Source organism: Alligator mississippiensis, chromosome 2 (genome assembly GCF_030867095.1).
Source record: "Alligator mississippiensis isolate rAllMis1 chromosome 2, rAllMis1, whole genome shotgun sequence".
In the NCBI taxonomy this organism is placed as follows: Eukaryota; Metazoa; Chordata; order Crocodylia; family Alligatoridae; genus Alligator; species Alligator mississippiensis.
Genome location: NC_081825.1, coordinates 107692844 through 108269559, shown reverse-complemented (window position 1 = coordinate 108269559; position 576716 = coordinate 107692844).

Genomic DNA, 576716 nt, shown 5'->3' with positions numbered 1-576716 from the left:
ACAGAAAAAGAAGGAAAAAAGAAAATGACTTGTATTATTAAATGAATGCTTCCTTCAATAATAAAAAAGTCTTGCATATCTAGGTAATTAGAATTAAAGAAAAAAAAAAAGGAAATGGTGTGCACTTTAGGCTGAAATTGAGCCCTGTGTAGAAGTTTACCCAGGCTTCTGTATAGCTTGAGATTCACAAGCCTTATTTTAATTGTTGATAATGAAACAAACAAGCAAAAAAAAAACAAACCCAGCCAGAATAGTCCACATTAGTTAGTTCAAGTCTTTTATATCTACATTTATTATAAAATTCAAAATTTGATTCCTACAGACCTATATAGATTTGTCAGAGACCAATCGTTTCACACCAGAAAAAGAGAGTTTGATTTATTGGGTAAGAATTATTTTTTAAATAGTTTGTTTACAGCTAGATGTCTAACTTGATGCCCAAGCAGAAAGACACACTATATCCCAATGAATTTTGAAATATAAAGGAAGAAAGGTGTCATGACCCATGATTGTGTATGTGCTTCGGCACTGCAGAATTGTTTCCCGCCACGTGGAGCTTTCTTTGCACGGTGCAATTCTCAGCTGCAGAGAGAAAACCCCGGTGCAAAGGAGTTCCCGCCACCCGCATATAAATTTGTGTCCCACTATTGGCTGTTTCTAAATTATTCCCACGTGGTGGCTAGCGATTGGCTTGCTAGCCGTATAAGAGGCTCGAGCAGTTTCCACCCAAGTCGGAGATCTCTGAGAATCTCAGGAGGATCCTGAGAACCCCGATTCCGAGAATTCCGGGAGAAATCCGAGAGAATTCCAGCAAGGAGTTCACGATTATCTCGTGGATTTCTACGTAAATCTCAGAGCGAATGATGGTTTGATCACCCATCAAGAGTCTCTCCCCATCACCGGATGATCCTTGACGTACCCCTGCCCTGCACGCTCGTTGAGAGTCACAGCACAGACTCTCGTATCAGTTTAAAAAGCTCTCATCATTCAAGTTTTTCTTCTTTTCTTCTATCTACAACTGTAACCAAGCAAGTTTTCCTGCCTGCAACGCGACCATCTACGGTGTAAGTAAAATAATCTTTAATCAACCTCCACGTGTCAGTGCCTAATTCTAGTTTGTCGTGCCGACTTTCCCCGGCCCACGTGCCCGGGCTGCTGGCCACAGCCCCTCGGCCCCGACAAAAGGAAACAAAAATAGAAAAAAAACCCCAAAACAAACAATATTGTGAAATTCAGAAGTAGAATACACAGTGATCCTTTTTGGTTTGTTCTGTCTTGCATTTCTGGTCTGATTTTGGTTATACACAATACAAGAAAAACAACAATGAAAAGTGAATTTCTCCCTGGAATCCAGATAATGTGTATGTGATACATAGCTAGAAGATCTTTTCAAACAAAGTTAGATACAAGATTAGATTAGATTAGATTAGGTCTTAGATACAAAATTAATATGTAGAGAGGAGTCAAAAGAGTACCATGTGTGGGCCATCTGATTCACCTTCATGAAGTTTGAACCATTCAATCAGAAGCAATATTCAAAAAGCTTTCAATAGGCCTTAAATGTTGGTTTGATTGTGAAATATGAGAAAAATTGAATTCTGAGCAGCTTAATATAACAGAAGCATGTGCAAGATAATAAAATAGCATCTTGTTCTTGCCTTACAAAGCAGAAAAAAACCCTAAAAAATTCTTTTTGATCAATGTTTGTTTAAATTTTTATCTGTATCTATATTAGAGACCTTTTAGATCTTAATATCCCAGAATGCAGAAGAACCTGCTGACCCGACTTTTAACTGACAATCTTTATAAAGCTATTGTATAAACATTAAACTTACTTATTTTCCACCGTTAAAAGTTTCTTGTAAATTGGACAGAATGTTAAAGGAAAAACTGACCTTTACATACCTATTTCAATCTACCTATCTAGTGAAAGATTCAGAGCAGGTAAAATATAAAATCAAGGGAAACATATGCATATTGACATGATTTTACAATTACATAATAATAATAATAATAATAACAAAAAATTAAGTATAATTAAATATAAATTAGAATGCTTATCCCTTTCAAAAATGAGACAGAGACATCTGTTTTCACAATTTGACTTCTTAATTTTTTTTTAAAAGAGATTCCTCAAAACTTTCAAGATGCAATTTTTCCTCTTTGCTCTTTGTAGGACACTGTGGTTATTAATAATTCTTTGTTATTGCACATGATATGATTTACACTCAAGTATAATGGCTTACAATCCATTTATTTTTTTGGCAGCATGAGCAAATTAGCTCTGTTTTTCTGACACAATTAGTTGCAAGTCCTTCATTTTCATTCTGCTGGAGACTGAAGGACAAATCAGTGATAACAGAATCAAGCACTTGGGTAGTCAGCTAAGATTTTTGTCTAGGAGCAATTTATCATGTAAATGGTGTCAGCTTTGTTTTATGGAAATTTGAAAACAGCTTTCTGCATGATTGAAGCCTTTGTCAGTGAGACCCCCTTCAAACTGTGACAAATGTGCCTTATCTTTTGGAGATGCTGAAAGGACTTAAGAGATAAAAGTAAATGCACACTTACTATTTTATCCAAAGCATACACCTATACAAAACTGGGGATTTAACCATCATGCTGCAAATATAGAACCTCCTGTAGATTGAGAGAAAACAATTCCATTTTGGAGAATTTAAAGTTGGTTAATAAATAAATTATGTTTACTCATAATAAAAAAAAAAAAAACAACAAAACACCATCATTATAAGTAAATGCAACATCAGATGCAATGGTTCCTGAACAAAGAAAACAACATGCAACATAATAGGCCTTTTGAAAATGTTTCATAGCGTGGCACAGAGATTTCTTTATAGAGAGACTGTCAAATAGATCTTACTCTCATTTCTGATCAGAGATCACCTCCTATGCCTTTCATTTTAGGTCTCCCCCTCTCTCATTCATTCCCACTTTGTGATGAATTCACCAGGTGCTTGCAAAGAAAAATAAATATTCACAAACAATGTTAATATGATTTTGGCACCTGAATGTAAAAAGGGAAATTAGGGCAGTAGCTAAACTGCTTTCATTTTTCACATTTTGAGATATCAGTCATTGAATTTGTTTATTATATTCCTGGATAATCTTGTCCAGTATTAGCATAATGAGGAACAGCTTGATTAGATCCATGATTCTTAATTCTTTTAGTGACTCTTGTGCATGGCCTGGTACAGGGCTATCCAGCTACAATGCAGCTGGAGGTCCCATGTGGTGCTAGCACACAGCCCTTGGACTGCACACTGCACAGACGATATGCTTGCGGGGGGGGGAGTCAGCACTGGCAGTGCTACATGACCTGTCAGATGACCCCAACTGCCAAACAGGTGGCACCTGTACGCAGGCTGCCCTTGTAGGCCACTATTTGTACATAGTATCTTGATGCTTTAATACATGAAGAACAGGTTTTTATTTCTTGGTTCAGAAATTCAGATATTGCCAAAAAACAATTTTGGTAGTTTTAGAAGGTAATCCTTTCTAGCATTTTAACTAGTCCTGAACTTCTCACTTAGTCAATGGGCTGTTTATGGTATATCTCAGGAAGGCTACTAATCTGGTTCTCTTCTTTGGAACTCTTTCCTTACTTTCTAGGCAGAAAATACCTCTCCTATCTCACCAGTATCTCTGAGATTTCAGGATATTTGTTCTAGTTATGCAGTAGGACATACTTAAGATTTCAAGTTTTAATCCCATCCCAGTGAGTAGGATATTTTTCTGAGATGTGGGAAACTGGCTCTAAGACTGAATTCAGATAATTTATAATCTTGTTGACTAACAGACTACTTATTATCATGGGACGGGAATTCATCATTTTCTCTCATTTTGAGAAGAAATTCCATTGAAAAGATGAGAAACTTCTTGATATTTTCATTGGACCTGGTATATTTTCTACAGTTTCAGTTTCACAGCACTGGCATTTTCTGACAGAAATATACATTGCTGAAAAATTCCATCCAGATCAATGCTATAGTATCACTGCCCAGCTCCCTATATAATCCATCCCTATTTCTCACATGTTCTCTTTCCTCTTCATGACCTTGTCTTCTTTCTCCTGAAGTCCATGCAGTTTATTTCACTTTACACTAAGCTCGTTCTGTTTTTTTCTGCTTCTCTGTTCATTTCATACATGTTATATGCATACTTTATCTAGTGTCATTACTTACGATATCAAAACAATGATATTCTTCCACCAAACTGCTCTAAATACCCGCTTAGAGCCATTTCTGGTTTCCACAACTCAGAAATGGCTCCCAGGGTTATTTTTCTATTTCTAGAGGCATACTCTGTTGAAAAGAAAGAGAATTTGTAATAGTGACACCTGAGTGATAAGGAGATCTTCATGGATTCTGTAAGGAAGAATCTTATGGAGTTACCATACGTAAGCAGTAAAGCTCTCTCTCCTTCTAGCATTAAAAAAAAAATACTAATGAAAAAAAAAATATGGGTAGTATAAAAATATTTGATTTCTACATTTATTTCAGAATCAAATAAATTGAGCTGGTGTTTTGTTATCTGGGATGTTACCAGAACTCTCTGGACAGCAGAAATGAGGGTTAAAATGAATATTGCTGGGGGGGGGGGGGGCACACTGCAAGATTAGCTGTGCTGGGATCTGTCCTGACATACCTGATCTGCTTGACTAACAGGTATAGATGTTGCTCAGGGCCACTGTTGGGCCCCTGCTGCTCCTGAGACTTCTTACTCTCCTGATTCCAACCTGGGGAACTATGTTGTGCACCCAGGAATCACCTACATGAGAATTCCCAAGGCATGCATCTGCAAGTGCAGAGTGGGGAACTCCATACTTCAAATCTGCAGATATGTGCCCTGGGTTCAGGACAGGTAGCGTGAAATGCATGTCTTGGAAGTCCACTTCAAGGGAAATTGAGGTTCATGCCTGTAAAATCAGAGTGGGGGACACCATGGTGTGTATTTCACAAGTTTGTAGATGTGCACGCCAGGTCAAGACCAGGCAATGTGAAACACATGACCATGAATCTCCTTCAGGGGAATTCCTGGGGTACACACGATATGCCGCAATCTCATACAGATGTCTACTGTGATAAAGAAAGAAAAATGGTTACTAGGAATAATGACACTAATATTTTGATTTGTGGTGTGAAAAGGGGCAAGGACATTTGGACATTCATGTTTTCTGCAGCCTAACAGTAACAATTTTCTTCAGCATGGTTATACATCCTGCAGATCATGTGCTAGCACTTCAGAGGGCTTCAAATATAGTCCACAGCATTTAAAAATAATTATAGGCAACACAGGAAGCATGATCACACTTACCTATATATGGAATATGGGATGAAGCATCTAGTTGGCAATAAAGTGTCCTATATTTGGTAGAAATTAAGTATGAAAATGTAATACATATGATTTGCTTTTATTTCCCATTAATTATGGGGCAGTGTTAGCCAGCCAATGGCTGATTCTAAGAGTTGGTGTGTGTGTGTGTGTGTGTGTGTACACACACACACGTATAAGGGCTGTGCAAAGTTTCAGGTGGTGATTCAATTCAGAGGAGATTTGGCCTGATTTGGTAACCAAACTTCCAAATCCGAATCAAATCAGGGAACAATACAAAATGTCCGAATGAAATTGAAGCTCTCCGAATCTTTGGAAAAGATTCAGAGAGCTTCAATGATTTCGGCAGTCCCTGCCTGCTGCAGCAGGGAGCTGGACCCAGACATGAAGCTGGTAAGTAGGGGGTGAGGGATTGGGGGGTTGGAGGAGCAGAAAGGGGACCATGGGGGGACCTTTGCCAGGCCCCATCCTCTGCCTGCTCTCCCAGGCCCCCTCCCCATGGCTGCCCCACCCACCCCAACTCCTGGTGCTTTAAAAAAAAAAAAAAACAACTCACTGGGTGCTGCCAGGCAGGGGGAAGATCCCCACTGCCCCCCAGCAGCCCCCTCCCCACAGCACCCTCTCTTCTGTACCAGCCCCCGCCCCTGCATGGCTACCCTGCCCACCGCAGCTCCAGCCCTTTAAAAACAGCAGAAAAAAACCTAAAAAAAACCCAGGGCACACCAGCTCCTGCAGCAGCCTTAGGGCTTCAGAGGGCTCATTGAAGAGCCCCCCCCCACATGTGGCACGAGATAGTGGGGAATCGACCCCCACCCTGCAGCAGGTGAGGCAGCCATGGGGGGGCTGGGACAGAAGAGGGGGGAGCTGGGGGGGCTCATGCAGAGCCCCCCCCATGCAATGGGCGACAGTGGGAGGCAGCAGGGACCGCCTCCACCAGGTAGCACCCAGTGAATTGGGACTTTTATTTATTTATTTTTTTTAGTGCCAGGAGCTGGGGTGGGTGGGGCAGCCATTGCTGGGGCTTGGAGAATGGGCAGGGGATGTGGTCTGTGTGATTCAGCAGCAGCCAAATCTCCGAATCAGATTCTGCTGAATTTATTCGGGATAGTGATTTGAATTACTGAATCAAATAACTGTCCCCCAAATTGGCCGAATCTGAAGCAAATTCTAACTACTTTGCACAAGCTTAATACATATATACACACTTCTGTTTTTGGAAGGACACCAGGTTACATGCATCTGTGTACGGTATATAAGACATAGCCTTCCCACAGACTTCTAGAAAGGAGCTTCAGTAGTTTCCTGGCCCCAAGAATTCTCTCTACCCCGCTCTCCCCCCCATCCCCCCAAAGAAGATAAAGTTCATTTTCCCTGTAGTTTTTCATAGCTTTTGTTTTCTTTCCAAGTCACTGTTAGACATCCCAAAAGTAATTGTTTCTGGTGTTTGTCTTCTCCTTCCCCTTCCTCTCCCTGCCACCAATCAAAAGGTATTCCATCAGTACCACCAGAACTTACTGTCAAGTTTACTTTCCTACTTAACACAGCTTCTCTTCTACTATTCCATGGGGGGGGGGGGGGGGGAAGGATTCTCATTGAGTCTGTTTTTTCATGAGAAAAAAAACAAGCAAAACAGACAGTTTGCCTTAAGGGATTTCCTGAAAAAAACATCAGGCTGGAGCTTCTTCAAGTACTTCTTCATCTGGCATCAAACCTCACCAGGACAAGTGTGAACGTGAATGACAACAGGATTTTTACAACCTCATATACAAGACATTGGGCAAAGAATTTCCCTGGCATTGGTACTTTAATTCCAAGAAGTAAGGGGGAGCAGGAGCTCACTGAAGATAGGTAATCTTGGAACCTATATGTTCAGTGAACATGTTTACAAAATGTCTATTTTACTGCCCATAAAAGCAGGATGAATGTTAGAATCTTCATTGTTTGACCATGTAGACAGGTAACTGGCAAAGCTAACTGGTAAAGGTAACTGGTAAAGGCAGTGTCAATTACCATCAGCAGAGACCAATCTAAGTGTTTGTACTCCAGCTGGCCAGCAAGATTTTTATGGAGCTACTGAGCTCCTGACTTCCACAAAGAATTTACCCCACATACTGACCAGAGGACAAAAAACTGAAAATGCCCATTTCCTTTGCTCCAGAGAACCTTGAGCTATTCTGGCTTCCAATTATCTTTTATAAATATCTCCAAAAAGAAAAATGGACAACCAGCATGATGAAGAATTTGAGAAGTCCATAGCATTCCTCTGCTGTTGCAAGTCAAGGAAAGGCAGTGCCCCATGCAGTGACATATATGACAATGATTGACTGGCTGTCCCAACAATGTGTCTAGGATTTTGGCAAGGGAAGGGTTGCATCCAGATTAGGCCCTTGGTCCCTGGGGCTGGCAGGATGTGGCAGGCACTGCTGGCTGCTTGTCCAGTTTTGGAAGAGCAGAGAAGCAGCTTGGCTCCAAGAGGTTCTTTGCTGAGCAGGCAGCCCACAGGACCCACCAAGTGAGATGACAGCCCCATCTTGCTGGATTGCTTCTCTTCCCAAGATGGGTGGGCAGCCAGGGACATCTGCCAGGTAAGCTTGGGAAGAAGGTACCAGAAACCTAGTTCAGCTGACTCCACTTGCACCCACATTGAATGGACAGGACAGGAGTGGAGGAGGAAATAAAGGAATGTGTCACCACGTGCCCCTGGATCTGCCTCAATTATTTCCAGTAGTTTGTAAAAGCTAGGAAGATTTTGTTGCTGGTTTCCCAAACCATGAACATTTCAAACACTAAACTAAATGAAGCAAGGCAAAATATACTTACTTGTTAAACCAGGAGATATCATTGAACATACATATCCTTTACAGAAGACTAAAACTTCTTAAAATTTTAGAATGACCAGGGAAACAAAAATACTAAACCTGCTAAGAATATCAAAGTTTTGATTTTAAAAAATTGGGAAGCATGGAACTTTGTTTTTTCCCTGGGACTATAGATAAGGCCTACTTGAATCCCTTTTAAATCTTGTGCTTGAAATGTTTGCATGTGTGCTATACCTATTTTGTTTCTTGTTTTACAGTGCTTTTCATTGTTTAATACAAGGTCTCAGCACAAATTAGAAATTGAAACAAAATTGCCTACTTTTTATAGATATATTTCTATGCAGCTTGGCATACCTAGTTAACAGCTAATCAAGTGAAATCAGGTAAATTAAACTGTATACCTAGAATCTTTAATGCTTAATCATTTTTTTCCTCCTAAACCCTTTTATAACCTTGAATTGTTAACATCTGGCACATGAACATGGAGTATACTTGCTGACAAATGTCTTTCCATAAACATATATATATTTTTTTTTTTAATAAAGAAGCACATTTTTTTTCTTGTTTTCACTATCTTCAAATTTGATAAAACCTAATGAACTTAGAGACAGCTGACTGACGAGTGCATTTCTGATAAGCAATCTGCTTTAATAAAAAGTACTTTTATTCCACACTTTGTATGCACTTTCTGTGCAAGAAAAAAAATGTAATTTTAATTCGAAGGGCATAGATTTTAATGGTACTCTAAAGTTCTACCATATCTCTATCAGCCTGATAAATTTAGTCAAAAGGTTCACTGTGATGAGGTCTCTCAGTACAGTAAATCTTTTTTTCTGGTTTACATACAAGACAGAAAGAATATTTTTGTATCTCCTCTGACTTTTCAGATGAGATTTGATTTCTCCCTTGGGGTAGGTATGAATGAAAAGAAGATTGGATGACAGGGCTGTGAGTCATCAGTGATAGGGTTTCTGGCTTGAACTGAAAATAATGGTGGACAAAAGCTGCTCAGGTAATTTAGTGTTTATGCCTGCAGCTTTATTTTGATCATCCTTCATCAGTCTGATATCATCTCCAGATAAACCCTCTTAGTAAACCATTTTCATAATTTTAGATCCCGTCCGCACTCAGAAATGACTTTTGGCCAAGTGAAATATTTTTCATTAACCTACATGCTCTTTTTCTGGTAAAATTCCAAAATATAAGGCAAGGAAAGTATTTAGAATAGTTTAGCTGTAAAATATTTCTGAATATAAAACAGATGCATAAAATACAGAAATCTATACCATCAAATCATAGTTGATTAACCTGGAAGGAGAAAAATATAAATGTTTTTTGATAAAAAACACAAACAATACAATTTTTTTCTATTTTTATTATTTCTGCATCTAACTTTATCCCAAACAGTACTTATCTAATGGAAGCTCCAGGGGAAAATAAAGATATATATATTAGAAACCTTCTGTATCAAGCACTACAGCAACACTACTTATTTGAAATGCTCTGCTGTTCTTTACAGAAGCAGATAAACTCAGAGAAGCCGCCTGAAGCAAAATATAAATGAACATTAAATACTTCCGCACTTTAAGCAGTAAAAACAGAGCCCTGAAGGTCTGATTTATTAAAATGAAAACATGAACCATTGTTTCTATTCACTCTTGTTAGAGGAAAAGAAAGAAAAATACATCAAACCACAGCCTGTATTTTTGTGAGTTAAAACACTTTCCTGTGCAACAGTCACATTGTATAGTGCAAGAGTACTACATGTCTATCCAAGATATTTATCATTTATTTAAAAAAAAAAAAAGCTATTAATGCTGTGACGGAGGGGAAAAATGTTTTTACTTGCTATTCTAAAAGCAGGTAGGTGTATGTGAGTGAGAGACAGAAGTTCATTAAACTGATTTAACCTAAATCAATTAAATCTGATAGTATAGCCATTCAGGTTTATTTTAAACCAGTTTTGGCCATTTTGAAAGTGGTCTATGTGCACTGAACTTCTGTTGTGTTACAGATTTTGAAGCAGTTTCCAATCATTTATACCAGTTTAGGTGCAATTTCTATCCCTAGTACTCAAGAGAGAGAGAAATTTAAAACTTTTTACCTGGCTAGAACATTATGCATTCTTTTTTTGTTATATATTTGCAATGTCATGTGTGCTTTGGAAAAGCTGTTTAGAAATGCTTTGAAAAAATAATATCAATTTTGTTTTGAATCTGTCTATCTGGAAAACAAGGGGTATTATTTAATTTTATTTTTTAGCATGATAGTTCTTCCACTGGAGCCAAGTGGGGCAAGGTCACTTAAATTATTCAAATTTTTAAGGTCACAGGGGACCATTGTAGTAATCTATATTGAACTTATCCAACATGGGCCAGAGAATTTCATCCAGAAAATCATGCATCTTGCCCACAGTTCCTTAATTTTCTTTAGTTTCCAGATGCCAGGATCTAATTATAGAGGTCATAGAGAAAGCTATTAAAAGAGAGAAAGAGAAAGTAAAGAAAAGAAAATTTAAAAATAGATGTTGGATGCAGAGAAGTGTTGGAAATGTAAATCCATTATTTCAGTCTCCTTCAGGGTTTTGATGCAAGTGCTTGGAAGCTGATAGCCTCCCTTTTCTAAATGTCTTAACGCCTTCAATTCTACCATTGCTGGGACCTTAGAAACCAAACTTTAAATGCATATGTATTTTTGTGTATAGTAAAGATGTCACTATACCATGACTGAAATTTGCCATTTATAGGCCTTAGACACATACAAATTGGAGCCCTGAATGGAGAATGAAGCATATTTCTACTAAATTTGCCTTCCTTAGGAGGAAGGGCTTGTGCGGGGGTGGGGATAGTTTCCTGTTTTAGGAAGTTCCATCCAATACCAATGCCCAGAGAACATCTGTACCTCAAAACTCAGATAGCAAGGAAGAATACAATTGGCTCTGGAGTTTGTGTGGCTCAATTTTATCCAGTCTTGAATAGCCAAAATAAAACATAGCTAGTTCTCCCAAGACTGAGCATTTGCTTGTATGCTGAGGGGAATCCCCCTCCCCCTCAAAAAAAATAAAACTTTGCAAGACTATGTGCAACAGTGCCATTTCTATAAGAATATATTATAGACATGTTTCTACTCAAGACTCTACTTATTAGCACTGTAATTATTAAGGCTGCACTTTACCAACCTTACCCAAGAAAAATCCCTTTACATTCAGATGTTCATGGAGCTCAGGAGCCTCAGAACTGTATAAGACTTTTTCTAAGAAACATTAAAATATGGTATTAAAAAGACAGACAAAACAACATCTTTTTTTAAAGGAGGGCTTCTAGTGTTGCTGGCACTAGTGCCCTGGTGTTAAGAAAGTTGAGGGGTTGTGCCAAATAAATCACAGTGCAGATGTAGCCCACAGGCTTCTTTACACATGAAGTTTGCACCTTTATTTTTTAAATTAATTTAAGTTACGAATTCATTTAAACTGGTGAAAACGCCTGTGTGAATGAATACTCTGACAGCTTATCTATCCATAAAGTTGCACTGATTTAACATGCCAACTGTGTGCAGAACTAGGTTGCACAAAGCAACACCTGCAATTCCATCTTGCTGATGACTTGCATTTGGCACATGACTGGAATAAGAGATATCAGAAGTATGAAGAGGCAGCTGCACAAAGGGTAGATTAATCTAATGGCGACCAGATCCACTGCAGTGTGGGTAATGGGAGCAGGGAACATGACTGCTGCTGAAGCTAATAAATAAGACACACTGAACAGCTTAAGAAGGTCATACTGTGTTCTGCAAGGGAAGAGACAAAGTGAACCCAGAGTAGACATTAAAAGCTACTACATACTTGTAGTGGGTTGAGGACTTGTTTAACTCAAATCCAGTCCCTTATGGTCTATAAAAACTCAGCACAGTCTTTTATTTCCTGGGCACACTATCTATCCCCTGTTATATACATCAGTCCTCAAGAACCCAAACTTAACATAGTGCATACAGAGTACACTTACAGTCTTGAGTCTTCACCCACCCTGAGAAGGTGCCTCTGGCTTGCTGCTGCTCCCTTCAGACTGAAGTTTTCCTTCTCAGTCTGGCTCTGACTCCAGTCCTGTTGTGGTGCAGCTGCTCCAAGCCCCATAGCCCCCGGGCATTCTCCTAGACTCCATGAGAGGGCTCTTAGGCTCACTGCTACTTCTATCCTTCTTTCTCACCCACTGATCTTTTCCCAAACCCAAAGAGTTTCCCTGCAGCAATCTCCCACCCCAGTCTTCCTTCTCTCTTCCTAGCTTTCTGAGTTCATCCATCTTTTCCCTTGCTTTTTATTTTGCTTTTGCAGTCTCCTAGCTCTCTTCTTTTAACCACTTTTGACTGCCTGCAGCTGGGTTGAAGCCCCTGCCAGCATGCAGAGCACTGCAGCTCAATGTGTAGCAGCTAGACACAAGCTTCTCTAAGCCAGCAGACTGCTACAGTGATGTTTTTAATGTGTTCCAGTGTCAACAGGTACACTGTAAAAGTGGTGAGTATTCAGCATAGAAAAGCCAATGCCATGGGACTGATTCACTTGGAAGCATTAACCTCCATCTTTCAAGTTTTCAAATAGGTTTTATTTAGATTGAGATGTGGGGAAAACATAACAGGGGATAGGACATTTTAGCCTTAGTAATCTACCCAGTCCCAGAGAATATCAGCAATCCCAGACCTATTGCAGATTTATTCGGTGTAACTCTACACAGTGACAGATCTGTCTATTACAGATTCGCTGTGTACAAGCAACTCAACTTTCCACATATAAAATCCAGGGTGTTTATACACGTACTCTAGGAGTAGGGGGTGGGGGTAGAAGGACACTTTAATTAAAGTGGCTCTGATTGCTGTTCTAATTAAAGTGTCTGGAGTATCACATGTATCAGCATCCCCATGCTGAAAAATGATGGCAGTGGCATGTTAACTAAAGATCATTGAATGAGCTTTAGCTAAAGCGCCCCTTCACCATTTTTCAGCATGCGGACACTGATTCACATGACACTGGAGTCTCCTGGAGCACAGTAATTACCACACTCCGATTAATCGAGTCTGCTATGACACGCTGTAATTACAACACGTTGGTGCAGCTTCACTGAATGTGTATAGGCACCCCAAGATACCAAAAGAAGGTCATACACATATTACAAGTCTTCAAACATTACACTAACAAATATAGTAGAAATTACATATAAATATCCATTGAAATGCATGTATGGTACAATGGAGACAAAGTTAAGGTTATTGAATAAAGATGAATATTGATTTTTGCAGAGATAAAATATGAATCTCTCTGTGTTGTTCCCTTTCTGTCCCTTCCTCGCCAGTATTTATTCAGTATACTTTAAACATATTTGTAGCCATGGAAGACCCAACAATCCTGGTATCTTCTGGCGAGTCTGAAAGCTAAACAATCTAAAATTGCTTTCCTGTCACTTAGGTGACACCAGAACTTTCCCACAATGTCTAGGAACAGATGTTTGGAGAGGTTAGCAGAAGGTTAGATCAGGTTAAAAATGGCTACCTGACCTTAGTTCACCAAGTTGTGGACTTAACACTTAGACTGACCTAACTAGGATTCTCAGTACAAACTGTACAGAAGTTAGGAAGTTTAGATTGGTCTAAAAAAGGCTGACCTGATCTAAGCTAACTGTCCTTAGAGGTAGTCTAACTTAGACTGGGTCCAGCAAGATTGATCTAAGTGAACTTCTGCATAGTTCCCAGTGCAGCCCTGGGGCTCAGAAAGCCTGGTCTCTAGCTTCATCCCTCACACTGCACTTTTACTACCCATCCTTCTGGCATTTGACTATTTTTAGCTCTCTGGTTCTGTTTCCCAACTGAACAACTCCCCCACATGGTGGGCCAGCTAGTCTCACCCTAAGCCTGCCAAAGCCCCCATCCCTCAGGTTGCTCCCACTGCCAGTTTTACCAGTGGTGATGGGAATTGATTAAAGTGAATTGAGGTGTAGGGGGGGGCAGGAAGGACTGTGGGGGTAGGTTCACTGGGGGGATATTGTGGGGCTAAAAATAGCCCGTGTTCTGGGAGAGTAGAGCCCCATATGGCCTCAAATCCCCCTCATGGATCCCACGAATCCTCTCTGACCCTGCTAAACCCTTCTGGACCCTGCACCAGGCCCCCTGTGGATCTCACTAGCTTCCCTGATCCCTCCAAGTTCCCGCATGGAGTGTGGTAGCCCCCGATCCCCCTAATTTCCCCAGCAATTGCCACCTGCCTGCAAAATTCCCCACACAGATCCTGCCTGCCTTCCAATTCTCCTTGAGGATTGCATCTGCTATCCTGATCCCCCTGAATCACCCCCACAGAACCCACCTGTCCCCCCCAAACCACCCCGCAGAGCCTGCTTACCCCCCCACTCCCCAACACCCCTCACTAGCCCCACCCCCCACCTTGAATTACTTTAAATCAGGTGGCCATTTTTAACTCAGATAACCTCGCAGAATGTCTGTATGTGCCTGTTCAGTCTAAGAAAGGTTAGGGCTTTTTAGAAAAAGCAAGAGAGTTTACTTTATTGCTTTGAAGTTTATCTTACAAGTTTATCTACTGATGCAGGAGCATAAAACAAAAGATAAACTTGTGCTAATCTTTACTTATTACCTTGTTAGGGGCCATGACAATATTCCGATCTTTTTCCATAGCCTACTTTACTATTCAGTTCCCTGAAGAACAGTCTTGAACCAAGCTTTGACCATGAGCTAGCATCCATTGGTCAGAGAAAAGGCTCCCATTTACTTCAACAGTACTGGATCAGGCCGTCAGTTTGGAGAGACGGATTTAGCCCACCATACAACAAAAAGCAGCGATACAAGCACAACAGTGCCTTTCAAAGAAGAAACATTTTTTTCCCTTCCATGAACAATGTACAACCAGACAAGATATGTGCTAAGGGAGTAGTGAATTGGTGTCAGATTTTCAAGTGGTAGTTTCTAACGTGCCACTCTGCCCTGACTTCTGCCTAAAAATACACTGTTATTGCTTAGTACATATGCACCATACAGTGCAATCTTTCAAGGGACCCTCAGTTCAACTGTAAATACCAGCAGCATTTATGGATACACTTAAAAATATTTAGTCATAGACACACATCATATAAGTAATACTCCCAGGCATGGGCATTTCCCTGGTTAAATAAAACTACTGCATGGTTTGCTGAGCCTACTATCACATCAGTCATGCATAACTGTGTCAATCAAAGCAGGTCAAGAACCCAAGTGCATTTTTAGGATCTGCCTTCCCACTCCACTTTGGTTGACAACTGATTTGCAAGGCCCACTGAGCCTCCCCTGCATCTGAAGATTATTCTTATACTAGGTTGCAAAAACAGCCCTGGATCTTCAGTTCGACCACTAAAAGAAGCAAAGGGAAAGGCTGAATATATGCATGTCTGTGTGCATCTGTAAGGTGGAAGGCTGAAAGTGTCTTTTTCTTACAGTTCCTCGTTCTTCTGACTGGCAGCTTTCATGATAACAGATAATTCTTTGGAAATCAGAATTGTTTAAAATTAACCACTCCATTTCTGAGAAAAATATAATTAAGTGCATTCAAATATGCTTACAATATACTGCAAAGGGTGTAATGACAAAGTGGTAAAGGAGGTATACTTTTACCAAAATCATTTCTTTTATCCACCTCATGCATAAGATGTGTATTTGTAGAGCATCATACACTTTCCAAGTAAATAAGCATTTCTCAGAACCATAACCAAGTGTGAATAGGCTTTGCCTATCCTGAACCAAACATATTATTACCGTCCAGACTTAGAATCAATGCTTTTTTTCAGATTTGGTTTTTGTGGCAATTCATAAACTACACAGGCTAAACTCTTCTTCACACTTTCCTAAACCTTCTCTCCCCCAATGGCCTGCTCCTACCAATTTTATATTCTAGTTTGAACTAATTACATCCAGCATGTTTCAGAAAATATTGGACTGAATCTCAATATAGGAGTTAAGTGTTTGAGTCTTGAGTTTGAGCCCTTCTGTCCCACAGAGGGTCTTAGATTCTGTCTCCCACTTAATCAAAAAAGCAGGCAATGAGCTTTAAGGGAAGCTGTATTTTGGGGGGAAATATTCTTTAAAATAAAGATATTGGAGGTTAAAATAAAGTGAAATTAAGAAAAAATGTAGGCAATAATGTACCAAAGTTGGAAATTAGATTGAAATTGTCATGAAAACCCCTAAAACAGAAAATAAGACATTGTCAACATCTCATAATCAGAGGTAATATTGATGCTAGAATCCATAAGTCCTTACCAGCAAACCTTAATTTGAAGAGATCATACCCATACTATAGTCACAAAATGCCAGCTACTAGATGATGTAGATGCATCCAAACTTTTTTTTTTAATTTCATTTTAATCCCTCAATTATGGTTCTTGTGAGTGAATATAAATTATACAAAAGTAACAATTAACTTGTTTAAACATTATTACATAATAATATTCAAAGTAAACACAGTTTTCAACATGAGAGGATTATACAGGAAAAAATATCAAGTATTGCAATATTAAGTCTTTGTTGGAATCATAATCTTGACACAAATATGAAGAGGGGTTTTTTTTAATTATTTTTTCATTCTTTTTGATGTAACACTCAATGCATTAATCTGAGCAAAAGCACCTTTCTAAAAATCTCCCTGATTTTTCTGTTCTCATTAAAGAACAATAGTAAAAATAAACAGTGGCATTTCTGTCTAATAACCCCATTTTGCAGTGGCATTTCAGAGCAATTACTGTCCTCATCCTTGCACTTTAAGCCCCACCCAAGGAACATTCAAACAATTTAAAAACATACTTCCTGGAGTTTCAGACTACTTAAAATCCCCCTCACCGGTTCCCCCCACCCCCCAAAAAAATCTATATGAAAACTGTAAAATGAATGACCAAAGGGAGGGGAAGAGATTTTTTCTTCTTTATATGTTTATTATAGAACTGAAAGAAATGCAACTTAAAGCGTTTATTTGTGGTGTGTGTGTGGGGGGGGGTATTTCTCTTTAAATATAATACAAAAATCAGAAAAAAAATATACAGATCAACATGTAGCAAAACAGACCCCACAGTTGGCTATCACCCTCTAATAGCCATCTTGATCCTGCCCTATTCACTCACTCTGAACTCTCAGGCTGCTGACAGATGGAGGCAGTCTTTTATCAAAAGTGGAATCACATCAGTTTGACTCAGCTCCCCAGTGTCTATATAGTTCATGCTCTTCGGTGGGGCTTTTTGGAGCTCCAAAAAGCCCTGCTGAAGCATGTGAGCTACATAGATGACACGTGAAACTGATGCAATTCCTCTTCTGGGCATACACTGTACTCCATGGGGACTCACTAAGCTGAAATAAAAGTGCTGCTTGTTTTTTCCCCACATCTGTAAGTAGCCTCAATATTCCACCCTGATGTCTTGCATGCTATGCCTTGATCTTGAAGTGGGGAGGCTGCCTTCTTAGGCCAGTGATCTCAGAGTACTCTTCCTACTCTGGGCACACTGGGGGGACTCTACTTCACTGCCCTAATTGCCTTAAGGACTAAATCATGGCTTCCATCCTCCCCTATAGACATGCCCATGCTGTACAGATGTCACTCGGTATAAATTTGCAGAGATCCCTCCAGCCCTCAATGCAGCAGTTGTCCCCTAAGGCCTTAAGCCTTTGTCTAAGCTTCAGCCTTCCAGCCTTGGCGCTCTTACTCTGGCCGGGTCCTTCAACTGAGGGCCGCTACCCTAGACCTTAGCTCCTAGGCCCTTTGGCCCCGACCCTGCCCTCTTGAGCTCTGGGCCCCTCAGCCCCAGCCCTACCTTCTCAGACTTGCTCACTGTTTGGTTGCAGGCTCTCATCTCCAGTTTTCAGTCTAGTCCTCCAGCAACAGCAGCAGCATCTCTCTAGGTGCTCTCTGTGGTCTCCAAGCCTCCCTTTGCAGCCATTTCTAGTCCCCTGGTATAAGCGTAAATGCAGACATCCTCATCTTCATCACTGGAGAAGTACCATTAATGCTGCCTGTAGAAGATCCTTCAAATCCAGTGGGAAGATAAATGCACCAATATTAGCATCCTCTTGCAAGCAAACACCACAAGCATCGAGGTGATGATCATCCAGCATCAACTTCACTGGGCCAGCCACATCATCTGGATGTCCAACTCCAGGCCCTCAAGCACTTCTCTTCCCCAGGCCTATGCACCAGGGTATCCATCCCCCACACTGCCTGTCCCATCTGCCACTTGTCCCCACCATGCCTGATTCCTTGCCACTCCCCAATCCTGCTGCCTACCCGCTGGTACCTGCCTACCCTGACACTTGCCTCTCTTCCACCTGTTGTTATTCCCAGTTGCACCCCCAGTGCCTTCCCTCCCTGGACTCCTGTCCATCCTACCACTTCCCCCCAGTGCCTGATTTCCTATTGCCAGTCACCCCCTCAATACTTCCCCCCAGAGTGACTTCCCATCTGACATTTGCCTCCCTCTGTGCCTGTCCCCCCAGTTTCCTCCATTGCCCTCACACTAATTGTGTTATGAAAGCCACTTGCCTTCCCCCCTATGTCCCACCACCCCCTCTCACTACAGCTTACTCTGTGCAGCAGCTCTGATTTTGGTTCTGCTTGAGGTATGAAGCATGTGGCTCCAGCCCCAGTCAAGCTAGGCACCAGCAGCTGCAATAGTTCTGGTCCTGGCCCTGGCCCAGGGCATGTTGTAGCTGTGGCCTCAGGCCCTGGTCAGGACAAAATCCAGAACCAGAGTTACAGAAGCTCAACTGCTTCCCCTGTCCTCTCACCACCCGGGCTCCTTCCACCCTGGCCCTGGCCTGGGGCAGGTGGCAAGTGTCACCTTCATTTCTGGCTCTAGCTCTAGCTCCACATCTGGGTCTGGGATCTCAGCTGCTGTGTTGCCCTTAGCCAATACTCAAATCCAAGAAGAGGGCTCCCCTCTCTGCAATGTTGAAGGGGGGGGGGTGGAACCTTTTCTTGGGTTCAAGTAAATACAGTAGTCTATATCAAATTTGTTATGTGACATTATATATTCAGAGTGATGGCACAGAATGGGGAAGAGAAGCAGACATCAAGGCAAAAAATATTATATTTGAAGTATTTGCTCTACCTAAAACCTCAGGTCCAAACAGGTTCTAATACTCAGTGCAGCTGCATTCAACTTTTTTCAGGGCAAGAGATTTCTAGGCATCAATCTGACAAAGCCATTTCATGTGAATCCATCAACCACTTTTCTTATTCCAAAACAGTTTACCAGTTGTCATAAGAAGACAGACAATTATAAGATTCACCATGGACCCTCAATACAAAACAATTATGATTCAGTAAGGTGACGTATACAATAGTCCTACAAACTAAAATTTTACTCTACCTGCTGTATTATGTGTGTGTGTGGTATCTTATTCTGAACATCCTGACTTCCCACAGGATGACAATCTATATAACATAATTCAACAACTTAAACCTTGAAAGACAGACAGATATACTTGGGCTAGAAGTTTCAGAACAGCTTTCCTCTAGCCAAGAATTGAAATGAAACAAGTGAAAAATACTTAACCTGAAGCTAGTGAGTTATTTATGAAGTCCGTCATTTGATAAAAATTTGCAAGTCAAAATAGGACCTAATGTTTTGCTATCTTATTACTGCTTATGACTGTCTACTATGCTGGCATAATTTGTTCTGTTCTTATTAACCATGTGACCCTTTATCACACTTTCTAAATCTAGTTAACATACTTATATTTCTTTAAAATATTGCCAAAATAGTACCTCCTCTCCAGCCATGTTCCACAGTGCACTCACTGCCCAATTATGCAAAATGCGGTCAAAGTGTCATCAGAGTTATTAAAGAAATACAAAATAATGGAATAATTCAAAAAACTGTATGCAGTGTACAACACAGTATTTTTTTTTTGAATACTCAAATACCAGGCACTTTTTACTGATTTAGGAAGAAAGGTGCCGAAGAAATTTTGCTGCATGCTTCCTCCTCATCCAGTTGACAAAAAAAAAAAAATGTGTAAGACCATTACTTTTTGAACCTTGCAAGGACCTGGCTTCTTCATTTTCCTCTCTCTCTCTCCTTATTTATCTACTTACTTAATTTCCTGTTTCTTTATCAGAGTGGGGAAGCAGCCAAGGACCAGCTATTTATATTGTGCGACCTGCTTACTTCTGAAACCAGTAAGTTTTCTAGTGGTAAATGCTGGGGATGTTAACACTGCTTGGAGCTCCTCTGAGCTATCTCTTCAAAGTTCTAGGTACTATGGGAGGATTTGCACAATAAAGGGAACGAATTATAGCGCTGTTTCTGAGTTAATCCTACTGTAAGTGAAGAGTAGGAAGTTGTCTTAAAGGAAAGACTTTCTGTGCAGGCAGTGAAAGATATACATGGGTGGAGGGGTGGGTTTTGGGGGGGGGGGGGGTTTGCCCTGCACATTCTGGGTATGCACAGTTGTTACATGTAGAGCAACCTAACTGAGGTTAATCTAAATAACTGAATTCAATCCAACTAATTTAGACCAGGAATATGCTAACCCTAACCTGTACACATTTGGAGTACAGTCCTGCGGCTGAGAAAGCCTGGCCCCTCAGCCCAGACCCAGGCTAGTGCTCTTCCTACCATCCCTTAATCCTGACTGGACTATTTTTAACCCTCTGATCCCCTCAACCCCAGATGGAAACACCCTCTCCCCCTGCAGACTCACCAATCCCTGCCCCCACATCGACAGGCCTGCCAGCCCCCATGATCCAACCAACACCCCAAGGACCTGCCAATCCCCACCATGAACCTGCAAACCCCTCCAGTCCTGCCCATCTCTCCTCCCACCACAAATTACTTACTCTGATTTCCCAGCAGGGCTTCTAGGACTAGCAGACGGCTTCATGTGTTCTGACATCAGAACATGGCAGGGTGTTCAGAACACCCCAGGGTGCCGTGACACCTCCTCAAAATCTTGTGATGCCAGTGCCAGCACCATGGGCATTGGAGCCAGGTAAAACTGCTTTGTGTGCAGGCTCTAGCACATGTACACTCCTGAATTAAGGTGCTCTGAGAACCCTAAATTAGGCAGGACAGCTGGCTCAGGCTGAAGCTTTTCCCATTGTCTGGCACCCCAACACTCCTGGAAACAGAAGCCTGTGAGACAGCACTATCTGTTTTACGCACCTCTGTTTCTGAGAGATGCTGTGCAGGGTCAGAACAGGAAGGCCTGCAGCATGAGCCAGCTTTCCTGCCTGCTTTAGAAATATCAGGGAACCTGAACACAGCAGAAGTATGTGCATGTGCTACAGCCCTTCCAAAGATAGTTATGTAGCAGGCACATGGGGTAGTTTACTCGCTAGCAACAGTACCCAGTTGGAAAACACTATCCTACAGGGCCAATTGCTTTCCACTTGCATGTTTTGTTGAAGCTAATATAGAATTACTCTTTTGGGTGATTTCATTTCCAAGATGACTTTTCAATAGCATCTCAGAGTTTTATGGTTTTCCCAATAAGCAAACTGGAGTCTTTAGATGGCTATTAACTTGGTCTTAAAAGCTACATTAGCCCCATACCATGTTTCATTTTTGGCACTAGTGCATGCCAGACAGACGCACTACTGCTTCCTGAATTCTGATGTCAGAACACATTTCCCTTTTCATGTCAAATAAATTATTTTGATGGGACAAAAAAAATGTGGATGGAGCCAGAAAAGTTCATTTTAATGATCTTAAAATGAATTTATTCATATATTAATAAAATAATTCTCTAATTTTGAAATAAAATGTTGAAATATTCTAGTCTAAAAATGCTTGGATGGAACTGTTTGACCAAATCAAAGTATTTTCTCTACTCCATGATCTTGCTAATTTAAAATGCTTCCACAAAATATTTTGTTATTGGTGGTTTAATATATTCCAACAGAACATAAAGACTTTCTATTATCAAAGAGTAAATCAACTTTACTCTCTACCTCTAACCATAATTACTACTCCAATTCAAAAGAAAGGGGAAAAATAGGTGAGAGGAATTTACCAAAAGGACTCACCAAACCGATGCGAGTAGTCATGATGGTCTATGAAAACTGGTCCATGATTTGGATCATTAAGTCTTTGGAAGGTGGTCATTACTCATTCTCCTCTACAGTAGAGCTGGACACTGAACCAGTATACCAAGTTATGGTGTTTTGTCTTCAGAAATTGGGGAGAGAATTTAATAAATGTATCTATAGAAAACTAAGGCAGAGTTTTTTAATTTAGATGGCAAGTCATTCTAACATGCTTACCAGAGCAGTGGAAAGGAAAGGATTTTATTTTCCAAAGACTACATTATTTTTTAAGTTTTTCATTGTTATTAAGCTAAAATATTTATATAGTTTAAGTTTATAGAAAGGGAGTTCTGCATATGTTAGACCTGGGTGCTCAAGTACCAGTCAGCAGGCCACATTCTGCTCATGGAGTCTTGCCTATGACCTTCTGGGATCTCCGTGAATCTGAAAATGTAGTGGTGGGTGAGCAATGGTAGTGGTAATTACCAATCCCTTGCAGCCAAATTTCTGGACCCGTGGGGAGCCTGGCAGGCTGCAAAGCATAGCCCTGTACCCTAGACACACGGGGCTTGGGCAGTTTGCGGACAAATTTTGGCATGTACAGCTGGGCTGAGTGAGTGCAGGGCCCAATGTGGATGCACAGGGCTGGGCAGAGGTGAGGCCCAAACAGGCCAGTACAGGGCTCAACCCCACAGGCCAACTTTACAAGGGATCTGGCCTTTGGACTAGTGCCATGCCACTCAGCCAGCCTACAGGGCCAAAAGGCTGAGCACCACTGTGTTAGACAAAACATTTTAAATTTTATTATCATTCATTTTTCTGCCTATTATTTTTTATGTTTCTGTTTTGTTAAGATGATTATATGCATAATTTCAAATCAACAGTTCCAAAAAGAAGAGAATCTTATAATCTTTAATGAGAGACACTGAAAGATAAACAATTTCTCAAATTTATGTATCCCTTTTAATTTTAGTCAAAAGCACAAAAAGAAGTAAATGCCCCCAGTGACCTGGGCTGCTCTTAGGCTGGTGTGGGAGAATGCAAATGCACATGGGAAATGGGAAAGAAAAAAGATTAAATAAGTGCTGAAAGTCATTGTGGTCATGCAATGAGTCAGAACAAATAACTGTTATAATAAAGCTTAACAGTGTTTTTTAGGAGAACAAGTTGGAAACTACACTAAAATATAATTCTGGACTCTGTACTTTTCTATATTTTAACAGTAAAACCCCAGAATTGTTTGTTTGTTTTTCATGTTGTAAGGCTTTCTCTTTCCCCCACTATCCTGTAGACATGCCGCAATCAAAATTTCAATTCAAATTCTTTTAGCTAGTTTATCATCATAATGAATAAAGATCACTGATGCCATAAACTGCCCTTGTTATAATTATCATTTTCTAGCGATAACAGTGGTGTTCAGGAGGTACAATCAAGCAAAATGATGGCACTATGTTAGCTACTCTCCATGTAGTAAGTCCTTGACTTAGACAAGTTCTGTTGTAGAATTATGAGAGGATGTAATAGTTAAACATAATAAAACAGAGGGAGTTTTGGAGGTGAAGGATATATTAAGAACAAGTTAAAGTTGGAAAACTGCACAGCTTGATCCTGCAATTGACAGTCATTGGGCACATCTACATGACGCTACTGTGCAGTGGTTACTGCACATTTATTTAGTACTTGTATAAGCAAGTACTAAATAAATACAGTTACTCAAGTTACTGTGCAGTAGCACCAGCAAACACCTTTTAAATGATGCTACTGCACAGTAGCCTAATAGTACTGTACAGTAGTATCTTGCCATGTTTTTTTACCAAGCAATACTATTGCTCTGTAGTATCAGACTAATGCACAATCAGTGTCTCATGTAGGTGCACCCAACAGAAATTATTTGATAGTATAGGATCCAAGATATCATTTAGGTCCTTGTCCTAAAGTTGCCAAAAGAAAAAGTATTGGATTGCTTGTGGATAAGATTTTCAAGATGCCTAAGGGGTTTAGGTGCACAGTCTGGTTGACTATCAATGGAACTTGTATTATAGGCTTTGTCTATATGAGAAAGTTATATCAGCCTAACAGATTTTAAAATAGTTCAAATTGGTTCAAATTCATTTGTAAACCCTTATCTACACAGAAAAGGTGTGGTTTTTGTTATTTGTATATTAATTGTAATAATCAAATTTGTGAACTTAAACTTAGGTAAAAAAAAAAGAGACTATAATATACATTTAAAGAAGTATAGTAAATATGTCTACATAGGAGTTATATAGGTAATAACTATGCCTGAAAAACTGGTAAAACTAATTCAAGTAGACGAACTCTTATCCCAGATTAAAGCAGATTTATTTCAAATTGGTTTAAATCAGTCATGCTCCCAGAAAATATTATGCCTAAAACACAATTAACCAGTTAATCACCTCTTAAATAGTAATTTTGCCATAAGTTCAGGCAATTAACAGTGTGATAAAATGGGAAATAAGCCACAAAATTATTCCACAAAATGTGTGTAATAATGTTGTGGTTCGTTTCCAACCTACCTTAAATTGAATGTCTGCCAGGGTCCCCACCATGCAGTCTGATTCCAGCTGCATGGCACATCTCTGGGACCAGGTCCCATAGGCTGGGGCCAACTGTTATCTTATTGTCAGTCCCAGCCCCAGGGCTGCACCTGTTCACCAGGTACCTGGCTTTCTACTTGCTCATGCAGGGGGATGCTGGGATCATGAAGCTTGGCTCCCCCTGCATTGGCAAGTAATAATGGAGCAAATAGGATCTGATTCCCATCCCAAAATTGCATGCCCTGCCATGTATGTGTAGCATGATAGGAGTAGGAATTGTTGCAACTGGGGAATAGATGCCTTTGCCTCACTAAGTGAATGTATGTCACGTTCTTAAAAAAACAATTTACTAAAAACTCAAGTCACTGTTAAACTGAATTAGTTTAAAGCTGATTTAAGTAAAAAAAATGCAGTTTTTACTTGTATCTAAGTTCCCCATGGGTACTTCTTTAAAATCCCCTTATTTTCAAGAAAAGGAAGCAAATGCAGCTCTGAATAAGAGATATGCACAGGGAAGATTTGCTAAGTAAGAACACACAATTTTAATAATGTATATCCACAGTTTAAATGGTCACCTTTTATTAGTGTGTACTGGACTTGTTTCAATTGATGATAGGAGTGGCAGGCAGTACTCAGTAGAATGAACTCGTAAAATAAGGCTTTTGTAGTAATAAAGGTGATGTAAAACACCCTCTGATAAGAGCAGTTCAGCATAGGAAAACACAGAGGGAGTGGGAGCTAAAAATAATAATAAAAATCCTAGAGTGACTTTCTATCCCTCTCTTGCAGTGATGGTCCACCATACAACTTTGTGTGAGTACAATACAATATACACTTGCCAAAAATGAGCCATTGACTCACTCTACAAAATATCCTAAAGTATATTTTGACAATGTTTTAAGAGTATTTTTTAAGTGTTGGAAGAGGTCCAGAAATGTCAATGTTCCTCCTTTGAAAAGAACAATAAAGATGTGGAGCTGTCTTGAGGGATCAAGAAATTAATGTATTCGTTTTTTATGCTGTCTTATCTAAAGGAGGTCCATGGCTTGCATTGTTCTTGAGCCTTGACTATTCTGGCGTTGTCTCTTGGGGAAACAAATAGTTGTCAGCAACCTAAAAATGAAATTATTGGTTGTTTCTAAACCCATGAGCAGCTTGTTATCTGAATTATTAGTTTGCCTATAACTATCAATGTCACTCAGTCAGTGAAAACTGTTATAGTATGGAAGGTTTCAGACAATAAAAACTACTTAGATCAGCAAAAAAGTGAGAGAAAACTAACAGTATGGGATGCATCCACATTTTTTCGCATTGTAAGATGTAGATGCATTGTAAGATGTCTTACTGAACAATACAGTTCACCACATCAGATATCTAGCAAACAGCATTATTCAACTGTCTCAGAATTGTTAAAGCACTGCATGTGACAAATTTTTCCCTCTGGCAAAAAGGCAAACATTTTTCAGTACTCTCTCCCTTCCACTTAACATGACATAACAGAACCAGATTACTGTTCTCCATGGCTGACACAAGCTAAGAAAATCTATACTCTGCGTGGGAAGATGTCAAGTGTGGGACACCGTTTTTTTAAATGTTGTACATTCCTATTGCATTCAGAAAACAAAGCTTCTATATTTAAATCCTTTAATATTCATACATTGTTTCCCCAGGAGAATGTATTCATTTTTAAATGGCTTCATATATTAAGGGCTTTCTCTGTTGCAGGATGATACTATTATAAATACTGTGGCCTACATGTGTAAAACTCTCCTTCATAATTGCCTATCACAAAAGGGTTGTTTATTTTTCTGCTTAAAATTTACTGTTTTTGTTTGTTTTTTTGACAATTTCTGCTTTAATGCAGAAACAAGGTACAATTTATTCATCCATTTCATAAACTAAAAGAGCCTTCTCAATCATGATGTAGAGCATGCAGAACTTGCAGCTATTGGAATCAGGGGCCTCATCCAGACAAGCACAGACATTTGGTTCCCCAAGGACAAGCAGCACTGGCACACCTTGCACCTCAGCTTCTTGTTCCCAGGGAACGTGTGTGCCATGTGCACTTTGGTGTGTGGCAAGTTACCCCAGGAGTGGTAGGGAAGGCTGAGGCAAGCACTGAGCAGGCCCCAAGAGCTTTACCTGGGGTCCTGGGGGCCTCCCAGGGCTGCAACTGTGGCAATCCTGCCAGGCCAAGTCTGGCCAGCAGCCAGAGTGCAATGCTGGGTGGCTTGGGTCCACTTTTCAGGTGTGCCTTCTGCCCATGCATGTACTGCTCTGGATTTTTTTAGACTCCTGGATATTGACGGGTCAAAAAAAACCACTGAAAAAAAATGGAGCAGCACGTGCACAGGTAGCATGCCTTTGCAGCATGGAGAACAGCCGACTGTGTGGTATGTGGTGCTAAAGATCTGTTTGCAGTGCCACATACCACATGGCTGTGCTCGGTTGGACATGCTGGGGGGGGGAGGGGGAGTTTTCTTACAGAGTAAGATACAGATTCTTGAGCTTTGACTACATATAGATCAGGGAAATTACATAAAGCTAAATAATACAGCCCTTGTGTATTCCAAAAATATTTATAGAATTTTTGGAAATGAATTCATCATGTAGATTAAAGTGAATGATATGATTCCTAAAGATTTAAAGCATTCCATAGGTGAAATATCCTTATCATTTACTTCTAAAGGATGAGTTAGAAATGTATATATCTAGCCTCAATAAAATTGTCTTGGCTTATTAAATATGTTACAATTACTAGAAGAAGGGGCAGTCTGGTGAAGAATGAACTAGGAAGAAGAAAAAGCAGAAGTAGAAATTGATACTTTTCTCATAAGCATATTGCTTTTGATGAAACTTTTATCAGAGAGAATTGTCCACTCAAAACAAGAGCCCAACTGAACCCAGGAAAGTCAATAATTCAGTGCTCAGGGCACTTAACTTGGAAGTACAGATACAGATTTCTGGTCTGCCTGATTCTGACCCTGGATTTGAACCTCTCCTACAAACAAAATGAATGAATGCACTAACTGTCAGCATAGGAACATGTCTCAGCCTCCTCTTCTAGCTATTTCACTTTGTGTAAATAATTGAAATATTCTTTGGATAAGAGAAAGTATGTGACTCTAATGCTAGGTGATTAAGGCACTCATCTGAGATGCTGGAGATAAAGTTTAAAATTCCCAGTTCAAATCAAATCGACTTAAACCTGGGTTTCTAACACCCAAAGTGAATGCTCTAAGCTTCTGTCTAGTGGCTATTTTGTTTGACACACACACACACTCTTTTTCATTGAATATTTCTAAAGATCCTGGTTGTATTCTATATTGCCACAACAACGAGAAAAGCCAACAACTATCAAAACTTCCTTTTTGTAAAACTTAATTTTTATTTTCTTTGCAACCCTATAGTTCTTATCTTTCTTTTCAGGTGGTCCAATAGAAATGATCCTTTCTATGGAGTAGCAGAATAATCCACATGCTCTTTACTAAAATAAAAGATAGTTCTGCAAAAAAAATAGATCATCTATATCGGGGGTTTTCAACCTTTTTTTAGTAAGTGTTCTGCCAGTGGCCAGATGTGGAACAAGAGGGGAGGGAGTGGTGTGCAGCAGATGTGGAGCTGGGGGGTGGGGGTGGGGCACACAGCTGGACATGGAGCAGGGAAAGAGTGGTGCGTGACCAGATGCAGAGTGGCGGTAGGGCAGGGTGGTGAGTGGTGGTGGTGGTTGCTGCATGAGGGCTTCCCCCCTGCATGTGGCCAGCCAGGGGTCACCTGTGCAGCCCACAGAGGGGTGCCACTGCCCTCCCCCCTAGCTCTGCTCCTGGGAGGCAACGGGAGGAGGTGGTGGTGCTCCATCCCTGCCTGCCCATGTGTACCCTCTAGGTACTTCCCAAGTACCCCTCGGGGTATGAGTACAACCCCTGATCTATATCTTGTTGAGTTAAAAGAAGCTGAAGAGTATTTAGTGTTCCCTGAGCATTAGGGGTCATGATGGTTGCTGTGGCACATCTCAGCCATTCAAGCCCACTTTCAAGTTAAATGCTATTGCAGTTTAGTATGCATGTACATAAAAACATGGTCAATTACCCTTTAACTGATTATGTATTAGCCAAAGTCAAATCCAAAGAACTGTGGTGGCAATTCAGTGAACTAAAAAACAGCTAAGAAAACTGTAGTGATGATCATATGGCCTTTTTACATGTGTAAGCGCCACGGTGCCAGGTGCTTTGAAAAGCAACTGGTGCTGCATTGCTTGCAGTCATATAAGTGACAAAATGTGTGTCAACTCTGAGAAAATCGTGGTGGCATGCTTTTGAACTAAAACACATTAGAGGTTTTTCTGTGCTACTTATACAACTGCATGCAGCACGGCGCAGCACAATTTGCATTAGCTCGCGTGCAGAGCAGACTTGATCAGCAGATCTCCAGAGCATTGTGGGACAAAAAGGTATGTGTATAAATGCCTTCATTGTTTGCATTTACATGAGACATTTACTGCAGATTAGATTACCATATTTTCATGCATATACTCCCCCGGGTTACACACGATTTTCCAAAAAAAAAATAAAAATGGATGGGTGCAGGCTATACAAGGGTGTGGGTTATACACAGACTATTTTTCAAAAGGGGGCTGGGGCAGGGGGTGGTGGTGCAGGCAGGCTGGGGGGCCGTGGCAGGGCCTGCTGGCCCGGGCAGTCTGGGCTGCGCCACCGCTGCCACGGGAGCCGGGGCAGGCCGGGCTGCACCACCGCTGCCTTGTGGGCCAGGGCAAGCCGGGCTGCACCACTGCCGCCATAGCCACTGCCTGCCAAGGAATGTCCGGGCCGGGGTGGGGGGCGGTGGCACGGGTGGGCTGGGGAGCTGTGGCAGGGCCCGCTGGCCCGGGCTGCGCCACCACTGCCACGGGGGCCAGGTGGGGGGCAGCAGTGCGGGTGGGCTGGGGGGCCACGTCTCCTCCTTGCCTGGTGTGGGGAATACAAGGGTGTGGGCTATGCACAGAAAATTTGGCGAAAATGCAATTTTCCGTGGGTTATGCATGGGTACAGGTTATATCCGTGTGCGGTCTATGTGCGTGAAAATATGGTAATTAGCTCCACAGTAGATGTCTTGCATCTACACCTGCAGGGCTTTAGGCTGGAGAAAAATAATAAATTCCACAGCAGGATAGTTCTTGTATCCTAGTTTATTTACTCCACAGCACTGCACATGTAGGTGCTGAAGTGGCAGGCTGGGGCATGAGGGTGCTTCAGTACAGGGGACTGCCTGCCAGTTAGCCCTGAACTGGCGTATGCTTGTGCCTCAGCCAGCCCCTCCACAGCACATTGAGCTGGGTCAGAGCAGTCCCAGGCTGGCAGCCTAATCCCCCTGGGCTCCCTGCCAGCTAGGGCTACTGCAACCCTGCTCAGTGTACTTTGGTGCAAGGGGCACATTCAAACAGCATGCCTGGGAGCAATCAACTCCAAAGCAATAAGCACTGGAGTTTATTGATTCACCATAACTGCATGTGTAGACATACCCAATGACTAATAAAGCAGATTCCACCATATTATAATAAATACAGGTTGTGAAATTGGCCCAAATCCTGCTACCTTTTCTTGTACAATCAGTTAATCAGTACAGTTTAATCAAAAAATATTTATACAATTTTTGGAAATTAATTCATCATGTGGAAAAATTCCCTAGAAGTTTAAGTCAATGATAAGATTCCTAAAGAATGTTTAAATCTTTCCATAGGTGGAATATCATTGTCATTTACTTTTAAAGGTTGAGTTAGAAATGTATATATCTAGTTTTGATATAATTGTGCAGTGATGCTGATACATATCTCATGTAGAAGCACATACTGAGATCATCATTACAGTATTCTCCACCACAGTCCTGTGGATTTGGCTTTGGCTAATACATAATCTGTTAAAGGGGAATAAGTGATTTCTTTATGTATATCTAAGTGTAGGCTTATGATTCAAATATTTGAGGCCTTCTCCTTCTTCCATATATACAAGGCCAATGTGGTGCCTATCTTCAAGAAAGGGAGGAAAGTGGATCCGGCTAACTATAGGACCATCAGCCCGACTTCTATCTCAGGGAAGGTCTTAGAAAAATTTATTAAAGAGGCCATCCTTAATGGACTGGCCAATGCCAACATTCTAAGGGATAGCCAGCACGGGTTTGTTGCAGGTAGGTCTTGCTTGACCAATCTCATTACCTTCTATGACCAGGTGACCTATCACCTGGACAAGGGAGAAGAGATTGATGTCATATATCTTGACTTCAAAAAAGCCTTCGATCTGGTATCCTATGATCATCTCTTGACAAAACGGGCCAATAGTGGCCTTGGGTCCACCACAATTCACTAGGTGGGAAATTGGCTCCGTGGTTGGACCCAGAGGGTGGTAATTGACGGAAGTCAATCATCATGGTGCCCTGTGACCAGTGGGGTCCCCCAAGGCTCTGTCTTTGGACCCATACTGTTCAACATCTTCATTAATGATGCGGACATTGGAATCAGAAGCAGACTGGCCAAGTTCGCCTATGACACCAAACTTTGGGGCAAAGCATCCACACCAGAAGACAGGCGGGTGATCCAGGCTGACCTGGACAGGCTCAGCAAATGAGGAGACAAGAACCTGATGGTGTTTAACACTGAAAAATGCAAGGTTCTCTACCTTAGGAGGAAAAACCTGCAGCATCCTTATAGGCTCGGCAGTGCTCCACTGGCTAGCACTACGGAAGAAAGAGACTTGGGGGGTCATCATTGACCACAAGATGAACGTGAGCCTTCAATGTGATGCTGTGGCTAGAAAAGCGGCCAAAATGCTGGCTTGCATCCATAGATGCTTCTCAAGCAAATCCCAGGACGTCATTCTCCCCTTGTACTCAGCCTTAGAGAGGCTGCAGCTGGAGTACTGCGTCCAGTTTTGGGCTCCACAATTCAAAAAGGATATGGAGAAGCTTGAGAGGGTCCAGAGAAGAGCCACGCACATGATCAGAGGTCAGGAAAACAGACCTTATGACGATGGGCTGAGAGCCATGGGGCTCTTTAGCCTGGAAAAGCACAGGCTCAGGGGTGATCTGATGGCCACCTATAAGTTTATCAGGGGTGACCACCTTCAAGAGTAAATTGGATGCTTATCTTGCTGGAATTCTATGACCCCAGCTGACTTCCTGCCCTTCGGGCGGGGGGCTGGACTCAATGATCTTCCGAGGTCCCTTCCAGCCCTAATGTCTATGAAATCTATACCACTGAAATAACTCTGCGTTGTTTCATTGGGAATGGGAGAAAACCTCATGAGATACAATATCACCTATGTGTCTAACTTCACCTGTACCACATGCAAGGGGAGAATGCATTACTCTTAGCAGCCAATAGTTGCATAATTGGATGCTCTATTGATAAAAATTAACAGAGGTTAAGCTAAATAGACTAGCTTGGCTTTGTAGACTTCCTTTAAATGTACTCACTGGCTTCACTTGTTCCGTATGCATACAGAGTTCAAATGAACTATTCCTTTTAAAATAATTCTGAATGCAATATAATATTAAAAATATATTTTAAAAGTTAGGAATCTACACATAACACTTGAAAGATAACATTATACAATGAGATATGTTTTAAAAACCTCCTATTCCCTAGCAATATTAAAATCATCTTAGATAAATAGCATTTGCTTGGGACAGATGATGGGAAATTACAGCTTTTACACAATGTGTTGATCATTGTTTTATTGATGTGTAAATATGAATAGAAAATTAGATGCATTCTACATTGTTATGTTAAAGTAAACACTCATTTCAAAAGTTAGAAAATGAAATGCCAGCCAACAATAATCACCAGACAGCACACAACTCCAAAAGTACTACCACAGTTTGGCTGACAATATTAAAATGTTGATAGTGTTAAAGTGTTATTAATTGTCATAGAAATACAGAAGTAACATACCTTCTCTTTAATCTTCTCATTCTATCTTTATGTTCCTGATCAGGTATTATACATATTTATATTTTAGATAGTTTCAATATTAAGATATAAAAAATGACATGAAGTTGTAATGATCTATAAATAATAACCAAAATAGTGAAGATCAATCCAAAAGTGTTACTACATTTCCCCCATGAGACTTTTTGTATAGCTTGCTTTCTAACATGCTACCATTTCCTTTTCCTTAGAATCATAGAAAATTTGGGTTGGAAGGGATTTCAAGAGATCATCTAGTCCAACCCCCTGCTCAAAGCAGGACCATCCCTAACTATATCATCACAGCCAACGCTTCGTCTAGCCAAGTCTTAAAAACCTCCAAGGATGGAGATTTCACAACCTGTCTGGGTAACCTCTTCCAGTGCTTTACTACCCTCCTCATGAGAAGGTTTTTCCTACTAACTAACCTAAATTTCCTTTCCTGAAACTTGAGACTGTTGTTCCTTGTTCTGTCATCTGCCACCACTGAGAACAGTCCAGCTCCATCCTCTGTGGAACCACAATTCAGGTAGTTGAAGGCTGCTATTTAATCCGCTCTCAGTTTCCTCTTCTCTAGATTAAATAAACTCAGTTCCCTCAGCCTGTCCTCAGAAGTCAGGGGCTCCTACACATCAAGCACAGAGCCTGATCTGACACACTGGAAATCCACCACATCAGAGCAGACTTTATGAATTGAGTCCACTGAGCATGAAAATTGACATGCTGCAGCAGCCTTCCACGTCACATGTATCAGCAGTGCCGTGTATCTCCATGCTGAAAAAAATGGCAGTGGTGTACTTTGAAATAAAGCACATTTGATAAGCTTTATTTCAAAGCGTCCCACTGCCATTTTTTTCAGTGTGGGAAATGTGCAGGGACACTGATACACATGATGTATGGGTGATTTTAATTAGCACAGCTCACTAATTAAAGTGACCCGTGCTGCATCCCACAGCACATGTAAAAATGCCCCATGTGCCCCAGCCCTCAAACCATTGTTGTTGCCCTCCACTGGACTCTCTATAATTTGTCCACATATTTTCTGTAATGGGAGGATCAAAACTGGACACAGTACTCCAGATGTGGATTCTTCAGTGCCCAATAGAGGGGGATAATTATTTCCTTCCATCTGCTGGCAATATTTCTACTAACACAGTCCAGTATGCCATTAACCTTCTTGGTAATAAGGGCATGCTCTTGGCTCATATTAAGCTTATTGTCCACTGTAACCCCCAGGTCTTTTTCTGGAGAGCTGATGCTTAGCCTGTCATTCCCGTCTTTTATACTCTCTCCATTTATATAACTCTTAGCAAGGTTACCAGCCTTCACTAAACTAAATTTGCTGTTTTGAGGAACTATGAATGTGAAGAAGGAAAAAAGATGATCCCGGTGCTGCCTGGGAGCTGGCAGGAGCTGACAGAGGAGGAGAGATCTCACCGTGAACAGTGCTTCCGGAGTCACTGCTCCATGAAGCTGAAGCAGTCAGAGAGAGGCGCAGAGATGAACAGTGACCCAGATGGGGAAAAAGAAAATGACATGGCATGGAGCAGGGAGGAGAGAAAAGAGTGGGATGATTGAACTGGTGGAGAGCTGGCAAGCAACACGATGAGTAATTAAGAAGAGATAAAATATAGAGATTGAACCCAGCAAAAGACTCATAGAAGAGGATTAAAAAGACTGGAACTTTTCAAGTCAAAAGTAAAAAAAAACAACAAAGAAACAAGTAAAGCTTTTTCTTTTAAATTGATTTATATATATTTTTTAAAACCATGGGAACCAAAAGTGAATAATTAAACTTTATAGACCTGAGATATAGAGGCAGATAGCTGGGACTATTCTTGTTTTATCATTGATCCTGATTATATTATATGGGACTTGGTATTTGTCTGAACTGAAGACTACCTGGAAAACTTAGAAAAGAAAATTGTGAACGACTAAAAGAAAAAGATTATAATAATAAACAGAAAAATACTGTATTGCTGTGAGTTTTTGGAATAAGTACGGTAGAATTTATCAAACTCTATGACAGAATTTCAAGAGTTCAGTGCTGAAGAACAAATTAACAATTTTAGGTCATATACATATATACATATAAATATACATATATATATATAATGTTATTACAATTCGATCCTTCCCGGAGCATAATTTTCCATCAATATGTGGCAGGTGATAATCGGGGTCACCACTAAAATAAACGAGTAACAAGAACCTAATTGTTAATTGTAAATTAATCATAAAATTGACTGGAGGGTTTTACCTTTATAAAATGATGATTACACTCATTACCTCACAAAGAGCAATTGTTGTCCTGTGGGGCCAAGCAAACTCTCAAGATCTCAAAATTGTGCTGTTAGATGGGAGGGTGTAATACAATTGCACATACACAAAAATCAATTAGGTGCATACACACCTATTACCAATCCAAGCACATACACACTATACACACCAAAAATTAGACAACAATCAGTTGTCAATACCCACACACTCAGTATACATACATGGTTCACTAATTTGTATACCATGCACACGATGACATACACACACACACACACACACACACACACACACACATATATATATATAAATAAAAGACGATTTTAATATTATTAGGGAATAGATGGTTTTTAAAACATATCTCATTGTATAATGTTATCTTTCAAGTGTTATATGTAGGTTCCTAAACTTTTAAAATATATTTTAATATTATATTGCATGTAGAATTACGTCAACTATGAAGTACATCACCCCAGTCATAGGAAGGAACAACAAATCTATCATGTCAACTTGTTGAAGGTGTGGCAAGAGCTGGAGGGCTGGCTGTTGAGTCCAGAAGACCCTTGGGAGGAATTAGGACCTCAGGCAGGGGAGCCACCAGAAAGGCAAGAACCAGGGGGTCAACCAACATATGGGCCCAAACTTAATGCCAGATAGCATGACCAGTTGAGCAGGTTGGTGGCAAAATTTGATGAGGTGTCCGATGAAAAACCCGGCCAGGCCCAAAGAATACAGAATGAGATCAACACAATGAAGGAGCCTGTTGTGCGATAGAGGTGGAGGCCTATCCCCCATCACTGGTGCGAGAAGGTCCGAGGTGAACTACGGAAGATGTTAGCTCAAGGGATCATTGTGCCTTCACTCAGTCTGTGGTGAAGCCCAATGGCAATAGTGCTGAAGAATGACGGTACTCTCAGAATATACATCAATTTTTGGAAGGTTAATGAAGTCCCCAGATTCAATGCCTTTCCCATGCCACATGTGGAAGAGTTTCTAGAACAGATAGGACAGGCTTGGTATATCTAGACTATTGACATGGCAAAGGGATACTGGCAGATCCCTGTAGTAGAGAAAGATCAGCTGAAAACAGCCTTCAGCACCCCCTGGGGATTGTTTGAGTTTACGAGAATGCTTTTGGCCTACACGGGGCCACAACAGCCTTCCAACAGTTCATGAACCACATCCTAGCCCCACATATGATGTATGCAGCTGGGTATATCGACGATGTAGTAATTTACTCACAAACATGGGAGCAGCACTTATGCTATGTAAGGCCGGTGCTACAAGAAATACACCAGATGGGCATGACACTGAACCCCCAAAAATGTACCTGCAGGGTGCAAGAGATGAATTATGTGGGGTGTAGAGTAGGGCAAGGTAAAATTCGCCCTCTAGCTAGTAAAATAGACATAGTAAGATATCCATCTCTACAGATGAAGCAACAGATGCAGGCTTTTTTAGGACTAGCAAACTATTATAGGAGGTTCATCCCCCACTTTGCAGAAAAAACCACGACCCTAATGGATGGCATCCGGGGGAAGGTACAAGGCCCTATCAGATGGACTCCAGAGATGGAAAGGGGTTTTGTAGAGGTCAAATGAGATTTGTGTAGTGAGGTGGTCATTGTAATGCCCAATTTTTCTAAAACTTTCACCCTGAAGAGAGATGCTTCCGAGACAGACATAGGTGCAGTGCTGTGCCAGGAACAAGGAACGCCCAATTGCCTATGCTAGCTGAAAATTAAATGATGCGGAAACCAGGTATTCCACCATTGAGAGGAAGTGCTTGGCCATAAAGTGGGTGGTAAACTCTTTTAGATATTACCTAATGGGATGAGAGTTAGATCTAGTGACCAATCACACCCCTTTACAATGCCTGAATAAATTTAGACATGATAATGCCCAAATAATGTGGTGGGCTTTGTTGCTGCAGCCACTTAAGTTTAGTGTGAAATACCAACCAGGGACGAATAACCACATTGAAGATTTCCTGTCAAGGTGTACTGTGAGAGAAAGGTCAGAGGATGGACACCCCAAGGCAACTTAAATGGGGGGGTGTGTGAGAGAAACTTACCACAGTTGGGGGAGAGGCAGCAGGATGCCGCGCCAACAGCTGATTGAGGCAAAAGTGAAACCACGGCAGCTGGAGCTGCTGCGGTCAAAGATCAAAGGAAAAACCCACAGTGGAGCCGGGAGGAGCCAGGAACAGCTCCTGTGTTCTCCTGGGCGTGCTTTATAAAAGTGTGCCGAGGGCAATTGGCTGGGCGGGCAGCCAGCACTGGCAGAAAAGACCCAGCTGGAAGGAAGCCGGGGGAACTGAAAACAGCATCCCTGGCCAGCCCAGAGGGGCCAGAGCAGCTGGACGATCTAGAGGAGGTGGCTTGGTGGCTCACTCGGAAAAGGGGCACAAAGGAACGCTGGGCCAGCGAGGGCCCAAGGAGTCACTGACAGACCCGGTGTTGACCAAAGCTGGCAGCCGCAGCGACTGAGATGAAAGGAACACAATGAGGATGGTGTGTGTGTGTGTGTGTGTGTGTGTGTGTGTGTGTGTGTGTGTGTGTGTGTATGTGTGCGCACGCACATATGGCAAAGGGAATTTTTTTTTTAGTGGCAGACTTAAGAACATTGTAGAGATAATATACATACAGCCTTTCTTATTTCTGTTATGTATGAGCTTATTTCTGCCAATTTCCTCAAACTCTAAACAGGCAACATACCCGAACCCTGACCTGAATGACAGGTGGCAGGTAACGAACTTGGAGGGCCAATGTTGCGTCAAGGGAGGCAGGAGCCCAGGTAGAGCCCAGCTCCATGCAAGCCAAAGAGCAAAGAGTGGCCATGGAGAGCGCTCGGTATTAGCTTCACCAGTGGCCAACGACTGCAGCCCTGAAGGAACTGAGCCAGGGAGGGCCCAATCATTGGCCCCGACAGGCAACACCATGGTTGGCATTAGGCAGGGTGTAGGGGAGGCGGAGCCCTGAGAAGAGAGAGTCGCAAGTACGGCCAAGGGAAAGTACCAGGGGGGGAGGACCAGACATCATCCTCCTGATTGGAAACTATGCTCATCAAAGATGTGGCGGGTGAGACCCCTGGGGATCTGACCTGAGGCCACTCCCAATAGTTTGGCTGTGCAGCCCAAGAAGCCACGGCGAAGTTCGTGAAGAACCCAAATGCGCGACGCTTGATAGAAAGGCACGGGAGGCTACAGAGTCACAGTTGCAATGTATTGTATAGGGCAGGGGACACAAGATGGAGGCTTGACATACAAAACGGAAACTTGACATTACTTTAAAGACAGGCCTAAATCATATAAATCCAATATAAAACAGTGAAAAATAATACAAAAATAATAGTAACATAATATAATAGAACAGTAAAAAATCAATACAAACAATAGAACACTATTTACAATATAAAAAGGGGCTTATTACTATGTGGGAGTATAAGAACTTACATTAGCTTACCTGGTTTTAATTGCAATCACTTATTAGGGATAGGGAGGGCAGAGAGAAAGTCAGAAGTGTTTAGGGGAAGGGGAGGGAGTGTATTTTTAAATTTAAAAAAAAAAAGAGAAAAACTAGGGGTTTTGTTACACAATCAAGAGTGACCTATCTTTGAAAAAAACAGGGCAGTTACTAGAACAGTAGATCTGGATGGACATCATCTAGAGGTGATTAGTAGCTTTTGTGAACGTTGGGGACTGGCTAGCAAAATTCATTTTGCCTGAGAAAGAGAAAGAGCTAGGGTCAGTCTTATGTACTATTCGTCTACATTTCTTTCTACAGTCCTATGTATCTTCATTTCTTCATACCTTTGCTTACAGATATCATGTGCTATGCCAGCTATAGTAGTGCTGGATACAAGCTTTGTAGCTTTTAATTGAATCATCTTATTTTAATAGAAGCACCTCAGCTATGAAAGGTTGATGTCACAGTAAATGTCTCCACACAGTAGATACATATCAGAACACAAACCATACACATTTTCTTTCCAATTGGTAAAATATGACAGCACAGTTTACAACACTTATCCCTCCAATATGTACACTCTTTTACTGCCATCAATATGAATAGCCCTGTCAAGAGTTTGCTTATCAGAAACTTAATGCTTATGCATCTGTTTTGGATACTTCCTGGTATTATTCATGCTAATGTAAACATAATGATATAGTGCCAAATTAAGCAACAGTAAATTGAGCTTATTTCCAGCTTTTTAAGTTGACAGTGAGCTGCTGACATTTATTCCCTGCCGGTCTAGGCTGCCAGAAAAAAATGTTGGAATAACAAATAATTTAATAAGCCTGTAAATGAGCAGGCTTTATACAAACCAAGAAAATATTATTGGGAAGATGCTTGGCAAAAATTCAGTATCTCTGTTCAGGCAGGCCCTACTCAAACAGTTCTCAGTAGAAGATTGGTTCTAATTCGTGAACAGATTTTTTTACTCTCCCAAAATACTTCAAAAATATGTGTTCAAATACTCCTCTGTTCTCAAGCCCCTTTAAATAACATTATCAGAATCTCTGAAGTAGTACAGTGGGTGTCACTTTTTAGTGACAATCTCATATTTTACCCAGTCATGACACTTTTTCTTATGTCTGCGGCATCCATTGTAATTATACTGTTGGCTATGGGTGAGTACGAGCATTACATTTCTACTGGTAAAATCACAGTTCCAGAAGTAAAAATCCTATGTGTACAAGGGTTCATGCAGTTTCTACCGGACCAAATGTACGCTTACTTCTCTTCCTGAAGCCTTTGCACTGTGTTCAGCATTTCAGCATGCATTGCTCCAACTACCCCTATCCCTCCAAAAAGACAGTTTGTGACTCATCCCAATTTCACTGCTCTGGTTGAGTCACAGAGCAAACCCCTAGAAGACTGGAAAATCCCTTAACTGTGAAGAACGCCTGACTAGTGCCAGGACTTTACATGCTGCCAGATGGGCTGTGAAGGTGGCATTTATAGCCTAGTGACTGAGAACCTGGGTCGGGAAACTACCACCTTCCAATCCCCAGATCATGGGCGACTGGTGCTGCCTGAGTCAGGGGGGCACTTGCTCCCCCAGTGGCCAGTCAGCAACCGGGAAAGGGCCCCCCCCATGGCTGATCATGATGACCAGGGATGGGGAATCCTCCTCACAGCCGGTCACATGCACCAACCCAGAAGCAGCGCGTTCCCTTTAAGCTAGCTCTAAGAGGGAATGCTGCCTGGAAGTGCCAGTGCCACACCTGGAAGGGTCAGGGATGTGCTTGAAATGCCAGTCGCATTTTTCCTGGATCCCCCATGCCCCAGCTGGTGTTCTTGTGGGGGGGGGGGCACTAGCACTCCCACCCACTCACCCTTCCTGCTGCCTAAGCGGGAAATGCTGCTCTCAGGGGGTGCATGTGCACCCGCTATGCATTGCCACTGAATCAGATCAGAGTCCTGGTGTGACAAGCAGGCAGGTGGTTGCTCTACTCTTCCAACCCTCCCTCCTCTGGGACCAAATTGGGAAGGGAAAAGAAGGGAAGGAAGCTGGGGGCAACATTCCCTACTGCCCTGCAGGCACTGCCTTGAAAACGCTGAGAATGGGGAAGCATCTCATGGAGCTGAGGATGCAGGTTTGATGTGCTATATGGAGGAAAAGACCTACTCCCCCAACAGGACTTGAAACTTGAGACTGAGGGGCTGCAGGTACTGGCTTTGAAGTATGACCTGGAGGAAGAATCTTCTACATACAAAGTCCTATACCCACAGTCCTACACATGGGACTCTGGACACATGGGACGTCTGCTCAAGGGAGAAGCTTCTCCACACAGCACTTGAGAGCCCTGATCCCACTGCTGCATGAAGAGGGCAGTGGTTGATAGTTTTGATGTGCCTCAAGGAGGAGAAGCTGCCTTCATGTGACATTTGTGAAGTCCTGCACCTAAAGACTCATGTGTGGGGCTGCAGGCAATGACTGTACAGTGTGGAGAGCCTCTCCCCTGTACAGCTTGTACAGAACTGTGGGGCTGAAGGCACAGACTTTGAAGTACCTAGTCAGGGAGAAGTTTTCCACTGCATCACTTGAGAGTCCTGAGCTCTGGCTATTGTGGCTGGGCCTCCTATAGCAGCAGCCTGTTCCTCAGTGAAAGCTAGAGCACTGGAAGTCCCAGCCACACTGTGGGTGAAGCCCTGCCATCACAGCCACCAGACTCCACCATCCATTTACCTCTGACCAACACCTCTGCACACCAGTACACAACCTATAATCATCCAACATCAAACCACCAGCATTCCTCCTCCACCCACCAGTGCCTGACCTTGACCAGACTCACTGACCTGCACTGAAATTGGGTCCACCAGCTCATGCCTGAGATTTAAAGCTCCATTTCAGGCTGAAGGAGAAAAAAAGTAAGAGGCTTGAGAGACAAACATACTCTGGGTCTGCTATCTCACAGCCTGACAGGAGCCCTGGTGCTGAAACATGCGACCTGGCTGGCCATGTGTTTCAGCACGAGTGTGAAGGGGCAACCACAGAGATGCTCTAGCAGCCAGAGCAGCTCCGTGGAGGACCCAGCCTCCAGTTGCCTCACTGCATGGTCTGGGACCATGCCCTACTCCACTTTTTTAAACTTTGATTTTTTTAGACCCCTGGAGGGGTCTAATTTTCTCCCTGCACTGTAAACTTGCAGAGCGGGGAACATTTTTTCATTCCCACATGTGCCTCTTACCCTGCCTCAAAGGGGTTTGAGGCAGGGCAAGAGGCATGTGCACACTCATCTGGATGAGGCCAGTATGGCCAATATCCCTATCAGGTTTTTGTGTTAATTATAATTTTATTTCATAACACACCAGTGAGAAAGTGTGATTATGAGAACTAAATTTTGTATGATTAAAGCAATATTTGACAAAACATCCTGCTGATCTTTCATTTACAGTCTAAGTTAACTCTTAGGACTGATTACTAAAATGGTTTGACATTCTTTGATAGGATGCTGGATTTCTATTTGCTTTTGAGATTGTAAATATTAATTTCAGGCTATCCCAAGAAAGTATTTTGAGTTATGCTAGTTCTGCATAGAAATACTTCCATGTTGTTGACAAGATAAGGCTTAGTTTTATAGTAAGCTTAGAAGTAGTTCTGATACCAGATTGACATACAGTATTCCAAGAACATAGAGATGAACACTAGTTCAATTTATCACTTCATAATTCAAGGCTCTTCAAGATAAATATACCTTCAAAACAATAAAGTGGAGGATTAAGAGACCAGTAAATGTGAAAGAAAACTTTGAAAAAGTTTGAGAAAGAATCAAGCTTTTTCTTATATTTGTTATAGTACTATAGTGCAAGTCAGGTCATGTTTGCCTACTACCATAATTTATAGTAGATGGTACTACCTGGAACTGTTAAAGCCAAGTGCTAGGCAACAATTAAATAACATGGCAACCTCCATGGTACCAATGGCTTTGAGCAGGAGAGCACCTTTGAGGAGAGGTATTAGTCTTACCCCTGGAAAAGGAATGATTCTAACAGGTTGTGGAACTGAGGTTAACTCCAGTTGGGTAGAATGGGCTTTTTGGCCTTGGTTGACAGTCAGTCCAGAAGTGGAGCCGTGATGGACAAATGGATGATCTCCTTTGTTCGAGGCACTCCTGAAGCCAAGCTGGTTCCAAATGTATTGGCACCTGCCTTTATTTTGGATTAACCAGCCAGGCCAGGAGTGGAACTCTGGTGTGTGGGCAACTTAGCGTTTCCATAAACACTGCCCGGACTTTTGTACCCTAGAGAGGTCACTCCAGCTTTGCTTCATCTTTCAAGCAAGATGAGCTGATGCTCACTTGGTGAAATTCTAATGTCTCACAAGGCAGACAGATGCCTAGTGATATAGTATAGTACTAAGAATGGACACTGAACCTCTTACTGTGGCTTGTATCCTTTGAGCATGATGCTAAACATTAGTTCTTACTGACCCCCCCCCCCCCACTCTCTACCCTGCTCCCGCCTTGAAACTGAGGTTGCTTTAGTAATACATCCTCTGACACTGCTCTCAAGCATGCTAGAGGGAGAAATCTTGACAAGAGTTCTAGTTTTAGAGAATATGAAGATTGTGTGTGTGTGTATGTGTGTGGGTACACAGATGGCAAAGGGAATTTTTTTTAGTGACAGACTTAAGAAAATTGTAGAGATAATTAGATATAACCTTTCTTATTTCTGTTATGTATGAGCTTATTTCTGCCAATTTCCTCAAACTCTAAACAGGCAACATACAGGCAGAGGTAGGTCTTTTGCACTCTTCTGTTTCATAAGGGCTCCTGATAACATCTCTTCACTCCTGTTCACAGCCCTCCTCTACCCCTCCAAAAAGAATGTCTTCTCTCCTCAATTTAGCTCAGCCTTTGTCTGCCTCATTCTTAGACTTGAGGAGGAGCACTTGGTGCCCAAAAGCTTGTCCAACAGTTCTTCCAACTATACAGTTGGTCCAATAAAAGATATCACAAAAAATCATTGCCTCTAAGAAAGTAATAAAATACTATTTTCTATTATATTTTATGTTTTCTTTTTAAGAGAAGTTGCAATTTAATTCATAATGGAAAGCACAGACAGCTTTATGCCTATTTGACTTTTGACTATGAAATTACTACCAAATACTAATGGACATGGGACTTTCTACCTTACTCCTCTGATAATTAGAAAACATCAACAAATTGACAGGGTTTTTTTTTTTTGTTTTTTTTTCCTGGGGCAGTATAAAATCCTTGGTTGTTATACACTGTCCTTCAATTTAAATAGCTTTCTCCTCCCCTTGCCCTGTCCCTATCCACAAACTGTACTTCATGATCTATTCATAGACACCACTTATCTATGATTCTCAGTTTAGCCTTTGTTAAGATAAACAAGCTAAACCCTCCTAGTCTCCTCTCATAACAAACAGCTGTCCATTCCCCTCATAACCTTAATCTTCTCCTAGTTAGAATGGAACTTCAATATATAACATTCAAGTACAAGTTGAATTTTACATCCCTTTATAAAGTAATGAATTTATCTAGCATTGATACAGTTTGGTATATACTAGATTATCTATATCTTTTTAAATCCACATATTTTGAAGTTGATTGACATGTGCGAATTGCTAGCTTTCTGCACATTTATTGCTTCACATAATCAATTAAAAAAAAAAACAGCTTGTGGGATGTGAGGTAGAAAACATATTTCTGAATATAGTTTTAAGTATTAGCTAAATGTGCCAGCAACTGGCATTTTATTCCCTTTCATTGCTAGAATGTGTAACAAATACAAGTCACACATGAACTGAATGTTGAAATAGTTACTTTTGATCAAATATGTCAGAGTAGAAAGCTTGGTCAGAAAAACTCTGCTTTAGGATTTCATTCTCACTGCAGACAATACATTTAACAAGAATGAATGGCTGAAAGTTGCAGGCAGACAGGTTTAGACTAGAAATATAGTGAGTGTTTATTTGGCTGGATAATTTTACCCATGAAAGCAGCTTGTCAAAAAACCCATAGTTTTAGATTCATAGATTCATAGATGTTTAGGTCAGAAGGGACCTTAGCAGATTGAATCCAATCCCAAAGTTGACCAGAAGTATTCACAAGTTTGGGTCAAATTCAGGAATTAGTTTAAGAAACATATAAAAAATTGAAATAATTAATTTCAACATGTCTAAACAAAACTTTTATTTTTTTTATTATATTTTGTTTTAAGATTCAGTTAAATGTAATAATTAGTCAAATAACCAGAAATGAAAAAAATCCTTCAACCCCATAGTTTCTTTTTCCAGAATGAACAGTTGTTTTCAAACTAACCCAAAACATCTTTCACTTGTGCAGAACCAGTGATTACCAACTGAAAAACCTTGCCAAAGATTGTGGTGAATTTTCCATTATCAGAAATTTTTAAATCAAAATGTTATGTTTTACCTAAAAGATATACTCTAGTTAAGGAAAATTAATAGGCCTGTGCAAAGTGGCTAGTATTCACTTTGGAGTCAGATTCGGCCAATTTGGGGGACAGTGATTCAAATCACTGTCCCGAATTGATTTGGCCGAATCTGATTTGGAGATTTGGGTGCTGCTGAATCTCTGAATCACACAGGCCCCAACCCCTGCCTGTTCTCCCAGCCCCAGCAATGGCTGCCCCACCCAGCAAGATGTGGGGTTTGGGGGCTCTGGTGGCTCATGGCATGGTGGAGTGTGGGGCAGCGAGGATCACCCTCCCATGCCCAGCAGCACCCAGTGAATCCAGGTTTTTATTTTAAAGCACTTGGAGCTGGGGCGGGCAGGACAGCCATGGAGGGGCTGGAGGAGCATGCAGGGAATGGGGCCTGGCAGGGGTCCCCCCATGGTCCCCTCCCCTCTGCCCTCTACTTACCAGCTCCAGCGTCCTGCTGCAGTGGGAAGGAATCATCGAAGCTCTCTGAATCTTTTCCAAATCAATTTGGAGAGCTTCAAATCGATTCAGACCTTTTTATTGGTCCCCTGATTTGATTCAGATTTGGAGATTTACCCACCAAATCAGGCTGAATCTCCTCTGAATCAAATCAGCACCCGAAGCTTCGCACAGCCCTAAAAGTTAATACAAGAACATACTATGTCCTGTGTTATACACGTTTGAGACTAATAGGCCTGGAGACTGAAGGCTTTTTCCTCCTTCTCCTTCCCTCCTCCTCTTCCCTCCCCAGTATTTACAGTCCAGGTAGAATTAACAAACTTGACTTAACAATAACATAGTGTATTCCATACTACCCAGCCAATATTTCCAAACTCTGACTATGAAGGAACATCTTTAGGAAGGTAGTTTGGTCTTCACCCATTTCACTATTTTGCAGAATTGTCAACAAGCATTTGATGATATATCTGATATGGACATAGATCTTCTGGGAATTGGAATGACTCCATTACACTCATTTAATAAGAGCAGATGGCTACATCTTTTACTCATTCCAATTTTTGCTGATATTGAACCACCAAACTAGTGTTGAATTGTTCTTTGTTCCATTACTAGTCACTAGGGAAAGATTTTACATTTATTTGTAATATAAATTGTTGTATTAATACCTTTGAGTTATATGTTAATGGTTAAGAATGTTTGGCAATTATTTTCTCCCAAAAAGTAGTCTGATCATTATGAAAACTTAAAATTTATATTAAAAATGTAAAATATTATTTTGTGAATCACACTTTTTCCTTTTACACTTTGTGACATTATTAATAGGGGGGAGAGAATTAAGAATATTTTATTAAACTGAAATTTTATCACATCTCTTTGTTTCTACAATTTCACATGAATGCGTTTGCCTTTTGGCTTGGCAACAACTTTCCCTGGATTCATAACATAATTTTCTGAAATACAGTATAATAAATTTTAATGGTGTCATTTGTTGATCAATTGAAATTACAGTGTCATAAAGGAAGGTAGACATTCTAATGTCTTCAGAACAAATAAATGGTATTTTAGTGTAAGCGCTAATGAAAGAGTATTGTTTTATTACTATAACATGAAAAAATATTTTTTTTTTCTTTTCAACAAAAAACTAATTTCTTGTGTACTTTAAACTATTTGCATCTTCTCTATCGGCAATAAAATCTTAAACATTCTTTAGCTTTGTCAAGTATTTTTACAATAAAGAAATATTATTCATTTGACATTTTGAATAAGAGGACAGATCAATAGAAATAAGAACAACAATTTGAGCAGCATAGCACAAGTTACTGCATCAGCTTCATGAATAAAATAAAATGTCTTTATATCTGGTGATCATTTTACTTTATTAAATCTACATCCACAACCTAAACTGCATTGAGTCTTTGCAATAGCCATACATATTTCAGACATTCAGAAATGAAAGTTGACTCCATTAAGTCCCAATAAATCATCAATACTGCTAACATAATTATAAGCTGTGTTTGCTTCCTATCTGCAAGAAAAGATATGAAAAGGAAAACTAAAGTGAAAATCTTCTCACTCAGCTTGAACAATAAACGTGAAGAAATCTAACAGTAAACTAGATCAGTATTATGATTTATCATCCCAACCAAATAAATTCAGCTCCTGATGGAAGTGTGTAGGGTGGTGTGCGGTGGGGGGGAGGAAAGCAGAAAAGATTATGAAGAAATAATATAATACTCCAATTCTATTTTAAATCAACTGTTCTGCATAAGACAGTTTATAAAAAAAATTGGTGCCAAACCACAACTCTCAAATTATCTAGATGCATTTATGGTCCATTTAACATTAAGTTAAATTTGCTCTAATATTTTTCCTCCCACTAATAAGAAAACCTGTGGTCACACAATGTACCAGCAGTTTTAGCACACTAAATAAAGGTATTATAAAACCTGATAATGTGTGCAGGGTGCTTTAATGTCCATTAAAAATAGCACTAGGAAAGCCTGCAGTGTGACAATATTTTGACAGAATATTACTGGTGAAAATTACTTTTGATACCTCAACTACAAGACAAAATGTAGGAATGTATACACAGTAACAATAGCCTAATGCTTAAGCAGGATGCCAGGTTTCATTTCACCATTTCATAAATGTAATTCAGTATGCACTGCTTTATTTGCAGTGAAGCCTAACAGCCTCATGCCAGATTTTACAATATTATTTTCAAATTAATCAGTAAATGAAATATTGTAAAAGCTGAACAATACTATATTACAGTAGGTATCTTGTTCATACAAGGCTACAGGTGTAATTGGATTGACGTCAACAGTATAAGAGATAACATTTGCGGATTAGTTCAGTGAGAATTAACACAGAGTTGGGAAAGTAAAAAAAAAAAAAATCAATAACAAACACTTTCTACATGTTCAAATGCTCTGTTTCCTTGCTTTTTATGTAAATTAATCTACAATACTTGAGTTATTTTAAAATGATAGTGGATGCATCTACAAGAGACACTTACTGTGGAGTTGCCTAATTAACTGCTGTAAAGTCTTGGTGTCTACTTGTGTGGCCCAGTTAGGCAGCCTATTAACTCCACTGCAAATTAGTACTTGTAAACAGAAGTAGTATCCCATTGTGGAGCTCTTCAATATGCAGCAACACATGTGTAGACACTGATGGGGTTGGCTGGGGCACGAGGGTGCTTCAGTGCACAGGCTGCCTGCCTGCTACCCCAACACTGGAATACCTTGTGCACCAGCCAGCCCCTCTGCATCATATTGAGCCAAGGAAGGATCTGCCCTGGGCTGCCAGTTTGGTCCCCTGGGTTCATTGCCCGCTAGGGCTGCTATGACCTGGCTCAACAGGCTGTGGTCCTGGGTGCATATGTAAACAGTGTGCCCAGGGGCAATAAACTCTTGCATGATATGGACAGGAGTTTATTGCTTCCTGGCACCATGTTTACATATGCACCCAGGAACGCATCATGTAGAACCAGGCTGGAACAGCCCCAGATGTCTACTCACTATGGTAGTAGTTTAAACACTATAGGAGTTAGACCCAGACTGGGAAGGACTAGATTTTACCACAGACTTCCTATGCATGACATTAGTCAAGTTCCATTTCCCAACTTGTATAATGGCAATAATGTTTTTCTAACATGAATGTGTAGATGGAGAATAAAATATATTAAAAGCTAATAAAGTTTCTCAGATAGCATAGTGACAGAGAACATGAAAGGGCAGCCAACTAAAAGGAATACAGGACTTTTTATGAATCAAAATTGATGATTAGATGGTTGTCTTGGGCTGCCCAGCTCCTATAAAAGGCAAACAGTCCAGGTAGCCAGACAACCCATTAGTGAGGAAGTCATGTGACTATCCTGGCTTTAACTCCCTCAAAGCTTTATGAAGCCTTATGACCTGATGAAGACTGCATCGCTTTCAAAAGTGTGTCTAACGTTATCCCAACCATACAGATGATTCAGTAAAAGATATTACCCACAAAAATCCTTGACCCTCACAGCTACATCATTCCAGCACTACTTGCAGCCTTATAGGGAGAGCTAGCATTCCCAAGGCTTCCAAAGAATGTCTTTCAATCCATGGGTTAATATATGCGTGAACGCTTTTAGGCTGGGGAGGGTTAGTAATTTTGGTATCCCACATCCTTGATCAATTTTCTAAACACTGAGCTATTGAATAAAAAGGGGCAGCACTGCCATCAGTTCTTCCTGCAACTATTATGTGAGTACATTCCTTGGCATTAGGGAATTTCTGGTCAAAATTCACTACATCATTTTGACATCATGAAAACAACATTTTTTCAGCAAAATCCTACTGCTCACCAAAATCACTTTACCCAGATGTAATCTTTCTAAGACTGGTCCAGAAGCTATAATAAATGATAGCAAGGGAATGAGGGATGCATGTTAAGGTAGACGTTTTCATTCTCTTAGGGGATGTTCTAACCTCAGCAATAATCAGCATTCAAGAAATGTTGGCATGTACCCAAATTAATAAGAAGGACATATTTGAAAAGCTGATAGCTGTGGGAAAGAAGCTGAGAGGGGGTAAAGGATCATAGTAGGGAGAACAAGAAAAGAAGGATGAATGAAGTTGTAGTAGGAGAAAGAAAATGTTGAAAAAATGAATAAAGGTAGATAAAATAAACAGGGTGCTGGTGAAGATTAATTGGAATTGTTTCATATAATAATACTAGTTTATGAATATAAGAGCTGTGTAGTGATATACCATATTTACTCACATACCACATGCATCTTTTTCTTGAAAAACTGCCATCCAAAATTGAGGTGTATGTCTTTAGTGAAGAAATTGATTTCCACACTAGAAAGAAGGCATGGGCTACAGACAAAAGTTACACATAAACCAGTTTAAGTAATCAGAAACTGGTTTAAAGCTGTAGCAGAACAGAAGCGCATAAACCAGCTTCAAAATGGCTAAAACTAAATGTAGTATCACACTTAATTGATTTGGGCCATACATTGATTTGTGGGATTCTGTCCCAGACCCCTTCTTGGTTTAAGCTAAGTCAGAGTTCCCCAGCATCCCAGTATTTTCCAGGCTGGCCCCTGCCCCTCTGCTCCCTAGCTGGAGCAGTGAGGGGTGGCTGATAAGGGGGTCAGGGGGAAAGCCCAGCTGAGGATGCAGCCCAGTCTGCAAAGGGGTAGAGACCTTGGGGCTAGCAGGAAAAGGAAGTGAACACATAGCCAGAGAGCTGTGCTCCAGCACCCCTGGGGGTCTGGACTGAGCCACTGCAGGCATGTGGCTGCATTTCGTGAATCAAAGGTAAATGTCTGTTCACTTTTGTTTCAATTTAATCCATGCAGTTTAAACTAACCTGCAAAGACTGAATCAATTCTGCCTTGGGCTTTTTGACTCACTGTACCTGGCCATGGAGAGGCTGGAATGGCTGTGCTTGGCTTACAATCACATGGAGCTATATCTACTCATTCGTGTTATTCACCTTCCCTTGCAGCTCCTCAGTTAGCAAGATAACACTCTTACAGCCACTGCCCAATCTCATCTGGGCAAGTTAATCAACAGAGGTCCCTGAGCTTGAGACTGGTTTTACACCAGCCCCACTGGAGTGCAGAGCACCTAGAAATACAATGATTCCCAACAAGTGCTTTGTCAGCTGAGATTGACAGGAAGCAGTGCATTCCAGCCAGACACATTCCTTTAATAACAATTTGCCTCCTATCATATGGCCAGAAAGGAAGCATATGTACTATGCATTCATGCTCTGATTCTAGCAACTCCCCGAATGACTGAACTTAGAATAGAAGCTTGGGCTTCTGCTCTTTCTACATTATGCAAGCAATGTAATGATCCAGTGTATGACATGTCAAAAGTAGCAGATGTAGAATCATAGAATCATAGAAGTAGGGTTGGAAGGGACCTTGTAGATCTTCAAGTCCAACCCCCTGCCTGGGCAGGAGGGAAACTGGGCTCAAGTGACCCCAGCCAGGTAGGCATCGAGCCACTTCTTAAAGACCCCCAGGTTAGGAGCCAGCACTATTTCCCTTGGAAGTTCGTTCCAGATCCTAGCCGCCCTAACTGTGAAGTAGTTCCTACGGATGTCTAATCTAACCCTACCCTCCAACAACTTGTGGCCGTTATTCCTTGTTAGCCCGGGGGGCACTAGGGGAAACAAGGTCTCCCCCAAACCCTTCTGGTCCCCCCTAGTGAGTTTATAGACGGTCACAAGGTCCCCCCTCAGCCTTCTCTTGTGAAGGCTGAACAGGTTCAGGTCCTGTAACCTCTCATTGTAGGGTCTGCCCTGCTGTCCCTGGATCATGTGGGTGGCCCTCCTCTGGACCCTCTCAATGTTGTCCACATCCCTCTTGAAGTGGGTTGCCCAGAACTGGATATAGTACTCCAGCTGTGGCCTGACCAGTGTCACGTAGAGGGGGAGGATCACCTCCTTGGCCCTACTTGAGATGCACCTGTGGATGCACTATAGGGTCCAGTTAGCCCTGCCGACCGTGACTTCACGTTGTCGGCTCATGTTCATCTTGGAGTCAATGATGACTCCAAGATCCCTTTCTGCCTCCGTGCTCTCAAGAAGGGAGTTTCCCATCTTATAAGTGTGTTGCCAGTTACTACTGCCCAAGTGGAGCACCCTGCACTTGTCCGTATTGAAATGCATTCTGTTTTTGTTAGCCCACCCTTGCAACCTATCCTTTTCCGAACATGGAAAAATGTTGACAAAAGTTGTTGAAAACTTATTCATGTTTTGTGTTTATTGTTTAGTGAAACAATAACAAACCGATGCTCCATTCTGCACTGATATTAAACTTTAAATAACCAGTATGTATCATGACACAAAGTATTATTTCATATTAACCATTATTTTCCCCAAAGCATACATTTGTTTTTAATAAACAGGATTTGGATAATCAACAATATTTTGTCACTTCCTCTAATAGGTATAAGTGATCCAGCAAACAAACAAAAAAGACAAACAAACAAAAGAACATCACCTGAGCCCCTGCCCCCTTCACCCTTGCACCCAGAGCCCTGTATTCACTTTTGAATTGCTCAGAGACCCCCTGACAGTATTATTAGTGCCCACATGGATGAGCAGCATGGGGTAATGGTTAGAGGTTGTTCTCACCTTTTTGAGAAATAAATCAAAAGATCTTTCTCTTTAGAAAACTAGTTTAAAAGAGATGAACAAATTCTGAATGAACTAAGTAATTTAACCTGTTTTATAAGGAAATGCAGAACAAAATCACATTTAAATAAGTAGGACAAAGTAAGAAAGCTTTGCATTCTGAGATTTTGCTCATTATGGCCACTTCGAGACAAGCACAGACATGCAATATGTGGTGCCACAGACCCATCTGCAGTGCACACCATACATGCAGGCATTCCCCACATTGCTAACTTGTAGTGCGTGGGGCGGGGGACATTGAGAGTGGGGGAGGGGAGAAGGGGGAGTTGACCCTGGGAGATCCTGGGGTAAAAAAAAACCCATGACAAAAAAAACCAAGGCAGCACACGTGGCAGCAGCATGCACTGCCCAAAACCAGAGCCTGACTGGTCAGAGCCATGCTCTGGCTGCCAGCCAGGCTTCCTGCCATAGCTGCAGCCCCAGGAGGCCCCCAGACTCCCATGTTAGGCTCATGCAGCCCCAGCCTTCCCTACCTCACCCAGGGTAACCTGCCATGTGCCAGAGTGCGCATGACATGGGCGTTCTCCGGGGACAAGTAGCACTGGCACAAGGCATGCCGCTGCTGCTTGTCTGTGGGGAAACAAATATCCCTGCTTATCTGAATGTAGCCCATGAGTACAAATGGTAAACAATATGACAGCCTTACAGGTTAATGCTTTTTTCTTTTTCCTTTCACTTTTTTTCACATTGTCATGGTCTACCCTCACACATCATTGAGCTCAACAGGAATCATCTCCATGTTTCCAAGGACCATATTTGTCCCACTTTACTATGGAAGCATTTTAGAGTTGATCCATCACCCGTGTATGTTTCAGTTTCTGTAAAGTAGTTTTATTCATTTATTTCTAAGTACTTCACTTTTTTCTTTGGCACTAATGATTCAAAGTTTAATGTAAAACTATAAATCTGAGTTCTTATGAGTTTTATCAAAAGATTTCCTGAAAAAGCTTTTAAGCAGAGATGAAGGTATGAGTAGGGGGAGTGTAGTAAAATAATATCTCCATATGTCTAAGTGATTAAGGTTTTTTATGGCATTGCTTCGTTAAAGAGAAAAACTTACCTTGATTCCAAATCTTAAATGATACACTGATGATCCCATTTTGAAAGGCCATAGATTCAAAGTATATAAACATGTCTTTTTGATCACATGAAGCAAGCTGTTTCCAGATGGGAATGCTTAGAAATCCTTTTCTTTGAACTAAAAATGATATTTGAAAACATTCTTAAGGTTTTCAGTCTAATAAATCTGAAACTTGCAGTATAAGTTAAAAGAGAATAGCAAACCTTTTGTCCACATTGGAAGATTAGAAGTTAGAGAAATGTATTTGAAATAGCTAAACCAACATATTTATACTTTCTGGTATATTCCTATAATATTTTGCATATATGTCTTTGTCACAGTTAAAAGTCATTTAGCTTGAAATATTCTAGGAGAAATATACTTTTTGTTTTGGGTTGATTTTTTGTGTGTGTGTGTGTGTGTGAATAAGCAGGTTTTTTGGTCATATATTTTATTGAACCAACAACAGTTCTGAGAGAGTAGACAATTTACAGGCAGAAAGTGCCCTTCCTTGCGGGGGGCTGGGGGTAAACAAATATTGATTCTGGACTATTAAACTATAAGAATACTTCAACCTTACTACAGTATCTCTGAATACCAGTAGTATATAACACTGTAGAGGAGAGAAAAACCCAGGGTTATCCTCGAAATACCCCTGGGTTGAAACTACGTTATTTAAAGTGAAGTACATTATTGGTAGTGAAGAATTCTAACCAGTTTGTTACTACAAAATTATATATTTTTTTAGATGTCTTCCAACAGCAATTCAGCAAGAACTATTTTTACATGTGCACAGTTTTAGGCTTACTCCAGCTGCTCAACCCAGTAGTTCCTTGATGAACTCTGCATTAGGTGACATCACTATGGCAGTTTGATATAAATTAAAATAAAAAAGATAAACAACATAACTATATTCATTGTCTTTGATTACAAAAACTCCCTGTTCAAAGCAAGTGACCATCTCTTGTACCATACCCAGCACATGGATTGCACTCAGAAAATAATTAAAATGATAATCAGTAAGAAAAAACTTGTTAAATGCAGTGGAGACATGACAAGAGGATGGCTGTGAAACCCATGCTTTCTACAAGCAGTTTGAAAATGGTTCAGAATAAAACAGGTATCTTATCTTGCAAACACTTCGAGCACTGTATGATCACTGAAAGTGACAGGCTGCATTCACGGCATGTAGAACAAAATTATTCATATACACTGACATAATGCAAAAAGCACATTTGGCCAGCAGGCCTGCTTGGATCAGGATAAACATTTCCATTGGAAAGCCCCTGTAATGCCAGCAGGAAAAAATAAATAAATAAATATATAAAATGCTCATTTTTGTACATAGAACAGTTGTATTTGGCTATTCCTTTCCTGGTAACTGTAAGATGCCAGAGCACTATCATTTAAAGTTAATGAGGCAAAAAAAGGAAGGAAACTGAGTATAAGAACAATTTCTGGGTGATTTCAAGGCTATCTCCTGGCAAAAATAAAGAAAAAAGGAAGTATTTTGTTCATCTGCTGCTGAATGCACATACACTGGGAAATGTAGGTTTGGTTTACTGAGGGCATGACTACACAAGATGGTACATCACTGTAGCGATGAGCTACAGTAATGTAACTCATCTCTACAGCAATGTAGCATTGGTGGGCATGAACTGCGATGCCAATGCTACTGCTCAGTAGGGTCAGAAATGACCTGTGTGCCACTGGGACTGTGCAGTAATGGCAGTTACTGTGCAGTCATTTAGTACTTCCTAAAGCAACTATTAAATGCTAAATGACTATGCAGTAACAACTGCACAGCTGGGGACATGTATAGATGTGCCCAGTGTAACGGGAAAAGGATTTGCTAGCATTAACAGGGACACGAGCTTCTTGGAAATTCTGAGATATTTGGTGGCAGTAGCAATTTGTGAGATATCTTTCATACCTTTGGTAAGAGAAGGGTTATATTTTGTTCTTATAACCATAATAGTAGAGATCCAGGGTTTAGGACTATCATGAGGAAAGTTGATCTGCTTGCCTGCTGCAGAATACAGATCTTTCAGTTTGATATTCTGAGTGTCTCATCACTGACTTAAAGATGATCAGTATTGATTTGCTGTTATGTTCACATGATCTGGCCTTTTCTATCTTTTTATAGACGAGAGATTCCATCAAGACAATGGGAACTCCTTATAAAATGAACAGCTGTTGGGTAGATTAGGCTACAAAAGTGATTTTCAACCAGGGTGTTGTAAGATCCTTTGAAGGGTGCTGCCTGAAGTGTGAGGAAATAAGTTGGGTGTGAGGTGAGGAGATAAGCAATTAAGTCAGGCTCAGGCTTCGGGTGTGCAGAGATAAGGAGAAAAGGGCAGCCTCAGGCTTTCCCTGCTTAGCTGCTCCCTTATCCCCACTACCTGCCCCCTCTGCAAGGAGGTAAGCCCTGTAATAAATCAATTTGTTTTTTAAATGGTGTGTCATTCAATTAAAAAAAAATATGGAAGGATGCCTAATGAGACATGCTTTGAGTCTGAAAAGGTTAAGAACCACTGGACTTGTTGCAAGTTCATGAAGGGAATTGTCACTGCCTTGTCATCAACAAGTTCTGAAATAGCTAAAGGGTAAAGTCTGCATTGTATCACATGTCCAACATGTATCAACTGACAGTACACACACACACACACACACTCTATAAAGTCTAAGATCAATTGTTGATTGAATAATTTTTGAATTGCTGATTGCCACTGGGATTCTGTCACCTGGATACCTAGGTCTCCATTCCATTTCAGTTTTAAATAGTCCATACATGCCATCATGCAATCATAGAGTGATGGAACAGGATGTAAAAGAGTAGTAGATTTCAAGGCAAAAAATAAGACGTCTTCAATATTTGTGATACCTAAAGCCTCAAGTTCAAACTTATTTTCTTATACTTGATGCCACTGTATATGCCATTCAACTGTTTTTGGAAGGCCAGAAAAAGAATTAATGCAATGTCCTACCAGAAGCTGTATATATATGCACAATACCCATGTCCATCCACTTTCTCCACATCATTTTGTAGGACCCATATTTCAAAAAGGGACTGCCTCAAAAAGAAGCTTCAGATGTAACAGGATGAAACATCAGAAAACTTTCCTTTGTTTTCTAAACTCGTTAGGCTTTAAAAAAAATGGTAATTAGAGGGTTAGAAAGATGGTAGTAAGTGAAGCTTATGGTGGTTGATAAACGAGGGGGAAACATATGTACCTGTTCAATTTTCACCCACATAGGAGAGGTATAGGTTATATTAGTCATCCAGTTCATAGTCTGATTTACTAAGAAGGCATAGTGATATTGTTGAAGATGAGGGAGATGAAAGCCATTTCAATTGTTAGGCGCATCTTTTTTCAACGAAAGGAGAGTTCTTTTATCTTCTCCTCACATAAACCTATTGAACATTTGGTTGACTTTAAAAAAATAGGATGGGGGGGATTACAATGGGTAGGTTATATAATATGTAAAATAAGCAAAGTAAGGCATTCATTTTTTAAAATATCACCATGGTATGGGATGGTGATTTGTAAGTTTATATTTGGGCACATTAACCTGGACCTGCAATCTTTTATATCAGAATTGACTGGTTTAGTTAATCACCCTAAGACCGTGCTGTAATAGAAAAACGCTTTTTTTCTGTGGTAAGAAGACTTTTCTTTAATGTCAGGTTTTAGCCATGTTCCAAGTGCTTGGCAATTTTAAAATTTCTCTTCCATATGTGTACTATCACTTTCCAAAATGTCTACCTTTTTCAGATCTGCTCTTTTTGAATAGGTGTAATCACAGCTGTTCATAGAGGTTTTCAATACAAGATACTGATGACTGGATTATTTAGGTGATAGATTTGGAATTAAAGATCATAACTAGGAGCTGCTGACATTTGTTCTAGTTTACTTTATCATTTTCATTTTTCTCAAAAGGGTGAGGATTATATGAGGGAAAAAGAAGGAAAAAAACCCCAAAACATTGCTCACTGGTTACTAATCAGTACAAACAATGGGAGTGTGACATGAGAACAAAAAGGTAGGATGGAGCTCCTACTCTGAAGCTTTACTATTACTAGCATATGTAGTAACACCGTATTAAGAATCCATTTAAATTAAGAAGAGATTCTCAAATATGCTCATCACTAAGCAAAATGTTCTTATTGAAGTCAGTGATAAAACTTCCCCTGTTAAATCATCCTGGTGTGCTTTGAGATCCTTTCAGGGGTCTGGCGGGGTGCAAGCAGGAGTCACAATGTGTGCAAACAGGATTCACAAGACAAACACAGAGGGCACATCCAGACGAGTGTGCACATGCAGTTTGCGGTGCCCCAGACAATTCCATATTCCAAACAGGAATCCATGACATGTTCTGACCTGTTGTGGTGTTCCTGAGTTCTCTGCAAGAGAAGAAATTGCTCTATTATCAAAGACCAAGTGAAAACTAAGAACTAATATTTTCCAAGGGGTGGCTTGAGTCTAACAAGAGGCACTTTGACTCTAAAAAAGGTTGAAAATCTTCTTTAATATCACCCATACCACCACTATTCATATTATATACTAAGTATGGACTTCACACATGCTAGAACCTCACTGAGCTAGTCATTCCCAGTAGTGTAGAGATGGGGGGGGTTCCCCCTGTGGCACTTTTGGTTTCACCGCTGGCATTTTTGGGCTTGGCAACTGGCCACTGGGGGACCTCTCCCTGTGCCCCACTCACCTATCAGCTGTGGGGGGCAAACTGGAAGCATTGACCCCTGGGTACTCATGGTACACCACTGGTCATTCCATCATTAGTGCAATCAAACTACTTACCTCATTTAATTTTATTGGAAAGAAGAGAACGCAATATCTTTTTTAAATTTTGCTTAACTGTACCATCTTCAGGGTAAAGTTTTTGTCAGCTGAAAGATCTGAAGGTAGAATGATCAAGCAGACTGAAAACTTAGCAGTTTTTCTCCTAGGAATGGATGTCAAACAAGTGAATGCTAGAATTGTATTTTAATAGAAAATTTAACTTCACACAGTAAATATTAATGGGATGAGTATTATACAGATCGCTGTTGTAACAATACTTTATTGAAAATAAATAGTATAGACTATTAAGTAGAATGTAAAAGTACTGAAAAGTCACATTATGCTAACAATATTAACTGCTTGATTGCTCATTTTGATCAAAGAAAACATGATCGCTCATTGAGGTTAATACAAAATCCCATAGTGATTTAGTCATTAACTATTAAGGATTCTACTGGTGCTATTGCAAGAGAGAATGGAATACAACTTAACATCAGGAAACTCATGATAAATTCAGAACACAGTGGTTATTAAGTTTTCAGACATTACGGTTTTTTTATTTCAAAATGCTTGCAAAAGTCAGTGAAAACACATCCTGAACTCTGAATAACAACAAAAACACTTGTGGATAATTGATCTTCCATGTAATAATAATTATTCTACAAAATGCAGCTTGGTTCTAAAATTAATGGCTAAATAGCGAGAACAGTGAATGCTTTCTTAATAAACCTATACATCCTTAAGATAGAAAGGAGATAATCATGTAAAAAAGAGGAAAATAAGAAGAAAACATATTTTTCTTTCATAAGAAAAAATGAATGGCAAGTGATGTGTAGTATATAAAATATAATCTGAAATACTATAAAGCATTGCTTTTTTGGCAGGTACTTTATTTACAAGTTAACTAACAATAGACAGGATATTTTTGCAACTGGCAAGGACGATCTAGAATTTTCAGAGAATGATTTACCTTTTCCATGCCCTCAATCTTCTACATCATTTATAGCATCATTGAAAAGTAAGGTAGAAGGGATAACCAGAGGTCCTCCAGTCCATCTGTCTGCTCTCTATCAGGTTAAGTATCCTTATGAAAGCAGGATAAGAACATCCAGAGGTCTGTTCTGGGTCTGGTACTGTGAAATACCTTGAAGGATTGGATTGAGCAGACGGTGAATCTGCAGGTGAACACCAAGTGCAGGGAGAGAATACTTTGGAGAATGGGATTAAGGTTCAAAATGACCTTGATAATTTGGAGAAATGGTCTGAAAATAATTGGATAAAATTAAATAAGGCTAAATATTATGTACTGTATGTGGGACAGAATAATCAAATACACAAATGCAAACTGGGGAACAACTGGCTAGGCTGCTGTACTACAAAAAAAAATACCTAGTGTTTTTATTGAGGTGCATGTTGAATATGTGCAATTGTAAGAATAAAAAATGAAATAAAATAGAATAAAACACATGCACACTATAAAATGTGTTTCATGCAAGTCTCAAGAAATGTTTCTTCCATTTTATTGTGCACTAGTCAGGCTTAATCTGGAATACAGAGGGTTCATACAGGAATACTGGAATTTTAATCAATCCACATAAACAAAGATGTGCACGAATTGGAAATGGCCAGTGGGTTCCAAAAAAAAAAATTGGCAGAACAAAAATAGTTTAATCTAGAGAACAAGAGTAAGAGAAAGAATTTGATTCTTCAGCAGCCTTCAATTGTGATAAAAAAGTGTGTTATAAAGAAGATGATGACAATGTTTTCATTGTATCCACAGGGGACACGGCAAACAGTAACTGTCAAATTGTGAGATGGGAAATTTAGGTGGTATAAGAAGAACTTCCTAATTTAGATGATGGTTAAATTCTGGAACAGTTTATTTAGAAGTTGTGGAATATCCATCTATCCATCAATAGCAGTCTTTAGCAGGTTAGACAACCACTTGTCTAGGATGCGTTAAATATGGATAGTTTTCTTGACTTAGGGGTTGGACAAGGTGACACTTGACACTGGTTACATCTTCTAATCCTATTTTATATTATTATAGGAGTCTAGACCATTCCTGAAAGATGTTAATTTAATATCCTTAAGCCACCACCCCAAAAACCCTCAGTGAAAGAAATTAAAAAACCTCCCTACATTGCCTATTCCACCACTTAACACCCTTCTTAGTTAGAAACTATTCCTTACCATAAATCTCTCCTGCTACAAATTAAACTAATAATCACTCCTACTGTTAGTTGACAAAAAGAATAATTGATTGTCAACTTTTACATCTTTGAAGACATCTTCAAAGATATCTCTCATGCCATCCCATCCCCAGAATACTCTTCTAAATTAAACAAATCCAAATTATTTCATTCTTCCTCCTAGATAATATAATATAAACTTCTTATAGGCCCTATTTCTCTCTGACAGACTCTCTCCAATATGACTACTAAGCCTATGCAAATAGGCAGCTATTTGATCTGGCTTCAGATCCAGCCACTTCGGATGCCAGGGATCTGATCTGGAGCTCCGGACTGGGTTTCTGCTTCGATCTGGCCAAAGCAGCTCCGAAACTTCGGAGCCACCTCTGAGATTCAGCCATAGTGTATAATGGGGAATCAATGAAATATCTATAACTTTGTTGTTTTCTTTCTGAGTTGGATTCAACTTGCCGGGGTGGCAACCTCTGCTGAGAGCATGAAGCCTGCCACAGTTCAAGAAGATCGGTGCAGGGGTTTGGGGGGGGAACTGTACCCCAAATTCTTGAAAATTTCTCAAGTTCATTTTGAATTCTGATCCTGACTGCTAAAGTACTCACAATTAAGGAGGGGTGTGCGAAGGGGTACCTATTTGATTTGGATTCAGATTCAGCCCAAATTAGGGACAGTGATTTGATGCGTTTATTCAGATCACTGCCTCTGATTCGATTTGGCCAAATCTGAATCTGAAGATTCAATTCTGATTCGGAGAATCATTGATTTGGACACAGACACAGCTTTAAATGTTTTTTCTACATATCTCAAAGTACCAGCGTGGCTTGTAAATGCTATGATGGTGGGGCGGATGAAGTGTCCCACAGGAGTGCCGGGGCCCCTCCACGTGCTCGGTGGCTGACCTGGAAGTACTTCTGGTCCACTTCCAGGTCCTCTGGGGAGCATGTGGGGAGGCCCTCCCATGCTCCCCTGGCTCAGTGATTGGCTGCAGGGGGAACCTGGGTGCCCCCCCGATCCAGGAGGCACCAGTCACTGAACCAGCAGAGTGCAGGGGACCCCCAGAGGAATGAGAAGTAGACCAGAAGTTCTTCTGGTTCACTTCCAGGTCTGCTGCTGAGCCCTACTTGAAGTACTTTCTCAGTCTGACAGCAAACATTAATAATTACCATTTTAATGAAAATTTTCAATTGGTTGTATGTCTATGTTATGATGATTTCAAATAAGGTTCCTCTACAAGTGCAGGTAAAGGCATGATGGGATCTAGTGCATGATCCACACAATCATGCCTCCTCCTACAGTATCTCTACACCAGCAAGAAGCAAGCTATCCCAGCTGGGAGCCCATTTCAGCTGATGGGGATCCCAGCCATGGGGATCAACTATGCGCTCCCATATCTGGGAGCCCCATCAACTGACCCAGGCTCCTAGGAGGTGGGGACAGGGGGACCCAGGGGTCTCTGCAGCAGGGAGACCACAATTGCTGCAGTCTCCCAGCGATGGGGGGGGGGGGGGGCACACATGGAACTCCTGACAGCTGAGAACTCCAAGGCTCAGGGGGGTACATGTACCCATGTTCCCCCATCAGTAAGCTCCAAACAGCTGATAGGGCTCACAGTCACAGGAGCCCCTGGCCACACAATTAATAGCATGGTTAGCAGCTGAAAAGTTATTACACATATTTTGTGAAATAAACTTGGTAGCTTATTCCTCTTTTTATCACGTCATTAATTGATTGAATGTGTGGCTAGGTGAAGGCTCTAGCCTGCAGGTGGTGGGTATGGGTGAGAGGAACTCCCAGTAGTTAGGAAAGGAACATTTAGTTGCTCTAGACAATGGCAGCCTTTACTATGGCCCTGGAGATTTGGAGTAGCTGGTAATAAGATTATCTCATTTTGTTCTGATTCCTTATTTTGGTATTGAATTCAAGGACTGGAAATGGTTATAAAGGCAGAGAGGGCCATGAGCGGGGTACATGGCAGGGAACCCAAAAAGCCAGGGCCTGAAATAGGAAACTTGAGCCAAGGGGTCTCAGCTAGAGGAAAAGGGTCTAAAGCTAAAAAAGGCTGAAATCTGAACAAGGTCTGAGGAGCCCAGTATTGATCTTGCATAGAGACAGAGAGAGTATGAGGGAGAGAGTCCCTACAAAGAGGGAAATGGAGAGTCATCAGCAAGTCATGGGCATGGTTATGCAGGTGAAAGGGAAGCCATGTTACTAGCCCTAAGGCACCAAGGAAAGGACTTCCCCAGTCTAATGGCAGCTTCCCTCTGAATACATGCCAATTACCAATCAAGTCATGGCAGGTGAGAAGCAGGAGGCAGAGTAGGCTGGGGAATACGGACAGGAAGAAGGAACAAACCCCAGACCTGTCATAGGCTATATTTCCCTAATACACTTACGCAAATGTCATGGAACGGCATTAAAAGCTTTTCTAAAGTCAGAATAGTTCACATTTACTGCTTTCTCTTTTATCCAGGAGGCAAGTTATCCTTTCAAAGAAAATTAGATTTGGTATAACATGCAGTTTTCTTGACAAATCCATTCTGGAGTGTATCTATCTTGCTGTATGTTACCATTCCAATAAAAATTTTCCCATTACTTCCAGATCTTGTCTATTGGAAGCCTCTGCAAGTTTTTCAGAAATAGACCCATATATCCCTTTATTTTGACTTGGTGGTCTATAGTGTCCTGACATTGTCCCTTGTTCTTTTTCCTCTCAACTTAAAAAAAAGGGGTTTTCAACAAGTCTATATGTCACTTCTTTCAGAAATGCAAAGCAAGTTTTTACATTGATATTCATTGAAACACCACCTTCCTACTTCCCTTTTCTACTCTTTTTTTAGAAACTAAATTGTTCCATGCTAGTAATTTTTAGAAACAAAATTGTTCCATGCTAGTATTCCATGTCTGTCATAGGCCTTGGATAGTCTCTGTGATGTTGAGTTTATTATAGTTTGTTTTCCACACCCCCTGTATACTAATGCTTCTCATTTCCTGTTCATTTTTCAAACTTCTGGCACTTATGTGTTTGGCAGATTTCATCATCATTCTTTGGCTACTGGGCATCATTTCTTCTCAGCACATTCCTCATGCATGTCACTTACTTGTGCTCTGTCTGAGACAGAAACATACCCGGAAACAGTAATAAGATTATACTGTGCACTCCTATTTCTTCAGCCTTGTTCCTAGAACCTTCAAATCACTTCTGATCTGTTCAAGTTCATACTTATCCTTTCAGGCACTAATGATATAGCTAAGTAGCAGGGGATAAAGATTTGAAGTGCACCTATACATTGGTCCATATTGTATCAATATCAATAAAAGAAAAATAGACATTATTGGCATTGCTTTTTTGGGGCCGATATGGCTGATAAAATCGCAGATAAATCCTGATGTGGAGAGCAACTTCTGGCCGGTATGTCTGTGGGGGGGAAGGCTGGTGGGGGAGGGAAGGTGCATGGGGAGGCAAATTGAGGCCCCCATGGTGAGGAAAGGAATGGGGCAGGGGTAGGCACAACCCAACCAGGGTGGGGTGTGGCATGGGACAGAGTTATGGGCAGCTTATCCAGGGGCAGCTCCCACTGCTGCATACACCCCCAAGAGAGTGCCCCCTGGATTTGTGCATGGGGTGAAGGCAGACTGCCTGTGCTGGCCTTTTTCTGGTGGGGGGCAGAGAAGTCTGGGCCAGGGCTGCACTTATGGCAGGTAGTTAGCACTGACAATGGTACTAGGAGGTGGCTATAGGGAGGGAGGGCTATGGCAAATTTTGGGGTGCTGCAGCCCCCCTGTAACTCCTCCCAGTGCCAGTGATTCATGCCCCAAGCACAGCCCCAGCCAACCCCTCCCTTGCCATGAAGGGACCACAGCAGGCAGTCTGCCCTTACTTCAAGGACATATCAGGGGGCACATGTCCCCCATGCCTCCCCTGGGGTGTGCATAGCATGGGGAGCCACCTCCCTTTCCACTGTGTCCCCTGGATGAACTACCCACAGTTTCATCCCATGACCTGCTCCACCCCAACTGGGTAGCACCTGCCCCAGCCCCACTCCCTCCCTTACCATGGGGGCCTCAATCTGCCCCCCCACCTCTCCCCTCCCCCCATAGACTTACTGGCTGGATGCTGTTCTCCAAGCTGCCAGGATGCATTCAGATTGGCATTGGCTGATATGGCTGGTTAATAATCCGCCTTTGATATTGACCAAAATTCTTTATCAGTGTACCCCTAGTACATTTTATATAGCCAGCTGAGATTCAGTAAGCTTTCTTGGTTATCTCTAGCCCAGTTGTTGACCAGGCTAAAATGCCAAACAAGGCCAAACCAGAGAAATAGCTAGAGTCTACACTTCCTAGAATTCAAAAGAATTATGTTTGCCTTCTGACCTGCAGTTACCAGTAAGGAATTCCATAGCAGTAAAGAAAAAGAAAAATACAAACAAAAAATAGCTTACTTGGTGTCTCATCTACCTTAATCTATCCAGCCATTTGCAAACCATGAATTTGTAAAGATTAATCTTTATAGTTACACATAATGTAAATCACATAATTAGACATTTATTTATTTATTTGTAATACCCTAGCAGCTAGGCCTTTTTTTAAAAAAAGATTGGGTTGAAAAATAAAAATAATGCTGCTGACACTTAGACTTACCAAACAATTGCTTCCACAGGGTTTCATACCATATAACTTTTAAAAGAAGGTTTGCTAGAAGAATTACAGCCTTTTTTAATTAGGTTCAGAATTCTTAGCCATGCTTAAAGAGCAACAGGAACAACAACTAATATACATAATCCCATGTATACCCATCTTTTAGAGAGTGTAATGCTGCTCCTACAGGTGGTGTTGAAAGGCTCAAATAAAGCATGCTAAGTGCATATAGGTTCTTCAATTAATATTATCATGTACATGTAGAATATTTAAACTAATATGTGCAATTAGAAAATATAGGGGAACATATTAATATGACATTCATCCTCAAAAGTTTGTTGAAAGTAATATATTCTATTCCTACAAAACTTTGGAAGCCCTGTTCCATTCCCTCCCCCCAACACTTTTTATCTAATTCCTTCATTTCTTGTCATAGTGCCCACATAATGTATGATTGTTGAAATTTCAATGAAATTTCCATGACTTTACAAAAGGAGACAAACCTGTTTCATAAGCAAGTCTGAACGATAAAAGAATAGTCAAAGTTGCTTCTGTAGTTCATCACAAAGACAGCCAATCCTCAGAGGAATCTTGACTCTAGATTTTGCTTAATAGAAAACCCCCCATGAACCCTGTCACTGGAATGTTTAATAGAGAGTTTGACACAACCGCAGTAAGGTGGATCATTTCAGCAGAAAATCCAGACAATAAGCAGTAAATCTTCTGATGTGGAATATTAAAGTTAGAGGAGTATTAATTAAGGAATGCAGGTCATGAATGGGACAATACAATAAGTTTTAAGAGTTACCTAGTGGGAAATGAACAAGTTTTCAGACCATAGAGAATAATATGAAAGTAAGCTCTAACACTACTTACAATCAGGATATTAAAAAGCACAGTCTGGTTATTTATTTACAGTCTTTCCCAGAGCCATAACATGACACCTGTAAACATGGACCCTGGCTCCCAAGATTGAAAATGGATTTGAATATGGTAACAGTTACAATATATTTAGAATAAATTATTAAAATATGTATAATATATATAAAGTGTGTTAAGCAGTGAGTTCCACTTAAATTGTGTCTGGGATATCTTCTTAACATCCAGCTTCCTGAACTGAGTAAACAAAACTTATACAAAAAGGCAACAAAAAAACCCCCCAAAACAAACGAACAACCCACCTCACCCCCTAAATACCCTACTTGTATCCACTGTGATCTGTTATGTTTTACAGATAACTAGACAGTGGAGTCAAGCAGTACCATCATCTTCCCTACTGGCAAAAAAAATCATATTTGTCTGAGATAGTGAGTTTTGCTGATACATGATCACAAAGGTTTCACCAATCTTAATATAATGAACATATATTCTTTCATAGTAGAGAGACTATAGATTATAGACATAGATTGGAGACATAATTTAAATAAAGATTTAAAAAAATGAAGACTTAAAAATTTCCATAGTTAAAATATGACAAGAGCAATTGTTGGAAAACATTTACACTGCCCAAAACTGACATTGTTGAAAATCCCTGGTAGAACTGAATAGCTGAAGACATGGTTTGTAACACGGTTACTAATGGGCAAATAAGACTTATTTACTTCCCTTGTGTAAGGAGGAGTTTTATCATCTGAGAATTGAGTTCTATTACCAAGTATGTCTGTTAGGTTTTAATATATTCATTTCAGCTTGCTGCAATTTTATTTTTAATTAAAGCTGTCCTTATGGAAGAACACTATAAGCTTATGTAACTATTTTCCTTGGTAAAATAAGTGAGTATATTAGGGTAGCATCAACTAAATGTTTGATGTGCTAAAGCTCTGTGCTAAGTTACTTATCCAACTAAATGGATATTTGCATATATTAGTAATTATTATAAATAGAGACCATTATATAGTGATCTCCATTATAGTGTTAGTAGCTACAATTAGAAAATAATCCCATAGTATTCCTTATTTAATTTGCATCATAGACAAATAGAAAATGCCACATTTTAGTATCTCCAGACAAGAAAGATATTTCAATAGACAAACTGGTCAAAATAACCATGTGCCAGAACAGTCAGAGATGTATCCTCTGACACCTCTAAACCAAGGAGAGTGGATGCTAAGGAGGGTAATGAACAGGGAATCATAGGAAAGTAGGACTGGAAGAGACCTCACAAGGTCATCTACTCCAGCCCCATGCTCAAGGCAAGATCATCCCCTACTAGACCATTCCAACCTACTGTCTGGAGAACCTGCATGGAGATTCCATAACTTCCCTAGGTAGCCTGTTCCACTGCCTACCCACCCTTATAGTCAGAAAGTCCCCTCTAATTTATAACCCAAATTTCCCTTGCTGCAGTTTGAGGCTGTTTCTACTAGTCCTGTCCCCAACAGCCATAGAGAAAATCCCTTCTCCATCCTCCATATAATAAGCCTTCAGGTCTCTGAAGACTATCATCAAGTCCCGCCTCAGTCTTCTCTTCTTCAGGCTAAATAACCTTTGTTCTTTCAGACTTCCCCCATAACTCTGGCATCCCAGACCCCTAAAGCACTTTGTTACTCTGCCCTTGACTCTTTCCAAGCTGTCCATGTCCTTCTTGAAAACTGAACACTACTCCAGGTAAGGCCTCACACCAGTGCTGAATAGAGATGAAAAATCACTTCTCTTGATTTGAAAGCAACATTCCTGTGAATATAACCTAGTATACTGGTAGCTTTTTTATCAGCAAGAGCACACTATCACATTACTGGCTCAAATTCATCTTATGGTCTACCACACCCCTCAGGTCCTTCCCTTAAGTACTGCAAACTAGTCAGTCAATCCTCAGTCTGTACCATGCTGTTATTCTGTCTCAACTGCAGGACTTTCGTGCTTGTCATTGTTAAATATCATCTGATTGATCATGGACCACTTTTCCAGTCTATCCAGTTCATTCTGGATCCTTGCCCTATCCTCTGGAATGTCAACAATTCCATCCAGTTCAGTACCGTCCTCAAATTTCCTAAGTGTGCACTTGATCCTATTACCCAAATCATGAATGAAGTCATTGAACAACACTGGACACAGGACAGATCCCTGGGAAACTACATTTGATACATTTTCTCAACTAGACAATGAGCCATTTAGGCTTACTTGCTGTGTATGATTATCCAACCAGTTATTTATCTATCTTATAGTACCTCCATCTAAAAGGAAAGAAGGCTCCAGAAACAGTTCAGGGAGCAATCAGGAAAGACACCTGACCCAAAGGGGGCTGGGATTGGGTTATACATAGTTCAGTCCCAGGTAGGTAGGCAATCATAACCTGGCATCTGACAGGGAAGAAGCTCCTGAACAGGCTACTGAGAGTGACCAGCTCACACCAAATGTGTCCATGGGTATGCAGCCTTGGGGCTGGAACTTCAGCCTAGGGTTAGTGGAATGGCTAGCATGTAGCCTTAGGGCTGGGGAATGCCTGGTGGTTTGTAGAAGGGACTGAGGGGAGGTAAGGAGATCCCAGCTGACCCAGAGGGCCCAAAGAGAGAACAGAGGACTAAAGGGCCCAAAGAGGATAGAGAACAGAGAGATAGAGGGCCAGGAGAGAGAGCAGAGGGCCAAGGAAGCAGGTAGGACCAGGGTGCCCATAGGTCTCACTGGCCAAGAGTGAGGCCAGGTGTCAGTGGGGCTCAGTCAGTGGGGCTGAGAAGGGCCACAGCCAGGGACTGGTGGGGCTGGAGAGCCCATGAGTCCCAACTGGCCTAGGAGCAGGGCCTTGGTCTAAGGGGGACTGAAAGCTAGGAAGTAAGGACAAATAAAGCTAGGAGCCCATAGCCTCTAGGGGAGGAAAGGACATCTGTGAGGCACAGGCATGGGTACTGGGGTGAAGAGAGCCAATGTAATTAACCTTTAAGGAGATGAGTAGTAACACCTATACCCATGAGAGTGTGATTGGTCTTGGGGATTCCTGGGGCAGCCTATTCTCTTATAAAGACATATTTACAACAAGGCATGGCAGTTGAATAGAAGGGGAGATGGCCCAAAGGAAGGAAAGGTGCCAAGGGCTGAGGGGGTTGAGGAGGTGTTATAGCCACCACTGAGGTGATCCCCCATCAATGCTTCACAATTGATTTCTTGAGGAACTGTTCCAGGATGATTCCAGACAGAGGTCAGGTTGACTGATATGTAGTTCCTCATATGCTTTGCCTTCCCTTCCTTAAAGTTGGGTGCTATATATGCCCTTGTCCAGTCATCCAGGACCTTAAACTTCCTAAGGTCCTCAAAAAGGATAGTCTATGACCCAGAATTACCTCAGCCAATTCCTTCAGGGCCCTGAGCGCATCCCATCTGGTCCTGATGTCTTGAAGGCATCTAGCTTATCAAGTAATAGCTAACCTGCTCTTTCACAAATTTACTTGTTCTGTCTAGATTATTCTAGATCAGTGGTTTTCAACATTTTTTCTCTCATTAGACCCAAGGCACCTGGAAAGGCAACAGTTCATAATTTTCACTCATTTCTTGACTACAGAAAAACAATAGAACAATTTTCTGTTGCAAAGAACTCGGATCATAACAAGTAAGATTATTTAAAACTATAGATTGCTATTTGAAATTTCTGGGTTTATCTTGTGAAACCTGTCTGCACATAAACACCATTGCAAACAATATGTGGCACTCCACATCATTCTTGAAAGGATCTTCTGGCACCCTGGTTGAAAAGTAGTCCTTGAGAGATACTTGGTTCAGTGCTCTCCCTCTTAAGTATCCACTTTTGCCACTGTCAGGATTCTTGCCTAGATGTTTGAAGTAAGACATTTATGTTCTTTTCTACTGGCCATCCAGGTCTATAGAGTTTTGCCAAACTGCTGCCTCATGAACAACAAGGTTGAGAGGTTAATGCTATCTTTTCCACTGGGAATGTAATGAAGAAAATATTTCACCATCACTGGCCAATTACTATTAATCGATTTACAAAGTATTTCATGTTTTATAGATTAAGAAGCATAATAACATTTTATTAATAACAGGCTAAATTGTCTGGCTCAGAAACACCCTAAGTAGTTCCATCCTGTGCCCTGAAAGCATGGTATATCTCATAAGCAGAGCTACTGAAAAAAAGGAAAAAAGCTCCATGCACTTTTTTCCCCCTATTCTAGTTATATTGTGTGTCTAAAAAATATAAACTAAGCAAAAAAAGAAAGAAATTGTTGCCCTAATTTGTATCCTTAAGTCTGAACAAAGTCAAATACTTGAGAGGAAATGTTAATCAAGAAAATATCATAGGCCAGTTCAAGTCACCTTCTAAAGAACAGTCTCCAGATTATTACTCTCAGTTAAATAATTAATGCTAGCAAACTGTATAGCTATTACAGCTTCTGAGCATAAATTAATTTGCTTTTTATCTTAGCAGAGAAAGAAAAGTTTGTTGTTCAGAATTTTAAATACTGTCTTCCACTGACAAAGAATGATGGCATGTTGACAGTGAAAATGACTGAGAATGCTAGTGATAGCTCAGAGTTATTACTGGTGGATTTTTAAATTTGTTCTCTTCATAAATGTTTAATGGTTGACTTTAATTTCATTGTTTCTGATTTCACATGGAGACAGTTGGAGTTTCAAAATCTCTTACATTTCTGAGATGGAAATAATAATGAATCCATTTATCTTTCCTTTTTTATGTATGAATAGTTTTCCTTTAGAACCTCAAAGTTAAGTAAATTGTGTTCTAAATATTTTAAGATCTACATTTTGTATTGTTGACATAACTCAGCTTTCAGCCATGTAAAAGTGTGCTGTAATAAGTAGTTTTCATATTTGTTTAAGGAATTTAGCACATCCAAATATCCAGTTAAATGTTTCTGATACTTAAATTATTTATCAGATACACAAGAGAAACTATTCTTATAAAAAATGATAGAGTAGATTTTTTAACTCTTTATTTTCTAGAAACTTCCGCTACAGCTTGTGCTTTTGAACAAATAGGTAACTCTACATATATATGTTCAACAGAAGCTGCCTTCTTTGTATGTTTTATTAGCTTAGTGAAAAGCAATATGTTAAATTTATTTGGCATAGGCAGAATACAATTATTAAAAGCAAATACCTGTCAAATCAACACTTACTTTCACTGGAACACTGAAAGACACTTCTAATCCACAAGAACCATTACCATGTCAAATTTCAGCTGAGTGGTAAAGATGTTAAAAACAAACAGCAAAAATATTTTATTTAAAATGGAAGAAGCCCCTTCTACCCACACTCCTTTCCTTCAAAAATAACTAAGCTCCTTTTCTTTTATTTGAAGAATGCTGTATAGAAAACTTCACATTTAATAGTGAAAGGTGTTATAGCTAGAGATAATCATAAAAAGTCATACAAAATAATGGCAGTGCAACCTTGCTAGTGCAAATTTAAACACTGTAGCACCTTTCGTTAACATAACGAACTTAAAAACAATTAAATATTTGTTGCTTGTTGGAAATGTCTGAGACTATTATTATTTTGAAACTGTTCCATCCTGCTTTGTTTTCTCACAGCTGATAAATACATTTGTTATTAGCTCTTTTGATGGCAAAAAGTGAAAAGTAGAGCCGGTTGAGAATTTTACAATGTATTAAAAAAAAAAACCTGTTTCATGGGATCACATACATTAAAAAAAAACAACTTTAATTAAGAAGGGTTTCCAGGTCCAGGGCAGACCTGGTGGTCAAAATTAGTAAGTAAGTGAGAACAACTCCCAGATGGTCAATAACACAAGGATTAAGGCATTCATCTGGAATATGGAGGATCCAGATTTCAGTCCCTTTTTTCTGATAGTATTGGGTACCTCAACCTGTGTTTTTCCACATCCTAGGGAAGTGCTCTAACCAGTAACTTGAGTCTATTGCTATGCCAGAAAAAGACTGACTATATATTCCAATGGCTAGAGAACTTAGTAAGAATGCATGGGAATCAATGTTAAGGTCTCTATTCTAAGCCATGCCTAAAGGCCCTACACCTGCTAGGCTATTGGGTATCCTTTGTTAGCACTCATACTTTTTACAATTAATCCGTTAATAGATCTCAGTTTTATCCTATTGTAAGGAAAATAAAACAGAAAAAAATATTTTCAAAGTTTTTCCCACTTTCTTTAATGGGAAATCCCTCCATAATCATTCAATACAGCCTCTTCATTTCTATTCTTTTCCTCCAGTATTTGCAAAATGTTGTGGCCAAAATCATTATCTTTGGTCACCATTTTGATAACATCAGCACATTTCTAAAATCTTTGCAATGTCTTTTTCTTTTTGGATGAAAGAAATTCAAACTCTTTCTTTTAATCTATGTAGTTCTTTATAATCCCTCCAGTCTGTTCCTATCTTGGCCTACATTCTTCTTATGCCACATCACATTCTTCATCCTGTCTACTTCTCTTTTCTGACTCCTTCATTCAACACATGCACTCACACACCCCCTCACACTTCCATACACGCAGACCCCAACACCCACACCCCTCCCTCACGTACCCCAGCCACCCTCCTTCCCACACAATCCCCCCATTCCCAATACCCACCCACACCCCACATACCCACAGCCCTTCACAAATTTATACCCAACCCAATGCTCCTACCCCGCCTCCCACAATATACAAGAGTAACACTTCATTTTAAGCTGTTGTGCATTCACTTCTGTGTACACCACACAAACAGAAGTAAATCAGGACATATTTTAAAAATCAAATTAATGAATGTTGTATATGTTTGATTTTTAGAACATAATTTGGTATTTTTCTGGTTCTGAGATGGCAAAGCCCCTTGATGAAAAGAGTATTTCCAATGGCAAGGGGAGGGACTTCTGGTGGCAAAGGTTGGGGGTTAGGGGACTGGATGTCCGGTCCCAAGATAGTGACCAGGTAGTGGGGCAGGGTTACCCATGCAGCCCTTGACAGCTTGCCAAAACTTGGTAAGTGGCCCTCCACCCAAAATAATTCCCTGCCCCTAGGTTAACCCCTGGACAGGGATAACTCTTTTTTGATCTAAGTTAGTTCACATGAGTAGGTGTACTAACTTTGATTGGGTGTGCTATTTTTTGGCCAATTTAAACCCCTTTCCATGCATGCAAGAGTGGGCATTTAGATGGGCCTAACCTTTGTTAGGCCCATCTAAATATAATGTTTGTATGTACCCTAAATATCTATTGTACCTTATTTGGATATACACAAGTCATATTGTACATACCTGATATAGCCTTAAGTTACCTCAGATGCCAACAGCTGTCTAATCTAGCTGCAATAGCACAGTGCTCAGCATTGGTTAATTGTCCTTGCTTCTTAGCCTTATTTTTAAAGGCACTTACCTGGAACATGGTAGACTACGGTTCAAAGTCCTGAACCCCAGGACCCTATGGTATACAATCTATATTTTAACTTGCCCAAAAGCTTAACTCAGTTACATAAAAATTGTTTAGAAAATGAAAGGAGGAGGGGGAGAGAGAACAAACATATACAAAAATGCCTGGTCCGCCTGAAAAAGTTTGATGGGCTAGTATCTGCTGAACAAGAAGTTGCAGGTACTAGGGGACTAAAATGTGTTGCATTAGACATTATAACTAATTGGTAAACAAATAAAGGTAGGATGGGCTCTTCCATCTATCACTCCACTTTGGGTACATAATCTAACACTAGAAGAACAAGTTGTACGTGAAGGATTGAGCTGTCTGGTATAGTGTCCTGGAATCCACTGTAAGACAGTTAGGCCTGAGCTTGGAGATATCCTGATCAGCAGGGACCCTGGTTTAATCTATTTAAAAATCCAAACTTCTCTGATTAAAATCCTCCAAATCTGTATTTTTCTGCTAGTAAAATGAAACATCACTATATATATATATATATATATATATATATATATATGTATCAGTTGAACACAAGTTGTTTTTTTTTATATGTTTATAAGTTTAAAGCTGTTTGTAAGCCTACCAGTGCCTCAATTATTATAATAAAATAAATTATAAAAAATTCTGGCTTTTGATTTTGGTTTATCATAGAAAATCAGAGCTTTCCTTACTTCCTTTGCTCACCAGGATTTAACAACCTGATGCAGCTGTTCTCCCCACTGCTTTGTGGTACTCAACAGCCCTGATATGCCAGTGCCCCTTGCTCCTAAGACCACAGCCCCCCAGCCATGCTGGTGCCCCTCACTCCTGACCTGCACCCTCCTCCATCCCCCTCCCAAATGTGTGAGGAAGGGGATGGGTTTGTGGGGTGGGGGAGTGTGACAGGGGGCCACCTCAGGGCCGATCTCCACAGCCCGCCCACCTGTCTCTGGGTAACCGCCTGCCTATCTCGCCCGCCATGCCTTTGATGTTAATTGATTCAATTAAGATGTCAATTAAGCGGGAGGCTACCCATTTAGTGCCCCGATGCCAGGGGGTGCTCTCTGCGGCTCCTACCTCCCCAATACCACAGCCCAAGCCTCGCAGATGGCATCATGGTGTGTTCACATAGTCACCGGCCCCACACTGGGCCCCAGAATCATCCATACAGGACCCCTTTATGATCCTCTCCTATCAGGTGGCCTCTCTGCCGTCATCCAGGCTACCTAGCCCCCCCGAAGCTACTTTCCCCTCTCGGGCGTGGTCCCCCCGGGACCTTCGGCTACTAGCCCTGGCCCACCTCCAGGCCAGTCGGAACCCCAGGACCCCGGCTCTTGGGCGTCCCTCACGGTGGGCCCCTGGCCCTTTTGACCCTCCTGGTCCTGGCCCCAGCTTGGGCCAGCTGAGGGTACTCTCTCCTTTGGGCTGGGTCTCTAGCCCCTCACTCTGTATCCGGGCCTCACCATGCCACTACTCCCCTTCTCCCGGGGGGGCAACCACAGCACCACGCCCTGTACTCATTCGCTCTCTCGGGGTCCGCCCTCTGGCCCCTCCACAAACACAGGGTTACCCACCCGGTGGTGGGAGCTAGGGGTTAAGGCACCCTGACCCGCCTTTCACCAGGGTGATAACTGGCCTGGCATTTCCTGGGGGCTCCCGCGCCACTGAGAGCCCCACCAGGCCACCCACTCCCGGCAGGGTGCAGTTTCAGGTCATGCCCAGGACCAGGAGCCTCCTTACCAACCCCTTGCAGCTCCCCCTTACCTCCGGGTCGTTCTCACCAGCCCTTTGGCCAGGTGATGTTGCTGCCTGGCCTCTTGCAGCCAAACTGCCTTGTTTATATAGGCAGCCCTTGCCTCAAAACGGCTGCCCTTGTCAGGCACCTGGAGGCTGCCAACTCCAGGCCCTTAAAGTGGCAGGCACACACAGTGCACTGCCACAGGGAGGTTGTGGATGGGGTGTGGGGGGGGTAGGGGGTGCCTGAACATTGGCAATGCCATAGGTGATGCATCAAGGGCCAGGGAGAGCCATGTGCCTCCAAGATTTGTGCAACCATTAGCAGGCTGTAGTCTGGCCCAACTGACATAGGCAATCTACCTCCATGACCTAGTGGGCAGGACCCAGTGTGGGAGGGCAGAGCAGGGCAGCAAGACTGGTTGTTGATGCCACTTCTGCCACCAGGACTCCTATGCCAGCAATGCTACCAGCAGCACAAGGAGTAGTAGACTGGTGATGGGGAACACACTGCCCTCATCTCCTCCCATGAGCAGCTGCTTGGGTGCTGGTCGATAGCTCAACCCCACCACCATGGCCTGGCTGCTATTACCATTGCCACTCGCCTGAGGCCACATGCCCTGCCCCTTACCCCACCTCCACTTTGGGGTAGAGCTGCAGCCTGGCATGCAAGCTGCTGGCAATGGGAGAAGGTGAGGGCATTGTAAATGCCCCCTCCCTCCCCGCCGTCAGTCCATCACTCCTCACGCTGCTGGTGGTGCAACTGGCCGGGGGAGGTACAGGTTGTGATGGCTGCAGCAGTGAGTCTCATCACCCCAATCTGCCCTCCTGTGCTGGGTCCCACCTGGTGGGCCATGGAGGCAGGTCCTTCCCAATATAGGTCCAGCTAGGCTGCAGCCCCATATCCCACTGTGGGTGCACAAATCTGAGGGGGCATATCCCCCTTCAGCCTAACACATCCCCATGGTTCCCAACCTTTACCCAGGAGTGCATTCATTGACAGGGAGCTACTGCCCCCGACCTCCCCACCCTGACCCCCAGACAAGCCAGTCATGGCTCTGTCCCATTCCTTGCACAGGTCCCGTAGTGGTGCAGTCCCACCCCAGGTCCTGAACACCACCTCAAGCAGGCAGCATCCCTAGCCCCAGCCACCAACCGTGCCCCACTCCCTTCCTCACCATGGGGGCTCAATGTGAGCTGCCATGACTGCCTCATTTATGTCCCTCTATGGTCCCCCACCCATAGAATTACCTGCCGGCAGCTGGGGGAGTTGCTGTCCACCAAGCTGCCTGGATGTTTTTCTGTGTGTGTGTGTGTGTGTGTGTGTGTGTGTACACACACACACACACACACACACGTACATGGTGCCCCCTGCATCCTTTGAACCCTCCTCCCACTGCCCTTAGCCCCAAGCAGCCCCTTGCAGGCTGAAACTCTGCCAGCCTACAAAAGAAAACCTGCAGTTTCCCACATTTTTATCTTTTAAAGGAGAAAAATCTTCATTTTCCATTTTTCTGTGGAAAACAGAAAACCTGGATCCCTGCTGATCAGACTGAGACAGAAAGAGGGACTCAGATAACATTTTCACCTTCATCTGCTTCAAATACCAACTGAGCAACACCTGTAAAATGAAACATGTTTGTTCTCACCCTGCCTCAAGTCTTCTTTTCCTTTCCTCCTTTCTTTCTTTTTCTTTTTTTTTTTTTTAATCTTCTGTTTAGTAAATCTGAGTTATCCATCCACAATGGAATATTTTACAAACTGCTGTGAGCCACAGACCAAAGAAACAGTTAAAAACAGTGTCTAAGGTAGCCCAAAGCACAGTCCAAGTTTGTCAAGTCTTGAAATGTTTGATAAGGCAATGGATTGTTCCTCTCATTTGTCAGCAATGAATTTTCAAGCAAGAATTAACTGTCTCCAGATATAGAATCTGCATGTTTCATTTTTGCTGCTGTTTTCTCTCCATTCTCATGTTCTCACTTTCAAAAAAGCAAGATTGGACCTTAATATCAATAGGCACAATAACGACTCCAGCCTATCTCATCTACCTCTTTTCCTCTGCTCCTCCTACAGAAGAGTTTGTCTAATCTTTAATGTCACCTAAAAGACTGACAAAACATGGCTAGCAGGGGGTTCCCTAAAGAATGGTTTCCAGCTGAAACAGAAATGAATAGGAACACTGTCAAAGTTAAACCTTTACTTTAAATACTCAATGCTTTAATATTAAAAATGTTTAACCCATGTTTTCATCTCTTTCCATATCTTTTTTTTTATTTTTAATGCTGGCTGTTAGCCAGGATACAAAGTAGGGTTTGCTCTCTGTATCTGAAACTTCAGGCCTTCTTTCAGTGCTTAATTTTGTACTATTCTTAAAAAGTCATCATTTAAATTAAACATTAACACAAAAGAAAACAAACTAATAATAGTAAATTATATAATAAACGGTGGGATCCCCATAGCTGGGGGGGGGTGACCCATTTGGTGTGGGGCTGAGGATCCTGCAGTTACATCTGGAGTACCGTATTTTTGTGCATATATCCCATGGGGTATACCCGATTTTACAAAAAAAAATGGATGGGTGCGGGCTACACGGGGGTGCGGGCTATCAACGGCCTTTTTTTTCTGCGGGGGCCTGGGCAGGCCAGGCTGTGCCGCCACCATGGGGGCCAGGGTTGGTGGTGGGGCAGGCTGTGCTGCCTCCCCACTGGGCCCGGGCAGGCTGGGCTGCACCGCTGCTGCCGCGGGGGCCGGGGCTAAGGCAGGCTGCGCTGTCACTGCCACTGCCACGGGGGCCAGGGCAGGCTGCGCCACCCTCCCCGCTGGGCCAGAGCGGACTGGGCTGTGCCACTGCTGCTGCCGTGGGGATCAGGGTGCGCCAGGGTGCGCCGCCTCCCCGTGTATACGCCGCCATGGGGAATACACAGGTGCGGCGTATACACAGACTAATTTGCAAAAATACAATTTTCCGTGGGTTATACGTGGGTGCGGCTTATACGCAAAAATATGGTATTCTAGTTTGTTTTATGTATGTGTGACATAGAAATCTAGGACTAGACAGAACTACTAGCACCATGGAGCATGTTCCCTATGTATGAAGGAAATCTAATAATGCATGAATAGTCCAAAAGATTCCCCAACAACATTCATTCTAGTCCTTTTCATACATGACAGAATACAAAGCACCTAAGAATGCTCAATGACAAGCTTAAGATCTACAATACAACAAAAGAAAACAAAAACCCTACAAACCTATAAAAAACAGAGCCTCATAAAACCTAAAATTTGCAAAAGCATAATAGTGGGAGAGACCAGGGTTCCATCAGTGACCACTGCATATAGACATGGGCTGGTGTAATTAAAACAGAGCTGTCGAACTGGCAGCCAGTGGACCATATAGTGTCCTGCTGTAGGCTGCAGTACACCTACAGCCTAGGAAATGACCTACTGGGTGGCACGGAAGTGGAAAGGGATCGTGGAGTCCTAGTGGACTCCAAGATGAACATGAGTCGGCAGTGTGAAGAAACCATCAGAAAAGCCAATGGCACTTTATTGTGCATCAGCAGATGCATGACAAATAGGTCCAAGGAGGTGATACTTCCCCTCTATTGGGCGTTGGTCAGACCGCAGTTGGAGTACTGCGTGCAATTCTGGGCACCACACTTCAAGAAGGATGCAGATAACCTGGAGAGGGTCCAGAGAAGGGTCACTCATATGGTTAAGGGCCTGAAGATGAAGCCGTACAAGGAGAGACTAGAGAAACTGGACCTTTTCAGCCTCCGAAAGAGAAGGTTGAGAGGCGACCTTGTGGCCGCCTATAAGTTCATCACGGGGGCACAGAAGGGAATAGGTGAGTATTTATTCATCAAGGCGCCCCCGGGGGTTACAAGAAATAATGGCCACAAGCTAGCAGAGAGCAGATTTAGATTGGACATTAGGAAGAACTTCTTCACAGTTCGAGTGGCCAGGGTCTGGAACGGGCTCCCAAGGGAGGTGGTGCTCTCCCCTACCCTGGGGGTCTTCAAGAGGAGGTTAGATAAGCATCTAGCTGGGGTCATCTAGACCCAGCACTCTTTCCTGCTTATGCAGGGGGTCGGACTCGATGATCTATTGAGGTCCCTTCGACCCTAGCATCTATGAATCTATATGTGGCCCCCCCAAGAGATTAAAGCTCCTGAACGGGGTGTCATTCCCACCTTTGTTTTTTGGTGTCAGCCTTCTGGGCTCCTACTCCTTCCCCCAGCTTCCGCTGCATGTCTCCACCCATGCAGGCAGGGCAGGACAGCACAGCCTGTGTGGCTGAGGAAACCCGTAGCTTGGAAGGAACTGGGGATCCCACACAACATCCATGCTGGTATGTTGCAGCCAGAGTTGCCCATCTGTCTGTGCCTGCAGTACACCTCTATAGTGCAGGAAATCCATGCAACAGGGAACTGTGTCATAGAGCAGGAGTCATGCAACACCTTAGTGTCCCATGTGGTACAGCAGGGGGGGAGGGGTGCACACTGTGCTTTGGGGATCAATAGAGTGTAGCAGGCAGGGGAGGCACACTTGTGGTACACCAGCGCCTGTGTGGTAAGGTGGGGGGTGTCTCCTGTGGCATGCATTAATGTGTGGTGTATGGCTGGGTGTCCTGCATTCCCTGGCGACTCAAAAATTGGGCCAGCCTATGTTAAAACAACATATCTAAGCTTTTGCACATTTCTTGTACTAACAGAAAATTTCTAAAGACACACCTAGAGATAGAGAAATACCATATACTACACTGGTATTTTTGCATACAAAATACATCCAACACGTCATTACAATCTGGATTTTAGTGTAATTAACACTACACACAAATGAATTTCAGGCCTGAATTCCTTGCAGACAGAAGACACTTTCTATGCTTTACAGTTTAAGTCTCAGAAATTAGACTACTAGTCAGACACTCTTCATGAATTTGCAGTTGATGCTTTCTTTCCTAGTTTCTCCTTTTTGTGAAATGGTCTGGAAAGATGGTTTGTTATATTTTATCATTATCCTACAGGGGTTATAGAAATTAAAACCTTTAATATGAAATGAGATTTATTAAAATAAAAAGATTTAATTGGGGTGGGTGGGGAAGAGAACCTATATTGAGAATAAGTTTTAAAAATATGTGAGACTTTAACCCCTAAAGATATTCTCTGCTTTTCTCGCTGCCCCTTACACCTCAAGTTACTATAAGACAAATCAAAACTAACTCAACAGACATTAGCAGAAATAGTTTCCCCCTTGTTCTTGTTTTGATTTCTAGTATTGTCATTCTGTTGCTTTTCTTCCCATCATCTTAAATATTTTTCCTATTATGTAAAGCAGTGATTCTCAAAGGGTGGGCTACAAGAGAGGGAGAAGTGGTGCCACCACACTGCCACCATGTTTGTGCCGCCAAATTTCCAAGCTCCACACAGTGGAATTGGGCCCTGGCCTCACCAGCCCCATGTGGAGGGATTGGGTCCCAGCTGGACCGACATCAAGCACAGGATTGGGTTCCTGGAACAGATCCAGCTTGCAAAGTAACCTAGCATCACTCATCCGGCCCATTGAGCCAATGGGTTGGGCACTAATGACTAAGTCTTATTTATGTATGTGCATGCATAGACATGTATGCATGCACATACAGACAGACAGGACACCTTTTTTGGGTGCGAGTGAAGTGTGCTGCCAATTTTAATCCAGAAAAAAACAGCATGCCCAGGTACCAACAGTTTGGGAAACCATGATGTAGAGTCTTTCTCTGATTAGTGTTGATATTCGTTGTACTTTGAGACTTCACTGTAAGTCTAACATAATTTTTGACCAGTGAAAGTATATGTTTTTGAGGGAAATGTTTCTTCAAAATTCCACTAAACACTCTTACCCTTATCAATAATCAAGGCAAGTGAAACACCAGAAGCCGTGTTCAGCATTTTGAGGATTCTCCAACTTTTATGAATAAGAGTCTTTATTTACACAACTGGGAGCACAAACTGAAAAACAAAGTGGCTAACTCCAATTCTTACTACAATTTTCAAATGTATCTACCGAGCGATTTGTCTCAGCTGTCCTGTATTATATTTTATTTTATTTCATTTCTTTTGCTTTCATCAGACTATACTGATAAAGAGCAAGGAAGTCCCTCTAGATCTTTGGAATTCTTTATCAGCTTTTTATTCAATGTTAGAAATGTATCACATCATTCAATCAATATTTTCAAAGACAGATAATTGACACTCTCCTTGGTGTGCTCAAAGATGTTACATATCTGTAGGAAGCAACTGAATTACACTATTTGCACACTTCATGTTCCAAATTAGCTTCTAAAAAAATTCTATATGAAATTTAGAGTAGAATTTAGAAATCTGCACTGGCAGAGCATGATATACCTTAAAATAAAACCCTTAAAATGAATGATATAAAACTCATTGCATGTAAATCCTGATTTAAACTCAGACTTTTTTTTCAGATAAAAGCCAGGACTTTACTTTTTAAAGAATGGAACTGTGCTAATTTCCACAGGCATGTTGGAGATCACCCATCCTGTCATTTACAGAACCTTGCAAATTAGTTTTAATTAGTTATCACTCTTCATAATCTACTAGCAAATTTATTGCAGTATATATTGTAAAAGCAATGAAGTCAGTAACAGGGGATCTTACTAGAGCACTCCTATATTAAATATTTGCTTAGTAGTTGAATTTAGAAACCATTCTTGCTAAGGATCATCAAGTTTGGAGATTACTGAAGAATAACAATTTTTATCCTTTAAGAACTACAACAATTTCTTAGGAAAGAGCAGAGTGCTGAATTGGGATTCAGGGATCTATGGGATTCAGGGAACTATATGCCTGTGCTAGGACCTGCTGAGTGACAGTGGATAAGTCACTTCAAATCTCCATGTCTCAGTTTTCCCACCTGCTAAATAGAAACAATAGTACTTTCTTTTGTTTAAAGAAATGTAAACGTTAAATTATATCAATAAAAAGCTAAGTAGTATTAGATTAAATTGGATAATCTGAGTGACAGATCCCAATTAATAAAATAATTGTTGAGCAATGAATTTGGACACTAAGGTCACTTATACACATACATTGAGGCTACTCCGATACGCTGTAATTACAGCATGTCAGAGTAGACTCGATTAACCAAGTCTGCTGGAGTGTGGTAATTACCGCACTCCAGCAGACTCCAATGTCACACATACCAGCATACCCATGCTGAAAAATGATGGTGGGGGTGCTTTAAATAAAGTTCATTTGATGAGCTTTAGTTAAAGTGCCGCCACAGCCTTTATTCAGCATGGGGACACTGACTCACATGGTGCTCTGGGTGCTTTAGAGAGACTCTCAGAGCTGCTCTAATTACACCACCTCTGCCTCGCACCTCCCAGAGCACATGTATAAATGCCTTAAATCTTAATCTTCCCACCCTTTCCCCCACCTCCTAGTAATAAAAAAAAAGTTGTTGAGCAAATCCATCTTTATTGTAGGTAAAATAAGTAGAGAAGGAAGAACTAAACGAAAGGAGTTCAGCCCTGAGCCCTCCCCAGATACCTTCAGCTAAAGCAATATTCCACTTCTCCCCTTACCTCTCCCCTCTTTGAAATCTACTATAAAGTCCTGAATGTTTCTCACCCTTTATTTCCACTGACCTCTGACAATGCCTTAGAAGAGAAAGGCAGTGAAGGAAGAAGCAGAAGGCTGAGGGCTGCAGGATGGCAAATCTGATTCCAAGAATCAGACAGTAATATGAAATGAGGCGAGACAGGGAAGCTGTCAAAAGCACTGAGCAGAACCTATGTGTAATATGGTTTGCTTGAGAGTTCTGATCATGACATCATGAATCAGTGTATGGTTTTTAAATCTTCAACATGCTGAACACTACAGAAATTCTTAGCTATTACTCATATTCTGGTAAATGCAAAGGTTTGCCCAAAGTAACAAAATTACATGATGACATCTCTGTATTGTAACTGAAACATTTGCACAAATGATCGCAGTTTAACATATTTTCAGAAGTATTATTAAATATTTTGCTCAACACTGTATTGAAGGTAAAGTCCCTTTCTCAGAAGCAGAACTGGATACTAGCTCCTTGAGTCAGGGCTTCGGAGAACCAGGAAAGGTGAGAGACTGAAAGGAAGGGTCTCAGTATGGGAAAAAGCCTAGGTTTTACCCTCTCCTTTAGGAGCTATGCCTGGACTGGATTCAGGGGGCAGGAGTGGTCCCAAGCAAGCTCTTCCTGGATGGCATGCTGGGACAATGTCTACCTGGCACATGTTTCCAAATTCCAGGAAAATTTACCCTGCCAGGCAGCAGAAAAGGTAGATACCTTTCCATTTGGCTTTGCACGGGCACCCTTCTAAACTAGAAGCAATGTAACCATGTATGCACGGTAGTTTATATAGGCTAATTAGCACCACTGCAAAAGTGTAAATTAACCCACTTTATAGAGTTAATTAATTCATCTGCAGGGCTGTATACAGTTGTATGGCTTGGTGTAGAAGGTAACACAAAAGTGTAGTGGAAGGGTGCTGCTGCTAGCAAAGTAAATTTTCTGTGTAGACATTGCCAATGGGAGCAAGCTGAAGTGCAGGATTAGATGGGAGAAAATGGTTTAGTTGTGTAGCAGCATTTGATTTAAAAGTCAGAGGACATACACATTTTCTCCCATACTTATAACAGAATATATATATATATATATATATATATATATATATATATATATATATATAAATAACAATCTTCTGTAAATGTCTATTTTTCATCATGTCTACTTATTATAATTATTTTAAAATCAGTCAGAGTCTCCTATATGTTAAATATGCAAACTCTATTTTTTTTACATATTCTTAAGATGTGGCTATAACTGTTAAATAACTGTGCTACTGGCTTTGATATCCTAATCTGTAAAGGAAACTATGATACTGATCTCTGCCACTGTTCATAGAATATTATTTTCAAGTATATGCATATATGTACCAAAGCATTTATCACTTTTCAAAGTATATGGGCCAGAGAAACACAGGATATATAAAAGCACAGGAGTCAATAGCTCTACATTGTAGAGGCACAGGAGTTAGCATACGCGCGTGCGCGCGCACACACACACACGCGCGCGCACGGGCTACGCAAAGCTTTGGCTCCTGATTCGATCCGGTGGAGATTTAGCCCAATTCAGTCGCCAAATCTCCATATCTGAATCAAATCAGAGGATCCTTTAATCTCTCCAGATTCAATCAGAACCCTCCAAATTGATCTGGAGAGGTTCAGAAAGATTCAGCAATTGGGACATACACACAGCTTTAAATATTTTTTCTACATACCTCTAGGTAGCAGGTGGCTCATGAATGCTGTGAAGTTGGGGAGCATGGAGTGTCCCACAGAGGGCTTCCCTGCACACTCAGCAGCAAACCCAGCAGTAGACCAGAAGCATTATTAGGGGTGTGTAAAGTGGGCCCTATTTGGATAGGTTGCAAGGTTGCAAGGGTGGGCTAACAAAAACAGGATGTGTTTCAATACAGACAAGTGTAGGGTGCTGCACTTGGGCAGTAGTAACGGGCAACACACTTATAAGATGGGAAACTCCCTTCTTGAGAGCATGGAGGCAGAAAGGGATCTTGGAATCATCATTGACTCCAAGATGATCATGGGCCAACAATGCGAGGTCACGGTTGGTAGGGCTAACCGGACCCTACCGTGTATCCACAGGTGCATCTCAAGTAGGGCCAAGGAGGTGATCCTTCCCCTCTATGTGACACTGGTCAGGCCACAGCTGGAGTACTGTGTCCAGTTCTGGGCACCCCACTGTCACGGTGGGGTCCTGCAAGAGGGCCGTGATCTCTTTAAGGCCCCCTCTCCGTGTCAAGTTGGCCCAAGGGCACCCTCTATTTCTCTCCCGCCACGTCTTTGATGGTTTAAATTGGTTGGGAGGCTGCCTTACGCCCTCTCGGACATGTCTCTTTGTTTATTCGGACCCCGTGGTTTTCCCAGACTCCTCGTTGATCTTGTCCTACAAATGGGTGCTTTGGGGCACCCTAGCCTTATGGGCTATGCATGGCTCCAACCACCCCTTATACCATGCCCCAAGCCTCGCAGTTGGCATAGATGTTGCACTGTCACTCTCACTCTACATACACTGCCACCCCCTCCTGGGGCTCTCCTCGCCCTCTCTCGGGGCCTTCTCTGCACCTTCGCCCTCTCTCGGGGCCTCAACATGCCCATACTGGGGCTTCTCTATAGTGCCCCCTCCTAGGGCTCACCACGCCCATACTAGGGCTTCTTAAAATGCTGCCCCCTGTCTGGGGCTCTCCGCGCCCACACTTGGGCTTCTCAAAGTTGCCCCCTTCCTGGGGCTCGTCACGCCCGCACTGGGCTTCTCAAAATGCCCCTCTCTGGGGCTGGAGTCTAAGCACCGCATAAGCTGCGCCCTCCTGGGCGCCGGGGTCCTCACACTCTGCTGTGAGGCCCCTTTAAAGATACTGCGCCCTCACCGGTGCTGGGGTCCCCACGCCACTGTGGGTTCCCCCTGAGTACACTGCGCCCTCCCTGGCGCTGGGGCCCCCACACCACTGTGGCTCCCTATGAGGCCTCCTCCAACCCCTTATAGCCTCACCCAAACCACGGGTGTAATAAACAACAAAATGCTACAGAAACTCGAGCCTCCTGGCTATAACATAATGTAAAGCTGCCTGGCTAAACCACGTTGCACAAACGCCCTAGAGCTGCCATCCATAACTCTGCTCAAGCAGTACCTGCGGGTCTCACTGCTTCTCGCATCCCTACTCCAGGAGCTCCTGCCTTTCTGGCTGCTGGCAGGGAACTGCCAGCCTGGCCTCAGCCCTGGGCTTTATAAGAGCCAGGCTCTGCCTCCTACAGGCAGCTGACCGCTGGCAGGTGTGGGTCATTTGCTCCCTTCAGTTGCCCTGGCAACCCACCAGTGGGCTCCTATTCCCTGCTAGGGATCTTTCTCTGGCAGTTTCTGCCCTCTAGGGGCAGGGCACCCCAGTGCTCTGCGACACCCACTTCAAGAGAGATGTGGACAACATTGAGAGGGTCCAGAGGAGGGCCACCCGCATGATCCGGGGACAGCAGGGCAGACCCTACAATGAGAGGCTACAGGACCTGAACCTGTTCAGCCTTCACAAGAGAAGGCTGAGGGGGGACCTTGTGACCACCTATAAAATCACTAGGGGGGACCAGAAGGGTTTGGGGGAGACCTTGTTTCCCCTAGCACCCCCCCAGGATAACAAGGAATAACGACCACAAGTTGTTGGACAGTAGGTTTAGATTAGACATCCGTAGGAACTACTTCACAGTCAGGGTGGCTAGGATCTGGAACCAACTTCCAAGGGAAGTGGTGCTGACTCCTACCCTGGGGGTCTTTAAGAAGCGGCTCGATGCCTACCTGGCTGGGGTCACTTGAGCCCAGTTTCCTTCCTGCCGGGGCAGGGGGTCAGACTTGAAAATCTACAAGGTCCCTTCTGACCCTATTTCTATGATTCTATGATTTGATTCCACCCCCACTCTCCCCAAGACAGAACTCAAAGTGTTTGTCGTGGGAGACTCCATCCTAAGGGGGACTGAAGGGGTAATCTGCTGCCCCGACCCCTTAGCCCGGGAAGTTTGATGCTTCCTGAGAGCCAGAATCCAAGACATTGCAGAGAAGATCCCTGAGCTCCTCCAGTCCACTGACCACTATCCCATGCTCCTTATCCATGTGGGTACCAATGGCATGGCTTGGAGAACTCCCAGCCAGGTCATGAAGTGCTACTGGGATTTGGGAGTGGGGCTAAAGGGTCTTGGGGCACAGGTGGTGTTTTCTTTGATCCTCCCTGTCTCGGGCTGAGGAGGGAGAGGAGGATCCAGGCTGTGAACCAAAGACTGTGGCGCTGGTGTCACCAGGAAGGCTTTGGCTTCCATGACCACAGTCCACTCTTTGGTGAGAAAGGCAGTGAGCTGCTGGGAAGGGACAGCCTCCACCTCTCTCCACTGGGGAGGAGGCTCATCTCAGCCAAACTGGCTGACCTGCTCCACCGGGCTTTAAATTAAGCCTGCCAGGGGATGAGGGGACTACTGCCACTGCTGGCCTGCTGAGCAACCCCTGCCAAGCCAGCAGGCCAAGGCATTTAAGGGATCCCACCCCTGCCCCAGCCCTGGAACGATCTGTAGGCAAGGCAAGGGCCCCCAAGGGCACACTTGCGTGCCTATACACAAATGCCAGGAACTTGGGGAATAAACAGGAGGAACTTGTCCTAGGGATAATGGAGACCTGGTGGGACTCCACCCATGACTGGACCACAGGTATAGACAGCTATACTCTGTACAGGAGGGATTAAGTGGACAAAAGGGGAGGCGGTGTAGCTCTCTATGTCAAGGAAAGCTACACATCCCTGCAAGCCAACATTGGCACCCATGGTGGATGACTTGAGGCACTCTGTGTTAAAATCCATGGGGAACATGGCACAGGGGATGCTATGGTGGGAGTCTACTACAGACCCCCTACCCAGGGTCAAGACCTTGAACAGGAGTTTGCCTGGGAATTGGCTGAGTCTGCATGCTCCCAGTGTATGGTTGTAATGGGAGACTTTAACTACCCAGACATCTCATGGGAGGAGCGCTCAGCCAAATCTGAGTGGTTACAAAGCTCTCTCTCATGTGTGGATGACCTCTATCTGATGCAGGAAGTCTATGGGCCGATGAGAGGTAAAGCACTGCTCGACCTGGTACTGGCAACTGGGGATGACCTAATCAGCAATCTAATGATCAAAGAGAACCTGGGTGACAGTGACCATGAGCTTCAGCTTTCTTTCAAGCTAAAGAGGCGCATCAGGGAGGCCCTAAAGGACCATAACCCAAAGGGGAGGGGAGTTCAGGACAAGTGGTTCCTCCTCAAGGGAGCAATCCTCGATGCGCAAGCAAAGTCTATCCCATCTCAAAGGAAAGGCAGCAAAAGGGTACAGCAGCTCCCTTGGCTCTTCAGGGAACTAGCGGACCTCCTGCATCTTAAAAGGAAGACCTACAAAGGATGGAGGACTGGAACCACCACCAAGGGGGAATACTGTGCTCTGGCCCAGACCTGCAGAGAGCAAACCAGGAAAAGCAAGGCTGTGATGGAACTCCAGCTAGCTACAAATATCAAGGACAATAAAAAGTCCTTTTTTAGATATGTGGGGAGCCAGAGGAAAAGCAAGGCCAACATTGGACCCCTGCTAAACCAGATGGGACAACTGACAACCAGTGCCCAGGAAAAAGCAAACTTGCTAAATGGGTACTTTGCATCAGTTTTTCACCAGTCCCATGGGACGCCCCACCCAATGTGGGTCAGGGAGGCCCAGGTGTGGGAGATTCCTTATCCTCCATCAAAGCTGACCTCATGAAGGAACAGCTTGACAGGCTGGACACCTTCAATCAGCCAGCCCTGACGGTTTACACCCAAGGGTACTCAAAGAACTGGCAAGCATCATGGCTCAGCCCCTGGCACAGATCTTTGAGAACTTCTGGTGCTCTGGTGAAGTAACCAAAGATTGGAAGAAAGCCAACCTTGTGCCTAGCTTCAAGAAAGGGAGGAAAGTAGATCCGGCAAACTACAGGCCCATCAGCCTGTCCTCTATCCTGGGGAAGGTCTTGGAAAAGATAATCAAAGAGGCCATCCTTAACAGACTAGCTGATGGCAATATCCTGAGGGATACCCAGCACGGGTTTGTTGTGGGTAGGTCTTACTTGACCAATCTCATTTCCTTTTACAATCAAGTGACCTATTACCTGGAGAAGGGGGAAGAGATTGATGTCATATATCTTGACTTTAAAAAAGCCTTTGATCTGGTATCCCATGATCATCTCTTTGCAAAACTGGCTAACTGTGGCCTTGACCTGACCATGATCTTCTGGTTGGGGAATTGGCTCCACTGTAGGACCCAGAGGATGGTGGTTGATAGAAGCCAATTGTCTTGGTGTGCAGTGACCAGTGGGGTCCCTCAAGGCTCTGTCCTAGGACCTATATTGTTTAACATCTTCATCAATGATGTAGACATTGGTGTCAGAAGTGGACTGGCCAAGTTCACTGATGATATCAAACTCTGCGGTAAAGCATCTGCACCTGAGGACAGAAGGGTGATCCAGGCGGACTTTGACAGGCTCATGAAATGGGTGGATGAGAACCTGATGGTGTTCAACACCAAAAAATGCAAGGTTCTCCACCTTGGCAGGAAAAACCTGCAGCATGCTTATAGGCTTGGCAGTGCTACGCTGGTTAGCACTACAGATGAAAGGGACTTGGGGGTCATGATTGACCACAAGATGAACATGAGCCTTCAATATGATGCTGCGGCTAGTAAAGCGATCAAAATGCTGGCTTACATCCATAGATGCTTCTCAAGCAAATCCTGGGACATCATTCTCCTGTTGTACTCGGCCTTGGCGAGGCCACAGCTGGAGTACTGCATCCGGTTTTGGGTTCCACAATTCAAAAAGGATATGGAGAAGCTTGAGGGAGTGCAGAGGAGAGCCATGTGCATGATCAGAGGTCAGGAAAACAGACCTTATGATGAGAGGCTGAGAGCCATGGGACTCTTCAGCCTGGAAAAGCGCAGGCTCAGGGGTGATCTGGTGGCCACCTATAAGTTTATCAGGGGTGCTTATCAGGACCTGGGGGAGCATCTGTTCACCAGAGTGCCCCAAGGGATGACAAGATCGAATGTTCACAAAGTCCACCGTGACCAATTCAAGCTGGACATAAGGAAGACCTTCTTTACTGTCTGAGCCACCAAGGTTTGGAATAGACTGCCACTGGAAGCAGTTTAAGCACCCACTTTGAACGCCTTCAAGACACACTTGGATGCTTATCTTGCTGGGATCCTGTGATCCCTGCTGACTTGGGCTGGACTCGATGATCCTCCAGGGTCCCTTCAAGCCCAAAAGTCTATGAAATCGATGAAGTCTATCTGTGGCTGAATCACTGATTCTCCGAATCGGCATCAAATCTTCATAAACATAGGGCTGTGTGATATAGCGCCATTCCGATTCGACTTCTGTTTCACCGTTTCAAAGGGACAGTGTTTCACTTCATCATTTTGTTTTGTTTTGAAGCACTGTTCTGTTTTGTTTCATCAAAACTGTTCACTGTTTCAACGTGTTTTGAAGTTTCATCTGTAGGCTTTAATGGGGAATCATGAAAATGCCTATAACTTTATCATTTCTTGCCTGATTTGAATGAAAACTGCAGGGATGGTATCCCCTCCTGGAGGCATGAAGCCTGCCAAGTTTCAAGGAGGTAGGTTTAGGGGTATCTGGAAAACTGCACCTCAAAATGCTGACAAGCAAAACTCCTTACCTGCCAGCAGCAGCATCCTGCTTTTATCCCACACACAGATCTGGGGGCTCACATACCCTGGGAGGGCCGCGCGGCTTTGCCAGACTCCTCCTAGGGTGTGGATCTGCACACGGGATGACAGCAAACTGCCGCTGCCAGCTGAGACTGGTGCTGGGCGCAGCCCGTGCAGAGCGCTGGGAAGCCTGGTGCTGATGCTGGCCCCAGCCAGCAGCAGTAGCATGCTGTCATTGCGTGTGCAGATCCAGAGGCCTGCACAGATCCAGAGGCCCATGCTGCAGCAAGCCTGGCTTTGAAACTCAAAATGTTTTGAGTGCCTTCGTTTCATTTCAAAGCTGTTTTGAAGCCTTTTGTTTTGTTTAGATTTCACTATTTCAAGCTCAAAAAGCATCAACACAGCTTTGAAACAAAACACCCGCCAAAATGTTGCACAGCCCTAACACATACATATATAGACATACATACACACACTAGACATAGTGATCTATCCAGGTTAAAGAATATTTGGCTATCTGTAGGAATACCCGACTTCCTTTAATAATTTTTCAATATACCTTATCACTAATTTGGGAGTAGAGGATGGAAGAAAATATTTTATTCCTTAAAAGGTGATCACTTTTTCATTCCTTACCCTCAGATTTAAAAACATTGATTAATTTCACCAATATAAATCTAATCTGCCTTTTTTTTTTTTTTTGTAAGAGAAGGAGGCAGCCAGCACTTGAAACTTCTTCAGAAACAAAAATATTCCTTTCACTTTTACAAGGTTAAGGTCTTGGAGTAGCACAATTTATTATAGGCTTTGACTGAAAAGTCTCTTATGCACTAAGAGGAGTTGTATCTATTAAGATTATGAAGGCAGGTATAAAAAACTAATAAAATTACTATTTAAACTGTCTTTGTACATCTGGGTTTTTTTGGTATTATTGAAATTGAATTGTATTATTGAAGAAAATTAAAAATAGGAGATATTCTCTTTTATGACTCAATCCTTTCACATCAAAGATTTGACTAGCAAACTTTGTGAACAGATTTTGTTTGTTTTTAAACATATCCATAATTCTTGGAGCTAAAAAATCATTGGAATGACTGATTAATCATCTTTGTATATTGTTTTGCAGGCTATTTGTTAGAAGCAAGTTTCAAGGGCTATACAACTAGATAGTGGGCAATGTATCCAATATTAATCATTTGTCCTTTTCCTCTGAAAAGAAAAAAAGTTTACCATATCAAAAACCTGCAACTTATTTTTTTAACCTATCCATGCTAATTTCTTCTATTGGTGCAGCAGCAGCACATCCTAAAGTCTCCTCATTGTCTGTATAGGACTGTTTTGTCCAAGATGACTTTTTTCTTTACTATCTTTTCCTGCTTGTGTCCCAGAGAACGAAGGATCACCATACTGGCATTTGATTTTGTTTTGTTTTGTTTTTTATCATGGGAAATCAGAACTCCCCCTGCCTGCTTTACTCACCAGGATGCAGGTCCAGCTGCAGCTGCACCCACCCCCACCGCTTTGTGGTGCTCAGCAGGGTATAAGGGGGAAACCCATGCCCCTCATGATTTCTATGCCCACAACTGAGCTTTGGGGCTTCAGTCTGGCTGGACCAGCACTGTGCAGAAGCCACTTCTGTGGCCCAGAAGGCAGGACTTGGCTTATTCTGTCCAGTGGATTATCTACCATAACCCCCACGTCCTTTTCAGAGTCAATGTATTCCAAGATGTATTTCTCCATCATATAATTATGACATGTATGAAATTCTGGCCAATTTTTGGAACAATAAACTAGGGTAACAAAGGAAGGAAGGAAAAATTAGAGGTACAACATGTATCTTTTAAAATGTGACCATAAAAATTGAATGTGTCCTCTTGGACCATTCCTCCAAAATCTCTTAGCTATGGACTTTTAAAAAATTCTGTTGAGGGCATAAAAAGGACAAATACCTACCTTTTGTAGGTTTTCTAGAGTTAAGGACTGTTAATAGTGTGCGTATGGACAGAGGGGGCAAAATAGCACTCACATATGGGATTTTTAGTTTTTCCTTTATTTTTTTTTTTCTTGTAATACAAATACCAACTTTGGAATTTCTGAGTTTGTACACTTCACCAGCCTGCTCCTCTCAGATTGCACTCCTTCATACTTTTCCCATACACTTTGCCTCTCCAATGAGTATCAGAGTAGAACAGCTGTCAGAGAAAAAGGCTTGCAGACAGCTTAGATAACAAGGATTTACTCAGTGCTTTATTCACAGACCAAGCTTGCTGCTTCATAGATATCTTAATATCTCATTTGATAAAGTAGACTAAGAAGACTATTTGATAGAGGTTAAATGGATCTTATATCATTTTAGTTAAAGAGTCATTGTCAAGATAGAAGTCTAGAATTAAAGAGAAAAAAAACAAACCTTGGTTTCAAACATATAAGATCATTTAAAAAGGGGAGCTAAAAGATAGAAAAGAAAAAAAAGAAATCTTGGCTTTTTTCCCCCTCATTTTATTCTTCTTAGACAGGAGATTTTCAGAGAAATTTTATCTGAAACAAGAATTGTGGGGGCAGAGTGCCCATACAGATAGATATGTAAATGTTGTTGCTGAATACATTCAAAGTAACAAAAGGAGAATCCTTTGATGAAAACCAGTAGATTTATTTTGTCAATTGCCATATATCTTTACTATGTTTTAAAATATTTACAGTGCTTTCATAAGGCATTAAATCTCTTTCTGAAATTGACTGGAACTTATTAACACTGATGTATTAGCAAAGGTTGCAGTACAGTACAGAGTGTGTCTGATATCCTGGGCTTTGTTTCTGAGCTTTGCTTATTGCCACAAAGCACCAGGAAGGATTTGTTTCCCCTCCTATTACTGTGGATGTCAGGGGTATTTTGTCATGTTCCTCAGGAGCAGTGGGTGTTGGCCATAGCTAAGATTAGGAATTTTGAGAGGTGCACTGATGCTTCTGCTAGGATTTAAAAAACCCAAAGGCTCCTGACTAGAAGGACTTGCTCCCCCATCTCAGAACAATCACTATATTTGGAATCAGGAAGGAATTTCCAACCCCCCCCCCCCCCCCCCAAGTCAGATTGACATGAATGGAGTGAGGGGAGAGTGGGGGAAGAGGGAAGTGCCTCTGTAGCAGGGCATGGTCCTCTTACCTAGATCTTTTGAACATATTTTAATAAACTACTTCCTGCCCTTACTGTGGCAAACTATTGACTATACCCTCATTCTCCTATAAGTCAAAGGTTGATATCTTAGGCGTTATCTCTGATCATTAGGTATGGGGGATGTTCCCAAAGCTTTTGAGACTAGGTTAGACAAACTTGTCTAGGATGTTTTAGTTTGATCATGCCTTGAGCAGAGGGTTGGACTACATGAGTGGTTCTCAACTGCTTTCACACTAGGACATAATTATCCGCTAGCCACGACTTGCAACTCGCAACCCCCTGCCCCTGACCCACACAGTCTCCCTCTCTCTCTCTTCCCACCCTCCACTTCCAGCCCCTTCCCTCCCTCTCCAGCTCCTCGGGCATCTCTCACAATGCTGTGTGCTAACCGTACCTTCGGCTGTGTGCCGACTCCATGCAGGCTGCCAGCATAGCAGCCTGCACAGGGAAACCATGCAATTCCCTGGGACCTCCCCACAACCCTTTACAATGTTCCTGCAACTCACTTTTGGGTCACAACCCACAGGTTGAGAAATGCTGGACTGGATGAACTGCAGAGGTCCCTTCAAGACCTACTTTTCTATGATAGTAGTTCAGAGGTTTAATTTTGTACAAAATGTTTTGAAATAAGAGAATCGCTACCAATTAAGATTCCTATCCTACCAAATATTAGTAATTTCTGAAAGCTGCTGGCCATCCATTATCACCTGTATCAATAGAGGAAGGATTATGTTCACTGACAATATTCTTCAACTTTTTTTCTTTAAGAATTATGCAATTTCTGAATTTCCATCTAGGTCTATACTATATACTAGTTTTTAACCAATTATTTCCCACCCCATCCCAACTCAGCTAAGGATATTAATTATTTAAAATTATGATTTAAAAGAAATTGAGGAAAGGCAATTAAGGTCCCAATCTAATTCTATTGTCTTTGATACAAGTCAATGGGGTTAGTCACATTCACAATGTTAAGTACATCTGTAAGCATTTGAAGGAACTAAGTAAATGAACTGAGAACTGAAGTACTGCTTAAGTGAAAATGGAATGAAAGAACCCTGCAGAATTTGACCCAGTGTTTTTAAGGAGAACAAATAGAAAGAACTGTATCACAGATTGGCCCCTTCTTTTGCTTTACTGAAAACTACTTGCATTTGCACTGTAATGTATAACTTGCCTTCTGTAAAGCACTAAAACAAGAAAGGAGGAAGTATAAAGGGTGACTACAGGCCAGCCTGAGGGGGAAAGGAGTCCAGGAGAGCTGGTTGTATTCAAAGAAACCTTACAGAGGGTGCAGGAACAAACCATGCTGATATGCAGGAAGAAAAGCAAATGTGGCAAATGATTTACTTGGCTTAGGGAAGAACTCTCTGGTGAGCTTAAACATAGAAAGGAAGCTTACAGGAAATGGAAGCTTGGACAAGCAACTTGGGAGGAGTATAAGAATATTGCTCGGGCAAGCAAGGAGGAAGTCAGGAAGGCCAAAGCACAATTAGACTTGCTGCTAGCAAGGGATATGAAGGGTAACAAGAAGGGCTTCTACAAGTATATTAGCAACAAGAGAAAGGTCAGAGAAAGTGTGGGTCCCTTACTGAATGGAAGAAGCAAGTAGTGAAATGATCCAGAAAAGGTGATGTACTCAATGCCCTCAATACATCTTCACAGGCAAGGTCAGTTCCCAGACTACTGCACTTGGCAGCACAGTTAGAGGAGAAGGTGAGAAGCCCTCAGTGGCAAAAGAATAGGTTAGGAACTATTTAGAAAAATCAATGGCTCAATGTCTAGCCAGGAGTGGAGTGAAGTGCCCCAGAAGTCAGTCCTGGGGCCAGGTTTGTTCAATATCTTCATTAACGATTTGTAAAATTCAATGGATTGTGCCCTCAGCAAGTTCACAGATGAAACTAAACTGGGGGGAGTAGTAGATACACTTGAGGGTAGGGCTAAGATTTAAAGTGACCTAGACAAATTGGAGGATTGGGCCAAAAGAAAGCTTATGAGGTTCAACAAGGATAAGTGCAAAGTTCTGCACTTAGGACAGAAGAATCTCATGTACCACCACAGGCTTGGGACCAACTGGCTAACCAGCAGCTCTGCAGAAAAGGACCTGTGGGGCACAGTGGAAAATAAGCTAGATATGAATCAACAGTGTTGCCAAAAAAAGATAACAGCTTACGGGGCTACATTAGTAGGAGTGTTGCCAGTAGATTGAAGGAAGTGATTATTCCCCTCTATTCAGGACTGGTGAGACCACATCTAGAGTACTGTGTTCAGTTTTGAGCTCCCCACTACTGAAAGGACAAGGGCAAGTTGGCAAAGGTCCAGCAGAGTGCAACAAAAATGGTTAGGGGACTGAGATACATGACTTCTGAGGAGAGGCTGAGGGAACTGGGCTTATTTAGTCTGCAGAAGAGAAGAATGAGTGAGGATTTGATAGCAGTGTTTAACTATCCGAAGAGAGGTTTGACAGAGGATGGAGCTGGACAGTTCTCAGTGGTGGCACATGACAGAGCGAGGAACAATGGTCTTAAGTTTCAGCAAGGGAAGTTTTAGTGGGATATTAGCAATAACTCTCTCACTAGGTAGATGTTGAAGCACTGGAAGAGGTTTCCTAGAGAGATGGTGGAATCCTTAGAGGCTCTTAAGGCCTCGTCCAACAAGTCCTGGCTGGGATGATCTACTTGGGGGTGGTCCTGCTTTGAGTAGGGGTCTGGACAAGACCTCCTGAGTTCCCTTCCAATCCTAGTTTTCTATGGCTGACCTAGTTTCCATTCTATTGTAAATATTAAAAAAAAAAAACAAAAAAAAGAAAACAAAAGCATGTGCTTTACTTTAAACTCAGTGTGCTCCTGCGCCAAGCCCAGTGATTGCCCAGAATAGGCAGTGTGTTAGGCCTGGCTCTGCAGCAGGCCGATAGATCTGTATAGGCTTTAGTGGCACTTTTTAGTGGATTTTTGGCACTTTTATCTAATAGCTGATTGAATCAGCTATTAGATAAAAGCACCAAAATTCCTTCTGAAGAGCCCAATCTATACAGATGCTGCAGAGCTGAGCCAAAATAATGCACTACTTCTTCTGGTAAAGAGCACTTTGTTTTTGTTTTGTTTTTCACGTCTGCAAGTAGCCTGATTCTATGATTTAAGTAATCTGCTACAAGTCTCTACCTATTCCCACTGGGAAAGAGGCAGGAGAAGGAAATGAAAAATAGGCATGACACTCAGAGATACAATTCTTTCTCTGGTTTTTTCTTCCCTGTAAATGGCAGACCTACATAATGCTTTTTAAACCAGGTATCTAGTTCAGGTATCCAGGTATCCAGTCTAGCCTGTAATAATTTGTAATACCTTTATTAAGGATATCTAATGCATTAACACTATTTACTAGGCAAATTTCTCCTTTCTTAAAAAAAAAGAAAAAAAAAGAAAAGAAAGAATATTTTCCTGGTACTGACACTGTTTATGTGACATTTAAGACATAGTCAACAAAACTGTATTTTCGTAACATACTTCTCGAGATAGGAAAAAAGTGTCTTAAAACTTCATGACTTGGTTTCAAACCCTGCTTCTCAAAGTATGTAATGCAAATTTCTTTCATTTAATCCCTAAAAGTAGTGTTGTTTCCTAATGCCATTCCTTGCTTTTTTGTTTGTTTGTTTGTTATGGGTTTTTTGGGGTTTTTTGTTATAAACGTTTTGCTAATATTCTACAGGGATATGTAAAATTTCCCTTACTAATGATGGCAATGAAACCAAAAACATTCTCAGGTTTAACAGAATCAGGTAAACTTGTTCTCTTGTCTTCCACTTCAGGGTCAATTTCAGTCTTGGAGACACGGGCCAAGGTTTAAACCTTGGGCATGGGAAAGCACTCATTTCTATTAGCAAGAATTACTCTGAAATTCTTAATGGTAGAAAAACAGCCTCAGAGCTGTAGTGTATATGTATTCCTGCACCCTAATTGGACAGCTGCACAGGCAATACTACAAGCTGCCTCCTAGGACACTCCTGCCTTTAGGAAAACCTCTTAATTGATAGCCTGCCCTCTCCTCTGCCTGGAAAGAAGGCAGGGTATCAAGTTGTGTTGGCAGCTGCTGAGAAGCAGCAACTGCCCTAGACAACCTGGGATGGGTTCTAGCCCTGGGACAATGCCCTCTTTCCCCACATCTTATCAGTCAGCTAGTTAGGAGGATAGAGGAAGGGGCACATTCTCCAGTGGTGGAAATCCACTGCTGTAAGATAGCCCTTGGTCTTTGTACTGCTTCATGGCAAAAAGGCTCAGAGAGTCTTACCACTGTGGCATGGCAGCCTGCCTTGATTTACACTGCTCCAGGTCAGCCCAAGCAGTAGGGAGAGAGATGGGAAGCATTCTGCTATAGTAGCAAGGCTCCCCAAGCCTACCCCCACACTGTAGGCTGACTTGCAGTGTAGGGGGATGTGGGGGCATTCTGCCACAGAGGGGACATATTCCAGTAGGGTTCCCACTAAATGAGTGGGTTCCTACTAATTGCCATGTCTCCTGCCAATCAGCTAACTGGTCATGTGTGTGTATGTGGGGAGGAATTTTTCAGGGCATGGAACACACAGGGCTCCCTGACAGCTCATCCCTGGACAGGCTATCAAGGAGCCAGGGCTCTCCTTCCTTTCCCATTTTGAATGACTTCCAGGCATTTAATTTTGGGCCTCATGTCTCATATCTAATTCATTGAATATAATAAATAAAACTAGATTACAGAATTCAAACACATCATATAAACCATTTCATTCTCCACTCATCTCAAAAGAGACATACATACAAATCTACAACACCAATAAAATAAGAGTAGGTGTTAAAGAAAATGAAGCCAGCTGTTTCTGTGACAATTAACTAATTGCTTAAGCAACAGTAAAATACATTAATTAAACATAATTTATTTCATTTAAACAGGCAGTTTGTCTCTTTCCATTCTCCCAAGAAGACTAATAGAAAAGTGTAACTGCAAGGGAAAAAGAGGGGGGAAACGGAAAAAACCATTATGGTGTGGGTTTAGTGGATTCTTCATCATATGTAATTGTTGTGAATACTTTGTATTTAAAAGATGTATTAAAATAAAACCTAGTATTTTGTGAGCTTAGAGTATGGATTGTATTGGATGGTTTGGACAGGGATGATCCTGCCTCAGGCAGGGGCTTGGATTAGCTGTTCTCTGGAGGTCCCTTCCAACCCTACTTCTCTATGATTCAGGAGTCTTGTACTCCTGGTGTTGCCCTGTCAAGTCAGGCCAACTCTCAGAATTTCAATACTGTGCTGTTAGAAAGGAGGGTGTGACACAATTCCATGTATACAAACACACAAATCAATTGGGTACACACACACACACTCTCTCTCTCTCTCTCTCTCTCTCTACCAACTCAGGCACATGCACATCCAAACCAGCCTAGGCACATGCATACCCATCACCAATTCAAGCACATACACTATACACACCAAAAGTTAGATAAAAATCAACTGTCTGTACCCGCACACTTGGTACACATACACAGATCACTAATTTGTATATCATGCACACAATGCGACATATACACACACACACTCACCAGTTCACACACATACAACCCACCTACACATACACACAGGTAAGTTCCTAACTTGGAAGGATATGATATGTGTGTGTGTGCTTGGGGTGCCTGGGATACTTGGGGGAAGGTTAAGGTGAGAGAGAGAGAGAGTTAAAGTGTAGGGGGTGAAAATTGCCAGAACTGGGATTTGAACCAGTGGACTACATAGAAGCTGGCTGAGAAACTGAGGCTTGGGGTTACTTAAGGTCAAGTGGCCCCAGGGTTACTTGAGGTCACTGGTGCAAGGGGAAAAGCCTGGTGGCAAGGAGGAGACAGCTAGGAAAGAGAGACAGACAGAAACCTGGGAGCTTGGGGCTGGAAACAGAGTCAGACAGATGGGGGCGGGGGGTGCAGATAAGTGGTGGCTAGGAGTAAACAGTCAGGAAACAAATAAAAACCCAACTCGGGGTTTCAAAATAACAGGCTTATTAAACAGACAACACACTACACGGCCCCATGGAGTTATTGGTTCACACACATATGCACACATGCACATACACACACACAAGCACACACAATGGCAGCAGGAGGAAGAGTCTCAGTGGATGGGTTGGAGTCAAGGTAGGGAAGAGAAGCAGAGTCCAAGTCCTTGGTTGAAGAGGGGGTGGGGGATGATAGCTATCTATCCAGAATGGAAAAGGGTCTTTCTCCAGCAGATGTTGTCCAGAGGGGGGTCGCCAGCAGGGCTTCTGGGTGGATAGGTGGTGTGGCTTGTTGCTGGTCCAGATGGAGAGGGTGTCCCAAGGAGTCAGTCTTCACTACCCCTTTTTATTGGCAGACTACCTCTGATCTCCTATGGGGAGGGCCTGCCCAGGCAATGTCAGTCCTGTTCCAGAGGGCTCCAGGTGTTCTTACTGAGCATGTGCAGCCTTGGCACAATGGTGGGTTGCCTCATCTTTTGTGTCTTGAATGCTGAGGGTGGTTCCAAGGGCTGGGTCGTTGGTCCAGGTATTGGTATTGATAGTTTGGTCATTCAGAAGGAGCTATTTTTAGACCTACTGCCATTGTCTCTAAAGCACCCTCATTCACCCCCATTCATTCAAGAACCAAGTTACATAGGAGGGGTAGTATAAGTCATAGGTTACACAACTGGGTATGAGGATAGGATGGAGGCTTGACATTACAAGATGGAAGCTTGACATGACTTATGCTAATTTACATATATAGGCCTAAAGCAGTAATCACACAATATAAAAGGAAAAAAATCAATACAAACATAATAATTATCACTTATAAAACAGTGGATATCTTTATCAAAATAGCAGGGCACTTCTTTGCAGAGGGGAGAGAAATAAAACTTACTACTTAAAATAAAATTTTAAATCTTATTGTACATCTTAGCTTACTTGTACTTATGGGAATAGAGAGGGGGAGACAAAGAAACAGTTAGGGAAGGGGAGGGGATGCATTTTAAAAGAAAAAACAAACAAACTGGGGGTTTTGCTACACTGGTAGGTCACTCATGATGGAAAGGTAAAAGGTGAAATATCAGATGAAGAGCAGTCCAACACTACACAGACCTCAATGGTGGATCAGGCAGATGCAGAAAGCACGCTTCTCAGTGGCTACAAAGGCAGATGAATGCTGCATTGGAAGAGTAACCCCGGTTGTCTTGGATCTCCTTTATCACTGGACATAGGTTTCTCCTCCACCAAGATCCATGTAGTTGCTGATGTTCAACAGCCTCCTCACATAAAACAATCCATGCAAAGGCTTCTACCACTGGTCCAGCATCTCCTATAATAATCAATACCAATAAACATAGCTTCTACAAAGTCTTGCAGTGATGGACAAGTGTTGATGGGGACAGATGAAGCAATTGCCAGGAGTCCCTAGTCATGGATCCACAGACAGGCAATCGTCACATTATGGTCGCTTCTCCCTTGATGTGGGACAGGAGGGTGATTCTGCAGCTGCAATCATGACTGAACAGTCCTTTTTAGGATCCCTTCTGCTCACCCCACGTGAGAAGGGGGCTTGAAATGGTACCCAAAACATAAGCTGTCCCACTTTACCTTACCTGACTGGATAGCCGCTTCCAGGGGGATCACTCTAATTGTGGGCAAAACAAAAATGTCTTTTGTATACTGGGATGTACAAACCTTATTAGAAGACCCGAACAACCTGAACAGCAATAGACCTGAACACAGAACAGCTACTCTTGCCCAAGAGTGTTCATTATACTACATCAAAACTCCTGCTTTCAGTGAAGCTAAATGTGCAGATGAAGGCCAACTGAGAGAGGAATGGGTAGCTACACGTTCTTCTGGAAAGGGAAACCTGCAAACAATGGTGAATACATGGCATTAGTTTTGCCATTAAGAACCAGATTGTCAGCCAAATGACTGAATTCCCTGTTGGCATTAACAAGTGCATCCAACTGACCAACAATTTGTTTGCTACCATCATCAGTGCATAGACCCCAACACTTGATGCTGAGGAAAAACAGAAACAAGAGTTTTATGCTGACCTTGATGAAATCTTGACTACCATCCTGAAAGTGGACAAGATCATCCTCCTTGGAGACTTAAATGCAAGAGTGGGCCAGGATTTTAACATGTGGAGGGGCACCACTGGGAAGGAAGGAGTGGGCAAGACCAATACCAATGGCATCCTTTTACTTGGTAAATGTGCAGAGCATGACATTGTCATTTCTAACACTATCTTGAGACAATGCGATAGGTACAAAACATGGAACATCCCCACTCAGAACAATGGCACCTCCTCAACTACATCATCGTAAGAGCACGTGATCTAAAAGGTGTCCATATTACGTGTGTTATGAAATTAGCCAATGACTGCTAGAAAGAAAATCATTTAGTGAGATCAACCATGTCCATCAGAATTGCACTGAAACATTATACTGATTTGGGTTGCTTTCAAAGACAGTACAACAGCAAATGCCTTCACAGACTTAGACCCTGTGAAGACCTCCAAATACAGGATTAAAAATAATAATACTTGTGTTCAGAAAGATTGGCAGGCTCTAAAAGAAACCATCCATGAGGCTTGGACAGAATCAATTGGCATTATCAAAAAATGCCATCGGGACTGGTCTGATGAAAAAAACCCCACTGAGATCAAAGCCATTCTTGATCGGAAGAAGAAAGCTTTCAGTTGTTGGCTAAACCATCCTACATCCAGTCAGAATCAGGACATTTTTTGATGGCTTAAAACTGAAGCCCAGAGTAAGATTTGAGAAATCAAGAACAAATGGTGGAAAGAGATGGCAAAAAAGTTCAATAATTTGTTGACAATCAAGGCATGTGGAGCTTCTTCTGTGCAATCAAGGCTGTGTATGGACCAAATTCTTGTGCACTCATCCCACTTAGATCTGAAGACAGAAGTACACTCCTCAAATACAATTAGTCCATCAAAACCCGCTGAGGGGAGCACTACCCAAAAACACCTGAACCAAAATTCGGTGGTGACTGATGAAACTATCAAATCCATCCCACAGCATCCACTTGAGTGTAGGGCTGGGATTCAGAGTGACCTAAATAAATTGAAGGATTGGGCCAAAATAAATCTCATGAGGTTCAACAAGGACAAAACCAAAGTCCTACATTTAGGATGGAAAGCTTCCATACACTGCTACAGCTTGGGGACTGATTGGCTAAGTAGGAGCTCTGCAGAAAAGGACCTGGGGTTTACAGTGGACAATAAGATAGGTATAAGTCAGAACTATACCCTGGTTACCAAGAAGGCTAACAGTGTACTGGGCTACATTAGTAGAATAACTAACAGCAGATTGAAGGAATTAATTATTCTACTCTATTCTGCACTGGTGAGGCCACACCTGGAGTACTGTATCCAGTTTTGGGCCCCCACTATAGAAAGGATGTGGACAAGATGGAAAATGTCCATCAGAGGGCAACAAAAATGGTTAGGGGGTTGGGGCACTATTTCATAGACATTAGGGCTGGAAGGGACCTCGGAAGATCATTAAGTCCAAACCCGTGCCCGAAGGGCAGGAAGTCAGCTGGGGTCAAAGGGACCCAGCAAGGTAAGCATCCAATTTTATCATGAAGGTGTTCAGTGTAGGTGCTTGAACCACCTCCGATGGCAGGCTATTCCAGACCTTGGGGGCTCGGACAGTAAAGAAATTCTTCCTTATGTCCAGCCTGCAACGGTCTTGCAGGAGTTTATAACCGTTCGACCTTGTAATACCTTGGGGCACTCTGGTGAACAAACATTCCCCCAGATACTGGTGGTCACCCCTGATAAACTTATAGGTGGCCATCAGATCACCCCTGAGACTGTACTTTTCCAGACTAAAGAGCCCCATGGCTCTCAGCTTGTCATTGTAAGGTCTGTTTTCCTGACCTCTGATCATGCATGTGGCTCTTCTCTGGACTCTCTCAAGCTTCTCCACATTCTTTTTGAATTGTGGAGCCCAAAACTGGATGCTGTACTCCAGATGCAGCCTCACCAAGGCCGAGTACAAGGGGAGAATGACGTCCCGGGATTTGCTTGAGAAGCATCTATGGATGCAGGTCAGCATTTTCGTAGCTTTACTAGCTGCAGCATCACATTGAAGGCTCATGTTCATCTTCTATTCAATGATGAGCCCCAAGTCTCTTTCCTCCACAGTGCTAGCCAGTGGAGCACTGCCGAGCCTATAAGGATGCTGCAGGTTTTTCCTCCCAAGGTGGAGAAGCTTGCATTTTTCAGTGTTAAATGCCATCAGGTTCTCATCTGCCCATTTGCTGAGCCTGTCCAGGTCAGCCTGGATTGCTCTCCTGTCTTCAGGTGTGGATGCTTTGCCCGAAAGTTTGGCATCATCGGTAAAGTTGGCCAGTCCACTTCTGACTCCAGTGTCCACATCATTAAGGAAGATGTTGAACAATATGGGTCCAAGGACAGAGCCTTGGAGGACCCCACTGGTCACAGGGCACCATGACAATTGACTTCCATCAATTACCATCCTCTGGGTCTGACCACGGAGCCAATTTCCCAGCCAGCGGATTGTGGTGGACCCAGATCGAAGGCTTTTTTGAAGTCAAGATATATGACATCAATCTATTCTCCCTTGTCCAGGTGATAGGTCAACTGGTCATAAAAGGAAATGAGATTGGTCAAGCAAGACCTACCCGCAACAAACCCATGCTGGCTATCCCTCAGGATGTTGGCGTTGACCAGTCCATTAAGGATGGCCTCTTTAATAAAATTTTCTAAGACCTTCCCCAGGATAGAGGTCAGGCTGATGGGCTTATAGTTTGCTGGATCCACTTTCCTCCCTTTCTTGAAGATAGGAACCACATTGGCCTTCTTCCAATCTTCAGGCACTACACCAGAGCTCCAGGACTTCTCACAGATCCATGCCAGAGGATGGGCTATGATGCTCACCAGCTCCTTGAGTACCCTGGGGTGTAGATTGCCAGGGCCAGCTGACTTGAAGGTATCCAGCATCTCAAGGTGTTCCTGCATGAGATCAGCATTGACAGAGGGCAGGGGATCTCCCTCACCTGGACCTCCCTGTCCCATAGTAGGCATGGGCATCCCATGGGGCTGATGAAAGACCGATGCAAAGTACCCATTTAATAGGTTGGCTTTTTCCTGGGCGTAAGTTATCAGTTGTCCCACCTGGTTTAGCAGGGATTCAATGTTGCCCTTGCTTTTCCTCCGCTCCCCACATATCTGAAAAAAGACTTTTTATTGTCCTTGATACTCAAAGCTAGTTGGAGTTCAGTTGCAGCCTTGGCTTTCCTGGTTTGCTTCCTACAGGACCGGACCAGTGCAGAATATTCCTTCTTGGAAATGAATCCCATCCTCCATCCTTTGTAGGCTTTCTTTTTAGCCTCAGGAGGTCTGCTAGATCCCTGGAGAGCCAGGGAGGCTGCTGTGCCCTCTTGCTGCCTTTCCTCTGAGATGGAATAGAATTTCCTAAAGGGTGGTTCGAAAGAGGATGGAGTTAGACTATTCTCAGTGGTGACAGATAACAGAGGTTATCTCAAGTTGCAACAAAGGAGGTTTAAGTTGGATATTAGGAAAAGCTCTCTCACTAGGAGGGTGTTGAAGCACTGGAACAGGTTAGCTAGGGAGGTGATGGAATCTTCATCCTTGGAGGTTTTTAAGGCCCTCCTTAAGAAAGCCCAGGCTGGAATGATCTAGTTGGGGACAGTCCTGCTTTTAGCTGGGGGGTTGGACTAGACAACTTCCTTAGGACCCTTCCAACCCTAATTTTCTATGATTATATGATTCAGTAAGGGAAGCACTTGCCAGTCTACCAACCTATGAAGATGTCTATCATGTGATAAGACAGATGAAGACTGACAAGGCATCTGGCCCTAATGGCATACCAGCTGAGGTCTTCGAAGTTGGTGGGGAAACTATGGGGAAACAAGCTCCACATGCTGTTTATTAAAATCTACAATACTGAGGAAATTCCTACTGATACAAGGAATGCCAATACTGTCATCACTAAAAACGGAGATAAATCTGACTGTGGAAACTACTAACGTATCGCCTTCCTCTCCGTTACTGGGAAGATTATCACTTGAATTCTGATAAACCAACTTCTCCCTCTTGCAAAGGAAATCCTTCCTGAGTCTCAATGTGACTTCAGACCACTGAGAGGCACCATGGACATGATTTTTGCAGCCCAACAGATCCAGGAAAAATACCAAGAACAACAACAGGACCAGTATACAGCTTTATAGATTTGACAAAAGCCTTCAACTCTGTTAATCATGAGGCTATATGGAAGATTTTAACAAAGTTTGGCTGTTCAGAGAAATTTATGACCATCCTAAGACTCCTTCATGACCAGAGGCCTGCCTCCATCCTATGCAGCAGCTTTGCTACAGAGCCCTTTGCCATTCAAACTGGCATCAAGCATGGCTGCGTGATTGCACCAATTCTGTTTTCCATCTTTCTTGTGGCCCTCAAGATATTCATCCACAACAATCTGTCACATGGCATCAGCATCTAGTACGGAATAGACAGGAATCTTTTTAATCTCTTCAGCCTCCACGCTAAAACCAAAGTTACTTTGGACTTGATTATGGAACCCCAGATTGTGTGTTCATTGCACAAATGGTCCTTAACTGCTTCTCTCAAGCATAACCAGTGCCAGGGACTGAACCTTAACTTCAAAAAAGAAAAGGTGGTTCACTAGCCTTCTCTGGGTCAATTAACTCCCCTAGCAAAGATCCTCATTGATGGACAGGAGCTGGGGAATGCTGAACACTTTGTATACTTTGGCAGCTCTCTCTTAAAGAAGGCCAATTTTGATGAGGGGTTCCAGTATAGGATCTGACATGCCAGGTCTGCAGTTGGAAGACTATATCATTGTATATTCACTGATCACAATATCAGGGCTCAAACAACACTTCTATTATATAAGGCTGTAATAATCCCAATTCTTCTCTATGACTGTAAAGCTTGGGTGACCTACAGGGACCACCTGAAAAGCCTGGACCACCTTCGCCAGCGCTATCTCCAGAAGTTCCTTGACAAAGTAGGAGGATTATTGCATAAATGCCAGTGTCCTTACTGATTCTAACACCACGAGCACAGAAATGTTGATTATTCAGTATCATCTGTAGTGGACAGGGCATTGTGATGTACATTCACCAAAACAACTGATATGCTTCCAACTCAGCCAAGAACCAAAGACATGTAGGGACCAGAGAAAATGCTTCAAAGACACTCTCAAGGCAAACATTAAATCTGGCACTGACATCACAAATTGGGAAAATATAGCCTAGAACTAGGCTACATGGCAACACCTTGTGAGAGAAGGCACATCTTACTTTAAGGAGAACTGATTTGCCCTGGAGGCAAAAAAATGATGCAAGTGGAAGAAAAGGTAACAAGACCAAGAAATTCACAGTTCAACCCTCCCTTTAACCACTACCTGTGGCATCTCCCAGAGAGTCTGCAGATTTAGAATCAGCCTTGTTAGCCATCAAGAGTCTTATTTGCAACCCTTTACTTGACCCATGGGGCGATCATCCTAGTCTGTGATGGGTCACCACTGCCACCGATTTCATCTTTCAAGCTTTAATAAGACCTTAAGAGTGCTATATTAAGCTATAATGCTGCTCTGTTACTTATGTCAGGGACCCAAATCAACTGTATATGACATTAAAAATAGTTGACTAATGACTAGTTAATACAGGTTTTTCTTTTACATTAAACTAAAGAAAATGTGCATCTTGTGCATTTTATATATCAACTTTTGAAAACATCATACAATTACCAAGGGAACAAAAAAAGTGTGCCTGGCACTGTGGCATTTTTGGTACAAACACATGTGAAAGAGCTAAGTCTTTGGAAACAGGTCAGCTGTACTGAGGAAACCTGTTAGTTATACCTGCACCTTAAAAGATCATGAACTGTCAGCATGTGCTTTAGGTCCATAAAGCTCATGGAAGAGATATAAAAGTAGAAAACAACCCCTGCCCCCACCCCAATACACACACACACATATTTCTTAACCAGCTGCAATTGCAACAATTTATGAATACACTTTAAATTCAACAACAATCATGGAATAAGATCTCTCATTTGACTCTAAAGAAAGACTGTTATTATTTAATTTAAAAAAAGAAAAACAAATTACAAGCTCCTTGACCTACAACTCCAGTTTTGGCTGAAGAATGCACAATGCAGCTTATGCTGGAGGGCAAAAGCGATCTTTGAACAGCTTTACTTTTTTCTAGATTTGTCCCCTCAGGATAAAAAGAGGAAGCAAAAGCCTTCACTAAACTACATTGGCTTCTAACATCCCCTGGTTGATATAGTAACCCAGGATCTATATTTATAATTAAGAACCAAAATCACGTCGTTTTCCCCACAACAATGTCCCTTAAACCATAGGTTCATAGGAGTCAATGCACCATTAGACCCCGTTACATTGAAAGATTTTTTCTATTGACTGGATACATTTTTTTTAGTGAAAGAATATGAAAGAGACAGAACTAAAGAACGACTCTGCAAAGCTGTATCTGGGATCAGATATTAACAGTTGAATAAATGCAATAGCTGTGCTTAACTACCAATCTTATTTTAAAAGGGAAACTAACATTTTTTACCTTTTGATTTAATAAAGTACCATTCCACATTTTCCCAAGTGTATAAATCCTCATAAGTCATATCATTTACCACCTGCTTCATGCCCTCTTAATAGGTGAATTATATGGATGCATTAGAAGAGACTCAAAATCAAAAGTAATTTACTGATGTGGTCCAACTGCTGCATCATCCATAACAGCTCCATTTTACAGCATATGCTTCAGTACATAATGTAGGTCTACAAGATCTTCAATGCAGCTTTCCTCCATTCTCTCCATTCAAATGAGCTCTCTCTACTTCTGTTTGTATCTGTAAATGTCATAGGGTGTATTTGAATCCCTTTCCTCCTCCTTCACTGCTGGTATGTCAAATTTCCACGCCAAGTTTCTTTCTCAGCCCTGTTTTAAAGACATAATACTTGTTTTCAATTTAAACAGCCCAATGTTTAAATCAATACAAAATAATCAAAAAAAGAAAGTCAGGCATTACAACATAAAGGCCCAGACCAGAATAAATAATAAGTATGCAATATATGCAGATGTGAATATATGTATATGTAAATATACCCAACATCTTTGTAATACAACCAAGGGAACAGAAATCCATTAACCTATTGAACATTAAGTACTAAGTACTTAACATAGAGAATAACATCATGGTCCATTATAATCTACCTGATACTCAGTAACATCTGCACTTCACAGGTGATAATGATCCTCAAACTGTCTTGTTCTTCCATTACCAGGTTTTTTATTGCATCTATCCTTCCTGTTGGCTACCTGATAATTTCTCTTACATCCTGTTTTTATTTACATACAGAGTTTTACACAAGCTTTTGCTCTAATTTCTGCTTAGCTGTGCTGGGTCATCTTCTCTCTCAGAGGCCTGAGGAAAAGTATTGTGATACCCAAAAGCTTGTCTTTGTCTATCCCAAGCATGCAGTTAATCCAATAAAAGATATCACCCACAAGAATTCTTGCCTCTTCTAATATATAGTAAAGTGGTATGAGGAGAGAGAAAGAGAGAAAAACCTGAATAGATTAATTAGACATCCAAAAACTGGTGGAATAGTTCAGAGAGAGAGAAAGAGAGTGAAATTCTGTCTCAATTCAATAGCAAAGGTTCTATTCAATATGGACAAGTGTTTAGACCAGATTCAGTGAAGACAAGATTAGGACTGTTTGCCCAACAGTTATATAAACATATCACAAATGGCATGGCCATGATTTAATAATAAAACACCTCTGAGTGCACTGCTGAGTTGTAAGGGCTCTTTCTTTATTAATCATAAGCACAGCCCATGTGAATTACTTTAGAATTACTGCAACGTCTGTAACTCAATTTGCATTGGCACATATTTTGATACCATCAGCACATTTAGCCAGGTTACTTATTTCCTTTCATCCAAGCTGTTTATGTTGATAAAGGCTTTAAAAAAATCCTCCAGAAAATTCAGTGCCAGTCTCCAGTCATTAAAAATAATATTTACCATTCTTTCCCCCCACCCCCTTTTTATTGCTTTTTTTCAGCTTTTTTTTTTTTATATTATTTTCACATACCGAACTTTTAAAAAATCTAGGCATTTTATGCTCAATTTATTCATTCTCTTAATAGTTACCACTGTCATTACCCAATGATTGTGTGTGTGCTTTGGCACTGCAGAATTATTTCCCGCCACATGGAGCTTTCTTTGCACGGTGCAATTCTCAGCTGCAGAGAGAAAACCCCAGTGCAAAGGAGTTCCCGCCACTCGCATGTAAATTTGTTCTCCATTATTGGCTGTTTCTAAATTATTCCCACGTGGCGGCTAGCGATTGGCTTGCTAGCTGTATAAGAGGCTTGAGCAGTTTCCGCCCAAGTCGGAGATCTCCAAGAATCTCAGGAGGATCCTGAGAACCCCGATTCCGAGAATTCCAGGAGAAATCCGAGAGAATTCCGGCAAGGAGTCCACGATTATCTCGTGGATTTCTACGTATATCTCGGACCGAACGATGGTTTGATCACCCATCAAGAGTCTCTCCCCGTCACCGGACGATCCTTGACGTACCCCCTGCCCTGCACCTTCGTTGAGAGTCACAGCTCGGACTTTCATATCGGTTCAGAGAGCTCTCATCATGTTTGTTTTGCGAAGCCTAGCAAACTCCACTCGTGTGTCTTCGGTGGAGCCTAGCAAACTCCACTTGTGTTTATCTGTAACTGCAACTCAAGCAAGTTTTCCTGCCTGCACCGTGACCATCTACGGTGTAAGTAAAATAATCTTTAATCAACCTCCACGCGTCAGTGCCTAATTCTAGTTCGCCGTGCCCACTTTCCCCGGCCCACGTGCCCTGGCTGCTGGCCACAGCCCCTCAGCCCCAACAACCACTACAATCAAAATAATTATAATGGTCGCATATATGCTCAACACAGAAGAAAAATAATTAAACAGCCATCAAAGCTTTACATTAAACCTTATAGGAAAAGAATAAAGTATGCAACACTATACTGACTAACTTACTCCCTGGAAAAGAACATTTATGCTTAACTAAGGTTCCAGTGACTGAAGATGGCCCTGAGAACTCAGGGAACTACATACAGCTTGGTCTTTGACATACCTCACTTTATATTTAGAAGCTCTAACATTAAGCTGCAGAAGTGCATGGATCCAATGTAATTAAGTTTCACAAGATTTACAACTCAATCCTGTACAGTAAATGCTACAGGGATGATGTTCCATTTGAAGCTTCACTCAAAGTTGGGATGATTTACCTACTCAGTAGACAACAGTAGGTTTCAATTAACAAGAGTTCAAATAACATTGAACATTTCTTACACTTGTAAAATACACACTTCTAACAAAATAATTATTCTTGATTTGAGTTAGTGTGTAGCATTTAGACCACAGTTAAGAAACATGTAAATTTTCAAATGAATAATCCTACTAGGACAGGGAATTATGGTGTGCAAAATCAAAGCAAAGTATAGTTAGTGAAGTCAAGCATTTTCTTTAGGTGGGAAAGTAGCATCTTTCTCTAAAGGAACTGTAGGTATACATTCTTAGAGGGAAAAGGTGTGCAGAGATACCATCAATATTTGTAAATGAAAAAAATGTAGTTTCTTGCAACATAAAATATTGTTTTGTTATTATTTTAAGCTGTGGTATATATATATAAGAAAAAAACAAACGCTTACAAACAAACACTTCTTCACTTAGAAAAAAAAAACATTTCAAAACCAACACTTTTTCACTTAAGGATTTATTATTCTTTATGTCAAGCAGATTACTGGGATTACACTACTATTTATAGTAGAGTTGCATGTAGCAAACTGACCCCCTCCAAAAAATTACACGGCACATGTAGCAACTAGTGGGATCCCATTCTACTATGGGACATTTCAGTTCTGTCCTTAAGGATGCCAGTCTAACTAGAACACCATCAGTCTAGCTAAGAAAAGAAATATGAAGTACCTCATACTAGGTCACTCAGTCAGAGGGTCAAGAGCTAAGATTGGGACTCAGCTCTTCTGACTCCCAGTGTAGTGCATCATTCATTAACTATGCTGCCTGTTAGGTATTTAATACTACAACAGAAACTGGTGGTTATACTTCCTTTCAGCCTGAAATAGGAAGCAAACTTAAGGGAATAACTCACAAGATACAGATGGTCATTTCATGAGTTTCATAAATAATTTAAATTTTTACATCTAAAAAATATATAATGTGTAACTGAACTTTATTTATGTATTTATTTATTTATTGGTTGTCAGCATCTCAAAAAAAAAATAAATCTGAGCAATGGTCATAAAGCGAGTCAGAGTAAAATAACCAAAAAATTGCAATAAGTATATAAATAGTTTAATGTTAGATGGATATGATCTATTCATGTATCAGAACTGGTCCCTAAATTCATTTCATTATGAGTAGTAAAATAAAACAGGAGATACTTATTCTCTGGTATAAAAAACTTCATTCTATAAATGAAAGTCTTTTATAAATGATTTCCACTCCTCCTATTATGTTAGATTAAGTAAAGCAATGAGGTGGCTCTGAACCAAAGAGAGAAAGCACTTTGCTGACAAGAGGAGGGACAAGTGGAATTCTAAGTGGTCCACCCACCATCTGTCCCATTAACCAAGGCTACAGTGCTTACACCTCTATTTCCTGCCTTGAAAGACCTTATAGCCTTTAGATTATTCAGAAGACAGTTCATATAAAACTATTATATATCTCGATAAATGTTAAAGCCCTACATTTCATCTTGAAAATATATGTAGAACTCTCATAGTTCAAAATATTCAAAGAATCTTTCACTTCATAATTGCACAAGGGATTTGTTTTTGTGCTATGATGGCTCTTCTAGAAATTAAGTTACAACACTGGCAATGTTACAATTTACAAGGTGCTGATGTGGTTTCTTCAAACAACACAGATTATTGAAGTAACTTAGTGCTGCTGTTATGTTTACAGTGTCCGAGGAGTTTCACACAAAACGTGAGGGAGCAGCATAATTTGTTTCTCTATTTTCAAACCTTTCACTTCAATCTGAAAACATAAGCATTGTGTCAAAGAGAAAAAAATATTGTATTTCCATCAAATGTTCTTAAAGTGTATTGTTTTATCCAAAGGAAACCAATGAAAATAAAATTTAAAAAAATATAAAGATAAACTTCCTTCCATGGGTAAACAAAGGCTCATTCTCTTTCTATTGCTATACAAGGACAATTTCTGTTTCAGATTTATGGGTTTTCAATATTAATATAATCTATGAATTTCAAAATGTAGTTCTGAGGATCATTTCCCAGTGGGATAATCTGCATTCCAAGAAACTAATTATATTACTGACCAAAGCTGGACAAGATGTATGAAATAAATAAAAATTAAAAAACCCAAGCAAAACTTTTTTTCTATGTCAGTAACAATTCCATTCAAGTGAGCATAGATATTTTAACAAGATAAAATGGTACAGAGAAAGTGTGAAAGAATCACACATGTTTCATGTAGAAAAGAGGAGATTTAAAAGTGACATTATATCAGCTTTCATCTAGTTTATAGGTTGCCATAAAATGGGGGAAAACAACTGTTTCTCCTTGCCACAGAGGGTGATGCTTAAACTGCAACGGAGAAGACATTTAAATCCCAGAAAAAAATGCTTCCCAATGGCAAAAGCAATCGGGCAATGGACCAAGATTGGCAGAGAAGTGGTGGAATCTTCTTCGTTGGAGGTTTTCAAGAAGAGGCCAGATAAGGATTTGTCTGGGATGGTTTAGGAATAGCTTAGTCTCTATTTGTGCGGGGTGCGAAAGGTGAAATTTGACCACAGTTGAAACCCTATGGTTCTATGAAGATATTCATAATTGACACAAATACTTTAAGAAGCCTTTTAGAAAGCTATAAAATCCCTAAATATGCAGTGTGCATTACTGTTGCTGTTAAGCCTCTTTAAGAATGTTTTAGGGATTTAAAAGTAAAAAAAACCCAAAAATTCAGACTAAAAAAGATGTTTCATCTTGCATTCCATTGTGTTAGATGTTGTAAAGAAGTCCTATTTGTTTCATTGCAATTTCATTGCTTCAGAGCTCTTAACCTGTGGAGGATCAAATGTGTGAAAGTGACTTTTTAAATGTGTGAAGGACAGGACATAGAAACAGGAAGCTTAAAATAATGTGGGGATTTTTTTTTTTTTTTTGGTTAAAATACAGCATTTCCCATAATCTTTGTTTGAATACAGCATACCAACTGCCAAGTACTGGCAGAAAATAATGTTTCCAAAGCATAATACCTCAATGCCAAAAAAAGAAATAGGAATAACTTCCAAAACATTTTAAGTTCTATTGGTATACTATTTCTACCAATAAGTGTTTTGGAAACCAAGAAGTAGGATAACTAAGACTATATCTGACTTCCCTTGGCAAGGACACTCCTGAATATGCCATGCCTACCTGGGCCCTGATTCTGTGTGTGAAATCCAGAAATGCAGCAGAAATGTAGTCCCTTTCTAGGGATGCAACTTTCCAAGACTATGTGCCTGGTTTCAGTGGCACATTTTCAAGTTTGGCACTTGTGAGTGGGAGGACGTACATGGGATATGCCCAGCAGCGCTCCTTTCAAGACATGCCAAGGATGTGATTTATACATGGACAGATCTAGGATTTTGAAAAGGGGGTGGGGTGCAGATGGTGTAGTGCATCATCACATTTTTATCAAGTTAAAATGAACCTAGAAGCTTTACTAAAAATCTATTGGCCTAAAGCTATATTATTCAGTTGAAGATTGGAGCAATAACAAATATTAATTAATTGGAATGTGCATTAATTTGCAGTGTTGTAGATTAAGCATAAAAACCAACACAAACAAAGCAAAAATAATCTATTGTGTGTGTGTGTGTGTGTGGGGGGGGGGGGGGGGGTTAAGTCCTGAAGTCATTTAGAATTAAATGGACCTTTCTTTTTTCAGCTGTTTAAACCAAAATCTTGACAGTGCATCTAATGCTTCACTGAAAGTTATTTTCACTGAGTTAATGTTTTTACCTAGAGTTAAAAAACGTTGTACAGGGCCATGAAATAGGAACTACATTACTAGGAGCAGCTAAAAGACACCAATTGCAGAAGAAAGAATAGCTTGATTAGCTAATTATCAAGGTCATTAAAAAGGTCATTAACACCTATGGAATGAAGAGATTAGAAGGAATCAGGTTGTCTACAATGAGCCACAAAATCTTTAACTGTACCACTGCTACCCAAATAGAAATGCTGCTACCACTGCTAAGCAGCTAGTTTTAAACTCTGGGTGAACCAGGAGTCAAAATGCACCTCTGCGCACACACCCCTCCCCCACCCCAGGTCCACCCTTGGATTTAAAAATACTTTCAATGACACTTTTGTTACCAGCTGCAATGTAAAAAGGATCTTATGATCTTGTGGTAACATATTCCATTTTTTTCTTCTTAAATTAGGCATTTAAATTAATCATAAGGCACCTAAATATACTCCTTTATAGAAATAGCTCCTGTTCTCCTAAATAATTTCTCAATGACTCCATAAATCAGACACATTTTCCAACATAGAATCACAGAATCATAACAAGTTAGGGATGGAAGGGAGCTCAGGAGGTCGTCTAATCAAACCCCCTGCTTAAATCAGGACCATACTCAAGTAGCTCATCCCAGTCAAAGCTTTGTCTAGCCAGGTCTTGAAAACCTCCAAAGATGTTTTTCCTCTTCCAGTGTTTTTCCTAGTGAGAAAATTCTTCCTAATACCTAACCTAAACTTCCCTTGCTCCTCAGAAGTTATGTGCCCCAGCCCACTCACCATTTTCATTGTCCTCCACTCGACTCTCCAAATTTTCCACTTCCTTTCTGTAGTGGGGGGCCCAAAACTGAACATAGTACTCCAGATGTGGCCTCACCATTGCTGAATAGAGTGGAATAATCACTTCCCTTGCCCTGCTGGCAACACACTTACCAATGCAGCCCAGTATGATGTTAGCCTTCCTGGCAATAAGGGCATACTGCTGGCTTATATTCAGGTTATTATTCACAGTAACCCCCAGGTCCTTTTCTACAAAGCTGCTGCCCAGCCAGTCAGCCCCCAGCCTGTACCGGTACATGGGATTCTTCCATCCTGAGTGCAGGACTTTGCACTTGTCTTTGTTGAACCTCATGAGATGCCTTTTGGCCCAATCCTGCAATTTGTCTAGGTCACACTGAATCTTAGCCCTACCCTCCAACATATCTACTACTCCCCCCAGCTTGGTGTTGTTTGCAAATTTGCTGAGAGTGCGCTCTATGACATCTTCCAGGTCTCTGATGAAGACAATGAAGAAAACCAGCTCCAGGACTGACTCCTGGAGCACTCCATTTGATACCAGCTGCCAACTAGACCTTGAGCCATTGATTACTACTCTCTGATCCCAATGCTCTAGCCAGTTTTATATTCACCTTATAGTCCATTCATACAGCCCATAACTCCTTAGCTTGCCTGCAAGTATGTTGTGGGGGAGCATATCAAAAGCCTTGCTAAAATCAAGGTACACCACACCCACCAGTCTCCCAGCATCCACAGAGCCAGTTATCTCATCATGGAAGACAATCAGCTTGGTCAAACATGACTTGCCCCTGGTGAATCCATGCTGAATTCATGTTCAAGATTTTCATATTCAAGGGCATCATGTTCAAGTTTTTCTTAGAGTATGTCTTAGGTTCATTTATTCATCTCCTCCAAAAATAGCTATCCCTAACACTTAGAAATTGAAGACCATTGGAACATATAGTATTTTTTGCTTCATGTTTTATTTCTGTAAAGATCTGCATGTACTAGTGCAAGATGGCTACATACAAGTTAAAAATGCAGTTCAGAAAGTGTTTTGTCATATCAGATTACTCTGACATAACATTTAAAAGCTTAATGCAAAGTATATATATATATATATAAAAAAACAACAGAATAAATGTGAAAGTCTCAGCTATGGAGAGAAGTACCAGGTTTTCACAGCTTATTTTTTCACTGCAAAACTAAACACAGAGATATATGTTCAGGTACCATCAGTAAAAGTGTTCTCTGCTCTCTAGTAGCTGTACTTTGATTTTGCTTTAAGTCAGAAAAACTAAAGTTCAAATTAAACATATTGTTCACATATTGCATATGTAAATGACAGTTAACACACACAGAAATCAACCTATTTTGTGAGCATCAGCAAGTAACCAACCAACCTCTTTAGGTCTGAATATGACAGGCTCATGTCCTGTCCATTTCTGGTCCTCCCTCACTCCCATTCTGTTTACTAGCATAGTCCATGTATTTGTATAATTCTGTTGAGAAAAGGCTATACAAACAATAAGAAACTATTGGATTTGTCATCAGCTTATAAACTTCTTTAAAACTGGAATCATCTTTAGGTCTCAAAGAGGCTGCTCAAATGCTGCTGCTTCTCATCCTAGTTCAGAGATTGCTTAGATGTCTCTGCACAGCATGACAGAGAATATGTAGATGGACACAACCTCAATCATAACTAGTCACAATCAGTACTTCAATAACAGTGTTCCATTGTTATAAGTTCTTGTACTGATGAGGTTAGTGAAAGAAGTACCACAGAAATATAAGAATAGCTAAGTAAGTGCCTACCTCTATTACTATTATTTATTCCATGGCTGTGCTACTACTGTCCCTGCATGGCAATTTCTCTGTGGTGCTTATTTGCATACCACTATAGGTATGCAAGGTCAGATTTTGGGAGCAGAACTGTGTTCTCCTCAATCCTGTTCATCTGCACAATGAACCCACTGGCACTACAGCTCAGGAGAGACACCAGAATATGGGAAATACAGGTCCCAGATGATGGTGTGGCATAGGTGAAGATCCTGGCCTACATGGATGACCTCACCATCCTAAGCAGGGGCAAGTGGTTGGTAGAAAAAGTGCTGCACCACACACAGATATAACAGGGTGGCAGCAGGGAAAAAAAACTGAATGTGAGCAAGAGCGCCTTCTTGGTGCTTGGAGAGGTTGGGGACCTGACTGGTGTGCACTGGCCCCAGGATTCTATTCCCTGGAAGGGAGTAAAAATCCCAGATGTTTAACTCAGAGCTGATAAGCCAGAGGATCTGGGAAAAAAACAAGTCCCCAGTCAAGTAGAGATTAGGACTGTGAAGTTAATGCCACTAGTCACTGGGAGTGCATATGGCTCTCATGAGGCTACCAGTGCTTCTGGACACTCCACTGGTCTTCCCACCCCTCATGGCAGACCATCAGAAGAATTCATAAGGCCATGTGTATCATCTTTTAGGACTCCATATGGGGAAAGCTGGAGAAAACCACCCTGTACAAAATGAACCTGAGTAGGGGCTGGAGGTTTCTGGAAGTGCTGAACTATATGAGCCAGGTCTGTAATATAGTGGTCCAAAGTGACATGCTTAGTTTGGTATTTTTCAGGAAGCCTACTACAATGCTGACAGGTGTACACAGCACCCCAAACACACCTATGAGTCTGGAAATTTCCATGGTTCTTCCTGGTCTGGGAGCAGTTCCATTGCTAGGAGCTGCAAGATAAGACCCCCATGGACCCTACTGAAAAATCACAAGCTATAAGCAGCGGCGAGGGCAATAGGCAGACTGCTGCTAGTGATCATGCTCCACAGAGACAGTTCCAAGGCTATATGGGATAGGATCTTCCACAAGGGCCTAGAGAAAGAACCATCAGAAAGCCCACCAAATACTCCCACTGTGGGCAGTGCAGCATAGAGGGAGGAATGGCCCCACAACCTGCCCCACTTAAATCAACCCTGGGGTACAGAGGATCAGCCATTTGCTCTGGAACTATGCATATGCCAAGACACGACTGGGGGAAAGTGAGTGTGCTCCTCTACCTAGTGACAGGGTAGGGAGTCCATTCTGTATGGCTACCTGATTTAAAAAAAAAAACAAACAAAAACAAAGGGCCCAAATGGTCCACTTTGACAGTTTATACTTGCTTGCTGTACAAGTACACAGGCCTCCCAGAGGACTGATGAATTCTTGAGGTGATCAACTGGCAACTGTACTTCCAAAGAATGGAGGAAGACAAAAGGGAGAGAGGAGCAAAGGAGACCTTGAAGAGGAAGAGATGGCACATGGTGTTTCGTGACACAAGTACAACAGATGATTGTTAAGACCTGTGGTGCCATGAATGTAAACTGTGAAGGAAAAGGAGAAGTTTTGGGTGTGGGTTGGCATGGGTTTGGAGATTGGGTGAGAGTGCAGAGAGCAACAGAGATGTGACAAGCAGTAATGTGACTGTTTGTAACTATTGGTGAAATGTTGATTAACTGTTTGGTCAACATATTGAACTGTACAACCAAATAACTTTAGTTATTTATTTTTTAATCTATATATTCCCTATTGGTATGCATGGGTGAGGGAGTGAAAAACTCCTTTGTGCTTGTTTTGACTATGATAACATGTTTTAACTACTTTTGACATCTTGAAACTAAGAATCTAAGGAAGTCAGGCTGTGTGGACTGGCCCTGCCTTCTAAAATTTTAAAGTTTATAAGGAGACGGATGCTGGAAAAGGAATTGGGTAAACATTGCTGGGGTATTAATGTTCACTATAACTTGTGTAGACATCTAAGGTGAAGGTACTTGCTGCTTAGGAAGTACAAGGGGAGGAAGGAACCCTTCACATGGGAGCTTTTGTAAGGGCATAATATTGCATTTCATCATCTAGCCATAAAGGGATAAGTACTAGTGATGTACAACATCTTTAGTGAGTTCAGTCTGATCCTGCTGCTTGGTTCTAAAGCAATGAAATCCTCCAAGTACTAGTAGGTCAGGTAGAAGCCTGTACCTGCTAGATTCTGAAAGAACCAAGCTCCTTGATGTTGTGCAAGGTGAAAGAGCCCGGTCGCTTGTGCCACCAAAAGAGAAGCAGTGTCCCCAGTGGTGATGAGCAGCACCCTGGTGGTAGTAAATAGCATTGGAGTGGCACCTCTTGCTGGTGGTGGGCTGCAGCCATGCAGTACATCAGCAGACTAAAGCCTTCCAGCAGTGGTGAAGAGCAAAGACAGTGGTAGATTAGTGCCTCCAGTGGTGGGGAGGGACAACGACAGCAACAGAAGAGCAATACCCCTGCCTGCAAACAGGAAAGAAAACAGCAAACAAGCAGCGACACCCCCTCCCCCCACCCCAACAGCAGACAGAAATGACAGCAGCAACTAAGGAGTAGTGCCCACCAGAAGTGACAAGGAGCAGCAACAGCAGCAGTGGAGTAGTGTCCCCAGTGGCAGAAAGGAATGACAGCAAGAGGGGAAGAGCCACTCTCCTCCCCCTTCCCCCTCCCTCCCCAAAATAGAGAGGAGTGATGACAGCAACCAAGAAGCAGAATCCCTCAGAGGTGGAGATGAACAATAGCAACAACCGAGGAGCAACGACAGCAGCTGTGGAACAGTGTGCCCCTAGCAGTGGCGAGACAGAGGATACCCTAGGTTATCAACTATGGTGGCTCTAATGACTACACATTGTTCCCTGTGTAGGATATAAGAGAGCACTCTAAACATACTCACTATGCTAAACTGTTAATATTGGGTTGAGATGGGCTACTGCTTATTAATAATTTCCTAACTCTGTTTGTTGTTTTATTTTCCTTTTCCTCCATCAATAAATTCTGTTATAATTTAATATTGCTTGTAAGTGGGGAAATGTATTCACATTGGAATACCCAGGCAGAAAATATCTTTTTGAGTTTCTAGGAGGGGGATTCTATCAAAATAAATTTCAGTAAATTGAACTTGACCCTCTTTACTGTCATCCAGTGCCTAGCAATAGAGTTATCCTCCACAACCTAAGTGTTTTGTTATCCAGTAATCATATGCCTGATGTGTCCTGATTCTTCAAAGTTTTATACACGTTTAACATCAAGTATGTAAATAGTTCAGTTTACATCAGTAGGACAATTTGCTCAAAATTATACATTGTACTGAATCATTGAAAACTGGGTGGTTCAGTTTAAGCTTCTCAAGAAATAATCATATGCTGAAAACATACCTACATATTATTATTTTATATTTGTAACAGTACACAAAGATCTCAGCAACCAGATATGAAGCCAGATTTCTAGTATAAGCATATTGGAGGTTGAGAGAATATTGGGGGTTGAGAGCACTCAATTTTAAAAAAACTAAAAATTATTTTTTTTTAAGTCAGCCATTTTTTGGTCCTTATGTGGGAGTTGAGCTCTTCTGAGATTTTTCTTGTGATTTTTTGAGTATTGTAAAATATACTTTATTTTCTGTCTATTGAAACAATCTCTAAAAAGCCAAAGTCTTTAACCAAATATAACTGTATCAATGAGGTACATTGTTTGGTTATTTGTTCCCTATCACTTTCTGGATCAAATTATGCTTTATAGAACCAATATACAAAATAATAGTGTCACACTGTTTTCTATGTTGCCTAAACTCTATAGCTGACTGCCACTCAAGCACAAGCTGTACTCTGACTATAATGGGGGGAATAAACTATGTTTGGTGTACACATGTCTATTAATCAGAGCTGTAGAAAAACTGCTTACATGACTGAAATGTGAAACCTCAGCAGAAACTACAACATTTATTTCTACTACTAATTAAAAAAAAAGTCATCGCTACTTCCTTTACATATCCAAGCACCTGAGCTTCTGTTGTACCATTAAATATCCTGAATTACCATGACTTCATTACATGAAAGGCCTTGGACCTTTTATCATTGATGGACACCCATGCCAAGTGCTTGCCCTTATTTCATCACTTTCACTGCTGATATTTTATTCCTTCCTAGCAGAAATATACAAAGGTCTTTTAAATCATCTTTATCTTTGTAATACATATAGGTCCTTATGTAGTATAATAATGGCTTGCAGAATTCACTGAATCACAAGCTATTTAATACAGGAATCCTCTTCTAAAAATATGCAATTTTGGACAGATCATTCTGATGAGGAGTGATTCTTGTATCTATACATTCTGTCATGAGGATCAGTTAAAAAGTAATGCCTCCTATTTTTTCTCAGCCAAATATTATTGAAAAATCATGAAACCTGTACATTGTTGCTGGACATACAGCTGTATTTTACCATGGTCTCCTCCAACATGGTCTCCTCCTTCCACCTTTTTCTACCAGTGGCCAAGAGCATGCATCTCAGCATTATAAAAGTCCTTGTCCTTGTCGCACAGCCTCCATTACTTTGCTATCATGAAATTGTTTCTCTTGTAGTCAGTCCTTCATCCTTTGGGCAGCACAGTTCACCTAAAAAAAATGAGATCGCCTCTGTGGCGCGCAAGCTCATGTATGGGTAAACACTAGGGCTGTGTGAAGCTTTAGTCACTGATTTGATTTAGTGGAGATTCAGCCTGATTCGACAGCCAAATCTCTCAATCCAATTCAAATCAAATCAAATCAAGAGACCCTTTAATCTCCAAATTGAATCAGAACCCTCTGAACTGATTCAGAGAGATATAATAATTCAACCCAGCTTTAAATGTTTTTTTTCTACATACCTCAAGGTACCAGGCAACTCGTGAATGCTGAGATACTGGGGCGGATGGAGTGTCCCATGGGAATGTGGATGGGGGTTCCAGCACACTCAGCAGTGGACCTGGAAGTGTACCAGAAGCACTTCTAGTCAACTTCCAGGTCCACTGTACAGCACGAAGGGGACTCCCCTTCCCCCCAGCTCAGCGACTGGTTTCTTCTGGGTCTGGGGGGGCGGGGGGGAGCACCCAGTTTCCCTCTGTGGTTGATTGCTGAGCTGGGGAGCTGCACTCCTGTGGGATCCTCCATCCACCCCAGCATCGCAGCATTCATGAGCTGCTCCTGGTACCTCCAGGTATGTAGAAAAAAACATTTAAAGCTGTGTCTATGGCTGAATCGTTGATTCTCTGAGTCAGCATCAAATCTTCAGATTTGGATTTGGCCAAATCAGATTGAGATAGCGAACCAGACCAGGAACCAGATTTCTTGCCTGAACCTACATCCTTTCCCAGCCTGCACTTTTGTGCCCAGCTCCTACCTTGGACATTATCCCCAGTTCCAGCCTGCACCATTGCCCAACCTGAACTTTCATCTAGCTTCTGCCTTGGACCCTTGCCTATCTCCAGCCTGAAACTTTGTCTAGACCCTCAGTTCTTGGACTTCCCAGGCTTGTTCCCTGACACACCCCTTCTCTGCCCTACAACAGACGCATCTGAGTCATGAGACAGATTGTCACAGGATATATTGATTTCAACCCCTTCACTGCTCATGTTTGGAACAGAAATAAGGAGATAAACAGCAGCTGCAAGACAGAGGGCATGCCTACACTTGCATATTAATTTGATGCAAAAATCTCCAACACATGTTGCACCAGAGTTTATTGCTCTCAGGAACCACATTTACATGTGCACCCAAGACCACAGCACACTGAGCTGAGACAAAGTAGTCCCAAATGGCAAGGGGCCCATGGGAGTCAGCTTGCCAGCCTGGGGCTGCTCCAACCTGGAGCAATATGCTGCAGAGGGGCTGTCTGGGCATGAGGGTGCTCCAATGTAGACCTAGCAGGTAGAGAGCCCCCACACTGAAATACCCTCACGCCCCAGCCAGCCACGTCAGCATCTAAATGTGTACTGCTGCCAAGTAAAAAAACTCTGCAGCAGGATAGTACTTGTATTTTCAAGTACTACTCTGCTGTGGAATTTTTTAGTTTACTCCAACCTAATAGCCCTGAACATGTAAATGCTGAGAAGTTTACTGTAGAGCTAATTAATACAATGGCAGTAAACATTTTGTGTGGGTGCGCCCAGAGAGAAGAGCATGCTAACAGATAGGGTCACCTTATGGGATAATGAGAAATCCAGGACAGTTCTCTTCCACCCCCCTCCCATGGCTGCAGGGAGACAATGGTCTATGTTAATGCCTGTGAAGTAACAATTAGTGTTAATGGTCATTCCACTAATCAAGCCAACCTATTTCCGATCATTTTTTCTGTTTGCTAGGGCTTCCTATTTCACAGCTCCTGCTATTCTGCCTCTGATGCCCAGGATGGTCATTTTAATTTTCACAAGCCAGTTGGGATGGACCTCTGAGATCTGGGACTGTCCTGGCCAATCTGATACATATGGTCACCCTACTAACAGGGTAAAGAGCAGAAACAAGAATGGAAACCTGTCAACATACATAACTTGAGTCTCCCTACCTCCCCTCCTCTCTCACACAATATTTTTTCTTTGGGCTTAGATGACATCTCTCTGGTACCTTGGCTCAATTTTAAAGACAATTACTATATAGAGGTGTATCTAGCTAATGGTGGAGTAGAAGGCTATGAGAACACAAGTAGAAACTTCATCTAGTCAAACTATAGGAAATATATATTAATTTTTGGTATTTTTCCTACAGCTCATAACTAATATCATGCTTTATCTTATTTATAAGTGGAAAACCAAAAAGAAAAAAAGTGATGTTTCATTAAAAAAACCATCAGGAAAAATGTTTAATTAAAAAAAGGCCTTGTTGTTAAGAAAGTTTGGATGTAGGGTCAATCATCGTCTAGATACACTAATTTGTGGTACCTCAGCAGGTTTCTGTTCATATCTCTGATACAAGTTGGTTACAATTAATCAGATGGATCCTGAGGGTCCATATCGACATTGCATTTAGATTTACCTATGGTAGATCTATCAAACGTCCATCTGTGCAGGTGTTCAGGTAGTTTAAAATCAGACCAAAAATGATCAGGAATAGATTAACCCAATCTATTAAATGCCTGCACTCATTCAGAGCACAGGCCTAGGGCTGGGGAAGCCTACTTTCTGGCTTTATCCCTGGGCTGTGCCCTTCCTACCCCCAGCCCAAACTGAGCTACATTTAGCTCCATGACAGACAACCCATCCATGTACCTAGCACCCTCCCCCCACCTGCAGACTCATCAACCCCCTTAATTCCATCTCCCCACTCCTGGAACTACCAAACCCTTCCATGGACCACTAGCCAGCCCCCAATACCACTTGCCCATACCCACAACCTGAGATAATGAAACTGGGTTCCCTGCCTGGCTTCTGACACCAGCAAATGGCAGTACATGCTGCTCAAAATCTATGATCACCTGGTTTACTTTAAGACAGGTGATCATAGACAAGGTATGGCAAACATTTGTAAGTACCCTGAAACTTTTGAGGTGGTAAGGTGGGTAATGCCTTCCACACAAAGTTTAGTTTATACACTTACGAGAAATAAAGGTAGGGTGCTGGCCCTTAAATATACAGGGGTATAGCTTGTAGTTGTGTTGGTCTAAAGACATAAGCAAACAAGGTTCTTTGGGTAAATCTGATATCTTATTAGACCAACTTGCATAGTTGGAAAAATCCTTCTTTGCAAGCTTTTGGGTATAAATACCCTTCTTCAGACTGAGGAAACATCTGCAGTTGGTATGTGCCCTTCCTAGATGGAGTAAATAGTAAAGAAGCCAGATGCTAGTATGTATGCAAGAAAGACAGTCAGTGAAGATGTAAATTGAAGAGTCAGTGGGTGAGAGATGGGGGGGGGGGGGGAAGAGACCAATGAATATAACTGGTAAATAGTGGAGAGGTACTAGGGGAGTCAGATCTTAGGCAGGTTACAATATGTCATAGATCCAATATCTATATTTAGTCCATGATCTTTTGTATCCAGGAGGCTGATAAAGTGAAGTTCATAGGCTTGTCTGTGAAAGGTGTTTTGTAAATTCCCTTTGAGGATTAGAGGAGAGATTGGATAGAGTGGTTTTCTTGTGATAAATGTGTCCCCACAGGTATATGGGTATTGTTGTCTTTGATAGATTTCTGGTATGTGTTTATTCCAGTGCGCAGTTGTTGTTTGGTCTCTCCTACGTATTTTCCATCAGGGCATTTGGTGCACTGGCTGAGATAGATTATACTTCTGGAGGTGCATCTATAAGATCCAGGAATGATGATGGTTCTGTGGTGGGGTGTAGTAATTGTGGGTGTGGTGGAGATATGTTGGCAGGTTTTATATCTCTTGTCCTGACATGGTCTGGATCCATTCAGTGTGTTTTGGGCTATAGGAAGTTTGCTTCTGATGATGAGGTTAGCAAGGTTTGGTGGCTGTTTGAAGTTTAGGATGGTTGGTTCTGGGAAGATCTCTTTAAGAATGGGTCTTCTTCTGGTATGGGTTGCAACTGTTTGAGGGTTTTCCATATAGGTTCAAGGGAGGGGTGATGTCATAACCAGCAGTGTGCAATTCATGGGTGATTTCCTTCTGTACTGCAGCACTTCTTCACACGGTATCCGGGTGGCTCTTTCAAAAGTGTGATCTCTCTTTGGAGGAGTGTCCTTGCTGACTGAAAACCTTTTGGAGATTTGTGATGTGGCAATCACGGGTGTTCTCCTCAGTACACATTTGGTGGTATCTGAGGGCTTGGCTGTATATTACAGCTTTCTTGGTGTTTTTGGGGTGATTGCTGGTTCTGTGCAGATATGTATGTTGGTCTGTGGGTTTTTTGTATATCATAGTCTGTATTTTACCATTCTGGATAGTGAACATAGTGTCTAAATGGAAGAGGTTGGTGCTGGAGTATTCAAGAGATAGTCAAATGGAGGAGTGATAATTGGTGAATTTCTGATGGAATTCAATCAGAGATTGCAGATTTTCAGTCCAAATGATAAAGATGTCATCGAGATATCTTAAGTATAGGAAGGGTTTGATGGTGCAGTTCTTGAGAAATTCTTTTTCCAGGTGGCTCAAAAAAGGTTGGCATACTGTAGGGCCATTCAGTGCTCATAGCTGTGCCCATGGTCTGCAGGAAGTGCTGGTTATTAAAAGTGAGGTTGTTGTGCATCTCTCATCTTGTCTCTCACCCACTGACTTCAGAACCCACACCTTCACTGACTGACTTTTTTGCATGCAGTCAGCACAGCCTCTGACTTCTTTACTATTCATTCCATCCAGGAAGAGCACACACCAACTCCAGATGCTTCCTCAGCCTGATGAAGGCTATTTATACTCAAAAGCTTGCAAATATTTTTTTCCAGCCATTTGAATTGGTTTAATAGAAGATATCAGATTTACCCAAAGAACCTTGTCTGCCTAGGCCCTTAAATATTCATTTGGCAAGGTATTAGAAGGATTCTCATAGTATAAAACCCTCCTTTTTTACACTTAATTGTAATGGAATCAAAATCAGGGCATACAAGTAACAATGAAAGAAAAAAAAGAAGCTCTTTATCCTTTTTCATCGCAATGCATTTTTGTACATAACACCAAAAAGAGGTGACATATCTTTGTCCTTTTTCACATTTTGTAAAGAGGAGTTTTATAAATGGACTTGCCTGAAGCAAATATTTTTAGCAACATGCAGTAAGACATTTCAATTACTTACTTAACTCCTTAACTATTGACAACATTTTGTCGTGGAGTTCCCTATAATACTTACTGTGATTTGGAGTGTAAATAAACAACAACAGAGCCTGGGTGTGTTTTTACTCCTTAGTAAATATTGTATTATACTGTTCCAAATATATCAGACTTCATTCTCTGTTTTTCACTTTTACACTTCTCAGCCTCATACCTGAACAGTAACCATGGGATGCAAGTTATAGGAAGGAATTAACTTATTTTCTATTTCAAGTTACCATATTTTCCTTCCACATTTCAAACAGGTGAATATGGTACTTTTTTGAAAGGCAACTACAAGCAGTTCATTTGAACTACTGTGTTTAACAGAAAAGTTTTTGCTATTACAAATTTGAATGGTAAAATATTTGTGTTCCTTAGTGCATTAGGTTTAACCCCTTTGTTTACCAAAGTGTCAGTAAAGAGTACAAAATCTTGCATAATATAACAAGTAAAAATCCCACATAATAATACCATATTCATCATTAACTACTTCAGCCACTGACAGATAAAACAGAAATAATTGTCTCAATATAATAACACATATTCCAGCAAAAAAAATATATAGATAACACATGTTAAGGATAGCATCTTAAATTCTAAACAGAATTTCAGGGAGAAAAAATAATTACTTGTCTTGCCAAACTGACTGTTCGTTGAAGATTTGATTTGTTAAGTCTCTAAACCAAGAGTGGCTTGTATCCAAGGATAGGATATTAGTCTGCTCATTGTGCCCTTGGCAGATGAAAGATCCCTTTTCTCTCCCACAGCATACCCTCTAACATAATCTAGAAAGAGTAATGTGATCAGAGGTTACTGGTAAATTAATAGCTGTGATATAATATTAAAAAAAAAAAATTCTTGTTTCATGGAAAGTATTTGCACTCTTAAAACTCCATAGTTACTTTCATGTATTAAAAAAAGAAAAAACAAAACAAACCAAAAACAGAGAAACAGTGGGATACACACACAATTTGTTTGAACAATGTATTTATATTTTTTTCAAAATGAAAAACCGTCTTTATTTTTCATAAAATAAACTGATTTTTTATTGAAGCAAGCATGTTCACTATAAATGGTGCCTATTTTAATATTTTCCTATTTGAAGTTTCAGATTGAAAAGCCAGTGGATGTGGTACCATAGGGCATATTTACATATGTTCCAGGGGTGGGGAAAGGACACTTTAATTAGAGCATCTGCAAGAGCCATTCTAATTAAAGCACCTGGAGCATCTTGTGCATTAGTGTCCCTGCACTTGAAAATGGCAGTAGGGGCACTATCTAAAGCTTGTTGAATGGGATTTAGTTAAAGCACCCCTGCTGCCATTTTGAATCATTAAGGAGTTTGGAGGGTGGGGGGACTCATCTCTTATGGGGGGGGCATAAGAGATGAGAGCCCCCCTATATGATTTGAAAATCATAACTTGGGAAGCGATTTCTGATTTTCTTATGGCATTGTGATGGGCAGCCCTTTTTTTCTTTTTTTTCCGGACCCCTCCCCAAGAGTCAAAGTGTAATTCGAACCCTAAGCATGGGGACACTGATGCATAAGAGCCTGGCTGAAGCACAGCAATTAGCATGTCAGAGCAGCCTCCCAGCTCACATACAGACAGCTATAGATAATGACTGCTCTAGCTTTTTTTATAGCAATTCAGTCTTTGATGTACATTTACATATATTCTCCATATGGAAAAGAATTACTGACTTTCAGTTATAAAGAGTCCTATACATAGGTAGGGATGAGAAAAGAATGCATATGTATATTCAAATTTCTTCAGGTACAACTTCCTCTACAATGGATTCTCCTTAACAGGAGAGCATAATGCAAATAAATGAGATACAAAAATAGTTGCTAGTTGAAGCAGTAGGTTAGTGAATTAACTTTATACCTCAGGAGTTTTACCATATGTTCAAATTCTCTGTTTGTTCTATACAAAACAGGATTGATTTCACCATTGTCCCAGGTGAATGAGTGTTCAAGAGAAATTCCTGAGCAGTTTATTTTGCTTAGTTTGTGAGCTCAGCAAAAACAATACATAGGCGATGAAGAACTTTATCTTAAAGTTAAGGAGTACAAATAGAAGAAATAAGTCTTCTGTTCAAGATGACATGATAGCTACTAACTGAAGTAAATTATAGATGATTAGGAATGTAAAAATATAATTTAAGATTAAATAAAAAAGAGAAAATGTAACACACGAAGGAGAATAGCAAGACTACAAGAAAGGAAACAGTGGAAAAACTACAGGTAACAAAATAAAAAGAGAGTCTGCCCAAAGGTTGCAGAAAGATAGATTTTTTTAAAGAAATAAATAAGCTTTCAGTTTATTTGTACAGGCAAGAAACAGCTACCAATCCTTAACATGCGACTGATAACATGTGACTGCTACCAACTTTAACACTGCTTAACATTCCACAGATTTAGTATGGGCTGAATGTAATGTGTAATTTCACCTTTAGTAATAATTCATAAGCCATTACAGAAATACAAGGTGGAGAATAACTGGCTAGATAATGGTTTTGTAGAAAAGGACTGGTGGAGGGGTTGTGGGGGGAGGGAATGACAACAGGTTAGGAGTGCAGTACTCATACATATCCTTCAGAGCGGGGGGGCGGGGGGCGGATTATACAATCTTCACTCAAGGTAATATTACCTAGCAGTCCTTTTCCATCTTTAATCTATAGGAATTAGCATTTCATGGTGCACTGTCACAACATTCAATATATTACAAAGACAATGTCCTGCTAATCGGATATATTCATCATTGAAGGGGAGAAGGGGAAGGTCAAAGTAAAGGGCCACTTTGCACAACCGCCTCCAAATCCAGTGTCTTAAATAACTCTGGGGACTGCTCCATAGGCCATACATTACTCATTGACCTAAACAAACTTCAAGGACCACTTCTTGCCTAAACCAGCAATCTTGTGGCCATCTCTGAGTCCCTCAGTTCTACTCTCCCAGCACTCTCTTCAACCCTGTTCACAGCCAGAATCTTCAACTATCTTTGATTTTCACTGCCATAGAACCTCTGCAGTTTCTAGGCTGCAAATAGACTGTACCCCTTGTGCGGGCCGGGAGCGGTCCCAGGTTCTCGGGGGCGCATGGCAGGCTGTGGCCAGCAGCTCTGGCACGCGGGTCGGAGAATGCAGGCCGGCAGACTAGAATTAGGCACGGACGCTTAGCGGTTGATTAAAGATTATTTTACTTACACCGAAGATGGTCACGGTGCAGGCAGGAAAACTTGCTTGAGTTGCAGTTACAGACAGAAAAGAAGAGAGGTGGACAAGAGTTCCTTCCACGCGAACCTCTAGCCCAATCTGGTTGAAGGCTCTAAACACGCAAGCCCGTTGTGTCAACTGAAGAAAACAACTCGGAGAGAGAGCTCTGGATACACTCACACGAAGTTTGCTAGGCTCCGTGGAACTTGCGCGCAGGGAAGGGGTTCGTCGAGGGATCGTTCGGCGACGGGGAGAGGCTAGAGGCTGATTAAACCTCTATAGCCTTCTTAAGGTACACGCTGGGTCCGATAGGCTCCGCAGCGCTTAGAGATCTTCACGAGACGTGAAGTTCTCCTCCTCCAGATAGTTGTGGAGTCCTCCCTTGTGGGGTTCTCCTTGGAGTTCTCCAACTTGGGCGGAAACCGCTCAAGCCTCTTATATGGCTAGCAAGCCAATCGCTAGCCACCACGTGGGAATAATTTAGAACTGGCCAATAGTGGGACACAAATTTGCATGTGGGTGTCGGGAACTCCTTTGCACCGTGCATTTCTCTTTGCAACTAAGAAATGCACCCTGCAAAGAAAGCTCCTAGTGGCGGGAAATAATTTAGCAGTGCCGAAGCGCGCACACATCAAATCACACCCTTGGGTTGTGACACCCCTGAACTATCTTTCAGGGGAACTCCAATCCTGTTCCTGGGAACTGTTTAGAACCAGTGAGCTCTTACCTCTTCATCTTTTATAGTCCCTGAAGGGAGGCACAGAGTAAACAGGCTTCACAGTTTTAGAGGACTCTCTACCAGGACCAGAGTGGCACTTTCCACACCATACAAAATAGGTTTCACCACTCCAGAACAGGGTTTTGAGACTAAACAGCAATTAACTATATAACAGCATTGCAAAAAATACCACTATACTAGGATCTATACACAAGAGTTGCAATATGCAAAACACATGATAAAATCCATGTTTCTCTGGACAGCATTAATAAGCCCTTGTCTGGAATATTATGTCTAGTTTTGGGCAACTGTAATGTAACCATCCCTGGGGTAGCAATACCACCCCCTAAGGGCTGCCTGAATCCTGCCTTGCTTTCCATCTCTCCTCTCAGAGACCTACCCTGTTGTCTTTCCTGCCACACCTTATAATCAGACAGGAATGCTGCCCCTAGAGGGAGAAAGGGGTTTGCTTCAGGTCTTAGGTCCTTGTTTGGGCTGAGGCCACCTGGCCTTGGCCCATTTTACTCTGTGCCGCTCCACCTGAAGTCCACTGTCCCATGACCTAGGCTCCTGGGCCATATCTCTAGCCTTACCCTCACCCCTGGAACCCTTCTCAGTGGCCTCCTCCTTCTCTACAGCCATGACCTGGTACCCCAGTCTAACCTCAATGCACATGAAAAATAAGAGTATCTGCTCCCAAACAAATGGTTCCCCCAGCCTTGGGTCAACATCACACAATGGCAGCAAGCTACAACACAAAGCCTTTGTTGTGTTATCTCTGCTGCCCAGTAGTTCAGGAGCTTCATTGCAGCCCCCTGCAGTCTGGAGTCCTTCCTCCTTGGCCAGTTAGACCCCTCTCTTTTTTTTACATTCCTAATCATCCCCAGTCCTGGTTTTATAAGGCATCTTACTATGTACCTGGGTCACCTGACCCACAACTTCTGCCCCAGGCCTGTCAATTACTGAACAACCTGTGTTGGCTGCACCTGGGATGTGTGGCCATTTTATTGAAGGGGCCTCTACTAGTATCTGTTCCTCCAGGGGGGCTGGAGCTAGCCAGATGCTCCCTAGCTCCCTCTCTCCAGCCTCCCCCTCCCTCCACCCATAGGCTTATAGCCCAGTCACTCCCACTGGCTTTCTTTCATGCTATTTTGGGGAAAAGAGATTGCATTTCTGTTCTGCTTTCCTGGCAGGTACTCTACAATAAACTTACAGGCTCATAGGCTTAAGTACTATTGGGTTAATTGTGGGTTCTCCACCTTCATTTGGTGGAGCCATTTTAAAGGTGCATGATCCATTACCACTGTGAATTTCCTCCCCAAAAGGTAGTAACAGAAAAGATCTCCACTACCCACTTCAGTAGCTAAGTGTTATTTTTCAATAGTGGCATATGCTTGTTCACAGGGGTATAATTTGCAGTTGATATATGCTATTGGGTATTCTTCTTTGTTTTCTTTTGGTGACAGTAACGCCCCTACAGCTGTGGTCGATGTGTCAGTTTACACTAGAAAGGGTCTTTTAAAATCTGGTGCATGTATGACCAGTTGCAAGCATAGGGCATCTTTTACCTTCTGGAAGGCTTCAGCAGCTTCAGGAGCCTGTTAGACTTTGTTTTGGGCCACTTCCTTAGTCATCTCAGTTACGGGTGTTGTGAGCACAGAAAACGTAAGTACCAGCCAACAGTAATAGTTAACTAAGACAAAAGAAGGCTTCCATTTGCTTCTTCATATGTGGAATGAGGTAGTCCTTCAGTGCTAGCATTCTGTCAGCCAAGAGCTTAATTTCTCCCTTCCCACAAGGAATCTGAGGTATTATGTTTCCTCCTTGCCTAGGACACATTATTTCAAAATTGCTGTTTGACATGCTTTCCTTAACTCTTTTAACACCATCCTGAGAGCTTTCAAGTGTTTGTCCCACCTCCAAGAGCAAATTATTGAATTATTGATTTAAGCACCCACATAATCTCCATGTGGGGCTAACACATGGTCCATAAGTCTCTGGAAGGTGTCTGCAACTCCACGCAAATCAAAATGCATTTGGGTGAATTCATGCAACTCCCACAGAATGGAAAATGCCATCTTCTCTTGTCATTTGCATTTAACAGAAATTTGCCAATACACCTTTGTGAGGTCTCAAATAGAGATAAACTGAGAACTCCCCATCCTTTTAATCAGGTTTTCAAGTCACAGGATGGGGTAGGTAGCAAATTTTGCTATTTCATTATTTTATTAATTTTCTGAAAGTCTACACAGAAGCACATCATTCCATCCTTTTTTGGAACCATTACTTTGTGGTTTCACAACTCACTTTGCCTTTTTTTAATGATACCCTGGGATAATATCTTGTGTACCTATTCTTCTACCTATTCTTACAGACACTGTGGGATATGCCTCCAGACCTCCCTCCACAATCCCATTAGGGGTTGTCTCTATACAGTGCTCAACTAGCCTGATAATTCTGGGTTCTTTAGTACAGACCTCGGGGAATTCTTACACTATCTGTTCTATCTGGGTTTGATGAGTGTCCAACAACTGACCTCCCAAGGACGCAGGGACTCCATTCCCTTGCTTCCCCACCTAAAGTCCTAATTCCAGCTAGTTTAGGTAGGGTACTATGAACATAAAGAGAACTAAGTCTGTTTTGTCTGCGTAAGAAAAGACTGAAGGGAGACTGGGTAATAATTTTCAAATATGTAAAAAGTTCCTGCAAAGCCAGGACTATGCCATATCCATGGAGGGGAAAATATAGTAGTGGGCTTAAATTGCATCAATAAATATTTAGGTTATATTTAGAAATGTTCTCTAAATAATAAGAATATATAGATAGCTTATCTTCAGAGGCTATGAATTCTACAGAATTGGATATTTTTAATGAAAAAGATAGACAAGCACATTTCAGGAATGATTTAGGTTGATCTTGCTTTAGGCAATGTATTGAACCAGAGAACCTCTCACAATCTCTTTCCAGTCCATTTTCCATGCATCTATGATTTGTAAAAGAAATTGCAACAGATTGAGAGTCAGATTTACATAAGAAGCGCATCCTTGGTGATGACTGTGAAACTCAAGCTGAGCTGGGCCTACTCACACAACTTAAAATATAAAATGCTGATGACAATCACATAGTGTAAGAGGATGCAAGTTCATGGCTAGGCCTTCTGAAAAGAAATAATGAGGCATCACTTTCTGCTTATCTTACTATATTCATGATGATTTAAGCAGGCTTATATGTGTCTGGTATGTAACTGTGTGAAATGTCTATCCTTGATTAATTAGTATGGTAAATATTTCTTTTGCAATTAACTCATGTTTATTTGCAGGAAGAGACATTCTCCATATGGGCTCTGATAGGTATCTCCCCTTGATTTACTCTTGTTTTGCCTCAGTGATTACCTTGATCTTCCAAAGATAATTCCTCAAAAACCATTTGTTTTTTCCTGGTTGTTAATCAATTTCTTGATATATTTCAACTTAGTAAAAATGGATAATCTCTTGTTACTGAGGAAAGTAATTCAATCAAAATTGGGACTTTCTGATAACCAATAATTAACAGTTTGATTAACAGGATTTTCCCTGCTAATTACTGCTGGGGACTCTCTTGATTTACACAAAACTACACAAGAATGCTATGAAGATGCTGAGCTAAAGGGTATAAAAGAGAAATGAAACAGCTAACAGCATGCATGCTTCAAGAATGAAAGATCATTTTGACAAGAACTACTGCTATGCTCATCTTATCTTCCAGGTGAAAGGATCCACACCTCAAGAAACTGACAAGAAACAGACCACCTCCTCAGCCTGTATTGGTGAGAAATTATCGCTTTTACAGCTAAATACTGGACTTTGCTTTGCTTTAGGCTCATTTAACAGTGAATACTTGCAGTAAATAAAGCCTTTCTGTCATTCATTGAGTGAGCTGTAATGTCAATCCTTTAACACTAGTCCCAAATCCCATGTCATACCATAACATTGATCAGAAACCCTCCTTTTCAGGGCTGTATCATCAAATAACTTACGTGGAGCTTAACTATAAAGACAACACTATTTGAGTTATAGAAAACACTAGCTGAAGTACTTGTTCTTCATCCAGGTTATTTTTATAATTGCGGTGTTTGATTATTTTCAAAGAACTTAGTACAACGTATTAAGGTTAAAAATATTTTTCTTTTTAAAGAATATAGTACAACATATTTAACATTTAATATTTAATGTGGAGTGAATAAAAGTCAAACGTCAATATAATAACTATAAAGTTGGAAAAAAAGGCAAGAATCAATATAATGACAATTGAACTGAATTCCTGTGTCCAAAATGGAGTGGTACCAGTTTGTACTAGTCTGTGAAGCAAAGAAATCCCAGTCAATGAAAGCCCCAAAAAGGGTCAAGTGAAAAATAACCCACCTATAATTTTCCTCAGGTAGTATTCATTGATTTTGGAAAGTTTAGAAAAGATAGGACCAGCCATTCTTGAGTTATAAGCAAACACACATACATACGTACATACATACACACACTTCATTTTATATTGATAGATCAATCTATAGATATATAGAGAGTACTTGTATTTTCAAACATTTTAAAAGAAAATTAGCATTTTTAAACTATTTTAAAGATAACTAGCAAAAAATTAATAGCAATTTTAAGGCTCAATTTTCAACCATCTTCAAAACTACGCACACAATTCCAGGGACAAATCCAGGATTTGGCAAAAAGGGCTAAAGGAGCAGCTGCCCATAGTATAAGGGCAGGTAAGAGGAAAACAATATCTAGGACCAGGAGGATCAAAGCAAACTACACGGTAAGTGGCACACATGAATATTACTCTGACAGAGTAGCCTAAAAACACTTTTTTTGTGTCAAAACAGTAATATCTGAATATGTCATGGTGATGGGCGAAATAGATATAGACTAGGGAGATCAAAAAGAAGAGAAACACGGAAGATTATGATATGGACAGGTGGAAGATGAAAAACATTCAAAGACTTTTAAAAAGTGTCTCTTTTTCTCACCTCTTCTAACTTTAGTAGGAGTATACAGGAAGCAGAATTTGATTAAACCCTTACAAGTTGTATAATACAACTAAAGGCTTAAAGCATTTCACATTCTCCCATTACGTTTTTTTTCCCCCCATGGTATTTGTAGAATTAAGTTTAAATTGCAAGTCCATGGGATTTATTTGGGTCCTGGCTCTTTTTAGGAAGTCCATTCATAGGAATGCATATAGAAATGTGGGCATATTAACCAGAATTACTTGAAGTGAATACCTACATGGATTTTTTATCCAAACACAATCTTGGATTTTGATTAATTTCTTGATGAAACTGTTACTTCCCAGCTGGTTGCTATCAGGATACACTATCAGGTAACCCAAGGCATCCTGACAGTAAACTTTTAATAAAAATAAAATTAGAGAGAACCAATTTATAAGAGGTGGAACATAATTCCAAATTAACATTTCAAGGATATAATTTATTTTATGATAGTATCAACATTTTCAGTCTTCCAACCTAATATTAATATTAAAGTATTTTTTTAGAGCTTGAGTTTGAGTCATAACTATTGAACTACAGAAACACAATTTTCAGATTTAAGAGAATGTATTGCTTATGAGTCAGACAATATTAAAATTACATATGACCAGCAGCTACTTCACCATAGCAATGCGTTCCCCCATTATAGTGTACCGATACAGTCAAGTATGTGCTAAACATAACTGTGTGCCATGTGTACAACGCAGTACAGGCTGTTACTGTGCCGTGATTTAGTACTTCTAAGAAGTACTAAATCATGGCACTGTAACAACGTCGCCATAGCGACACGTGTAGACACACCCAAATACAATGGGCAGCACATATCCAAATAATATATTCATCAAGAATACTGGATTTGAGCAAACAACTAGTTTTATAAGCATTTTTTTACAATAGCAATTTGTTCATTTTGACTTCCTACAAATGAGTTCAGAGGAGGAGATCTCTCTTTTGATCTATTCCTCTTTTTCTAGGTAAAGTAAAACAAAGCTAAACAAACTGACAACTTTCAGAAGAATAGAAAAGATAAGTAGAAAGAGAGAAAAGACTATTGAAACATCAGTAGAACAGAAGATACTTTTTATAAATCAAATACCATCAACTTGCCCCCACTTTTGATGCTGCTTTTTAATATTCAAAATTAAATCTTTCCCATCTGCCGGAAGATTAAATTAATATTGCTTAATTTCTATAGTATATATGTACATTTATATAGAAGCTCTCACTATCTCATGACAGCTTGGTGGCCTATATTAATTGAATATATGACCTTAGTCCAGTGCATAACGGACAATAGTCCATAATAAAAGAAAAATGTAAAATTGGCACTAATTGACAGGCTCATTCACAGGGTCAGTGGAATCTATTTCAATTAAAACCAGAGGGCAGATTATATTAAGAGCTCCATCTAGCCTGCAACAATCTCTAATCTTTTTTAGGCCTCATGATTTCCAACAGCTATAGTATCTAATTATTCACACAAGTTATGAAAATGATTTGCTTTTCTTTCTTTTTGATACTGCTCTGTGCAGGTGAAAGATATTGTTACCCAAATTGTACAATAGATAGTTCTTTAAAAAAAAATCAAGTTATTACACATGAAAAAGAACTCCAAATAAGCTTCTCTGGGAGGTAGAGGGAAACAGTGGTATCTACAACTCATAGTAAAATGGTACGTAAATAAGATTAAATTGTACTTTAGGGCTAAGTGCAGACCTTTGGGGTGAAGAGGCTTAGGGGTAGATTAAGTCACATTAAAAATAGCCATCCCAATTCAAGGCAAGTTGGCAATAGTGGGGGTAGGCATGATCAGTGGGAGTGACGGTGGAGCAGGCATGAGCCATGGAAGAAATGGGTGATTGGAGGGGCAAGCAGCATTTATAAGAGTGATTGAAGGAGCAGGCAGGGTCTCCAGGGGTTCCTGGGGTCTAGGAGGGTTTAGCAGGATCAGGGTGCTTGTGCAGTCCATGGGGGGTGGGCTTGAGGGGAGACCAGGGGCTATTTTTAGTTTTCCAACCCCCTTCCAGTGAACCTAAACCACATCCCTCCCACCCCCATTCCCCATCCATATTTACTTTGTTAGCTCCCAGCAGTGGCAAATGCTGATAAAATTGGTGGCACTGGAAGTGGCTTGCAGGATGGAGGGTTGGGTGGGGGGGGGTGGCATGTGGCACTGGCTAGTCTGCAGGGAGAAGCAAGGGACTGGGGGGCTAAATGTAGCCTGGTGTAGGAGAGGGGGGGCATCGTGTTACCAGATTTGCCCATTACTTTGGGGTGTGTTCATTTATTAGGGATAGTTTCTAGGGTCTTGGTAATTCTGTCAATGTGCTGCTTGTGTTACTATACAGAGCTGTATCTCTCCCTTCTGCAAGCCCTCACCCCCAATAGAGCTATCTTGCAGGACTCAGTTTCAATGGGACTGGGTTCCTCCAGTCACCAAATCAGTCATCCACACAAACACATGCAGATTAACGTGACATGCCTGACCTGGCCGGGTTGATCAGCATGGACAGACTGACACCCTTACATGCCAAGAATCAGTTCATAAGAGCAACAATAAAATGCAGTCAAACACAAGCACACAGGTAAACAGAATCCCTCTGAATCCGGCTGGGTGTCCAGCTGACACCCTCATGGGCCAGCATTCAGTTCATAAGGGCACGTCTGAGTCAAACTGGGGCAATCAGCCTGTACAACCTGATCCCCTTATGTGTTTCAAACTCAGCATGTCCCAATCTTTGGCCTCTGGATGAGCAGGCCCCACAGTATTTTTGGGCTTCACAGGGATCTTTAGCTTAGGTAAAAGAAGCGTTGCTGCAGAGCACGGGAGGAAAGAGAAGCAGAGAAGGAAAAATATACCCAATTACTACCAGTTTGACTACAAAAGTTACTTATTGCTAAGCATATGAAATATATAATGGTACTAGTAGTAATAGACATGCAAAAGTAAAACAAACACAAACAATTACAGTACTACCCTGGTTTCACTAAGTATTTGGGGAAACTTAGCTCAAGCTTAACTAATACAGTTCAGGTTCAGAAATTTATCCCTAGAGAGAAAAGGGAGAAAGAGTGCTGGGATCTCACCAGTCCAAGGTACTCAGGCTGCAAAGCTGACAGGCACAGTCCTTGAAGGGAGATGATCTGTTCTTCCAGCGTCCCAAGAACAACAGGGGATGGTGTCAGCACAGGAGTTTTCTTCTTCTTTCTTCTTCTTCTTTCTGAAGCACCTCTCTCTTCTTCTTCTTGAAGCGCACACACTTTTTACAGATTTTTATACCCTCAGTTCAGCTGCTTCGAAGCATCCTCAATTGTGTAAATAATTGTCTTTTCTATTGACGAGGAGTTATCTGGTTTGGAACATCTCAAGAAACTGAATGATAATCAGGAAACACTTAATGTTAGGGAGTTACCAGATACTTGGGAGCCAGCTTGAAATTCCTATGGATAGCAGATATACTGATGGGATATCTCATGGTTTCTTCAGAAACAATAGATAGCTTGCAGCATCAGGATTTTGGATTTTTACTTGTTGTGCACAAGCCTCAGCTTAGCATGACTTTTCCAGATCTTACTATAGTCTTTTAACAAACTTAAGATAATTATTGGGCTGCTCATAACCTTTTGTGGAGAGGACTCCCACCAGTCGTCTCGGGAAAAGTATGATAACACCTGTGATTAGGGCTCCAACTGGCTGGACGCTGTGATGAACCCTTAACCATTGTTCAAATGTTGCCCATACCCCCTCTGACTCAGTCTCTTGCCTCAGCATTCCCTAACCCGGCAACCGAGTTTTAGTCAATCAAGTTTAAATAGGGTTCCCATAGTGGGACCATGGAATGTACGGCCTGAGATGCCTAGTAAACTTAGAGGTGTGTGTGTGTCGGGGGGGGGGGGGGGGGGAAGTCCTTAGTAAATCCAGATTAGAACTGGTCTGATAAATACTGAGCTGGGTGTGTGTGAACATGGGTTGATTAACATTTGGAGCACAGATTCCTCATCATGCAGTACTCCCCTGCTTCTCTGGTCCCAGAATTCACTGCAGTCTCTGCTTCAGGCTTTCTGTTCTCCATCTCTCATGTAAATGAATGGTCATCTGGTTCCATCTCAGATGCAAATGAGACCTAGGGCAGTTGTTTCGCTCTTGTCATCCTTATCTGGAGGGTCTTAGGTGTGTCTCTCACTGCATCTTAATCAGTTTCATTTATGTAGAGGAGGGGAGGGAGGGGGGGTGAGTCAGACAGACTGCATCCTGTGCCAGGGTTGCCCAAGAACACACAGCTGAGACGTAACAACCGGTAGGTAAAGTGCATCCCGAGGGCTGAAGCACACAGAAGTTCCATTCACCAGTCCAACCTAGATTTATCAAGTTTGAGTGTACAGTGATCCAGGTCCATCTTCAATGAGTCTGCATGTGCAGAACTTCTGTACTGTTGTAGGTTTAGATTGCTTTCCAAACACTGAAACTAGGTCTAAGTGTAAGGTCTGCAGCAGGGTGGTGAACTCAATTAGATCACATGGCCATTTAAAACCCAATCTAACCTCCCCCAACTCCTGCCAATGTCTATACTTAGTTTAGGTGAGTTGGAAGTTATGAGAGGGCTGTGATAGGTACAATGTTAATAGAACTGGGTTTTTTGTATTTTTTTTAAAGTTATCTTTTAAAAGTTTGTGGGCATGAAGTTCTTAGCTTAAATTTATGGAAGGGATTCAGGCAAAAATGGTGAAGGGGGCATTCAAAACCAGGAAAGTATCTTGTGACATTTTCAAAATAGAGCATTTAGTTTAGCAAATTTTGAAATGTTGTTTTGACATTTTAAAGATGAACCTTTTCAATGTTTTATATTGAAGCAGCATTACTTATTTAAGACATAACCAAGGTTTGGAAGGAAGGAAGGATACTCTGAATATAAAACAAAAGATTTAATTCTGGTCAAACAAAATGTTTGAGGTTGATCCAAAACATAATTTAATTCCCCCACCCAGCAGCAACCCTGAAAAAAAAGTTCAGTTTGTTTTGACCTATGACAAACTATTCCTCCAATGTTTTGATTCAGCTACTAAACCAAAATACCAGCATTTGTTCTGCTCTCATCACAGAATGGAATGAGAACTGGCAAATATGACTTTGAGGCACCTACAAAATGAAGAAAGAGATGAGCAGAATGCTAGTTATATTTTAAAACATCTTTTTTTTTTTTTTTTTTTTTACCATTAGTATTTGAGTTATTCAGAAATGTTTAACATTCCTAATAAATTCAGGGGGTGGGGGGGAGTGGGGGGCTAGGGTTTGTACTGTGAGTTTCAGACTAATTCTATTTTTTTTCTTGAAGTACTGTGATTTTTTAAAGTGTTTAAAGTAATAGAACCTTTTACTTTTAAAATATACTTTTGTGCCTATTTGTCTGCACTTTACGATATGAAGTAAATTAATTTTCAAAAAAATCCAGTCTAAACAAATATTTGAAGAAAAGGAAAACCTTCTAATTTGCTGATACTGCATATTCATTTTAATTAACAACTTCCCTATTACTATTAGATCACTAAAGTCTGGGTGAACAAAGGCTGTTATATAGCCTTCATGGACTGAGACAGGAAGCAGTGAAGCATAGAGAGAGTGCAGCAGAGATTCTCACATGGCTAACTCTGCTCTGCTTCTCATTTTATGTGAAACATCCCATGATGGGTGAGAATTGCAGAATGTCCATATCCATATTGTACCTCTGATAACTAGGCTGACAACATCAGGACTGAAGATATTCTGATCAGCCAACGGGAAATTCAAATACCTTCAAGAAACAGGCAACTCAGAGATCTGTAATGAAGTGAGTATTAATGCACCTGCTGTTCATGTTCATAGAAGATGCCAGTTTAATGAACACAGATCACATCTTCCTTATAGAAAATTTAAATGGACACTTGGCAAATATTTTAATTCAAATCAGAGCAATTTTTTTTTCCTAAGAAATATGAACCCTAACTTTATAAAAGTGATTTCAGAAATTTAGGTCATATTTTTTAAGGAAATAAATGCCTAACCCGTAGCAAAATGAAAGGGGTATTGTGCTTTTTAAATTTATATATTTCTTTTTTCCTGCTTGCAATTAGTTTGTAAATCTGCAACACTGCATTTGCTTTTATATTGATCCAAAATAATTTCAATATATAGAAGTTCACATTGGAGCCCTTATCTTGCAAATTTTCCATATACAAGTTGTTCTGTTAAATCAATGGAAGTTCAAGCTCCAAGGTTATTGCAACATTAAGCCCTAAGTTTTAGCTTCAGACTCAAAAATAAGGTTAAACTGTAGATATTCATCTTTTATTTACAGAAGTATTACTTAAATTATCCAAACAGGATTCAAATCTGCATTTTTTAATAGACACATATAACAAGAATGACTTCTAACCCCCACAAACAATTTCTATATATTTTAAGATATATACAAATGACAGAGGGAATATGGTAAAAGTTAGAACCACTGACAATATTGTCATTTATACCTCTGGAGCATATCTAAGATATGCTCCAGCTATCAACTCAAAAATAATAAACATCACAAACTGTATAACTTTATTGTACATCTCACTCTTCCTCCCTCTCTCTCTCATATAGATCAAAGCTTGAGCACTGAAGCAGCAACCTCATCTTCTACCAAAATGACTTTGCGCAGCCTAGTAAAAGAACTAATTTTCAGGAATAGTGAAGTAATAATGTAAATCTCCCTATATTTTTATAATCAAATGTGACAAAGTCCACTGTCTTTATTGGAAACACTTCTTATCATTCTTTGCCAGTTTCTTGGAGAGGAGGCTTTATATACCAAAAGATGCATTGTCTGGCAGTTGAAAGAATCACTCAACCATCCTTCATCTCTCTTGTTGATTATTCTCTCTTCTCCACATTCTGGGATCATTGACAGCATAAGCGAATTTCCTGGGTCCAGATCAACTTTATACTTCATAGATCTCTCATCAAAAGTATTAAATGCCACTTACTATAATATTCAAGGAGAAAGCAATCTCTTTTTTTGGCTGATTTGAGTGAAAGGAAATGGGAACATAGGCAAAAACAAACAGTAAGGAGTTGAAGATTATACAAGATCATCCTCCATGCTGCAGAGTTATCACAGCAAATGAATTTATGGAAGGTGCATCTACACATGCTATTAATGTACGTTACGCTTACTGTGCAGTAAAATATATGCACCCTGTTAGGGGCAAATTTGCTCTCTATGGGAGCAACCTCATACAGAGCTGATCCCGCCCTGCTCTGCCCTCCTGCAACAGCCAGGGAGAGCTCCAGGCTCCCATAAGTGCTAGCCCAGGGGTTGGCAAGGGAGACAGGGGGCAGTCCTGATGCACACAGGGCCAGGAGAGCTCTGCCAGCTGCAGCATCAACTGTCTGCTAGCCCTGTGCATATCAGGACAGGACTGACACCATCAGGGCTGGAGTTTCCAGCCCCACACCATACAAAGCTGCTCCAGAGAGCAAGCAGGGCTGGGTTCCCAGCAGAGCAAGTTCCCAGCCCCCACCTCAAATCTTCAGAGTTCCCAGCTCTGTGCCATGCAGAACTGCTCCAAAAAGAGTGAGCAGGGGAGCCAGAAGCTAGCATTAAGTAAACTATGCCTCCCTGAAATCTATGCAGTTATGCTGTTTTACATCAAATGAGCATCTAGCTTAATATTTCTATCTTATAAAGTGTGCTTTTGATCCAGAGCCATATTTCCTCCCTACTTCCAATCATTAGCAGATTCTTTATATTCACTCCAAATGCACGGCAAGATGATTTGGACTGGAATCCCATGAATGCTGTTACTGGTACAGTCCAATGTAAGTTCTAACTCAGTGCTTTAATGGTTTGCTGAATAGAGGAAAAGGCAGCTATCCAGTTGTAACCATCAACTGTTTTGACAAGCAGCCTGTTTCCCTGGCCTAGAGCCAGTCCTGACTCTTTCCTGCCCTTCAGTAGGAGTTCTTTTGATGGATGATGTTGCAGAGACTGAAGCAAACAATTATAGGAAAATTACTAATAAGATGCCTATCCTACTCAGGTGTGGGTGATAAACCAGAAGAGGAGCCAACAAAATATTGTGAGCTTGGATCCTAAAGTAGTTTTAGGACAACTTGCTCTCCTTATATTACAACTTTGCATTTATTCATATAAATACTTAATTAACATACATATGGTAGTGAGATTGATAGGATCAATTTAGGATAGGATACCATGAGAAGGGGGCTGATTCAAGAAGTCCATGGACCAACAAGAGGCAAAGTGCTGCTCAACCTGGTACTCGCAAAGGGGGATGATCTAGTCAGTGACCTAATGATCAAAGGGAAGCTGGTAGACAATGACCATGAGCCAATCACTTTCACTATCCACAGCAAAGCTGGCAAGTCAGTCAGCAATGCAGAAGTCCTTGACTTCAGGAAAGCTGACTTTGAAAAGCTCAGGAGGCTTGTTGGCAAGGCCCTAAGGGACCATGACCCGAAGGAGAGGGGAGGTCATGATGAGTGGCTGCTCCTCAAGGGAGTGATCCTGAAAGCACAAGCAATGTCTATTCCATCTTGGAAGAAAGGTAGCAAAAGGGCTCAGCAGCCCCTGAGGCTCAGCAGGGAACTTGTGTACCTCCTGTGTCTAAAATGAAAGAGCTATAAAGGATAGAAGACTGGAATCACTTCAAAGGAGGAGTAGTCTCCACTGGTCCAGACCTGTAGGGAGTGAACCAGGATAGCCAAGACTGCAACTGAACTCCAACTAGCTACATGTATCAGAGACAATAAGAAGTCCTTTTTTAGATCTGTGGGGAGCTGAAGGAAAAGCACGGGTAACATTACACCCCTGCTAAACCAAACGGGACAACTGACAACCGGCACCCAGGAAAAAGCCAACCTGTTTAATGAGTATTTTGCATCTGTTTTTCATCAGCCACAAGGGACCGCCCTGCTCAATACGGTACGGGACCTCCTCATGGAAAAATTGACCAACTGCAGCCTCAGCTACATCACATTTCAATGGCTGGGGAATTGACTCTGAAGTTGGACCTAGAGAGTGGTAATACTCCACCTTGGGGAAAAAAACCCTGCAGCAAACTTACAGGCTTGGCAGTGCTACGCTTACTAGCACCACAGCTGAAAGGAAGTAGGGGCTCATGATTGACCACAAGATGAATCTGAGTCACCAATGCAATGTTGCAGCTGGTAAAGCAAACACAATTCTGCCTTGCATCCATGGATGCTTCTCAAGCAAATCCCACGATGTTATCCTCCCACTGTACTCAGCCTTGGTGAGGCCACAGTAGGAGTACTGCATCCAATTCTGGACTCCACAATTTAAAAAGGATGTGGAAAAGCTTGATAGAGTCCAAAGGAGAGCCACATGTATGATCAGAGGGCAGGACAACAGGTCCTATGATGAGAGGCTGAGAGCCATGGGACTCTTCAGCCTAGAAAAGTGCAGGCTCAGGGGGGACCTGGTATCTGCCTATAAGTATATAATGGATGTACATTAGGAGCTGAGGGAATGCCTGTTCACCAGAGTGCACCAAGGGATGACAAGGTCAATTGGTCACAAACTCCTCCAAGACCATTTCAGGCTGGACATAAGGAAGAACTTCTTTACTGTCTGAGCCCACAAGGCCTGGAACAGATTGCCTCCAGAGGTGATGCAAGCACCTTCTCTGGACTTTTAAAAAACATGTGGTTGTTTATCTTGCTGGGATCCTTTAACCCTAGCTGACTTCCTGCCCCTTGGGCAGGGGGCTGGACTCAATGATCTTTCAAGGTCCCTTCTAGCCCTAATGTCTATGAATCTATGAACTTTTCATAAACTATTCAGAGATTAAGTTCCCTGTATAACTTTTATGTATGTATTCTGTAAATTACTTGATTTCAGTTCTGATAAAGGTGCTGATTTTTAATTCTGAAGAAAAATTGTTCTTTAAAAGAGAATTATGTATTTATGTTGAAATTGGTTTTGTGGCATATCTAAGTCCTATTTCTCTTTATTTGGTGAAGTGGAGAAGGAATTCTAATAGTTGAGTAAGAATGTCTTTTAGCCAAAATTCAACCTAAACTGGTTCCTGAAGGATAGAATATTATTGGACTATTCCTAAAATACCTTTTTTATTTTCCACATGTTTTCAAACAGACAAGATATACAGAATATGTTGCAAACCGGCAAAAAATTAACTAAAAATACCAGATAAATTGGGAAAATAAACAAAGAACAAATTGTGATCCAAATTTTTCTAGTGTAAAGCAAATGGAATTTTTTTGATTTGCAACAAAATAAAAGAACAGACTTTTAGCCTAAAGGATACTTAGCTGGTATGATTTTTTTGGAAATTAAGGGAGTGACACCATTTTGCCTGACTGAGGGTTATTTAGTCTACAATAGTTTAAACTAATTCCATTCACTTAATTCACTAAAAACTCTTTGTGAAAGGAGTCACAAAATAATTCAACCCTAAAAACAATTCACTTTGAATAGATCTTTGAAAGACCAAGTCTTTCTCTTTATGAAAATGCAGTGCAATTCAACAATGCATTGAGATATAACAGCACATAGCCTAGGCCAGTTGGAAAAAAATCCCTACTAATTTTATTTAGTATTTATTTATAGTATTTTATTAATTTTATATTTCATGCATTGCCTATTTGTTCAGGAGATTATTAAATATGAGAAAGTTTGGTTCAGAATGTATTTAAATTTCAATTCAAGTCTTTTAGATAGTAAAATAAATGTATTAAAAAGCACAGCTAATTCTGGTCAGACTATAATAATTTTGCAACCTCTCATATTTAAACTAGGTTTTTTGTGATGATTGTCTACTGCACTGTAAAAATGAATGCTTAAAATCTTAGTTTCTTTCACATGTGCTAGTTATTATTAATTTAGGCTTCCAATTTCTCTGTGCACCCCATATAAAAACATTCCATTTTCTGGGATATTTTTGATTCTTCCTCAATTTTATCCAGATTCTATCTCCACCCCCTTGACTGCTTACTCTTATCTTTGATGGTGATAGAGCTCTAGTCCTTTGCTTAACCACATCGACTCACTGAAGTGAACACAAGCTATCACTTGAAACCCACTCTTCTCCTCTGAGCTGATTTCGATCAGCTTTCTTCTGCCCAGCTCACAGTCTACTTTGTTCAAGCCTAATTTAAGCTTTAAACTTTTTGTTGCAGTAAAAAACATTTCTAAATGTATTGCTGAAAGAAGAGCAGGAGCATATCTGAAGAAATTATAGAGAGATGGAACAATACTTTAGGAGCTCAAGATTGATTCTCTTTTGGTTGCACATGTCTTGGTAAGAAATACAGGAAGATAGCCTATCAGAGTCTGAGTTAATAACTTCTTTTCTGGTTCTGCAGCAGGATTTCTGTTTCCCCCACATGACAAAATGAGAAAGGATAGCTGGAGGATAGAAGTAAACATATTGTTTAAGACAATAAACATTTAATAGAATACTGTATTGTCAAAAGAATCAAAGATCATATAAACTGATGTAGATATTCAAAGTTATTGTTCTGTTGTTGACATTGCCCTCCCAGAACAAAAACTGCCTAGGAAGATAAGAAAAATAAAATTACCTTGGGTTACTTTTAGATTCAATCTTCTGTATTACTTTGCTTTAATTGGTTGCACTGGTGAGCTCCAGTCCTGCATTGAGGACTGGCTACACAAACCCATGTACTTGCATAGTTCTTGGTGGTGCTCTGGAGCCTCAGATTTAAAGATAATGCTTTATCTTACAGCACAACCACATATAAAGCATCTGGTATACACAATGCTCCAGAGGGCTTTCATAGGCAGGATCCTATAAAATGTAAATATTAAGAAAATCTTATAAAATTAAAACAAACAAAAAAAAAAAACAGGGTTGCTACAAGAAATTCTACAGATATAGAGGATTCATAGGTAAGTAATTCTCTTTCCTTAACATTTCAAATTATTATGTTTTGCTTTAAAGAATGTTGTTTCTACTGAACAATTCTATAAATTAGCTTCCGAATTCTATAGACTGTTCAACCATATTCTACTAAATTATATAGGAGAATCCATCAGTTATATACCACAAGCTCACAAAGTAGCTGTAGGATCAGTTTCTTAAAACAGTATTCCTGAAAGTTATGGGTATGAAGAAGGAAAAGGGGACATAATAGTACAGGAGAAACGATAGCAAAACACAAAAGGGAACATGGTAATGGGAATGGAGGGCAGGCTGGTCCTTGGGCCAAGGAAAAATGGGGCAGGAGGAAGTGCAGAGTACCTGGCAGGGGGCAGATTAGGAAGAACCCAGTATGGCATAGTCCTTGGCATGGATAATCATAGGAAAAGAGGGATATGGCAGAAATATCCTTGCGTGTAGTGGAGGAGTCAATGGGAGTACATAGAAAGACCATGGTGTAGGAAGCAAATGAAGGAATAAAGAGTTCTTACAGTCTCTGGCATGGGGGAAGACAGAATGGGAGAACTTGGCACAGTAGGAAAAACTCCTAGACAAGGTGGGGAAATGGAGCATAAGAGCAATGGGGGAACAAGGGATCACAGTGTGCCCAATGAGAGAGGATGGGGAACACTGATATTAGGGGAGAGGTGACACAGCTAGTGCCTCTTATGAGGGGACGAGTAGGGATCCTAAAATAGGCAGGATTTTGAGAGTTACACACAAAGAACCTGTGGTGTGTGCAGTTAGCTTGGCCTGTAGGAGGCAGTAAAGCATATGACCTTTTAAAATGATATGAAGAATCATATCCTGTACCCTATTCACATATGTCAGCCTTGGGTTTGTTTTATTTTTTTGGAAAAAAAGATATAGATGTAGCTGATGTATGCACAATTGTGTGTAAAACTTAATGAACTGGTTCTTAAAGCAGATTTGATTTGACTGAATACTGTAATTAGGTCAACCAAATATGTAAGTAGAAATCTCTTTTCCTCTTTTCATATTTGTACATTTGTTTGTGAGGTTAACATCATTCAGCAGTCTTGAATGCGAAGGCAGAGTATTATTATTAAAAGACTAAGCTTCCATAGCCTGGAAGAAAGGCTGGAACCCAAATGCAAGCTAAATATCAACATTTATTTGCCCAGGTCAGAAATGAAAGCAAATTCAAAGCATATTCATATTCCTAATGTCTCTATTACCTGACAGCACAGAAAAAATGTAACATAGAATTAGCAAGCTGATCTGTCTCCAGTGTAGCAAAAAATACACCAGGAAAGAAAACAGTCCTACACAAAACCCCAAGGTTTCTGCAATAAAGCAGCATCCATACAAACCAGTTTTGCTTCCCATTTCATTGACTCATGCATGCCCTAAAGTTCCAAAAATATAAGTAAAGCCAAGCTTCAGGTCTGAAGAGCTTCAGGTCTGAACCCCTTTGTGAAATACTGGAACACTCCTAGGAAAAACAGTTTTCTTCCCCCTCTCCAAAATACTCTTGTGAGAAAAGCAGAGAACAGAAAAGCAAGTGTTCTTTTTCATGTGCTTCCTGCAGCACTCTATGCATGAGTTTTGGGGTCTTTCAGATACCCAGGGGATTACAGTGCAAAAACGTATTTTAAAGCCTAACAACACTATAGACTTTTTTTTCTTCTGTCATGCGGTTCTGCTTTATCAAATACAATATAGCTGTCTGAAAATCTAAAGAAGAAAAAAGAAAGCCCAACAAAGAAGCAGATGCTAGAGCATTATAAATTCCAAACAGTGTATACTGTACTATGCATAGCCAGCTGTACCAGGGAAAGTGCTTATTTTAATGTAACATTGCTGATATTTTGGGTTGTGTCATAGGATTTCAAAATCTGATGCATTCGTTTGGTCTTTTTTACTTGAAATAACCACCCTATATAGCTATTTGCTTATATTCTTTGCTCTCCGGATCTTGGTACTGACATGGCCATAGGCATTGGTGTTATTCGTTTTGTTTTACATTTTGTCGCAACCAGAATTTTTCCTCAACACAAATTTAAATTTTGACGAATAACCACAGTTTCTGAGCAACCCATCATTGATTGATTTTGGGGAACAATGACCCTTGCTGCTAACCACGATGTAGTAAGCCAGGGCTGTCCAACTGGCAACCTTCCAAACTCCCTCTGTTACTTGGCTCCTGCTACCCCTACAACCTTCCCCTCCCACCCTGAGATTTCACTTCCCACCCCTGCGTCTGAGGGCAGGATGGTAAATCTGAGGAGCCTGGAGCTGTAAGATGCAGTTGGTCTATCAGGATACATCAAGGGAAGCCTCTATGGCAGCAGGACCTCCAGGTGGTTTTTGTGGCAAAGGTAGGGGTACAAGGAAGCCTGTGTGTTGAGGGGAGTGCAGAGATACCACATGAAAATATGTGGCAGGGAAGGAAGGATGGCAATGGGGGAGCATGTGGTGTGGGAATCTGCCCATTGTGCAGCCAGAGGAACCTGTGGGAATCTGCATATTGCCCATGTGGATGTAGCTCCCACCCCCTAAGACAGATATCTTTTTAATAAGCAACTGGATAATATGGAAAGTAGAAAGATTATAGAAAAAAGTTTATAGGGAAAAAAAAAACAAACAGTTGACTTTTTCATCATTTTCCATAATTTTCAGAAAGATTGCTACCGACTACTGATTCTTCTGTACTTATATAAAACAATATTTTATATGCATCTTATGGAACTTTGAGACTGCCAATGCATGTATGTGCAAACTCCATGAAGGCATGGATAAGCAAAATGTAAACATCTTATTCATACTTTTGATTCTTAAAGTAAGAATCTGAACAACAACAAAAATTAATGGTATCACACACTTACTTTGTATTCTTCTTTCTAATTATCTTCCTGGAAATACCAATGCAACAAGCGTAGCACATCATTTATGTTACTGAATCCCAAAATGCATTAAGGAATCAACTACACAAGCTGATACATTATCGGAAAAGTTTGTAAAACTATCTATTATTGTTGACCAACACTTCCAAAACTATAGTTTTGCCACCTGTGCAAAATGGTCTGCATTTGATGCCTCAGCCTGGAGAAGTAGGAGGTGCGGACAGCATAGAGGGAATCTCATAGAAAATATTTAAGCCATCTCTAAAAACTGGGAAAAATGCATTCATTCGGCTGAGTTAGAAACTCTTTGCAATGTTTTAGAGCCCCCATTATTTCAAATAGGACTTGACATTTGAAAGTAGGGACCCTCTGAGTTTTTACTTTTGCCACTCCTGTGGAAATCTGCTGGTCAGATATGCTCATAAGAAATTTGGTAGCGCCTCCACAGCTAAAATCTCTGAATAGATAAAATGTTTCTCAGGCTGGTCATCATCACAGAACAACTGGGTAGGTATGTTTTAGCCAAGGGATTCCTATAGATGCATGGAGAGGCTGCTCCGATGCACTGTAATTACAGCACATTGGAGCATGCTAATTAGCACTCCTCTAGCAGCCTCTGTCTCATGTATCAATGTCCCCGTGCCTCAAAATGGTGGCGGGGCCTCTTAAACGAAAGCTCATTCAATCCTGATAAATGTGATGCTGAGGGCACTTTAATTAAAGCAATTCTTGCAGTGCTCCCCCCGTCCCTGTAGCACATGTAAAACCACCCAAGGGCTCTGAATGACTTTGTTAAAACTGACTACTCTTAAGTTTCTGTGGGGTGAGGTGGAGTTTGGCAACAGAACTGAGAGTGGGGAGCTTTCCCAATGTTTTTTTGATAGAGAAAATGATCTAGTTTAATCCTCATCCATTCGCATGAAACTATAACCATTATTGTTCTTATGGAGTAACTTGTTACCCCACCCGCATGAACAAAATGGAACCAGTGACAATAGCGCAAATGCACCAAAAACTATTTATTAAACATACAGATTGTTTGAAAGATTATTTTTGATGATTTGAACCCAAAATATTATTTAACTAGAACTATGAACAAAATTTAAACTTTTATTTATTTATTTATTTATTTATTAGAGTTTCAAAATGTGAATGAACAATGTTTTAAGTCATAATGGAGGGGGCGGGGAAGTGGAAGGAGCTCATTCTAGGGGTTCCCCAGCTGGTGCTGAAGGATGGGGTGGGTGAATTGGAGCCCCCCTACCCACCTCACCCCACCTTTCTGCAGGGACTGAACCTCGCCCCCACTCCCATTATGAAAACAGCTTGACGCTGGCAGACAGTACAGACACAAGTTACAGAACAGACTCTGGTTTTAAAGGTCTTTATCTGACCCCCTATGCAATGAAGGGTCAGATTTTCACCCAATTGGCCATTTTGGAAGCTGCCTGCAGCCATGCACTTATGTTTGGTCACAGCTATAAACTGCTTTCTGTGGCCCAGATTGGGCAAAATTTGTCACTTCTGTCTGCATCTGTGAAACATGTAATAAGCCACCTCACCTCACATAATTTGGGAGTATAAATTACCATCCAATATTATAGGGATGACCACCATATACAAGTCTGGAAGGTTATCAAACTCCGTCTTCAGAACAAGGTTTGATTTCCATGCAGGTCAATAAAGGTATGCAGCCACATACTGAAAATGTTGAATAGTTCTTCACTAAGGAAGCACCATCCATTCTGTGCACTGCATTATGGAAGGGCATGATCCAAAAAATATACTATGTAATCATATAATTAAAGACTATCGTAATGCATATGCACAACCAGGAGAAATTAAGATGGTACAGCCAACCTTAATTAAAACTATTTCTATTCTGAGTGCTTGACTTTGTAACCTTAATAACATTTTTAATTTTAAGGTTGCGGGTGCACTTATAATTACTTTAGGGGAAAATCTAAAGTTGTAAAGTAGGAAAGGTGTTGTAGATTTGAATGGAACAGCAAGGAAATCTAGTTAACAATGCAGAGAGGTACAGCAGAAAATATTTAGTATGACAGGCAAAAAGCTCATTCAAGTGACAAGGATGGGCAAAAAGTAGACTAGGAAAAGATATACAGCTGTGAGTGGGACCAACAGCTAAGGTGGTATTTTAGAGAGAGAGAAGAAAGAAAGACAGAGAGATGGGGGGGGGGGGGGGGCTATCTGCTGTGGGCTCAGGACTGTTCAGCCTGCTGCTTTTTCCTTGGAGGCATCAGGCTGGCCATGCACCCCCTGCCTGCCCAGCAGTGGGGGCACAAATTGCCACCCCTACTACTGACAGGTGGGCAGGGGATGCACAGCTGATGTGGGGCCCCCATGGCAAAGACAGCAGAACAGAGAGCCCTGCGCACACAGTGAGCAGCCTGCACCCACCCTGCACACAAATCTGTGGGAGCACATGCCCTCCCCTTCTTCCTGTCAGGGGTGTGTGCAGTGGTGGGGAACCATCCCTCTCCCCCTGGGATACCTTGCCCATGGCTCCATCCTACTTCTTGCCCTGGTCTCAGGTCCTATGCAGTGTCCTGGCTGGGCAGTGCCCTCAGCCCCCATCCCTCCCTCACTTGGGGGCTTCAATCTGCCCCTCCCCAATGCCTCTGCCTCCCATCAGTGAACTTATGATTGCTGCCAGACTTCTTGTTAGTATCTACTATAAATTCTTAGGGCTCTAAGTCTGATCACATCAAAAAGGAGAGAGGATCAGAACATCATCTACCTTTAATTAAACCGCTATTTCTCCGAGCACGTTTGGAAAAATAATGCGGGGGGGGGGGACAACAATTTTTTTTTCTAAAAAGTATCTTTCTGTATTCTTAATCACTATCTTTACAATTTTAAATTGTTACTTTGTGGCACTATAGCAGAAAAACCTTCCCATATTAACTAGCTTCCATATAACTCAGAAAATAAAGAAAAGAACTTTGAAAGAGAAAGATACTTAAGCAAAGGTTCCATTGCATTGTTTTTCAGTCATTTCTGCTGTTTACCACACCTCCCACACTTGTAGAACTTGCAAACCTAATTAACAAACTGTTTCTTCACTTCTGCTTGGTTAAAGAATATGGCCATAAAAAGCAAACAAACAAACAAAAAAAATCAAGCACAATATTACTCTCTGGCATCCTGATGTGTAGCTCCTCATTAAAGAGAAAAAATCATAACTTTTCACTAAGTTGTGCTTACAACCCACTAGCTATTTTTCAATTTGTTTGACAGGGATCATCTCTAAAACAGTTGGACTGAACTTTTTAACAAAATGGTTTCAGGCACAATATCATGTAAATATCACAATATCAAATAGACCATGTTTAATTGTTTTTCTTTTTATCTATGAGTTAATGTTTACTGCATTCATGCTCAAAATGCCCAACTCAGGATTGTGGCCATTGTTCGGTTAACTATTGCACGAACAGAAATGATAGAGGCCTTGTCATCTTAACTTTACAAATAGTGAGATGCCCCATTTGCTCAAATTAAATCAATGGGACTATTTCTACTAAGATTTAGCCCCTGCAGAAGCCTCTACAGAATTATTACCAGAGAACTAAATATTACACCTCTGTCAAAAAGGATCATTAGCTTCCATCATTTCTTCTTTATAAACTCATATTTATGTTATCAATGAGGTATTTTCCCCCAGGCAGTGGATCAGATAAATATGTCTTGAGGAAGCTCGATCACCTAGCTGACAGTGAATAAAGCTGACTGTATCAGCTTACTTCAGCCATGTAGTTAAAGAACCAGTTAGCCCCTTCGGAGCAGCAACAGGGGATATTATAGAATAAGGTATCCATCACAAACAGTGAGAAGGAAAATATGGAAAGATTAATCTTACTTAGTCCCAGTTCTGTACCATAGAGTATCTCTTAGGTTGTTGGATAATTTACAAAATTGTTGAAGTGACATAAAACACTGTTTAACTTATCCATAGGATGGAATCATAGGGGTACAGAGCCATACAGAAAACCTAAAAGGAATAGGTGACCCCAAAAACTCTGACAACCACTGGCTTTTGAGGCCATCTGAAAAAGTACAGCAAAGAAAATATTCATATAGATTTTACCTATACCAAAAAAATGGAAATATTTATGGATTCTGGAGAATGGCTAAACATAGTACATATATTGCAATCTGAAATGCCTACTTGCTCCAGACTAAACTAGTAGCAGAGTAGTTAGGAAAATACAAGCTTCCCTTGCTGCCAAAGCAGAGACTCATTAGTAGGGTACAGGAGAGAACAGCTGGAAGGTGTTTCAGGCCTTAATTTATGAAGATGAAGAAATCTCACTGCAGGCTGCATGGGGAGCATTTAAGGAGGCAATACAAAACACAGTGAAAAGAGCATTGCAAGACCTAAACAAAGAAGGAAAAGCTATAAAAGTAACAAAACAAGAACTTTACAGAAAAAGTGTAAACAAGCCAAAAACTGCTGGAAAAGTGGTAGTAGTAAAAGCACTCTGTGAAACAGTGAATCACAAAGATTGGACAAGAAAGAGTTTTGAAAAGGAAGAAATTCAACACAACTGAAGGAGAAAAGAACAGAAAAGTTCAGCTATATAGAAATTCAATCAGAACAACAGCATAATGGTAAAAAAGGAACTAATTGAGAAATACTGAAGAGATGCTGGGAGCATTTTAACAAAGTGCACCATCTAGAAGCAAGCATTCTAACCAAGCAAGGTGAACAAAGCAGCTTGATGACAGAAAAGGTATCAGCAGTCAACCATCCTTAGAAGAAGAAAGAGGAAAAGCAATGAAGCAATTAAAATGAGAAAGCTGCAAGAATACAACATATAACAGCTGAGTTATTAAAAGCCAGTGGGATGAGTGTCAACAAAACATTAGAGAAATATTTAAGAAGGTATGGGGACAAGAGGAGGTAGGAGATGACTGGTTAAAAGCAACATTTGTACTAGTCTTGAAAAAAGTAGATTCTGCTGATCCCAGTAATTAGAGTTATAGGCTTATTGCCAGTAGCAGGGGAAAAATAAGGATGAACTTATCAAGGAATTAATGCCCTATTTAGAGACAGTAGTGGGCAAGTAGTAGCACAGTATCAGCCTAATGGAATTATATTAGATGAGTCATATGATGTGATACATTCTATCAGTTGATAGAGGAAAAAAGTGAACATGGTGATTAAAGCTATTTATCATTTTCATCAAATTTTCAAAGGCATGGATTCAGTTTGGAGGGAGGTAGTATAAAAATCAGCAATATCAAATTGTTCCATAAAAGTAGATATTATGAACATTAGATGAAGTTGATAGAAACATTCTATGTACCTTATAGAGGCGATATTGAAATACCGATAGACACATTTGAATTAACAATGACAATCTATTTTGGAAATTGGTGTAGTTGACTTAGACTTAAAATAAATGCCAAGATATTGAAGTGGTTGTATCCAAAAAAACAAGGGGGTGGGAGGAGCAACCAAAATAAAATAAGGATCTAAAATGTAGAAGCAATCATAAAAGAAAACTATTTTTGTGTACCTGCAAAGCTTGATCAGAGCTGACAGTTCCATTAAAATGGGGTGAAATAAAGACATGCCCACCAACATTGTACAGAAATTGACAAAATTATGCAATTATGAAAACATGATTTTTTTGTTAGCAAATGCAAATTTATCAAACCATTGTACTAAGAGTGGTGCTCTGTGGACTAGGAGAATTTTCATGAAAAGTAACAGACATCAGAAAGTTTGAAGCAGAAGAAATTAGAGCTTTTCTAAGGATTGCAGTTGTAAAGTGGAACAGTTTGATGATAAAGAAGTTGGAAGGAAAATAGGATATGAAATCAAGCTATCTTTTTTTACAATAGTTAAAAAGACTGTGATGGTGGGATTACTACAAAAGACAGACACCAGACTGATAAAGAAGCCCATGAAAATGTAACCAATCTTGATCCATAGCTGAGCATCATGCATGGACACCTGTGGAATTTAATGGAGAAACAAGCCATAGGTAGAAGTGATTGGCAATTATGTACTAATATCCCTATCTGCAAAGATTCTCTAGAATGAAAGATGTTCCCATATGGGTGAGATTCTCAATTTCAGTGATTTAGGTGTCCAGCTCAGTTAGAAGGGCCTAGAAACATGCAAAAAATAGAATGTAGCAGTTACTGGGCATGTTCAGTACTCGATTCTGAAGTCATATAAGAAGATTTCTTAATGGAAAAATCATTGACCATCAGTTCTTGAGAGCTGAGCCAGTCAAAGCTTGGGGGGAGGGGAAGGTAGACACAAAAAACATAGAAGTGAATAGTGTAGGTGTGAAATGTGCCTGTTGTGGCCCCTGTCATCATTTTGAAGCACAGGGTGCTGAATGCATGTGATACTGTGGGGGCTTCAATTACAGTCCCCTCCCCTGCAACATGGGAGACCAATCTATTAACCCAAATGACAGGATGCTTTTATACCAGACTTTTTCCTGGAAAAGTCCCAATGTCCTGGAAAAGACACTAGAAACTGCTTTCTTAAGCTCTTAGGGACCCAGATAATGCACGCTTCAGCCACACTTCAGCCACCCTATCAAAATTGATACAGAATCACTGTAGGATGATTGAAGGGAATATGTTTAGGGACTGCATAGCACAGAAGTGTAAACATGTTCATACCTTATACTTGAATATAAAAGGGGAAGTCTGTTGATGATACCAGCAGGCTTATGAGCTAGGAACTTTTACTTAAAAGTTACCTATTGCATTCCAAATCTTTTCTATTTTTCTTTATGCTATGTACTATGTTTTCTATGTGCATCAACTGTTTTTATAACAAAAGCAAAAGAAATCTCACTGTGCTCTATTTGAAAGTGAACTGTAAATCATTAACAACTATCAGGGTTAACATGCAATATCCCTGAGGCTTAACTTTGGGGCTAAGTACAAATAGTCAAAAAGCCTGAGGCTGAATCAATTCAATCTTTGCAGTTTAATCTAAGTTGCACAGATTTAACCAACAAGCAAGTGAACAGACATTCACTTTTGATTCCAGAAATGAAGCCACAGGCCTGTGGTGGCCCATGCCAGAAGCTGGGAGGGACCTAGTACTTGCCTTCATGTTTGGCTGGAGCAGGCAGCTTGCACATATCCTGCATGTGGGTGGGGAGGTGCAAAGCAACCTGGAATGCTGAAGGACTGTGAGTTAACTTGAATCTAGAGGGGGATTTGAGACCAAAGTTCAAAAAACCTAAATCAGCCAAGTTGAAACTACATCCATCTAGGTTTATTTTAAACCAATTTCAGCCATTTTGAATGGAGCTTATGCATACTGAACTTCTGTTATGTTATAGGTATGAACCAGTTTCTGATCATTTATACCAGTTTATGTGCAACTTCCAACCCTAGCCTGAGTATAGACAGATAAACAGTTAAACCATTTTATAGTCAGAACACTTTACAAATCTGCTGCAACTGTTTTGTGCCTCTGTTCCAATAACAGGATGACAGATCACAGTGATAGATCTGTTTTATTCATATTTAGTGCATATTAAGTTTATCAGCCTGGCATTGGACAGACACACAGAACAATCACCTTGGTTTTACTTATACATGCTCTCAAGTGGTAAGTCTCCCCTCAACCTCTTTTAAAAACAGGTTCATGTTACACCTGTCCACAATATCCACTGTCATACTTATTGTAAAATCCTGAAGATATTGAAATATGGCCTCTGCTTCAGCAAAGAGTCTAGCTGAGGTGCAAACACAGAATAGTAGCATTCCTATTCCCTATTGCATTATTTTATTTTGACATTTGTTCCATTATTTTACCTAGGATAGATGATAGATTATTTGATGGTAATTTCTTGCAGGACTCCTCTTCCTCCCCAAACACTAGCTATTTGTCTTATTAATCAATTTATTTTGACCTTGCCAGTCCTACTGACTTTAGGGTACCATTTTATATTCTAGCAGAAGCTGAGAAACTGCATGTAGCATGTTGAATCAATGCTGTGTGGGCATTTGTAAAATTCATTCTTGTTCTAGAGATGTTAGCAGTTTTAGCTGTATTCCTTATTATAGACACAAGAACAATTGTTAAATCTGATAACTGTACATGCTAAGGCCACAACTTGTCTGTATATACATATACATATGTAGACATACATACATTTACATATAAATATAATAACTCTTCTTTAAAATGGAGACAAAATTAATCCTACCCTAGTAATATTTCTTTTTTGCTCCCTGAGGGCATATGCTTCCCATTCAGTGCATAAAAAATGAAGAGGAGAACTCAGGACTATTAGGCACAGTCTGCTTTGGGGAAGTCAGAAAAGACAGATACCCTTCAAACACTGCCAATATCAAGAAATGCAGACACTGCCTGGACAGTTGTCTCAGACATCAGGAACAAGTGGAATTCTCTACACCTTGTGTTCCTCACCAGCAAGAAGTTGCATGGCTTATTGAACAACAATGCTTCCCATTGACTGGTGCCTAGCCAAACAGCTAGCTCCTTTTTATTGTCCTAAACACACAGGTGGAGAAGGCACCTGTTTGGGACACCAGTAACTAAATTACTTTTGGCATAAAGGGCTTAGTCACTCTTACATGATTTTTTAAGCTTCTGTAATTCTAAATCTGTCTTCCCCAAGGGAGATTTCCTTTACTATTTAGATGACAGCTCATGAATATACATTGTAAATGTGAGAAATCTATCCAGTAAGTTAGAAGAGAGGAGAGCCACATCATGTACTTATCTTGCTCTTCTATTCCCCACCCCTCCCCCAGCTCCTCTGGCATAACATTAAGGGCTTTCTATGCCTACTGTCTAAATGGAAAGAAGGAAAGGACCCCAGAAATATACTATCTGTTTATATTCATAGACATTGTGAGAAAAAAAAAAGCAAAAAAAAAGCATGGAGTAAAAGTCAGGGTGTAGAGATTCGTAAATTGCTTACTATGTGACGTTGGGTATGACATTTAACTTCTCCAAACCTTAGTTTTCCCTATGCATTAAATGAGATTGTGATATTTACTTACCCATGTTGTGACTTCTGTCCCTACAGTATTTTAAAGTTGTGATGCAAGTTCTAAGTATTAATTTTAAATTCCTTTTGTAGTTCATATTCATTTTCATAAACAGAAGGAACTGTCATTTTTTTCATTATGCTAATGATTACCTAAAACAGAAGGTGCAGTACATGAATAATTGAAGACACAAGAGTACCCAGTATTATCTAAGTGAAATCACACATGAAAAAGCAGTTCATGTCAAAATCACACAGTGCAGTTTGTGAATGAAAAATTAATGTAATTAAAACTGTATCAAGAAAGTGGGTGGAAAAGGGTTATCATGATCTCCGATTGCCTAAAGCATACAATATATTGCAGATGGTTTAGAAATCTAGGGGGCATTACCAGAGAGGATGATGGCAGTTTAAAGTGTCTTCATTAATCTTCTAATGTAAACTTTGAGCCTGTATGTTTATTTCTTGCAGTCTGCTCAAGGGGCTGTTTCTGAGGAGGATGTCTTCATAATGTTGCAGTGCAGAAACTTTAGAATGATTACTAATTAATTCACATTGTCTTGGATAGAAAGTGTCACGTGGATTGAAAACTAGCAAAAAGAATGTAAACAAAGAGAAGTGATAACTATCAAGTGGGCAAAATGGTTTAGGAAGTTTATTGCAGAGTACCAGTTCTTTTATGAGCAAGCACAAGAGTGCACGTGAGCTGCTATGAAGGATGAACAGCACGTTAATGGTATTTGCAATGGGTAAAGATTTTGGTAGCATTGGATATTGAGGTAGAGACACTGTAAATGAAGACCTAGATTGATTAGAAAGATAGGTAACTAACAACTTTGTCACAAACTGGAGCAGGAGTCAGTTGGGATGGATAAGGAATCGGGCTAAACAAAAAGTTTGGGTAAGATAAGCCATTTATTTCAGTTTTCTACTCTTTTTGTAAGCCACAAAGAAGCAGGAGAGATGAAGTCATATTGTTCCAACTCAAACAATACAAAAGCATACAGTCTTTGAGGGAAAAAAAATACTTATTTGGTTCAGATCAATATCAAGATGAAGACTATAGCACAAGAATCCTGATAATTGAGTCATGCCATTGACACATGGTAATTTTAAGCAGGATTCAGATTCCTTGAAGAAAGGAGTTCAGTTTTTCAAAGATTTAAGCTCTTGTTCTTTTATAAAAAAGAGGTGACTACTTCTGCTATAATGTTAAGAATGGAAACTGAAGAGACATGTTAAATTGGGCACTAGCACTCTCAGTGCTTTATATTCTATACTCAGCTGCCCCTCCCCAAAGACATTGTCTTCTCTGCTTTAGGACTGAATGGAAAATGATGGAGAACATGATATGTGGGCATAGCATTGTTCATTAAACACAAAGAGGGCTTCTACAAACCTTAGGGATGCTTAGCTTAATCCCTTGCCTGAGATGGCAGGAAAGGAGGGGACTGCTCCAGCTGCAGTCAGATCAGGCTGTTCCCATACTCTTTAGAAAACTATTATTCAATGGGAGGAGAAATGATTTAGTCATTGCAAATGATATTATCTTGACAAAGATGAACCATAGCCTCTTTCCTTACTGTTCTGTAGATGTGGTTGGTATTTATTTCAAAATAATTTCAGTAAGAAACCAGAGCAACTGGGTCTGGAAGAACATAACCCAGGAAACAATAAACTGTATTATGACAAACGGTGGGGGGCAGTGATTTCATATTAAAAAACTGCATATATCAACCTAGATCTAAAGGGATGTAGCATGTTTCCCCAACACTGGTCTGGATATTTTCTTGAGGAGATAAAGAAATGGCTGCCTACTTCTAGCTAAGCAGCAGAGTAGAGATGCATGTTCTGACTCATTCCTGGAACCCTCTGGGAGGTTCCAATGAAAGTTGAGGTAACAGAGGGCTGGATGCAAGACCTCTGTAACTCAAATGGTTGTTTAGGCATGGGTCTCCAAAATTTCACATATTTATGGCTCATCTTTGTCTCATCAGCCTATGGTTCCCTTCATCTCTACTGTCCTGTTTTTGAAAGACAGTGGGAATGGACTGGCATCCAACAGGGAATCAATAGTGAATGGGAGTGGCTCTGATGGGATACAATGTTTGCATCAATGATCTAGAAATAAATATAACATCCATGCTGATAAAACCAATGGAGACCATACTTGAGAGAGAGGGAGAACTATTCTGGAAAATGGTGACTCTGAAAAGCATTCAGGATCAGAAAAGACACCAACTTGACATGAGTTCCCACTATGATGTCCTGGAAAAAAATGCTAATTTAATCATTGGATGCATAAATAGGGAAGTAGCAAATAGGATTAAAGTGATTATCTATATATGCAAGAAACTGATTTGAGAACACCGGGTATAGTTCTGGTGTCCACATTAAGTGGAATGTTTATAAATTGGAGAGGTTGTAAAAGAGCTATAAAAATCATGTGAGGGCTGAATAGCATAATTTACAGTGAGAGACTTAAAGAGCTCAATCTATTTAGCTTAATCAAAAGAAGATTGAGAATTGACTTGATTATACCGTGTAACTACATTCACAGGAAAAAAAGCACTAAATACTAAAAGTTTATTTAATTTATCAAAGAGAGACATAACAAGAACCAATGGTTACAAGTGGAAGCTATCAAATTGGAAATACCACACAGATTTTAACAGTAATGGCAATATCTTGAAATCAAGACTGGATGCCCTTCTGGAATATATCCTTGACACAAATACAAGCCATACAAGTCATACAAGGTTCTCAGTGGGTAACGATACATGAGTAACTGGGTAGAGTGGCCTGTTATAGATTGGAAATCAGATTAGCAGGTCAATAGTTCTTTCCAGCCATTAAAAAAAAAAAAAGAAAGAAAAAGACAAAAAAATCAATGAATTTTGGATTTTTTACGGTTTTGAGTCTGAGTTTTCACAAAGGATTAGTGCAAGCATCTTTGCCTACAATAGGATATTTGAGGGGCTGATAAACAACACGCCTCAGTTTATTTCTCAAGAATGTTAATAGTTAGCATGTATTCTGATTAGTCATAAAACATATGCCTCCTAGTACACAGAGTCAAATAAACAACAGAGGGAATAAAGCAACATAATGTAAGCCATGTGCTAGGAAAAAAAACACAATAGTATGGAAAGGAGACATTTGTCTCACTTTGGTAAAGCACATGAGAGAATCAAAAGATAGTTTGAAATTACTATCTGATTTGAAAAGTATTTTGTTTTCCAAATTTTTTTTAAAAAAAAAACCCCAAAAAACAGCAGTTAAAACCAAATATCAGTCTAACTATACCTCAATAAAAGGGCAGAGCTGAACTGGCCAGACAGTTCAGATACCCAAGACCAGTAAAGGAAACAGATTTTGCATTCAGAAGCTAATGACCAGTGGCAATCTAAAAGCACCAAAGCCAACTTACAAACAATGAGATTCCATTTAGTTCAGCCAGTTTTATCTGTATTTAGTACCTTATATTTTGAAGTTCTTTAGGGCAGAGTATGGTATAAAACATATAAAACTGAACCAAATCTTGAATGTTGCTTATAGGTGATACCAATAGCTGCTTTGACACTGATATGAATTGCCTTACTAAAGCTAGAGGCCTCGGTTCTCTGCTATGCAGGGGGAAAGGCTTTCAAGGATTCATTATGACCCCTTGATTCTCGAAACAGGTCTCTGCTTATCAGAAAACCTTAGAGACAGCTCTAATTTATGGATGATTATGAACAGGCATTTGTCATACTTGGTTTAGGAATAAGCGACTTACTTTAACTTGCCTACACCTAGACTGGAAGCAGGTGCGTGCAGTAGTTCACTGCTCCTGGGATCTGCGTGTACAGGATTTTGTATGTGAGCCATGTGGGGAAACCAGCATAAGTAACTTGGGTGGGATGGGGGGAACAATGGGCTAGATCAAGGGTGGGAGGCTGGCAGGTCCATGGACCAGAGGGGAGGGGGGGTGGGAGTTTGGTGTTTGTAAAGTTCCCGTGCTTCAGCCCTGTGCACCTCTGTAAGGCCCAAGCAGTCCCCTGTCCTGCAGCCCTTGTTACATGTACTGACTGAGTTACTACTAATGAAGGCCAGTTGACCGTCAGCCTCTTCCCTCTGATTTGCTCTGGAACTGCATTTGAAGAACTCTCCCAGCACCTAATCCTATACAATGCACAGGTCTTCAGTCTGAGCAGCTCCTCTCCCAGCAACATCTCCGAATTCCCTGGTTTCTGATCCTGCCTTTGGCTTGCTCCTAGATTTCAGCCTTGGGATTCTCCCTGCAGATCTGTTTCATGACTTCTGACCCCTGGTTGACTTACTCTTGGACTTGATACCTAGGGTCATTTTTACATGAGGAAGCATACAGCACTGCAACGCTTAAAATTGTATAAGTGGTGAAATGAACATCAGCACAAAGAAAATGGCAGCAGTGCTCTGTTGAACTAAAACATCTCAGAGGTGTTTTAGTCCAAAAGTGCACCACTGCCATTTTCTGATGCTGACACGCATTTCGCCACTTATACAACTGCACGTGGTACACTGCAGTGCACGTCAGCTCACATGTGAAGCAAACTCGATTGATCGAGTTTGCTCTGAAGAGGCAGATCTCTGGCACATCATGAGACAAAAAGGGATGTGTATAAATGCTCTAGGTTTCTGATTTTGGGCTCCTGACCCTGGCTTGGCATTTTGGCTCCTGACTTGTGGTTTCTGACCCTTACTCTGCAACCCGAAGCTCTACCGATTAGGCTGGCTGGCCTAGTAGACTGTAACAGGGTTGGCAAGTTAGTGGGGGGATGGTTTGCCTGGTTTGGGGGTGTTAAAAATAGCCCGGTCATGGTTGGGGGTGGGTTTAGCAGAGCCCCTGTGAATATATGCCTGCTTTCCTGGCCTTGGCAAGTTGGTCTGCAAATGCATGCCAGCTTTCACGGCCCTAGGGGGTTGCTCTACAAATACATGCCGACTTTACCAGCTCTGAGAATTCTGTAAACACAATCCAAGGTGCACTGCCTTAGGTTGGGTGTGCCATTTCTTGTCTGATTTAATCCCTCTGATTGCTTGTATGACTGAGCATTAAGATCAAACTAACCAGAGTTAGACTGATCTAAATGTAACGGCTATATGTACCCTGTCTACAGTCCCTAAAAAGTAACATGTTAGTTAACCTTATCTAACATGCAGTATGCTCCATGCACAGCTTCTTATTATTGGTTCAAGAAGGGCAGAAGAAACTCAAGAAGGGCCAGCTATACCAACTCTGCACAAGCTCCTTTGTACTGGAAACATTTTTGCTATGCCCTCTCCTTAATACTACTAACATGGTGCAAATGAGGATTTTGACCCAGAACTCACACAAACAGAATGGTCCAATTTACCATGCATGCAGAATTATTCTTCCTGTATTATTGTATGTGGTTCATTCATTCATTGAAAATGGTAAACAGATCCTATTCAAAACCATAGATAATCATATATTCAGGTAATAAGTGAAAAGAGCTGTAGCAAGCAAAGACAATTTATAGCCAGGCAGAAAAAGTGCATTATAGAAATCCAAGTAACTGCATGTACTATTTCAGGATTAGTCTAATGGTTCATAATAGCCTAATAGACTGTGTCATAGTACCCATCCACTCAATTCTGTGCTTTAATTTTAGCTTCCATTTTGAAGACATTTTAAAGACCATTTTATTTCCTAAACAACAGTAGCTACTTGACAATCAATTAAACTTTTTACATTTTGCTTTTGACCAGAGATTTTTACTATATTGACAGGTTTTGTGTTTCCTTTGGCAGACCAGGTAATCAATTAAAACTTTTTATTTCTATTTTGCTTAACAGCAGAAGCAGCAACAACATTTGTTTGAAGATTAGATTTAAAATGTTCTGGGAAGACACTTAGGAACCATCATCTGTGGTTGATTATTATATGGGCTGTCTAGAGATTAATACATTGTCAAGGTAATAAGCCTCAAGTTGTTGATTATTTCAGTACCTTTAAAAGATGTTTTAGAGATAATTTCTTTAGAGAGTATCTAAATTACAATTACTGCTTTAATTTGTTACAATGTTTAAAGCTAAAACAGAGGTTTTGATCACCAGTGGTGTACCTTGTTTGAGAAAGGGTGGGAGAAGAGATGAAAAATATAACTTTTTCTCTCCTATTATCAAAATGCTATCACTTTGCTATATGTATAGTATTTTTTTTAAAGTTTAACATGGTGAATTCATAAGATGATATATTTGGCTTAAAGTATTATAAAACACTAGATTCAATTTTCCATTTTCTATATAGCAATTCGCAATCCCATACATTGATATATGCAGGTTCTTCAAATTGCCCTTCCATTCATCATTATAAAATTATAACATCGGAACTCATTTCCTTTTATGTTACTTATTGGATGACAGGTAATTTGCCAACATAAGAGAATAATCAGAAACACAGTCTGCTACCATCAATCTATAACACTAGATGAAAAGCAATGTGCATTATGATAAAGCTGGATGTATTCAGAAACTGACCTTCAAGTTTTGCTCATACCCTCTTAGTTTATTTTCAAAACCTTTACACTTCCTTGCTAAATTGTTAGACTGCAGCAGCCACCAAAAAAATCAAGATTTGGATAAACAACAGCTCACAATAGAATAGAAGAATGGACATCTTGAGCTCTTGGGAGCTCCTTTTCCAACAGAGTGGAACATTCTTAGCGAATTTAAAGTTATGCCCTATATCAGCTAGCATCACAGTTCAGGCCAGAACACCTGTCAAACTGTCTCTCACAACTGGAATGACTGTTGCATGTACAGTGAAATTCAGATGCACAGTTTTTTTCTAATCAAATCAAATCAGAAATCATTTAATCTAAACTGAAAGAACAGTAATAAAAAGAATTTAATATGTTTGATTGTAGAATGAAATTCTTCAGAAGACTGGAATATTTTGAGAATGCCAAGTATGCTTAGCTGACTATTACTGTTTATTCATTTAAATCAAACAATATTTCTCATGTAAATACTCACTATCTTTCAGCCTTTTATGATTGCAATTTGCTCAGTCTCTTCAGTATTTCGTCTTGAGTTCTAAATTTTTGCCCCAAATCTCAAGCTGGCTGAAACTGAGTGTCCAGTTCCCAAAGTAACTCAAATTTAATACAGTTAAATATTGCATTTCCCTCACTCCTGTCTCCCAGCAAAACTGTACTCTTCCCTCAACTCTAGTAAACTCCCACCACGTGACATCACAATCCATAATACACATCTTTCTTTTTACTCACTCTCCTCATCAAAAACAAGTTTCTTTTGTAAAGGAAAAAACAGTAGCTGCTATTGATTTCAATTGAACTTTTGACAAATGTTTGGAGCCGTTGGCCTGAAGGACTCATAACTGACTTGCTCGGTGTCACACAGTAACTCACGGCAGAGCTTATAATTGAGCTTATATCTCTATTTTATTTTGTTTTTCTGTTGTTCTGGTTTGTTATGTCTAATTATTCATTAAAGCTTGTTTTACTCTGAAGGCTTGTGTCACTCCTGTCTTTACTAATCAAACTGTGAAATGTTAGTAACTCCGTATTGGCCAATTCTATCCTGGAACAGGGTTTTTCTTGCTCTGAAAGGAGCGCACTGTAACCAAGTCTGAATAGGACAAGAAAAACAATAATCTTTCAGATTCGGTTTATGAAATAACATAATTTTCACTTTGGGAACAGGACAGGTTATTTGCTTCTCTTTTGTCTTCAATCAAACTACAGGCACTTAAGATCCCCAAGGTAAAAACATATAAATTCAGTTAACTTAAAACAATTTAAAGTATTCCCTAAAGTACCAAAGGATTACAGTTGTCTCTGTATTTTGTTTTGTTGCTGTGTCCCAATCCTCTGGTACTTACATTCATAAAGTAATTTCTTTTTCCTTTCTGGAATGATCACTCCAGCTAGAAAAATGAGTTAATACTAGAAACAGTAAGCATAGAGCCAAATTATTCTCCCATCTACCGCACAGCAACCCAACAGAAGTTAATAGGCTTGCACCAGAATAGATAAGAGCAAAATTTGTTCCACACTGTGCATTTTACAATATGCAATCATATAAGCATAACATGAATCACTGACAACTGCAGTGTTAGCCTTGGCCACAGCTTCAAACATCAGCTTCTATTCTCACTGTAGGTGCATTTAACTTTATTGCTTGAATCATAGAAGGGCTTTTTAGGCACTTAAGTCCAACATTTAGGCATCACTGGAATTCACAGTTGGTGTTAATACTTTCCACCAGTAAAATTCCATTGGACTTTCTGACACTGAGTACCACCACTGAAAGTCTGACTTTACCATGTACCCCAGGATTAACAAAACAGGTGTTCTCCTACCCATTTCACCTTTGGGAGGCTTTTGTGGGAGTTGGAAGATCTGGGTTCAAGTCTCTGCTCCATATCAGCAGAGGAGGCTAAATCTATGTTTCCCAATCTTAAGAGGGTGCTCAAACATCTAAGCTAACCAGCAAAAGAACATGACCTCCCCCGCTCCTTTTTATTTTAAGAAATTAAGTGTCAAGGCTTAGGTTCCTAACTCCAGAGAACTTTCACAGTGAAATGTCATACCTCCCGCCAGCCTGAAGTTCAGCATCTCTCACATGTGGAGAGTACATTTGTCCTTCTCATCATTACACATCTTCTTCCTTAGGATACTTTCCCTTTAGCAAGCTTAGTTTCTAACAGTTCCTTTTTTAGCACCTAACTCAGTGTGCATTTCATACCAGGGCCTAGTCAATTAATTTGGACTATAAAATGCACTAAGCAACAAGATGCTCAAGAGTTAGGTAGTGCAATACTCAGCTTTGCAGCACCCAAGGAAAAGCAAAGTTTAAGACCCTTTGTGAACCTAGGCATAAGAGGCCTTCCAATTTGATTTGTATACACAAATAATCATTTAAATATATGCATACACCCAAATTCAGAAGCAAGTTTGAGGTTGGTTGAAAACAATGTACAAGTAGCAGTTGGTGTAAGATACAGAGTAAAGAACTACAAGTTTCAGGTAAAGGCAAGAATGAAGATATCTAAAGAAATAAATTTAATTTCAACACGGAAAGAAACTGGGGAAAGGAAAGGAAAGGGTAAGAAAATAATTTTAGTATGTTTAGTGAATTAGATTACATTGGTGATGGTTATATTCAACATTATAAATAACAAGTAAAAAAAGGAAGAAAAGTGAGTGTGAAAATAATATATTTTAGGGAACAGATCTATATGATTTAAGTCATTAGTTTAGCAAAAATTGCAGCAGAAGTCTGCTATCTAGGAACAATTGCCAGGTGTTGCCATCGGGGAAGAGATAAATTCTCCCTTTCCTCATCATTTTTATCATACAAAAAACCTTGATCCACTCTACCATGACCTTTCTTGACTCCTCTCTTCTTACTGTTCTCAAGTGTCCTGTTTACAGTACAACCTCTTCTTGTTACAAGACTGAATGGGACTTAGGAATAACTCCTAAATGGAAAAGACTCCCAAGATATACTTCCTATCTGAATTCTCTTCATAATTTTCTTTTCTTTGGTTGCTTCCCTTCAATGTCTTTTTCCTAAACTATTTTCTTATACTATGTGAATCTTAGACTTCTTATGACAGGAAGTGCCTCTTGCTTTTTGCTATATGCTGTGTAATGATTTCTAACAATAAAACATGGTGAAACAATTGATTTTGCTACATTTTGGGAGCAATGCTATGGAACTATTCTATTATTTTTTCCTGATCAGCAGGTGCTAGATGTGGAAGGTTCTGACCTCCATTACAGGGCAAAAGCACGTATATTTTATCGAGGTAAAAGCTTTAATTACTACTTGTTTTGATAAACTGAAATCGCTTTCAAACAATGTCTCTGATATTACGTTAGCAGTTCTTCAGCAAGTACTAAAACCAAATTTGAAAATGTACCTGTAATATCAGGTTAAAAGTCTTTAATGTATATAATTGTGATAATGCCATGATGTTTTGATATAAAAAACATTTGGGAGCATTTTTGTGGGTAATATCTTTTATTGGACTAACTGCATGGTTGGGATAGACTTAGACAAGTTTTTAGGTACCAGAGTATCTTTCCTCAGACCTCACAGGTACAACATCACTTCAAGATTACCAGTTAGGAAGGAGTATTTATGCTGCTTTTATTTCTCATCTGTTTCCCTTTTTAAAAGCAATATTCTCATCTATTATAGGCATGCTACTCTGACTTTGGGGCTCTGCTGAGTGGGAAACTGACTTTGAGATGCAGATTTGGCCTCATGCTTTTTAATCTGATGGAGATAGATATTGTAGAGGAAAAGAGCTGGTTGCTTGAAACCCTGTCAGATCAATTTGTGGTTCTGCATTGCATCATCTTAAAGAAAATACATTGATTTTCTTTCATGAAATCTGCACTTTGTCTACTCCTTTCCTGAAAAAAAATGTTGTGGCTCAGTAGAACAATCCTGCAAACAAACTGTTTATATAAACAGGAATGCGTTAGAGGAAGATTTATTTATATAATATTTGAGTGCTCATTACCATGGCAGCTAGGGGCAACTAAAATAAAGACTTATAAAAAATCACTTCCATAAATGGCAGCTTAAAAACTGGCATGAAAGAATATAGACATATATCTACTGATTTATTTCATTCGAATTGTTCAAGCTTAGACTAAGAATTACCTGCAACTTGTTTAGCCTTTTATGAATGTTAAATTGTAAAACATTCTATAACTATTAGAACAGAGAAGATAAAAAACACACTAGCTACATAATTGACTTTAAGGGGAAAACTAGAAGAATGAAAGATCTGGTGGGTTAAGGCTAGAACTGGTAGTCAGAAGACATGGTATGACAAACTTGGTTTTCTAAGGGTCTTGGTAGATGTTACCTATAAGATGTGTTAAGGGTTCTTAAGACAGGAGTGACAACATACTATGGCAGCAAAACATGAGCTAACCTGTGGCCTCTTCCACAGGGACAATATGAAGGCACTGCTCCCAGCCATCCCCAGGTGGATGCTTTATCTCCCCTCAGAGAGATGGGTGGGTAGCTGAGAGAGCCCTAAATGTAAGAATCCATGCCCTGCCTGCTCCCCTTCTGGGCTCACTCCCACAGCTCCCCTGTCCCTCAGGCTCTTCCTCTGCCCCCTCATTCTTTGGTGTTCCTGCTCTGGCCTCTCTGCTGGACCTCACAAGCTCACCTCCATGTCCCCTAGCTTCTCCCTCACCACAGGTTAAGCAGGACCAATGAGGGCTGGCTGGCTTGATCTCTGCTAGGAAAGGGAGGCAGGTCTGATTCAGGCTGGCAATGCAGCGATAAGGTCACAATTTGTGTCAGCGGGGAGCAATACGGACCCAATCTGGGTGAGTGAGGACTGATGTTGGCCCATTGCAGACCACTAGGACCTGTTGGGGGTCCAATCCAGGCTGCAGGCCCTTTCCTGGGACCTATATTGCCCTAGAGAGCAAGTGAACCAGGCAAGCATGGATCCAATGTGGCAGCTCCTAGCCATGCCCCTTCTTGCCAATCTTCTAAGGACAGGTTAAACCAGTGGACTTAGAGAAGGTATTAATCTTTACCATACAACTGCTTATAGCATGTACAGACTTTAACACAGCCTAACATTCCTTAAAGTTAGCATGTGCTAACTATATCCTGCCAAGTGGAAAATTAGATCCAAGGATTTTCTCTAAATTTTTGGGCCAGAAATAGACAGTAACAACATGAAAAGCAATTTAGAGTAGTCTGATCAACCCCCAAATAGTTGTTTTGACTTGATTTTCAGAGCAACAAATTTGATGATATAGATCTGGCTAAAGCACTTTCTTACCACCTTCAGATTCACTTCTACTGAAGTTTTCTCAATAACTTCCTGTTTTCCATTGCCTGGACATTGAAATCTCATTCCTGTCTCTTCCACAGATCTGCTTAGGCACCATGTCAGCAAAAGTACTATAGTTTAACATTGCTTCAGCATTCAGAAACTGTCCTAGATGCCTAAGGTGATGATGGAGCCCTTTTGCCCTATAGCCTATTAGATCAGACCCTAACCCAGGGGCAGGCAAAGTCCAGCCTGGATCCATCTGGCAGTGGACTCTATTTCCCAGCAGCACTTGCCCATGTGACTGGGGCCAATTTACATGGAGACCCGAGTAGTAGCCACACTGTGATAGTGCAGGCCTGGGCTTTCCCAGCCCCAGCAGAGCTGGCAGGGCATGTGCCGGGGCAAGGAGCTGCTTCAGGGCTGAGCTGGGATCTTGTAGCAGTGACAGCATGGACTAGAGTCAGGGCAGAGCTGCAATCTGCAGCCTGAATACTTCAGGCAGGGTCATGCAGGCAGCAGATCGCAGCTCTGCTTCAACTCCTTGCAGCAGTGACAGCATGGTCCAGAGCTGGGGCAGAGTTGCAAACTGCAAGCCCGCATGCTCCAACCGGGGGAATGCAGGCAGAAGATTGCGGCTCTGCCCTGGCTTCTTGCAGCAGTGACAGCAAGGTCTGGAGCAGGGGCAGAGCCACAATCCACTGCCTGCACACCCCTGCCCAGAGCATGCAGGCTGCAGATCATGGCTCTGTTCTGGCTCTGGACCACACAGTCACTGCTGCAAGATCCCAGCCCAGCCCCAGAGCAGCACCCGCCCTGCTATGCACCCTGCCAGTGCTCCTGGGGCTGGTCTCCACGGAAATTGCAGCCGCACACTGTCACAGCATGGCTGCTGCTGGGGTCTCCATGGAAACTGGCCCCAACCTGTGGGCAGGGGCTTCTGGAAAATGGAGTCTGGTCACTGGCCAGATCTGCTATTTTGCCCACCCTTGCTCTAACCAACCCTCTAATCATTAGCAAACAAACACATGATTATTCAAACAAAACAGAAACCACCTGGGTTCTAGAGCCTTTACATTCAGAAAGCATATGAACCCAAGTCATTCTCCTGAGAAGTGAAAGATGCAACTACCTGGCTATAGTAAGGGAATTCAAAAATTCTCTTATTAAAACTAGACTACTGAGTAAACCAAGAGTGCAATAATCCTAATCTTAAATATAGAGAGAAGGAAAAGTGCCTACTTTTGTGTGCTGTCCTGGGTAGCAAACTAACAATGAATTCTCCCTGTGCCTGAAGAAGGGTGTTTGTACCCCAAAGCTTGCAAAAAACATTTTTTTCCAACTACTTAGTTGGTCTAATAAAAGATATCACATCCCCACCCCCACAAAAAAAAAAAAATGTCTGCCTATTTCCTGGGTTGTGGCACCTAGATTTTAGGCATTCTAATATAATAAAAGCCTTTGTCTATCTATCTGCCTGTCTGTAATGCTTTATTTGCACTCTGATTGGTTGTCTCAGCAGCCAATCACAATGCTGACTGAAACAACCAATCAGAGAGCTCTGCACAGGCAGAAACACATGGTGGAGTGCTGCAATGACAGCGGGGACTGAGGGGCCAGAGTAGGGGACGAGGCCAGCATTGCATCCCCCTGGTCTGCCCCTTGGAAGCAGAGGGTGAGGGTAGGGATGGACCTGGATGACGGAGCACCACCATGATGGAGGGGACACAGTGTGGGGGTGAGGCCTCAGATGCCCAACCCTGCTCCTTAGAGGCAGCAGTGGCACAGAGTGCTGGGGTCTCAGTGCTGACCTTGTCCCCCACAACCTTGGTGCATGGTGCCGGAGGCAGAGTAGCAGCACTACGGGGTGCTGGGTGGCAGTGCTCCATCACTGCCTCCCCCCCCCTCCCATCACTCATGACTGACAATGGCAAGGACAAACTGGGATGGCAGAGTGCCACCATGATGGTGGGGATGGAGGTGACATAGTGGAGGGCCGAGGCCAGCAAGACGTGGCAGTGTGGGTTGCTGGCGGAGCAGCACTGACCTTGCCACCCCATTCTGGCCTCACTGCTGCTGCTGCTGGGCCCCAACTAAAGCCAGCAGGGAGAGGGAGGTGGGGGAGGAAGGGAAGCAGGAAGGAGAGATGAGGGCACAGTGGTGGCACCCCACCACTGCCACTGGACCCTTGAGAACAATCAGGAGGGATGGAGGGGAGCCATGGGGGAAGGGGGTTACGTGCAGCTTGACGTGCAGTAGTACCAGTGTGGGGTGCTGGATGGTGGCTTTGGCCATCACATGCAAGCTTCCTCCCCTCCCCTGTACCTGGGAGGCGATGACACCATGGGGTCAAGTGATGGGGGGTGGAGAGGTGCATGGGGCTGGAGGCAGAGCGACCACAGCATGGGGTGGTGGGTGGCAGCACTCCATCATCTCCCTGTCATTCTTGATCATAAATGGTCTAGTGTATATATAAATGCAAGTACTGCTGACGCACAACAGGATTTTGCTCTTAATCCCTCTAACCTCAGATTTCCTGATCTGTTTCACAGGCATCTTTTTTCATCTAATTTTCAATTAAAAAATGAAAGAAAATGTGGTGTGAAGAGGCCTGCTATCATTTAATACAAAATAAGATTTTTTTTTCTCAGTAATGATTTACCTGATTATTGCATGTCAGATGTTTTTGCAATCTTCAGACTTTCTATATTTATTATATGTACATTCATCCATGTGTCAACCAGAAATATAAATTTGAAATAGAAAAGGGACGTAAATGAGGAAGGTGCATTTTTCAAGTAATTCTCTAATTTTCTATAATTTTTGGTAAGCTATATTTTCAGTAGTTCTTATTTGTCCCTTTATTGATTCCTTAACACTAGATTCTTACATTATTCGTTTGGATTGCTGGCACTTGGGTAGATTATTTTTTATCCCTCCTTACTTGTCTACCAATATGGTATTATAAAACTAACTGACAGGAATATAATGCTATGATGACTACTATTTTTACGATATAATAATGTGGGTTACCACCTTTTGACTTGTAGTATTTGACTTTCTGGTATTTCTCCTTGCTCTATGTCAAGCCTCAGTTGGAAAAAAATTCTAAATGTATTGTTGCTTATTGTTCTGAAATTTTGATACAGGCTTGCAAGAAATTACATAGCATTTGCAACATTATATTGAGCGATGCAAGAAAAGGCTCCAACCATTTAAAAGAAACATGCTAAAAATTTAAAGCAACTGTCTTCTGAGACAGCTAAAATATCTATACATGCCTGGTTCATAAAGAAATACTGGATTGGGAATATTTTTATGAGTCAAATCCATCAAACTTTGCTAAAAGATCAAGTTTCGTTTTTCAAAGAAAAGTTAACATCTGTGCAACGAGACTCATTTCCCATCCTCATTTCAACTGTTGTATTTTTTTTCTAATTATGTCACAAAACTTTATAACATCTTCATTTTAAGAAACATTTTCTCTTTTCCACAAAGCATGAAACATAATAATCATCCCAACCTGTGTTATGATGGAAAAAAGATACACCAACTGTTACCTGGGGAAAAGGTCAAGGGCAGGAAAGTATGCTTTGTTTCTGATCTCAGGGATGATCTGTTTAGTTTTTGTACTAATTAGGGTGGGGGGAGGTATCTAGAACATTTCTAAACCATTTTTTTTAATGTCATTTTTTTCATGTTTTCCATTTTGAAGTTTACTGGTTTTAATATAGTTCATAAGAAACATTTTTGTACTTTAAGATGCTCTGTAAAAACATTATCACAGGTGGCTTTTATATAAATGTAGACACTTTGATTGTGTAAATGGAGAACCTAACCCCTTTACAGAAAATATTAACTTTGAAGTAATAATTCTCTATCAAGCTTGTAAAAACTGTTGCTAGAAGGATACTGTGATGGCACTAGGCAAACCTAACACTATACAAAACAACTAAGAGTCCAAAAAGATGACAAATCTGGTATCTAAAATAGGTTTCAGTCACTCCTTGACTGAACATAATAGCCAGTTTTGCTAACTATCCCAGAATATGGTATTCCAGACAAGTTTGTTGAACAGTGACATTTACTGATTTCTATGGGCAATACCTTTAGTTGATCTTGTCCCATACATATGATGGATAGGCTGCTTGTCTATATTACACTTTTCCTGTGTCCACGTGACAAAAAAATCGCAATTAAGCTAGCCAAATCTCATCTGTGTATCCATGTTATCAGCTGATTTTATTGTTTTAGGTTTTTTCCTTCATGGTAATTTAAAACACCTCTGACATGTTTTACTTTTAGATCCTAAATTTCTTCCATGAGGCTTATTTTTATTATTTTAAATTTGTAACTTGGATATGACTTATGCCCGAAAACATGATTTCCCCCCTTTTGCGACTATTGCATCATTAGGTGCTGCTTGGGTTTACATGGAAATCCATGGAAATTCATCTTATTTCTCCTGCACTGATTCAACTGGATGCCAGGTGCTAATCTTGTAAATTTTTCCTGATTATTTTATTGCTTATATTAGGATTAATGAAAAATTAGATTTCCAAAGAAAAAGTTCCATTTTTTTGCATGCACCTCGTTTCTGTCTGTCCTTATCAGCCTCAGCCGCATTTTACCCAGACCCCCAACATTTTTTCCCCTGCTTGTTCCTGCCCAGAGTTGGGGGCACCGCTGCCTCCATGTTCCCTCCAACAGTGCCGCTGTCCACCACCCTGCCTGCTGCTTATCACAGTAAGCCAGCTGGCCAACCCAGCCTCAACCTCCTTCTATCCAGACCCCAAACCTTTTTTTCCCTGCTTGCTCCTGCCTGGAGTTAGGGGCACCCCTGTCCCCATGTTCCCCACAACAGTGCCATCTTGTAAAAAGTTGTCTTGTATACTGGGTTTGTAATGGGGTGTCAGACAGTTCTCTGTGTGGGATGCAGGGTGGAGGGGAAGGGGTGCAGCATTGGGTGGGTGGCAGGGGCGTGGATTTGTGGTGGCAGGTGACTTGAGAAGACAAGCAGGTCTAAAACCAGTTTGGGGACATGACTGCAACCTGTAATAGGATTCACATGCAAATAAACTAATTGATTCAACAATAGCCTGGTAACCACCCCCCTTCCCCACAGTGCAGCCTTTTGATTCTGGCCACTGCGTATGTGGTGATTGGCGGTGGGGAGAGAATTCATTGCACTTGGGCAGTTTTTTCTTTCTTCACCTCAGTGGGAGGGGTGTACAGAATAGGGCATATTTGATTTGGACTTGGCCCAAATTGGGAACAATGATTCGATTAGTTGATTCAAATCATTGTACCAATTCAATTTGGCTGAATCCAAATCTGAAGATTCAATGCCGATTCAGAGAATCAGTGATTCGGCCATAGACACAGCCTTAAATATTTTTTCTATATACCTCGAGGTACCAGGTGCAGCTTATGAACACTGTGATGCTGGGGCAAATGGAGCATCCCACAGGAGGTCTGGGGGGCCTCTGCATGCTTAGCAGTGAACCTGGAAGTGGACCCAAAGTACTTCCAGTCTACTTCCAGGTCCACCAGGGAGCATGCTGGGGCGCCCCCTCCTGCACTCCCCTGGCTCAGCAATCAGCCATGGGGTGACCCTGGGTGGACCCCCTCAGACCCAGGAGGCACCAGTTGCTGAGCCAAAGGGGCATGGGAGGGCCCCCCACCCCACATGCTCCCAAGTGGATCCAGAAGAGCTTCTGGTCCACTTCCAGGTCTGCTGCTGAGCACACTGGGGAGCCCCCCATGCTCCTGTGGGACACTCCATCTGCCCCACCCTCACAGCATTCATGAGCTACCTGGTACCTCGAAGTATGTAAAAAAAACAAACAAACATTTAAAGCTGTGTCTGTGTCCAAATCTCTGAATCTGAATCTTCCCGAATGTCTCCAAATCGATTCAAAGGGTTCCAATGCAATTCAGAGATTGAAGGGTCTCCTGATTCAATTCAGTTTCAGAGATTCAGCCACCAAATTGAATCAGGGACTGAAGCTTCGCACAGCCTTATTATTTATATATCTATATCGCTCACAAAAAAAAACCCACAGGAGGGTTTTTTTTTCCTCAGACAGCCTCAGCCAGGAGGGGCTACATGCATACACATGTGCGCATGCAAGCTAGGATGCCATTGGTTTAAGTGGTGAAGCATAGGCAAGATGGAGGGAGTTGTTGGAAAAGCTACACTGTAGCAGTGGTGAGAGGAGAGGGCACATAGGCCAACACCATCCAGGAGTGCTGAGAGGGAACCCCCTGCCATGGGGAAAGCACCTGGGGGGAACAGACAACCCTTGGCATGCGTGCCGAGTATGGCACATGAGGCCATTTTCCTCAGCATGCCACTGCCAGCCTGGGCTCTGGGTAGCTGCTGCCAGCCATGGAGTCCGGGCTGCTCCCAGCAGGAGGCTGGGCAGCCACAAGCCCTGCTACAAGCAGCCTGGGCTCCGTGGCTGGCAGCAGCTACCCAGAGCCTGTGCCAGCTGCAGCCAGGAGGCTGCAAACAGCTGCTCCAGCATCAGCTCCATACTGGTGGGTGCACGTGTGCCTCAGAGCCAATGGTGGGGGAGGGACATGAGGCAGCACAACCCTGGCCTCTCCCCTGTTGCCAGAACAGAGCTGATGGCTGGGCTCCAGAGCCCAGCACAACTGTTTGTAGCCAGCCTGGGCTCTGGGCAGCTGCAGCAGGCAAGCTGCAAACAGCTGCACTGGGCTCCACAGCCCTGGCATCAGCTCTGTGCCACCAGTGGGGGAAAGGCACAGAGCATAACCCTCCCACTGTCTGGTCTGCTCTGAGGTGCACATGCAGTCTACACCAGCATGAAGTTGATACCAGGGCTGTCGGGGCAGGGGGAGAAAGGAGCTGAGAGGTGAGGAAGGATAGTAAGGAGGTTCCCACCCCCAACCCTGAAAATTGCCCTGCTGCTACAGGTTGCTGTCGGATACCTAGCAACTTCATTCACAGCAACTAAACCCCATTTACATAAAAGATAAAGTAAACAATACAAGCCACCATCCCTTAGGGCACAGCCAAGTGTTTGTTCTCACTTACCCATGCATAAATGCACCATTTGATTTTGGAACAGGTTGGGGTGTCCTCTTTCAAGTGTTGCAAAAAGCTGCCTCATTCTGCATTGAAAGGCAATACTCCACTCTACGTGAGCAGCAAGCTGCACTCTTATGGAAAAGGTGCTGTGCCACCCAGAAGCAAGCGTCACACAGGGCTGAGTCCTTGTGCCTCTGGTGTATTGCCATCTTTCAACTACCTCAAAAGTCTACAAAGTATGCACCCCAATCAGTCACCACTCCATGAATTTATAGGCACTCAAGGGACGAGACACCTGCGTCATTCTAATGTAAAAAAAAAAAGACAGTCTGGCACTAACCTGGTAAGTGCACAAAAGTTTCATGTCAAAATTTGTGGAGCTTTCCATGGAAAGGTTTGGGGCCAAAAAAGAGCACCCAAATGCCCCGTGCAACTTGCATCCAGGGAAAGTGAGGGGCAGTGGGCTAGGGCAGGGGGTGATGTCCTTTGGGACCCCAGAGCCAGAGGAGGGGCAATGCTTTCAGCCATCTTAAATGAAGAAAAAAAAATTAAACCAAGAACATTTTTAATGACTAAATCTATCTAGTCTCTTTCTATGACCAGGTTACGAAACGCCTGGACACAGGAGGAGGGGTGGATGTCGTATACTTAGACTTAAGGAAGGCCTTCGATATGGTATCCCACCCCATACTGGGGAACAAGTTAACAGACTGTGATGTGGATGACTACACAGTCCGGTGGGTGGCGAATTGGCTAGAGGGTTGCACCCAGAGAGTCGTGGTGGATGGGTCGGTCTCGACCTGGAAGGGTGTGGGCAGTGGGGTCCCGCAGGGCTCGGTCCTTGGACCAATACTCTTTAATGTCTTCATCAGTGACTTGGACAAGGGAGTCAAATGTACTCTGTCCAAGTTTGCAGATGACACAAAGCTATGGGGAGAAGTGGACACGCCGGAGGGCAGGGAACAGCTGCAGGCAGACCTGGACAGGTTGGACAAGTGGGCAGAAAACAGCAGGATGCAGTTCAACAAGGAGAAATGCAAAGTGCTGCACCTAGGGAGGAAAAATGTCCAGCACACCTACAGCCTAGGGAATGACCTCCTGGGTGGCACAGAGGTGGAAAGGGATCTTGGAGTCCTAGTGGACTCCAAGATGAACATGAGTCGGCAGTGTGACGAAGCCATCAGAAAAGCCAATGGCACTTTATCGTGCATCAGCAGATGCATGACGAATAGGTCCAAGGAGGTGATACTTCCCCTCTATCGGGCGCTGGTCAGACCGCAGTTGGAGTACTGTATGCAATTCTGGGTGCCACACTTCAAGAAGGATGCGGATAACCTGGAGAGGGTCCAGAGAAGGGCAACTCGTATGGTCAAGGGCCTGCAGACCAAGCCCTAAGAGGAGCAACTAGAGAAACTGGACCTTTTCAGCCTCCGCAAGAGAAGGTTGAGAGGCGACCTTGTGGCTGCCTTTAAGTTCATCACGGGGGCACAGAAGGGAGTTGGTGAGTATTTATTCACCAAGGCGCCTCCGGGGGTTACAAGAAACAATGGCCACAAGCTAGCAGAGAGCAGATTTAGATTGGACATTAGGAAGAACTTCTTCACAGTTCGAGTGGCCAAGGTCTGGAACGGGCTCCCAAGGGAGGTGGTGCTCTCCCCTACCCTGGGGGTCTTCAAGAGGAGGTTAGATGAGTATCTAGCTGGGGTCATCTAGACCCAGCACTCTTTCCTGCTTATGCAGGGGGTCGGACTCGATGATCTATTGAGGTCCCTTCCGACCCTAACATCTATGAATCTATAAGGGCCCATATAGCCTAAGGTCACACTTGCCTGTAAGGGCTGAAACAAAATGGAAGTCTACAACTACTTCATGATCTACTAGTATAACTACATCCCACTCTTGTTCATTAATTTCCAATGGACAAGCTCATGAGTCCCCAACTGCAAAACTTTGTATGCTGTGGTATTGAATTTACAGCAAAAGCTTTGTTGTCTGGCACCCCTGGAGAATTGGGTGGGGGGCAGATAACCAAATATCCTGGTTACCTGAAAGGCCCGAGCGGGCATCTTTGCCTGTTTGGGATGCTGCCCCTTCCACCACGTCAGTGTGTCAGGGGACAGGGAGGGGGCCCCAGGCACGCTTGGGACAGGCTGCTATGCCCCAGGTCAAGGGGGAACAGCAGCACAGGCTGCTTTGCCCCGGACCATGGAGGCTCAGTGAAACTGGAAGTGCCAAGGTGGGCACTTCTGGTTTCACTTTTGCCACATTGACTGGCATGCTGGTTAATAGAGCATGCCGGTTTGTAAGGTGCCAGATAACGTGGCTTTTGCTGTAATTTCATTCCTATTGCTCCATTTTGCACATAATTTAGATTTTCTTATGCACTACCCAGTCCTCCTATGTATTGACAGTGCCTCATGTATGGCTATCTCCCCTTCATCCAATTCAGCATTCACTCATAATTCTTCTATTCATCTCTGTCATCCCAATTTTAACTAAAAATACTTCCCATGTGGCGTTTTGTCAAATGCTTTGCTACAGTAGAGATAAATTATATCATATTTCCATTATATCCATCATCTTTCTTTCCTCTTTAAGGCAATTCTCACAGTATATCAGCTCTATTTCTTTACTGATTGTCTGGTTGTTTATTTAGCTGAAGAACTTCTGCTATTTGTTTGAATATTCTTTGGCAAGACTAATTCAATTTGAATTTTGGCAATTCTCATTTTATTCCTAACACTTCCTGACTTTAAATCTGGAGCTTTCTTTCATGATTAGTCCTTTTTCTTTTCATTTCTTCTACACTTTCTATTTACTCCTGATACTGTTTGGGGTACTTTTTTCCAGTAGTTAGGGAAAAAAAGGGAATCCCTTTTTCATAGTGGTGTTTTTTCTTACCTCTCCTTCGGTGGAATGAGTTCTTGCAGCACCTTTAACTTGAATAAATACCATGTTTTTTATACATTTAAATCTTTGAGTTCCTCAGTCATAATTAGGGTGACCATACGTGCTAGTCTGGCTGGGACCACCTTAGCCAAAGGGTCAAAAGTCCTGGGCTTCCCAGTGCATCTTACTGGAGCATAGCAACAACAGCAGCTGGTAAGATGTGCAAGGTGGTCCATTGGACTGGGCAGACCACACTTTGGGGGGTGGGGACTGACAGTGGGGTGCAGGGCTTTATGCCCCCCCCCCCCCATGAGTCACAGATAGAAAGACTCACAGGGGACAGGGGTGTGCAGCTGGCCCTGAAAGGGATGGGCAGGGGGTGGAAGAACCTCCTATGGCACACCACCCCCCACCCCCAGCTAGGCAGGCCCATTTTCCCACCTCCCCCCCACTACCGTGCTGGCCTGAGAAGCGCAGGCAGGACACAGGGTTTAGGAGCAGAGGATTTTCTGCCTCAGCTCTGCAATAGCCTCATAGCCTCATCTCTGCCAGAGCAAAGGAGCACTGGTGGAGGCTAACCCACCCACTCTGTAAGTGGGGGCCACAAAATATCCTGTGGTGCTGAGGGACTGTGACCTATATCAAGTTGGGAGGGGCTCTGGGGCAGAAATTTGATATACTGGTCAACCTAAACAGATTAAACCTGATACTACATCCATCCAGGTCTATCTTAAACTATTTTGAAACTTGTCTATGTGCACTAAATTTCTGTTCAGTTATACATTTAGACTGACTTCCAATCACTTATATGGATTTGTGTATAATTTCTGTTTTTAGCCTTGGTCAATCATCCAAAACAAGATGTCTAACTTACATTCTTACTGAAATGAGAATGGCAGAATGAGACATTTCAACATTTCCAAATCAAAACAATTTTCAACTCAATTCTGCTAAAAGTTTTGCAATCTTAAAATACTTTGATTTGAGATTTTTTAAAAAGTGTCAATTAGTGTATCCCAGAGGACAGAAACTGAATTTTTAGTGAGCTGCATTTTTTTAGTAACCCACAATCTGAAATGCACTTGCGAAAGCAGTTTGATAAATAAATACATGAACATATCACTGAATTCAAAAGTGATTCATAAATAATTAGCCTAAAATGGATTAAATGTATAATTCATATTATTTGTTCCAATAGATCATCTTAGGGATGGCCCTAGAGAAATTACAAAAATAATAAATAAATAAAATAAACCTTCTCCATAGGCTTTTTTATCTTATAGAATTCAATAAATAAATATAATCTTGAAAACAGGATGATATAAAAGAGTATGTTTGTCCTTCCAGCAATATTGTCATTCCTATTTTACTAATTCAGCTAATAAGTTATAGCTATTAGGATACGTACAACATGCTAGAAGTAAACTAGAGGCTATCAGTGTCCAAGATCTGTGTAACAAATGAAGGTTTTCTCCACATCCTCCTCTAAAAGGCTTGTAACAGCCTGAGAGCCTAGAAATATACTCAGAAACCTTGAACTACTGGGCTTAATATCATAAAGCAGTAAGAGCTTGACTTCATCTCTTTACATGGTAGAATTAGCTATGCACTGACTGCGCAAAACAATTGCAAATAATCAAAACACCACTCTTTTCAGCCCAAGACCTTATTAATACACACCTTTGTTTTTGTATCTCTCTCCTATGCAGAGTTATTGGGGGGAAAACTGGTGTGCATGCTAACCAGTCTAGCCAATCTAATTTCCATTTGATTTCAACCAAGTATTTAAGATAAAAGCATAGACTTTTTACTGACTGTTTGTATTAGAGGGAATATAATCTACCCGCTACCCTCAGTTTATCTTTGTGGGGGGTAAAAATCAGTTTTCATATGACTTAATGCTCCATGAATTTAATCAATCTACTGGACTTATTCAAGGAAGCAAAGTACAGTTGACTTCTCCAGTTGACCAGCAAACTGAAATTGATGGATGATTCAAGCATGTTCTCAAGATCAATCATTCCAGTTTAAAAAAAAAAAAAAGAGTTGTGTAATAAAACAAAGATAGCATAGGCCTGATGGCATTTTGGCTCAGACCCATTTTCTATGGCTTTGACTTTATTTTTTTTGTACAGTATTTTTTTTTACTCTATTAAAGTATGAATAGTATAACATAATCTTGCAAATATGAAAATCATTCAAACAGTAAAAGCTGTCCTTATCTCTTCCAAGGTAGATAAGACTATATTCTTCAGATTGCTGATGTGGACTCTAAAAGAAATGATCAATTATATTCTTTTCTTGGGAGAACCTATTTTAAACCAGACTTTTAGAAGCTGTTTTCTTTGTAGCTTCAATATGTGCTTGAAAATAATGTTCAAATGGTTCCAAAGAGGGTTTGTGCATTTTACATACAAAATACAAGGCCAGATTAAAAACTTTAAAATTCTCTTCTTGCCATTACACTTGGGAGAAAGCTCTCCTGGCTGCTAAGTAGGTGTCTTTCCAATATTCTTTCCAAGTAATTTTTGTTAACTCATTGGGCTTTGTTTTGTTCCCATTGACTCCTGAGAGGGAGAAAGCCAACTGAGGCAGAAGATCAACTTGTATCCAAATAATGTCCATCAGTTCTGCCCCCAGTTCCTGGCAAAGGGCAATATTTGGATACAAGTTGATCTCCTGCCTCATCAATTGACTTGTTCCCATTTACCCCTGAGAGGGAAATAAGCTACAGTACTGAGCCTAGCTGTTCAAGCCAGGCATCCTTTAGTGAATTTTTCTGTCAACATCTCCATTGTCAAATAATACATATGAGGGATTACCATTAAAGGTTGTTTCAAAAACAGAAGAATTTTTGCTAGTCCTACTAGGCCTGCAATAGCGTGTATTTCCCTTGATCCTAAAAATACCTCTATCTAGACTTTAAAGGGACTTGCTTTGGTAATGCTACATTTTTCCCCAAAATACTGGTTCAAAAACACTTTACAAGCCAAAGTGTACTACAGTATTTCCTTCTCATGTGAAATCTGCTTAATTCTCCCTATGACCTAAAATCCTTTGGGGGAGTTGGTCATATTTCATTTACAAGTAGATTGTATGGCTTCATTATTTGTTTATACTGCACATAATAATATCTTGCTGACTGATAGAAACTACATTAGACAGCATAAATTTATAATGCCCTGGACAAATGATTTTTAGAAAATCTATTCAAGGTTACAGGTGAAACTTCTCACTATTTGCTAGCATTTCCTTTCCAACAAATAAATAAAACAGTTGAGGAAAGCAATTATATTGATTAAGGTAATTAGTTTTACATGACACACATTTTGTTGGATAGCATTAGTTTAACTGAACTAACAAGTATTTTGGATCTCAAATTCCATTGGGTTTATTAATGAGTGCAGCTTTCACAGAGGAGAGAGAGGAGCCATTATAAAAACCAGGACTTCTTAAGTAACCTTTTAAGTAACTAATAAAATGCGAGTGTGGTATTTGATAAATTAATATTTTAAGCACATAGGACCATTTATTGCTTGTGATGAAACGGATACGTTTTATAATTTCTCTTGGATTTTTTTTAATAAAATGAAGGACGGACCAATATTTGTCTTCCTACAAAGGATTTGAGAGATGTCCCAATTCCATTGTTTTGGTTTAGTTTTCATTTGTGTATTTTAGGTTTTTTTTTAAGTTAGTGATTATTTTGCCCACAAATATTTTGCAGTTTACCTCCAAGTGTTTTTTTCAGTGTTCTGTATAGCCAGTAAGAAATAATTGTCACATGAAAGAATACAGATATACTCATGTCCAAGTCATTCAAGTACCAGAATAGAGCCATTTAAAACATCCATTTACTATTTTTCAGTTGATAAATGGTGATGTATACAATATTAATAACCTTTAAATGGAATCTGATACAACTCTATATACACTGATGTGCACATGAACTTTTTATCCTTCAGAATGCAGCACTCTTACAGGATATCAGCAGCATCAAACCCTTAATATGAGGATGACAGTCTTCCAGTAAAAAATGTAAGGCACCAATGAGTCCATAGATGGCCAAGGAATAGATTCTGGTGATGTGAGCTCACAGCTATTTCCCCTTTTATTTCTCATTTATCCACCTCCAACAAAGTAAATTTGTTCAAAATGACTGATGCCTTGTCATACATCATGGCACCACTGGGGAAAAGTCAGTGTTTGAGCCTCCCAGGTATTGATATTAAATTGCATTTCTTCAGATTGGCCTTCAAGGTGTCCTTGAATCTCTTATTTTGCTGAACCGTGTGGTGGTGGCCATTGGTGAGTTTGGATTATAGGACCTGGTTTGGGATCCAGTTGTTGCATGTCTTTATGACATGTCCTGTTCAATGGAGCTGGTGCTCTATAAATATTGCTTCAATGCTAGAAGAGTTTGCTTGAGCTAAAACACTAGCATACAACTTTCCATCCTCCTAACTGATATGGAGGATTTACTGAAGACATTGCTCATCAAAACATTCCAAAGCTTTCAGGTGTTTCTGATGCATCCACATTTTACACATATACAAGAAGGTAAGAATGACAACAACCTGGTAGATGAGAAGCTTGGTTTGGTCCAGGATCATTTAAGAGACCACTAGAGACCTCCAAAGGCAGCACTGGCAGATTTTATTGTGCTGAATAGCATCATCTATGTTTACTTTTTGAAAGGGGGCTGCTCAGGTAGGCAAAATGCTCAATATTCTCCAAGGATTGTCCTCCAATTTTAATATGGGGAAAAGCAGCTGGTTTATTAGGGGTGGGTGAGTAGAGTACCTTGGGTTCTGTGAAGTTGACAAACAAGGCTCTTTGGGTAGATGTGAGATAGACTTTCTCTGTGCCTAAAGAATGGTGCTTGTGCCTGAAAGCTTGCAAAGGACAATTTTTCCAACTATTTAGTTGGTCTAAAAGATATAACATCCACCCAAAGAACCTTATCTGCCCATGTCCTTAGACCAACATGGCTACAACCAACAATGAAGTTGACATTGCATCCAAGCATGTTGTAAGCTTCACAGAAGCATACAAGTCATCTAGAGCTCTTCAGTTGAATGAGCACACGTGCCACAATGGTCAGCATCTTGAGGATCAAGAATGGATGTGCTGGTTGTCTTGGGTTTGGAACATAACTGGTTGATGTTAAAGAGATTCATGTCCATGTGATACTGAATGCTGACTCCAGATGGGAGCATCTCAGCAATGAGATGAGCTGTGATATAGCTATGATATAGATGGGAAAAAAGAGTGTTGTTGCAATTACACATCTTTGCTTGACTCCTGTTCTAATAGTGAATGCATCCATTTCTGAGCCATTGCTCAGGATAGTTGCTGTTATGTTGTGCTGAAGGAGTCTGATAATAATAACAATTTTTGGCAGACATCCAAAGCTTATCAGGATCTTACAGGGTTTCTCTGTTTATTGAATCAGAAGCCTTAGCGTCAATGAAGGTCATATAAAGAAAGTGAGTCTACTGAGGAGACTCCAGGCACAGATCTTCCCAGCTATGGACAGGACAGAAACCTGATCCATCTCCTTTCTTGAAACTGGTAATGATTTTGACATCTCCCAAGTTCATTGGGAGTCTGTTCATATTTCCAGATTTTGATAACAACAAATTGAACTAACCATAAAATGTAGAGGGCAATTATGTAGGGTTATAAAGTCACAATATAGTGATTATTTCTTCCAAATCAGTTTCTGCACATGGACTTCCAATTGGCATGAACAGAGTTAATGCAGCCTGTCTGGGGACATCATATAGCTTGCAATAAGCAAAAATTTTGTATGTTTGGTAGGCATAACTTGCTGATGTTTTTTCTAACATCTAGAGTCAAAATGTCACATCAGAGTGACAGTTTCTTTATACCTACAGCTAAACCAAAATAGAAAGACGGCAATAAACTATTAGGCTGAAGGCAAAGAAAAGATGCTTGCTGTCCTCTCATAAATCTTGAAAGAATACTTTGAAAAGTCACTGAATAAAGCAGACAATATATTGCAGTTAAAAGTGGATGACCCAGGTTGTGCTCCACAGGAAAAGATTTGAGGAAACTCACAATAAGCTGAAATTTTACAATCAGATAATAAAATATAATAATTACACATATATCACACATCTAGAAAATAAACATGTATATTATTTTGAGCACAGCATTCATCTCGTAATGGCAGGCATTTTGGAATTGCTGATATGAGAGAGAGAGAGAGAGAGAGAGAGAGAGAGAGAGAGAGAGAGAGAGAGAAAGCGCATGTGTACACACATGCCACGTACGTATACTGGAGTGATTTTGTAGCCAGAATAGTCCATTAAAATGTGAGGGGCAAGAATTGTTATGGATAATATCTTTTAGTGCACCAACTATTGGGACAGATATGGACAAGCTTTCAGGTAACAAGTATCCTGCCTCCAGAATCATTACCAAGATATTTAACACTGCTTGCCCAGCAGTGGTGGCTGTGTGATAGAGTTTCTACCTACCATGTGAAAGATCTGAGTTCAAGTCCTGGATGAGTGAAGTAGTGACTGGCCTGGTGAGTGAAGTGACAGGAGGGAAATAATTTTAGAGAGAGAAGGTTCAGGCTTTACATCAGGAGACATTACTTTACGGTTAGGGCTGCCAGGCTCTGGAATGGGCTCCCAAGTGAGGTGGTACTCTCTCCTACTTTGGGGGTCTTCAAGAGGAGGCTGGACAGATATTTGGCTCAGGCAATATGACCCCGGCACCCGTTCCTGCCCAGGCCAGGGGGTCGGACCTGACGACCTGTTTAGGTCCCTTCAGACCCTAAGCACTATGGTACTATGATGATACTGATCAAAATGCAAAATTATATTACTAGTGAAGCTATGAATACTAATAGATTCCCATAATGTAAAGTTATGCATGAGAAAGTGTTTGAGAGAAGATTTTTTTTTTTTCTTCATTTTGTAATGATTGAATACAGCATCCAGTGGCCTTTTCAAGCCATAGACTGGAACAATCCAGTTGCATTCTGATTCAGATCAGGTGGCTTCCACAGCATGGCAGTGGTGGGAAGCTTTCCTTGCACCCATGCCAAAGCCAATCAGCTAGAGGCTGCACCCGTGCCACAGTTGTTTCTTCCATCTGACACTTCCCAGCTGGTATGGGGGGGTGGGGAGGGGAGCTAAATCCACATTGCTGCTGCTTTTGTGCTATAGCTGGGAGGCAAGGTAGGTGAAAGAGTGGAGAAACGACAGAAGCTGCCCAGCCTCATCCTAGTTCTCCACTAGCTCGAAGCTGTACACAGCCAGGGGGAGGCTGTGGGGCAGGAGGAAGGAGTGGTGGCAAAGTTGCAGCTAGAAGATGACCAGTATGTATTGTATATACATACAATATATGAACTGTAAGTACCCAACTCAAAACTCGGACACCTTAGATTATTTATTACTGATGCGTGATGTAGACAGGGAAAAAATACAACATATTTCAACTGATATTCAACAGAATGTTAACAACCCCCCCCCCCCCCCACACACACACACCTTGTGAAAATATAATGGATATATTGTCAACTAGGGAATAAGGTGTGCAATCTTACAATATTTCATTGGTCATTGGCTTAGGACAACCCCATTATGTGGAAGTGATCACACCACAAATGAGTTGTACAGTAGGGCTGTGTGAAGCTTCAGTTGCTGATTCAATTCAGAGGAAATTCGATCTGATTCAGTGGCCAAATCCAAATCCGAATTGAATCAGGAGACCCATTAATCTCTCTGAACTGAATTGGAAGCCTCTGATTCGATTTGGAGAGATTCAACAATTCGGCCATAGAGACAGCTTTATATGTTTTTTCTACCTACCTCAAGATACCAGGCATGATTCATGAACGCGGAGATGGTGGGGTGAATGGAGCATCCCACAGGAGCACGGGGGGGGGTCCCCCGTGTCTACTTCCGGACCACTTCTGGGTCTACCGCAAAGCATGCAGGGGACTCCCTCCTGCTCCCTGGATTGGCAACTTGTGCCTCCTGGGTTGGGGCGGGGGGGCACACAGGGTCTCCCCTGTGGCCAATCACCAAGTCAGGGGTCCTGGGGGGGTGTCCCAGTCCACTTCTGGGTCTGCTGCCAAACACCCACCCCCTGCACTCCTGTGGGACACTCCATCTGCCCCACCATCACATCATTCTTAAGCTGCGCTTGGTACCTCCAGGTATGTAGGGAAAAACAAAAAACAAAAAAACCCCCACCCATATAAAGCTGTGTCTGTGGCTGAATCGCTGATTCTTTGAATCGGAATTAAATCTTCAGATTTGGTCAGATCAAATTGGGACAGTGATCCAAATCAGAAAATCGAATCACTGTCCCCCAAATTGGGCCACATCTGAATCAAATACAGCCCGCTTCGCACACCCCTTTTACACAGGCACCATCAGAGCTTGTGTTTCTGATAACCAGACCACAACAGCTCTGTTTAGCAGGGGTTTCATGATATTTTTAAGGAAAAAATACTTTGAGGAGACATCAAGTTAATGATCCAGATAGAAGAATTAGCATGGGTACAGTGGTTCTGAAGTGTTTTTTCCCCACCTACATGCATCCTTCATATTGCTCACTATGACTCTCATACCATTTGTAACATGAGATTTGGCATATCATAGGTTAGCTTTCCAGTCTGATCCATAGATCTAGAATCTGAAAGATCTGTGACCCAGAAAACTTCTATTCCAACTTTGTTTCTGAACACAGAAGGTCACCAGTCCATAAGCTATCTGGGAAATTTCAATTTGTTTGACTTGATTCTCACTTTTTCTATCTGCTTCATAATTAAGTCCGTACTTGCAAAGAGCAATTGAAAAAGTGCATCTGCTCATGAGTGTGATTTATGATTTAGTTAGTGGTTCCACTTCAAAGATATTATAGGTTTGTACCAGATATGAAAGCAAATCTTGGAGAACATTCGTATTAGTTGGGACATGACTGCTAAGAGTTCACCTTTCTTTTCCAGGTATCATCAGTAGCATAAAAGACAGTGCACTGATCTGAGAAATGTTAGGAGGATGTCTTGGTGACAGGTGGAGAACATGCTTCACTTCACACCTGTTCAGGACATCCACAAAGACATATATCATCCAATTGCACACCCTGTGCCAAATTTGAATTAGAACAAACCACAAATATTCTAAAGTTCTCTGTAGCCTAAGACTCCAGATAAAATAGCAAATTCTCCACAGCAGGCTTATCCAACATATAGCCTGTGGGCCACCACGCGGCCCGCCAAAGCATTTTCTGTGACCCGCGGTGCTGCGATGGAAAACCCCTTGTCCCTTCCCCAGCCCCTCAGCAGCTTCCTAATGGCTGCTGAAGGGCTGGGGAAGGGACAAGATTCTCACACGCACAGTGTCAATGCAGTGCAGCCTGGCCAAGACCCTCGCGGGACTGGACCCTTTCCTGGCCGGGGGCGGTGCTGGCTGTGTCTGCTGAGTGGCCCCACCTGCCCACCCCAAGGAGCCGGTGCCCACCCAGCTGGTCACAGCCGGTGCCTCGGGCTCAGGGCAGGTGCAGCATAGAGCCTTTATGCGAGAACTTTGCTGCCAGATGGTGAAGGACCAGCTCCGCTCGCAGGCCAAGGAAACTCCTGTCACTGGCAGGGAGGATGCATGTCCAGGAACGCCTGTGCTCCTGCTCCTGCCTCCCTGCCCAGACATGAGCCCGAGCCTGTGCCCGTGCCCTGCGCTGCTGGAGCAGCCCCATGCAGGAAGCCAAGCAGTGGCCGCTGGCACTGCTGGCCCGCTCCTGCCTCCTCACCTGCCTGCTTCAAGCCAGCCCCACTGCCCTGCCCCACAGCAAGGCAGTGCCTGCTCCCCCAGCCAATCTCCCCCCAGGTGCTGCAGCTCTCTGGGCCTGTGCGTGAGGCCCCGAGTCCCGAGGGGGCCGCTTCTCATGTGCTGCTGGGGATGGGAGGCGGCGTGGGCACACACGGCCACCGGGGCAGCGAGGTGGGCAGTGGTGGAGCGGAGGGTGCCTCTCCCACACATCCCCAGGGAGGCTGTGGCTGGGAGGACAAGGAGGAGCCTGGACTGGGGCTCCCACATGTGGCAGCAACTCTCCCCGCCCTGCTCCGCTCTGTGCCTGGCTGCGGCCGCGCCCAGCTGAACTGCAAGTCTCTCTCGCTGCTTCTTAGATGCACTGAGAAGCCCCCGCTCCCTCCTCCCACCCCTATTGCCTGCCTCTTGCAAGGCAGTGAGCAGTGGAGGCTGCAAAGCGCTGCGCAGGTGTCTCCCACCGAGACACATCCCTCCACCTTTGATTAATTTTCACTCTGGCTGATATCTTTTCCACATTAGATCTGTCAACTTGTATTATGCTTCTTCCATTATGTGACAGTGTTTATTTTAGTCAAGTGTTTGGTATTATTTCATTGTTACTTTTATATTGTTTTTATTTTGGATTTTAAACCACATTTCCAGACCTATTTCATTGTCACTTCCTGCAACTTCATTGGTGTCAAAGGTCACGTGACATCACTTCCTGATGTGATACCACTTCCTGTGAGGTCTTTGAATATGGCTCGCCGGCCCACTGAGTGATAAAAAGTTTGTGATCTGGCCCCACATTCAAAAAGGTTGGACACCCCTGCTCTACAGTCTTCAAATGTTCTGTTGCATTTATGGATTGTTGCACCTACTTGAGATGCTTAACTGTGCAGTAGCATAGTTTACTATGCAGTAAGCATCTGCACATACACATGCTTATTGCACAGTAAACCTCACTAATCATGACATTTTGCTACCTGCAAATGCAAGCAGCAGAATTTACTCAGGTTTAGTAATGCTTCAGGGGCATTCATGTAGATGCCTAACTGGGAGCAAATCTCCCAGTCAGCCATCCACCAGGGGGTGGAAGATTACTGCCTGTCCCAGGGAGTTGCCTCCTACTGGGGTGGGCTCCACCACCACAGCCCAGGTAGGGACTATGTCCCCATGCCCAGGCAGCAGGGAGCTCCAGGTCCCCCGCTTTGAGATCACAATTGGGGATTGGGAGCTGGGAGATCCTTATCAGCTGCACAGCCATGGATAAGGCTCTCCTAGTGCTGGTTCTGCAGTTGCAGAGCTGGTGCTGGGACATAAGGGTCTCCCAGAGCTATCCCCATGGTGTGGAGTTGGTGCTGGGAGCTCCCTGCTGGTGGGGGCTAGGGTGCCTGTTTTGCACAAAGCTCTGTGATTGTGAAGCTGGGTGGGGAACAGGCTGGAGTGCTTGTTCTACATGCAGCTCCATGCCCACATAGCTGAGCAGGGAACAGGCTCCCCACCCTCTGTCCCACATGTGGGGTCGGGGCTGGGAACTGTCCTTGTCAGGGGCAGATCCTAGCCCTGTACCGCAGTTGGGTGATCAAGGCACAGGGCTTGGAGAGAGCTGCAGGGGTAAGGCAGGCCCCAGCCTCCTGCCCTAATCTGCCAGTGGAGCAACTAGCATTGAGCTAGCTTCTGGCTGCCCCACCAGTAGACTGTGGCAGGAGGCTGAGACCTGCCTTCCCCTGCAGCTCTTTCTAAGTCCCCTGCCATGATCAGGGAACCAGGGCCTGGAACTCCCTTCTGCTGGGTCAAGGGGACATTGTCCCAACCCTGGAAGCAGACAGCCCCAGAGGCAGGGTGTAATGTCCCAGCCCTGGCCAGGAAACTGGTGTGGTGCTCCCTGCCAGCCTCTGGGTCATCACCCAGGTGCCCATTTCAGGGCCTCAGGGAGTGGGAGCAGTTTCCCTGCATTTGTAGACACCTGCCTGGGAGTATTTAATCATGAGTAGTTTACTTATGAGTAAATTGATTCCAGATCAAATGCAGGTATAGACATGGCCAATGAGTAATAAATTTAGAGAGGCATAAAACAGAAAATGCAAGGAGTTTAATAGAAATGGTTATTTTTTAAATGTTCAACATGTTCTGGACTAAAAGAATTTTCTCCATATCAAGTAAGGAGTAATATAAAAAGGAAGTATTCATAAATAGTGACAATTGTGTTAAGAACAGAACAGCATTAAAATTTACTTTCGTACTTGGTGAATTCTATAAGGCTTTATAAATCAATTGTGTTTGATGGTAGGCAGTAATTGTATATAGTATCTATATTCATCAGCTATCATGTTCAGCAGTAACTCACAGATTTGTGTGTCATATATATAATCTGTTTGGGGATAGAATGGGAAATTCTGACAAGTGTAACATGGTTACTCTTAACTTGTTTTAGAGGGGAAAAAAGATTTTGGAAAATATACCAGTAATGTTTTTAGAATTGCATGCAGAATGTCACTAATCACTGAGGAAAATTAAGATGCTGTCTTTGAAATTATATCCTCAAAGACACTATTACAAAAGAATGATGTTCTAAAGAAAATCCCTGAAAAGGAAGTGTATTGAATATATTGTCTGCATTGACATGAATGAAAGGTCTCTCTCTAAAAATCACTTGGTGAAAGGCCTATCGAGAATAAGTTAAACCTATTTCAAAATTAACTTGGACAAAATGCAGCTATTCTGTAGCAAGGGTGAACAAACAATCTAAAATAAAAACTAGGTCACTTCTCTACCTATCCTTCAAATGTAAGTTATCTCCAGGTTTCAACCTTTAATTATGCCATCTCTCTCCAGCTAATCTCACACACACACCACAGTACCTCTGCCAGCCTGTCCCATGGTCACTGTGATTCACTTAACAGTCCAAAGCACATCACTGCAATTACACTGTATACATTCCTGTGACAATATCCACGCCACACATCCACTTACCTATGCTCCTACATGTCCATCACCATCACCCTTGCCCATCACAATGACACAACCTCATACCTAAACTCCCCTGGCCACCCATCCTCCTCCATATGATCCCCACCATCTCCTCCCCAACATCATCTACTGCTTTCTTGCATCTTGCTTAATACTATTTTGACACTGGCCTCTATTGAGAGGTTTGTATGCCTGTACAGAAGCACATTCCTGGTCTTCCACAGGACATTTCTGAAGCAGGAGATTAATTGGTCAAAGCAGGCCATTGGGGTCCCCCACTGCTTGGACAGGTGTGCAAACAGTGCCAGTTTGCTGGTTAGGATTTTGACCCCTGTCACCATCTTGAGGAGAGTAAACATTTTCCTCCACACCCCTTTGACATATGGACAGTACCACAGAAGGTGGTTGATTCTCTCTCATAGGCAGGTTTCCCAAGGGGACAATGCCCTTCTCTGTGTTGCCACACCTACACTGGGAGCACTTGGTGGGCTACTTGCCAGTTCACATCTCTGTGTTCCTTCTGCAGATCCTTTCCCATACAGCCTGGCAGCTGTTGCTGCAGAGTAAGTCCACAGGTAAGACAATGTCCCTTTTCATCAACACCTCCTGCATCCTGCAGGGGCTCACTAGGGTTGTTGGGCCTTTTTTGCTGTAGTTCGTATCTGCTGCAGAATTGCTCCAGGGTTCTCTAGGATCATGGCAGTACCCAGCTGGCAAGACCCATGAGTGTTGGTATGTAAACCCCCTGTTGTAGTGTGTAACCTGCAAAAAACTTCATGAAGCAGGCTGTTTGAGACCCTGTCCCTGTTGCCAGCTTGCAGATATGGCTTATGTATTTGGCCCAGAGGAACAGCAGGATGTCTGGCATTCCTTGGCTCCCTATCCATTTTGTCTTGTTCAAGGTTTTCTTTGCAACTTTATCCCATCTAGAGCCTCAGAAGAAAACACACATGGCCCTCTGGATTCTGTAGATGATCTGTTCTGAGGGAGGTGGGACAGAAGACCAGTGCAGTGTACAGAAGCACCAGGAACAACATCACCCTCAGAAGTGCCATGTGCCCTCCTCCCCTCAATGGACAGGCAGCATATGTGCCATAGGTTCCAGTCTCTGTCTGACTTTGGCCTCAGTCTTTTCCCATGCCCTCTGTCAGGTTAGCTCTAGGATGAACTCCATCCTAAGAATCTTTACCCACTCATGGGAGAAGGAGATTCCAAGAGACAACAGGTCTAGTACCAGGCAGATGCATTTGCTTATGTTGAGCTAGGCCTCTGCCACCGTTCTGTATGCCAGTGTGTGTTGCACTACTTTTTAATTACTGTGATAAAATGGGTGATGTTCTGAAGTTCAGCATACTCTAGTAATCCACGTTGGCACCTGGTCCCCTAGATACATGTGAAAAAAATGCATAATTGTCAACAGCATGCCCATTGCTGTATTACACCAGGATCCAACCCACTTCCCAATCTGAGGGAAGGGGAAAATAATAGGCCAGAGAGGGAGGGAGAGATGGTGGTCATGGAGGGGGAGAAGTCAGGAGAGAGAGAGAGGAGGAAGAAATGAGAAAGTGAAAGGGAATGAGGAAGGAGGGAGGACAGGAGGAACAAGAGGAGGGGAAGAGGGATATAGAGAAAGAACAGTGGGGATGAGAAAAGGTAAGGACAAGTGGAGCAGAGGAGAAGGGAGGGAAAAGGTCAGAGGGAAGTTTGAATGGTACAATAGGAGGAATAGGGGAATGGGGGGAATGGATTTGAGAAAGATTAAGGGAAAGGGTAGGGAGTGGGGAAAGAAGACAGGAGTATGAGAAAGTTCATCACGGGGGCACAGAAGGGAATTGGTGAGGTTTTATTCACCAAGGCACCCCCGGGGGTTACAAGAAATAATGGCCACAAGCTAGCAGAGAGCAGATTTAGATTGGACATTAGGAACAACTTCTTCACAGTTACAGTGGGCAAGGTCTGGAACGGGCTCCCAAGGGAGGTGGTGCTCTCCCCTACCCTGGGGGTCTTCAAGAGGAGGTTAGATATGCATCTAGCTGGGGTCATCTAGACCCAGCACTCTTTCCTGCTTATGCAGGGGGTCGGACTCAATGATCTATTGAGGTCCCTTCTGACCCTAACATCTATGAATCTATGAAAGTGGACAACAATATGGAGTGATTCAGAGGAAGCATTAAGTGGAATCTGGGGTGGCAGATGTTTGAGATAAGGCAGAGATGCAGTAGGAAAGAAAAGGATATGAAAAGATAACAGAGTCTCCCTTCAAGCCCAACCCCAGCCCTCTCCTACCCCAACAGATATCAGGTTTTCTGGGGCCTCCAGAGGAAAGCCAAAGCCCCACCAGGGTAGAATTCTTAGAGAAGGCAAAATACAAGGTTTGTTGTGTGAAAGAGACATGGTAAAAGGATAAGATGAAAGAGGAAGAACATAAGAGGCGAAGGAAGGGTCAGACTCAAGTATGTAATCAAAAGTGGAATTATGCCCAGACCTAGATCTCAGTGCAGAGATTGGACTTGGAGAACAGGGGGGGAGGGGATAATATCTTGGGATAAATATGATAATCATGCTAATATTGGTTAATGTAAGGGACATGCACAGGCATGCAAAATGGGTGAGTATTTGGAGGCAGATATGATATGCCGAAACATGAATAATTTGGAAGAGTGTTTGACAAAAACTTACAGAAGTAGCACCAGGACTTCAGCTGGCTGCTAGCACCTCAAAATATACTGGTATGGGCACTCTATTATAGTTGGGAACTGTGTGGAATGATGGAATGCCCCAGACAAACATGCTACAGGGAAGAAAGCATGTAGCATGTAATGCGCAAGTGTCAGTTCACCAGAACGGTCTGGCAAAAGGCAGAGAAACTACAGTGGCTGGGTGCCAAGAGCCAACTCATGCTAGAAGCAGTTGCATGTAGAGTTTGGGCCACAGCCCAGGGGAAGGATGGAGGAAAAGTGTAGAAAGCTGTAGTGAACTTTCACATAGCATTGCAAAAGGCAATAAAATTACTAATCTTTCAACAACTAGAGCTCTCTGTAGAAGATACCTTTTATTTGGGCCTGAGCAAACTTGAGTGGTATTGGTGGTGGGACGCAAGAGAATTAGATAAGGAGTCAGTGATAAATGTGTGGAAAAGAGAAGAATTGAAATACCTAATAGATCTATAAGGATGAAAAGATGATGAGGCCTGAGAGGTGGGAGAGTTATAGCCATAGGGTAGGGGTTAGCTAGGGAAAGGCATGATAGGGGCTAAGACAAGACATATAACGGACAAGGGATGATGGGTGTTAATAGACAAACTTGAAAGGCAACAGGGAATAATGGGATGTTAGGAAAAAGAAAGTACACAGGCCCCTGGATTAATGGCATTTGAGGAAGCAAGGAATCATTGAATAATGTATACATGTTCCATGCTTTTGTTGGTCTTATTTGGTCAAGTCTTTGAAGCTGATGGAAGCATGCTTTACAGTTTGACAACTTACCGTTTCATTTTCTTCTTAGTTGACGTAGTTTTTTTTAATGAAATATAAGCTATTGGAAGCATTTTAAAAAGTTTTTGATAGAATAATAATAATAATAATAATAATGGTTCCTGCCAATATGTTTGCCCAATGTGGGTCATGTTATAGCCATGCTCAGTGCTGACTGCATTTAATTAACTTCATAGTTGGCGTCCACTACTGAGCACTTGCTGCTTTTGGCTGCAGTTTAATTATAGACACTATATTCAATGATGTTTCTTTGTATGAGAATGTAAGACAAGGAGTTGGGGGGGGGGGCACAGGGGAGACAGGGAAATGTGCCATATATTTGAGTAAATACTGTAATTTAAATCAGTCATATATTAATGTTACTAAAACAGAGCTGGTGTAATAAGGTCGTAAGCATGGATGTCCAAGGAGAATTAAAAAACAAACAAACAAAAAAACAAAAACAACAAACCAAAATCAGCTTCTAGTTTAGGTAATGTCAGTAAGCAGAGCTAGAAGGCAAAATTCTGATCCCATGAAACTCAACTTCAATACAACCAAAATTTACACTTAAGTGACATATAGCTCACAGTGATATAGGTATACTGAAAGAGAGATGATATTGCCAAGTCATTTGAAGCCCTCATGTGAACAAGCTGGTTGTATTTGTACAATATAAGTGAAAATCCATTTATAAAATGGTCATATTTTGAATCTGCTTTTGAACATTTTAGCTACCTACTGAGGTGTTAGTCATTGTGATTCTAGGATAAGTAAATGCCTGTGTCCATCTTTTAAACTCAGCTCAGATTTCCTGGAATCCTTCCAGGCACCTATTAACTCAACATCTGCCTTCCTAAAAGGCTCAAAATGTGCTTAGTCGGGTCTTACTCTTTAATGGGAGAGTTCTTTCTGGAGAGGACTCATGACAACAGATTTTTTTGCAAATTTAATGACATCTCTCCAGGCCCATCCTGTATTTTCATACACGAATATGTACTAAATGTTAATACATACTATTAGTAAATGAAATATTTACGTGACTTGATAGTATTGAATACGCGTCTATTGTAAACTACACAAATGGTTTGTATTCCATCAAATGTCAATAGTTTGGTTTATTCCTTGGTTTTAATTCAAAGCTTTTATTTGGCTGTACTTAGTACATGAAGAAATCTGGCATGCCAAAGCTGTGATTAACTTTATAGATGCAGGGGAATTATGGAAATGCATCATGCAAAACTGCGTACTTGCCAAAATTATTCTTTGACCTTGTACTTAAGCTGAGTTTTAAATAATTCAGTGCTGTATTGAATGAATAAATTTGTGCTGCTTGTTACTCTAAACAGTCATGCATTCACTTTCCTTGCCATTTTTAATAAAGCCTTGGTTTCTAATATTCATGAAATATTGCATTTCAATTAAATTACATAGGTATTGAGAAAATAGTTTGCCCTAAGCTGTTTAGTGTTGACACCAACTGTCATTTGCCTTTTCTTTTTTGCGTAATAACCACAGAGGTTTTACTATTCTGCCAATATAAAGCACTGTCACACTTTAATGAGAAACTTTTTTGATCATGCATTACAGAAGGCTGCACAATAGAGAAGAATAATGAATCCAAACTATATTTTTTATTCATAAAAGCTACTAATATAGGTAAAATATTGCAGAGAGATGCGCTAAACTTTCCCACACCCAGTTTAATTGGAAATAGCAATTTGGAAAACAGTATTTTCACTAGAGTGGCTGTTCAATAAAATATAAAATATGTAGTACATACATATGCCACATTTTTACTTACATTTCTGTGAGTTGGATAGCACACTGTCTATAGCCATAATTAAAGAGCAAGTGAAAAATGTTGTACATATCCAGTTCTTCCATTAACCAATATATTCTAAATATGAGGTACTCAAAATACAGGGGCTGGGACCAGATTTAATGCTTAACTTTTTAAAATGGGAGCATACATTATCTGAACTAATGTAACTTTCAGCTGTACTATCCTGGTATAGGATAGGTATTTTTGTCTGCTGCTATACTGGTACAGTGAAGCTAAACCACTAGCACTGCAATGCTTTAGCTCCACTTAGAAAGAAAGAGTGGATAGATAAAACAGAAGAGAGCAGCTGTAAAAGTTCAACAATACCCAGAACATATATTAGCACTATATGAACGACAGCAGGAGCATAACTGCTAGTAGAAATTGCAGTACGGCAGGGAAAAGCAAGACCCCTGAGGTCTGCCATTACTTCACTACATAGTATTTAGTCAGGCCTGTTAAGAGCTTTGTACCTCAGTCTGTCTATCTTTAAAATGGGAATTATACCGACATACATGTATGTAAAGCAAACTAGTGGTATATGAGAAATGATGTGAAGCCTTTTCAAACTAAAGTGTTAGGGACATGTAAAGTAATGTTATTGTACCACTAGTTAGTAAAAGAGCTAAAGATGTTATAAATGTTCAACAAACTATAATACTACTTTGTTTCTGAATCTAAGTAGATAGATGGCCTCCCTGTTGTGTCTCAGTGCACTTTCTAGTAGTTGGCCACTAGTTAAGCTTTAATTAGAGCAAGCATAACTTATTAAGTGAATTATGTGTACTTTCTGCACCTGACCCACAGAAAACATAAGTGTACTAAAAGTCTCAGTAAAAGAAACTCAAACTGTAACATGTGAACAGCTCTAGAGAAGTTCAGGTCAGTTCCCAGTGTTGAATAAGATGCCAGCTGCCATAAAAGTTTGTTGTCAGATCAACTTAGGATAGAGATCACAGGAAAAATAGATGATACAGTAAAAAGGATAAATGCTCTTTGCACAAGGGAAATAAACTTTGGTAGGAAAATTGGCACTGAAGTAGTCCTTTCAGTCCCTCATTCACTTCAGGGTGCCCTGATTGCATCAAACCAAGCTTTATTTTGTTCCCCTACATAGTGACCATTGCTTTAAGCACATTGTTCTTGCCACAGTTATTAAAGCTATTGTGATTTTCAGGGTGGCATTTGTAATACATTGTAACAGACTCTTGCAAAAGACTTTCAAAAACAGAGAAAGCAAAATTTACCCATTCAAATGGTCCTGAACCTCATATGAAGCATAGTATACCTGTGTTGCAGAGACTTTGCTAGCTTCCAAATCCAGACAAGATCTCTCGTTGGTGCCTACGACTGGAATGGTTTGGATCTCGTACGTGGTTGTAATTTATGAGAATAATTGATCCTTCAGTGTTCAGACTGGAGGAACTACAATATTTCTTCCATTTTGTATGTGAGAAGAGTAAAGAGCCACAGAGAATCATTTTCTTAAAAAAATGAAAGACTATATCAGACTAAAAAATAATGTATTGCAACCAAGGCTATACTCGTTGTACAGCTTACACCAAGAACATGTCCCTGGCTTGCTTCCTTGGAGTTCTAAAGAAATTGAATAATTCCATCTTTTCCAGAGGGACATTTCAAGTGAAGTTTTATTTCTAAATTTCTGCTTCATGATCTCAAACAGAAGTAGGCTAATTCAAATTAATGCTATGCAGTTACCTAGCTACTATTCAGAAGGATAAACAGTTGAGGTTATCTCCAATTTGGTGGTGGTATTCAGAAGAAAAATGCTTAAAACCATTTTGCATCCTCATAGATCAAAAGACTGGGAAACTGGCATCTTACGAATGACTATTTCTTATAAACAAGCCAAACAACGGCAAAGAATAGGGAAGCATGAACCCTAAAAAGTCAAGCCTAAGGAACCGCCCACTTAACACTATCAGACAAAAGAGGGCTTCCACAATACTCTTAACAACAAGTTGACTGATATTTCCATCTAGCATCTTTTGATCTAGAGAGTTTCTGCTTAAATGCTACTGCTAACTTCTCAGGAGCTCTTATTGTGCTACTGGCTTGCATCTTTTGCCATAACATTATTGTCACTAAGTGGCCAGAGGTATTAAAGTGCCTCAGTACAATTAGCAAATTTTTCCCTAAACCAGTTTAGTCAAATAATAATAGTAATAAAGTAACAAAACTATTAGAAAGGGTCAGAGAGAAAGTACAGAAATTGAAACAGTCAGGATTCTGTGATTGCTCAATAAAAGCCTGCATGGTGAATTAGAATATGCTTGTAAACTTAAATATAATAAAGTATCTCTAAACTCATTTGTTGTCTTCAAGGCAAAGGAAGGGTAAGAGCAAACAGTAAATAAGATAGCTGCCCTTTATATTCAAGTGCCTCCTGTCCTATACTTACAGGAAAAGCCGGTAATTTCTTTGGTATAAATTCTTGACTTGATAATCTCAAAAAGAATATGTATAGTACAGTACCATCCCCCCACTTGCTGAGGTATCTGATAAAGCAAAGATTGTATTGATAATCTTAAAGTTTTCTGATTTTAGCTCTAACTTAAAGTAAAGGGAGTCTTTTCTTTGACTTTAATAGGAATTAGATTTATTAGACCTTCAAAGAAGGAAGAAACAGATACTACAGGGCATGGACATAGAAATCAACCTACTTCTTTCTGTGAGCCCTGGAGGAAATAAAAAAATAGAACTGCAATTTGGATTTATACACCAGGACAAATTTAACATCAGTCACTTATGCTCTTCATGACAAACGTTTCTGATTTTTTTTATCACCAACCATTCTCTTCCATTTCTAAAGGAGAACACTCACCACTCTCAAGTCTAAAAAATGAAAAAGAAAAGAAAGCATAGTGCTAGACTTTAGGAAAGCTGATCTCAATGCACTCAGGCGATTAGTCAAGGACGCACTGCAGAGTAGAAGTTTTGAAGGGATGGGAGCCCAAGAAGGGTGGCTGTGCCTTAAGGAAACGATCCTTCGGGCACAAAGCAAGACAATCCCCGAGCGAGGTAAAAAGGGAAAGGGGCCAGGAGGCTTCCCTGGCTGACCAGAGAAATCCAGGGCAGCCTAAGGGCCAAAAGGGGAGCACATAAAAAGTGGAAACAGGGTGAGATCACTAAAGATGAATATACCTCTTCTGCTCGTGCTTGTAGGGAAGCAGTTAGGCGGGCCAAAGCTACCATGGAGCTGAGGATGGCAACCCAAGTAAAAGACAACAAGAAATTGTTTTTTAGATATATTGGGAGTAAAAGGAAGGCCCAGGGAGGAATAGGACCCCTGCTAAATGGGCAGAAACAATTGGTGACAGACAGGGGGGACAAGGCTGAACTCCTCAATGAGTTCTTTGCCTCAGTGTTCCTAAGCGAGGGACACAACAAGTCTCTCACTGGGGTTGTAGAGAGGCAGCAGCAAGGCACCAGACTTCCATACGTAGATCCTGAGGTGGTGCAGAGTCACTTGGAAGATCTGGATGCCTTTAAGTCGGCAGGCCCGGATGAGCTCCATCGGAGGGTGCTGAAGGCACTGGCCGACATCATTGCAGAGCCACTGGCGGGAATATTCGAACGCTCGTGGCGCACGGGCCAAGTCCCGGAGGACTGGAAAAGGGCTAACGTGGTCCCCATTTTCAAAAAGGGGAGGAAGGAGGACCCGGGCAACTATAGGCCGGTCAGTCTCACCTCCATCCTTGGTAAAGTATTTGAAAAAATTATCAAGGCTCACATTTGTGAGAGCCCGGCAGGGCAAATTATGCTGAGGGGAAACCAGCACGGGTTTGTGGCGGGCAGATCGTGCCTGACCAATCTAGTCTCTTTCTATGACCAGGTTATGAAACGCCTGGACACAGGAGGAGGGGTGGATGTCGTATACTTAGACTTCAGGAAGGCCTTCGATACGGTATCCCACCCCATACTGGTGAACAAGTTAAGAGGCTGTGATGTGGATAACTACGCAGTCCGGTGGGTGGCGAATTGGCTAGAGGGTCGCACCCAAAGAGTCGCGGTGGATGGGTCGGTATTGACCTGGAAGGGTGTGGGCAGTGGGGTCCTGCAGGGCTCGGTCCTTGGACCAATACTCTTTAATGTCTTCATCAGTGACTTGGACGAGGGAGTCAAATGTACTCTGTCCAAGTTTGCAGATGACACAAAGCTATGGGGAGAAGTGGACACGCCGGAGGGCAGGGAACAGCTGCAGGCAGACCTGGACAGGTTGGACAAGTGGGATGCAGTTCAACAAGGAGAAATGCAAAGTGCTGCACCTAGGGAGGAAAAATGTCCAGCACACCTACAGCCTAGGGAATGACCTGCTGGGTGGCACAGAGGTGGAAAGGGATCTTGGAGTCCTAGTGGACTCCAAGATGAACATGAGTCGGCAGTGTGACGAAGCCATCAGAAAAGCCAATGGCACTTTATCATGCATCAGCAGATGCATGACAAATAGGTCCAGGGAGGTGATACTTCCGCTCTATCGGGTGCTGGTCAGACCGCAGTTGGAGTACTGCGTGCAATTCTGGGTGTCACACTTCAAGAAGGATGCGGATAACCTGGAGAGGGTCCAGAGAAGGGCAGCTCGTATGGTCAAGGGCCTGCAGACCAAGCCCTACGAGGAGAGACTAGAGAAACTGGACCTTTTCAGCCTCCACAAGAGAAGGTTGAGAGGCGACCTTGTGGCTGCCTTTAAGTTCATCACGGGGGCACAGAAGGGAATTGGTGAGTATTTATTCACCAAGTCGCCCCTGGGGGTTACAAGAAACAATGGCCACAAGCTAGCAGAGAGCAGATTTAGACTGGACATTAGGAAGAACTTCTTCATAGTTCGAGTGGCCAAGGTCTGGAATGGGCTTCCAAGGGAGGTGGTGCTCTCCCCTACCCTGGGGGTCCTCAAGAGGAGGTTAGATGAGTATCTAGCTGGGGTCATCTAGACCCAGCACTCTTTCCTGCTTATGCAGGGGGTCGGACTCGGTGATCTATTGAGGTCCCTTCCAACCCTAACATCTACGAATCTATGAATCTAAGAGTATAATTAGATTCAAGGTGAACACCAAATGAAGGCATTTGACTAACATGTTTTTTCCTTCTTCTGAAAACATGAAGTGGAAGCATTTTAAATTCCTCTTTGAGCACCAGCAGTCAAACTAGGGGTATTTTTTCCAGTCTAAACTTTACATTTCCTGTCTTTTGTGGTTTTAAATCTGATCATTAATTTTACTTTCAGATTATTTAAAGTCATAAAAACAAATTCCCTGTAGTCCACACTTAATAACCTGCATTATACATAGTGCATTTTTACACAACAGACTGTAACCTTTTAAAGAGACATTACAATCCATCAAGTTAATAGTTCTTTAGGGTCTTCTTATGACTAGCAAATAAATATATATTTTTAAATAAATGATAGACACACAGAAAAAAATGCACTATCCTTTAGCCAGTAACCTGTAAATTAATCCAACTACAGAGAAAAATAAATAAGCAAAACCTTATTTAATATAAAATCAGGACTGCAAATTTAAGTTCCACGAACACAGAAAACTCATAAGACACTTAACTTGCTTCAAATGCTAACTTTAAGTTCAACCATAAATTTTACCATCTCTCACTTGTTGACCGTAGACCATAACACTGTAGTCACAATTTATTTATATTAAGATGTACCCTATCAGCTTGTTTACTCAGAGTCTGGCAGATGATCAGAAAAATAGGAAATTAAGCATGAGGCCACATTACTGAGTGGATACAGAAGAAAATAAGGCAAAATAAAGACTCATGTCCTGTTTCTTGTTTTAATTTTGCTATGTCAGGCAAATTATAGTGTGTGTGTGTGTGTGTGTTTGTAAGTAACATGGATATAATACAAGTTTGTATGCAAAACACTTTCTTCAAAGGGTATATAAAAATAGTTACAGGAAGTTTTTAATTGTAAAAGCCCCTAACTTTGAGTAAAGGTGTTCTTTTGTTACTTTATTCCCAGCTCATTTTATATTTTGAGACTATACAAGTTGCAGGTACACACAGTGCCCTAACATTTGTTCTTACCTGTTTAAGACTGCTCCCTACTGAGGAAGTTGTATCTGTTTGAAGAAAAGATTCAAAATGGAGGCTGGAGTATTTAACAAACAAGCCCCTCCTGTGTGTATAATTATGTTAATTAAGAGCCAAGCTCTGTCCTTTATATTATATTACATCAGGTAGACTTTGACACTGAAAGACTTCTCAAAGACTTCTTTGAGAAGAAGAGTTGTTGCTGAAGTGGGGGTGGAAAGGAGATGTAAAAAGAGTATATTTTCTTATAAATGTTTTTCTCTAAATCAAACATTATATTCCCTTAATTAACTGTATGTATCATACATCTTTGAGCCTCATGAATGTTATACCTCTGACACATTTCCTTTTGTAATATTCCCACCCCCTAATTTTCCACACTTCTGGATCTATAAAATCAACAACCAATAATTTTCTTTTTTTTTTTTGTCTGCTGTGTGGAAATTTCTCTATAATTGCAGCTCACCTAAAGCAGCATTCATGTTGGGGATAGTAACCAGTGTCTGATGTTTCTGTCTATCTGTGATTATTAGAAAACAAACATCACCCAATGTCTCATTTATGCCACCTTAATTTTTTTTTTTTTTTTTATGGTGGAACAAATGCTGAGCAAGTAGACATTGTTACCCTTTGTGGAGCCACATGAAAGACATATTGGTGGACCAACAAAATGTATTAATAGACTGCTGCTTTGTTGCAGAAAACATCTATTACCTCTGTGGCACTTTCCCATGCCCTGGGTCTGGCTAGTCAGGGAAAACTCCACTTTCCTATTCTCAGCCAGACCTGCAGGTCTGGGTGGGCAGGTGAGAACCACACTCTCCCCCTCTCAGGTAGACCTTGGTAGGGATATCCCCAGGTGAATCTGCCAACACAGAAGGGGACTTTAAGTGCGAGTCCCCCCACCTCCATGCTTGCACATGCACATGGAGAAATTCTTTGCAGAAGGATTTCCCTGCACCTACCTACCAATGCAGATGGAGAGAATCCCTGTTTGAAGCCTCCACCCCGCATGTATAGGCACATGTGGGGGAATCCTCTGCAGAATCCTGTTCCTCAACACTGGGGGAGCATCTGCAAGCAGGGATTTTCCCTGCACTTGAAATGTACCCCAAATCAGGGCATGGCGAATCGGGACGTCTATAGATGTCCCTGGAGTATGATCAGCTGTGTTGCAATATGTTGTGGCACAGCTGATAGTGCTTTACTGCAGCTATTTGTTTGTAGCTTTAGCAACATCATCTGGGATTTTTGAAGCTGTGGTAAGGATAAATTCTTGGGCATCTTGGAACTCTGTCCTGAGTTCAAGCTCTTTATACCATTAGAAACGTGGAATTCTAAGGTGCCTGCTTAGAACAGCTTTAAGGTCACTTTTGTCCATCCTGGAGGACAACATCCTACCGCTTAGGGCACTTCTAAGAAGGTGAAAACCTAGATTATAAAGCCACCCTAATCTGACAGTATTTGAATTCATAATATCTACTTCCCAGGACAGTACCCAAATCATCAGGATATGGATAAACAGGCCTGTTAGCAGCTTTCATCCCTTCTGTTGAAACTGGACCACTGGGGAGGAAAGAAGTGCAAAAGTCATATGTCCAAAAGGAGAATGAGTGAAGGCCTGATTGTATAGCCACAGTCTCCTGTGAGAGAAGAACCCCTGTGTTTAGCTCTCTTAGCTGTTTATGTATTTTTCATTAAATATTCATTGGATAAGATGACCTAGACAAGTAGGTAGAATAGCATCTTGGACTACGTTTTTATTTGTAAATAAAGTAAAAAATATTCAGTATATTTCAACGACTTTTAGTTACTCTGTGCTTGAGTAATAGCCGTAGGTATCAGGTATTTAGGGGTATAAAGAACTTTGATGCTTGTCGTTATAGGTTGAGTCAGTCATGGTAATGCTGCTCTTATGATTAATGATATAGTGAGCCCTTTTGTTCATTAGGGTCTATAAGTTTGCAAATTTTTTTTTTCTTGAAGAATGAATCACACAGAAAAGGTTGTTTAGTGAAAGGATTTAATATTTTATGGGGCTTTTTCCTGACTAGATCATCAAATATACCAAATGTATTTATACTTTTTTATACTTTATTTTCCAATAAAAATACACTCTAGAAAAACTGAATAGCAATTAAAACATAATCCTTGTAGCAGTTTAGGTTTGACTCTGCATGTAAAAAGTCACAATGGTTTGTACTGTTATCACAACTGCCACACTGTGCCAACAAAATTTAAAAAGTGTAATTAATACCATATGATAATAGAAAGTTCATTAAATATTCCTTGCTAACGGCTGATGTGAGAAACAAAACATTGAACTTCCTGGTTATTTTGCTTACAAATAATGACCTTTGCACTTGAATCCAATCCTAACTAGGGATGAAACTCTGAATTGTTGCATCAATGATATATAGATTTAATGGACAGTGAGTGTGTGGGATTCCTCTCCTGATCCTACAAAGCCATTTTGCACAGACCTGTCCAGATTATTGCCTATAGTTATTTCTTCCCCCTCCCCTGAGCATTAGAAGAAGCAAAGAAGGATCATCATGCCAGAGAATTCTCCATAAGTACTCGCTCATTCTCTGTGTCCAGGAAGAATACACTGAAAAACATAGAGACTCTATATATCCTTGTTTAACTGGAAAAGTCCTTCTCCTTCTTATGATGCCTGAGTTAGTGGTGGCTAGTAAACAGAAACAGGTTTCATAGTCTTTAATTGTGTGTGTGTGTGTGTGTGTGTGTGTGTGTGTGTGTGTGTGTGTGTGTGTGCGCGCGCGTGCACACGCATGCGCACCAAATCAGCACAAAAAATCAAAACTACAGATTTCTTCACAGGAAGGAATATATAAGAAAGATTCTCTTCCCAGAAACTGAAAAATATTTTTTCCAGTTTGCTCCAAAGGCTGCCATAGAGCCATGGAACTAGAAAGCCTTCAGAGAGTCAACTCCCATGCTCTCTGTCAAATGGTTTGCCAAGGAATTCAGAAACGTGAAAAGGCAAATGGGCTGGCAAGTTTCATTGTCTCAAGAACTTCCTTGGCATACCTCAAGAATTATGTGAGTTTCATTTCATTTTGTTTTTCATTTCATCCATCAAAACTTACTCTTTTAATGATAAAATATCCACCCAAAACATGTTGCCAAACAAACAAGAATTTGCTCTGTGTTTATTAGGAATTAGGCCTGTGTGAATAGGGAAATATTTGATTCAGATTCTGATTCAGCCAATTCATAGGACAGTGATTCAATTCAGAGATTTGGGTCACTGTCCTAAATCGATTTGGCTGAATTGGTTTTGGAAGATTCAGCACTAATTATAATGACTATAATGGGAAATAAATGAAATACCTATAACTTTCTCATTTTGTTGCTTATTCAGAAAAAAAATGCAGGAATGATAACCCCTTTTGAGGACATGAGGCCTGCCAAGTTTCAAGGAGATGGGTGCAGGGGCTTCTGGGAAGGTGCACCTCAAGCTGCTGACAAGCAAAACTTGTGACATGTGTGACACTGTGTGTGTGTTAAGGCATGCCCTCACTGGTGCTAGAGCCTCTACGTGACATGGTAATGTGCCCCACTGAGGCCTCCTCCTCCTCTTTAGCCTCAGTCCAGTCCACAATTTTAAATAACAACAGGTAAGCACTGTAGTACACTGCAGCATAGTAGCACTAGCAGCATCTCAGGCAACCAAACTGTCACAGACTAGAGCCTTTCTTTCCTTTCCTGCAGGGGCTTCTTCTCCAGCAGCTGTCAGACAACTCTCCCTGCCAGCCCCAGCCCTGGGGCTTAGATGTGCCAAGGGCCCTGCCTCCTTCTGTTCAGCTGACCGGGGACTGGTGCTAGGGGTGTTGGTCTAAGGACATGGGACTGGCAGACAAGGTTATCTGGGTCAATCTGGTATCTTTTAGTAGACCAACTGAATAGTTAGGGAAATATATCTTAGCAAGCTTTCAGATTGAAAAACCCTTTGTCAGACTGAGGAAGCACCTACAGTTGGTGTGTGTGCTGTTCCTGGATAGAAGAAATACTAAAGAAGCCAGGGGACGGCATGCAATGCAGGCAAGAAAGCCAGTCAGTGAATGTGGAAATGGAGGCATCAGGGGGTGAGAGAGACAGGGGAAGGGGGAAGGGGGGAAGGGGATGTAGCAGGCAAAAGTGGAGAGGTACCTGGGGAGTCAGATGTCCAGCAGGTTGTAGTGTATCAGAAATCCAATGTCTATATTGAGTCCATGAGTTTCTGTACCTAGGAGGCTGATGAAATGAAGTTTACAGGCCGTGGGTGAGCTCGCCCTGCCCAACAAGCTACCCCTGCACCATACAGTGCAGAACAAAAATAAATTAAAAGAAATGTATTGGATGGTGAAAAGTAGAGGGATTCTAGTAAGTAAGCTATATCCAATCCTTTCCAAGAATGGAAACTAGCAGGAGACTATCTAGGTAGGAAGCCAAGCTAGTCTGGTACATTTCAGGTGCTGTTGCTCAGGCAAAACCAGCTCACAAAAAACATAGAAAGCCTGAAGATAGAGGCTTATATGCTGTTTCTACATCCCTCCCACAGAGCACTGTGGTTGGAAGGGGACTCAGGGGAAGATCACAGTCACTGGCCAGCTAGAGATATTAGTATTTCCCCACTTCTCCACCTCCGTCTTCTCAGTTTCTATTCCCCTGAAAGGCTGCCTTCTGAATGTCTGAATCTCCAAATCTTTTCCAAATCTTTGTCAAATCAATTCAGAGCCTCCAAATTGATTCAGATGTTTTTTTTTCTTCTCCTGATTTGATTTGGATTTGGTGATTCGGCCTCCAAATCAGGCCAAATATTCTCTGAATCGAACTGCAGACCAAAGCTTCACACACCCCTACTAGGAACAAAAATCCAGGAAAACTAATGTTAAATGTGTTGAATAATGTTTGGACTGGAAAAAAAAGCTAAATGAATGCAGATACTATCAAAGCTGTTATCTTGTTCAAAGTGAATGTTAATGACCTCTGCTCAGGATTTCATGATAAACTCATTCATATCATTAACCTTCTGGGGGAAAAAAATCTAACCACCTTCCTTTTGAATAAGAATAACCTTACTTTTGACAGTAGCAACACCAGAGCTCTTTCCATTACTTTTGTATTCTGCCTGGTTATTTTGAAAACCTAAATAATATTGCCATTTAGTGTCTACATTTTTGATGTGGAAATTATTGTTCCTTTCCCTATCATAACTGCTCTCTGAAACTAAGTGCAGGCATTCAAGAAGCCTGCAGTAAAAGCACTAACTTTTGAGCTTTACTCTAAATGTCCATGCTTAGGTTGGGAGGAAGCAGAATATACATTAGCCTTTGTGGGGGTGGTGGGGAAGGAGGCTTGGAGCCTGCCTGCATGATCCAACTCCAGCAGACAGGGTGGGTTCTTGCATGCCTCCCAGAATGCTCCATAGGCTTTCCAGGCTTCTGAAGACTACTGAGCAGAGCTGAACAGCCAAGTCACCCTGATTGGCTAGTAGGGACATCATAGCCATCCACCTGGACATGATGTAGCAGTGGTTCATCATATTTATGAGCTGTCAGCCAGTTGTTCCACACATCCCCACCCACAGTGGCAAGCTGTCTAGTTATGCATGGGTATGGTCCTTAATATGTTTAGCCGGCAGGACATGGTGCCAACTTCAAAGTGTACAGAACCACTGTACTTGAAATGCTATATGACCCAACAGATTACTGTGCTCCTATATGGTCCAGAAGTTATCATACTAAAAAGCTCAACACTGTACTTAACAGTGCACAGAGACTCATAACAGGCTGCAAAATTTGTACACACAGATGTATTCCCTGATCTCTAGGGTATTAGACCAAGTAACATAAGAAGACAGACCCTAGCCACTCCCTTGCTGCCAGATTCTTGGGCCCATGGAGAGCCCGGCAGGCTAGGTATTATGGTCTTGTGTGTTGTGCTAAATTTAGATTAGGGGTGGGATGAATGGAAATGAAATGATCATTTGAACTAATCTGATCAGAAATCTATTGTTATAGTGTTTTATAGCAACACCAAATGAGTCCCCATTGGGCATGACCTTGACAAACAAGTGTGGGTCAAAATGTACAGATGGAGATCTAGATATATTTAAAACAACACTGTACAAGAGGAACATCTTAGACAGCCCTCTGTGTAGATGCAGTGTCCAGCAGTCAGCATACAACTTAATCAAAAGCTACAATTTTTACAAATGCCCAGATGGGGTAGATGGACTCTGCACACTGAATGATGATATCAACAGTTTCTCATAGCTGACTGGAAGGGTATGGGGGTGGGGTAGGGGTTTGGAAAGAGGGGTTTTTCCGCCTTGGGTCACTGAGAGCCCAGGAGTGGGTCCAGCCCAGCACTTAAGCAGAGGAGATGAGTTCTGACCTAGGCTAGACTGCTGCCTCATGATGGGGGGTGAGCAGGGTCCTGCAATGCTCCATGGATGCCTGCAGAATGTGACCTATCATGAGTCACAATGAGATGTGGTACAGATGTTCATTACACATGAATGTAATGTGATGTGGTACAGATGTTCATTACACATGTATGTTACCACTCTAACCTTCAGAGTTGAAGTCTGATACCACATCCATCCAAGGGTTATTTTAGAGCAGGGTCCACCATTTTTACAGTGCTCTGTACACCCTGACCTTCTGTTCAGTTACAGCTGCAGAGCACTTTCTGCATGCTTACTCCACAATAAGTGTAACTTCTGTACCTGCCCTCATATATCTTGCCTACCCCTTTCTCAGCAATATAACACCACTGATTCTGCTCCCTTTCAAATATCAGCACTCAGAACTGAGGACAGGATTTGTGCTTAACATCTAATAAAACTGGTTTTTTTTTGCCTTTTTTCAACTCCCCAGAATTCCAAATGAGGACATGAAATAAAGAATGAAAATGTGATTGAAAGTGTGAGAGCATTTTTCCTCTTAATTAGTTATGGAAATTAATAGCAGTTTTAACTTCACAGACAGAAAATCCATGATATATCAAATTACTGTTTGCATAGCCAAGAGTTGGTCTTGGTATTTACAGGCTGACTAGATATACAGCAAGACATAAAAGATAAAGATAAGTAAGAATGTAAGGTAATACAATTCAAAATAACTTTGTATGCTGAATGCTCTAATTAAGTTTGCATAGCATATATTCCAAAACCAAAATTAAGAAAAAAAATTCATAGTTCAGACTTCAGGCAAATCCTTGCTACAGCACCATTGTGACCAGGGCATCTTCAGAAGTCCAGTAGTACATATCTTTACAATAAAGAGAATAAGACTGACTGTACAGTACACCTTTAAGTAAAATATTATTTCACATTTATGAAAGAAATATAAAAACAAAACAAACAAACAAAAATCACAGCCTCTGTGCTATAAACAAACTTTCAAGCATAATTGCACTGATCCAAAACCTAGAATGATGACTGGCAGCTGAGCTAAGAAAAGAGTAAGTGCTGGGCCTTGTGTGGCTTCATTTAAACTTCGATTCAGAAGGCTCTAGTCTGAGACTCATTTTTATTTTTTTTTAAATCCCAATACCAGTGTAAGAAGTAGAATACTGTATCTTTATGTCTTAATAAAGATCTATTAAATATTTGAAACATTATGCCCACTTCTTACAGAGACTGTTAATAGAAAATGGGATTCTTATTTTTTTAAAATATTTTTCACTCACTGTGGTTATTTTTCACAGCAGATATTGAAATACAATAAGCTTGTAAATGGACTGAACTAACATTTTGAGGGCTTTAACCTTTTGTTAATAATGAATGTTCAGGCTTTGGATTACACAGAAATGCTTCCTAAGGGCCATATACTATCCTAGATCTCTGCATTCATTTTCCACTTAACTCAATAGGAGCTACATGTATGGAAGTGGGACAGTGTAAGGTCCTTCATTTTTAATAATAGAGTCTTCTATGGGACTTTGCTGATTAAAGTGTCTGAGCTGAGTGAGTGCTGAACTGCTTCATCTTCTGTAGCTTACATTAACATTAAAATTAGTATTTATGGCAGCATAGACGTGCCATTTTGCCTCCATAAAAATACAGAAAGAGAACCATTTGAACTGCCTCTACAATATGACAATTTCACATAAACACATAAAAAAAGGTAAGCCAGAGATTTCCATGTAAAGCTTTTTTGGGCCCTGCCAAAAGGCAGGTTTCTTTGAAGATGTCACAATGTGGGCATTACTAAATGCTACCAAATGTAACTGTAGCATATTTTGGGGCATAACAAGGATGCAGATGAGATACAGTGTATGATGCGCTCTGAATAGAATGTTAGAAATCAGGCTTGTATAGTTAAATAAGTAAAGTATCAGGAAAGCTGCCAAGTATATCAAAGAAGGTGACAGCTCAGCTAAAGTTGAAGTTTGACATATATGACATGATCATGTAGGATTTGTAGAACACATATGCCTTATGGTGATATTTGCTCTTAATTCAGATCTGTATAGGTTGACTATTGTGGCATGGTGGCACTTTAAGTCAAGTTCAATATGTTCACTTTCTTGCTACTTGGAAGGAATCAGTACAGAGTGTCACAAAGTCATATGCACAACCTCTACCCCCCCCCCCCTTTTCAAGATTTAAAAAACCTATTTGATTCTTTAGAAACTTAAACATATACACAACATTTTTAAATGACTTTATATTATGCTTATTAGGATATCATTATTGTATAGCTAATCACAAGGTAAACATGAGTCATAATCAATATGCAGTAACTAATATGATAAACACCACTAAATACTTTACAGCATGAAAAGCCACATATTCTTTTATCAACATCTTTGAATATTAGTTATGTGTATTTTAAGTCTCATAGGATAAGTACAGACAGTCAGAGGCATTAGAAGGTGGTTAAATTGATTCAAAATGGCTGCCTGATATCGGGTAAGTCAGGATTGGGAGGCTAATGGGGGGGTTGGGGGTCCAGAAGGCTGGAGGGGATTGGGAGTCTGCAGTGGGATGGAGGGAGGCACAACCCACAGGTGGAGTAGGGGTGGAAGGTGAAACCTGCGCAGGGTGGGGTGGCAGGTGTGAGCCATGGGTGAGGTGGGGGGGCAGAAATGTCCCACAAGGGGTATGGAGGGGAGGTGTGACCTGTGGATGGGGTGGGTGGGGTGGAGTCCCTCCCAGTCAACTTATACCCCCATGCCTCCTTTCCCTTCCCCCACTAGGACTTACTTGTTCGACTCTGGCAGCAGCAAATGCTGCTAAGAGCAGCTGCACCTGGGATGGCTCATGGGATGGGGCTTGAGCAATTTAGCTAGTCAAGGGCAAGGGGAAAGGGGCTGCAGGGTGGGGGAGAAAAATAGATCAGTGCAGGGGGAGGGAAGCCCTGGGGCTCAAGCCAGTGGCTGGGTTTTCCCAGCCCTGAGGCTGCTCCAGGAAACTCTACAGAAGTCCCATGCACCGGTTTGATATAAATAAAATAAATTTGATACTACATAGATCCAGGGTTATCTTAAACCAGGTTCTGCAATTTTTAGATTAGTTTGTGTGCATGGAATTTCTGTACATTTACAGGTTTAGAGTGATAGCTGGTAACTGAGACCAGATCTGTAGATGTAAGGTTGGCACTGGCATGAGCTAAGTTTAAATCATGTGGCCATTTTGAACCTGATTTAACCAACCAAATGTCTGTACTTAGCCATAACCACATTAACAATGGTTTGGGGGATTTTTCTGGCTTGTTGTTTTTGCTTTTTGCCTTATTGTATGACTTATCAGAGTAAAAGTCCATTATGATATGTGAAAGCTGGTAGAAGGTGACAACAAGAAATGACAGGGTGAAGCTGTAGATATAAATTATTTGGATTTCAAGGGTGCACAGAGCTCATAAGTTAATTGCTGATGATGAAATTCAAAGTTTGGCACAAACCTATCTTGAAATACAAGGTCAAAAAGTTATGATTAAAAGACAAAAAAGGTTAGGTAAGTGGGAGGTGAGAAATAAGTGCTACTGAAGTTGTTATGCCCAGTTTAGCTTACACTACATATCAGAAATCTTGTTTCTGGGGCGGGGGGGAGAAGATACAATAGGGAAAAAACTTGGAGGGTATTTTCTGAATTTTGTAGATAGAGAGTGGTAGTAAAGACCATTTGAAAAAAAAGGCAAAAGGTGGAAAGTATAAGACATTTATCAACCTAATGTAAAGTAACGATAATGTATAGAAGAGGGTCATGTCCAAGTGCAATCTTCCAGTGGCAATAGGCCTGATTCATAACTAACTCAAAACTTCTAAGAGTTTTCACCAGAGAAAAGTGACAGTATAGTATGGATAAAAATATTAGCCTATCAAATTTTTATACTATGCTATACACTAGCCTTACACTATCTCTGTGCATGGTACACTGAGCCATTTTTCCCTTGATAGGATACCAAGGAAGTGTGTTGCTATGATGACAATGGCAGCATCATGTTTTTTGCTAATTAACTAAAGTTAGTCCCAAGTCAGCCCATGCACACAGTGTTACTGTGCAGTAAGGCATCTACACATATGTTACTGCATAGTAACTAATCGGGCATACATTTGATAACTGCATGATGCAGGTATCAAATTTACACTCAAGTCAGTGGAAATTGCTATATTTACTGCACACTACAGGCATGCACAAGTAGATGTGTGCCCGTACTGCACAGTAATTTAAGTTAGCGCACAGTAAATGGGCACATGTAGTGTCCTCTGTGTGGTATATTTGTTTCACTATTGTACTAACCAAGTCAGGGTAAAAGAACAATAAATATGTCTAACTGATAAAGTGATAGCTGTGTGGTCTGTATATCTATTTTTTTCCACCTTTTACCTCCTTGTTGGCTTCTTGTAAATTAAGAATTGTCTCTTGATGGTGATAACAAAGAAAAGGGTTTCAATATCCTCCCAAGAATTTAGCCCACAGCAAAGCAAACTTGGAGACTATTCACATGTTAAAGTTAGGACTAGGTTTTAGCATTTGACTGATTTGGACACAAAACCAGCAAGAATGTGAGATTTAGAAACTACAATAATGGACATTTATTTACTTTAAGTAATGTTCTGCTATTTTTTAACTATAAAACATGGCTTTTTAAAATAGATGTAAGTTGAAAAAAACAAAGTATATCCATTTTTCCTAATGAAAAAGTAAATGTCTATACAATAAAAGAAGTACACAGCTTAAAGGAGCTATAATGTCAGAGTTAAAACAAGTAACAGACATTTATCAGACAACAAAAGCTAAACTGGGCATAATAACGGTGCTAGCTAATGCCATATTTTATTTGTAGAAACACTACACTCTGGGTCCTGTTCCACTCTTCAGGTGCTTATATTAGCTAAGTTTTTCACTTAGTAGTTGCGATCTTATTCTATTCTCAAGTCGCTGAAAACCATTCATACTTTTGTAACATGGCATCATCATACCTATAAAACAAATTCACAAAGAGGAGGAGGAGGAGAAAAAGAAATTAATAAATTAATTCATGCTCCTTTTCCCTTAAGCATTTTTCAGAGAATTAAGTGAGATGGAATAGAAGTTTGTCTTATATATTTCTATGGTAAAGTTTATATTGATCTCTTATTTATTCCTACACATAAAGTTCCAGCCATTGTATCCCATAATTATTTACCAGGCTCAAAAACAAATAGGTGTAGCAGAAAACAGCTTAAAAAATAAATGTCTACTATTTGGTGGGGCGGGCATGCCGGCTGCCTGCACTGGCCAGGGTGAGAAGGTTGGGGGTACTCCTACATACTTTCCAGTAGGTCACCCCAGCTCTCTGGGCTGCCCAAGACTGCTGAATGCAGCCAAGCAGCCAGGCCACCCCTGACTGGCTGCTGGGCTGTCAGCCATAGGCAAGCAGCATGGTGGGTTAAGAGAGGTGTCTGTGTCTCTGCATAAACCCCATCATGAAGCACCCCATGATGTGCACCTAGACCTGACACTGAGCCCAGGAGTACCCCTGCCTACCTACAGCTGAAAGATGTCTGTGGCTGACATGCAATGCAGCAGGGAGAGGGGAGAATACTTGCCTGTGACTGGAAGACCTGTCACAGGGGTTCTCCTGGGCTCAGGGTTAGTTCTGTGCATACATTGTGGGGTGCTTCATGATGGGGTTTATGCAGGGACACAGATGACTCCCTTCCCCCACCGTGCTGCCTGCCTGCAGCTAACAGCTGGACAGAGGCAGTAGGTAGGGTTGTAGGAAGGGTCTGTGCTGACTCAACTCTGTGGCAGGTCGAGGACAAGATCCACTGAGCACTTGGACAGAGCAGCCGAGAGCAGGGTGAGTGCTAGCATGCCTCCCAGAGAAAGAAGGTTAGTAGGTGGCCACAAAGAAGCCTGGGATGCCAGCAGACAGCAACCTAACTTGAATCAACAGGGGAACTGGTACTGAAATTTGATGCACCAGTCTAACCTAAATCACCTAAGTTTGAGTGCACATCGATCGAGGTCTATCTGTCATTTTTAGATCAGTCTATATGCACTGAACCTCTTGTGGGGACTGAGGGTGGTCTAAGGCTATGGCCAGTAGCCTGGACCATCAGGTGGGGTTTTTCCACGACAGAGTAGAGTTAGGCACGGAAGTGTATCGGTTGTACAAAGAAAGCTTTACTTACACTGCCGATGGTCACAGTGCAGGAAGTAAACTTGCTTGAGTTACAGTTGCACACAAACAAACAGAAGTGAGATCTCTTCCGAACCGAACCGAGATGAGTCGTCGATGTAAGACTCTGCACGCTCAACACGGGGGATACGTCAAATTTTCCACTATGACGGGGAGTGGTTAGAAGCTGATCAGGCTCCTATGCCCTCCTCCAAGACACACGCGGAGTTTGCTAGGCTCCACAGCGCACTTAGAGTTCCCCACGAGATGGTTGTGGAGTCCTCCAACTTGGGTGGAAACTGCTCTAACCTTTTATACGGCTAGCGAGCCAATTGCTAGCAGCCACGTAGGAATAATTTAGAATTGACCAATAGTGGGACACTAATTTGCATACCTGTGGCGGGAACTCTTTGCACCAGGGTTTTCTCTCTGCAGCTGAGAAATCCAGCATGCAAAGAAAGCTCCATGTGGCGGGAAAATTCCAATGTGCCGAGGCACTAAAAATCATTGGGTTATGACACCTCTGTTCTGTTACAAATTTAGACTGCTTTCTGATCACTTAGACCTGTAGAAGGGTAATGTCTGTACTTGGCCTAAGTGTTTACAAGATCAAGGCATTAAACAGGAGTTGAAGAGACATTGCCAATGGTGACAGATCAAAACTGTGACCTATGTGTCTTTTTTCTGATTTCTATCTGGGAAGTCCATAGTTTTTTTTTTCATGAAAGCAAATGTTTGAATATTATTCATTTCTAAAAAAAAAAAACCCAAACAAACAAAAAGTCAGTGTCAACAACCACAAGCAAAGTTGCATTAGCAAACCAATGTGCATGTACTTGAATACAAACAAAAAACAGTAAGGAAACATTTCAATTTCATTTGAAAGCATTTTTATAAATAGCAGACAGTAAAAAATGAGTTTAAAAATAGGATGTTAATTAATGCAATATATTATCTGGGCAGCTGGAGATTAAATCAAAGGGAAGACATTCCACTCCTGTTTTATGAAAGTGTTCACTGCCTGTTAGATAGCAAGCACGTGCTTTTTCTTCCAAAGACTATGAAATATGAGTCACTTGCTCATATTATGGACACACTCCATTGATTTTTCCAAACACTGTATATCAGCAGTGAAAAGTCAAGGAACATCTTTGTATCACTGTTAAGTTTTCCAGTGCCCTGTAGCAATTTGTACTATTCTCCTAGAAAGGAACCAGAAGTGATATAATAATAATATTCAGCTGTAAGAAACAATAAGGTAAGTGAGCAGGAAACCAAAGGAAGTACAGATCGGATGAATGGACAGAAAAGTGGCTGGATCATCAGGTTTGAAGGGTAGTAGACAATGGCTTCATATCTAGTTGGCAGCTTGTATCACATAGAGTGCTCCAGGGGCCAGTTTTGTTCAATATTTTCATCAATCACCTGGAAGATGGCATACAGTGTACCCTCAGCAAGTTTGCAGATGACACTAAGCTGAAGGAGTAGTAGATATGCTGGAGGGTAGGGCTAGGATTCAAAGAAACCTAGACAAATTGGAGAATTGGACCAAAAGAAATCTTATGCGTTTCAATGAAGAGAAGTACAAAGTCCTGCACTTAGGATAAAACAATCCCATGCACCAGTACAGAGTTGGGGCCTGACAGGCTAAGCAGTAGCTCTGCATAAAAGGACCTGATGTTACAGTGGATAGAAAGTTTAATATATTCAACAATGTGCCCCTGTTGTTAAGAAGGCTAACGGCACACTGGGATGCATTAATGGGAGTGTTGTCAGCAGATTAAAGAAAGTGATTCTTCCCCTCTGTTTGGCATTGGTGAGGCCACATCTTGAGTACTGATGTGGCCTCACCAGGTTTGGACCCTTCTATGGAAAGGATGTGGAGAAATTGGAAAGAATCCAGAAGAGGGCAAAGAGCTGGGGCATATAATTTATGTGAAAAGGCTGAGGGAACGGGCTTATTTAGTCTGCAGAAGAGAAAACTGAGAGGGCATTTACTACCAGCTGTCCATTACTTGAAGGGTGGTTCCAAAGAGGATGGAGTTGGACAGTTCTCAGTGGTGGCAGATGACAGAACAAGGAGCAGTGGTCTCAAACTGCAGCAAGGAAAGTTTAGATTAGATAGTAGGAATGAACTTCAGCAGAGAAACAGGTTTCCTAAAGAGGTTGTGGCCTCCACATCCTTGGAGGTTTTTAAGACCCAGGTAGACAAAACCTTAGCTGGGATGATCTAGTTGGGAATGGTCCTGCTTTGAGCAGGAGTTTGGACTAGGTGACCTCCTGAAGGCCCTTCCAACCCTAATTTTCTATGATTCTAAATAATAGTGTTCTTTTCACTGATTCCAAATTCCAATTAAACTGCTGTGTCCAATATCCACTGGAGGAAGTCAAAGAATTGCAGGGGACCACTAGCATAACTAAGGGGTGGGGGTGAGACGGAGTGACCCGTGCAGCAGCCCTGGCCCTATGTTTTGTGTGAAAGTGGAGGGGTGCAAAATAGCTGACACCACTGTGGCAGCTGACCGTGCCACTACAGCTGTGTGTCCTGGCTGTCCTAGCTCCACTTTCTGTGGGCCAAATTCTGAATTGTGCTTTTTCCTCCTCAGTCTCTTTTTTCAATCTTGGCCAAGTTCAAGCTTTTGATCTTCATTTTAAAACCTCTGCATATCTACCTTCTATCTCTACTAATTATTCTTTGAACTTTCACTGATAAAATTATTTGTGTCTATCTATGTTTTCCATGTATGGATATCTTGAAGTCCAGGTGCTTGGCTATATTTGGCAGTCTCCAGCAGCCTGTGGAGTCCACGGGGCATGCTGGGAAGCATGCAGGACTGCCCCCAACCTGCCAGCAGACTGCATGCTGCCCACAATGGATGAACTTGTATACTGTTCACTATTGATCTAAACTAGGCCACTTACATAAAGCCACATAACAGACTGATTCCTTCTTGAGCTTTTGAACATCTGTATGTAGCCAAATATACTGAATATAAATAATAATTTACCGAATGTACCTGGAAATTGTTCATAAGAAATGTTCATGTATCGACCTGTCCCTTGTCAGTCCTCCAAGAGTAACTCCTGGTTTATATCTAAAAATATTGATCTGCTGCCCTGAAAGTCAAATTGTTCTACATCCCTTTAAAGTACATTTCACAGTAGTGGGTAGTGAAAGCTGAAATATGTGGACTTTAATGAATGTGTAGCCAAGCAATGTTCTACTGTCACTAAGCAACATCATTCAAAAGTGTTTAGTGACTCTACTAAAGCTTTATTAGGATTCCCCCATGGTAACAGTTTTCCTACCTTAATTGTGCTTTGCAGCCTTATTACATAGAATAGTTTTTACTCAAATAGATCACCATATAAAACATGATGATCCAGCAGGCACAGACTTGATCAAGCTCTGACATTGCATCCAGTATGTGCGCCAATTCAGAGTAGCACATTGGCACACAATTATCCTTGAGCATATATTTAGCCCCACTGAACTTTAGCATGCGCTAAATTATTTTCTGAATAGAAATGGATTTTATGAGCAGGTAGGATAACGAAAGAAGCTGCCTAAAGAAATTGTGGAATCTCCTTCACTGGAGATTTTCAAAAAGAACATGGGCAACCAACTCTCTAGGTAGGCTTAGGTTAGATAGTGAAGGCTGTGTTTGTGCAAGGGACTGGACCAGAAGCCCTTCCAACAATATGGTTCTGAGTCAACATGGGTTTAAATATTTTCCTGAATCAAGGCCATAAGAACTTTGATAGATTCAAGGCTATGCTGAACTATGATTAATAATTTTAGGTGTAGCTAACTAGTTACTTTAAGTGGTATAAAGATGTGCAGATGCTACTTTCATGTCGTTAAGCTAGATCCATAAAATAATTTTGCTTCCTAAATCCTGCCTAACATCACTACTGTAAGTCCTTAACTCCAGTCTGTGAGCAAAATGCCTTTTCATCTGGACTTCAGGTTTTGACATTATAGTTCTTAAAGTGTCTAAGAATAAGGCATCATTACACAAGAGACTAGAAAATGTAAGTTTCTCCCATCTCACTCAACTGTAGCATCATGAATAATTATCGTTGGTCAATGTCTCTCTCTCTCTGGTTTAACAAAATTTTAATTATTCCATGCCAAATACAACAGCTTCAACAGGAGGATCAGAGAATTCACTTCCTAAGTGAGTTTCAGGGGTCGCCATTTGCAGACATTTCCTCAGACTGATGAAGAGCATTTGTGCCCAAACTATTTGAGTTGGTCTAATAAAAGATATCGGATTTACCCAAAGAACCTTGTTTGCCCTTCCTAAGTGAGCATCTTCAGCACTGAGCTACTCAATAAAGGAACAGAGGGTGGAGAGGGTAGCACCTGATGATCCTCTTTTGTTGTCATTTGTAAGAAAGGAATGAACCCTACCTGGTTTTGAAAGAAACTTTTTGGCAAGACTTCAGGTCTAAGAATCCCAAGTGAGGGCAGCATCTAACAATAACATGAAATATAAGGTGCCTATACATGTGCAGGCATTTTCACTATAACTTTTTTACTTTATTTAAAAGTACTTAGAGCCAGCTCCCTTCAGCCCTGCCACATGCCCCTGTGGCCACCAGGGGGAGCACCAGTCTTTGGCCCCAGCTGCAAGCACTTGGCAGGCAGCCAAGTCTGAAGTCAGATCCAGCTGCCAGCACCTGGCAGCCATCTTTAAAACACAGCCCTTCTCTGTGCTCTCTGGGCAATCAGTGCCTGTGCTCTGAGGAGCAGTGTGGCACATGCATAGGCAGCACATGGCAGCTGAATTTGTGTCCCCTCTGCATTCCTGAGCTATGGCTTCCCCAGCTCCTGGCCCTGGGAGCAAGGAATAGGGTCCATCCATCCTACTGGCCACCTCACTCACCCTGCTGGTCTTCTGTACTCATTGTTGCCTGGCCCATGGCCATCTCTCTCCACCTGGGTCCCCCACAGGCAGCAACCACCTGTCTGCTTACTGTGGCCCACCGAGGGCCTCCATCACTGCGCAGCTGCTGCAACCAGCGACACTGACAAGTGGCTCCAGGAGGCCACTGCCAGGGCCACTGTACCCCTCCTGAGCTTCCAGCCCTACCACCTCTGGGCCCACTGTGAAAGCCGGGACTGCTGGCAGCACACAGTGCAACAGGACTGGGATGACAAGTGGTGGTTTGGTTCAACACCTTTCAGTTGACCCAGGCCACCTTTGCTGACCTGCTCCACCAGCTCTAGCCCCATTTGGAGCACTAGGACACTGGCATGCACCTGTCCCTCCCTGCCAACACCCACCTGGACCTGGCACTGCTCAAGCTGGCCACGCCTCCCAGCCTCTGGTATGTGGGCCATTTGTTTGGTGTTGACAAGGCCATCACTGGGGAGGCTGTTGTGGAGGTGTGCAGCACCCTCCAGTATGTGCTGGCAAACACCATCCTCCATGTCTGCGAGCCCCAGGTGGTGGTGACAGGGTTCCATGCACTGGGGTTCCCTCAGTGTATCAAGGCCCTGGATGGGACCCACATACTGGTGACCTGCCCACCCATGGAGACTTGACCATCACCCCTATTCTCGCTGCAGGGGATTCCAGTCCATGGTCCTGCGGGCAGTCATAGATCACAAGAGGACCTTCACTCATGTGAGCGCTGACTGGTTGGGCAGTGGGCACAGTGCCTGCATGTTCAGGAACTCTGGACTGGGCATGCTGGTGGAGAGCAGGTACTTTGCACCGGGAGTTGAGGACCTGCAGCTGGGTGCTATCATCATCTCACCCATGTTCATAGGGGACCCAATGTATCCACTTCTGCCATGGCTGATGAGGCCCTACACTGGGCACCTGGGTCCCCACTAGGTCCACTTTAATCAGTGCCTAGGCCAGACCAGCAACCTTGTCAACTGCACCTTTGGCCACCTCAAAGGCCTCTGGTTCTCCCTCATTGCCTGCATTAAAGTAGCTAAGAACAACTTCTCTCCAGGTCATCATTACAGTGTGCATTCTAAACAATATCTGCAAGATCCAGGGAGAGTTGTGCCTGATGGTGGGACAATGAGCTGTGGTGGCAGCAGCAGTGGTGGGTCACCTTGGTGAGGTCCCATATGAGGCTCATACCCACCTGTGGGGCTGAGGGCACTATATGTGGGAGGCTCTGGCAGACCATCTTATGGAACACTCCCTCCTTTAGCCCATTTCCCCTGCTGCCCACAGACCCACTACTTACCCCTACTTGCCCTACTGCCTACCCCTAGCACCACTCTCATGCCAGGAACATGTCCAAACCAAAAATGTTTATTCCCCTCATAACACCCCTGAATCCCTCCCCCATCAAAGCACAAAGCCTTCTCTCTCCTCCCTCCCCAACAAACAGAGCCCCTTCACCACCCTCCTCACTTACCAACAATAAAAAAACCCTGTTCCCTGTTTCAAAACTTTGTACAAGAGTCTGATTATGTCCTGGAATGGGGGGGCCAGGAGGTGGGAGCAACTAAAGAGTAGAACCCAGGGGCAGGTGGCCAGAGCTCCAGCCTCAGGCCATTCCCCCATGGGTCTAGGCACTGTGGTGATTGCAGTAGGCAGGGGGCTCACCCACGGCTTGACAGTATCTGGTACTCCTCTGAGACAGGCAGCTCCCCCTTTAGTTACCCAAGTCCAGGGCCAGCAGGACCAGCATTCTGTTGTGGTGCCTCTCCAGGCACCTCTGGCTCCATGCCCACATGGATCCAGGGCAAGCGGCAGGCCTGGACCCAGATGGGTGGCAGCAGACCTGGGGCAGGGGCCAGGACAGGGGGTCCTGCAGGTGGGATACACCACAGGACTTCTTCCCAGGCCCAGGTTGGGGCCTGCTTTGGGGTGGCAGGTGGGTGCCAGGGGCCCTGCAGGGCTTGGGATAGGGGCTGGGCAGGTGACAGCATGCACCTGACTGCCAGGCACAAGATGGTGTTCAGGGTCTTGTGGTCATTACCTGTGACCTCCATTGCCTGGGCCTGGATGACATTATGCTCCTGCATGATCTTCAGGTGCTCCCTCTCCAGAGCGGGGAGCACAATCCGGTACTTCCACTCCACCCAGTCTCACACCTCCTCCTGGGCAGTCTCCTGGGCAATATCTTCCACCTGCCACCTCTTCTGGTAGGCCAAGTCCTCCTGCACCAGGACTAAGCCCACTTCTCCCACATCTCAGCCACCACCACCAAGTGCTGGAACAGAAGGGTCCAGTCCATGGTGTGTCACTGGTGCAGCTGGAGCACGCAGAGGTTTCCAACACTGGGTGGCAGTGCCCTGCTGGGGCCTGTAGTCTGTTCTCCATGTCCAGATGCTGTCCCTGCAGAGACAAGAGATAGAAGCCTTTTGTGAGAGTTTGTAATATTTCAAAGATACGATGCTCCGCACCAGACACTGTGCTCTGCCCAGCCTCAAATTGGGGGTCAGCCATGCACGGATGCCCAGAGACCATGGTAAATTTGGCTGGGCAGCCCCAGTCCCAGTTGACCAACAACCAAGCCCTCTATCCCTGTTCACTTCTCTGGGGCTGGTGGCCCACCTGGTGCTGGCTACAGACAGCCTGCCTCCCCAGCCACCTTCCTAGGGTAGGAAGGGATAGACTTCTGGCAGCACCAGCTCCCCACTTCTCCTCCTGCAGACCAACCACTCTACTACACTGACACCTAGCCCAAGCTGCCTGGGTTTGGGGTGTGCGGGGCTCCTGGACAACTGGGATGAGGGGCTGGCTGTGCCCCAATTCTCCCCACTGTTGGCCTGTCTGGGGAGGTGCCATGGGGCCAATCCCCACCATGCCACTGCTGCACCCTGAGTGTACCCCTGTGGAGCTGTTTGTGCAAGCTAAGGGGTGCCTAACCCATTATGCCCTGCTGCTGCTGACTTTCCTGGTGCCCTTGACACACCTGCACTTCTGGTTTAGGACCCTGAGCTAGGACAGTGCATGGGCCAAACCCAGACTGCCCTGCAACCTCCATTGCCACCTGGAGGGCTACCTGTGGCAGAACTATACACCCTCATCCCCCACTGCCAAGGAGGACATTACCACTGGTATTGATGCATTCTTCAGGGTGTGAAATGCCCATGGCCATCTAGCTGTGGGGCACAGTCTGCTCAATAAAGTTTTGAGCTGTGTCCTGTCTCAGGAAGGGGGGAAAGAAGCAGGGGCTGGTGACTGAGGCAGGGGTGGGGACTTGGACTGGGGGCTTACCATGTGTCCAGGGCTGGCAAGGCTGGCAGCTCAACACAGGCCTCCCTGTTGGCGGCAACATCTAGCTGTACCCAGTATTTGTGGCCCACAGTATGCAGTGGGCCAGCACCTGGCCAGTGGCGCACCCTGGGAAGAATCTGGCACTGCTGACAGCCAGCTGGCGGTGACATGGCCAACTGTTCCTTGTGGTGGGGTCTGGAGCTATGCAGCTGCTGGACAGGACTCCCCAGGCTGCTAGTGGATAGAGCAGCCGGAGAGCTGGGCAGGGTGGGGTGCTAGGTTCCCTCCTCTGGTGATGTGTCACCGGATGGGTCAGGGCAAGTTGGGGTCTCAAGCAGACTGCCCCCGCTGGTCAAAACTGCAGGGTTGCAGCCTGCATCCCAAGACACCAAAATCTAGGTCAGCTGCCACATGAAGGTCATGGTCTTGCAGGCATGACCGGACCAATGATTGTGGTTGGTCACAGCTACCCAATGTGCCCGCAAAGCCTTGACTTTGTTGCAGCACTGCTGTGAGTGTCCACGCTTCTGCATCCTGCCCAGCAGGGCCTCATAAATGTGGCCATTTGAGTGCCCTCCCCGCTCAAACTGCCTCTAGACGTCATCCCAGAGTGCCATGAAGTCACCAATCTCCTCTAGGCTCCAGTTGGGACACTGGGTGGATAGCATAGACATGTGCACGCAGGTGGGGTCAGGCCTTGATGAGGAGAACAGAGATGACATGCAGCTATATCCCCTGCTGGCTCTCTGGGCCCCTACATGGCTGTCCTTGTGTTGCCAGCTTTGGGCTGCTGCCAGCAGTACCCAGTGCAGGGGCACAGCAAGGGACTGGGAGCTGAGTAGCTGAGGCTATTCCTTGCAGCATAGGGCAGCCTTCTGGGGGTGTGCAGCTGGTGGCCATGGGGGCTGTCAGACCTGACCACAGGCTCATCAAGCTAGAAGCTGCAGCCAGCGGCCAAACTCCACACGGCCAACAGCTGCACTCTCATCTGCCAGCAGCTGAAGGGTGAGCATCTAGCAGCCACAGTCTCAGTTGCTGCACTGTGGTGCTGGGAGACAGGCACAGCTATGCTGTGGGCTGTCCAGGGCAGAACACAGGGCCTGCAGGTCCCTCAGGCTTCTGTGAAGTGTCTCCAAGGGCACAAAATGAATAGAGGCTTTTATAGCCTGCAGTTAGGGGTTGCTACAGATGCAGCCCAGCCCTGGGCCAGGAGAGGCTCCCAGCCAGAAGCCCTAGGGCTGGCCTCAGGCTGGCCCCCTCGTGACAAGACAGACCCAGCAGGAAACGTAGTGCTTTGTCATGTCTACATGCAAACTACTGTGCATTAACTAATAGCGCTTAAATTTGCTACCTGCATTTGCAAAAATTTAGTCATAATTAAGGGAATTGATGATCTCACAAAGTCCCTTCCAGCCCTAAACTTCTGTGAATCTGTCAATCTGTGTGTGTGAATTTACTGTGCAGTAAGGGCATGCATGTGTAGGTGCTCACTCACACTGCACAGTACATTAGGCTAATGTGCAGTAATGTGTCTCGTCTAGACGTGCCCAGTGATAAAGAGACATATTTTAAGATGCTTCCATTCGAGATCTATACCTAGGATTTCAATGAATGGTTTTGCAATGATCAGTAAAGAATGTGGGGTCTTCATTGAATACGTATTCATTAATCAGATCCAGATAATCATTTACAGCCTTCAAAATAAACATCGGTTATTTGCCATAACATGTATTTTCTGTAAATATCTTTGTATTGTAGTATGTTTCTTTCAAAGATAGTCATTATTCATTCATAATTCCCAATTCCTTTATCACTTAATTACAACAAATTGTTGTTTTTCACAAAGGAAATTTTAATGTCTTTATATTTTAAGTCAAAATGGTAACTTGATGCTTTTTAACAAAGAAATGAATAATTTCTAACTTGGCCTGATATAGAATTTCTGAATGACCCTGAAAATGAATAGTTGCAAGAATTGCAATTTCATTTTACAGTTCATAACATTATCCAACATGAGATACTGCCACTCACTGATACTGTTCAAAATCATATTGTTACCTGGCACTGACAACCATTGAGATTTATATCACTACATACTCAGGTTCCAGATTCACTTATTTAATTCAATGAGGACAGCTAACAGATGTGAAAACCTCTTTCAATCCAATTGTCTGATTGACAGACTGTCTGTTTCTATTATGAGCAGATTCATTAGCATGTACAATGTTCTGTGAAATCAATTTATGCTGTATAAAATCAAAACAACAACCAAGAGTCAATGCCACTTGTAAATACCTTTTAAATGACAAAAGCTGAACTCTGCCAGGTTTGAGGAAGGCCTCTGAGAGACTTTTGTTTCCACACACACTTGTGTTACACATCTTTCTATTTGCCCTTTTGACTGAAAGGAAAGGCATTATTTTGAAAATAGCAGATACAAGCAAAGACACCATATGCATTTGATTTTTAAAAGTTTGTCTTACATTTTATTAATCATCAAATAGCTTGTTATAACAAGACCCATTTTATCTTATATGTTTCTATAGAGCCCAGTGCATGAATCCAGCCTCTGGATTCTTTTTTTTTTTTCCAGCAGTAAGATAAAGATAAATAAATTTCCACAAGGAACTGAAGGGTTTGCTGTGTGCTTGACTGTATTCATAAAGCACAGTTCACAGTATGGGTCTTTGTGCACAAAGATCACAGAAATGATTCAAGAATATACAGAGTAGCCTAATGTGAGAGTTTAAGATTAACCTCTATATTCAATTTACCTAAAGAAAACAAACAGTGGCTTACTAGTCCTAATGACAAATTATTCTGCAACACTGAGAGAAAAATGTAGCCATAGGTAGATAATTATTCAAAACCTTTCATTAAAAGCAACCCATGTTAACATTTTTAAATGACAACATTAATCATGCATATTCTCTGTAGTGTGCAGAAATTTTGATGACCTAGGGCAAGTGTTTTTGATGCATGTGGTTATAGAGTCAGCATGCTGCATAGAATTTTTCAGAACAATGTTACTTATTTATAGCTGCACAGTTAGCTATTTTCTACTCATAAGTGCTTTCAAATTGTCTTTCAAATTTCTAGGGGTGTAAGTGCAACTTCAGGGAAAATATAGTCCTGAGTAGTAAAGATTTAGAATCAAGGACAAATTCAGTACACAGTGTACAAGTTTACTTGCTTTTGGACCTTTGCAGTCTTTTGATATCTGTTGTTTTTACAGTTGATAAAAACAATACCTTGGTAGAAAGTTTTAAAAAATCAAATCATTTCAAGCTTTACTCTTATCAGTCATGTTGTGAGCAAATAAAGTGGGGTAACGACTTAACACAAGCCATGAAAAACCATTAGTTTCACAGCAGCCGTCATATATTAATATTTTTTTAAAACACGCTTTTTGCAGTCTTGTAGATTTCAAAAGCAGCAGTTTCACAGTTAAGAAGTGGTAAAATTGGACAAATGTCAAGCCTATAACACAGCTGCGGCAATTTGTCAGCAATGACCTAAGTGAAACCTTGCAAAATTTAGCTAGCCAGATCTGCCATCAAAACCTGGAAGATCTTGTACATTTCACTGGATCATAAATGACAATCCTAAACAGCATTCTTTTGCAGAGGCTGCTACAAAGAAAGGATCAATGAAGCAAAAGAAAAACAAGTAGGCAGAAATACACACACACACACACTCAGAGCAAAGTATTTTTGTTTTCATGTTTGATATTTGCCATCAAAAACAGGTAAATGAAACAAGTTTTTGTTTAAGAATTAGTGGCAAGGAGTGACTGAGGCTTTCCATATATTTATTATAATAATGTGAGCCTCCATCTATCATGGCTTTGCTTGATGAACACAGTGAGAGTTATTTTAGAACCATAGAAAACAGACTCCTAGTGAAAAGTCCTGTTTTGTTCATTTGACAGCAATTTTGCTGATAAGCAGCAACAGTCTGACTGTGAAATCTGGAACACTCCAGTGAGAAAATTCTTGAAATGTAACACAAAGACCTTTATAAAACTGAAATGAAAATGTATGTTAAGTATCCCCAATGTATCCCCAATTTCTGGCTACATTGACTCCATCTTATTTACATGTGCCACTTGAGCTGCCAGCTATTTGAAAGACACCACAGATTTCTTAAATAAACCAGCCTCCAGCGATAAGCTTCCAGCTAAGAACATAATAGTTACCAGGAATGTCATGACCCTATACTCTGTACACTAACATATCCCACGAAGACAGGGGTGTAAGATATTAAAAAAATATTATCCCTGACGAGAAAATTGCTTCTATTGCCATTACCTTCTCCCATTGTGTCCTCATACACAACTATTTCAGTTTTGGGGGACTCCCTATACCCACAAATAAATGGCACTACGGTAGGTGCACATATGGCCCACTCAGTATGGCTGCATAGTGAGATGGCCATATTGCAAGACAGACCTTGAAGTTGGATTCATCTGCAGCTACCCTATCATGCCCCTGATTCCTCTCAGGTACATCAATGACATCTTTATTGTACAGACATAGGGGAAGGAACCTCTAGAGAAATTTCACCAGGGCTTTCACCCCTCCCTCAAAGCAACTCTGGAATACCCCACCCAGCAAATTCATTTATTAGATGCTACAGTAAAGGTTTCCACTGGCCACATTGCCATCACAGTATATATTGTGTTGTGTATGGCTCATACAGGGACTACAGATTCTTGCTGAGATTCTTATCACATTACCTGGATTAGCTTTTGTGACCCCTTTGTTCCTATGGGTTTAATGCTTGCATGTTTGTCTCTCCTAGGACTGCCCCTCTGTCCCTTCTTTCTTTCTCTTCCCCTCCCTTCTGCCCTTTCTATTCAAATTTCCCTGCTTTTTGCATGTCCTTTTACAGCATCTGATGAAGTGAGCTTCAGCCTACCTGTGCTATACATTTCTTGTGCTATATATATCTACTTTGGTTAGTTTATAAAGTGAAAATCTACCCTGGCTTCATCCCCAATTTAGTCAGCCAAATGGCTATCTAAAACAGAGTTCTTTACTGTTTGGTACATTCAAAGGCATACAGCATGGAAGTTAATAAAGAATCTCAGCACTTATGTGTATTGCAGGTGAATGTAGCCCTAGCATGCCCAAAAAAGATCAGGCACTCCTGCTGAGATGTTAAATGGAGTTCTATGTACAATGTATTCATGAACAATTAGGCAACTGACCTACTGTTACTTTTAAGAACAGAGAGAGGTAGTTAGTCATATTAGGCCCCTGAAATTTGTTCCACTTTAAATTCGATTAACTGGTTAATCCCATTTTCTGTACCGACCTGGCCACACATTAATTCAGTTACTGGTGTGATAAAACAAGGAACAAGCCACAAAGTTATTACACATATTTTGCATAATCATTTTGTAGTTGATTCCTATCACACCTTTAATTGAATATGTGGACAATGCCCAGGCTCTGGAGCACAAAGGAGCTGGTCTCATGTGCCGATCATGGGGCCAGGACCGGGGCATGCTTCATGTAGCACACCAGCTGAGCCGAGGTGCATGCTGTGTGTGGTGCATGGGTCCAATTAAAAATGCACAGAAAGCATCAAGGGTTAGATGATAGGGCTCTGTGGGCCAGAGCTGGCCCAGGGGCTATATCTTTAATACCCTTGGTTAATAAGATGCCATTCTGCCCTGTATTTTGAGATGAGGCACAGTTAGTGACAAAACTACTTCCCTGTTACTGTGTGTGTGTATATGAATGTGTGTGCACACACCTGCTGAAAGCAGAGTGTTTTTGAAAAGCTCCATTTATAAAAGTATTTTATTTCATGCTATGCTTTATGGATGTCTATTGCATGACACTACCCTATTCAGTACAGGACTTTACCTATGTGATCACACACAGGGCCTACAACAGTTAAGAGTCAGTAATAATACTATAATAGTTATAAATGCTATGCAAAAGTTCATACAAAACACAAAAAACCATGCAGGAAAACAAATTAAAATTTAGCATAATTAAACTGGAAGGCACGCAAGGTCACAATTAGATAGGGCACAATTGGATTATCTCCATTCAGGTTCATGCTTGAAATGTCACAGGTCTTCCTGTGATGAAAAAATTGTACAAGTAAAACAGAATTTCACACATAGGTATATAGGTGACCGGCAACCTGTGGTAGGATTGGTTATTTTGAACCAGACTGATAAGGACAACCATTTGTAGTAATGTGAGTATGAAAAGGTCTGGTCAGAAAAAAACAGTGTAATTAATATACAACAGCAGTAATTAACTTACTGAAGCACTCATTTATGAAGTAGGCACTCTCTGAAATAAAGTAATATAGCATCCCTTGATATGCATAGTGCAAAATGTAATCCAATCCCCCTCCCACCCCCCGCCCCCCCCCCCCAATTCATTATGGGTCAATATGAGTGAAACATTTGTAAACCAGTTGGTTGCAGAAATTTTGAAAAAAAATATTTATAATAAATAGAAAGCATCTTAATTTGGCACAACATGCAACATATATTTTCATAGTGTTCCTTTACTCTCAGAGAAGACTTGCATGTTGTGCACACAGGGTTTCAACTTAATTTATAACTACTTATATATATACCCATAGGGAATAGAGGAGGGAAGAGAAAAAGGCAGAAATGATGGGGTAAAGGGGATGCCATATTTCTAAGTAAAAAAAAAAAAAGAAAAACCTGGGGGTGTTGCTACAAGAGTGACCTACACAAATTGGAGGATTGGGTCAAAAAAATATCAGGAGGTTCAATGAGGACAAGTGCAAAGTCCTGCACTTTGGACAGAATAATCCCATGCACTATGGTGTACAGGCTGGGGGCTGACTGGCTAAGCAGCAGCTCTGAAGAAAAGGACCTGGGAATTACAGTAGACAACAAGCTGGATATGAGGCAACAGTGTGTCCTTCTTGCCAAGAAAGCTAATAGCATACTGGACTGCATTAGTAGGAGTGTTGCCAGAAGATTGAGAGAAGTGATTCCTCCCCTCTATTCTGTACTGGTGAGGCCACATCTGGAGTAGTGTGTCCCGTTTTGGGTCCCCCACTACAGAAAGAATGTGGACAACTTGGAGAGAGCCAAACAGAGGTCAGTGATATTGGCTAGGGAGTTGGGGCACATGACTTCTGAGGAGAGGCTGAGGAAGCTGGGTTTATTTAGTCTGCAGAGAAGAGTAAGGGGGAATTTGATAGGGGCCTTTAACTACTTGAAGGGTGGTTCCAGAGGGGATGGAGCTAGATTGTTCTCAGTGGTGGCAGATGATAAAGCAAGGAGCAGTGGTCTCAAGTTGCTGCAACATATGTTTAAGTTAGAAAAACTCTCACTAGGAGGGTGGTGAAGCACTGGAACAGGTTACCCAGAGAGGTGGTGGAATCTCCATCCTTGGAGGTTTTTAAGGCCCATCTAGACAAAGCCCTGGTTGGAATGATATAGTTGGGGATGGCCATATTTTAGCAGGGAGTTGTACTAGATGATTTCCTGAGCTCCCTCCAACCCAGATTTTCTATGATTATAGGTACAAATGACATATTTTTACGTGTCATATGTTTCCTCTAATTCCAATCCATCAACAAATTAAGAATGATCTTAAATTTAAGCAGAAAAATAGTTTTAATTACTTCTGGCACATGCTTGAATTATATACTGTATTTACTCAAATTGAAGATCATGTTCCCCTTCCTCCCCCCACAGCTGCATGAAGAAAAAAGAAAGCCTCAGTTTGGATTTAAGTACTGGCCTGGGGCAGGTAGTACATCAGCACAGGCTTTGGCCCTGAGCTTGGGGTGAAACCAGAGCTGAGCCACCACCTGCCCTGGGCTGGAATGGCTCATTTGGGGGATGGCCTTAAATTCAAAATCACCATAGATTTGGATAAATATGGTATTTAAAGGTTCTTGATTGATAGAGGAACCTATGTGTTGAGAGTAACTAAAAAGTTTTTGTTGTTTTTCATTCTTGTTATCTCTGCAGATTAAACATGATTATGGGATAAAAATCTGGCTTCTCTTACTTCTTGTATAATGATGAGAATACAATTGCTTAACAATTTTGATCAATTTCGCTTGCAAAAATCCATGGTAGAAATGAGAGATACAAGCCATGTTTTTTAGCTGTAAATGAATATATAATGTTCTCATAGAATTATGCATATAGATGGTAATACATGAAAAGAGAGAACCTACATTAACTTTCAAATCCCAAGTTGATTTTTAGCTCTGGCAATTAGAACAGACATCTGTTTGATTTGTAAACTGGACAGAATTTATATGAATATCATTGTGAGGCTATAAACATGCAAGCCCATGTTGACATCTTTAGAGTCACTTTTTAGAGTAGAATATCACTTTACATGATGATATAAAATGCATGTTTTACTTTATTCTGGAATGCCACCGGATAGAAGCATTTAAAACTGAAATTGATCTTGTGTCTACACTGCAAATATTACAGTTAAGTATGCACTAACACTTGATACAAAAAATATAATGTTTTTAAAGCCTTTTTGGGTCCTGAATTTATACATATGGAACAAAAAATATCGACCCAAAATGATAAGCACTTGTTATCCAGCTAAAACCCCCCCCACTCAAAAACACAATCACTGCTTAACTGAGGGGGTAGGGGGGGAGGGGTTGTTTGTGCATGTGTTCATTGATAAGTGATTATAATCAATTAATGCAGAATTCCCCAGTCTAATAATATTCAGTAAGGTTTCCTGATATAAGTCAAACCACATATCAGCTGAAACTTATTGTAGAACAACCTCCCTTTTTAAAAATGATGACATTGGTCTTTTAATACTGTAGCAGAAATAACTGATGTGCACATGAAGCATTTATGTCCAACATCTTAACACGTAAGTTAGGTCAAACACAATAGCAAGCAGAAAATCTTCCTTACCAATACCACAAACTGTGAAATGAAAATGTGACAAAAGTATTCAGTACTAGCTCCATTCTGTCAGTTCCTAGGTCATTTGTTTGTCCTTTAAAAATGTCATAAGCCAGAAAAATGTTTATAACTACAGATCTATTATTTCAAATTTTGTAGCTGGCCTTTTTTCTATCCTTTCATATTAATTTAAACTGAAGAATGAGTCAATCAAGCATGAGGAGGGGGAAAAAAAGAATGCGAATTCCTTCTCCTGTACTAAGGCTCTTGCATACTTTACTGCTTATGCTGAGGAAGAGACATGATTAGTGATCTGCTCACATATTTAGGGGGAAAAGGTTTAGAGATAAGGTCAGCACTATGTGTTTCCTTAAACTGTGTTGCTGCATTCATTCTGTAAAACATTTCTGTGTATTATAGATTTAAGGAATTAACCCTGTTTGGCATTGCTTGTAAAACAGGTAATCTTATCATTATTAATTTTTACAGGCATCTTCTGCACTCAGCAATTATAATTAGTAAATCTAGAAACAATTTAAGCAAAGCACAGAATTTTTGATGGAGACAGGGAAGTATCTTCTTTTGCCTGCATCAAGTGCTGTTTGAAGTTAATGGCGACCTTGATTTAAAGTAAGGTGATACTGCCATTAAAGAAAGCATGCTCAGCTTTGCAAAATCTAAGGTTGAAGTTATGAAAGATAAATGCTCTGAGTGAGGTGACCAAGCCAGGTAGAAATGTCCAGGTTCTGCATAATGATATATATCTATTCACAGTGTCACTTAATTCTTTCCTGCAGTCTCTTTATTTTTTTAGGATTAATGTTCCTCTCTGGTTTGTGGTAAGGGAGCCATCACCTCCTTTGACTATAATAGTCATTAAGAGGAAGAAGTATCTTTGAACCTTTCAGAGTCAAACCTTATTATCTGACATCATTCACTTAAACTTTCACCCTACTGAGGGACAAATTGAGCCTTCAGACATCTTTTTCAGCTTCATGATCTGCTCTCACACAACCATCATCAATTTTAATTGGTCACCAGAAGGAAGAAAAGAAATAGAGTAGCTTAGATTTTCCCCTACCACCGCCTGTCTGTCCAAAACTTCCACTAATTCAACCGAGTTGTCTTGAAGATAATAATCCTAGTGAAAGAGGGTTGTTTTTTTTGGGGGGGGGGGGTTGTTTTTTGTGGGGGGTTGTAGCACAGAGCTCAGATTAAGAGTTTTATATATTTAGTCTCTATGCAGCAGTGTCCCCATGTGTGAGCAAACCCTTAGCAACTGTCTTTAGTTAGAGATCAGTCTGTTGCAGACTGATTATGGCAGGGCAATTGTAGCTTAAATCTACTGTTCTGCCTCTACAAAGTGTTCTTTGCCTTGACCAAGAATAAGAGTCTGCAACAATTCTATAGGATAGATGAACAATCCTGTAACTGAGGTTTATTAACATCAGCACATTGGAGGAAAGTGGGAATTTGAACACTGGAGGTTTTGATAACAAAATTGAGCATCCAATTTACTGTTTACCCATTTTGACTTTTGATAAGAAACTGGACCTCAGAGATGAAGAATAAATCCTAACAAGAACTGTGAAAAGGTCAAAGCTGACCCATCTGTCTTAACACAGACCAAAAAAAAAATGGGTTTTTGTTTGTTTTAAGTTTAAGGTGTGAGCTTGTCAAGATCTACAGATAGACAGGTGATCTACATCAAGGAATAGGGTTCTTATGTCTTTTTGTACATTGAAAAAATAAGTAAAATAATGACATGAACATTGCCCAAAAAATACTAATATGCCTTTTCTGATTTTTCCCTTAGCCTTTTCTTAAGACGTTTCTGTTTTAAGAAAAGACTACTGTTCTCATAGCACCTTAATCTACCCGCTTGTCTGGGATCTACCCGCTTGTCAGTTGGGTCAGGCATTTTACACAGAACTGAAGACTGTCTGAATAATGTATTGTTAGTGAGTGGGGAGAAAACAAGCAACTTTTAATGAGGACACTCCACAGATTTCCAGTTGTCTGTTAAAGAAATTCAGCAAAATCTGTTTAAAGCCAACATGCTACATGGCATGAATTCATTACCTTTTAGTAACCACATGAAGAGTTTGTACTTGTACTTTTTCTCAAAATGTACAACTCATTAATATCACATTATTACCCAGCACAGAACAAGAACTCGTCTATAGAAACAAACAGGATATAGAAATAGATTGGGTCAATGAACATTTAGTGCATTTCTTGGCTTGTAAAGACCTTTATAAATCATCAAAGTTCAGTACTATAATCACCCATGCATCGTATTGAGAAAAATATTCACCTAGTAATTTTATTCATTAGGGAGTGCACTGTCTTTGGCATTTAAACTTGAAATAGAAGACAATTTGTTCAACTGTCATTTAAGATCAAGTACTGGAGTGACCTGAAGAAGGGCATTTTGTGCCTGAAAGCTTATCTAAATCTCTCCCAGCTGTACAGTTGGCACAATAAAAAATATCAGGAAAAACACCTTGACTCTTCAATTTAACATCAGGTAAATTTGGAACAGATCCTTTTACTACAAAGGATCCATATGGATTTGAAATTGAGGTCAGAATTCGGCCCAACTATTTTGAACCAACCAGTTAACACTTCTTTGATTTTGTTATATTCCTTTTCTTTGTCAGATTTTGGCATGACCATCTCATCCATTTTTTTTTTCAGTTTATAACTATTATGTAGCATGTAAATATACTTCGTATCATAGGAATATGTTAACTATTAGAAAAATTTGTTTTAATAATTATATTTTTAAATATGCCATTTAAGTGAAGAAAAATTTACAAACATAACTAAAGACAGTATATTGTAAAATACATTAAATTAGAAATTTAAAAGGTCTTATCCAATTCTTTTTCCACTTGTATTTCTATTTACTATTGCACTTTATCAGCCATTAGAAGCAGTGTCTTTATGAGGGACACAACAGTATACTATATATACTGTAGTTTTAATTTCACTCAAAATTAATATTTATTCTTATCCTTAATTTAATGAATTTTCCCAGTAACTATTTATATCTTATGTTAATTAAATATATTAATATGATACTTGTTGCCTTTTCAAACTTTAGCCCATATCTTTAAAAGTATTTAGGCAACAGTTAATACCTACAAACTTTTGAAAATGCAGGTCCTACTAAATCAGTGGAATATTTGCTTAGTATCTGATAACGAGAGTTTTTTATAGAATCAGCAGCAAGGAGAGGTAACATCTTGTCCCTGCAAGATAAATGGATACTAAGCTTCTCCAGCTCTAAGAAATAGGATTTTGCAATGCTATTTAATTATAAATTTTAATAATTATTCAACTATGTAAATACATCTTTGACAGTGACTTATTTTATGAATTCCTCATTTTCCAATCTTGCAAACCCTCTCATGAGTGTACTTCTTACTAGTGCAAATGGTTGCACTGAGACTGAGGTCATGGATAAATACAAGCAAAAGTAAAACCTATTTTGCTTTAGGACCTTTATGCTATTTTATGTGCAAATTTGAAGAGAATTATATTTCTGTTCTAGCATTTTTTAAAGATAGTTCAAAAACACCTTTAATAAATATAGACTTTTTGCTTAAACCTTTTAGAGTGATTTGTTTACCACTAAAATCTACATTATCCTATTAAATTCTATGAGCCTTTCCATTAAGGAAATTGTGTGGGATTGGATCCTATATATACATTTCACACCATCAGCTATGCACTAAAGTGCAACCAGTTCAGCTCCGGGATGACCATGCACAAGGATTCCTTTTGTGTTTTACAATGCTTGATTAATTCGATAGTTAATCAGCAATTAGGATTGCTTAAATGTATGGATGCCCCAGCTCCTTCCCCTTTTCTTCAGTCCTTTTGACTACACCAAGCATTTTAAGACATCCAAGGAATTCATTACAAAGCAGGAATGTTCATTTAAACCTGTCGTAAATTAATTTTGCATAAAAAGAGTGGTTCAGAGTTGCTATTCTGAAATTTGAGGCTCTCTGGCTTCTGATTTTCTTTGATCATAGAAAAATGTGCATAGGAACCTGCTAAAAGTAGTGATGGTCTAGAACAAAGTTTTTACTGGGACCACTTTCCCCAATTGAATAGATTTTCACTGGGGACAAAGAGCAGCACTTTCAACTGAAGACAGAGGGTTTGTTGCCATTAGAAAAGGCAATTTCCACCCTAAAACCTAATGGAGAGATTGGCTGAGAACCACATAGGTAATATTAAGTCACCCAGCTGGCTGGGCCTAGACAATAAGTAGATGCATCATTGAGAACTTAGTTGTATGCCAAAAGATCACATATGGCTCTTGAATGCACCTTGAGTTGCAGAGATGTTTGATCCAGAGGTCGGGATCAATTAAGGAACAAGGGAAATGGATGAACCAGGCAACAAGAATCAGAACCTATCCCTCTGAGCTGCAGCATACAAACATCAGTGACTGCAGAAGAAAATTAGCTCTGATTCCATAGGAAGGGAAGGAAGCTTGGTCATTGATTACTAGAACTATTAATCATATCATGGAGCATTAATCTATGTATAGAGGAAGAGGCAATATTGTCAAGGAATGGGCATGTGCATTTTCCCATAAGGGTCTCCTACTAGAATTACTCCTTTCTTAAATGAGAATATTTACGAGTGCTTACATTCATATGTGAAGTTAAGAAATCTGGCAGCTTTACAAGGACAATAGTTATACTATTCAGAGAGCTGAAGGAGAATGGCTTACATTCAAAAATGTATCTAACTTTATTGCAACTACATAATTAGTCCAGTAAAAGAGATCATCACCCTAAGAAATCTTTGCCTCTTGCTATATAGAAACACGTTTTTAATGCAGGGTTTGAGAGCAGTGATGGGGCAGTCCTCAGAAAATGAGCCTCTAAACTGTAGCCCCAGTCAAGCAAAGTACATGAATAGCCTGTATTAAGTCAATAGAACTACTCGCATGCTTAAAGTTGTGTGTGTGTTTCTGTGCTCTGTTTGATCAGCAGGCATGAACATTTTTCATTTTAAAAGTGACTTTAACTGTATAAATCAAGAAGACTCGTTTGTTTGTTTTTCTACTCTCCATTTAGTGTCATTCCCAAGAGTGAAAAGATTGTTTTGAAATGTCATAGAGCAAGGCTGGATTTCAACGACATGTTCCATCGCTAATTAAAAATGTGTTGCTGAACGAAATCCCTATAAGTAACCAAATAAAGAACAAATCACTTTTCTTCACAAGATTTAAAAGAAAACTCTGTAGGGTAAAAGCTTATCATTGTGTTATATGAGTAAAATAGTATTCATAAAAATCATGTGCCTTTGGTCTCCACTATCTCTCTTTCTCTTTACAGTGGTATTCTATTCATTATGAAGATATGTACAAAAGAATACGATTTAAGCTGAAGATCTGTGAAGGAAATCTTGTTTATATTGGTGGAAAACTCTTCAAGTGATGAAACTGAGAGGTAAGGACATTACACAGAGTTTGATGGCCTTTGACTATGTCTTTTATCTCTTATAAAAATAAAATTATAAAGCTTTGTCTGATTATATGTACTGAAAAATTTGACAAAGGACACCTGGATGATTTATACCCCAAACTTCCGAACAATGGATTGAATGAGTGTATTAAAAGATTGCAACGTACTACATTTGGGGGCTTATGTTTAAGAGGTTATAGTTATTTCTAGATTTATTTAACATTCAGAAAGCATTCCTGGCTTCTTGGAGTCCTTCCTCATCTTCAGGGGAGACATCACCTGAGCGGGAAAAGCAATGGGCCCATACAAACCAGAGGAAGGTTGAATATATCCTGTCCCTTCAGACAGGGTTCTCCTTTAGGGCTATTAAAATCCCTGTGATGGGATTTCAGTTAGGGTATTCAGAGATAAAAGCCATGGTGAAGATTGTTTTTGTGCACCACTATTCAGATTCTTAGAGTTCCGGTGAAATTGCTTCACCATATATACCAGTGAGTCTAGGAGGCATCCTTTTTTTAAGGGAAGATTTTTATGACTTACTTGAAGCATATTGGTCCAGAATATATTCCACCTTAGGAAAATAGCCCTTACATAACAAAGGAAGAGTAAGTATATCCTTTCTTTTCAGTGCATCAGTCCAGAGCCAATTTTGCCTCTAAGGTCCCTGACAGACGTTACACTTAAGACATGATTAATTGGTTAATCACAGCTTAAGTCATGACCTGACCACACATTCATTTAATTACTAGTGGGATAAAATGAGGGAAAAGCCACAAAGTCCACTAGGACTCCAAGATCCCTTTCCACTTCTGTGCCACCCAGCAGGTCATTCCCTAGGCTGTAGGTGTGCTGGACATTTTTCCTCCCTAGGTGCAGCACTTCGCATTTCTCCTTGTTGAACTGCATTCTGTTGTTTTCTGCCCACTTGTCCAACCTGTCCAGGTCTGCTTGCAGCTGTTCCCTGCCCTCCGGTGTGTCCACTTCTCCCCATAGCTTTGTGTCATCCGCCAACTTGGACAGAGTACACTTCACTCCTTCGTCCAAGTCGCTGATGAAGACATTAAAGAGTATCGGTCCAAGGACCGAGCCCTGCGGGACACCACTGCCCACACCCTTCCAGGTCAAAACCGACCCATCCACCACAACTCTCTGGGTGCGACCCTCTAGCCAATTCGCCACCCACCGGACTGTGTAGTCATCCAAGTCACAGCCTCTTAACTTGTTCACCAGTATGGGGTGGGATACCGTATCGAAGGCCTTCCTGAAGTCTAAGCATCCACCCCTCCTCCTGTGTTCAGGCGTTTCATAACCTGGTCATAAAAAGAGACTAGATTAGTCAGGCATGATCTGCCTGCTATGAACCCGTGCTGGTTTCCCCTCAGCATAATTTGTCCTGCCGGGCTCTCGCAAATGTGAGCCTTGATAATTTTTTCAAAGATTTTGCCAAGGATGGAGGTGAGACTGACTGGCCTATAGTTGCCCGGGTCCTCCTTCCTCCCTTTCTTGAAAATGGGGGCCACATTGGCCCTTTTCCAGTCCTCCGGGACTTGGCCCGTGCGCCACGAGCGTTCAAATATTCCCACCAGTGGCTATGCAGTGATGTTGGCCAGTGCCTTCAGTACCCTCGGATGGAGCTCATCCGGGCCTGCCGACTTAAAGGCATCCAGTTCTTCCAAGTGACTCTGCACCATCTCAGGGTCTACGCATGGTAGTCTGGCGCCTTGCTGCTGCCTCTCTATAACCCCAGTGAGAGACTTGTCATGCGCCTCTCTTAGGAACACTGAGGCAAAGAACTCATTGAGGAGTTCAGCCTTGTCCCCCCTGTCCGTCACCAATTGCTTCTGCCCATTTAGCAGGGGTCCTATTCCTCCCTGGGCCTTCCTTTTACTCCCTATATATCTAAAAAACAATTTCTTGTTGTCCTTTACTTGGGATTTGGCCTACATGTGCATGATGAGAAGCAAGCCAGAATGTCCACCTAGACATCCACCTTTCCTGACAAATATCTACCTCTTATAATGACATAGGACATGCAGGTGGAAAAGGACACTATGTTAAGAATAGAATAGATAGTAACAACATAAAAAAATTACCTGAAAGGAAAAATAACATAGAATCCTTGTGTTAGAAATTCTGTACTTGAATAAAAGAATATAGTGCTAGGATTGTAATACTGACCAGCTACCTGGTCAGGAAAGTGAAAATTATTACAAAATGCTTAGGGGGATTAGAAGATCTGCTAAAATGGGACAAGCATTACTAACAGGAATTTTCAACTATCCTCACATAGACTGGCTAAACACTTCATTAGGACAAGATGTGGAGATTAAATGTGTGGATGCAATAAATGACTGCTTCCTAAAATAGCTTGTCTTGGAACCCACAAGAGAAGATGCAATTCTAGACCTAATCCTGAGTAACACACAGGACCTGGTTCAAGAGGTATCTGTTGATAATCCTCTCTGGTAATCCACTCAGTGATAATAATATAATCACATTCAACATTCCAGGAGAAGGGGCAACCCAAAAAGCAATGTCAGAGAGATGATCCATTACCCCTATGGCCACGTTTCCATGAGCAGGAACGTGAGGTTTGTGGTACTTCAAAGCCTTTTTAGGAGCCACAAAATGCATGCAATGCTCATGAATCCATATGCCATACTGCATATCTAGAAAAACGACAGCAGAAAAACATGGGGCAATGCATGTGGCTGCAGCGTGCACCCCCAGAAACTGGATTCTGGCTGGCCAGAGCCATGCTCCAGCTGCCAGCCAGGCTCTTTGCACCTGGATCACCACTGCCACTGCCTCAGGAGGCCTCCAGGACCTCAAGTAAGGCTGCTGGGGCAAGACCAGGTGCCGACCCTAGTCTCCCCTACCCCACCCAGGGCAGTTTGCTGCATGCCAAAGCATGCATTCAGAGACGTGCCTGGCCTGGTGACAACTAGCAGGGGCACAATTATGTGTTGTTACTAGTTGTCCCAGGGAAATGCACATTCCCACTCATGGGGACACACCCTATGTGACCATCTACATAGTTAACCATAAAGGGGTTTTAGATATCCAAACTACATGGCTAGTAGATCTTAGTGACTCCATATTTATAAAATGCATGTTTACATATTTGTCAAGCATAATTGTCAAAGTTAATTTTCATTAGCTTTCTCAGACAGTTTAGATAGAAATATAACAGCTGTTTGAAACTGACTGTATGTTGTCCACATTTCACAGATATAGAGTAAGAATGTTAAGACTATCACCTTTTGAAATTTTAAATGTGTACTTCAATATAATATCTCTCCTACTAAAAAACTTGCACGTAGTCTACCAAAGATTGTACTAGGTTAGAATTTTTTTTTGGAGATTTGATCACTGATGTGAACTTCATAAAAAAAAATTCTACTTACGTAGGTGAATTCATCTATGGTGTGAAGTACCAGCTCTTCACTGGTGATTTTGATAATATGTCAGGCTTACTAGGAATAGAATAGTAACTTATACCTCATTTTAAAGACTAATAGTGGGCCCAAAACATGAGAATGCAGTTAAATAATTATCCATGCTGGCTTGCATATATTCCAGTATGAGCAACCCAGATACAGTCACTGGCACACAGAAGTTCATAGAGAAATTCCTCAAGCACCTTTGGGTTAACAAGCAGCCACCTGGGATTAAAGAGCTGTCTATCAATAGTATGTCCATCCTGAATAGCTATATCAAGATCACAGAAAGCAACTCGTAACACAGCAAACAGAAGCAAACTAGAAACGAGATATTGAGAATACAAAGATGCAACCCTTTCTTACTGGAAATGGCTTGGAATTATTCACATTCACCATAACTCCTTTCGTCCTCCCATAGTAAACCTGTCTAATCATTACAATGCCTTGTCAAGGCAACCAGGTCTAGATACAGACTTCCACAGGCAGTCTCTGCTAACAGTGCCAAATGCCTTCATAAAATCAACAGACACCATAGAGGCCACTGTTCTACTCTCTGCATTTTTCACGTATTTGTTGTGCAGCCAAGATTAAGTCTGCCGTTTCTCTCCATTTTCTGAACTTTGTTGGCTGTCGGGCAAACATTTCTCATCTATATGGCAAGCAACTGAATATGACTCTTGCAAGAATCTTTCTAAAAACCACTAATAGGGAGATTCCTGAATGATTACTACATATAAGGCAATACTTTTTTTTTTTTAATATGTAGGCAATACAACCATTTTTGTAGTCTTGAAGATCACTCCTTTATGCTTCTTCAACTGGAAGAATTCTGTGAGACACTAAATTAAATAACTTGATCCATCAATGTATCTCAGCCAGATTGCTGAGAATCATGTGATTCCCTTTTCAGTCTATAAGATGGTAAATTTTGGTGGCAAGAATGTCACTGGTTGCATACAGAAGCAGTTGATTATCAACAGATGTTGGATTTTTTTTATTTCACTCAGATTCTCAGAATTTGGTTCTTTCCAGGCAGAAGGACATATCCATCTGAACTCTTAACAGAAGTGGGAGCATTTGAATGAATCCCGTATGGTGATTCAAGAGACTTATAGAACTTTTTTATGTCATTTTGGTCAAAGTGTTTTTGCAGCTCATCTGCTTTCTTGCCTTAACAATCACACACAGATCTTAATTTAGAAATAGGGGTGTTAAACATGTAAAGATTAGTTGTCTTGAATTCTAATGTTTTATCAATCATACTGGATAAATATAGCTCTCTCATCAAAGCAGTCTCTTTATATTCCCAGCATACTCATGGACGTTTCCAGGCTGTCGAACCACGACTGTTCACTTAAAGCACTTCCAGACATGTTTAAAGTCTCCAGAAACTATACTGTTGATATTTGGCTGTCTTTCCAATGTTTTTCTGTAACTCTTGTTTACAGTATCGGTGTTCAGCTTGTTGACATTTAGCTTCTTTAGAGGCTTTTTGTCTGGAGATCTTTCAAGTAGTTTGACAAAGATGCTTTGGCATGAATGAGATGTCTGTAAAATCTCTTTGCTTCAGTAATATAAACAGTCCATCACCAGTGCTTGGAAAAGGGGTGCATCCAGAAATGTTGTTCCTATGTGGCAGCCAAAAGATGGCATTTGTAATAAGATTGTGTTCGGTGCTCTCTATAGGAGCAGTAAGCAACTACTGTTGCATCTGCTGATACCCATGTTAGCTAATAATACCCTGACAAGTTTGATGACCTGTCCTAATATGTGCACAGAAATCCCATATAATAATAACTTTGCCTTGGTACCTGAGAGATGGTAAATTGTAAGTCTTTATAGACCTTACCTTTGTTTTCCAACAGGTTTTGCATGATTACTGCATATGCACTGTAAAATTACACTAACTAGATTGGTAATCTTATACACATTAAGCAATTGTTTATAGATTTAGAGAGGTGGCCTGATTTATAACAGTGTGTCCAATAGCAAAGACAACTTCATTTTACTGTGCCGTTCAAAAGATGGAGTAACTATTCATAGATTCCCTAAAATGACCTTCTCCTGCAAGGCAAGCTACACTCAATGTTTCACTGTGGATTCTGTCTGGCCAATTTTCTATCAAACAAAACTTTTGTTCCTTCTTGTTGGTCAAAAATACCACTGGCTATAAGTGTTCATATGTTCCAACTGACTATGTTCAAATAAGTAAATTTAGTTTTATTATCTTTCAATGGGTATAACTACCAGTAGCCACAGTGAATTTGAAGCGGGCAATGTTTAGGGAACATTTTCCAGACCTTTTTTTCAGACTAAGGAAGGGCTGCTCAGTCATCCCAGTAGCTGCTAAACTCTACTATACTTTGAACCATTGCAAAGTGACTTACCTAGTTAAGTCTGTTTAACATAGTATCAAATTCACTGGTACCAGTGACCTACAATGCCTTTGAGGAGATTCACTGACATATCTGTCAAGTCTGCCTACTATGCTGTGGTAGATTATATGCACTAGAGTAGGAGATAAGTATCTCTAAAGCAGTGGGGTCCTCCAGGGCTCAGTCCTCAGGCCTGCACTGTTTAATATTTTCATCAGCGACTTGGGCGAGGGGGTTGAAAGCACATTGTCCAAGTTTGCTGCTGACACTAAGATGCGGGGCGAGGTGGACACGCTTGAAGGGAGAGAGAGGCTGCAACTAGATTTAGACAGACTACAAAAGTGGGCAGATGAGAATGGGGGGGGGGGGTTCAACATAGATAAATGCAGGGTGCTGCACGTTGAGAGAGGGAATCCACAGCATACATACAGGCTGGGGAGTTCCCCTCTTGAAAGCACAGAGGCAGAAAGGGATTTTGAAGTCATTATTGACTCCAAGATGAACATGAGCCACCAATGCCAGACCACAGCCAGCAAGGCCAGCCATACCTTGTCGTGCATCAAAAGGTGCATCTCAAGCCGGTCCTGAGAGGTGATACCCCCCTCTGTGCAACATTGGTCAATCCGCAATTGTAGTACTGCGTCCAGTACTGAATGCCACATTTTAAAAAGGATGTGGCCAGACTGGAGAGAGTTCAGAAGAGGGCCACCCATTTGGTGAGAGGGCAGCAAGACAGGCCCTATGAGGAGAGACTGAGGGACCTGAACCTGTTCAGCCTCGGCAAGAGGAGGCTGAGGGGAGACCTGGTGGCTACCTACAAACTCATCAGGGGAGATCATCAGCAAATAGGAAGAGCCCTTTTCTCCCCAGCACCACCTGGGGTGACAAGGAAAAATGGTAATAAGATGATGGAGAATAGGTTTAGGTTAGAGATCAGAAGGCAATATTTTACAGTTAGGGTGGCCAAAATCTGGAACCAACTTCCTAGGGAAGTGGTCCTCGCCCCTACCTTGGGTAAATTCAAAAAGAGGTTAGATGATCACCTGCCTGGGGTCTTGTGAACCCAGCATTCATTTCTGCCTCTGGCAGGGGGTCAGGCTAGATGATCTGTTCAGGTCCCTCCTGACCCTAGCTACTATGAAACTATGAAACTACTATGTTTATCTGGTGGTTACCTCCACCTACTTTAGCTTATAAGTCAATGTGGTTGTTTGGGATATAGCCATTGTCTTGTGCAAGCAACTGCTTGGTGGCATAGCGAGCACATCTACAAAAGACACTTTACTGCACAGTAAACTAATATACTGCCCAGTAAAGCATCACCATCTACACATTCATACCATTTACTTCACAGTTAATTGGTCTACTGCACAGTTGCCTAGTACCTGTACATACAGGTAGTGGATTTACTACGCCATAGCTACTGCTCAGTAGCACATATGTAGACATCTGACTGGGAGCAAATTGGCAGATTGGGCTATGGGGCTGGGAGGCAGCTGCCCCAGGGGCAAGACAGCTCCCCCTGCAACTCCCCCTGGTCCCTGGAGCCCAGGCCTGATCCTGGTGCTCCTTGCCAGACTGGGGATGGCACCCAGGGGAGCCTGGATCTCCCCCTGGCTTCTATAGAGGAGTAGAGAAGGGCAGGAGTAGCCAGGCACTGAACTGCTCCCGGCAGGAGAAAATTTTCTCCCTGATGGGTTCATGTGTAGATGTACTCCCGGAGAAAGCTTACCAAGCCTTATTTTACTGTGCAGTAAGCTTAAAGTGCCTTAATAGCATGTGTAGAAATGCCTGGTGAACATTTAAATGTAAGAAGAGTGATCAGTGATACGAGTCCATCCATAGGATGAACCTACTGAACAAAGGTGCTAAGTCTATCCATTGCATCCCAAGCTAGCCAATAAATTACTGGGGAGGGAGGTGGGAATAATAATCAGTCTTCCACCTCATTTTGTGCTTTATTTTATGCTTAAGTCCGTCAGGCATACTGGTTTAGCTAGATCCTAACCTGAAGAAAAGTCTAGGTTGGGATCATCTCTCTCTGTAAGTTGGATTCTAATATAATAGCAGCACATAAGTCTATTGATTGAGAAAACAGGACAACAGTGTGTGTCTCAAAGTAGAATACCCTCTTGAGGTAAGAAAGTACATATTAATGAGGTTGGTGCCTGATAACATTTAACAGATGGAATAGGCGCTGGGTTTTAGTGCTACTGAACTGGTGCCTGAGTCAACAAAAGATACTTCAAGTTGGGCTTTGCAGTTTTGAGTCTTTCAGGTGGTAAACAATCAAACCTCTTGACTTTAAAGTCCTACAAAATCTGATCAGGAAGGGCAAGATCAGATTACAAGATCAGGGCAAGAAAGCTAACACAGGGTAGATGGCAGGGATTTGATACCCCTGCTTTAAGGGCTTATGTAACACTGAAGCCAGTTGGAGTACACTCTTCTTCTTTAATGGCACCTTACAGTTTGTGGGAGCCTTAGGAGAGGAGTCTATAATGTGAACATTTCCTCATATTGAATATGGACCCCAATACCTTTCTGCTGGTATTGGGGCCTGTACTATGGGCGCTATTCCTGGAAAACTCCCTGAAGAATTCAGATAATAAAAGTTGCAACCTAATTAAACATTAAACCTAATTAAATTTATTTTATCTTGTCATTTGTTTCACATGTCTCACAATCAGGATGAGCCCAGGGTTGCCAGGCATCTGGTATTTTTATCTCCCATTGAGGGAACTGTAAAATGAATTTGTATACTGAAAAATATGTTGCTATACCCACATTAGCAGAAAATCTAGCTAAATTGTCCTCATGCTACAGAATCAATGGGTTGTTTTTATGTGTATAGCATAGATTTGAAACATTCTTTGATCCATATCTTCTAGAAAGACTTGACATCTATTTCACTCCAGGGAGGCATAGATCAGTAGACGAATATTTTCATATAATGAATGACTGAATGTTGGAAACCATGTCATCCTCCTCCTCCTACCCTTCAAATCTGACTTGCAGGCCAGGTGCATGTCACAAAATGTCTGGAATGTCTTCCAGTAAATCAAACACTGAAAAGATACAACTGAAACATTACCCATCACAATGACATCTGGAAATCATATAGGTGAATACAATTGAGAATCAGAACAGAAAATTGGTCTTCCACAACTTTCAACTCAAAGTAGCACAAAAAAATAGCTTTTCTAGTATGTCTTTGTAACATTCTGTAGTTTGCTCTTTTATCTATCCTCTATCTCTTCCTTTTTCCTTTTTTATTTTTCCATTAGCTAATTCCATCTTCTAAAAATAGAGCTTTCTTCAAAGCAGTGTGGCTTAAGCAACTGAGTCTCAGACTAGAAGCCAAGGATTTGCAGGTTCCAAATTTGGTTCTGCACTGACTCCCACTGTAGCTTCAGGCAAATCAAGGCAAGTTATTTCTCTGCCTCAGTTCTCCTGTCAGTACAATGTCTGTATACATTAAATTCCTAATGAACAGGAAAAGTGCAGATTATTTAAGTATTGATTGAGAAGTGTTTAAAAATATAAAGTGACATGTAAGTGCTAAATATTCTTCTATGAAATTGTCAGTGAGTTTCCGCTGAGTCAATCACTTCATCACACAAACCCTAGGACACCTTTTCTTACCAGTTCCAGAGGACAGCAGACTCGAACTGGAACATGGGGACTGGAACAACTGCTCATTAGTCCCTTTACCCTCTCTGAATATAGTTATGTAAAAAACTTCCTTATACTATCATTTTCTTAAAAGTAAAATTCTGCATAGAGGCAGCAAGGGGCTCAGTCCTAGCTGAGCTTGCAGAGAGAGCTACTAGAGACAGGTTTGAGTCATAGGATCATAGAAAAGTAGGACTGAAAAGGATCTTACAAAGTCATCTAGTCCAGTCCCTAGCTCAAGGCATGATCCTCCTTGACTGAGCCATCCCAGCCAAGTATCTGTCTAACCTGCTCTGATATACTTCTCATTCCTCTTCTCTCCTCCCTTCTTATATTCATATATATTCCTCTTCTTGACAAAAAACAAAACAAAACAAAAAAAAAAAAACATTTTTGTACATTAACATATAATAGCTGAGCCAATATTTTATTCTATATCCAATAGTCATCTCCAGCTGAAATATTTGCATGACAAACACTCAGATTCACAGTAATAAGGTTACTGGAAGTCCCCAGAATGGATTAATAGTCACTACACTTACAGATAGGGGTGCAGATAGATATCACAGGATATAGACATAAGCCATTATGATGCAACCATCACATCTGCATGATTCTGTAGTGATAAATATGTGCAAAAACTATTTCAACTTAAATTCTGCTTCCTTCACTGCCATAGTTGGGGTAATTAGCTACTTTGTATCATTCTAGATCATGATAGCATTACAGTTAGAGAGTAACAGCTGATGTGTGACCCCAAGAGCAGCTCTTTTTTTGTCCTTACCCTGGATGAAAAAGGCTAAAGAAGGTGCATTATAGAGGTATAAACAAGTACACGGTTGCAACTTTTGTAAATTAACAATCCCTAGCTTCAAATATTACAATATTACAGCTCCCACTGCATGCATCCTTTCTGATGCTGAAGAAAATCTAGTATTTGGATTCCAGGGCCTTTTCCAGTGGGGAAAAATACTACCTATGAAGAAGAGCTAATCAATTAAGAATAAGTAAAGGATAAAACATTTTTACAGGCAAGCAATACACAGCAAATAAAACCTGCCCTTTCCCATGTGATTTGATTTGCTAAACATCTGAAAACATTTCCGCTCACAATTCTGCTACAGCAATTTGAAATTCTTTTTATCTGCCAAAGAACAGCTGTGCAAGGTTTTGTTTTGTGTAAAATCAGCATAAAAACAAGAAATGAGTTATCAACCTATAAAAAACATTTTTTTGTTTTTGATGAACAGTTGATGGTGTCCCTAGTTGTCATAAAGAGATGTGAAAATAACTAAAGCCAAGATATAATTAGAGAGTTTGGCTCTGCAATAATATTGAAGAGAAATATGAAGTTATATTTTCACTTACTCTGTAGAAAGACAAAAAACTTGTTTCTGGTAGCTTAGTTTTGCTTGCCATTGCCAAAAGTGAAGTTCATTTTAGAACAAATGATTTAAAAACTGTTGTATTTGTTTTGTTATACCTACACTGTGTTTGATGTTTAATACATAAGTTATTGTATATTGAACATAGAAAAAAGGCATGATCTCTCCCTTCTGTAGAAAAAAATATATAGGAAATTGATGCGGAAACTGATATGGAAACCTACTATACAAAAACCCAATATGATAACTTTTGCCTCAGTATCTTAATCAGTTCCAGCTGTGAAGTGGGTTTTTATAAGGAATACATGCTTTCCCCAAGTAGTTGTTGCAAGAGTAGTTGAAAATAACTGTGTGTGTGTGTGTGTGTGTGTGTGTGTGTGTGTGTGTGTGTGTGTGTGTATAGCTGAACCATAAATATAGCTAACATTGAGAAGGTTCAGGGAAGGACTATGAATGTTAGTAGAGACGCTAAATGGTGAAAGTTCTCAGGCACTGTCAAAATCATAAGAATTTATTATTTTAGATGATAAAGGGCATAATAAAATCTGGACTTGTGTGGGCCATATCTTTAATTGGGCTAACTTCATGTTTGGGATAAGCTTAAGTTAGGCTTTTGAATCCAGGTCACTGATGAAGAACTTGTACTCTTGAATTCCTATCAAGAATGGTTTCTACAAGTATGTCAGCAACAAGGTCAGGGAAAGCATGATTTTCTTACTGAACAGCAAAAGCAACCTAGTGACAGATCATGAGGAAAAGGCTTAAGTACTCAATGCCTTTTTCACCTCAGCCTTCATAGGCAAGTTCAGCTCTCAGACTACTACACCTAGCAGCATAGTTTTAGAAGAAGGTGAGCAGCCCTCAATGACAAAAGAGCAGTTTAGGATCTATTAAAAAAAGATGGCCGTAGGGCCGGATGCAATGCATCTAAGCATGCTGAGGGAATTGGCTTATGTGATGCACAGCCATGGGCCATCATCCTTGAAAATTCATGGTGATGGGAGAGGGGGACAGAAAATTGGAAAAGGGCAAATATAGTGTCCATCTTTAAGAAAGGGAACAAGGAAGATCTGGGGAACTACCGACTGGTCAGCCTCACCTCAGTCCCTGGAAAAAATCATGGACCAGGTCCTCGAGGAATCTAATTATAAGTACTTGGAGAAGAAGAAGGTGATTAGGGACAGTCAGCATGGATTTACTAAGGGCAAATTATGCCTGGCCAACCTGATTGCCTTCTATGATGAGATAACTGGCACTATGGATACAGGGAAAGCCATGGACATGCTATACCTTGACTTTAGCAAGGTTTTTGATATGATCTCCCATAGTATTCTTACAAGCAATCTAAGGAAGTATGGGTTGGATGAATGGAATGTAAGGTGGATAGAAATCTGGTGTATTGTCGGACTCAATGGGTAGTAATCAACGGCTCAAGGTTTAGTTGGTGGCTGACATCAAGTAGAGTGTCCAAGGGGTCAGTTCTGGGAACAGATTTGTTCAAAATCTTCATCAACAATCTGGAATATAGGATGTAGTGCACCCTCAGCAATTGTGCAAATGACACCAAGCTGGGGGGTATAGTAGATATACTGGGGCATAGGGCAAATAAATTGGAGGATTGGACCAAAAGAAATCTCATGAGATTCAACAAGGACAAGTGCTAAGTCCTACATTTAGGATGGAAGAATCCTATGCACTGCTTCAGCCTCTGGACAGACTGGATAAGCAACAGTTCTGCAGAAAAGGACTGAGGAGTTACAGTGGACAATAAGGTGAACATGAGTAAACATTGTGCCCTGTTGCCAAAAAGGCTAACAGTATACTGGACTGCATTAGTACGGTCATTGCCAACGGATCAAGGGAAGTAATTATTCCCCTCCATTCAGCACTGGTGAGGCCACATCTGGAGTACTGTGTCCAATTTTGGGTCCCCCACTACAGAAAGGACAAGGACAAGTTGGAGAGAGTCCGGTGGAGGGCAACAAAAATGGTTAGGGGGCTCGGGCACATTACTTCTGAGGAGAAGCTGAGGGAACTGGGTTTATTTAGTCTGAAGAAAACTGAGGAGGGATTTGATAGCAGCCGTTAACTACCTGCAGGGTAGTTACAAAGAAGATACAACTAGACTGCCCTCAGTGGTGGCAGGTAACAGAACAAGAAGCAATGGTCTCAAGTTGCAGCAAGGGAAGTTAGATTGGATCTTAGGAAAAACTCTCTCACTAGCAGGGTGGTGAAGCACTGGAACGGGTTTCTTAGAGAGGTGATGGATTCTCCGTCCTTGCAGGTTTTTCAGGCCCATCTTGACAAAGCCCTGGCTGGAATGATGTAGTTGGGGATGAATCTGCTTTAAGCAGGGGGCTGGATTCGATGACCTCCTGAGGGCCCTGCCAAGCCAAATTTTTTATTATTCTATTCAAAAGCTTCTCTAACTTTATCTCAATAATGCAGTTGATCCAATAAAAGATATCACCCACAAAAATTCATGCCCCTTGCATAATTCCTGGACCATCACTCAGAGCTGACCTGAGCAGGGTGCGGGGCCCGGGGCAAATCAGCCCAAGAGGGAGCTGATTTGAACAGGAACACTTTTCAGTGTTTGATTTACTGGAAGACATTCCAGACATTTTGTGACATGCACCTGGCCTGCAAGTCAGATTTGAAGGGTAGGAGGAGGAGGATGACATGGTTTCCAACATTCAGTCATTCATTATATGAAAATATTCGTCTACTGATCTATGCCTCCCTGGAGTGAAATAGATGTCAAGTCTTTCTAGAAGATATGGATCAAAGAATGTTTCAAATCTATGCTATACACATAAAAACAACCCATTGATTCTGTAGCATGAGGACAATTTAGCTAGATTTTCTGCTAATGTGGGTATAGCAACATATTTTTCAGTATACAAATTCATTTTACAGTTCCCTCAATGGGAGATAAAAATACCAGATGCCTGGCAACCCTGGGCTCATCCTGATTGTGAGACATGTGAAACAAATGACAAGATAAAATAAATTTAATTAGGTTTAATGTTTAATTAGGTTGCAACTTTTATTATCTGAATTCTTCAGGGAGTTTTCCAGGAATAGCGCCCATAGTACAGGCCCCAATACCAGCAGAAAGGTATTGGGGTCCATATTCAATATGAGGAAATGTTCACATTATAGACTCCTCTCCTAAGGCTCCCACAAACTGTAAGGTGCCATTAAAGAAGAAGAGTGTACTCCAACTGGCTTCAGTGTTACATAAGCCCTTAAAGCAGGGGTATCAAATCCCTGCCATCTACCCTGTGTTAGCTTTCTTGCCCTGATCTTGTAATCTGATCTTGCCCTTCCTGATCAGATTTTGTAGGACTTTAAAGTCAAGAGGTTTGATTGTTTACCACCTGAAAGACTCAAAACTGCAAAGCCCAACTTGAAGTATCTTTTGTTGACTCAGGCACCAGTTCAGTAGCACTAAAACCCAGCGCCTATTCCATCTGTTAAATGTTATCAGGCACCAACCTCATTAATATGTACTTTCTTACCTCAAGAGGGTATTCTACTTTGAGACACACACTGTTGTCCTGTTTTCTCAATCAATAGACTTATGTGCTGCTATTATATTAGAATCCAACTTACAGAGAGAGATGATCCCAACCTAGACTTTTCTTCAGGTTAGGATCTAGCTAAACCAGTATGCCTGACGGACTTAAGCATAAAATAAAGCACAAAATGAGGTGGAAGACTGATTATTATTCCCACCTCCCTCCCCAGTAATTTATTGGCTAGCTTGGGATGCAATGGATAGACTTAGCACCTTTGTTCAGTAGGTTCATCCTATGGATGGACTCGTATCACTGATCACTCTTCTTACATTTAAATGTTCACCAGGCATTTCTACACATGCTATTAAGGCACTTTAAGCTTACTGCACAGTAAAATAAGGCTTGGTAAGCTTTCTCCGGGAGTACATCTACACATGAACCCATCAGGGAGAAAATTTTCTCCTGCCGGGAGCAGTTCAGTGCCTGGCTACTCCTGCCCTTCTCTACTCCTCTATAGAAGCCAGGGGGAGATCCAGGCTCCCCTGGGTGCCATCCCCAGTCTGGCAAGGAGCACCAGGATCAGGCCTGGGCTCCAGGGACCAGGGGGAGTTGCAGGGGGAGCTGTCTTGCCCCTGGGGCAGCTGCCTCCCAGCCCCATAGCCCAATCTGCCAATTTGCTCCCAGTCAGATGTCTACATATGTGCTACTGAGCAGTAGCTATGGCGTAGTAAATCCACTACCTGTATGTACAGGTACTAGGCAACTGTGCAGTAGACCAATTAACTGTGAAGTAAATGGTATGAATGTGTAGATGGTGATGCTTTACTGGGCAGTATATTAGTTTACTGTGCAGTAAAGTGTCTTTTGTAGATGTGCTCGCTATGCCACCAAGCAGTTGCTTGCACAAGACAATGGCTATATCCCAAACAACCACATTGACTTATAAGCTAAAGTAGGTGGAGGTAACCACCAGATAAACATAGTAGTTTCATAGTTTCATAGTAGCTAGGGTCAGGAGGGACCTGAACAGATCATCTAGCCTGACCCCCTGCCAGAGGCAGAAATGAATGCTGGGTTCACAAGACCCCAGGCAGGTGATCATCTAACCTCTTTTTGAATTTACCCAAGGTAGGGGCGAGGACCACTTCCCTAGGAAGTTGGTTCCAGATTTTGGCCACCCTAACTGTAAAATATTGCCTTCTGATCTCTAACCTAAACCTATTCTCCATCATCTTATTACCATTTTTCCTTGTCACCCCAGGTGGTGCTGGGGAGAAAAGGGCTCTTCCTATTTGCTGATGATCTCCCCTGATGAGTTTGTAGGTAGCCACCAGGTCTCCCCTCAGCCTCCTCTTGCCGAGGCTGAACAGGTTCAGGTCCCTCAGTCTCTCCTCATAGGGCCTGTCTTGCTGCCCTCTCACCAAATGGGTGGCCCTCTTCTGAACTCTCTCCAGTCTGGCCACATCCTTTTTAAAATGTGGCATTCAGTACTGGACGCAGTACTACAATTGCGGATTGACCAATGTTGCACAGAGGGGGGTATCACCTCTCAGGACCGGCTTGAGATGCACCTTTTGATGCATGACAAGGTATGGCTGGCCTTGCTGGCTGTGGTCTGGCATTGGTGGCTCATGTTCATCTTGGAGTCAATAATGACTTCAAAATCCCTTTCTGCCTCTGTGCTTTCAAGAGGGGAACTCCCCAGCCTGTATGTAGCCTGCTGTAGCCTGTTGTCCAAGAGGAGCAGCAACAATGGAGTTAACCATACAACACCCCCTTCTCTGAACATGCTCCTCTCCAGCAGGCTACTCTACCACTGATGTGCCCTGACATGGCAGGGAGAACTGGACCTTGGGGTGCAGGTTGATATTTGTTCTCTCATGGAAGGGGCAAGCAGGGGAAGAGTTTTCATAGAGAGGATGAGGGTTGCATGGGATTTTGAGAGTCTGCTACAGTGACTGTTTCTATTGTGAAAATTGGAATTGCTTTGCAGCCATGGACTCAAGTGCCACCTCTGTTGGTATGAATATGTGGTTCTGGGATTTTGGGTTTGTGTCTTGGGATCTGGGTATCAAGTCTGGGTTTTAGTCATATCCAGAGGAAACAGGAGTCTCAGCCCCTGTGTGTCTCCTTATAGCCCTGGAGCATAGCACAGGGCTGGTGAAAGGGGCTGGGCTTTTTTAGCCCTGAGGCAATCAAGTAGAAGGTTTAAATTAGTGCTTAGTCAGATCAGTGAAGTACAGTCTGAGTCACATACCATCTCCCTGTGGGGTGGGGAGAATGAAACAAAGCTGGGATGCCTGCAGGGATGACAGTAGCTCCTATCAATAGAGTAAGTATACAGCATTAGTTCAACAAGAAAAAGCTCTACTGGGGGTCACTTCTATCTCATGGAATATAGTAAATTTTTCAATGCTGTGTACCACTTCTAATTGGTCAGATACTCTGTGAATCCTTGTAGGTATAGCATTTTTACCAGTTGACCTACAATTCAACCAGTTGAAATGTAACACTTGTAAGCACCCTATGAAAACTTATGCTGCTCTAAACCAGTTAGTCTCTAATGTGCCACTCTGACCTTCCCTCTTTACAATACTGTTTTGGTGACTGCATCACATCATTGGGTCTTTTAGTGTCTGTGATCCACCAAAACTCAAAGTTTCTTCTCAGAAATATTACTGCCTAACCAGTTCTCTTCCATTTTGTATTCATGAATTTGTTTCTTCTTCCAGTATTTTGCCTCCACATTGGTCTCATGAATTATGCAGAAAAGGCAAGATAATATGTGAAAGACAATGAAAAGCATGTAGGTATTTTTACAAGTTTAACCATTATCTTTTCATTATCTCATCAATGTAGAAAACAAACAATGCCTTCTCCTGCCCCTCCACATACATACACACCTTAAAGGAATATTTTGGGGTAACAACGTATGGGATACATATTATTATAAGGTGACATTCCTTTTCAAAACATGCAAACCTACTTCTTTCTCTGCTCAAATACTCAAACTCTACACTGATCCTCAAATCCATATCGTCCAAAAGTTGCACAAATTAACACTTTATCAACAGAAAGTTTTGACTCTACCAATGGGCATTACCTGACACTTAACCAAATTAATTTTTACCCAGCATTGCGTTGTCCAAATTCCCAACATGCTTTTTGTGAATCTGAAATTTCTCACAAACATCTTTAGCAATTACTCACTAGAACAACTATGTACATCTTTTGATTTTGTTTCCCTTCTTCATATCATGAATAGGTATAATGTTGGCCTAGATAACTAACCCACAAGACAATATTCTAGCTAGATTTTTGTACTGAGACCATCATGTAAGAATTTGGCCATCCTTACATTATTTTACACATTATTTCTTTGTGTGAAATGTGATAAAACTTTGAAAATGTTAATGTTTCTTCCCACTAGGTTGTCAATGTTTAGTATTGTATTACCTGCAAAGAAATAAAACTCCTAACATGTTAAAAAGACAAAATGTCGCCTGATAGAAAAAAAGTGTAAAACCAACATAGCTTCAATTCATATTGCCCTGTCCCCTCGTTTTTATTTTATTTTATTTTTTTTACTTTGAAGGGCATAAGCAATAAATCATTTTAGTGAGTATTTATAACTTAATGGTCTGGTGTCACAACCTTGCAAATGACTGCACAAAAGTATATTCTTTCATCCATGTGCAGACTGAAATCAATGGAGCTTCACAGTAAGCATACACCTCTTCTCTTTCTCAAATGACCATACTCATTCTTGTCTATATACTTAGTTGGAGTGGTTAATGTGTTCCTAACATTAAATTCACTCGATAACTCATATAACATGTTGGTATATTAAAAATCAGTCATGTACTTCAGGTCCCATTATAAAAAATGTTTAATTGAAGTGTGCAAGGCCAAGTTAATCTTTACAATTACACTATTAGAGGTTGCACCATCCTGCACTTGTCTTTAACCATGGGTGTATCTGACTTATTGGCTTGTTTATACCAAATTGCACTCATGCTTTAGGTTTTGAGAGATCAGGACTATTGGTTCATCTATTTTTACCAAAACATTTATAATGGGACAAGAAGCAGGATGGACAATAGTGAAATACTCTTGCAATAATTGTTTGCATTTGGGCTTAAAAGTCAGACATTCATTTTAAGAGAGCAACCTATGCAGATTTCAAGAAATTCACCTTAATTATGTGATTGCTTAACACATTTGTAAGAAAGGACTTTCGTACTATTTACTGGGAAATAACATTCAAAGTATTTTTTTCCTTTTTTGGCTGAAGCCTTCCACCCAAAGATACAATAGTTAATTATCCAACATTCTATTTGAATTTACTATAAGTCCCACATATCTTGAGTTGTGGCACTGTTGGTCAGGTCTAATAACCTGGTCTGTACAGGGTTGTTTTTTTTTCCCTCACTGCCAATAGTGCAGATTATTCATTTTAAAATTGAAATGTATTCATTCCAGATGTCATAAAACAAATTATACCTTAAAAATAGTAAAATGATCCAAATTACTTGGCAACTGTTCAGGTCATTGGTGAGTCAAACTTGCCAGAGGTAGGATATTCACTTTTCAAGCTGTAAAATCCAGCCTTCTAAGTTATTTGAATAAAATGATCTTGCGTTGTATTTTCTAATCAATTTACAATTCTCTGATGTACTGAGAAGTAGAAAATAAATAACCCTGCATACAACTGTGTCAGGTGCCTGAGCATTTCTTCTATAATCTGTTTGCTGCAATTAATATCTCAGATGACTCTTGGATTCAGAAGTTTATTATTCCTAGGCATTTCTATGGCACACTTTACCGTAATATCAGCACTTCAGGAACATTAGTAAGATAATTTTCACAACCTATTTGAGCAATATAAGTGTATCCTAGATAGTATATTAAAGCACATAGGTACCTAAGCCTCATTTAGGCTCCACTAGCATTCTCAAAATTAATTACTTAACAATGCATACAGCTAATTTCTGCCAGTGGGCACACACAACACTACACAGCTAACGAGCTTCTAAAGTGTCTAACCCTGGAAGACTTGAAATGCAATTCTCAAAGAAGTTCTCTCTCACTAGCAGGGCCTGATACTGTAGGTATGCTCATGACACAATATAGAAGACAGATGCATGAACACATTGTGGGAGATGGGTTTAAATCCACTCTCTAGAGCAAGACCTTGAATCCACCTCCTAAGTGAGTGCTCCATAACCATCAATGTATGCTAGGATAGTTCTCTTTCCATCTCTATTGCTGGCTCTCTTTATGTTAATAGTTAAATAACAAATACCCTCCCAAGTAGGTCAGAAGGTCAGTCAGTCTCATACAGTCTCTCACAAACTGTAACAGCACTTTGACAGGAGACATGAAAGAGTGTTAAAAATTAAAGAGACAGCCCAGAAAAGCCACTAGGCTGGTGGTGAGGGCAGTCACACTTGGAGTGAGTTCAAGTGCTTGCATTTAAATCAAGGAAAACAGGAGTGTGAATCCAGGTCCTACATTCTTGATCACAGGAAAGATCTCATGAAGTCATCAAATGCAGCCCCCTACTCGAAGAAGAATCATCCCTGATTAAACTATCCCTAACCAATGTCTGTCCAACCTGTGCTTGAAAAGTTACAGGGACAGAGATTCCACAATTTCTCTAGGCAGCCTGTTCCAATGCTTGACCACCTGTACAGTCACAAAGTTCCTCCTAATCTCCAATCTAAGTTTCCTATGCTGCAGTTTGAGTTCATTGTTTCCAAGTCCTGTCACATGTGGCTACATAGAAAGGTCTCTATCTCCATCCTGTCTATAATTTCCCTTCAAGTATTTGAAGACTATTATTAACTCCCCTTTCAGTCTTCTGTTCTGCAGACTAAATAACCCAAGATCTTTCAGCCCTTCCTCATCACTCATGTTTCCCACAGCTCTAATCATTTTGGTTGCCACTGGACTCTTTCCAATTTCTCCACATCCTTTTTGAAATAGACAGCCCAAAACTCAAGTTAGAAAACTAAGATGAGTATTCATACTACTGTGCTTAAGCTGCTAGTTATCCTGGGAACTTTCTCTCATCATGATGGAAATGGAAAAACTGGTTAAGAGGTACCTAGGCTGCTGACCTGTTTTAGCTGCCTATCTTGAGAAGAACATTTACTGCCTAAGGATTCCAAGTGGAAGGAGACACCTGCCTATTCAGAAATATACACTTAGCTCTGGTCAAATACCCCAGGGAGAGTATCTAAATCTCACTCTTTTCTTCTTAATTTTATTCCTGCAGATTATGGCATCTCCCAGTTTAGTTGGTTTGTGAGGTTCCCTTATAAGATGCCACCTTATGGGGAGTCTGGGTGTAGAACTCAGAGTTCTTAAAGGTTAAGTGCTGGAACACTGAATTAGTTCAGGCTATAGAGCATGAGTGGCCTAGATGAGATCCAATCTAGACATTCAGGTAAAAATTCAATAGGATCCAGCATCAGATCCTGTCACACCTTATCATCGGTATAGGGGGAGCCCAGGATTGTAAAATTGGACTCCCCTTGCACTGCCTCCCACTGTGTTGATGGGCGTCTTGTCAGCTGATGGGACTCACAGCAATGGCAGCAAAGGGACAGTGTGTTGTCTGGCAGTCCCCTCAGCTATGGGTCTCCCAACCACCACAGTGTATGCTGTACCTCCAGAGCTCAGAACCCTGTCAGCAGCTGAGGCTCCCAGCCTTGGGGGCATACCTATGCTACATATGCAAATTAAACCTGGATAAAAAACAACTATAAAGTTAGTCCACAATATCCATTTCTAACTTTCTAGCTAGACAGATCTTTTTATGGCACATTAGTTAACTTGCATGTGTAGCCAGTCTAAATTAATTGTGCAATTAATCCAGTAATTGTATAATACATGTAAGGTATGGAGCAGGCCTAAGACGCAAGGGTTTGGGGGGGGGGGGTGATGCCTTTTATTGGGCCAATGGCAAGGTTGGGATAAACTTAGACAAGCTTGTGAATGCAGGCACATACTGAGCAATAAAAAGTAAATAAACCTGCACACAGTTGTGTTAGGTGTCCATGCATTTAGCCTGTGATCCATTTGTTGCAATTAATATCACACAAGACTGTTAGGACATGTCCAGACAAGTGTGTCTATGTGCTATGTGCCTCAAAGCTGTTTGAGGTGCTGCAAACTTCATGTGGTGCACGTGCACCCATTCACCATGCTGCTAATTTGCAGCACAGTGCCAAAATATTACAACAGGAAATCCTGATGTAAAAACAAACAAACAAACAAAAACACTTTCCCCCCATAAAAGTGGTGTGGCTCACATGGCAGCAGCATGAACCACAAGAAATGAAGTCTGGCTATCCAGAGCCATACTCTGGCTGCTGGCCAGCCTCTGTGCAGCTGGATCAGCACTGCTGCTGCCCCAGAAGGCCTCCAGGACCCCAGGTAAGGCTGCTGCATGTGTGCTGGCCCCAGCCTTCTGTAACCCACCCGGGACAATTTGCCATGTGCCAGAGCACATGTGCAGGGGTGTGCCCTGGGGCACAAGGCAGTGACACAAACATGTGCCCCTGCTATTTGTGACACATAAAATGTGACCCTTGCATATGTGCACATGTCTAGATTTGCCCTTAGAGACCATTCAAGACCCTATAACTGGTGTTTATTTGAATGCAAGAGCATTCAAATGATTCCAGGGAGCTGGGCACCTCATCAGGTGGAGATGCTAGGAAGTCCAGAGGTTGTATAGACTGATAAGGTGACAGGCAGGCTGCCAGGAATTCCATAAGTAGGGACCCATTAGTGATTTTGCAAAGGGCGGGCGTGGGGGGGAGGAGATGGAAACACACTTACTAAAAATAAAATTCTGGCTCCCCAGAGAGAGACAGAAGTCCTCAGGGCATTGCAGTGGCCTGCCTGGGTGGAGAAAGGGAAAGAAAGCCTGCTCAAAGGGCTGCCAGCAAGATGGCTGCCACCCCTGCCCCTAGCCACTGATTGGCTGCAAGGGCTGCCTGTCATGTAGGCCTGCCCATCTCCACCAGTCAGCAGCAAGGGTTGGGTCTGCATGAAAGATAGCCCTTGCAGCCAGTCAGCAGCACAAGGCAAGGCAATACGACAAGCAGTCCTCACAACCAACCAGCAGCAAAGGGAAGAGCTACCAGGATCCCTCAGCCAATCAGAGGCATGGGAGAACCACTACACTTCATCAGTAAAATGGCCAATGGGCTCCACATTCTTCCTGCAAAATTGGCAGATATCTGCCTCAAATTAGGTAGGTCCCTACCCATAAGGCAGGAGAGCTGTCAGCAAACCATGCAGATAGGTTGGCTGGTTGGCTAGCTAGCTTGTCTTTCTGGTTTCTTTTGAACATTTTGACAGAATTAACATGTTCTTGAGAACCACTTTAATTCCATTAAATTAAAATTTTCCAATGGAAATGTGTTCTATTAGAAAATGTTCAACTACCTCATGATAAGTGGTCTTTGTGGTCAAAATACATCCATTCCTTGACCTTACTAGAATTATCCCAGGCTTGAAACTGGTCCACAGACTTTATACAGAGGTGTTTCAAAAAGCAATGGCAACTTCAAAATAAATGTATTTTGTGCCCAATGATCATTTATTGGACTACATCAATTCTCTGCATAGCCATAGCTGATGGGTGTGTTCACCAATGCCACCATTAGTGTTTCCAACTACACACAAAATAGTTCTGATCTGAAATTGCCATTACTTTCTAAAACACCCTCATACAATTACAATCTATTTTAATTAAGTGGGGAGGGAGGAAATAAGAGAAGGTTTTGTTGATTAAGCAATGAGAATTAGGAATTACAATACTAAATAGAGAAAAGAAATATTTTATGCTGGGTTTTCTTAAGGTTAAGAATATTTTTCTTTCACTCTTAAACTGAAGGCTTTCCTTCATATGTGGTCCAAGAGATTACTGTTCAGGATCCTAAGCCTAAAAACAGATGTTGGATTGGATTGGAGATATATTACAGCAAAGACACCATCTTCAAAATATTATTATTTATATGTGTTTCTTTATGCTTTGCCAAGCATTCAAATAGAGTACTCTTGAACAGATAAAACTAAAAGAATCCAATATTTGTCAACAACATCACAAGCAGGCTGTACTGGCATTCATTTTGAGATCATAGCTTAATACCTGCAAAAGATTAAATTGAAGCCTGTGTGGATAACCAAGAGCAGCAGGAATCCCAGATGAGCTCATTTTCCACTAAGAAGATGTTTACACAGCCTGCCTAAAGAGTAGGGACAGGAAGCAAAGCACACTTAAGTTCTCTAGTGTTAGCAAAGGGGCATGCTACTTGATGGTAGTGACAGATCATAAAAGGAAAAGTACACAGATCACTGTAAACTGGGATAGAGTGTGCATGTAAACCAATTCAGTTCATATTCCACAAATTACTTCTATGAAGCTGTAGTAAACAAAGCCTCTCTATTGGACAGTGACTATTATTTTCATATTGAAAAAGAGCCTGGATCAGGCACGATTGTAGTGCACATTCAAAATCGGTAATCAGTTTTGCAGTCCAGTTTTGAAGACAGCCTTAGTTTGATATATGAAACCCTGTGGAAATATCTGAAATTAAAATGGATTTTATAACAAGGAAGAAAAAAAATGCTTTTGTAGTTTCACTCAGTACAAGTCCTAGATATGGTAGCTAACATTTTCAGTATTAGGTATTAGACTACATAAAACAAGGTAGTGGAAGATTGTGACAGATGTATTTGCTTTTGATTACAAAGTGTCAGTTAAAGGATTCTTGTCTCCAATTATTAATTCGGTCTTTCAAAATTTAAGCTTGGTCAACAAGTTGTTATACAGGCATGTTACTATACATAGAAATTAAGAACTTCTAAATATGTTACTTTGAGCACAGCCTGTATCTAAAGCACAATAAATGAAATATGCTTCTTTCCACATTCAATTAACAAAGCTCAGAAAGGTTTACTGTCTTGGGACACCCGTTGGTCTGATTAATGGTCTGTCTAACTTAGTGAAGCTTACTCTTGACAGGTAAAGACATCATATATGAGTCATGCTCCCATAGGTCTTCTAGGAGGGACAGGTCTCACACTCCCTGCGTTTATACGTGTGTACCTTCCCCTGTCCCCCCACCCCCAGCCTCTTGTGATAATTCTCATCTCTCTCTGTCAATATGTTCATCTCTACTTGTTTTGCTTGCACAGTTTACACACCTATATTTTGTTTCTAGTTATTAGTCTCACTGGTAATTTTTTACTTTTTACATTCATCCTCGAGTTTTTCAACTGTTCACCGACTGGTGAACAGGTACGAGGCCCTGGCGACCCTGCAGGAGATGGAAGGGGAGGAGGAAACCCTTGGGCAAGAAGAAACACCACGTTCTTCACACTCCAAACAGATCAAGAGATCTACAAGGAACCAGAGGAGGAGGTGACGAGTGCTCGTCATAGGAGACTGCATCCTGAGAGGTACGGAAGGACCCATCTGTCGCCAGGACCCCTCGGCACGAGAGGTATGCTGCCTCCCTGGAGCAAAGATTCGGGATGTGACGGAGGTAATCCAGGCCAGGATCAAGCCCACCGATTATTACCCCATGGTCCTAGTCCATGTGGGTACTAATGATGTGGCCAGGAGAACCCCCGATCACCTGATGGCGGACTACAGTGCTCTGGGTGGCGTGCTGAAGGAGTTCGGTGCCCAGGTGGTTTTCTCTTCCATCCTACCAGTGACCGGATGACGAAGACGGCAGGAGAACTGCATCAGAGAGACCAACTGGCGGCTTCGGCAGTGGTGTCTTGAGGCAGGCTTCGGATTCCTGGACAATGACCCGCACATCACGACGAGGGACATGCTCAGCTGGGATGGGCTTCACCTGTCTCCCAAAGGTAAGCATGTGTTTTCTACTAGGTTGGCGGATCTCCTCCGGCGGGCTTTAAACTAAGCTCGTCGGGGGGAGGGGAGTACGAGGGCAGGGGAAGCTGTGGACCACCAAACCATGTGGCACCCACAAGGACAGCCCAGCCTGAAGAAGGAGAACGTTGGAAACCTGAAAGCCATGGGGAGACCAGCACTACAGAACAGGAAAGAAACAAGAAAGTAAGAAACAATGGGCCCCTTGGGACTCAGAGCGGGGGGGGGCAGCAAAGGCACCAGTCGCAGGGCTCAAATGCCTATATACTAATGCTAGGAGCATGGAGAACAAGCAGGATGAATTAGCGCTCCTGCTTGCACTAAACACCTATGACTTAGTGGGGCTAACAGAGACCTGGTGAGATTCATCCCATGACTGGGCGGTACATATTGAGGGCTATAGATTGTATAGAAAGGATAGGTCAGGGAAGAAAGTGGGGGGGGGGGTTGCACTTTCTGTCAGTGAGCAATATACATCAACCCTCATCAAGACAGAATCCGAGGTTGAGGAAGTAGAAGGATTGTGGGTTAGGCTACATGGGGGGCAGGGAGAAAGGGATTTGGTGGTAGGGGTCTGCTACAGACCCCCACACCAAGGGGAAGAAATAGATGCGGGGCTCCTGAGGCAACTCTCAGAGACCATAAAAGCTAAAGAGGCGGTAGTCATGGGGGACCTAAACTACCCGGACATCTGCTGGGAGAAGCAGACAGCAAGGTCCCATCGCTCACGCAGGTTTGTAACCTGTATACAGGACCTCCACCTGACACAGGAGGTGCATGGTCCCACTAGGGGGAATGCCATACTGGATCTGGTATTAGCAACAGGGGATGACATGATAGGGGACCTCCAGATCGGTAGCCATTTGGGAGACAGTGATCACCTAATAATAGAATTTAACATAAGACGGCGAGTGGGTAAGGTAACTAGTAGGGTGAAAGTGCTAGACTTTAGGAAAGCTGATCTCAATGCACTCAGGCGAGTAGTCAAGGACGCACTGCAGAGTAGGAGTTTTGAAGGGATGGGAGCCCAAGAAGGGTGGCTGTGCCTAACAGAAACGATCCTTCGGGCACAAAGCATGACAATCCCCGAGCGAGGCAAAAAAGGGAAAGGGGCCAGGAGGCTTCCTTGGCTGACCAGAGAAATCCAGGGCAGCCTAAGGGCCAAAAGGGGAGCACATAAAAAGTGGAAACAGGGTGAGATCACTAAAGATGAATATACCTCCTCTGCTCGTGCTTGTAGGGAGGCAGTTAGGCGGGCCAAAGCTACCATGGAGCTGAGGATGGCAACCCAAGTAAAAGACAACAAAAAATTGTTTTATAGATATATTGGGAGTAAAAGGAAGGCCCAGGGAAGAATAGGACCACTGCTAAATGGGCAGAAACAATTGGTGACAGATAGGGGGGACAAGGCTGAACTCCTCAACAAGTTCTTTGCCTCAATGTTCCTAAGTGAGGGGCACGACAAGTCTCTCACTGGGGTTGTAGAGAGGCAGCAGCAAGGCGCCAGACTTCCATGCGTAGATCCTGAGGTGGTGCAGAGTCATTTGGAAGAACTGGATGCCTTTAAATCGACAGGCCCGGATGGGCTCCATCCGAGGGTGCTGAAGGCACTGGCCGACATCATTGCAGAGCCACTGGCAGGAATATTCGAATGCTCGTGGCGCACGGGCCAAGTCCCAGAGGACTGGAAAAGGGCTAATGTGGTCCCCATTTTCAAAAAGGGGAGGAAGGAGGACCCGGGCAACTATAGGCCAGTCAGTCTCACCTCCATCCTTGGAAAAAGTCTTTGAAAAAATTATCAAGGCTCACATTTGTGAAAGCCCAGCAGGGCAAATTATGCTGAGAGGAAACCAGCACAGGTTTGTGGCGGGCAGATCGTGCCTGACCAATCTAGTCTCTTTCTATGACCAGGTTACGAAACGCCTGGACACAGGAGGAGGGGTGGATGTCGTATACTTAGACTTCAGGAAGGCCTTCGATACGGTATCCCCATACTGTTGAACAAGCTAAGAGGCTGTGATGTAGATGACTGCACAGTCCGGTGGGTGGCGAATTAGCTAGAGGGCCGCACCCAAAGAGTCATGCTGGATGGGTCGGTCTCGACCTGGAAGGTTGTGGGCAGTGGGGTCCCGCAGGGCTCGGTCCTTGGACTGATACTCTTTAATGTCTTCATCAGCGACTTGGACAAGGGAGTCAAATGTACTGTCCAAGTTTGCAGATGACACAAAGCTATGGGGAGAAGTGGACACGCCGGAGGGCAGGGAACAGCTGCAGGCAGACCTGGACAGGTTGGGCAGAAAACAACAGGATGCAGTTCAACAAGGAGAAATGCAAAGTGCTGCACCTAGGGAGGAAAAATGTCCAGCACACCTACAACCTAGGGAATGACCTGCTGGGTGGCACAGAGGTGGAAAGGGATCGTGGAGTCCTAGTGGACTCCAAGATGAACATGAGTCAGCAGTGTGACGAAGCCATCAGAAAAGCCAATGGCACTTTATCGTGCATCAGCAGATGCATGATGAATAGGTCCAGGGATGTGATACTTCCCCTCTATAGGGCGCTGGTCAGACCGCAGTTGGATTACTGCATGCAATTCTGGGCACCGCACTTCAAGAAGGATGCGGATAACCTGGAGAGGGTCCAGAGAAGGGCAACTCATATGGTTAAGGGCCTGCAGACCAAGCCCTAGGAGGAGAGACTAGAGAAACTGGACCTTTTCAGCCTCTGCAAGAGAAGGTTGAGAGGCGACCTTGTGGCTGCCTATAAGTTCATCACGGGGGCACAGAAGGGAATTGGTGAGTATTTATTCACCAAGGTGCCCCCTGGGGTTACAAGAAACAATGGCCACAAACCAGCAGAGAGCAGATTTAGATTGGACATTAGGAAGAACTTCTTCACAGTTCAAGTGGCCAAGGTCTGGAACGGGCTCCCAAGGGAGGTGGTGCTCTCCCCTACCCTGGGGGTCTTCAAGAGGAGGTTAGATGAGTATCTAGCTGGGGTCATCTAGACCCAGCACTCTTTCCTGCTTATGCAGGGGGTCGGACTCGATGATCTACTGAGGTCCCTTCCGACCCTAACATCTATGAATCTATGAATCTATGAATTGCTATTTTTGTACTCCCTTCTTTGAATCAGTGTCTTTATGCTCAGTAGTGTGTTTTTACTTTTTCTTTCTTATTGGGTTATCCAGCTGCAAAGAGGCCTCTTTTTTCCCATACTGCTCTTCAGCACTGTACCTTACTATAGCTTAGCATAACTATGGCCTAGCCCAACCAAGAACTCTTACAAGCATAATGAATATAATTTCTGCAGATATTTTAAGTCATACATACATCCTGTAACACTACCTTCCGTATGCAGCTCTATGAATGAAAAAACACCTCCATTGCTGAAACACATACCTGATCTTTAATGAAGTTCTGATCTAGATGTGTGTTGGTATGTACACCTGGTAGGACTGCTGGCAATTAATTATAACATGGAAGAAACATCAAATCAGGGGTCGATAACATGCATCCCATGCAGCCACTGGATCTGACCCATGGAAAAAGAGACTGCCTGTGCCCTGGTCTGTGCTAGAACTGGACAACGGGGAGCTGCACTTGGGTTGGGAAGCTGGAAGATGTGCTGTGCTACTGCTGCCGTTTCTCTCCAGCACTTCCTCCCCCTGCCTGCAGCACGGGTGCAGCTTCCAGCCAGTGGGAAACAAAACTGACGCTGGTCAATAGAGCTGTGCAAAACTTTGGCAGCCGTTTCATTTCAGAGGTGTTTCAGCGTGTTTTGGCACCCAAAACACTGAATCCAAATTGGAATGAAAGGCTCCGAAACATCACCGAAACTGTAAGTCTCCCCTCCCCACCAACTTAGACATACTCTTTTTTCTACCAGGCAAGAGGCTTCTGTTGCTAGTGGCAGCAAGGAGGTGGGAGCAGTGTCTGTATCTGCACCACCTCCACTAACAACAGAAATAGCCTCCAGCACCAGCATAACAGTTTCCCCCACCCCAATTTCAGCTCCCAGCATGAGCCTTCGAGTGTCAGAGGAGGAGCTGGATCTCGAACCATGGGAGCTCAGTGGCATAGCCAGGGAAATTCTAGGGAAGGAGGGGGAATCTGAGATTGTGCCCCACACCTCTCAAAGTTCCCCTAGAGCCAGGTCTCCTTCTCTGGAAGGAACTTCAGAGGAGGTTGAGGTTGTGGAGGCAAGTGGCTCAGCTGAGCCAGTTCCCGCCTGCTGAGAAGGAGGATGACAGGATCCACATCCGCACCCCAGAAGCGAGGGGGTAGTGGATGTGGGATCATTTTGAGGTGGCTGATGATCCCACATATGCTATCTGCCTACACTGCTGATGTAAGACCAGCCAGGGCAAAGAGGTAAAAGACTTCAGCATCATGGGGATGCTGATTCATCTCAGGAGGCACCACCCCCTTGCTCTTGCACCTTCTCAGCCTGGCACCAGTGGGAGCATGCTCAAAGGGAAGTCCCCCTCTTTCTCCAAAGCCCCCCATCCCCTAGAATCAGAGGCAGGCCACCCTGGACCAGTGGGGGAAAGGTGGAGGGAAAGGGGGGTGCATTCCAAAGGCAAGCGAGGTCACCCAGAGAATCGGAGAGATGCTCTGAATGGCCAGCCCTTCTCCTTTGTTGGGTGGCCAGATTTCATGCGGCTCATGGTGCTCATGCCCCATTATACCGCGTAACCACGTGCACCACCTTCAGCAGGATGGTGGTGCCCTTCCTTTATGAGGCATGAGGGAGAAGCTGTGCAAGGCAGGTCCACAGGTGGTCTAACACTTCACCTTGGATATCTGGAGCAGCTGGGGTGGAGATCATGCATACCTCTCCCTCACAAGGTACTGGTGTGATTAGTCAAGTCATTGGTGGGCTCTCCTTCAAGCAGAGGTGATGAATGAGTCCCACACGGCAATGGAGATCATGGGGGCCATGAACCGCATGGTGCAGGTGTGGCTCATTGGGCAGGGATAGCTCACCCGTGGGTTCATGGTCACCGACAATGTGGCCAACAAAGTCAAGGCTGTCCGTGATGCCAACTTTGTTGGCATCCGCTTTGTGGCACACAAGTTTCACCTCATAGTCAGGGACACCTTGGAGAGGGACAGGGCTCCCGGTAAGGGCGCCATCACAACCAGCCAGCTCATTTCAAAATGTAAGAAGGTGGTGGGCTACTTCCACTGAAGCATCAAGGGGGGAAGGATGCTGTGGGACAAACAGGCAGAGCTGAGTATCCCACAGCACAAAATCATGCAGGATGTGAAGACTCAGTGGAACTCCATATACCTGATGCTCAAAAGGCTGGTTGAGCACCAGAAGACCATCAATGAGATGGCCTTGCTTGGGGAGATTGGGATCAGCAGCCTCCTTAGCAAAACAGAGTAGGATACCATCTCCCAGATCTTGGTGGTCATCAAGCCCTTCCTTGATGCCACTGAGAGCTTCAGTGCTGGCGATTCCCTCCTTAGCCAGATGGTCCACATAGTGAGGAAGCTTCAGAATGGGGAAGTTCCAGGGGATCAATGTTCCTGGCTGGGGCAAGCCACTGTCACCAGAGGTGCAGGCACTGGTGAAGTGGCTGAAGGAGGGCATCAAGAATGGCTGGATCCATTGTGGTCCAGTAAGGTCCACATGCTGGCAGCCATGTGTGACGCAAGGGTGAAGGGGAGCCATGTGCACCAGCAAAACTCTGGATCACTGGATGGATGTGGTGGTGAACAGAGTCAGGGAGGCAGAAGGGCAGAGGAAGGGGGATGTGGAAGACAGGGAGCCACTGTTCCTTGCCAGCACTCCATCCACCAGCCAGTCTCCTCCACCACAGATGCTGCCAATGATTGGAGACAGAGTGGCTTTCTTGTGGGCCAAGGGCATGGCTTCCATGTTGGGATCCAGAGACACCAGACCCCAGCATTGGGCATGTAGTGCCAAGGGCTCAACGGCTACCTATCTCACTGAGGATGTGGAATGACTACTCTGCAACCCCTTGGCCTACTGGACAATCTGCAGCCAGATTTGGCAGGATCTGGCCATAGTTGCCCGGGAACACATCTCCAGTGCACTAACCAGTGTTCTGAGTGAAAGGGTATTCAGTATTCCTGGGGATGTAGTGACACCCCACTGCACCTGCTTGGATCCTGGTTTGGTGGAGCAGCTGGTGTTCCTGAAGATGAACCTCCAGTGACTGGAGTTCCACAAGCTCCACATGCAGACAGAGTGAATGCCACCCTCCTTACTCCATCCACACGTATTTCCTTATTTATTTATTTTTAAACCATTTAATGCCCCATTCTCAGAGATGGAGGCAGCACACACTGTATCACCAGCCAGCAGGGGAATAACATGTTCCTGCTGAGTTTCCATGCCAGGCCAAACTTGGAGGTGTGGGTTAGGGCTATGGGGAAGGAGGAAACCCCAGGTGCTGGGCATGACCACTAAAACTGCATCCTGCCAGGGTCAGGAGGCCTGGTGGGATTGCCAGTGATGCAGTAGTCCCTAAGAAATGCCAGGACTGCAAACCTCCCTGGTTAAATGCAGGTAGGAGGTGCCTTATAACCTCCAGCCACCAGACATAGGCATAGTCCTGGCTAGGGAAAGCCCAGGCCTGCAAAATCTTTGAGAGGCCTGAGGCTTACTGGCTGCAGTGGAGTTGTGAGGCTCCAGGTGAGCTTAGCTGCCTGGGATGCCCTCTGTGAGGCATAGGCCACAGTGTTAGGGCAGGTACAGAGCTGCAGATTGGATGTCACCCCTAGACATCAGGGGCCTAAATGGGCAGCCTCCCACCTGGATAACATCTGAATGGGTTTTCCAATGGACAGGCAAAAGGGGGTGGGCAATTGGCCCAGAAACAGGTGGGTGGGGTGAGATCTCCCCGCACTGGGAAGGTTGCCTGTTACAGGCTACCATCTCTTCTGCATTCATCCTGCTCTGCCTTAACACACACAAGGCAGACAAGGGCCTTAGGGGTCTGATATCTTTTATTAGACCAACTAAATAGTGGGAGAAATATAGCTTAGCAAGCTTTTGGGTTTAAAAACCTTTAGTCAGGCTGAGGAAGCATCTGCAGTTGGAGTATGTGTGCTCTTTCTGGATGGAATGAATAGTGAAGAAGCCAGAGGCTGGTATGCATGCTAGAAAGCCAGTCAGTGAAAATGTAAATCAGGGAGTATCAGGGGTATCAGGGAGTGAGGGATGGGCTGGGGAGTGGGGAGGGGGAGAGGGTGATGTAGAAGGTGAAAGTGGAGAGGTACCTGGAGAGTCAGATGTCAGTACAGTGTGTCATAAATCCAATTTCTATATTGAGTCCATGAGTTTCTATATCGAGGAGGTTGATAAAGTGAAGTTCATAGGCTTGTCTGTGAAAAATGGTTTGTAAATTTCCTTTGAGGATCAGGCTTGAGAGGTTGGAGACAGAGTGGCTTCTTTGTGAGAAATGTGTCCCCACAGGTAGTTGAGTATTCTTGTCTGTAATAGATTTCCAGTGTGCATTCTGGTGTGCAGTTGTTGTTTGGTTTCTCCTACATATTTTCCATCACAGCATTTGGTGCACTGGATGAGATATATAACATTTCTGGAGGTGCAGCATTAAGATCCAGGAGTGGTGATGGTTCTGTTGTGGATGTAGTAATTGTGGAGGTATTAGAGATACGTTGGCAGGTTTTTTATTTCTTGTCATGGAAAGGTCTGGATCCATTTGGTGTGCTTTGGGATGTAGGAAGTTGGCTTCTGGTGATGAGGTTAGCGAGGTTTGAATCACCAGATTGAATCACTGTCCCCCAAATTGGCCAAATCTAAATACCAAGTGAATACTAGCTGCTTTGCATAGGCCTAGGAAACAAACAAAAAAAGTGATCATCCTAGACACTGGAGGGGTCCAAGTTTGCTCCGTCTTTGTCATAGCAGGCTTGCAGTCCTTGAAGTCAAGTCTCCTGTCTTTGGTTCTTCTCCTCCTCACCTTTCCCTGGTGTTGCCTGCTGGCGTTTTTGATTCCTGATGTGCTTACGAGGGAGTGGCTCACAGCTGCAGCCCCTAAGCCAGGCTGGCTGCCTCCTCCTAAGGGCCAAGGCTGCCAACCTTTTACCGTGCGACAATGTCTTTTTTTTTGGAAAGGGGAATGAAGAGGAGCAAGAGGTCATCCTGATCCACATAGGTAGACTCTAGTCTCATATGTAGGGTTTTATGTATTTGCCCCAATGTACCTGTTTCAAGATTCACTATTTAAAAGATGAGTCAAATTCTGCCTTCAAGTATGCTGTAGTAAATAATTTAATTCAATTTGTGTTATTACCACTAAAATGAAAGTTTGGCATTTGAGTACATCTGTATTGTTTGCACTTATTGTGGTTGTTTCATTTGCAAATTATGTGAGTTGTAGTATTTACACGTTGTGGTAGGAAAAATATTAGATAAATTAAAATCTCAGAGCACTAATTTTTAAGCCTGTTTTTCACTGTATATACAAATGTTAATAAAGAGCATTAGTCTTCTGGCATTAATATTACATAATGCCATTAATGTTGTGTTGGTGGACTGATATTTGATGGTAATTGGCACCTAGGTAGAAACTAATGGAAATGAATACTTAAGTAGAAACACATCTTATGCTTTATTTGCCAAGATAAATCACATGCATTACATCCATTTCTGATTTTAGTGATCACTGAGTTTCCTAATCCTTTAGCAGGAATTGTTATTTGTTAATAATTTACTCTCTCATCACTTGGCTTTAAAAAAAGTTACTTACATCTGCTTTCAGTTATAATACTAAATAATGCAGAGTTATTCCGTCACTGATATGAAATCACAGCATATTTCATGTCTGATACATTTTCCAACACCAGGCACATCATTTTTTAAACAGCCAGTTTTTGGGTAATCATCATTTCTCTAATATTTTTCATGTACGTTGCGTTGTTGTCTAATGCAACATATGATTTTGTGGAGGTAAAACTACAGCAGCACAAAAGCAAGATAGAAATTAAAATATTATTTCAACAATTCATGTGTGGATTAGTGGAAATTCAATGTTGAAATAGAAGCACTTTGGAAGAGACGTGATCAGATTGCAGATTAAATGTCTACAAAGAATAAAGATAAATACCTAGAATAAGATGTGCTTTCAGCTAGTCAGTAGCTCTTGTGACTTCAATGGAATTATTTCAGAACTCCTTCTCAGCTCTGCAATTTTCATTTTTCAAAGTATTTATTTTTTCTTCCCAAAAGTAGAATATGAAAGGAGGGTAAATAGCCAACGTATCTTAAGACTTTTATGAACTGTTTTACAGAATCTTATTAACATATCTCTATGTCTTTATAACTAAAGTTTTCATCAAGCACAAATGTAGGCTTCTACAGTAGCCTAATGGTGCTTTACATACAATACTAAGTATCCATTTGCCATGCAAATGTTAGAGATTTACCATATGAATGAGCTAATATGGGTTTAGTTCATTCAAAAGGTGTACCTTTGTACTCAGTAACTTCTGTATTTCCAGCACTACATAGCTAATGCACAATATAAACATTATAAGTGAATTTAATAGTTTTTGATCCAGAATGTTTTAAGAGGAAATACAGACTGAGAGAATTTATCTACAATGAATGGTAAAGCATATTACAGGGATATGATAATGATGCCAATTACTCAAGCAATTCAATGCTAGGGAATACAGGTCACACTTAAAATAATTCAATCTAACTATCCAGTATGGGTATGCTCAGCAATCTTAGCTTTGTCTTTCAGTGATGCTGTGGAATTACTGCATAATTATGACTTTCATGTTTATGCTCTTAGATTTTTTTTGAAGAAACTTTTCTCTCAACATTTTCCTCCCTCAAGGAATCACTAAAAATAGTCTTGCTTACCCACCCTGTAACTATAGTTTTAACTACTAGAGCACGTTCACTGCCCAGAGGAGGGAATAATCCTGGTCTCCTATATTGTACTTCAGTCTAGTAAACAGCTGGATAATCCTCTGGCAAAGTTTGTCCTGTCATGGCTGATCTACACAAGGGCTTACAAGGATGCATTTATGCCTTGATCTTGTGAACATTTATGCACATGCTTAGCTTCAAGCTCTTGAGTAATTTAATTGAAGTCAAGCATATGCATTGATGTTGGCAGGACAGGAAGCTTTAAGAAGTGTTATGTTTTGAAATATTCTGCTAGTTTGGGATATATTCCTTCAGTTGAAAACTGGAACCATCACTGGAATTCTAATTCAAAATAGAAGAAACATTTTAAGTGCAATCACTGAATGTCACATGTTGCATAACTCCACTAGGAGTTAAATACCATACAAATAAAGTAAAGGAGCTTACATTCAATACTCTGAACAGATTGCAGTAGTCTGGAAAAAAATATACAAGTATAAGAATAAATCAAAAGATAATGAAGCACGTACACTCTTGGTGTAAATGCACCTACTGAATTTAATAGGCTTACCCCATGAATAAATTTGACCCTTTGTTGTCTATTCATACTTATGTCATTTTACTCAATCGTTTTACAATAAATATCTTTTGAGATAATATGCAAGAAACTCTCTGTGAATTTTGATTGCAACATAAACATCAGGTAAAATAAACTGATTTACTTCATTTGTGCTCATTTAGGGAAATTTAACTGTATATTGATGCAGTTAGACAGCAGTTTAATGCCACTAATAATGAAAAGCCAAAATTAAAGCAGCAGACAGAAAATTAAAGGTATGGGAAGTTAAATTTGCAAATGTAATATAAATGAAGGGAAGTTAGCAGATCATTAGAGTTTCTAATTTCTCTTTAAATGTCTCCCAGGTTCAGCACTGGACTATTAGATTTCATTGGGCATCAATTTATTGGTAAGAACAATTGAAATAGTCAGATTTTTTGGGGAGAGGGGAAGGCAATTAAGCATTTTTAATGAACATGCTGGAAGTTACCGCATTATGAAAATGAAGCTCAGTATCCCATAAATCTACATACAAGATGGTCTAGTATTCCTCTATAGGACCAACTCTCACAAGCCAGTCATTGTTACTTTAGGAATAAAAATAAATACATCTATAAACAACAAGGTAATATAAATTATGAGAAACAGATTCTGCTCCAAAGGGGTTCAGGTTGTAGAAGATTTATAAAGGAAAAAAAGAGAAAGAGATTAATCCATAGTTTTCCTCAATGGACATCGTTACCAGAACTTATTAGGTGATTGAAATCTAATCAGTGTTGTTATATGTATGCAACTTTTAATATTCTATCTTGGGATGAATCTTTATTTTCCTGCTTAGAGACCCACAACTAAATTCTTTCTTTCTTTCTGGTATACCATGCTCACGTATGTGGTCTACCCAGGGTGAGGCTTGACCCATTGAACTCTGGGCTTGCTGACCTCTGCGATTTTCTGAAATACGGGAAACTCAACTGCATAATTTGTGGTAGTGGGGGACTACATACGCGCGCTCTTTCTTTCTTTCTTTCTTTCTTTCAAGATGGCCGCCGACAGCTGAAGCCCTTCTAAGCTCCTCCAGCTCAGGTGCTTTCAGCTCGTTGCCTCGCACTCCCTGCCCCCCTTTTCCTGTCCCCCCCCCCAAAAACCCCTTGCCTCTCCCCACCCTGTCCCTGGGGAACCCCTCCCTGCCCCTTCCCCCCACTTTCTGAGCCTTTTTCCCCTGGGCTCTGGCAGCCTCGTTTGTCTCTGCCCCTCCCCCACCCCCGCCTTAGTTCTCCCTTTGATTTCTGCTGCCTCCCTCCCCCAGGGCCCCTTCCCTTGGTCCCTGCCATCTGCCCCTGCCTTGGGGCTTGCCCTGAGCCCCTGTGGGGTTGCTCTGCCCCCCCTCAGGCCGATTTTGGGGCGTTTTCAGCCCCCTCCCAGTCCCAGTCCCCGGGTCAGCCTGAGGCTTTTTTTTTTTTTTTTTTTTTGCTGCGCTTCGCAGTTTAACCCTGTCCTGGCGAGGAATGGCGGCTCCTACGCCTGGCAGCTGGCATGAGGATGTCTCTCAGGACCTCCCACTGTCTCATGGCCTGAGGGTTCATGCCCCTCTCCATGTGGGGCTCGAGGCTTGCGTGGAGGCTCTGGCCGCCCTCCTGGGATGGCGTACCATCCGCTACACGGGGCGCGTGAACACGGTCCCGATGATCTATTTGAGCAAGCCCGCCTTGGTTGACAGGGTGTGTGCGGAGGGCCTGGACATTGCGGGCATCCACTACCCTGTCACGCCCCTAGAGACTCAGGCAGTGAGGGTGGTGATTTCCAACGTCCCACCGCACGTTTCCGATCGGGAGCTGGCCAGGGGACTCGAGGCCTATGGGGTTCCTGCGAGTCCTTTTCGCCGCCTGCCGATGGGAAACAAGAACCCTCAGGGCAAGCACGTCCTGTCCTTTCGGAGGCAGGTCTTCATGCTCCTCAAGGAGGGCCCCCAGTCGCTGCCTCGCTCCCTGAGCCTCACGCTGGAGGGGCGGCGGTTTATTATCTATCTGTCTGTGGGAGAGACCACGTGCTTCAAGTGCGGGGGCTCCTCCCACCTGGCCGCGCAGTGCCCTCGGAGCAAGGCGGCCGGACCATCGCCGCCTGCGGCAGCGCCGAGAGACGGCGCGTCGACCTCTGGGGCACGCGGCAGGCCCAGGGAGGCTGGGAGCTCTTCCTCCCGACCTCCTTCCCCCCCCATTCCATCTCAGGGGACCGGGGTCTCCAGCGGGAAGCCATCGTCCAGCCGAGGGGCTGGTGCTACTACCGTGGCCCCACCGCCCCCTCCCCCGTCTGTGGCGCCCCCTGCCCTCGGTGCGGCAGCCCCACCAGGTGGAGAGGCGGACGCCTCCCCTTGCCCCCTGCCTGCCCCGGCCGAAGTGGCTGGGGTGGCCGGGGACTGCGGTGCTGGAGCCTCATCGCATGATGGGGCTCGGGCATCCTCCCTACCACCCGAAAAAGAGAGGGAGATGAGGGGGGCCTCTCAGGACACCCCATCCCTGACAGACCCCTCCTTGGCCAGTGCCGAGGACCCCCCCACTACAGAGCCGGACCCCGTTCCGGCTGCCACACCATCCGCCCCGTCGGATGTAGCCACCGACGAGGCAGACTTAGCGGGTGGGGGGGAGGGGCCTTCAGGGGTCCCCCTCCCCTCGCCTGTCCCCCAGCCTCCGGAGTCAGGCGGCAGCAGGGATAGTGGCGAATGTCTCTCTTCCGGTGGCCTGGCCCCGGGGGTGGCGGGAGAGCCCGCTGCCCCTTTGGTCACGCCCCAGCCTACCGGAGCAGATGGGGACGTTAGCGAGATGGAGATCCAGCTCTCGGAGTCTCGCAAGAGACGTCGTGAGCGGGATGGCCCCTCCCCCCCCAAGAAGACAGGGAATGTCCTCGCGGAGCCGGTCCTCGACTCGGATGATGAGAGGCGGCTGATGTGCCTGGACATCGAGGGGGTCGACGCTGCAGTTGCGGGCGAGCTCCCGCCGGGGGTGCGGCCTCGCCGCTCTTCCGTAGGCAACATCCACCCCAAGCTGGCGGAGCCCCCCTGGGTCTCTCCTGACTATGGGGGACTCCTGTCCTTGCTGAAGCTAACCAAGGGGCAGAAAAATGTAGCGGGGCACATCACCCAGTGGTGTGCGGACCCCAAAGTGTTTGTCAAGGCTGCCAGGGCGGCAGTCAAGCTCATGAAGCAAGATCGGGGCACACGTCAGATGGCCTACCGTCTGGACAAGCTTGCCCAGAGGGTGAGAGTGGAGTGGGGCCTGGGCGGGTCCCTCGACTAGAGTAGGGCACAGTAGGCCTTCCCTGACCTGTCTGTATTGCCTTGCTCTGCTCTTGGGTGCTCGCTCTTCCACCCGCACTCTGCTTTGCTCCTCCTCTCCCACACCCACCCCCATGGCAGCCACAACCATTGGCACCTTCAACGTCAACGGCTGTCGAGACGCGGTGAAGCGCGAGGCCGTCCTGGAGCTCCTGCGACAGAAGAGGCTGGCCATCGCCTTCCTACAAGAGACCCACTCTGACAGGTTCAACCAGGCGGCCTGGCGGGCTGCCTGGCGAGGACAGGTGTTCCTGAGCCACGGCACCAGCCTCCGCGCGGGGGTCGCGACACTCTTATCGCCGCAGCTGCAGCTTGACGCGGCGGTGCCGCGGGAGGTCGTCCCCGGCCGCCTGCTGACCGTCCGCGTCACCCTCGCGCAACACCGTCTGCTGCTCGTCAACATCTACGCGCCCTCCGATGGCCAGGAGAGGGTCGCTTTCTTTGAGAGCTTGGCTGCCCTCCTGCGCGACGCTAGCGAGGATGATGACCTGCTCCTCCTCGGGGGCGATTTCAATTGCACCACTGCCCCGCGCCTCGACCGCACAGGGCCTGAGCCCCACCTGCCCTCCGCTCGCAAGCTGCAAGCTGCCCTGGAGGGGGCAGACCTCGTGGACGTCTGGCGAGCCCTGCATCCCGATGCGCGCCAGTACACCTGGGCCAAGACGAGTGCCGGCGGTCTCACCATGGCTCGCCTCGACCGCCTTTATATCACCAGGCACCACCTGCCACTCCTGCGCAGCAGCCGCATCGCTCCCTCGGGTCTATCAGATCATGGCCTGGCCTTCAGCGAACTGAGCCTGCCGGGGAGAGCCTGTGCACGGGCACCGTATTGGTGTTTGAACATTAGTCTGCTCCAGGACTCTTATTTCCGGGACTGCTTTGCCCACTTTTGGCGGAGGTGGGAGGCTGCAAGACCGAGCCACTCCTCCTGGAAGCTGTGGTGGGACGTGGGCAAGGTCCAGACCCGAGCCTTCTGCCAGCAGTACACCCAGCTGGCCGCGAACGAGACGCGCCGCCGTATCCGGGAGTTGGAGGAGGACGTGGCGGAGCTCGAGGCTGCTCTGCTGGCCGCCGGCAGCGACGCGGCACTGAGCGAGAGCCTCCGGCTCCGCAGGAAATGCCTGCGCGACTTGGCGGAGAGCGCGGCCCGCGGCGCGAGGATCCGCGCCCGCTGCCAGGAGCTGGTGGAAACCGACGCCCCGACCCGCTTCTTTTTCGACCTGGAGCGGCGGCGGGCAGCGAGCAAAGTCTTGGACCATCTCAAGACTCCTGAGGGCCGGGTCATTACAGAGCCGGGCGAAGTCCGCGAACGTGCCGTCGCCTTCTATCGCGACCTGTTCGCGGCCGAGCCGTCGTGCCCCGAGGCCACGCGGGAACTCCACGAGGGCCTACCGCGTCTCGATGCCCTGGAGGCCGGCGAGCTGGAGCGGGACTTGTCCCTGGAAGAGCTGGCGGCCGCCACGGCCGGCCTCGCCTCCGGCAAAGCCCCGGGCCTCGACGGGCTGCCTGCCGAGTTCTACAAGACCTTCTGGCCTCTCCTCGGCCCCAGCCTCCTGCGCGTTTTCCAGGAGAGCCTCGCCGACAAGGTCTTGCCGATCAGCTGCCGCCGAGCGGTGCTGACCCTGCTGCCCAAGAAGGGAGACCTGGGCTACATGAAGAACTGGCGGCCGGTCTCCCTGCTGTGCGCGGACTACAAGATTCTGGCCAAAGCGCTGGCCACCCGCCTCCGCGCGGTCATGGCCTCTCTCACCGGGCCCGAGCAGAGCTACTGCGTGCCGGGCAGGACCATACAAGACAACCTGTTCCTGCTGCGGGACCTGCTCACGGCTAGCGAGCTCTTTGGCCTCGACGTCGGCCTCCTCTCTCTCGACCAGGAGAAGGCCTTTGACCGCGTGGGCCACGCCTACCTCTTCCGCACGCTGGAGGCCTTTGGCTTTGGGCCCCTCTTCACCGGGGCCCTCCGGGTCTTGTACCGGGACATTTCCAGCCTGCTCAAGGTGAACGGGGTGCTTTGCGCTCCGTTCCCCGCGCGCAGGGGCATTCGCCAGGGCTGTCCGCTGTCGGGCATGCTCTACGCCCTGGCCATCGAGCCGCTGTTACACGCGCTGCGCCGCCGCCTGAGTGGGGTGGCCCTGCCATCGGCCACGGGCCCGTCCGCTGGCCCTCGTCTCCGGCTGTCGGCCTATGCGGACGACGTCACCGTCTTCCTCGCCACCCGGGAAGACGTGCGGGCTCTGGCAGATTGCCAGCGGGCCTACGAGCGCGCCTCCTCCGCCCGCATCAACTGGGGCAAGAGTGACACTCTGCTGCTTGGCGCATGGACTGGCAGGCCTCCGCCGGACTTGCCGGGGGGCCTCGCCTGGCGCCGCGAGGGCCTCAAGGTCTTGGGCGTGTTCCTGGGGCCGACGACCTTCATGGCGCGCAACTGGGACGGGCTCGAGGAGGGAGTGGAGGCCCGCCTGCAGCGGTGGCGCTGGCGCCTGCCCAGCCTTTCCTACCGGGGGCGCGTCCTCGTCATCAATAACCTGGCGGCGGCCACCCTGTGGCACCGCTGCGCGGTGCTGGACCCTCCGCCGGAGCTACTGGAGCGACTGCAGCGGCTCCTGGTCGATTTCCTGTGGGACGGACGCCACTGGCTCCCAACAGCTGCCCTCTACCTGCCCACCGGCGAGGGGGGCCAGGGCCTGATCGATCTGGCCAGCAGGGTGGCCGCCTATCGGCTGCAGGCCCTCCAGCGGCTCCTGTACACCGAAGGCCACCTCCCGTGGCGACAGCTGGCGTGCCGATTCCTGCGGCGAGTGGGGGGCCTCGGCTTTGACCGGGAGCTGTTTCAACTGGACCTCACCTTCCTGAACGGGGCGGTCCTTCCCCCGTTCTACCGCAGCGTGGTGCGGGCCTGGCGGGCGGCCTTCCATCTCTGTCCCCAGGCCAGGCACCTGCGGTTCCCGCAGCTCCTTCGAGAGCCCTTGGTCCACAACCCGGCCCTGCACCGTGTCGTGCCGAGCCTGGCCTCCGCCAGCCTCACGGCAGCTCTCGTCGAGGCGCGCTCCACCCGCCTGGAGCACCTCCTGGACCCCGCTCGGTCGGACTGGCTGTCACCCGAGGCCCTGGCTGCCCGGCTGGCGATGCGCTCCGTCCGCACCGCGGGGCGGCTTCTGCGGGCCGTTAGGGCCGCGCTCCCGACGGAGGCAGCGACCGCCCTGGAAGCCCATCTCCAGACTCGCCGGCCCCTCCCCACCGCAGACGCCGCAGAAGACGCCTTCCCACCGCTACCCGTCATCCCAGCGGTACCCGGCGAGCTGGCCGAGCGGCCCAACACGCTGCTCAGGCTCCTGGTGCCCCCCAGCAGCAATACGGGCTGCCCTTTTGGCACCCTGCCCCGCAAGGGCCTCTACATGTGGGTGGTGCGCACCCGGCACGCCCAGGTGCTGGCCGGCCGCCCTGACACCGCGTGGCGGCGGCGCCTGGCGCGGCCCGGGACCCCGGCGTGGCGCACGCTGTATAAGGCGCCCATCGCCAAGAAGACCGGCGACCTGCAGTGGCGGCTCGTGCACGGCATCCTGGCCACCGGCACCTTTGTGCGTCACTTGGAGCCAGCGGCCTCGGCGGCCTGCCCCTTCTGCCCGGGGGTGCTGGACGAGGACATTTTCCACGCCTTCCTCGACTGCCCCCGGCTGCAGCCTCTCTTTGCCGCCCTGGGCGCACTGCTTCGGGTACTGGGCCGAGACCTCTCCGAAGACGCTTACGTCCACTCCTTTCCATACCGGGCGGCCGAGCGGGCCACGGTCAGCCTGGCCAACTTCCTGCTGGGCCAGGCCAAGATGGCCACCCTGAAGAGCCGGCGAAACCAGCTCAGCGGCACCGGGATGGTCGACGCCCTGCAGCTCTTCCGCCTGCCGGTGCGGGCCCGCCTCTCGCTCGAGTTTGAGCACGCTGTCCTCCGGCGGACGGTGCCCGCCTTTGAGGAGCGCTGGGCCCTCGAGGGGGTGCTGTGCCGGGTCGAGGCGGGACGCCTGATCCTCGCTCTGTGATGCCACCGGCTGCTCAAGCCGCAGAGACGCGTCAAGCGGGCCGAGGCCCTGGACTTTTGCTCGTGCGGGTCGACCCCGGAGGCCTCCATGGGTGTCCCTGCTGGCAGAACTGTAAATACTGTAAATAGTCCTTATGTGCGTTGTGTTGGTTGTTTTTTTTTTTTGTCTAGAGTGTACGGGCAGGCCTTGCAGGCCACGAGCCCAGGCCTTGTCCATGAGGCCCAGAGCTTCGGGCGTCCTTGTACATGCTTTTGACTGGCTCCGAGTCATCACCCTCCGGGGAATAAAGGTCTCTTAAAAGTCAAAAGTCTTTCTTTCTTTCAAGATGGCCGCCGACAGCTGAAGCCCTTCTAAGCTCCTCCAGCTCAGGTGCTTTCAGCTCGTTGCCTCGCACTCCCTGCCCCCCTTTTCCTGTCCCCCCCCCCAAAAACCCCTTGCCTCTCCCCACCCTGTCCCTGGGGAACCCCTCCCTGCCCCTTCCCCCCACTTTCTGAGCCTTTTTCCCCTGGGCTCTGGCAGCCTCGTTTGTCTCTGCCCCTCCCCCACCCCCGCCTTAGTTCTCCCTTTGATTTCTGCTGCCTCCCTCCCCCAGGGCCCCTTCCCTTGGTCCCTGCCATCTGCCCCTGCCTTGGGGCTTGCCCTGAGCCCCTGTGGGGTTGCTCTGCCCCCCCTCAGGCCGATTTTGGGGCGTTTTCAGCCCCCTCCCAGTCCCAGTCCCCGGGTCAGCCTGAGGCTTTTTTTTTTTTTTTTTTTTTGCTGCGCTTCGCAGTTTAACCCTGTCCTGGCGAGGAATGGCGGCTCCTACGCCTGGCAGCTGGCATGAGGATGTCTCTCAGGACCTCCCACTGTCTCATGGCCTGAGGGTTCATGCCCCTCTCCATGTGGGGCTCGAGGCTTGCGTGGAGGCTCTGGCCGCCCTCCTGGGATGGCGTACCATCCGCTACGCGGGGCGCGTGAACACGGTCCCGATGATCTATTTGAGCAAGCCCGCCTTGGTTGTCAGGGTGTGTGCGGAGGGCCTGGACATTGCGGGCATCCACTACCCTGTCACGCCCCTAGAGACTCAGGCAGTGAGGGTGGTGATTTCCAACGTCCCACCGCACGTTTCCAATCGGGAGCTGGCCAGGGGACTCGAGGCCTATGGGGTTCCCGCGAGTCCTTTTCGCCGCCTGCCGATGGGAAACAAGAACCCTCAGGGCAAGCACGTCCTGTCCTTTCGGAGGCAGGTCTTCATGCTCCTCAAGGAGGGCCCCCAGTCGCTGCCTCGCTCCCTGAGCCTCACGCTCGAGGGGCGGCGGTTTATTATCTATCTGTCTGTGGGAGAGACCACGTGCTTCAAGTGCGGGGGCTCCTCCCACCTGGCCGCGCAGTGCCCTCGGAACAAGGCGGCCGGACCATCGCCGCCTGCGGCAGCGCCGAGAGACGGCGCGTCGACCTCTGGGGCACGCGGCAGGCCCAGGGAGGCTGGGAGCTCTTCCTCCCGACCTCCTTCCCCCCCCATTCCATCTCAGGGGACCGGGGTCTCCAGCGGGAAGCCATCGTCCAGCCGAGGGGCTGGCGCTACTACCGTGGCCCCGCCGCCCCCTCCCCCGTCTGTGGCGCCCCCTGCCCTCGGTGCGGCAGCCCCACCGGGTGGAGAGGCGGACGCCTCCCCTTGCCCCCTGCCTGCCCCGGCCGAAGTGGCTGGGGTGGCCGGGGACTGCGGTGCTGGAGCCTCATCGGATGATGGGGCTCGGGCATCCTCCCTACCACCCGAAAAAGAGAGGCAGATGAGGGGGGCCTCTCAGGACACCCCATCCCTGACAGACCCCTCCTCGGCCAGTGCCGAGGACCCCCCCACTACAGAGCCGGACCCCGTTCCGGCCGCCACACCACCCGCCCCGTCGGATGTAGCCACCGACGAGGCAGACTTAGCGGGTGGGGGGGAGGGGCCTTCAGGGGTCCCCCTCCCCTCGCCTGTCCCCCAGCCTCCGGAGTCAGGCGGCAGCAGGGATAGTGGCGAATGTCTCTCTTCCGGTGGCCTGGCCCCGGGGGTGGCGGGAGAGCCCGCTGCCCCTTTGGTCACGCCCCAGCCTACCGGAGCAGATGGGGACGTTAGCGAGATGGAGATCCAGCTCTCGGAGTCTCGCAAGAGACGTCGTGAGCGGGATGGCCCCTCCCCCCCCAAGAAGACAGGGAATGTCCTCACGGAGCCGGTCCTCGACTCGGACGACGAGAGGCGGCTGATGTGCCTGGACATCGAGGGGGTCGACGCTGCAGTTGCGGGCGAGCTCCCGCCGGGGGTGCGGCCTCGCCGCTCTTCCGTGGGCAACATCCACCCCAAGCTGGCGGAGCCCCCCTGGGTCTCTCCTGACTATGGGGGACTCCTGTCCTTGCTGAAGCTAACCAAGGGGCAGAAAAATGTAGCGGGGCACATCACCCAGTGGTGTGCGGACCCCAAAGTGTTTGTCAAGGCTGCCAGGGCGGCAGTCAAGCTCATGAAGCAAGATCGGGGCACACGTCAGATGGCCTACCGTCTGGACAAGCTTGCCCAGAGGGTGAGAGTGGAGTGGGGCCTGGGCGGGTCCCTCGACTAGAGTAGGGCACGGTAGGCCTTCCCTGACCTGTCTGTATTGCCTTGCTCTGCTCTTGGGTGCTCGCTCTTCCACCCGCACTCTGCTTTGCTCCTCCTCTCCCACACCCACCCCCATGGCAGCCACAACCATTGGCACCTTCAACGTCAACGGCTGTCGAGACGCGGTGAAGCGCGAGGCCGTCCTGGAGCTCCTGCGGCAGAAGAGGCTGGCCATCGCCTTCCTACAAGAGACCCACTCTGACAGGTTCAACCAGGCGGCCTGGCGGGCTGCCTGGCGAGGACAGGTGTTCCTGAGCCACGGCACCAACCTCCGCGCGGGGGTCGCGACACTCTTATCGCCGCAGCTGCAGCTTGACGCGGCGGTGCCGCGGGAGGTCGTCCCCGGCCGCCTGCTGACCGTCCGCGTCACCCTCGCGCAACACCGTCTGCTGCTCGTCAACATCTACGCGCCCTCCGATGGCCAGGAGAGGGTCGCTTTCTTTGAGAGCTTGGCTGCCCTCCTGCGCGACGCTAGCGAGGATGATGACCTGCTCCTCCTCGGGGGCGATTTCAATTGCACCACTGCCCCGCGCCTCGACCGCACAGGGCCTGAGCCCCACCTGCCCTCCGCTCGCAAGCTGCAAGCTGCCCTGGAGGGGGCAGACCTCGTGGACGTCTGGCGAGCCCTGCATCCCGATGCGCGCCAGTACACCTGGGCCAAGACGAGTGCCGGCGGTCTCACCATGGCTCGCCTCGACCGCCTTTATATCACCAGGCACCACCTGCCACTCCTGCGCAGCAGCCGCATCGCTCCCTCGGGTCTATCAGATCATGGCCTGGCCTTGAGCGAACTGAGCCTGCCGGGGAGAGCCTGTGCACGGGCACCGTATTGGTGTTTGAACATTAGTCTGCTCCAGGACTCTTATTTCCGGGACTGCTTTGCCCACTTTTGGCGGAGGTGGGAGGCTGCGAGACCGAGCCACTCCTCCTGGAAGCTGTGGTGGGACGTGGGCAAGGTCCAGACCCGAGCCTTCTGCCAGCAGTACACCCAGCTGGCCGCGAACGAGACGCGCCGCCGTATCCGGGAGTTGGAGGAGGACGTGGCGGAGCTCGAGGCTGCTCTGCTGGCCGCCGGCAGCGACGCGGCACTGAGCGAGAGCCTCCGGCTCCGCAGGAAATGCCTGCGCGACTTGGCGGAGAGCGCGGCCCGCGGCGCGAGGATCCGCGCCCGCTGCCAGGAGCTGGTGGAAACCGACGCCCCGACCCGCTTCTTTTTCGACCTGGAGCGGCGGCGGGCAGCGAGCAAAGTCTTGGACCATCTCAAGACTCCTGAGGGCCGGGTCATTACAGAGCCGGGCGAAGTCCGCGAACGTGCCGTCGCCTTCTATCGCGACCTGTTCGCGGCCGAGCCGTCGTGCCCCGAGGCCACGCGGGAACTCCACGAGGGCCTACCGCGTCTCGATGCCCTGGAGGCCGGCGAGCTGGAGCGGGACTTGTCCCTGGAAGAGCTGGCGGCCGCCACGGCCGGCCTCGCCTCCGGCAAAGCCCCGGGCCTCGACGGGCTGCCTGCCGAGTTCTACAAGACCTTCTGGCCTCTCCTCGGCCCCAGCCTCCTGCGCGTTTTCCAGGAGAGCCTCGCCGACAAGGTCTTGCCGATCAGCTGCCGCCGAGCGGTGCTGACCCTGCTGCCCAAGAAGGGAGACCTGGGCTACATGAAGAACTGGCGGCCGGTCTCCCTGCTGTGCGCGGACTACAAGATTCTGGCCAAAGCGCTGGCCACCCGCCTCCGCGCGGTCATGGCCTCTCTCACCGGGCCCGAGCAGAGCTACTGCGTGCCGGGCAGGACCATACAAGACAACCTGTTCCTGCTGCGGGACCTGCTCACGGCTAGCGAGCTCTTTGGCCTCGACGTCGGCCTCCTCTCTCTCGACCAGGAGAAGGCCTTTGACCGCGTGGGCCACGCCTACCTCTTCCGCACGCTGGAGGCCTTTGGCTTTGGGCCCCTCTTCACCGGGGCCCTCCGGGTCTTGTACCGGGACATTTCCAGCCTGCTCAAGGTGAACGGGGTGCTTTGCGCTCCGTTCCCCGCGCGCAGGGGCATTCGCCAGGGCTGTCCGCTGTCGGGCATGCTCTACGCCCTGGCCATCGAGCCGCTGTTACACGCGCTGCGCCGCCGCCTGAGTGGGGTGGCCCTGCCATCGGCCACGGGCCCGTCCGCTGGCCCTCGTCTCCGGCTGTCGGCCTATGCGGACGACGTCACCGTCTTCCTCGCCACCCGGGAAGACGTGCGGGCTCTGGCAGATTGCCAGCGGGCCTACGAGCGCGCCTCCTCCGCCCGCATCAACTGGGGCAAGAGTGACACTCTGCTGCTTGGCGCATGGACTGGCAGGCCTCCGCCGGACTTGCCGGGGGGCCTCGCCTGGCGCCGCGAGGGCCTCAAGGTCTTGGGCGTGTTCCTGGGGCCGACGACCTTCATGGCGCGCAACTGGGACGGGCTCGAGGAGGGAGTGGAGGCCCGCCTGCAGCGGTGGCGCTGGCGCCTGCCCAGCCTTTCCTACCGGGGGCGCGTCCTCGTCATCAATAACCTGGCGGCGGCCACCCTGTGGCACCGCTGCGCGGTGCTGGACCCTCCGCCGGAGCTACTGGAGCGACTGCAGCGGCTCCTGGTCGATTTCCTGTGGGACGGACGCCACTGGCTCCCAACAGCTGCCCTCTACCTGCCCACCGGCGAGGGGGGCCAGGGCCTGATCGATCTGGCCAGCAGGGTGGCCGCCTATCGGCTGCAGGCCCTCCAGCGGCTCCTGTACACCGAAGGCCACCTCCCGTGGCGACAGCTGGCGTGCCGATTCCTGCGGCGAGTGGGGGGCCTCGGCTTTGACCGGGAGCTGTTTCAACTGGACCTCACCTTCCTGAACGGGGCGGTCCTTCCCCCGTTCTACCGCAGCGTGGTGCGGGCCTGGCGGGCGGCCTTCCATCTCTGTCCCCAGGCCAGGCACCTGCGGTTCCCGCAGCTCCTTCGAGAGCCCTTGGTCCACAACCCGGCCCTGCACCGTGTCGTGCCGAGCCTGGCCTCCGCCAGCCTCACGGCAGCTCTCGTCGAGGCGCGCTCCACCCGCCTGGAGCACCTCCTGGACCCCGCTCGGTCGGACTGGCTGTCACCCGAGGCCCTGGCTGCCCGGCTGGCGATGCGCTCCGTCCGCACCGCGGGGCGGCTTCTGCGGGCCGTTAGGGCCGCGCTCCCGACGGAGGCAGCGACCGCCCTGGAAGCCCATCTCCAGACTCGCCGGCCCCTCCCCACCGCAGACGCCGCAGAAGACGCCTTCCCACCGCTACCCGTCATCCCAGCGGTACCCGGCGAGCTGGCCGAGCGGCCCAACACGCTGCTCAGGCTCCTGGTGCCCCCCAGCAGCAATACGGGCTGCCCTTTTGGCACCCTGCCCCGCAAGGGCCTCTACATGTGGGTGGTGCGCACCCGGCACGCCCAGGTGCTGGCCGGCCGCCCTGACACCGCGTGGCGGCGGCGCCTGGCGCGGCCCGGGACCCCGGCGTGGCGCACGCTGTATAAGGCGCCCATCGCCAAGAAGACCGGCGACCTGCAGTGGCGGCTCGTGCACGGCATCCTGGCCACCGGCACCTTTGTGCGTCACTTGGAGCCAGCGGCCTCGGCGGCCTGCCCCTTCTGCCCGGGGGTGCTGGACGAGGACATTTTCCACGCCTTCCTCGACTGCCCCCGGCTGCAGCCTCTCTTTGCCGCCCTGGGCGCACTGCTTCGGGTACTGGGCCGAGACCTCTCCGAAGACGCTTACGTCCACTCCTTTCCATACCGGGCGGCCGAGCGGGCCACGGTCAGCCTGGCCAACTTCCTGCTGGGCCAGGCCAAGATGGCCACCCTGAAGAGCCGGCGAAACCAGCTCAGCGGCACCGGGATGGTCGACGCCCTGCAGCTCTTCCGCCTGCCGGTGCGGGCCCGCCTCTCGCTCGAGTTTGAGCACGCTGTCCTCCGGCGGACGGTGCCCGCCTTTGAGGAGCGCTGGGCCCTCGAGGGGGTGCTGTGCCGGGTCGAGGCGGGACGCCTGATCCTCGCTCTGTGATGCCACCGGCTGCTCAAGCCGCAGAGACGCGTCAAGCGGGCCGAGGCCCTGGACTTTTGCTCGTGCGGGTCGACCCCGGAGGCCTCCATGGGTGTCCCTGCTGGCAGAACTGTAAATACTGTAAATAGTCCTTATGTGCGTTGTGTTGGTTGTTTTTTTTTTTTGTCTAGAGTGTACGGGCAGGCCTTGCAGGCCACGAGCCCAGGCCTTGTCCATGAGGCCCAGAGCTTCGGGCGTCCTTGTACATGCTTTTGACTGGCTCCGAGTCATCACCCTCCGGGGAATAAAGGTCTCTTAAAAGTCAAAAGTCTTTCTTTCTTTCAAGATGGCCGCCGACAGCTGAAGCCCTTCTAAGCTCCTCCAGCTCAGGTGCTTTCAGCTCGTTGCCTCGCACTCCCTGCCCCCCTTTTCCTGTCCCCCCCCCCAAAAACCCCTTGCCTCTCCCCACCCTGTCCCTGGGGAACCCCTCCCTGCCCCTTCCCCCCACTTTCTGAGCCTTTTTCCCCTGGGCTCTGGCAGCCTCGTTTGTCTCTGCCCCTCCCCCACCCCCGCCTTAGTTCTCCCTTTGATTTCTGCTGCCTCCCTCCCCCAGGGCCCCTTCCCTTGGTCCCTGCCATCTGCCCCTGCCTTGGGGCTTGCCCTGAGCCCCTGTGGGGTTGCTCTGCCCCCCCTCAGGCCGATTTTGGGGCGTTTTCAGCCCCCTCCCAGTCCCAGTCCCCGGGTCAGCCTGAGGCTTTTTTTTTTTTTTTTTTTTTGCTGCGCTTCGCAGTTTAACCCTGTCCTGGCGAGGAATGGCGGCTCCTACGCCTGGCAGCTGGCATGAGGATGTCTCTCAGGACCTCCCACTGTCTCATGGCCTGAGGGTTCATGCCCCTCTCCATGTGGGGCTCGAGGCTTGCGTGGAGGCTCTGGCCGCCCTCCTGGGATGGCGTACCATCCGCTACGCGGGGCGCGTGAACACGGTCCCGATGATCTATTTGAGCAAGCCCGCCTTGGTTGTCAGGGTGTGTGCGGAGGGCCTGGACATTGCGGGCATCCACTACCCTGTCACGCCCCTAGAGACTCAGGCAGTGAGGGTGGTGATTTCCAACGTCCCACCGCACGTTTCCAATCGGGAGCTGGCCAGGGGACTCGAGGCCTATGGGGTTCCCGCGAGTCCTTTTCGCCGCCTGCCGATGGGAAACAAGAACCCTCAGGGCAAGCACGTCCTGTCCTTTCGGAGGCAGGTCTTCATGCTCCTCAAGGAGGGCCCCCAGTCGCTGCCTCGCTCCCTGAGCCTCACGCTCGAGGGGCGGCGGTTTATTATCTATCTGTCTGTGGGAGAGACCACGTGCTTCAAGTGCGGGGGCTCCTCCCACCTGGCCGCGCAGTGCCCTCGGAACAAGGCGGCCGGACCATCGCCGCCTGCGGCAGCGCCGAGAGACGGCGCGTCGACCTCTGGGGCACGCGGCAGGCCCAGGGAGGCTGGGAGCTCTTCCTCCCGACCTCCTTCCCCCCCCATTCCATCTCAGGGGACCGGGGTCTCCAGCGGGAAGCCATCGTCCAGCCGAGGGGCTGGCGCTACTACCGTGGCCCCGCCGCCCCCTCCCCCGTCTGTGGCGCCCCCTGCCCTCGGTGCGGCAGCCCCACCGGGTGGAGAGGCGGACGCCTCCCCTTGCCCCCTGCCTGCCCCGGCCGAAGTGGCTGGGGTGGCCGGGGACTGCGGTGCTGGAGCCTCATCGGATGATGGGGCTCGGGCATCCTCCCTACCACCCGAAAAAGAGAGGCAGATGAGGGGGGCCTCTCAGGACACCCCATCCCTGACAGACCCCTCCTCGGCCAGTGCCGAGGACCCCCCCACTACAGAGCCGGACCCCGTTCCGGCCGCCACACCACCCGCCCCGTCGGATGTAGCCACCGACGAGGCAGACTTAGCGGGTGGGGGGGAGGGGCCTTCAGGGGTCCCCCTCCCCTCGCCTGTCCCCCAGCCTCCGGAGTCAGGCGGCAGCAGGGATAGTGGCGAATGTCTCTCTTCCGGTGGCCTGGCCCCGGGGGTGGCGGGAGAGCCCGCTGCCCCTTTGGTCACGCCCCAGCCTACCGGAGCAGATGGGGACGTTAGCGAGATGGAGATCCAGCTCTCGGAGTCTCGCAAGAGACGTCGTGAGCGGGATGGCCCCTCCCCCCCCAAGAAGACAGGGAATGTCCTCACGGAGCCGGTCCTCGACTCGGACGACGAGAGGCGGCTGATGTGCCTGGACATCGAGGGGGTCGACGCTGCAGTTGCGGGCGAGCTCCCGCCGGGGGTGCGGCCTCGCCGCTCTTCCGTGGGCAACATCCACCCCAAGCTGGCGGAGCCCCCCTGGGTCTCTCCTGACTATGGGGGACTCCTGTCCTTGCTGAAGCTAACCAAGGGGCAGAAAAATGTAGCGGGGCACATCACCCAGTGGTGTGCGGACCCCAAAGTGTTTGTCAAGGCTGCCAGGGCGGCAGTCAAGCTCATGAAGCAAGATCGGGGCACACGTCAGATGGCCTACCGTCTGGACAAGCTTGCCCAGAGGGTGAGAGTGGAGTGGGGCCTGGGCGGGTCCCTCGACTAGAGTAGGGCACGGTAGGCCTTCCCTGACCTGTCTGTATTGCCTTGCTCTGCTCTTGGGTGCTCGCTCTTCCACCCGCACTCTGCTTTGCTCCTCCTCTCCCACACCCACCCCCATGGCAGCCACAACCATTGGCACCTTCAACGTCAACGGCTGTCGAGACGCGGTGAAGCGCGAGGCCGTCCTGGAGCTCCTGCGGCAGAAGAGGCTGGCCATCGCCTTCCTACAAGAGACCCACTCTGACAGGTTCAACCAGGCGGCCTGGCGGGCTGCCTGGCGAGGACAGGTGTTCCTGAGCCACGGCACCAACCTCCGCGCGGGGGTCGCGACACTCTTATCGCCGCAGCTGCAGCTTGACGCGGCGGTGCCGCGGGAGGTCGTCCCCGGCCGCCTGCTGACCGTCCGCGTCACCCTCGCGCAACACCGTCTGCTGCTCGTCAACATCTACGCGCCCTCCGATGGCCAGGAGAGGGTCGCTTTCTTTGAGAGCTTGGCTGCCCTCCTGCGCGACGCTAGCGAGGATGATGACCTGCTCCTCCTCGGGGGCGATTTCAATTGCACCACTGCCCCGCGCCTCGACCGCACAGGGCCTGAGCCCCACCTGCCCTCCGCTCGCAAGCTGCAAGCTGCCCTGGAGGGGGCAGACCTCGTGGACGTCTGGCGAGCCCTGCATCCCGATGCGCGCCAGTACACCTGGGCCAAGACGAGTGCCGGCGGTCTCACCATGGCTCGCCTCGACCGCCTTTATATCACCAGGCACCACCTGCCACTCCTGCGCAGCAGCCGCATCGCTCCCTCGGGTCTATCAGATCATGGCCTGGCCTTGAGCGAACTGAGCCTGCCGGGGAGAGCCTGTGCACGGGCACCGTATTGGTGTTTGAACATTAGTCTGCTCCAGGACTCTTATTTCCGGGACTGCTTTGCCCACTTTTGGCGGAGGTGGGAGGCTGCGAGACCGAGCCACTCCTCCTGGAAGCTGTGGTGGGACGTGGGCAAGGTCCAGACCCGAGCCTTCTGCCAGCAGTACACCCAGCTGGCCGCGAACGAGACGCGCCGCCGTATCCGGGAGTTGGAGGAGGACGTGGCGGAGCTCGAGGCTGCTCTGCTGGCCGCCGGCAGCGACGCAGCACTGAGCGAGAGCCTCCGGCTCCGCAGGAAATGCCTGCGCGACTTGGCGGAGAGCGCGGCCCGCGGCGCGAGGATCCGCGCCCGCTGCCAGGAGCTGGTGGAAACCGACGCCCCGACCCGCTTCTTTTTCGACCTGGAGCGGCGGCGGGCAGCGAGCAAAGTCTTGGACCATCTCAAGACTCCTGAGGGCCGGGTCATTACAGAGCCGGGCGAAGTCCGCGAACGTGCCGTCGCCTTCTATCGCGACCTGTTCGCGGCCGAGCCGTCGTGCCCCGAGGCCACGCGGGAACTCCACGAGGGCCTACCGCGTCTCGATGCCCTGGAGGCCGGCGAGCTGGAGCGGGACTTGTCCCTGGAAGAGCTGGCGGCCGCCACGGCCGGCCTCGCCTCCGGCAAAGCCCCGGGCCTCGACGGGCTGCCTGCCGAGTTCTACAAGACCTTCTGGCCTCTCCTCGGCCCCAGCCTCCTGCGCGTTTTCCAGGAGAGCCTCGCCGACAAGGTCTTGCCGATCAGCTGCCGCCGAGCGGTGCTGACCCTGCTGCCCAAGAAGGGAGACCTGGGCTACATGAAGAACTGGCGGCCGGTCTCCCTGCTGTGCGCGGACTACAAGATTCTGGCCAAAGCGCTGGCCACCCGCCTCCGCGCGGTCATGGCCTCTCTCACCGGGCCCGAGCAGAGCTACTGCGTGCCGGGCAGGACCATACAAGACAACCTGTTCCTGCTGCGGGACCTGCTCACGGCCAGCGAGCTCTTTGGCCTCGACGTCGGCCTCTTCTCTCTCGACCAGGAGAAGGCCTTTGACCGCGTGGGCCACGCCTACCTCTTCCGCACGCTGGAGGCCTTTGGCTTTGGGCCCCTCTTCACCGGGGCCCTCCGGGTCTTGTACCGGGACATTTCCAGCCTGCTCAAGGTGAACGGGGTGCTTTGCGCTCCGTTCCCCGCGCGCAGGGGCATTCGCCAGGGCTGTCCGCTGTCGGGCATGCTCTACGCCCTGGCCATCGAGCCGCTGTTACACGCGGTGCGCCGCCGCCTGAGTGGGGTGGCCCTGCCATCGGCCACGGGCCCGTCCGCTGGCCCTCGTCTCCGGCTGTCGGCCTATGCGGACGACGTCACCGTCTTCCTCGCCACCCGGGAAGACGTGCGGGCTCTGGCAGATTGCCAGCGGGCCTACGAGCGCGCCTCCTCCGCCCGCATCAACTGGGGCAAGAGTGACACTCTGCTGCTTGGCGCATGGACTGGCAGGCCTCCGCCGGACTTGCCGGGGGGCCTCGCCTGGCGCCGCGAGGGCCTCAAGGTCTTGGGCGTGTTCCTGGGGCCGACGACCTTCATGGCGTGCAACTGGGACGGGCTCGAGGAGGGAGTGGAGGCCCGCCTGCAGCGGTGGCGCTGGCGCCTGCCCAGCCTTTCCTACCGGGGGCGCGTCCTCGTCATCAATAACCTGGCGGCGGCCACCCTGTGGCACCGCTGCGCGGTGCTGGACCCTCCGCCGGAGCTACTGGAGCGACTGCAGCGGCTCCTGGTCGATTTCCTGTGGGACGGACGCCACTGGCTCCCAACAGCTGCCCTCTACCTGCCCACCGGCGAGGGGGGCCAGGGCCTGATCGATCTGGCCAGCAGGGTGGCCGCCTATCGGCTGCAGGCCCTCCAGCGGCTCCTGTACACCGAAGGCCACCTCCCGTGGCGACAGCTGGCGTGCCGATTCCTGCGGCGAGTGGGGGGCCTCGGCTTTGACCGGGAGCTGTTTCAACTGGACCTCACCTTCCTGAACGGGGCGGTCCTTCCCCCGTTCTACCGCAGCGTGGTGCGGGCCTGGCGGGCGGCCTTCCATCTCTGTTCCCAGGCCAGGCACCTGCGGTTCCCGCAGCTCCTTCGAGAGCCCTTGGTCCACAACCCGGCCCTGCACCGTGTCGTGCCGAGCCTGGCCTCCGCCAGCCTCACGGCAGCTCTCGTCGAGGCGCGCTCCACCCGCCTGGAGCACCTCCTGGACCCCGCTCGGTCGGACTGGCTGTCACCCGAGGCCCTGGCTGCCCGGCTGGCGATGCGCTCCGTCCGCACCGCGGGGCGGCTTCTGCGGGCCGTTAGGGCCGCCCTCCCGACGGAGGCAGCGACCGCCCTGGAAGCCCATCTCCAGACTCGCCGGCCCCTCCCCACCGCAGACGCCGCAGAAGACGCCTTCCCACCGCTACCCGTCATCCCAGCGGTACCCGGCGAGCTGGCCGAGCGGCCCAACACGCTGCTCAGGCTCCCGGTGCCCCCCAGGAGCAATACGGGCTGCCCTTTTGGCACCCTGCCCCGCAAGGGCCTCTACATGTGGGTGGTGCGCACCCGGCACGCCCAGGTGCTCGCCGGCCGCCCTGACACCGCGTGGCGGCGGCGCCTGGCGCGGCCCGGGACCCCGGCGTGGCGCACGCTGTATAAGGCGCCCATCGCCAAGAAGACCGGCGACCTGCAGTGGCGGCTCGTGCACGGCATCCTGGCCACCGGCACCTTTGTGCGTCACTTGGAGCCAGCGGCCTCGGCGGCCTGCCCCTTCTGCCCGGGGGTGCTGGACGAGGACATTTTCCACGCCTTCCTCGACTGCCCCCGGCTGCAACCTCTCTTTGCCGCCCTGGGCGCACTGCTTCGGGTACTGGGCCGAGACTTCTCCGAAGACGCCTACGTCCACTCCTTTCCGTACCGGGCGGCCGAGCGGGCCACGGTCAGCCTGGCCAACTTCCTGCTGGGCCAGGCCAAGATGGCCACCCTGAAGAGCCGGCGAAACCAGCTCAGCGGCACCGGGATGGTCGACGCCCTGCAGCTCTTCCGCCTGCTGGTGCGGGCCCGCCTCTCGCTCGAGTTTGAGCACGCTGTCCTCCGGCGGACGGTGCCCGCCTTTGAGGAGCGCTGGGCCCTCGAGGGGGTGCTGTGCCGGGTCGAGGCGGGACGCCTGATCCTCGCTCTGTGATGCCACCGGCTGCTCAAGCCGCAGAGACGCGTCAAGCGGGCCGAGGCCCTGGACTTTTGCTCGTGCGGGTCGACCCCGGAGGCCTCCATGGGTGTCCCTGCTGGCAGAACTGTAAATACTGTAAATAGTCCTTATGTTTCGTTGTGTTGGTTGGTTTTTTTTTGACTAGCGTGTACGGGCAGGCCTTGCAGGCCATGAGCCCAGGCTTTGTACATGAGGCCCAGAGCTGCGGGCATCCTTGTACATGCTTTTGACTGGCTCCGAGTCATCACCCTCCGGGGAATAAAGGTCTCTTAAAAGTCAAAAGTCTTTCTTTCTTTCTTTCTTTCTTTCACTGATGTAATTGAGATAAAATGACAGCTCAAATTTAATGATAGGTCTAATTAAATTTTTTTTGAGAAAAATAAAACACAAAATTCAGACAGATGGATCTTTTTGTCTATGAAACAAAGATAAAATAGCTATTATTTTACCAGTGGTTATTTTTAAAAGTTTGGTTTTGGCTATCTTCATAACTAAAATTATTTGGGTTTAAAAAATGGTTCATGAATATTGATTACCTAGTGTCTAATCAAAAAATGAAACTATCTAAGTAAATGATTATAATTCCTGTAATTTCACAAGAGTAGAATTTGGAATCTTACTTCATTTGTGATCATAGGATCATAGGGAAGTAGGGCTAGAAAGGACCTCATGAGGTCATCTAGTTCAGCTCCCTGCTGAAGGCAGGAACATCCCAGGGATCTGTCAACTTACTGTTTAAAAAGTTTCCAGGGATGGCTACTCCACAACTTATCTAGGTAACTTGTTCCAATTCTTGACCACCCTCACAGGCAGAAAGTTCCTTCTAATTTCCCCTACTGCAGCTTGATGCCATTTCGCCTTGTCTTGCAGCCACAAGAGAAGGATACCCTCACCCCTGGCAGGTATTTGAAAACTGTTATCAAATCCCCCATAGTCCTCTCTTCTGCAGATTAAATGAGCTCTTTCAGCCTTTCCTCATTAGTCATACTTCTCAGGCCCATAAACATTTTTATCAGTCTCCACTGGACTCTCTCTCATCTATTCACATCTTTCTTGAAGTGCAAGATCCAAGTAATAGAAAGCGTGTGACCCAAGTAAGAGAAAGTACCACTAGAAGAGGGGGGAAACAAGTAAAAAAAGGTTTCACCATGGGAAAGCCATACAAGTATTTACTAAATCAATACAGGGAGATCTGCACTGCGGCTCAAGCCTCACAGATGGCATTTCAGGCAGCTAAACTCAGCCGTACCCTTCGCTTATTAGCTGTGGTCCCCTCTCAGGGACCTTTGGCTCCCCCTTAGGCCCTGGTCCTGTCTCAGGCCAGTTGGGATCCTGAGCCTCTTTGCTCTGTGGGCATCCCTTGCAGTGGGCCTCTGTCCCTTTTTACCCCTCTCTGGTTCCTGGCCCCAGCATAGAGTTGGGTCAGCTCTAAACTGCTTGCCTGCTTTTACACTCACAACTCCACTGAAACAACTGACCCACAGGCCTCTCTAAGCTTTTCCAGGTCTGGGCATTCCCCAGCTAAGACTGTGCAAGGGCTGGAAATTATTAAGTGTCCCAGCCCCGCCTTTCACCAGGGAGATTTGCAGTCCTGGCAGTTCATAGGACTGCCACCAGTAGTCCCACCAAGCCTTCCTTCCCTGGCAGGGTGCAGATTTAGGTCATGCCCAGGACCTGGAGCCTCCTCCATCCCCATAGCCTCCCAAGCTGTTCCTGAGCCTCAGCTCTGCCAGCTGATGTCTCTCTCATGGCTGCTGGCAGCAAACTGCTGCTTCACTCTATTTATAGCCTGCTCTCTAAAATAGTGGCTGCAATCAAGCACCTGGCTGCTGCCTGCTCCAGCCCTTAAAGTGGCAGGCACCAAAAGTGTCCTAACATAGGGCAGCAGTGGAATGGAGTGGAGTGGGGTGGGGTGGGGTGGGGTGGTCAGGTCAGGTCAGGTCAGGTCAGGTCAGGTCATTTGGTCGGTCAGTTGGTCAATCCCTGAGTTCACAGGGTTGTGAAGAGCCAAAAAGCAGGCAGGGAACCTCTTGCCACACAAGAGGAGGTAGGAGTATGAGTGCACATGCAAACCTCTGCCAACCACAGCTACTAGCCACAGTGACATAGGAATTGCTTGCATTCTCCCAGCCTCCGTGCTGCCCTGAGGGATGACCCACCCCACTATTGCCCTCATACCCTAGCTGTGCTGCTCAGTGGCCAAAGGCAAGTCTAGGGATAGGGGTGTGCATGCATTTGCTGGGGACTGTGTGTGTGTTTGCTGGGGCGGTGTTCCCCACCTCTGGCCTCTCCTGCAACTGGCAGCTCCCCACCTCTCTTCTCCCTCCCTTCTTTTTTTCACTCATCAGCCTGCACCACGGTCTAGCCTGTCAAGGGGACAGCTAGTCTACCTAGAAGCAGTGCCTCCTGGAATGCTGGAGGACAGCAAATAGGTCATTTGATCTCCATGGAATATTTAGAAGTCAAGGAAAATTGTGCTTCCTAGAACAGCTCAAAGACAAACCTTGCCTCAAGTGTCATAACTTTAAGATGTTTAGAGGGCACTTAGCACTAGATAACAAGCTTGAACATGTGGGGGTTCAAGTTAAGTGCTCTTAACACAAGATAATTGCAATGTGGAATCTTAACCTTTGCTATCAACTATATGGGTAACAGATTTCTGACCCCAAGTTTTACATGGGTAATTAGTTGTAAAAGCAATATATTATCTACTTTCATCAAGTCACAAAAATCATCTGCTTCTGCCTACACATTTGCTGAAGTGCTAAGATTTCTAATTTTTAATAACTTAATTGACATGTCTTTAACTTTTCTTCTTAATTATCATTTGTGTCTGCCTAATGAAACATAAGCTAAAAATGTTAACAAATATTCCAACATGGGCAAAATAACTCAGGGTTCCCTAATTAAATTCTGATGGGGTAATGTGGAGAATGGAAAGGAGAAGAATGGAAATAGTTGTTCTATTTATTTGCTCTTTTGCACAATCTATTTTGTCTTATTCCCCTGAGTCCAAATGATGAGTTTGTCACACATACATGGACAAACACATCTAGTCTCACAATATGATTATGGGTACTGGTTACTTTTGAAAATCTAGCTACTTTATTTTGAAAAGTGTTCATCACCAGCAGCTTTTATTTAAACCCTTACAAATCCCTGCAGTATATTTATATTTTCAAGTAAATTGTATCATAACTATCTTTCCTTCCTTTCATTAGTATGAAGCACTAAACAAAATGTATTTTCATCAAGTAAATACCTTTTATAACCACTAAATTACCTTTCCAACCAAGTAAAATATGACCCATTTTAGTAGGTTACTCTACAGTATATCTCCAATTCTTTATTCTTGATTTTGCTGCTTTCATGCTTTTATCTACCACTGTTAGATCACTGAGACATTCCTAGCTGAGATACAGAACCTCCAGCTAACCTGGGAGGTACACAGCCCCACCAGGGGAGACGCCTTGTCGGATCTGGTCCTGGCCACAGGCAATAACCTGGTGAGGGGTCTGCAGGTGCTCGACCACCTGGGTGACAGCGATCATCGCCTGCTGGAATTTACCATCCAGCGCAAGGTGGCAAAGGCCTGCAGCAAGGCAGCAGCTGTGGACTTCAGGAGGACAGATTTCAATGAGGTAAGGAGAATAGTCAGGGAGACACTGAGGTCCTGGAAGGAAGGGGAGTCAGATGTCCAAGAAGACTGGTCATTCCTTAAGGAGACAAAATCCTCCAAGCCCAAAGGGAAGTAATCCCAACATGGATCAAAGGGGGCAAGAGGGTGCAAAAGCTCCCATGGATCACCAAAAGCATCTGGGAATGTCTCCTAGCTAAAAAGGAGGCATACACCCAATGGAAGGGAGGGGCCATCACCAGGGAGGACTATACCTCTGTTGCTCGGGGCTGTAGGGGGACAGTCAGGAAGGCCAAGGCGGAGATGGAACTGGCACTAGCTACCCGGATCAAGGACAACAAGAAGTCCTTTTTTAAATACATAGGTGGTAAAAAGAAGGTACTGGGTAATGTGGGGCCTCTGCAGGACACACTAGGAAATCTGGTCATCATAGTTTCCAGGAGGACCCAGGAAACTATAGCCCAGTTAATCTTACCTCGGTCCTAGGTAAACTTTTTGAGAGAATTATCCTGGCGTATGTCCGTGAGGGGCCAACAGGAGAGATTATGCTTAGGGGCAACCAAGATGGGTTCATTAGAGGCACGTCCTGTCAGACCAACCTGGTGGCCTTCTATGACCAGGTCACAAAATCCTTAGATGCAGGTGTCACAGCGGACGTAGTCTTTCTGGAGTTTAGGAAGGCCTTCGACACTATCTCTTACCCCATTCTTATTAAAAAACTAGGAGACTGTGGCGCCGATGCCTACACAGTCAAACGGATCACTAGTTGGCTGGAGGGCCACACCCAGACAGTGGTGGTGGACAGGTCTTATTTGACCTGGAGGGATGTGGGCAGTGGGGTTCCCAAGGGCTTGGTCCTTGGGCCCGCACTGTTTAACATCTTCATCATCAACTTGGACGGTGGGGTAAAAAGCACCCTGTTCAAATTCACAGATGACACTAAGATGTGGGGGGAAGTGGACACGCTAGAAGGGAGGAGTAGGTTGCAATCAGACCTGGACAGGCTACAGGGGTGGGTGGATGAGAACAGGATGGGTTTCAACACTGACAAGTACAAGGTACTGCACCTGGGAAGGAAGTACCAGCAGCATACCTATAGGCTGGGGAACTCTCTTCTCATCAGTGCAGAGGCAGAAAAGGATCTTGGAGTTATTATTGATGCCAAAATGAGCATGGGCCAACAGTATGGGGACGTGGTCAGGAAGGCCAACTGTACCTTGTCTTGCATCCACAGATGCATCTCAAGCAGGTCCAAGGAGGTGATCCTCCCCCTCTACGCGACACTGGTCAGGCTGCAGTTGGAGAACTGTGTCCAGTTCTGGGCACCGCACTTCATAAGGGATGTGGACAACATGGAGAGATTCATAGATTCATAGATTCATAGATGTTAGGGTCGGAAGGGACCTCAATAGATCATCGAGTCTGACCCCCGGCATAGGCAGGAAAGAGTGCTGGGTCTAGATGAGGGTCCAGAGGAGGGCATCAGAAGTCAGCAGGGCAGGAGTCAGAAGGGCAGACCCTATGAGGAGAGGTTAAGGGACCTGAACCTGTTCAGTCTCCACAAGAGGAGGCTGAGGGGGGATCTAGTGGCTGTTTACAAACTAGTCAGGGGGGGGCAACAGGCATTGGGAGAGTCTCTGTTCCCCCGAGCACTACCAGGAATGACAAGAAATAACGGTCACAAGCTGGCAGAGGGTAGATTCAGGCTAGATATCAGGAGGCACTACACTGTCAGGGTGGCTAGGATCTGGAACCAACTTCCAAGAGAAGTCGTGCTGGCTCCTACCCTGGGGGTCTTTAAAAGGAGGCTGGATGAACACCTTGCCGGGGTCGTTTGACCACAGCATTCTTTCCTGCCATGGCAGGGTTCAAACTTGATGATCTGCTGAGGTCCCTTCTGACCTTACCAACTATGAAACTATGAAACTATGCTTCCTTCTGGTTACCCAAGAATTTAGGCACTCAACGCTCTGCTTCTCCACATAATTGGAAACACTTCAATATTGAGATAACTGATCATCTCAGCAGCAAGCTCATACCTAAGCCCAATTAAGAAGCATGAACTTGGTAGAGAAACACCTGTTCTCTGAGGCACTTGATGTAGTTAAGTGTTTTAAGGACATGCCCACTGACTTGAGCTACACACAAAATGTGGTGTCATTCACCACTTCTCACAGCTTGATGAAGTAAAGGAGCCCCCTTATAGCTCAGTAGCCACAACACTATGGATCAAAAAAAGATGCAAGCTTCAGTCTCATGAAGATACAATCTATTTTGAAGTGGGTTGGGGAGGGGTTGCACTTCCTACCACTCCTTTCTTCCCTGGATGACAGAACGAGAGTATGAGAGAAGGAGCCCACGTCTTCAGCCTAATGGTTAAGTCATTCATATAGGAAAAAGTAGTGTGCATTCCAGTCTGTCTCCCAAATCAGTTTTGCATTTTATCACATGATTGTTAATGTTAAATTCATAAATAGTTCCTGGTGTGCCTCCAGGAGCCTACAGCTGTAGCAGATCCAAGGCAAGAGGCGTTGGATCTGCAGCAGCTGAAACCTACCCCACTGAGCTGAGCCAAACCCTGCCATGGCAGCTGCTAGGATGAGAGGTGCACTGTTGGGGTGAGGGGGTGGAGGGAAGTGGCGGGTCATGAACAAGACTGTAGTTCAAAGGGGGACTCAGCTCAAAAAGTTTGAAAACCACTGCTCTACTCTGTGGAAGTCGTACCCTGCTACAAAAAGAGTGTACACATATTGTTTATCCGGAAGAATTAGTCTACCTAAGTCTACCTTTCTGTGTCTTTTATAAAAGATTCACTTATCACCATTTATAATAAGGTTCCATGTATAAATAGTCTCTAAAATGTTAGTAATAAATGTTTTAATAACATCCTTAATAAATTATTAGAGTCCAAGGGTGCATCCACATAAGCCTGCATGTGCCTGTTGCAGCATCTCAAACCCCTTTGAGACACTGCAAAATGCATACTGGGAAGAAAAAAAACATTCCCCATATCCAGGTATCAAAAAATACCTCACGGGAAAAAAGTGGAACAGGGCACGGTGTCTTTCCCAACCATGCCCTGAGACAACCCGGGAGTCGGCCCTCCAAGAAAGATGTTCTGGTTTCTGGCCAGAGTGTTTCTATGGTGCTTCTGATGCCCTGTCCTGGGCGCTGTCACAGGTAAGTCAGGGATGTGGGGGTGGGGGTGTTATGGGTATGGGTGGATGTGGAGGGGTGTGAGGAGTGAAGGGGCATGTTGGGGGCTATGAGGGAGCGGAGGGGGATGTTGCGGGTGTCAGGTATGGTGGGTTTGTGGAGGGGCTCAAGTGGGGGCTGCCACATGCCTGCCCTGCCACCCAGCCCCTGCGGCACCAGCAGCAGCAGGAAGCATGGCTGTGGCTCTTCTCCAGACACACCCAGCTTTGCAGGAAAATCTCCAGCTCAAATTTGTCCCCCTCCTATTTGAGCTGCAGCAGGCGTACGTGCCTGCATGTGTGGACACTTCCCAAAAGACCAATCAGTCAAAAATTGCCAGTCATGGCTTTGAAATCATCCACAGTTTCTGCAGACATGCTTATAACCATTTATAATGCAACTACTTCTGGATTATAACAGCTATTAATTCCTTATACATGATTTATGGAGGGAACCTTGATACAAAGCCTGACTAATTTAATAAACTAACTGCCTGATTTGTAAACACAATCAGAGAGATGTCAAACTCAGATATTTATGGCTCATATAACTGGTTGCAGGTGCAAATTTACAGATTTTTTTTTTTTTTTCCTTTAGGATGTCCTTTCTTTTGAGTTGTTCATTATATGATGACTCCCTGTCCCCTCCCTTCCTGCCCTGCCTCCTTGAATGGCTTATGCTAGCATTCATGTTAACAGACATTCTTCTTTCAGTAGCACTGGAAACTCCAATGCTGGTATAGCTGCCTAATATATATCAAAAGAGCTCTGTGGTTTCACTTATACTAATGAAAAAAAAAAAAGATCTTCTGATTATAGCTCTGGAATGTTTCATATTATTTTCCAGCATAATTATATGTGCTAAAATGCTCTAACAATTTAAGCAGGGGTTTAGGTTGTAGCCGTATTGGTCTAAGGACATAGGCAGACAAGGTTCCTTGGGTGAATTTGATATCTTTTATTAAAGCAACCCAAATAGTTGGAGAAAAGTTATTAAGCAAGCTTTCGGGTTCAAAAACCCTTCGTCAGGCCAACTATTTGAGTTGGTCTAATAAAAGATATCAAATTCACCCAAGGAACCTTGTCTAGCTAACAATTCAATGCTTTTAATGTTCCTCAAAGATAAGACTGTCCAGCATAATATCAAACACAGCAAATTATTTCCTATATGTCTGATTATAACAAATATTTAAATGAAATGTCTCAGATTCTCAACAAAGTATTCCCAGATATTCTTTAATTTCAAGTTTGTGTCAAAGAAACATGCTGTAGAAAGAGCTCTGCTCTTAGAATACCATTACTTTCAAAAAGAATTAGGCCTCTGTTTCTTCTACTTACTTATTTCAAAGCTTTGATGTCTTGGGAAAGACATAGCATGCTTTAATCTTGACATTTTTTTTTTTTAAAGCATTGTTTTATCCATTTATTCAAAAATATTCAGAGACAGATTAAGATTAAGTAAATTAAATTTAGTACTATCTTGATGTACAGCACAGTGAAGGGAGATGGAGCTCTAGTATGTTGTCCTTGAGAATACGTACATTAGCTGAACTAAAAATTTTACTTTGGTTTTGTGAGAGAGAAATTCAAGAGTTAGTCCCCATTTTATATTTAACTAAGATTTCAAAAGAAGCACTCTGGGCCCACTGCAATACATATGAGTGCAATGGAGGGAAGACACTGAAAAGAGTTGGTTGGGAACCTTTTTGACTTAAGGACACTGTTCTGGTGTAGCTAGAGGAAAGATTCTGCTCCAGTTTGTGCTGTTAATATAAAATCTCTAAACACAGCTTAACTTCACCAAGACCTGTGAAAATATTTATAATCCCTGATATCTTTATGGACAGTAAAGTTGTCTATTGATGCAGAAAGCTAATTTTGATATGATGTCTATCTTTTTGATGAACCCTTTAGCTTATTTCCCTGTAGACTCAAAATATCAGCTCTTAGTTTTCACATGATTTTTGACTACAGAAAAATAGAGCAAACTTTCTGTTGCAACAAACTCAGAAAGATCACAATGGGTCAGGATGCTTTTAAAACAATGGAATTCTATTTGAAATTTCTGGGTTTATCTTGTGAATCATGATTGCACACCTAACAGTGCAAACATTGTGTGACGCTTGGCAGCATGCCTGAAAAGATGTCAAGGCACTTTGGTTGAGAATCACTACCCTACAGTCTTCAGCAACTTATTTGATTATTACTGGACAAAATATTAAGTGTATGCTTCCATTAAAATTTATAGTAGTCTCTTGAATAATGGCCTGAAACTGCTGATTATCCATCAGCTGTTTTGAAAGTCGGACCACTTTCACAGGTATGTAAAGATAGATTTTTAAGGCTATGTCTAGTCATCCTTTTTTATATTTTTATGATGTTTGGCATTAGGCATGTGCTTATTAGTGTTTGATACATATACAGGGACATACAAAGCACCTGTCCTGGACTTATTAAAATTTAAAGAACAGATCTTTTAAATGCATACCCATCTGCACATAAAAAGATTAATTGTAATAGGAACTACCCTGCACATCTAAAATACAGCCAACCAATTTGAGAAATGTTTTAGTAAGTCTTATCCTGTAAATGGTTCACACCATTTTATCCTCAGATAAATTAAACTTTTTAAAATGTAAATTCAATATTCAAATGAAAAGAGGACTATTTAAAAAATCCTGACACTACATTTTAATTCAAAGCAGTCTAGAAAATATCCTCCAGTATATTCATTACCACATACCAACTCCACCTGTGAAGAAATAAAGTAATACTGTTCAAGGTGAATAGCTTCAGTGTACCGCCTTAAATAGAGATTTATCAGTTTACGAAGTATTTGATAATTTCTAGTGTTCTTGAGTCTAGCATTCTACCTATCTTTTATCAGAAAATTAAATTAACATTTTAATAGATTGAGATATTGCACTATATCTAGTGGTGTGCAATGATAACAGTAATGAATAGTTCCTTTAGATCCATTTTAGATCTATGCAAATGACTTTTGATAGTTAAAAAAGTAGAAGAATCAATTACAACCAGTAGATCAGTGTGTAACAGCTTATAATAGCATAATGGAAAAGCCTGAGGTAGGGAGAAAACTGAACCAATCATTCTCAGTAGAGGTTCATTGTGCTTTGTATGCCTAATTATATTCATATTTAAGTGTTTCAAGTATATTTTATAAACATTATAATGGTGGTCAGGATGGTAAATGAGCAATAATGAACATGACTTTCTTCACCAATTTATGTTTAAAAGAAGTTACAGCTGTGAGCAAGGTAGTAGTATAATATGGAAATATCACTATGTTGGGGTTTTTTTCCAGTTAGATATCACTGGCCACCTTGAGAGAGTCAATAGATACAGCACCAGTGCATGTTGAAATACACATAATCTAATGTTACTTACAATGGGATGTTAAAGGAAATCCCACAACTCTATTAAAATTATCAATTATCTGTTGTAAAGCATTCCAGTTCAAATTCTAATTAAGCAAGGCAGGGCTCACAACCCTGGACTGGGTATGAAATGCAGAGCTTGGGGGGGGGGGGGGGTGTTGGGTGGCATTCCAGTGGTGAACCTGGCTTGGATCTCAGCTGGGTTATTCCAACTCACTGTTCAATGAAGTTGCTGACTTCTGAACTAAAATATATGAACTATGGACAAATATTCCGCTATAATTTTCTGGATAAATACTATGATGACACATCCAACTTGGGTAATTGTTCATAAAAGAGACTAGTTAGGTAGCTAACTAGCCCATAACTTCCCAGTACTGTGTAACATGGGTGTACGCCTTGATGAGCTATAGATTAATTACTTGCATTGGGGGACGGCAACCTGCATCACAGATGCCACAAGAGGTAGGGGCAAATGGCAGACCAGGGAGGGGAAATAAGCACAGCAGTAGATAGGGCAGGAAACAGGAAGCATAACAGGAGATTGGGTAGAGGAAGGGGATTGAAGTGGTACTCAGGGAGTATGCAGGGGAAATTTGTGGTACACCTACCAAAAAGGTTGGCCCACAAAGGATTAATGCAACCACTTATTGGTGCATATGCAAATCACATAGAAATTCTATTAGGAACATGAACCAAAATAGATCTTACTGGAATGGAACTAGGTGTACCATGGCTTGCACAAAAGTAGCTTGTTAGTCTTTATAGGTATTTTACACCCAAGACAGAGAGAGAGACAGAAAGAGAAAGACAGAGACAGACTACATACAGACATTCAGGGAGGTCAGATCAAGTTAAAAAAGGCCACTCATCCCAATCTAAAGTAGGTTGGGATTGGTGAAGTTAATGGGGAGCAAGCAGGCTCTGGAGAGGGAGAAATTGGGAGGCAGGTAGGGTCTGTGAAAAGGATTGGGGGGGCAGGTGGTAGTTGTGGGGGCAATGGGGGGTTGATGGAGTTAGCAGGGTCTGCAGGAGGGTTTGGCAGGATAAGGAAGCTCATCAGGTGTGTGGGGAGGTCTGGGGGTTCTCTTCCCTGGGACCAGGGTGTATTTTTAGAATCCCAACCCTCAGATGAACAATGCATCTCTGCCCCCCCCCCCCCCCCCCCGCCCAGCAAACCAACCTCTGCATCCCAACCAGCCCTCCCTCTATCCCAATGGCTTGTGGGATGGGGGGTTTGACAGGCTCAGTTGGGGAACTAAAAATAGCCTGGTGCTGGGGGGGTGGTATGGTAGGAAAAATTGCAGCCCTGAGGCTGGAGCTAGTGGTTAAACTTTCTCAGCCCTGGGGCTCTGCTGGGAACTGTATAGAAATTTGGGTCAGTTTGATCAGTCTAAAAATGGCCAACACAATCTAAATTGGGTGTACCTTAGAGGCAGGGTTAATTTAGATTGGGTCAGCCATTTTAGACTGATCTAACTTTCCCAAACTTGTGTACAGTTCACACTTAGATCCACCTAACTAGTGCAATATCCACACCTGGGTGAACTAAGTTAGATTGGATGGCCATTTCTAACCCAATCTAACTTCCCCATAACCTCCATGAATGTCTATATGCAGCCAAAGAGAGAGTGTGAATTGATTAGACCAGTACTGAACACCACAAGAAAGATCAGGGTAACGTGGCAAGCAGTTTTCCCTGTCTGGTGGGAAAGTTGCACTAACTTGTGAGAACTAGGATGTGTAAGCTGTAAAAATGAAATTATTTTGATAGGGGTCTGAGGACCCTTAATATTTTGTATTAGGTTTAGGGGGTTCATTGACTGCTTATTATATCTGTACCATGCCTGCAAAGAACTATACTAGGACCATGTACCAGCTACTCATGGAGCTTAGTGTTTAGGGTTATTTGTAGGCAATAAACCTGACTGAGTTCTTTATCACTAAGAACTTAAGCTTGAGGTTTCTTTCTTGTAACATTGAGGTCATTGGGGCACAGCTTCATAAACTGTCTCCTGACAGCATGTGCTAGACCAGGGGTCAGCAACCCCTGGCATGCATGCTGAGCATGGCACACAAGGCCATTTTGCTCGTCACACCACTGCCAGCCCGGGCTCTAAGCAGCTACCAGCCATGGAGCCCAGGATGCTCCCAGCAGGCAGCTGGGAGGCTGCAAGCCCTGGTGCAAGCAGACTGGGCCCCATGGGCTGGCTGCAGCTAGGATGCTGCAAACAGCTGCTCTGGGCTCCAGCATGTTGGCACTCCGGCACCTTCCAAGGTAGACATTGTAGTTTTTTTGGCACTCCAGCCAAAAAACGTTGCCTACCCCTGTGCTAGACCATCCAAATTGAGGAAGTCTGACATTATTGGTAACACCTAATCCCTTAACAACACTAACAGAGTCACATAACAAGATTGACAGAGTCTATCCTGATAACCCTGGTGACTCCTTGGAGTCCTGCAGTGGGTAATTAGAGAGGATCCAATTGGTGATACAAATCATTAATATAACTAGCCAGTGGGTGCATCTACACATTCATTAATGCACCTTTGCCACTGTGCATTAAATTTAGTACCTTTAACATGAGGTACTAGATAAAGGCAGAGTAGCTGTGCTAATGTATAGTAGAAAAGGCAAACAGTTTTTTGTGATGCTTAATGGACAGTAGACTAACTTTACTGCTCATGAGTACATTAGCATGGTTTTTGCTGTGATGCACTAATGTGTAGTAGAATACTGCTCATTAGCTGTGTAGATGTGCCCTCTCTTTCAAATGCTCATTCAAGGAATCCCCTGGTCCAGAGGAAGGGGTATGTAGAAGAATTATGGCCAAATCATGCCTATGCTTGGAAGGTTCAGAAGGGCTTCTTTTGGGGGCAAGCAGCTGCACATAAGTACAGAAGACGTGAGTATACTTTTTCTCTTGTAACTGACTCATAATTGCAGAAGTAAATTCTCTCCATTTCAGCAGTTTCACTGAGCACCACTTGGGTCTCATCTTGCATACCTATAACTATGCATGCAAAACAATATTTAAAAGATTTGCACAACTGTCAGAAAGATGATAGGTGAAAGGTAATAGAAAGATATTTAACTGGACTGGCAGCAAAATCCTCAATTCAACCAAAGAATGTAGTGGCAGTAAAAGCTTTCCCACATTACTCTGACAATGTAATTTAAGCCTTGATTGGAGCAATTGACCCAAAGTCTGATAATCTTTACAAGGAGAAAGACTATGACAGCCAACATTGAATAAGGTTTTGTATGGGATTTCAATCTCTGACCCTCTCTGCTAATCACACCACCTACCTAGCTATATTCATGGGGTGGATGCCAGAACTAAGTATATATTTCAGAAAAAAACAAAACAAAACATGTCAGTGGAATAACAGTCCTAAGGGATATTCACTTATAAAATCTATTAAGACTAAAATAGATTTACTTTGCAGACCAAGGAACTAAGAAATCATAGAAAAAGGGACAAAGGGCTCTCATCTAGTCCATCCTCTTTCCCCAAGGCAGGATCACCTATTACTTCTGATCCTACAGACAAGGAGAACCATTTATTATCATCTTCCTTCTAGTAGATTCTTTTTAAAAATGTATTTGAGAACTGTTACCTTTTGTTTTTTGAGGGGTTTTTTTCCTCTATACTCTAAACAAATCCAGTTCTTTTAATTTTGAGAAGAGAAAAAGGTTTTCTAAGGTATTTCAGGTTTGGCTCTTCTGCTTACTGTGAAGAAATACTGGCACAGGATGATACCGGCATAGAGAAATCAATCAAATGGGGAGAGTGGCATTTTAAAAGCAGCTGCTCCCTGCTTATAAAGGAGCTGCAAGAGAGAGCCGTGTGGCAGGAAGGAGCTGGGGAAAATGGGTGGAGTCTCCTCAATGTTGGAGAACGAGAAGAAGACCGTGGGGACAGGGTGAGCTGGGACGTCAGTCCAGTGAGAGAGAAAGGGCTGGATGAAGAAAAGCAGCAAGTGTATCCTGAGCAAGGGAAAGATCACCCAGGAGGAGAAGCAGAGAAGCCATGAAAAGTGGAGACAGGAGCAAATCCCCTGGAAACAAAATAACAAGACAGTGAGAGAAGAGAGAGAGGAGTACGATGAAAATGTAAGGAAATCTTACCTTTGATTTTTGGATTTTTAGTTGTTGACTATCTCCAATGAGGGCTTGTGGACAAAACAAAACAACAAAACAAAACAAAACAAAATTTCTTTTACTTACCTGAAAGTTAAAGGTGAAGATTTCAAGGCAATCCCTGGTTCAGCTTTGAAAGGTAGATGGACTGATCGGGGCATCAATGAATATAAGAACACTTCGAAGACATCTCTAAAAAAAAATTTACAAATAAATAAATAAATAAAGGAGTTGTGTGTTTTTTTTGTAATGGTCAAGAATGTAACTCAAAGGACAATAAAAGGAGTTGCTTACTTATGGCAGAGTGTGGTTTGAGTGTCGCACAAAATCCCTTGTGTCATTAAATAAGGCAATGATAAGGCGAGAGTCGGAAAAGATGCAGGAGGTGAAGGCCAAGACTACCAGAGATAACCCCCTCCCACCACACTTACCCCCAAAACAAGTGTAATAACTGTAGGGGCAGATCTAGGATTTTGAAAAAGGGGTGCAGATGGTGTGGTGCATCATCATATATAACACAATACACATTTTGTCCAGTTAAAAATAAACTAGAAACTTTACCAATATACTCGGGCCTAGGGATATATTATTGAATTTAAGACAGAAGCAGAAACAAGTATATCTTTATTGGAATATGCACTCATTTATTATATATCATGTATAAAATAACACAACAAACTAGGTAAAAAGTAATCAAAAAGTTGTTTCACTAGTCCTGTTGTTATTAGAATTAAATTCATAAAACAAAATTTACCCTTCTTGGGCATCTTGGTAATGCATTCAGTACTTCAATGAAAGTTTTTTCCACACCTGAGCTAATGTTTTTAGCTGAAATTAAACAGTCTCCAAACCTTTGAAATAGGAGCTACTTTACCAGGAATGGCTAACAGGGTGCATCTACATGAGAAATTTACTATGGAGTTGCCTAATTAACTCGCTGTAAAGTCTCAACTTCCACACGTGTGGCCCTATTAGGCATCACGAAACTAATTAAGTCTGTTATAGGTTATTACTTGTAAGCAGAAGAGCTATCCTGCAGAAGCAGCATTTAGTGGACTGCAGTGCATATGTAGATGCTGACAGGGATAACTGGGGCACAAGAGTACTTCAGTGAATGGGCTGCCTGCCAACTAGCCCTGAACTAGGCTGCCCTAATGCCTAAGTCAGGTCCTCCACAGCACATTGAGGCAGGTTGAAGCAGCCCCAATCAGCCAGGCTCCCTATCAGCCAGGGGTGTTCTGACACAGCTCAGTGTGTTGTGGTCCTAGGTGCACATGTAAATGCAGTGCCCAGAAGCAGGAAACTACAATGAAAACTGGTGAAGTTTATTGTGTTGTGCTAATTGCATGCATAGATGCAACCAACAAGAGCAGAATTGCAGAAGAAAGGATAGATGGATTAGTGGAACATGAAGGCCATTAAAAAGGAGAGAAAGTTTTTAACACCTGTAGACTGAAGTTTAGAAGGACCCAGGTAGGTTGTAATAAGCCATGCATTCAATTCACTTCCTCCTTGATGCCTAAATAGAAAAGGTGTTGCCACTGCCAGGCTATTGGTTTTAAACTTTGGGTGGACCAAAAGTCAAAGGTAGCTGTGACTGCAACACTGTGAATCCACCCCTGACTAACTACAATAGTCTCCCATCATGTCTCCCATCATACAAAAATGTAGAATAAATACTATATTATTAATCACGTGTTAAACCCTACAGACAGACCTTTTGGGTGGTAGGGGAGGGGGTATCTTTATAAGCAAAATGAAACCAAGATGCTTAACATAGACATTTTTCCTATTTTCCAATAGAATTTGGTCTGAATATGATTTTCTTTTCTTTTTTCTGCTACTGATTGAAGTTATTTTTGCCAACAAAGCTTGACATTTTCTTTAAGTTCTTTCCAAGCCAGTTGGTGAACATAGGAATAGATCATGACACAGACCATGCCATGCCATTATGGTAGAAACAGTAACATAGCACTCAGAATTACTTCTTCAAATTCTTTATCACCATTTAAATTAATAATTACTCAACATAGTTCTTAGGAAATAGAACTCCTGAATCAGACATGTAGCACATATACCATGCTACCTCACCAAGTATTTTGCAAAGTCTGGTACTGACAATGATTTTAGTACTTCTTAGGAACCAATAATAATATGACTACAAGTATTTCTCATTATGGACAGTCACTCAAACCATTTTATTTTATCAAGCTTACCTTTGCCAATGAGTTCACTTTCAATACTTGCCTATGTGTCATAAGTTATCAAACATGCACTCTCCAAACTTCCTTTATTAAAAAAACAAATGGTTTCACATGAATTGTACTAATACCCATAGGTATCTTTCCACTGAATTTTAGTTTTCAAACTCTTACCACACAAGTGCTTTACAGAAATTGAACTGCAGAAACAGCTATTTTCAGTATGATATCAAGAAGACTGACAGCATTCCTGACTCTCAACATTTGGTACAATAGATAGTTGACTCTTGATAAGGTGACCCAAAGCCTCCAAGTTTGACCAGGTGCCTGCTCTTTTGTTTGTTTTTTAAGGATTATCTTACTCCCACAAAATAGCCTTTCATTTTTATTTTCCCTTGCTGCCACATGTCAAATACTGGCAATGACAGATTCAACATTTCATCTTTCTTCAGTGAGCTAACACTCAAAAAGTAAAGCTTAGAAGAAGTGGAAACTTGGACAAATGACTAGACAGGAATAAGAGTATTACTTGGGCATGCAAGAATGAAGGCCAAAATGTAACTGGAGTTGCAGGGATATGAAGGGTAACAAAAAGAGTTTCTATAAGTACACCAGCAACAAGAGGAGGATAGGGGGAAATGTGGATCCCTTACTGAATGGGGAAGACAACCTAGCGACAGATGATGCAGGAAAGGCTGAAGTGCTCAATGCCTTTTTCACCTCGGTCTTCACAAATTACTGCACCTGGCAGCACACTTTGGAGAAGAGATGAGCAGCTAATGGTGGCAAAAGAACAGGTTAAGCACTACTTCGAAAAGGTGGACATGTATAAGTTAATAGGGCTGGATACAATGTACCCTAGGGTGCTGAGGGAGTTAGCAGATGTAATTAAAGAGCCACTGGCGATTATCTTTGAAAACTCATGAAGGTTAGGAGAGGTCCTGGATGACTGGGAAAAGACAAATACAGTACCCATCTTTAAGAAAGTAAAGAAGGAGGATTTGGGGCTCAGGCTCACCTCACCTCACCAGTCCCTGGAAAAATAATGGAGCACGTCCTCAAGGAATCCATTTCTAAGCACTTGGAAGAGAAGAAGGTGATTAGGAACAGTCAGCCTGGATTTACCAAGTGTAAGTTATGCCTAACCAACCTGATTGCCTTCTATGATGAAAAAACTGGTTCTGTGGATGTGGAAATACCAGTAGACATGATAAACCTTGACTTTAGCAAGACTTTTGATATGCAACATTCTTGCAAGCAAGCTAAGGAAGTACAGGTTGGATGAATGGGCTATAAGGTAGATAGTAAACTTGCTGGATCATTGGGCTCAAAGTGTAGTAACCAATGGCTCACTGTTCAATTGGCAGGCAGTATCAAGTGGAGAGCCCCAGAGGTTGGTCTGGTGGCCAGTTTTGTTCAATAACTTCTTTAGCAACCTGGAAGATAGGATGGAGTGCACCCTCAGTAAGTTTGCACATGACACGAATCTGGGGGGAGTAATAAATACTCTGGAAGGTAGGGCTAGCTTTCAGAGAGACAGACAAATTGGAGGACTAGACTCAAAGAAATCTCATAAAGTTCAACAAGGACAAGTGCAAAGTCCTGCACTTCGGATAGAACAATCCCATGTACAGGCTGGGGCTGACTGGCTGGGGAGCAGCTCTGCAAAAAAGAACTGAGGGGTTCCAGTGGACAATAAACTGAATATGAGCCAACAGTGTGTCCTTGTTGCCAAGAAGGCTAATGGCATACTGGGCTGCATTAGTAAGAGTGTTGCCAGCAGATCGAGGAAAGTGATACTTCCCTTCTATTTGGCACTGGTAAGGCCACATCTGGAGTACCGTGTCCAGTTTTGGGTTCCCCACTACAGAAAGGATGTGTGGAAGTTAAAGAGAGTCCAGTGGAGGGCAACAAAAATTGTTAGGGGGCTGGGGCATATGACTTCTGAGGAGAGGCTGAGTGAACTGAGTTTATTTAATCTGAAGAAGAGAAGATTGGGGGAGGGGAGGTAATAGCAGTCTTCAACTACCTCAAGGGTAGTTACAAAGAGGATACAGCTAGACTATTTTCAGTGGTGGCAGATGATAGAACAGGGAGCAATGGTATCAAACTGCAGCAAGATAAGTTTAGGTTCAATATTAGGAAGAACTTTCTCGCTAGGAGGGTGGTGAAGCACTGGAACAGGTTACCTAGAGAGGTAATAGATTCTCCATCCTTCAAGGTTTTTAAGACCTAGCTAGATAGAGCCTTGGCTGGCTTGATATACTTGGGGATGGTCCTGCTTTGAGCAGGGGGTTGGATTAAGTACCTCCTGAGGTCCCTTCTAATCCTAATTTTCTATGATTCCATGATTCTCCCTTCATTTGAAATCCATTCATTGTATTGCTAACTCTGATCTCAGTTTCCCAGACTTTAGCACAATATAACTTCAATTACTTGGCATTATCACTTCTGCTTTGCAGCAAAGTGAAATCAGAATCTAACAAAATGGTTATATAATGAAAAGATAATGACAAATAAAAGAGAAGGGAACAAAGGAATGCCACAAGAATATAAGAATAAGAAGATAAAATAAGCAAAGCGATAGACTTTTTTCTTTTAGATTTTTTTACAGTATTTGGTTTTTATAAAGGCTAAATACATTTGTGAAAAGGGTGTCAAAACATAATCTATTAGATGTTTATTTCTGGGGTTGCCAGCCAGTACTTCAGGATTACTGAGTGACTGAAAGGCCAAGGACCTTTCTGGCCTTGTCAATGTGTGGATTAGGAAGAGGTACTTCAGTCCTAAACTTCTATATTGTTTACTGATCTTATGGAGAAGCATGGCATTTCTTTGAGATCACCACATTTTTCCGAGTTCACAGAGATATGAAGAGAGTGCAAAAGCTGGAGACCATGATCCTGACCCAACAATGCATTGGCCAGTGAAACTGCACTGCTATGTTTAAATATATTGCTAAATTTAAGACTGTGCATAAGTGTTTTTATTGAATAGGTGTTGGATGGAGAAATATTGTATAAAGGATGTTTTCAAAGTGGTCTCAAATAGAAACCCAACCCTGTGGGCTTTGCCCTCTACAATTCACTTGGCTCTACCAGGTGAAGTCAAGTCAGATTATGAAGCATATGGGTAAAATCCCATTTCTTCCAGAGGGAAACACATTTCTCCACAGAAGAACTGAAACAATGTTTTTCAGAAGGCCTGACAGATTTTTATCCTCAAAATCTCCTTCCTTGAACTTTTTTTTCTGTAGAAAGGAGTAATTTAACTCCAAACATTCAACTTCTTTGACATATTTACTCATCTTATATGTCTCCTCTTTCTTTGCTTTCCATATCTGCTCTTTCTAAAACCTACATGACACAGACCACAAGAGACTAGATTGCATGGCTATGTAAGTATCACAAAGTCTGTTTTAAGGAGATACCCTTAGAGTACTCTATATAGTACTTATGGTTTCTTCTAATTTATGTAAGCCTACTGCACAATGAGTCAACAATATAGTTCAAAGTGAAAATAGCAGTGTATTCTGGCCACGACCAATGAGTTTCCTCACCATGATGGATACTGTAGCAGCATATTACCTCCTATATTATTTCTATGCTTCTAGTTGCACTTAATTAGGACATTAATAGTCTATTAATAGACTATTAATACACACTCCCTCTGCCTGAAGAAGGGTGTTTGTACCCAAAAACTTCCAAAGAAGAATTTTTCCAACTATTTTAGTTGGTCTACTAAAAGATATCAGATTTACTCAAAGAACCTTGTCTGCCTATGACCTTAGACCAACATGGCTACAACCAACACGCTGTTCTTAATTAGAATCTTTACTTATTATTTATTATTATTATTATTATAAAAATATCAGTTAAACCAAGGACTAAATCCATCCTTTCCTTCCTTTTATCCAGTCAAAGTAAAATAGATAGGTTTGGACCATATACCAAGGATTAAGAATAATCATTTCCCTGTAGTTGTAATAACAGAACAAAAACAGAATCACTTCTCCTACAACATGTGGGAGTTCTTCAGTGGTTTTCTTGTGCTTCTTTGCATCATCAGCTGATGGCTGCCTGATTAACCTTTACCAATTGTTAGCAGATGATGTCAAGCAGAGCAACTCCAAGGTTGCTCAATTTATGTTGTCTATGCTGGAGGCTAAGCCCAACAGCACATCAGCTATGGCTGTGTGAAGCTTCAGTCACTGATTTGATTCAGCCCAATTCAATGGATGAATCTCTAAATCTGAATCAAATTGGGAGGCCCTTTAATCTCTCTGAATCGAGTCAGAACCCTCCAAATTGATTCAAAGAGATTCAGGAAGATTTGGTGATTCGGACATAGACACAGATTTAAATGTTTTTTCTACATACCTCAAGGTACCAGGCAGCTTGTGAATGCTGTGATGGTGGGCTGATGGAGCATCCCTCAGGAGCATGGGGGGCTCCTAGTGCACTTAGGAGCAGACCTGGAAGTGACCAGAAGCACTTGAACTCTTCTGATATAGCATATTCTTCAGTGAATGCATATTAGAAACTGAGGGAACTTTTTTGGTTTGTTTGGTTTTGGAGGGGTAGAAGGGTTTTTTTAATAAAGAATTGCATGTTAATGCAATAGAGACAGCCAACTGGCAGTCAGTTCATAATAGCTATCCAATTTGTTAGGCCAGCAGCCAGCTGTGTCAGATTTGTATTTTAGGGAATTAATGTTCTACAAATAATTTATTCTGGGGCAGGAAATTGAAAATGTTGTTTTTTGCCTTGACTTTGGGACTTTAAGTTCTATTTTAGTTGCAACAGCTTATAAAAAGTAGCTTACTGCACTGATATTTCATTTGTCTAAGGCTATGAACAACTATAACACACTGAGTATTTGATAATGGGCAAAATAATAATGGCAGGGGACCAGACTTTATGATCTTTCAGGTCCCTTCTGGTCCTTTGAGTCTATGATTCTAAAAAAAAATCTTGGGTATGGCACTGTTCATATTGTACAATGCCACCTATGGGCTTTGGAGACAAAAGATTTACAACAAAGACTAATTAAGTACAAATAGAAGCATAGAAATAATGTAGGAGGTAATATGCTGCTGTTGTATCAATCATGGTGCGGAAACTCTTTAGTCATGGTCAGAATACACTGCTATTCTCATTCTGGATTATATTGTTGACTCATTGTACTGTAGGCTTACATAAATTAGAATAGACCTTAAGTACACAATAGTTAGAGCACTGTGGCTGGGGACAGGCATTCAAAAAGCCTGAGCTTGAATTGATTCAATCTTTGCAGGTTAGTCTAACCTGGCTAGGCTGAACTGGTTTGTAACTGCACAGACATCCCAGACATGCAGGCACAGGCTTGCAGTGGCTCAGACTAGAAGCTGAAGGGTGCTAGAGCAGGCCTCTTCCACAGCACTGAGCTGAAGGGGGACATGGCCAGACCCCAGCAGGATGCTTTGATTAGCTCCACAAGGAATTGATAACACCCCCTAACTCAGTGTTTAAGAACCCATTAAGAAAACAACAGAGGGACATTACCAGCTTGATTCTGCCTGTTGATTCAGCAGGGACTATAGCCAGCATGTGGTCTGCTAGCTAATACACAGATACATCCTCAGCAAGGCAGAGAGGAGGGAAGGGGAGGGGAGGGGAGGGGAGGGGAGGGGAGGGGAAGGGGAATATCTGCTTAGCAGGGAGTGGTGAAGGTTTGGCCCAAATCAGTTAAGTCTGATACTGCATTCAACCAGGTTTATCTCAAACTGGTTTATGTGCATTGAAAATCTGTTGTGTTACAGGTTTAAACACATTTCTGATCACTTAAACCAGTTATGTATAATGTCTGCCTCTAGCCTGGAAGGGTATCCCCTTAAATCAGCCTTTGTGATAGTTACATAGCCATAGCAGTTATACACCTGCAATCCAGTCTCATGTGTTCTATGTCTAGTTTAATAATAGATGCTTTCTCTACCTAAAGAAGGATGTTTGTACCCAAAATCTTGCCAAAATGTTTTCCAACTATTTTAGCTGGTTTAATAAAAGATATCAGGTTTATCCAAATAATTTTGTCTGCCTAACTAAGAATGTGCATTCTTCAGTCCGCCTTTCTTTTCATGTATCGAATTGTTCAAAAGTACAGTACTGGAAGAATGTGTATTGATCCTGGAATGAAAGGGACTCAGGCTTGAGGAAAGACTAAGTAACAATTTTGGAACTGTAGAAACATTGCTTTTAAGCTACATATTGCATTGAGAGGTAAAAATAGACATTTAATATTCATCCTACTGTTTTTGTTGGGTCAGTAACTTGAAATTTTGGTATTCTGGGTGGCACAGGGAAAGAGGGGAGGGGAAGAAGGAAGTGAGAGCTTACCTCTCCACCCACGGGCTTCCACACTTAGAGAGGCAGCATAGCCTGCTGTTGCCTCTGTGCAACCACTCCACATGAGCTGTTGCTGCCATGATGGTGGCAGTGGCAATGGTGGTGGGGGCTCCTTGGGGGCTGCCATTCTAAATCATCATGCTTCTGAATCTCAGCCCCCCCTCCAAGTTACATCACTGAGTTCTTGCCCCCTTTGAGTGGTAAAAGGCTCTGATTTCTAGTCACAAGCTTCATATTGTCACTGGAGAGCCTATTCTAAACATCATTCTCGTCATTTGGAAATGGAGGAGAATGTTTCAATTTGGGGGGCATTAGAGGTCATTAAAGTAAATAGATTGTAAAGAAAAATTAAGATACCTTGCTTAACAAGACCTGAAATATTAAAGTCATTACTGTAGATAAAAGTCACATATGCAAATTAAATATATCAATTTATCGTGTCATAAGTTCATCATATGAATATATATTTTCACACACACACACACACACACACACACACACACACACACACACACTATAACAGAGAGAGAGATGGATGCATATGCAGTTTTGTCTATTTCAGAGCACAGGCCCTTTATGGCAAGCACCCTAAATTAATGCATTTTACAAAGAACTGCACACTTTTGGTGTTCAATAAATATTTATGGAAAACATTCTTTAATGCCTACAACTTTGTAAAGAACAGCATTTGTTCTGCATCACTAACCTCCCCTTGCTTTCTCCTATCTAATCACTACCAGGACTACTTCCAATATTTTAAATTTCTGATTAGCTGCAAACATGTACAAAAGAAAGCAAAGACAGCATAACAACTGGAAGGACAAAAGAGAAGTACAAATGTTACAATAAGAAGATAATTTAGATGTTGTTTACATGTTCATATCAATTACAACCTAAGCTAGTTAACAAGTATGCTTAATAGGTTCAGTCTGAGTAGGGATGAGGTTAAGTTTTTGAGAAGAATGATTTGAGACAGAGAGAGAAAACATGAGATGGAGACAAGCGATAAGGATAAAGGAGAGGAAGAGAAGATGGAATTCATGGCCAAAATAAGGTAAATAAAGGGCAAACACATTTTGTGAAATATTAGATATGGGGAGTTGGAAATGTTATCAGAATCAAAAATGGCTGGTAAGATCTGCTAGTATCAACATTTACTGGGGATATGAAGGTGCTCATCACTGTATTGTATAGTGGTTGCTTCTGGTCCCAACATGTCTGAAGTTCATAGAAGTCATGCTAGGAATACAAAATTGGTTATGTTGCTGGGATTGGATACAAAGAGAAAGAAGATAGAAATAGGCAAGTACTGGGCGCTGGATCTAAATGATCTTCTTATTGAAGACCAGATTTCCCCTACAATTTGAATTTTCTCTGCTAGCTTCTAGTAGATAATTGGAATGAAGAAGGTCTAGCTACCTATGTTTTATTAAGACTTTTCACACAGTCCTATAAGGCATTGTCATAAGTCATATGGAAAAAATATGGGCTAGCTAGAGGTAACATTAGTTAGATGCATAATTGGTTGAAGAATTACAGAAAAAATGCATCTATTAACTGTATTGTAATGGACTTTAACATTGAATATCATGTACTGCAATGTTGTAACATGAATTGCGGCTCCCAGAAGCCTCCAGGGGACTGGAGGAATGAACTGTAATGTGCACAACAGTTCCTAGAAGGCTACAGGGGATGGAAGTAAGGAGAAAAAACAGCGACGAAGCATGGGATGCTGCAACTAAGAGACGTGTGGCTGGAGACATGGATGGAGTGACAGAGCCAGGACTGTGAGCTGCAGCAGTGCGATTCAGACATGGAACCTCTGGCAGACAGCCAAAAGTGTTTTTGGGACCAAAGGCTGGTTAGGAGTCCTTCTGGACTTGTATGTACTGTGATATTAGTGTTCCCTACACGTTACCTGTTGTTGGGTGATTTTACCACAGTCTCACTTAAGTGTATTACCTGTTAACTGGACCCTAAGTGTTTGTACCTTAATGTTAATGTATATTCACCTATACCTGTTTCTTTCTCCCTAGCTTGTTGGCTTGTGACCTCAGTATCCTCTATATAAAAGTGGGAACGTCTCTTGCCAGCTCCCGGTGCTAGATCCTGGGGTGGTGGAGTTTTGTACAGTATGGGAACATCTACACAAGACACGTTAATGTGCATTAGCCTAATTTAATGCACATTATGGGTGCATGTTTACATGTGTGCGCCCTTAATGCATATTAAAAATGGAAAAATTAAGCTAATTGCACTCAAATTTGATACCTGCAAATGTAGGTATCAAATTTAGGTGCAATTAGTTAAAGCACATGAATGCAAATGTAGACATGACCTGGCACTAACTTTACTGGTGGGTCTGTCCCGCTGCTAGGGGGCTGGCCTGAGCCTGACCCCAGGGCTCCTGGGCTCCTGCCTGGCCACCTCTCATCCCCCAGGACTGGGGTGCTCTCTATATAGTTTGCCACTTGTAAGTGGGTTTTAATTGTTGGTGGGTAGTGAGGGTGGTGGAAGGGCACTGTTTGTTGAGGGGGAAGGATGTGAGTCAGGGTAATGAGGATAATAAGTTTTTTTGTTTCAAAGGTGCCTGACCTGAGAGTGGTGCTTGAGGTGGGCAGGGGGTTATGTAGATGGCAGGACAAGTGGGATGGAGGAGGAGGGGGTCAGCCAATGCCTCCTGCAGCCAGTGCCCTGGCCCTTGTTGGAAGGCGCATGGTTCTCCTGGGGTCTGGGTGCAGGGATGCCTGCTGGGGCCAGCAGGGCCAGCAATATGGCCAGCAGGAGCATGGGATGCTGGTTGTCACTGGCAGGGTCAGGGATAGCTCTGGCATTGGGAGGCAGGTTGGAGAAGGAGAGAGCTGTTACATGCTGCCCCTGTTCTGGGCCCACAGCTCCTGGGCAGGGAAGGGGCTGACCAGGGACCTGAGCTTCCAAGATGGTTGCCAACTGCTGGCAGCTGGGTCTGGCTTCAATGAGGCTGCCAAGTGCTGGCAGTCATGTAACCAGAGGCTGAATCTCCCCACGGTGGCCATAGGGGCACATGGAAGTAGTGGAGGGACTTGGGACTAACTTTAGTCCCAAGTCCCTGCACCCATAGACACCTGCCAAAAATTGCTTAATGTGCATTAGCTTAATGTACATTAAATTTAGTTGTGCTTATTTGCACGTGTAGATGTGCCCTAATAGTATCAATCTAGTAGGTCTCAAACACTGTTCCAGACGGTCTGCTTTAGGTCCAGGACTCCTTATACTCTTTATGTGGATGCTGGGAGGAAAAAATGCAGGTAACAAAATTGAGGGGGGTGTTGCAAGCACTTTGTAGGCCATATCCAAATTCAAAGAGATCTTGATGAATTGACAAATTTGGCTATATACACCAAAAAGGAAATTCAGCAAAGACTAACATACTACACAAAAGGAAGACAACCAAATGATAAACAATGGGGATGGGGGGAATAACTTGTTCAATAGTAACGCTGGCAACAAGGATCTGTGGGTCATGATGAATCACAAACTCATCATGAGCCAGAAATGTGATTCGCCTTCAACAAAAGCAAATGCAGCTTTGCTTAGCATTACAAGCAGCATTGAATGCAAAACATAAAAGACAGTAGTACTATTCAGTCTGGCACTGGTTAAGTTTCTGATGAAAAATGTATCTCGTTTTAGATTCTGAATTTTAAGGCTTTTGTAAGAAAACTGGAGAAGAGCCAAAGGTTAGAGACAGCAATAAGGCAGAAGAACAAGCTACATGTATAAGGGTTGAAGAAACTAGGTTAATTTAGTCAGGAGGAAAGCAAGGGGAATATTATAACAGTTTTCAAATATTTGAAAGGCTACCACTTATAGTACTTTGTCTACTTTGCCAATGAAGGCAGGACAAGAGGCAATGGGTTTAAAATACAATAAAAGAGATTTAGATTAAGTCTCAGGAGAAAAAAAAAAAAAAACCTGTAAGAATAATAAGACACAAAACACACCAACTGGGTCCTTTACTGGAGGATTTTAAAAAGAATGGCTAGGCATCTATAAGGAATATTTTAGGGGCAGCAAATCATGTACCTGTGTGAAGAGTATGACTAGAGAACAGTTTAGGTCCCTTTCAAACCTATTACCCTGACAGGTTCTATAATTCTAACGTATGGCATGTGGAATGGCATTGGTTTGTTTGTTTTCCTGTTTGTCTTTTATTTATAACTTTTTATTTATTCAAAGGTGTGTTCATAGTAATGAATGCAACCTGACTTTAATAGCAATAGAGACAGAAAAACAGAAACCTAAGTATTGTTTATAGGTTCATTTAGCATATAAGTAAAAGATTAGGCTAATAAGAAACAAATTAGTAAAGAAAAGAATTCAGACTTCATTAACCGAAACCATCTATGGATTTGTCAGACCATCCATGCCATGCCTACCGAGTCCCTTGAAATTTCAAAGTGTTCATTGTGTGATGAGTCTGTGAGTTCCAAATCTAGATATACCCTGATTATCTTGGATACTTCCTCATAAGCATCCAGCCTTCTTTCAGAATGCTCCATCAAATGGCAGTATGGTACTGCCTGACTTTTCATGTGTGCTTCACCTTAGGCAAGATTTGATCCATTACCTTTCTATTGAACAGGAGACAAGAGGGCAAGAGTAGAACAATGGACTAGGCCCCACACATCACTTTGTTAAAATTCTACTCCCAGACTGAGGCAGTAGATGTTGGTTTGAGAAAGTCTCTGACTGAGATTGCCCATTACTCTGAATGCTACTAAATTCATTGTGCCAGATGTGACATTTCCAGGGATCAAGTATTTAAAGAAAGCCATCGTTTTGCCTTTGGAATTTTCAAAATAACACAAAAACTAGAGGTATTTCCTAAAAGCTCCTCTCTTCCCATTCAAATATCATAAAGCAGGCACCACATAATTTTATGTCGGGTGGGGGGGAGGAGCATAAACATTACCAGGAAAAGCATATATCCATTTGCTGGGTCCTATCACTTCCTTCCCTAGTTGTGAGGGCATAGACATGGAAAGCTCCTTCAGTGCTCAAGGCAGATGGAGGAGAAGGGATTGTGCAGACATCCAGAGGAGGAGATAGGAAAATAAATGGAGTCTTACCTGTTCCTGTTTTTGTTATTAGGTATCTAGGTTGTAGCCGTATTGGTCTAGAGGCAAAAGGAACCAGAACTCATGGCAGAGGTGATAGCTTTTTTTTTTTGCAAAAAATCTAGCTGGTCTAATAAAAGATATCACCTCTACCACAAGTTTTGTTCTGGTTGTTTGCCCTCAAGTAACAGCTGCTACTGCTGTAATAGTGTGGGTTCAGGATACTGTCACTAGGGGATGCTCACTGTACACCAGTTACAGCAGCCCCATGGCATAGGCTCCTCAGGAGCCTCTAGTGCCCCGTTCTCTCCTCCTTCTTACCGAGATACACTATTGGGCTCATGACTGTTCTTGCCATGGATAACACCTCCCAGAGCGGAAATGGGTGGGGGTGAGGGAAGTGCCATTCTACTCAGCCCCCACCCCTGGACACGGTACAGGGTGAGGGGCTGTGCCTGTCTTTCTCCTATGGCCAGGCAGTGTGGGACTATCCCATGGCAAAGATTGAGGGGGTGCCCTCTATAAGACAGTGCTTGGGCCTTGTGCTCTGCTGGCTTCCCCAGTTACACTACTGTGTGGGAGCTACACTGGTTGTAATAGAATGCCAAATTAGTAGCCTATAACCTCACCTCTCTCTGAACCCATGCTCAACACCTGAAGAGGCATTACGTGGTAGATGTAAGGTTCTCATGTAAAAGAAACATGGCATCTTAATTAAGCGAAGTGAGCTATCTTGTCATCTTTGCCTAGACCAGAAACATGCTTAGAGCCATGTTTTTATGCCCTGTCCTTGCATATGGCGCCCTGACAGATTTCCTCACTGTTGAGCAGTGTTCTTCGAGGACTACTACTTGAGTTCTATTTACATCTGCTCTCACAAAAAAGTGTTTTTTTTCTCTGTTAAATATTGCAGAAAAGCCTTTTGTTCCATCAGTATAATCTTTAATAGCTTCTACCAGAATGGCAAATAAATGCATTTATTTTTATGACTGGGCAGACTTTCAGAGCTTTTTCCCAGTCTTGTACTTGGTTTCTTGAAGTATGGACAAAATACATTTTCAGGCACTTCAAAACAGGAAGGGATGCTTCTGCTCAGGAGTGCACAGTACCTGTTACAGGATAACTCTTAGAAGCAAGCTAAATCACCATAACTTTGACCCTAGATGAAGCCGTCATTGGATAAGATGGATGCACAAGAAAGGACTTTTTTTTTTGCCCCTAGTGGGAGCAAAGGCACAGTCTAGAAACCCAGATATGTCATTTGGGTGCATAAAGTGACACAGAAACTAGCATATAGCATACATTTATTATCTTTATCAGACTGCAGCTGACCACAAAGTACTCAATAGCATAAGAACAGCAGCAATGGAGTATGGGAACGTTGTGTCCCATTACAGACATAATATACACAAATAATCCACATTATTGGACATAAGTATTGGAAGTACTGAAGGACTTCCACTACTGCTGAACATTGGACATAAACATTACATGCACTATGGTATAAGCTTCTTGCCTTTTTTCTCTATTTAATTTTCCTTTCCCTGTATATTTGCAGTTGTTTGTTATGTGTGCCCTAGAAGTGAATCTATTATTTATCAACATTAGCTTGGAACATGCTGAAGCTACAATTATGTGATCATGTACATACAACTGTCTCACTGTCATTCATCTTGTCATTCATTTTTTAAAAGAGAAATCACAATAAAGAGTGATTACTATTCACTTGGTCCAAACAGAGATCACCCTAAGAAATTCTTGTCTCTCTCACAATTTCTGGACCATCATGGCTACAACATCACATTTACACTACCAGAAAGTTTATTTTTATTAGCAACTATCAAAAGACGATAACTTCTTATTCTAGGTCTGCTGCCATGTAACATTATCTTGGATATTATAGTATTGCTATTATCTGGTAATTTTTGGAAAATAAGATTTTATTTTTTTAAATGGACAGCTACTATGGTATCTCTGGACCACCAATCATACCATTCAGGTCTGTTTATTTTCCTCATTGAGCTTGTTTTGGACCCCAGGATTAACTTCATTAGCATCCTAGCTTGTCCTTATCTAGCTGAATCCACTGGGGTTACAGTGAAATACAAAACAAAGGAGATTCCAAACCTTAATGTTCACTTCAGACTTGGTTTTGACTAAACATTCCAGGTTTCATTCCCATCCATTTATTTCAGCTTTACTCTAGTACATATGTGTCATCAGCATTTGAATTACTTCAGATACAGCACAGGATAAGTGCAAAAAGGCTCAAGTCCATAGTGTTCATCTAACCATCCCAGCACTTGCACTGTACAGCTTTTGCTCATTCTTTCACAGAGATGGGTTGGTTATTTCAATACCTGCCGATCTACTTTTAATCAGATCTCATTTCTATACAATTATCATTTCAGGCTTCTGTTGATTGCTTTTGCTAAGCATAATGAGTAAGAAGAAACACTATCTCATTGTGCAGAATATTGGATTGGTTGGTGTAATAGACTCGGTTGCTATTTTTTGCCTTGCTCTTTGAAAAGTTAATTTTCTCTTTCATCAAATAAGTAGCAGACTACTAATAGCATATGAGGTTTTAGAGGGATTTGCATTAAAGAATGCAGCTGAGTGCCTTATCTGCTTTTGGAACCAAAGTGACATATGGATGATCTTTTACTATTAAAACCTTAGGTAAAGTCTAACACACTTGCTGCAAACTCCCTTAGGATAGTTTTTGGTCCATAGAATAGGAATGGGGCTTATGCATTAAAAAAAGAATTCTACAGGTCACCATTTATTCAGTTGTTTCAGCTGTAAGAGGCTTGAAGACTAAGTCTGTAAAGAAATAAATTGTCTCAACGAGACCAGCAAGGGCTGATATATACTGCTAAAACAGTGAACAGTGAAAAAACTAAGAAACACAGCTGGAGTCTTCCAGTATTCCAGGGTTTGAAAATTGTGGTATTGTAGTTTATGGCACTCATCCACATTTCCATTAGTCTTTGTTTCAATGAAAAGTAGAATTCTGCACTGGGCCCTGGCTTTTTAATTTTTTTACTCTTTTATTATAGTATTATTGCTAACCATGTTCAGAGATTTTTTTGCCATTTCTATTATTCTTTGGGGTTTTTTTATTTAAAAAAACCTAGCAGCATAAGGGAGATATATAAGAATGTGTCTATGGCTCTGCAGACAAGGTTCTTTGGGTAAATCCAATATCTTTTATTAGACCAGCTGAAATAGTTGGAAAAAAAAATTCTAGATCTATGGCTCTGCAAGGTTTTTCATGTATTTTTAAGAATACAATTAATTTTGGCCTATGGGCTTTGATTTTTGCCCTCTTGGTTAAAAAAAAATAATAATAATAATTAAAAGAACTATAATATTTCAGAAAAAAAGTGATCAATTTGCATTCTTGGAAATGCAAGCAATACATTAATACACTGCTACAAATGTGGCTTCCAATTAAGGAAGGAATCCATTTTGTGTGCTTTAATGAAGAACAATGTCCTGTTTTTATTGAATAGACATTGCTTCCTTATAGATTATACTTTAAGAGCATGGGAGAGTGGGAGTTTTTAATTAAAGCATGAACTTCATAGCTTAGCAAATTTTAAAAATAAATCTTATCAGACTTGGAACATTTAAGTTTTATCTGTTTCTGTGATAGCCTAATGCAAAACTCTGGACTCAGCATGTAATAAGTTATTATAAGGCACCGTTATATTAAGATAGACGAGAATGAATCCACAAAGTCATAAATGTATGTGGTATGTTGTGGTATATAAAAATGTTTAATAGCTAACGAGACACACAAGTTCTTATTATGTGAAATATAGGGAGTAATCTCATCCATTGGGTTGTGAAGTGAACTAATTAAATGCTTCAAGTCACACTAAATAATTCCTAAAATTATTCTAGAAGTATTAGAAGAGCAGTTAACAGGAAGACTGATATTAGCTAGTCGCATTATTTACTTTATCTTAAGTCTGCATAAAGACTTTAATAGGCAATTCAGTTGAATGGGAAATTATGATATTGTTGCCTACATCACTTTTGATTTGCAAACAGAGAATTACAATTACCAGGCTTCCTCCTGCTAAACAGACTCTCAGTATTTTCCCAGTGGCAGTGAATGTATTAAACATTGGACTAGACAAGTGTTATGTAAAAGTAAATTACAGATGGCATGTCTCTGATTGTATGATATGGCATCTTTGTAAAGGTAGCACTGGACAATCAATAAAATATTGCTCCTAGGGAGTTCAAGGATAAATAAGACAACAAAGTTTATATCGCACTTACCTGCATTATGCAACGGAGCAGGTACTTTTCAGCTCCTAGTTTTAAGGACCACATTAAAAACAGTTCTACAAAGTAAATATAAACCAAAAAAGTCTCTTTGTGGCTATTATGTTACAAATAATGAGCTTAATAAAGCAGGATGCTCAACACCAATGGAAACTAGTGTCTGGCACCTTACAAGAGTGGGTCCAATGTTAATTCCCATTTGTCTTCTACAGTGATAGACGTGAAAGCTCATTTACCACATTGTATTCCGAAGCTGTCTAGAAAATACCTGTACACAATTAGGTAAAATCCATTTACCTGTTTCTTGTCATCTGAGGGGAGAGGATATTCAAAGGGCTTAGTTACTAGAGTAAAGCAGGAATAGCAACTCTGATAATTTAAAAATATTTATATGGGAAGGAACTTGCCCCATTTTTCTTCTACAGGGCAGAAAGCTGAAAAAAGTCTCTTGCCTCTAAAAACACTCTCCTGCACAAGAAAAAATTTAAAATGGAAATAAAGTCAGATAAAGGGACTCAAAGGAATGGAGGGCAAAGTGATCAGAAATGTCACAGTCCTGGAATGCTGCCCATGAATCAGAATTTAGTTCAACCCCTATGCTTATTTGTTGCTTGCCCTTTTTTGTCAATCCTGCAGTTAGCTTCAGGAAAATATTCTAATCTTTTATGTATATTATTTTGTAGAGGCAGAGAAAGAGAGATAAAATGCATTTAGTTTTCATACAACAGGCCTAAATTCAAGTCCTGCTTTGAATTAGGCAAAGTCCCTTATGTCCAGGTAGTGGTCTTTGGTTTTGATCAGAAATTCCATAATGAATCCAAACAAAATGTCAATGAAATTGATACATTGCCATATAAGGTTTTAGTTTTGATAAATCTGCATTGTTTATTTATATTTTTAAAAAATATAGATCAAAAGGTCACAGTCAGCACTCGGTATAAGTTGCTAACTAGTGAGTTTGTAATGAGTCTATTAGGAACTAGACTGAAAACAGCAATAAATGTCAGGTACAAACATTTGGGAATTATTGGTTTAGCCTAGATTTTGACATGGTGTTATACTCTATACTTCAACCCAAAAGATTGCAAAGAAGATTTTTTTTTCAATTATTTTAGTTGGTGTAATAAAAAATACCAGATTTACCCAAAGAACTTTGTCTGCCTATGTCCTTAGACCAGCATGGCTACAACCTATACCTCTCATACTTCAACACAGTTCTCACCTGATCTTTAGACCACATACAGCCTACTTGACTGAACTATTATATTTTCTTATAGTACCATAAGATCTCCAATAAAATATGGTATAGACAGGGTGATCAAATGGAACAATGTGAAGTCCAGGACCCTGCCTCCCCCCACTCCCCCACATCCCTAAATCAATAGTGATGCTGCAGACAGCATAGTGCAGCTCTGGTATTACTATTCAGGCAGTTAAGGGAGTCAATGGCCCATTGTTCTTTACTTCACAGATGTTAACAATCATCTCTCCTTTTGAATAGTCATTCCACTTATCAAGCTAACCTATTTTAGATCATTTTTTCTGTCTTCAAGGGCTTTTTATTTCACAGATCATACTATTCCACCTTCCTGCCCCACACCCCAAGCCCAGGATGTTTGTTCTAATTTTCACCAGCTGACTGAGACTGGCTTCCAAAATTCAGGACTGCCCTGGCCAAACCAGGACACATGGATTCAATAATAGATCACCACAAAATATCAGAAAATTGTTATGGAAAAGTTCTACCTTATATGGCTTTGTTATTATTTATTATTTGTGTAGCACTGAGCTCAGTGCTACACAACACACTAAAGTTTTCAGTAGGACTCAGATGGTGTAAAGGCCTTGATTAGCCCCTTCTTCAGACATGAAATTCACCCTTAAGAAAATGAAAGGAAAAGAACTACAGTTATGTTGAAGCAAAAGCAACAGTGAGCTTATAATGCTTTTGGAATTATGGTCAATTCTAATATAGAATCTTTAGTCTCTCTGTCTGTCTGTCTTTAATGCTTTATTTGCACTCTGATTGATTGTTTTGGCAGCCAATCACAATGTTTACTGAAACAGCCAATCGGCGTGCGTTGCACAAACAGATGCATCACCATAACAGTGGGAACTGAGGGACTAGAATGGGGAGACAAGGCCAGTGGCGGTGGCATCCCCCCTCCCCCCAAGCCCCTCAGTCCCCGCTATCATGCCGGCACCATCCCTGCTATCCCCTGCTGCCTCCAAAGAGCAAGACTGCAGTGGAGGGGTGAGGGGTGAGGCCAGTGCCATTGGCCTCTTCCCCCCCACCCCGGCCCCTGAGTCCCCGCTGTCATGGTGGTGCCAGTCCTGCCATCCCCACTGCAGGGCCAGAGTAGGGGGGCAAGGCCAGCAGTGCTGGCTTCGCCCTGCCTCCTGCTCCTTGGAGACAGAGGTGGATAGAGGTGGGGGGAAATGGGCCCGGACCCAATGTGATGGGGGGAGGTGGAAGCGGGGGGGGGGCAGGGCCAGATAAGACATGGGGGCAGGGCTGGACATGGGGCTACATTTCCGCCCGCCCTGCCATGACGGTGGGGACTGAGGTGCTGGAGCAGGTTCCCCCCCACCAGCCCCTCAGTCCCCACTGTCATGGCAGCAGCATCCCTTCAAGGAGGCAGAGGGGGCAGTGGGGACAGCCTATGATGGTGAAGCGGCATCATGACAGTGGGGACAGAGGAGATGGAGCAGGGGGGTGAGGCCAGAGGTGCTGGCCTTGCCCCTGCTCCTGGTCCTCCCCTTTAGAGGCAGCAGTGACACAGGGTGCTGGCGGTGCAGCTCTGGCCTTGCTCCCCCAGTCTGGCACATGGGGATGGATGCTGGGTGGCGGGGTGCCAGAGGCAGAACAGCAGCAGCATGGGGTGTTAGTTGGCAGCACTCCATCCCGCCCAACCCCCATTCCTGACAGGCAGTTGGCTAGTAAATAATAATACCTTGAGCACTGAGAAGTTTATCTTCTCTTTGCTAACTTGTAGCATCAGTAGACATATTAAAAAAATAAATTGAACACATGTAAACATTTATATGGCTCACAAAGGTATTGTGTTCTTGCTTTAAAAGGAAAAATTGCAGCAACAAAAAAATGAATCTATCCATCCATCCATGGAATGTTAGTAGCACCTGAAGATACATATAGAATATTATGGATGTTTCCTGACTTTTTTAATTTGGAAAGTCTTGCTATCTTGATTAGCCGCTTGATGGTAACTGTTCCTTGAATATTTTTACACTATTAATTTTAATTAAATACATATTCAAAGCTTTCATTTGATCATAATAAAAGCTGAAATATTTGTTTTCAGTAGTCATATGTCCAGAACAGTCTATGGAGGTATGGGATCCCAAGTGAGCTGCGGACAGTCAAAATAAATCAGCCCATATATTTATAGCATAAAAATACATAAAAACGAATCACAATAATGTCTTTCAGAGTTTTACATATTTGGAAAAAACAAACAAATAAACCAAAAGCACATACTTCCCCTCTCCCACGAATTTCCCAAACCACCTTCTATAAAAAAAACAAAAACAAACATAGCACTTAAATAATGTAGATGTATAATTGTATTTATTTATTTTATCTGTAGGCCCAGATACAAACTTTGAACTCCATACTCAGAGAGATCTTCATGTGATTAAGCAAAAAATTAGAAGGATGTCATGTTATTATAAGATCCTTGGCAAAATTACTTTAAATGTCCCCTTTTCCCTAGCCAGGATGGAGCCAAAGGCAAGGAAATAAAAACTCTTTGTATGTATACAATATAACTCTCCAAATTGTTGAAGTATGTTGTCACATTTTTCCATACATATTATCCACATTTTTATTTAACAAACCAAAGGACAAAGTCTAAAGACTTTTCTTGTTTTAAAATCTGGCTCTTAATGTCTCTGAATATTCTATGAGCATTGAGCTTGCTCTAGACTTCAGAACTTGAGCTTCAAATAGTACAAAAGAGCAATAGTTGCCACCATTGTAGCCTTTAAGTAATAGTGCTGATCTGAGATCAAGAAAAAAAATTCTATTTAACGTTTTTCCACACACTAGTATTTAAAATACTTCTCTGTGTTAGCATGACTTCCATAAGTATTAGTTCTCTGATTCTAAAGAAATGGTTGAGAGAGATAAGTAAGGATAGAGTTGCACCTCTTTCATTAAATGTCTAAGGGCCTGGTTACATGATCATTCAGGGCAGCTTTTGGGGCTCTTAATTGTCCACACATACTAACACCTTAAAGTGGTTTTAAGAATTTGTTTATGCAGCTCAAATTTTTGCCACTCCAGGGCACGATTATCTCTGATGCACACTAACCAGATCCAGTGGCTATTAAGATGTGGCCACTCCCCACATATGTGCCATTCAGTTTCAAAGTCCTCCAGTGTCCCAGAATCTCTCACATCACATCCTATAGAGCAGGAATAGAAGCCTAGTCTATTCCTGCTCACCAGCTCTCTAGGGACAACTCACACTATAACTCAGTGGTTACCAGCTGGTTGATCCTGATCGGCTAGTTGATCGTGGAGCCTCTGACAGTCGATCTCAGTCTGGAGGGGCAGAGTGCATGCATACTCAGCCTAGCCAAACTGAGATACACCATCAGAGGTTCTGCAATCAGGATTGGCAGGATGCACTTGCAGAGCGGCCAGGGCAGTACAGTGGCAGGATGCACATGGCTGAGCTGACCCATGCCACTGGGGCTGGGTTGGGTGAAAGGGGCGATCCCCCTCCATGCTATGCTGCCCTGCAGTGAGGGAGGTAATGGGGCAGGGGCAGGTGCAGGGATGAGTGGGGCCCCGGCTGGGCCAGGGAAGGGTTGCAGCCCAGGTGTGTGTGGGAGCTCCCATACTACACGTACCATGGCAGAGGCCCAGGGGCCATGTGCCCTCTGGATCTGTGCATGGGGAAAATATGGCTGCTGCTGCATGCTGGGTTTTGTGATCCAAGCCCCGCACACAAATCAGGGGGACACGTGCTCCCAGGGCCTCTGCCAGGGTGCATGCAGTGGCAGGAGCCCCCCTGCATGGCTGCATGAGCAGTCCGAGCTCAAACCCTTCCCAGGCCTGGAGGGTGAAGGGCATGCATGCAGCAATGAAGGGGGGAGTGAAGCAGGAACAGGCCCTGCGCAACCAGGGCAGGCACAGGATAGAGCCATGAGTAGCTCATCTGGGGGGCACAGGAAGGGTAGGGCATGAAGCCCAGGAGGGCATGGGGGGCACATGCCCCCTGGTCTGCAAGCAGGGCATGGTGTGGCAGGCTGGGGCTGGAATGGTGCAAGGTTCTTCTTAGAGTGGCTCTTCAGCTATGTGGTTCTCAGGCCAGGAGGTAGCAGTGGTGCTGGGAGGGGGTGGGGGGACTACAGGAAATTTTCTACAGTGCCTCCAGCCCCCTCTGTAGCCCTGCTCCCCATGCCACTGCTGCCTGGCCCGAGGGCCATGCCAGGAAGAGCCTAGTGCCACTCTGGCCCAGCCTGCCCCAGCCAGCCCCGCATGCAAATTTGGGGGAACACGCCCCCTGATGCCTTTCCCCCACCCCGGCTGTGTAGGGCCTGTCCCTGCTTCATTCCCTCACTCACTGCCATGGAGGGGGAGCAGGAATAGATTGAGACCCCAGCAGTGAGGGAGGGAGCAGGGCACAGGCAGGAGCAGGGGCTGGGAGGAGCGTACCTATCCGAGCTGAGTTGTGTGACAAGCAGAGGCCCAGGGGGCATATGTCCCCCAGGCCTCCACTTGTCCCCCCATGCCTGGCTCCCTCCCTCATTGCTGGATTTACACCCCCTCCCAAGTCCCTTCCCCTCTCCTTCCCACACAGACTTACCTGCTGTGCAGGGAGGGGTGAACCCAAATAATATTTTCTCCCTCCGCCTTGATCTGCCCCCACCGTTCCCTCCCCACAGACTGACCAGTGGGCTGGTTGGGGGGCGGGGGTGCAGAGTAGATCTTCGATTGCTTTTTAATTCAAAAAGTGATATCCTACCCAAAAAGGTTGGAGACCACTGCTGTAAACTTGTAGTCCTGCCTCTGATCATCAGGCCTCTAGTGGCCAGTCATAGCTGTGTAGGTGGGGGACAGTCAGAGAAGGTTTCTAGACTAAGGGTGTGACTGCTGCAAACACCAAACTAGCACTAACACTGATCAACATGTGTGGCTCATAGCATAAGGTGCAACAAAGGCCAAACCATGCTGGACCAGTGTCTTACTCTGCTTTGTCATGCTTTGAAAAGATGGGCTGGGAAAAAAGTGCTTATCAATCCTTTTAGCAGTTACTCCACATAAAGGCAACAAAGAGACATTTTAATTCAAATTATAGGAAGTCTGTACCATGGCTCTATGTCTTGCATTCAAACAATGTAGGTCTAGGGAATGATCTGCAAAATTACCCTTAAAAAAAATCAAGACTCCAAAAACGATAAGGGTTGTTCATGCCAACTTTATTTTTTTTACAATGGTGTGCACTTTACAGAATTAACACAGAAAGGAAGTTAGTTGGTGTGCTCACAGGAAACCTATCTAACACCTTTAAAAAAGGTGACTTTGGGAACAAAAATGACTAAGTTGGCTGGACACTAAGAACCAAGGACTAAACACTGTGTCATTAAACCTGATGTCTAACTTTATCCCTGTTATATAGCTGGTCCAATAAAAGTTATCACACTAAGAAATCCTTGCTTCTCACATAATTTCTGGACTATCAGGGCTACAAAAATCCCCTTTCATGTAATCATGATAAATTGGTTTCAATTTCCTAGCACAGATGAACAGTAGTATCTATAGGATATGGCAAGCATCTTCATAAGTTTGGGTTGTTGATTTCAGTGATGTAGTACCCTCTCTAAATAGGTTATATTAGGGTTATCTGACTTCTATGTGGCCATGGCCAAATGCCTTATGGGCCAGACTAGTGGGAATCATGGTCCCCAGGGAAACCCCCCACCCCAAGATGTCCCTATCCCCAGGGAAAACCACATGCCTGATACCCTCCCTTAATGCACTGTGTTCCCTAGGAACCTGCCTTACCCTAAACTCCTCAGCCACAGATTCCCCCCCATCCATCAAGCCTCTAAGATGCCCTGGGTTGTAGGCTGCCCCAGCACTGATGGCTGTGCCAACCTATACTCCTCCTTGAGCCAGGGGAAGAGGGAGCCCAGAGCCCCAGGTGCTTCTGTGTTCCCATGAGAGCCCAGAGACATAATTTAAACCTGCCTGAAGAGATTAACTTGTTATACTAAAGTAACTGATTTTTAATAGTCTTTAAAATAGAATTTTTTCTCACAAGTTGCTGAAGAAAATCTCAGACCTTCAAACAGCACAAAATTAAGGGTCATTTGTCTTATTTATGATCAAAGAAACATTGCAACTAAAACATTATACTGCAAGACTTGGTTAGTCCTTCCCTTGCTCTCTCTTGCCCCTCAATAAGTTGCTTTCTGTATCTATTCAGAGGCAAAATGTATGTTTTAATCAGTTTACTAAAGCTTTACTACCTTTATGCCATGATATGCATATGTGCTTCATGGAGCTTAGGTAGGAAACTGACATGTTTGTAACAAGAGTCTTCATCTAGACAGTGATCGATTATATGTTGTAAAACTAAAGAGGTTTGCAACATGAATACATATACCACTAAACTCTTATATGCAAAATAAACTGCTCTTTTATCAAATGTATCAGCATACTTTCCACAGTATTGTAAAAAAATCTATAGAAACCATATGATTACATATTTAAAAGTTATCCTGCTTTAGTATCAAACCATTGAATGTACAGCACATATTGGTGAATTTCATAGTACCACCCATCATCCTTGGATCCTACCTCATTTATTTTTTGGAACAATTCAACAAAAATGATTCAGCTGTTCATAGGAAAGAGGGTAGTCAAGCAGTGTATTTTCCCTCTCAGTTAACAAAAAGAGTTCCTAAAACCATTTTATTAAGAAGCTTCAATTCCTTCTTTTTTGGAGCAGAAAATTGACACGTGGAAAGGCTTCTCTCATTTGGTAAGGATGTGTCTTTTGTCAGTCCTGTGAAAGGGTGTTTAAATTTGACTAAACTATAAACCTCTGAAAATATTTAGTTTACATTTTCTGAGCCAAAATGTGTTCGAACTTGGCATCTAAAATGTCCAAAGATTCCAGCTTCGGTGACCTTGCTCCATTCCTTCTCAACTCCTGTGGACTGACCAGGCAGTACACATACAATGAGCCATATCCACAAATTGACTTCTTCCTAAAAGTGCAGGGATGTCAGCTACAATTACTCTTTCTGGCAGTTTGTAAACCACCATGTTACTGATAATTGGTAATGAACATAGAAGGACCATTTTCTCTGTGCTCTAAGGACCTCCTTGCTGATAGCTAGATTGGAAGGAAGAAACAATTAGAGAGGAATACAGCAGGGTGAGCAATGGGGCCATGTTGTACAAAAATGGGTCAGGTAAAGGGACAGAAAAATCCTATAACCTTAAGAAAACACTGCCTTCCAGGACTTGGAAGAGAATTCAGGATCCCACAACTTCTACACTCCTTTTGTCTGAGGATAAGTCTCAACATAGCCCTAGTAATTGACCTTTATAGATGATCACTGTATGCAATACTGCTACCAAGTACTTCATTCACTCTTGTGAGCTCATGCAGGTGTCCGAAATTAGGGATCAATAAGGGCTCACAAGATGGAATTTCTAATGCAGAGAGAGAAAAATCAAAATATTTAAGAAAGATCAAAAATAAGGTTACCCATAAAAAGCTTAGGTGGCTACTCATGTTGCTTTCTGATACAGAATTCATTGCTTGATCACAGGTATGCAGGTTGTAGCCAGATTGGTCTAAAGGGAAAAGCAATCAGGACTCGTGGTAGAGGTGACACCTCATTTTGCTTGATCACATTATTTTTACCTCATGACTCCAAGCATGAAGGACAACATTGTATTTTCCTTTATGCACCAAATGGAAGTTCTCTAGCCACATTTTTGGCTCTGCACCTGCACTGCGTAGGCACAGATTCAGTATACTCTGTAGCTATGTACTGGCCAGGCACGTACATACATACCTGAATAGAGGTTAGAGGAAATAGGGATAATAATACCACCATAGCTGTGAGGTGTGTCATAGAAATTACTTTATTCATGTTGGTGAAGCACTCAGATACCTTTGAGAGCATCAAATTCAGTTATTTAAATGAAAATTATCATTTTATACCTGGTTTGAGCCCAGAGTGTATTAAAATCCCTAGGAGTTCCATTTCTACATGATACATATATGTACCTTGCAGGTGGCACCACAGCAAACTTGAGGGTGTTGGGTTCTGAATGAGTCCACTGAAAATGTTTGTGAGGAAGTATTAAAACACAGTAAAAGAGTATTCTTGCTTCTGTTGATGGTGCAATAGTTGCTCTGTCAAGAGAAATATCTTCAATGTCCAGTGCACTCAGTCTGGCATCTTTCTTAAACCTAAATTACTGTTTTAAAATCTTCTTAAACTATTAACCCCTATCAACATTACCTTCATGCATGCCTAGATTTAAGTATATTGATTCTTTAGAGTACCTAACCACTGCCTATAATATTAGGGAAATTAAAGAAAGTTAACTTTGCAGTGAATATTCAAGTGCATTATTTTATTGTCATTTAGAGTGAAGTTTTAGTCCCTACAAGTAAAATTTGCTAACAACTGAGCCAGTTAAAATAAAGCCAGTAATCTTTTGGAATTACAGAGACTGAATTCTTACTCATCCATTCTTGACTGTCATTTCTTAGTAAAAGCTGTACTGAGTGAGATTTGTGCAGACTGCATGAGACCATGAAATCAAAGCTTAGTGCATTGTACATCAGGTGTGATGCTTTCACATAAATATATTCCTTCCACTGAAGCACATCTGCATAGATCCTTCAACCATAGAGTTCTTTCCAGATGGAGTTGAAGTTTCTAAGATAGGGCAATAACTTTCCTGGATACTAATAAAGTGATGCTTAGGTTGGAGCCCATTTATTTAGCCCTTCCAGGTATGATGCATTGTTCTATTGCAGGTGAAATGACCATTCCGATGACCCAAGAACAGCAACAATATTTCAGGGAGAGTATGAACCTCACCTCATTGTCCAGATCTACTTTTACCTTGACTTCTCTCTCTTTCACATGGACTGAAATTCATTTGAATTTCTCACAGATACAATTTTTTTAAACTTATTTATTATGGGGCTGCAGCATTTTGCCACTTCTCATTGCATAGCCATCATCTTGGTTCCTACTTTTTAGAATTAATTCAATAAATGAATTTTAAAATTTCCTGTGGATAAAGGAACTCAGATATATGATAATATCCATACAAACAGCCCCAAAATACAGATCCCCCCATGATATTTGTTACAAATCAGGCAAATTAGACTCTTCAATATTGTTTTTTGCAGCTTTTAAAGAGATGCTGACATTGTCAAGCTTAGTCTTTCCTCTGTATAGGAGTTGGGGGAAACAATACTTTCATTAAAGATCATATCCATAAAAGGACTTAGAATTGAGGCACCTACATTCAAACTGCAGTCCAAAAACCTGCGTTGAGCAGTTTAGTGCCTCTCTCACATGCAAATACAAACAGATTTCTGATTGATTTCTTTTAAAGTCTCAAAGGTGGTAATGATAGCCCCAGTTATATAAAATAGGTTAGTGGTGAGGAGACCTGGGAGAGAGACAGGTGAAATTCCCTTCCCTGCATCAGAGAATTAAACTGAAACCAATATCTCCTACCTCCATAAAGTACACCAGGTAATTGGCTGCTCTCAGATAAGGGATTCATAGGATCTCACTACCCATTCTTTCTTTCAAGTTTATGTGAATCAGCATTAGAATGCATAAGGGCCCATTTGACTGGAAGTGGAACTTTGCACACTGCCACAGAAGTGAATAGAAAAGCCAGTAGGCTAGATTTATCAAATCTGTTCCAATGTACTGTAATTACTGCGCAGGTATAGGGGCCCAATGGCTTCAAAAGAAGGGGTGGAAAGAAGGGTTGGACTAATCCTAGATTTTTCTGTTCAGTAGCTGAAGTGAAAAAAAAAAAACTGACAAAAGAAAACCAAAAGAAATTAATTTTGGGCAACTCCCAAATCTTTATGCACCCTTAAGAATAATATAATTAATTAGGTATATATGCTTACACATTCAATTTTTTGGCTTGTTTATTTAACATTTGTATTATTCTTTTTTCCTTTTTATTTATTCATCTTATTCTTTTTTCCTTTTTATTTATTCATCTGGTGTTAAAGAAAAATGTGTTTTGGAAACTGAAAGTTTTATTTTGAAACTGGCAAAGTTATATGTTTATATTTTGCAGAACAAACAGCTTTAGTTTCAGAAGTGTTTAAGTTATTCCCTCCCAGGGCACATCCACACATGCGCTTGCAGCAGCTCAAATAGGAGTGGCACGAATTTGAGGCAGAGATTTTTTTCCTCAGCGTATGTGCCCAGACAAGCACTTTGGCATGGGGCAAGTTGTGCCACAAGGGGCAAAATAACCCTGCCCTGCTCCTCCTGGATCTGCAGCCAAGTGGAGCTAGAGCCAACAGTATAAAAACCTGCCCTGGCAAGTAGCTCAGAGCTACTTGCTCTCAGGAGCTTCTCGGAGGAGGTTGGCCATGCCCCTTCCTGCCTCAGGCTGCTGCTGCTGTTTCCATCCCCCACTCCCATGGCAGGTCCTTTGTTGCATGCTGCTGCCCCCCTCAGGGACAGCACCACACCTCAGCACCACAGCCCAAATTCTGTAGTTCTGTTCCAGCCTGCTGACCAGCCCTCCACCAAGCTGTGGCTGGGGGACAGCCTAGGGAGGGGGCCTACACTGCCTACAGCCCCCCCCCCCACCATCACTGCTGGCACCTAAGGGTGCCTTGCCTGCCCCAGTAGGCCACCCCCCCACCTCCATCTTCACTTTCACCTTTACCTGAAATACACCTTGAGTGGCTGACCTGGGCAGCTACTACCACTGCTGCTGCTGGTGTCACCCATATCAGAGACCTCCTGGACTATGGTAGGCAGATGTGGGTGGACTTCGCTATGCTGACTGGGTGCATGGGTTTAATTACAATGTCTCTGACCTGCTGCCTAGTTCAGGAGGTGAAATCTGCCTTACCTCCTGACGCCCTTACCTTTGTCGACCAGGTCCTGCATAATGGCGGATCCTGTCTCCTTGTCCTCCTGCCCTCTGGAGTTTGCCAATGGGGCCAGTGCCTTTCCCAGCTTCACGGTGCTCCCTGCTCCATCACCTGAGCTGGCTGGAGGACACCAAGCTGGTCTGCTCCTCCACCGTCCATCAGCAATGCACCATAGCCCATTGTAGGCACAGCATTGTGGCCATGCATCACCACCTGAGCCTCATGGAAAATGCAGCTGGCCAGCCCAACCCGACCCAACCCAGACTGCACACCTAGAATGTCTCTGCACAGGAACCATGTGTCCCAGGAGCCATGCACTTCCCAATCCTGTACAAAAGCATGTTAGCAGGCCACGCCTGGCTGGGCCAGTTTGGGTCCCCCCATGCATTTTGTGGAGGGGCTCAAGTGGGGGCTGCTGGATGCCTGCCCCCCGACCTGCCTTCTGCAGCACTGGTGGCAGCAGCCAGCATGGCTATGGTCAGGCTGCAAGCACTGCCAGCAGCAATGTGGCACTGTATGTCCCAGGCTTTTTACAAGTTGAGCAGACCCAGTTCATCCCACTAGCACATCACTTTCCCGGTCCTGTCTAAAGTAATACACTAGCAGGCTGGGCGAGGCCAAGTCTGTTCAGCGTGTACAAAGCCCAGGTCACACAGCACTACATTTCCTCTGGCTGTGCCTGCTGCCACTGGCACCACAGTGGGTGGGGGGGGGGCAGGCAGCCCCACTTGAACCCCTCCACAAACCCACCCACAGATCGCACATCCCCCCTGCCACTGCCACACCCCTGACACCCCCCCACCACTCCTCCCACTTTCCACCCCTGCCACTCCTCATACCCACCCATACCCATAACCCCCCTGCCCTCACATCCCTACTTACCCATGACAACACCCAGGTTCTGATCCTTGCTGTACTTCTGCCTCAGCATGCTGAGGGTTTGTGACCAACATGCCAGGGCAGCAGGAGCACCATAGAGATGCTCTGGCCAGAAAACAGAGTATCTCCGTAGAGGACTGGCTCCTGGGATACCTCAGGGTTCAGTCAGGGACCATGCCTTGCTCTGCTTTTTTTCCCTGTGTTTTATTTTGATACCTGCAGATCCAAGTGTCAAATTTTGAGCCCATGCTGCAAATATGCAGCTTGGGGAACCTTTTTTTGTCCCCAGCATGACTCTTGCTGCATCTCAAACTGCTTGGAGATGCATCAAGAAGCATGCTTAGGCTTGTCTGGATGCACCCCCAGTGTCCAGATTTAACTTTTCTGGCCAAATTATTTTTTCAAATTTAACTCAGTTTTGTGAATGGTGTCAATCCCCCCACAAACTCATTTTCAGCAACATTATTTTTATTTTAATAAAAAAATTGCTCTCCATAGCCACCTGCCTTTGTCATACCTTTTTTGGTCTTCAAAAGAAAGAGAATAGATACTTACCATCTAGAGAGGATTCTAGTTTACGAGTCCTGAATAGATAGAAACACCTCCCAGAAGGCCTAAGTGAAAGGGCAAATTTAAAGTAAATCTGCCCTCAGTATTTCCTCTTAGTTAACCATTAGTGGATCCATGCTCTATGTGTGCTTATTTTAAACAGTTCCTTATGCCACGTGACTCTCATTTTCACACATCTGAATGTCCTCTCACAAGATATGAGAATCCTAGATATTTCATTTCCACTCCAGGGGTTTGGTGCCAGAAAAACCCAACAACAACAACAAAAAACCTGGCACAGTCAATTTTCATGCACCTTTCCTCCCTCCCCTCCCCCTTCAATGACAACTTTATTCAATAGTCTCATGCTTATCCTCATACACCTGATTAATGCTATGGATTTCAGTGGGATTACACATGTGTTTAGAGTTAGTCATGACTGCAGAATTGAGGCTGGTAAAAAACATTTGTCTTCAACTGTTTTAAATTATAGTCATCATGAATATAGTAAAATCTCCACTATCTGGCATTTACTAACCAGAAATTCCATTAACAGAAATTTCTGGGTCAGGTGGCCAGACTCAGGGGTGAGGAGGTGGGGATAATTACTATTATGTGAAGGAAAATATTAAGATAAAACTATTTTGCACAATTATCATAGATTTTGCAATATTATATTAGGGAAAAATTCTATTCTTAAATTCAAATAAGGTCTTCATTTTGAAGTTGTTCTCTTCATGCCTCTGCAGGATACTCAATAAGCCTAAAAAGAGATTGCTACATGCATTATCCATGGAAGTATAAGGTTCTAGAAATATCTAGCGTCTACTATAGTAGGTCAGCGCAAATACATCCTGATAAAGCTCTAGTGAACATCTGAATTATGATGATATAGTAAAATATGCCCAATAAACTAATAAGATATTTCTTGAAGTGAGGAGGAATTTGGGCTGAACTATTATTTTGTGATGGTTTATTAAATAATGTGAGACTCATATGACCTGTTATCCATAGGCAAGCCAAATCATCTCACCTGTGGTCTGAACCAGTGACTTTGAAGCTGAATCACTGATCCAGTATCCCAATTAGCACTCCTTTGTGTAGTCCTTTCACACCAGGGCATGCTTGGATTGTCTCAGCTTGATGCCCATTTTCACTGCTGCCAGTGGTTGCATTACCTACTATGCATGTGGCAAACTGTTCTGCAGGTAGAGTGAGCAATTAATGCATTTGCAGATTTTAATGGCTAGTGTTGCTGCACATTACCAGACAATTGTTATATATAATTATTGTCGAGCCAATCCACCCAATAGAAGAAAGAACAGGAATACATGATGCATGAACATTGAAATGTTTTTGGAAGTTGCTTATGAAAATACAACTGACATCATTTTTGTTTTCGAAAAGGAATGCTTAGTCTTTCACCCTAGGATTTTAATCTTTGTTTTATTATTGACAGTAAATGTATTTGAAAGGACAGGTAACAGGTACCATGCGGCAATTCAATACCCCTAAATACCAAAATGAATGGAAGCAAAACTACAAAATACAATACTAATGCTAGGATACTAGATTTTCCTAAGCTCATAGTTTTACATTGATGGGCTGTTTAATTGTAATTACTAGTATGTGAAGGAAAATAAACTTCCAAAATGTGTAGTTTAAGCAGCTTATGGTATAATCTTGATTTCTTGTCATTAGTGGCAGCCTGCTTAGAAACATCACTGAGCTTGAAGAGCTCTCACAAATTCTGTTTATGTTTAGTATAAGAAAGGCACCATGCACGTAATAAGTTCTGTGAAGCAACTGTGTTTTATGAGTTACTATAAATCTATTAGATGAAAATGATAATCTACTTTTACAAAGTGAAAAGGAGAAAATTAAAGGTATTTGTATCCTTTCTTTAAACCGGATTAAATTTAAATTCAGAACAGATCTCTGCCAGATAGTTTCTGAAGAAAGCAAATGTTGCCAGTATTGTGTGAGTGTCTGTTTAGATGAAAAGTTTTATTATCTGAAACTGAGGACAAGAATAAGGGTTAAAGATTTAATTATTGAGAAAATAGGTAGGGTGCATCCTGAGGAGTGCGCACATGCAGTATGTGGCACCACAGAGTTGTCTGTGGCTCTGCACATGCAGGTGTTCCCTGGGTTGCTAATTTACAGTGTGTTGGAGGGGGGAGTGGGGGGAGGCTGACATGGGAGATTCTAGTGCCCATTTCTGTCCACTTCACTGAAAGAGGTTACATATAATCCCTGTGTTCATTTCCTCCTTCCTCCTCTGCACAAAACAAACAGGGCAGTTCAAGGGAGTACAGAGATTTTTGACCACTGGGGATGGTTTACCATTGACTTAAGTGCTATGTATCACTGAAATCCCACCTTCCATTTTTTTTCCAAAAGAAAAAAAAAATGTTATTATAAGTTTGTAACAAACTATTGTTGACTTCTGAGGACTAGTCAAAATGAAATCAGTTCCCCATGCAAAATAATTGATTTATATTCATCCTGACTTTAGTACATTTAGTGTTCTCTGAGATAACAGGTAGAAAATCCAACTCATTAACTGAATGTCTTTTAGCCTATTATCAGCCGGGATTTTCAGTTATATTTCTATTTGCTGAATATGAATTACTTCTTCAACTATGTAACCATCCACCCTGTGACACCACTGTGATGGCAAATTTCTTTTTTTGGTTCTTATTGAACTTGCACTTAAAACTGCGCTTAACAAAAATAAATATTCCAGTGATTAAAATACTCAGTTTACATTGTAATTCTTAAAGTAAAAAAAAAAACTGTGTTCAACTAACAGTACAGTTCAGCCGCAAGGGAAAAACAATCTGTAGCAAGACATCAAATTGGTTTCAGCAAAATAGCTGAGGAGCCTATGCCAAAGAATGCTGCTGCTGCATTGTGTTTGCATTTCTGTGATGGGATTTACATAACTCAACATGACATTATATTGGCTGAGACACAAATCTAGTCCTTAATCCAACAAGACGCATAGTGCTTGCTGTGTTGTGTCACCAAGATCTCCTCTGCTAGCTTTCTGTATCTTGCCTAGCCAAAAAACAATCTTTATGCATATTTATCCATGTAATGTCTGCTGCATGTTTCCTAATGTTGGTATACCCACACAGATACAGTATACAGATACAAAATGTTTTTTTAGCTGGCAAGCAATTTGCCATTAATACATATGTACTGAAATAGCAATTGGAATTTTTTTTATACAGATTAAATAAAAATTCCCCCTGCCTTCATTGTTCACAGATTTTTTTTCCCCTTTTCACTGCCTTTCATTCTCTCCATGTTTCTGAGCACTTAATGAGCTTCAGTGAATGCACCATTAGTATCACAGTCCATCCATTACACATACAACCAAAGATGTAGTTTTGCAAAGTACCAGTGAAGAACACATTTCTAAAACTATGTTGACGCTTGAGTTTAGGTGCTGTATGTTGCATAACATTCTTTTAAAGGAATCATGGGCCAAGTACAGAAGTTGCACTTATTGCATGGCAAACATGCAGAAAGTGCTATACAGCCATAACTGAACAGATGGTCAGGGCCCATACAGCACTGCAAAAATGGGGGATCCCTCACTAAGATAACCCTGGATGGATGCGATAGCAGACTTCAGTATTATAGGTTAGAGTGCCCTTATGAATATCTGTACCAGATTCCATTGCAACATATGTTACCCCACATTGTCCCAGCAACTCTTGGTGTTTTGCAGCACTCCGCTTACCCTCCCAACCCTCCCAGCACAGTGCTTTAGCTTCAGCCAAAGTTCATATAGCCTGTCCAAGTGCCAGGCTGGCCCTGCTGCCAGACTGTCACTGACAAGTCAGTGAAGCCCCTGCTTCCACCCTCTTACCCCCTTTTTCCCTCTGGCCAGCTATAATCAGTGTGTGGATTCCATTTACCCTGTCTGTCATTCACCTCTGTCCATGAGCCCTGATTGCATCCACCCTGTCTGGGCATTTGTAATCACCGCAGCTTTTGATTAAGTGCTGTGTTAACTGCTGGACACCACATTCACACAGGTGAGCTGTCCAAGATGTGCAGTTTGTACACTGTTATTTTGAAGAAACTGTATCCAGATTTCAGTCTGTTCAACTTGACCCGCACTGCTCTGTCAAGGTCACGCCCAATGCAGGACTCATTTGGTGTTGGTATATAGCACTGTAGGAATAGATTTCAGACCAGATTACTCTGAACATTTAATTTTCATTCCCCTTACCTCTTACCTAAGGTGAGGGAGAGGGAACAGTCTAATGTGATTCTTTGGTAAGCTGGGGTATGCTCATTGAGAAAGATGTACTTGCATACCAGGGCTGCGGGAAGCTTCGGGTGCTGATTCAATTCAGAGGAGATTCAGCCCAATTTGGTGGCCGAATCTCTGAATCTGAATTGAAATCAGGAAACCAATAAAAAAAAGGTCTGAATCAATTCAAAGACTGAATCAATTTAGAAAAAAGATTTGGAGATTCAGTGATTCAGGCAGTCACCACTGCAGTGAGTTGGACCCAGGCTCCGTGCCAGTAAGTAGGGGTCAGAGGGGCAGTTGGAGGAGGGGTAAGGGGACCATGGGGAGACACCCACCAGGCCCCATCCCCTGCCTGCCTTCCAGCCCCCCTCAGCACCCCCAGCCCCTGCCCACTTCCCCAGCCCCTTCAATGGCTGCCCTGCCCAGCCCCAGTGTCGCAGCTCTTAAAAAAAAAAAAAAGGCAAAATAAATAAATAAATAAAAAGAAAATCCCTGCACTCACCAGCTGCTGCAGTGGCCTTCAAGGCTTCTGGGGGATCATGGCAGAGCCCCCCATGTGGCTCACGACACTGGGTTGCAGCAGAGATTCCTCGCCTTCCCAGGAGGATCACGTGAGTGTAGGCCTTTTTTTAAGAGCCAGGATGCTGTGGCTGGGTGAGGCAGCCAATGATGGGGCTGGGAGAGCGGGTGGGGGATGGGAGCTCAGGGCAGATCCCCCCACACAGTGCAGGGGAGTGGGGGGCAGCAGGGATTCACTCCCCGCCTCCGCAAGGCAGGAGCCAGTGAGTGCGGGGTTTGTTTGTTTTTTAAGATGCTGGGTGGGGAAGCCATTGATGGGACTGGGAGAGCAAGCAGGGGATGGGGCCTGTTCAATTTGGAGACTCAGGTGATTCAGCAGTGGATGAATCTCCAAATGAGATTTGGCCTACAGTGATTCGAATGACCAAATCAAATTGACTGGGCTGGGAGAGCAGATGGGGTGTGTTTGATTCAGATAGTCATCTGATTTGGCGGCAGCCACATCTCCAAATCAGATTCAGCTGAATCAATTCAGGACAGTGATTCCAGTCAAAGAATCAAATCACTGTCCCCCAAAAATCAACCAAATCCAATTCTGGAGTGAATACTAGCCGCTTTGCACAGGCCTAGTGGGTAGCCCACCACCCCACCAAGCCAAGCCACTCTGGGCCTGGGTTCCACTTGGGTGGGGGGGGGGGGGGAAAACAGCACAACCTCTGTGAAGATTGGCAGCGCCCTGGGCTCAGATCCAAGTTCAAGAGCAGATCATTTTCCACAGTTCTTCTTTATTATGCAGACTAGAAATGTTGCAGCTGCAACATTTAATTAAATCAAGGGGAAGCAGTTTCATGCATGGTATTCCCCCTGAAGCTGCAAGTTTGGTATTTGTTTTGTTGAGCCCCTGTGGCTCCCCCACTCCCCCTCAACTTCATAATTGTATGATGCAGCCAGGGTCTTTCCCCACTCCCACAACGTTAACTGAGAAGAAGATTCCAAGTTCCAGAGTGGGCAACATCCCACAGTTTAATAAACACACTAATAGTTTGGCAGTTATGACATTTGATTAAACCAAAACAAGTCTCCTCATGCTGCATTCCCCCACATCCCTAGTGTGTGTCCCTCAGGGGTGGCTGAGGAGGGAGAGAAGGGGAACAGTGCCCAGGAAGAATAGGTTTTAGGCAGTAGTGCCCATGCTGCAAGGCCAAAAGAGTCCACGACTAGAGTCCCATGGCTCAGTGCCAGGACAGGGGTACTTGAAGCTCTCCAGCCCCAGTCATCTGGGGACGGCTCCTGGCCCACACAGGTGAGGAGCAACTTGGCCAGGGCTTCACCAATCTTGACAGTCTGGCACTGTGTGATGCCAGGGACACCGTCATCAGCAGGAGGAGAATACAGGTATCCAGGACACAAGCATATACATACACACAGAACCCATGTGTCCCCCACACACACACACACACACACACACACACACACACTAGAATGCACTATAGGAGTGTTTTAATTAGAACACTGTAGCAGCCTTGGTGTCGCATGTATTTATTAGGGGTATATGAAATGAGCCCTCTTTGAGTCAGATTCAGCCTGATTCAGGGACAGTGATTCAATTAATTGATTTGGATCACTGTCCCCAATTCAATTTGGACATATTCAAATCTGAAGATTCAATGCTGATTTGGAGAATCAGTGATTTAGCCATAGATACAGCTTTATATTCTTTTTCTACATACCTTGAGATACTGGGCACAGCTCATGAATGCTGTGATGCTGGGGTGGATGGAGCATCCCACAGGAGTGCACCCCCCGCACGTGCTCAGCAGTGAACCCAGAAGTGGACCAGAAGTACATGTGCTCCCCACCCTGGCTCAGTGATTGGCCATGCGGGTGACCCCAGGTCCCCCTGCAGACCCAGTAGGCACCAGTCACTAGTGAAGGAGGGTGCATGGGGACCCCCCCCCCGTATGCTCCATGGTGGACCCAGAAGTAGACCAAAGTCCTTCTGGTCCCCTTCTGGGTCTGCTGCTGAGCACACTGGGACCCAACCCCCCCCCCCATGCTCCTGTGGGATGCTTCTTCTGCCCCAGTATCTCAGCTTTCATGAGCTGCCTGCTACCTTGTGGTATAGACACAGCTTTAAATGTTTTTTCTATGTCTGAATCATTGAATCTTTCCGAATCAATTTGGAGGGTTCTAATTTGATTCAGAGAGATTAAAGGGTCTCCTGGTTTGATTTGGATATTTGGCCACTGAATCAGGTTGAATCTCCACTGAATCAAATCAGCACCTGAAGCTTTGCACAGCTCTAGTATTTAGCACCCTCACATTTCAAGATGTGAGTGGGACCACTTTAACAAAAGCTTGTTGAAAAAGCTTTCATTAAAGCACTTCCCCCCCCCCCCATGCCATTTTGAAGCAGGAGATGCTGAATACATGAGATGATGTGGACATTTTAATTAGAATTACTCTCAGGAGCCACTCTAATTAAAATGCCCCCCCCCCCCGAGAATGTGTAAAGATTCCCCTAGTTGCCGTGGATTTCAGGGGTCAATATTTTTATTTACGTTCTGTCTGGGCAAGTGTTTTCATCTTTTCACCTTTTCTTTTGGATTCAGTATTTACCAAAGTAATCTATTTCCGTGTAAAAGAATTCCCACAATGTGGCCCACAAGGAATTCTACTTTACCTGAATGTTTGGGGGGGGGGGGGGGGGGAGGGGAGCTTTAATTGCAGAAAAATTCACACACACATCTTGCAAAAATCACATTGCCTCTTTTTAATTTCTGGTTTCAGCTCTAATATTAAACTTCTACAAAACCCTTTAAAAATTTTGATCCTGGATATCCGAGTAACCACTTATTTGTTGCTGGGCCTGAAAATCAAGTTGGACGCCTAAAATAAGAGTATTTAGATTAAAGCTACTCCACCTATCAGTCCATTTTCATTAGTGATTTGTCAGTTTAAGACTACATTGTCCCATATGATCTGACAGAGGCCAAGTCTATTGTGCATGATACCAAAGTTTATCTTTTCTTTCAGTCCTCTCTTCTCTTCCCTTAGAAAATGAAAAACGTTGTTTTGGGGATTGTCCTTTGTTCTTTACAAGCAAGTAATACCCTGGTTATCGCATTAGATTTTGTGTTTAACCATAAATATGTTAGAAAAAGTAAATTTATATGATCAATAATATATAAAAGGTAGTTGTGTTCAAAGCTAAAGAAAGTCCAAGAATTTATTAGGAAAAAATTAAGATAACAAAATGGAACTTTAAAAAATAAAATAGAATTATATTACTTCAAACTGTATGAAAAATACTATGAAGTTACAATAAAGTAAATTTTCAAAAGAGCCTCATGAGCTTCCACGAACATCTGGCACCACACAATATCCCAGTAACTATACCTTCATAGTAGTTTAGCACATCTTTCCTCCAAAACACCATCTGTTCTGATCTATAAAACAGAATTTGTATTACTTGGGGTTTTAGGGGAAAAAAAAGAATATTTAATTTGGCTACAATAGCATTGGTGGCAACAGAGACACAGGTACAATATTACACATAGTAATACTTTGATGGCCTAACAATGCAATTGGCTGAAAATGTCCATAAAAGACTTGGATCACTGCCCTGCAGCTCAGTAGTCTCTCAGCCATTGCTTGAGAAGGGCAGATGAAAATTTTGTGACTCTCCCACAAAGCATAAACTGCTGACAAATATTACCAGACGCAGAGTATCATCCTTTCAGCAGCCTGAGTTCTCAAGTGTTTCATTCTTTTTTTTTTTTTAAATGAAGAACAAAATAAAAAAAAAAAAATCACATCCTCTCAAAGATATAAAAATAGCCCTCATAGCATATCTTCAATCTTTAGTCCAATTTCATCTCTAAAAATGTTCATCACCTGTATTTCTCATAAAGCACATGATGAAAGCAAAAAAAGACCAAGAACAGAAAAGGAAATGGGTCCATCAGCTGAACATTTCTTGTTCTTTGATGTCTGCTATTATGATCTTAAATCACATCACATGTAAAAGTGCACCTTTATGTATACCATTTTATAGAGTACCTTTTTTTTTTTTTTTTTTAAAGGGACAACTAGAAAAAATGTAGGAGTGCTTTTGCAGCTGGTAAATAATAGTAGTTTTAGTTTGCTAAAGACTTCACATTTGCTTTAATTCAAATGTTTGAATTGTTTTTCTTGTAGTGTTTTGACTCTGTTTGTTTAAATACATAGGTATATGTGGGTTGGGGTTTACACACTCATGAGACTGATTAGTAAGGAACAAATTATGTACACACAAGATACAAGGAAGAATCCTAATCTGACATAATAACAAGTGTCCTAAAGTGAAAGCCTGGTTGAAAGAGAGATGTTGTCTTTGGGAATTCAGCCATTTTGGCCACTGGACTGTTCAAAAAGCATTTCCCCAGGCAATTACACCCAGAAAAGGTATGGCTGAAATAGCCAGGCCTGTAATTATGCTACTGGTAAGCCAAATTCTGCTACTATGCCTTGAGTTACAGCACAGTACAGTACAGCATATTAATAGTATAGTACAATATGTTATTCATAGGATGGCATGTGATTACTAGTACATGGTTCACAATTAAATGAAGGAAACTTTAGAGTTATTATAATTTCTAATTCTGGCATTATTCTATCAATAGAGTATGGAAAATACTTCTCAAACCCATAGAAACCTCTCTAACCCACCACACACCAACACTTTTATACTTTAAAAAAAAAAAAAAAAGTTACTTTGCTCCAGCAGAGGTCCCACAAATTTCAATGACACGTTTTGCAAAGTAAATACTAACCAGCATAAGTAAGTATGAGATAATCTGGTTCTCACATATGGCTATGATCTGTTGTACTAAATTTTTGGGAAAACTGATGGAAAACTCCAAAGAAATGATGTGGTCCATTTTTTTTTTAAATTTGTCAACATGATTTATTTTATAGGAATATATCAGTTGTAACAAAACTTATGAGGAAACAATTCTTAAGGAGGACAGGACAGAATTTATGGGCAACATTAGAGGAAGGTCCCTATATATATATATATATATATATATATATATAGAATAGGTTATGGCTTTTAGAGATTGGCAAACCACTTGGTATTAATCTAAATATATTTAAACTAGTAAGACGGATAGCAACTGGATGAAATCAAGGTTCTGGAGCCTATTAATCAGAGATCCAATACTGAAGTAGCTTTTTTTTGAGCTAACAGTCACAACCAACTAAACTTGTGAGCAGCTGCTAGAGAAAATAACTTATTGATGTTAGTTTGGAAAAGGAACATGAGTCCTGCAATCTGTGCAGAAACAAAATGCAATAAGCAGTGTACATTTGATTTTTAGATGAAATATTCATTTTAAAATGCTTACAATTGTAGCACAGTGGTTTTTTGATATTTCTTTCATTGCTATAGCTTTGTAGAAGCAACTTTTGAACAGTGGGTAAGTTTCCAAAATGGAATAAATGAGAGAGTAAGAGACAATTTATAATGCATAATAGATGGAAGAACAGGTGCATCAGAAAGTTTTATATTTTGGACAGATTGTAAAAGCTGAGATATTTGGATGCGACTAAATTACAAAGTCCAGTAGCAGATGCAATTTGGCTGAAAAAGAAATAAAGTAAACTGTATTAGATAAGTCTTATTGTTCTGACTTACAATATTAGGTTAACTTCAGTTAGATACTTTCTGGAAAAAAAGAGGCCAGTTTCTTCTGTATATTATTTTTTGTCATGCTTTTGTCTCCCTCTCTTATGTTACCTCACTGCACTTTATAACTATAACCGAGCATTATAATGGGCTACATTCTCTTCAAATTACAAAAGTTTAAATCCAGAGCCACACCATTAAAGTCAATAGTGCTTCTTTAGATTTGTTCAACTGTGGCTAGAAGCAAAAATTTGCTTGTTTTACTTCAGCTGAATCCTAAACCCTGGCAGCCAAATTGTGATTGGCAAGTGTTTGAAGCAAATTACTAATACATAAAATGCTTCCCTTAGTTCATGTCTCACTTTCCTCTGATTTAATCATGACTCTTGTCCTCCTCCTCACCATATTAAAGTACCTTACTTGTGTAGCTCAGGGATTGGCAACCTATAGTCCATGGACCCGATGCAACTCGCAGACCCCTTGGATCTGGCCCATGGAGTTGTGGCTTTGGTGGCTAGGGGGCTTTGCCCACACCATGTATCCACCAGGAAGCAGTTCCTTTGATGACAGGGGTGTGTCAAACCCATCCATGGAGGATCCCTAAAGCCCCAAGTTTCTCCCCACTGTGCTCCTACTTTCCCCAAGGATTCAACTGATGTTGCTCTAAGGCCCCTATCTGCCCTTATACTGAACTCTGCAGCTGTAGTGAGAAATCTCTGCTGGCCCCAAGTGGCCCCCCACTTTTGAGTTATAGAGAATGAGTTATAGGTCCCCTTCTCTGTGGAGAATGTCAGCCTAGAAGTCATTCCTTTCACAAGCAACCATCCAGGAGATTAAAGCAAAAAACAAAAAAAAAAACAAAAAAAAAAAACCAAACAACTCAACCCTAAGGATTTATTATAAAAAACAGAACAAACAAGAAACTTGTACAAATGGAGGTATAAGAGTAAACAAACAATAGAAAATACCAGAAAATTGACCTGTTCTTTACCTACAGCAGTGGTACCCAATCTTTTTGCCCCATGGGCCAGATGGGCGATGCCCTGTCTATCTGGTGCAATGGGGGACCAAGCTGGTGCACAGGCAGGAAGGTCTCTGGCCTACTCTAGCTGCACAGGGTGTGAAGGCAAAGGATAGGAGCTCCAATCTAGCTACACTGAAGCAGTAAGCAGCCTGACCCTGATCTGGCTGTGCCAGGCAGGGACATGCAAGACCCTATCTGGCTGTGTGGCAACAGCTCAGCTCAGCTGTGATGAAGCTGTAGTGATGGGGGGGAGGGTTCAGCTGTGATGCAGCTGATGATGGGGGGGGAGGGTTCAATAGTTGCAATGAGAGACCAAACACCAAAAAAGTAAACCAAATTTAGGAGAATATTCATGCATGCCACACAGTGAACCCCCAAAAGTAAATTCATGGGGTGAATCCATGACAGGGGAGCTTTGCCCATGTTGTACCACAGCTAGGTGGCAGGAAAAAAAAAAAAAAAACAAAAAAAACCAACACACTAACCACCTTTTTGTGCTATCCCATCTCAGACCTGGATATTGCAAAACTCCACCAGAAAATTTTGCTGAACCTGGTGTGGCTGATTAAGGATCCAGTTTGTGTGCTCTCAGATCATGTTGGCTCCACAGAATTTCTACGGCGTGCATGTATATGAAGGGAGCTCCAAGTTACTGCCCATGATTCTGGGACAGCTCTGTGCCAGGCCAATCCCCACTTCAAGGAAGAGTATCCGCTTCCAGTGCCCAATGATTTGTAAGGAAAAATGGAAGTTCCTGAGCTTGCCTCCTGTGTGGGACTAGTTCATGAGAAATAGTCTATGACAAATTGGGTGCATCCACGCATGCCTGTCAATGTTATTAATAAGCTTTGGGCCCATGTTATTACTACCAGACATGCATTGTTTACTCCACAGCAAGATAGTATTTGTATTTGAAAGTACTATCCTGATGCAGAGTTAATTAGCTTACTCCAGCCTAATAGGGGTGCATGTGCAAATGCCAAGATATTTACTGCACAGCTAATTAGTCTACTGTGCAGTAAACATCTCATGTAGACATGCCCATTGTGGTATGCCATGCAAGTGATTCTTTACGTTGCAGAGACTCCTGTCACTGCTTTGGTCAACTTTAGGACAGCACTGTGCTGATGACAAGATGCAAACGGACCTAAAACAAGGGAAGAATTGAAGCCCTTTTCTTCTGCTGTATCAATTCTTTATGGCGATAAAGAATGCTCAGCATTTTCCAGCATGCTTTAAGTCTCATTGCCTAAAATGGAATATAGGGTAATAATCACCTTCTGCACCCAGCAGGTTTGGAATCCACCTTTATAGAATGCTCCACAAAACTCTGGTACTTTAAAATCAATAAATAAGAAAGTGCACGTTAAAAGGAGACAGGGATAGTCAAAAGCAGTTTCAGCCCTTCATATTTGAAAATTGGAATTAATACCCTTTTTTTCTGATGATGCAAACGTCCTGCTTTTTTCCTTTTTTCCTTCATTGTTTCCTGTCACCAGCCTAGAAGGATCTTCCCTTACCTACCAGTAATTTCTGTTGTCTCTTCCTGCCTAGCTTCCATTCCCAGTGATTTTTTTAATATGAAAATATATTTACAGAGTGCTACATGCCCGTGTTTCCTAGCGGGGGCGACACACTTTGTTGTCTCTCCGGACCAATAGCATTGCATTCACCTGGAGCTTTTCACTACTCTCCATTCCTGCCAACAATTTTTCATGCAATAAGGTTACATTATCAGTAAGCTTGAAACCACTTAAGCAGAGTTTCGGCCCTTTAAAACCCATTTAAAGGCAATGACTGTCACATTACTTAAACCTCTTACTGTTATTTCCACAGTATGCAATTTTCTGTTATAAGCAAATAAAAGCACTGAGCTATATTATTTACCATTGGGAGTACTTTGAACCAAATGGCCCGTGTACAATAAATACAATAATGAGTCAAATTTAATTTACGTATCCTCTATTTAAGAAAAATTCCCGCTTATGCCAATGGGAGTTTGGCTTAAGTAAAAGCTGATTTAGGACTAAGGGGGCTGGCCCAATAAAGGTTGCATAAATTAATCAGGAGAAAATGTGTCTGATGGTTGATAGTGTTAAAATACATATAAACATTTGAAATAGATAACACAAAAACCTTGTAATTCCTTTGAAATATTATACATTGTACCTCTCCATTATGACATTTATTTACATCTGGTTAACCCTCTGGAAAGTCTACATTCAGTTACGTGGTCTCATTCCTTTCTTCACTGTAAGTGTGACTCAGAGCCATTAGGTTTACCCCTTTAAAGCTCTCCTCCTGTTCTGTCACACGGACTTAGCTTAGAAGAAGAAATGTAAGATTCTTGACATTTTAAATGTATAACATTTTCAGTTGTGTTAAGTCCGTGAGGTCACAGCTAGAGTGGTTATGCCTTACAAAACATAATTCAAATATTTCTCAGCTGCCTTAGGCATAAATAATGGATGAAATAAAAGTTCTTTGAACTGAGTAAAGGCATGAACTCATTTCCTAGTTTATGCAGATTGCTGAGTACAGCCTTCATCATGACCTCAGTGTTAAATTAAAAGAAAAACTGCTTGTGTATCCACTTTTAACAGGCTATACAATCATATTACTCTTCGCTATTCTTGATGCCTAGCTTAAAGTTAGTTATTTCATATATTTTATTGTTTGAGAATAAGACATGAAACCACATTACTAAAATTTCTCTTGTAAAAAAAAGCAAGTCGTTACAAGTTGCTGAAGATAATAAGGCAAAGGAAGGAAACGTTATAAAGCATATGGCTTTATTTACACGTGAAGTTTAAGTTTATATATTTTGTTTAAAACTTTCAAGTATGACCAGTGGTTTTGGATGCCTAAACTGAGATACTTAAAAGGGATAAAATTTGTACTCTGTTCATAAGATTCTAACAATCATATTCTAATAGTGTCTCCAGTTGGGCACCCCAAATCACTATTTACTTTTTATTATGTTAATCTTAGTATTTGTATATTAAATTATTAGTTTTACATTATGTTGTGCTAGTCATTGTGCAACACTGGATCTAAACCCCACAAACTTCAGGGTCAGGATTTAAACTTCATGACTTTGACCTCTTTCTTAAATCGACTGTAATTAGTAATAGGATTTAATCTTAATGTTTGGTATCAAATTAAGAAAAGTTTTAACCAGTCGGTTGCCAACTGGAATCCAACGTATCAGTGGCACCAAAGTGAGAGAAGAAAAGTGTAAGTACTTAAGTTTTAGACTAATATGAACTCAGTGCTATTTCAGAATTTGTATCAGTTGGCTTTAATTAGTGTTGGTTAAATTACTACCTGCAAATATCTAATGAACATTGTCTATTTTATTTGGATTTAAATTGGCATACCTTGAATTTTATTAATTTTTAGCTTGACTTTGCTCAAACTGTTTATTTGGCCAATAATCTTTTCTGCCTGCGAGTCCCTGAGGAGCTGTTTACTTTGAATATTCACTTTTAACTGTTAGTGTCTCTAGTAAGATATTGGGTGTCCCACACACACAAAACCAGTGAACAACAAATGATGAATAATGACAATCAACTTGCATATAATATCATTTTACGTGTAACTATTGATTATTTTGGCTATAAATTATACACAGCCTTTCCATATGGATTCATGCAAAGGAAAACTTGTTAAAATAAATGTTTGTGCTGCAAATAAGGCTGCATGAATATTATTAACCTGAGCAAGCACTGTAAATGCTTGTAACACTACTACAACGGAATCTGGCCAGAATAATTTTGAACCTTTAGGGTTAGCTGATTTGTAGTTCTGTGGCATGTTGCAAAATCATTCTTTGCTTTCAGAAATGCAGTCATTGGATAAAATCCCTTTGGTGTTATGCCTGTCTGCACAAATTAATTCTTGAAATGGTTTAATGCCTGCATAGCATTTACATAGTTAATCTGTATGTTATGTTTTCTAATTTTGCTATATGAAAATTTAAAAACTTCTTTTCTTCCCACCTCCAAAATATTTGTTAACCTCATGTGGAACATTTTACAATGTTGGATTGGCACAGTTCATTTGTCCACAAAGCCCTAAGGGCCCTTTCTAATTCAAAATTGTCTTGTTTTCCCCTCATATTTAAGAGCAATTGCTATACAAGTTGATGCGTTCATCAAGTAGAAGCATATTTATACCTATTCACCAGTCATCTAGCCATATTTTCCTTATAGGTAGTTCCTTTACCTTCAGTTTTCTCAAAAAGTGAAGAAGTGCTAGAGTTCTTTCTCCCCTTTGCAACTTCCCTGCTCTTTGTTTTATTGATGTACAGTTTAGCTGAATCCAGTTATTTTTGTAAGAATATATATATTATGGCACCAATGGTATCAATTATGCATTAGATGCAAAAAAGGTTTTTAGATAAGGAGAGGACTGTGGGTCTTAAATATGCTAAAAACACCCCTACAGACAGGACTGGCCTTAGTGAAGTTGGTGCCCTGGATGAACTTGTATTTTGGCACCCTTCCTTTGAGTTTAAGTATATAGTAGTATTACGTTTCAGAAATAAAACCTCTGGAAGAGTTGCTGGGCTGGATTGGGAGACTTGTTTCCCAGTGGGCAAGCACCACTTCTGCTCCGTGGAAACAAAACAGATGGACTGGGGCAGGCGCCATCCTACCCGCATGGAGCCTGCCCAGCTCCTCCTGAGCAGCAGCTGGATGTGTGGGGTGGACTGGACTAGGCATCACTCCTGCCTGGGGCAGGACATGGTAGGGGGAGAGCACGTGTGTGCGTGCGTGCGTTGCCCCCCTGACCGCAGCACCCTTGGCAGTCTCCCACGTTCCCCACCCATAAGGCCGGCCCTGCCTACAGAACTAAGCTTGACTCATGAAGCTTCTAATGATCAGTTTCAAATTCTTTTCCTGACAAACTACTAAAATTTTAGAAGCAGAATACTGCTCTTGCAAGGCATCAAAATTAAGGTAACTTTCCCTTTCATGCTTCTGTCTCCAAAGGGATTCCAGCATTGATTACTCTGGCAGCTTTAAGTAGATACTTTATGATCTGAAACCAAGGCCAGGGAACACAACCCTATCACAAAAAACACCACTGTATTTGACATGAAGTGAGATAATCAAGGCATATTTTTTAAACATACTGAAAGTTTTGGAGAATAGCGTACTATAAAGTTAAAATGGTAAGTTTGGACTTCTCCACCATAACAAAGCTTAATAAAAATTCACCAAGCTACCTTTTTCAGTATTTCCATGTATATATGAAGAACGTAGATGTAATGTTACTAAGTGGATCGAACAGGAATAAAATATTATAATATAGCCCCTTACTTTTACAAGATAATTTTTGTTAATTAAAACTATAGACTAACAGATGCATAAAAAAAACACAATAAAATTCATTTCAACCCAAGACCTCTGCTAAGTGGTAAAGGCCTGATTTGGCCATTATCACTTTGATCTTGTAAGGTCTTTAAAATTATTTTTCCAAATTACTTAATTATCACAAATTTTGCATATCATAATTTTGCAGTTTCACAGTGAAACCAAGTGACTGAACAGTATAATTATACATAAAATAACACCATATTTAAGTTAAAAAGGAAACTGATGATCTGATATATTCAGATGTCATTTGCTGGGAAAAGGGATCTGTCACGGCGGGGTCCTTCAGGAGGGCCGTGATCTCCTCGAGGTCCCTCACTCCGTGTCAAGGCCAGCCCAAGGGCACCCTCTAATTCTCACCCGCTACGTCTTGCTGGAAAATGTAATAGGGAGGCTGCCTTGTGTCTTCCCTGGGCATGGCTACTCAGGACCTCTGTCCCCGCGATTCTTCCAGACCCCCTAGGGGTCTCCCGATATGATGGGTGCTCCCCAGACACCCTAGCCTTATGGGCTATGCGTGGCTCCAACCTCCCCTGATACCATGCCCCAAGCCTCACAGATGTTTCTGGACATTGTCTTGTCACCAATCAACTCACCCGCTCCCTCGGGCCTGCTCCGTACACTCTATGGAAGCACTGCCTCCAGGCTCCTCCTCTCTGTGCCCACTCCGGGCTCTCTCTCTAATATACTACCCCTCTCTTGGGGCTCTCGAGGCCGACTTTAGGCCTTCTCTTAGGTATCCCCCACTCTGGGGTCTCAGTGCCCCCTCTCGGCCTTCTCTAAGAGTATTGTCCCACTCCGGGACCCTATAGTGAGCCTCCGGCCTTTCTGGCCCACCGCGCTGCTCTCCCCTTCTCTCAGGGCACACCGCACTGCTACCCCCTTTCACTGGGGGCAACTGCAGCGCTCTCCCCTGCTCCGGGGTTAGCCTAGGCAGTAGCCATTCTCCCAAGGCTCACCGCGCCCATACTGGGACTCCCAACAATGTTGCCCCCTCTCTAGGGCTTACTGTGCCCATCCTGGGCTTCCCCAATATTGCCCCTCTTGGGCTCCTCAATATTGCACCTCTCAGGGTTTGCACTGGTCCCCTTCTCTGGGACTTTCTGGGCCATACTGGGCTCCTCAAAGTGCCCCTCTCTGGGGCTGGGGTCTATGCACCCTGCACACAACCCAGGGTCTCAGTTCCCTGCCCGCAACCCACTGGTTGCGCTCCTCGCCGCCAGTTGCACTTTCACTGGGGCACAAGCTGCACCTTCACTGGTACTGGGGTCCCCATACCACTGGGGTACCCATGAGGATACTGCGCCCTCTTGGCGCTAGACTGCGCCCTCACTGGCGCTGGGGCCCCACCCCTCTGGGGTCCCTATGAGGCCTCCTCCAACCCCTACAGCCTCACCCAACCCTCCAGTTTAATACACAGAGCCAAACAAACTCAAAGCACAAGCCTCTAGGCTATAACATAACTATAAGCCGCATGGCTATAACTTAGTATCATGGCTCGAGCCTCCAGGGCTATCATGAGCTATACTTGCAATCTGGCTACTTTCCACATCCTGACCGAAGGAACTCCTACCTCTCCAGCTGCTGGCAAAGAACTGCCAGCCTGGCCTCAGCCCTGGGCTTTATAAGGGCCAGGCCCTGCCTCCTACAGGCTCCCCTTAGTTGCTCTGGCAACCCGCAGCTGCACTCGTTCCCCTGGCAACCCTCAGCTGGGCTCATTATGTCAGGCCAGGGCTTGCTCTCTCTCTCCCTGGCAGTTTCTCCTCTCTAGGAGCAGGGGCACTGGGGTGCCCTGCGACAGGATCCATTAAAACCCCATCTCTTCTTCTTCCTATATCCAGTGATTCATGGATATCCCTTAGATCAGTAGAGGAAAAGCCCTGCATTATTAGACTCACAGGCAAAAAGAAATCACTATACAGTACTTAAAGGTTTTTATTTTTGGATTCAACCACTGTCACACAAATTTAAAAAGAAACAAACAAACAACTTCTTAAGTATGAGGCTGTGACTGAATTTATTTTTAATGAATTTTTATCCAAGAAAATTTTAGCATTGAAATATGCTTGAATTTCATTTTAAAGGGGAAAAAGACCTTTAAAAACAGATGTCAATGACTGCAAATGCTAGTATACTGACCTGGGTTCAGAAACAAAAGTTTCTTTCAACCCCTTTTGAGTTTGAAACTGAAGATAATTTTAATTTTCATGGAAAAAAAAAAGAAATAACTATAAAAGCTGCATAGGAGGCAACATTCCCACTTACTACATTATTCAAGTCATACTAAAAATATTTTAATAGTATGTGTAACCGGTTAGACCTCAGGATCAGCTCTTATGACAAAGCTTTCTGCTTGGTTCTTAGCCTTTCACAATGCTTCCCATCCCACCTAACTCACTAGTGTCAGCCTACCCTGTCCACAAGGTCCCAGGTTACTGCTTAATTACATCCAGCTCCCAATCTACTTTCTCTTTTCCCATTCTTACCAGCTTCCAACACTTATTTCCCTGGAGGTGTGGCCAGACATAACGCTTGAACTGTTCCAGGAATGTCACTGATTAGAAATTGGTTCACAAGCATCCCAGTTAATATCTGCATGTACATTGCTAAGAAATTAAAGACTTTTTGCAAAAATCTTGTTGGTCTAATAAAAGATATCATCTCTATGAGTCCTGATTGCCTTTCTTTGCTGCTAAGGGTTTTAAGTAGAATGATTTCCTTTTAGGCATTGCAGTGCTTTCAAACCACCACCAAAGAGTGACAGTGGGTACCCAGTCCAGCATGTCTCTTGCACACACATCCCTGTGACTCTCACACAGCCCTCCAACAAGGCAACATGATTTCTCCCTTTGCCCCAAAACCTCCACCAGCCTAGGAAGCCCCAAAGCCTGGTTAATGGTCAGGAACGGAATGCAATTAAGCAATGGCTTGGGGGAAAATGTTTAAAAGGTTTGGAGACATTAGGCTGTATGGTGCACACAGTCCCCCAGGAACCCAGAAGCAGGGTTCAGAGATTCTTCCCTAACCTGGCCATACTTCCCCAAATAAACCTGAGAAGTCATGATACTACTCACAGAAAGCTTGGTGCCCACATTGAACTGGCTTATAGAGATCAGGTTCAAAATAATAACTGATCATCCAGGTATATTTTTAGATGTTTCTGCAGGTTTCAATCATTCTAACCTGGTTTGTACACCTGCATGGTTGAGGTTTGAAGTCCATTTAAAAAGGTGTAAGCATAGGTCTGTGCCTATAGTCTCCCAGATTTATTGAGAGCACTGAAGAGAGAGGCTTCCTGATCTATATTCTAGTACCTGGACTTGGACCCAGCATAGGCACTCCATGCTTGACATTGTAAGGAGACTTTTCTTTTATCTCAGCCTGGAGCATGCTAAGTGTGTCTAGAATTTGAGGAACAGAGATGCAAAATCCTAGTAAATATCACCTAAGCACAATGTAACTCTTTAGTGAATAACAGGTAGATTTCAGAGGGATGACAAAAAGATTCTCCACAGCTTCTCAAAGAGCACACTACTATGATTTTTTTGTAATATGTGCTAAAAAAAAAAAATTAAAAAAAAATCGTTTTTTCTCTGTCCTTGCTCTTGAAAATGGCTGTACTGTATCGGTTGCAGTTTTCCAAAACAATTTGGAATTCAGCCTGAAGCAAACACTATAGAAAATTATGATTTTTTCCTCCCTCCCTCCAGTCCTTCAAAATAGAAAACAACTGAAAACAGGATCTTAAACAGGAAGTGTCATGCAGCCTTAGTAATAGATTGTGGTACTAAGTCCTCAAATAATATTTTCCCCAACAATATCTCAGCACAAGCAGCATAAACTATTAAACAGAGGAGTTTATAGAATATGTATTCAAATGCTGCATATATGAATCTGAAATAAAAGTACAAATATCTAATTGTCAAAAGGATTCTGAGTCTATTATACAAGGGCAATGATAATATTTCCTTTTCTTTTCCTGAAGGACCCCATATCAAGTACTCACATATGTATTCCCACTAACATTAATTATTTGCAGTTTCACAGACACTTTTTTAAAAAAAATCAGAGACATAATTCTTGCTTAATTTGTATTAGTATTACTGAGGAAATATTAAACTGAAACTAACTCTTTACCTTGACATTGTGAAAAAGGTACAGGTTAGAGATTCTTTAAAATTCCATTGATTTGAAAGCCTTATTAACAGGATGAATAAGTGTTCATTAAAGAAGGTGTGGTACAACAAAGTACGCCTTCACTTTGTCAATAAAAGTGAATATTGTGCTATTATTTTACCATCTGTATTTAGCCTGTATTCTACCTAAACTGCCTTAGAACTTATTTTATATATAAAGCTAGAACTATATTTATAGAAGAGAGGTTTGTCGTGGGGTTTTGGGTTGCATAGGGTACCACACTGAGAACTTCTCTACAGTGTGAGGGAACAACAGCCTAAATCCCTACAATACCCCTAATAAAGCACAAATCCCTACAAAATTATCTTGTGACTTGTCTAGGTTTCAACACATAGATGGGGACTTAGTATTGACTCCTATGATTTGATGGCTCATTATGTACTATATAGGTATCTCATTCATTTGCTGGTACTCAAACAAGGGACAGACAGACACTAGCATGTCTACATGAGACAAATAATGTGCAGTAGACTAATTCTACTTCACATTAGCGTATCACAGCAAAAGCCATGTTAATGTGCTAATGCACAGAGAATTAGTCTACACCACATTAAGTATCACACAAAGACTGTGCACCTTTGCTACTGTGCAGTAACGCCAGCTACTGTGCATTTAGTTAGTACCTCGTGTTAGAGGCACTAAACAATGCACCATAGCAACAATGCATTAATGCACATGTAGGTGCACTCAGTAGATTGCAGTATAATAGAACAAGAACTAGATCCAGGAGCACTTTTATATTTCTTTCTAATGCTTTATAAAATATGATGTACTACATTCAATATAGACAAGAATAAATTCATTATTTTATGTTCATATAAATATATTAAATATTAGTACTAGCTATATGCATGCAACATATATATAAAATCTACTTAATCTATACATAGGATTTTGATTTGCTCTAATTTTAAGATGATGGAATTCAATTTTCTCAAGTACGTAATAGCTTTAAACTGTGTTCCTAATTACCGGCAATAAAGATAAGAAGATCCATCATGACAATACTTTATAGTAAAACAGAAAAACAGTTAATGAAATAACATGATTACAGTTTAAGTCATGGATTTGCTTCTTAAAGAAATGCTGTTCTTTTAGGGTACATCCAATACAATACTTAAAAATATTCTGTCAATTTTTGTGTCTTGGAAAGAGGTAAAATAAATAATTGTCCTTAATATGAAAAAAAACGTTTTTTTTAAATATATGTAAGCTTCAAAGTAGATAGGATAGGAATGGAAATAGCATGTAAACATCAGCATCTGAAGCAGGAATAAGACACCTGTTAGTAATCTGAGATATCAATGATTTGATATGTCTGGGTAATCACTGAAATCTTGCAGTGAGAAAATATATTTTTCCTATCTCAGCTATAGCATGATAATGGAAGACTTTTTTTCTTTTCCCTAATGCTCTTTGAGTAGAGTTCTGATTGCGCATATTCATTTTCTTCACTGGGACCAGAGAATAAAATGGCTGACCTCCAGACATTCACTTGTACTATTGTTCTTGATGAATATCTCTTCCCTTGGAGATGTTCAGATATAAAATGCTATAAGGGTTGATTTATGCCTGAAGTGAAGCAAAGGTCTAGAATACGTCTGTAGTGGCCAGGGAAGATAATATTTTACTTAAAGATGTCTTAATTAATCTGAGCAGACAAGACCATCAGAGAAAAACTGACTTCAGTCTTTGGAGCCCCAAGATTCCTACATTTAGCACTGGATCTCAAAGGGTAACAAGACATTGGCCAAGTAGCTCTCTGTCATAATGAAAGAAAACACTTCATACCTTAACCCTTAAATTCTTTCTGATGCCCAGCTCTTTTTAGTATTGGGGATGGAAGGACTAATAGAAATATATATATTTTTAAATGACCAACATTTTTACTACATGCAAACTCTGCAAAACATTTCCTTTGAGAATCAGAGGTGTATAAGAATCTTTTTCTCCAGATCCTTATATTTTCCATCCTCATTCAGAGAGGCTAACAGTTTTAAGTATATGGGACAAACTAGTTTCTAATATAGATGAATACACCTTCATAGCAAACTCCCTAGACTGCATTACTTGATATTAGTCACTGGCAATGAGTAGTAGGGAGGTGCAAAGCTTCAGTCACCGATTCAATTTGGACGAGATTTGGCCCGGTCCGGTGGCTGGAACTCTGAATCTGAATCGTATTAGGAAACCCACTAATTTCTCCAAATCAAATTGGAAGCCTCCAATTTGATTAGGAGAGATAGGACAATTTGTCTATAGACACAGATTTATATGTTTTTTCTATATACTTCAAGGTACCAGGTGCAGCTTGCTAATGCTGAGATACTAGGGTGGATGGAGCATCCCATGGGAGCATGGGGGACTCTCCCACATGCTCGGCGGCAGACCCAGAAGTGGACCAGAAGTACTTCTGATTCACTTCCTCCACTTCTGGGTCCACTGCCAAGCACGCAGGGGACCCCCCATGCCCCCGGCTTGGTGACTGGTGCCTACTGGGTCTGGGGGGGGCACCTGGGGTCCCCCTCTGGCCAATCACCAAGCCAGAGGGATGTGGGGGGGGGTCCACCACTGAGCGCGTGGGGGACCTCCCCGTGATGCTCCATCCGCCTCACCATCTCAGCATTCATGAGCCACGCCTGGTACCTCGAGGTACATAGAAAAAACATAAAAAGCGGCATCTACGGCCAAATTGCTGATTCTCCAAATCAAAATCGAATCTTCAGATTCAGATTCAGCTGAATTGAATTGGGACAGTGATCCGAATCAGCGAATCGAATCACTGTCCCTCGAACTGGACCGAATCCAAATCAAATACTGCCTGCTTTGCAAACCCTTAATGAGTAGAAGTGTAAGATCACCAGAGGTTTGCAGCTGCTCCTAATGGTATAAGAAGCCTCATGAAAACCATAAAATGTCTATACCATTTTCCCACTGCTACAGGGATATTCCTAAGGATGCCCAGCAAACCTGCTTCTACTGATATGCACCAAACCTCAAAATGTGATGCAAGCTTCCTTCATCACACCATAGACGCTCTCAAACATTTTAGAGACTGAGGTTTTGATCTAGTAGCAAAAGTGACACCTCAAAGTAATCATTCTGCCACATGTCTGTATTTGGTGAATGCTCATGTGTGTGTGCTTACAGCAGCAACAGGGACACTTTCCAGGCATACCCAGAGCTGTCTGGTTGATGTGTCTTCTTTATGTGGTCCAGATTAAGTTGATCAGTTTTGTTTGTTTTTGGCTGTCAGGAAATTTCCCATCACATCAGATTACTGAAGACTATTAGGGATCTTTTGTCTTCCTCCACTATGTGGCACAGGGTCCACTTCCTAGAGTCATCTGGGTTTATTTAGCAAACTCCACATGCTTCATTCCGGATACATGTTCCAACATTCCTATGAAAATTTCTAAAATAGGATTTAGCTCCTATTTTGAGGCTTTGTATAGTAGTTAACAGACACAAAAAGCTTATGAACAGGGATGGATTCCAGGATTTCACACTTTGAAACTTTAAAACCATTAGGAATACCAGTATGTCTTCCTATATGTTTCTACTATACAGCCCCGATAACTGACTGAAACCAGTGTACAAATAACACATTTTTAATAATAATCTGCAAAGATAAGCAGTTTTTTCAGTTATTAATATAGAAAAAAATACTTCATCAGTATATTAATACTCATTTTCAAGTCTTTAGAGTAGTAGCTTATTTACAGCTTTTGCTAAAATTCAAAAGTCAAAATGTTGAAATACCATCATTATAAAACTTCAGCAATGTTTTTCTTTACTTTGACTTGGAACATCTGTATCCCAAACTCTATAATTATTCTTCATGTGTTAATAAATTATAATTTTAGTAATTGTACCTATAGATAGGCTGAATATATTTTTTCATAGAGCAAAAACTGCAATATTCATATGTTATAAACTGTATTATGTATAATAAAAATCCAGCTAAAAACCATATATGCATCTCTATATTTCATGTGCCTATCTTAGTCACTAATATAGGTGTCTACATAGTTCTGTAAAATAATTAGTAGTTAAAAAAGATAAAAGGACTTGTGCTTCTCAGTTTTACCTTGTTCAAACCAGGTTATCACAGTACAAACTAAAAAAATATAAACTCTTTTTTCCTACAGTATATTTAATCAAGTGAAACCTAATAGTGCTAGGCATTTTTCAAGAGATGTAATGCTTCCAAGGTAATTGGACTAATTTGGAAGTCATCAAACATGAGCAATTTTGTTTCCTGTCACTTTTTTCAGGTATGTGCATAGCTATTCTAAGAACAATTTTAAAGGTTTTAAAGGAGCAAGTTCTACTTTTGCACCCTTGTCCTCAGTCTCTCCTGATGCACTTCTTTCAAAAAGCAAAATCAACACTTCTCTCTAGTGAAATCTGATGATTCACCCTACTTTTTCATTGAATCATTGGGCTACAATATGTTTTTTTCAAAATCTTGTTCTTCAGCAGGTCCAAATGGCTTCATCCCCTGAGTTACACTTTTCTCCAAGGGCTCTGTCCAGTTTAACAATGCAGTGCAAAAACAACAAAAACAAAACAATTTGTTCCAAACAACGCATTATTTATTTATCCATTGGAACATAACAATCAGAGAGAAATCTATTTAAGTAATGAAGCAGTAAAGCATATTGGCTTGCCTAAACTTATTATATGTCTCAGAAAGGTAGGTAGATCCGACTCAGACTTGGCACCCCACTATTCTTATGGATGCAACCTTCTTTGTCACGGAGCTCACAAACGCAGCATTTTTAAAAACTGTTCTCAAGCTCATTAAGAGTTCCAACCTAAAAATCACACCATTTTGAGGTGGAATGTTTCTCCCCAACAATCAGATCCTAATTTCATATCAGTCAATGCCAAGGGCATTGTCACATTCACTCTCTATCTATCTGAATACTGGCCATAGGACCTATTTGCAGCCACTGATTTTTGATTCCTTCAAAGGTAATTAGACTGGTTTAAGTCCTGGGCCAACCATGAAATAACCAAACCCACATCCATCAGTTGCAAAACATGGAAAACTTCCAACAATGCGGAAGACACCTTACTGATTTTCACAAAGTGAAAACTAACACCTTGCAAGACAAAAATGAAGCCATTTTTCTCTGCATTTTTCTCTAAGCAAAAGATGGAAACTAATAAAATATACTTACTTGCAAGAGTGAAATTGTTTTAGTCTCTTTTGAATAAGAATGTACTACTTACAGATTTTCAAGAGATTCCATTCAAGCATATAATTAACAATTAAATAAATTACACTTATCATAGATCAGAAGAGTGAGAAATAAGTTATCCAGTTAACATTATTTTCTAAAGTCAGTTGTTCAAACTTATAAAGTTATAAGGGCTGAAAGTCTCACTGAGTTCTCTTATGGCTATTGAATAAAGTTAAACATTTAAAATCATACTATATACCTAGTCATTAAATATACATTTATACTTTTATGCAATATTTTTAACTTAGTCAATATACTTCAGGAAAACACTTTTTGTTAAGAGACACAAAGGTAACAGTATATTGGATGATCATGGTAAGATCTTTAGTTGATGTAAAAAGACAAGATTTCTTGACTAGTATATGAAGGGGAAAATAGGTTTGAGCATATGAACACTTCTTTCTCCAGATTTAAGACCATCTTAAATTAAAAATTAAGCTATTGATCTGGTTGCCTCCAACTTTCCCAAGGTTTTATCAGATCCTTTCAAACAATAGTTCAGCCACATTAACTAGCACCTCAGCCTTTAATTCAGTTTATATAGTCAAGAGTGCAAGTCGTGACTTTCAGACCCAGAGACCCATGTGAAATAACAGAAAACTACCTTAAAGCAGTATCTCAAAACCTTTCTTAATCCAATTTCTTCTGGTGCTCTATATTATTCCCCATCTTGAAATAGCCCATAATAGCTTGATAAATTGCCTTCTGTGCTAGCTTCAAATACTTACTGAAAATATAAGAGAAAATACTTCAATAAATTACATTTTTCAGATATTAATGATACCAGAGTGCTGGGACTAGGCCATGGACAAAATAGCTAAAGAATTCTCTCTTCTGGTTCTTGGTAAAGAGAGCCCACATTCCTGCGCACAGAAGAAATACAGCTTATGGGGTCCTGTAAAATTCTGGACTGAATCTTTCAGCCACCAAGGATACAACCTTTTTCTTAGCTCTGAAAGTATATAATTTGTGTAACATTATATATGCTAGTGTTGGAAAGATATACAGAGAAATGCATGGTGGTATTTTACTCACCAAAGCACAGGTGCAGAAGATATAAAGTTGAGGAAGATAGTATGACTGAAGAACCAGATGATAGAGCAGCATATATTTAACCTTATTTACTTCTGTCTCCAGATCCCAGGCTTCTGAAAGTATAGGCCTTCTAGGAATAGGAAAATTTGTCTTCAATAATAGACCAGTTACTAAACTAGCAAGCACAGAAGTCTTATGGATCAATAGCTTTTCTGAATAGACTGAGTATCCATACTCTAAAGAAATGGTCTTTGAAACAAAATTTTGGGCCAGATGGGATTTTGGATAAAGCACATCTAGAAACCAAAGGATCTATAAAGCTGAGCCACAGAGCCCACCACCTTCTGCTTCCTGATTTCTTGTTAATCTCATGATACTATCAGATTTGAAGCCTACCATTTTACAGATATACACACACACAAAAGAAGAAGATTAATTTGGTTTCCAAACCCCACTCCCCACCAAACCCAAGTTCCTATAGTGAGTATCTGAAAGAACAGTGTTATAAAAAAGGGTTTTATAGGAAATGTTAACATAGTCTTAAACATAATGCTGGGAAAAAAAAAGAGAAACATTATAATACAAGATGTACACATAGCAAATGACTTATTCATTTCTAATAAAGAAACTAGTGAGTCCACACAAAATATACAAATCAAACCAACTTTTTAATAAAAATAGAGAAAAAAAATTGTGACATAACACATTTTCTAACACTTAAAATACTAGCGCTGAAGTGACTTAAATGAGCACACTTTTAAAGGTTAAATAAATTGTATTGCTATAGAACCACAGATGTTTGGAACATTTAAAGGTCAGTTCCTTTTTTATTTTTTCATACTGCTTAAACTTAGTATTTATTATTTACAAAAGTTGTACTTTCCTGAGGTAAGAGAATTCTGGAAGACCCATTGTAAGATAAAAATACAAATAGAACCTGAAAGTCTAGGAAGTCTATAAAGTAACTTTCTCTGGTCATAAGACAGAAGAAAAAAAATCTTAATTATTGTACTGTTTTTGCCTCGCTAAAAGACTGAAATATAAATCACAGCCAAACACTAATGTATTAACTTGTTTAATGAACTAGTTAAAAACTAATATTCTACCATGGGCAACTGGTGCCACCTTAGTCAAGGGGGGCACATGCCCCACAGTGACTGGGGGGGTCCCCCTGCAGCCAGTCTCACTGACCGAGGTGGGAGGGTCCCCCTGCAGCAAAACTCACTGACTGGGAAGTGGGTGCAGAGCTCCCAAAAGTGGCCACAGCACTACATCTGGTGCTCCCATGCCCCGGCCGGCTGTCGCAGGGAAAGCACCAGCGCTCCTGCCTGCCCATTGCCTAAGTGGGGAGCACGGCCTGTCAGGGAGTGCACCAACACTCTCAGGGTGTGCCTGTTCACCCTCTATTCATTGCCACTGTATTCTACAGAATTATTTGTTACCATTTTATGAAGATGGGTTTGTTTCCCTAAGAAAATTCAAGTATAATGATTCTCCCATCTAAGGGCCAGATTCTGTTGCATCTATTAGGAAAATAAATGGACTTAGATGCCTAGGTATGATTCTATTCTACCCTGTTCAAGTCCCTGAAAATCCATTAATGCATCTACTGTTGTAATACACCATAACAGAATCATGGTATCATAGAAAACATGGCTTGGAAGGGACATCAGAAAGTCATCTTGTCCACCTCCCTGCTCTAAGCAGGACCATCCCCAACTAGATCATCTCAGCCAAGGCTTTGTCTAGCCAGGTCTTCAAAACCTCCAGGGATGGAGTTTTCACAACCACTCTGGGTAACCTGTTCCAGTGTTTTATTACCTTCCTAGTAAGAAAAGTCTTCCGAATATCTTACCTATCGGGCTCTGTGAAACTTTGGTTACAGATTCAATTTGGAAAAGATTTGGCCAAATTTGGTTTCTGAATCTCCAAAGCCTCTGAATTGATTCAGAAGAAGATTCAGGGGGAGGTTTGGAGATTTGGTGATTTGGGCAGTCCCCACTCGCTGCTACAGGGAGCTGGATCCAGACTCTGTGCCAATAGGTGGTGGGGGCTGAAGGAGGTTGAATGGAGCATGGGCAAACCCCCACCAGGCCCCATCCTCTGCCTGCCCTGCTAGCCCTCCTTCCCAGGCTGGCCATAGTGTCCCAGTGCTTTAAAAACAATAATAAAAAAACCCCCAAACTTACTGGCTCCTGCCACGTGGCCGCGGGGGCGGGGGGGGGGGGAACTAATCAGCTGGTGAATGCGGGGCTTCTTCTTTTTTGTTGTCTTTTTTTTTTTTTAAGTGCCAGGACAGTGGGGCAGGGTGGGACAGCCATTGATGGGGCTGGGGGAGCGGGCCTGTTAGATTTAGAGATTCAGCTGATTCGGTGGCCACCAAATTTCCAAATCTGATTCGGCTGAATCAATTCAGGACAGTGATTTGAACCACTGAATCAAATCACTCTCCACCAAATTGGCCAAATCTGAATATGAAGTGAATACTAGCTGCTTCACACAGGCCTACTAAACTAAGCTTCCCTTCCTGTAACTTAAAACCTTCTTCTGTCATCTGCCACCGCTGAGAACAGTCTAGCTTCATCCTCTTTCAAACCCCGCTTCAGGTAGTCTGGTGTTATTAAATCCCACCTTGGTCTTTTCTTCTTCAGACTAAATAATCCCAGTTCCTTCAGCCTCTCCTCAGAAGTAATGTGCCCCAGCCTCCTCACCATTTTCTTTGCCCTCCGCTGGACTCTCTCCAATTTGTCCACATCCTTTCTGTAATAGGGGACCCAAAATTGAACACAGTACTCCAGATGTGGCTTCACTAATGCTGAATTGAGAGGAATAATCACTTCCCTTGACCTGCTGGAAACACACCTACCAATGCAGCCCGGTTAGCCTTCTTGGCAACATGGGCAGACTGATGGCTCATATTCAGCTGATTGTTCACTGTAACCCCCAGGATGTTTTCTGCAGAGCTGCTGCCCAGCCAGTCAGCCCCCAGACTGTACTGTTGCATGAGATCATTGCATCCTATGTGCAGAATTTTGCACTTGTCCTTGTTGAACCTCATCAGATTTCTTTTGGCCCAATCCTCCAATTTGTCTAGGTCACTCAGAATCCTAGCCCTAGGGCCCTAGGGCCCTCTAGGGTTGTTAGTTGTCTGCCTAATCCCTACCCTCTGCCATATGTACTTCTCGACCTAGCTGGATGTCCGCTGCAAATTTGCTGAGGGTGCACTTTATGCCATCTTCCAGTTTGTTGATTAAGACATTGAATAAAACTGGCCCCAGGACTGACTCTGGGGCACTCCACTTGAAACTGTCTGCCAACTAGACATCAAGCCATTGATTACTACCCTCTGAGCCCAATGCTCCAGCCAGTTTTCTATCCACCTTACAATCCATTCATCCAGCCTGTACTTCTTTATCTTGCTTGTGAGAATATTGTGGGAAACCATATCAAAAGCCTTGCTAAAATTGAGGTAGACCACATCTACTGGTCTCCCCATGTCCTCAGAGCCAGTCATTACATCAGGTTGGTCAGGCATTACTTGCCCTTGGTGAATCCATGCTCACTGTTCCTAATCACCTCTTCTCTTCCAAGTTCTCCTCTGTACTGGTGAGACCACATCTAAAGTATTGTGTCCAGTTTTGGGGCCCCAACTGCAGAAAGGATGTAGCCAAACTGAAGAGTCCAGTGAAGGGCAACAAAAATTGGTAGAGGGATGAGGACCATGATTTATGAGGAGGGGCTGAGGAAACTGGGCTTATTTAGCCTCAAGAGGAGAAGACTAAGAGGGGATTGAATAGCAGAGCTGGCAAGAAAGATACTTGACTGGGATGATCTAATTTACAATGGTCCTGCTTTTAGCAAGGGGCTGAAGTAGATGTTCTCCTGATGTTCCTTCCAAGCCTAATTCTCTATGATTTTTTTCTATGCCTCCCCCATTCAGCAAGGGTACACTTTGCCTGATTTTCCTTTTGTTGCTGACACACTCATCAGAAGCCTTCTTGTTACCCTGTATCACAAAACAAATCAGAAAAAGGGAGGAGGAGGAGGACAACTGTGGAATGATTGTGAAATATTGTCTGAATATTCTCTATTAAAATATCTTCATTTTATAATGGATGAAAAACTAAAAGCTCTATCCACAGTGATACCAGTGATACTAATGACAAACAGTCTTTTTTAAATCAACTCTTTATATTCAATGGGAGGATATGGACTGATTTGATTATGTCTTTGTCTTTCCCTCCCAACCACAAAAGTCCCTTTGTTTCCATTTTCCTCCCTTAGCACATGAAGAAAGAGAAGAATATAAAAGAAGTAGGAAAAGAAAAAATATAAATAGATGACTTAAAAGAATGAGAAAGAACACTACAGAGAGTGCAGGGGAAGCTCCAGTATTACTGGCTAAGAGCAAAAAATTGGAAGTAGATTTAGGCACCTGCCATACATTACACTTAAATGTGATCAACCAGTTACTAATGTTTTAAATTTTGACCTGGATACACATTCAATCAATTAATCATATGATAAAATGAGGAATAAACCACAAGGATATTCCACAGAAAAAGTGTAATAACTTTGTAGCTGGTTTATATTACCATTAATTGAATCTGTGATCAGGTACACCCCTGAGGCTAGGAGTCCCATCAGCTGAGGGGGCTCCCAGCAGTGACAGCTTGCAACTTGTTGGAGCACAGGGAGCCTGGGATTGTGATCCTGCATCCTCCCTTCACCCCACAACCTATCCCCACCCTCACCCTCACCTGCCACGCACCAGCAATAAAGTGTGAAGGAATACATGATCCCACAATCACATCTCCTGCCATGTACATGCAACATGCCAGGAAGCAAAATTGTGGGGCTTGCATATCAGATCCCTTTTCCTGCATATCTGACAGGGGCCTCAGGAATGCTAACATGATTTAGAAGGTAGGTCTAGGTGAAATCCTTTAGATGGGTAGTTTATCTGCCAAAAATGCAGTTTTCGGACAACAAAAAATATTAGTAGAATTTTGCACAAATTCAGCAAAAAAAAATTGGCAAATCATTTTTAAAAATGAAAACATTGTGTTGATCTTTAATAATAAAAAATTAGTAAATAAATGAAAACCAAATATTTAATTTTAATTTAAACAAAATATTAAATTGGCCATTAAAATGGGAAAATTAAATATGAACATATTTTTATATGAGGAAGCACATTAAATTTTTTAAGCTATTTAGTAACTCTCGTAGAAAACAGATGCTATCTTAAATTGTTGAGCTACTATTTTTATGAGCCTGTTAAGGAAATGGTAGACTACAAATATGGTAGCAAATATTGGGTTTAAGTATATAGTTTATAGCTTAATATAAAAAAATTCATGTTTTCATAATATCATCCTAGTGCCAGTAGAAATGAATAATATATCATTTTTTTCCTTTTAAAATGCTGCATAAATATGTAACTTTTACAATGCAATTAGAACACTGCATAGTAAAAATTGACTTCAGTGACTAAGTACAAGTAAACATAAACAAGCAAAAATTAGACCTTCCTTATGAAAGTGTTGATCTGATAGAGATGATGGGGAGATTACATTTCTAAACTCAGTCACAGCAACAGGTAAAACTCAGGCAGTTCTTTTTCTTTTTTAAAATAGTAAAAATAGAGTAGAAAGATCATATCCAAGATCACCCAGACACAGCTAAAAATAATGGAATGTTAGTTTATTTTCCTTTTTTCATATATCTGTTATTTTGAGATTATTCAAAAGGAGTCATAAAACAGCAGATTATGAAAATCAGTATAGTTTGAAGATAATAAAGAGGTTTGTTCATGATATTCATAGTCATGCTGTCAGTTAACCCTAACAAGGAGAAAAGGAACAGTCATCAAGTCATTTAGGTCAAAATTGAAGTGGGGATATAACTAGAAGGTTGCTTTTAATTGGAGCTGTGAATGATTGGCACTTTACACAATCAAACTTCAAAAGCAATTTCAAACAGCAAAACAATAACTTTGTAGAATAGATACATACTGTAAGATAGATACCAAATTACAATGTAAATAGAAAGGTCTAGAGGAGTCTAGAAAGAATAATAAAAAAATAAAGATAATCAATACAATAAAAAGCAACCAATACAACCAAAGGGCAGTAATTACCTAGTAGCATTCATGCTACATATTGTTGTGCACATAAAAAATATGTTATCCATCTAGAAAGGCTACATCTTCCATTACAGCCCAGACTTGCATTCTCACATGCAGGTCACATTCCCATTACAGTTAATAGGAATTTAACGCACATACTGTGCAACAATACCCCAACTGATATTTCTTTCTTTTTAAAAGTCCTATACTTTTAATAGCAAGAATTGTTACTTATTCTGACTTAGAAAAAAGAAACTACCAGCAAGATTTTTTGTGTCTAACAAAGATCAAGTAATTAGTATTTCAGCTTCACTTCAAATTAGGGGGAAATGTTATTCTGCCACATAGGACTAAAATGAAAGGAAGTCATAATTCTAAAAAGAAAATGCTACCAACCAAATGTCAAACACATTTGCACAATTAAAATTAGTATTATCAGTACAATAGTCATGCTGAACCCAAAGCCATTGGCTAATTAGCCAACCAATAGAATATAGATTGTAGAAAGAAACCACCTCAAAAGAATCCTTTCATTTCTACTGCTACTGAATAGAACATGGTCTCAAGACACAGGGCAGCTTGTAATTGCTTAAACAAAGAAAATAAGAATGTTAGTACTCATGGCAATTTAATTTCACAAGTAAGGGAAACAGGTAATTATATCAGCAGCAGCTACTAACCATCACTACCAGTGTGAACTTAGTTATTCACTTTAATTTTCCTATATGAATTTCTGACAAGCCCAAAAAAAAATCCATCTACTTCACCTAGGTGTTGACAAAAAAAAAAAAAAAAAAAAAAAAAAAAAAAGAAGAATCCTTGCACTATAACCATGTATTGGTTTCTCAGTAATAAACACAGGCTAGAAGACTGGAGACTTTATTTGTGTATGTATTTAATAAATAGTTTTAAAAAGTAGTAATATAATTTAACTGAAAATCTAGGCTATATCATCTCCTACCCCTCCTCAGGTCCTCAATTGTATTTTATCTCCAGAGATAAAATATTTATATTGAAATTTTAAAGCACTTTTATTGATGAACTATAATAGAAGTGTGACACAGAAGCTATCTAACGAGAATATGGTAGGTTTCAGGGGAATCAAATACTTTCACTGTCTCCCCTCATTTATGAAATGCACTGTATACCATAATGAGCTCTAATTTTCAAAGTTCATTGAATAATTTTTTTTTCATGTATACTTTATGAAATGCACATTCCTCTAAGTGTACAGAGAAATGGATTTGCTCAATTTGTTTACAAAGGTCAAGACTGAGGTGCAGCAATCCTATTTGTGAATGAGAACAGCTGAATCAAGAGTTCAGCACACATCTGGGCTAGGGACAGAAACTACACATAAATCAGTAAAAGTGATCGGAAACTGGTACAAATGTGTAACACAACAGAAGTTCAGTGCACATAAACCACTTTCAAAATGGCCAAAACTGGTTTAAGATAAACCTGGATAGATGTAGTATCAGATTTTACAGATTTAGTTGAATCAATGCATCACAGATCCCCTCCAGATTCAAGTTAACTCACAGTCCTCCATCATTCCAGGGTGTTTTGCACCTCCCCTGCAAACCATCCCTCACAGGGTGGGTAGACTAGCCTTGGTCCAAGCTACCTGCTCCAGCCAAGCAGGAAGGCATACTCTAGCAACCCCAGCTTCTGGCCTGGGCCACTGCAGGCATATGGCTGCATTTCTGGAATTAAAAGTGAATATTTTCTCACTTGTGTCATGATACAGGCACCCATGGGATGGCCGTGATGTTCCCTAGGGCACCGTGACCATGCCAGCTGCACCCTACAGGTGCCTGCTAACCTTACCTGCCACGTCTTCCTGATATAAATGATAGATTGGGAGGCTGCCCTCGAGTTGCTGCTCGGTCACAGTTCTGACAGGCTCCCCTAAACCCCGTAGGTTGCTGGATCCCTTTATTAGGTCCCACACTCAGGAGGTGCCTTACAATACCCCCAAGCCTTATGGACTAGATGCATGATTCAAAAACTGCCCTTTTAACATGCCCCATGCCTCCCAGATGTTATGTAGACATTGCCTTCTTGTGTTGAGGCCTCAGCTTAGTCCAGCCTCAGTAACTATGCCCTCTGGCACTGGGGTCTGCTCACCCCTGTCACTGCACCCTCTCTCGTGCTGGGGTCTCCACACTATATAATGTGGCCCAATGAGGTCTCCTCCTCCCCAACAGCCTCAGCTCAGTCCACTGGTTTAAATAACAAGAGAAAGCACAAGCCCCTGGGTTACAACACAAGCATAACATAGGGTCCACACTCTATCCCCTTTTAAAAGACAAGTTTCTCTTTCAGTTTACTGGGCCTCCCCAGTACCTATGAGCTCCTATAACTTCTTAATCCTACCAGAAGCAGAACAGGTAGCCAAGCATCACCAATTAGCTTCCTCTAGGATATGTCCTTCCTTCTTGGCAGCTGCCAGAGAACTAACTCTCTTGTCCCAGACCTGGGGATTATGAGTCCAGGGCCCTGCCTTCTTCCGGCCAACTGACAGGATACTTGTGCAGGCAAATTCTCTCATTAGCTTCCTGCCACAGTAACCTGCACCTGTGGGGTTTCTGTCTGGCTGCTAGGGTCCTCTCTCTAGGCAGTTTCTGCCCTTAAAGGAGCAGACACCTTAGTGCCCTGCAACAACTTGCTTATCAGTTCAATCTCTGCAATTTAGACTAACCTGTGAAGACTGAATTGATTCAGCATTGGGCTTTTTGACTGTCTGTACTTAGCCTTGGTGTAAAGGATATAATTTCATCAACTCTAAATCAGCTGCTTTATGCTGCCTCTAAATATGTTCCATTAACTTTAGGGACACATTTGCAACCTGGCCTCTAATCTTCTGCTTGTGATTATCACTTCTATGTTTGAAATGATTGCCTGACTGTGCAAAATAAATAGTTGCATAAACAGATGGATACAATGATATTGGAGAACACAGGCAAGTTTCAATTTATACTACTGCAGGATTTGGTCCCACATTTGAAAATCTAAATGTTATCATCATGCTAAACCTCACAGGCCATATTGATGCTTGGCATAATGCCATTTACTTCAGTGGCAGTAGCAGAAATAAATTTGGCCCACAGTCACACACACAAGCAGTGTCCAATAGCATTAGCCTGGAGCAATGCTGCAGGCACCATTACGATTAGCAACTGCACTACTTATTAGAAACTGTTTTCTTTCCTACAAAATTATAGCTTTGGGCTAATATTCTATTACTGGAAACAACTTCATATTACATGGCTTCAGTTTAAATGACCTTAGTCCATGTAAACTTATAGAGATTTTGTGACAGACACCTTTGCTTCCTCTCTGGATGCACAAGTACAGGAATGTCAGGAATTCTGTGGTTATTAATAAAAGGTAAAAGTCAGGTCTTGAAGGCCAGGCACTTCCTGTTAACTCTAACCTGAGAACAACATGACTTATGTCTGACAAAGTTTTTGTAATGCCTAAAACAAATTGAGAGACAACTTACTGCTGGGGAAAAAAGGGCTTGTGGAGCACAGTAGGGTTGAAGATGCATTCATGGTAGCCCTGGATAAAAAGGACCACTTGCATGAAATGCTATCTGCTGCTTTTCCCTTCCTGTCCTTTGCCTTTTATAGCTCTTCCAATATTGGGAGGGAGAACAAAAATCAAGGAAAAGAAAAAGTTACATGAATTCTAGCAATATTCTCCACCTAGTTAATTTTTCATCTTAAGATATTCATCCACATGCCCTACTTTCTCCTTTAAACTCCCTGCTGCATGAAATTAAGATTATTGCAATAATTCCATGGCAAATTGTCTAAGAGTAAATTCTGTCATCTATCTTAACTTCTTACCCCCTGCCCTGTTTGCTTACAAATATAGATTTTGGGGGGAGGAGTGGAGGGGGAAGGGTTAAGTATATTATCAAAATCAACACTATCACCAAACACCTGCAAGATCTGACTTCTGGTTTATGTGCAAAGTTCTTCCACAGCTGTATTTCTACCTCTCCTTTGCAAGCTTATCCATACTCAAAACCCAGTCCTGAAAAGACACTTGAGTAACTTCACTGCCCTAAGTAATGCCACTAAATTCAAACATTTTCAGGATGGGTTCCCTTTGTGAATCACTCATCTACTGCATAAATCCCTATGCAGTGAGATAAGAGTATACCCCTTAGCTTCTTTGCATGTTAATAGTCAGCTTTGAGGAAAGTGAAAATGTACTCTGCCCAGAAATGTCACAGTAGCACATCTTTGATTTAATTTTAAGCAGGTAGAATTTTCTTTTCTGAACTATCATATTGGCTAATGGCTGCTGGGCCTTTTCATATTGTTTTCATTTATTGCTTCCCTTTTACCATTGCTATTCCAAAGCCACTGTCACCAATTATAGTATGAAAATATCTTTGAGAATGAGCTCAAAGATTGAGCCAAATACAAGGAGACATTCAGTAATACATTCATTTTTTTTTGTAATACCTTCAGTCCCATTTCTAATCCTTGGGTTTAATTAAACCCATTGCTTTCCCTTTACAACCATTTACTTAATTTTAATGTTATTCTTCTGAATCAAACCATGACTCTATGCCCCAGTCAATCGGTATTTAGAGGAATTATAGACACATCCATAACATTTGATGTATATTTAGAATGCAAATACTGCCCAGGGTATGATATATACTTGAAAATATATAACTAGAGGATAATTCTCTTGATGCTACATGAGGTTGAAGAGATTTGCCAAGTGAGAGACATTTTCTTATAAAGAGAAGTATAAATCTAGAGCAATGATTCCCAACCGCATTGCTGTGTGATCCTTTTAAAGTGCTTCAGGGTGTTGCACAATATAAGCACTGTGAGGTGTGCAAATACCTAGATGTGATTCACAAGATAAACCCAGAGGCTGCAGCCACACATGGTGTGGGTACTTGGTTCCCTGGTGGCAATTAGCAGCAGCACACCTTGCGCCGCTGCTAGTTGTCCCTGGGGAACGCCTGTGCTGCACACCCTCTGATGCACTGGAAAGTTTTCCCAGGAATGGTAGGGGAGGCTGGGGCCAACACTGGTCTGGCCTCAGCAGCCTTACCTGGGGTCTTGCTGCTCTCCTGGGGCTGCAGCAGAGGTGATTCTACTGTGCAGCGCCTGGCCAGCAGCCAGTGTGGCTCTCGGTGGTCCAACTCTGCTTTTGAATGACACATGCTGCTCATGCACGCGCCACTTCACTTTTTTTCTCTGTTTTTTTTTTTCATCCCTGGATATCCAGGGGTCAAAAAAACCCTCTGTGCTGCTTCATTGTAGCACAGAGAACAACTGAATGTGTGGCATGTGGCACTGCAGATGTGTCTGCAGTGCTACATATTACATGGCTGTACTCATCTGGACGCAGCCAGAGATTTCAAATAGAAAGCAGTAACAAAAGCATTCTGATCTGTTGTGCACTTTCTGAGTTCTCTGAAACAGCTGAATTGTTCTATTATTTTTCAGTAGTCAAAAAACAACATGAAAACTAAGAACTGGCATTTTTGAGGGGTGCCTTGAGTCCAGTGAGGGGTGCCTTGTGTCTAAAACTGTTAAGAACTACTGAACTAGAGTGTTGAAATGTGTATTGGTATTTCCTTAATTTGATGCAGACTGAAGTGAAAGGCAGGGAGAAGAGTGAAAGTAAATGGGAAGGGGAATCAAACAGCAAGGCTTTTTGTCATTAGATTTTTCAGTTGACCCTTTTCTCCTTCAGCATCCATTAAGGTAATTATGTCTGATCAATTTGCAAGCTTTTTCCTTTAAACTTCAAACTAGTTCATTTTCCTGGGCATTTACCACAGGTTGTGAAGAGTCTATTATGGTTTCAATTGATTCTTTGAGCACGTCCCAAATCAGATTCTATTGAGAAATCAGATCTTTATTATGCACTCCTAAAATGTAAGGAATTAATGGGATAGGTGCAAGCAGCAGATGGTTTTGTTCACGTAGATTACTTGAACTAGACCCTGCAAGTTCTGCTTGTTGTGTCACCCTGTAAACAAAACTTGAACTTGGAAATTATATAATTAAGGACTCAGGAACATTACTTCTTAGATTTCCTGGGTTTCTTCCCCTTTAATTTGCAAGATTTTAGGGGATTTACTGCAATCACATTTTTGCTAGAAACCTTCCGATCAATCTGGCTAAGATTCATGAGTTTTCTATGTTCCTGTGGTCAATCTTGCAGCTATTTGCAATTTTATTTCTCAGTAATGTATCATGGACTAAAGGAATAATTTTGAAACACAGCCAAATGACATGCACATTTCTTACCTAAGGTTACTTGTACCCTCAGTGTTTACAATCCAATTGATGCAATTTGATGGAATTAACCAATGTTGTGTATTTTATTGATTTTATTAAAGAGAACATGCAATAATTGTATATTTAGGAAAGAACATTACTAAATTAATTTGGTAAAAATTTATTAATCTAATTAAAAATGGAACAATTCAATGTTTAAACACAGGCCACAACTAAGACTGAATAAATAAATAGATTAAAAAGTCAACTCTCCAAATTAATACAGGCAATAGAACCAAATTATGAGGTTCATATTGGGGCCGGGGGGGGGGGGGGGGGGGGAGGGTGAGGGGAGGGAAAGAGTTGTGCTTGTATTCTCTTTCATAAATTTAGTGGACAACAGGTTCCTTTGAATATAAAGCTTATACATCTGTTCTTATACTCTATACACTTTAGAGTATAAGAACTGATGTATAAAATTTCTTGGATATCTAAAATAGGATTTGCTTGGACATCAGGGCCAATTGCAGATGTGCTCAGTATTTTCTAAACTGTGTTAGCTGATTTGCATCACAGAGTTTGAATCAAATTTCAATTAAGGGTTAATAGACAATCATTGACCATCACAGGAGGGGGCACTGGCTATACACAGTCTATACACTTGACAGCCCCTTAACAGAGGCTGGAAGTAATTAGGAGGTGATAATAAGCCTGTTTTAGCACTGCTACATTGTTACAGTAAAGTGCTGTTCCAGAAGCTGTAACTGACCTGATATTTAGCAGGGTGAGGTGTTGTTGGCACATTAGACTTTGTAAAGGTGTTACTTTGTGCCTGATAGCCTCTACTATTTTTGCAGAAATGCAATTGAGTTTCCATTGCCAAGACTGATATGTGCAATGCTTATCTGCTTATCTGAGTTCCTAAGGACTGTTTTTTTTCCCCCTAAAGGTAATGCTTTATATATATGTTAATTAATAGAGTCAAAATTACCTAATTCAGATTGCCCTAGTCTGCATTATCGTTAATCCTCATTCAGTGAGGATTAGTTAATTCAGACTGGAGTTAGTTTTAATTCAGACAATAGATGTTCACATGTATATAGTTAAAGCTGTAGGCCAGATTAAACCTGGAAAAAACCATGACAGAGCTATTTCAGTGACTGTTATTTACTTTCAGGAAATTGTTTAAAATGCCTACCCATGGTGATGAGAGGAAAAAATTTTCTGTGATGGCTTTTATTGAACCAGTTGAATAGTCAGGAGAACTTCAGCTCTGAGTGAGAAGCAGCCTAACAAACGGCACTTGATGCCTGAGAGTTTGTTCAAAAGGTCTCCCAACTATACAGTTGGTACAATGAAAAATATCACAAACTATCTTTGCTTCTCATGCATTTCTTGGGCCATCTTAGCTACAACAACTCTCCAATTCTAAAATAAAATTTAAAAATACAAGCTGATTTTAAATTCTATTAGAATAAAATATCCACTCTTTTACTGTAATATGAAAGTTCAAAGCACTATATACAACCAGATTAATATTGGCAACCAGGGTGGACGGCTGGAGACCCTCTGGGTTAAAATCCGTGGGGAACACGGCACAGGGGACACAATGGTGGGAGTCTATTACAGACCTCCCACTCAAAGTCCTGAGCTTGACCAGGAGTTTGTCCAGGAACTGGCTGAGGCAGCTTGCTCCAGGACCATGGTTGTCATGGGAGACTTCAATTACCTGGACGTCTCGTGGGAGGATCGCTCAGCAAAATCTGAGCGGTCGCAGAGCTTCCTCTCGTGTGTGGATAACCTCTACCTGACTCAAGAAGTCTATGGGCCAATGAGAGGCAAAGCGCTGCTCGACCTGGTACTGGCTACTGGGGATGACCTAGTCAGCGACCTAGTGATCGATGGGAAGCTGGGTGACAGCGACCATGAGATGATCACCTTCACCATCCACCGAAAAACTGGCAAGTCAGTCAGCAACACGGAAGTCCTTGACTTCAGGAAAGCCGACTTTGACAAGCTCAGGAGGCTTGTCAGTGAGGCCCTAAGGGACCCTGACCACGGGGAGAGGGGAGTTCAAGAAGAGTGGTTGCTCCTCAAGAGAGTGATCCTCCATGCACAAACTAAGTCTATTCCATCTCAGAGGAAAGGCAGCAAGAGGGCACAGCAGCCCCCCTGGCTCTCCAGGGACCTAGCAGACCGCCTGAGGCTAAAAAGAAAGGCCTGCAAAGGATGGAGGATGGGAGTCACCTCCAAGGAGGATTATTCTGCACTGGTCCGGTCCTGTAGGGAGCAGACCAGGAAAGCCAAGGCTGCAACTGAACTCCAGCTAGCTTTGAGCATCAAGGACAATAAAAAGTCCTTTTTCAGATATGTGGGGCGCCGGAGGAAAAGCAGGGGCAATGTTGGACCCCTGCTGAACCAGATGGGGCAACTGACAACTGACACCCAGGAAAAAGCCAACCTATTAAATAGGTACTTTGCGTCGGTCTTTCATCAGTCCCATGGGACGCCTATGCCCGCTACAGGGCCGGGAAGTCCGGGTGAGGGTGATCCCCTGCCCTCCATTAATGCTGACTTCGTGAAGGAACATCTTGAGAAGCTGGATACCTTCAAGTCAGCCGGCCCTGACAATCTTCACCCCAGGGTACTCAAGGAGCTGGCGAGCATCATAGCCCAGCCTCTAGCGCGGATCTTTGAAAACTCTTGGCGCTCTGGTGTAGTGCCCGAAGACTGGAAGAAGGCCAATGTGGTGCCTATCTTCAAGAAAGGGAGGAAAGTGGGTCCGGCTAACTATAGGCCCATCAGCCTGACTTCTATCCCAGGGAAGATCTTAGAAAAGTTTATCAAAGAGGCCATCCTTAATGGACTGGCCGACGCCAACATCTTAAGGGATAGCCAGCACGGGTTTGTTGTGGGTAGGTCTTGCTTGACCAATCTCATTTCCTTCTACGACCAGGTGACTTATCATCTGGACAAGGGAGAAGAGATTGATGTCATATATCTTGACTTCAAAAAAGCCTTCGATCTGGTGTCCCATGATCATCTCTTGGAGAACCTGGCCAATTGTCGCCTTGGGTCCTCCACCATCCACTGGCTGGAAAATTGGCTCTGGGGTCGGACCCAGAGGGTAATAATTGATGGAAGTCACTCATCGTGGTGTCCTGTGACCAGTGGGGTCCCCCAAGGTTCTGTCCTTGGACCCATACTGTTCAACATCTTCATTAATGATGTGGACACTGGAGTCAGAAGCGGACTGGCCAAGTTCACCGATGACACCAGACTTTGGGGCAAAGCATCCACACCAGAAGACAGGCGGGTGATCCAGGCTGACCTGGACAGGCTCAGCAAGTGGGCGGACGAGAATCTGATGGTGTTCAACGCCGATAAATGCAAGGTTCTCCACCTTGGGAAGAAAAACCCACGGCATCCTTATAGGCTCGGGAGTGCTATGTTGGCTAGCACTATGGAAGAAAGAGACTTGGGGGTCATCATTGACCACAAGATGAACATGAGCCTGCAATGCGATGCGGCGGCTAGTAAAGCGACCAAAACACTGGCTTGCATCCATAGATGCTTCTCAAGCAAATCCCGGGACGTCATTCTCCCCCTGTACTCGGCCTTAGTGAGGCTGCAGCTGGAGTACTGTGTCCAGTTTTGGGCTCCACAATTCAAAAAGGATGTGGAGAAGCTTGAGAGAGTCCAGAGAAGAGCCACGTGCATGATCAGAGTTCAGGGAAGCAGACCCTACGATGACAGGTGAGAGCCCTGGGGCTCTTTAGCCTGGAAAAGCGCAGGCTCAGGGGTGATCTGATGGCCACCTATAAGTTTATCAGGGGTGACCACCAGTATCTGGGGGAACATTTGTTCACCAGAGCGCCCCAAGGGATGACGAGGTCGAATGGTCACAAACTACTTCAAGATCGTTTCAGGCTGGACATAAGGAAGAATTTCTTTACTGTCCGAGCCCCCAAGGTCTGGAACAGCCTGCCACCGGAGGTGGTTCAAGTGCCTTCATTGAACACCTTCAAGATGAAACTGGATGCTTATCTTGCTGGGATCCTATGACCCCAGCTGACTTCCTGCCCTTTGGGCAGGGGGCTGGACTAGATGATCTTTTGAGGTCCCTTCCAGCCCTAATGTCTATGAAATCTATGAAATATAATAAATAAGAGCTCTTTTTTGTATCTTGACCCCAAATTTCAGTAGAGCTTTGGGAGAGGGCAAATATAGAGGCAAGTAACTACTTCCTTCTTATTGTATATTCAAACTGTCACCTGGCATCCAGATGTAAAAACACAAGACTATCTGGAAGAATAAATGGTAGTAGGAGCAAGGATTGCCAAAAGACAGGAGTGTCTGAGGAGACTCCTACTGGCCAGGTAACAAATGGAAGCATAAGAGTTGACTAGGAAACCTGAGTGCTCTGTGAATAGCATCAACTCCTGGGTTAAATGAGCAGCTATTGTTGGATACAGCAAGTCTGGAAACCAAAGTTATCCTAATTTAGATTGGTTCTAGGATATAGATAAAAATTTTAAGTGTCCCTAGTTAACAGCACTAGCTGACCTGAAGAAGCCTGTTCTAACTCCCATTGAATGACCAATAAAAGCAAAGAGGTAATCAAATGAGATTGTTCTTTTAACATTTCTGAATTTATTGTACTACACAAGTGGAATACAAGTTTCCAATCCTGGCCTACTGCAAAAATATATCTCATCCAGACTTGGAAGTACTGTGTTCAAGACACTAATTAAATCATCTTCAGTTCATGACCTTTCTGAGACTAACAACAAAATACCAAGTTGTAGGGAACTAAAATGGACACCAAACTCATTTCACATAGGTCCCCAAAGGGTAAGAATAAACTCTTTTCTTTAGTACTAAAGCATCTGTAAGTAACTTACAGTGTATTTTCTTGAACACTCCTTTAATATTCTTTTACAATTAGTTTATCTCCAAGAAAAAATGTTTCTTAATATATAAACAAAATTTTAGTTTGTTTTCTGGCTCAAAACATGGGACTTCATTTTGTTTGGGGTCATGAATGCCATGGTGAATTTACGCTCACTCAATAAAGGTTATTTTCTTTCTTCTCCTTTACATCTCTAAAAAGCACCTTTGATCATAACATTCTCTTTGATCCACTAGAGCAAATTCTTCAGAGGTGTGTTAAATTGTTCACAGTGTGTAAGATCATTATTTTACAGAGAAATGGCTTCTTTCTGCTCTTAACTTTAATAGTGTTATTACCAATACACTTTCTTAGTGTTTCATTATTTATTAGCTGAATGAAACATGTTTTTAATCACAATTATTTTTTTTTTTCTGTTCTACTGCAATCCTTTACTATTCTTAACCGGTTAGGGATAATTTTATTCTATGTTCATATTGGAGTCCCCATGGAAATGCCTTTATATTCTCACAGTGGGTATTACTCTTCTGTGACTCTTATTCTTAGAAATTGTAAGAAGCAGTTGTTGGTTTGTTCAGTTGGTTGTTGTTTGGGACCCTACATATACAACAATTAAACACTTATTTTCTGATTAACTTATTTCCATTCTGATTACAAGAAAACAAGACCGAAGTAAAATACCTATAAAAGAGTTCCCTGGGGTTGCACTCTCAATAGCAATGAGTATTTAACATAAGAGTGGAAAGGATTTTCTGGGTTATCACACTGAGTCCTCTGCAGTGACAGACATTTATTTTATCAAGGATTTTTCCACTCTGACCATTCTCAGATACTGGTACTGAACACAACATGACTGTATGAAATACAACATTGTGACTGAACCACCGGATTCCAAGGCTAAAAACATCAGCTTCTTCAGAACTAAACTAAAACATCAGACTTTCAGGATGAGACCAGATCCTCTGCAGATCAAGCAGAACAGATATATGTGCAACAGACTATATGAGCTCACAGTAGTCCAACTCTCAAATAAAAATACATGTATGAGAAGTTAACACAAGACTGAGCTAGTCACCTCTACAGTTTAAGCTATATAGTCAGGCTCTTTGGAGCTTGTGACAGTCTCATACTCTTTCCAGGCATGAGTCTTTGTCGACTACAGCAAAGAGAGGAAGAGGTTTTTTGCTTATTTGGTGAGATGCCCCATCCTTCTTCTGACATTTACATAATATATCCCTCATCAGGGGTGATGCGTAGGGGGTGCAAGTGGGTCATGAATCAAAATGAAAAGTTAGAGCCCTGAAAATGTTTACAAATGAAAAAATGCAAACGATATTTGGATCAAGTTAATTGAAATGGTGTCTTAATTTCAACTTTAACATAATCTAATTTTCAAAATGGACTTGAATTTTAACCCTAAACCTGAACCCTTTCATTTTGAAAACAGTGAATTTGACAAAGACAATGTCAAAAAGGAACATCAGTTAGAATAAGCCTTTGCCATGAACACTTTTGCTTTCTACAAATTGACATTTTCAAAGAAAAAACATTTCTAAAAAGTATCTGATCGGCTTTATATAAAGCAAAATCTTTTGGATATATAGAAGTTCAATATATAGAAGCAAATAAAAATACCATAGCTCTATTTATCATACCAAATCTATGGCTGATTTAGATTGAATATCACAAATTATAGGCAAATAAATTAATATTACTTATTTAAGCACATTTTTGGCATTGCTAGTGATCATCTATTGTCTGCATAGTATATGTGTCCATGATCATACTATTTAATCACATCCACCATGTAAGTTTTTTCTCAAGAGAGGAAGGAAGTATAATTTGTAAGCCCCTCTCCTTTTAAGGCGGGGGGGGGGGGGGTGGAAATGGATTACAAAAATCAAAGAACTTTATGCTGCCAAGTGTGCAAGGACTACATGAAATTTAAATTTTACTTAGCATGAGTACGCAGAAATATCTTCTTTAGTTCCAAACCAACCACCTCTATTCTTCTGCACATCACTTTACCCTTGAACTTTCACTGTGAGGTTAGCAGTTGAATGAATTAAAAGCCTGATAGCTATAGACATGAGTGCAATCTAGGATTCTCATCACAGCTTAAGAGGAGCTCCAAATCAGATCTACAATTCACCTAAAAGTTTCTTGGCTACTATTCCTTTTCTCCAGTCCTGTACACTGGAATCAATCTAAAAATGCAAAATAATCTAAAAATGAACAAAAAATACTACTAGTTTCTAGCAATTAGTTCAGGGCAGGTAAGGACACCTACATCTTTTCTTTGTTTCAGGAAAACATGATTAAAAGTTCAATTCCACACTGGGCACGTCTACACATGCAAATAATTTGGAGCAATAAACTCTAGCATATAATGTACTGGAGTTTATTGCTCCTAGGCATGCCATTTGAATATGTACACAGGAGACCCAGGAGGGTCAGCTTGCCATCCCAGGGACGCTCTGACCCAGGTCAATGTGCTGCAGAGGGGCTGGCTGGGGCATGAGGGTGCTGCAATTCAGGGCAAGCCAGCAGACAGCCCATGCATTGAAGCATCCTTGTGCCCTAGCCAGCTCTATTAGTGTCTACATGCGTGTTGTTGTGCACTAAAAAATTATGCTGTAGGATAATACTTGTATTTACAAGTACTAACCTGTGGCAGAGTTTATTAGTTTACTGTGGCCTAATAGGGCTGCACACATAGATGATGAGACATTAACTGCAAAGCTAATTAGGCAGCTCCGCAGGCAGTAAATATCTTATGTAGACATGCCCACTATGATTAGGGCTTACAGCTAGGCTAGTATCTATGCTTTTTTCATGGTACCATTTTACGAGCCTTCTAGCAATGATCTTAAATTATATTTTGAGGAAAGTAAGAATTTTTCATAATACTTGGAAATCCTGAGCATTGAATGCTTAATGAGAAAATGAATGATTTATAATCTACTTTTATACTCACTGCAATGGATGAATTAAAAGAAATGAACACTGCTTAGAGTACAGCCTCAGCAAGTTGGCAGATGACACCAAGCTGTGGGCGGTAGTGGATATGTTGGAAGGTATGACTAGGATTCAGAGTAACCTAGACAAATTGGAGGATTGGGCCAAAAGAAATCTCATGAGTCACAACAAGGACAAAAGCAAAGTCCTGATCTTAGGATGGAAAAATCCCATGTGCCAATACAGGGTGGGGGCTGACTGGCTCAGCAACAGCTCTGCGATAAGGACCTAGAGGTTACAGTGGACAGTAAGCTGAATATGAGTCAACATTGTGTCCTTGTTGCTGGCATACTGGTCTGCATTGGTAGGTGTGTTGCCAGTGGGTTAAAGGAAGTGTGTACTCCCCTTTGATCAGCACTGGTGAAGCCATGTCTGGAGTACTCTGTTCAGTTTTGGGCATCCCACTACATAAAGGATGTTGCAGAGAGCCCAGAGGAGGGCAACAAAAATAGTGAGGGGGCTAGGGGACATGAATTATGAGGAAATTATGAGGAACTGGGCTTATTTAGTCTAGAGAAGAGGAATCTGAGAGCAGACTAAATAGCAGCCTTCAACTACCTGAAAGGGGGTTCAAAAGAGGATGGAGATAGACTGTTCTCAGTGGTGGCAGATGACAGAACAAGGAGCCATGGTCTCAAGCTGCAGCAAGGGAAGTTTGGGTTAGATATTAGGAAGAATGTTCACACTAGGAGGGTAGTAAAACACTGGAACAGGTTACCCAGAGAGGTGGTGGAAAGTCCATCCTTGGAGGTTTAAAAAACTTAGCTAGATAAAGCTTTGGCTGGGATGATCTAGTTGGGGACAGTCCTGCTTTGATCAGGGGGGTAAACTAAATTACCTCCTGAGGTCCCTTCCAACCCTAACTTTCCATGATCCTATGATTGTATATATGTGAGCATATAATTCAAATATGCTCCATGGACTGTCTGGAGGGAGTGTATAAAGCAGAAGCTGCTACTGCTGGTACAGAACTATAAAATTCCAGCAGGCCTATCTACCTGGTGGCTGCACGAATCCCCTGAGGGGTTATGCTGAAGTCCTGGCTTGGGTGTACCTGCCCTCACTGCTTTTTGCTTCTGCCAGAGTCCTTGGGCTTCCCTCCTCCCCACCCTCCCCAGCTTCCATTGCCTGATCCCAGTTGTGGGGCTAGGGCAGAGTGGCATAGCCTGTGGGGCAGAGAGAGCCTGTATCCAGAAGGTTTATAAGAATATGGGGACCCTTCATGATTCCTTCACTGGTACAGGGCAGCAAGAGTCACCCACTACATAGCAGTGAAGGTGAAGGTGGTATGTGGTGGAGGGATGTACAGCACGGTATGTCTGTGTGCACAGGATGCTTCCATGGTGCAGCAAGTCCATGCTGCTGGGGCCAGTGTGGTGCATTAGGAGGCGCTCAGTATGCCTGTGTGAGTTGGAAGTGATCCGATCTGGCTTCAGATCCAGCCACTTCAGATGCCAAGCATCCGACCCAGAGCTCTGGACTGGGTTTCTGCTTCGATCCGGCCGAAGTAGCTCCGAAGCTTTGGAGTCAACTTGGAGATCCGGCCATAGGGTATAATGGGGAGTCAATGAAATATCTATAACTTTGTTGGGTTTTTTTCTGATTTGGATGAAACTTGCAGGGATGGTGGCTCCTATTGAGATCTAAAATCCTGCCAAGTTTCAAGAATATCAGTCATGGGTTTGGGGGGAACTGTACCCCAAATTCTTGAAAGCAAAATTCATGTCATGTCTATGTGTTACAATACAGGGTGGTCAAAACTGCAGGGGTGGTAGCTCCTGGTGATGCCACAAATCCTACCAAGTTTCAAGAAGACTGGTGCAGAGGTTTGGGGGAAACTGCACCACAAGTTGCAGACAAGCAAAACCCATGATATGGGTGACCCTATGTGTGTTAAGGTGCAGCAGAGTGACAGCTGCAGGATGGTGGCCCCCGCTGTGATGCCTGTCAGCTGTTGAGGAGATTGGTGCAAGGGGGTTCTGGGGCCCTGCACCCCTAGCTGCTGACAGACAAAATTCTTGACATGGGTGCTTGTGCAACTGACTGTCTGTGTCTTGAGGCAGTTGATTATCTGTATTGATTATTTCCTCTCCTTAGTCTCTGCTTTTGTAGGTGTTAATTGTTGGTAAATAACTGGCTAAGTTAGCTAGGTACTGTGTATTGAGCTGGTCCCTGAGTGATTCATGATTGATTGGTAACTGGTAACACAGTAGCTTAGCAGCCAGGCTTGCAGTAGTTCCCCCCACCCCACCCCACCCCACCCTAAGACAGACACAGTTGCACAAACACCCATGTCACAAGTTTTGTCTGTCAGCAGCTAGAGGTGCAGGGCCCCAGAAGCCAGAACCCCTGCACCCATCTCCTTGACAGCTGGCAGGCATCATGGCCACAGCAGGGGCTACCATCCCTGCAGCTTTCACTCCACTGCGCCTTAACACACACAGTGTCATCCATGTCACAAGTTTTGCTTGTCCGCAGCTTGAGGTGCAGTTCCCCTCAAACCCCTGCACTGATCTTCTTGAAACTTGGCAGGCTTTGTGGCCTCATCAGGAGCCACCACCCCTGCAGTTTTCACCCCCTGCCCTGTGGTGTAACACATACACATGACATGAGTTTTGCTTTCAAGAATTTGTGGTACAATTCCCCCCAAACCTCTGCACTGATCTTCTTGAAACTTTGCAGGCTTTGTAGCCTCAGCCAGAGCCACCACCCCTGCAGTTTTCACTTCCCTGTGGTGGTGTGACATACATGTGACATTAGTTTTGCTTTTAAGAATCTGGGGTACAATTCCCCCTGAACCCCTCTACCCATCTTCTTGAAACTTAGCAAGCTTCATGCTCACAGCAGAGACTACAATCTTTGCGAATTTCATCCAAATTGGACAAAAAACAACCAAGTTATAGATATTTAATTGTTTCCCCATTATACCCGATGGCCAGATCTCCAAAGTGGTTCTGAAGCCTTTCTGAAGCTCTTCGGAAAGCCTAACAAAGCCAGCGCTTTGATGCAGACATGCTGTTTTGGATGTCAAAGCATCCGAAGCGTCTCCAAATCCAAAGCTCTGTCCAAAGACTTGCACAGCCTTAGCACTCAGGTGACTCATCAGGTACCCATGTGGTGTGGCAGGGAGGGTTTATATGGTATATGCAAGGCTCATGTGGTGTGGTGGAGGGGAGTTGCATGGCATGTCAGGGACCTGTGTGGTGCAGTGGGGGGGAATGTTTGCGTGGCACAGCATTTTGCATGGGCTGTGTGCCCTACATAATATGTGCCTGGGTGTGAAAATGGTTTCATGCCATTTGGTTGAATCACAACCTTTCTTTCACCCTGCCCACTAGACAGGTTTTGCAATTGTACAGGCTTCCAAAAGATCCTTGTTTCAAACTACTTGATTAAAGACACACAATTTGATTTTCCTGGAAAAAGCATTTATGTCTCATTACATTTAATAATATAAGCAGTGGCAAGTATCATAAGATACTACTTCTCTCTAAACATAAAAATAAAACAAAACCAACCTCCTCTCCAAGTGTTTACACTTCCTCCACATTTTGTACTATCTGCCAATTTGACCAAGAAGTTCTCTGTCCGGTGTCCAAGTCATTAACAAAAAGCTTAGATAGTATGAGACTCCAAAGCAAAACCCCCATTAATCTCCCTTTATAACCTCCTGCTATTCCTATATTGTTCAATTTATAGTTAACTCTTTGCTTGTGACTATTTAGCTAATTGTATATCCCTGTGACAATAATATTATATAGCTCACATTTCTCCTCTTTCCTTTTGAAGACATCATGCAGAGCTGTATCAAAACTGATAAAGTCAAAATATGCATTCCCATCATTTACCACCATATCCCCATCATCAACCAAATTAATTTCACTATCAAAGAAAGATATTAAGATGGTTGGCCTGATTTGTTATTCACACATCCATATTGGTTGACCACTCCATCCTCCTTCAGGTTTTTATAAATTGAGTGTGTTAAAAAAAATTGCTACATTAACTTAACATTATATACTGAAGTGAGGCTGAATGGTTTGTCTTTCTCTGAATCCTCCTTTCCCAGTTTTTATTGATGGACACTACATTAGCCTTTCTGGTTTTCAAGGACATATCCTGTGATTACTCAGAGGTGTCAGTTCCATCAGCATCCTGGGATAATTTTGGTTGGGCCCAATAGGCTTCAATGCATTCAGATACGTCAAAAGTTCTCTGACTTAGGTATCACAGCCTTTTTCCCTCTTTGTCTATATTATTATGTTAACTGTCTGGTTGCAGTTTATTTTATTTGTTTGTTTATTTATTTTTGTGAAGATTAAGACAAAGTTATCATAGAAAACTGTCATTGTTGCATCTTCTCTAAATAGCTCACTATTGAGCCATGGTCTCACAGTTTCTCTGGCCTTTCTTTTTGGTCTGACATATTTATAGAAATCCTTTTTGTTGTCTTTAACACCGGTATCTTTTTTGTTTTTTTGCTTTTGCTTTCCTTTTTTTTCTTCTCAAAATCTTGCTGTTCCTCGGTGTACATCCTTAGTAAATTACCCTTCCTTCTATTGACTACATGTTTCTTTTTAATTTTAAGGTGGCTAGGAAGCTCCTTCTTTAGCCGCATCTGTCTTCTGCAGTTCTCCTTATTTTTCCATGGTACACCTTGTTGACCCTCAAATACTACATCCTTTAGGAAAATACCAGGCCTCCTGGGCCCCTTTATACTCCAGTTTGTCTGCTCCTAAGATGTTACCTATACTTTTCCTGATCTGACTGAAATCTGAAATTTTGAAGTGCAATATTTTTATTTTGTCAATCCACTGTCTTCCCTTCCTTAGAATCTTGAATTCTATCATTGTATTATAATTTCTCCCAAGTTATTTATGACCTTATTCCTCTGTGGCGCAAACAAGACCCAAGGCAGATAACAATCTAATTGTATCCTTAACAATCTAGAACAGAAAGATACCCATGCCCTACCCCACTCCCACCACCGAAAACAACATGCTTTCTGCAGACATGTTTCAAAAGAACAAGTTTTTATTCCCCTCACATCAACAAAGCCCCCCTACCTCTCTCTTGCCAACAAACATAGCCCCACCACCACCGCCAATAAAAAACGCTCTTAAAAGCCTGAGGCAGAGGGTGCCATATGTCATGACCCAAAGGTCTGATTTTTTGTGTGTGCTTCGGCACTAGAATTATCCCCGTAGGTTTACAGCTTCATTGCACGGTGGAGTTTTGCTGCACAGAGAACCCGCGTGCAAAGGAGAGAGTTCCCGCCACTTCGCAGCTGTCTTTGAAGGGTGCATTTCCCTTTGCAACACAGAAATGCACGGTGCAAAGAGTTCCCACTCTTCGAATGCAAATTTGTTCCCTGCTATTGGCTAGTTCTAAATTATTCCCACGTGGCGGCTAGCGATTGGCCTGCTAGCCGTATAAGAGGCTTGAGCAGTTTCCGCCCAAGCTGAAGAGGACTCCACATCCATCTCGTGGGGACTCTGGGTGCGCGGCAGGGTCACAGATACCCTGTGTGTTATTCAGAGGAGTTTGGCGGCCTGATCCACCGCCCACCTCTTCCCGTCTTCGAGCGGTAACTTTCTATAAGACATATCGACGAGTTTTCTATTTTGAGGCGTGCTTGTCCTGGACATCCGGAGTTCTGTCTGCGTGGAGCCTAGCAAACTCCACGTGATTGTTCATGTTTTCTGTTTGTAACCGCAACTCAAGCAAGTTTTCAGCCTGCACCGATACCATCTCAGTGTAAGTAAACAATCTTAAAATCAACCGTTAAGTGTCTGTGCCTAATTCTAGCTCGGCGCCCGCCCTCTCCAACCCGGCGTGCCCGGGCTGCCGGCCACAGCCCGCATGCAGCGTGACAAAGGGCCCGGGTCTGACCCGGCCCGCACATGGTGATGAGGATGGGATCAGGAGAGGGCTCTCTAGAGTTAGAATTAGTTGAGAACTGCCCTTGGAAAAGTGGGAGACGCAACGTAGCAAGTGCTGCGGAACTGGAGGCGCACATCGCGTACCACCAGGCGGGCGGAACGGGCAGGAGATGTATCCGTGGACACCTTTCGCTAAGGGAGAAGAAGGAGCTCCCGAAGTCGGAGCCGTAGAAGGGAAAGAAGTATATCTTCACCCCGCGGCGTTCGGGTGTATCATGAGCGACGAGCGGGTTCTGTACAGGCCCCTCGATGCTGTGACCCTCGCCGAAGTCGACCCGGTGAGCGCAGTAAGCCCGACCCCCACCCGGGAGTGTGTCCGTTGCTCACGGTGTGCCCGGGAGATGGGAGAGCCAATGCCGATCGGCTGGCTTTCTCCTTGCATGGTAATACCCAGACTGAGGGGTCCCGATCGTCCGTCCGAGCTCCGCGAAAACCCGGAGATGGAGGACCGTGCCATAGATGAGAGAGTGGTCCTACGGTGCGACAAGGGGGGAGAATTGAATGCAACTTTTTAAACTATGACAGATCTAATGAACAAAACTTTAAGTTTGAAGACCCAGCTGCGTATGGCCGTTCAGGCGGTCGGAGAAGCGGCTGAGAAAGGGGATCTCAAACTGCCCCGACAAGATGGCGCTAAGCAGAGGGAAGACCACGTGGAGAAGCCGGAAGAGAGGGATGGAGCTTCGGAAGAACCCGTGAGAGTTCGGCCGGTGACTCCGCCCAGCGACGTAGCGTCGATTCTGCCGACCACGCCCCTCTGCCGAAGGGAGGGGGAGTCAAGCGGAGGAGTGCATCCGCCCCTCTCCCCTGAAACAACAACCCCCACTGTAACAATGACTACAGCTCCGACAGAAACAGCAACAACAACGACAACTCACATAGAAATTGATCAGCCTGCAGCATCAAGCAGCCCAGTCATCAGTCCGCAGAGTGCAGTTCAAGCTACCACCTATTACGCTCGCTCCAGAGCCGAACTGCAGAATTTGTGTAGAGAATCCAGGATCCGACCCGAGGAAACTCTGGCTGTGTGGTTGGGATGTCTGGTCGTGGAACTTGGGTCCGACCTCCTGGACCAGGAAGAGGCAAGCTTCTTGGTGAGACAAGCTTCATGGAGTAGAGGACATGTCACTGACATCGACATGGTGGCGTTTAGCGTCCACTGGCCTATTCCAATTCCAGTGCTTGTGGCAGGAGTGATCAAACAAAAGGCCCACACATGGCACGACGGACGACCAGAGCACACCGGTGCAGAACAGCTTGTACTGGCTATTATCGGAGTTTCATATTGCGCCTGGAACCCAAGAGTATGTATGCTGGGACTGACACCGCTCCAGTAAATGCGACCGTGGCCCCATCGTCACCTGCGAGACCCTGGAACTGTTCCAGTAACTCTCGACAGCATAGATAGTTGTCTTAAAGTCTATGGGCAAAGAAACATCGTGGTTTTGCGAATTGTGCTTAACCCAATGGTCGATCATCCTGTGAGTAGTCTCCTTCATCAGTTGCTGAGACTGCGTGTCCTAATGGAGCCAAGACTATCCAGTGATCGGGAGTGTCAATGCCCAACTGAGGCTCAGAACACAAGACGCCACGAATCCGAACGTCCAGTATTACGCCAGAGAACGTAAGAGGAGCGATACATGTTTGGATTCCTCCTGCAGCATTCTGGACTTAATAAGCGACAGCTTCAGATTTTGGGGGACGTGGGACAATGGCAGCTAGCCTACGAGTTAGGTTTTCATTACCTAGAAGAAGGCAACGACGACTCCTCGACGATTTCGTCGAGTTGCTGAGTGTGAAAAGAGAAAGAGCTGTCCAGTATAGAATCATGTTTACATATTTGTATTTAGTAGTGATAATAAGTTTGATCGACTGCATTATCGTGCGGTCCCGTGTGATTTTGTAAATAGTAGTGGAATAACCATTTTAAGAGAGTTCTTTTATAGATCCGGGATTCGGCGTGCGTGGTGGAGAGAGGCCCCGAGAGGGATAACATCACCGAGGAACGAAGGCCTGACGCGCGATTCCACCATGACGCCCACTGAAGCCCTGATCATCCAGTTTTTTGTTACGAATGTGATTTTATGTATATGTGTGTGTGCCGGCTATTATTTGATTCGATCCCTTGAGGATGAACTTTTATTGTTAACTGATTTTGTTTTTGTTCATTTAGTTTCACGAACCGTTGACAGAGCTATTAATAACCCAGATGATAGGTTTGAAGTATAATTCTATTGTGCCTTCAGCAAGGGGGGATGTCATGACCCAAAGGTCTGATTTTTTGTGTGTGCTTCGGCACTAGAATTATCCCCATATGTTTACAGCTTCATTGCACGGTGGAGTTTTGCTGCACAGAGAACCCGCGTGCAAAGGAGAGAGTTCCCGCCACTTCGCAGCTGTCTTTGCAGGGTGCATTTCCCTTTGCAACACAGAAATGCACGGTGCAAAGAGTTCCCACTCTTCGAATGCAAATTTGTTCCCTGCTATTGGCTAGTTCTAAATTTTTCCCACATGGCGGCTAGCAATTGGCCTGCTAGCCGTATAAGAGGCTTGAGCAGTTTCCGCCCAAGCCGAAGAGGACTCCACATCCATCTCGTGGGGACTCTGGGTGCGTGGCAGGGTCATAGATACCCTGTGTGTTATTCAGAGGAGTTTGGTGGCCTGATCCACCGCCCACCTCTTCCCGTCTTCGAGCGGTAACTTTCTATAAGACGTATCGACGAGTTTTCTATTTTGAGGCGCGCTTGTCCTGGACATCCGGAGTTCTGTCTGCGTGGAGCCTAGCAAACTCCACGTGATTGTTCGTGTTCTGTCTACGTGGAGCCTAGCAAACTCCACGTGATTGTTCGTTTTTTCTGTTTGTAACCGCAACTCAAGCAAGTTTTCAGCCTGCACCGCGACCATCTCAGTGTAAGTAAACAATCTTAAAATCAACCGTTAAGTGTCTGTGCCTAATTCTAGCTCGGCACCCGCCCTCTCCGACCCCGGCGTGCCCGGGCTGCCGGCCACAGCCCTCATGCAGCACAACAAAGGGCCCGGGTCCAACCCGGCCCGCACACCATAGAGGTAGCCCAGCCCTAAGGCAGAAAAGGCTTCCAGAGCCCTGGGGCTAGCCTGAAGCTGCTCCCCTAGTGCCAGGGTTGACCTGGGAACAGATTTGCTCCTGAGTCACATCTATATGTGCATTACTTCACAGTAACTAATTGTGTGTGCAAATGCAGGTATCAAATTTACACACAATTAGAAGTTCTTACTGCACAGTAAGCATGCACACATGTAGATGCATGTGCTTACTGCACACTAAACTATGCTATTGCGCAGTTAGGCATCTTTTGTAGATGCACCCATTGGCCCAGACTAGACCAAGGGAACCTTCCCATGCAGTTTAATATTCATCTCACTGAGGGACACCCACTGGCTTGTACTATTTCTCTTATACCCACATATTTCCCATTTTGGAAGCTCAGGCCTGAATCACAAACCATGCAGAAGTGCTGAAAATGGCAGTTATAGACCTTCAGAATTGTCACTTAGGAATGTAAAATGAAACAGGATTTATCCCTTCATGTTTTGCTGTCTTATTTTTTCACCAGATATCAAGGAAGTTAAAATCCCCAATTAGTACCATTTTAGAACTATTGGATATTCTTACTTCCTTCCCTCACTGATCTCTCCTTCTTCATTTAGCAGGCTATAGTCGACCTCTACCAGAGAATCAGTGTGGTTTAATCCCTTTATATTCATAAATAAATACTAAGATACTCTCCTTTCTTCTTAACCTGAAGATAAGTGTGTGTATGTATATTTTGACACATATGTATATTTTTAATGTGGTCCTTCTTTTGGTCCTCATCCCTTGATATTTAATGCTCTATGGACAGTTTGTTTTCTTTTTTATCCCCTAAAGCCTAGTCCCCAGCCACTGTAAATAGCAAATTTTGGAAATGGAAAAAGTAACTTTTTAAGCACTGAAATTTGTTTTTGAGGAGAAAAGGATTTTTTTTTAAATTTAATTAGTTAAATCAGAGGTGGATTAAGGTATACTGAGGCCCTGGGAAAGGATAAAATTGGAGGCTTCCTCCCCCATGGGAAATGGGCTGCAGGGGAAGGAGAGAGGTCCCTTTCCCTCCTAGTGCTGGTGAGGTAGGCTGAGTGGACCCCGCTGGGCTGGGGGGCACATGCTCACCTCTTCTCCCTGCTCCCCACCCCTGCTACAGTTGAATGTACATGCACACAGGAGCACACAGACACAGGCGAGTGCACTCTACTGTCACTCTTTGCACATGGACACACACACAGGCAGACCCACACGCAGACACACACACAGACCCACAGACACACACACACAACAGACAAACAGACCCCCCACACACACACACTTTCCTCTCAGAGGACTTCCCACTTTCCCACTCTCAATCACATGGAGGCACTCCTCCTCCCCCCATCCACCATGGTTCAGTCTCGCTCCCTGCCCAGCCCCTGTTCCACTGACAAGCAGGCAGCTTCTGCCTGGCTGACCCATGCAGCCAGCCAGATGCAGAGGACCTGCTGGGCCAGGCTGGGAGCACTGTGCCATGTCTCTGTGGGCAGGCAGGGCACTGACAGGTGTGGCTGTGGGGGGCTAAGATGAATTTGGGAGAGCAATAGCCCCCAAGGCCCTCCCAGTACCACTGCCTGCAAAGGTGCAGAGCAGCTCAGTGCTCCTGGCTTAGCCCAGCCTCAATCCCTGCCCCCCTCCCGGTCGCCAAATGAAGTACTTTCCCAGCCCAGCTCAGCCCAGCCCCCTCCCCCCAGACACGGTGCTACCCCCCCCCCAGGTGTAGCGCACCTCTCTTGACCCAACCCCAGCCCTTTGGGCCCCTCTCCACAGCCTGATTGGTGGAGAGGCCCCACTTCCAGCTCCCAGGGAAGGAAATTTGAAAGCTGCAGTTTTAAACTTGGTGCCAAAGATGGACGCTGAGTTTAAAACTGCGGCTTTTATTTCCCTGCCAATGAGGATCCTGGGGCTGGGGCCCTGAATTGGTAGAGGCCCCTAGGCTTGTGCCCAGCTGGCCCATGAATTAATCTGCCTATGAGTTAATTATCTATTATTTTAATGTGTAGTGAATCTTCTGGATGTTTAAAAAAATATCTTTTAATGAAAATACATGCCTGTTTCAATAATAACTGTACAGTCAACAGGAAATATCCCTAGATATTTGTCAGGTAATGGTAATAGGACATGAACAACAATAACTGAGTGCATCTGTTAGGCCTGTTAGTCATACACAGTGTTTTAATATCCTTTGCTGGTCACCTTTAATATGATGCCTCTACAGTACTACATTTACTCAACAGTGTATTCCATGTTCTCAAAAGTTTCCCTTGTGGGTTTGAGGAGGAGCAGAGTGAGGATAATTTTTGTTCAACACATTATTGCCTCCTTCCTTGTTCATTTTACTTCTTCTTATTAATTCTTATTCTTACTTCTATTATTTGCTGCTTCTTATTTTATGTAACTACTTCACGTACCTAGTATAATAAATCAGTAGGCTATTAGATGTTTCATATCCTCAGTATTATTCTTCATTCACAATTAGTTTCAGAATATCCAGTGAACAATAAGAAGTCCTATTACCTTCTCTCAATGTTATACTAATTAAAGTAATACACTCAACCTACAGTTTGAGTTCTGATAAGTTTTTTACCTATAAATATAGTATTTTTCATGCAGTGATACTTAGGGATTCTAGGCAGGATTGGGACTCCCTTGTACAGGGTGATGACATAAATACTGTGCAAATTTCCTCATGTTAGATTATACATTTCTGACAGGGCAAGCACTATTCACATATACAAAGATCCTATCTCAAAGACCATTATATCTTGGACACAGTGCTTCAATGTCAGTGGGGCACTGTTTGGATTCTGTATGGGAATAATTTATGCACAGATAGACTCAAGACCTGCCCAAAGACAAGGAAATATTCTCCAATTTACTTTTTTCTAAACACCCTCAAAGTCTGCAATGAAATCCAGTAAATTATCTGGCAGTGTTTATGATCCTTCACTTCTACTGAAACTATTGTTTGTGACTGAATTATATACAACTTTCTCTTCACTTTAATTTTCCCTCTTACTATTATTAATGTGCCTTTTCCTGATACATTTTGCATTCTTCTTTGGGAAGTTTTGTGATCTGACATTTTAAATTCCACAGTCATTTTCTTGGTTCAATTGCTTGTCTCATTTCAAAAAAAATTGTAAACTTATCCCTAAAAAGATTAATTTAATTCAGCAAGTTTACTGTATATGCTTTTCACAAGAAATTTCACCTTTGTCTCTGCTTTGCTTTTATATTTATTACTAGACATGATGAGTAGAATAACACATTTCCTTGGATCAACAGCAGGCTATGCCATAGATATTTTTCTTCCTACAATACAAAACTAACTAGACTCTTTTTTCCACCTTTATGTTCACCACTTTATGTTCACATCTCCCAAAGTCCCCCATTTTGAATTCCCTCAAATTTTGTTGCCTAGTTTATGGGCAGACTGTGGCTAGCCAGCATATTTCATAAGAGATAAAGTTTGCTCCAGGTGCTCTACCTGCACAAGCTGAGCCCTTAAACGAGGTGCTTATGCAACCTGAGTATAGATACAAGAAAAGCATTTTCTTATCTGCAGTGAAAAAATTCCAAAGGAAACAGGTCAAGTCCAAGGTGGGAGTTTCCACTCAACTAAAAGTAGTTCTAGAAGAGCCTATGTCCTGTCTTTCTTCCTTTGTCTACTGTTTGTGTACTGGACATCTTACAAATACTCCCTAGGGCTACTTTTAACAGCAGTATGACCCGCTTGCAGACATGCTGCAATTAACTCCCAGCCAGCATCGCTGCTCTGAACTGACAGAAGAAAATGTAGAAAGAGTAAAATAATTCAAAGAGGCTGAATCTTCCTTTCTCCCCTGGTCAAACTACATCTGAACTTTAGCCTGTCATTTGCAGAAATTGTTTTCAGAGAAGCCAGAGATGCCTACACCAAAGGAACAATGTAACCATATTTTCTCTCCATGCACCCTCCTCACAGCTTCTTCCAAAGTTGTTTCTCTCCTTTGCTTTATACATTCACAGATCCTACAGATTGCCTTGTAATTTTACTTAACAGCTACATTTTTATACACAGTGAGTGAACCTCTGCTAAAAAACACCTTTGGTCAGTATGCTGTATTTCAATATGCTCAACTAGAGCAGCTAGGACGCAGCAGTCTTTATTTTACATAGATTACTGACAGACATTAAAAAAATAGTGCAATGGAATTTGATGTGCAATCCAACAATCGTGCACCTGCCAACAGGTGCATGGCAGGAGGCATAACTGGGATTGAGCATCAGATCCCATCATGCCATATTGCCAATATGGGGGGAGCCCATGGTCATAATCCTGAGCTCCCCCTGCACAGACAATCTTTGCTCCTGTGGCTGGGAACCCCATCAGCTAACAAAACTCCCATCCATGGGAGCTCATTAGGGCTGTGCAAAATTTCACCGGCAGTTTCATTTCAACGCTATTTCAACTCGTTTCGAGCTCAAAACAGTGAAATCAAAATGAAACAGAGAGCTCTGAAACATCCTCAGAAAGAAATGAGGCAAGTCGAACTGTTTTGAAATTTTCAAAACTTTGAGTTTCGAAGCTCAAGCTGGTCTTGCCTGCATGGAAACAGAAACTAAAGTAAGGAGAGGGAGGGTGAAGAGGGGTGTATGGTGGGGAAGGACTGCTCTCTTTATTGACTGTGTAGCTGTCCAGTGACCGTCATCCTTTCCTGAAGTCCCTTCCAATCCCAGTACTCTGGGGGAGGAATGGAAAAAATGCATAAAAGGCAGCACTGTTTGAACTGCCCTGCTTTGTGCCTTGGTGTCAGTTGAGTGATGGCACACCTTAACACACAGTGTCACCCACCCATGTCACAAATTTTGCCTGTCAGCAGCTAGAGGTGCAGGGCCCCAGGACCCAGACTCATCCTGCACCTATCTCCTTGACAGCTGGCAAGTTTTGTGGCCGCAGCAGGAGCTAGCATGCCTGCAGTTTTGACCCTGCTGTGACTTAACACATACACGTGACATGAGTTTTGCTTTCAAGACTTTGAGGTGCAGTTTCCCTGAAACCCATGAACCTATCTCCTTCAAACTTGGCAGGATTCATGCCCTCGAAAGGGGCTACCATTCCTGCAAGTTTCATCAGCACCAGGCCAGAAATGACAGTTACAGGCTGTTTTGAGCTTCCCCATTATAGCCTATGGGTGAAACGTCGAAACAGCAATGGAACAAAACAAAACAGCAGTTTTGAATCGAAACAAAATTCAAAATGAAATGCTGTTCCATCGAAATGTTGAAACGCAAGTTGAAACAGAACGGTGCCATTTCGCACAGCCCTAGAGCTCATGGTCCCTCCCACCCCCACAGTTGGGAACTCTGATCACTGATGGTGCTCCAGCAATGGTGGAGGGGAGGCACTCTGCACTCCTGCAGCTGGGAGCTCTGTCAGCTGATAGAGGCTCCCAGCCAGGGGACCTCCCTGTGCTCCCTCAGCTGGGACCCTCAATCAGTTAAGCAGTGCTCCCAGCCTCCGGAGCACACACAGGAATGTGCTCTAAAGGATGGGTGCACTGGCAATGCATTCAATTAAATGTATCATAGAAACCAGCGATAAAGTTATTATTATGCATCTTCTCCAAAATGTCTTTGTCACTTATTCTTTGTTTTATTATACCATTATTGAATGAACATGTGGCCAAATCACTATTTTAGATGTGATTAACAAGTTAAAAATGTCTTAAGTGTAACATGTGGCAGAGGCCATAGTGGTATGCTATGGGCGCTGTCCTGCTAGATTGATTGTTTTTTAATTAAAATTAAATATCAATAGTTCTACAATATAAAGAAAGAGAACAGATTTGATACTCTTTCTCTCTTTCTCTCGTGTCTTATCTTGCTCAGTGCCAGACTCACTTATTTCTATTCTTGTAGAGTATATACTTGAACAGGTCATCACCAGTGACATCCACTAAATGAAAGCCATTGGAGAGAGGACACAGGATGCACCTGTGTCATTCACTCCTTTATTATCTTTCTGTTCTATAGTACCTGCATTTCACCCCAGTCATTGACAGTTAAATCATGATAGCACAGTACCTCCTGCATCATCTAAGCCAACCCATTTTTCCCCCTTAGGAATAGACCTGTACTGCACTTCCCATTATTTGTCCAAACCAATATTGAATAACTCTAGTGATTGCACTTTAACTACCTCACCAGATAATATTTTCCTCTATTTAAATATCACCAATGCCAGGGTTTGTATCTTCTTCCTTTATATTTTTGCCCCATGTGCTAATGTGCAGTTAGTTGCCATACTTGGCATTTTGAATACAAAAGCTGACTTTAAAATTATGTGCAGCATATTGACATTCTATGTCTACTACTTGCTTTCAGGCTCAAAGTTGAAATGCTCGCCAAAAAAGACATACCTGTTTGGCCATTTCAGTTACAATGATTTATTGTTAGCACATTGCCCTGCATCTACTACAATGCTGGTTGCTTTAAAAACATAAAAGTGACAAGATAACAAGTTAATAAATTAAGTCTCCCTCACTTTTGCAAGCAACCATCATTATTTTCTCAGGTAGAGTAGTAAGATAGACAAGCTGTTTGTGTGCTGTCTCTAGATATTTTTCTTGATCTCTCCTCTGAATTAGGTAGAAAGGTGATTCTTTAGCTTCTATCTGAGTAAAACAGTTAAGCTTTTCAATAGTAAGCTTCTTTCAGATCATAGACAGGAGTTTCACTCTACTGATTAAGGGGGTCAAAAGTACTTTCTCCCCACTCTTTTTCAGCAGAGCTCTTGAGGTAACTGAGTAATCAGCATCTTTTTTACATTAGCTCCTTTCCCTATTCCTGCCAAATGTACTGGAAAAAATAGGATCATTTTTCCCACTAGTTCATATAAAAAATAGCTTCATGCAGTTTCTGGATATACATGGGTGTTTATTTAAAACTAATAGCTAGGTCCTTTTTTTTTCTTAATACCAACGTACATTTGTTCAAATCCTTAGAGGCCTGTCAAAAGTGTCTGAAACACTGACATGTGTTCTCCAAGGTCCAAATTAATTAGTCTTATTGACAAAATATTTTGAAAATGGGAATTGAACACCTTTAAAACATAGACTTGTACCTTTAATTCATTCCTGTTACCCTAAGTTAGGTATTTGAATCAAATATTTATAGATAAGATGTCATTTTCCATATAACTGCTATAAGGAAGTACAAATGAAACTCAACTCTTTTCCAGGGATGATTCGCCCTCAGGAGACAGCAGGCGATGTCTTCAATGTTGTCCTTCCTTCCTTGGGACTTCCACTGGTCAGGGTCAGTTTTAATTTCTGCTGGAGGCTTCTTAGCAGCCCTCAAGGCAGAGACTGTCAAAAGATATGCATTAAATCAACACAACCCCAAACTATTCCCGCTTCCTGGACAGTACTGCCTCTTATAATTTTCCTCAAGATAAGTAACTGTGCTGTTTTTTACTGTTCTAGTCTTCCCCCAGAGGACTTTCTCTAGGACTTTCCTATACTCAGATTTCTGCCATGAGAGGTCAATTGCAGACAAAATATGAAGCAGGTCACAGCAAAAGATACTCACATATTAACAAGACATGCATTTCAATTAATGATTGGACATGTCATCAAGTCATTCAACCAGAAGTTTGTTAGGATGTTACATGATTTTAATGGGAATACTTATAGGTTTTGGTTATTATGCAGTTTACATCTGGTCTGCTTTACAAGTATGCAAACTCTAAAGATAAATTTTAGATCTATAACCACCCATCCATACTATGAAATCTTTTAACTGCAGACTATTATTCCACACATGTACCTTGTATGAAATGTCCACTGACAGCACTTGGAATTCCATGTAAATATAAGCCCAGGTCCAGATAAAAGAGTTTAACTCAATAGTAAACCTAAGTTAGATATTGTTTTCCAGTCCTGTAAAGATGTGCTTTCTAAAAAAATGTTCCCAATTCTGCATACAGGGGGAAAAAATCTTTTTTTTTTTCCCCCGCCTACAAAAGTCTCATCAAAAAGGCATGCAGGGAGTTTAGGATAAGACCTTGATTGAATCAAAGGGACTTGTATATCTGGATTATCCTTTGGCTGGGTTAGTTCACTAAATAAGGGTCATTGAGAAATTCTGTAGTCTCCTTCCTGGTCTTAGTTCCACTAATATTTTTACCCAGGAATGAAGTTTTAATGGGAGTTTCATTATACATAGAACTGTCAAAGGAAACAAATCTATTTTGATAATTCACTATTATCCCACAATACGCTTGGGTTATTAAAAATTCCCCAACCAGCTCCAAGGATTGGGAGAAGAGTATTATACAAGTTTTGCTCATTCAATGTTAAGTATTGTATGCATGATGCACTTTTCAAACATGAACACTTTGGAATGGCATTCAGATCTAGGTGCTGAAGATTTAGCATTACAGGCTGGAAGCCACATCAGCTGACAAAACGCCCAGCTATGGGAGCTTTCTTACATGTGACCATTTAAATGTAGAAATCCAATTCAGAATATGGGATAACATAAAAAGGTACCTGACTGAACACTGATTGTGCAACTTAGGGCAACATAGAAAACAAAGCACTGGTCCTTTTTGCATCTCAATGTTGCATTAGCTCAAAAAGCATTGCATTTTTTTCCCAAAACCACAGCATCAATGGGATCCCACAACACCATTATCAAGTCTTGCATATCCCCTTTCACTACACATGAAAAGATACCACAAAGACAACCATATAAGTTTCATCCTTACTTTGTCTTTAATGAAAACCTTCACCTTTTTATGATGCCTTTAAGAGTACATGCAGACATTACATTTAGATCAACCTAACTATGGTTTAGTTGATCTAAATTCCCATCTGTGCAGATGTTTGTGGGGTTTAAATCAGGCCAAAAATGGTATGACCAGTCTAACTAGTTCATCTTAGTAGGTTTTGGAGGACAGCCTTGGGGCTGGGAAAGCATAATCATTCATGCCAGCCTCAGAGCTATACTCCTCCCAGCAACCAACCCTTACTGGGGTATTTTTATTCCCCTGGCTCCCACCCTCTCAGATGGATAACCCTCCACTGAAGAACCACAACTCCCCAATCCACCAACCCCCCCACCATGGTCACCAGTGTCACCCCAATCCCACCCACTCCTCCCTCTCCTGAGTTACTTGTATAAAGATCCCCATGTGACTCCTAGAACCAATAAATGTCTGCACATGCCACTGTCAGTCTACAAGCAAGCAGCTTAAAGTATATCATGTGATCATACACCAGATGTAGCAAACATATGTATGCACCCAACATTTCTAAACAAAATGCATCGTATAAGTAAAACGTTGACCAAAACGTGTGAATTATTATACAAAGAATTATGTGGGATTAGATAAGTAGACATTCATGAATTTCTCATTGCACTTTAAGATTCATTCACTTATTATAATATATTAATTTTGTTATCTATAAGAAGAAATGCTAAGGCAGCTATGTAGGAGAACTTGTACATAATAAAAAGCTAACAACCTTCAGGGTGTCCATTCACCATAAAACTAATTTCACACCTAGTCTATTATGTAATGTGCTATGAAAATCATTCTTTGCTTCAAGATATCATTACATCAGTTTGGACCACATCACCTCTGTTCTTTTCAGATTGCCCACAAAGTAATTTCCAAACTAGGGAGACAATGACATATATTCATTCCTCACAATATGGAAGTAGAAATACTTAGTATAATAAGATAAAGTAAGGCAACTAGTCAATCCTTTTCTCTTATCCAAGCATTTAATATATTTACCAACATAGCCAACAGGTAAAAATTAATTATGTTTCATACCAAAATTGTCTGGACTGATAATTGTTTATCACTTACATGTTTTGTTAATAATATTCCTGAGATTGACAGAGCTTTATGAAATATTTTTTCTTAATTACTTTCTCATTAAAAAAAACCCAACAAACAAAAAAGCCTCATTAGAGACAATTGAAAAATGTTTTAGTTTATAGGAAAGTTATTTTTTTTCAAAATTTTATTTCACTCCAAACAAAACAAATCAAAGTAAGACAATGATAAATACAACCAAACAATGAGCCAAGAAAAAAGAACTGTCCAATGATGCTTTCCATGATCTCAAAGCAGTTGAGATCTCACAGCTACTCGGGTGCATCTGCATGTTCATTAATGTGCCAGAGTTACTGCACATTAAATTTAGTACTTGCATAACCAAGTACTAAATCATCCTGCGGTAACTGGCACTACTGTGCAGTAGCACCAGCACATAGCTTTTTAGTGATGTTAACTTAGTGTGCAATAACGTAATACTACTGGGCAGTAGTGTATTAGCATGAGTTTTGCCCTGCACACTACTTCCCAATAGAATTAGGCTACTATACAGTTAGCATCTTGTGTAGATGCACACAGTGAGATTGAAATGTATCTGTTTTCCTGCCAACACCCACAATGAAAATTGACAAGACTATCCATTTCCTGAACCATTTTGTGGAGCTTTCATGGTCAGACTCTATGTCTAGGAGGGAAGAAATAACTCCTAGTTGCATGATACCTTCACAGGAACAGGAAAATATAAACACAAGCCACTAATCTTCTGGGGCAAGATTATACCTCTAAAGTCAATGAAAAAGCTGTTATTAACCTGGGTGGAAAATTAACTTGAACTCTAATTTCTCAAGCTGGAAATTATTTCCTCATTGAGCACATGTTCTTTTATTGATGGCAATATAATTTTGTATTAAAAAAAACCAAACAGATTAATACACTTAGAAAGCCAATCTGATGGATATCATGTCCTTGTAACATATACTTTGGAAGACTTGCAGGCTTAAACACAATCAGTCAATCAGTATGCTTTTTAAACAGTTTAATACTGTAGCTAGTTTACTATTTTTACAGACTTGAATCCTTTAGATGCCACTGTTCTTACTCTCTTTACAGAGGCATATAATATGAGCACACTTAAATTATAAGATTTCAGTTCCAACAAGGTTTTCTGATACCACAACATTAACAGCACGAAGTTATAGCCAGATTCTGATATGCTCAATCACAGTTAATAGATTATTCTGTGAGTAGTTCCATTCATTCTTGAGGGTCTCTTGTAAAGCAAGATAAGTGTTATGGGTAATAGAATTCAGTTCTCAATTAATAAGCTTAGAACCTTTTATCCAAATGTTAAAACACAATAACAAATTTGTTCAAAGAAAATCAGGATCTGTTAGGAACCAGTTAATTAATCAAATGGGGAAGGCTATGTTTGTAGTATGCACCAGTATTATTTAAGATGAATGGTTCAGCCTGCCCCACTATTCCTTCCATCCTTCTAAAAACTTGAGATATTCCAGTTGCTAGGATACTGTAGCTGAACAAACTACTTTTTCCTTTCCCTGATACTTAAACTGTCCACTAAACTATTCAGAGAGGAGCAATGTTGCATTAATTTTACAAAAAACAGCTAGTGGGCATTCAAACATAATAAAATAAGTTTGAAAAGATTTTTATTTTTAATAATTATTTTTACTATATTCATTCTTTTGAAAGGCATCTTTTAGAATTTCCTGGGTGTTACATACAACTGCTCCTCAGGATGTTTACTCAAATATACTGCTTCAAATATGTAGGAAAGGTATGATGGACTGATAACTCCTTTACATTTTTCTGTGTTAATGAAACAAATTTAGGCATGTGCTTAGAGAGTGAAAAACACAGCATTTTAATGTTTATTTATTTACAATATTGCAATACAGTCCCTATTTCTTGGGATGTCCCTTATCTTTTTTTTTTTTAAGCTCAGCAATAGGTATGGTTCCAAAGCTATCCTGAATTGGACACTAAGGGCATGTCCATACATGCAGGCACATGTGCATGCAGCAGCTCAAACAGAAGCAGCGCAAATTTGAGCCGGGGCTTTTTGCCTCAGCGCACGTGCTCAGACATGCACTCTGTTGTAGAGTAAATTGTGCAACTTGGGGCAAAATAACCCTGCCTGGCTCCTCCCAGATCTTCAGTCAGGGGGAGCTAGAGGCCAGGACCAGCACCTGTGTTGGCCCCAGCAGTATAAAAAGCTGCCCTGTCCTGGCCCCAGCAATACAAAAATCTGCCCTGGCCAGCAGCTCAGACTTACTTGACCTTAGGAAGTTCCGGGGCCCAGTCAATTGGTATCTGGGGACACTAGCCCCTTGTGCCAGCTAGACTGCTGAAGCAGCATCCCAAATTCACTTTTCAAAATACCCCAAAATCCACATTCTTCCACAATTAGAATGCAAGAGAGAGAGAAAGGGGGATTGATCAAATGGGCAATGTTTTATTGCTATATTTACAATGTTAAACAAATTTGGAAGCCTATCACTGTCTCTAGCATCAATAAAAATAAATCCTAAATATCTATATGTTTTAATGTTTGCTTTGGGTTTCCTTATCACATGGTGGGTATGTGATGAGGGGATGTGGGGTTTGCAGGAGGAGGTGGGAAGTGGGGTGGGGGGATATGGGTGGGTGTGGAGGGTGCTTAGGAGGAGTGGGTCCCCTGCGTGAATGCTACATGCCCCCAGTGGCTGGTGGGGCATAGTAGTGCTGGTGGTGGTGGGAGTGTGGTGGCAGTGGTAAGTGAGGAGCTCCTGCATATGACGCCAGCACTGTCACCAGTGGGGGGAGGGCTGTTGAGTAGCGAGCATCCACACACACCACCAGCAGCAACAGCAGTGGACAGTGGCGATCACTGACTGCCCACAGACACAACTGGCGGTGGGGGGGGGGGGGACAAGCAGAACCGCCTACAGGCACCACCAACAGTGTCGGCAGTACTTTTTTTGTCGGGGTGCAGTGCCATGCTCAGGGAGTGCACGTGCATCCCCATGCATCACCAATGGTCTCCTGCCCCCCCACCCCAGCACATGGACTACCCTGCCTGCAGGGTCCTAGGCCCCCCCAGGAGCAACAGCTCACCCCCACCCCACTGCTGGTCTCCAGCCTCCTGCTCATTCCCCTGCTCTTCTCCAGCTACTGGAGCCTGGAGATGAGTAGGAGAACAAGCAGGAGGCTGGAGAGAATAGGAGAATGAACAGGAAGCTCATTCCCCCCACCCCCGTTGGTTCCCCCAGCTCCCCATTCATTCCCCTGCTCCCCATTCATTCTCCTGCCAGAGTCTCTCTGGAGGACTGAGCCTCCAGTTGCCTCAGGGCATGTGCCTTGACCTGTTTTTTTTCCTCCAGGTTTTCGCTTGACCTCTGGATATCCAGGGATCTAATTTTCTCTCCACACTGCAAGTTTGCAGTGTGGGGAACATTTTTTCATTCCTGCATGTGCCTCTTGCCCCACCTCAAAGGGGTTTGAGATGGGGCAAGAGGCATGTACACGCTCATCTGGATGCACCCTAAGGGTGCCTTTTTGTAATAAGACAAAATATACAGTAGAGGGTAAACATTTTTTATATATTACAAAAATCTTTTCACAGGAAGTGATTTTCACTCTATATAGCCGCCTTATTTTAGTTGGAAAAATTGTAACTTCCAATATATTTCATAGACATTTAAAAAGAATAGGAATAAGATAGCCTAAGGGAGAATGTGTATTGCTTTCTGTCATTTGGATCATAAATTAATAACAGCATAATTATATTGTTTTGATCATAATTATGTCAGATATACTTGTCGAAACATTTGCATATTTTATATTTCACACCTTTCTACTGAAATGGCCCACTGAGAAGCCCTTTTGGAAATGTACAATAAATATTCTTAGTGATTAGAATATCACATTTCATAGATTCTTTTGCTATATTTTTTAAACAAAAAGAAATTGTTTGACAAAAATCTCTATTCAATAAGTGTTCAGCAATGGCATTGTTAGAGTTGCTACCCAATCTATTAATGGCCTCTTAGAAGGTTATATCTGAATTAAAGAAAAGGAGATAGAACAAAATTAACTTTCTTATCAGGGGTGCGGGGAGGAAAGGGGGACCCTGAAACATGCTTTTTGGAGCATTACGTGTTGATTTCAAAAGAGAATGAAACCACTGTTTGACTGAAGAATGCAGATGTACACTGCTGCGTAGAATTAGATTCTCCCTTCTGCCCTATTACGGCTTATAGAAAATGTAACATAAACCATGCAATATGCTCTGGGTAGATTTTATCACTCTAACTGGTCCCACAGTAGTAGTTGAGAGGGGAATAAAAGTGTGAGGGATACATTATAACACTAGCATTTATCAAAATCAATTCCAAAGTTTTCTTGGAACTGTCTGACCTTCAACATAGCTTTGTACCTATTACTGGGAAGAAGAGGACAAAGAATTCACAACTAGATGATAATGATTACAGAACAAAGCCCAAAGGATGCCTTGATCTGTAATTTGCCAGTCACACTGGGAACCCTTCTGGCAAATGAAACACTTTCTGACTACATAAACAGTATCTTTTGCTGTGTCCTCTCAGTGCACTAGGGAGCAGCCCCTAGTAGCATTTTTGTAATAACCTTCCTACAGTCAGGCCATTTGAATTCAGATTGGCCTGAAACATTAGAACTTCCACACACTTGAAAGATATTGGCTTGGGGTCATATTGGGCAGTAGATGCCAAACTGACAAAAATCTTGCAGACTGGGAAAAGTTATGTATAGACCCCGAATACTATTTTTCAATATAGCAATCCTGTAAAAAAGATTAGAATGATTTCAGTGATTGTCATTGTAATGGTGTTGAATAATATGTAAAATGGATTTAATATCTTAGATGAACTGAAAGAAGGAGAAAATATAAAGTTAATGATATACTGTTACAGAGGTTCATACCCAAAACCACAGAAATAGAAAAAGGCTTTCTATTATTTCTATTGAACTTTGACTGCAGCCCTTACTAAATTTTTCTTCATAATCCATTAATTTACCCTGGATACTCAGGAAAAGTGTGCCAGGTTATGGCCAAGATTTGAATACGTGACCAGTTATTTTGACTTCTTTTTTTAGAGGGGCTAATGAAGGCAGATAGGAAGCAACTAGGCACAGTTTCAAGAGGTTGACTGCTCAACAGTTCCTCAAAATCAATCCATATTGTTGCTCAAAATATAGAGGCCTCAAAGCCCTGGTCAGTTTTGGAAAACTTTGGTGTTACAATCCCTTATAATAAATAAATAAATAAATAAATAAAATGCAATGTAGTGAGCTATGTTACTATGCTAATTAACTATGGCACATATTTACAATATCTGTGGGTACAGAAAGTGGTGTTTCATAGCTTATCAAATTCTATCATATTCTCCTTCACCGCTGTGTGGTTTAGCTTTTATTGTTCATGTTGATTTTTCATTGTCTCCACTTTGATAATACATTTCAGCTTGCCCATGACAAATTCTTGCTGTTGCACTTTTCTAATCTATAGTCAATCCAACATGAGGTAGAAAATGTTGTATGGATATTGTTGTCTCCTTGGGATGTTCATAACTTTAAGGTAATATTTCCCTTGTTAAGGAGGCATTTCAGAAATTACTCAAAGGTGGCTTTTATTTATTTTATGTGTTTAATAGATATATATCTTTAAGAGTAAAGTGATCCATCTAAAGCACACAGAGGGCCATATTTCCCTATTTTATGTCCTTCACTTTATTGGAGCTGCCTGGAGTTATGGCAGAATTTAACCTAAAATGCATGAGACTTATTTAAATCATATGGAGATTCTTATGAATAAAAGTAACATAAAAAGGACATTTAAATTTGCTACTACCTTTCCTGAATGAAGACTGCTTATATATCACCTTTTGCAATTCCTCTATTTTGCATTTTGGTTTGATATCTTACTATCTGAAGATGCGTGATAATTATGTTTAAAGAGTAGAGCAACTCAGTATATGTATATATGACATACAACAGGGATCCATGGATAATGCAAATTCTTTATAGAATAGAAAGGAATTTGGAATACCAAGTTTCCCTTCAGTCCGTTTCAGTGGAGCTAAAAGCCACATCCCTTCCTGTTCAAGTTATAAAATTTGTCTTATGAGTTTGGCATCTTTCAGACATGTGACACCCTATAATCCTACCAATACCCCAGTGCAATAGGCAAGTTTCATTTTTCCTCATTTTATGAGTGGGGAAACTGAGACCACATTTCAATTCCACTCCCAATTGAGTCCAATGGAGAAGATCACCATTGGATCAAGCATGTAGAGGGACTAATTTATTTGCCAAATTACACACACTGAATCTGGCAGAAATGGAATAATATATAGGAGTTTCTAATTTCCACACTACTATACTTCCCCATAGACTGTGGTCCCTTCATCTTTCCAGTATAGTCAAGTGTTGCCAAGGTATTTATACAATAAAACCATACATAAAAAAAAAACCCAACCCCCTTCCCCCCAAAAAAACCCAAAACTTGTAAAAATTGGGACTGCACATGACTATATTGTATAGTATTTTTAAAGAGTCACAGCATTTTAGCTATTAGCATATTTTATTTTGCACCATGAATTTGTAAGATGAACTAGAACCTGATAAGTAAAGTCCTGGGTATGCAGTCTGTCCTTGTTTCCATGAGTCTTCCTGTTTCACCTTGAGAAGACAACTTAAGCACCTCAGGTACCCACCGGATCCACTTTCCTCCCTTTCTTGAAGATAGGCACCACATTGGCCTTCTTCCAGTCTTCGGGCACTACACCAGAGCACCAAGAGTTTTCAAAGATCCGCGCTAGAGGCTGAGCTATGATGCTTGCCAGCTCCTTGAGTACCCTGGGGTGAAGATTGTCAGGGCCGGCTGACTTGAAGGTATCCAGCTTCTCAAGATGTTCCTTCACGAGGTCAGCATCAATGGAGGGCAGGGGATCACCCTCATCCGGACTTCCCTATCCCGTAGCGGGCACGGGCGTCCCATGGAACTGATGAAAGACAGATGCAAAGTACCTATTTAATAGGTTGGCTTTTTCCTGGGCATCAGTTGTCAGTTGCCCCATCTGGTTCAGCAGGGGTCCAACATTGCCCCTGCTTTTCCTCTGGCTCCCCACATATCTGAAAAAGGACTTTTTATTGTCCTTGATGCTCAAAGCTAGTTGGAGTTCAGTTGCAGCCTTGGCTTCCCTGGTCTGCTCCCTACAGGACCGGACTAGTGCAAAATAATCCTGCTTGGAGGTGACTCCCATCCTCCATCCTTTGTAGGCCTTTCTTTTTAGCCTCAGGCGGTCTGCTAGGTCCCTGGAGAGCCAGGGGGGCTGCTGTGCCCTCTTGCTGCCTTTCCTCTGAGATGGAATAGACTTATTTTGTGCATTGAGGATCGCTCCCTTGAGGAGCAACCACTCTTCTTGAACTCCCCTCTCCCAGTGGTCATGGTCCCTTAGGGCCTCACTGACAAGCCTCCTGAGCTTGTCAAAGTCGGCTTTCCTGAAGTCAAGGACTTCCGTGTTGCTGACTGACTTGCCAGTTTTTTGACAGACGGTGAAGGTGATCATCTCATGGTCACTGTCACCCAGCTTCCCATCGATCACTAGGTCGCTGACTAGGTCATCCCCAGTAGCCAGCACCAGGTCGAGCAGCGCTTTGCCTCTCATTGGCCCATAGACTTCAAAAGTCAGGTAGAGGTCATCCACGCACGAGAGGAAGCTTTGCGACTGCTCAGATTTTGCTGAGCGATCCTCCCACGAGATGTCTGGGTAATTGAAGTCACCCATGACAACCATGCTCCTGGAGCATGCGGCCTCAGCCAGTTCCCGGGCAAACTCCTGGTCAAGCTCAGCACTTTGGGTGGGAGGTGTGTAGTAGACTCCCACCATTGTGTCCCCTGTGCCGTGTTCCCCATGGATTTTAACCCAGAGGGCCTCCAGCCATCCACCCTGGTCACCAATATCGGCTTGCAGGGACGTGTATCTTTCCTTAACATAGAGAGCTACACCCCCGCCCCTTTTCTCTACACGATCCCTCCTGTACATGGTATAGCCATCTATCCCTGTGGTCCAGTCATGGGTGGAGTCCCACCAGGTCTCCGTTATCCCTATGACATCGTAATTGATTGCACTGAGCAGGAGGATGAGTTCCTCCTGCTTATTCCCCAAGCTCCTGGCATTTGTGTACAGGTAAGTAAGTGCCCCCTGGGGGGCTCCTTCCTTGCCCACAGATTTTGCCCGTGCTGGGGCAGGGGTGGGCTCCCTTAAGTGCCTTGACCTGCTGGCTTTGCAAGGATTGCTCAGTGGGCCAGCAGTGGCAGTAGTGCCCCCATCCCCCAGCGGGCTTAGTTTAAAGCCCGGTGGAGCAGGTCAGCCAGTCTGGCTGAGAAGAGCCTCCTCCCTATGGGAGAGAGGTGGAGGCCATCTCTTCCCAGCAGCTTGCTGCCTCTCTCGCCTAAGAGCGGGCTGTGGTCATGAAAGACAAAGCCTTCCCAACGACACCAGCGCCGCAGTCTTTGGTTGACCATGTGGATCCTCCTCTCCCTCCTCGGCCCATAGCCTGAGACTGGGAGGATCGACGAGAACACCACCTGTGCCCCCAGACCCTTTAGCCCCGCTCCCAAATCCCTGTAGCCCCTCATGACCTGGCTGGGAGTGCTATATTATTTATATATAATAAATATTTATAAAGTCTACTGACACCCCAGAAAGAAGGTTCAATATAAATACAAAACTTGACTATTATAATCTTACTTTATATGGAATGGCATTGTATATCCCCAGCTGGATACAATTGTGCAATATGTTGTAACCCATTCCACAACATTAATGCTACTTATCATCACAGAACAAGCAGAGTGTTAGATAGCATCATGTGACTTCATCTATAGTGACTGTTTCACTTCCAAATGGAAATGGAATTACATATTTTAATCATTTAGCATATCTAAAACCCAGTGAAACATTTTTGGAATTACTCCAACATTACTTGGTAGGGATCACTGTGACAGCAAGATAGCATACAGTTTTCCTGTCCCAAAAAAAGTTTCTTATGCTTTTGAATATTTTTGCCACATTGGATTGAAACCAAGGCTTAAAAAAAAAGTGTGTTTGGAGCCAGGACAGAGAGGAAGGAAAATCTTTTTGCTAATATTAGAATACCCTAGAGTACAGTGGTTAGGGTGGCCAGGTAAGAGATTGTGATTCAGGCTGAACATGAGAGACAGGTGTGTTGGTAGGTGTGTTGCCGGTAGGTCAAGGGAAGTAATTATTCCCCTCTATTCAGCACTGGTGAGGCCACATCTGGACTACTGTATTCAGTTTTGGGCACCCCACTACAGAAAGGATGTGGACAAATTGGAGACAGTCCAGCGAAGGGCAACAAAAATGGTGAGGGGGCTGGGGGGTATGACTTATGAGGAAAGACTGAGGGACTGGGCTTATTTAGTCTAGAGAAGAGGAGACTGAGAGAGGAGTTAATAGCAGCCTTCAACTACCTGCAGGGTAGTTCCAAAGAAGATGGAGCTAGACTGTTGTCATTGGTGGCAGCTAACAGAACAAGGAGCAATGGTCTCAAGTTGCAGCAAGGGAAGCTTAGGTTGGATATTAGAAAGATTTTTTTCACCAAGAGAGTAGTAAAACACTGGAATAGTTTACCCAGAGAGGCAGTAGAAGCTCTATCTCTGGAGGGTTTCAAGATCCAGCTAGACAAAGCTTTTGCTGGGATTATTTAGTTGGGGGTGGTTCTGCTTTGAGCAGGTGGTTGGATTAGATGACCTCCTGAGGTTTCTTCCAACCCTAACTTTCTATGATTCTATGACAAAGAGCACGTTACTTGAAAGACGCTTGTGGAGTGGTATAATAAGAGGGTTGTTAGCCTGGGCAAACCCTGAGGGAGAGTGGGGTGGGGGTAGTTCATGAGTTCCAAGAGCAGGGGTGGAGGGTGGTGTGCAGGTTCAGAGAGTGGCATCTGAGGGGAGCACAGGAGACTTACCCATGCCAGTGTGGCAGACTTACCAGAACAGCCTAGCATGCCAGGCTCAGAGAATATGCATCATGATTGGTGGAGCCCATCTACCAATGGGGGAAAGGCAGGCAAGGACTTGCTCCAGCCCTGCTCAGGGTGAAGCAGGAAAAAGCCTGGGACTTGGTTTGAGACCCTGCTTTGCGAGGTCTGCTAGAACCCTGGGGGTGGACTCTCCAAGGTGAATAAAAGGAGCTGCATGCTCAGCATGAGGCAGATGCACAGAGGGAAAAAACAGAGCAGAGCTAGGAAGAGCTGCCCAGTGTGGGCAGTTCCTGTTGCTTCTGAAGAGCTCCAGAAGACTGCCAGTGGCAGTGGGAAGCGGAAATCAGCTCTGGCTCCAGTACACAGTACGTAGAGTGGTGCACAGGGATTCGGTGCAGGCAGCACTGCATGGAGCCAGAACCTGGGAGAAAGTGATTTGGGTTCATAACCCCTGGCATGCAGCCAGGGCATGGTGCAGGCATCACTGCATGAAGCTGGACCCTGGGAGCCATGAGAGGCAGCTCGGATTTGCAACCCCTGGCAAGTGGCCAGGGCCTTGGTGCACAGGGAGGGTGCATGGTGGAACCCAGGCCTGGGCGCTGATAACTGTGGCTTGGGTCTCTAACCCCTGGCACATGTCCAGGGCATGAGGCAGATCTGCTGCTCAAAGGGTCCCAAAATGTACTGAACCCCAGCATCACACAAGATGGCCTGGGCCTCCAACCCCAGTGAGAAGGCAGTAGCCTCCAGGAGCATGTGACTGTGCTCAGGGCCATTAGAAGGCAGGTGGCTGGGATGGACCCAGGGCTGGAGAGGCTTGGCAGCTTGGAGCAGCTCAGCTGGAAGAGTGCTAATCCCCCTTTATGGGCTCAGAGTCATGAGTTATCAGGGCAAGGGTTTCCCACAGGGGAGGAAACCCCTTGGAAGGTGGGAAGGTGGGGTACTGTGAAAGAGCCCTGAAGGATAAGGTTCCTGGCCATGCTCCAGAGGGCAGGGAGTTATTGGGGGTCCACCCTTTCCCCCTTTTTCAGGAGCTGGGCCCAGATTCTTTTCCCCTAGAGTAGATTCTAGTAATCACAATGATATTGATACCATGAAGGAGGGTATGTGTCTTATATTTTGTATTCAGCACCTCATATTTTGTCAATAATAACCGTTTGTAGTTTCTTTCATTATATGTGTGTGTGTGTGTGTGTGTGTGTGTGTGTGTGTGTATAAATCTTGTTGAAGCCCCTCTGTTGACACCTCCCCCTGATTGCCAGTATTTATGTGGGTGTGCCTATATGTGTTTGCTGATCACCTGAACTCACCTGTATTTACCTGTTCCAGATTCCCTACTCTTCTGTGCAGGTTCAAGGCCCTTCAGAGCAATTCCGCAGAAGTCAATTATAGATGTATAGCAATTTATAGATGTATAGCCCTGGCACTGAGGGATCTTACCTATCCCTAGTTACGTTACTGCCCTTTATAACCTTAGATCTTACAGCATGGATGAACAGGGGTGACTCTAGGGTAGATTGCAGTCCCATTTCAAAAGATCCCATCACAATGCAGAATGAAAAAAAAATCTCAATGGGATAGGATTTTTTTTTTCTGACCAGATCTAAACTATACTCTTTCTGACAAAGTGTGATTTAAACTACAGTTGCAGAGTCCTTCACGTTTTATAAACACAAACAAATCTTCACTTAGAGAATACAGCATTCTAGGAGATAGCATGCTCATGAACTGAAGTGAACTGAATATTGTTCATTTTCTTGTTGCCATTAATTTATGAGTAGTAGTGTATAGAAAGAGAGAAGGACAGTAAATTTTACTTTTCTTGTCTTAAAAGAAAAAGGTAAGAACATTCCTAAGTAAACCCTTTAAAACAAAGATTAAAAGCTTGGAGACAGAAAAGTTTAAGGGGTTTAAGAGTGTTAATATCCCTGAATCTTTAACAGCAATCTTTGGAAACTCTGAATAGGACAAGGTAGAGCCCCTGCTGTCAAGTGTACCATGTGTAAGATACCACCTGCTGAGTAAACATACAGACTCACACAAAGCCAGCCATTCCCAGACAAAGGGAAGATGTTCACGATTAAAGTCTACTGAAATAAGTCTGGACTATAAAAATCAAAGACTCTGGATCTACAGTGCCTCTTTAGAAAGAGAGAGAAAACTCTTTCCAAATCCTAAATTATGACCATTTTTCAAGAGAAACGGTTTATTGAACAAAAAGATCATGCAAATCAACTGCACACTGACCCAATTCTAATGCCTTCAAAGTTCTTCCTGAAAGGAATGCTGGTCTAGGGAGGAAGGCATTAAGTTAAGATACATTCCCTGAAGTCTGAACTTCCAGAAAGTGCTGAGAAAAAGGTTGTTTTAGAAATTCTTTCACTTTCTGGTGCTTAGGCACTTCCATTGATCTGGGATCTATATCTTGGAACTCACACTTGAAAGTAGACTTCTACACCCTTTCTTTCAAAGAATTGAACTTCATAAAAGTGCACCCATCTCAGAATAGCTGTAGACTGGTAGTTAGGCAACTCTTCCACGGAACTGGAGGAGAGGGTTTTAATCCCTTTAGTCTGAGGAGGGAATTAATTTTGAGCCATTTCCCAGGCAAGTACTTTAACCACTTGGCTACTGTGAAAGAAAGAGCAACTCTGACCCCATTCACTAGCCAGCCAAAGTTGCAACTACATTTTGTTAAGTGTCCAGGTTATTAACACATTAAACATGCCATATTCTTCATTCATGTACCAATGCAAGTACCGCAGGGAACTAAAGTAGAAACATGCTTAGGTTTTTTTGTTTTGTTTTGTTTTGTTTTGTTTTTTTTGGGGGGGGGGAATCCTGATTCAGATTACAAGAAAGTAAGAATTAAATCCTGAGATGTTTATCTCTTTCAAGACTGGGGCATTTCTGAATATATACAGACATATACTTTTGGGCAATGTTAAAGTGAATTGCCTGTGACATTTAAGATACTCAAGGTATAGGAAATAGCTGAAAAGGTATTTTTTAGAAGCACAGATTTAGACATACATGCACCTGTCTTTTATTGGACCTAGCCCTTATACACTCAGTTTGGATCCATGTGTCAGTTTGCCACCTATCATATGAATACAATCATCTTTACTTAACAAGAATATTGAGGATATATCAAACACTATGAAGTACTTGGATGGTACAGTAATGAGAACCAGATGCATAATAAGAAAAAGAAAGGAGCTAGAAAGGACTTCAAGAGATCATTTAACTCAACTCTCTATGCAAGGCAGATTATCTCTAAATCAAAGAGAAAAAAAAAAAATAGAAACCCTGGGAGTGGCACTGTGGATGTCCTCAGGATGCTCTGAGCAATCTATTCTACATAGGTATACTGTACTATATAGGTATACAATCTACTCTACATAGGCCATAGATAGCTCAGTTCGTTAATGGATAGCGCAACCAAGCCATCTGCAGAGTAAATTAGAAAACTTTAAAATATTTTAGTTGTCTAGAAACAAACAAGAATACAGAGAAGGGGCAAATTGAGGTACTGTGGGTTAGAATACAAGGGGGTTGGGGGAAATTGGACTTGGTAGTGGGGGGGGTCTACTACAGACCACCACACCAGGAGGATGAGCTAGATCTGGAATTTTCAAGGCAGCTCTCAGAGGCCATATGGTCAAGGGACACAGCTGTCATGAGTGAACTAAACTACCGTGACATCTGCTGGGAGGAGCACTCAGCCAGACCTAACTGCTCACACGTAAGTTCTTAACCTGCATACAGGACCTTGACCTAATGCAAGGGCAGTGGGAAGGGCTCCTCTTCAGTCTCATCCACAGCTGGGGGTGGGAAGGGAAAGAGACATGTCCCCAGGCCTAGACCACCGGCGCCTGAGGGGACCAGGTGCATTATATCAGCCAGTGCACGCACTCAGTCAGTCCCTGGCCTTAGCCCCGGCCCCACCAATGTGGACCCCTGCAGCGGGGGAACCACAGCTATGCATGGACAGCTGCAGGGTGACCCGAAGCCATGGGGCCTGGACCCTCTACCGCCGGCCCTTCCAGCTCAGGTGCTGGGGCCCCCTTTCTGGCACTCACCCACTCAGGCACTGGGTGAAGTGCCAACTACCCATGTGGGAGAACCTGCATTTTGAGACCTAGGTGCAGGCCCTGGCTTGGGTAGTAGGGGTCCCAAGATTGTGGCAGCCTTCTGCTTTCATGGCAAGAGGGTCTTTTTCCTTGTCTTGGAGGCTGCTGCACAAAAGGCAGTGCAGTGGGGGCTTATCATGGAGTGTGAGAATGTCCCCCTTGAGCCCCTAGAAGAGCAGGGAACCAGGTGGTCCTCAGGTCTGTCCCTCCCTATATCCCTAATTGGGCCCTGCTCCCCCAGCTCCAAACCCTGGAGAGAGTTATCTCCCCAGTGGTGGCCCTCTGTCTGGGGTGCCGAGACCCCAGCCTCCATCACATGCACTCTTTCCATCACCATGTTATGATCCAGCTGGCAGGCATGTGGCTGAAGGCTGAGGGGTGCCTCATGATTCCTTTTCAGGGGTCCCTGGTGAGGTTTTTCTATACACTGGGAGACCTGTGATGCTTCCGGTGCCATGCCCTAGGGCACTTGTGTCACTAGTGCCCCATGGGCCAGGAGGAGAGGGTACTCACAAGTTCCACTGGCAAGAGGGGTACCCCAGCCACCAGTACCCCTCCCCCCTCATACCCCCTTGGCACTGCAGCCACATCATCCAGCTCCCCTGTGGGCTCAGGGGACCCCACTGAAAAAACACTTGACCTTTTGCATACCCACCAGGGCTCCAGCTCTTTCCTAGCATCTTGTGAAGGAGCCCCACCCCCATCTTACCCCCACCCCTGTCGCAAGGGGCTGTAGAGCTCTCCCAATCCCAACTGGAGTCTGGGGACTTAGCAGACCCGGGGGGGGGGGGGGGGGTTCAGATGATGCCTAAGGAGCCCACTTCGCTTCAGGACCAAGAGAAGGAAGAACTGGCAGGCTCTGTGGAGCCTGCAGACCTCTTAGTCCCAGTGGTTCCCATGGGTAAGCTACTTGAATTTCTTGACCATGATTATACCCAGCAGTCCAACAGCAAGGTACAGCTCACCTGGGACTGCTGGAGAGATTTTGACAGCAGCCTCTCCACTGCAAGAGCACTGGTGTGGGAAGGCAAGAGGCCCAAAACTGCAACACCTGGATCTATAGCCAGGCCTGCAGTTTCATACACCAGACATTGAGATCTGCAAGGCCCCTGCTGAACTGTGTACTCCACCCCCACAGCTGTGAGGTCATTTAGGATCATGACCCTCAATGTCTATGGCTGCAGGAAGGGTTTCCAGAGATGCTGGGTGCTCTCCTTCCTTCAGGAGGGGGGTATACCCTGTGGTATTCTTGCAGAACACCCTGATGACTCCAGTGACAAGCGTACTTGGTGCCTGGATTGGGGAGGCAGGATCTTTTTTACTCACCTCTCAACCACCTCTTGTGGGGTGGCCACCCTGGTCTCCCAAGGCCTGCAGCCAGAGGTTCTTCAGGACATTGAGGTCATGCCAGGCTGCCTGTTGCACTTCCAGATCCAAGTGCAGGAGCTGGTCCTGAACCTTCTGAACGTGTATGCCCCTGTGAGGGACCCAGAGTTGGTGGATTTTTTTCTGCCAGGTGGCCACTTACATCGGCATCCTCAACCCTCATGAGTGCCTGATCCTTGGCAGGGAGTTTAACGTCACTCTAGACACACAAGACCAGTCGGGCATGGTGTGGAACCAGGCTGCCATGGGTGTCCTCAGGGAGATCCTGACAGACTACTCCCTGGTGGACATCTGGAGTGCCTGTCACCCTGCCAGCCCCCCCTACCTTCACCTATGTGAGGGTGGGGGAGGAACAGGCATGCCACTCCCATTTGGACCAAATTTAAATCTCTTTGCCATACCTTGCCTGGGCCCACTCCTCTGGCATCCGGCTGACCCCTTTCAGCGATCACCACCTTGTCTGGTCCCAGGCATGCTGGAGTCTGGGCATCCAGGGTTGGCCTACTGGCATTTTAATGCCAGTCTTCTGGAGGATGTGGACTTCAGGGAGGCCTTCTGGGTGGCCTGGTGGGAGCAACAGGCAGCTTCCCTCTCAACTCAGAGATGGTGGGACATGGGGAATGTGTGCATCCAGCTTTTTTGTGGCAGCTACACTCAGAGGCATACCCAGCAGAGGGAGGCAGTCCAGGAGGAGCTCCTTCAGGAGATGGACCATAGCTCCCACTTTTTCTATGTCCTGGAAAGGAGTACATGCCTTTTGGTGGGTGATGGCACTCCCCTCACAGACCCAGGTGAGATGTGCTGGCATGCAAAGGCCTTCTATGAAGAGCTCTTCTCCCTGGATCTGACCACCATTGAAGCTTGTCAGACCCTGTGGGAGGAACTCCTGTGGGTCAGTGTGGGTGACCGGGACCAGCTGAAGGCTCCTCTTACTCTGGCTGAGTTTTCAGCCACCCTCCGCCTGATGCCTGGTAAAAAGGTGCCGGGCGTCAATGTGCTGACCACAGAGTTCTACCGGGCCTTCTGGGATGTCCTTAGCCCAGAATTTGTCATGGTCTGGGCCAAATCTGAGGGAAGTAGGGAACTCCCCCTGTCATGCCGGAGGGCCACGCTGACCGTCCTGCCAAAGAAGGGGGATCCCCAGGACCTGAGTAACTAACATCCATGTCCCTCCTCTGCACGGACTACAACATGGTAGTGAAGGCCATCTTACTGTGCTTGTGGTCCATGCTGACAGACATGATCCATCTCTACCAGACGTACACATTGCCCGGACGTTCCATCTTCAACAACCTGCACCTGGTTCAGGAACTCCAGGAGCTAGTGCTCTGGGAGAACCTGTCTTTCGCTCTCCTATCCCTGGACCAGGAGAAGGCATTTGACAGAGTGGATCATGGGTACCTCACAGGCATACTGTGGGCCTCTGGCTTCAGACCCCGCTTCATGTAGGCTCTGCAGGTTCTGTACACTTCTGCAGAGTGTTTGATCAAGCTCAACTGGACCCTGATGGAGCCCATCCTATTCAGGAGAGGGGTGTGTCAAGGGTTCCCACTGTCAGGCCAGCTATACACCTTGGCCCTGAAGACCTTCCTCATTCTCCTGTGGAGGCATGATGCTCTGGGAGCTGGCAGTGTGACTGGTCATGTCAGCATATAATGACAACATACTCCTTGTAGTCCAGGACTCGGGTGACCTTGTGCAGGTGGAGGCCTGCCAGGAATTGTACTCAGCAGCCTCCTCTTTTCTGGTCAACTGGGTCAAGAGCTTTGGCCTGATGGTGAGTGATGGGTGGCAAGTGGGCCCACTCAAACCTGCACTCCACAGGATCCACTGGAACATTGGATCACTGTTCTACTTGGGGGTCTACATGTCCCCCATGAACCCTTCCCCCTGGAGAACTGGCACTGGCTAGAGGCAAGGGTGGCGGAGTAGCTGCAGGCATGGGTGGGACTCCTGAGGTGTCTCTCTCTGCCTGGGAAAGTTCTGGTGCTGAAACAGCTGGTCCTGTCCATAATCTGGAACCACTTAGACACCCTGCCTGTGCCTTCTGAGGTCCTGGCAGGGCTCCAGAGATGGGTACTGGCATTTTTCTGGCCAGGACGGCACTGGGCCGCTGCTGAGGTCCTGAGCCTCCCCCTGCAGGAACAAGGCCAGGGTCTGATTTCCCTGCACAGTCAGGTCTTGATCTTATGCCTTCAGGCCCTGCAGCAACTGCTATATGATGTTGGTAGCCACGCGGCATGGGACTACCTGGGGCATGCCGTCCTCTGCCACTTCTGGGGCCTCTGATATGACTGGCAGCTCCTTGGCCTGCAGGGCTTCCCCCTGCAGGACATGTGAGGGCTGCCAGATTTCTACCAGGACCTCCTTTGGGCCTGGAGGCTGGTCTCCACCTCCAGGTCCCCCACAACACTTACCTAGGGCACTGACCTGCTCGTTGAGCCCCTCTTCTGGAACCCCCAGCTGGAGGAGCCAACAACAGAGATGCCCTGGTTGTGACAGAGGTTGATCCTGGCTGATGTCACCCATATTGGTGACCTCCTAACTATGATAAGCAGGAGTGGGTGGATCCCACTGCACTGGCCCAGAGCGTGGGTCTACCCACGACATGTGCGACCTGACATCCAGTCCAGGAAGTGCAATCTACCCTGGCTCCCTATTCCCTTGTCTTTGTTGACCAGGTCCTGTGCAATGGTGGTTCCTGCTCCCCCATGTCCTCCTGCCCAGTGGAGTTTGTCATGAGGCCAGCGCCTCACCTGGCACAGCGCTCACAGCGCTCTCTGCTCCACCACCTGAGCCAGCTGGAGGACAGCAAACCAGTCTGCTTTTCCACCGTCCATCACTGCCACCTCTACACACTCATGTGCTACATGATCCATCATGCCGCCCTTGCGTCCCGCCCAGACACCAAGTGGTGGGAGCTGCTCGGTGAGGGCATAGCTAGGGCACCTCAGTGGCTGAGCCTGTATTCCACCCTAATTCCACGATCCACTGGGGATCTCAGCTGGTGGCTCCTCCATGGACCTGTCACCATGGGTGTTTATGTGGTGAAATTCACAAACACCCTGGTCTCCTGCCCCTTCTGTGGACAGAGGGAGACCATGGCGCACATGACCCTCGAGTGCACCAGGCTGCAGCCCCTCCACCTCCACCTCCAGAGCCTCCTCCTGAGGTTCTGGTTGAACTTCACCCCCCACCTTCTTATTTTTGGTCACCCCATCCATGGCCCCACCAAGTCCTGGGACCTCCTGGTTAACCTCCTCCTGGCCCTGGCCAAGTGGGCCCTGTATTTGACCAGGAAGGAAGTTCTGGCTGGGAAGGTGCCTGAAGACTGTGGAGCTGCTTACCTGTCACTTACCCATGCGTGTTTCCAGGCAGAGAATCACTGGGTGGCATCCACCAGTTCTTTGGATGTCTTTGAGGACCAGTGGTTGCAGCCTGGGGGCCTCTGATGGGTGTCCCCATCAGGCACACTTATTTTCATGTTTTGACCCTTTGACCCACAGAATACTCCTATCCTGTTTTTTTTCATTAGTTTTCTCAAGAATTAAGTTTTACCACTCATTCATTAGCTGCACAGGGAGCTACTATGTAGCCAGGTGGGCGTTAGGGTCCATAGTATGAGTGTTACAAATAGACAGAAGTTTCTGAGGCCTGGCCACTTAACATATGGGGACAGTAGCCCCCCATGCCATCTGGAATTCTGCAGCATCCCTGACCTACAGTGGCCCCTGTACCCTCTACCCACTGCAACCATCTGGTAGTGGGGGCTACTGCCTGGCTGTTACCTGCTGCCACCTGGGACAGCATCTGCCCCCTTGGACCTGCAGCTCCATGTCTGCACACCTGCCAGACCTGGACAGGGACCTCACAGCCACCTAGTCTGTGACATGGGAACAGTAGCAGAGCCACCTGCACCTCTCGGCCAGCTGCCAGTGGGCTGTGGCTGCACAGTTTGCCTTTGTGCAGCACTGCTGCCGTGTGTGCCCCCTGCCCTGCCATCTGGTCAGCTATCACCTGGAAGATGTTCTCAGCATGGTGGCCTGCTTTGAACTGTCAAAGAATGTCCTCCTGGCCCCAAATGGCCAGGAGGTCAACCACCCCATTTGCCCTACAGCTGCGTCCCAGGTGCTAGCCCTGATCAGGCTCCTCTGCCTGGTTCCTGCCACTTGCCTCACTAGCAGGGATCCTAACATTCCTGATTTAAAACTGCAAATTCTCTGATAGAAAAATCCCAAATTCACTCTTAAATTATCCTAAAATCCATGTTCTTCCACAATTAAACCAAAAGACCACTAGATCAGTTTGGCAATGTTTTATTGATATATTTACAATTTTCAAGCAATTTGGAAGCCTACCAGTGCATCTATCATCATTATTATATAATAAAGGGCTTAGTACATCTGTCTGTAATGCTCTTGAAGCACTCTGATTGATTAGTGAAACAACCAGTCAGAGTGCGGAGCACCGCCATGATGGTAGGGTTAGAAGGGAGATGCCGCAAGAGGCACATGTGCACTCACCTGGATGCGCCGAGTGGGGCTTTTCTCTTGAACTGTAGAAGATTATTGTGGTACATTTGTGTGACTCGGTCAGAGATATAATTTATTTGTCTCCTGGAGTGTCCTTGTGGGGTAAAGGAATTTTTTACAATGGTGAGGTGAGTGTCATGACTCATGAATGATCTCCTCAGAGCAGATGCAGTGGTATCTGAAAGCCTGACTATAAGAGATTTATTGGTGTGTCTGGGGTCATTTCTGATTCAGGGAGGGGGGTCCCACATAGGCTGCTTTGCTCTGCATGGGCTGCTTTGCTGTGGGCCATGGGCCAAATAAGTGAAGGAGAGGAACTTGGCTCACAGCAATGAAACCAGAAGTGGGACTTCTGGTTTCACTTTTGCCATGTCCCTTGGATGCCGATTAGTGGAGCTTTCTGGTTGATAAAGTACCAGATAACACAGTGTTTGCTGTACTAAGTAAGCAGGGCTGAGCAACTCACTACTGGGGAGAGGGGAGGTAGGAAGTTTAACCTCCCTCCTTGGCCCCAGGCCCCAGTAGGGGTTTCCCTGTGTGGGGCAGTGAGCCAGCCAGTGAGACCAATGAGCCAGCCCTCACTGCTTCAGCTAGGGAGCAGAGGGTCAGGGCTAGCCCTGCTCTCTGGAGCAGATAGCCCAGCCCAACCCAGGCCTGCAAAGTGCTGGGATGTTGGGGGACTCATTTAACTTGAACCAGGAAGGGATCTGGGACAGAAGTTTCATAAACTGTTTTGACCTAAATCAGTTAAGTCTGATACTACATTCAACCAGGTTTATCTTAACCATTTTCAGCCATTTTGAAACTGGTTTATGTGCACTGAACTTGTATTCTGTTAAACCAGTTTCTTATCACTTAAATTGGTTTATGTGTAACTTCTGTCCCTAGCCCAGATAATGAAAATATCATGAATGAGGCATAGGTACACTGCAGATGTGATGGCACACATTGTTGTTTTTTTTTTTTTTTTAAGACAGACAGACAGACAGACAGACCTAGGTGGCTCATGAAAAGTTTGGCATTTGGGGGGCTTTATGCCCATGGCTTGGAGGAAGCAATGATTGCTGAAAGTAAAATTGTTTTAGGTTAGAATAAAGATGTACATTGTGCTGCGACTGCAAATCCTAGTGCAGTCCACTTTCTTGTAGGTATTTCAGACAAATATGAATAAAGAAAACAAAATTTGAACATACATGGGGACAGTAGGGTTAATAGCAGAATTGGGATTCTCCAAACATCCAATAGTCCCATTCCCCACTCCCACCCAAAAAAGACAGCTTGAAAATATTCATACCCATATTTATTCATTATGAAAATACAGGTGTTAGAAACCTGTTACAACATTCACTAGTGCATAAATATGCACAGGCACATATTTGACTCAATATAGGGAACATCTCCACCCCCACTCCTCCGCCCGCACCCCTCCCCCCCCATTAGCAGGTGTTATTTCAGCCAGCTGGAATCCACATGATTTGATTTGATTTTCCCCTCCTGAATCTCTCTTGCTTCCTTTTCTGCTTCAATATCTCCTAGTAAGGAACTAAATCTTCTTTTAGGCCACTCATTATGTCTAGCATAAATGGTTATAGCAAAGGCAAGATTCACAAGTACCTGAAACTGTTCTCCTTTATTTTTAACAATATGTTATTTCTTGTGTGACATTTCACTTGATACTAAGGCTTTCAAGTGACCAATTATTCATTAAATGAACCCTGATTAATTATATTTATATTGTTAGGGTAAAAGTACAAAAACTACTATTTGTGTTTAAGAATTATAGGGGCTACTCTTTAGAGAAGTTTGAGAGCAGCAAACATGGGACTTGAGGGCAGCAATTCAATTGAGGAACATAGGGAGTGTCTACACGTACTTTTATGAGCACCTAAACTTAATATGCATTTGCCTAATGTGCATTAAGGCAATGTAGGCATGTGTCTATAAATGCACGCACTAAGGCTCATTAATGTGGTGTGCAGTTCGACTTGGGACTAAAGTTAGTCAATATACATAGCATTAATGTGCCTTAGGGCATCTATACATGCATTAATGCTCTTTAGCTATTTGTGCCTAAATTTGATACCTTTGCAGGTATCAAATTTAGGCACCAATAGCCCCAAATCATCCTTTTTAAGGTGCATTAAGGGCGTGGACATCTACACCCATACCCTTAATGGACCCTAAAAATGTCTAACAAGACTTAAATCGGCATATGTAGACACACTCTTAGAGACAGGTAAGTGATTAAGGCACTTTGTTGAATCAAGGCTGGAATTAAAGTATCATATGTCCCGAGCACCAATATTTTACTGCAGTACATTTACCAGTAAATTGCAGAGTATAATTAAATGGTTTCATGCATTGTTGCTTCTATAGGCAGAGCTGATTACACATCATCTGGGACTCCTTGTATTCCTTTCTCCCAACCATCTCACAAGCTCCTTATATGCTAGCCTTCCAGTCCTCATGAAACTCCCCTGTCCCCCTCTTTCCAGAGATTCTGCTTATCCCACCCTACATCCCCTCGATAAAGTTCCTAGTTTTCCCCTCTGTAGAGATTCAGTGTACCCCTTACTACTTCTGCTCCTTTTCTAGCATCCTTCCTTCTGTATCCTAAAAATACAACCCTCCCTCTGTACCAAGATTTCTCAGTTTGTGTCTAGCTAAGGGTTCTGCGTGCCCTACCCTGCTGAGGAATTCTAGACACAGCCCAATTTCTCTCTCTCCTCCCTTAAATGCCTTTTACCATTTGCATGGGAGATAAATGACTACACTAAATGTTTTTGGGAGGATGAGCAGAGAAGAGAACAGGGCATTGTCATTCTGGACAGGATTAATAAATACCAGCCAGCTGTCCATTCTTTTGACAACTGAAGGTCTCCATGTTCCCTCTATTCTCTCCCTTTCACTTTTCTAATTTTCCCCTCAAGGCAATTGGGTTTTGGATCATTATTCCCCAACGTGGTGAAGCAGATTGATGTGTGTACAAGATCATTGTGAGACATATGTGGAGCCATATATATCCCTGCAAATTCATCTAGTGAATACTTGTATGATATTAAAAAGATGCATTTTTTTTCAGTAAAGTATCCTTGATCTTATTATATGCTCCTCCCCCCTCCCCCAACTCACTAAATAACATATTAAGATAAGAGGAAACAAATCTCTTAATTTTTAGTACAAATTAGAAAATTTCTGAAAATAAGCAGCTCAAGAGGTCATCCAGTGTATCCCCATACACAGGATTAAACATCTCCAACCCCTCTCTGATAGATCTAACCCACTCTAAGATAAATCTAACCCATTTTAAAAAGCTCCAATGATTGAGATTCTAGAATTTCCCTGTTCCTAAACTTAAAGATTTTTGGCAAGGTTGTTGTCCCTTCTGGCAACACTCTCAACTATGCTGTGCTACTCCAGACATTCTGCTTCCTTAACAATCCTTATGATTAAAAGTCTTTTGCAAGCCTTTAACCTCCATCTCCTTTACAAATAAACACAATTATTGTTTTACTCTTTGCCCTGATAGATCCAAAAAATTACTCCTGTCATTGATATCTTTATAAAAACCTTTCACATATTGGAAGACTTTATTTCTCACAGTTTACTTAGAGAAACAAACTTAGTTCTCCTAACATTTTCTCCTAAGACACATTTTCAAAACTCCTTATGCATTTTTGGTGACCAAAATCCAGGCAAAACAAACCCAAACACGGGGCAATATAGCTGTGGTCACATATGCATTGAGTAGAATGGATTCGCCCCCCCCCCCCCCCCAATCTTGCATGGAATATATTCCAGAAGTGGTAATTGCTTAGCTTGGAGCAGCACTGCTTTATTGATGCATGGTTCTTTTGTGGCTCGCTATGGCTATGTCTACATAGTAAACTTACGTGCTGAAGAGCTGTGCCATCAAGCCTGATGCTTACTGAAATTTCAGAAAGCAGTATAGCTGCCTCCTCATGATGTTTTGGGCAGGGTTATTACCACACCTCAGTGACAATATCAATTAGCTTGTTCCCAAGTTAATTAGTCCACCCAAAGCTATACTGATTCTGGGTTAAAAGGCAGCATGTCCAGAGTAACATAACATAGTTGAGAGTGCCTCTACTAGGGACAACAACCTTGCTAAACTGATACATCCTATAACTCAAATATCCTTCTGCAGATTCCTGGATGCCTAGGAATTACTCATCATTTTGTATTTAAGCACTTTTTCTCCTACCCAAGTTTAGATGTTTGTACTTTTTGATGTGGGGATGTTCTTCCAATTTAGCAAAGTAAATGTCGGGTTCCAAAGTCCTTGCAACTCCTTTCTGCCTCATGCCATGGAAAAATTTGAAAGCATAATGTTTTGCCCTCATCAAGCTTTTTTAAAAAATTACAAAAGTATGAAAACTTTAAAAAAACCCTTAATTCAGTTATATAAAACCCTGAAACTATTCCTTCATCATCCAGATTTTTAAGGAAGATATTGAATAATCCTAGACTCAGGTCCAAGAGCAAGTTAGTGTGTTACAATAGTTACAATTATAACTGCTCCCTAAGTGTGTGGGGTTTTTTTTAAGCAGCTGTACACACATCTGATAGTGAATTCATCTAGGCTATATTTTCTGAATATGCCGGAGAATGTCAGGGGAGAAATGTTAAAAGCCTTACTAAAGGCAAGATCTAATTTATCTACCTTCTCCCTCTCCCCTCATTCTTTAGAATAGCTTGCCCTGACTATGTTGCTGTATCTTATTACCCTGCTATCCTATAGGTGCATATAAATTGATCATTTATCACTTTGTTCAAGTATCTTTCAGCGTATCAAAATTAAACTGACTTATCTATAATTCCCCAGACACTTTCTACCCTTTTTAGAGAGAGTTTGTATTTTTTTTTTCCTTTTCCAGTCCTCTGAGACCTCCATCCTGCATGAACACTCAAAGATAATTGCTAATGGTCCAGAGATTGCTTCTGTTAGTCCCTTAAGTACTGCAGGGTGAACATCAGGCCCTGCCAACTTGAATATACCTAGCTTAACAGGTTAAAAAATACTTATTTTTGCCAGCATTGCTATTCTCTCAATAAAATAAATGAGTTAAGAGTATGGTCACAATTAACCTTTTCTATGAAGAATGAAGCAGGGAGACATTAAACACTTCAGCCTTCTGTACCATCTTTAGTTGTTCTCCTTTCCCATTAATTAACAGATCTATACTTAATCGTCTTCCTCCACCTATGCATTTTTAGAACTTTTTCTTATTGCTTTTTATGTCTTCTACTATTTAGAACTCATTTTAAACTGTAGGATTTTAATTTTTTTCCTCAGATGCTTGGTTGGGTGGCAGACAGTGGTGCAGAAAGTTTAGTCAGTGCCAAGTATGGGGGGGGGGGGGACGGGAAGGGCAGGAAGGCACAAGGGAATTATGTCAGCCACTGTGGCCTGGGGATGGGTTGAGAGCAAGGAAAGTTTCACTTGCCCAGGCTCTCTGCACGCTGAAGATAGCTGCTACTGCTGCCATAGTAGCATCAACTCTGATGGCAACAGCACCACGGTGCAGGCTCCCTAGGAGCAGTGCCTGATGCCCCCCAACCCAGATATGCTGATAGGTGCAGGGCCTGTTCTGTGAAAAAAACTGTCCAGGAAAAAGAACACCATTCTGATGCCCCCCACCCCTTAGATAAACTACTTGGGTGCAGGGCTGAACTGTCTGGCTTGTATGGCCAGGTATTACAGAGCTACTCCTGCCATGGCAAAGACTCCAGGGAGTGCAGGGGAGAGGATTCTAGTCCCCCATTATAGTCAGCACCTGGGACTCATGCTCTGTTTGCCCACCCCTAGTTACACTATCAATAGAAATTCACTTAAAACTTCAGTTCTCTGGCTTTCATGTTTAAAAGTTTTGCTAAATTTACTACTCTGCCACTGATCATCTACTTTTCAAATGGGCACTGGATTCTGGATAGAATAATAGAATGGTACTAAAATCTAGAACACTGCATTAAACTATGCCATTGGGGGAGAGTAACTATCATGATTTGATAAGATATTAATGTTATCCTAATTTTTGAGGTGCAAAAAACAGGGCAGAGGAGGAGAGGAAAAAGTATGGGTCACTGCTGAGAGGCCAGGTGGCTAGGGGATAGAAAAACAGAAGTAGTTAAACCAATAAGGGGCATAGACTTTATAAAAGTTATTCCAGGCAATGGGATAAGAATCCACAGTTTTGGTTTACACAATATTTAACATAGTCCAGGCTGTGGATGCTCTCTTGTTCTACAATGTCTCATTCAAGTACACATTTAAAACGTTGTCTAAGAACAGTCACTCCTGTTGTCAGCAATGGAATATCTAGGGAGGAAAAAGTGTTCTTCCACAGGTTTGTCTGTTTTTCCCCAATACTGATGAAATCAAGATGTGATGACACACCAGGCATCAAGATGTGATGACGCTTTATTGCAATTCTGCAAATCCTATTATGGTGATGGTCTATGTTGGTCTTATTTTTTCAGTGTTTAGGCTCAAAGAGAGTTAGGCAGCTTAGTCAAGCATAGAGACTCTTGTTATAGTCCGCTAATGTGATGAAGCCAGGGAAAAATAAACAAATAGTCTGGGTATATGACATTCAGCAAATTAGAGTCATAACAGTCACTTAGTGATCTCCATTATGAATTGTATACTCCCTGTTTCCAAAGGATACATCCTGTAGCATTAGGATACTCCAGCTACTAATGACATTTCTGTAGGCTCAGTCATTGAGGTAAAAAGGATGACACACAAGCTTTCTCCTGCCTGTCCCACATTGTTCCATTTCTTTGGGTATGTTGATACATTACAGTACCATTCACATTGTCACCAGATTCTCTTTCTAGCTCTATGCAGTTAAAATAAATCACATAATCTTCCTCTCAGAGTTGAATCTTTAGGAAGAATATTTTTTGCTTCTACTGATTGAACTATTTGGAATTTTTTTCTGCAGCTAGTAAAAGGGATCTGTTGTACTGGACTGCTGATGTTTAATAAAGGACAACAACAATAAACCTTTAAGAAAGACTTTCCATAATAGCCTAAATATTTACTGCACATTGTGACAATGAAAATATTGGTGAAGGCAAATATATCTATACCTATATCAATAGATAGATAGATATTCACTTAGATAGATAGATAGATAGATAGATAGATAGATAGATAGATATAGGGGAGAAAAGGGAACAATGTTGGAACGCTGTCCAGAATGCTTTAATATTCAGCTGTAGACTAGAACATGGATGTGGCTAAACAAAATTTCAGAACTGACAATCAAAAAGCATAGCATGTGTGAATGACAGGAAAAAGAGAGAAAATCCAATTTCAACATGCCTCTCTACAGAAGAAACAGCCTCTCCATTTTGCTGAGCAACAGGGTAAGTTATGATGAAGGAATAAGGTCATGCAGAGCACCTTGTATAGAAAATGACTCTTATGTGAAGAACACAAATCTTTACAAGCAAACAGATGTTTAACTCTCTTAATATTCCTACACACTAAATCAGAAAGAAATGGAACAAATATAGTCAACAGACAAAGGTTAACATGTCAGTTCAAAACCTTAAATATAAAATAAAAATGAGCCCATGTAATTAATCACATAAAACATTCCAAGATTATGCAAAAGTTGATACAATATTGTAAATAAAATATCACTGTAGTTGAGATTTTATATCAAATAAGAAAATGCCTGCTTTAGAAATAAAGGCCAATTACACACACATGGGAAGGATGTAAATTGACAAGCTCTGGCAGCCTTGCGCATCATGTGTATCAACGGCTCAGGCACTTCGTACTTCGTACTCAGCGCTTCTCCGTACTGAGAAAATGACAGTGTTGCACTTTGAAATAAAACACATTCAATGTGCTTTAGTTCCCAGCGCCCCGCCAACATTTTCTCAGCATGAGGACGTGCTGTACCACTGATACACATGATGCACGGGTGCTTTTAATTAGTGTGGCTTGCTAATTAAAAGCACCCGGTGCAGCATTGGAAACCCATGTAAAAACGTCCAAAGGTTCCTACTGCTATGCCTTTAATGTTTCTTTTTTTTCCTTTGCATGAAATAACTTTTCCTACTTCGGACAAGAGGGAAATTGGCTACTTAAAAAAAAATATATATAACAGCCAACATCTAGTAGTCTGGCAGTTCCAGCTCTCTCAAGGAAACTCAGATTTGTCCTGAATGTCCAAATTTCTTATACTTTGCTTATTTACAAAACAAATGGAAAGTAGAAAAGAAATAGAACAGAAGGGATCTTACATAGACAGTGTCAAGTACTGAATCATAAAAACAAACCCTATAAACTAAAGTAGTATTAATATTTTTGAAATAATCAATAGGCCCAGAGAATCAAAGATAACATAAATCTCAATGTACAACCCTAAACAAAATTTGAGGTTTTAAGTATATTGTCACAGTAGGAAATTTTACCAAGGACAGTAGGGAATTTTGCCAAAATAAACATTTACTGACTGAGGTCAGGTACAGATATTACACTTTTACCAGTATAAGAGATTGGAAACCAGTCTACATCCATAACCAAACAGAAGTTCAGTGCACATAAACTGGTTTAAAAATGGTGGATCCCAGTCTAAGATAGACCTGGATGGATATTGAATCACACTTAAGTGATTTAGGTTAAACTGTTAGGGTAATGATATGGATTTTGGATGTTAGGACAATGATATGGAATCTGTGGGTGCTGAGTGTGCAGCTGAATGAAGTCTTTTTCCCTGTGTCTCAGCAAAAAACTGATGGTCACAAGGCTGGATGATATATTAAAAGTAACTAACTTTGCAAATGTTTAGGCAAGTGGTTTTCTAAACAAAGTAGTGTTAGAGCCCATTGTGCAAGAAGAACAAGATGTAGCCCACCAGCTATTGTCAGGAGATAAGACAAAAGCCAAACCTTGGAGATGGTGCTGAAATCAGCAAAGAACAAGAAAGAACCAGCAAGTAACCGAGAGTACCCAAGTTCATGGTCTTACGCATGCACTCTTAGTAGAGAGGCATATAAATGAAGGAAATGCATAGGCAATTCCATGTTAATGTAGTAAACAGTAAACAGAGGAGGAGCTTGAAATGGGAGGAGAAATGGGTGCAACAGGAGGAGGGATGAAGGCAGGAGAATTTAAATATGTATGAACCAAGGTGTATCAAATGTGAAAAACACTAAAGTTCAGGGCTGCTTCCCGTATTCTGTCGGTGAGGGAGCTCACCCAAAGCTGTCTCCATTCTGGATAAAAGCTGTTGTGAGCAACGTGTACTGGTGTTTGCTCAATGCTCTGCTTTAGCTAATGAGCAATAGGATCCATGGGCAATTGGACCATCGTCTCCCTAGTCATTGGGCGCTGCATGGAGTCAGGGTCTAACATAAGCTATTGAACTTCTGTACCAGATCCACTCCAAACTTAAATTACATTGGTGCCCACCAGCATCCCAGGCTCTTCTGTGCTCCCTCAGCCCCCTGCTCCCATTCCTTGCATGGTGGTGCTCTGGAACTCAGCTTACACTTGACTGCTCCAAGCTGTCAGATGCGGGTGGGGAGGGAGGGAGCATCTGTAGCTCTATATTTTTTCTATCTTTATACAGTATCCCTAGACAGGAGGGAAAAATAAACAGAAAGAAGGATCAGGCCCCTCAGAGTTTGGGCAGGCAGCTGCAGCAGGGCAGGGCAGGCACAGCAAGCAAACAGTGGCTGTACATTGCTGTGCCCTGTGTGTGCAGGGCCACGGGGAGTAGAGGGGCAGCTGCTGCCTCCTTCCTATGCCACTGTTGCTACTGCTGCTGCTGCTGCTATGTGTGTGTGTACATGCACATGCTTGCATGCATCTATCCGTCCAAGTGACATATCACCTGGAGAAGGGAGAAGAGATCATATATCTTGATTTTAAAAAAGCTTTCAATCTGGTATCGCACAATCATCTTATAGAAACACTGTCCAACTGCAGCCTTGGCTAAATTACAGTCTGCTGGATGGTAGTTGATGGAGGTCAATCATTGTGGTGTGCCATGACCAGTGGGGTCCCCCAAGGCTGTGTACTTGGGCCTATTCTTTTCAACATCTTCATTAATGATGTGGACATTGGTATCAGAAGCAGAGTGGCCAAGTTCACTGATAACACCAAACTTTGGGGTAAAGTGTCCATACCCAAGGACAGGATGGTGATCCAGGCTGACCTTGACAAGCTCAGAAAATGGGTGGACAAAAACTTGATGGCCTTCAACACAGAAAAATGCAAGGTACTCCACCTTGGGAAGAAAAACCCACAGCATGCTTATAGGCTTAGCAGTGCTACACTTGCTAGCAGCACGGCTGAAAGGGACTTGCAAGTCAGGATTGACCACAAGATGAATATGAACCACCAATGTGATGTTGTAGCTGGAAAAGTAAGCAAAACTCTGGCTTGCATCCATAGATGCTTCTCTACCAAATCCCAGGATATCATCCTCCCACTGTACTTGGCCTTGGTGAGGCCGCAGCTGGAGTATTGCATCCAATTCTGGGCTCCACAATTTAAAAAGGATGTGAAGAAGCTTGAGAGAGTCCAGAGGAGAGCCACGCGCATGATCAGAGGGCAAGATAACAGTCCTAATGATGAGAGGCTGAGAGCTATGGGACTCTTCAGCCTGGAAAAGTGCAAACTAAGGGGGGGGACCTGGTAGCTATCTATAAGTATATAAGGGGTTTACATCAGGATCTGGGGGAATGCCTGTTCACCAGAGTGCCCCAAGGGGTGACAAGGTCAAACAGCGACAAACTTCACCAAGACCATTTCAGGCTGGACATAAGGAAGAACTTCTTTACAGTCCGAGCCCCCAAAGGCCTGAAATAGACTTCCACCAGAGGTGGTGCCAGCACCTACTCTGGACTCCTTTAAGAGTCAATTGGACATTTATCTTGCTGGGATCCTGTGACCCCAGCTGACTTCCTACCCCTGGGGCAGGGGGCTGGACTCAAGGATCTTTCAAGGTCCCTTCCAGCCCTAATTTCTATGAAACCCAGCCTCACCCTAAGCAATCCTGCCCTGCACTCCTCTCCTTCCCAACCCCAATCTGTCACAGATCCAAGTGGGATTGGTGCTCCCAGCCCTCATCATGGCTTCTGAGAAATGCTTGTGCCCAGTCTTCTCTCCCTGGTACTCAGCTTACAGGCTCTTTCACCTGGATCCTAGTTTCCAGGTGTCCCCAGTCTGGCCCAGATCACTCACTAGTCTCACAAATGCATCCTTGGACTCCTCGCTGCTCACTCCTTCCCCCTTTCCCTTGCTTGGCTTTGGGCTGTGGAGTTGTCCCTCAGTGACTCCTCAGAGCCAAAAAGTATTGGCAGCTCTTGGCCAGAACAGCCCGGGTGAGGCAGAGATGTCCTCTACTATCCAGAGGCCCCTATTTACTGCTGCCTCAGCTGTGAAGCTGCAGATAAGAAATGAGGTTTCCAGGGCTTTGGAGTCACCGAGGACAGCAGCTGCTGCCAGACCCAAGGCCCACACATAAGGAGCCTCTTCCCCTTCTTTCCCCTCTTCCCCAAAGTCAGAACAAGAAGCCAGAGCTTTCTGCTGATTTCCCAGTTATCCTGCTCCCAGCTACCTTCCCTTTGGGAGCCCCACAGATTTGAGCCAGGGCTAAGGGCAATCTTATGTACAGTTTAGTGTCTGGATTTATATGGGATGGTGAGGCAGGAGGTTGGACTCTATGACCTCTGGAGGTCCTTCCCAGCCCAGCTTCTCTGTGATTTGTTGTGATTCCTATGGCTGACAGAGTGGCATAGGGGAGAGGGACTGCTCCCCTCAACCTGCAAGCCAATCAGGAGTGGCCCCCCCATTCAGCTGTGCTTGGGAGTCTCTGGCAGCCTGGAGAGCCAATTGGGGCATGCTGGGAGGCATGCAAGAGCACCTTCAGCCTGCTGGCCTCAGCCAGTGCAGGCACTCTGTGTGCCACCCGCCACTGAAGGTGAATGTGTGTTCTCTTCACTCCTGAACTAACAGTGGGCACTTAAAGTAAAGTGCAAATTTAGATCACTTCTGCCTCAAGCTTTTTGAATGTCTGTACCTGGCCTGAGAAACAAAAAATTAAAAATAAGTCTAAACAACAACAGCAAAAAGAGTAGTTTATCAATTACATCTTATTTTCTCAAATGATCTTTAGCTGAGATGAAAGAGCTAGGTCTATTGTACAGGGAAATTTGTTCATGTTCCCACGATAGAAAGCAGTGGGATAGCCATAGGCAGATGGACTAGCTGGTATATCTGTTGTTCCCTCAGAGTCCAGCTCAGTTCCCTGTTATGTCATTTAGTTAATTTGTTTTGTTCCTCCACTTTACCAGTTTCTCACCCCAGACAGAAATGGGTGGTCATCTTATCATCCCCTGCTTATGCCTTGCAATGCAGTTTGTCTCAGGAGGGGAAAAGCAAATGGATAAGGAAGATGGCAGAAAGAAAATAAAAGGGGAAAGTCTAAGACTGCTAAGTCATAAAGGTGTTCAAATGCAGAATAGTACAGTCTTTGCTTGTCCTGCAGGAATCCCTCAAACATTCAGTACCTGCCAAAGTCTTTTTTGAAGACCCCCACCAAAACTGCAATGATCCATCATTTCATTTCATTCATCCATTATGTTTAAATTCCAACTAACTGGTTTCATCTGTTGATTGATAATCCAACATTTCTGCTGACCAGAACATAACTGTGGCAGAGCACAGGGTGTCTCTGCCACTTTAAGGGCCTGGAGCTGGCAGCCTCCAGGTGCCTGATTAGGGCAGCCATTTTGAGGCTTAGGCTGCTTATATAAACAAGGCAGTTTAGCTGTAGAAGGCCTGGCTGTAGGGTTGCTGTGAATGACCTGGAGGTAAGGGGGAGCTGTAAGGGGTTGGCAGGAGGCTCCTGGTCCTGGGCATGACCTGAAACTGCACCCTGCCGGGAGTGGTTGGTCTGGTGCAGCTCTCAGTGGCATGGGAGCCCCCAGGAAATGCCAGGCCAGTTATCACCCTGGTGAAAGGTGGGTTGGGGCACCTTAACCCCTAACTCCCACCACCACTGGGTGGGTTACCCATGTGTTTGTTGGGGGGGCCCAGATAGGGCCAGTGTTGTGAGGGGCCCAGAGAGGGTGGACCCTGAGAGTGGGAGTGATGTGGGCATGGTGCTGTGGTTGCCCCCGAGAGGACAGGGAGTAGTGGCACGGTGAGGCCCGGAGGCAGAGTGAGAGGCTAGAGAGACCCAGCCTGAAGGGGAGAGTACCCTTGACTGGCCCAAGCTGGGGCCAGGACTACGGTAGTCAAAAAGGCTGGGGGCCCACCGTGAGGGATGCCCAAGAGCTGGGGGCCTGGGGTCCCGACTCGCCTTGAGGTGGGCCAGGGCAGGAGGCTGAAGGTTCCAGGGGAACCACACCCGAGAGGGGAAGATAGCTTTGGGGGGGCGAGGTAGCCCGGATGAAGGCAGAGTGGCCGCCTGATAGGAAGGATCAGAAAGGGGTCCTGTTAGGACGATTCTGGGGCCCAGTGTGGGGCCGGTGACTAGAACACCGAGGTGCCATCTGCGAAGCTTGGGCTGCAGTATTAGGGGAGGTTGGAGCCGCAGAGCACCCCCTGGCATCGGGGCACTACAATGGGCAGCCTCCTGCTTAATTGACATCGATATGTGAATCAATTATCATCAAAGGCGTGGTGGGCGAGATAAGCAGGCTGTTTCCCAGAGACAGACAGGTGGGCAGGCCACGAAGAGCTCGGCCCTGAGTAAGCCTCCTGTCACGGTGACAGGCGGGCAGGCCACAGAGCTCGGCCCCAGGAGGCCCCCTGTCACAACCTTAATACAGTCTTTGCATGACTAATTTGGACAATCTCCCCTTTGCTTTTTTCATGATGACTTACAATAAGTTATTTGGTTTCCCCAATTCACAATTACTATAGCTGTTGTGTAAAGCTGTTCCTTACCTTCTTGTGCAAAGTGGTATACCTGTGTTGAAGTTAGTAAAGCTATTCCAATTTATACCAACTGAGGAACTTACTGATAAGTGGGAAAAGGAGATGGTCCGATATTTGGGGCTGTTTAAGGTCTTCAGCTATTATGAAAGTGGAAAATATTTGCTAACTTTTCTGAGTTGTGTTGAAGCACTCAGGTGCTGTTAGTATTCTATTCTCAGAATTATTTTCTAACCCCTTAAACAACAAGGAAAATGACTTTTCTAAGTACATTCAGGAATATTTATGATAGGTCAGCCATTCAGTTAAAATTTGAAAAGTCCTTTCATTGTTGTGCTAATTTTAAGATAGGGAATTAGATTGGAATGGTTATTTAATTTCCTTTTCCAAAAACTGACCATTGAACACCAACTGTAGGAAAGTTACTATTTTTATACAGTTATGGCTAAATGCTTTAAGATTTCTATGATCTGCATATGATTAAGTATCACCACAGGTGGTTTAAGATAAGCAAAAACTATCAGTAATTTCTGATGACTAGTAATCTAGGCCATACAGAAAGTTCTTACTGCTTATCATTTTACTGTCATGGTGATGGAAAACCAGAAGACAGAGTAGATATGCTCCTCTGCATACCAACTAAATAAGATTATGTATTATATAAAAAAATCTTATAAGACATAAGTTTTATGTTTTATATATCTAATATACAGTGTTTATATTTAGTTGGTGTATAGAGGAGCATATCTACTCTACCTTCTGGTTGATATGCTCCTCTAAACAGCAACTGATATGTAGAGGAGCATATCTACTTTACCTATATGGTACAAGAGCCAAGGTCTATTCAATAAATATAAAGATCTTATACAAGATTATATGTATGAGAGAGAGAGTGCATATGCACAAGCTTTTTTGAACCCAGGTTCATTCATCAGATAGAAGGTTAAACAGAGCTCAGGGGTGAAGGGGACATAATACTGACAGTATCCCTTGAAAGTTTCTCCATTGTTTTATATTAAAGTGTCCTTTGATAACAGACCCTGGATTCAGATTAAATTCCATTACTCCCTATCAATTTTAATACAAACTTGCTTGCTTTCTTAGGCCCCATAAAACTTGTATTTCTGACTGCAGTGGCCTTTCTTCAACAGAAAGGGTGAATACTGCCCTCATGGAGCCTGAACTAAGCTTGGTGATAGGGAGGGTCCTCTCCTGAGAGGTGGGAAAGATGCTTTGAATCTCTTCAGACTGAGGGATAGAAATGAACTCAGGTGTCATGCTTCTTGGGCTAAACACTAGGCATTTGTGTTAAAAATGGGCACTTCACTGTCACTGGTTGAGTTTAAAAGGCACTTGATTGTATCAACATATACATTGATTAATTCCCTGGCGCAAAGTCTTGCATTCAGGCTGGGCTTGGCTTATACAAGAGACAGACGCCCAGGTGTTCTGACTCAAGCAGTCCTGCAGTTATTCAAAAGTACAATGCTACGTTTTAAACTTTTAAGTCAAATATATAGAGGCAAAGTAAATTTAGGTTCTTCTAAGTGTTTGTTTGTTTGTTTGTTTGTTTGTTTGTTTGTTTGTTTGTTTGTTTGTTTGTTTGTTTGTTTGTTTGTTTGTTTGTTTGTTTGTTTGTTTGTTTGTTTGTTTGTTTGTTTGTTTGTTTGTTTGTTTGTAATTTTAGAGCACCTAAATTTTGCCTAAATCCTGCTTTAGATCCTATGGATGACTTATGAATCTAATATATAGAAAGTAATTCCAAAGAGGACAGTGATCAGTTGTTCTCCCCTGAGAGCTTATTTTGTATGTTACATGTTAGGAAACTATTATTCTTGTAGTATGAAAGTAAGCACTGGAATAGGTAACTTACAGAAGTTGTGATCTCTTCTACATGGGATATAGAAGAGTAGAAAAGGAGCATTCCTGATGTTTAGGTATACTTAATCCTGACTCAAAGCAGATTGTAGAGCTAAATGATTTCCCAAGATCTTTTCCAGTACTACATTTATATTATCCATATGATTAAAATTATGAAGGTATTTAAATACTTGCAAGATCACATCCTAACACTGTTAGAAACATTAGTTCCTCACAATACTGCTAATTTGATATTAATTATAAATATTTTATATCGCATCCTATAAGGTAGGAATGTCCAGTTCACCTGGCCTGTTGGTCTGTGCTGGATCTAGATGGTCCAGATAGTTCAACACGGATTGAGGCATTCTGGGCAGTTTGCTATATCATAATTGTTTGTTATTTTTTTTAACAAACAAATTCTATTCTAAAGTTAGAAGGCCAACTTGTCAAAGTTCAAGAACAGTCTAACTCAGGTTCAGAAACAAAATGAAGGAACACTTTTAAGGTAAATATTTAAATAATTGTTAGGTGATGTGTGAGAATACACATCAACACATTAAATATCAGTGCACGTCCAAGTTTTTCCACAGTAATTCATAAATTTTCAGTAGTTTACTCTCTCCTTTTTTCTCATGCTAACAAAAGTTACCTCATTTCAAAAATGGCACTGTTCACCCCTTTTAATCCAAAGTGCTTGGCTATGACTTGGGTGATAAGCCTTAACAGTTTCATTTATCTGAGGCCTTTTACATGAAGGGACTTGTGTGTGTGTGAGATATATATAAAAAAACCACAATAGTTGTAATTTGTTTGTGAGAGGACTAGTTTATCTTCATTTAGAGAATCTCATTTTAATCATAAAAAAAAAAAAAAAAAAAAAAATTGCTGACACTACACCTAGTTTCACAACTACATAGAAACCATATGTCAGTAGAAAAATCAGTTATAACTTAATTAACCTAAGTTTCAGGATCATTCAGCTAGTTTAGTTGAATCAGGTAAAAAATACTGCACATATTCTTTCTAAATGAGGATGATAAATCTCCATAAAATGTTAGAAATTGTCTTGGCTTTCTGTGAAGTGTCTTACGATCATAAAAAAAATTGACTACTCTATCATAACAGTGATTAATTGCACCTGGGTTTTTAAGGGGATCCTACTTGGTATTAAATTAAGTCCTATCAGATTTTATAAAATTAATTTTAGGATATTCATTTAATATTTCTAAGGTGCATATATGTACAGAAAGCTATGGCCAGGGATTAAATAAGATAAAATTAAACTGAATTGGTACTATGTGGGGGAATCACTGAAAGAGTTCCAGGGGTTGGGTTTTTTTGGCAGAGGGATGGGGGGTGGAGGAGGAGGGAGGTGGGAGAAGAGAGAGGGCTGTTTGTTTTGGAGGGTAGTATCTATTCTGAATGTCTCCTTTAAAGCACAACCACTTACAACTGTAACCTTTGTTCAAAAAAAATTCTGTTGGATGAGAAATACTTTTTTTAATGTTACCTATAAGGTGAGTTAGTTTTTCGTTCTGCAATAGCACAAAAATCAAAGATGTTAACACCACAATACAAATATTCAGTCAAATTATAAAAATAAGGAATATAACTTTTTAATAACATACCAATTAAATGCATATATAATTGTGAAGCTACCTGCAAGACTGGTTAGATGACTGAGATACAGGAAGTCAAAAAACCTGGGTTCTAGTCTTCATTCTATCACTGGTGACACTTGCTGGAATTTCATCTCTGCATAGGTCTGCAGAAAGGAAGAACATTTCAGCCTAGGATTAGCTTTGAATATGTAATTCCATTATACAAATAAAAAGTAGTTACAGAACATTCCAGACATCTGGGGAAAGCAAGGGGAAAGAAAATCACACATACAATCATCTCCAAATCAATCATTAAGAAAAAAATGCCATTGTGTTTATCTTAAGCTCACTATAATACTCATAATATTATACTCCTGTCCACTGCTAGGAAGAGCCTGATCCTCCTCTACTATACCCTCATTTGCTGAAGAGATTCTTCTCAAGGCCCCAGTGTAGGTTCAGACCACAAGAAATATTATTTTTGTTGTTAGACAACTGCAACAGAAGTTCTACAAGCAACCCCAAGATCTTTAAATGGCCTTTACTGACCTGTCTAAGGCCTCAAATCAATCGACAGAATGGACTTCTGGAAGATCCTGAGGAGATTTGGATGCCCATGAAAATTTGTTACCATCATCAAACTCCTTTGTAACCAGCTTTTACAGTGACCATCTTAAGCAGTGGCTCAGAACTGGAGTCAAGCAAGACTGAGTGATTGCACCAACAACCCTGACTCCATGCGGTGCCCAACAACTAGGGAGACAACAGGATCCATGGGCAATTGGACTGTCACTCATTAGCCACAGCAGAGCAGGGAGCAAACATCAACACACATTGCTCATAACAGCTTTATTTGAAATGCAGACAGTTTCAGGTGAGCTCTCTCTCCATAAAAGATGGAGAGCAGCAACGAACAATAGTTTTTTTCCAATATTTATACACTTTGGTTTATACTCATTAACATTCACTTTACCCTTACCCCTCCTATGTTCCATCCATTTCTCCTCCCATCTTAAGCTCTGCCTCTGTTTACTGCTTGCTTCATTAGCATGGAATTGCCTATGCATTTCATTCATTTACATGTATTTTCGTTATGAGCGCATGTCTAAGATCTTGACTCCTCTTCTTTGGTCAATGGGCGTACTTTGACTAAAACCTGGAAGCTTCTGGAGGCTTCTTCACCAATCACCATGCACCTTTTTGCATATATTCATCTTGGATTCTGTTATCAATTATGTGTTGTTTTTCACATTCCAGTCTGTTTTTTCTGTCTTAAGTTGTACCATCTTCCACCTTTTTGGGCTCCTGTATCTTAGCTCGTTCCTTACTATGTCTGGTTCACAGAACACAGACACACAGATTCACTTGCTGCTTTTTCCTCAGAAAATGATTGACACAGTTAAGATGCTTACTTAGCATAAGCAAATGGATGGCTTAGCTATCATTCTACCTTGTGGTCAGCAGCTCTGCTAGGCCACAGGTTAAAGCCTTTATTTAGCTGCAAATCCAGTGCTTCCTAAGATCCAGATATTGTTACCCTAACAAATTTTCCATCTATATTGCAGCTATTCTGTATTTCACTGATAGACTTCCATCTGTAGTCACCATCTGGTATTGCATGGACAAGAATCTCTTTAACATCAATCAGTTACATTCCAAAGCTCATATAACTCACACCTCCATTACTTATCTTCAATAAGATGACGGCCATGTTGCATATGTCCATTCAGTTGAAGAGCTCCATGTTACTCTCAATTACTTCTCTAAAGCACATAAAATGTTTGGACTTACTGGGTGCATCTACACATTAATTAATGTGATATAGTTACTGTGCATTAAGTTTAATACTTGGATAACCAAGTACTAAATCAACACACTTTAACTTGTGTTACTGTGCAATAGTGCCGGTGCATGGCTTTTTTTTTTTTGTGGATGTTAACTGCACAGTAGCCTAATATTACTTTGCAGTAATGTATTAGGACATGTGTTCCCTGGCACACTACTGCATGGTGTTATTAGCCCATTGTGCAGTCAGCAAGCTCCTTGTCTACCAGGCTGTTATCAGCCCTGACCTGCTGTATAGGTGTGCAACTTGGAAAACATATCAGAATCATTCAAAAATCTATGGAATTTACTATCAGCAATATCTCTGGAGAAGCCTCGTTATCAACTGGAAGGACAGAAAAATAATACACCCAGTGACTTCAAACATTTGGAGAACTCTGGCTCATGCAAACTTTACCAGCATTGAAACTATATAAACTATGCTTATATGACCAGTAGGGCTGTGCAAAACAGCAGCGTTTTGTTTTGACACTTCAGCAGAACAGTATTTCATTTTGACTTCTGTTTTGAGTTGAAATGGCTCTTTTGTTTCATTCCATCGAAACATTTTGCCATTTCAACCCTGTTTCGACGTTTCACCCATAGGATATAATGGGGAAGGTCAAAACAGGATATAAGTTTGTCATTCCTGGCAAGCTTTGGATGAAACTTTCACAAATGGTAGCTCCTTCTTCGGGCACAATGCATGCCAAGCTTTGAGGAGACAGGTGCAGGGAGTTTGGAGAAACTGCACCCCAAAATCATGAGAGCAAAACTCATGTCACGTGTATGTATTAAGCCACAGTAGGGCCAAACCTGCAGGCCTGCTAGCCCCTGCTGAGGCCACAAACCCTGCCATGTTTTGAAGAGACGGGTGCAGGGGATTTGGGAAAACTGCACCCCAAATTCTTGAAAGCATAACTCATGTCATGTGTATGTGTTAAATCACAGCAGAGTCAAAACTGCAGAGGTAGTAGCCCCTGGTGAGGCCACAAAGTCTGCCAAGTTTCAAGGAGATAGATTCAGGAGTTTGGGGGGAAACTGCACCTCAAGCTAAAGACAAGCAAAACTTGTGACATTGGTGACACTGTCACCCATGCATCAGGCTGAAAGGTGCATCAGGCTGAAAACTGCAGGGGTAGTAGCCCCTGCTGTGGCCATAAAGCCTGCCAGATGTCGAGGAGATTGGTGCAGGGGTTTTCTAGGCCCTGCACCTCTGGCTGCTGACACCCAAAACTCATGTCATGGGTGCTTGTGCAACTGACTGTCTCTGTCTTGAGGCAGTTGATTATCTGTATTGATTATTTCCTGCACTTATCTCCTTTAAACTTAGCAGGCTTTGTGGACTCCACAGGGGCTAACATGTCTGCAGTTTTGACCATGCTGTGGCTTAATACATACATGTGACATGAGTTTTTTGCTTTCAGGAGTTTGGGGTGCATTTTTTTTCTGAATCCCCTGCACCAGTCTCTTTGAAACATGGCAAGCTTTGTGGCCTCAGCAGGGGCTAGCATTCCTGTAGTTTTTAACCTGCTGTGGTTTAACACATACACGACACAAGTTTGGCACTCAAGATTTTGGGGTTCAGTTTCTCTGAACCCCCTCCACCTATATTCTTGAAACCTTATGCCTTCAGAAGCAGCTACCATTTCTGCAAGTTTTATCCAAATCTGGCTGGAAATAACAAACATATAGCCTGTTTTGACCACTCCCATTATAGCCTATGGGCGAAACGTCAAAACAGCAAAACATTTCGACTTGCCTCATTTCATTTTGAGGCTGTTTCAACCATATCTGTTTCATTTCAATGTTGCTGTTCCAACCTCAAAATGGGTTGAAACAGCATCAAAACAAAACTGGTGGCAAAATTTCACACAGCCCTAACGACTAGCTCCACTGGATAGAACATGTCATAAGGAGGGCTGACAACCAGTTCCTGAAACAGCTCCTATACTCCTAATTCATAGATGGTATGGCAGTGTACCTTTTGGGTGCTTGCCACTTTAAGGGCCAGAGACAGGCAGGCAGCAGGTGTCTGATTAGGGTGACCATTTTAGGTCCCAGTGTTTATATGGTGAGGCAGAAGTTTGCTGCCAGAGACCAAGGAAGCAACATCTCCTGGAGGAGCTGCTGCTCTGAGAATAGCACAGAGGTAAGGGCAAGAGCTATGGGGTGGCTTGAAGGCTCCTGGTCCTAGGCATGACTGAAAACTGCACCCTGCTGGGAAAGAAGGCCTGGTGGGACTGCCAGTGGCATGGCAGCCCCACTCAAATACCAGAACTGCTTGCCTCCCCAGTGAAAGGCAAGGATGGGTGCCTTAAAACTCCAGCCACCACAACCAGGTGCGTAGCCCCATAGTAGGGCCTGAGACATAGTGGGCCCATATGAGAGAGAGTGGGCCAGATGCTCAGCAGCCTGACTCGGGGAACCCTTGAATGGTCAATTCGGGGGCAAGAACCAGAAAGGTCAAAAGGGCCAGAGTGCCCATGACAAGGCACGCCCAGAGCCAGGGGGCCTGAGGTTCCAACTGCCCTTGGAGGTGAGGCCAGGGCCTGTGTGACCAAAGGTCCCAGGGAGGACCACATCTGAGAGGGAGAGGTGCAGGGAGCTTGACAGTCCAGAATGAGTGTGGAGTAGGCTGCCTGATGGGAAGGGACCTAGTAGGGGTCCAGATTAGAGTGTTCTGGCCCAACGCTGGGCCCCATAGACATTAAGAACCAAGATGCCTTCTGAAAGGCATAGGCCACAGCATAGGGAAGGTTTGGAGTCATGGATAGCACCCCCTGGCACTGGGGCAAGGAATGGACAGCCTCCTGCTTAACATATAAATAATAACATTCAAGTTGTGGTAGGTTGTAGCAGGGCAGATTGCCCAAGGCAGGTGGGCAGGCCAACTTGCGATTAGGTCCTAGGAATGCCCGAGCCCCCTGTTACAATGGTCATACCTCTAGAGTAACAAAGAAAGAGATTTAAGGACACCTTGGGCACATCTAAATGAGACCCTTACTGTGCAGTAGCTAGATTCACAAGGCATTCACTGTGCAGTGACTCAGGTTACTGCATATTTATTTAGTACTTGTTTATACAAGTACTTACTGTGCTTTTTTTTTTTTTTTTTTTTTAGTACTTGCATAAATAACCACTATGCAGTAGCATGTAGATGGGGCCCTTGAAGGCCAATCTGAAGAAATGTGATATTAACAGCAATACTTGAGAGGCTCAAGTACTAAATATCCCCCCCAATACCACTGATGTATGACAAAGTATGAACTGCTATAAACAAACTCGCCTCATAAGGAAGATGGATAGACAAGAGAGAAAAGGAGAAAAATCTGGGACCCAACATTACTAGAACCCACCCTTCCTCCTGGAACTATTTTCTGTGTCTTCCATGAAACATACTTATCTTGAATTGTCCTCCTCAGTCATGTCCTGATTCACCAGCAGCTCCCCTATTTACCGGAAGACTGTTCTCCTTACATCGAGGAACTGCTGCTGCCATCAAAAAAAATTGTTGTCTCAAGCCAAGATTCTCAAATATCTGCACTTCACAAGAGACAACAACTCTCCTGAATTATCTTGTTCTTTCATTACCAGGTTGTTACTGAATCTTTCTTCTGTTGGCTACCAGATATTTTTTTCTTATATCTTGTTTTTATTTATTTAGGGAGTTTTACACAAACTTTTGTTCCATTTGCTACTTATCTCTGCTGTGCCTACTTTTCTCTCAGTGACCTGAGGATGGGTAGTGTTTATGTATATTAGGGGTATGCAAAGCAGGCCCTATTTGATTCAGATTCAGCCTGAATCCGGGACAATGATTTGATTCATTGATTTGAATCACTGTCCCCAATTTGATTCAGTCAAATCTGAATCTGATGATTCAATGCTGATTTGGAGAATCAGCAATTTGGACATAGACACAGCTTTAAAAGTTGTGTTTTTTTTTTTTTGTTTTGTTTTTTTTTTTTCTACGTACTTTGAGGTACCAGCATGGCTTGTGAATGTTGTGATGCTGGGGCACATGAAGTTCCCCCCCCCCCCCCCCCCACTCCCACTCCTGTGGGATGCTTCATGTGCTAAGCATCAAACCTGGAATTGGACTAGAAGTACTTTTGGTCTACTTCTAGGTCTGCTGGGGAGCATGCTTGAGGCTCCCAACACCCCCCCCCCCCCTCCAGGTTGGTAATTGGCCATGGGGGGACCCTGGGTGCCCCCCCAGACCCAGGAGGTACCAGTTGCTGAGCCAAGGGAGCATGGGGTGGGGGGGGGGCAGCATGCTCCCCAGTGGACCCAGAAGTGGACCGGAAGTGCTTCTGGTCCACCTCTGGGTCTGCTGCCAAGCATGCTGGAGAGCCCAATGATTACAGCATTCATGAGCCTCTGCTACCTAGAGGTATGTAGAAAAAAACATTGAAGCTGTGTCTGTCTGAATCTTTACAAATCTCCAAATCAATTTGGAGGGTTCCAATTCAATTCACAGAGACTAAAGGGTACTCTGATTTGATTTGCGTTTGGAGATTCGGCCACCGAATTGGGCTGAATCTCCACCAAATTGAATCGGGGACTGAAGCTTCACACAGCACTAATGTATATCTTTGTCTACAAATAACCCAGCCCTGCACTTAGACTTTGATGGCAACATCATTTCAGTACTATATTTCTCCTCAAGTATTTATCTGAAAGAAAAAAAATCTGATGATGAAAATGAATCAAGGCCTACTTAGTTTTATAACATTAAAAACTCAGTGTGCAAAAATATTTCCTCTATAAGAATATTCAGGTAGCTATGATCAGATTAGCTAGGTGAGCATCCCAATGTTGTTTGTTATCTGAAATAATTGAACCATACCAATGTGCTGACTTAGCCACAAAATGCATTTATTTGCTGTAAATAAAACTTAAAATTAGAAGTACGTCTAAGGATAAGGGAATAGAGATAGTTATACTAATCTACTGCCATCCAGTGAGACATATTGCTTTGTTCAAACATTTTCTCAATGCAACATTTAAATTAAAGTTATCAAAAGATTAGTAGATAAGAAATGAAAAGTTACCAACTGTTCCATTTTCTCACACGTATGTTTGGAAACATTAAACAGTCTTTGCCTCCTAAATATTATACTCTGTGCTCTTAGTAATAACAACCTGCATCTTGAAGTAACTTGGGCTTCCTACTTCTCTATTATGGCTTCTTTCACTAACAGTTGCATCTTCCATTATCATTGACCTTTCCACTTTGCTGTTACTCCTTCCCAGTCCTTTCAGCTGTAGAAGTTTTTAATTCCAGAATATTTTCTCTGTACTTCAGGGTGGTTCTATTTGACCCAATGGTAAAATAAAATCCCCAAACCACTTCCCTTGCTGAGTGTGAACTTCAGTTTGAGATTAGCAGAAATATCCAAGCCTGAATTAGTTTGATTTAAATGAGGCAGGATATCTTCAGCTCTGAAACTCACCTCTGCTACTAGGTCTAAGAAAGTTTGAGTCAATTTACTGGAAGAACACATATTCATCTTGTTTCATGAATATTAATAATGTTAAAAAGGGATTAATGAGCTTCAAGGGGTTATTTTTATTTAATCTCCAACTGATAAATGGGAGGAAAAGATTTTAGTCTTATTTGTCTGTCCTCTCCTGCCCATTGGAGTTTTTTGGGTATTTTTTTCCCCATCTTCCAGCTCAGTGTTCCATTTCATAAATGAGGCAAAAAAAATCTTTTATTCACTATGTCCAATTTCCTCTCATAGACTGTCTTTTACTCCCTCCTTTCAGTAGGTATGTCTTTCAACCACAGATTGTTTTACTTTACTTTGTTCAGGAAACAACTTTTACCTTTATTACATTTATTTTTAGAGAGGGGGAAAAAAAAAAAAAGTCTTCACAGGCATTAGGGAATTCCTTTTTGCTTGAGTACAGGGGCTTAAGTCTAGAATACAGAAGTTTCATGGAGATTCATCTCTTGCTTTTATAACATTTAAGTCAGACACAAAAGAACCATGCTGTCTTTACTATCCAGAGTTCCCAGTCCTTACATGGGATTTGTGACACTGATCCTCTTCCAGATTGGATACTTTCATCATCAAGTTATCTATAAATCCAATCATTTCTCAGTCTCCTACATCTGTCTGTAATCCTAATAACTTAATTTTACAGATACTGACATCACTTTTTGTGGTGTGAAGCCTGATTTTCCTTTGATCTGCTATGACTTCATTTATCTCAGTTATTGTTATGTTCCCATTTTTATTAACTATACACATTTTCTAACTATATATTCTTTTTTCCCCCTCTCCCTTTTTGGTTGTTTACTTACAAAAGGCTGCTTAGTCTAATATATCCCCTGCCAAATTGCTCCTTTCATTTTAAAGAACATATATACTACCTTGATCGGTGACCTGGATGAGGGCATGGAAGGCACTCTGTCCAAATTCACAGATGACACCAAACTATGGGGCAAAACAAACACACCAATGGGAAGAAATTTAAATCCAGGTGGTCCTGTACGGGTTAGAGAAGTGGCCAGAGCACAACAGGATGTAGTTCAACAATTGCAAATTGCTGCACTTAGAGAGAGGGAATCATGAGCACACCTATAGGCTGAGGATGACCTTTCAGCAGCATAGCAGCAGAAAGAGATATCGGAGTCACTGTTGACTCCAAGATGAAGATGAGTCATAAATGTGACAAAGTAATTAGCAGAGCTAACCACACTCTGTCATGCATTAGTAGGTGCATCATGAATTGGTCCAGGAAGGTAATGCTTCCCTTCCATGCAGCACTGGTCAGGCCACAGCTGGAGTACTGTGCCTAATTCTGGGCCACAGTTCAAGAGGGATGTGGACAACCTTGAGAGGATCCAGAAGAGGGCCACTCATATGTTTAGAGGCCTGCAGGGAAGGCCTTATGAGGAAGGGCTGAGGGACCTTTTTAGCCTCTGCAAGAGAGGGCTGAGGGGGGGATCTTGTGGCACTATACAAATTCACCGGGAGGGGGCAGCAGGGAATAGGAGGTGCTCTGTTTACCAGAGCACCCTTTGGAATAACCAGAAACAACGGCCACAAGCTGACAGATTGCAGATTTAGGTTGGACATCAGAAAGAACTTTGCGGTTAGGGTTGCCAGAATCTGGAATGAACTTTCAAGGGAGGTGGTGCTCTCCCCTACCTTGGGGATCTTCAAGAAGAGACTGGACAAGCACCTGGCTGGGGTCACATGACCCCAGCACTTTTTCCTGCCACTGGCAGGGGGTTGGACTCAATGATCCATTGAGGTCTCTTCCGACCCTAACGTCTATGATGATAATGTTGGGTGTTTTTTCCCCCCCTTTGCCCAATAAGCTATAGAAATAGAATCAAGAAGCAAATACATTTTTTAAAATCTGATTTTGTCCAATCATCACTTCACCATGAAAAAACAGAAAAACATTCTGAACAGTTCTAACTATATGTCCTTAGTTATGTTTCATTCACAGATGAGTTTTGCTATGCTAGAGTGCTCAGAAACTCTAGGGCTGTAGCTCAGTCTACAGCTTGTAATTGTTAAGGTCCCCAAGTTTATTCATTGATGTCAGATAAGACAGGGGCTTTCATTGGTTTCTAATCTGAAGATAATATGCAGAAGTAACCAAAATAGCCTTTAAGCACATTGGAGTAAGTGTATATGGCATTTCCCTTAAAATATATTTTAAACATATGGCAGGATGAATTTTAATATCTGAATGTTCTAATTAATCAAGGATGAGAAATATATTTATTTTGTTGCAGTTAGATCACACCCAGGTTGGTCCTCTCACTCCAAGAGATTGTCTTCATCCTTTATGAGGAACTACTTCTAGTCAGGAAGTGGTGGACCAAACAAAGAGTGTCTCCATCTTACAATTCTAGGAACATCCATATGCTAACATTAGCCTTGAATTGAAAATACAAACACATACTTCAGTTTGTACCAAACTATGTCCAGGTGAGCCAGGATAATTCAGCTACCAGCAGGAACACAGAAGGACTCCTGAGAGAATGTAATAGTTCTTAAGCAGTAGCATATTCATATATATAACTTTTTTTTTTTAATCATATACAGTCTTTTAGACGCATTTCTCTATAAGGTCTCTCTCAGTACTCTGGCACATCCAAAGTTTCCAAGGGAGGCAGAAACTCCCTGGCTTTTCCTAAATTCTGTGAAGTCAATACTTTTTCCTAAGGTGGTTGTCTTTTCCTTTCTCTCTAGAAAGGTTTTCCATTTGTCATTCCAACAATATCTCTCCCTCCCTCTAACTTGGATATGTCTCAGAACCTTCCTACTTCTAAAACCCTTGGTGAGGTGGGAGCAAAGTGTTGGGAATTAATAGTTCATTGAAACTGGATACGTACTGTTTCCCCTATGTGATAATTCTCTCTGTAATACTGATTTTTTTCCCCCCCCCCCCCCCCAAAATTATACTTTCTTGCATACAACACATCTTGAAATAAGACAGCTTTTTTTGGAAGGCAGAATGTCATGGCCTAGAGCTGCATTTTTTTTAATTTTTTTGGTGAGATGTAAAGGGCTGTCCCTCCTCCATAGGACAGTAGACACGCAGGGGCACAGTCCAGGGTTAACTCTTTTGCAGCCACTAATAAAGCAGACCCCATCTACATGTTACATATATGACAATTAACTGGTTAATTGTGCAATAAATTTATACTATCCACATGTGCAAAGATCAGCCACAAGTGCAAAGTAATTGTCACACAACTGGTTAACTGCAGAATAAATTTAGACTAGTGACCCATGAAAAATATTTATCACATAATAAAATGACTATCCAGCTATAAAAACAGCCAACCAGCTATAGTTAGTGCTTGAAAATGTGTAACAATTCTATAACTGGTTTCTATTCAGCTTTAATTTGAACATGTAGCAGAACCCCTGGGGGCATTTTTCTAGTGGCTCAGCCAAAACCTATGCTGAGCTGATTTTTACTACTCAGACCTGAAGAAGGATGGCAAAAGCTTTTCTAATGCTATCCTGACTATGCAGTTGGTCCAATAAAAAGATACTACTCTAAGAAATCCTTGTTTCATGTTTAATATACATGCCCCAATTATAGAGGGCTGTTTTCTGGAATGGGGGCGAGAGGGAGGAGGAGTGCGAACAAACATGGTACTTAATTATGACCAAAACCAAAATAAAACAAAACCCCAAACAGATGGAAAATTCTATACAAAGATGGTTAACAATAAATACACATGGGTTCATAATAAGATTAATGTAGATTTGTTCTTAATATAGTTTTCAACATATCTTCCTCATCTTATTTCCCATTTCTATTCACTGCTACTTTCACTGACCCTAGTTTCCATAGAATTGTATTGTTCTGTGGGACAATATCCACAAGGTACAAAATAGTCTCAATTAAAAAGTATCAGTTTGGCTTTAGATTGATTAGATTACATAAATTAGATACATTTACAGCAGGATTTTCAGTATGCCTTTGTCACACTTACTAAAGAGATATTGAAAATACTAAGGGTAAATTATTTCATTATCCAAAATACCTTTCAGATCAACCAGCAAGCATGACACATAACTGGTAGGCAAAATAAACAAATATATTATGAAATATCATCAACCACCTAGAGGAAAAAATGGCAGTAAATACAGGATTTGCACACTATCTTGTTAACATTGCAGAACCATATTAATACTGAAAGGGGATTAACCAAAGAGATGGCTGGAATATCATCTCCAGAGTCCAGACATAGGACTTATCAATGACAACACAGAATTTGTAACTTGCAGAGTAAAGGATATTAATCTCCTGCCAGTATTGTTCCTGTTATTGTGCAGTCTCAACATTATGCCACTGGTGCCTGAAGTAAAGTAAAAAATAATCAGGGGTTGGGTGGAAAAGAGTTCAACAACCTTGATTATGTTTATGACATAAGTCCTATGGCAGACAAACTGCTCAGCATAGATGACTTCAATGTGTTCCTTTGACAGCTGACATCTGGTAGGGAGTAATTGATCACAACAGAGTTAGCAAGATAAACAACAGTGAACTTACATTGTTCAATAAATTTTTGGATCATAAGAAGGAGCTCACACTCATCACCAATCTGACAGGTGTAGTGTTTTTGGAAACATCAATATTTATAAGCACAGAGATTTCAGTGACAGTGACTTAGCTTGAATCCAAGATACATAAGACAATACCGCAAAAATCTATAGGGTGATTGCCTACTCATATCATGCAGTTGTAATCCTGATATGGTTGTGAAACCTAGATATACTTTTGTTGCCAAAAGCTTGACAAATTTCACTTGTTCAAATACAGGTGGGTTCATGCATATCAATAAAAGAAGATTACCAACTGGAAAGAGCAAATATTTACAGAATCCCTGTTGATTTTTAATTAACATGCAGATCCACAGAGCAGAACATGCTATTTGTAAGTATATATTGCAGACAACCCAACAGAGATCAAACTGTCCAGAAAAAGGAATTCCTAGAATTGACTGAGGTGATTTTAGAAACCTTGTATTATTAACTACAAGACTAGAATGGTATTTATTTATTAAGATACAATTTAAGACTATAATAAGAAAGAAAGAAAAAAAAAAAAAAACATTAAAGGGAAGTAATCCTAAAGGAGGCATGTGTAGCAAGAAGCAATGTCACTAGTAATATTTATTATAGTCATACATAAAACAGATGCTGAAAGAAGCAATGTCACTAATAATTACAATAGTAAGAAAGCTATAAAACCAAGTGCATCTACGTGCCCAAGATGATGTATTCATTATTATTATTATTGAGACCTATTAGAGATAGGCTTCACCTGTCAACCAATTATTATCCTATAAATATTTAAATTACTTGTGTGACTATCAGACATGAATATTTATTAAGGGCCCCTCTAAACATGCAGGTAAAGGCATAATTGGATCTAATGTGCAATCCACACAATTTCATTTTCTGCCATGACACAAATGCATGGCAGAAGGTGCAACTATGGCATCACATATTAGACCCATTAGACCTTATTGCTGGTGCAGGGGGAGCCCAATCCCCTGCACAAGCAAGAAATAGGTTCCCATGGCTGGGAGCACCTTCAGCTGATGGAGCTCCCAGACATGGGGTACACCATGAACCCACTGGGCTAGGAGATTGCAGCAGCAACCCATGGCTGCAGATGATGGGCCCTGGCAACAGCCTGCAAGATCCACAGCAGCTCCAGGACTCTCAGGGCACTGCTAGGACCAGCATGTGCAGTGTTGGTCCTCAGTTGCAGGACTCCAAGCTCCAGCTGCACATGGTGCACCCCTGACAGGGCTGACCAGGCTCCCAGCTGCAGGGGCAGACCCTGCTACATGTGTAAATTAAAACTGGATAGCAACCAGCCACAAAGTTATCATACATTTTCCAGAAATAACTTAATAGCTGCTTAGACCTTTTTATGGCACAATAGTTAATTTCCACATGTAGGTAGTCTAAATTAATTGCTCAATTAACTTGTTAATTGTGTGATTAAGCAGAGTATGTAAAAATAAATTCAACAGCAGAAATCACATAAATACTATCAAGACACTAGTAAAATCAGTGTGTGGTGTTTCATGGCAGATATAAAGGTAAGGTGTAGAAGGGGCCTAAGTGATATATGTAGATTGATTGCTAGCTGTGTTTGGAGTCAGCTGATTTGCATATCTTAAATGATTTAAAATCTCCAATAATTTGGTTGACTCACCCTCACTGTTAAGAACTATTAAATACTGTTTAGATTATCTTTCAAGAATATTCTTTAGAAAGTATCATCTGAAAATACACAACTGGAAATGGACAAGACTCCATGTCAAAACTCAAGATATTTTCAAAAGATAACTTGAAATGTTAATGTTATTATTTTGTGTTTCTCTCTGATTGTTATCCAATATTATCCTTTTTTAGTCCTTCTCATTTACCTCCACAAATGATTGTTCTTACATGGAATTAACTCTACTTTTGCCTGTCCACTCTAGGCAGGATAAGCCCCTGCCATCACATACTATTGACTCCTCATCTCACTATGGGTTTTTTTCTCCATTTCTCTTCTCCTGTTACTTATTTTTTAGTGTCATATTTGTTATAGCATTCATTTTTTTTTTCTTATGCCCTTTTAACTAACCTCATTTTTAGTCCCAGTAGTGACATGTCTTGGTAACGTGAAGGTAAAGTGTATAACAGCAGGAGGAACCAGGGGGCAATCTGCAGAGTTGTTCTGAATATTCATTTGGACTGCAACTCCCAGAAACTCCCAGGACTGAAACTCCTGGGGGGGGGGGGGGGGTGAAGGAAAAAAAGGAAGAGGAAGCTTGAGGCTGGAGTAAAGGGAAGAAGAAGTAGCCTGCACATGGACCCTGGTGGTAGGCTTGTGCGAAGTAGCTCATGTTCACTTTGGATTTGACTGATTCGGGGACAGTGATTCAATTTGGTGATTCGAATCACTGTCCTGAATCGATTCAAGTGAATCTGATTTAAAGATTCAGCTGCAGTTGAATCTCCGAATCACACAGGCCCATCCCCTGCCTACTCTCCCAGCCCTACCAATGGCTGCCCTGCCCACCTCAGCTCCTGGCACTTTGGGGAAAAAAAAGCCCCAACTCACCAGTTTCTGCTTGGTGGGAGGTGATCCCTGCTGCCCTGCGATGCATGGGGGGCTCTGCATGAGCCCCCTGAAGCCTAGAGGATGCTTCAGGAGCCCATGAGTTCAGGGGTTTGTTTTTGTTTTCTTAAAGGGCCAGAGCTGGGGTGGGTGCAGCAGCCATGGGGGGCCTAGGAAAGCGGGGCGGGGTTGGAGGGCTCATGACAGAGCACCCTATGCAGTATGGGACAGTGGGGAGCAGCAGGGATTGCCACCCGCCCTCCCCACCAAGCAGCACCCGGTGAGTACAGGCTTTTTTTTAAAGGGCTAGGAGCTGGGGCAGGCAGGGCAGCCATTGGGGAAGGCTGGAAGAGTGGGCAGAGGTCAGGGGAGCAGGCAGGGGATGAGGCCCAGCAGGGGTCCCCACATGATCCCTTCCCCCCTCCCCCAGCCCCCTTTTCCCTGCCCTCTACTTACCAGCTCTGAGTCCAGGTCCCACTCCCTGCTGCAGTGGGTGGGGACTGCCCAAGTTGTTGAACCTCTCTGAATATTTTCTGAATCAATTCAGCATGCTTTGAATCAATTTGGACCTTTTAATTGCTCCCGATTAAATTTGGATTCAGAGATTCGGCCACCGAATTGGGCTGAATCTCCTCTGAATCAAATCAGCACCTGAAGATTTGCACAGCCCTACTGGTCAGCCCTATACAATGGAGTGCACAGTGGAGCTATAGATCTGGCTGGCTCAATCAACCAGGACTGTGGACTGAAGGATCTGGACTCAACTTGAAGGCAGGAATCTGCAGGCAGCTGTTTGAGAGCTTTAGGGACTAAAGCCTTGTTTGGGAATACCTCTGGAGGTGTGTGGCTGGGGAAATTAAGGTGGCAGTATATATATTACCACAGTGTTGATGTTTCTTTACCTGCTCCCTCCCCTGGTCCCATTGGCTTGTGACTCTAACCCCTATGATTTTCTATATAAAAGTGTGAATTCCCCCCTGCTTCTTGTGCCACTTTCTACAGCTACAGGATTGGCACACCTTACAAGTTCACAAAAGTCAGAGTTTCTAAATCATACTTAGGCACCTAGAAACTCAAACACTCATGTCTAATGACTTAGATAATTTTTTACTATGCCTTAATAAACATCAGCCTTTGCCCATATTAAAAACATTTTTTTGTTTTTTTTTAAATAAGTCTAATGATCTCCACAATGATTCAAAATGTGGCTCTAAGTGTAAAGCACAAAAAGACATTTGCAATTTCATGAATACCAGAGACACTGGATTGCTGGAAGAGAGATGATTTTATTTGCTGGCTCTAGAAACCTAACATAATTCAGGATTAAAAAATAGTTTACAGTGATCAGTGTCCATTGACTTTCCAGGGCAATTTTTACAATCCCTTTCGAATATCACTTTGGCTCCTAAAGAACCTATGTAAAACTGAAGGATTTCAGGCCATGGTTTCTGAGTGGATGGAGATATGTAAGCCTAGAGAAAGTTTAGGCTATATACACTTATTTAGCTCCATCTAGGAACCCATTGAGAGCAGACATTGTTCTGAATCCCATTGCTAGATACACAACTGTTCCCACACATTGAACAGAAAGCCAAGACAGACACCCGTGTTCTGATATTAACTTGTAGATGCATAACCATCAACGTTAAGGACAGATACAAGCTGAATGATATCATGCTTTAATTCTTTTGAAAATTCTCCACAACTGAATTTCTATTTCTCTCTTTCATGTGCTCACGCACACTCAGTTTCTATTGAAAGCATTCAGTTCCCTGTTTTCCTTAAGGAAAAGCCTAGTTAGTAGTCTTAAATTCCCCTAATTCTTCTGTGGCTTGATTATTACCTGATTGGGGGTGTGGAGGGGGTATATCAAAGTAAATCTATTGATCTCTGTGGGATTCATATTTCCTTCATATAAAAACCTTGTAAAATCTATTTGTACTGCTTAATAGAAATGACATCTAAACAAAGTCATTAAAAGGAGCTCAAAATCTAAATTGGGTACACCTGCACCAGAAGCACTTCAACATCCTGATAAATATATATTGAAATAAAAACAAGAGGCTCTTTGCAATATACTAATGAATTGTTCTTTAGTCTTTTCACAGTCTTAGAAAAGGTGTGTAACACTTTTTGAATTCTGAATTTGAAGTCTTTTTAATGTTCTTCAAATATATTTTGCTTAAATCTTTTGTATTGTATTTTTTTTTTTTTTTGAGTTAAAGCAAATCCAAGATAAAACCAATAGGATAGTATCAGGCACAGTCTAAAGTCAAAATACTGGAGATAGTCATTTTCATTTTCTGTTATGAACTGGTGTGTATAAAGTATTATATGTTTTTATATGTGCCATCATCCATTATATAACTGAACTTTTGAATTATGTGAAGCAAGTTCTGTATCCTATTTTTTAATCTTTTACAAGTACCTTAGTTAAGATTATAGCAGCAGCATCTTGCTATTCACTAAATTATTCACTTCCCCATAATAGTGTTTTATATCTGTAAAGAAAATGCTCTAAATAATTAAGATATTAAATATAAGATATAATAAAACAAGACTCAAAGAGCAACATGTATATGGCATAAGTCAAGATGAACACTCCTAGAAACGTTGTATAAAACTATAATGACAAGAGAAAGACAGCCTACAGTAATGAATGAAGACTTTCCCATATTACTTGATTATTTGGGACTTTAGGTCGGGAAACTGAACTTGAACTTGCTATCGAAGGAAAAGGTGCCAAGATGCTAAGGGGGAAAAATATTTTAAATAACTACATCAGGCTGAATGGAATGCACACTAGAAACAATAAAAGCTATCTAAGATTAAAAAAAAAATGTTCAGTCTACATTTAGAAATGGAAACCCTTGTATAAACACTGTCTTTGGAAAGAACAACAGGTCACATCTGCCCTCATAAAATAGGATTATCTGTATGTGCCTCACTATACTACTTTTATACAGATATATAATACCAGGGCAATAAAGCCCAAGAGGGTGACTATTACATAAAAAGTTTAAAAAATGCTATAGATTAGTACCATCAATCTTATATGCACATCAATTAGGCATATAACGGTACTATACCTATAGTTCAGAGGGCTATGAAAACTTTAGACATTTTGTAGTTTAATTCATTTGGCTATTTCAAAACTTATTGGTAAAGAACTGCAAACAAAAGACATTGGTCTGTATTTAAATATGCTATTCTGTTGAATTACAGCACACTTTTCACAGATTCTTTTAATTTGGCAGTGGAAGAAAGGTTGACTTTAAGCATGGAGTTCTTATTACTAAATAGGGTATTAAATAGTACACCCCACTGAATTAATTGAAGGAGACTTTCATTATTGGGTCAATAAATTACCAACATTTGGCAGCACTGTGTTTTACTGTCTGCTTCCCCTGCTTCTCAATATACAAACACACACACTCGCAGTATCTGATCTGTGAATACAAGGAGCTTAAGAAAAAAAATATTCTTGGAAACCATCAATCAAAAGGAAGATTGGAAAATGGTTTAATAAAAGACCTGCATAAATCTTTTAGCTTTATCTTCCTGAAACTGTTAGTGCTGAATGAAAAAATGGATATGAAATTGTGTTAATCTCATGAAAAATATTTCAGTTTGAAATTCATTTGAGATTTATTGAACTTGCAAAATGGCACTTTTCAAAAGTGAATATGAAACATAAATGTCACTTATCACAACTAGTCTAGTACTAATAATCTGGAACAACGGGGACCAAACTTTTTGGCAAATGTGCTACAAATTAGACCCATATGTTCCCCAAGTTCCACTCTGATCTCTTCCCCTACCAAATCTACAGCCCTGCTTTCTGCTCTTGGTTCTGTTCTTCCTGCCTGACCTGCTGCTCTACTTCCTGTCCCCTTCTTTGCCTCCCATATACCTCAAATAGAGGTGTGCCACTTGTAGGCTGGCCACCCCTGATCTACCAGAATATGTGAGGGGGGACTGAACTATGATGCAATTAAGTGACTGGGTTCTAATTCTAGTATTATTATGTTTTCACTATAGCTATTCACCAAGCAAAGAGGGTTAAAACAATCCAATAAACTATTCACTATGAAATGTTTGTATACTGTTTGAAGAGCCATCAATCATTAGAAATTATTAGTAGTTTTTTTTTTATATATTTCTCTGTGATTTTTGCATTAGAAATATTCACATTATCTATCACAGTGTTTTAAATATTCAGTTTTCCATTTTGTGGCTTGCGGTTTGAGAAAGCAACAAAATTATGCAGGAAAGCCATTTATCCATGAAATGCAAAAATCTAGAACTCTTGGCTCAGAAATGATACCTTTTATTGATTAACTAGGAAAAAGCAAAAAAGACTCTTTTTCTGCCAGCTTTAGGGCTCAAATGCTCTTCATCAGGCTCTGGGAAAATTAAAGATGGTAAAAAGTCCCCATAGGTAGACTATTTTTTTTGCAATTTCCTACTTGGTCTAATAAACAATATGATTTCTGAACCAAGAGTTCTAGATTTTTGCATGTCTTTTTGTCTCAGACCAACACGGCTATCAAATACATCCCTGATTTATCCATGAAGCATTTCACGTTCCCTCCACCTCTAAGGGAATTTTCTTAATTTAGATTATCTGCTAGTTTTGAAGGGTTTTTTTTGTTTTAGTCCACAGTATTTCCCAGATATTTTTTGTTCAGATAAGTTTGCAGCAGCTTGATAGAGTAGGACATTTCTCTAATGGGGTTGAGGTCTGTTTCAATAGTACATTAAATGAGTAACAACAAAACTGTGCCTTTGAGTGCCACTAAGCAACACACAGTGATTTCATGAGTGTCTTGATAGTATTTAGGGGTGTAGGTTGTAGCTGTGTTGGTCTAAGGACATAGGCAGACAAGGTTCTTTGGGTGAATCTGATATCTTTTATTAGACCAACTTAAAGAGTTGGGGGGAAAAAAAAAGTTTTAAGCAAGCTTTCGGGTTTAAAAACCCTTCGTCAGGCTGAGGAAGTTTCTGCAGTTTGTACGTGCTCTTCTTGGATGGAATGAAAAGTAAAGAAGCCAGAGGCTGGGATGGTATGTATACAAAATAGGCAGTCAGTGAAAACGTAGATTGTGAGGAGTCAGTGGGTGAGAGAGAGGCTGGGGGGGGGTGGGAGAGAAGGGGGATGAATAGTGGAGAGGTACCTGGGAATCAGATGTCAGGCAGGTTATAATGTGTCATTAATCCAATGTCTATATTTAGTCTATGATTTTTAGTATCCAGGAGGCTAATGAACTGGAGTTCACAGGCTCGTCTCTGGGAAGTGTTTTGTAAGTTTTCTTTGAGGATTAGAACTGAGAGATTGGAGAGAGAGTGGTTTTCTTGTGAGAAATGTGCCCCCACAAATAACTGGGTATTCTTGTCTTTGCTAGATTTCCAGTGTGCATTCATTCTGGTGCGCAGTTGTTGTTTGGTTTCTCCTACGTATTTTCCATCAGGGCATTTGGTGCATTGGATGAGATATATAACACTTCTGGAGGTGCAGCTGTAAGATCCGGGAATGCTGATGGCTCTATTGTGGGGTGTAGTAACTGTGGGGTGGTGGAGATGTGTTGGCAGGTTTTGGATTTCTTGTCATGGCACGGTCTGGATCCATTTGGTGTGTTCTGGTGATAATGTTCGTGAGGTTCAGTGCTTGTTTGAAGGCTAGGATGGGTGGCTCTGGGAAGATTTCTTTAAGAATAGGGTCTCTTTCTAGTATGGGTTGCAATTGTTTGAGGATTTTCCATATGGGTTCAAGGGAGGGGTGATGCGTCATAACCAGTGGTGTGCAATTCATGGGGGGTTTTCTTCTGTACTGCAGCAATTCTTCACGTGGTATCCAGGTGGTTCTTTCAAACATGTTATCTATCTCTCTGGAGGAGAGTGTCCTTGTTGGGTGAAAGCCTTTTTAAGATTGGTGAGATGGCAATCCCGGGTGTTCTCCCCAGTGCAAATTCAGTGGTTTCTGAGGGCTTGGCTGTAGATCACAGCTTTTTTGGTGTGTTTAGGGTGATTGCTGGTTCTGTGCAGATATATCTGCACAGAACCAACAATCACCCTAAACACACCAAAAAAGCTGAGAAATATATATGCTGTTGATATACATATTCATTTTGAAAGCCATATAAATACTACTCTCATATATCACACCACTACACAGAAGAGTTAATTTGTATAGGAAAAAGTTCCAAAATTATAGCATAAAGGACTAATTTTTTTTTTTAAAACATGTTTACCTTTCTGGTGTAAAGCAAGGCTTTTTTAAAATGTGCCTCCACTCCTCTGTAACCCATCTGGGTCAAAAGCGTGAAGAACATGGCAGAAAGCCAGGAATGTCAGAACACTGGAAATAACATGCCAATGATATCAAAGAAGGACGAATAATAATATGAGAAAAGAAAAAGGTCATACTCCTTGTCATAAGAATAGCCTAAGAATTTTAATGCATCTTGTATAGAGTTGTGAAATGGCCAGCCAATCAAAATCAAATTGCTATGAAAAAGAATAAAGTAATACTGCAGTACATTTGTATTTCCCAGACTAAGTAAGACTTGGAAATTAGATATGGGCTTTCTTCTTGCTTAGAATGCTTTGAGTGCCTCCAAACACTGTGAAAACTCATCCCTCATGGGTAATTTTCACTGCTTTACGAAACGGTATGATTCATTCAGGAAAAAATGAAAATCTGCCCTTCTTCTCCTATTCCTGCACTAAAATGTAAATCAACTTACCAAGTTAAAAATGTTACATTATATAAAATGTTATATTAAGTTTTTTAAAATGTTGAGTTCTTTGATTTGGCCTCGTCAGAATAAAACGTGTTAAAATATCATCAGAAAAAAAATCACCCCTGTGGTTTTTCATGTTGAGCTGAATCAATGAATGAGTGGTTAGTTGGCCAAACATATATGCACCCAGGTTTTTGGATCTACTGGGTTAGACCCTCAGCTGGCTTACATGTTTTGCCTTGAGGGAACTACAAAAATACAGTAAACTTAGGATCTGTTCCAGTCCCAGCCCCCTGCTAAACTGTCACAGTTGAAACGGGTCAGATCAAAGGATAGCAGAGCTTCCACAAATTTTCTCTTCTCTGTTTTCCCAGATCCATGTCTCTTTAAAAATTGCATTAGATTTCTTCATTCTTTATTTAAGAATACAGTAATCTATCAGCTGAATCAAAATTTTAGTTAAAAGCAATCATTACCTAAATAAATATATACTAAGCAAAAAGAGTTCTAATAGAAATCAGGTACAGTAAAAACCATGTTAAACGGCACTTCATTAACTGGCATGCTGGTTGACGCTGGTCAATGAGGCAAAAGAGAAACCAGAAGTGGGACTTCCAGTTTTGTTGAATCCCACAGACTGGGGGAAAGCAGCATGTGCAGAGCCCCACCCCCCTCCCCTCCCTTTCCCCCAGCACACTGACACCAGGGAAGGGGCAGGAGGGGTGGCATGGTTAATCTGAGATGTGGACGCACCAGACACGGCAAGAGGGGCATCTTTGCCCAAGCAGGCAAAGACACCTTTCATATAACTGGAATATTTGGTTATCTGGCACCCCCATTTCCCATGGGTGCCAGATAATGGAGCTTTTGTTGTACTTCATTGCAAATAGGTTCTGCCTGGTCATCCTCATTTACTTCTATGACCGGGTGACACATGATCTGGACAAAGGAGAAGAGGTTGACATCATTTATTTGGATTTCAAAAAAGCCTTTGACTTGGTCTCCCATGAAGTCCTCATGGCAAAACTGTGGAACCTACAGCCTCAACAACCTCACAGTCCGATGGCTGGGGAACTGGCTCCGTGGTCAGACCCAGAAAGTGATAGTCAATGGAACCATGTCAACATGGCACATGGTGACCAGTGGCATTGCCCAGGACTCTGAACTTGAATCAGTACTCTTTAATATATTTATAAATAACCTGGATTCAGGTATCAGAAGTGGAATGGCTAAATTTGCTGATGACACCAAATTATGGGAAGTGTGGTCATACTAGAGGATAGGCTGGCAATTCAGGCCGACTTGGACAGGTTTGCAAGGTGGGGAGATCAAAACCTGATGACATTCAACATGGAGAAATGCAAGATCCTCCACTTTAGGAGAAAAAAATCCACATCATACTTATGGGCTCGGCAGTGCTACACTCACTAGCATCATGATTGAAAGAGACTTGGGGGTCATGACTGACTACAAGATGAACATGAGCCACCAATGTGATGCTGCAACTGGTAAAGCAAACAAAACCCTGGCTTTCATCTCTTGATGCATCTCTTGACCTAGGAAGTTGTCTTCCCGCTTTACTCGGCCCTGGTGAGACCACTGCTGGAATACTGTGTCCAGTTCTGGGCCCCACACTTTAGAAAAGATGTGGAGAAGCTTGAAGAGACTCCAGAGGAGAGCTACATGCATGATTAGAGGACAAGAGAACAGGTCTTATGAGGAGAGACTGCAAGCCATAGGACTTTTCAGCTTGGAGAAGCACAGGCTCAGTGGCGACTTGATGGCAGCCTATAAGTATATAAGGGGTGTGCATCAGGATCTGGGAGAACACCTGTTTACCAGAGCACCCCAGGGGATGACAAGGTCCAATGGTGACAAACTCCTGTAAGACTGTTTTAGGCAGGGCATAGGAAAAAACTTCTTTAATGTCCGTGTCCCCAGAGCCTGAAATAGACTCCCCCCAGATGTGGTGTAAGCACCCACTCTAGACACCTTTAAGAAACACTTGGATGCCTATCTTGCTGGCATCATTTGATCCCAGTTGACTTCTTGCCCCTTGGGCAAGGGGCTGGACCCAGTGATCTTGCAAGGTCCCTTTAAGCCCTAATATCTATGAAATCTATGAAGCCACACCCTGTCTCCCCTTATGGAGTTAAGACATGCCCACTTTCCCCCTCATGTGGCCAGGTCGCAGCAGAACTGCCTCACACACCTCTGTGTGTGGCCAGATGGTACCCATTGTGCCAGCCTCAGTTCCAGATTGGGACCACTGACAAAATCTGGCCCACTAATGGACAGGGCACTGCCTATCTGGTCCACCAGAGAAAAAGATTGAGCACCCCGATACAGTCCAAGGCCCTGAACAAGACAGGATTATCCCTATTTAAAGTAACTATGCCATACAAATCTTTGTCTAACCTATTCCTGAAACTACATAATCAACCATGTTACACAGCTACAAGGTATATTGCACCAAAAGCACCCTAACCTGGCATGGGTAAAGCAGGGGAATGAGGGCTGTCAGTGTGCCACTTCTGCAAGATTCTTAAAATATACTTGAACGATCCAGGAAGGGCATGCTTATAACTTATAAAGCAGGACAATGACAGGAGAATGAAACAACTTGAAAGGGATCTAGAATATCAGAATACGGAGGCTCCCTACACAATAACTGGTCCTAGCTTTGTTTGTTAAATGCCTGCTCAAATAGGTATGTGACTGGTAAGTTGCCATTTGACCAGAGCACATAAAGTAAAATAGGCTTCAGTTACAGGCCCCTAATTTCTGTTAGAATTATAAGATCTCTTTTTGAAGTCAATCTATGCTCCAACATCAATACATCAACATCAATTAGAGACTCCTTTGCTCCTGTGGGTTTGCTGCCAATTGCTCATTTCTCCCAGCACTGTCCCTTCCTCCACCACACTCTCTCCCCAGACCTCCTTTGTCTTTTGTATTCTAATTTCTTTCTCCTGCTTATACTCTACTTTCTACATATACTTTGACATCTGATTAAATGAGCTTCAGATCACAAAAGTTTTTGATATGCAGACATGTATACATATAATACACACACACACACACACACACACACACACACACACACACACACACACACACACACACACACTTTGGTTACTGCATAATGTGCAAACAGAGATGACATGTAAGTGCTAACCGTAGTGGAAGGAAGAGCCCCACGCTCAACTGTTGGTGTAGAAATTGCGCCACTGCTGCTGAGCCTTAGCTTTGGCCAGGCTGCAGTCCCATGCCCTGTACCCTGCGGTCAGGGCAGAAATCTTCAGGGGCACATATCACCCCCCTCCATACCCTCCTGACACATTGCCTATGTTTGCAAGTCTACTTTGTTTTCTACTTGATTTCAGACTAATATGACTAATGACATCTCCTCACGTTCCTCAGGAGTTAATCTAGTTAATCTTCAAGTGACGGTAAATCTACCTAATCCCAAATAGTGTATTGGTCTCTCTCTCTCTCTCTCTCTCTCTTTTTAAATGGGCTTCTTATTTCAAATCTGGTTTTGTCTACCTTTGGCCTGATCTACTTGAACTCATTATGCCCTTTTCTACTAAAGACTAGTCTCCTTCTAGAAATATCTTCCCCATGCAGGTATATGTGTACCATGTTCATGATATTTTCTGATCTTGTCTTGAATGAAAATGGATGGTGTCAAGTATCTTACTGAATTACATGTTTTCTAGACTGACCTCAAAAGATTCCTCAAACTTTTTTCTGAACCATAATTTTGAAGGGCAGATGATATAACTGGTCATAAATTTAAGTTACATTTTCCCTAATGCTATATCCAGAGCACTAATTCACTCTTTCAAATCTGGTACTTGATAATCCTCAGTTTTTACTTCCAATGATTATGTTTCCCTTCTTTTCCACCGTATTACACACAAAGTTCATGTCTAGTTTATCTGTTATGCTCCAATCTTCCTCAGTGTTACTGCACTTCCAATTTGTAAGTACAAGGCTACATTCTTTGTTCTATGAAGTCTGATTTTATATTTGATTAATTAAAAACCCTACTTTTAAAAATAACCTTTTTTAGCAAGTGATTTAGGTTTGCCTGTGTAATTTATCTGTTCCCATTGCTGTTGACCTCTCTGATGTTTTCATCTCCTATGCAAATTGCATTAAACTACGGATAAAGATAATCAGATAGTACTGGGCCAAAAACAGATCCTTTGAGGACCCTAAAAGAAACTCTCTCACTGAATGAAATTCAGCATCTACAATCTGTTTTTAATCTACTTGACATAAAATGAAATTACATAAAGCTGTTCTTTAAAACCAGAATGGACTGTAAATCATGGGAAGTCTAAGGGTATTATGGCAACATGGCTACCTTTTCCAATCCAATTTGTGATGTCATAAAATCATACAATTTTGTTTGGATAAGACACGTTTCTCATAAGCAACATTGCTTGGCAATAAGTATGCTATCATCCTCTGGTTGTGTGTTGACTTACAGTGTATACCCAAGTTTTAGAACAGAGGCGACCACAAACAGCATGAAGTTAACTCCCTTTTTTCCAAAATCCCAAGCCAAACACCAAGGCTATTCTGAAGCATGAACTGACTTTATTTAGAAACATTATGGCACAGAGAAAATTCCCTTGGATGTTTGAAACAACTGTCTCCAAACAATCTACATTTCCTTAACTAGTAATGCAGCACATCTTCACAGACGTTAGGCTACATATACATTAAGAAAAATAACCAGTTTTTCTACGTTAAAGAGTGCCATCTGGTGACTCCCCCCAATAACAATATCTTCATTATGCATCTTATGCTTCCTATGTCTCTCAAGTATTCTACCAGAGTATTTGAAGTGTTTTTGCTGTACAAAAAAAAAAAAAATCTATTTTAGGTAGCACTTTTAATCCGGCTGCTAAAATCTAATCCTATCTTTTTATAAAACAAAAAGACAGATTACAAATGAAAGGAAAGGAGAAATAAAACTTGGAGAAATAGCTTCTTTTTCTGAATTGCACTTTTTTTTGGAAAATCACAATTATAGCACGCAGCCCAAATTCTATTAAGCTACTCTAACTGCACAGCTTTGCTTTGCTGGCTTTGGAAAATATTTGGTTCTTATTTTCCTCTGTCCAGTCTTCAAAAGTTTTATCTATTGTATGATGACCAGGCTGCTTGAGTCTGCTGTTCACTTAAAGTGAATTCTTATTAGACCATGGGGCAGGGCGTGGGAGAGGGGGAGTGAATGGGGAAGATGAGAGAGAATCTGAAATGAATCAGATGGAAATTGACAGTCTGTGGAAATGTAGACAGAATTCATACCTCAAATTGCTTAGCATAATGATTTCTTCAGAGTATTGTTCTCTCATAGAAATATAGATGCATAACCCTGAAATAACCACTAGAATTATCAAGTCCAGTACCCTGAACTTTGAAACAACCATTTAGATAAAGACCAAGAGATATGCATTACAACCTCAAAACACCATTGAATACAAAAGCAAAAAGGAGCATCTCACAGACAAAAATAAAGAAGACAGTTGTATTACCATTGCCCTTACACTACAATTCTAAAGAAATGAATAGGTTAATATAGGCACAGCTAGGCCTAGGAAGAGGGCTATTCCCAATGCCATAGGGAATGACTACAGGGGTTGGCAAAATACAGCCCATGGGCTGGATCCTGCCACCCCCTAGGCAGGCAGCAGATGGCAGTGGCTCCTTCCAGCTGCCACTGCAGCTGGTCCCAGTCCTGCAGTACTGGTATGGACCTGTACACACAACCCCAACCCTGGCCTGCCTTGTGCCCGCTCTGGACTTGCCTGCCCATGCTAACCAGTGGCAACAGAGGTGGCAGCCAGGAAGACGTAACTGCTTAGTGCAGGGAAAAAACAGCCCCTCCCCATCACCGCTGCTGGCCCCTTCTTGTTGTAGCCACCCAGAAACCATACCCGGGCTGGCTTGTGGTTCCTCTGCACTGGCTCTGCTGCCCTGCTGGGCAGCCCAAAGGTGGTGGTGATGACAGCAGAGAGGAACTGCAGGGCAGCCTGGATGTGGGCTCTGGATGGCTGCACCAAAAAGGGCCTGGAAGCAGCGAAGGGGAGGGGATGCTTTCCCCCCATGCTAAGCAGCAGCTTCTGCCCAGCTGCTGCTGACACTGCTCAGCATGGGTGAGCAGTTTGGAGCAGGCACAGGGCGGGTTGGGTCAGGGCTGTGCACACGGGTTTCATCTGGTTCGCTCTGGCTGGAACAAGTCTGGAGAGAGTGTGGGAAAGAGTGGAGTCAAGGCTGGGCCTATGAGCATTGATGGGGAGGAGCTGCAGGGCGCACAGACTCCAGGCTGTTGCAGTGTGAGGCAGGGTGCTAACCAGCTTAGGTGAGTGAGCATGAGTGTGCATGTGTATGTGTGTCCATGTCCCATGTGTGGCTCTCACACCTCCCCCCCCAACCAAACCTCACCCTCCCCCACACACAATCACACACCTCATAAACACCGCACCCACCCACGCTCTCCCCCATACCTACACCCCCACCCCTCCCCACACCCTACAACATACACATCCAGAGCAACCACATCCCACATACAAGAGTAAGACTTTATTTTGAGCTATTATGTGATCAACTCTGTATATACTATGCAGACACATATAAATAAGGACAAAAATATTTTTTGAAATAAAATGTTATAAGAGATGTTTGATTTTTTTTTTTAATACAGGTTTCCCTCAATTTATGTGGTACATGTGTTCCCAGAGAATGGCACCTAAATCGATTTTCCTTAAGTTAAGTGACTTTACAATGTAACAAATAGGGATAGGTTCCCATGGTGGTGAGGGAGAGAGGGAGGGAGTGATGCTGGGACTAGGGAAGGGGAAGGGGTGCTGCTTTCAGGGCTGCATAAGGCAGCAAAGCAGAGGGAACAGAGCGGCACTCGCCCCAGCCCCGGCTGCAGTGGCTCCGGGAGCATCTGGCACGAGCTGCTTGCAACTGCTGAACTGCACCATGCTCCACCTGTCCCCCACCGAGCCTGGGCTCCATTTGTCCACAGTCACCTTTGCTCCTGGGCTGCGCCATGCCCTGGTGCAGGCAGCTGGTGTCAGCTGCTCCCAGGGCTGCTCCAGCATGGTCTGGGGTGAGTGCAGACAAGCACAGAATCCCAGCCAGTGTGGAAAGCGGTGTTCACCCTGACCCTGGGAGTGGCTGACACCAGCTGCCTGTAGCAGCTTGGCTGCACCATTCCCCGAAGCCCCCAGAGCTCTGCTGGTCCCCACTCACACCAACTCCAGCTGCAACAGCCCCAGGAATGGCTGATGCCAGCTGCCTGTAGCCATTGGTCTGCACCATGCAGTCCCAAGATGGCAATCAGGGAGCAGGGAACCTGTCAGGGTGTGGGTCAGCCCTTGCAGCCCTTGACAGTTCACCAAAACATGTTAAGCAGCCCTTCAACCAATATAACTGCTCGCCCCTGGGCTATACCAAAATCACCATATATCTCAACCAAGCCATTCCTAAGCATGCCTTGCTTACACCCTCCTTTGCCACTTTTGTTCATAAACACCAAGGTTGGAAATATTCTGGTAAAGTTGTATTTGGTATAGAGGTGTCTTTTGTAGGTGCTGTCATACCCTTGGTCTCCACTGTGTTTGAGAATGGTTGATGGATAAAACGCTGGACCATGTTCATTTCCACATTTCTGGGCATGGAACAAGCATGAAGGAGTGTGTGAGAAAAGTGTGGAGTAGCTCTGTGTGCCTTCCTCAGGAGTAGCTCAGCTGGGACACATTCCTACCAGTTTAGATACACCTGTAGAGGAAGGCAAAAACCCTCTCTGTCCTTTGCTGGTCTGAACTGGGGGGGAAAAAAAATCATGACTCCAAATCAGAATATTTCTACCAACATTTTTTAATACATTACTTCAGATATTACTCTAATTACCCTGGCACACTGTGAAATTTGGTAAACTCTCCCAGGGAACCTATCCCCAGGAATTAACAACCTTTTAGAATTTCCAGTAACTTATGAGTGGTACATATATGCACATTTTATTTCATACCAAGAAGCTTCTGATAGGCCTGCACATCTATTAGAAACTAAGTTTATGCCATGTGTTTACTGATTTCTGAGGTTTTTTTTCAGTAGCTATATTACATAAGTTATCTATAGGATATAAATCTATAGGATATTGCTCCCTTAGGCAATCTACTTCAGGCAATTTTAACCTGCAACTAGGTTCAACCCACCTTATGGCACATTACTATGCAATTTTGTACAAGAATACATGATGAAAGATTTTTAAAATATTAATTTTCATGTAAAATAATTCAATATTTTAATCTTGTAAAAGGTTGTAGGTTTAAGATAGACCTAGCACCTGTGATTTGATTTATGAGGACACCTCTGTCCTCAAACTGCCTATTTGCTATAGTCTTGAGAGCAAACAGCATGCTTAAATATGGAAATTCCTACTGTATAAACTCTTAAAAAGGGGCAGTAGCTATAGTCAGCTACAACCAAGAAAGGGGGTCTTTGTACGTTATATTTCTTCACCACTAAAAGAAATGTTCGATTTAAAAAATACCCTTAGCATTTTAAATGTATTACTAGACTGACAAATAAAATAAAGCTTATATAGATGACTCAAAAACTTAGCCACATTTAATTAGCACATTTCATTATTGGTTTACTACTACTACTACTTCAAAATAAAATTCTAAATAAAAAAAAAAATGTAGGCTTTGCAGTATTCCTGCAAGATTAAGAAATAAGAGAGCCCATGGACAAAAAGCCCAAGGACTTTTAGCTGAAGGCAGAGCAAGGTGCCACACTACCATCAGACTAAACTAACCAACTACCTCACCCTGCTAAAAGGACTTTAAGATAAGTTTAAAACTTATAACATTTGATATATGATATATTTATAATAGCTGAAGGTTTTATATCACTCCCAGAAGTACTGCAGTGTCTACTAAATGCTCACAACATCTTTAGACCAAAGCATAGACTGACTGTATTAACAAACAAAGGACAAACTGCCCCGTTCCAATCACTTGCATGTTACGACATAGTGCTTCTGCAGCATAATTTCTTTCCAAATTATACAGAAAAATCTTGTTCCTTTTAGATCAGAAAATTGCTCTTGCTATTTGTGAAAGCTTGAAGAAATACCTTTTTAAACTCCTATATACACTTTAACATCCTTGAAAATTTAGTCTTTGGACCAAAGTAATTTTGACCACTTCCGAAGGGAAGAATGAGTTCCCGTTCGGGGTCTGCATCAGTTGTAACAGTTTCTACTGCATGTTCCTGTATCAGTACAAATGAGCTAAATCACTGCTAGGTTAACACTGCATGAAACAGGGTTAAAGTGGCAGTGTTTTTACTACATGTTTAATCACTATATTAAACGCATGCTGCTGTGATAGTTACACTGCATAATCACCCATCAGCCATATGTTTTTAAAGCTATACAGGGTTTTGTCTTAAGTTAGTACAGTGGTTTGATATTCTGTTGTAATGCCATAGTTACACCAATACTTGTGGGGGTTTTTTAAGTTTGACACATCTAGTCTAAAAACTGTATTTACTTTCAAACTTCATACAGCTATAGTCTCAAAGACAGTTTTCTAGTCTAAATGTTGTTAGGCAGATAGCTAATGAAATTTTCACTATCGATGCAACACTGCGCCAGTTTCATTGGTGTTAAAAGTCTGCTGGCTGTATCATGTAGCCACCATGGTCAAACAAGCATTTCTCAGAAACAATGGAAAAGAATGTGTTTATACATTATATTCTGAGACTGTTATTTCTAACATGAATAACATGTGCACCATCTGTAAACAAACATTCATTAATATCTTATTTTAGAGACAATAAAAAAATCACATTTATTATAGCTTTGCTGATACAATTTTCTAGCTTGCCTATTTAAGCTGTATTAGATACTAATGGCAATAACCAAGTATTCAGTAAGAATTCAATTTTAGCTATAGATTTATCCTGATTTCTATGCTGAACTCTACATCTTGGTTCCCTACCCAAATCATAGTACAAGTTACAGCAGGCAAGAGATAGATATATTCTGGCTATTTACAAATGGCAGACAGCTTCATAAGGAGCCATGATCAATTTGTATAAATTAGAGCTATGTCAGCAATTTCTTCTCCTTGGTCCCTACATCAGGGGGCGTGGGAAGAGATGTACAATCTGGCTGTATCAGGTTGAGGCCTGCAGGGGCTTTTATACACAATCCTGCTTTTCTATAGCCAACAGGGGCATTATAGGCAGTCTCTCATAGCACAAAAGAGGAAAAAAGGCAAAATAATGTTTCCCATTATATTTGAGGCTTAAGGCCAGACGACTACCAAGTTCACTTGAAAAAAAAAAAGAAAAATGGTCCTTTGCCCCCATCTTCATTCTTCAGTACCATTTGGTGGCACTTGAAAGTCAATCATGAAGAATGAGTTTATGGAACTGTTCTGCTGGTTTAAACGAAGACATTATTTCCCCCCCCTAGTCTTGCCCTTTGTTGCCTTAATCTTTTTTCTAATGCAAAATTTATCAGATTTGGGATTTTGTTGATCTCTGCAGTATATTATCTATATCATCCTATATTTCTCTAGTAAGCTCATGCCTTTATTCTGTATATTTATTTTTTCATATCTACAGCAAGCTTTATAAAACAAATATCTTTGTGTTGTTGTTGCTGACCCCATAGATTCTTTTATTTTCTTGCTATGGTAGTTTTATAAATATCTGATACAGTATAATAAGATAATTTTCCAGAACATTAGAAACTGTGCTAATCTTTTATAGCTTTCCTAAAATAACTTTTCTATCTACTGACTGGCTATTATTAAAAGAGGAGGGGAAAGATTAAACATAGCAGATACTGTATATATTCTACAGCTCTCAGAAGGCTGCATTTTAAATTTTAAAGCTCCATCTCTATTACAAAGGCACAAATAATACATATCCTGTATGGGGGGCACAAAGGTGGCCATATTTCAAAGTAAAAAATTTGGACTCTTTGTGGTGACATTTTTAGGGTCATGAAATAGTCATATGAAAGAGAAAAAAACATGTTCATATGTTACCACAGCCAGCTTCTCATTTAATACTGTATGTGTCCTGAAGCTGATTATTTTGTTTCAATTTATTTAGACCCTGTTATATAGGGGAGCACGAAGCGAACCCTATTCGATTCAGATTTGACCTGAATCAGGGACAGTGATTTGGTTTGTTGATTAGGATCACTGTCCCCAATTCGATTCAGCTGAATCCAGATCTGAAGTTTTGATGCTAATTTGGAGAATCAGAAATTTGGACATAGACACAGCTTTAAATATTTTTTCTACATACCTTGAGGCAGCAGGCATGGCTTGTGATTGCTGCAATGCTGGGGTGCATGAAGCGTTCCCCCAGGAGTATGGGGGGGCCCTTCACATGCTTGTTGACAAACTCGGAAGTGGACCAGAAGTATTTCTGGTCCACATCTGGGTCTGCCGGGAAGCATGCTGTGCCCCCTCCTCCTTGCTCCCCCAGCTCATCAATTGGCCACAGTGGGACCCCAGGTGTTCACCCCCAGACACAAGAGGCACCAGTCACCAAGCTGGGGGGGGGGGGGGAGGGCATGGAGGCCAATTAATGATGCTAATTTGCAGTAGACTAATTTTACTGTGCATTAGTGCAACAGCACAGCTTTTGCTGTGCTGATGCACTAATGAGCATTAGGATTAGTCTGCTGAGCATTTAGCATCTTGTGTTGAACACATAAGCAGGAAAGGAACCACTGGGCACAGGCAGAGGTTGCATTTGTTCTGGAAGAAGACCCTTCATCCTGGGACTGTTCCGATATACATGTGTATCATCCCACTTCAATTCCCTCTATGAGACATTCCCTGGAATTAAGCTTTTTGTTCTAATTCAAAATTAACATTTTTTATTTTCCAAAACCATGTTATTTCTATGAAAGTGAAACTCGGTATCTCAGCAGCACTAAATATAAAGAAGATTCCATTTTTTTTTAGCATTTTTCATCCATCTACCTCAAACTATTTCATAAAAGTGAGGAATCATCATTATAGCTGAGCAAAATTTTAAATGTTCTTGCTACGATCCAAGATTTGGTTTTATTCTATTCAGGATAAAACACTGAAAATGCTAACTTTTTCACAGAAGAGAAATTGTATATGTATATTCAGGGGTTGGCAACCTATGGTCTATGGGCTAGTCCAGGTCTGCAAACAGACTGAATCCAGCTCACAGCAGAGTCCCCTAAAAAGTGGATCAACAGAGGGCTCATGTGCTTGTGTCCTCCTAGTAGCTCTGATTCCCTTGTTAACCAGTGGCTGAAGTGGGAGGGCTGCATTTTCTGGCCACCGCCACCAAATTTACTATGGCCAGTTTTCACTGGTGAAAGATTTGGCAGAACTTAGCAACAGATGTGAATGACAGCAGCTGCACTAGGGGCTACCCAGTGGTTGTTGAGTTAACCCCTGGGCTGCTGGCTACACTAACAAATTAATTACAACAGTAATGCATCTCTCATGGGGAGGAATGGGACTGAGACAGAGAGGGAGGCTAGGGCTACTGGGACATGACCCCCATGTGGCCTCTGTTAATGGCAGGCTGTGGGGTAGGATAGGGAGAGGAGGGTGGGATGAGTTGCTTCGAGCAGTAGCCAGGTCACAAACATAAGGCCATTGTTTTTAAGATGTTGCCAACTTTTAGGTGCACATATATTCAGAAATGAATATAATATTTAAAGATATTTCATTTTGTTTTACAGAATTTTTGCAAAATGCTTTTTTCCAGCAGATTGTTAACCATCAGTTGTATATTATATGGAAGGAGGGTCCTTTTCCCTATTGCCCGGACTATTCATGTATTTTACATCAGACAGACATTGAAAGGGAAAAAAAGACAGACATAACTCAAGTGGCAAGGGACTGAGCTCAGAACTCTTCACTACATCACATAGTCACACTCCATCTTGCTTGCTTTCCTTTCTGGTTACATGAATCTTGTACTCTTCTGCCTACTGAACCTGCTTCAAAAGAAGCCTCCCCTCTCACACACACAGTACAACATTTTGTTCATCTTGTATGAGCCTTGGAGCTTACAATTTTGACTCAACTATACTAGGTGAGTTCAAGTAGGGATACTACTACCACAGTTTAGACCTTATGAAAGCAGAAACTACCGATGTGCTACCAGTGGACAGTTCTCCTGAAATTTCCAATCTATTTTTTCAGATGAGAGTGGAATCTCAGATGAACAGCAGGTGAGAATTCAGATTTTCAGTTAATTAACTGCACTGAGCTAAAGCATCACATCTATCTGAATTCATCCATCACTTATTTGCATACCTGATTCTGCTGTTATAAGGCTCACTTGAATTTATAGTTTCATTCCTATAAGGAAGTCCATTTTAAAGAACAAATTACGATTACACATATTCAAGTAATCTAGAGTGTGGTTACCTGATTTACATGCCCCATGGAGTTAACCAGTGAATGAGACCACATTTTGTATACACAATATCATACATTCTTTTTAAGAGCTGGCTCTTTAGGCACAGGCATCACTATTTTGAAGCTTCAGTTTCTATCATTAGTGTCCAAACTCCCTAATATGTATGTGTCAGGGGAAAAAAAAGGATCCAAAAGCTCCTTATAGAGGGCTAGATTGCCTATTTACAACTAGCCATGATTAAGGGGTGGTGCACAGGTGCACTGTCACAAAAGCAGGCAAGGAAGAAATTATGTCTCTGAACAGCCCAGAGTGATCACAAGCTCCCTAGCAAACATGTCAGAACTCATTAAGGAGGTAGCTCATAAATACCAACAGATTATTCAGCCTGTAAAGCTACAATACTAAAGGGCTAATGCAAAGCCCATGGAGGTCATTGATTTCCATAAGCCTTGACTCTGGATTTAAAGGTCTATATTCTGAGCCCTAGGAGGTGTAAATCAGGATAGCTCCACTGACTTCAGCAGAGCTATCTGATGATAGAGTCCCGTTCAAGGATTCAATTCTATGTTATAAAATATATATCTATTTCTCTGGTTTTATTCTTTCACATTTGTCCATTCATCCATCCAGTTATTTACATAACCAAACTAAATACTTTGGGAATGTATTATTTGTAACACAATAAGGACAAATAACATTATTGATCCATGTACAGGTGTGGCACCTGGGCGTTGCCATGATGCCCCTTGTGGCTGCCTCAAACCTGCCTGGCTCAAAACCTTGCCTCCCAGGGTCTCACCTGGGTTCCTCCCCTGCCATGTCCTGTTTTAACAAGTAGTGAGGGGAGGCTGCCCTTGGAGGCTGAGGAGCCTGGGGTGCTCTCTTCTTCTAAGAGTTCATTTCCTTTAGGTTTTACCAACCTTAAGGAATACATTTGTGGCCTCCTTCCATCCCTACAGCCACATCTATGCTTCACAGGTATTATTTGGTCATTCTTTTGGTCCTTTTCCATCCCTCTTGGCTTTAATCCCCCTTTTCTCTGGCTGCAGGCTTTCAGCCTTGGTCCCCTGTTCAGACCCAGGTTTCTCAGCTCTCTTTGTATCTCCTGCCTCTGGGCCTGTACTCCCTGATTTGCGCCTTGTCCCAGCCCCCTGGAAACATGGGCCACACAAGGTTGCTCACAATCCATCTTAGCCTGCCTGGCGTCTTTAACTCAGGGCAAGGCTTCTTTCAGCTCTGCCCAGACCTGTGACATCCTTGGCCCAGGGCATGGATGTTCTTGGCTCTGCTCAGCTCCCCTGGTGTCTCTGGTTCATGGCAAGGCGGCTCTTCGCTCTGCCCAGTCACTCTGGTGTCCCTGTCATACCCACATCTGGCACTTTAACCAGGGTCAGCTGCCTGACTCTCAAGTGCTTGGTCTTGTGCCCCAAATCTTAAGCCCTGCCCCTGGCAAAGCTCAAACCTTGATGTGCCCTTTAGGTACCCTCTGTGTTCTCTGCTTCTTCTCTTATAGCTACGCCTGGTCCACTCATATTGAGCTTAAATTACACTGTAAATATAAAACACTGGTTAACAACTAAATGCCTACGCAGCTCTGGGTTGTTGCCTCACTTAGGCCATCAGCTCCCTTTAATTCTGGGAAGCTCCAGGGAACAGCTCAGGTGCCTGCTAGTCTATCGTCTGCAGGCATCTCCTTCAGGAGCACCTCTTCCTGCAGCATGCAGGGCCAGGCTGCTTTCTCTGGCTCAGACCCTGGGTTTATGTGCCTGGAAGCCACATCCCCCTTCCAAAATGTGCCTTCCCTAGCTCCACACAGGGTTTTCCCTATTACAATCCAGCATAAAATTAAACCATCAAGCAATAAAAAAAAATGCAACATCTCAACAATCACAGTAGGTGTAGTCTTATACCTACTATCAGATACTTTTATCCTTTAAAAATTGTTCAGTTAAATTAGTTATTTAAGCAAGGAAAGGGATAGATTGGTTGGTTCACTTCTGGAGATAGGATGCCAAATCTTTGATACATTATCAACAGAACTTAGTGTTTCAAAAAGGGCTGAATGACAATGCTAGCCTGAGTCATATTAGCCATATTCAGGTTGATCATATTCAGGATGTAACAATGGATGTGGTGCAAATCTGTGTTGCACTTCTGAGGTGTATTTGCAGGTGTGTGTGGGAAGCCTGTAGTCTGGCTGAGTCAAAGCAAATTCATGAAACTTAAATTCACAGACATCTTGCACACATGAATATATATATATATATATATATATATACATACATACATACACACACACAAGTCATCAAGAGGCAGATAAATAGATCAGAATTCAAATCTGCTAGAAGTGGACCTACCAGTGAGTTCAAATTGGCTAAAGCAACATTATTCATTCCAAGAATAGTTTGATCTCAACATTAAAAAATAGCCTCCTTAAAGACTGATGTGCTAATATCATTCTGGTTATTAATTTCTCAAATGTTTGTCCATTTACAGTACATGTCACTCTTATGAACTTGTTAACACATGCACAATTCATTAATTATTCATTTGTTATCAATTACGCTGAAGACTTTGCTTTCCATATTGCTATTCATTATACAAACTAACCATGTTATAGTAGTCACTCCATTCATTCTAATGAAGAATCTAAAATCACCAGGCAAGTGGTTAATTGCAGCTCACTAATATTACTGCTGTTTTACAAAGAAAGACAAAAAAAACCCATTTAATAGGTGCAGTAGGAGCTTGTAATCAGTAACAATAATGATCCTTTGATTGCATTTTCCTATTAATCCCTTTATGCAAGTACTTGCATGAGTTTTAATTTTCTAAATAAATATTTAGTCTTTAATGTCACATGACAGTAAAGTTATGCCAGTAAAAAAAACTGTAAAATAACTGATTAAATGTAATTCTTTATATTTTGTACAATTTTGTATCACTCTAGTAGGTAGAAACCTACCAAGTCTTCATTGACTTTGTAGTTACTCTGAATCTGACAAGGATAATAGGGCTGAGATTGTTCAAATATATTACAAATCTAATATTCTAATTGTAAAATATTCTAAATATATTATTAATTATGCACATAGTAACTTATGGATACATACAAATTCTTTGCCAATCAATATACAAATAATATGGTCTCAAAGAGGCTAAAAATTGCTATTCTTCTAAGAAACAAACAATGGTATAGGGAGAAGCTAAATGATCAACACAGCAATAGAAAAGCAAGAAAAGGTGACCGTAACATGACTCCAGTGAATGAAAGAAGCTAATGAGCATCTGCCACTTGTTTATATGTGGCAGCTAGACACACATTTGGCTTCTGTATAATATAGATAGCTGTCTGATGTAGATAGCTGCTAAAGTTAATAATTATACTTATATACTGCAATAAGTATCATTATTTAATATCTGGATGAGTCAGGCTTACAGAATAGTACTATAGTCCATGTGTAGATAAAATGAGAGGCGTTTATGCATGACACTTTAAAGCAAGCTAAATGCTATTGCAAAACCTGATTCAGGGTTTTGCAAACCTGATCTTTTTTTTCCCCACCCCTTGGAGCCTGCCTGAGATGTTCAGGGGCCCAGTGCTTCCCTCCATGGCTGTGGTGCCCCCCAGGACCACCTGAGCCAGGTGCCTGTGGGTGGGTGCCACCTGGGGGGTGGGAGGCACAGCTGCTGTGGAGGAAAGCACCAGCTCCCCCTCCCCACTGCAGCCCAGGGACTGCTTTGCCTGCCAGCAGCTTGCGCTCCCCTCCCCATTGGAGAGGAAGGTAAGTCAGCAGGGTGTGTGCAGGACATGGGGGTTTAATCAGCCCTAAATTGAAGTGGTGTTTTTTAAAACCCACTACTTCAGTTTAGGGCTCCTGTTTCATTTCCACAAGCCCACGGCCTATAAATTAACCCTGGATCAGATTCAGCCTGTGAGATCTCATGTCAGCAACCATTTGGTGGCAAGCTTGCTGTGCATGAGGCAGTGGAAATGATAGGAGTAGCATCACAGTGTGGGTGGATAATAGTGGCCCTTCTTCAGACCTAACTGTTTAAGTGGCCTGCTACTCCTAAAATGTTGCTGACTCCTGCTATAGAGTTTAGGCTATTCTCAGTTGCAGGCATTCTAATGATCTCTTCTTGAAGTTATTTTATCTTCCCTAGAATAATTCATCAGGCTAGAGAGGGTTTTCAGGATCAAGTAACACGAAAGTTTAATCTAATAGGACAATCACCCAGAAGTGGGGGGAAAGGAATGGAGGCCTAGATTTTGCTTTCCAGGACTGTTTATGCTGTCTCCTAAAGCAGTCACTGGAACAACATCTAAGATTCTGCTCCTGGTAAGTGACCTAACTATTACCTAGATAGTAACTCTTTCTCCACCGTCCCTCTCACCCAGAATATCTTACTGTAAAATATGCAGGAAATTAGGTGGTTGAGTGTATGCCCAGAACCTTAGACACCTGAGGAACTTTAATACTGGAAAGTCTGTGGAGATTAGGCATTGTCAAGATTAGGTAGTGAGGTAGGCAAGGATTTTGAAAATCCTAATTCTGAATGTCGGAAAACTAAAGTGGTAGTTATACATGATTTAACCTCCTAAATCCTTTTATGATGAAACCCAAACAACTTCTGCCTACAAGCCACAAAGCCAAAAAGGTCAAGAAAATCCAAATAGTGTAATATAGTAAACACTGGGAGTGTTTACACCTGCAATTAATGCAATTGCAATTAATGCAATTAATGCACCCTCCTGGGTGCGCCATTTGATGTGCCCCTGGGAACAATAAACTCCACATGTGCCCAGGATCACAGTACGCTGAGCTGTGTTGGTGCGGCCCCAGCTGGCAGGGGATCCTGTGGGACAGTTTGCCAGCTCGGTGCTGCTCCCTCCCAGATCAACATGCTATGGAGAGGCTGGCTGGGGTACAAGGGTGCTTCAGTGTAGGGCGAGACATTAAGCAGCTCCCACACTGAAGCACCCTCATGCCCCAACCAACCAGGACCACATCTAAACATGTGTTACTGTAGAGTTTCTTATTCCTGCTGTGGAATAAATGAGTGTATTCCAGGCTAACAGGGGTGTACGTGTAGACACCAAGATGATTACTGTGCAGCTAATTAGTCTACTGAGCAGTAAACATTGCATGTGGACACACCCACTGGGTGCATCTACATGTGATACTGCATCACTGTAGCCATGTGCTATGGTGATGTAGCATTGGCAGGCACCAACTGTGACACCTCAGCTACATCGCCATAGCGACATGCTCCCTTGGTATAGCACATTGCTACGACGATGTACCAACTAAAAAAAAAAGCACATTGCCAGCACAGTGCAGTATGGGCTGCTACTGTACCATCATTTAGTACTTCCAAAAGGAAGTATGTCATTTAGTACAACCAGAAAAAACACCTTTTTTTATCCCTATATACCAAATTTCCTTGGAGGACTGGACCCATGGACTAGGGAAACCCTAGATGCCAAGGAGCCATGAATATTGAACTTTGGAGCCAGGATGTACATGCTCATTGCTTCCTATCTACTCCCCAGGCAGCCTGCCCAGGAGTCAGTTTGCAAACTGGAAAGAAGCCAAGCAGGTTTCTACACTTGGCAGGAAGAGGTCTGTCAAAAACTTGCCTGGTTTGTTTCCAAAGGAATTTCTTAGAAATCAAATAATGGCATATGAAGAGTTTTGATATAAATTAACTGACAAATTCTGATAAAAATCATGTTTTCATAATATTTCTAAAGAAAAATGCTTACCTGTGGCTTTTATATCAAACCTCTGAGATTTTTATTCTGGTCTGTCTTCTAGTTGCTCGTTTTCCTGCTGTTAAGGAACTTGATAATGGTGGGCAAAAATGATCCCTTAGACTCCACCCCCAAATTTTCTTGTCAATGATCCCATCCCATAATTACTTAGTTCTCTCTTCCATCATTGAGATTTGAGTTATAAATCTAGGACTGGGAGTACTAAGCCATTGGTTGAGGAATGACAGAATTTCAGCAGAAGCCAAGTCAGTCTCTCAGGGAGGAAAACATCTCTGATTTTCTTAACGTGCTCCTTGTTATTTGAAAATAGTTTGCCAACTTAAAAGTCTTCCCTTGAAATCTGGGGCTGCACACATGGAGGTATCACAATGTGACTTTGAATCAATCTGCCTTGAATGCTGTGTTTTCCTCTCTGCACTTCAAATTAGTTTTGTAATCAAACACTTCCTATTAAAAGATTCTTGCAGAGGCCCGCACTCTTCTCATAAGACACTTTACCCCTGAGAAAAAATGAGATTCTGTCCTCAAAGATGCATAATTTTGTGAAGCTTTTTTTTTTCTCTCCAGATCAAAATGTGAGATGTTTTCATTAACTTCAATGAATGTTTTCATTGTCTCAAGATCTTTTGTGCTCAGCTTTTCAAAATTGGTCATCGTTAAGAGGTTAGAAGTAAGCTGTTGTAATCAAGAAAAGCAGCAGAGTTTTCATAAGCTTCATATTCATTATTGCAGCACAGCTAACTTAAGACTTGAAATGAAAACAACCAAAAGAACTAGGTGTTAATTACAAATGAAGTGTCACAATTCACAGCATTAAAATGTGTAGACACTATGATAACAGATAAAGCTACCTGAAAAATTGGGAGGTTGTAGAAAAAATTAGAAGGCTTTCTCAAAGTTTCAAAAAAAAAGTTGAAGTCAGGGGGTGCTGTCGTGCTCTTGAACTGTCATGCATATCCCACAGGCATTCATCTCCTGTTGCATCAGATTCTGAAATCTACTCTTCCTAATCTGTTTGGGAATGCCTGCTGTTTTCACTACTTGCCTGATGGCTTCCTCTGAGAACAGGTGACTTTGATCAAGAAAGGCTTCCTTAGCTTGCAGCAAAGCAAGAGCCTGCCTGCACATTTCAATTTTTGCATTACTGACTTTGATTGACTAGTGTTGCTGGAGGGGCTGGTAAGGAAGTGAAACAAAATAACAACATTAACTTTTAGCCCTACCTCTCTTCTCCCTGGCACAACTGTGTCAAGGGGCAGTTGTGTCATCCCTAACTCAGCCATCCCAGCCAAAATGTCTGTCTAAACCTGCTCTTGAAAAATTCTTTGGTTGGAGATTCTATCATTTCTTTAGGTAGCCTTTTTCACAATTTCTGACTACCTTCATAGTCAGAAAGTTCCTGCTGATCTCTAATCTAAATCTCCCCTGATGCAGCTTGAGGTTAGTGCTCCTAGTCCTGTCCCCTTTGGCCATGGAGAAAAGTCCATCTCCATCCTCTCTGTAATCTCCATTCAACCTGCCCCCAAGTCTTCTCTTTTCCAGACTAAGTAATATTAGTTCTTTCAGCCTTTCCTTGTAAGTCTGGTCTCTGAGGCCCTTAGTCATTTCTATTGCTCTGCACTGGATTCTTTCCAAACTGTCCACATACTTACAGAAGTGTGGGGCCCCAAACTGAACACAGTACTCCAGGTGAGGTCTTATCAGTGCTGATGAGAGTGGATGAATCACTTTCCTTTAATTTGAAAGTGACACTGCTGTTAATACAACCCAGCATGCTGTTGGCTTTTTTTGCAAGAAGAGTACACTGTTGGCTCATATTCAGTTTATGGTCAACTATAACCCCCAGGCCTTTCTCTGCAGTATTTTAGCCTAGTCAGTTATTTCTTAGTATGTATTTGTGCATGCAATTATTCCATCTCAAGTGCAGGACCCTGCTCTTGTTCTTGTTGAATCGTATCTGATTGATTGCTGACCATTTTTTCAGTCTATCATTCTGTTTTCTAGCCCATCTCTCTAGAGCTGGGTGTCAGGGGGTGGTCTACAGGCCAAATCTGGCCCATAGACCTCTATTCCTCTACCTCTCCACCACATGATGATCTGCACCACATACAGCTTCTACTTCAGCTGCTATGGGCCCGGCCTAATCCATATTTTCTCTAAAATAAGATGACCCTGAATATAAGATGGCCTCTGAATAATTATATTCTACAACTGGAAAATCGATAAACTTGTTATAATTGTCCAGGTATATAATCCAATTATTGGGCCTTGAATTTGTCCCCCTCCCAATGCTACAGCAGAAAGAATAAATTTAGGGGTCAGGTGCCAACCTTGTCCTCTTCTCCCTCAACTTCTTCATCCCTCATCCCCTCTCTCTTCCCCTTACTATCAGACCCTGTTCTCCCTGAGCACATGGAACTGAAAGGCAAATTTGAAAACACTGACTTTGAAATAAACTTGCCTATAGATTTAGTTCAACCAAAATTGATGCACTTTTCCTTTTTCAAGACTGCTGCAAGTTTTAGCACTGGTAGTCCATAAACATACTTGTAAGAGGCACTTTTGTGCCTACTTATATACAGTACAAACTATGCTTGATATTAGTCCAAAGCCAAAAGGGTCATGATTTGCCATGCAATTCATTGGGATGGGTCCCAGTAAAGTCAACAGCATTTCAAGCCATGATGACCCCACTGCCCAGCACTGCTTAGTGTAGCAAAGCTCCCAGTTTTTCTTTCTTGGGTTTTGTTTTTTTTAGAAATATGACATCCCCTTTTCCCCGTCATTTCTGCATTTTTCTCTCCTCTCCTCTATTCTCTACGGACATATATATAAGTAGTTATAAGTTAAGTTGAAACCCTGTGTATATAAGTCCCCTTTTATAGTAACCATGAACTATTGTAATAGTGTTTTGCTTTATGTGTTGAATTACTGTAATGTATTACACTGTACTGTTATTGTGTCTTAAGTGTCTCTATGTATTTGGGCCTGCAATGTGAGTTGGAACGAGTGATGTCAAGTATCCATTTTGTGTGTCAGGTTCCCATCTTGTTCCCATGCCCTGTTGTGTATGTTTCAATTATGACTCGCATTTAAGTCTGTAATTGCTCCCATGTAAATTGTTTTTCCTTGAATGCCTGAAACAAAAGAGTGAATGGATAAGTGAAACACAATGATAGCAGGACCCCCTACTAAATCACTCCACCATCAAAACCAATACCTGGACCAATGATCCAGCCCTTGGAACCACCCTCTGCATTCAAGAAACAAAAGATGAGGCAACTCACCATTGCGCCAAGGCTGCACGTGCTCAGTATGAACATCTAGAACCCTCTGGAAGAGGGCTGACCTTGCCTGGAAATGCCCTCCCCATAGGAGATCATAAGTAGTCTGCCTCATAAAAAGGGTAGTGAAGACTGACTCCTTGGAATGCCCTCTCCATCTGGGCCAGCACCATGCCACACCACCTATCCACCCAGAGTCCCTGCTGGCAACCCCCCCCCCCCACACACACACATACACACCCCTCTGGACAACACCTGGCTGGACAAGACCCTGACTGGTCATCGAGGATCAACTCACAGCCCAGGATAGGTAGCTATCACCCCCACTCTCTCTTCAACCAAGGGCTTAGACTCTGTTTCTCTTCCCTACCTGGACTATAACCCTTCCACCAAGTCTCTTTCTCCTGCTACCATTGTGTGAGTGCGTGCGGGAACCAAGCTGTTCAGTATAGTGTTCATTTAATAAAACTGTTATTTGGACCCCTAAATTGGGTTTTGCTTTACTACAGTTTGGCCCTGCTCCAATCTGTGCTCCTCACCCCTCTAACTTCTGTCTCATTTCTCCCTCTCCATCTTCTGGCTCACTGCCACCTCCAACACCTGCCCCATGCTCCTATGGCTCTAGCTTTCCTGAGCTCGTCTCTGCCTGCAAACCCCTTTTTCTTTGCTATTACTTCATCCCCACTACATTTTCCCCTGATCTCTGCCACTTGCTCTTTAGTTACCAAGAATCCCAAGCATAGGTACCACAGGCACCAACACATACACACAGTCACCTGAGTCAGTGCTTAACCTATGTGTACTGGGTGTTCGTCATGAGTGCTGAGATCCTCCAAAAAATATATATGAAGATGAGGCATAGGGCAAAATGGTCTGGCTCCACCTTATGGAGGGTGGGACCACATTAATCATGTGTTGCAAGCTGAGAGAGGGGATGATAAAGGGATTCTGGGTGAATTATTTGGGGTCCTATTTGCCAAACATTTAAGGATGGTGAAGAAACTGGAATAATTGGAAATGGGAAAGAAAGGTGAAGCTCAGCTATGGGAGTGAATAGGAAGTCAAAATATATTCGGTGGTGGCTTGCCATGACTTGGAAAAGAATCAGTACTGAGGTGGACTATATGCAATAAGTACTACTATGTATCTTACTTGGATGTGCTGTACTGACATATCCTTGTAGTAGGCTCCAATCAGTATGTTTGTCCCTATATGGACCATGTGTTTTATAGTCATGCTCAGCATTGACTGTGTTTAATCAATGTAATAGCTGGCTTCCATTACTGAACACATGTTGTTTTTGTCAGCAGTTCAAAAAATAGATAATGTATTTAATGCAGTTTCCTTGAATGAGAACGTAAGGGACTTTTCCTGCTTGCTACTTGGAAGGGACAAAACTTGTCTTATATTCAAGTAAATACAGTGTTATACAGTGAAATATCAGAGTTGGAAAGATGACCTACTGCAACCCTTTGAGGGCAAGGTTATTCTCTACACCATATGAAATACTGTCATTTACTCTCTGTAATGTAGGAATCTAGCATTGTAATAATTATGTTATTAACAAGAAGAATATGATGTAGAATATGTGCATTTGCCAATATCCATCTTCAGTGTTACTTGGGAGTGCATTTTTATCCTTTATGATCCTTCTTTTCTTATCTAAAGATTTTTCTGTAAAAAAAATGGTCAAGGCTCCACCTGTTCCCATTTAAACTTAGTTTCATCATTACAGATTTTTACTTTTTAATTTTAAGTGGAAGTAAAATTAATTTTTCATGGACTTGTACTAATCTAATAGTCTTGAACAAAAAGTTCCACTTTCATTGACTACAGATATTATCATTAAAGTATACTTTCCTTACCAAGAGAAACTGTGATCTTCTAATCATAATCATTTGGTGAGTCTAGATCTTGATTTTGAATCAGTGGGGGACTATAACATGGTTGGTTTACATAATGATCAGTAATACAGGATGCAAAAATCAGCTGAATAATTACTTACAAATGAATAATTAATGGATTGTACATGAGCTAACAAGTTCATCAGTCTGACAGAAATTTATGAGCATTTATGAGCAATTAATAACCAGAAAGTCATTGATAGATAGTCTAGGTAGCACATACAGAATCCTCAGACACTGAAATAACTTTTCCAAGCCATGAGGTTGCCAGTGGCATGCATCATACTGATAGTATGCTAACATTCAGGGACAGTGTGCCTACTGAGAGGGATCACAGGCCGTTGGTACTTGCACATCAGTGGCTCATTTGTAGCATTCCAGCAGTGACAAACATTCCAAGAGGAAAATAAGGTTTTGTGATTGACATGCTTTGGAGAATGGAGTAGAAACAGGGGAGAAGAGGGAGGAGGGGAAGAATAACACTCAAAGCAAAAAATTGTTTTGTTTATAATACATAGACATCCTGAACTAATGAATTTTTAACTATGCTGCTACAAATATCCTCTGTAATAGGTATTTGCAACAAAGGATTTCCTGGGATTTTTGTTTCTACCTCTTGGTGGACTAATCACAACAGAACAAAGCAAAACTCCTGCAGTGTCATGGATAGTTTGCTGCTAATGTTCTGGTTTTCTGCATGTTCCAAGTCTTCCACTGGGGTTCCTGCTGAATGGAAACCTGCTGACTGTAATAACTGTATGTAAAATTATTAGATTCTTAATGACAATATATAGTACAAAACAATGACAGTAGTATAGCATTAATGATAATGTAGACCCTATCTTCAAGCCCCTGCTACAGTATATTGGCTTTTAAATAATATATATTGTAAATTGCACCTAGCATTATTAGGCTGCATAATGAGATGAGAGTTTATTGGATTTTAAGTGCAAACTTTTAGGGACCCAGAATCCCAATTATTTTTTAATCATTTTTAATAACAAAGCCACCAAACAATCACTAGATGGAAAAGTTGTTTTAGTAAAGTTTTAATGACTTACAGTTCCTTAGGGTTGATGAAGCATAGCACACAAACTACCACAGTGGGTATGTTGAGGGAAACTGGTAGGAAGAGATTATCAGAGAGTCAGCTACTTTAAAAAAAAGGAAAGAAATAACAGAAGGAAAACATTTCCCTTTTTTGCATCAATTGTGCTAACAGATTTAAATATAAATAATGAAAAGAACTGAAGAGAGAAACAGCACATTAGATTTAGGACTTAAAGCAATAGATAGGAACTTCAAGTTCAAGTTCTTATTAAGGTAGGCACCTATAATTTCAACTTGGCAAGTTAAAAACAATCATAACAAAGCGAGCATTTGTGCTTTTCTACAACGAAAGATATGTAAACCAAATTCTGACTTACACTTTTAAAATATTCTCTTTAAAACTTCTACATTGTCCTTTTTTTTCAAATCCTTCCAAATTAGTCTCAATGAAGTGTCTCAGAAAGGGTTTCTATTATTATTTTTTTTTCAGTTTAAGAGATGGTCATTCATGTTATAACCTGGGGCTTCAAACATTGACTTAGGCCATGGGTGTTCAACCCCTGGCCTATGGGCTACAACTGGTCTGTGGATCCATGTCATTTAGCCTGCAGGGCTTCTGATGGGGCTGGAAAATTGGTGTCAGTGGAGTGGTAGCGGCATTAATTGCCACTGTCTTGCTGCCACATTTATGGTCCCATGGGAAGCCCTGTGGACTAAATAACGTGGACCTGGGTACATCTACACAAGACATACTGCAGAATAGACTAATTAGCTCTTCCGTAAAACCTCAGGATCTACACATGTGGCCCTATTAGGCCACAGGAAACTAATAGAATCTACACCAGGGTAGTACTTGTAAATACAGGCTGCCTGCCGCCATTAAAAAAAAGCAAAACAAAAAAAACACATGCTTTACCAAAAGAAACAGCATGTTACTTTTACCCAGTTCCATAGTATCTGTATAGATGGAGCACTTCAGCAGGGCTTTTTGGTGCATTGACCTAATAGCTGATTCAATCGAGCACCCAATTCATACAGATGTTGGGCGAGCAGGGTGCAGCTAATGCTCTAGGCATGCTCTGGGCTCAGCAAGAAGCACACAGCATTTAAAGTAAAGATCTCTTATTCTTTTTTTGTTTTTTTAAGTCTGAAAGCAGCCATAGATACTATCCTACTTATTTACTGTGTAACAATGCATGTGTAGACACTAACCTGGGTGTAAATTGCACACAGTCAGAGAAGCTAGCAGGGGACCCCAATATTGCCTGCTGCCTAGCTATGTGGCTCAGCAGTGGCAGAAGGCTTGTGGCCCAGCCAACTCATCTGCCACCTGATGCAGCCACCCACTGCCTGGGCTTGAAACCCTGTGTGTCCTTTCAGCCCTCTGGACCCTGGGACACACTACCATCACCAGCTGGAGCCTGGGGCTGATCCCTGTGCCCCTGATAGCCTGGGGCTGCAGCCAGAGCCTAGAACTCCCCTTCGGCTGCTGCAGGGGGGCAGAGCAGGGCAACAGCAGCCCTGGCCTAAGCTGCTCCTCCCCAGCTCAATTTGCTGCTGTCCCAGGTGTATATGTAGACGCTGTGCCTGGGAGTAGTTTATAACAGTACAAATTGTTCCATAGTTTATTCAATCATACTAATTGTGCATGTAGACGCACCTCCTGGGCATGGCTACATGTGCAATGACAGCACCCGATTAAACTGCAGAGCTTGTTGCTCTGCAATTAATAGCTCCTGGATGCACCATTGGAATGTGTACCCAGGAGCAATTAACTCCAGAACAATAAGCTCCACAGTTTATTCAGGTGCAGCACTTGGAGCCTAGGTAGACAGCCCCAGCTGGTGGGGAGCCCCTAGGGTCAGCCTGCTAGCCTGAAGCTGCTCCCCCCCACCCACTCAACATGCTGTGGAAGGGGCTGACTGGGGCATGAAGGAGCTTCAGCATAGGGCCAGCCAGGAGGCAGCCCCCACATTGAAGCACCCTCATGCCCCAGGCAGCTGGACAGCATCTACATGTGTACTGTTGCAGCATTTTAAATTTGTATTTAGAAATACTCCCTTGCTGTGGAGTAAATTAGTTTACTCAACCTAATAGGAGTGCATGTGTAAACACTGAGATGTTTACTGCACCCCTAGTTTACTCAACTCCACAGTAAATGTCTCCTGCAGATGTGCCCCCTGTGTGCCAGATTGCAGCAGCTTGTAGCCAGATTCAGGCACAGAGAACCAGGCTGGCATGTAACCACATTGGGCCAGAAATTTGGACACCATTCACTTAGGCTATGGAAAAGATAGCCTAAGTCCCTGCTTTGCCTAATTAAGGGTGATTTCAAATTTAAAAAAAATCTGTTTTGAATCAGGCATAGGAAGACCCAAACCTAGAGTTCAAACATTCCAGGGCAGCAGCCTCACCATTGACCCATCCTTTCTGGAACATGTTAAGAGAGTTTTTGTTTTTGTTCAAATGTGGAACAAAATCTATAAAACCTTAAAAGTAGCCATGAAATGGAATTCTTGTCCTCTGGCCAGCTATACTTTTAAGCTTTGCTTGAAATAATATTGTAGGTTTTTTTTCTTGAAACTGTATCTTTACCTACCTTACTAGTTTATACAGGGGACAATATAGCTGAGTCTGAAATCTGAGAAGAGTCAAGTTTTGTTCAGACAAGTATTAAGATTTTTTTTTTCTCCTGGCAATTGACAGAAATCTCTTTGTTCCATATATATTATATTGCTGCAATAATTTTGCTTCTCCATTCACTCCTTGAGTCTGACTCTTTTGTAAGTAATCTGTAGTTTTTCTCCACACCACATAAATATGCTTCTCCTACATATAACGCCCCCCCCCCCAAAAAACAAACAAACAAACAAAAACAAAAGGAAAGGAATGTAAAAGGGAAAAAAAAACCTATGAGAAACCTTGTTACTCTTTCTCTGGGAGCATTTTCCCTCCAGTTTGAATCTTATTTCCTACCATTTCTACCATTCTACCCATGTGACTGATCTTCTCTATTTTATAATTGCTGATTTAAATTAATCTCTCTGACTGGGAGGACTTCATGCTGTGCTGCATTCCATTTCTTGAAGCCTCTGTTCTCTGCACTGGTCACACATCTGGAGAGATTGTATTACATGATGCATTTTTCAGTTCTTGCTTTAGAGATGGAGTATTTATGATGGTGTTTCAGAAAATAACGGCAATTTAGAAACAAAACCATTTTGTGTGCAATGAGTGGGAAAGTACACAGCAGCAGGGAACAATGATGCTGACACTGTTAAATGCACCTATCATTTACAGCCATGTAGCAAAGTGACATGGTTCAGTAAATGATCACTGCACATAAAATGGTTTTATTTCAAAATTGTCGTTACTTTCTGAAACACTGGCATATAAGAAAAATATCTGCTTTAGAATGGAACAATTCTTGATTTTCTTGAACTTAGCCTTCGTAGTCCAGAAAGATGAAGAACATAATCATTGTTGTGGTAAATTTTAAACTTCAAGTGTTGGGATTTATTAAACATACTCTCATTTAGATTTATTTTTAAAATCCGCTTCTAACCCTTGAAGTACAGAAGTGAGACCCTCACTCATTCTCTGGCCTTTTCATTCCACCTTAAAGGGATGGAACATCATAAAAAATCAGTAGGTCAAGCTATGGGAAGATTATTTACCAGAACCAGCCCTCTAGCACTCAGCAATAAAATTGCCTTCCAGGGACCTGCTATAAGCCCTACTGCAAGAAGTTCAGTTACTTATAGAGGATGATAAGGTTATATTAGAAACAGGGTAACAGAACTGGAGAGATTACATCAAGTGACAAAGCACATAGGGAAGCCAGCATGGTTGCCATAACAGGCAGCTTTGAAGCTCTGATCGTGGGCCATGCCACCATGTGGAGTACCCCAGAATGAACATCTTAGCCCAACTCCTTTCTGGTCTGCAAGTTCTGTACTACATACATAAAAACTACCCCACAGAATTTCAGAACAGTTTTTCTGTACCTTCTTAGGTTGCCCCCACTTCAATTATTGATGCATTATTTTCTCTGTGAGCTTCTCTGAATATAACAGTCTGAGGTGTAATCAATTTAGTTAACTCTGGAGCCCACTGTATAACAGCCTGAATTCTGATCCACAGACAGCCAAGTGAGTTCTGGATTAGGTCATAAATGAATGGTATCCAAGAAAAATAAAGGAAACATTTTTTAAGGCTCCATGCTTCTTAAACTAAGAAAACATGAATAGATTTCCTAACATGCACAGTTTAAAGGGTGCTCTCACTTTTATTCTTCTAAATTTTCTATTAAGATATTGTAATGTTATTTTACATCTTTCTTAGCCATTAAATTACCAGGAGAAGTGTTTATTTTAAGAGGTACAGAAAATTACAAAAGTGAAGTGATAACAAGATAATAGGGGCGTACTTGGTAGCTGTGTTGGTCTGAGACAAAAAGACTTACAAAAAACTAGAACTCTTGGTTCTAAAATGATACCTTTTATTAGACCAACTGGAAAATGGCAAGAAAATTGTCCTTTTCTGCAAGCTTTCGGGATCAAAGTCCCTTTGTCAGGTTCTGGGAAAAGTGTAGATGGTACAAGATGGTAAAAAGTCCCCATGGGTAGGAAATAAACTTCATTTTTGCATAGAGGGAGCTGAAGATGGAAGGCTGTCCCTCTGGGTCTATGAGAGTGTCTTTGTGAGCTGTGTTGAGCAGCTCTTTGATGTGTTGATCAGGTAGAATTCCTTCCCTGGAGGTGTCAGATGGCAGGCAGAGAGGTAAAAAAAACCCCAAAAACTTTCTTGTAGCTCTGCAATGAAGTTTAAAATCCAAAACAAGGAAGGTTGTTTTTGTTTTTTTACCTCCCTGCCTGCCATCTGACACCTCCAGGGAAGGAATTCTACCTGATCAACACATCAAAGAGCTACTCAACACAGCTCACAAAGACACTCTCATAGACCCAGAGGGACAGCCTTCCATCTTCAGCTCCCTCTGTGCAAAAATGAAGTTTATTTCCTACCTATGGGGACTTTTTACCATCTTGTACCATCTACACTTTTCCCAGAGCCTGTTGAAAGGACTTTGATCCCGAAAGCTAGCAGAAAAGGACAATTTTCTTGCCATTTTCCAGTTGGTCTAATAAAAGGTATTTTGGAACCAAGAGTTCTAGCTTTTTGTATGTCTAACTAGATGGTATACATTATTGTACAATATATATTATTTTACATATTATAAAAGTCTTGAATACAATTTGTTCAAAGAAGAAGGTCTATTGAAAATTCATTCCTGTTTATTTCAAAAATGGCATTTTAATTTTCAGTATGGGTAATCATTTCTATGGACTATGGACTCACTTCATCATGAGACAGTTTTTCAATTTTAACAAATACCGCTAAGTTCTATCAGATTTTGACAGTTTAATATAAGTTAAGTCAGCCTTCCCAGGCTGAACTGAGCCAGGTTCTTACCAATAAATCTACATAATTTAAATGTATTAACTCATTTTCATGTAAATATTGCCAGAATATGAGATATAGTGATAATTCTGGTTAACACTTCTTTAAATCAGATGTATACAATCAGCTGCTATAGCAAATAAATGGAAAGATTTTGATTCTTTACTCACCTGAATAGGTACAACTCCATTTGATTCCATGAATTTCCACCTGATTTATCTGGAGTGAGGGGAAAATCAACTGCAAAGACCACCTGCCTTTAGTTCTTTCACATATGGTGAAGTTTGTATAAACTGAACAGGCATCTGAAAGAACAGTGCAAAGAAGTAATAATACTAGTCATTCTCATTTTCTAGAAACTTCAAAACCATTAATACCTTATCTTAACTTTTCAAAAGAAAGTATTTTCTTGATTCACAGGTTGGGAAAGCGAGGTAAAGAAGTGAAATGACTTGCCAGTAGGCAGTAAAAGTCATTGACAAAATCAGAATAAGAACACAAGGATTAGTGAGTCTAAAACAAATCTCTACTGTGTAAAAAGTCTACCATATTTAAGGGCCATTATACTGATAAGTAGTAACAGTAGTAGGTATAAACTACCCTTCCTTTCTCCCCCCCCCCCCCCCCTTAGACAGTGCATATATATTTGGTTTTGTGCACACAAAAGTCAGGATTGTATACAGTCCCTGGGCTAGGAAGGAGGTAGGGTATTACTCCTTCTCTTCAGTGTACTGAGTACCAGTACACAGAAGGAAGAACATCTGCACTGTAACAATGATGTAAGCAAAGCTTTGTCACCAGAAACTTCATGCTTCAAGAACCAAATTTAATTATTGTGTTGCTGGTCTTCTTCAAAATCTCTATGGCCATTTTTAAACGTGCTTATCATTTTCTAAGCCATGTTAACTGATTCACATCACACAGTGGACACATCTACATGAGATGTTTTACTGTGCAGTAGAGCTAATTACTGTGCGATAAGCATCTATGTCTACATGTGCAGATGTTTACTGCACAGTAACTAGCTCTAATTGTGAGTAAATTTGCTACCTGCAAATGCAAGTAGCAAATTTACTTGTGATTATTAACTACAGAGTAGTGCATATGTAGACACCTGACAAATGTGCTCCTGACTGAGCAGAAGGGGGTGGGAAACTGCTCCCTGCCCATTTGAGCTGCCTGGAGTGTGGGTGGGGACAATGGTCATTTATATACATACTCTTGTCTGCTCCGATACACTGGATCTCTAAATTAATTGAGTCTACTCTACACGCATTGCATGCATTTTTATAAATGGCAAAAAGAACATCAGCACTGAGAAAATGGTGGCAGTGCACTTTTGAACTAAAACACCTTCAATGTGGAGCTGGTACTGAGAGATAAGGACCTCTCAGCCCAGGTCTTATGACAGCGGGACTCAGGCTGGGAGAAAAGGATTTCCTAACCCAGTCCCCATGACTGTGGAGTTGGGACTGGGAACTCCCTGCTTGTGGGGCAGGAGGACATTGTTCTCACCCAGGCTCCAGGGGTGGAGCCCACCCTAGCATCAGGCAGCTCCCAGGGGCAGGGAGCAATGTCCCAGCCCCTGCCAGGAGACCACTGTCTCCTGGGCCCTGGGCTAGCACCCAGGAGGAGCCTAGAGCTCCCCCTAGCTTCTGCAGCAGCTGATTGCAGGCCCACAGAGAGTGGGAGAAGTCTGCTGCAAGGAGCAGCAAATCTGCTCCCATATTCCCGCACATGTAAACATGTGTCCAAGAGAGTTTACTCAAAAGTAAACTGCTCCCAGATTATTTGAATGTGTAGATGTGCCCAGTAAGGTTGTGCAAAATGGCACCATTCTGTTTCACCTTGAGTTTCAATGGTTTGACGGAACAGCGTTCCATTTTGAATTTCATTTAGATTCAAAACAACCATTCTGTTCCATTCTGATGAAACAGAAAGGCTGCTTCGACACTGTTTCGATGTTTTGCTGGGGACAGGGACTCAACCCAGTGGGGCTGACTTCCCATCCCCTGCACTACATCGTGCCAGGGGGAAGAAGTCAGCCCAGTTGGGCTGACTCCCCATCCCCCGCGCTAGATCAAAACGTTTTGATTAGCCTTATTTTGTTTCAAGGCTGTTTTGCAGCCCTTTATTTCATTTCAATTTTGCTGTTTTGACCTTGAAATGAGTTGAAATACTGTTGAAACAAAACAGCTGGTGAAATTTTGCACAGTGCTAGCCCCCTTTTCAAATCAAATTACAATTCAAATTAAGGGTTAATGGAAGGTCATTGACCATCAGCCCCTTAACAGACCCAATTCACAGCCTGTGTGTGGGTTTATGCAGTTAACACTTGCACTTGGAAGTAATTAGGAGGTCTTAATACACCTTTTTAATAGGCCTGTGTGAAGTGGCTAATATTCGCTTCAGATTTGGATTGGGCCAATTCAGGGGACAGTGATTTAATTCAGTGATTCAAATCACTGACCAAAATCAATTTGGCTGAATCTGATTCAGAGATTTGGCTGCTGCTGAATCAGCTGAATCTCCGAATTACACAGGCCCCATCCTCCACCCACTCTCAATGGCTACCCCACCCGGCCCTGCTCTTTGAAAAAATAAGTCTGTGATCACCAGCTCCTGCCCCATGGGGGGCAATCCCTGCTGCCCCTCCACTGCCCAATGCCACATGGGGGGGCTCTGCCATGAGCCCCCATACCCCAGCCCCCCTGAGGGGTCCTGATCCCTGCCTTCACTCCCAGCCCTCAATCATGGCTGCCCCACCTGGTCCCAGCTCCCAGTTGTTTAAAAAAGAAGCCCCTACTCACCAGGTGCTGCCAGATTGAGGGGAAATCCCTGGTGTCCCCCACTGCCTCATGCTGTGTCGGGGGCTCTGACATGAGCTTCCTGACCCCTACCCAGTCTCCCAGCCCCCCATGGCTGCCCCACCCACCCCAGCTCCCAACCCTTTAAAAAAAAACAATCCCCCCAAACGATTGGGGTCCTGCCTGCTGGGGGGGGGTGATCCCTGCTTCCCCCCAATGCCCCACACTGCATGGGGAGCTCTGCCATGAGCCCCCAGAAGCCCTAAGGCCACTGCAGCAGCCAGTGAGTCTGTCAGTTTGTGTCTGGTTTTTTTAAAGGGCTGGGAGCTGGGGCAGGTGGGGCAGCCATGGAGGTGGCCTGGGAGAGTAGGCAGGGGTCAGAGGGCTCATGGAAGATCCCCCACACAGTGGGGCAGTGGGGGGCAGCAGGGATTGCCCCCCAACCTGGCAGCACCCGGTGAGTAGGGTTTGTTTGTTTTTTAAGCAACTGGGAGCTGGGGCCAGGTGGGGCAGCCATGGTTGGGGGCTGGGAGAGCAGGCTGGGGTCAGGGCCCCTCGGGGGGGCTGGGGGAGCAGGCAGGGGATGGGTCCTGGCAGGCCTCCCATGGTCCCCTCCCCACTCTCCTAGCCTTTCCTCCCCCACCCCCTACTTACCAGCATGGAGTCTGGGTCTAGCTCCCTGCTGCAGCCAGTGGGGACTGCCCAAATCTCCAAAGCTCTCCAAATCTTTTCCAGATTGATTCAGAGAGCTTAACATTGATTTGGACCTTTTAATTGGGCCACTGATTCAATTTGGATTAGGAGATTCAGCCACTGAATCAGGCCAAATCTTCTCCAAATCGAATCAACACCCAAAGCTTCGCACCACCCTACTTTTTAAGGACTGCTACATTGTTTCAGACCTACTGACAGTGGCTTTTTTTAAAGGGCCAGGAGCTGGGGTAGGTGGGGCAGCCATGGGAGGGGGCTGGGAGAGTGGTCGGGGTCAGGGGGCTCATGGCAGAGCCCCCCATGTGGCACTGGGCAGGGGGTTTAGAGCTACTGAAGTGCTGTTTTCAGAAACCACAATGGGTGCAATTGACTTGAGTGCTGATGACCATCGTACCCAATATCTTGTGAAGGCCAGGGGTGGCAAGTGGGTTTGCCACCTTCTTCAAGGACCAGTAGCCCATGTGCTTGGCCAGGGGCAGTACTGGGGACTTAGTTCAGGCTACTGATACTTATTCATGATAAGGTATTGTTGGCATATTTGACTTTGTAAAGGTGTTTCTGTGTGCTTGGTGATAATTTCATTTATGTTGCGAAAGCCTAGTTGAATTTCGCTTGCAGGGACTGATACTTGCAATGTTTATCTGCTGAATTCCTAAGGACTATTTTTCCTAAAAGCAACACCGTATGTACATACTAATTAATACAATTTAAATTACCTAGCTTGGAATAACCTAGTCTGCCTTAAATGTAATCCTCATTCACTGAGGATTAGTTAATATGGACTGGAGCCAATTTTAATTCTGACTACAGATGTCCATGTGTATATAGCGACTGATGAAGTCCAGATTAAACCTAGAAAAACATGATGTCTATAAACAGCCCTAACATAGGTGACAAACACATGGCTTCTTGTGGACAGGATGGCTGAACCCCATAGGCTGGATTGGGCCCATGGGATTATCAGAGAAGATACTGGAGCCACTGCATCAGCATGGCTGTGGAATCTAGTGGTTTAAAGATGCAACCACTTCTCCTTCCTCTTACCCACCATTATGTTTGGGGGTTTTAGTCACTGTTGGTAACTAAGTCAGTCACAGGGGAAAAGAGGGGATATGGTAATTCATGGTGCTGTTACCACTCATATGCTTCCAGCCCACATGAATCCCTGCAGTCCAGATCCAGCCTTCAGTCTGATACTGCTGTAACTAACACAACAAATGTAATGCAGTGTATCCAGGCAATCCTTTTAAAATATGGGAATTACTTATATGTGAAAAAATATGCATGTGTGTAATTGTAGGTATGGAAATTTGGGGCTAATATGTACTTTGTATGTGTTATGTAAAATTGTATGAATATAAAGAATGCCCTGGGAATCAGTGCCTTCCTTCCATTTGAATTTGCCTCAGTTACTTCTTGTTCTGCCTTCCCCGGGTAGATTTAACAGCCTTTTAGTACCTAGCATTTTCTCCCCATGGAGGTACTTAACCACTGTAATTGTCACCTTTCCATCTTTTCAGATTGAGCTCTTTAAGTCTGTTATGGTAAAGCATTTGTTTCAGTCCCTGAATATGTTTTGTGATTTTTTATTTTTTTTTTGCAGTATCTCTACTATTTCAAATACTTTTATTTTAAATGTGACATTAAAACTATATGCAGTTGTTTTAGTATAGTCCTTAGTAATATTTTTGTAGAGGTTAAATTACTTACTCCTACTCTCTATTCCCTTGTTTATACATTCAAGGATTTCATTAGCCTTTTTTGCCACATAGAGCAACCTACTGGGAGCTCATGTTGAACTGCTTGTTCCCTACGATTTCTAGATCCTTTCCAGGGTCACCCATTTTTAGAATACAATCTTCTATTCTAAAGGTGTGACCTATATTCCTAGATAAATAGCTTTGCTTCAGGCTACATTAAAATGCATCTTGTTTATTCTGTTCTACTTTATCAAACAATACAGATCATCCTGTATGACTGTTTTATTATTTCCCATCCACTCCAACCTATTCAGGATTCCTGGACAGAAATTAACATGACTTGTTGAGTTTAAATTGTGTGTGTTATTTAAATACTTTTTTTCATTAACCATTGTCTGGAAAGTAAGTCATCACTTCATCTCCATCAAATAAGTTTATAACAATTTGGGGAAGTCTTGCTCATTATATACTTACACAAAAATAACCCCCTCCTGTCCTTAGCCCTGATAGCTAAGATTTCTTCCCAATGTCCTTTTACTTTTCACTCTAAGGTTCCTCCCTACACCCCCAGAACATTTGTAAAGACTCCCTACATGTCCAGTGCTCACTATGCACAGAAATGCATAAATACTGAAATCTTGATAACACTGAGCAGCTAGGTACTAAGCTAATGAGGCATTGCAGACCCTGACCATGTTTGTACGTCTAATTCTATGCAATAAAGTGGGCAGAGGAAGTGGCAGTGCACTCCTGCACCTACTTTACCTTATTCAGTTAATAGAGCACTTGTCTTTTGTGCAAGACACCCTGATTAAAATTCTAGCTTTACTTGAGGGACATATCTCCAAGATAATGCTTTAATCACTAGACAATAGGATTTTCAGGACTTGGGGTTGTTTTTTAGTCTTTCTTCTTGCTGAAGCCATTCCATTTTGCACAGTATCCTCTCTCCAACAGTGGCAAAAGTGGATGCTAGAGGGAGAGCATTGAAATGGAGATATCTAGAGTGATCCATTCTCTCAATTAGCCTCACTGGTATTCACCATTATTGGTTAAGAGATGCCAAAGGAAACATCTCCTACCATTCTGTTCAACAGCTATTGGTTTATTTAGATTAATATTCATGATTTTGTCTAGTCCCTTTTTGAACCTAGCTATGCTGTCTGCCTCTACCACCTTCTGTGGCAATGAATTCCACAAGTTAACTACATACATATTGCATAAAAAAGCACTGTCTCCTGTTAGTTTTAAATCTGTCTCCTAATTTCATATCCCCTAGCTGTAGTATTGAAGTCCCTGTTCACTTGGTCCACACCCTTCATGATTTTCTAAACATCTATTATACCCCATCCCACAAGCCTTCTCCTTTTCAACTTGACTATCCCTAACTGTTTTGTCTCTTCTGGTATGGCAACTGTTTCACACCCCTCATAATTTTGCTTGTCATTCTCTGTACTTTTTCTAATTCTTCTACATCCTTTTTCAGATGTGGAAACAAGAACTCTACACAGTATTCAAGATATAAGTTCTCTGTGGATCTGTATAATACCATGGTGATGTTTTCTGTTTTGTTGTCAATTCCCTTATTAATGATGCCCAACATTTTATTGCTTTTTTGGTCAACTCTGTAAATTAAACTGACATTTTTAGCGAACTATCTGCAATGATTCCAAGATCCCTTTTCTAAGTGATAAAAGCTAGTTCAGAACCCAGTACTCTGTATATGTAGTTGAGGTTATTTTCTCTACTCTCACTTGGCAACATAGACATTCAACTACCATTTTTTTCCTGCTCATATAGCTTGATGAGAACTTTTTTCCAGCTCCTTTCCATCAGTTTAGGACTCAACTACCCGGAATAATTTGGTATCACCTGCAAATTTAACAATTATGTTAAATTTACCTTTCATTTAAAGAATAATAATTAACATGTTTGGAAACAAATTACTTTTTGTTCTTTACTTCATTGAACCTTCAGTATATGTATCCCAAATGGAGCCCTCTACAACAGCATGGTTTCCCTTCCTATGCAAGAATTTAAGATGCATTAAAGACAGATACATCCTGTTCTCTGGTTTGATTTAGTGGTTTATAACAATCCACTCTTTGGCATGCTTGTTTTGTGTGCTTTGGGCTGTTTTTTGTTTCTGGGGAGGGGGTTGCTACTGAGAAATCCTGGTAGCAAATGTTGCCATCATGCTGCAATTTTGCAGCTAGGCACATGTTTTCATTCTTACCACATGCAGTTTGTGATGCCACAAAGATGTTCATGGCACCATAAACTGCGTGCCCCTGTTGATCTGGACATGGCCTAAGTGGCTATCTGGTTAGCATATTGATTGTTGTGAATCTCATCCTAGGCACTTAACTGTATGCAGGCATCAGACAAGAAACCTATATTTTTCATTCAGGGCTGTGAATTCTACTCTGTAGGCCAGGCACATAAGTCCTGCATACTGACTCCAAATGTCTCATTACCTAAGTCTCTTTGCAGATCTCATCCAAACCATTTATGGCCTCTCCCTCACCCAGCCATAAAGTACACATTCATTTGTTCAACAGTAACCCATAAATAGTTTTCTCTCTTCAGGCCATCTAACCTTTAGAAAATATTAAAGATTGGATGATGGTCTATTCTGTGGTCAGATTAAACAATTTAAAGTAAATAAAGCGAGACCATATTATACTGTCTCTAACTACTGAATACCCAAAGTTCCTATTCTCAAGGAATGCTACATTTCTCATTCACAAAGTAGTCTTACCCACAAGTACTGAGGATACTCCATTTTTGAAGACATGGAGAGAAGGGGAGTAAATATTTTATGATAATCTCCACAGCAGGAAATTACAGCTTTGTTATACAGTGATTTTTAGGTATCTTCTGGAGCTCTTAACCCCTGGATTGGCTGCACATTAACCCCTTTTAAGTGGCTTAAAGCACTCATTTGGCTTCAATTTATGCCATTCAAGAGCAGGATTCTATCTCATCTGCTGTGTTTTGCTCCTGTTCCATTTAGGTGTGACCGCTCCAGGCAGCTATTCTGCCCAGATTTAAGTCCTCCAGCATCCCAGAATATAGTGGCCCCTCATGAGTCAGGGTAAGTAGGGACACCAGGCAGAATTGGGCCGGGCATGGCACCTTTGCCTCACTGCTTGCACTGGGCAGAGTCAGTCCTGCAGCCGTAGAGCTCATTCACTCTGCTTGAGCCCCACCAGATTTGGGAGGCAGCTGTAAGTGGCATACCCTCCCCGACTCTGTGCAACCCCAGCCTGGATGAGCAGCACATAGCCCTGTGCTCTCTGCCTGGAACCACCTGGATGCTATGAAGAAGTTCAAGGGGTTCATATGACTGCCAACCATGGCCTCTGCAGAGAGAGCCAGGCAGATGGAGCCACTGGCCAGACCCTGCACCGCCCAGGGGAGCACAGGGTCAGGAAGAACCATCCTCAGGCTGCTGCGCTGGAGACACTGAGCTCAGCCTTGCTCCAGCTTCAGTTGCTGGGGGCCTGATCCTTTTTCTTCTGAAATTCTCTCCCCCTGCACCACTGTCAGCTGGGCTGCTGGCTAGCTGGGCCCTGCCTAAGCCCAAGGGGCCCAGTCTTTTTTGAAACTCAGGCAGTGCCTGGACAGCAGGCAGCCCAGGAAAAGGCAGGATGCAGCGGGTGGGCTCTGGAGTAAAAACGGATCGGGCTCCTCAGAGCTCAAGCAGTAACCTGTTCCTGCCCCTAGCTCCTAGTCCTGCCTCTGCTCACCAAGCTTCAATCTAGTGGCAAGTCACCCCTGTGCAGGTGAAGGACTCTGATCTCTAAACTATTTTTGCCTTGAGGTGTGAGTATGCCACTAAGCCGATTATCAATTGTTTGGCTTACAGCGTAAGGTGCAACAAGGCCCTTATAGAAACCTCCCTAATTGTCTCATCTGCAGTATGAAGCATGTTAAGTAGATAGAGACAATTTATTCTCTGTCCTTCCAGTAGCATAACTTGCTTACGAGCAAGAGACTAGACCAGTGTGGGCACCAGAATTTCAGCTCCCAAGGAGCTTGAACTGCCGCCGCAGCAGCCATTGCTCAGGGAGGTTTCACTGAGGTAGTCACAGCCCATGCTGCAGACAAAACTAAAGTATACCCTGTGCAGGGAGGTAAGCACTTGCCTCCCTTTCACCCCCCTCCTACCCAGGGAACCACTATATCAAGTTGCACCTCGGTATCTTTTCCTGTCTACTTGCTTAGAAAGAGTAATGAGCATGCAGTAAGTGCCTGTGTACTTCAGCATGTCTGTAGTCCAGGTTCATGTCATTCACATTGCACAATGTCTCTCTCTTTCTTACATTGTGTGGGTGCATGTTTACTTAAAACAGTAGAGCAATTAGCCTTAAAAATGAAATTAAATCAACTAGTGACAATCCAGATATTACCCATACTCAGTTTTCAGAAAACCCATAGTACTCTTGTAATTAGTTATTCTTGGTGGATTTTTTTTCAATGCTGAGAACAATCATTTTTTCTAAGACTAATTCCTGGATTGAAAAATTTAAGACAGATGAAAGAACATGTGCCAACTTATAAAACTTTAGTATGGACACTTCTGGTCCTAATACTTGTGAATATTATTTAACATACACACATTTATGGCATGCTGTTGTATTTAGGCATCACAATCAAGCACTATCATCTTTCCCATCTGGCATTGCAGAATTCAAGCAATAGTTTTTTTTGTTTAATTCACAACAACTCAGCCAGGCTGCTGTGATACTTTTAATGTTAAAACTCCTATAGTGTTAAAATTCTACAGTAGAATAGTTTACTACACAGCTAGAATAGTTCATTTATTGATCTAAGTATTGGTCTAGAAACACCTACACTCTCAAAAACCTGAGATTCAACTATAACATTTTCTGTGAATGGGACTTTCAAGTGAAACCTGAAACTGTAAGTCCTTTGTTTGCAAATTAGAGACAGAATTCACTAGAAAAAATGTCTTGTGACCTTTAGCTAAAATCTTTCTTTCTCCAGTATCCAGAATTAGCTTTGGTAAATGGTGTTGTGCATATATAGTTTAGGAGAATAATATGCTTTACAGTTCTATTGAAATGACAAATAAAATAAAATGCAAGATATTACGCTCATGCAAAAAACAAAACAAAACAAAAAAACATGGGTTGCAGAAATTTGGGTTTGGTGGGGCATGACTAACAGCTTATCACTTGTGAACAATCTACTCTGTGTTAAACCATTCCTTTCTTTCACTAAATTAAAAACATCATGTTAAGAAAAAGCAATCTAGCCTTAGTTTCAGGCCGCTTTGTGATTTGTTTTCAGTTCTTTATTAAGAAATTCTGGAATAATTCAGGTAAACTGAAGAAAGTCTGTACTTTCTCCACTTTCCATTATTTTAGAGTAAGATAAAAGTCCTCATAAACAATACGGAGCAGATAATTATATTTTTCATTTGTTCTATTAAATTTCTCAAGTTGAGAATCTAATTTGGGGTTACTCTCTAAATACTCTCTGTTTGACAGCAACTGTCTTCTTCTTGATGTGATCTATGGTGACATGCACTAACTGATTATAATGTTGCATAGTTCTCATTTTCCTTTCAGACTTTTGTTTCTTCCCTTCATAATGTATTCTGAGATAAGCACCCATCAGCTTGCTATTTGCCTTTACCCTAAATGGTTTAACAAGGGTGAAGGATAGACATAATGAAGGACAGATATGATCAGTACAAAATAGTACCTTATCTTGTGGCACTTTCTCCAACATGCCAGGACCAGAATCCTGTTTATAGATTTTTGTTCTAAACCTGGCAACTGCCAGAGATCTGTAAGATTTCAGAGGTTTCATTAGCTTGCTGGATAGAGGGTAGCAGTTTAAATGATACATGACCATGGTTTTGAAAATATTTTCTATTATGTTTTTGTTTCCTACATCTACTACCACTTTCATTCTACTGCTACAAAATGATCACATAGCAATGCTAATCTGGAACAGACCACTTATGCTCACTCTCTCCTTAATTATAAGAGGTAAACTATGGTCTTTCAGTTAAAGCAGAGGACTAGAAGTCAAAAGTAGATCCGGTTGAAAGTATACTTTCCAGCTCACAGGAAACTCCATTTTAAATTATTTTTGTTCTGGATCAGATTAAAACAATTGCTTTTCTCCATTTCTAGTGAACCAGAACCTCCCTGAATTCTACACCTACCCAATGAAAATACAAGTCTTGATGTTATATAGCTACCATCAGTGGTGAACATGATAGGAAAGTGAATTTCACTGAACAGCTGTAAGGGCTTGCAGGGTCTCCACTCAAAGGCAGACCTACAAGATGTATTGTTGGGGGTCTGAGGTTCCACAGTTTTCTGGTTCCCTAGCCCCAAGATAAACCCACCAGGCACACCTGACCCAGAAGTGGACCACACAATTTTAAGCAAACTTCACTTGAAGAAAGATGAAGCAAGAACCACCATAGGGGGGTTCCAAGGATCCCTGCCTTCGATTTGCCTGAAGTTTTTCAGTCCTGAGATAATTCAAACCAAACATAATAAGCTAAATAAACCAGAATTTTTTATGAAATGTTGTTTCATCAGAAAATTTCTGATAGTTGTAGTCAGAAGCCCTGGAAATTCCTCTGTGACTACCATTGACTACATTGAGAGCTGGATCAAGTCCTTAAATTCCCAGTTCCCTGTTGGTAAAAGGATGGGTCACAAGGCAATATTTGTTTATTTTTATTATCCTGCAAAGGAATGCCTGCACACATTCATTAGCATCCCTCTTTTTGCCTGTCCCTGTTATTCTCCAACAACTTAATTTTATTTTGGAGCAAGGTTTTGTCAGAACTTACAGTGAGACTCTGGTAATAATGTTAGAAACATAAAAGAAGTCAGTTTTGTTCTTTAAAAATTGACAGTCTTTTTTTTTGTGTGTGCTGCTAGGACTATTATAGATCAAGTTAGGACAACACTTGTCTTAGAATTTGGTTAAAGTTCATTTTGCTATCTAGTCTGAATTTTTGTTTGCTTTTAATACTGGATTAAAATTGATGAACGCTTGCTTCACATCCACTTACACTGGATTTTTAGATCACAAATGTCTGGGTTTATAAGGAGTACTACAATAATTTAGTGTATTTACTAGCTGTATTTGAGAATGGGCAATTTAGTGGTTGAAAAACTGGTTAAAAGATGACAGAAATGTAAAGCTCAGAAGGTCTAGTAGAGAGAATAAAAATATCTGTAGAGATCAATTATCATGCTTGAAAGCATTTCCTTCTGAAATGGAGTGAAATCTTGAAATTAACACATAACTGGGTCTGGGGAGTAGTTCAACAGAGAAACTAATATATTTTAAAGGATTTAGACCTGCTGTGCAATTTGGTTGGCATGTGGCAAATTAAATTTAATGTTAATTCATGTAAATTTATTAGACACTTTCTTTGGAGTCCCCCACGTTTTCATCCTGCATTTTGTTTCAGTACAGATGATAATAAACTTATACAGATGCCACCAGTCATCAGTGCAACGTTATTTACTGACTTTCTCAGAAAGCACTTAAAAGTTGAAATGGTATCTGCTGTAGTGCTGGCAACAGTTACCATTTTTTGGGAGAAACAGAGAAAACTGTATGGCAACTCTGTGCTTAAATATCATTACAGAGGCCCACAATGGAGAATTTCTGCTCTGGATGGTAACCCAAATTCCCAACTTAGAAAATCTCCAAAACATATTACCCAAATTAAAACATCACCCCAAAAAGACCAAACTAACTTTGCCCATGTTAGATGTGGAACAACAAATAGAATAGTTGCATTAGTGTTGTACTTTTCTTGGGCCATCATATTTTAGGGGGCAGCACAGCTGATTAGCCCAGGAACAAAGCCATGCTACCATGGTTTTAGTGCTTTTGGTTTGGATACTTTACATGGCAGTGCAGTGTGCTGTGTAGACACATTCTTAAGGCCTTTTACATATATTCAGTTTTTCCTGGGAGAGTTGCTGCTCTTCCAGCAGAAACCATGGGTGTAAAAACCATGTGTTTAGAAATATTTGGGCTTTTTTCTCCCAGAGTAAAAATGTTCACTTCAGGAGAAAAATAACCTGACAACAGTCAAGATTAAACCATTCCCAGAAAAGTTTCTCCTGGGAAAGCAAATACCTGCACATGCTGTGGCTTCTCTTAGGAGGGAGACCTTCAGCATTTCCTACCACTGCCCACCTGGGAAACACTGTTTTGCTTGCTGGATCCTGTTGCTCCTGCAGGGAGCTGAACATTCCCCCTTAAAAATTCTCACATTGTGCTGCAGGAAAATAGGCTGACAATGGGCAGGCTGGGTCAGCCAATCAGGGTAGCCCTATGCACTGCTGATATCTGTCACCAGGGAGACTAAGGAAGCCTGTAGAGCATGCCAAAATGTGTGCACAGACCTCCCCCTGTTTCCCATGGCTGCACAGTGTCAGCACTGAATTCTCTCCACTCTTCAGGAGCTCAGCATTCAAAAGTCTGTACACACAGGTCTGGGTACATTTTTATAACAAGAAGAAAAAGATGGGATACTTCTTCCAGATTATTTAAATGTGTGCACACAGTTTTTTAGGTGAAATTTAGATGTGTAATATGGGAATCAGCAACAATTAGACGTCTACATTCAAAATTTGAATCCAAAAATAAACTTCCTAGCTTCTACCTATCTTAAACAACAACAGCTGATCCCCCGAAGGTAAGTGGGGTGGAGGGACCTGGCACAGCTGAGCCGGATCCGGAGGGGAAGCCCCCCGGGTCCCATATAGCTGAGCCGGTAGGGAGCCGCGCAAACAGGGAGGGCTAGGGAGGGGACTGTCCCCCCAGGCCAGGAAGCACCCCCGGGGCTAACCCTTGGGGAGCAGGCTCCCGCAGCAGCGGATCCCCCCAGCGGGGGAGCGTAGGGGGAGGAACTGCCGGCAGGCACTTCTGGGTAGACCGGGGCGCCTGATTGGCCGTTGGAGCGGGGCGGGTAATTCAAACCACGGGCTTTAAAGCCACGGGGTGACGTAGTTCCCAGCACTCGGGAACCAGCAGCGGGGAAGAGAGGAGCAAGGCACACGTGTCCCGCACGCATGTGTGCCCCTTAACCAACTGACTGACCGGAGGCGGCGGCGGCGGCAGCAGCAGCGGCAGAAGAATCGGCAGCGGGGGCAGCAACAGCTGATCCCCCGAAGGTAAGTGCGGCGGAGGCACCCGGCCCAGCTGAGCCGGATCCGGAGGGGAAGCCCCCCGGGTCCCATATAGCTGAGTCGGTAGGGAGCCGCGCTCCCGAGCCGCGCAGCGCAAACAGAGCGCGCAAACAGGCGCACTCTGTGAGAGCGCGCCGGCGTTGGTGCAGGCGTTCGCGCCGGCAGGCAGGCCGGGAGGGCCAGGAGTGGGACTCCTGTAGGGGTAGGGAGTAGACACCACACAGGTCTACAAACAGCAGCTCAAAATGGTGTCTACGAGGAGTGCTGCTAGGGCCTCTTCCCAGGGGGACAAGGCTAACCGGGGCTGGTCTGAGGCCTCCACCCAGACTGAGCCCATGGGGGAGCTGATGTCCCCCTACCTCCTGGCCTGTGGGGGATCCCCAGCAGGGCCGGGGGGGGCAGAGATTGGGGGCCCTCACATCTGTCCGGCAGGTGCCCATCTTAGGACTCTGGAGGCGCAAGTGAGGGAGCTTCGGGAGGAGGTTAGCAGGCTGAGGGGGATGAGGGAGGTGGAGGATGAAATTGATAGATATTTCCTTTCCCTGCAGGACCAGGCACTGAAGCAGCCCGGGGAAAGCCCTCCGCAGCAGAGTGGCAGACGGTCACAGCCAGGACTGGAGCAGCTCGCAGAGACTCGGTACCAGCTTCTCCAGTTCGACTGGAGAACAGGTACGAGGCCCTGGCGACCCTGCAGGAGATAGAAGAAGAGGAGGAAACCCTTGGGCAGGAAGAAACACCACATTCTTCACAATCTGAACAGATCAAGAGATCCAAGAGGACCCAGAGGAGGAGGCGACGAGTGCTCATCATAGGAGACTCCATCCTGAGAGGCATGGAAGGGCCCATCTGCCGCCAGGACCCCTCAGCACAAGAGGTATGCTGCCTCCCTGGAGCAAAGATTCGGGATGTGACGGAGGTAATCCAGGCCAGGATCAAGCCCACCGATTACTACCCCAATGTCCTAGTCCATGTGGGTACTAATGATGCGGCCAGGAGAACCCCTGATCACCTGATGGCGGACTACAGTGCTCTGGGCGGCGTGCTGAAGGAGTTCAGTGCACAGGTGATATTCTCTTCCATCCTACCAGTGAACGGACGCGGAAGACGGCAGGAGAACTGTATCCGAGAGACCAACTGGTGGCTTCGGCAGTGGTGTCTCGAGGCAGGCTTCGGCTTCCTGGACAATGACCCGTACATCACAACGAGGGACATGCTCAGCTGGGATGGGCTTCACGTGTCCCCCAAAGGTAAGCGTGTGTTTTCTTCTAGATTGGCGGATCTCCTCCGGCGGGCTTTAAACTAGGCTCGTCGGGGGGAGGGGAAGTTGAGGGCGGGGGAAGCTGTGGACCACCAAACCATGTGGCACCCACAAGGACAGCCCAGCCTGAAGAAAGAGAGCATTGGGAACCTGAAAGCCATGGGGAGGCCAGCATGATGGCACAGGTAAGGAATGAGAAGGTAAGAATCAAAGGGCCCCTTGGGACTCGGAGCGGGGGGGGCAGCAAAGGCACCAGTCGCAGGGCTCAAGTGCCTATATACTAATGCTAGGAGCATGGGAAACAAGCAGGATGAACTAGCGCTCCTGCTTGCACAAAACATCTATGACTTAGTGAGGCTAACGGAAACCTGGTGGGATTCATCCCATGACTGGGCGGTACATATTGAGGGCTATAGATTGTACAGAAAGGACAGGGTGGGGAAGAAAGGGGGAGGAGTTGCGCTCTATGTCAGTGAGCAATATACATCAACCCTCATCAAGATGGAATCCAAGGATGAGGAAATAGAAGGATTGTGGGTTAGGCTACATGGGGGGCAAGGAGAAAGGGATTTGGTGGTAGGGGTCTGCTACAGACCCCCACATCAAGGGGAAGAAAGAGATTCGGGACTCCTGAGGCAACTCTCAGAGACCATAAAAGCTAAAGAGGCGGTAGTCATGGGGGACCTAAACTACCCGGATATCTGCTGGGAGACGCAGACAGCAAAGTCCCACCGCTCAAGCAGGTTTCTAACCTGTGTACAGGACCTCCACCTGACACAGGAGGTACATGGTCTCACTAGGGGGAATGCCATACTGGATCTGGTATTGGCAATGGGAGATGACATGTTAGCAGACCTCCAGATTGGTAGCCATCTGGGGGACAGTGATCACCTAATAATAGAATATACCATAAGACGTCAAGTGGGTAAGGTAACTAGTAGGGTGAAAGTGCTAGACTTTAGGAAAGCTGATTTCAATGAACTAAGGCGATTAGTCAAGGACGCACTGCAGAGTAGGAGATTTGAAGAGATGGAAGCCCAAGAAGGGTGGCTGTGCCTTAAGGAAACGATCCTTCAAGCACAAAGCAAGACGATCCCTGAGCGAGGCAAAAGAGGGAAAGGGGCCAGGAGGCTTCCCTGGCTGACCAGAGAAATCCAAGGCAGCCTAAGGGACAAAAGGGGAGCACATAAAAAATGGAAACAGGGAGAGATCACCAAAGATGAATATACCTCCTCTGCTCGTGCTTGCAGGGAGGCAGTTAGACAGGCCAAAGCTACCATGGAGCTGAGGATGGCAACCCAAGTAAAAGACAACAAGAAATTGTTTTTTAGATATATAGGGAGTAAAAGGAAGGCCCAGGGAGGAATAGGACCCCTGCTAAATGGGCAGAAACAATTGGTGACAGACAGGGGGGACAAGGCTGAACTCCTCAACGAGTTCTTTGCCTCAGTGTTCCTAAGTGAGGGGCATGACAAGTCTCTCACTGGGGTTGTAGAAAGGCAGCAGCAAGGTGCCAGACTTCCATGCGTAGACCCTGAGATGGTGCAGAGTCACTTGGAAGAACTGGATGCCTTTAAGTCGGTAGGCCCGGATGAGCTCCATCCAAGGGTGCTGAAGGCACTGGCCGACATCATTGCAGAGCCACTGGCGGGAATATTCGAACGCTCGTGGCACACGGGCCAAGTCCCAGAGGACTGGAAAAGGGCCAACGTGGTCCCCATTTTCAAAAAGGGGAGGAAGGAGGACCCGGGCAACTATAGGCCAGTCAGTCTCACCTCCATCCTTGGCAAAGTCTTTGAAAAAATTATCAAGGCTCACATTTGTGAGAGCCCGGCAGAACAAATTATGCTGAGAGGAAATCAGCACGGGTTCGTGGCAGGCAGATCGTGCTTGACCAATCTAGTTTCTTTTTATGACCAGGTTACAAAACGCCTGGACACAAGAGGAGGGGTGGATGTCATATACTTAGACTTCAGGAAGGCCTTCGATATGGTATCCCACCCCATACTGGTGAACAAGTTAAGAGGCTGTGACTTGGATGACTACACAGTCCGGTGGGTGGTGAATTGGCTGGAGGGTCGCACCCAGAGAGTCGTGGTGGATGGGTCAGTTTCGACCTGGAAGGGTGTGGGCAGTGGGGTCCCGCAGGGTTCGGTCCTTGGACCGATACTCTTTAATGTCTTCATCAGTGACTTGGATGAGGGAGTCAAATGTACTCTGTCCAAGTTTGCAGATTACACAAAGCTATGGGGAGAAGTGGACACGCCGGAGGGCAGGGAACAGCTGCAGGCAGACCTGGACAGGTTGGACAAGTGAGCAGAAAACAACAGGATGCAGTTCAACAAGGAGAAATGCAAAGTGCTGCACCTAGGGAGGAAAAATGTCCAGCACACCTACAGCCTAGGGAATGACCTGCTGGGTGGCACGGAAGTGGAAAGGGATCTTGGAGTCCTAGTGGACTCCAAGATGAACATGAGTCGGCAGTGTGACGAAGCCATCAGAAAAGCCAATGGCACTTTATCATGCATCAGCAGATGCATGACAAATAGGTCCAAGGAGGTGATACTTCCCCTCTATCGGGCACTGGTCAGACCGCAGTTGGAGTACTGCGTGCAATTCTGGGCGCCGCAATTCAAGAGGGATGCGGATAACCTGGAGAGGGTCCAGAGAAGGGCCACTCGTATGGTTAAGGGCCTGCAGTCCAAGCCCTACAAGGAGGGACTAGAGAAACTGGACCTTTTCAGCCTCTGCAAGAGAAGGTTGAGAGGCGACCTTGTGGCAGCCTATAAGTTCATCACAGGGGCACAGAAGGGAATTGGTGAGTATTTATTCACCAAGGCGCCCCCGGGGGTTAGAAGAAATAATGGCCACAAGCTAGCAGAGAGCAGATTTAGACTAGACATTAGGAAGAACTTCACAGTTTGAGTGGCCAGGGTCTGGAACGGGCTCCCAAGGGAGGTGGTGCTCTCCCCTACCCTGGGGGTCTTCAAGAGGAGGTTAGATGAGCATCTAGTTGGGGTCAATTAGACCCAGCATTCTTTCCTGCTTATGCAGGGGGTCGGACTCGATGATCTATTGAGGTCCCTTCCGATCCTAACATCTATGAATCTATAAATTATGATGTCGCCAGGTACCTTACTTTTTTACTTTACTTTCCAGGTGCCTAGGCTTGTATTACTGTACATATCCATAATTGTCTTCACAGAGCTGAGCAGCCCAGCACCTAATGCCCAAGCCACATCGGGATCAAGAAACTAATTGTTCCTTTGACCAAACGCTCTGATGGACCCAACCTAGTTGTCATTCTAAAAGCACCCCAGCAGATACCAAATGGATGAGGCTCTAGTAGTATAGTGTGGTTTGCAATCTGGATCTCTCTTCATAAGCTGTCCAACATTTTTATTGTTCTCCTAGTACAGTCTCCTAGTCCACTGTAGTGGACCAGGACTCCATGATCACTCTACATTCCCCTTTTTGTATGAAGAATACATTCAGATTACAACTCATTATAAATGACTGACAATAAGCTATAACTCTTAAAAAACTATCTGGATTGCTATACAAGCCTAACAATATAAATATAAAATGATGAATAAATATCTAAAAGTGAAGTCTGTGAGGAGGTCTTCTCAATCTTTCTGAGTGTTCTAATGTCTGTAGAGCTTCCCTAACTGAGCCATTCTGCTGACTTCCTTAAAGAGGGCATTTATTTTCATTTTCTCACGGTGCACATTTTGGTTTCTGATCCTCTTTTTGTTGAAGCAGAAGATATGGAAGATGAATGCTATTTCTCCACAGATGGCCTTTTAGAGTCTCCACTAAATAGGCTCTATAAATGTGCGTCATATTTGAACCAGTGCCAAATATTTAAGAGCTTTTGATTCAAGCATTGTAGCTTGGCCAGAGCTCTGATAGTGTTTATACTCTATGTTTAGTATTGAAGATTTTTTCCTGCTGAAATTATCGATCAGCATCTCATTCCTTGAATTCTTTCATGTTGGACTATTTAGGTTTAAGCTGTATTTCTGCCATAGGTAACAACATCCTATGTCATCTTCCCATGAGCAGTTCAGCTGGAGGAAGTCCTGATGCAAGTGGTGTAGACAGATCTGTCAGGAGTGCCACATGTGGATCTCTGGATTTATGTAGACAGGTTTCAGAGTCTGCACTGCTCATTCAGCTTTTCCATTCCTCTGGGTATAGTGGTGGGTATGGCAGCCCAGGATCCCAGGATCACTCCACAGTTCTCTCCAAAGTGTAGTCGTGGGTATTTTTCTTAAATAGTCCAATGGTTATGATGCTCTCCAAGAAAATAGGTTGTATTCCCAGCCAAACAGGTTTCAAACACACTTCTCAAATGTGTATCCTAACTATAGGGCTTTAGGATATTCTGGGTGAGGCTACTTTCTGTCTCTCTAATGTTCCCAGATTCACTGATCAGAGAAAGCACAAGACTAATGGTCTGAGCACTCACCTGTGTAGCAAAACCCCCAGTTTTTCTTTCTTTTTTTTTTAATGCATTCCCTCCCCTTCTCCAACCATTTCTAACTTTGTCTCTCCCTCTCTATTCCCTATAGATAATTAAGTGAGCTAAGACATAGGATAAGCTTCAGCATATTATTTTGGTAGCAAGTTGTATTTGTTTTGTTTTTTCTCCTTCTTTATATTGTATAATTATTATGTTTATATTGATTGTTACTGTTCTATATTACTGTTTTACTGATACTATATGATTTAAGCCTACATATGTAAGTTAGCATAAGTCATGTCAAGTTTCCATTTTGTTTGTCAAGTCTCCATTCTGTCCCCAGGCCCGGTTGTGTAACCCATGACTCACACCTACCCCTCCTATGTAACTTGGTTCCTCAATGAATGGGGATGAATGAGGGTGCTTGAGAGACAATGGCAGTAGGTCTAAAAAATAGCTCCTTCTGAATGACCGAACTATCAACACCAATACCTGGACCAATGATCCAGCCCTTGGAACCACCCTCAGCATTCAAGAAACAAAAGATGAGGCAACCCACCATTGTGCCAAGGCTGCACATGCTCAGTAAGAACACCTGGAGCCCTCTGGGACAGGACTGACATTGCCTGGACAGGCCTTCCCCATAGGAGATCAGAGGTAGTCTACCCCATAAAAGGGGTAGTGAAGACTGAATCCTTGGGATGCCCTCTCCATGTGGACCAGCACCATGCCACACCACCTATCCACCCAGAGATGCCAGTGACCCCCCTCTGGAAAACACCTACTGGACAAGCACCCCTTTCCAGCCTGGATAGGTAGCTATCACCCCCCACCTCCTCTTCAACCAAGGACTTGGACTCTGCTTCTCTTCTGTACCTGGACTCCAGCCCTTCCACTGAGTCTCTTTCTCCTGCTGCCATTGTGAGTCCATGTGTGTGTGTGTGTGTGTGACCAATAACTTTGTGGGGCTGTGTAGCATGTTGTCTGTTTAATAAATCTGTTATTTGGACCCCTGAGTTGGGTTTTGCTTTACTACGATTCAGCCCTGCTCCAATCTCTGCTCCTCGCCCCTGTAACTTCCGTCTCATTTCTCCCTCTCCTGCTTCTGGCTCACTGCCACCTCCAACACCTGTCCTGAGCTCCTTTCTGCCTCCAAACCCCCTGTTTCTTTGCCACTGTCTTATCCCCACTGCCTTTTCCTTTTCCCCTGAGCAACCAGGTTTCTGCCTCAGTTTCTTTCCTGGCTGTCTCCTCCTTGCCACCACTTATCTGCCCCAATATCTCAGCTGTCTGCCTCAGTTTCCAGCCCCAAGCTCCCAGGTTTCTGCCTCTCTCTCTTTCCTGGCTGTTTTCTTCTTGCCACTGGGCTTTTTCCCTTGCACCAGTGACCTTGAGTAACCCTGGGGCCACTTGATCTTAAGTAAACCCAAGCCTCAGTTCCTCAGTCAGCTTCTCTCTAGTCCACCAGTTCTAATCCTGGTTGTGGCAACTTTCATGCCCTACACTTTAACTCTCTCACCTTAACCTTCCCTTAAGTATCTCAGGTACCCCAAGTACACACATACTTAACATAACATCCAAGTTAGGAACTTACCTATGTGTAGGTGGGTTTGTTTGTGTGTGAACTGGTGAGTGTGTGTATGTATATCTATCTATCTATCTATCTATCTATCTATCTATCTATCTATCTATATCATTGTGTGCATGATATACGAATTAGTGAGTGTGTGGGTATTGACAATTGATTTTTGTCTAATTTTTAGTGTGTAGTGTGTATGTGCTTGAATTGGTGATAGGTATGCATGTGCCTGAGCTGGTAGTGTGTGTGTGTGAGTGTGTATATACCTAATTGATGTGTGTTTGTATATGTGCAATTGTGTCACAGCCCCCTAACAGCGCAATATTGAGATCCTGAGGGTTGGCCTGACCCCACAGGGCAACACCTGGAAAAGGGAAGATTATCCCTTCTCTAAAGAAAGTTTCTGTAAGGCCCAGAAAACCTTCTTCCCGACAGGAATTGACATATATATAACTTGAGCATCAGTATAGATAAACATTTTTTTTTTCTTGTTGTGTAGCTGAACTGACCTTGAAAAGGATATGTAATATTGCCTGTGTTTTTCCAGGCTATATTGAAAAGGATATGTAATATAGCCTGTGTTTTTTCCATTTGATCACCATAATTCCAATCAAGGGGGAAAAAAGCCCATAAATTTTAATTTATAGGCATGAAAGTCAGCACTTTTTCCTCATTTTACCCATGGGGAGACTGAGGTACTAGGAGATAGGACACATACAAATCTAAAAAATAGGTACATAGATAATGACAGAACTGAATTTTTTCCACTAAATCTCAATTTTCTACACTCTAAAGCAGTGGTGAGCAAGCTTTTAAGCAGGTGTGGCACAAGTTTCCCCTACACCCTCCCCAAGTGCCACTCAGATCCCCTTTCCCTGACTGATCTGCTACTCAGCTTTCTGCCCTGTGATTCTTGCCCCATTTGCTGCCTTGTTTTCTGTCCTATCTTCCACTGTTCTGCTTGTCCCCTCCCTAATCTACCATGTGCTACACACAGAGGCTGTCCAAGCCACTTTTGGCACATATGATCATGAGTGACTGGTGCTTCCTGAATCTAGAGGGATATCCACAGAAGCCGCCTGTTGCTGGGGGGGAGGGAGGCACCAGCCCTACCGACAGCATCAGTGTCAGACATCAGGGGGGGCACATGCACTCCCTACCAGTCGCCTATGCATATGATCACCCCTGCTTCAAACCATGCTACCATGAATTCACTGCACATAGGTATGCTGATAAATACCACTCACAGTATTTAGTGGGTATACATATATACATTGGCTATTTTCATTACCGTCTTAAGAGACACATGCTCACTTCACAGAAATACATCATACTTACTATTAATTGGCAGCTTCTTATATTCTCAGTAGTTCTGCCATCCACTGGAAATGACAACTCACATACATGTTCACCCTCTAGGTTATGGTACATTAACAGTGTGATACATGAAAGCTTGTACTGCTCTCACCTGTACAATAGTTACTGTGTGAACAAGGAGCTGACTTTTACCTACAAAGCTTTTCTTATGAAAAGAGTCAGACTGACAACATATGCTTTAAAACAATTGTTTCATTTTCTATACAATATATATTTTCTATGTTTTTCTTGAAATCCTCATGCATTCAATGATAGTATTAAATAAAGTTGTTTGTATTGTCCATGCAGCTATGAGGCTGCTAAATAATCTTAGAATTAATAAGATTGATTTGTTGGTGGAATCATCCCTGCTGCTTCCTCCTTTGGAGATTAGAGGTTAGGTCAAAGGAATGAGAAAGCAGGGAGAAGCAGAAAACCAATTGTCAGTTAAAAGAGCTAGATGTTATCAACAGCCACGGTGTCTGCCTAATTAGTTATAACAGCTGGCAAATCTCTATTTCCACAATGCTGTAGTGTTGAGATGACAGTGATAATACTGACAGGGTTTAAATTGCATATGATCCAAAAAAACCCTCCAAACTTTAACCTGTTGCTTTATCACTTTCTGCTTCATAATAAGCCAGGCACTTACTGTCACCACATTTTAGTGTTCCTCGCTTGTCATATTTTGTGATTCAGTGTCACTGTATACTTTATGATACACAAAAATGGAAGTACTTTTTTGACCTACTGAGTCAATGTCAACTTGGATGCAGTCATGAAAAGATTTTTCATGTACTTTGGAAAGAAAAGAATGCACTCATAGTGCAACATTTTAAAAAGGAAAACTGAAGCAATCAAAAAAACCCAACCATCCTCCTTGTTCTAGGAGCACAGCTGCAACAAAACAAGGGTATGAAAGGTGAGGAAACAAACATGGTAAACTAGGCATTTCATTCAAATAACCACTTTTAGAATATGATGGCAAGAGTTAGGATAAAACGGAGATATCTGCTTCCCAAGTATGTTGCTGGACCACTGAGTCTATGGGAGAGTGAGATGATATTAACATGCATAACACCAATTAAAAGAGCTAAAATAATTCATAGGTCATTTCTTTGATATCTATACATTCTTTGTACAGTAATTTTGATTTTTATAAAATATATCAGTCATAATAATTTAGTGAGTTCTGCACACAAGCAGCTATCAGCCAATAAACTTCAAATAAGCTATGCCTAAACACTAAATGCTAAGTGTTATTTTTTCACTTCTGTTACAGGTATTGTTACAGGTATTGTGTCTGACTTTATGAATATATCTTTAAAAAAAAGAAGAAAATGGATGTATGGAATAGAATTTGAATATATGAAGATATTTGAAGATTGTTAATACAAAATGTTATTCCTTACCTACTTCGTTCTTTATCTTCTGCTTGTTTGCTTCGGGCACAAACACATCAAGATAGATAATATCTCCTATTGGAAGTCTGGAGACAACTGACAAATGGTAGAGTCTAGAATAATAAAAGGAATTAGATATCTCATCTCATGGCCTGTGAAGGTGGCAAGGAACATTTCTAATATTTAATGTGTTTTCAATATGACTTGGCAATTTTGGACATATGGGCACATAAGGACAATACATTTTGACCAGTGTAAGTGAATGTAAATCAATCTAAACCCATAACCATACAGAAGTTTAGGGCACATAGACTAGTTTAAAAATTGTACATGTGTCCTATGATAGACCTTGTGCAAGGTACATCCAACTGAGATCAATTCAGGTTAGACCGATGTATTGAATTTCTGTACTGTTTCCCTATCAATTCAAGTTAGATCACTGTTCTCCAACATCCAACCTGCTTTGTGGGCTCCCCTACTCCTCCCCCACAGGGAGGTGCACTAGCATTTGGCCTGCACTCAGCTGCTTCAGCTAAGTGTCCAGTAGGCACCATTCCTGGGCTGTCTCAGTGCTGAATAAGCATATCCCCTCCCACAAGCCTTGCTTCCTGCCTACAGCTACCTCTCAGCCACAGGCAGGCAGTGAAGGCAGTGAGGTGTCTGTGCCCCTCACATGAGCTCTCGAACCTGGGCATCTGAGTCCCTGGCCTGTGCCCCTGCACCCCCAAACACCCTGTTATGCACCCCACAATGTACATGCAGACCCCAATGCTGAGCCCAAGAGAACATCCACACTCCTGCACAGACCTATAGACCCCAACCCTGGTGCCTGCACACCAAGCCAGGGACCCCCATGCCCTTGTGACTGGGCACAGCCCCACAAACCCGGACTCTGGGAATCACACCCTGAGTCAGGGACCCCCGTGGCCCTGCACTTGGGCATAGCCCCATGTACCCTGACCCTGGGACTTGCACATCACATCTCAGATGCTGGAGAGAGGCACCCTGCAACCTGGATGCTGCCATAGGCATCTCTTCCTCCCAAACAGGAGCTGGTGCAGGCAGCTCACCTCTGGTGGGTTGGGGTGCACAGGACAGAACATCAGGACTGATTCTGCATGGAGATGACCCTGTGTGTCAGGCACTGCTGGCAGGTACTTCATACATAAACTCTGTGTCTCAGAACTGCAGAAATATCACCTGTGTGAAGAAGGACAGTGAGTAGAGAATGTAATGCCAGCCAAAGAACAAGGGGGCTGCACAGTTGCAGAGTACATATGGGATGCCTGTAGGAAACATTGAAGAAGATGCTGCAGGCCTTGGTCACTGCCTCTGAGCTACAGGCACACACAGTTGACTCCTAATGCCAGGAGCTGTGAGACTGGCATGAGGTGAAACCTAGATTTGGAGAGGGGACATTCTCAGGCTGGGGGATGCATAAAACCCTGGATGCTGAGGGGCAAGAATGGGGCCTCAACCTGACAACCCATGCCTTTGCAGAGCTGGAAGAGTCCCAGAGACAGGAAGGGGGAGTTTATGGACATGGCCTGGACTGCCTTGTGGACATGTATGTCACCCGTGACTGGCACCAGCACTGCCTCCTGCAGAGAGCCCATAGCAGGAGAGTCATCACCTGGTTCCACGGCAAGGGCACTCAAAGACTCAAAACCCTCTTGCCCTACTTATCCCTAGGGATAAGATCCTACTTGCCCTAGGGAGCGATCCCTGTACCCATGGGCTGGGAGGTAGTCAGCCAGGGCTACATGGAGCCAGGCTCCCTGCCAGTATGTGGGGTCAGTGCCTCCAGCACTAGTGGGGGACGCTCTCTCTCCAGGCACCCTAAGTCGTGTACCATGCTTCCTCTGTCCAGGCTTTATGGAAGACCTCCCCCATGGTCTCACAGATGTTGTGGAGGATGCAAGTAGTGACAATGAGGCTCAGCAGGTTCTCCTCCTCCACTTTGAGGTGTGTGCTGAGAGCATGCCAGCATACCTTGAGGTGAATGAAGGTGCAGTTCACAGTCATGTGGCACCTGCTCAGGCAATAGTTGAAATGCTCCTTTCAGCAGTCCACCTGGTATACAATATAGGGGGAGAGCTGAGTGACAATGTCCATGAAGGTGGCCCAGCACATGCAGAAGATCTGGACCCAAACTTAGTTTTCCAGTTGTCCAGGGCAATCCATTCGCACCAGTCACTGCTAGTGAAACAGGCCCAGAACTGGTGCTCAATACCTTGGAGGTGGTACCAGAGCACCAAGGCATCCTTGGCGACTTTGTTCCTCACTGGCCACATAGAAGTAGATGCCCCAGTTCAGGATGCTTGGTAGACATGAGGTGCAGTAACTGGCCATGTGCCAGCCAGCCAGCTGCTGGCTCGTGAGGGCAGGAAGCTGCATCCTATGGGGACCAGCTGCCACATCATGTCCAGATGGCCACAAATTATGTGCTGCAGCCTCCAGTAAGAGTCACACAGGGTGACAAACAGGACATACTGCAGCTCTTGGGTCTTCACACTTGTGTGTGGGCAGTGGGGCACCATGGCAGGGCACAGGCATAGAGGGTACTTGCTCTGGGGCTCTTCTGGAAGCCTCTGGGTGGGACATGGGGGACAGTCTGTGGTGAGGCAGCAGGAGGTTGGGCTGTGGTTGCCCATGCCTGGCAGCTGAACAGCAGTGGTCTGGGCTCTAGGTTGTCCTTGACAGTCTCTGGCAGCCCGGGGAGCCTGCAGGACATTCTGGGAGGCATGCAGAAGTAGTGTTTTGCCTATGGACCTTGGCCAGTGCAGGCTGCCAGATCTGTGGTTAGGTCACTCACCCATAATAGAGAAATCCATATTCAAAGCATCCCATCCTGAATGAATTAGTGTTCCCATCTCTCAGCAAAATATCTTAATAACTAAATGAGTTGGACTATAGAGTAAAGACCTTCAGTCTCCAAGTTTGATCAGAAGTTCTCTGAACCAGAGGTATCTTTCAGTGGAAAGCTCTATCCAAACTGACACATTTGCTTAAGAACATTATTATTATCATCATCATCATTATTATCATTATTATTATTTCATTTAACAAATAATTGAATTTCATTTACAGAAAAAATAGTTTGTGGAGAAGCTCTTGTCCAGCTCACCTTCTAACACATGTCAAATCTACATATGTCTTCACTTCACTAGAATTATATTGTGACTTAATTCATTCAAATTAAGAACATGTTTATTTTTGCATTGCAGATAAGACAAAAGCAAAGGATGAGTAAGCATACCAAAGACCAAAGAATGACTGAGTGACTGATTTTGCAATAGCTACTACCGCAACTACTACTGAAGAGGAGATGGGTAATATTTTCTAAACCATCTCTCCTGGGAAAATATAGTTCTACAATAACTACTTCAGTCCTTTGGTTCATCTGTCTGTCTGAGAGGCTGCAGTTCACAGAAGCCCTAGCTCTTTTTACAAAGTCTGCAGAAGTGTTAAATGATTTTCCTTCCCTCCATCTAGGTAGCTTCTACTATAAATGTGACATTAGTAGAGGAGGTAAAGAAAAGTGAGATTGAAAAGAGAGCCAACGTAGCAGGAAGATAGGAGAAGCTACATAGATCCTGCTACGTTGCCTCTCTTTTCAATCTCACTTTCTTTACCTCCTCTACTAATGTCACATTTAAATTCTAAGATGGCTGTTAAAGCTTGAATTCAAGCAGGTATAATTTAATTGTTAACATCAATTTGAGCTTCAAATGCTATTCTCTCAAATGTTCACAGAAAGCAAAAAGAGCATAAATGATAACACAAAGCAAACAATATACAATATGTAGCAAGCTAAAAATCGTAACACATAAAACCCAATGCAACTTAAAATGCCTGGGTGATAGACTTGAAGAGTTGCTATTAAAATCAATATAAGCTCTTTAATGTCATACAGTGACAAAATATGGACCTTAACACTGAGAATACAGATCCCAGAAGACAAACAAAGCAGTGAAATTATTATCTTGTAGAGAGCAATCTCTTGTTAGAATTGTTTCTCAAATAGTGTTACTGTTGTGAATATGAAGAGAATGCTCAAATGCCAAATAATGATCATAAATAATACGGGAATTACACTCAAAAGACAAAAGTATGAAAGAACACGAAGCCAATGGTATTGCAATTTAATCAATAAACTGTTTAAAAAGTCCTTTTCAGACAAAATTCCTTCTCTGCTAAACATGACTTGGTTAAATAATTTATATTTTTATTGTCCCAGAAAACTATGAGATGTTGCTTATAAAGTCAGGAATCATTCACATAAGATCTGATGAGAATGGATACAAATAAACTGAATATGAAAAAGGATAAAAAACAATAAAACTGGAAAGATGAGAAAGTAAAAATAACACATCATATGAAAATTAAATCTGTGAACCAATTCCCTCCTAGATAATTCATAGATCTGTCCACTCAGCAGCTTTGTTAATATACGTAAGGGGAAAAAAAAATTAAAAAGGAAGGGAAACTTTTTAGCATTTCTAAATATTAACCATGCTGACATTACAACTAATAATCTTGTAAAATAATAATGTTGGTTTGCAGTTGCAAATCTATTACTGTTAATAATTTAAATTAGACTAAGAAAACCTAAAATATGATTAATCTATAGAACTGTATAGAAGCAGCTGCTAAAAATGGAATAATGATGAAATCATGCCAATTTACCCCCCAAGAAATGTATTTCAAGTGATTTGGTAAACATTGAAGCTTTAGATTTGTTTATAAAAAAAATAAGAGCAAACACTTTTTACTCATGTTATTAGGAAAAAAATAACCTAGAGTACTCTCTAATATATAAGAGACTGGTAATTGATCTTATTAAGAGTTAAAGGTGTTTACAGTTAAAACTTTTTTTTAACTTCTTTCTCACACATGGGAATTACTTATCAGTCATCAGTCAGAAAGGAGTATTATTCTTACTATATAGCTGGGAAATACCTTTAAACATATGGAAAAGATCAAAAACCAGGCAAAACAAGAAATAAAACTCAGGTCTCTTGAGCTTCAGGCCTGCACTACAGCATTCATACACTGGTGTCTTCATTCTTACCGAGAAGCAGCTACACAGGAAGGTGGTTTTCTGCATATTTCATTTTTCACTCCTATTACTCCACATCAAGATAGACTTCAAAGCTACCTTTAACACTTGTTAGCAAATCATTGAGCTCCAGGCCATTTTCCCTCCCTTTACACAAGAACTTAAATTTACTTTAGTATTGTACCATAACAGGATTTACCTAATAATGGTCACCATTAGAGATCACCAACACATAGAATCATAGGGCACCTATACACATGATGGAACTCTGCTCCAACATGTGCTGATTATCGAGTGTTAGAGCAAACTTGATCAATCAAGTCTTCTGGAGTGTGCTAATTAGCATGGTCACCCCCACCCTGGAGCATGTGTATAGACACCCATAGGGGCTTCTCGTCAATCTCCTGCAGAAATGCAAAATATATTATTCTTAAACATTCACTGTAAAATGCTTATCTAGCCTCTTATTAAAATCTCTAGTGTGGAACTTTCTAAAACATCCCTAGGCAGCTTGTTCCATCATCCTACTTTTCTGAAAATGAGAACATTTGTCTGTATTTTTCCTTGAAATTTGATCTAAATCTGCTTCACTATGAATTAAACCCATTGCTTTATGTTCTGTCCTGTGCAGTAAGGGAAAACAGTTGTTCTTTTTCTTTAGAGGAGTATTTCTTTTTTTCAGAAAAAGAAAATGACTCGGAAGGTAACAATAACCATTAAGGGTGCCTGTAGACATGCGGGGACGCTGTTCCGACACACTGTAATTACAGCACATCGGAGCAGAATCGATCATTAATTCTAATTTATGTGCTCCAGCAGCCTCCATTTCTCATGTATTCAGCATCCCCAAGCTTCAAAATGGTGGCAGGGGGCACTTAACTAAAGTTCATTGAATGAGCTTTAGTTAAAATGCCCCTGCTGCTATTTTGAAGTGCGGGATGCTGAATACACGAGACTCTGCAGGCACTTTGATTACAATGGCTCTTGGATCTGCTCTAATTAAAGTGCCCCCTCCTCATCCCTAGAGCATGTGTAAAGATGCCCTAAATGTGCAATATCCAAAGGGGTGGTTGGGTATGTATGTGTGCATTTACACGCAAACAAGGGGCACTTCAGCCTTTTACAAAAGATGTTTACAGAGTAGACTGAATCAATTCAGTCAATGGCTCTATTCATATTTTTAAAAATAGGTTTTTAATATTAACTGCTCTTCTGTCTTTTAGTATTCAAAGCAAAAACAGCACAACTTCAAATACTATCCTACAGCATATACTGTAGTTTGCTCTAATTAATTCAGCCTCTGTTCTTTTGGGGGATTCACATTGTGAGGTAAGAACAATTACCATATGCTGCAGTATTGTAGGAAGGTAGAGAATGTTTTCAATCATCCCTTCAAATATTTTCAGATATATGAGTTAATTATAAAATACTCATTTACTCCTGTCAGTCTCTCTGATTTACCCAGTTTGACACTTTTTTAACCCTTGTTCTCAATTATCTCTTGTACCACCTGCTCCTCTATGTATTCCTTTCTTTCATGTTTCTCCCCATTATTTCTCTCTTATTAAAAAGTGAGGGCTAATACATCTCTTGTTATTAGCCTCACTGATATAGTTTCCTCCTATTCTTCCACATGATTTATTTTTGTACCAGCAATTTATACTTCCAGATAAACTACTTTTGGATGTGAAATATCACTTATATTACACAATTATAGGGTGTTTGCTTTTTCTTTGTTGCTATGACCTGACATTTAGTGCCATTCACATCTACTATCAAGAGAGTAAACTATCTTTAGGAAAGTGCTAAAAACTCTGCAATATAGTTTCTCTCTGAATTTTTATTTTCCACAGTAATGTAATTAGATAAAATACATGATATAGCTGATACAACTTCTAGTTCTTTCAGGTGAATGTTTCTTCTTGTAATTGTTTATGGTAATATACTATAAATTATTATTTATTTAAACAAGAAATTGTGGGTTCCTAATGGAGGAAATTGCTAAAACTCTTTTTAAAGTGATATTTTTTAAACTGCAACAAAATGAGCAAGTGTATATAATGGATCTCAGGATTAAGTGTTTAGGGATTTCTTTTTTTTAATTTTGGTCAGGTCCCTGGTAGCAATTGAAACTTCAGGAGCCTCCCTTCAATCATTGACAACTTCAAGCATAATAACTGTCCCATTAAAGTAGCTGACACTTAAAAGTGAAAATTGATTGATATAGAATATAGGAGTCTTGGAATTAAGCTAATGGAGTAGGATTTAAAATAAAATTGTGTAATTCCTGGCTCTGTCATCACTTTCCCTCTGTGGCTCTGGACAGATCACTTTATCCTTCTATTCCTCAAATTTCCATATGGGAAAATAGTACAATTTTATATTCTTAATAAGGCCTCCATCTGGCATTAAGAATGATGTAGGTAGATTGCTATTCAAAGATTCAGTTAAGGGGTGAACACAGTATACACGGTAGCCTTAGACTTGAAAGGACTTTAGGACAGAGACTTTGGGCTAGACCCTGTTTCACTCTATGTACTCAAATGGCACTTAACTTTTGCTTGAGTGCCATTTTTGGCATTTATGCACAGTTTCCAATTCCATTCTGGGGTCTGTGTGGGGTTTGGAGGAATGGCAGGCTACTGGTGAATCTGTGGAGGGGGTGGTGGTAGGTCCACAGGGGATTGTTTATCTGCAGTGGGGAGTATGGGGGGCAAATATAGATGAGTTGGAGTGGAGGGGTAGCAAGAATGCAGCCCTGGGGCTGATGCGAGCAGCTTGGCTTTCTTAGCCTTAGGGTTGTGCTTGTAATGTGTGCACATTTATCTGTTCCCAATCTAAGTTATTTCACCTCCTCAGGTGAACTAATTTAGATCAGAATGCCATTTCCCACAACTCCACCCCCCACACACCCTATGTAACCTCCCTGAACACCTACATAGATCACTAAATTTGCTGATGACACAAACATGTGGGGAGAAGTGGGCATGCTGGAGGGGAGGAACAGAATCCAACTAGATCTAGATAGGTTACAGAGGTGGGAGGATGAGAAGAGTGTGGAATTCAACACAAACAAGTGCAAAGTTCTGCATCTAAGGAGAAGGAACCAGCAACACACCTTTAGACTGAGGAATACCCTTCTCAACAACACAGTGTCTGAAACAGATCTTGGAGTCATTGTTGACTCCAGGATGAACATGAGCTGCCAATGTGAGGAAGTGTTCAGTAAGGCTAACCACACCTTGTCGTGCATCTACAGATGCATCACAAGCAGGTCCAGGGAGGTGATCCCTCCCCTCTATGCAGCATTGTTCAGGCCTCAGTTGGAGTATTGCATCCAGTTCTGGGTGTCATACTTCAAGAGGAATGTGGCTAAACTTTAGAGGGTCCAGAGGAGGGCCATCTGCATGGTCAGGAGGCAGCAGGCCAGGCCCTACAAAAATAGACTAAAGGACCTGAATCTATTCAGCCTCCACAAGAGAAGACTGAGATGGGATCTGGTGACCATCTGTAAACTCACCTGGGGGACCAGCTGAAAATAGGTGAGGCTTCATAGTTTCATAGTTGGTAGGGACCTGAGTAGATCATCAAGTCCAACCCGCTGCCATGGGCAGGAAAGAATGCTGGGGTCAAACGACCCCAGCAAAGTATCTATCTAGCCTCCTTTTGAAAACCCACCACTTTTCTTGGAAGTTGGTTCCAGATCCTAGCCACCCTGACTGTGAAGTAGCGCCTCCTGATATCTAGCCTGAATCTACTCTCTGTCAACTTATGGCCATTATTACTTGTTACTCCCAGTAGTGTTCGGGGGAACAGGGACTCTCCCATTGGCTGCTGGTCTCCTTTGGCCATTTATAGATGGCCACCAGATCCCCTCTCTGCTTTCTCTTGTGGAGGCTGAACAGGTTCAGGTCCCGTAGCCTCTCCTCATAGGGCCTGCCCTGCTGCCCCCTGATCATGAGAGTAGCCCTCCTCTGGACCCTCTCGATGCTATCCACATCCGTCCTGAAGTGCGGCCCCCAGAACTGGATGCAGTATTCCAACTGCAGCCTGACCAATGTCATATAGAGGGGAGGATCACCTCCTTGGACCTGCTCGTGATGCATCTGTGGATGCATGACAAGGTGCAGTTAGCCTTCTTGACTGCATCCCCACATTGGTGGCCCATGTTCATCTTGGAGTCTATAATGCCTCCAAGATCCTTTTCTGCCTCTGTGCTGATGAGAAGGGAGTTCCACAGCCTGTAGGTATGCTGCTGGTTCTTTATCCCTAGGTACAGTACCCTGCATTTGTCAGTATTGAATCCCATCTTATTCTCATCCACCACCCCTGTAACCTGTCCAGATCCAATTGCAACCTGTCCCTCCCTTCTAGCATGCTCACTTCTCCCCACATCCCAGGTGGTTCTGTTCCCCTGGGCACCACCTCGGATAACAAGGAATAATGGCCACAAATTGATTGAGAGTAGGTTCAAACTTGATATCAGGAAGCATTACTTTATGGTTAGGGATGCCTGGCTCTGGAATGGGCTCCCAAGGGAGATGGTACTCTCCCCTACCTTGGGGGTCTTCAAGAGGAGTTTGGATAGATATCTGGCTGGGGTATTATGATCTCATCACTCATTCCTTCCCAGGGCAGGGAGGTCGGACTTGATAATCTGTTCAGGTCCCTTTTGACCCTAGAAACTATGAAACTATCAGAATTTAGATCAACCTAACCCTTGTTAGGGCTATCTAAATATAACATCTGCAGGTACACCTAGCAAATGCAAGATTCAGGTTTTAGGCACCCCCACACATAGAGCAAAATCAAACTCATATGTCCTGCTTCCCAACATAGTCGTCTAACTTACAGGTTAGGCACTATGCAGTTTCCTCTTCAGTTCTCATCTTGAAACTGGTCCCTGGGGCAAGCCAGAAAAAGAAACAATGGGTCCTGGAGGCAGAGAACAAGACAGGGAGTTTGGATTAGTGAAATGGATCCTGCCTGGAGTCTTGTCTCCAGTGGGGCAAAAGCTTTCCCACTGCTCTCTATCCATTTGCATCCAATACCTATTAAACACAAGGTTGTAGTAATGCAGCTTCAAAGGGAGGACTGGAGAGGGACAGGATCGTGCTTAATAATAGCCAGAGTCAAATGGACAAGAGGCCTTAGATACATAGTCCAAAATTTGGATCCTCTCAACTCCTATTTTAGCTGCTATATTTTGTCTAATTTCTACTGTAAAATATTATTGCCTATTGCAAATCACAATCTAAGGCACCTAGCTCACCACATGCTTTGTATATGGAGCCCAAGCACCAAAATGAGGGCTGTGGAAGTTGTTACACAGTCCAGGTCCTACAACTTGGGGATTGAAATACTGAATACCAGGATTTTAGCCCCCATTGTGGCTCTGGGCCCAAGATATTGCGATGAATTGGTTAGGATTGATCTTGGAATTGGTGATATCGTAACTTGATAACTGTTATTGAAGATGGTTACTAAAAATTATGGTGATGGCAAGAAATTAGCTGCTCTAAGGATATTTGCACTTTATTAAACTGTATTCTCAGAACTTTCTGCATTCAAAGGAGAACTGAGCTTTGATTCTGATATCAAAGACAAATTAGAATGAGAAAATTATGGTTCAGAGAAACTAAAGCCAGTTCCCAGACCCTGAAATTCAGTAAGTTTCTTATTCACTTTGCTTTTGGACTTAATATTGTGTTGCTTTACATACTGTAAAACCACTGAAGTCTGAAGAAGAACCTTTTATGACCACCTGGAAAAAAATTCATTTGTCTGCTGTAGAAATATATTTATTGCATTTTCTCTGAAACTTTGCATTACTGTCCAAAGGGCATTTTTTAAAAAAAACACAATTATATCCTTAAAGTTATGTATTTAATGTATACAATCTACCCCATAGCACTTTAAAGATACTGGCTTGATAACATGTTTCAGTTTTGAAAAGGAGCATGTGGAATTTTTAAACTCCTGCCAAAATCTGTTATATGCCAAGTGTGTTAGGATGATGCAGATGTTCTTTTCCCTTCTTTTTGTGCAGTGGGGCTGATTGTTGATGAAAACTGACATTTTTTATCATAAATTCAACAGTTTAATCTAAAAACATTCACCATGACTCAGGGAATTTATTTTGATAAGAGAATACCTGTTGGTTGAAACCAGATTTGACCTTTAAAAAATAATGTATTTAAAGGAGGGTGGGGAGGGGGAGACAGAGAGCAAGAGAGAGAGAGAGAGATGAAAAAAAGCTTTGTTCATTTGGTGGGTGATTCTCGTGTCTTGCTGATGAGATTTCAACTGAGCATAAAAGTAGGCTTCCTTTAGAGCAAAAAGCTCTTGCAAAATCTTTGCACTGTGTCTATCAATTGCTTTATTATTAAAGGAGATTAAAACCTCACATTGTGTAATCTTTGAGAGTTATTTGGAACCTCTGATTTTGAGGACCCTTGCATTACTTGCCATGAGAGCAATTTGTATAGTACAGTACTGATTTATAAGTATTTTTTGATAGTCAGCCTCAACTTGATTTCATTTTGATTTATAGGGCCATTATCTATTGTCCAAACACTTGTGAATAATTTCAAGACATTTGGTAAAGTATCCATAAATCCAAGAGAGTCTAATTAATTCCAACAAAGATGATTTTCCTAGGAAATAATGACAGAAATATTTTATTTATTTCTAATCCTGTTTAAAGTATGTTATTTAACCAGTGATGAAAAAGAAACAAATGTACATGTTCTTGAGATGACATACCATATAGTAGCAAAGCAAACATATGATCAAACCAATCTGAAGTCTGAAATTTCTTATTTCAAATTATGATGAAATTCATAAGGCCCAATTCAAAATGTTTAATTAATGGGACTATTCACATATGCTTAATAATATATGCATTAATTTGAGAAATATTTTTTTTTAGGATACACAGGGATGGATTTAAATTGGAAGGCTGCAACTTTACGAACTTTTCATTTTAATAGGAGGGCTAAATTCGTATTTACCTTTGGGAGTTGGTCTCTTTGAGCCTCTCACTTACTATGGAAATCACCTGCAAGTTGCGATAAAATTACAAGCACTACTGAATTCATCATTTTTAGATCTCATTTACCTTCAAGGAAGGTAGCATGCCCATCCTCTTCAGAAGAATTTAACATAGAGTGAAAAAACAACTAGAATCTCTGTCTAAAACTTGCCAATCTTGTCCTGGGGTAAAATTACGTCCTGATCCCTGATTCACCAAATCCTTAGTATCTTGAAAACACAGCTCAGACTATAAATCCATTAAATGCCAGGACAGTAGGGTAGCAACCTCAAAAGAATAGGTGCTGCATGCCATAAGGGGCATACCAGAAGCAAGAATTTCAAGAGACAAACCATTTTTTTTTCCATTTGCTCTAACAGCACAACCAAGCAATAGATTCTCCCAACCCACCTTTCCTCATGACCTTCATATACATTGTGGGCAGAGGGAAGAGAGAGAGAGACTCCAGAAAGAACTTTCCCTCTCAATCCAGAATACCAACATTTCTTTTTTATTCCCTGACTGCTCAGCCAAATTTCCCTCCAGCAGAGAGAGAAATATTTTAAAGATTCAGACATTTCTATATCTGATTAGACACCTATTATAAGTTTTGTACATTTGCCTAGTGTCTTAATATTTTGAGTTAGGAGCTAAGCATTAGGTAGCTGAGAACAGAAGCTGGTAAGGGTCTAGGTTAATTGTTACCCAGTCCACATCTAGTTAAAATGGCATAACTTTTTCCACAAGTTATCTTGTTTTCCCAGAAAAAAAATCTAACAGTAAATTACATCTGTTCTGCCTTTTAATTAGCACATTTAATTAATTAAAAATATTAAACAACTTATTTTTTAAAGGAACGGCATGCATTATTTGCTAATTGGATATTTTTAAGAGTACTGCTAGGCAACATTTCTGAAGTCTGGTAATCTGGTACTAATTCTACAGTTAGTTAAAATTTCCCAATTTTCCCTTCTTTCACTGCAAATGAGAATTTGTTGAGGCCCACATGCTCTATTTGCAGTGTTAGGCTCCATTAATTGAAATCAAGGAAACTCAAAAGCACACTCACTAAATGGACTCTCTCTAGAATGGGTATCCCCACAGTGGGGGACAGGCAAATAATAAAGCCTAGACTTCCAGGCTCCCTGCCATTCAGCCAGGAACTCTGGTCCTAAGAGAAGTATGGTGCTTGGCTCTGCAGTAGGAATCCTGAATGCTTTCAGAGCTAAAGAATACCTGCTACTGTCATGATCCCTAACAGCCCAGCCTGGACTAAGTGCCAAAGCTACTTGGCAACTCTGCCTGGCAGTTAATAAATCAGCTGGCTGCTTCCTGGGCCTCCTAGTTGGACGCCGAGGACAGCAGCCTCCCCATTTAGTTCCACCAATGGCAGCAGGCTGCAGAAAAGTCTAGTGGTGCAGGGAGTTTTTTGATCATGCAGAGGTGGAGGAAGAGGCAGGGGTATGCTGATCACAATAGACTTGAGGGAGTGGCACAGTGGCATGGGTGAGGGGAAGGGAAGTCTTACCTGCTTGGACTCTGTCCATAGTATCAGCTCTTGGAGTGGATGCCTCATTCACCCCCTACCCTCCTTGTCTCCCCATCCACCCCCAGTCCATACATATTCAGAGAAAGGCTGTGTCTGCTCTGGAAAAGGTTCCCCAGGGGAAACTTGTTCTTATCCTGCTTCACCCCACCACTCCGATACAATGCTTGGTGCCCGGGTCCTATGGGTAGCTAGGGGCAGTGCAGAGCTTCCCCTGTTGTAGCAGAGACACCAAGCAGGGGAGATCCTGGTGCCTTCTCGTATTCAGGAACTGGCGCATGTAACACCTTAGTTACTCTACTAGGTCAGCCAAGAGCTCTGTGGAGGAGTCAATGTATGCTATAAAGACTTAGTTGTGGGTTGTCTGGTCCAGACTTAGTTGTGGGTGGTCTGGTACAGGCCACTAAAGGAGGACCAGAGACAGGGATGGAGTGTGAAACAGGCCAAATCAGGAGTCAGGAAATAGGGACCAAGTTACCAGATCCAAGAGGTAAACCCTTAGGCAGAGTCCAAAACACAGGTTAAGTCAAGGTTCAGGAGTGAGATATCAAGCTATCAGATGCAACAGGGAATCCAGGAGCAAAGCAGAGTCTGAGTTACAGGCTGAATAGAGGTTTAGAAGTTGGAGACTGAGTTACCAGATGCAAGAGAAAATCCAAAAAGTCAGATTCAAAGAACAAAGCCAGGCATGGTCAGAAAAACAGGAAAGCAGGGAACACAGAAACAGGAAGGCCAGCCAACAGTTCTTCTGATGGTCTGCTCTCATATGTCTCTTTGATTCTGTGCTCCCAGCTCAGCTCAGTTCTCCACTGACTGGAAATGGTGTCACCACCACTTTAAGTGATCAAAATGTTTCAGAATCGTGTAAGCTGTACAGGAGCATTCTTCTCCTTGTATTAAGTTCTTTGCCAACCTAGGAATATCATTTCTTAATGCATCCTCTTTCATTGTATATCTTTTCAACTGTCATATGCCCCTCACTAGGTAGATATTTTAAAACAAAATTACTTTCTATTTTAGTATATACACTATCTGTGCTGTTGTAGATACAGATATTTGCTTTTTTTCCACTAGGCTTTAACAACATAAGCAAAAACTAAAAAAAAAAAAAAAAAAATACTCAACTTACAAAATAAAATACATTTTATTTTTTTCAGTTTTAGCAAAGTGTGTTTCCTGGAATTTGCAATCTGTTGTCATTGCTTTAAATGGTCTAAAATACCTTAGTTCTCCAGTTTTCTTTCTGAATGAAGAGAAGGGTAGGGGAGAAAACTGACATGTTGCACATGCCCATTTATGTTGAGTATTTAAAAAGTTGCAGAACAGCTTCAGCTTCCTAATATACAATTTAAGCAGGATTTTTCTGAGCTACCCCATTATTTATAACTTGGAGGAAAGGACTGTGTCATTACTTTAATGTGCTGTTTGGTCTGGACAAATTCCAGTTCAAGTGAATTTCAAGCTGCTAATATAATAATTTTCTGACAGTTTATTTGCCAAGAGCCAGACTCCTACCAATTACAAAATACTGCCTATTTAAAAGAAAAACAGATGCTAAATGCAACTTGAACTCAGGTTAGCTTCTTTCCTTGTATTGTTCTTCCCCAGTACTTGATCACAAACATAAATAATTTTACCAACTTATCTTTCCCACTGAAATGTTAAGACCTAGTGTATCTTTAAATTGTTTATGTCCAGTTGAGTTTTGAATGTATTAGCACATTAAATTTATAAACAAAATCCTAATTGCTATGATTTATAATTTCTAGTAAAATATGAAGTTTTATTATTATTTATGTAACTCCTATATGGTTCCTCTGTATGAGCTTGACTGAAATGTATATACATATACAGTTATTTCATGGGGTTTGTTCCTTTTACTGGTAGCATTTACTAGGGCCCCCAACTTTTAGGAAGGGCCCCACAAGTCCACTACCTTAAGAATGAACGTGAGGTTTCAGCATCACTTTTTCAGCCCATTCAACAACCTAAAAGAGTCAAAATGGTACCGTGTTGGAGACGCATCCTGTTGAAAGTTAGGAAACCAGAAGATATTTGCAACAATATAGGAGAGCATTTTCAAAATAAGACACCTCATCTGGAATACTCTATATGGTGGACTCGCCAACAGAGCCCAGTGTGTTGGGCACAAGAAATCTCCAACGTGATTGGTGGAGCATTTCCACCAATTGGGAAGGGACGGGGAGGAGTCTGCCCATGAGTCCAGGCTTGATAGTGAACTGCACTTTTCAGGTTCTGACAGACTTTGGGAGTGGAGCCCCCAGACAGAATAAAAGGAGCAGTGTGCCCAGCACATGAAGAGATGAGTCAAGGGACAAAGAAGTGAGCAGGGCTACAAAGAGCTGTGGAGAGCTGCCCAGCAGGAGTTTCCAGTTGCCTAGAAGAAACCTCAAAAGCTCCCTTTGCCAGAGAGACTCAGGCATCAGTGCCAGGTCCAGAGGTGCTCAGGCTGGTGCACAGAGCCCAGACCCTAGGAGCTACTCAAGGCAGCTCAGGTCTGCATCCCCTGGCAAGCATCCAAGAACACAGTGCATGGATCAGTGCACAGAATGAGACTCTGGGAGCCACTCAAGGCAGCTCAGGTCTCCAACCCCTGCATACGGCCAGGGGGCTTGGTGCAGACTTTGCTGCATGGCTGGTTCAAGCAGTGCCAAGGCCCTGACACTGCACAAGGCAGCCCAGGCCCCAACCCTGAGCAGAGGGCCGAGCCCACAGGAGGCACATGACGGTACCTGGAGGGGCTACTAGCGGGAAGGCGGCCCAGAATGGAGCCAGAGGTCTGAGAGGCTGCAGCAGGCCATGAGCAACTTATCCAAGGGCAGAAACTACTCATCTGACCCCAGACTTGTGAGCTACTGGGGATGGGGTTTCCCACAGGGGAGGGGGTTTGAGGTGCCCCCCCTCCCCCCCCCCCGCCATTGAGAGTGAAGTTGTGGCTAAGGTTCATGTGCCTTACATTATGTGCACAGCACCTTATATTTTATAAACAAGAAAGTTAGTGAACAAAATAATTGTGATTGTAGAGTTCCTTATTAAGTGCTCCTTCTAAGACCTTGGTTGGGATTCTTTTCTATTATTTAGCTGCGCCTCACCTATATCACAAGTGGTGGTATAAGATCATGTAGACATTGTCTTTAGGGTTCAAGTGTATAATATGTGTGTGTGCATATATAGAATATATATACACACACATGTATATGTTTATATTTAAATAAATCTGTATATATTTGTATCTGTTCATATTTATAACTGCTTCTTTTATGCTTTGTTTGTATTAATAAATTGTATATAGTTTAATATTGTCCTGACCTGGCTCTATAGGGAGTGGGGAGACTGTGCTCGGCGTGCATTTCTCTCCCACATCACCTCTGCCTGCTGGCAATCCCCTTCCATCAGAAAGGGGAGTACATATCCTGGGTACACCTGGGCTACATCTACATAGCATGCTTAGCTTAGAAGAAAAGGCAAAACTTACATACATGGCCCTGCCTTATCCAGGATTCAGATCTCTTCTGCACATGTTCTGCATCCTTTGGCTATCAGTCATTAAAATAAGTGTTTAATAGTTTGTTTTCCATATTTTATCCAGCTCATTCATATCAAAATAGACATGCCTACATAAACATCCTTCTGTTACTCCCTTTCTCAAGGTGAAAAAAAAACAACACCTTTGAAAGTCAAAATCAAGTGGGAGACTATTTTTAATATTTAAATTAATTACATTTTTATAAGAAAATATTAAGTTTCCCATTTGCTCCTCTACATAGCCTTTGCTAAATCATATATAATAGGTGTTTTCTTATATTTCTTAGTTCTCTCTCTCAGGTCTAGATCATAAAAATAATTTAGGAATTCAAATATGCTTGAAGTAGAATCCAGAACCCTGAGTTAGGTATGCAAATATGACAGACTACAGGTTTTACTGTGATTTGTCTGTGTTAATGTGTTCGTGCTGTTATAACATTCTGTGACTCAGTTTACCTCATTAGCCTGTGCTAAGAAAAATGAAGGGTTGAGTGCTCATTCTGGCTACATGCTGGGATGTAAGAGATAAATTGGACTTTCAGCATCAGCACAGTCTCAAGTATCAACAAAGATAGATGCTGGACACTTAAGCAGGAGACATATATGACACTAGAAAAGCAGTCTGGTGGGAAGCATCCTGTCAGCTCCTAATGGGAAGAGTCAAGAGACTGAGAGAAGTAAAGTTTTGGGAATCTGGAGAGACTGGAAAGGGATCTTTGGGTTGCCCAGGGCTGTTTGGGCTGGATTAGGGACAGATAACCTCTGACTGGGTGACATTTGCCCCAGCAAACAACTTTGCTGTAGAGACTACCTGAAAAGCTGCTTAGAACTGGGCTTGCCCAACAGCAGATGAAGTCCCTCTTTCAGGAGAAGAACTGGATGCTCATTCCTTAAGTGTAGCCATGGAGAACCAAGACTGAAAGGTAAGATCCTTGGAGTGGGAAGTAGCCAGATTCCTCCCCTGCTCTAGAAGTCTCATCTGGCATCTTGGGGGTACTCTCCAAGACCAGACAAGGCCACAGCGGTCCATACAAACATGCCCAGGGAGACTGTGACACTGGGTCCCCCATACAATGATCAGGCATGTTAAGAATTTGCAGATCCACACTAAAAAACACACTGAGTGGAGGCTGTCTAAAACTATCCAAAAGGAAGCATTGCAGGCAGAAGTATCTCTTCAATCTAATCAAGGGACGGGCAATTATTTCAGGTGGAGGGCCACTTACTGAGTTTTAGCAAGCTATCAAGGGCCGCATGAAAGGCAGCCAGGGGCAGATAAATATTAATTTTCTAAATTTTTTAGGGGTCCCATGGGCCGGATAGAATGGCCTGGTGGGCTGCATCCAGCCCACGGGCCGCATTTTGCCAAACCCTGATCTAATCCCAGAATTTGGATGAGCTTAAACATATTCCCCTACATATTTACAGCCTAGAACACTCTAAAATAATGGGGGTTTAAGCATCTATCTTTGAGAAACAGAGGAGGGTTCAAGCTTTCCTTTTAAAGTCCTCCTAGGTGGTTACATTTCCCTCATTCCCCTTCCATTAAGAAATTCTGTTAGAGCTTTCCAGGAGGTGGGGAAAATGGGTGCATTCGAGTTTTCCAGAAAGTGGGAAAAATGGGCTCAGGGCTATCTTCATCCTGAAAGGATTTGAACTTATGCTATCCAATGTAATACTGTAACCACCAGGCTATTAGAAACATAGAGGAAGGCTCCCTTACTCTTTCTTCCTAAAGCTTTATTTTTTATTTGTTTGCTTTTTTGTTTGTTTGTTTGTTTGTTTGGGGGGGTTGGTGGGGTTTTTTTGCAAAAAAGAGGCAAGATTCATTGAGCCAGAGAAAAACTTTAAGTGAGCAAAAGATAACATGACTAGGAAGCATAGTGGTTATGATACTTACGGATTTTTAATGCATTTTTCATTGACTGTGGGTGCATCTGCACACGCATAGTAATATGATGCAATAAACTCTAGCACAGTTTGCACTGGAGTTTATTGCTTCTGGGAGCTGCATTTACACGTACACTTGGGATCACACCACACTGAACCAGGTCAGAGTAACCCCAGCTGGCAGGGGGGTCAGCCTGCCAGCCCAGGGCTGCTCTGACCCAATTCAACATGCTGCAGAGGGCCTGGCAGGAGCACAAGGGTGCTCCAGTGTGAGGCTGGCAGTCAGGCCCCTTGCCTGCCTTCAGCTGGCAGGTAGTTCCTGCACTGAAGCACCTTGTGCCCAGCCAGTCATGCCTGTCTACACATGCGGTGCTGCAGAGAAAAAAACTCCATGGCAGGGTAGCACTACCCTGCTGCAAAGTTTATTAGTATCATGCAGCCCAACAGGGCTGCAAAAATATTTCCTTTTACTGTAGCAAACCAAAGACACCATACAGGGCATCTTTACATATTTTCTCAGATGTGGGCAGGGCGCTTTAATTAGAGCAGCTCTCTGGAGCCAGTCTAATTAAAGCACCCACAGAGGCTCACGTAATCAGGGTCCTGCACTTCAAAATGCTGGCACGGGTGGTTTAACTAAATCTTGTTTGACCTACTTTAGTTAAAGCACCATTTTGAAGCACAGGGATGATGAGTACACATGATGCTGAGGGTGCTGGACCATGCTAATTAGCATACTTTAGCATACTTGATTAATCAAGTCTGCTCCACTGTGTTCTAAATAGAATGTGTTGGAGTAGAAGTCAGGCATGTTTATAGGTGCCCACATAGACTGGCTTGGTGTACTACTAGCAGTTGAGATGTGCAATGTAGTTTATTTGTAGAATACTTAGTTTATTTAAAATTATCTGTGCCTCATTACTCACAATATACCATATTACCAAAGAGCAATTTGTATGGGTCATCTCTATCCATTCTGCTGTTATCTTCCACTAGTATTTTAAATCTTAGAATTGTCAAAGAGTCTCCAAAAATATGAAAAAGAGAAATCATTGTTTACTTAAATTTTTTGTTTCTCATGTTGTGTTCTCAGATCTTGTCACCTGACAAGAGATTGGGAATAGTTTAACAACATTAAGTGAAAAAAAAATTAAGAATCTTTTATTTTAAAAAGTTACAAAACCTTTCTTATAAATTCTGTTCACAAATTGTTTTTGATAGCTTAGCTCACTGAACATCTTTAATTAAGTTCAGGTATCTTTGGTGGTCTGTATTAATTTGAATATTCTGGAGATTTTTTAGTCTTCCCATCCACAAACGAAGTAGACCAGTATTAGCTATACAAGGTTTTCAGTGATAGCATAGGTGGGAAGGCAATTTATTATGATGGCAGGAACTCCTTTGTATGAGTGTTATAAATCACTGATTTTTCAGTGAAGTTTTATAAATCACTGAAGTGTTATAAATCACTGATTTTTCAGTTAAGTTTACGTAGTGCTGGAGGAGGCAGCGTAGGGAAATACATATATATATCAATATCTATCTATCTATCTATCTATCTATCTATCTATCTATCTATCTATCTATCTACACACACAGATAGATACACACACAGATAGATTCTTCAGATTTTCTCCTTTCATTCCACGAAGAAAAGTGAGAATTAAAAAAATAGCGGTCCGAATAAACCCCTGGGAGAGCGCCCCCCCCCCCCCCCCCGCTTAAAAAAAGTGGGTTGGTTGGGGCAGGATCTCAGCTTGGAGTTTCAAAATCAAGATCTGAATTCAGAGCCAGATCTGCAGTTTCTATTCATTCCCATAACTATTAAAAGTGGCTCTGGTCTGTCTTGTTTTCAGTGGGATGTTATCAGCTCCTTTCTCTATGTTGTAGCTGATATCACTTTCCCCCCAGCAGATCAGGTTTCAATAGAATTTAGAGTGGTTGCTTAGCATGACCTTCAAACACTGCATGCATTTGAATGGGAATTCTGACAAGTGCACAAATAGGCAGAACAGTGTGGGGTCTGCAAATAACTCCTCGACTTCCTTTCTATTGAAGAACACATTTTTGGGGCCTATGAAAATACATTGTTTAAAAACACTTTATAACCATAACCTATTATTTTTGGCTTCACGTGGTCTTTTCCCTCATTTCTTTCCCTATTTTAATATCTCACTAATTTCTTAAGTCTAAGAATTCCTCATTGCTATACATAATTTCAGCTGACCTAGACATTAATTTTCTTTGGTTCTACAGCATTCTATTCTTTCCAGAGGTGCAGCTAGCTATTTGTAGTGTCATAGATTGAGTGTAGGGATGTTGGACCCCAAAGAACAGAAGTTAGTTAGAGGGGAAGGTACTGAGCAAGTCTTACCAGCTGTGGCAAGAGCTCACTTCATTCTGATGGCAGCTGTGGCTGCAGTAGAAGATCTCTACACACCAGTTCTAGCAACCCTCATGACACAGGCTTTAGAGGGATTGGCTCCAAATCAATACCTAAAGTTGGTAACCCACACATTCATACATAGTTACACTACTGGTCTTTGACTCTAGCTGCCATGCCAATGCCTTAGTTTTGTTCCAGGTCATGGTTTCTTATTCTTCATCGCATCATGCAATGGGCTATTATTCAATGTTGCTTAGGTTTGGGGGACAAATGTATTCCTGATATAAATCCAGTTTGCTGAAACAGAATTATACCAGCAGTGAATTTGTCCTCTATTTATTCATACTTAAATTTGCAAAAAAAAAATCAAGCCTAGTGGTCAGTCATTACCTATTTTCAAATAATTATATCAGTTCTTATATTACTGTATTAATTATACTAATTAAAAAAAACCACAAAAACAAAAAAACACACACACTGAAGTTCTATATTTTGGTTGAATTACTAGTACCTCACTACTAGTTCTTTTCTTCAAACAGTTTAGTCTGTGATTCTCTTTCATTCAACCTTCAGCTTGTAAACACCAGAATAAATATTCTAGGTTTGTTTCTGCTTTACTGAGTAACACTCACTCAGCTGAGTAGATCCATTATTTTCAGTAGAACTTCTGTATCATAGAGTTATGTAGTACATAATCAAGTCTTCTATAATTAATAGAAAATAGCCTCTGACAAAGAACTTTCAGTACAATAAACATGGTCCACTACAGGAATTGTTTTCATTTGTTTGGATTAGATCTGTCAAGAAGCAAAGTAAAAATGAACCAAAACAAGCTTTTCATTCTTAGAGTTTATATCTTGATTAAAATTTTATTTTTATTAGCTACATGATTTTCTCTATAGCACTCTAGTCACTTATGCTTTTGCTAATTTCCCTTCACAATTTACAAATCAGCTCTCATTTGCAATGGTAGCCTATAAAGTATTTGAAAAAAAAATACAGTAATGACTTCTGACTTTATGTTTATATATATTTTTATATAAAATGGAAGTGAATAATGGATCTCTCTCCAAGAAGGGAAAGAATAATTTATTCTCATTTGTTTGTCTTTTACCTTAGAAATACAAGGATAGAAAAAGTCTGCTATTTCTTCAATTTACTGGAGGGTTATTAGAGCTTTACTGCAAGCTTCTTACACTGTAAAAATACTTCACATTCTTCACATACTTCACATTCATTTAATTTTAGTACTTTATTTGTTGAAAGCACTATGCAGTCATTCGCTAATTAATTCTCAGGTGGGCCAGCATTCTTATTCCCTGGAACAACTAATGTTGCAAACATTTACTACCTTTCTAAAATTATTTCACTGGGACCACTCATGGAAGTAAGCACTAGTTTTATTAGTAAGCATTTGTAATACTATGCCCTACATATTTGTATATTCCTTTAAAAAAATCTTTTTTCCATTCATCTGCTAATACATATAGCATTTTTTACCAGGCTTTTAAAATCAGAAACCATGAAAATAAAAGCCAAGGAAATTTTAAAAAGGGGGATTAGAAGATGAGCACTCTATGAAAAAGAACAAATTGACTTCACAACAAAATATAGCAACCCTATTTACTCATCCTAAAGATCTTCTACAGGTAAGTTCATGAACAAGCTTCTTGACCAACAGTAATTAAAGCTTCCATGTAAAGAGAAGACTTGAGTTTGAGCTCTTCTTGTTAATCCTTGTTTACTAAAAAGGCCCAATAAAGGATACTTTTCTTAAAAGAAAGTATATTTTTACTTTTTTTAAATAAATAAAAAATACAATTGAGAAATGTTGTATCGGGATTCAATTCCCTTTTTGGTTAGGGCTAAAAAAAGCTTACTTCCAAAAGTCTGATTGAGATGACAAATTTCTATCAAACCAGATGAGACAAGATTTTATATTCTTGATATTTTAAAGTAACAAAACAAGCAGAAAAAGAGTTTTGAAAGTATGCCATCTTTCATGACTTCTTTAGAGAAAAGTGGCATAAAGTTATCTTCTCAGGTCAACTTTAATGTAAGAGAAACCAAGATACCACAGGGAATTAAAAAAAAAAAAAAAAGTCATGAGACAATTCTTCAACTCTGAGCAGCAACTTAAAGTGCCTTGAATCAGTAAAATAGCACATAGTGAACTGCTAGTAGGAGAGGATAGTTGAATGTGGGGTTATAAGAGGGGCAAAATATATACAGATGTGCCAGACTAAATTTAGGTGATAATTCAAGAGTATCAGGACAGATAGTTATGAAATAATGGCTAGTTTTGCAAGAAAGGTAAAAAGTGTGAATCTATATAAAAACAGGCTGGAGTTTATGTCAAAATACAATAAACAGTGGTCTCAGGGTCAAAAACAACAACATAGACAAAGGTGGAATAAAAAGAGATAGGAAAAAATGTCAAAGAAAATTGAAGCTTTTTCCTTTGTTCAGATGTTGGAATAGGTCAGGTGCAGACATTACACTTTTTCTGGTTTAGGTGATCAGAAACTGGTTTATGCCCATAAAACAATAGAACCTTTCCCTGTGCCCAGCCCTAGGCTTCCAGGAGAGCCCCAGAGAAGGTTGGAAGTCATAAGTGACTGGTGCCTTCTGAGTCAGGGGAGGCACTCGCCCCCCAAGTGGATAGTCAGAGACCGGGAGGAGGGGGGTCCCCTCCCAGCCAATCCTGCCAACCCACAAGTGGCAACAGCTTTCCACTGGGACTTCCAGGCATGCCACTGACACTTCCGGGTGAGTGTGATCCGCCGTGGGGTGACTGTTTCTCCTGGTGCCCCCACTCCCTGGCCAGCGCTCACAACGGGGCACCAATGCTCTCGTCTGCCCCCCCTTCCCAGCAATGCTGGCTGTCAGGGGGTGTAAGTGCTCTCAGAGTGTGCATGTGTACTCCCATGCAACCCCTACATGCTGCCACTATTGGAAGTAGCAAGGCAGGGGGGCAGGCTGGCAGTGGCACCACCTCTGGGACTCTCTCGGAGGCCTAGGGCTGGGAGTGGGGGAGGGTCTGTGGTGACAGCAGGTGACTGGGAGTACGTGCCTGACATCCAATCAACAATGGCCCCTGATTGGCTTCTCTTGGCAATCTCTAGCACATTGGAAGGCAGGCAGGAGTGCCCCTACATTTTGGCCTCAGCCAGTGCAGATGTCTGCCTGCCCTCCCCACCCCAGCCCCTCAACACACTCAAGGGTGAGCTTGCGTTCCATTTGCTCCCAATCCAATCTACGCGACTTAGAGAAACCCACTGTGATTAGATTGATTCTGCCTCTGTCTTTTTAAATGTCTGTACTTAGCCATAGGGTTTGTAATTTTTCAGGCAGCAACTTGTCTTATTGCCTTCACATCTTGAAAAGCCTAGCACACTTTGAGCAGTATATAAATTATAAAATGTCTCAGAATGTTAACATAAGATGAAAAACAGTTTAAGTCACTCTATGTTCAAAACATCAAAAAGAATTTGGAATCTCATGCTGAGAGCTCCTGTGAGGGGGAGAGAGGAAGTCAGCTTTGGAAAGGGTTATCAGTATCTCTGTAAAGATGCAGGTGCAATTTCTTGTATAATAAGTTGTGACACTGCTGTAAGAATATGTAAAACTTCAGCAGAGATAAAATTATAAATACTTGTTTAATTCATTTTATCGTCACCCTTTTTTTTTCTGTTGCTTGCTTTGACCACGTGTTTATTATGTGTGACCTGAATAAATATAATGTAGGGTTTCTTTCTAAGTGTCTAGGGTGACTTAACTGCAATCTGTTTTCCCGTTTCACTGGAGTCTTAAATAGCATTGTTTGAATATTTGATTTGTGTGCATGTATGTGTGTGTGTTTCAGCTGACAAACCTTAGGAAAAAAAGACAAAAAACTTTTATATTGAAACAAAATAAGTTTTTTGTTTTCATTTCTTTCTTAACTTCTTAGCAAGCAAACAACCAGTGTTGTTCTGTTTCAAGCAAAATATATATTAAAAAAAAAAACATTAGGGCATTTTGTTATAAGACGCTCAACTCAAGCAATGGGAATAGTTTGGGTTTTTTTCCCAAACAAAGGGCTGGGCTCTCACCTGGAATACAGCATAACCAGGGTCAAATCTTTTCTTGAAATAAAATGAATCCTCATTTTATCCCTTCCATGAAAATGCTCTGCCATTGTATTATAGGATGGATTCCTCTATTTCTGCTCTTGATCCCTTTGTCCCACCCCCTTGGTTGAGTGCCCCAAGTCGTACTTGTCACTCTCTAAATGCAACAATGCCAGCAGGATAGAAAGAGGGATATTCATTCCTAATAACTGTAGTCCAGTGGTAAAGGCAATTCCCTGATAAATATTCAAATTAGTGGGTTGTTTTGTTTTTTTTAATTTGTATTTCTTCTTTACCTGACAGAGGGAGTACATTTCAGTTTAAGTCTCTTTAGCAGGCCCACGTGTCCTGGGATTGTCTGCCATTCCCTGCTGGTCAGTCCTTAGCTGCCTGCTCATCAAATTTCTCAGTGATCTAACAGTTCTTTGCCTGCTATGATTTTTCACATTATGGATTATTAAAGGAACAGGATCTGGTTTCCATCACAGGGCACCCTTAGCTACCTCTCTCCCAATGTTTAAATCACAAGGCTCAAGCCCCAAAAGCACTAATCAGTCTCTCTCTCTCTCTCTCTTGGGCTAGCTCAGTCCACCAATGCCTCTCAGGAATTTCCCCCCTCTACTCCACTCCCCAATCAGCAGCCCACCAGGCTCCCCACACACAGTTCTCCAGGCCAGATCAGCTCTAAGGTGTGAGTCCCCATGAGCAGGAGCTTGTATTTCCCTGGGTACAAACATCAGCAGCACAATATGTGTCATTGCTTTTTGTCCCTGCAGAAATACACAGTATCTGCCACTGCTGCTTGTCCCTAGGAAATGCCCATACACATGCGCTCTGATGCATGGCATGTTGTCCTGGGTCAGGTAGGGGAGACAAGAACCCCTGGGATATCCCCAGCAGCCTTACCTGGCATCCTGAGAGCCTCCAGGGGCTACAGCTGTGGCAATCTTGCAGCATGGTGCCTGGCTGGCAGATGGAGCATGTCTCCGGCTGGCTAAGCTCTGGTTTCCAGTGGCCCACGCTACCGCCATGTGCATTGCCCCTCTTTTTTAAGGTGTGGGGGTTTTTTGACACAGGAATTTCCTGGTGTCAACTCCTCCCCCCCCCCCCCCCCCCCCGTTGCTCCAAATTAGCAGTGCAAGGAATGCCTGCACATGCAGTGTGTATGGTAATCAAACATTCAGGACTCATGCCCTTGAAATATGATGCACCTGGGGAACTGTGCCTGAGGTGACCTAACCAGGGCTGAAGAGAACAGAAGAACAACTTCCTATGACTTGTCACTTACCTAAAAATACACTGCAGTCTGCTACTAGCCATTTTCTCCCCCAGCAATAACATATTCTCAACTAATATTCTGATTTCAGTCCTTTATAGTAGGATTCATAAAGCAACTGGACAAGTGTGGGCTAGATAAAACTACTAAGGTGAATAGATAACTAGCTCAATATCCAAAAGAAAAGGGAAATTATTAATGGGTCCATGTCAGAATTGAGGAGGTTTCAAGGAGTCCCATAGGTGTCTGTTTATTAATAATTTGGATGCTGGCATAGAAAGTTTCTTGAGCAGGTTTGCAGATGACTGCAAAACTGGGAAGGACTGTGAACACATTGGAGGATATAAGCACACTGCAGAAGGATCTCAACAATTTAGAAAGCTGGGCTAGAGCTAACAGCATGAAGTTTAATGTGGACAAATACAAGGTGCTCCACCTTGGGAGGAATAATCAAAAACACAAATATAAAATGGGTGACACCTGGCTGGATGGCAGCACTATGGAAAAGGACTTGGGAGAATTAGTAGATTACAGACTCAATATTGATGCAGCCTCATAAAAGGCAAATGCAGTTTTGGGGTGCATCAATAAAAGCATTAGGTGCAATACACAGGAAATGATAAAGAGCTTGGAAAGTAAGTCATCATGAGGAGAGGCTGAAGGAGATAGGCATGTTGAGCTTGCAGAAAAGGCACTTATGGGGGAAATGAGACTATGAGGGAACATGATAGCAGTCTTCAGATACTTTTTGAGGGCCTGTCATAACAAGGGAAAGCACCTTTTCTCTTTTGCTGCAGAGAGGAAGATGCAGACTAATGGCTTGAAATTGCAGCAAAGTAAATTTAGATTGGATATCCAGAAAAACTTCTTCACTGTTAGAACAGCGAGACAGTGGAATAGCCTGCCCAGGGAAGTTGTGGACTCTATCCCTGGAGGTGTTCAAAAAGAAGTTGGACAGCCACTGGTCAGGGATGATCTAGGCATACCTATGCCTGTGTTCTGCTGTGGGTATTTCTCATGCTTCCGGGCTACCTAATTCCGGGTGAATTAGCGGGTCAATCCACCGCTCCTCCCCTTTTTACTACATGTGTCACTGTGTTTTAAAGCCTCCCTCAGAGGCATTGGGTGTTGGCTACAGCCAAGGCTGAGAACTTTGACTGGGGTGCGCCAATGCTTCTTCTGGGAACAAAGTCAGAAGTTCCTGGTTAGAGGGTCTTGCCCTTCTGCTCAGGTTCAAACCAATAACCATATTTGTGGTCAGGAAGGAATGTTAATACAGGTTCAGATTTGTATGGACATTGTGGGGGTTTCTGCCTTCCTCTGTAACAGGGAGCATGGCGCTGGGATCTCTTGAGAATATATTAACAGGATTTCATAGAAGCAGGACATTATCTGCCATGTCTCCTCTGCTCTACCTTTTGCAGGTTAGTGTTAGGTCTGTGTTGTGTTAGGCTTGATGGTAGTCTTATGTAGAGTTGAGATTATGGATTGTATTAGATGGTTTGGATAGGGATGCTCCTAGCCCAGGTAGAGGGTTGGATTACATGACCTCTAGATCTACCTTCCAGCCCTACTTCTCTATGTGTGCGTTCACACATGCATTTGATCTGGGACCAGTTTACTCTTGAGTAAACTACTCACGAGTAAACATTCCCGGGCAGGTTTATACACGTGCAGGAAAGCAGGAACAGATTGTTGCTAATGGTAGCAATCTGCTCCCACTTCCTGAGGCCCTGCAATGGGCCACTGCCACCACGAGGGGAGAGTTCTAGGCTCCCCCTGGGTGCTAGCCCAGGGGCTGGCAGAGAGCACTGGGGTCAGCTGTCTACTGGCCAGGGCTGGGACATTACACCCTTCCCCCAGGGTGCCTGCAACTTCCCTAGCAGCTTAAATATGACTCCACCTAGATTTTAAATACAGTTAGGTTTAGTTGTGAGTGAGGTGCCTACATAAGTGGGCATTAGGATTTCCAGCTGTCTGTAAATTTAGGGACAGTCTATATAAGTCTGTAAGAAAGTTGTGCCATCCATAAAAAGAGGACAGCAGGGGAGCTTCAATAAAACTCCATAGTAGAAAGCAGCTGGAGGCACTGTTGCAGCATAGACAGAGTGCAACAGCACCATTAGGTATCTGAGTGGACCTGCTTCAACCTGAAGAGTGCTCTTTTCAGGCTTTCTGGTTCATAGAACTCTGTAATTCTCTGCTCCCCTCCCCCAGCCAACCCATATGCTCTTGCTGCATCCACTCTGTATGTAACACTGCTCATCTGACAGATAGGCAGACAGTATTCCTTCAATGGAAGTCTGTGCTGGGATGGTGGGGGGAGCAAAAATGGGACTGCTCAGAGAAAGGCTGGTAGCAGCATGTTAGGGGAGGCATCAGGACCTGGGGGTAGGTAGGGGACCCACAGGGAATAGAGAAGCATGGTATGAAGTTGCTGTAGTCAAGCAGGGCTGCAACCCAAAAAAAGTTATTGACCATCTGCAAACTTTTTCCTGACAATGTAATATGTTTACTATACTTGTTGTTAAAGCCCTAAATTTAAACCCAGTCATTGTCCAAGGTCTGTCAGAAGGATTCTATTTACATTATGTAAAACATATATCTTTAAAATGCTTTATTATTTATAAAAACTTTTCAGACTGTCAGTAAAAATAATATAGTTTTGCGCTAACAATCCTATCAAGCACCAAAGTGTAGCAAAACCCCATTTTTCTTTTTTTTTTAAACTTAGAAATACATTCTCTTCCCTTCTTAGACCATTTCTGACTTTCTCTTTGCCCTCTCTATTCCTTATAAGTAGTTGTGATAAGTCATAGTTAAGAACATAGGATAAGATTTTCTATTCCATTACTGTAACAAGCCCCTTTTATATTGTCCATGTATCATTGTAAATAGTGTTCTGTTATTTTGGTATTGGTTTTTACTGTTTTATATTGTGTGGTCGCTATTCTTACTATCGATTCTTACTGTCTTATGTTGATATTATATGATTCAGGCCTGTTTTTGTAAGGTAGTCAAAGTAATGTCAAGTCTCCATTTTGTGTCCTATGCCCAGGCAGACCCTATTGTAATTGTGTTGTAACTGTGACTCATATCTACCCTATGTAAATCTATCTATCTATCTATCTATCTATCTATCTATCTATGTAAATTCGTTCCCTGGATGAATGAGAGAGAATGAGAGTGCTCGAGGCATAATGGTAGCAGGCCTAAAAATAGCTCCTACTGAATGACCGGACCATCAGCTTAACGACCCTACCACTGCCTTGTATTGACTGCCCCTGAAACCACAAGCCTACTCCCAGAACCAGAGCATGAGAGATAAAAAAAAATTTGAAAGATAAAGACCCTCCTAGAAACCAGCAACATGGAAACAAAGGACAGAACAGAAATCAGCAACTCCACCATTGTACTACACCGGACAATGAGGACATCTGGAACTGCACATCCTCATCTGAGCAGGACTGGCCCTTGCCTGGGCATGTCCTCCCCATTGGAATCACAAGTATCCCACCCCAATAAAAGGGATGATGAAGTGTAACCTCCTTGGGATGCCCTCTTCATTTGGATCAGGACTACAACATGCCACCTATCCACCCAGAGGCCCTGCTGGCAAACCCCACCTCTGGACAACACCTCGCTAGAGAAGACCCCGATTGGCCATTAACAATCAACTCATTGCCTGGATAGGTAGCTATCATCCACATCTTCCCTCCAAACAAGGGACCTGAGCTCTGTTTCTATACCCCTTGACTTCAATCTCTGTACTAAGCCATTTATCCCCTGCTACCATTGTGTGAGCGTGTGAGTGTAAGTGTGTGCGCAGGAACCAATAATATGTAATCCAAATATTGTGTTACCACTTTTTCTGTCTAATAAAACTGTTATATGGAACCCTGAGTTGGGTTTTGTCTTACTGGAGCCCTGGCCTTGCTCCAATCTCTGCTCCCTGCCCTCTGACCTTTATCCTGTCTCTCTCTGTCTGACCCCCATCCCAGCTCCCTCTCTGCTGCCTCGAACCCCTGCTCCCAACCAACTCCCAGAATATCTTTTTTTCTCTCTCTCTCTCTCCTAGTCACCAAGCACCCCACACATCCCCAAACATTAACACACTGTAATCTGAATGGGTGTTCACCTCTGTGTGTGTGGGTGTGTGTGTGTGTGTGTGTATGAATTGGTAATTTTTGTATGTGCATTGTGTGTGTTTCATATAATTTTGTGTCACACCCTCCTGCCTAACAGTGTGATATTGAGATCCAGAGCATTGATCTTGCTTGTTAAATCAACAAAAGCAGAACTGCAGACATCCAGCAAGGTTTACAAGGCTAGAGGGGGATGCAGATTAGAATTATTGGACCAACTCAAGTAAAAGGAGTACTTATGTAGGCTTCAGGTAGTTCTAATAGTCGGTACTAGAGACATCCCTACCCAGGTTAAAAAATTGCAGATTCTCCTTTATAAAGAGAAACCCCTCCTGTGATTGTTAATTCTGCATGAGCCATGGGCAAAGGGCAATTTTCATGAGAACCAGCCTTCCTAAGGGGTCTGATTTTAACCCTATTTTTGTCAGATGGGGTTTGAGCAGATGTCAGGTATGTTCCCCATCAGCCACCTTAGATAATTCAGTCTCTAACAGCAACTCATGTCTCAAATCATCAACAAGAGTGCCAATTAGTACCAAATAGAATGATTCATTTTAAGTGTTTGATCTGTTACCAAACTTATACCAAAATATTTGTGGCAAAAAAAATATTTATGGCATCCAAGGACAGAACAGTACCACCACATTAAACTAAAGCAGAAACATGATTGAAAAGCTTGGGGAGAATATGCTTTTGTCAAAGCAAAAATATCTGAAAAGGAAAAGCGATCGGCAAGTCATGTACCTATTATACAAGTGTTTTCCTTTCAATTTGCTTCATTATCAAGATGCCCTTTAAAATAAATGTTTACGTAGATTGCATTACATTCTGCCATTTTCTTTAATGGCACACCATAATTAATTATTGCTAATATTATAATTATTGTCATTTCAACTGACTTTATAGGAACTGTACTGATACGAGTATATTTTGTCATGTTATCAGACCTGCATTTTGTTTGAATAGCCATACACAATTCTATACTTACTCCATTTATGTAAATGCATCTAGCAACAGAAACTATTGAGTTTTCAGCTTTGAATACCGCTCAGTTAATCATTCAGACTTTTACTTTATTTTTTTTTCTACTTATCGATCTTCACTTTACACAGCTATCATTCAAAACTGATGTGTTAAAATACTGTCTTTTAAACTGATGGCACCACACTTCTTGTAGCAGGACCACTCCCCGGGGCAGACAAGACACCCCCTAGTGGTGATGAAACTACTGCCCCCACTCTGGCACCTTAGGGTACCCTCCCTTTTCCCTGCCTGTCATGTTTTGATGGAACTATATCTGTGTTAAGGGAGACTTCCCCAGGGTCACTCTAGCCAGCTGGTACCTCCAGTAACAAGATAGTCCCAGTCTTGCCCCTCAGGAACTAAATTATGGCCCTCCTGCCCCTATCAGGACATGATCTGCCTTACAGGCTATATTCATGGCCTCCTTCTACCCTTGTAGTCATGCCCATGTCTTGCAATTTTTAATCCAAGTGCATTTGGAGGGGATCACCTGGCCCCAGTGTACTTTTTGGCCCTCGGGCTCCAAACCATTGTCCAGGCTTCAGCCTTCCCACCCGTGGCTCTTTTATTCTGCCTTCACCCCTCAGCCCTAGCCCTGTCTCGTGCTCTGGGCTCCTGGCCTTATTGTGTGCTCTCATGCTCTGGAGCAAGTGTCAGCCCTCTGGTTCTACAACCCCAGGCAAGGCATTTTTCTCTGTAACAACTCTCAGCCCTCTGGGTCCCCGATATCCATGCTGGGCTTCCTGTCACAGTGTGCCCTTCCAGACACCCCTCCATGGCTTCCACCCCTCCCACGTAGCCACAATCCAGTAGTCTGGTATTAAGCTCGAAAAGATAACATAAACATGAGCAAGCTGTTTCACAAAATAAAAGTTTTCTCCACTCTGGGTTAATGTTGCCCTCAACAATGTTGCCTCATACTTCCCTTGGAGCCCTCTCATCTCAGCTCCCTTGGATGGCTTAGGTGGCTGCTTACCTATTTCTAGCAGCCCTTCTCTTTTGGGAGCTCCTCTCCCTGCAGCATGCAGGGCCAGACTGCCACCTTGGCTTAGGCACTGGGCTTATGTATCCCAAAGCCCCACACTTTCCTGTCATGTGGCTCCCCAGCCACACACAGAGATTTCTAGTTGGGCTTAATGAGAAGCCCACTCTCCTCTGCTGCAGCAGTCAGTTGCTCTCCCTTTAAAGTAATAGGGGCCTTAGGACCGGTTACACTTATGGACAAATCTTAGTTCACTTTAGGCACTAAAATATCACTTACCCAACCATATAAGTGCAATTTATGGATTTTCCTGTGGGTTGCTCAGTAGTCTGTCCTCTGGCTGGGTAAGTGCGTGGTCTTTTATATGTATATGTGTATGAGCTTAAGTCCTGAAAATGTAACCAGGCAAAAACGTTTAGAGGAGGAGGAAGAACAGGAAATGAGCCTCTCTACTGCTGTGTGTTCTAAGCACTAGTCTATTCATCTAAAACATGGGACTTAGCCATGTACAGAGCCATGTACCTGCCACACCAGAATGGAGCCTACAGTGTGTGCTCAGCAGCTATTCACATCCACACTGCACGTGGAATAGAATCATAAAGTGTACATAAGAGCCAAAATCAGCAGTATGTACAGGCAAGGAAGGTGAAATACCCATTTGGGCATGTGAAGTGAAATAGCTTTATAACCTCAATCCATTTCTGACAACAGGACTTTTACTTTGGACCTCCACCCCTACTACAGAAAGGAAGTGAATGAATTGGAGAGTCCAGTAAAGGGAAACAATAATGGTTAGGAGGATCAGGCACATGATGTATAAGGAGAAGCTAAGGGAACTGGGCTTATTTAGTCTAGAGATGAGAAGACAGAGGGGATTTAATAGCAGCCTTCAACTACCTGAAGAGGGGTTGCAAAGAGGATGGAGCTAGACCATGCTCAGTGGCAGCAGATAATAGAACAAGGAGCAATGGTCTCAAGTTGCAGCAATGGAAATTTAGGTTAGATACTAGGAAAAACTTTCTCACTAGAATGGGATTAAAACACTGGAAAAGATTACCTAGAAAGGTGGTGGAATCTCCATTCTTGGAGGTTTTTAAGAGCTGGCTAGACAAAGTCTTAGCTGGGATGATCTAGTTGGGGATGGTCCTGCTTTAAGCAGAGAGTTGGAATAGATCAGCTTCTGAGGTCCCTTCCAACACTATAATTTTCTATTATTCTAATTCAGGCACATTCATAGAGAAAGGCATAAGTCAGTCTAAGGTTATTTCCTTATTTACATCAAATAGATTTCATAGATTTCATAGACACTAGTGCTAGAAGGGACCTCAGAAGATCATCAAGTCAAACCCCCTATCCCAACCTTCCTGCAGGGGAAGGAAGTAAGATAGGGTCAAAGGATCCCAGCAAGATAAGTGTCCAAATGTTTCTTAAAAGAGTCCAGAGTAGGTGCTTGCTAGGCCTATGCAAAGCGGCTGGTATTCACTTCGGATTCAGATTCAGCCAATTCAGGGAACACTGATTCAAAATCACTGCCCCAAATTGATTCAGCTGAACCTCTGAATCAGCCAGGTCCCATTCCTCGCCTGCTCTCCCAGCCTGGCAATGGCTGCCCTGGCCGCCCCAGCACCCAGCACTTAGAAAAAAAAAATCCCCAGCTCAGCAGGTGCTGCCAGGTGGTGGGGGTGGGGGATGATCCCTGCTACCCCCCACTGCATAGGAGGCTCTGTAAGAGCCCCCCGACCCCTCCCCCCTTGCTCCCCTATCCACCCCATGGCTGCCCTGCCTGCCCCAGCTCCAGTCCTTTAAGATAAAAAAACCAAGAAAAACACCACACTCACCATTCCTGCTGGGAGGAGTGATCCCCACTGCCCCCCACTGTCCCGTGCCACATGGGGGGAGGGCTCTTCCAAAAGCTCCCCGAAGCCCTGAGGCTGCTGCAGGAGTGGTGAGTCCCAGGGCTTTTCTCCATTTTTTTTCTTAAAGGACCAGAGGTGGGGTGGTTGGGGTAGCCACAAGGGAGCTGGGGGAGTGTGGGGCCATCAGAGGGCTTGTGCAGAGCCCCCCATGCAGTGGGGGGCAGCATGGATTACCCCCCATCTGGCAGTACCCAGTGAATGGGGCTTTTTTTAAAAAGCCAGGAGCTGGGGCAGGTGGGGCAGCCATGGAGGGCAGGCTGGGGGAGCAGGGAGGGGATAGGCCCTGGCAGGAGTCTCTCCATGGTCCCCTCCCCCCTTCCCCAGCCTCCCCTTCTCTACCTTAGTACTTACCAGCTGTGAGTCCAGCTGCAGCTCCCTGGGGAGCTGCCTGAATCATCAAAGCTCTCTGAATCTTTTCCGAAGATCCCGATTCAATTTGGATTAGGAGATTCATCCATCAAATCAGGCCGAATCTTCTCTGAATCAAATCACCACCTGAAACTTTCCATAGCCTTAATGCTTGCACCATCTCTGGAGGGAATCTATTCTAGGCCTTGGGGGCTCGGACAGTAAAGAAGTTTTCCCTTATGTCCAGCTTAAAACAGTCTTGGAGGAGTTTGTGGTTGCTGGACCTTGTCATCCCTTGGGGCACTCTGGTGAACAGGCGTTCCCCAAAATCCTGATGCACACCCCTTATATACTTATAGGCTGCCACCAGGTCATGCCTGAGCCTGCGCTTTTCCAGGCTGAAGAGTTCCATGGCAAAGTATTCATAAGGCAAAATAGAAAAAAAAATGAGCAGATCTTGGTAAAAAAAATTACAGAATTACTTGTGAATTTGTTGTCTCAGTTTGAGAGATCTTGCATGTCCTTTTCCTCAGATATTAGTGAGGACCCCCTTTAAATACGAGGCTCTTTTAAGATGTATCATTTTTGTCAGGCAAAAAGTAAACTACCCCAGTAGCTTTTTCATTTTGAAAATGTTGATCAAGGACTTCTAACAACTTTTTCAGAAACTAAACATTCGAGCTCATATCGTCTGAGCATGTTTCAAGCAGCAGGGAGGAATTTGTGATTTGAGTGGGCTACAATTCTGTCTTAAAGATTTTGAACAAAGTATGCCATATTGCATCATTGCTTAGGACAAATTAGGTCTGCAAGTTGGCCATCTCCCTGTAGACTCTTTGGATGAATGCTCTGAATATGTCAAGCTAAAGTTTAGTCATTTCATAACCTATAAAATACTCCACTCATGAAACATTCCATTCCGCATTTACTTTCTGGCCTTGCTCTTGCAACTTAAGTAAACCCATCTGATACTCTTTCAATTAAATTTTGTACAGATCAGTAGGAAGTGATTGGGCTTTATTCTAAGCACTTTAATTTCTCCAATCCTGAACATATGTCCTACACTTTTTATTACAAAAGATGTAAAATAGATACACATTTGAATGGAATATCAAGTTTAGCCAAGGCAAGATGTGAATAATTTGGAGAGATGAAGGAAAACAATTCAGAAGTCCAGCTCCAGTCCAGTCCAGGCATTCTTACAGGATAGCACTGAGTTTCACAATTGTTATCATTCACACACAGTATGCTGGTGACTGTCTATACAGTTCCTTTCTTGTTATGCATTTTACCCAAATAGGAGTCCTGGACTTTTCACCCTCCACAACCTCAGGGTGCTCAAGACCAAGTCTTACACCTCCTAGGTAAGTGTCTTAATCAACAAGCTTGAAAATGAACTGGCTGGCTATGTATTTTGCACTGGACAAAAAAAAAAAAAGTAATCCTGGGCATAGGAACCACAACCCAGGACTCTCTACCCTTAGTTGAATGCCTTAACCACTAGGAAACAGAGCCAGACTTTCTCCTGGTTACTCTTTTTTGGGCCTGATGATTGCTGCATTCTTAGCTGCACAATGCCTTAGATTCAATATGAGGAATAGAATCCTTCCTCTTTCACCAAACTTTTACTGGTATAAGTGATCAGAAACCGGTATATATCCCTAATAGAACAGAAGTTCCACACTCAAGATCAGACTATACCAATAACAGAACAGAAGTTTAGCAAACATTAACTGATTGAAAAATGGCAGAACCCGTTGTTGTTGGGGGGCGAATCTTAGACTGGGTTCTGCCATTTTTCAGTTAATGTTTGCTAAACTTCTGTTCTGTTATTGGTATAGTCTGATCTTGAGTGTGGAACTTCTGTTCTGTTAGGGATATATACCAGTTTCTGCTCACTTATAGCGGTAAAAGTGTAATATCTGTACCTGGCCCTAATTTTTAGGCATCTCAGTGCCTCATTTTGAGGTACCTAAAACACCTCTTCAAATCTCATCCCAAAACCTGTGTCCATTCTCTTGAGAAAAGTGCTTGATCACTACAGTTTAAATACTAATTAACTCAAGACTGGACTGCAGTAATTCTTTTATCTAGGGCTCAAGATCCAGCAGCAGACAGCTAGAAATAGCAAAATACACAATCATCCATCTCATCAGACTAGAGCATATAGCTTTTTTTTGTCTGCCATTATAAATCTGCACTTAATTCAAAGTCCTGGTCCTGATTTTTAGGGTCATAAAAAGCTTAGTAAGTATGAGATTTTTCTACTCTCATCTACTTCTACTTCTGCTTTACTGTTTGGGGGAAACAGTACCTAAGATTACATTTCTGGGATTTATAGGTCATTCTATGTAGAGGTCATCAGTCAATGAAACCATCTTCTTCAAGGGTCTCAATGAATTTCAGCCTGATTTATTAAAAACCCACCTTTGTAGCATATTAGTTACTAGAATACAATGAAAGAATCTAAAGGCTAAGAACAGGGATGATGTGGGTAGGATTTGGTTAGTGATAATCTTGGTTCCGTTTATAGTATCTAGATACCCTAATGATATATACTACATAAAGACAATAGAAAGCTGTGAATTCCTTTCAAATAATTAATGCCTTCCTACTGCACATTTACTTGATATGAATTGTCGTAATTCTCTGCAGCTCTCACCCACAAAATGTTTCTTGCTCCTTGGAGCTTATCTCTGGTCTTAATTGATAGCACTGGACAGTAGATAGCTAATGTATTCAACACCTTTAGTACAAAATGTCAGAAGGAAATGAGTGTGACCTTTTGAGGCAGCCTATCCAGTTGTCAGCACATGATGTGTTGTTCCTTTTTTGTTTGTTTTCCCATTGTGTGAAGACCTTAAAGATGAAGGGCCAAATTACAGAATGATTTAAGTGGTGATGTTACATGGTGACACTTTCCTACCAAGTTTTTCATGCTATTACCAATTTACAGGCTTACTCTACAGACATGAACATTCCTGTTGACTTTTATGGGTTTACTCAGATGAGTAAAAATAGGTGTAGGAGTACAGCTTTAAGAAACAGAAAAAATTTAGTACAACTAGCAAAGCCTCTTCTGCTTCTGCAGAATGCAGGTTACGTATCAAATTTTTAATGATATGCATATGTCTAAATCAGCATTTTCACAGCTTCTAAATTTGGACAGAAGAATGTAGTTGCAGGAGCTCCAGATGCAGAGAAAAGAAAATGATTAAACCACAATATTATAAACATCTGACAAAGATTTGTATGTGCCTATGTGTGTCCACATTTGTGTGTTTCTGTGACTCCCAACATTTATTTAAAAACTGAAATGTTTGGAGAAAAATGCTTCTCTTTAAAGTTGTATTATGCTTGTGGCCTCATGGTTTGGATATGTTTCTGTTCCTTTGACAAAGCTTATATTTACTGAACTTTTTGCAACTATTGCAAACTGCAGAGTATAGTGGTGAAGTGGGAGAAAATATGAATAAATATTACACCTGTATGTAGTTGGTGCAGGTGCAGTTAACCTTAGTCTGCCATCTATTATAATACTGGAATATCTTAATAATCCCATTGCTTTAGGTCTTGGGGGAAAAGAAAAAAAAAACCAACTCCTTATTCTAGTGCATTATTCTTCTGGGAATAGTGTGTCCCACTCTGCAAAAATTATTTGGAAACTCATTAACAATAATCAGTGACCTACTCTGAATATTTCCTTAGGTCAGGCGTGTGAATTTCTCAGATAAGTTGAAAATGATGCTAATGAAGTCAACATGGAGTCCTTCAGTTGGTCTTAATTATTTAGTTTTAATAAAAAAAATATTACCATAATAAAAAAAATTCTAGGCACCCAAATAATTAAGCTTCAGCATCATATCAGATCGGCCAACATAATCAAAAAGAAGCAATGAAGAACTCATTCAGCTAATAAATTAAAGTATTAGAAAAGCCTCTGAACCACTCAAAATTGATTAATATTCTCAACCTTTTTTCCAATTCTTTTAAAATAAAGAACTTTTCTACATACCCTGAAGAAAGTTGTCAAGTTTAGGCAATGGCAGACCAAGTTAGACATCAAGTTCCAGGGCTGTGACTATCTTCAAGAGAGTATTCTGCCTACAGTTCACCTCTCTGTGATACAGAGACTTATAAGTAGATCAGCTGTACTAACTGCAAACAGTAGCACTACTTTATCTTGAAGAAAATGCATTTTTTTCAGATAAGCAGGTCTCAGGCTACTTAGGAGTCTTTAGGTGACAGCTAATATTTTAACTTTGACCAAGAGACTAGCAGACAGCCAGTTAACATCCTTAAAAGTCTGTTTATTTATAAATGCCTTCCGAACATAGTGCATAAAATATATTGTTTGGGCAGTCTCAAATAATGTTAAAGAGTGCCTTTCATCAAATTAGGTAGCGTGGATAAGGAATTTAAATAAACTAAACCAATGTAAAAGTATCCCCAGAAAGGAGTTTCACCTAATTCATAACATTGGTTTCCAAACTGATGGGGCACTTTTACACATGCTTCAACATGTTCTGATTAGAATAAGTCAATTAATCAAGTCTGCTGGAGATTATTAATCAGAACACTCCAGCATGCTTCAGTGTCTCATCTATTCATTGTCCCCACATTTAAAAATGGCAGTGGCAGTGCTTTAACAAAAGTTCATCGAGGTTTCGTTAAAGCATCCCCACCACCATTTTGAAATGTAGAATACTGAATGCATGAAACAGTGTGGGTATTTTAATTAGAGTGGCTCCCAAAAGCCTCTCTAACTAAAATGCCTCCCCCACTCCCCAGAGCACATGTGTAGGTGCTCATTAAGCCTTCCCTCAACCAATGAGGGTTATTTCCTTTCTATAAGTGAAAAGCATTTTTTTTACTTACCTGATAATTATGGAGGTCTAGCACACTGTTATTACAGATAAACTCTTAACTGCCTTCTAAAAATAATAATTAATTCCTGGATTATTCCAGTGTGTAACCTCAACTCTGAATTTCTGTATTCCTTTCCTTTAGTTGCCCCTTGATTGATTAATTTGCTTACTCTGAGAACAAGACACATTTTGCCTTTACATATGACAAACAAAAAAGCATCAACGTATGCTGTTTTTAAGTTAGCCTGATACAGTCTACCTGAAGAAGTCTTTGTTTCTATTTTTTATCTGACCTAGGTATGCTTTACAGATTTGTTGTCCATTTCATCTATGGCCTCTCTCCTGTTTATAGCAATGAGAGGAGCTATATTTTCTAGCTATACTGGCAACCCAAGGAAAATGTTGTTTGAGAAAAATTGCAGCTCAGTTTTTAATCTTAATGCTTCCTAAATGTCTAGAATTCTACAAATTTTATATGCATTTTACATAAATACAGTCCTTGAAATATTGACTGAAACACTGGATTCCTACCTATAAGGTAAGTGTTCTACCTACATGGCTAGACAGGCATGGAGATGTTAAAACTGAAACTTATCAGTGCGGAGAGGTAGATATAGACTATGAGCTGCTGTGTTATGATTCTGGTGTGAGAGATTGAAATAATACAGTGAGAGGAAAGCAAAACTAGCTAAAGAATCACATAATATGGTAACTTATTAGGAAGCATGACTGCCAGAAACAAAGGAATATCCTGTAGGATTATAGGCAGAGAAGCAAAAAGCTTAGGAAAAATGAAACAATATGACAACAATATGACAACAATATGACAAACAATATGAACCTGTCTATCCAGGCTGTGGAGAGGGAGAGATTTTAATTAGGAATCTCTGAGGCATGATATTCCAGTCCTCTCTCTCCTTTTCTTTTCCTCTCTCCCTTTTCACCCTTTCTACCCTTTCTCGTGCTCAAAGTTTTTTAGCTTCACCCATATTAGATTTCATTTAGTTGTAGAATATGAAGCCATGCATTTGCATCCATACAGAATTTGTTTTACATAAAGCTTGTGGCCACTGAGTTTAGTTCTGTTATGGTTTCTTGGGCTCATTGTTTCTACTTCCATTACAATAACTTTTATTTTTAAAAGCAAGAAGGTTTCTCATTTGAGTGGATGCTTTGAAGGACTAAGAATGCTTGTATGCCAACCATTTCACAAGACAATTTTAACAAAAGGAGGTAAGTCCTCTGTGCAGCTATAACAAATGATGCGTCTTAAACTGAACAACATCAGTTTTTCTATTTATAGCTTTAAAGTCATCCATTTTTCATACTGAATGGTTTTTTAAATACCTATTTGCCTAGACTAAAGTGAACAGGAAAGCATCGTCATAAGACTCCAATCCCATGCGTTGCCTTGTGTATTCTGCAAATAACTAAAATAACCCCAGCTCCCATTGTGAGTGAGAACATTCAGCTCTTCCTGAAACTGAACCTCAAGGCAGTTTTATACCGTGCTGGTCTGAGCTTTCTGAATAATACAGAAAAGTCATGTCAGAGCATGCCCAGAGCTGCTCTCAAGCTCTCAGTCATGGTTAAGTTCATAAAAGTGATACAGGGTGCATCTACACAAGATGCTTTACTGGGCATTAGACTAATTTAATGCACAGTGAGGCATCACCATTTACATATGCACAGCAATTACTGCACATTAAATTAGTTGAATATGCCATTTGCTAGTACCAATACATGCAGGTACTAGAAAAATGGTGCATTAACTAGACAGCCACAACTGCTGCCTGGCTAAGCCCCAATATCTGTCAGGTGGGGAAGCTATCGGAGCTCTGGGGGCAGCTGCCTCCCAGCTATATGGAGATCAGGACCAGTCCTGATCTTCATGATCGGGAGGCAGCTACCCCCAGAACCAGGACAGCTCCCCCTACCCTGTGGAGATTGGGACCACCCACGTGTACCCTGCCAGTTCCAAGGAGGACACCCAGGGGGAAAGAACAGGGAAGGAGCAGCTCTGGACTGAACTGCTCCCAATGGGTGCACACTGAGATGCATGCTTGGGCGCAGTTTAATATGCCTGTATTTTCTGAGCAGAAAATTCAGGTGCAATAATTGCACATGTAAACACACTTACAGAGTACCCTCAGCTGTACTTTAATGGTAGTGACATTCCTTTTTTTGGACAGCAGGAGTTTGTGGGCAAGGGTGTTTTTATTGTGGCACTCAACATGGTCCATTGAGGTATAGGCATGTCTTATTGGTTTGGATCTATCCCATTAAATACAATCCATAATTTTCCATTGCCTTCAATGAGACAAAGCAGCAAAAGTTCCAAAGTAGTAAAAGACCAAGGAAGCCTATGTTTTTATAATTGATATGGTGTGATAATAATCAGGACAATTTTTAAATACACATGTAAGTGACTCATTTTTTCAACTTCCATTCCATCATTCACTATTTCTATTATCATTACCTTTCTTGTTTGATCATTACTTACACCGATCCAGAGTGAAGAATAGAAACTTTATGAAAAATTCAATAGAATTATGCATTTTTTTAAAACTTAGTAGTATACATTAAATGTACCACATAATATATGAATTAATAACTGGCCAGCTGAAAGTTCATAAAAGTTACTATAAATGGAAGCTCATAGATTATAGATGTTAGAATTGGAAGGAACCTCAATAGATCATCGAGCCTGACCCCCTGCCCTAGGCAGGAAAGAGCACTGGGGTTAGATGACCCCAGCCAGGTGCATATCTAGCCTCCTCTTAAAGACCCCCAAGGTAAGGGAGATCACCACTTCCCTTGGAAACCCATTCCAGAGTTTGGCAATCCTTACCACTCATAATCCATTCTCATGAAATAAGGGTGTTTTCAGTTGGGGGCCCAACTCAGGATCTCTTCTCAGTGCATAATAATTTAATATCTTTATCCATGATTTGAAGAAAAATAGAAAATCACTGCATATAAAGATTTCAAGGAAGCTAATAAGCACCACCCCTTTCCCCCTCAAAAAAGACGAAGAAAACAGTGAAATGGTAGATAAGGATAATCTAAAAAGTGATCTGTGATCTGGAACACATGGTAAGCTGGGCTCATTTGAGCATGTATTTTAATACAGCCAAATGCAAGATGATATAGCTACAATAAAAAATAAAGGTCACACATAGTGGATGGTAGACAATATTTTAAAAAGCAGTGCCTCTGAAAGTGACTTAAGGGTCATAGTATATAAACAACTGAACATGAGCTCCCAGTCTTTTATAGAGAGTTCCCTGTGAAATTGCTAAAAGAAATCAAATGATCAGTGTATAAGCACAGGAATTGCAAAGCACTGTTATTACCAACTTCATAGCTAAAATGTGTTTGTTCATATTACCCTGTACAGATGTACCCCATATCTTATACAAACATACAGTTCTTTATTTTTAAGCTCTCTCTCTCTTGCTTTATTCATTCTGCCTGCAGTCATTTATACCTGGACTTAAATTTAACTTCAACCTTAATACATCTTGCGCTATTTTGTCCTGTCTTGTCTAATGTAATCAACAGGCATGGGTCTTTCATCATTGTCACTTCATCTCCAGCATTCAGGGAATTCTCAGCAAACAGGCTTCTGGAAACCTGCTTATTGTATGTCACCTCTGACTCTGATTTCTTATGAAGCTGAGAAACAATATAAGATTTGCAGTGTTTCACCTTTATATATTTATTACATACTCAAAAAGTGTGCCAGAATCATCATTTTCCTCATATTCTGTAATTTTCATAGTTTCTCTGATTTACAGACTGATGTGAGTTCATAGAATCACTTTTAATGACTGTGACTCTTTAAGCCAGACAGCAATGTTCATGTTGGTAATTAGTCTAGCTCTATATCAATCACATACAGAAAATTTGATTCCTAGACTACACAACTATTTCCAACACTTGTAGGGAACTGATATATATTCAGTACTTTAACTGCAGAGAAACTTATGTACAGTGACATTTTATGCCATATTTCAAAGCCATCTTTTAAATATTATGGGGAAGTTGGATCTATAAAGTCAAGGTGGAAAGTTCCACTGACTTAGAGGGAACCAGGATTGCATCCTCCATTACTACTTTATTTCCTTTTGTAAATTAAAAGAAAATCTATTTATAAGTGAATGTGATATTATATCATCTAAGCAGAACTGGTGAGGATTGCAAAAAGAAGGTGTCTCAAATACATTATTCAGCAAATGGTGCTATTACCTTTTGAACAATTTATTCAAATAATTGGTGTCCAAACAGCTAGGCAGCTAGGTAAATACTTCAAGAGACCATTTTTTAAATTATGATTCTAATGTATATTAAATAAATTCTGGGGAGCTGGGTAAAACAGCCAATGAAAAACATTCAGGCCAGGTACAGAAGTTCCACTTATTGACCCCTCAGATGCCCACTCCCCTCCTGTCAGAGCAAGGAACGTTGCACAGTTTTTATTTAATAAACACACCACAAGTTTTGCAACTGCACCATTTTAAACTGAGGCATGTCTCTTTCTTGTGCTGCATTCCCCCACATCCTGGAATGTTCCCCTTGGGGAAGGTTGGGAAAGGAGAGAGGAAGGGGGACAATGCCTGAGCAGTCTACATTGTGGGCAGTGGTGCCTGTGATGCAGGGCCAGAGGAACCCATGACGGGAGACCCGTGGCCAGGTGCCAGGATGTGGGCACTTGAAGCCCTCTGGCCCTACTTACCCAGTGAGGGCTCCTGGTCCATGTAGGTGAGGAGGCAGTCAGCCAGGGCTTTGTGGATTTGGACAGCTGGCCACGGTGCGGGGCCAGAGCCATACAGATCAGTGCGGGGGCTCGCCCTCTTCCCCTTGGCTGTGCCGTGTGTGAGTAAGGTGCCAGGCCCAGGTCATAGTTGAAGTGCTCTTTCCAGAGGTCCAGTTGCCCTCTATAGGGCATCATAAGCCAGGGCAGGAGGGGGTAGGCTGGGCCTCCGATGAAGATTGAGGGGGCAGTGACATCACCAATGATGAAATCAGGGGCAATGGGTAGATGAAACAAGGGGCACCGGGCTCTGTCCAGCTCAGGAACTCTGCAGGAAGCCCTGCAGACAGCCCAACCAGGCAGGCTCCACCCAAAAAAAGTGGTGAGCACCATTTACTCTCCCCCCACCAGCCTGCCTTCTTGCCTGAGCTGCACAGGGACCCAGTGCTTCTCTCTGTGGCGGCAGTGCCCCCTGAGCCAGGTGCCACCTGGGGGGAGGGGGGACACTGCCACCACAGAGGGAAGCACCGACCCCTCCCCACCCCCATAGCCCAGGGACTTCTCCGCTTCAATTTAGGGCCTCTGTTTCATCTACATATGCCCAGGGACCCTAGGAGTTTATGAGGAACAGAAATTTGCACAAGAGACAAGCATCATCCTCATCAGTCACATGAAAGTTGGTTGCCCAGTCATACCCCAGGTATTTGGGTTCTGTTCATGAGCGTCTGCATGTGTGCGAGTGTGACTGGATGCCTGGGTTCTTTGTGTATGCGTATGTGTGTGTGTGGGGGGGCACATACACATACATACATATACAGAACTCAGGCATCTTTAACACACACACACTTACACAGACACACACACACACCCACACAGGACTCAGGAATCCAGGACACACACAGATGCCCATACACAAAGGGCATTTATAGACATGCTCCAGGAGGCGGGGGGGGGGGGTCACTTTAATTACTGAGTCATGTTAATTAAAAGCACCGAGGCATAACATACATCAGCATCCCCCACTGAAAAATGGTGGTGGGATACTTTGAACTAATGCTCATCAAACAAGTTTTAGTTTAAAGTGCCCTGTCACCATTTTTCAGCCCAGGTACATTGATACATATGATGCTGAGGCTGCTGGAGCATGTTAATTTCCACATTCCAGTAGACTCAATTAATTCAGTCTGCTCTTACGCACTGAATTTACAGCACTTCAAAGCAGCCTTGCTGGATGTCTATAGGAGCCCAAAGACACACACACACACACACACACACACACACACACACATGACCCAGCTGTCTGAAACATGCACATGCACACCCACATACAGGACCCAGGCATCCAACACACACACACACACTTGGTGGGTTCAGGATCCACTGGGTGGGGCATGTGTGGGATGGCTGGCTCATGGCCATAATGAGCCACGGTTGCATCATGTCCAGGTTCATGGCTGTGATATCCCTGCCAGTCAATCAGGGATGGCTCAGCCATTCAGCTCTCCTCAGGAGTCTTTGGCAGCCTGGGGAGCCCATAGGCCATGCTAGGAAGTACATGTGAGAGCCCCCCTACCTACTTTACTAGGACAGGCTCCAACCTCCTCTTCCCCCCCGCTCTCTCTCCCCCCCCCCCTCGCCCCCACTGGGGCTAACGTGTTCTGCTTCCTCCTGATCTAAATGGTGGTGCTTAGAATAAAGCTTGAAAGTTAAAGTGCTTCTGCCACAGGGCTCCTGTTCTTGAATGCCTGTACTTAGCCTCAATGGCCAGCAACCAGAAGTATTTTATTGGATATGCTATTTTCAGACACCATATATATGTTGTTTTTTTTTTTTTTGTTTTGATCCTCCACTCATAAAAGGTGTGACCTGAGTTTGGATTGTAATAGGATAATAATAACCACCTGACTTTTGTTAAACTGGTTTCGATGTTGCTTCAGCATGTAGAATTTGTTAACTTTCATCTAGACAAACGAAGTGACATTATAACTATTCATGTAATGCTAATTCAAGCAATCAGCTCATTTCAGGGAGAAAAGACCTCCAAATGAGTTGAACCTGAACTATATAAGTTCTTCCATGTTTTCCTATTTTCCATAGCAATTGTCATAGAGGTCTTCAGGAAATTTTGGCGAAATTTTACTACATTAAGTATTTCACATAAAGTGCTGCGATGTGAAATTTTCCACATTCAGAGGGTGCCAAAATACGCAACAGAATTGTATCAGTTAATTGTATATTTGAAACCATTACCATGATCCTCAGTGAAAAATTATTGCAGGGAATTTGGGTAGATTTTCAGATCACATTTAGCTTTAGCAAATTAGCTAAATGCTTCTGTCAGTACTAGACCATTTAGAGTAGTACTTATCTTCTACCCCTCCATACACAGCCATATATTTTGACAATACACAAATTTCATATGTCACAGATCATGCACTCTAATCCTCACTCTGGTCCCCAAAGGTGTCTCTTTCATCATCCTTTTCCTCACACAGCTTCTTACCAAACTATACTCTCCCAACCCAATCAAATATTACACAAAATATCCACAGGTATTTATATTCAAAATAAATAATCTGATAAAAGACTGGGCTCAGAAAAAGAGGTTGCTCTATATATGGGAGCTGTGGTAAAAGTTTGGTTGCACCTGTGAATGGCTCATCAACTCTCCATGTCACTTAAAGAATTCAAGCTTCATCAGCTTTCCATGTCACTTAAGTTGTCTTTCATAACAACTTATCATGGTGCCTTCTGCATCACACACACATTTATTTTTCACTTGTGTTGGAAGTATACTTCTGTGAGATGGTCACTGCATTAAGCATTAGTTGATGATGTGACCTATCTTACTGAAATAAGGAATTTAGGTTAGATATTAAGTAAAACTTGAGAAGCACTGGGCCTGGACTGGTTAAGTAACAGTTCTGATCACCTAGCAGAATTTGCAGAATCTCTGTCACTGGATATTTTTAAGTGCAAGTTAAATGCCTTAGACAAAGATGATCCTACACTAAGCACAGAGCTTGACTAAATAAGCTCTTAATAAATAATTTCTCTTCCAGTCTTGGTTTTCTAGAATTCTACAAATGTAGTGTGTGGCAAAAGGTTTATTGCCTCATTTATTGCAGAAGCCGGATCATATACTGCATTACTCAAGAGTGTAAGGGGCATAGGGAGGCAGAGAACTACACAATCAATGGGGAGGATGAAAATTGAATATTGAACAAAAAATATTATTCAGCCTTGATGCTGAATAAGGCAGAGGTCCTGTGTTCTAAAAGTGTTGCAATACTAGTTAATAGTAATTGGAAACTGTGTCACAATACATCAGCATTAGGGGCAGAGTTACATTTGTGTGGGTGGTGGTAAGTGTATCATTTCAGACTTCTGAGTGTTTCACTTGGAAGCTTTAATGTTCTCATGGCATACAGCTTGTTGTTATTTAGTGGAATTAATTCCTTTTATTATAACTTGAACCAGTTCTCACTGTAATTAATTTGGATAAATAAAAAAAGGTAAATATTACCCATATAAATTCAGGGAGGTTCATATTTTCCTATATATTCATTATACCATGATTCAGTAGCAGAATCTTTTTACATATTAATTCTACACCAGGTTAATACTACCAAAGTGATACAAATTCCTTTTACTGGGTTAGAAAGTGAATTCAAAACAGAATGCAATTATAAAAATAAAAGTATGGTAGTTCTCCTAATTTATTTATATTTTTTCACTGTAAATATCTTTCCAATATATACAGCTACTGGACACGTACAAAATGAAATCTATCATTTTAAATATTTATTGTTTTAGCTGAGATTATTATTTGTGTCCAGTGCAATTTGAGATGAAGCACTCCAGTAATTATTTTTTTTCTTTAAAATAATCACAAATCCATTATTACAGCTGTTGTATAACATCTAGGAACATGTAATTTCTGTTGCTGAGTATGTGGGAGAGAAAGCATGAGGCAAAATGTAGTTACAAAACTGTATTTTTATAAAAAGTGTGTATAGGACAAAAGAACTTAAACCTGAGTGAACAAAACTTAATGAAATCTAGGATTTTCCTGTTAGTAGTGTCCTGTCATGGGTATGAAACAAATGCATTCAGAATACATTCACAAATGCATTCAAGAATAAAAATAAATAAATAAGGATTAACTTTATTAATGTGTATAAATAATCTGTAACAAATATTACAGTAAAAAAGACATTAAAATAAATAACAATGTCTGCAAAGTTGAGAAATGAGTAGACTCATACAAGAAAAATATCATTTCAAATAACAGTCTAAGAGCAATACTTTATCATTCATTCTCACATTCTTCCGTGCCTAAATCTGTTTTCACCCTTTTCATATCTGACCTATGCATCTAAGGCCTGATGCAAAGACAAATAAAATGGTGGTGCCCTTTCCATTCACTTCAGTGGACTTGGGCGGGATTTTTAATAGGCAGGTTTACTGCTCTGGTAATCCCCATGATAAAACCTTTTTTATAATTGCCTACAACTTCACTGAATTTTAATGAGTTGGGCTGAAATTTTCTAAGCCAGGCATCTACTTCCCTTGGAATATTTCTAGAAAATTTCAGACACAATTATTACTGTGTATTATATTGTATTACTTTGGCTCTGTTAAAAATGGACTGCTAAACTTTTCTCTAAACCCATACTTTGGGAGCATGAATCTGAAATTACTCTTGAGGAATGGCCTTCAGTACAGAGATGATGCTTCAACCCAGGCTTGAGGACCATTTTCTTTTCAAGTGAAGTTCCTATATCCTCCAGACTGTGTAGGTTTTGGCTAGGCACTAGAAGGAAGAGCAGGAAGTTTATCTTTCATGGGCTTCCAGGTGCAAACAGAAGTGACAATTTTTGCCCAGTCTGGCCACAATATATAGCCATGACCACACACAGCTGCACAACTGAAGACAGCTTCTAAAATGGATGTTCAGATCATTGCATGAAGATCTTTCAAAATGTCATTTCTTCTGTAACTTTTGTCTGTGCTGCCTTCCAGCCTTGAGTTGTTTTCAGAATGGGAGGGGGGAGAAAGGGAGTGCAGAGAGTTCAGTATGGGGGTGTTTTCAGTCCCCCCTGAAGGGTGAGGTGGGTATATTGGAGCCCCCCTGTGGTGGTGGTGGTGGGGGGGCTCCAATTTACCCATCCTATCCTCCAAAGCCAGCTGGGGAACACCTAGAATAAACTCCCTCTGCTCCCTTTTCCCCCTTCCCATTCTGAAACAGGGACAGAGTGGGAGAGAGGAGGGTAGGATAAATTAGTTGCAGCCTGGCAGCCAGCAGCTAAATACCCCTACCCCCAGGAACCAACAATGAACTTCTGTTTATTCCAGGGGATTGTTGTAACTCAGAACGCTTCCTACAAAGCATGCTCAGTTACAGCAGGGAGCTACACTTCTGTCTGCACAGTCAGTGTTTCCATCCTACCCCATCCTAGCTTAGCCCAGGCACACAGAGGAGGAAGTTGAGTGGACTGATGCAGAAGGACAAAAGCTGATTAGGGTAAGCAGTATGTATATCCATTCACTCTTCCAGGAGAGCCCCTCTGGGAAAAAAAATAAACCTGGCTGTTCCCAGGTTATTTTTTTTTTCTTGAAGCAGCCATGTTTTACTCTGAAAGAAGAAGCCTGAATAGCTGAATACTTGTGGTTTCTCCTGAAGAAGCAGCCAGTCTCCCAGGAGAAATATAATTCCTATATGAGGCCAAGGAAACTGTCAGGGAATAAGACTGTGGTGGTCTTCAAGGACAGAGAATGGAGGCTACATGAATAAAGATCTAGGACCATAAATCAGATGTTAGAAAATGAGACTGACAGTGGACAAGAAGGTGGAATACTAGGAGGGACGTTGGAGCAAGGAATGAGTGAGGGTGTGTAGGTTGAGAAGTGACACCTGCAACTAGCTAGCTTATGAAAGTGACACTAGGAGGAGGCATCAGGAAGGTTAAAGATGCTAGGGGAGGAAAAGTTTGGAGGTGATGAAAGAAAAGTCAAACTTGGAAAATATCTGTTTCAGGCACACATCTGTTTTGGACCTTAAATGAAACTCAAGATTCCTGATCTGCTGTCAGAAATTATCTGCAAAACTCCATGACAAAATGCCTCAATCCCCTCTTCTACAAGCCCACACTGAGGATAACAATGTGCTACTATATAATCAGTTGTTCTGTTAAGTATCAGAGGTCTCTATTGGATTTAAGGGTTACAGTCCTGTGGATATGGCATATAGGTATCAACAGGGTGCCACACGATTTGATTCCCATTTCATCCCACTTTATTTTAAACATAGGGAATTACAAAGCAAACAAATCAACAAGTGATTATTTATGTTGCAAAATCAAACACAAAATTTATGAAATGCTAGAATTAAAACTACCTGTGCAAACTTCAGCCAGTCCCTTCATTATGTGTAGCCACTGGTGGGATTTATTTTAGCAATTCCATTGCAGCAAGAGAGCCTTTTGAAATTCCATGCAGCTACCAGCAGCAGTGTGGCATTCAAGACTCAAGATAACCAGTAAAGAATTAGCAATAAACAATAATGTTGCTCAACAGCTACCTGCAGGTATAGGAACAAATTGGGTAACATGAGTGCATTTGAAATATCTCTGGAAAAGAATTGGCTGCACAATGGATAATGTATGGAAATAGAGCTATATCATTAGATAAATGTGAATATTAGAAACACAGACCATAGAATATCTATTGATCTGTACAGTCTATGTGCATACTGAAGACTTGGCCTGGGTCACAGAAATCAAACTGTAGTATACACCCAATATTGGAAAAAAGATATAATTGGGGGATAAAGGAAATAAGAAGAACTCTTCCCCTGCATATGCATTATACAGCAATCTTTAATTACATGATTATATATCATTTTCCCACAAAGTTGTGGACTCATTCAGTGAATGGAATGGACATATAAGGCATGTCCAGATGCATGTGCAACCATTCCCCATGCTGCTGATTTGGAGCACCGTGCCAAAATTTGACACCGGGAGATCCCACTGTAAAAAAAAAAATCAGCCAAAAAAAGTTGCACCATCAGAAACACATTAGGAAGACTCCATGCAGCTGGGTCAGTGTTGATGCCTCCCAAGGGAGGACTCCCAAGCTTCAGGTAAGACTGATGGGTCCAGCACATGTATTGTGCTGGCCCCAGCCTCCTCTACCCCACCTGGGACAATTTGGCACACGCCAGTGTGTGCATGCATGGGTGTGCCCTGCAGCACAAAGCAGCTACACAAATACGTGGAACTGCTATTTGTGCCCTGAATGTGGGGACATGTCCATACAGTAGAAAGAAATGGTTTAATGATTGTGCATCACGTTAGGAGAAAGAAGTATTGGCAGGCCAAAATGTAATACGTTTCATTAATGCCTGTTATTTCTGTCATTTTAGTCAGAAAGGTTCTTTGCCATTTCTTAGGGTACATGGTTAAAGATAAAGATATTAACTAAAATGAGTACTTCATTATCAAAGAAAGAAGAAGCAAATAAAAGCAAAGACAAATAAAAAGGAAATAAAAAATACTGGTTATTTCAGCTAATCTTTTTCATATAATTTCCTATACAAGGCAGTTAGCAAAAATAACACATTGAGGATTTCTCCACCTTGTTGGAGGCATTCTTTTTTATATAAATCAAGATCAATAAATATATTTATATTATATAATTATATAATTATACATTATATATACATTATATATATATTATACATTGTATAATTATACATTATATAATATTTATGCTGTTTATATAATATGATAGCATAATGTATCACATACTATATTATAAGGATATTATATTATTATAATTTTATAATATTATTATTATTCCATTCCATTCCATTCTATTCTATTATATTGTAATAGTTTAGTGCATCATAGAAAAGAAACTGTTTATACACGGACAAAGGATTTCAGTGACTTCTCTTGGTTTATCATGAGTAACATAAATATTTTATAAATGGGCAAAGGTAAAGGG